The sequence below is a fragment of the Musca autumnalis genome, unplaced genomic scaffold, assembly GCF_047663935.1.
Source record: "Musca autumnalis isolate F117 unplaced genomic scaffold, ASM4766393v1 scaffold_1, whole genome shotgun sequence".
Lineage (NCBI taxonomy): Eukaryota > Metazoa > Arthropoda > Insecta > Diptera > Muscidae > Musca > Musca autumnalis.
In genome coordinates this window covers 302,007,234-302,545,781 of record NW_027411644.1, presented here as the reverse complement: position 1 = coordinate 302,545,781, position 538,548 = coordinate 302,007,234, and the positions used below count along the sequence as shown (strand labels likewise).

The following is a 538,548-nucleotide window of genomic DNA, read 5'->3' as shown; positions in this document are numbered from 1 at the left end:
CCTGGCTGTCGCCAGATCAAAGAACAAGAAATCAAATTGATCACGTTGTGATAGATGGAAGGCATGCATCAAGCGTGTTGGATGTACGATCGTTCCGAGGTGCAAACATAGACTCGGACCACTATCTTGTTGCAGCAAAGTTACGTACCAGATTAAACGTAGCAAACAAAGTGCGAACAGACACAACACGGAAGTTGGACATCGGTAAGCTGCAATCACAATAGATAGCCACAGAATATTCCACTCAACTGACCCAACTTCTTAATCAAAGCACTACTCGTCCCGATAACATATCAGGACAATGGCAAAACATTGTCCACTCCATGCAAACAGCCGCAAAATCAGTGCTTGGATACCAGAGACCACCACCAAGGAATCGATGGTATGACCAGGAGTGTCGTGCTGCTACCGAAGAGAAAAATGCGGCATATAGGGCTACTTTACAATCAGTAGCAAGGCGTAGCGCACGAGAGAGGTATCGGGAGAAACGTCTTTTCCGCAGGAAAAAGAGAGAGATGGAAAAGCGGGAGTGGGAACAAATCGAGATGTACAGGAGACAGAATGAAGTCCGAAAATTCTACCAAAGAGTGAAACATCAAATTGATGGCTTTGGAACTGGCACATCCTTCTGTAGAGACCAGCAAGGTAATGTGGTAACTGATACAGATAGTGTGCTAAGGACATGGAAAGAGCATTTTTCTAAACTGTTGGTATCCAATAGTAGCGGGGTCGACGAAGATACCACAAATCCAATCCCAGAAGATGGTATTGAATGTATACCACCCGGCCAGCAATAATAAGGCAGCAGGAGCCGAGCTGTTTAAAACCGGAGGGAGGCATAAGTGTTCTCCCTATCGCCTACCAGATAGTGTCAGGGATATTGTGCGAACGACTAAAGCCCGTGGTCAACGAAATAATTGAACCATACCAATGCGGCTTTAGACCTGGCAAGTCCACCATTGACCAGATATTTACCCTGCGACAAATCCTAGAGAAGACCCAAGAGATACAGTTCGACACATACCACCTTTTTGTCGATTATAAAGCAGACATCGACAGCCCGCTACGTTCAAAGGAATTCCAAGCATTGTCTGAATTTGGTATCCCCGCAAACCTCATTCGGCTTTGTAAAATGACTCTAACTGACACAAGTTCTTCAGTTAAAATAGGAAAGAACCTATCCGAAGAGTTTTGTACCAAAAGAGGAGACATCCTTTCGTCTGATCTTTTCAACATCCTACTAGAAAAGGTTATACGAGAGGCAAACGTCAAAAGAAGTGGTACAATCTACACCAATAGCCACATGTTACTTGCTTATGCTGATGATATAGACATCATGGGACGATCAGTAAAAGAAGTAACCGATACCTTTACGAAGGTCGAAGGAGAATCTGCTAAAGTGGGTCTGGCGGTAAAAGGCGAGAAGACTAAGCTGATGGTATCGACGCGCAATGCGTCCATTGAGTTCGGACCAACTGTTGAAACAAAAATAACGCTTTACAAAACACTGATACTACCCGTGCTGATGTATGGTTCCGAAGCCTGGGTGCTTGCGCAAGCAGATAAGGCAATGCTTGGCGTGTTTGAGAGAAAAATTCTTCGAAATATCTACGGACCGATCTTCGTTGACGGTGAATATCGACGTCGTATGAACCACCAGCTGTATCTGCTATACAACGACATCAATATAGTTAAACGTATCGAGATGCAGCGATTGCGTTGGCTAGGCCATATAATAAGAATGAGGAATGATAAGTGGACCTGTACCGACAATTCTCTGTTGGAATATTTTATACCACCAGCGAAGACTAAATGCACAATTTCAGTCATTTCAGTTGGATAATGCGGCTAAACTCATCAAAATTAGATAAATCGCGAGGTACTGCCCTATGGAAGGTATACCAAAAAATATATAATAAAAAATAATTAAAAAAAATTAAGTTACAGTGTTTTATTTATAAACTTGCTGAGCCTGGTGCGCTTTGTTGCCCCGTCTACGATAAAATATAATGGAACGCCATAATTATATTAACGTTTTTAATATTTTAACGATTAAATATAGGAGATATGAAGGCGTTATATATCTATTCAGGGTTGTTATGGAACTACTATGGTATTTTTGTATGTTTCAGGAGGTAACACTCCTCCGAAAGCCTTTCCGCCTATAAGTATTCCTAATGATTTATATATATCATCTTCTTCTTTATTTGCCAATCCGTATTCGGACGTTAGCGATCATACAATTACAATTTATAGTTCGGTCAAAATAGACATTGAAATAGCAAAAATTCCCACAAAGCTGAATTTTGGTGGAGAGCTAGGGTTTGCCATAAGAAGCAACGTCCTAGAAGTCCCCATCAATCCCATGTGTGCAAAAAAATTTATTCGGGGTCAAAGGTCAAAATTTAAGGGTTTTTAGATTTTCGGATTTATTTTTTGAAAACGGTTGTTCTAATCAAAAAATGACTAAAGTAAATATTGTAGACAGAAAAATTATCTACAAGTTTGACCCTTATAATTTTTTTCTTAGAAGGAACCATTCTTGAGATATAGATGTTCTAAAAGACACATGATTTTTATGCACTTATAAGGGAAATATGCACATATTCAGACGAACCGGCTAAAATAAGCGAAGTAATAGGGTCTGTCCCCCAAAAAATATATATTTTCTTGAAGAGCGAAATTATAGCTATCTTCTAAAAAAATTCTAACAAAATCGGAGTGTGTTTAGTAGAGTTATTCAATGTTAGAGTCATTTTATGCAAAAATAGCCCATTTAACCCACATGTATAATCGAAAGCCCAACGGTTTGTCCGAAGGTAGGGTTTGTTGCGCTGATTACGGAAATGTATAATTTTCAACGGTTGCGGATCCGGTTCGCCGGTTATTAGACCCGAAAGGCCAAATTTAAAAACCAGGTTAGACTCGGTTCTACTGAACCGATTACTGCAAAGTGGATATCGTTTGAAAGCTTACGGAAGTATCTAACACATAGTGTCGTTACTTTAACCGGTTGGCATCATAATGTACTTACGAGGCTAATTTTTTATTTGACATTTGGATCGAGATATCTCGAAAATAGTAAGTCTTTTTTAAGAATCATAAAGACCATTCTTGTAGACAATTATTGAATCTACAACTTTTACTTTAGCGGGCTTTTGCTAAGTATTACCGTTTTTGAGAAAAATTAAAAAAAAACTGAATAATGCCTCCAAAAATGACCTTTGACCCCGAATAACTTGTTTTGCACACATGGGATCGTTGGGGACTTTTAGGACATTGCTTCTAATGGCCAACCCTAGCTCTCCACCAAAATTCAGCTTTGTGGGAATTTTTGCTATTTCCCCCTTATACGCATGTCTATTTTGACCGGACTATTAGTATTACCACATTTAACTTAACTAATTGTTTATATTATTATACAATTACATGACTTGTTTTATTCAATTATCAAACGGCTTCGGTTTCTGGCGGCATTCAGAAGACTTCGTTCTTCTTGCAGACCCTTCCATTCTTTAATGTTATTTATCCATGTTGTTTCTTTCCTTCCTCTGGGTCGTTTTCCTTCGATATTAGTTTGAATAATAGTTTGGAGAAGCTTATATTTTCCATTTCTCATTAAATGATCCAAATAGGATGTTTTTCAAATGCGGAAAATCGGCCGAAAATATATATGGGAGCTATATCCACATCTAAACCGATTTCGATATAATTTGGCACATTAATTTCTAGACCAAGTTCTGTAACACATTCCAAATTTCAGCGAATTTGGGCATATATAGCGTGTTTGGTGCATCAAATGCGGAAAATCGAAAATATATATGGGAGCTATATCCAAATGTGAACCGATTTCGATATAAATTGGCACATATATTTCTAGACCAATATCCATCAGACATTCTAAATTTCAGCGAAATTGGACATATATAGCGTGTTTGGTGCATAAAATAAGAAAATCGGCCGAAAATATATGTAGATGGAAGCTATATCCAAATCTGAACCAATCTCGATATAATTTGGCACATTTATTTCTAGAACAAATTCCGTCAGACATTCAAAATTTTTGAGCAAAATTGGACATATATAGCGTGTTTGGTGCATACAATAAGGAAGTCGGCCGAAAATATATGTGTATGGCAGCTATATCCAAATCTTAACCGATTTTGATATAATTTGGCACGTTTATTTCCAGATCAAGTTCCGCCACACATTCCAAATTTCATTGAAATTGGACAGAAATAGCATGTTTGGTACATCCAATAAGGAAATCGGCCGAAAATATATGTATGTGGGAGCTATATCCAAATCTAAACCGATTTCAATATAATTTGGGAAATTTATTTCTACATCAAATTCCGTCACACATACAAAATTTGGAGATTGTATCTGTAATAGTTCTAAAGATATTTGCATACAAAATTTAAATTTTTTGGAGATACCTCCGGTTCTGATGCTATATCTCCAGATCAACGCGAAATTTCAAAAAATGATATAGCCTATTTTCATTCCAGGCCATATATCAATGTACCCTAAAAATTTGAGTAAGATCTGTTCAGCGGGTTTCGAGTCTATAAGGCACAAACAAATTTCAATTATATATATTTAGATACACTTAAAACTGGAAAATAATGTTTCGAGATGGAATCTCTCAAATAAAACGCTTACATTTGAATTAAAAATTGTGACAATGCTAAACGGCATGCGTTTCATTTGAGAGATTCCATCATGAAAAATTATTTTCTAGTTTTAAATAAAATACTGTAACTTAATTTTTTTAATTATTTTTTATTTGTAACTTTTTAGTAAATATTTTTTTTTTGACCACTGACAATTTTTTGACCATAATTACAGTTAATTTATGCCGAAAATTTAGATAAAAACTTTAAATTGCCTGAAATCGAGTGGTACCGTTATGAGGAGGGTTACACCAAAATCTGACCCATGTCCACAATTTGTGGTGGGGGAGTTTCTGTACAACTAGGAACCCCAAATTCGAAGTTACAGCCAATTTGGACTAAAAATAAAGACAGAATCCTCAAAACACCTGAAATCGGGTGGTACCGCTATATGAGTGCTATAGGAAAAATGGACCCATTTTGGTTTTGGTTTCATATTAATGTATTGTCATCCAAATCTGAAAAGTGTGCAAAGTTTCAGTTTGATTTGTCAACTGCAACTGTGATAAAAACGGACACCAAAGCAAGTTAAATAAAACACTGTAAAAATAGAAGTCGACCAAATATATCAATAAATAAAGTAAAATTGTCAATCTAAAGATATTGTTTTAATAATTATGGATAAACACACAAAAAACATCGACTTTTATTTTCTGCACGCTAGATCTGCATTTTTTCACACTGTGCAACGCCACCATACTACTACCAGTCGGCGGCGTACAACATGGCATCGGTGATTAAAAATGTCAAGGTTCGCAATAACAAGTCAATGTTGGTAAAAATATTACATGTGGGTACAGCTCTTATAATATATTTTTAAAAACTTTTTCCGGATCTTGCTATAATTGCATATATTGAATTACAAATATGCTTGCTATAGTTTTACGACTACAAGAATTCAAAAGCAACTCATGCTGCTCACAACAGTTGTGGTTCCATTGTATGCTGATTGTTATAACTTCAGCCATTAGGATAATAAACGTTGATACTACTGTGCAATATTTTTAAGGTAATCTTGTGCAAACAATTTGAGCTTAGGATTTTTTGAAAGTACAGACCCAAACGACAAAAACCCTAGTTAGGTTTTCTTGTGTCAGATCCAGCTTGGATTTTATGGCTCCATCTAAACATGGTTTAATATTGACTTTTTATAGCAATTCTGGGCTATATCAGTGAAATCTATGTGAATTTTAATCTGACCTCTGAAGCAAATTTGTAGATAAGAACAAGAATAAAATATTTGGAGAAATAATGAACTCGAAAAAACTACATTGATTGCCTCAAATTTTATAAAATGTCGATAATTTCCAAAATTGGTATATATTTTGCACCATATCTCCAAAACCGTTAATTTTTCCTTATTATTATTTCTTTTGCTGGTGTATTACATTACACAACTCTTTCGAACATGCCATTGTTGTAAAATGTCTCTATCACGTTGTTTTCAGCATATTTTTCAACGACGATTTAATAAATATGTCAATAATGTGGTGAAATCCGAAATGCGAGAATAAACTGTTGGTGTGAACTGTGTTTAAAATACGTATTGTAAAAGATATGATGCAAAATACCGCTGAAACAACTTAAAGTAAGCATTTTAGAGTTTCAGCATGTTCTGAAGAATTGCTAAGAACTTTATTTGGAAGATTTTTGCAAAAGGTTAGTTGCTTCAATAGTTTAGCTGATACTGACCAGAATTTCAGCAATTATGTACAATTTTCTATATTTTATCGATAACACAAAAGAAATATTCCACCTAGGGAATATTTCTTTTGTGTTCTTTTCAAAAGACAAGTTCTACTAGGTTAGGGCTACAATATTGCCAAAGACATCAAGGCCAAATTCCTAATCGTTTCTGAGATAAAGACCCGATAAATGCAAAATCTGTAGTTTTAGCCCGGCTTAGATGAGGCCATAAAATCCGAACTGGATCTGACAGGACAAAACCATACTACCGTTTTTGTAGTCTCAATATCTACTTTCAAAAAAATGCTTACTATAAGCTGTTTGCATTTTTAGTGTTGCATAGTGTACTGTTAAAAATATGCCTTACGAAATAATCGTTTCAGAAAATTAAAAGTCGATTTAGTCACGTTCTCCCGAAGGCGGTAACCGGTTTAGTCTAATCTTTGTACTTCTCAATATTCAATGATAATAATGATTAATATAAGGTGTTTCTTAGTTGTGTTCGAAATAACGCACATTTTGTCCACCACTGTATTGTTTACTTACTGACGGCCAATGTAACAAAAATAAAAAATCGTCTAACGGTTAAATATTTGTTTAACAACACATAAACTCAAAGTGTTTTAATTACTTTGACAGTTGTTTTTTATTTATTTTTTTGCTGTTGTTACTGTTTACAATCATTTAACTGATGGACACAAATTGATGGAGGTGAAGAGTTTCTATTTGTGTTTGTTGTTATATTTATTTAATTACTCCCACACCATATACCCTAATTTACTTTACAATTGTTGGAAAATCTAGCAGAGAAGAACACAAAAACAAAATAGAATGTAAACAAATCGAAGTTATTTGAAGAATTTTTGATAAATGATTTGACAAGTGTTATATGAAGCTATTTGAACATCTATTAGTGATGTATTTAAAATCAATAGCTAAACGTTATAGTTATGCCCTCAGCCTTTAGCTTAAATAGGGTATATTATGTCGCTCATCGAAATAATGGTTTTAGACCCCAAGTATATATTTACGAAATCCATCCGTCTATCTGTATAATTGGCTTGAGTGCATTATAACTCCCGAATGGTTCAAAATTTGGTTCCCATAATATTTTGTGCAAACATAGATCAAGTTCGAAGATGGGCGTTTTCGTTTGTCTTTGAATTAATGAATTACTTTCTTTATTTCGTTATTATCGTATTATATTATGTTCTCAGGGTTTCTAGGAGCTTTTAGGCCAATATCTCAGAAAGTTTTGACTTGCGAAGAAAAAAATTGTACCGTCGTAAAGGGAGCCGCAAGGACAACTTTCTGAAACAAACTTCGAAACGATCCGTGAGGAGCTCTTAAACCTCACTTTATCCGAATTTTGTGTAGGAGGTACCCAAAGGATTGGACCGATATAGTCCATATTCTAACCCGATACATTACTGCATAAAATATTACGATGTGCAAAGTCTGTACAAAAACGATCAAAACGATCCGTGAGGTGCTCTTAAACCTCACTTTATCCGAATTTTGCGTAGGAGGTACCCAAAGGATTGGACCGATATAGTCCATATTCTAACCCGATACATTACTGCATAAAATATTACAATGTGCAAAGTCTGTACAAATCAGAAACTCCCTGTCACAATTATTTTGCGGATTTGCCATTTTGGTTGGTGCCGTCAGGGTTTCATGGTGATTTTAGGCTAATATCTCAAGAAGTGTGGGATTGCGCAATAAAAAAAATTGTACCGTCGTAACAGGACAACCTAATGAAAAAATAGCTTTACGATCCGAGAGGTGCTCTTAAAACTCACTTTATCCGAATTTTGTGTGGGGGTACTATAAGGAGTGACCCGACGTAGTGCATATTCCAGCCGATTTGGTCCAAATTTGGCTTTCGTAAAACCTTGACCAAACATAGTTTATGTTCGAAGATGGGTTATGTCGGTCCATTCCTTCCGGTACCTACCCCACAAAAGTTCGAAAAGTTTGTGCGCACGATAACCAGATTTTTACCAGATTTAGATGAGGTTCCAATATAGATTCCATCGATCTACTCCTTCGGGTAACTACCATACAAAGTTTCGGAAAAGTTCAGCTTAGGACCTCCTCTCGAATCGCTTTGATTTTTGTTATAACAACTTGTATTCACTGCCCGTCATACGACGGTACAAGTTTCATTAGCGGCAAGTCCATACTTCCTGAGAAAATAGCCTGAAAGCTGCAAAAATCCTCTAGGACACCGTGTGTATTGGTTGGAGCGCAAGATATCTCTCGAACGGATCGGGGTTCGGCCACTCGGGGTGCGTATGTGTTCGGCCACTCGATGATTCTTGTTGTAGCTGTTCGGCCACTCGGTGTTCGTATGGTTGCTCGGGCCCTCGTCTCTCGTGTTGTAGGGGTTCGGCCACTCGGTGATTCAGCACTCGGTTCGGTTGTTCGGGTCGCGGTTAGTTAGAGTTAGTTCTAAATTAACCTCTACAGTATACTTCGAGTACTGACTAGTGGAACAACACCCGAAGGTGGAATGGAACAACACCCGAAGGTGGAATGGAACAACACCCGAAGGTGAAGTGGAACAACACCCGAAGGTGGAGTGAATGTATTAGCCACCGCACAATGAGGGTAGCTCTCAAAAATACTTCCCAACCCTCTGTACACTCCCGTGTAAGTTGGGGAACTACGAATACTTAGTTGTACTCAAGCCCGTGTGACTAGCTCCCTGCAGTAGCAAGCCTGTCGTTCCCACAACAAACTGAAATACTTAAGTATGCAGTCATACAAAGTGAATGAGAATTACACCGCAGTTATTATTCTGTCGATCAACTCAAATTGCACTGTAACGCACCCCTCCCAAAGAAATGTATGTTAATAACCCAACAGTGTGTATGGGTTGGCTGGTTGTGACGTTGTTGGGTAGTGGGGCTTTGCTGTTGTTGGTTTTATGTGCGTGATCATTTTATCACGTTACAATCTTCCGATTTGATCCAAAATTTGGCTTTCTAAATACTTTGTCCAAACTTAGTTTTAGTCCGCAGATAAGTCATATCGGTCCACTCCTTAAGGTACCTCCCCCACAAAAGTTTAAAAATATTAGGAAAAATTGTGCGCATGATAACATTTGAAGGGAGTGATCGACTTTACACAGGTTAGAATATGGCCTATTTATCCACTCCTTCAGGTACCTCCAACACAAGATTTCGTCAAAGTTCAGTTTAGGACCTTCTATCGAATCACTTTGATTTTTGTTGAAACGACTTGCAGTCTCTGCCTTTATTTCCACAATACAAGGGGCAAGTCCATTCTTCTTGAGAAAACAGCCCGAAAGGTGTGAAAAAAAACCCTCTGCACCATATATAGTGGTTGGAGAGCACGATAACTTTCGAACTGATCAACCGATTTGGTCCAAAATTTGGCAATACCGGTCCACAACTTCTGCCACTTTCCTCCAATATTTAAACAACAATTTCACTAATGCCCGATATCTCTTGAACAGGACAACCAATGTGGTCCAAACTTTGGATATCAAAAATATTTTGTCCAAATTTAGTTTAAGTTCTAAAATGGTCCATATGTATCCTCTCCTTATGGTACCTCCCCCACAAAAGTTCAACATTTGTGTCTAAGTGCAGTTATGGTACTGTTCGAAGATTTTTTGGAAATTTATACCGATGCTGTTCGTTTTGGTCCTGTTTACAGCGGCATTATATTTTCCGTGGACAAATCCATGCTTCATGGCGTACTGGTCCAAAAGTCATACTATGACCTACTGGAATAACTAGTGGGCGTGGATATCTATTGAAAAACAAGTGAGCAAAGGCTATAGTCGGGACGGGGCCGACCATGTGATACCCTACACCACTACCCCTGTGCATAAACTTTTCACTGGTAAACATTTCTTTTAGGGAATATAATCCGACTACCACCAAAAAAATATGCCTCTTTTTCTCTGGGACCCCCATAAGCAACCAAAATTTCGTGACCATCCGATCAAAATTACGACCTGTAGCTTGATTGCAAAAAATGGAAGAATTGGATGCATTACCGACTATTGTGGTATCTCCCTTGTTTGGCCACCTTCGCCAACCTGCTTTACACCAATGTAAAGGTAATATTTTCTTCTTCCATTGACAGGCAGGAATACCCCTACCTGAAGCCGATATATTCACAAAGAATAAAACTTTGAATTTGTCTCCAAATGAGTTTTTCACCAAAATCAATAGGCTTCTTCCTCTGTGGGGCCCCCATCTACCCCCAAAAATTTCGTCACTATCCGATCAAAATTCCAACTTGTAGCGTGATTACAAAAAATTGAAATATTGGGTATATTACTGAATTTTGCAATATCTCGGTTTGCTCACTTACGCCAACATGCTTTGCATCAATATAAACGAGATCTTTTCTTCTTCCATTGACGGGTATTCCTTTTGGAATACTCCAACCATAAGCGGAGATATTCGCATAAAAAACGTTGACTTTTCTCCACATAAGCTTTTCGCTTAGTCCGACTCCTGAATATTATCCGACCATCACCAAACTAAATAGGCTTCTTCCTCTGCGGGTCCCGCATCAACTCCCAAAAAATTCGTGACGATCCAATCAAAATTGCGACCTGTAGCGTGATTACAAAAAAATCGGAAAATAGGATGCATTATCGACTATTGCCATATCTCTGCTGTTTGACCACCTACGACAACCTACTTTACATCGTTGTAAAGGTGATATTTTCTTCTTTCCTTGCCAGGTTTTGCTTTTGATATTGGCTGTAAAATAAAATGTTGACTTTTCTTCAAATAAGTGTTTGCCCAGTCCGACCCCTAATAATTATCCGACCATCACCAAAATCAATAGGCTTCTTCATCTATGAGACCCCCATTAACCCTCAAATGTTCGTGACGATCCGATCAAAATTGCGACCTGTAGCGTGATTTCCAAATAAATAGAAAAATGGGATGTATTACCGACTATTACGATATCTTCGTTATTTGGTTACCTACGCCGACCTAGTTTGCATCATTGTAAAGACGGTATCTTCTACTTTCAGAGTCAGATTTTGCTTTTGGAAAGTTTTCAACCAAAGCTGTGATATTCGTCAATATAATTAAAATCGCAAAAATTAAAATTGGGGTTTTATTTGCTACTATTGTGATATCTTCGTTGTTTGATCACCTACGAGCACCTGCTTTACATCATTAGAAAGGTGATATTTTCTACTTTCATTGTCAGGTTTTGCTTTTGGTATACCCCATATAGAAGCTGAGATATTCGCTTTGGAAAAAACGTTGTCATTTTATCCACCTAAGTTTTTTGCCCTTTCCGACCACTAAATATTATCCGACCATCACCAAAATCAATAGGCTTCTTCCCCTCCGGGACCCCTATCAACATGCAAAATTTCGTGGCAATCCGATCAAAATTGCGACCAGTAGCGTGATTACAAGGTTTAGATGGACAGACGGACGGACGGACGGACACACATAGCCAGATCGACTCAGCTCGTCGAGACATTCATTTTGGTATATATAAGTATGGGTCTGCGACCATTATTTCGATGCGTTACAAACTTTTTGGCCAAAACCAACTTATAATACCCACCCCACATAGTGGTGTAGGGTATAATGACTCCCAAAATAAGATCCACTTCCATAATGGACTATTTCGGTTCATTCCTTTAAGTACATCCTCCACAACATTTTCATGTTAATCCTAATCCACATTTTTGTAGGCAAGTTCATATGTCCACAAAGGGCCACAATATTCTGAAAATACCTTAAATACATTCGATCTGTCCCTAGATTCAATTCACTTAGGCTGAGGGTATATCACTGTCGGCAAAGCCGATTTATACTTTTTTAGTTGTTTTATTCTTGCTTTCTTTAATATATCAAACATAACCTCTTAGAAAAATATGTTTGTATGTATCTACAATGAAACATATTTCGTTTTCCAACATCAAAACAGAAAGAAAACATATCGCTCATTTACTCAAAGAGTGGCATAACTCAAAAAATGTGTTTTCTGAGTTAGCATTTTATATTTTTTCTATGAACTTTGCTTTGCCTTGTGTCAAATTTTCATGTTAATATCGCTAAAACTCAACGAGTTGCAACTCATTTACTACGAGTGTGCCATAAATCAACAAAGAAGTTGTTTGAGTTTATGGAGCATTAAAACATTTTATATCATGCTTGATCTAGCACAGAAATTTAGATATCGATGTCTAGCCCTTTGAAAAATATGGTGCAAGTAGTTGTTTTACTTTTTCTGTAATAACCTTTGTTTAACCTTTTTTCTAGAAACTTGATTTTTTGAGATGTGTCACTCTTTGAGTAAACGAGCGATATTTCGAAAGAATCAAATGTATTTTGCCAATGACTTCAATACAAATGCCAATGAACTTTCATTGAGGTGAAAATGACAGTTACAATTGCAACATTCGATGTTTAAGATAATGATGATGGTGAAGAACTATGTTTTGAGGTTCAATGTACGGAACATTTTTAACTTGGTTTGTCGTAGATTCCAAATAACCAAAAGATAACAAATATTTGGTAGAATTTTACTTTGGTGCAATGGCCTTTTTAATTAAAAAAATTATTGCTGTTTTTTGGAAATTCGTATTTGAAAAAATCAAATAATATAATTTTCATCAATGCTAATTTTCAGGCTTTTATCGAAATGTGCCTCTGTCTAATATTTGAGAAATTGCCGTAATTTAATTTGACATATAATTCAAGTAACTGACATGCATTTTATAATTAATTGATGTATTTTCGTTTAGCTGTTATTTCGATTGGTTACTGTGGGCTTTGGATGAATACTGTGGTCTTAATATGCTGACAAACATGTGCTTTTGACAGATTATTGCATTGATTAAAATATATTTTTGTATCATAAAATGTTGTTGCCTTAACACAGGGTATTAAATGTTAAGGGAACGCGTTGCTCTGTTATAATCATTAAAATGTACTTACAAAGGTGGCTAAACCGGACCCTTCAATTTTACAGGCGGACTTTTGAAAGGTTTCTTAATTTTTGGACATTTTGTGAAATCCAGTCTAAGTTTCTTGATGCTCTGTTTTCTTGAGCTTTCTTCGGGGGTTTTAAATGACTTATTGGCAGTAATACCAGCGTCTTGAACTGATGACATTTCCTATTTATTTCCAAAATTATGTTGTTAACTTTGATATAATTTGCCAAAAAATTTACCTGCAAATATGTTTTACCAACTCCTTGAAATCACCAAAACAAATTGTTTTGTAAATCCAATCAAAATTTCAGAGAATTTTTCGTAAATACGCATCTCACAACAATCTCCTTGCACTTTCAATAGCTATCAGTGATGACTTTGTTATCCACTTTGTGGCAAGTACCACTCGATTCTCTATCGATGATATTAAATTAGTTTTCCCACCCAAGCACAAAGTATTGTTTGAGTTTAAATTGATTTGTTTTTGTATTCACTTTCAAATTGGGGTTAACTGTTTTCCATTGTATGAGAGAGCAAAACAATTTCCCCTAAGGTGCGAGAACAATGTGCAAAAGTTCACACCTTTTGAATTGGCGTTTGTGGGTAGGTAAGAGCTTATCGAGTGGCCACAGATGCGATGCGAACAAGTTTGCTTGAAAAACAAACTACTTTTGTATTATTCAAGATAAATTTACAGCAATAAACTTCGATTTCAGTCATATTTGTTTATGAGATTTTTTTATGTTATTTAGTTATAAATGTGATGCCCGAGAAACGTACGATACATACACATAAAATAATTTGTAATATGTGTATGTAGGTTATAAGTAGGCCGTTGATGCATATATGTACGTATTTAACCCTTTTATGCAACCACCAGCCTACACCTGAACTGGATATTGATAAAAATCGTCACCAAGTAGAATGTTTGCCATTAAGAAAATCAATATAGTAAACTTTGATTGTCAACGTGGTGTAATGGTAAGCACACTAGGGTTATGACTGTTTGAACTTTCCTCTTAAAAATGGCTTCCTGTTGCTAGGACGATGCCAATTATTGACTAAACAAACGTTTTAAGCCAAAAATCCTTAAGTTCATCCGGGCTGAAGTTTTTATACCCTCCACTACAAAATGTTCTGAACTAAAATTTAATAAATAGTTTTCTTTCCTGTCAACCATTTTAGGTGGAGTTATTTTATGTCCACGTATAACACAAATGCCTAAATTAAGACAGAAAATGTATCTAAAAGTCCCAAAAACATGGACCGCTAGGAACTTCAAATGGAAAATTACAGCTAGTTAGGTTAAAAAATTTAGCTAAATTCTTTAAAATATCCACAATCCGGAGGTACTGTTATATGTTGTTGTTGTAACAGTGTTTGTTATTATGTTTGTATGTTCGTTCTTCTGTTCAACCTGGCTCTATCTCCAGTTCCAGGAAAGTGGCTGCTTCGATGGGATGTGACCACAGATCCACTGGTGTTAGATGAGTAGGTTTGGTTGGGTAGTTGAAAAGTTGTTTTGTGTCTTGCACGGCGCGGTCGATTTCCGCCCAATTAGAATTTAGACGACTGCAATATCCCGAGCGTAGTTGAGCCAAAACTACTCTAGTTTGTCGTGGCAGCTGACGCTCCTCAGCTGCAATAGATGGGGGATGTATTTCGAGGACTTTATTCACACTATAATTGCTTAAGGCCTTGGCAACTGCATCCATGTGAATACTATTTAAACCTGCTTGATACGCTTGTTGATCTAAGGACCTCTCCCTCTAGAGCATGGATATCCTTCCTGATCTGCCTATATGTGCCGGGCCTACCCACAAGATGGTGATTGGGATGGCTCACACGGTAACATCCAAGCAGGTACTGCAACGAAAGCATCTCATTGTGTTGCTTTACTGGAAAAATCTTTGCCTCCTCATGTAGATGGTCCACTGAAGATTTGAGGAGGCACCCTGTTGCTGTTCTCAGGGCGGCATTCTGGCTAGTTTAAATCTTTTTCAAAATCGTATTACATAATCTCGGGGACCAGACTGGCGCCGCATAGCTTACCACAGACCGACCTATCGCGTTATATTGTCGACCATATATAACGCGATAGGTCGGTCTGTGGTATGTTATGCGGTTTCTTTATCTGCACCCCAAGTGCTGCCGGCTAGGGACTTGAGGACCTTATTCCTACATTTCAGTCTGTCGCAGATAGCTGTGGCGTGGCGCACTACTTGAAAGTAGTGTCGAATGTGACCCCTAAATTTTTGGGGCAGTTTGTGGTCGGAATTCTGCTACCATCTACCACGACATTCAATTCTATTCCAAACTGCGCTGTCCATGTGGTGAACAGAGTGGCTGTTGATTTTGTGGCGGAAATCTGCATATTCCTCGAATGCTGGTAAGACCGGTTAAATAGTTGTTCAGTCTCTCACAGATGTCATCAGGATAGGTACCCGACGTCAGGATAGTGCAATCATCCGCATACGTTACGCATACTCGATGCCGTCTGGAGGTGGCGGAATACAGGAGAGGTAGGTACCCCACCTTGGGGAACTCCCTGTTTCACTCTACGGGGTTTGGACATCTTGATCCTGAATTCCACGTACGACTGGCGTCCACACATATAATTGACTATCCAACGTTTCAAGCTAGGCCGGAGGGTTGTCTGCTCAAGGTCCTCAAACAGCGTGGAGTGCCTGACTGTATCAAAGGCTTTTGATAAGTCAAGCGCCACCATCACTGTTCTATCGCGCGGCCGTCTCTGTTTGAGTCCTTGACAAATATGTGTGGTAATGGCGTGCAGAGCAGTTGTCGTGCTGTGATTCTTACGGAATCCATGCTAATGATCGGCAACTTGATAGCTATTTCTGATACTGGGGAGGACTGAGGCCTCAAGGGTCTTTGCTACGGGCGACAAAAGCGAAATCGGCCTGTACGATCCACTTTTGCTGGCATCCTTGCCGGGCTTCCGTAGTGGGACCACCCTGCCCATTTTCCAGACTTCGGGAACAATGAGGGTGGATAGCGACAAGTTGAGAACTTTAGTGAGATACTCCACACCCGGCTCATCCAGCTGCTTCAGCATTACCATGGAGATTCCATCAGGGCCCAACGCTTTGGATGATTTAGCGTTCCTGATGGGCTATACTTAAGCTAGACCTATATGGACATTTTTTGGTGTAGAATTTCTGTGGCCACTTTGAATCTCAAATGTCAGATTGCAGGTAGTTCGGTCAAACAAATGTAGCTAAAATCCGAAACTCGTGAGGTTGAGGTATGTTGACAATTTTTGTGAAAGATGTGTTGTGACCACTGGAACATTATATGTAAAATTATTGACAGTTCGCTCAAAAAATGTGCCTACTCCTTAAAACGCTTAAAATCGGGAGGTACCGTTATATGGCGCCTGTACCAAAACAAGGAGCTTTGCAGACAATTTTTGGTGGAGAAGTTTTGTGACCACTGCGAATCTCAAATGTCAGATTACAGGTAGTTCGGTTAAAAAAAATTATCTAGAACCGAAAATCTTAATGCACTGGTATATGTGGTCTATACCAAGTGAGCAAAGTCTATAGTCCGAACGGTGCCGACTTTGTGATACCCTAAACCACTATACCTGTGCACAAGCTTTTCACTTTTAAACATATCTTTTAGCGTGGTACTAAAGATTTCTCCCATCCTCACTTTTATATCAAATGACTTAAGGTTAGCTGAACCAAAATGACTTCGGGCTAACTGAACCAAAATAAATAATTTTATATTTGACCATTGTCGACTGTCTACTGATTGATAGAGTTGCAGAAGAGAAGGAGACGTATTTGCCATTATGATAAATAATTCAAAATATTAAACTTTATTATATGTGGTATGTACCAAAACGTGGGACAATATAGCCCATCTACGAACTTGACCTGTTGACCGATTGTATTTGACCTGAATTTTAAAAAAGGATAATCGGGTGTAAATGTATAGCGTTCTAGATCAATTATTGTGGCCGCTAGGGTGATTACAACAAACAGGCAGACGACACAGAAATTTATCTTGATCACTTTTCCTCTACCGCACCGATTGCATTCAAACTTTCTGTTGCTGTTATTTATTTTATTTTTCATTGAGACAGAAAATCGTTCGTAAATGCCGTTTTCGCTTATTGACATTGAATATAATCTTCAATATTGGACCACTTTTCATAAGCTTAATGCTAAACCTACGCCAAATCTCCTTGTTTTAAGCATTTACTTTAACAACAATAAATCAGTGCATACAAAAAAAAAAATGTTGTGACAAATTTAAATCAATATTTAAGGTGAATGAGAGAATTTTTCAGGTCATTATCACTGCTGCGGTCTGTAGCTACATACCAGCTGCTCGCGTACTGGAAGGTGCTTACACCTGGGAAGTTTTTGCAGATTCTGAAACTACAATGTTCATAGATGAGAAAAATAAAAATAAAAGAAGTAAGAAAAGTCTATAGTCGGACGGAGCCGACCATGGGATACCCTATACCACTATCCCTGGACAATCTCTCTCCACGGAACCTCTTTTCAATGATTGTGAAAATTTAATTATCAAATATCAGAGATGTAATGAATAATACTTATGACTAAAACCAAAAAGTTATTTTGCATGACAAAGGCATTTTTGTAGCAGGAAAGGAAAATTTTGTTCACACAAACTAAAATGTAAGGAAACCCACTTATGTAGTACTACAGGGTGTTTTTTTTAAGCCCGATAGAACTTGAAATTGTAAAAAATAACACAAAAAATTAAATTGTAATCAATTTTTTTTTTTATTGGAAAGATCAATACGTGACATTAACATTTGAAAATGATTTCGGGCATATGGGCACCGCGGCTGTTCTTGACGAAGTGCATTCTGGACGTCCAATTTTTGGCCACTTTTTCGAGCACTGCTGGCCGTATGTCACGAATAACACGAACAATGCTGGCCTCCAAGGCATCAATTGTTGCTGGTTTATCAGCATAAACCAGTGACTTCACGTAGCCCTACAGGAAATAATCGAGAAGTGTCAAATCGCACTACCTTGGAGGCCAATTGACAGGTCCACTTCTCGAAATCAACTTATCGCCAAATTTTGATTTCAATAAGTCGATGGTTGCGTTCGCCGTATGGCACGTAGCGCCATCCTGTTGAAACCACATCTCCTCCTGATCAATGTCATCCATATTTTCAAACAAAAAATCATTGATCATGGTGCGGTAACGATCTCCATTGACCGTAACACCAGCTCCGGCCTCATTTTTGAAGAAATAAGGTCCGATGATGCCACCAGCGTGAAAACCGCACCATACGGTGCATTTTTCTGGATGTAATGGAGTCTGTAGGGTCTCTTGTGGATTGGTCTCACTCCATATGCGGCAATTTTGTTTATTAACAAACCCGTTAAGCCAAAAATGCGCTTGTTCAGATAAACGATTATGTACACCATACAAATGACGAAGTCGTCTATAACCTTTGCGATGATGCAAAAAATAATCGCAAAGTCTCAAGGGATTCGCGAAAAATCAAATTTGTTAAATAATTTCACGTATTTACAAACATATTTTTGAAACAATAGCGCTCATACTTACGAAAAATATATAAAAAAATTATAACAGCTTCCAGACATTTTGAGGAATAAAATGAAACCTAAGTTGTGAAGGTTGGAGCTATAGTACTCATGTTATTTGCAAAAATACGAAGAAAATATTACGAAAAAATTAAAATCATAATATTCTAATTTTATTTGTTTATGGTTTTATAGGAAAAGTTGGAGAAAAATTGTTTGAGTTCTTCGGCATTTTCGTCAAAATTTCACGCAATAATGATGATATTCCGTTGTAACAAATTTTTCGCTTATAGTTTTCCTATTGGATAATATTATTAGAACCTTATATTAAATCACTAGGAATTCCAATTGTGGCATAACGTTAAAATAATGTTATATTGCATATTACAACATTTAAGACGCATATAAACCGCGTAATTATGAAAATGACATGATGCGCATCCGATTTTCCAACACAGCGAATCAATCCCTTTTATTTGATGTGCAGTTTGTCAAATTCTATTTGGCGGCCATGATGTAGCATCTGCTGCATATTAGAGTGCAAAATACAGTAAAATTCATTTACATTTTATGCGCATCCGATTTCAATAATCACCATTAAAAAATACATCATTCTATGCCGTTTCAATGCGATCCATCAAGAACCGTGGATGTAGCATCGCACTCAATTTTTAGAAAAAATCTATTATATCTCTGGATTTACGAGAGTTTTTAAATATCTGTTTTCGCGCAGTTTAAACACGCGTATCGATATATTTATTTAAGTAGAACTGACACATCCAAAACGCGTTTTAATATGCGATATTTTCAAAATAATTTTTTGCAAATTTTCGAAATTTGAGGCGTATCATATCCGCCGACCTAGTGGGTGGATTTTTACGCGTCGTGGCTTGTTAGATTCAGAACGTAAAAAAACTAAATTTACGCGGGTTTCCACGGAAATCGAAAGACGTTTGTAAATTTTAAACCAAAAAAATAGGTTTTTGAAAAAAATTTACGCACAAAAATTTCTTGTTTGGGCGCAGATTACTGTGATCCTGTGAGGGCTACACCCTCATGTTATACATTAAAAAATGCGAAATCGCGAGTACTACAATGGAATAGTAAGCTTTTAATGAAATCCAGCTGCGCGTCCCGATTAGAGCAAAAATTCAAAAAACCCAATTTTTCAGGTTTCAAAATGTCAGCATCCGTTTGAGGCAGATACAGTGGATATATTAAAAAATCAAACATTAGAAACTTCAACTCTGAAGTGTGCTCTTTAACTTCTCCTTTGAGCATTAAGCTCTGCATTGTGTTGTAAAACCACTAATTGGAAAATAACATAATGAAACTCGTTTATTTCAACGATTTGTTCCGATTTTTTTACATTAGTACGACCACAGCTTCCGCTCAAATTATTATTTTAAAAAACCCCTCAGTGAATCGGGCTAAAACAGTTTATTTTACCGAAATGCGGTCAAAAGTTATGGTATAGTAAAACTGATCGCGAGTTACAATACCCGATACCTCAGTTTCAACATAAGTTAATTTTCTACAAAAAGCTTGATATAAGATCCATTATATAAAGGTGGACACAGTCGGCATGAGTCAAGTCATCAGTTATTTGGCGGTATGTTAAAATTGCATTCTGTAGATTTTTATACACTCCACCATAATATGGAGGGTATAATTAAATTTGTCATTCAGTTTGTAACATATCGATATATTCAGCGGAGACCCTATAAATTAGATATATTCTTGATCAGAGTAAAATTCCAAGTCGGTATAACCATGACCGTCTATCCGTCTTTTGAAATTAAGATACAGCTCCCAATTTATAGTATAGATCTTCGTGATTTGGTATAGAAGTTTCTATTACTTCTACGATTTTTGGTATAGAAAAGGGTGTATATCGGTCCACGTTTTGATATATGATTTCGCTTCATTATTCCATCAAAATGGCTGAAATTTGGTATTTAGTCTTCGTTGGGGTATATATCCTTCCTCTAGAATGTTGTCTGTATAGGTCCACGCCTTCCTATAGCCCCCATAGAACGGAACCTCCCGATTTCCGGTATTTTGAAGGTGTAGCCTCAATATTCCTCCTAAATGCCTGAAATTTGGAGTTTATTCTTCGTTTGGGGTATAAAACTTTCTCCCATAAATTTGTCTATATAGGTCCATGCCTTCATATAGCCCCATAGAACGGTGCCTACCAAATTTCGGTATTTTGAAGGTTAGGGTTAATGAGAGAATTTTTCAGGGCATTATCACTGCAGCAGTCGCTCGCTACATACCAGCTGCTCGCGTTCCGAAATCAGACCAAATTTACCAATATTTTAGTGTGATGATATTCGTCGTGCAAACCCTGAAGACTCAAGTGTTAGAGGACTTACTCTTGAAGTCAACAGGCTACACGATGCTTTTGAAGCAACTTTAAATAGAAGGTGCTTACACCTGAGAAGTTTTTGCGGATTCTGAAACTACAATGTTCATAGATGAGAAAAATCAAAAAAACAAAAAAAATCGCCGGAGCGCTTTTTAAATAAATCGCGATTCAAATTGAAATTTTAGGGTTTTTTTTGGTTTTCACGATTTCGCTTAGAAACAGCAAGTCCTATCGAAATGGGACTATGGAAGATGTTGTAGCTATGAAAATTCTCTACAAGGTTGACTTTTTTAATAGTTTCGTAGGTTTTACCGTTATTGAGATATAGAAGTTCAAATTGGGACAATTCATTGACTGTATCGCTACCTTATAAAACAATGTCATACATGGTGCTCCTTAACTAACTTTAAGTGAAAACCAGTAACACCTGGAATTGCAGATTTTGAAACAGCAATGTTCATAGGCGAGAAACATTCAAAAACAAGAAAAAATCGCTGGATGGTTTTTTAAATAAATAGCGGTCAAAGTTCACAGTTTTAGGTTTTTTTAGGTTTTCACGATTTTGCTTGGAAACCGCAAGTCCTATCGAAATAGGACTATAGAAGATAATGTAGCTTTGAAAATTCTCTACAAGATTGACCTTTATGGTATTTTCGTAGGTTTTACCGTTTTTGAGATATAGAAGTTCACATCAATCATTTACATTTTTTTCCCAGGGTTTCTGGGTTTTACTTGAAAACTGCAAGTCCTATCGGAACAAGACTAAAGAAACTGGTATAGCTGTGAAAATTCTCTACAAGATTGGTTTTCGGATCTTTTTCCTAGGTTGTACAATTTTTGAGATATATAAGTTTAAGTTGGGAAATTGTAGTCCTGACACTTTTTTATTTGAACTTCTATATCTCAAGAACGGTAAAACCTACGATATTACCATAATCCAATCTAATCTTGTAGAGAATTTACATAACTACAACTTTTTCTTTAGTCCCATTCCGATAGGACTTGCGGTTTCCAAGCAAAATCGTGAAAACCTAAAAAACACCTAAAAATGTCAATTTGAATCGCGATTTATTTAAAAAGCGCTCCGGCGATTTTTTTGTTTGTTTTTTCATTTTTCTCACCTACGAACATTGTAGTTTCAGAATCCGCAAAACTTCCCAGGTGTAACCACCTTCGAATTTAAGTTGCTTCAAGAGCACCGTGGCTAGTAGGCGAGCTTAAGTGGAAATGTGGCTCGACCGCTTGAAGCATTGCAACATTGCTACAGGATTAAGTAAATTGCGAGCAACAGTTATATCACTCTCTTATCTGGGAAAGAAGAGTGATAGAATGGTGGATACTTTCAACGTATGTAACATGTTACAGATCCGAAGAGATTTGTGTGTTATTTTAACCGGCAGTTTAAAGATCACCCCGAGAGTGATAGGGCGAAAAGAAGTGTGGTACGAAGTATATGAGCCCTCCCAGCCGAAGAGGTACCACAATTTACGATGAGCGATGTTACAGACGGCATCCAAAACACGAAATTATCCTAAGCATTTAGCCCAAACGGAATCCCAATGGCAATACTCAAGCGACTAGATGAAGCGGGAGTAGAGTATTTAACAATTATCATTAGCCATCACATATGTATATTGGACCAGAACCCTGGAAAGTTGACAGGGTGGTCCCACTACTTAAGAATGATACCAGCAGAGTTGAATCGTATTGGCTAATCTCCCTCATGTCGCCAGTAGCAAAGATTAGTGGCACTACTCCTCCCCATGATAAGAAGCATTACACGCCGTATCTACACATTTGAGTCGTGGACTGAACCAGAAAAAGTCGTGCGGCTCTTGACCTATCATAAGGTCTTCGATACCGTCATCCATGCCAAGGTGTTCGAGGATATAGAGAAGATATTCCTACAGTCGTGTTTGAAACGTTGCATAATCAACTATATGTGTTTATGCTAGTCTTTTGAAGAATAAGTAGTCCTAGACCCGTTGAATGAAACTGGGAGTTCCCCAATGCGGGGTGATATCTCCGGAACTATTTAAGCTATACCTTTCTGAAATTCCACATCCTCCAAACTGCATAAAGATCGTAATATATGCGGATGATTGCACGATCTTGACATCGAGTCCTATTGTCGCTGACATACATTCGTGATAGGTTAAATGTGTACATAGCTGACTTATTGCAGTTTTTCCATTTGAGGAATATAGAAATATCCGCCACTAAATTTACTACCACACTATTCAGCACTTGGATGTCTGAAACACCTTAAACAGGATATGTAACGCTCGACACCATGTTTAAGCGACAACTATTAACTGCAAGATCAGAAGTAGGTACAAGGCTCTCAAATCACAGGCCGGCACCACTTGGTATGCTGACAAAAAATCTTGTTAACTTCTTGTAAATAAATAGGTCTGTGCTAAACTATGCGGCGCCAGTGTCGTATTCAAATGTTAGCCCTAAGCATTGAAAGAATATTCAAACCTGCCAGAATGTTTGAACATACTTGCCACGATCTAGTGGAAAGGATTCCCCCACCCAGACACTTCACTTCGTTCATAGTGATGCACGAAAGAATATTTGCGTTGCTACAACAACAACAAACTCTTCAAAACACCTAAAATATGGCCCTTTGTTAAAAATTTGTTGTGGAGACGTTTTGTGACAACTGGTAACCTCATATGTAAAATTACAGATAGTTCGATCAACAAATGTAACTAAACTACTCAAAACATCTAAAATCGGGAGGTACCGTTGTATGGGGACTATACCAAAACATGGACATTAGTTGACAATTTTTGGTGGAGAAGTTTGTGACAACAGGGAACCTTGAAAATTTTTGGTGAATAAGTTTTGTGACCGCTGGGAACCTCAAATGTCAAATTACAGGCAGTCCGGTCAACAAATGTAGCTAAAATCCTCAAAGTACCGAAAATCAGGAGGCACCGTTATATAAGAGCTATACCAAAATAGGGAGCTTTGTTGGCAATTTTTGTCGGGGAAGTTTTCTTACCATTGGGAACCTCAACTATAAGATAACAGATAGTTCGGTCAAAAAATGTAGCTAAAATACTCAAAAACACCTAAAATCCGAAGGTACAGTTATATGGGGGCTATAGCACAACATGGATCTTTGTTAACAATTTATGGTGCAGACGTTTTTCGACCACTGTAAACTTTTAATTACAAATCACAATTAGATCGGTTAATAATAGTAGCTAATATCCTAAAACTACCGAAATCCGGAGGTACCATGTTTCGAGCGGTAGGAACCTCAAATGGCAAGTTACAGCTGGTTTGGACAAAAAATGTAGCCAAAATCCTCATAATACCTAAAATCTGGTGGTACCGTGTACTCGGGTGCAAAAATATTGCGTTCTAGCTCACTTATTGTGGGTGATGGACAGCCAAATTTAATTTAGCCAAAATTACACTTGAACCGGACTATATACGTTTGAAAATATAGTCATCGTTTTGACCTTTTGGAGGTCAAACAAATTTCAAAGGTCAACATTTTTCAAAAAAATATTTTAAATATTTGTACTCGTCGTACGATGCTGGTATTGGTGTCATATTAAAGAGGAGAGTATAGGCTTTATATAATAATTATAAATTATTGCATTCCAGGATAAAAAGGACATCAAAAATATCCTTGAAAAATTAAGTCAAAAGTGAACATTTTGAACGACGATTACAAGTATTTAACATATTTTTTTGAAAAATGTTGACCTTTGAAATTTGTTTGACTTCTAAAAGGTCAAAACGATGAGAAAACGAAAAAATAAAAATATGTACCATTATACTCCATTTTGTCTATACTTTCAAACGTATATAGTCCGGTTCAAGTGTAACAAAATTTTTTGAAAATTGTCGGACGGTGTCATAACAGACGTGCAGAATGCCTGATCTGAATGCTCGTGATCGATTCGCAGGCCAGACAAAATTAAATTTTAACCGATTGTAAAAATTCCACACCCCGTAATGTAGTTGACATATCCGAAGTATTTCAGCCTTGTGAACCAGCTGTACAATTGATGTCTTAAGACACGTCGGACTCGGCAATTTAATGTAGGTCCCACATGATTGAGCCAATATGGTTAGTGGCGCACTCATTGATGTGAGAAAAGTCTCCCTCATTGGGAGTTATGCCAGCTCCATAACATTGTACATAAGTCTCGTCACATCAAATGCAGACGTAGCCCCTAAAATTGGTTTGAGTCTTATATCCGTTGGGAGATATTTCACAGCGCCACTACGTTGGTAGCCTTTGCTTAAAACTCAATTTAATAAATTCTAATGCGAATTTTTGAAATTCCACATAATCAACATAAATCGCATACCTAATTAAAGCCATCGTCTTAATGAAGAAAGTAAATTTATTCTACATGGACAAAGTGAAACCAAAGTTAATTATAAAAAAAGTATCAAGGAACCACGAATTTCTCCGTTTACGCTGTCTTAAGTTTCAGTTTTGGATAGGGTTTTTTGTCTGCAGTTTTTCCTTTCATAGGGATATAAAAATAATTTGGTTGTTTTGATTAATTACCAACAATTTCCCAACTAACTTGAAATTGAATTCAATTGTTTTACTCGTTATGTTGATGGTAGTGCTGTTGGCAGAAGGCTGTGCTGTTTTTGCCACAACCACCGAATATAATTTATGAGACTTTAAGTTTGAAATTATTTTACAACTAAGGAACTCACTATTGTATTCCATCCCTCAATCTCCTGGAACAGACTTAATAAATGTGCGCCCAATATAAACCTAATCATGTCAGGCACAATCATTCATTATCATCATGTTTCTTCCAGCTACTTTACAACAACAAGTCAATGTCAAACCAAAATCTTGAATGTAATTTAGTTTTAAGAAGGCGAATTTACAATGAATTTAAATTCATATAAATGGTAAACGTACTCACACGCAACAAACACCCCACATATAATCCCACCCATTACAACGACAGTTCAAATTCTGCAAAGTACCCGTTCTCATTTCAAGGGATTCACCAGAATTTACAATGAATTTGTCCTCAGCCGTTTGCTGTTATATTTCAATCTCATTAAAGACAATCGAAATTAAATTGACTGTCTTCTTTCGCCGAACACCAGCTATTTGCATGTCAAGTTTAGAGCAAAGCAAAAGCAAAGGTCACCATGGCATGGCAAAGAATATTGAGAAGTGGGTGCCATTGGCGGGTGGTACTACTTCATTAAATGAATTTTTGAAATTTAGTTTATTTACATGGGAATATTGTGGAAGTAAAATGGAAATTATCCATTACATAGGTTCAGGATATTAGTGCAAGTGCGTATTATCTCATATTATGATTCAGTTCAGCTTTACTCAATTTTGTTTATTTTTTACAACTTTTTGGTGTTGTTAACATTTAAATGCAGAATAAACCTTGGATTAACTCAATTTGTTTATAGAATAGTTAGGATAATGTTTAAGTAAGGCTTTGATACAATTTATTCCACCAACTAACATTCGATATTGCATGAACACCTGGCCGCAAAAGTGGGGTTTTCTCGTAAGATCCAGCTCAATTTGACAATCGCCCAAAAAATGCTGTGAATAAATACGATCATAGTGCTTTAAACGACGTTTATAAGATCATCACAAGCGAAGAATCTTAGATCTATGCACATGAGCCCGAAACAAAACAGCAATCGACCGCGGGGGCCCTCTAAGATGAGCAACATCCAACAAAATTTGATCGTGGAAGAAGCAATTCGAAGCTAATGGTCGCGTGTTTCTTTGGCTAAACAGGCTATTAGGCTGCTATACGCATTGAGGAACGTAATTATGAGTGGTACACCACAATTTGTTGGGCTGAAGTCTACTGAGAAATAAAAAATCTTACAAGAGAAGGCGAATCATTGTGCACCAGGACAATGCGATCTCTCACACATCGATTTAAGCCAGCGCCTTTTTGACCGGACAAAACGTGGAATTGGTGGGTCATCCGCCGTACAGCCCTGACTTGGAACCCAATGACTTCATTTGATTCCCGCACATAAAGGAAAGAGTGCTTCAACTATTGGTTTGAGCGCATGAAAAAGTGTATAAATAATGATGGAGACTACTTAAAAAAACAATAAAACGATTTTTTCATGGTAAATATTCGCAATTTCATTTTTAGGCCAGAAACTTTTTTAGTGCCCGTCGCAAGGGGGCTGTATCGATATATTTCGATGCGAAAGACATATACAGTCGACGATGAAAAAAAACAAGTAAAAAAGCATTAAGTTCGGCCGGGCCGAACTTTTCATACCCTCCACCATAAAATATTCATTCCTGTCCCCAACTTTAAGCACGTTAAAATGTCAGATAATGTACATAAAATGCTTCATTCGGGAGGCCCTTTTTTATGGTGCCTATATCTAACTGTTGACAATTTTTGGTGGGCTAGAAATTGGGAGGTACTGTTATATAGGGGTTATAATAAAACATGGGCCTATGTTGACAGTTTTTGATGGGAGCCTTTAATGTCAAATAACTCCTAATTAGGTTAAAAAATTTAGCTAGAATCCTCAAAATATCGAAAATCGGTACATAACGTGGGAACTTCAAATGTCATTAACAGCTAGTTCGGAGGTATCTGGGCTATACGAAAATATGAACTTAAATGAACAATTTTTGTTGCAGAATTTTTTGTTGACTTTTAAATTTCAAATTACAGAAAGTTCGTCCAAAAAAAAAAACTAAGGTACGGAAAATCGGGAGGTTTGTTTTGGGGCTATACCAAAACATGGACCTACGTTGGTTAAACATTTTAAGTAAAACCCTCAAAGTACCGAAAATCGGGAAGTATCGTTATATTGGGGCTATGTTGACAATTTTTGATGGAGAGGTGTTGTGACCATTAAGAACTTTAAATGTCAAATTACTAGTTCGGTTTAATATTGTAGTTAAAATCATCAAATTACTGAAAATTGGGAGGTACCGTTATATGGGGGCTTTCTTGACAATTTTTGGTGGAGAGGTGTGGTGACCACTAAGAATTTCAAATGTCAAATGTTGAAATTACAGATAATTCGGTTAAAACTTGTTGGTAAAATTCTCAAAATACCTGAAATCGGGCGGTAACGTTATATGGGGGCTATTCCAAAACATGGACCTGTGTATACTAGTTATATAAGTTTACTGACATTTAAGAACCCTAAATGTCAATTGATAGCTAAATCGGTCTGAAAATGTAGATAAAAACGTCAAAATGCCGTAAATCGGGGGTACCGTTATATGGGGGCTATACCAAAACGTGGACCTATGTCCACAACTTCTAATATATAAGTTTATTAACACTTAAGAACCCTAAATGGCAAATTATAGCTACATCGGTCTGATAATGTAGCTAAAAACGTCAAAATACTGTATATGGGGGGTACCGTTATATGGAGGCTATACCAAAACGTGGATCTATGTCCACAAGTTTTGTTATATATATTTATTGACACTTAAGAACCCTAAATGTCAAATTATAGCCAAATCGGTCTAAAAATGTAGCTAAAACCGTCAAAATACCGCAAATCGGGGGGTACCGTTATATGGGGGCTATACCAAAACGTGGACCTATGTCCACAACTTCTAATATATAAGTTTATCAACACTTAAGAACCCTAAATGTCAAATTATAGCTACATCGGTCTGATAATATAGCTAAAAACGTCAAAATACCGTATATCGGGGGATACCGTTATATGGGGGCTATACCAAAACGTGAACCTATGTTAACAACTTTTGTTATATAAGTTTATTGATACCTAAGAACCCTAAATGTCAAATTATAGCTAAATCGGTCTAAAAATTTAGCTAAAAACGTCAAAATACCGCAAATCGGGGGGTACCGTTATATGGGGGCTATACCAAAACGTGGATCTATGTCCACAAGTTTTGTTATATATATTTATTGACACTTAAGAACCCTAAATGTCAAATTATAGCTACATCGGTCTGATAATGTAGCTAAAAACGTCAAAATACCGTATATCGGGGGATACCGTTAAATGGGTCTATACCAAAACGTAGACCTATGTCCACAAGTTTTGTTATATAAGTTTATTGACACTTAAGAACCCTAAATGTCAAATTATAGCCAAATCGGTCTGAAAATGTAGCTAAAAACGTCAAAATACCATAAATCGGGGGGTACCGTTATATGGGGGCTATACCAAAACGTGGACCGATATAGCCCATCATCGAACTTGACCTGCCTGCAAACAAAAGACGCATTTTCCCAAAATTTCAGTGTCATATCTTCATTTTTGTGGATGCTAGAGTGATTAACACAGACGGACGGACGGACGGACGTGCTCAGATCGACTTAGAATTTTACCCTGATCAAGAATATATATACTTTAAAGGGTCGCAAATGAGTATTTCAATGCGTTAGAAACGGAAAAACAAACTTAATATACCCTCCATACTATGGTGGAGGGTATAAAAAAGGTGTCATTTAATGTCAAAATGCCTCCATCATATGGTAGAACCAAAAAAATACTAATAACTATTGTTTAAAAATAAAAAAATATATGTATATTGAACAACTTCACCAAAACTTCATATGTCCTTTGAGCGAAAAAGTGGAATTAATTATATCGCGATTTTTAATGCATTACACTGGTAACCCTGATCTCAAAAACAATTGTTTGCTGAAAACATGGCTAAGCCGTTGAAACTTTGTTGCTTATTCTCTTTTCTGATATGTGTTGATCATGTGTGCTGCAAAATATGAGTATGCGTGCCCGATGCTATTTTATTTAAGCGACAATATCAAATAGCATCAGCATCGCTAGCAATATTTTTGTTGCCGTTGTTCATTGTTGCTAAACATATTTCGAAGAAATTTTAGCAGGCAAAGCTGCAAATATTCGGTGCTTTTGCTAATATGACGTTAGCATTTTAAACCCTGGCTGAGGGTATATCTCTGCCGGCAAAGTCGACTGATACTTTTTTACTTGTTTCATGACAATTCGACCATATACTTATATTTGACCTAAGGTTTTAGTCATGATGCCTACCAGTGTCCACCTGGGGAATAATTTTCCAATGTAGGTCATGGGTCTAAGATTATCCAGCATTAATATGAGCTGTCATATAGTGTCAGACTTTAAATGGTGGATCGCAGACTAAATCTGCCCCAGAATATGGTTTCTGGATATATGATATATGAATATGGATATATTAGGATATAACTCCGTTATATTAGCACGTAGATTATCATAATTGGCATCAAAGGAAAGGTCAAGCATTCTTCTTCCTAATATGGAAGAATACTATAATAAATCTATATTGACAATTTACTATTTTTCAGATAAAAATATTGGTCTATTTAACACGTTATATTGGTTGGTTTTTACGTCGTTTTGGAGATTATTTTGTTTCCCTATGCCTAAATTGGGCCTCCCGATCCAAAATTTGGGCCTCATAATATTTTCTCCGAACATAGTATTATTTCGAAGATGGACCGAATCGGTCAAATTGTTAGGGTCCTCTTCCAGAAAAAAGGTTTTTTTTGGTAAAATGTTGGACCTTGCACTCTTGTAGGGAGTAAGAGACTTGGTAGATAATTTGAACATCGTAATATTTCAAGCAGACATAGATCAGGTTCGAACATGAACAACATCGGTGCACTCTTCGTACCTCTCACACAAAATTAAACAATATTAAGAGAAGTGGAGTTTAAGACCTGCACTCGAATCGATTTAATTTTTTTCTTTTCGTGATGCCTATTGCGACCGTAACGGTTTTTTAGCGGCAAGTTCATACCACGATTACCATTTTAGCGAATAATTTTGAACTTTTGTGGGTGAGGTAGGGGAATGAGTGGACCGATAAGCGGCATCTTCTAACATTATCTAAAATTAGAACAACCAACCGGTGCACGGTGCGATATGTATTTTTAGGATTTTACCTAAAATTCAGTTAAAATTTGAAATCTGTGCATATATTCGAGTGCATCGTGGTGAAATCATTAGCCGAACGTGCTCCAAGGGCAAAAGAGAGCTATATTATATTTACAAGTGACCCAGTGCTACAGTCGGGTCGGGACCGACTAGTTGATACCCTACACCTCTACCCCTGTGCATAAACTTGGTAAAATTAAAAATATTACAAGTAAGAAAGTATCAGTCGGCTTTGCCGAAAGAGATATACGCTCAGCATATGTGAATAGAAACTTTCATATACATGCAGATCAAATGTATTTAGGGTATTTTCAGAATTTTGTGGCCCTTTTTGAACATTTGAACTTTGGAAGTACTGGAAGTTGTGAACCGGAGTTGTCGATCTTTAACTGAAACTAAGTTTGGACAAAATATGATGAAGGCCAAATTTCGCACAAAATCCGTTAACACTTCGAGAGCTATAGTGCGCCCCAGCCACTACACATGGGGCCATAGGGATTTTTACAACTTTTGGGCTATTTTATCACAAAGTATTTACTTGCCCCTGAAAAAACTTGTACCATCGTAAAGGGGGTCAGCGAATGCAATTTGCTTCAACAATAGTGATTCGAGAGCAGATCTTAAAGTAAACTTCTCCAAAATTTTGTGTGGGAGGTACCCGAAGGGGCGCAGAAATATAGTCCATATTCGAAATTGATCTATACCTGGTACATATATTAGAATATGTAAAGTATGGACTATATCGGTCACTCCCTTCAAGAGTTATCGTGCGCACAATTTTTCGAACATTCTTGAACTTTTGTGGTGGGGGGTACGTGAAGGAGTGGACCGATATGGCTTATCTTCGAACTTAAACTAAGTTTGGACAAAATATTACCAAGGCAAAATTTTGGACCTAATGGCAGATCCGTTCGAGAGTTATCTTGCGCTCCAACATCTACACACGGTGTCAGGAAGTATGTTCTTGCCCCTGATGAAACTTGTACGACGCGTCGTATGGGGGCAGTAAATACAAGTTGCTACAAGAAAAATCAAAGCGATTCTCCACAAGTGGTGTCTTAAGACACGCCGTTCGGACTCGGCGATAAACAGTAGGTCCCATATCATTGAGCTAAATATGAATCGGGGTGTACTCATTGATATGAGAGAAGTCTCCCTTGTCCCGTATGGGATGTTGTGGAACAATGTTTTTGTTTTTTTTTTGTTTATACCTCTTACAGAAGAGAGATATTCGCTTTGAAATAAAGTGTTGGCCTTTTCTCCAAATACTTTTTTTCACATTCCGACCGCTGCATAATATCCTACCATTACCAAAATCAATAAGTTTTTTCCTCTGTGGGACCCCAATTAACACCCAAAATTTCGTGACGATCCAATCAAAATCGCGGCGTGTAGCGTGATTAAAATCAGGGTTTCGAAGTCGAGGTATTTTTGGCTCGACTGCGACTCCGACTCCAGGTCAGTTTTTTTCACGACTCCGGCTCCGAGTCGACTCCGAAGGTAAATTCCAATACCACTAAAAATGAATAAAATATAGACAATTGTTTAACTTTTTCTTTAGAATGTTCAAAATATTTGAAAATGATAAGCAATTCATGACCAGGATTTAAAATTGATGTAAGCCAAAAATATACAGTGCTTTTAGAACCATACGAAACTACGGAACTTTTTTGGTAGATTTCTTCTTCATTTGAAAGAGTATAACTTAATATACTTTCTGAATTTTTTGTTGAAGAATATATGCGAAGTTTTCTGACAAAAGCGTTTTGTGGTCCCAAAACTAATACTAATAAACCGTTTGTCATATATTTTGTGCGCTTACCAAGGACATAAAAATCTAGTCCCATCTAGATTCATTTTGTAACAAGTTTTAGATTTTACTGAAATGGTGGACAGAAAAATTCAAAATTTAATTTTTTGGTTAAAAAAAACTGATGTTTTTGATCATAAAGCGTGCAAAAAAATTGAAAAATAAACTAGATCGACGAGTTTCTAGATTTTATCTAATCTTATGTAAAAGCTCTTCAAAATATGGCACAGGAACATCAGGTTGTAAAAAATCATAATCATAATAACCATCCGTATTTCATACATAGGTAATAACTTATACGAAATGTACCGATATACATAAACATACGGATTTTTTGAGAAAGAAACGGGTAAAACTTATAGAGGACAATGAAAACGTGGCAATATCGATTTTTTGGAACCTACATAAGATTTTTTCATGCAGAAAATCCTGTCTTGTTTTTCATTTTCAGTTCAAGAAGAAAACGTGCATGCAAGAAACTGAGCTATAAGGTCAAAATTTTCTACAAAAAGATTCCTCATTATATTTAACTGAAAACATGTCATCTCAAAATGATGAAACAATATCGTCAAATAAAACTGTAATCCGTTTTTTCCGTTTTTTTCATTCCCAAAGGGAATTTTTCATCCCTTGATCTTGACATCCATTTGGTGTCACAGTTTACTCAGTAGGATATCCGAAGAGACCACAATGTCTTTCGACAGAGTCCAACAGGTCCTTGTTACGTACCGCCTAATGCGGCGTTATGGTGGGGTTCCAGCTGCTCAGTCCGGGGCATCACTTCCAGGGGGATTCCCAACCCTGCCACCATCAGCCCTATGGGTCGAACAATAAATAAAAAGGGGGCTCAACATAAAAACAAACAAAAACAAGACGACACAACACTACATACGAACATGATGAAGGAACTTGATGTTATAGTTCCCCCACTTTGCCCACCCTGCCTTGACCCTTTCATCCTGGCATAAAGACAAAACATAAATTTCAAAGGGCCCCAATTTCCACACACACTTACCTCACATCAACATACCCCTATTTTCCTTTCTTACAGAAAAAACACTCAGCAATTCATCTTAACAAAAAATATCAAACATATAAAATATTTATTTTCATAGTTAATAATCATTTTAATTATACCCTCAGCCTTTAGGCTAAGGATGGTATATACACTTTGATACGATGTAAATGTGCCTCATCGAAATAATGGTTTTAGACTCTAAGTATGTTTGGACGAAATGTGTTTCAGACAATTTGGAGTCGATCTAGCCATGTCCGTCCTTCGGTTCAAATTTTGGCTTTAGTAATATTTTGCCCAAACTTAGTTTAAGTTCGAAGATGAGATACATCGGTCCACTCCTTCCTGTACCTCCCCCACAAAAGTTCGAAAATGTTCGGAAAGTTTGTGCGCACGATAATTCTTGAATGGAGTTACCGATTTGGTCCATACTTTGTCTAGCGTAAACTTTCTACCAGAGTAATATGAGGTTCCAATATGGTCTCAATAGGTCTACTCCTTCGGGTACCTCCCACACAAAATTTCGGAAAAGTTCAGTTTAGGGCCATATCTCGAATCGCTTTTATTTTTGTTTTAACAATTTGTATTCACTGTCCTCCATACGTCGATACAAGTCCATACTTAATGAGAAAATAGCATGAAAGTTGCAAAAAACCCTATGACACTCTGTGAGGTGGTTGGAGCGCAAGATAACTCTCGAACGGATTTGCCGATTCGGTCCAAAATATGGCCTTAGTAATATTTTGTTTAAACACAGTTTAAGTTTGAAGATAAGCAATATCGGTCCACTCCTTCAGGTACCTCCCCCACAAAAGTTCAAAAATGTTCGGAAAAATTGTTCGTACGGTAACTCTTGAAGGGAGTGGCCGAATTGGTCTATACTTTACACATCCTAATATATCTACCAGATGTAGATCAGGTTCAATGATGGACTATGCTTGTCCACTCCATCTGGTACCTCCCACACAAAATTTCGGATAAGTTAACTTTAAGACCTAATATCGACTAACTTTGACTTTTGTTGAAGCAACTTGCATTCGCTGCCTCAATTACGATATTAAAAGTTTTTTTAGGGGCAAGTCCATAATTTTTGAGCAAACAGTCTGAAAAGTGTAAAAACCCCCTATGGCACCATATGTTGTGGCTGGAGATTCACTTCCATAACGGTCAATGTCGATCCCTTCCTTTTAGTATCTCCTCCGCAAAACTTTTGATCTTTAATCCTAATCAACATTTTTGTCGATTCAAACGCCCAAATTTTGAAGTAGTTCAAATTCTTCCATTGCTTGCATTAAATGCTTCATTTTTGAAATTTCACTAAAATCAAAATATTTCAAAAAATTATAATTTTATTATTTATTTATATTTATTTTATACTAAAGCTCTGTATTTTTGTTATGGAGTAGTTTAATATCCCTTTCATTTCCTGGGGCTGGATTCTTGTTCAATGAAAATTTGAAATGAAAAATATTTCCTTTATAATTTTTTTCATTTGACAGTTTTCTCCCTTATAAAAGTTTTCATTTCACATTTTCATAGAAACAGAATTGAGCCCCTGGAGTATAATAATTCAATCAATCAAAATTAGGTCTAAATAGCTCAACTCGAAAGAGAATTAATTCAAATATCACTCTAAAAATGACCTTCGCCTTAATAAAGCAAAAACAAAAAAAAAACAATGATTTCAGCATGAGCCAGGCTGGGATTCGAACCTGGGACCCCAACAACCAAGTGACACGGTTGCAGGCGTCTTAGCGTTCTAAGCCACCATCAACTTGTCAAAGATTCCGATGACAAATATTGATGATCAAAATCTTCTGATAAGAAGAACAAATAAAATAAAGGTGGAAAAAAGCTGCCTTAGTATTTGTAGTAAAGCATTGAAAAATAGGGTTACCAGCCAAGTCGGACTATAGGAAAGGTTTGGAATTAAATGACTAACATTAAAAAATAAATAATTCGTATATACAAATTTCGAATGATTTGTGATATAAATGCTAGTCTCCAAGCTTTGCCTTCGTCCACCCACTAAAAAACACCATTCAATATGCCTGATGATCGGTCTAACCACCCGTGAAACGTAGCATAGTGGTTGAATGTGTGGGACTTCGGAGGATTCCTCATTTTTCAATGTACCTATTAGGTCTAAATAGCTCAACTCGAAAGAGAATTAATTCAAATATCACTCTAAAAATGACCTTCGCCTTAATAAGGCAAAAACAAAAAAAAAAAAAAAAACAAAATGTTTTATATTCAATATAGATTAATTAAAATTACTACCTTTATTTTTATACATATTAATTGAGTTTTGGAGTAGTATTGTTATCCCTCCCTGAAATTATTTAATTTTAAATTATCATGGCATTATATTGTAGTGTACAGCTTTAAGGTCAAAAGACTGGGCATAAGAGAATTGAAATAAATTAAAATACATACGTATTTTGGGAAAAAATTGTTTCAATATACACATACTGAGGGTATACCTCTGTCGGCAAATCCGACTGATACTTTTTTACATGTTTTAAAGTAACATTAAAAACAATAATTATGCCAAACTCTAAATTCCTAACTGCCTTCTTTTTTGTGAGTCAATAATTCAGGCTACCGCCATTTACCATCAGACTATTTCTCTTTCTGCCAATTCTGGCCACTTTAATTATGTCATTACCTTTCTAAAAGAGCTCTCTTAGCGGAGGAAATCTGGACGTTACCATATGTCCACACAAGAATGTAAAAAAATAGTCCTATTGTCCTGGCATTAGAAACTCTCTTTATTTATTCTTTAATTAAACCACTTATACTCTAAGGAACTAGCTACGGACATACACGCTTAAATTATATTTTTAGTTGGATTAGAAATTTTTTTGATATGTACATTTTTAATCATTTGTTGTTAATTTACGTCATTAATAATTAATAAATTTATTTCTTTTTCTTTGCAGATCTTCACGCTTGTTGTGGCGCACCGATTATGGGCAGATCATTCTTTTACTTTACATCCAAAAACACTTGGTATGTAACAAGTAAAAAAGTATCAGTCGGCTTTGCCGACAGAGATATACCCTCAGCCTGTGAAATCGTATGAACCGACAAAAATGTTGATTAGGATTAAAGTTCAAAAATTTTGCGGAAAAGGTACTTAAAGGAATGAACCGACATAGACCATGGAGGTGCCATAGGGTGTTTTTACACCCTTCGGGCTGTTTTCTCAAGAAGTATGGACTTGCCCCTGAAACAACTTTTACCATTGTAATTGAGGCAGCGAATATAAGTTGCTTCAACAAAAATCAAAGTGATTCAATAGCAGGTCTTAAAGTGAACTTATCCAAAATTTTGTGTGGGAGGTACGGGATGAAGTGGACAAATATAGTCCATATTCGAACCTGATCTATATCTGGTAGATATTATGAGTATGTGTAAAGTATGGACCAAATCGGTCACTCCCATCAATAGTTATCGTGCGCACAATTTTTCCGAATATTTTTGAACTTTTGTGGGGTAGGTACCCGAAGGAGTGGACCGAGATGGCTTATCTACAATATTACGAAGACCAAATTTTGGCCGGAATCGGCATTTCCGTTCGAGAATTATCTTGCGCTTCCACCCATAAACATGGTGTCAGGGTTTGTTTTTCAACTTTCATGCTAGTTTTTCAGGAAGTATGGACTTGCCCCTGAGGAAAATTGTACCATCGTATAGGGGAGAGGGAATACAAAATGTTACAACAAAAACCAAGGCGAATCGAGAGCTGGTCCTAAACTGAACTTTTCCGAAATTTTGTGTGGGAGGTACTCGAAGGAGTTTACCGATTGAGTCCATATTGGAACCTCATCTAAGTCTGGTAGAAATTTCATAATGTGCAAAGTATGGACCAAATCGGTTACTCCATTCAAGAGTTATCGTACGCACAAATTTTCCGAACATTTTCGGACTTTTGTGGGGGAGGTACCGGAATGATTGGACCGTTTTAATCAATCTTTGAACTTTAACTAAGTTTGGACAAAATATTGCGAAAGCCAAATTTTGGACAGAATCGCCGGATCCGTTCGACAGTTATCTTGCACCCCAACCACTACACACGGTGTCATAGGGTTTTTTGTAACTTTCAGGCTATTTTCTCAGGAAGTATGTACTTGCCCCTAATGAAACTTACAGCGTCGTATAGTGGACAGCGAATACAACGTGCGTAAACAAAAATCAAAGCGATTCGATACCAGGTCCTAAACTGTACTTTTCCGAAATTTTGTGTGGGAGGTACCCGAAGGAGTGGACCGATTGAGTCCATATTGGAACCCTATCTAAGTTTGGTAGAAATTATACGATGTGCAAAGTATGGACCAAATCGGTTATTCCCTACAAGAGTTATCGTGCGCAAAAGTTTTGCGACAATTTTTGAACATTTGTGGGGGAGGTACCTGAAGGAGTGGACCTATATGGCCCATCTTCGAACTTAAGTCGAATCTGGACAAAATATGTCGATACCCAAAATTTGAACCGAATCGATTGATCCGTTCGAGAGTTATCGTGCGCACCAGGGGACAGTGAATACAAGATGTTACAACAAAAACCAAGGCGATTCGAGAGCAGGTCCTAAACTGATCTTTTCCGAAATTTTGTGTGGGAGGTACTCGAAGGGTTTACCGATTGAGTCCATATTGGAACCTCATCTAAGTCTGGGAGAAATTTCATACTGTGCAAAGTATGGACCAAATCGGTTACTCCCTTCAAGAGTTATCGTACGCGCAAATTTTCCGAACATTTTCGAACTTTTGTGGGGGAGGTACCGGAAGGAGTGGAGCGATATAATCCATCTTTAAACTTGAACTAAGTTTGGACAAAATATTACGAAAGCCAAATTTTGGACCGCATCGGCAGATCCGTTCGAGAGTTATCTTGACCTCCAACCACTGCACACGGTGTCATAGGGTTTTGTGTAACTTTCAGGCTATTTTCTCAGGAAATGTGGACTTGCCCCTGATGAAACTTACAGCGTCGTATAGAGGACAGCAAATACAACTTGCGCAAACAAAAAACAAAGCGATTCGAGACCAGGTCCTAATCTGAACTTTTCCGAAATGTTGTGTGGGAGGTATCCGAAGGAGTGGACCGATTCAGTCTATATTGGAACCTTATCTAAGTTTGGTAGAAATTACACGATGTGCAAAGTATGGACCAAATCGGTTAGTCCCTACAAGAGTTATCGTGCGCACAAGTTTTGCGACAATTTTTGAACATTTGTGGGGGAGGTACCTGAAGGAGTGGACCTATATGGCCCATCTTCGAACTTAAATCGAATCTGAACAAAATATTTCAATACCCAAAATTTGAACCGAATTGATTGATCCGTTCGAGAGTTATCGTGCGCACCAGCCAGCCACACAGACAGACGGACGGACATCGCTAGATATACTCAAAATTGTCTGAAACGGATATCGTACAAACATACTTGGGTTCTAAAACCATTATTTCGATGAGGCATATTTTTGGTCGTATCAAAGTGTAAATACCCTCTTTAGCCTAAAGGCTGAGGGTATAAAAAATTCAACAATTTTACCTGGTTTACTGGCTTTTAATTCAAATATACTTGGTTTCAGACGTTGCTGTGTATTTTTGTTTGCTTACAACGAGGACATCATTCGCCACACCAGGAATTTTCGACACCAAATATCAAAGAGAAGAATATCAAATCGTTTAATCCACGCATAACCAGGCAAATGCCGACGAGTTCTTCAATCAAATTTTGCGTCTTCTCTTATTTACCCAGTAGCAGATTTACATCAACAAATTGTAGATTTCCAGTCGGAGGCTTTTATCAAAATTTTGCGGGTCACACCAAGATTTTTTACCATTAAGATTTGTATGAATTTCCATTAAGAGATTAAAGATCTTGCCATAAATATTGTACTATTTCAAAACACATAAGATGACTCTTCATTAGATAGTTCTGACCTCCTCCAGGCATATACTTAAAGGTGTCAGAGTTTTTTGCGTTTGGTTGCCGTTGGAGTTGGTGATATCTTTAATAAAACAACATGACACACATTCAAACATAAGCCTTACAATGGCAAAACAATCTTCTTACTTGTGTTTATTTGCATCAAAGCCTATATCAAAACAGTCACCACAAAAACACAATAAAAACTATGCCAATACTTTGGTATAACAATTAAACTGTTTTCACAGTTCTTTTATTTTGGAGGGTTTTCTTCATATTTATTAATTACTAGCAAAGTGCCCGCTACTTCGTATGCGTTAAAAATACAAAACAAATAAACAATATGTAATATAGAATGGTGGAAACATTTTGTCAAGCCTACACAAGAGCAATCCACATTTTTGAGATATTTTAATTGAGGTTCTCAGCGCAAATATGGCCTAATCCAACAACCGCCATCCTCATTTCCAGCTCTGTCTGTTCCCTCAAAACCTATTATAGAACTATTTAGTACTTTACATGTAAATACATAAATACGAACCTCCTCCTATTATTTCCAAATTCCCTTTACACAAAAACAATTTGTATTAAATCCTGTGCCATTTACAACTTTTCGTATATTTATGGCACATACATATTTCTTAAATCGGACGTTATAAGCAAATGATAACAGTAATCGTAATTCCAAATCTCACGAATCCAGATCTATCCGTTCATCCAATACAAAATTGTACCATACATGGAACCATTTCGTACCCCTCAGAGCACCTAATTCCACATTTTAGGATTCGAGCGCTATAATTGCACCCAAATCCTAATTGTACAAAATGTAGTACTTTTTGTAAGCATAAGTACGCATTTCCAAAACTAAACCCAACAGTAATATTAACTCCAAAATTCAAGATTCCAGCTCTAACCTTTCGCTCAAATCCAAGTTGTACCAAATTTAGTACCGTTTAGTAGCTTCCGTACATATAAGTACGAATTTCCAAAACTTCCTTAATCCTACACCCCAACAGTAATCTTAATTCCAAACTTCCAGATTCCAGCTCTAGCCGTTCGCTCAAATCTACATTGTACCAAATTTAGCAATTTTCGTACTCATAAGTACGAATTTCAAAAACTACTTCCATATCTCAATCTTACACTCCAACAGTAATCTTAATTCCGTATTTCTTGATTCCAACTCTATCCGTTCGCTCAAATCCAAATTGTAGCAAATTTAGTACTATTTAGTACTTTTCCTACCCACAACTAATAAATTTCCAAAATTTTGTCAATCCTACAATTCAACAGGTATTTTAATTCCAAACTTGAGGATGACAGCTACATCAGATCACCGAAATCCAAATTGTACCAAATTTAGTACCATTTAGTACTTTTCCTACCCATAAGTACAAATTTTCAAAACTACCTCTGTGCTATGTTCAAACAATAAGCTTAATTCCGAATTTCAGGATTCCAGATATATCCTAACTCAAATCCAAATTTGGTACCATTTAGTACTATTCGTATCCATAGTACGAATATCTAAACCTACCTTTATCAACACTCCAACATCAATTTTAATTCAGAATTTCACGATTCCAAATGTATCCTATCACTGAAATCCAAATTGTACCAAATTTAGTACTATTTAGTACTTTTCCTACCCATAACTACTACAGTACTCCTTATTCCAAATCTCTGGTTTCCAACTATGTATATCCATTCACCCAAAATTGTACCAAATTCGGTACCATTTAGTACTTTCGTACCCATGAGTACGAATTTCTACAACTACCTCAATCCTACACGCCAACAGTAATCTTAATTCCAAATTTCAGGATTACAGCTGCATCCGATCACCGTAATCCAAATTGTACCAATTTTGATACCATTTAGTACTTTTCGTATCCAAAGTACGAATTTCCAAACCTTCCTCTTTCAACACTCCAGCAGTAATCGTAATTCCGAATTTCAGGATTCTAAATATATCCGATAACATAAAATAAAATTTGTTACCATTTAGTACTTATCGTACCCATAAGTAAAAATTTCAAAAACTACATCAATCCTACTTGCCAACAGTAATCCTTATTCCGAATCTCGGGATTCCAGCTATATCCGTTCACCCAAATTGTACCAGATTTGGTACCATTTAGTACTTTTCGTACACATAAGCACAAATTTTTAAAACTACCGCAGTGCTATGTTCAAACAATAAGCTTAATTCCGAATTTGAGAATTCCAGATACATCCGATAACTCAAATCCAAATTTGGTACCATTTAGTACTATTCGTATCCAAAGTACAAATTTCCAAACCTACCTCTTTCAACACTCCAACAGCAATTTTAATTCCGAATTTCACGATTCCAAATGTATCCCATCATTGAAATCTAAATTGTACCAAATTTATTACTATTTAGTACTTTTCCTAAAAATAACTAAAAATTTCCAAAACTTTATCAATCCTACACTCCAATAGTACTCCTTATTCCAACTCTCGGAATTTCGGCTATATCCTTTCACCCAAATCCAAATTGTACCAAATTTGGTACTAATTAGTACTATTCGTACCCAAGAGTACGAATATCCACAACTACCTCAATCTTACACGCCAACAGTAATCTTAATTCCAAATTTCAGAATTACAGCTGCATCAGATCGTCGTAATCCAAATTGTACCAAATTTAGTACCATTTAGTACTTTTTGTTCCCATAGGTCCGAATTTCCATACCTACCTCTATCCAACACTCCAAAAGTAATCTTAATTTCGAATTTCAGGATTCCAAATGTATCCGATCACTTAAATTCATATTGTACCAAATTTGGTACCATTTAGTACTTTTCGTACCCAAAAGTACGAATTTCCAAAATTCCTCTATCCCACTGCCCGACTGTAATCCTAATTCTAAATTTCAGGATTCCAGCTCCATTCGTTCCCCCAAATCCAAGTTGTACCTTATTTAGTACTATTTAGTACCTTTCGTACCCATATGTACGAATTTCGAAAACTACCTCCATATCTCAAACCTACGCTCCAACAGTAATAGTAATTCCAAATTTCAGAATTCCAACTTTAGCGGTTCGCCCAAATTCAAATTGTACCAAATTTAGTACCATTTAGTACTATTCGTACACATGAGTACACATTTTCAAAACCACCTCCTTATATCAACTCATCTTCTAAACCCTGATTTTCATTCCAAATTTGAAGATTTTAGCTCTATCCGTTCACGTAATACCAAATAGTACTAAATTTAGTAAATTTTAGTACTTTTCGTACACTTATAGTTCGGATTTCCAAAAACCCTTTGGTACACTTTTCTAACTCTCCATCAGTGAACCTCATTCCAAATTTCAGAATTCTAGCTCTTCGCGTTTGCCTAATACTAAGGGTACCATATTTAGTACCTTTTAGTACTTTTCGTACCCTTCTAGTTCGAATTTCTCAAAATTTGAAGATTCTAGCTCCAGCCGTTTAGTCTGGGCGTTGATTATCAGTCAGTCAGTGAGTCAGTGAGTCATCATTACTGAACTCTTTTATAAGTATAGATAATAAAACTGGTTCTTTACCACAACACCAAAGACAAATAGGAGAGATATTTTTCCCCTTACGCTTTTTATACTCCAAAACCGATGCCAATGTTCCACATTTCCCATTTTCGCGGATTATTCGACATTTATCGTTTCCATTTTCAACCCAACATTTACGTCCCACTGTGAATCTATAAACACCTATAGGCCCCTTCAGTGTTGCATTTCTTTGTCAATTGCTTTTAAGCTGGCAACAATACAGATTCTACCAATGAACCGGCTGCCTACTGTATCCGGTTTGCTAATTTTGTTATTCGCCGGCTCAACGAACAACAACTTTGAGACATGCTGCCGGTTTTTCTTAAATTCAGAAAAAATATATTTAATTGAGTGCCACACGCAACATCCTTTAATAGAAGACAAGGATGATTTCTCACAAAAGATAAGATGAAAAAACCAGCAGACCAGTTGGTTTTCTGACAGAAGACTTGTAGGACTTATGTAGAAGACGTAAAATGTTCTCGATTGTTATAGAACTTTACTTTTGCTTGCAAAAAATTAAAGGATAAATTGGACCAAAAAATATTTTCCACATGCATTTTGTAATAAAAATAGAGTTGAAAAAGTCTACATAGAGTTGAAAAGCCTGGAAATCGTCCTCTAATTGATGTTCGCTTATATGTTTTCTTATAGATTTCTTTTCAAATAAAAAATGTTTTTTTGAAAAATTTTGGTGTGCCGAATTTAGTGTTATGTTTCCATAATGTAGAAAAAAATTGCCTGGAGTCGGAGTCGAGCTATTTTTTCGACTCAGACTCCGACTCCGATTGCAGCAAAATTGGTCGACTCCGACTCATAGACTCCGACTCCGAAAACCTGATTACAATAAAATTAAAAAATGGAATGTATTACCGATTATTGCGATATCTCTGTTATTTGGCCACCTACGGCAACTTAAGGGCTGTTTACACCATCTATCAATGTCATATGAGCTGTCATTTCTTTCACCCATTCGACATTCTCTATGTTTGTCAAAATTGACGTCATCCATACAACTTTCAATTTGTGCGTTCATACCTACAAGTGTTATTTTCGTATGACATAACCTATAAATATAAAAACAGCTGTTTTTGTCATTGTTTACATTTATTGTTGAGTTGCAAATTTGCGCAAATTTTAATTTTGGTTAAAGGAAAATAAATATCTAGCATGTTTGTTGTGGTAGAATAGGTTTTTGGGGTTATAGAGGCATTCATGTTTTTGCCACCAAACAATTATTTCAAAGACTGCTTCTTTCGACCAATCGATCTGAAAATAACATTATAAACGCCATTTATTTACTTTTCTAAATATTTAAATATACATAACTTTCCATTTTCTTTTTTAAAAGATTTTGTTTTTCTTTTTGAGAATGCCAGACAACAGCTGATAAATTTATGATTACATACAAGAATGCCGTATCAAATAGAGCGCTCCCTAAATGAAAAATTTACATATGAGTTGCCAAATCATTTTGATAGATGAAAATTTTCATAGTGGTCACACTATGTGTACAACATTCGCAGGTAGAAAATTTGACATCTCACACGACATTGATAGATGGTGTAAACAACCCTTTACTTTGCATCATTGTAAAGATGGGATTTTCTAGTCAGACTTTGTTTTTGGAAGGTCCCCAACCAAAGCTGCGATATTCGCCATTATTATTAAAATCCCAAAATTGAATAGTTGGTTTCTATTAGCGGCTATTGCGATATATTCGTTGTTTGACCACCTACGACAAACTACGTTACATCGTTGCAAATGTGATATTTTCTACTTTCTTTAGCAGGTTTTGCTTTAATATACCCCATTTATAAGCGGATATATTCGCTTTGAAATAAAATGTTGACTTTTTCTCCAAATAAGTTTTTTTGCCCATTGTTAGGAGAGAAGTCTCCCCTTGCGCCTTCAGGGAAATTTATATACATACAAATATATAGGCTATTGGCTGTTAAATAAAACAATTTTAAACGCCATATTAAAGAAATAGGCAATTTATGCATGAATCTTTGCCTTTCTTCATTTTATAAATTTTGCTAATTTTGCATAAATTTAATTTCCCCCCCACAACTGCTCATAAAGCCTGGGTGGCATTCAGGCTAACAAAAGAGGAAAAAACACAACTATGCATCAAAAAGAAGATATACTCGTACAATAATATCTACATAACAAAGAATTCAAAAAAATATGCAAACTGACGATACCAACAAACATAAATCTCCGCTGAAAAGTAAAATGTAATGCTGGAAAAGAAGAATCTGATTGAAGTACCCTTAAACCTCCCCAACTGTTCGTCAATGCAAAGAAAATTTTATTTTATACGCAGAAATCACAAGTTGACATGTAAATTTACATACACACTCATCATCAGCATCTTAGGGTACCTATGATGGCACTGTTGTTGAAAGGTTGATACAGCAAAAACTTTTCGAAGACCCCAATGTCAATGGTAGGCAAAAGACAAAGTGGGCGATTGTAAAGACCGTTTGAGCAAAAAAAAGTTGTTTACTTCCTTCTGTGTCACACTATGCTTGTTTTTTCCGTCTATGTCTTTAAAGGAAATCACTGCTATACCGAGCGATTGAGTGTGTACAGAAATGTCTTTTGAGGAAACAGCCACACATTGACTTTAAGGTTTATTGAGAAAATTATTGTAAATACAATTTAATGTTAAAATGCAAAGAGCAATACACGCAAATCTTTTAAATCAAAAATTTTCAGGAGGATTACTATTACACTGTGCAACAAAATGGAGCTCAAAGTCTGGGGGGTGGAAAATTCATATTGGAGATGAAAGCCCTTGGTGAGTATATACAGAACCCCGAATTACAGATTCGCCGTGAGTCGAACTTTCGCGATATGGCGTGATGAATTTTTTGCTAAAGACCCTGTAAGCCATCAGGAATTAGCGTTTTATCTTTGTTCACTGTTGCTTTAGCTTATTTTTGAGATGACATGTCTTCAGTTAAATCGAATGAAGATTTTTTTCGTAGAGCACTTCGACTTCCAAACTCGCTTCCTTCAATGTCCTTTTCGTCCTTTATTTTAAGAGCCGCTATAAAAGTACCACAAGATGACGTTTTTCAGCTTCGAAATGTTCTGCAAAAATGTCGGCCAGAAAATTTTAGGTACGGCTCTCATTGACAACAAATCGATTTTGTCGAGTTTTCGTGGTCGTTTTGTGCATTTACCCCTGTTTGCTCAGAAAAAAACTGTGTTTTGTGTTTTTGTATGTTCTGTAACGAATATACAAAAAACAAAATATATTCTTTTTTTGAACAAAAACAGGGTAAATGCACAAAACGACCACGAAAACTCTACAAAATCGATTTGTTGTCAATGGGAGCCGTACCTAAAATTTTCTGGCCGACATTTTTGCAGAACATTTCGAAGCCGAAAAACGTCATCTTGTGGTACTTTTATAGCGGCTCTTAAAATAAAGGACGAAAAGGACATTGAAGGAAGCGAGTTAGAAGGTCGAAGTGTTCTACGAAAATAATCCTCATTCGATTTAACTGCAGACATGTCATATCAAAAATAAGCTAAAGCAACAGTGAACAAAGATATAACGCTAATTCCTGATGGCTTGCAGGGTCTCTAGCAAAAACTTCATCACGCCATATCGCGAAAGTTCGACTCACGGCGAATCTGTCCTTAGGGGTTCTGTATATACTCACCAAGGGCCTTCATCTCCAATAGGAATTTTCCACCCCCCAAAATTTCGGTTCACAGTGTTATTTACCAAACATTTTGTTTGTCCAATCATGGCACGCATTTTCCAATTTTCAATTTCGACCTTGAATTGATTTCTCCAGTTCTTGTCTTAACAATTTGTATAAATTTTTGGTAGTCCATTACTCTCGATTTGGTATAACTCTCGACTGAAATATTTCCAGATTCATATTCCATTTTGTTTTGTTTATAATTATACCCTCAGTCGTTAGGCTAAAGGGGGAAGATTACTGTACATACACTCCGGTTCATATGAATAGAACCAACCAATATTTGTCTACAAATACCGTCAAATCAGACGAAAGGAAAGGAATTGTAAATAATAAATTTCTGGACATTTAGAGTATATAGTAGCCGATATTTTCAATACCTAACATGTTTCACATATGCGTTATAACTGCACTTTTTACTCGCTTTATTAAAAAATGTCAAAATATTAGCATTTTTAATGGATTTGGTGGTTCTATCCTAGCACCCTAAGAATTTACACAAATCCTTTGTTAGATGTGGTAAACTTTAACAAAAAACTATTTATAATTATAAATAAATGCCGTGAGTGTTAAGTGCTATCAAATATTGTGCAAAAAATTGTATTAGGTTCAATGCTTAGAGCTCCAAAAAATATTTTTATGAAGAAATCAGTAGAAACAATTTATAAAGTCAAAATTTTATACTGAATTATGTTCAAAATTTTCTATCTATATATAAAAAAGGATGATGTTAGTTACTACGCTTATAATTCAAGAACGGCTGAACAGATTTTGACAATTCGCACCAATTCGGAATGGTCTCATGGCAGAAAAGGATAAAACCTAAAAAAATCGCGAAAATTTTCCAAAAATTTGCAAAAAATATTTTTTCAATAAATTCTATCGAGCTTCGCGTTTGGAGTAAATCTTAGCAATTATTTGGACAGGTTTTGGCAAAAATTGTATTTGTACCTACTGTGAGGGTCCATTGTACGCCTTTGTTTTGTCAATTTTTGAAAGTTATATAGAATTTTTTATTCACAATCAAATCGATTTTCATTTATTTTCAAGCGTCTTTTTAAGAAATTAACAGCGAAAAATGGTTAAAAGTGTTTAGTTTAGAGTTTGTAAAGATAAGTGATGGGTTCGGTCAGATACCGATTGAAAAGGCTAAGATGATAATGCCAGTAGTGGTTTCCACACTTTTGAGGAAAAAGGTACAAATCCACAAAATTGAAGGGTTAATTGAAACATCAAGTAATTTCATTGGAGGTGAAGTTGTGGCATATATGTATACTTTTAAACCGTAGGTAAAATCATCTTCGAAAGATGTATGTGGTATAATATTTAAGCTGTACCAGATATATTTTGATACTGTTTAGATTTTGTCATGATTCAAAAAAGGCAATTACAAACTGCCAAATACGTACATACATACATACATACATATGTACATTGGTACTGTTGGTACACTGTATGTATGTCATTCGAAAAAAGGGATGATATTCAAACTTGGAAAAAACAAGAAATCGGAGGTACTGGAGTTTTTTTTTGGTCGAATTATCAGACAAATTTTCTTTATCGGCGACATAAGTAGGTAAATACTTGTTAATCGTTAATTAGTTTGTGATATTAATTTGACTATGTTATTTACGTCGAAATTAAATATAGGGTGACAAGACTTCAAGCATCCGAAACACACAAAGAACGGCAACTAATAGAATAGCTCTGTCCATGTTACCAGAGCCATTGCATCTAATACCGAATTTGCAGTGCAAATAGAATTCGGGAGATCACATTAAATAGAGAAGTCAGAAAAAATAAATAAAAAGCGTTATGTTCGGCCGGGCCGAACTTTTTATACCCTCCACCATAAAATATTCTGAACTAAAACGGAATAATTATATTCTTTCCTGTCCACAATTTTAGACGAAGATATTTTGTGACCTCTGATAGTTATATAGGGGGCTATACCTAAACATGGACCTATGTTTACAGTTTTTGGTAGAGATATTTTGTGATTACTAGAAATCTCAACGGTCAAATTACAGGTATTTCGATTAAAAAATTTTAGCCAAAATACCAAAAATCCGTAGGTACCGCTATATGGGGGCTATACCAAAACATGGACCTTAACTGTTTAGTGGATATACTTTGGGAACCACTGGGAACCCCAAACCTGAAATTACAGATAGTTCGGTCAAGCAATGTAATTAAAATCCACAAAATACAGAAAATCGGGAGGTACCGTAATATACGGGCTCTACCAAAACATGGGCCTATGTTGACAGTTCTTGGTGGAGTTGTTTTGTGATTACTAGGAACCACAACTGTCAAATTCAAATTACAGGTAGTTCGGTAAAAAAATGTAGTTAAAATCCCCAAAATATCGAAAATCGGGAGGTAGCGTTATATGGGGGCTATACCAAAAAGAGTTCCGATATTACACATCTTCGAACTTGCCCTGCCTATGGAAAAAAGACATTCTGGTGTAAAAATATAGGGCTGTAGCTCATGGCTAGATCGTCTTAGAATTTTATCCTGATCAAGAATATATGTGCAAATGATTAGTTCGATGTGTTACAAACAGAAAAACAAACTAAATATATCCTCCATACTATGGTGGAGGGTATAAAAACAGGCGAAGGTGGTTTTACCTGATAACGATCGAATCAAAATGGGTAAATAGGTTAAAATGGGTTAATTGATTAAAACGCAAATTTAAATAAGCACTATATTCAGCATTAACTTCAAATTCATATTCAATTGCGTTATGATATTAATTTGCTTCAACTGCGCTACCAAATATTTTTATTTACATCGCAAAACGTGTTATTTACTTAAAAAATATATCTTAGTCCCGATTTAGAGTTACCTAATTTTTTTCGGGGCTATTATCAGTTTATACGAGAAGAGAGAGTCGAGGAAAATAGAAACACTTTGCCTCTCAGTACCTTCTCTCTTCGTCAAACTGACAATTGTCGAAAGTACAATTGTCTAATGTGCATCTGCTGCAAAGATCGTCCTAAACAGTTCAAAGCAAAGAAATATTTGCCATTGAACAAGGTGATAGCAATAATAGTATTATAGGTTTGAACCAAAGCCATAAAGTTCTGTACCTAACAAACTGCGAGACGAAGTTCGCCGGGTCCCCTAGTACTACAATTAAATTACAAAAAAGTCACATTTGATGGGTTTATGAGTCCGAAACAGAGGAAATATGGTAAAGATAATTCAAAAATCTACCTTTCCAATCCAAAAATTGATATTTTATCTCAGGAATTTGAATGCAAATCGATTGGTTCCACCCAGATTCGTTGGCTGCGGACATCTACAGGTCCAAAAACTAAACAAAATCCCACTGCCGAACGCTTCATGTCAACATCAAGGGCTTTGATTTAGAAGATATCGCATGACATGGAAAGCACAGAAACAAAGGCGCTCTTTTTTGAAATATTTTTTCGGTACTTATACTATAGAAAAAAATTAACGTCTTCCTTCCCCTATCGCTAAGCTGTTTCTTCACATCAAATGTCTTAGAACCTTTTGAAATTCCAAGGACTTGATGGTGACATGGAGCGTTCGGCGGTGGAATTTTCTTTATTTTTTGGACCTGTAGATGTCCACAGCCAACGAAACTGGGTGGAACCCAGCGATTTGCTTTCACTTTCCTGAGATAAAATATCAATTATTGGATTTAAAAGGTAGAATTTTAAATTATCTTTACCAAATTTCCTCTGTTTCGGAATCATAAACCTATCAAATGTGACTTTTTTGTAATTTTATTGTAGTACTAGCAAAGTGCCCGCTACTTCGTATGCGTTAAATATACAAAACAAATAAATAATATATAATATAGAATTGTGAACATGGAAACATTTTGTGTACTAATACGTACCACTTTAGTTCGAATTTCGTCAAGCCTACACATCAAGATAAATCCACATTTTTTGAGATATTTTAATTGAGGTTCTCAGCGCAAATATGGCCTAACCCAACAACCGCCATCCTCATTTCCAGCTCTATCTGTTCCCCCAAAACCAATTATAGAACTATTTAGTACTTTCATGTAAATACATAAATACGAACCTCCTCCTATTATTTCAAAATTCCCTTCAGACAATAACAAATTGTACCAAATCCTGTGCCATTTAGAACTTTTCGTATATTTATGGCTCATATTTCTTAAATCTCACGTTATAAGCAAATGATAACAGTAATCTTAATTCCAAATCTCACGAATCCAGATCTATCCGTTCATCCAATACAAAATTGTACCATACATGGAACCATTTCGTACCTCTTCTTCTTCTTTATTTGCTAATTCGTTTTCCGAATGTTAGCGACCAATATAATACAAATATTTTTTTTTAAGTCGCTCAAATCCAAGTAGTACCAAATTTAGTACCGTTTAGTACTTTTCGTACATATAAGTACGAATTTCCAAAACTTCCTCAATCCTACACCCCAACAGTAATCTTAATTCCAAACTTCAAGATTCCAGCTCTAGCCGTTCCCTCAAATCCAAATTGTACCAAATTTAGTACTTTTCGTACTCATAAGTACGAATTTCCAAAACTACTTCCATATCTCAATCCTACACTCCAACAGTAATCTTAATTCCAAATTTCTTGATTCCAGCTCTATCCATTCGCTCAAATCCAAATTGTACCAAATTTAGTACTATTTAGTACTTTTCCTACCCATAACTAAAAATTTCCAAAACTTTATCAATCCTACAATTCAACAGGTATTAATTCCAAACCGTACCCATAAATACAAATTTTCAAAACTACCTCAGTACTATGTTCAAACAATAAGCTTAATTCCGAATTTCAGGATTCCGATATATCCGATCACTCAAATCCAAATTTGGTACCATTTAGTACTATTCGTATCCAAAGTACGAATTTCTAAACCTACCTCTATCAACACTCCAACATCAATTTTAATTCCGAATTTCACGATTCCAAATGTGTCCTATCACTGATATCCAAATTGTATCAAATTTAGTACTTTTCCTACCCATAACTACAAATTTCCAAAACTTTATCAATCCTACACTCCAACAGTACTCCTTATTCCAAATCTCGGGATTCCAGCTCCCCAAATGCAAACTGTACCAAATTTGGTACCATTTAGTACTTTCGTACCCATGAGTACGAATTTCTACAACTACCTCAATCTTACACGCCAACAGTAATCTTAATTCCAAATTTCTGGTTTTCAGCTGCATCCGATCACCGTAATCCAAATTGTACCAAATTTGATACCATTTAGTACTTTTCGTATCCAAAGTACGAATTTCCAAACCTACCTCTTTCAACACTCCTACAGTAATCGTAATTCCGAATTTCAGGATTCCAAATGTATCCGATCACATAAATTAAAATTTGGTACCATTTAGTACTTTTCGTATCCATAACTAAAAATATCAAAAACTTCATCAATCCTACACACAAACAGTAATCCTCATTTCGAATCTCGGGATTCCAGCTATATCCGTTCACCCAAATTGTACCAGATTTGGTACCATTTAGTACTTTTCGTACACATAAGTACAAATTTTCAAAACTACCTCAGTGCTATGTTCAAACAATAAGCTTAATTCCGAATTTCAGGATTCCAGATACATCCGATAACTCAAATCCAAATTTGGTACCATTTAGTACTTTTCGTATCCAAGGTACGAATTTCCAAACCTAGCTCTATAAACACACCAACAGCAATTTTAATTCTGAATTTCACGATTCCAAATGTATCCTATCATTGAAATCTAAACTGTACCAAATTTAGTACTATTTAGTACTTTTCCTACCCGTAACTAAAAATTTCCAAAACTTTATCAATCCTACACTCCAATAGTACTCCTTATTCCAAATCTCGGAATTTCAGCTATATCCGTTCACCCAAATCCAAATTGTACCAAATTTGGTACTATTTAGTACTATTCGTACCCACGAGTACGAATATCCACAACTACCTCAATCCTACACGCCAACAGTAATCTTAATTCCAAATTTCAGAATTACAGCTGCATCCGGTCACCGTAATCCAAATTGTACCAAATTTAGTACCATTTAGTACCTTTTGTTCCCATAGGTCCGAATTTCCAAACCTACCTCTATCCAACTCTCCAAAAGTAATCTTAATTTCGTATTTCAGGATTCCAAATGTATCCGATCACCCAAATCCAAATTGTACCAAATGTGGTACCATTTAGTACTTTTCGTTGCCATAAGTACGAATTACCAAAAGTATCCGAATCCCACACTCCAATAGTAATCATAATTCCAAATTTCACTATTCCAGCTCTATCCGATCACTTAAATTCATATTGTACCAAATTTGGTACCATTTAGTACTTTTCGTACCCGAAAATACGAATTTCCAAAAGACCTCTATCCTACACTCCGACAGTAATCCTAATTCTAAATTTCAGGATTCCAGTTCCATCCGTTCCCCCAAATCCAAATTGTACCTTATTTGGTACTATTTAGTACCTTTCGTACCCATATGTACTAATTTCGAAAACTACCTTCATATCTCAAACCTACGCTCCAACAGTAATAGTAATTCTAAATTTCAGAATTCCAACTTTATCGGTTCGCCCAAATTCAAATTGTACAAAATTTAGTACCATTTAGTACTATTCGTACAAATGAGTACACATTTTCAAAACCACCTCCTTATATCAACTCATATTCTTAACCTTGATTTTCATTCCAAATTTCAAGATTTTAGCTCTATCCGTTCACGTAATACCAAATAGTACTAAATTTAGTAACATTTAGTACTTTTCGTACACTTATAGTTCGAATTTCCAAAAACCCTTTGTTACACCTTTCTAACTCTCCATCAGTGACCTTCATTCCAAATTTCAAAGTTCTAGCTTTACCGGTTCGCCAAATACAAACGGTACCATATTTAGTACCTTTTAGTACTTTTAGTACCCTTACAGTTCGAATTTCCAAAAACCAAGCCTTATCTGTCACCTTCGGACCAAGAGTGACCCTCACCCAAAATTTCATGATTCTAGCTTCAGCCGTTTCGTCTGGGCGTTGATGAATCAATCAGTCAGTCAGTCAGTCAGTGAATCAGTCACTCTACTCTTTTATTAATATAGATAGAAAATTTTGAACATAAGTCAGTATAAAATTTTGTCTTTATAAATTGCTTCTACCGATTTCTTCATACAAATATTTTTTGAAACTCTAAGCATCGATTTTCATCAATAGCATGGATAGTATATTAAGTTTGTCTATTTCCGTTTGTATAAAGTCTGGTGTTATTATCCCGAAAAATGAGATAGATCGGTCCACGTTTTCGTATAGCCTCCGTGTGACGGTACCGTCTAATTTTAGGTATTTTTACGTTGTTAGCTACATTTTCGGACCGATTTAACTATAGTTTGGCATTTAGGATTTATAGTGGTGACAAATATTCTCTCTCAAGAATTGACATCAAAGGACCATGGTTTCGTGTAGGCCCCTCATAACGGTACCACCCAATTTTACGTGTTTTAATGATAATATCACTTTTTTGACTTTCGTTCTTTCGTTGTTTTCATAGTAGGCTGTTTTTTCCAGGGGAGGGTTACTAACCCGACGCCAAAACCCAAGTTTTTAACGTTCTTATGGGTCTGAATTTGGTATCCCCGCAAAGCTCATTCGGCTTTGTAAAAATTACTCTAACTGACACAAGATCTTCAGTTAGGAAAGAACCTCTCCGAAGAGTTTTGTACCAAAAGAGGTTTCAGGCAAGGATACAGCCCTTGGTGTGATCTTTTCAACATCCTGCTAGAAAAGGTTATAAGAGAGGCAAACGTCAAAAGAAGTGGCACTATCTACATCAATAGCTACTTTGCTTTTAATTGCTTATGCTGATGATATAGACATCATGGGACGATCAGCAAAAGAAGTAACCAATACCTTTATGAAGGTCGAAGGAGAATCTGCTAAAGTGGGTCTGGCGGTAAACGGCGAGAAGACCAAGTTGATGGTGTCGACGCGCAATGCGTCCATTGAGATCGAAATAACTGTAGAAGTTGGTTCCGATAATTTTGAGGTAGTAAAAGACTTCGTATACCTCGGCACCACCGTAAACACAACAAACGACATCAGTTGTTAAATAAAAGGAAAAATTTTATTGGCCAACAGATGCTAACTTTAGCTTAAGTAAGCACTTCAAAAGATAAAGCCACAATTCGCCAAACATAAATAACGCTTTACAAAACAAAGCCTGGGTACTTGCGCAAGCAAATAATGCAGTGCTTGGGGTGTTTCAGAGAAAAATTCTTCGAAAGATCTACGGACCAATCTGCGTTGACGGTGAATATCGACGTCGTATGAACCACGAGTTGTATCTGCTATAGAACGACATCAATATAGTTAAACGTATGGAGATGCATCGATTGCGTTGGCTAGGTCATATAATAAGAATGAGCGATGATGAACCCGCTAAAAAAGCGTATAAATACGAGCCACATGGAGGTGCACGCAGAATTGGCAGGCCAACGAATAGATGGCGCAAACAAGTGAATGAAGAGATGAAAAGGCGCGGCATTCCAGGAAGCGAAGCATCAAACAGAGACAATTGGAGATCTTTTCTTAGTTCGGTCTATGAAACAGATGTTCTGTAATGGGCCAGCTAAGTAAGCACTTTTTTGACATTTCCGACAAAAATTGTCAACATAGGTCCATGTTTTGGTATATCCATCATATAAAGGTACCTCCTGATTTTACGGGTTTTAAATATTTTTGCTACATTTTTGACAGTAATTTTATATTTGGTGTTCCCATTGGTCACAAAATTTCTCCACCAAAAATCAACATTTACCTATGTTTTACCACTGCTTCGGATGTGGAATTGCTGAGGTGGAGTAGTATAACGTATACTCATAGCCGATTAAAAACTGTACTCCTGGTACCGACTGATCTTAGGGGATTTTAATGTTCATCATTAGTAGTGACATTCGGTCCTAGGTAATGACCAGAGGGCTTTAGCATTGGCTGACTGTTTTGCATGGTCAAAGAGGGCTTTCCTACCAGAATTAGCGGAGAGTACCATTGTTGGCAACAAATAACCATCGTGTCTGACAAATGATTTCACCTGGCAATCCGTAGTTTCTCTTTTTTACACCATCTAACTATAATCGTCTCCATCAGTAGGCCGCCCGACTTCATCACCTCTGTACGCCACACTTTCGTCAATCATGGGACAGACTTTTGACCGTGGTAGTTCACTAATCTCCGCTTCAGAGATCTGTCCAACCCTTCTGATGTTCGGGTAGCAGAAAGGACGTGTATCTGCTGGTCGAATACCCGAAGTGAGACCATTCTTCCCAGCAGAGGCGATGAGACTAGCTAATGTGCGTGATGAGCTTAGTTGTGCCAACCCCAGAGTCAATGAGCTGACACTGGAAGTTAACAGGTTGGTTGATGAGCATAGGCGAAGCATGTGGTTAAATTATTTGAAGAGTTTTAAGTTAAAACTTTTTACATTAGAGCAGGAATAAGTGAATTGTGGGGAATGGTGAAATCACTGTCAGACACTGGAAAGAAGGAAGATATGACCTCGACAACGTTTGGCGTCATTACGATGACTGATCCGTCGAAGTGCACAAGTAATTTTAATCGACAATTTGTCAAGCAGGCCGTGAGTAACAGGACGAATAGAACCGTACTACGTCTCACAAATCTCTTCCCGCCAAGCTCTCAATGGATGGTGGTAATGCTGAAACAAGTGGATGAGCCGGGAGTCGAGTATTTCACGAAAGTTATCAACCTGTAGCCAGCCACCCACATCAATCATGCAAAATGGAAGTGTAGTCCCGCTACTCTAGTCAGACAATGATACCAACAAAAGTGAATCGTACAGACCGATTTCGCTTTTGTCGCCCGTGGAAAGACTCTTAAGACTTAACCCCTCCCTAGCATTGAAATAGCTATCTAGTTGCCGATCATAAGCATGGGTGCCGTAAGCGGCACAGTGCTACACGATTTTTGGTTAGATTTTCGGGCTTTTTCAAACATTTTTTTGCTAAGGAGATGTCGTGTGCTCGATCCAAACAGTTTTTTACTATATTCATTGTAAATGTACCTTGGAAAATATAATGTGTTAAAATTGCGTATTTTGAGAACTTTAAAGTAGAAATACGTCATCAGGACAAGCCATGATATATCATATTGTAAGTCAAAATGCGTAGAACGTCTACGGTCATTTTCCAGTGAAAATAAAAATGTCAATTTTGAGATATAATCCGATATTTTGGTGAAGATCTTAAAAATTTCATGATAAATTCTGGGCTTACATTGAAAATTTGTACATAATTTAAGCTACAGTTATCATGTATGTTAAGGAAGGTGTGGCGTATGACTTCTATACCACAAAAAATTATATCAACACATATACGTTGCAATGAACTTTTCATACAATACAATGTTAGATGTTGTCAACCATTTTAAATGTTTTTTAAACAATATTTGAAATTGCACAACTTCCTCATTTAACAATTCCAATAGTTTATTATTTTAATTTAAATCTTCTTCATTTATAAATCTTATGATAAAAGTCTCTAAATGCTTTTTAAATAGAATAAATCTAATCATTATTTATGCAATATACAAAATAGTAACCCAAAAAGTCAAAAATTGAAATGCAAATACATACATCTGCAAATGCATACATAAATCCAAAGGAAGTGCCTAAGTGAACGCTTGCATGCAGTTTCAGCATTGCATGCAACCCAACAATGAGTCTTGTTTGTAACATGTTAATGGTTGTAATTCAGATGTAAATTTTAAATAATTATTCTTCATTCAACTTGAATTGCGAAAGCATTGAAATATGATGTATACAACCGGAGGAGGAGGAGGAAAGAACTTACCAGAGATTACTCAATGTGAAGTAGAATATAAAATTGCATATATTGTTTATGATAAAAATTAAATAAACAGCGATGGAATGAAAGAAAGTAAAAGAAAAGAAGTAAAGTACGAATTGCATTGCAAAGAAAATGCTTTCTACTAAGAAATATATAATTGTTCCACAAACATCCCAAGAGAGACTTCTTTAATATCAATGGGTGCACCCTGATTCATATTAGGCCTATGACATGGAAGCTACTGTTTATCGCCGAGTCCGAAAGGCGTGTCTTAAAACACCACTTGTAGAGAATTTTTTTCATGGCTAAAATATGCAGGAAATGTCGCCAACATTGCTGAGGGGTATTTTTCCAACGTTTAAAATTTGGACTGGGAATCGAAACGTGGACTTTCTGAGTGCAAGGCGTGTGTGCATACCACGGCACATTATGCTGGCCCAAGTTAATTTTGTCTTATAGCGTTTAGCTTTTTGAGTTATCCTCGTTGCTTGTTTTCATTCCATGCTGCATACAACTGCTTGCTTAATCTCTGTAGTAACACATAAACAAACTTTTTGGATTTGCTTAGAGATTTTTGCTTAGTTTACCACATACCACAAGTTAATGTTTTGCACACAAATGATGCTTGGAATACAAAACAGAAATTTCTTTAATGAGGCAGGACCTTGATGACTATCATCAACGAGTATTTTTATTGATTTTAATTGAGTAAACGTGTTTTAAGAACATTTAAATGTACGTTACAAGTAGAATATGATGTCTTCTATTCAAAGTACTTAGGGATCGCCTGTAAGAACATTAGTATTCAGGGACGTGCCCTTGGGTCCCGGCCCTCTCACAAAATGGTTTGGTACTAAATATTTTTTAATTAAAAAATTATTACGTTTTTTTCCAAAATAATTTTTGGTTTTGACAAGTAAAAAATTCTTTTTTTTCAAAAGAAAATGTATGGGCGTATGAACCGACAGAAATATGGATTGGATTAAAGCTCAAAAATTTGCGGGGATATCGATAGATATGGCTTTTGTACCTTTGGTAAAAATGTCCAGAGGATTCTCGAACAGATCCTTAACTATACAAATACGTTGAACATTGAATGCTTTAACCCCAAGGATTGGACCGATAGGGCCCAAATTTGAACATAAAATAAGCTTGGACAAAATATTTCGAGTTCGAAAATTTGGAAAAAATCGGTTTCTACGTTTGTGACATATTGCGCTTATCACATCCAAAGTGTGGGCGAACGCAGTATTCGGTTTGAGCTCTACAGCCACTATATATGGTGCCATAGGGGTTATTTTACTTCTTTCGGTCTGTTTTCTCAAGAAGTATGGACTTGCCCCTGAAAAATTTTACTGTCGTAATTGAGGCAGAGAATGCAAGATGCTTCAACAACAATCAAAGTGATTCGAGAGTAGTAGTGAATTTGTCCAAAATTTTGTGAAACAAACAAATATAGTCCATATACGAACTTGATCATATCTGGTAAATATATTAGGATGTGTAAAATATGGACCAAATCGGTCACTCCCATCCAGAGTTATCGTGCGCACAATTTTTCCGAATATTTTTGAACTTTTGTGGGGTAGGTACCTGAAGGAGTGGACCGATATGGATTATCTTCGAACTTATACTAAATTTGGACAAAATATTACGAAGGCCAAATTTTGGACATCAGTATGGACTTGCCCCAGCTGAAATTTGTTCCGTCGTATGGGGGGCGGTGAATACAAGTTGTTACAACAAAAATCAAAGCGATTGGAGTGCAGGTCCTATATTGATAATTTGTGGGATGTACCCAAAGGAGTAGACATATTGAGTCCATATTGGAATCTCATCTAAATCTGGTAGAAATTTCACGATTTTTAAAACATGGACCAAATCAGTCATTCCCTTCAAGAGTTATCGTCCGCTACAGCCAGCCAGACAGACGGATTCGGCTAAATCAGCTCCAAATTGTCGGAAACGGATTTCGTCCAAACATACTTGGGTTCTAAAACCATTATTTCGATGAGACACATTTTACCCTATGAAAGCGTGTATACCCTCGTTAGCATAAATGCTGAGGGTATGATAATGGAAAATAATTTATTGTTGTTAATATCTGCTATAAGTATCATATCCACCTGATTTTTTTTATTATTAACAAAGTTGTAGCTTAAAATAACCGTAAACGAGATAAATGCTCAAAAATTTACATCTGCTGTAATCTGTATTGTATATTGCACTCTCAGTCTTTAGGCCAACGATAAAAATGTACCTCAATCAATTTGGAGTTGATTTAGCCCAGTTCGTAACTCTGTCTGGTTCGAGCGCATGATAACTCTCGAACGGATCGATCGATTAGTTGGGATCTCGCAATATTTTGTCCAAGCTTTGAGTTATATGGGCCCACCCCTTCGGACACATCCCCACGAGACTTCAAAATGTTTCGCTGAAATGATGCGCACAATAACTATTGAAGGTTCAAATCGATGTCGATGCATTCGTTTTGGTACCTCCCCCACAAAATTTCAAAAATCCGACTTCACAGAAACTTTGAACATCTTAAAACAAGTGAGCAAGGGCTATAGTCGGGATGGGGCCGACCATGTGATACCCTACACCACTACCCCTGTGCATAAGCTTTCCACTGATAAACATTTCTTTTAGGGAATATAATCCGACTACCACCTAAAATAATATGTCTCTTTCTCTCTGGGACCCCCATAAGCAACCAAACTTTGGTGACCATCCTATCAAAATTACGACCTGTAGCTTGATTGCAAAAAATGGAAGAATTCGTTGCATTACCGACTATTGTGGTATCTCCCTTGTTAGACCACCTTCGCTAACCTGCTTTACACCAATGTAAAGGTAATATTTTCTTTTTCCACTTACAGGCTTTGCCGTTGGAATACCGCTACTAGAAGCCGATATATTCAGGCAATACCGCTACTAGAAGCCGATATAACAGGCAAGGGTGCCTGTTGTCCCCAATTTTATTTGCACTGTATTTAAACGATATGCACGATCATCTACAAGGGGGTCTTTATGTGGATGAAATCAACATTCGTCTTCTGATGTATGCGGACGACATAGTTATACTGGCAGATAATCCGACAACCTTGCAAAGCACGATAACCAATTTGGAAACTTACTGCGATAAATGGGGAATGGAATTAAATCTTTCTAAATCTGAGATAATGGTGTTTAGGAAATGTGGCAAACTTTCCTTAAGTGAGAAATGGAGTTATAAAGGAGAAGAATTAAGAACTGTAAATGAATATAAATACCTCGGTATGATTTTAACACCTAAATTATCCTTTTCGAAACATCTCACAAAAAAAGAAGAAGCCACAAAAATATCCCTAAATTTTACATGGAAACAGTTTATAGCAAAACCATCAATATCATTAACAGCAAAATGGAAAATGTTTCTGGCTGTCTGCAGATCGATTCATAGCTATGGTGCGCAGATATGGGGTAACTCTTATTATAATTACGTTGAGAAACTGTATCGGTTCTTTATAAAGAAAATTCTAAACCTTCCAGACTCCACTCCAAACTATGTTATCGCCTTAGAAATAGGTTATGAACCGGGATATATATACACACTCCCTTCATGTACAATACTTGGCAAAAGTCCTATTCGATTTAAGTAATACCCGGCTACCATATATACTTGCCCAAAAACTTGCCAACAAAAATCTGGCTTGGTTCAAAGATCATTCAGACCAACTATCAATATATAACATTGATAATAGCAATATATTGAGAAACAAATCACACTGGATGGAAGCAGTTCACAGACTTCTTATGGAAATTAGATCAAAAGCTTATAACACTTTTCTTCAAAGCGCAAGACAAAGTGAGAATCGAATATATAGATACCTTGATCCCAATATCGGAGCCATGTACTGTAATGAAAAGTATTATCAAGACCAAATTTCTATGATAATGAAAGCTAGAGGTGACCTTTTCTGGCTAAACTTTAAGAAATATAGGACACCGGAGGAGCAAAAGTGCTCGTTGTGCAACCTGGATGAAGCGGAAACAATTTCCCATTTCATATGAAATACTTCAATATGACTTTATTGTCTCAAAATGAGATTATTAATATTTTAAATGGTAGTGAAGATTTTTGCTGGTCTCGCTTGTATAAGTACTTGAAAGAATCATTGCAATATAGAAAATACTCATTGATGAATTTAATTATTAGAGTTAATAAAATGATATAATACTCAATTTCCGGCAGACGGTTTTTCAAACACCATGCTGTAAGTTTCTTTATTTGTCTAAGACTCTGTAAAATCTTAACATCTTTTATAACGTTATCAGAAAATAAAGAAAATTGAATTGAAAAAAAAATATTCACAAAGAATAAAACTTTGAATTTGTCTCCAAATATTATCCGACTATCACCAAAATCAATAGGCTTCTTCCTCTGTGGGACCCGTATCCACTCCCGAAAAATTCGTGACGATCCGATCAAAATTGCGACCTGTAGCGTGATTACAAGCAAATCAGAAAATGGGATGCATTACCGACTATTGCGATATCTCTGTTGTTTGAGCAGCTACGACAACCTATTTTCTACTTTCCTTGCCAGGTTTTGCTTTTGATATAAAAGCAGAGATATAGGCTTTGAAATAAAACGTATACCTTTTCTCTAAATAAGTTTTTGCCCATTCCGACCCCTGAATATTATCCGACCATCATTAAAGTCAGTAGGCTTCTTCCTCTGTGGGACTCCCATTAACCCCTAAAATTTCGTGACGATCCGATCAAAATTGCGACCTGTAGCGTGATTACAAAAAAATCGGAAAATGGGATGCATTATCGACTATTTCCATATCTCTGCTATTTGACCACCTACGACAACCTACTTTACATAGTTGTAAAGGTGATATTTTCTACTTTCCTTGCCAGGTTTTGCTTTAAATATACCTCTTAAAGAAACAGAGATATTGGCTTTGAAAAAAATGTTGACTTTTCTCCAAATAAGTGTTTGCCCATTCCGACCCCTAAATATTATCCGACCATCACTAACATCAATAAGCTTCTTTAACTGTGTGACCCCAATTAACCCTCAAATTTTCGTGACAACCCGATCAAAATTGCGACTTATAGCGTGATTTCCAAAAAAATAGAAAAATGGGATGTATTACCGACTATTGCGATATGTCCGTCATTTGGTTGCCTACGCCGACCTAGTTTGCATCATTGTAAAGACGGGATCTTCTACTTTCATAGTCAGGCTTTGCTTTTGGAAAGTTTACAACTAAAGCTGTGATATTTGTCAATATAATTAAAATCGCAAAAATGAAAATTGGGGTTTTATTTGCTACTATTGTGATATCTTCGTTGTTTGATCACCTACGAGCACCTACTTTACATCATTAGAAACGTGGTATTTTCTACTTTAATTGTCAGGTTTTGCTTTTGGTATACCCAATATAGAAGCTGAGATATTCGCTTTGGAAAAAAACGTTGTCTTTTTATCCACCTAAGTTTTTTGCCCTTTCCGACCCTTAAATATTATCCGACCATCAACCTCCAGGACCCCCATCAACATGCAAAATTTCGTGACGATCGGATCAAAATTGCGACCTGTAGCGTGATTACAAGGTTAAGATGGACAGACGGACAGACGAACGGACGGACACACAGATCGACTCAGCTCGTCGAGACATTCATTTTGGTATATATAAGTTACAAACTTTTTGGCCAAAACCAACTTATAGTACCCTCCCCACATAGTGGTGTAGGGTATAATTACTTCCAGATATACATATATCAAGTACCAAGATGGTCTATATCGGACAACATCTTCGGATAGTTTTCTCACAAAATATTAATATAAGTGCAGTTAAAGGGCTGTGTGAGGATCCGTTGGACATTTAGACCACTGTTTAATGCGAAAGCTCTAAATCTTACGGTGACCAACTAAAATTACGGCTTGACACGATAACTATCAAAAGGAATGACTTCCAAAATTAAGTCCACTTCCAAAATAGACAATATCGGTAGATTCAGGATATCAGGTATCTTCTCCAAATAAAATGCAAAACTTTTGCGCTTTTAACGAAGTCAAATTTAAGAACCCAACATAAGCATATAATCGCAGCGTGAAGATTATACCCCAAATGTTTCGATAATTTTGTCGGACTACATTATTTTTGGGAAAACGTTTTGGTTATGTAGCCCGTATTCGATCTATCTATGGATAAAACTTGCAAATCAGACAGATTCAGGGTATATCTCTATCGGCAAACCCAACTGATACTTTTGTACTTATTTTCCAGAACACAAAAGTTATGAATTTACATAAGTCTGCTTCCGCTGTGCCGACAGAAGTGATCAATATTTGGGCATAGTCCTTGGAAAGTCTTTAATCTCATCGAGTCAATAAACATTTTTGTACTAGTACAATTTAGATACATGAAAGCCGGAACACCAACCATTGTGGTAACCCAATGGGTTTTTATCGACTTAATCTAGTTTGTCAGGAATTAGCTAAATGTTTGCTTTTTTTGGATTGTAGGATAGTATCGGCCAGTTCCTGATAAAAATGTTTTATTTTTGTTTCTTAATGTAATTTTTTGAATTTTTAGTTGGCTTTTTTATGAGATAAATATTATTTCTCACAACCAGTTTTGAAAAATTAGAGACAATTTTCCATTGGAAATAATCGATACAAGTCTAATCTGCACTCGCGTATTCGAGTTATTCTTCTTTTTTGGAGGTATTTATTTAAATTACGAAGTTTTAGCCTATGTATACACAGGACAGTTTGACATACGACCATCACGGTGGGAAGTTTTTGCAGATTCTGAAACTACAAAGTTCATAGATGACAAAAATCAAAAAACAAAAAAATCGCCGGAGGGATTTTCAAATAAGTCGTGATCACAGTTCGAATTTTTAAGGTGTTTTTAGGTTTTCACGATTTTGCTTGGATACCGCAAGACCTATCGAAATGGAGCTAAAGAAAATGTTGTAGCAGTGAGGGTTTTTTAGGCTTTCAGGATTTTGCTTGGTAATGGTTAAAACTAGGAACAAATCATAAAGGACTATCCTTTAGAGAATTTTCACAGCTACTACATTTTCTTTAGCTCCATTTCGATAGGTCTTGCGGTTTTCAAGCAAAATCGAGAAAACATAAAATAAACATAAAAATGTGAACTTTGACAGCGATTTATTTAAGAATCCCTTTTCCGATTTTTAAGCGTTTTCATTAAATATCTGCATGACATTGTTTTATAAGGAGGCGATACAGTCAGGACATTGTCCCAATTTGAACTTCTATATCTCAAAAACGGCAAATCCTACGAAAATATTTTGAAGGTTAAGAATTTTCACTGCTACAACATTCTCTTTAGTCTCATTTCGATATGTTTTTCGGTTCCGAAGCAAAATTGTTAAAACCTAAAAATGGGAACTTTTAACGCGATTTATTTATAAAGCCCTCCGGCGATTTTTTTGTTTTTTTTTATTTTTCTCATATATGAACGTTCTAGTTTCAGAATCCGCAAAAGCTCCGCAAAACTCCTTTCATTTTAAGTTAGTACAGTGACTTGCAGAAATCACTTTGCAAAAAATAGCATTTACTTGTAAACATTTTTGTCCGATAATTTTTCAAAAATGTCGACGTGGATAATCACGGCAAGAGTGCATCGATCAAATTAAATCTTGGTATGTCGATAAAGGGCCTAAAAGTGGTTCAATGAATTTAATCGTGGCCTACACTCGAAAAAAAGACGGTCGTGAAGGTGTCCCAAAATCGGACGTTGTAAAAAAAAATGTCAGAGTGTGCAAGATCGCCATGTTATATACCGTGAGATAGAGGCATCCTTGGGCATTTCTTGCACCAACTAACATTCGAAATTGCTAGAACAAAAAAAAAAAAAAAAAAAAAAAAAACATTGTTCCACAACATCCCATACGAGACAAGGGAGACTTCTCTCATATCAATGAGTGCACCCCGATTCATATTTAGCTCAATGATATGGGACCTACTGTTTATCGCCGAGTCCGAACAGCGTGTCTTAAGACACCACATGTGGAGAAGTTTTTCAAGGCTGAAATACTCAGGAAATGTCGCCAACATTACTGAGGGGTATTTTGCCATCGTTGAAAAATGTTTGATGTTCCCTGGCCGGGGAATCGAACCCCCGATCTTCTGCGTGCAAGGCGGGCGTGCATACCATTGCACCACAGTGGCACCCATTGCTTGAACACCTGGCCGCAAAAATTGATTTTTCTCCCCAGATCCAGGAAAATTGTTCAATCGCGCAAAAAACGCCTCTTGTTGATTGGTGCAAAGAAATTGTGATATAAGATTGTGACAGACGACGCACAGTGGTTCAAGAAACGATTTTCCTGGCCAAAAATCAAAATTTTGTTTTGTAACCGATATTTAATTTCTATATGAGATTCGATAGTTAACATATTGAAACTAAGGAAACCAAACAATTAGGTCAAAATATTGGATGTGCGAGTGTGGGGTGCCCCTAAAGACGAAAATTTTTCTCATGTTTGAGAAATAAAAAAATTTTGAAAACTTCTGGAGAAAGAAATATCTATTTCTCGGAAACTATAACATATATTGCGTTCGATGTTTTTTGTTAGGTAGGTAGGATTGTGGCCTTAAAAATAAATTAAACAAATTACCGTGGCGTTTACACAACATGAGCTATTTTATTCTTCCTCAGGTACTAAATTTTATGAAATTCCAAATTTAGTGGACTAGAACTTTTGTGGAACAACATGGAACAATGTTCTGTTTCCACAGATATATGCCCGAGAGTCTCGTCTTTCAGCCCATATATACTTTTGTTCCCGTCCCGTTCTATCCGTTTAACACTTTTTTTAAATTTATTGAAATTACATGGGTAAAAATGTGTGTTTTTTCATACCAATTCCCATATGAATATGAGTTTTCATATGAGTTAAAACCCAAGGAGTATTTTATTTTAATTTTTAAAAAAACTTAATTTTTTTGTATTTTTTTATGTGAAAAATTGGTGAAATAAAAATTTTAATTTTTTTCGAAATTTTTTAGTTTTTTTTTTTTTGGTTGTTTTTGTAGTTTATTTATTGACCATCTTTAATATATAAGAATATATAAAAACACAAAACACTGATATTTTGATGAAAAATAGTAAAAAAATCAAAAGTTTAACTTTGACATTGAATTCTTCTGCAACTACCAGACCGAATTTGACCGCTTATAATTCACCGGAAAGCTGATTGTGTTATCTGTCTAACAAAAAAAAAAATTGTGAAAATATCTCTATCCGTTCAAAAGTTACAGAATTTTGACCAGGAAAAAGCGATTCTAAACCACTGTGCGAAGTATCTTGGATCGACCATTTGGGTCTTCGAAAGCGAGCAAAATGCAACGAAAATTATTCATGAAAGAAGACCCTCGAAGCAAATGTTTGTCTGTTTCTTCGCAAAACAGGCGACTATACGTCTTGAGAATCGTAGGACCACCACCAAAAAGGTTCGATGCCAAAGATGCCATTCAATCATGGGTGAAAGTGATGTGGCATGTCATCTTTTTAGCATCTTCATCGATGAATTTTATATGAGAATGGACCCCAAAAGATGCTATTCATTTGTGGATCCAAAGCATGTCATTTACACCAATGCTTTGGCATGTTATTTTCACCAATGCTTTGGCATTTCATTTTCACCAACCCTTTGAAATGACATTGTCATTACGACGAGAGTTTTAAAAACGTTGGTTGTGAGTCTCCGACAACACAAGCCTATTGTAAATAATTTATCTTATATATTTAGGAAAATGTTTAAAAAAAAAGCACAAAAATTATCTCTATTGCATCGATGGAATGGGTTTAAATGCTGATGAAAAGACCGGATCATTCACTACTTCCTTTGCATTGGTTCAAATGCTGATGAAAAGATCCGATCTTTCACTACTTCCTTTGCATTGCTTCAAATGCTAATGAATAGTTCGGATCATTCACGACTTCTTTGGGACCAATGCAAAAGATGCCATGAAATCACGTCATCGCATGGAACCCCTTCCTTCAAATTTTGCTGGGCGGTTAATTCTCAGTGTTACCTACAGTTTGTTTGTCTAAAGTGAACAAGAGAAGACGAATGGTTCTGCACATGGCAATACGGGCCTTCACACATCGATTCAAAGCAATGCCTGTTTGACCGGACAAAGACTGGAATTGATGGTCATGCGCCGTACAGCCCTGACTGGGGATATAATGACTAAATTTGATTCTAGCACATCATGATAAAAGGCGAGGTCAACGATTTTTGTCGCCGGAAGATGCTGAAAAAGCGTTCAAAAACCATGTTTTGGAGGTGTCTCAATCAAGCCACTGTAAACAACCCAACACAGGGTCGTACGTCAAACTGTTCTGAGTACATAAAAAAAAACATTGTTCCACAACATCCCATACGGGACAAGAGAGACTTCTCTCATATCAGTGAGGGCATATTTCATATTTAGCTCAATGATATGGCACCTACTGTTTATCGCCGAGTCCGAACGGCGTGTCTTAAGACACCACTTGTGGAGAAGTTTTTCAAGGCTGAAATACTCAGGAAATGTCTCCAACATTACTGAGGGGTATTTTGCCACCGTTGAAAAATGTTTGATGTTGCCTGGCCGGGGAATCGAACCCACGACCTTCTGCGTGCAAGGCGGGCGTGCATACCATTGCACCACGGTGGCACCCACTGTTCTGAGTACGCTTAGGCTAAAAACTGTCAAACTTTCCAAAGAAATATGTGAAATGACGCCTGGCGACACTGCGGTTTGCCTAGGCCAAAGGGTTTTGTAGTGCCCCTCGTATAATTGCTATACAAGTGACATTAAACAGTTTTTGAGATAGATCTTCTTAGCAGAATTAGTCCTCGTGATTAAAATTGTGTTCAATATAAAATTTAGTAAGGCAAAAATAATACAAAAATTTTTTAATAGAAAGTTAGTCTGTGATATCTGCATATGTACTTTAAAGAAAAGAAAAAGTGCTATGTTCGGGACGAACTGTTTATATCATCCACCACATAAACAATGTATTCGACATATTCCCTGTATTCAAACGTGGATCTATTTTGACCACTTTCTGCGAGGAAGTTCTCCCAACAAAAGCATTTTCAAAATCCATATTACAGACCTTTCAAAATTAGGCTATTGGCTTCAAAATACTGAAAATTGTTCGAAAACAAAAACGTGGACCTATATTGTTGTGTCTTCACTAAGGTTTTAGATCTCTGATATTTTAAGCAAATAAAACAAATTAGATTATTGCTTTTCTATTTCCGACGTTTCGTCTCTTTTGTATCTAAAATATTGTGAAGTCTATTTATTGAATTTACATACTTTGCGTCAATATTGCATATAAAATCAATTAAAAAGCTGTAAAATAGCTTAACGTAACGCTACACAACATTTTTAATTTTCATGAATTTTGGTTAAGTCGAAATGAAATCCTGCGGTCGTCCATGTTAGTATTATATAAGAAAACCTTATCATTTTCAATGAAAAGATCTATACGGGACAATTTTTTGGATATATGTATTTGTATATACTCGCAAATTAATTAAATTTAAAACATAAATAAATTAAATTTGAATGTCGACCACTGTAAGAGTTGAGTAATGATCACTGACTGAGTGATAAGCGATTTTTGCTTAAACAGTGTTTTTGTACGTCAAAAATCAACACATGTAGCGGAAAAACCACCAACTTGGCACCCCTTTTCTAAACGGCTGAAGGTGGAATCTTGAAATTTTGGGGTGAGGCGTCAGATAAGGCGGGGTTCTTCGAAACTCGAACAAGAAGGCTACGAAGCGTTAAAAGGTACTAAAAATGGTACCACATGAATTTGGCGAACCGGTTGCGATAGAATTATGAAATTTGGAATAAGGGTCGCTGGTGGAATATAGTTATATAGACGTTCTGAATTTTAAGAACACGATCTATAAGTTTACGAAAAGTACTAAAATGAATTAAATTTGATACCATTTGGTATTATGTGACCGGAGTTAAAAGCTTGAAATTTGGAATTGGTAATTGTGGGTACGAAACGTACTAAATTTGGTACAATTTCGATTTGGGAGAAGGTATATCGTTGTTATCCAGAAATGTGCAATTAATATGACTGTTTTATTTGGTATTAATGTCAGTAGGTTTGAGATACACTCCGGTTCATCTGAATAGAACGAACCAATATTCGCCTAAAAATGTCTTACAACCTTTCGAAATTCCAAGGACTTGATGTTGACATGAAGCGTTCGGCGGTGTGTGGAACCCATCGATTTGCATTCGGGTTCCTTTGATAAATTATAAATTTTTTGATTTAAAAAGGTAGAAATTTTATTTATCTTTACCATATTTCCTCTGTTTCGGATTCATAAACCTATCAAATGTGACTTTTTACAGTGTTTTATTAAACTTGCTTTGGTGTCCGTTTCGTATAATATACGAAAGGTATTAAATGATTCTAAATTTGATATTGGGTGTAGGAATTTTATGCATCTTTCGAAGCAAACTTTTTGCTGGGAAAGTGAGGTCAAGTCAGCAATTAATCGGCTGAAGAACAATAAGGCAGCAGGAGGCTGATGGGCTGCCAGCCGAACTACCGGTGGCCGGCATATTGATAAGAAGTATGCTTCAGTTGATTAGAAATATTTGGCTGAAGGAATGCATACCCAACAATTGGAACCTCAGTCTGAGACAAGACGGTCTGTGCGAACAGCAGAGGCATAAGTCTCCTACCCATTGCATATAAAGTGCTGTCGGGGGTATTATATGAACTGTAAATGGAATAATGAACGGTCAATAGAATAATCATATCAATGCGGCTATAAATCTACAATAGACCAATGAAAAACATATCATCAACTATAAAGAAGCCTTCGACAGTTCACTGGTGCCAAGTCATGTCTGAGTTTGGTATTCCTGCAAAATTAATCTGGAAAAGTCCTACTATATACCATAAAGAAACAATGCTTAGGGTGACATCAACCTCATAGGTCGATGAAAATGGGCCGTAACAGCCACCTTTGGAACAATTGAAAAAGAATCTTCTAAAGTGGGTCTGGCAGTATAAGGCGATAAGACCACGTTTATGGTATCAACCAGAGACTGGCTTTGAGTGTGATTGTGTATGATCGAACACTCATAACAAAAAACTAATTCAATTCAATCAGACCGTCGGCTGTAAATTGTTTATTCGAGTCGCTCACACAAACAAAAAAAATGTTGTGACCTAACTTGAATTGAATGAAGTTGGATGTTCACGTTCGAATGGCTCGCTTGATTGCTTTGTTTACGAACTCATATTTGATTGCTACTAACGGGACGATCAGCCACAGCGAATGTTATTATTTTGATTTTCTCTTGTGATGTGAGTGATTTGATCGTACTCAAACTCAGAATATTTATTCTGATTGAAATCACAACAGACGAAAATAGTATGTGTGTGTGTTAAAAAAATGAGTTACAGTGGATAATTGTATGAATTGCGGATATTTTCGATTTAAAAGATTTAAAATTTGTATGTAGGAATCACAAAATTAGTAGAAATTAAATATACATATAAAAAACAAAAAATCGTGTATTTCATTTGGATTTGAGACAACAGTGGTTCTTATAAAAGTACAACAAACAAACATTAATTTCAATAAAGTATATGATTTAAAAAATTATGATTTAATAAATTAATTAATTCAAAATTAATTTCGTATGTTTCATATAAGTATGTATATGATACTATATACATACTACAGCAAATGGTATTTAAATAAATATTTTATAAATATTATAAAAAGATCAGTAAATTCATTTGAAAGGTTCAAATTTCCTTAATTTTGCATTTCATGCAATGAGATTTTATAAACAAAAAACGAACTGCTATTTATTGAAATGTTAAAAAAAAACACTGAGTTGAGCGAACACGTGAGCAATCATTGAGCCAGAGCAAACTCGATTGAAAACGAAAATCATATTTATGAACGTTTACCAACGAGTCATATGTTCTATCATCCCTTGTTACTGAACAAAACACACAACCACAAACGCTCATTTTGTGTGTGCGGATAAAACTCATCAAACCTGATTGTTTTGTTTCAGCCTATTTAAAAACAATCATTCTATGCAGCTCAAACGCAACAACGCTATGAACAAAAATCGAGTAAATGAACGAGTGTGATGAAATTTTTTGTGATCGAAGTCATTCTCTGGTATCAACACGCAAGACGTCCCATTAAACTCGGACCAACTGTGGATGTTGATAACTAAAATTTTAAGGTAATAAACGACTTTGCTTACCTCGGCACCGCCATATATAAAACTAAAAACATCAGTTCTGAAATCAAAGAAGAATAATATTGGCCAACAAATGCTACTTTGGTCTAAGTAATCAGTTTAAAAGCATAACCACCACTCGTCCAACAAAAATTACACTCTACCAGTCACTGATACTACCCGCACATACATATCTATAGACATATCGAATACGGTTATAACCAATATCTCTGTCCTAAAAATTGTGTAGTCAGGGAGTTTCAGAATTTCGTTGTCAGTTTAGGACGTTTACACTTTCCGACAAAAATATTGAAACATTTGGGTATAAAACTTCACGATTGTGTGAGTTGCGAATAAATGTTTATGTTGTGGTCATAAATTTAACTTCGATAAGAGCGCAAAAGTTTTGACTTTTGTGGAGAAGATACCTGCAAGAATGGTCCATTTTGGAAGTGGACCTCATTTTGGAAGCCATTCCTTTTGATTTAGAGATTTTGAACTGTTATGTCAGGCAGCAAGGACTTACCCACGAAAAATAGAATATCGCTGTAAAGAAGACCGCAAGGAGTAGCATTGACCAAAATGTCCAATGGATTCTCGAACAGCCCTTATATTGCACTAATGTTGATATTTTGTGAGGGAGGTATCCGAAGATGTTGTCCCATATAGATCTTCTTGGTACTTGATATACGTCCGGAAGTAATTTTACGATGTTAAAAGTTTCGGTGAAATCGGATATTGAAATTTTGTATGGGAGGTTCCTGAAGGAGTGAACCGATATAATCCATATTCGAACCAAATCTATGTCTCGAAGAAATCGATTTGGACCTTCGACAGTTATGGACCGATATGACATAAAGTTCGGTTGATACGTTCGAGAGTTATCATGCGCTCGAGCCAGACGGACGAAAAAAAGTGGGCTAAATCGACACCAAATTATTTGAAGCGGATTTTGTCGAAACATATGAGTAGTCAAAGGCCATTATTTCGATGAGGTACATTTTTATGGTTAGCTTAAAGCCCAAAATTACAGCAGATTTTAATACCAGTTAACCAATGTTTGAGCATTTATTTTGTTTGCGGTTCATTTCAGCAAGAACTTTGTTAATGACTGGAAAAAAATCTGGTGGGTATGATACTTATAGCAGATATTAGCACTTTATGACGCACAACAATAAATTTTTCTCCATTAAATAAATAATAAAAAAATTAAGTCAGTAAAACAATTTTCTTATTGGCTTTAGAGATATACTCCACGGAAAACACTGAATGTACGATATCATTTTCTCTAGTAAACATGTCATTTGATGCACTACCAATCCGCATATTACTAAACTTGTAGTTTTATGAATACAGAATGAGTTTAAAGCCTCAAGACTTGATATCAGGATTTGATAATGAAATTGCACGAGAAAAAGAAGTAATTGAGATTTCACTGAAAGTTTTCTCAAAAAGAGTATTCAAAAAAAAAAAAAAAAAAAACTAATAAATAAATAAATATTTCTTAGAGAACTTGTTCATAAAGTAAATTTTTAGTACATGACATTCAGAACAATCCAAGTTTTTATTTGAAATTTCCAAAAATAAAAATTATTTTAGTGAAAAAACGTAATAATTTCCCTGCTTTCACCGCTTTTATGCCCACTTACTAAACAAGCAACGTATATATTGTTTCACAACTACACGCAATGGGATCCTATAAACAATATTTAGTGTAAATTGATACAATTTCTTTTTCGATTTTTGGACAGTTTTTTTCGTAAAATTGGACACTGTGCTATAATCAATGGAATAATCTAGTCATGCCAATGCGCTTGTAGAAATGACAAATAAGCTATAGACCAAATCTTCGCTCTATGTATGGATCAGAAACATAGATTCTTGCGGAAACAGATGAGGCAGAATTTGGCGTGTTTGAGAAAAAAATTCTTCGAAAGATTAATGGACCAATATAGCCCCGCCAGAAAGACATATGAATACGATCCACTTGACATTATAAAAAAGCCAGTCTTTGAAGGCTACAGAAGGCGAATTTGGAGATACACTAGTAAATGTTCTGGCGCAGAAGATTGCTCCTTTGAAATAGGGTACATATAAAGGGCCGCCGCATATAGCAAAACAAATTGGTCCTCTATAAAAAAGGGTCTTCTGTACTCAGAAAATATTTTCTTGCGTAGGAAGAATTAATGGTCTATAGAAAAACCGTTTGGTCTTTTGTAAGAATACCTAATTGTCTTCTATGCGAAGACCTTATAAATACTTTTCAATGATGTAGAATTTTCACTTTTTAACCCTTACTTCTCTTTAGACATTATAGAATTTACAGATTTGTATAGCAAGATTCATCAAGTAGAACATACGAGTGTACACAACTGCAATGGATAACAGTTGCCAACTCATCAGCATATAAAATTCGACATTATAGTACTGTTGTTGTTACTGTTACAACGAAATGTTGTTGCAGCATCATAAGAATGTGGATTTTCTTCTTGCATTATTTATAATGTGTGTTGGAGAAAGTATATACATACATATGTGTGTAATGTATGTAGCGAATGAGTGTGTTAACGCAAATACACTCTCGTCACTACTATCTTATACTCCATTTCTTGCATACAAATGCATGCACCACATCTTCATATAAAATGCTCCCTGGAAATTGTAACCATATGCAAACTCCCAAATGATGTTGTGAATGCGGTTGTTTGAGTGTTTGGCATACAGGCCCCACATGCATATTTTGCATGAAACAGCAGCTACGCAATAAACTTCGAAATGTTAGTTGATGAAATTCGCTCAAAGTATTGCTCTTCTTAAATTGCATCATTCGTTGTGTGAAAGTAAACAAAACTCAAGATATTCTTTATTTCAATGTATGGAGGTTCTCTTTTGATTAAATGAAACTAATTATTTTTAAGGAATGAGGACCGAGAAGAATTTTATTTCATTACTTCATTTCATCCAGCACATCATAATTCCAAATTCAGCACTTTAGTATTTTTTATAAATTGACCGACAAAATGTGACAATTATCTAATTTGACGTAATGTAAAAATCACCTCGATGCTAGATTGGTCGGATGTCGTAGGAGGTAACCAATTGGATCTCTCTACATTAGCCGTAGGTGGTATTATACTACTTCCAGAGTAGGACCGAAAGGAGGACACATGCATCTTTGAGTTTTCAACCTGTTAAAAGTGCGGTACTTTCTTTGACGTTATTATGTTATGGTATTCGGTGGCACTTTCAACATCGTTGATGTACACGCCTGCACGTTGTCGTAACAACAGAGAATAACAAATCCAAATGAGAGCCATGTCAGCCATTGTTTAACAAAGGGACATTACTCTCCCTACAATTCTCTCTCATTTATTTTGGACACCAATGTTCAACATAAATGTTGACATCATCTCTTGGAGTGTGTTTTTTCCGGAGCATACTATTAAGTGTGTAAATTCGCCGCACACATTCTGGATTGTTTCTACGACATTTTGTTATGTTGCCATCTGGCGAAAAATTTCATAACATACTCAATTTCACTTGTTTGTTTGTGTCTACGCTAAATATGGTGGTCTCACTGTTGACAGAGTGACAAATAAAAGATTTGACATCTCTGTTAGTTTCACGTGTCCTCCTTTCTCTCCTACTTTCCAACATTATACCTGAATATTGTATCGTTTCTCTCTTTTATATTTAGTAAAGGGGCTGTGGTGATAATGTCGGTTGTTATATCTGTGCGAATGTTATTCAAGAATGCTGCCTATTAGGTCTGCTGAGGGGATTTACAATGAGACTTATCGTGGTCCCTCTTTCACCTCAAGTGGACACTGACCTCCCCGGGATGTCACATAGAGAGCTGCCTTTAACAACTCTTAAAGGTAGTGAGCTTACATGTGGCTCGCATTCACCCATAGAACATATTCAAAACTTGGATTTGGCGTTGGGCTGCGTTACTAGCCCCTCCATAAAACAATATATATTAAAAAACAAGAAAAAATACTAGACTTTACAATGACCATATGATATTGCTATCATATGGGAAATACGATGGATTGGGAAAGGCGTCACAACAACATCCCAAGGTAAGGTACTGTATTATACCTAGTTGCCATGATATATGTATGTATTTATATTTATAATTCATTAATTCATTTATTGGTGTATTAATTACTTAAAATATAGGTTAACTATAAAAATATCTTATAAGTACCTAATAGATATCAATCTAATTATATTGATGCCTCAGCGTCATATAGAAATTGTATAGGCTAAAAATTTGTTTGCGGCTTTATAGTTAAACTGAGATTAAAACATCTGTAGTGCGATTCTCTAACTAATTTCTAAGTCCATATTTACATTCGGCAATTTTCCTTGCGGCAATTGTCGGTTTGTAGGTGAGAGAGGGTGTTGAGAGGTAAAGGGTTACCATATGCTTCACCTCTCTCTCCATCGAACTGACAATTGCCGCAAGGAAAATTGCCTAATATAAATATGGACTTACCGACAAAAATCGATAACTGTGAAAGGCAAATTTATGAATGAAATATTCAAATAAAAGTTGACAACACTATTGCTATCGGTATAACTTTGCGACTACTTTCTTTTGGTCGCTAACTTACCGAACAACATCGTTAATTACCGAAATTATAACCATTTTAATTTTATCGATTTTTGTTGGTAACTCCAAAAATGTGTTAGAGAATCGCACTACTGCTTCACCCCAGTGAATGAAAGGCTTCCCTTAATTCGCATAAAACTAAATTTTTAAACATCAGTCTTATTTGCGCCCATGCTCCCACCGAAGACAAGGACGAGCAGTCCAAACATATATTTTACGAACGCTTAGAAAAAAAACATATAACCGTTGTACTGTCCATGACGTTAAAATTATCATAGGCGATTTTAATGCCAAAGATGGAAAGGAGAAAATTTTTGGTCCAGCAGTTAGAAAATTCAGTCTCCATAATGTAACATCTGAGAACGGAACGAGGTTGAAAGATTCCGCAGCAGCAAAAAACATGGTAGTTAGCTGCACCAGATTTATGCATCTCGATATTCTGACTGAAAACAAGAAACCAAATTGATCACGTTGTGTCTAATGGAAGACATTCATCGAGCGCACGATCGTCCCGAGGAGCAAACATCGACTTGAATCACTAACTTGCAGAAACCCAATTGAACGTAGAAAATAAAATACGAACAGACATAACATGTAAGTTGGACATCGGTAAACTGCATTGACAACAGATAGTCAGAGTATATTACACTCAACTACCCCAATTACTTAATCAAAACACTGCCCATCCCGATAACATATTAGCACAGTGGCAATGATTCATTCAAACATCCGCATAACCCATATTTGGATACCAGAGTCAGATCTCCGATTTGGTCGATATTACTCGCGAGTGAAAAAGTAATCGCAAGTGGGAGTAATCGAAGAGTGCGAGCAAAAAGTCTGATTTGCTCGATTTTACTAGCGAGTGAAAAGTACCTGCGAGTGGGAGTAATTAAAGGGAACAGAGAACATCCTCATCCGAACCTCCTAACACCCTCCTCCGAACCTCCTCACAACGTCATCTGAACCTTCGAACAACTCATCTGAACTTCCGAACAATGCTTCCAATACTCGTACACCTCAAGTATCCACGAGTAAAATCGAGCAAATCATATTTCCGATCTTCTCGAGTGTTGAGTAAAAATAGAGTATGCTCGATTTATTGTTTCTACTCGTGCAAATAATCCTCACTCGCGAGTAGAATTCAAGCGATTATTTCGGAAAAAAGAGAAAGTCTAAATGTGTATGAGCCTGTTAATAGCAGCAATGTTATTTGGTAACTAATACAGATAGTGTTCTCAGGATATGGAAATAGCATTTTTACAAACTGTTGGTATCCGATACTACAAGCAGAAAAAAACGGTCTCTCTAACATATGTCCCAAACATATTTTGCAGCAAACACATATATGTTTGCAACAGTCCCAAACATAACGTATGTTTGGGTCCTGCAAACAAATATATGTTTGGGTGCAAACAAATTTATATTTGGGTGCAAACAATTTAAATGTTTGGGTGCAAACAATTTAAATGTTTGGGTGCAACCAAATACAAACCCAAAAGCCACAAAAAAACACATGCACCAGTGGGCGATTACTGAGATCAAGGGAGCGCAAATTTCAATGTATAACACTTTGAAATGTGTGCTCTCTTGCTCTCAGTACGAGCTCACTTGATATCTCTATAATATAGACACAAATGGTGGTGTTTTTGTTTATTGAAAGGCACAACAACAACAGACACATAGGTACATACAAAATTCCAAAGAAATACATAACACACTTTAATAAAAGAGAAACTGATTGAAATAATTTGTAAATAGTCACACTTTTAAAAAGAAAAATATATAGAAACGTAGTTGAACGCCTCTCCTTAGTTGTGAAATAAAACAAATTTTACTCAAAGTTGACATCATCAGTGGGGAATCGGTATCTGGAATCAAATGATTATGTAATAAATAAATATGGATATACCATATTTCAAATATACATATGTATGTAATTACCAATATTAAATGCGATTTCTTCCTTGTCCAATAAAAAAATTTCGTTCAACTTTTCGATTCAATTATAAAATGTATTGGGCATTTAATTTACGAAAAACACTATTTCTTTTAGAAAACACAAAACACTGATTTATTCACTCACTTTACAGTCTTGACGCTACGCTGGCAACTAAAACACTGAAGAAAGGAAAAAAAATAATTCATACCATTTCTTCTTATCCTCTTCGCCTGCTACGTTGGTTAACAACAAAACAAGAAACACACGAGTTTGACGCATATACGCCATCAAAGCACCAAAGCCCCCTTCTTCGCTTCTACGTCTTCTATTATACAATACACACAACTCTTTATTATAACATCCTCTCTCCACCCATGAAAAATATGTTCTAACATAAAAAATATGATTTACTCAAACATATCAAATTGAGATTTGTTACAAAATGTTGAAAACATATATTTGTTTGAACCCAAACATATTATGTTTGGATCCAAACATATATTTGTTTGCAACCGGTCCCAAACATATATTTGTTTGGATCCAAACATATTTCTAACATAAATTTTTCTGAGTATAGCGAATACGACGAAGGCACCGCAGAAGAAAATGGTATTGAATGTATATCGCCCAGCCAAGATGAGATAAGGCTTAACAGCTGTTCAAAACCGAAGGCGACACGCTGAAAAGGTGTAGTTAGCACCATCTGGCAGGAAGATCCTATGTCCCGTCCCCAAGAAAGGAGACAAAACTATGTGCTCCATCTAAAGGGATATAAATATGTCCCTTATTGTTATGGGTGACGTAGGGGATGAAAGATACCAAGAAATGGTCCTGACCGATTTGAATCACCACCTTGCAGCAACCATGTTCCACTCAACTGGCCCAATTGCTTAATCAAAGCATTTCTCGCCCCGATAACATATCAGCACAATGGCAAAGTATTGCCCACTGCATGCAAACAGCCGCAAAATCCATACTTGGATATCAGAGACCTCCACCAAAGAATCCATGGCATGACCAGAAGTGTCGTGCTTCTACCGAAGAGAAATGCGGCATATAGAGCTACTCTACGTTCAGTACCAACGCGTAGCGCACAAGAGCGGTATCGGGAGGAAAGGAGAGAGGAGAAACGTCTGTTCAGCAGGAAAAGGAGAAAGATGGAAAGGCCGAAAATTTTACCAGAGAATGAAACATCACATCCTCCCGAAGAGACCAGCAAGGTAATTTGGTAACTGATACAGATAGGATATGAAAAATGCATTCTTCCAAACTGTCCCAATACTAGCGAAGGAGATACCACATATACAATCCCAAAAGATGGTATTGGATGTGTAGCGCACGGCCAAGATGAGGTAACGACACCAAAAAACCGGCTGAAGAATAAAAAGGAAGCAGGAGCAGATGGCCTACCAGCCGATCTGTTCAAAACCGGAGGCGACAAGCTGAAAAGGTGTGTGCGTCAGCTAGTTAGCACCTTCTGATAGGAAGAACGCGTACCTGACGATTGGAACCTAAGCATCCTGTGTCCCGTCCACTAGAAATGAGATAATACTGTGTGCTTAATAGGGGCGTAAGTCTTCTCCCTATTGCATAGAATATAGTGTCAGGGATATTGTGCGAACGACTAAAGTCTATGGCCAACGATATAATTGGACCATACCAATGCGGCTTTAGACCTGGCAAGTCCACCATTAACCATATATTTACCCTGTAGCAAATCCTGGAAAAGACCCATGAAATGCAGATCGTAACTTATCATATTTTTGTTTACCATATTTTTATATAGCAACAGTCGACAGCCCCTTACATTCAAAGGTGGTCCACACACTCCACCAAGGAATCCATGGCATGACCAGAAGTGTCGTGCTGCTACCGAAGAGAAAAATGCGGCATATAGGGCTACTTTACAATCAGTAGCAACGCGTAGCGCACGCGAGAGGTATCGGGAGAAAAGGAGAGAGGAGAAACGTCTTTTCCGCAGGAAAAAGAGAGAGATGGAAAAGCGGGAGTGTGAATGAAGTCCGAAAATTCTACCAAAGAGTGAAACATCAAACTGATGGCTTTGGCACATCCTCCTGTAGCTACCAGCAAGGTAATTTGGTAACTGATACAGATAGTGTGCTAAGGATATGGAAAGAGCATTTTTCTAAACTGTTGGTATCCAATAGTAGCGAAGTTGACGAAGATACCACAGATCCAATCCCAGAAGATGGTATTGAATGTATACCACCCATCCCAGAAGATGGTATTGAATGTATACCACCCGACCAAGAGGAGGTAAAGACAGCAATAAACCGGCTGAAGAATAATAAGGCAGCAGAAGCTGATGGCCTACCAGCCGAGCTGTTTAAAACCGGAGGCGACACTCTGATAAGGTGTATGCATCAGCTAGTTAGCTCCACCTGGCTGGAAGCTCCATCTGACGATTGGAACCTGAGCATGCTGTGTCCCGTCCACAAGAAAGGAGATAAGACTTTATGCTCCAACTGTAGAGCATAAATCTTCTCCCTATCGCCTACAAGATAGTGTCAGGGGTATTGTGCGAACGACTAAAGCCCATGGTCAACGAAATAATTGGACCTTACCAATGCGGCTTTATACCTGGAAAGTCCACCATCGACCAGATATTAACCCTGTGGCAAATCCTGGAGAAGACCCAAGGGATGCAGATCGACACCTAAGACCTTTTTGTCGATTATAAAATAGCCTTCGACAGCCCGCTACGTTCAAAGGTATTCCAAGCCATGTCTGCATTTGCTATCCCAGCAAAGCTCATTCGGCTTTGTAAAATGAATTTAACTGACACTCGATCCTCAGTTAAAATAGAAAGGAACCGCTCCGAAGAGTTTTATACCAAAAGTGGTTTCAGGTATGGAGATAGCCTTTCGTGTGATTTATTCAACATGCTGCTGTAAAAGGTTATACGAGAGGCAAACGTTAAAAGAAGTGGCACAATCTACACCAATAGCCACATGTTACTTGCTTATGCTGATGATATAGAAATCATGGGACGATCAGTAAAAGAAGTAACCGATACCCTTATGAAGGTCGAAGGAGAATCTGCTGAAGTGGGTATGGAGATGTAGCGATTGCGTTGGCTAGGCCATATAATAAGAATGAGCGACGAAGAACCCGCTAAAAAAGCGTATTAATACGGGCCACATGGCGGTGCACGCAGAATTGGCAGGCCAAAGAATAGATGGCGCAAACAAATGGATGAAGAGATGACAAAGCACGGTAGTCCAGAAAGCGAAGCACTTAACAGAGAGAATTGGAGATCTTTTCTTAGTTCGGTCTATGGAACAAATGTTCTGTAATGTGCCAGCTAATTAAGTAGGTAATATTTCTAAACAATAGTGTTCGAAATTTTTTATGAAACTTGGTGTCAATGGATTTAGCACAAAGGTGCGACAGATTTCGAAGTCCTTTCTATGTCTGGATTCAAGAATAAATGTCCTGTTAAATCTAAATAAAGAAACACTATTTCAACTGCTTCCAACTTTACCGTTTGCTGTACATTTCTAAATAACTTAACTCATGGTAAGTGATTACACTTTGTGTTATGCAACAGGTTGCCTATAAAGGATACCGTTGACTTCAGATACCTTCATTTATCTTTTGCCATCATTACTGCTACATTCTATGAAAAGAAGCCAAATGAAGAGACCTAACGTCAGGAGTACAGGTATCAGTGCAGTAAACTGTTCACAAAAGTGATTTTGAGTTTGGTCTGCCATAGACAATATAAATCACAGTCACAAGTGTGTCTGTGTGTGTTGTAAAGCTTGGGTAAATTGTCTGTGATGCACATTTTCCTAAGGCATTTTAGGTCAAACTAACAACTTATATTTTAAGGCAAAAACATTTTCAACACAAGAGCAATGCTTGTGATGAGCTTAAAGTCATGCTTGCCAAGATGCAGGTTAAATCTTTTCTCCACCACATCCCAAAGAATGTCTGTAAATTGCACTAAAAAATTCTGTAAAATTTGTGGTGATTTATTTTTTCGGCTCTAAAAAAATTACACAACTTTGACAATAAATGACAGGGTCCAAAAACTTAAAACTGTCATCCTAGTGCAGATAAAAAAGACAACAACAACACTGACACCATCAACTTTTATGTGTCTACATCATTCACTTTTGGTATCCTGATGATTTCCTACACTTCTATGTAATATCAACCATTTTGAAAAGCATCTGTGATAATGTGAGTGTAAGAGAGCTTGTGTGTGTATGTGTACCACTGGTGCACGTCAATGTTTATTTTAGTTAGGTAAACATTTTTCTGCCACAATACCTTTTTGCGTTACATCGTTATTGCCTTTTTTGGTTTGTGTGGTTTCTTGAAAACTTCAAATAGATTTTGCTATGTCCCATATACATACATAGATATTTCTTTATAATCTTCTCTATGTTGCTATCTTCTATAAAACTCTCTAGTTTCTTTATATGCATGTATGAATGTTTTAACTTGAACACCCTCCCAAACAAATGTTTACTATTGCACACACAATAATGGTCGATTATTTTTCCTAACTTTTAGAGACAAATTGCGTGCTAAATTTTTGTGGATGTGTGCTATGTGCCTATGTATATTCAAAAATATTTTCTGATGCCTGTTGCAATTTTCTTATCAATTTAAATTGCTTCAAATCCAATTTGAAACAATTTGCATGATATCTTCCATAATACTTTTTCTTGCAATGAATCTTTGACTTTCGCCTAATAACTTTATCATCTTTAAAATTTCGTTTTCAATTAAGTTTTATTTTATTTATATTCCATTGCCAAACTCTCTTGGGGTGAAAGTATCTTTGAATATAAACTAAAATCAATTTCAATAGTTTTATAGAAAATAGTTGACATTTTGTTTATTTAATAAACATCAACTGAAAGGTGTTACAAACAAAATTTGCTGGAGTAGAAGGATATTCAAACAAGCCAATGCTACACACCTATGGCTTTAATGATACATCACACTTTCTTACTCCGTTGGCCTGTTTTTCGATCTCGACTTCCACTTGTTTACTCCAACGAAACCTTGACCTTCCAGTTCGGAAAGTAACGCCATGCGTCCCGTATTTACCCAGCAAAATTTTATGGAAGTGGTTCCATGAGATGCCATGATTTCACTGGTCCTTTTGCATTGGTTCAAATGAAGTCGTGAAAGATCCGATCTTTTCATAAGCATTTGAACCCATTCCATCGATCCAATAGAAATGAATTTTTACACATGTTTATGGGGAATTCCAAGTGAAATCGGACAGTTCGGAGAAAAGTAATTTTTGATTTCAATTGTTTTTGGTTCAATTTATGCTCCTAGCCAACAGAACATTTTAGTATATTTTAAAATTATTTTTTGACCAACGGTACAGAGATATTGAAATAATCGCATTTTTAAAGAACTATGTATGTTCAAATAAATACTCATAACTTCTTTAATATTGGTCCAAATGGGACCATCTTTTTTTTTGATTTGTTTGTTTTTTTTTTCAGCTATCGAAAGGGATATTTAAAAGAAAAATGCACAGTGGGCTTCAATGCAATTTTCGGGATTTAATATTTAAAAAAAATTTTAAACATGATTGCAACCTTCGATTTTTTCAAAAAAAATTATAGTAAACTACGTTCAATTACAAAATTTTTAAGCCCTATGTGGTAATGGGATTCGGAGGATTACTATTTTTTCTGAATTTTTTAAAATTTGTCAATACAATTTTTATACCCTCCACCATAGTATGGAGGGTATATTAAGTTTGTTATTCTGTTTGTAACACATCGAACTAATCATTTGCGACCCTATAAAGTATATATATTCTTGATCAGGATAAAATTCTAAGACGATCTAGCCATGTCCGTCTGTCCGTCAGTCTGTCCGTCTGTCTGTCCGTCTGTTGTAATCACTCTAGCGTCCGCAATAATTGAGATAGAGTGCTGAAATTTTGCACCCGAGGGTCTTTTTTCCATAGGCAGGTCAAGTTCGAAGATGGGCTATATCGGCCGACTTTTTGGTATAGCCCCCATATAACGGTACCTCCGGATTTGAGGTATTTTGACGTTCTTCGTCACATTTGCAGACCGAATTAGCTATAATTTGGCACTTAGGGTTCCTAGTGATCAACAAACTTATATCCCAACGGATATGGGCATAGGTCCATGTTTTGGTATAGTCCCCATATAACGGTACCTCCCGATTTTCGGTATTTTGTGAATTTTAGCCACAATTTTTAACCGAACTATCTGCAATTTGACATTTGAGGTTCTTAGTGGTCATGAAACATCTCCACGAAACATCGTCAACATAGGTCCATGTTTTGGTATAGCCCCCATATAACGGTACCTACAGATTTTCGGTATTTTGAGAATTTTAGCTACAATTTTTAACCGAACTAGCTTTAATTTGCCATTTGAGGCTCTCAGTGGTCATGAAACAGCCCCACCAAACATCGTCAACATAGGTCCATGTTTTGGTATAGCCCCCATATAACGGTACCTCCCAATTTTCGGTATTTTGAGAATTTTAGCTACAGTTTTTAACCGAAATAACCGTAATTTGACATTTGAAGTTCTCAGTGGTCATAAAACATCTCCAACGAAACATCGTCAACATAGGTCCATGTTTTGGTATAGCCCCCATATAACGGTATCTCCCGATTTTCGGTATTTTGAGAATTTTAGCTGCAATTTTTAGCCGAACTAGCTGTAATGATCGGTATTTTGAGAATTTTAGCTACAATTTTGTCTATTCAAAAATAATCGTCAATATAGGTCCATGTTTTGGTATATCCCCCCCATATAACTGTACCTCCCGATTTTCGGGAATTTTCAGTGGTCACGAAATTTCTTCACTAAAATTCGTCAACATGGGTCCATTTTTGAGGGGTCTACATTGTTTTGATGAAACTACCCTCAGTTTGACTCTTGAAGTTCCCTGCAGCTATAAAACTGTTCGGCCAAAAAATTTAAAGATATGTTGACTCTTTGATATAGCCCCGTAGGTGGTACCTTTCACCTAGCTGAACACATTTTTTTAGATTAGATTAGATAACACTGTGCAACAAAATGGAGGTGAAAATCTGGGGCACGGAAAATTACTCTTGGGGAAGAAAGGCCTAGGTGAGTATATTATGAACCCCGAAGGACAGATCCGCCGCGAGTCGAACTTCCGCGTTATGGTGTGATTCAATTTTTGTTAGAAACCCTGTGGGCCATCAGGAATTAGCGTTATATCTTTGTTCACTGTTGCTTAAGTGCTCTTCAAAAACAACAAACAAAGATATAATGCTAATTCATGATAGCTTACAGGGTCTCTTGCAGAAACTTCATCACGCCATAACGCGGAAGTTCGACTCACGGCGCATCTGTCCTTCGGGGTTTTTAATATGCACACACCAAGGGCTTTCATCTCCAAAAGGAATTATCTCTGCCCCAACATTTGTGTTCACAGTGTAATTTAAGCAATAGTGGGAGACAGTAGGAGTCTATCGATTGTCGAAAAGTTGTTCCACCTAAAATTGTAAAAGGACCCTTATTATTCAATTTTAATTAAGACTATTTTATGGTGGAGGGTAGAAAAAGTTCGGCCCGGCCGAACTTAACGACTTTTTACTTGTTCCTTAATACCTTTGTCCAAAATTTGTATTTCCTGTATTTTTGAAGCTAAGAGTACATAAAAATAGAAAAAAGATCCACAGTGGAATTTTGAGAGCACTTTCAAATGCTATAAAATTTTTTTTAACAAGTATAATTAGCGGAAAAAATTGATTATAAGTTATTGTGACGCACGCTACAAAAAGTGGAAGTAGCTTCCGACCTTGTGCTATGTTTTCATAATTTTTAGCAAATTTTGCATAATAAAGCACACAAAATGAAAATTTTAAAAGAAAGATGAATACAAGAGAATTCTAAAACAATTAATTTTTAGGCAAACAATTTTGTATTTTTTTTCCAAAATCAGCGAACCTAATGTGACGCACGCTACGTGATGCACGCTACATTTTTTCCAGTATATAGTAAATAAAAACCAGTGTATTTATTTTAACGAAACAATGTATATTTCTTGTAAATAACGTTATTTAAGTCATATTTTATGTTCATAAATAAGTTTATCAATGCGTATATGTTTATAAATAAATTTTATTATCTGACGTTAGTGCGATTTTGAGCGCATTTTTGTTATATGGCGAAAAATAATGTTTGCTTTTAATTCCGGGAATGCTCTTAACGTTAGCCCATCTCTCCGAAAGAATTCCAGCTGATTTGTGTATATAACTACTGCTTATATATAAAATAAAAATACCATTTGTATTCATTTTTGCCAATTTAAAAAAATCATGGGCATTATTAAGAACAATATTCTGAGCTTTTACCATTTTCCGATTTTTTTTCTTTACGACAGCTCCGATTCCGTCTACTGCACCCTTTCCGTGAGCAGTTGCAAAAAATTCCACTCAAATTTTTCTTTGAAAAAGCGTATACTACTTAAAATGAATTTGTTTTTAAATTGACTTGCACATCCATCAGAAAATAAACATAACTTTGAAATATCATTTCATTTTTTAAGTTTCTTAACAATTAACTGAACTCAAATCGGTACGAAAACAGAATAAAACAAAAATAGAATACAAGAGAAAGTGAAAACAGAATTAAAAGGCAACATTTTTGTTTTTATTTTTTGGGAGAACTCAAATCGTGACGAACGCTACAGAAATTAATGCACTGTAATTTTTTTATTTTTTATTATTGTAGACTTTTTTTTCTATTTCCTTTAAAGCAGGATATTAATTTAATTTAAATTTATAGATGAATTAAAAAAAAAAAGAAATTTCTGCCCACAGTATAAAAAAAACATAATTTTTCGTGACGAACGCTACACCACTTGGATCTGTCTTTTCATACCTAATTTCACTTTTTCCAAAATAGTAAAAGATAATATTTTCTGTCAAAATCTAAGAAAATTGAGTGAATAACAATATAGCTTTTGAGTTTACCACTTATGTTAACACTAAAGTAATAATATGAACATGTAAAAAATTTACAATTTTTGTATAAAATTAAAAAACCTGAGGTAGGGTAGAATTTTGTAATAATTTTTGTGTTAATAATGATAGAAAAAAAAAGTTTTTAACATATTTCTAAAATTAGATATCCAGTCTAATCTTCTGTGAAAAAATAAATTAATTTGGATAAAATAAAAAAATTTTGGCTGGTAGACTGTTTCTGGGATTTGCCCATGTTTGAGATAAATTCATAAATATAAAATCAAAACAAATATTTATAAATGCAACTTTTAATTTTTTTAATAAAATAAAAAATTTAGGACAAAGGTATAAAGGAAAAATTGTATTGACAAATTTTAAAAAATTCAGAAAAAATAGTAATCGTCCGAATCCCATTACCACATAGGGCTTAAAAATTTTGTAATTGAACGTAGTTTAACATAAATTTTTTTTTGAAAAAATCGAAGGGTGCAATCATGTTTAAAAATTTATTTTAAATATTAAATCCCGAAAATTGCATTAAAGCCCATAGCTGATAAAAAAACAAACAAATCAAAAAAAGATGGTTCCATTTGGACCAATATTAAAGAAGTTATGAGTATTTCTTTGCATGTAGTTTTTTACAGAATTTGACTTTTTGAAGGCGCGATATCTCTGGAACCGTTAGTCAAACAAGTAAAAAAGCCTGAATATATTGAAACTTTTTTTCCCCAAAAAACGTATGTATTTAGGGGGTTTTAAAAATTTTGGGCGTTTGAACCGAAAATGAAAAAATGTTGATTATGATTAAAGACCAAGCGTTTTGCGGAGGAGATACAAAAAGGAATGGATCGACATTGACCATTATGAAAGTGGATCTCCAGCCACTACATATGGTGCCATAGGGGGTTTTTACACCCTTCGGGCTGTTTGCTCAAGAAGTATGGACTTGCCCCTGAAACAACTTTTACCATCGCAATTGAGGCAGCGAATGCAAGTTGCTTCAACAAAAATCAAAGTGATTCGAAAGCAGGTCTTAAAGTGAACATGTATCCGAAATTTTGTGTGGGAGGTACCGGATGGAGTGGACAAATATAGTCCATATTTGAACCTGATCTATATCTGGTAGATATATTAGGATGTGTAAAGTATGGTCCAATTCGGCCACTCTCTTCGAGAGTTATCGTACGCACAATTTTCCCGAACATTTTTGAACTTTTGTGGGGAGGTACCTGAAGGAGTGGACCGATATGGCTTGTCTTCGAACTTAAGCTATGTTTGGACAAAATATTACTAAGGCCAAACTTTGGACCGAATCGGCAGACCTGTTCGAGAGTTATTTTGCCCTCCAATCTCCTCACACGGTGTCATAGGGGGTTTTTTGCAACTTTCCGGCTATTTTCTCAGGAAGTATGGACTTGCCCCTGATGAAACTTATACCGTCGTATGGAGGGCAGTGAATACAAGTAGCTAAAGCAAAAATCAAAGCGATTCGAGAGATGGTCCTAAACTGAACTTTTCCAAATTTTTGTGTGGGAGGTACCTGACGGAGTGGACCGATTGAGTCCATACTAAAACCTGATCTAAGTCTGGTACACGCTCCACGATGGGCAAAGTATGGACCAAATCGGTTACTCCCTTCAAGAGTTATCGTGCGCACAAATTTTCCGAACATTTCCGAACTTTTGTGGGGGAGGTACCGGAAGGAGTGGACCGATATAGCTCATCTTCGAACTTAAACTAAGTTTTGGCAAAATATTACGAAAGCCAAAATTTGAACCGAATCGGTTCATCCCTTCGAGAGTTATCGTGCGCTCCAGCCAGCCAGACAGACAGACAGACGGACATTGCTCAATCGACTCCAAAGTGTCTGAAACACATTTCGTCCAAACATACTTGGGGTCTAAAAACATTATTTCGATGAGGCACATTTTGCCCGTATGAAAGTGTATATACCCTTCATAGCCTAAAGGCTGAGGGTATAAAAATTTGAAAATATACTAAATTGTTTTGTTAATCAGCAGCATCGCCACAGTAAAAAATAAAGGAAATCAAAAACCTCATTTTGAAAAAGTGTCCGATTTCACTCAGAAATCCCCATATATTCTTTTATTTATCTAAATATGTACGTTTAAAGCAATGTAAGATTTATTATGCTAGGAAGTCCCAATCATTGAGCTAAAAGTAGAGTCGGACTGCACTCTTTGGTATTAGTCGTGTTCCTTTAAGTGCCTGAGGTTACCAGTTTTTACCCGCAAAGTGTTTCCTTACTTTTAAAAGCATACAATTTATATGAGAGCAGTTCACCACTTTTACCACTATTGCAACAATTACCATTTTTAAAAGTAAGGGAACAGACCAATTATAAAAGTTTCCTTGCCTGCTCTAGAGAACCCTGCTCAACAAGTCCATTTGTAGATCCCTACAAAACAACAAACATTTCCAAAAAGTTTTAAAATAAAATTCATGAAATAGTAATCTGCAGTTGGAGTAAATGTCGAAATCTGCACTGCACTGATGGGAAGAAAAATCCGTTTGTAAGATGAATCAAAACCTGTTGCGGAGGAAGTAAACTCTGTTGCGTGCAGCGGCGGTGTTTAGACTGCAACAGCTGGGACGGCCGGAAGTCAAGTTTCTCACTTAAATTTACAACCTGTCGCTCAAACACATCGTTCCCGAAGTCTGCAAAATAGGCCAGCTACTGAAGCCCGAAAAGGATGCCAGCAAAGGTGAATCTTACAAACCGATTTCGCTTTTGTCGACCGTAGCAAGGACCCTTGTGGCTATAGTTCTTCCAGCATCAGAAATAACTTTCCAGTTGCCGATCAATAGCATAGGATCCGTAAAGTACAGTACACATTGTCAGTTTTGAATGACGATTTTTTGCAATTATCGATAACTGTCCAACCGTCCAGCAACCACAAAACATTTTGTGGTTGCATGATGAATGACAAAAATGAACGGCCACACTAGCAAGCAACAACAAAGCTGTCATTCAAAACTGACAATGTGTACCCAGCTTAAGCAGCACAACAACTGCGCTGAAGGCCATCTCCATCTCCATATTAGCAGAGGACTCACTCAGAGCAAACCATGCTCATAATCTGGAAAGAGAAGTCTAACGTTAAAAGAGAGAAACTCTCGATCAACAAGTAGATTTCACACGAATGCAGTCGCAGATGCAGTAAACAGTTATCGTGTGAATGCGGTCCTTGGAGAACATCTACCATCTATCGCAGCTGAGAAGCGCCAGCTGTCAGGACAAACCAGAGTAGTTTTGGGTCAATACGATCGAGATGGTGCAGCCGTGAAAATTCCTATAGGGCAAGTACTGATGACACCGTGGAAAACATCTGCCCAGCATACAGCACAGGCCCCCACGACACACTGCTCCTTTTCAATTGCCCTACCAATCCTGCTAAGAAACTTAAGTTTGCAGCTTTGTGGTTACAAACCATATAAATAGCGAAATAGCCACATTCTTACGACTGATAGACCCAGAGTCAGATTAAGCAGAAAAATGAGAATACAAACATATTAACTGCTGTTACAACAACGAGAACAAACTGCAATTATAGTTGTAAACTTTATGATGATAAATAAATTCTAGTTATTTCATTAATTCCTTTGAATTAATAAAATAAAAAAAATTAAAATCATTTTTCGCTACAGCATTTTCCATTTTCCGAACAAGACGTGAATTACATGCCAAAGGATTGGTATAGATGCCATGCCAAAGGATTGGTATAGATGCCATGCCAAAGAATTGTTGAAGATGCCATTCCATCGAGTTAGTAAAGATGACATACTTAGGATCTGAAAATGAATTGCATCTTTTGGGGGTCACGCTCTTGTAAAAAGAATGAGTGAAGATGCTGAAAAAATGACATTCCATTTCACTTACACCCATTCTTGAATAGCATCTTTGGCATCGAACATTTTGTTGGGTATACGCTATTCAAACGGGTTCAGCATCGCTCATTTTTATGGCATGACGTAACCAGCGCAGACGTTGCATCTCGATACGTTTAACTATATTGATGTTGTTGTATAGCCGTTACAGCTCGTGGGCATTCGACGTCGATACTCACCGTCAACGCATATTTACTAGGGTTATGACTTTTTTAAAACCTCGTATCCCTCTATGATATTTTGATGAGTTTTTACCTAAGATTACAAAAAAGCACAAAATATTTTTTAATTTTTTTTTTTTTTTGAAAAATTTTTGAAGTCACTGTAAGTTGATATTTATATGAAATCAAAGTATAGGGGCACACAACATAACCAACATGATATAATTGTTTGTTTCTCACTAATCTTATCCTCATATTATTTTATATATATCGTTTATATTATATATAACTTTATTTCATATATCATTAAAACTAAAAGTGGTTTGTGCGCGACCTATTTCAATATTTAAATAGTATAAAAGTTATCTTAGACATAAATAGGCATTCATTCGTGCAACAGGAAATAATTTTTTGAAAACAAAAAATTTTAGCTTCGTATACTCCTAGCAAAATGTTCAATGCCAAAGATGTCATTCAATCATGGGTGCAAGTGATCTGGCATGTCATCTTTTTAGCATCTTCATCGATGAATTTTATATGAGCGTGGACCCCAAAAGATGCTATTCATTTTTGGATCCAAAGCATGTCATTTACACCAATGCTTTAACACGTCATTTTCACCAATGCTTTGGCATGCATTGCTGCCAGATTTGACGATTTATCGTCATTTTGACGATTTTTTGGTCAAAAAGTGATAAATGACGATTTATCATTTGCCCAAAAAATGACGATTTTTGGTTATTTTCCTAATTAAGTCATATTTAATTTTGTAAAACCCGATTTTCTAAAAACTGCTCAAATATTCTTAGTTGATTTTAATAATTAATTCGTAGACTATAATTAAATATATTTATGTATATTCACAAAGGAATTGTTAACAAAAAACAAAAAAGGATTCAAGTGAAACAAGCGAAATATACAATACAAAAATCTATTATTTTTGCATTTTTTGGAAAATTTTTGAAGGAAATTTGGTAAAAATTTCAATAATAGTAGACTCTTGCATGTTCTGGATCGGAGCAATTAACTGAAAGTTTTAAAATTGAAATAAATGTGATTGTGAAAGCAATTTTATTAGTTTTTCGAAATCTTTAAAAAATTTTCACATTTCGTAAACATGGAGGAAAAACAAAAAATGGATTCAAAATTTCGTGTATTCAGATTTTTGGATATTACGGATATTTTTTCGCTTTTAGAATGCAATATTCGGTTTGAAACGTGGTGATGTCTCATATGCATTTCCTATAAGAACAACATTTGTAAAGAAAATCACCAAAAATACCCCTTACAAAACCCCTGACTAACCCTTTATTTTAAGAAGGGCATGTCGCGCGAAATTTGTGGTTATTTTTGACCACTAAAATGAGTAGTTAAATAAGTAGTCACGACTTTAAGCGACTACTTTTTTAACTACTTATTTCAGTGTTCAAATAATAACTACTTATTTGGCGCGACATCGTTTGAACCAATGCAAAAGATGCCATGAAATCACGTCATGGCATGGAACCCCTTACTTTAAATTTTGCTGGGATTTTTTCAAAAAAAAAAAAAAACAAAATTCAGCATTTATGCTAACGATATATAATATACCGTTATATACACTTTCATAGGGTAAACAAGTATGAAAAGCGTTAAGTTCGGTCGTGCCGAACTTTTTATACCCTCCACCACAAATTTCAGCCATTTCGGTGGATTAATGGGCCACAACCTTCAAAATACCGAAATTCGGAAGGTACCGTTCTATGAGGGCTATATGATGGCGTGGGCCTATACCTAAAAATTTCTGGGGGAAAGTATTATACGCCTAAAGAAGACTAAATATCAAATTTCAGCCATCTCGGTGTGATAATGAGGCTAAAACGTTCAAAATATCGAAAATCGGGAGATATTGTATTATGGGGGGCTATATCAACACGTGGACCTATATAAACATTTTATGGTAGAAATGTTTCTTAGCCTCTGGAAACACAAAATACAAAGTTACAACCGATTCTTCGGTCAAATGGGTCTAATACATTCAAAATATATTCAAATGACGCGTACTTTATAAGTGGCCTTATGTGGGGGCTATACCAAAACGTGAACCTATATAACCCAACTTTGGTAGGAATGTTTTCTGGCCTCTGAAGACACAAAATACCAAATTACAACCAATTCTGTGGTCAAATGGGTCTAATACATTCAAAATATATTAAAATGACGCGTACTTTATATGGGGCCTTATATGGGGGCTATACCAAAACGTGGACCTATATAACCCAACTTTGGTAGGAATATTTTTTGGCCTCTTGAGACACAAAGTACCAAATTACAACCAATTCGGTGGTAAAATGGGCCAAATATCTTAAAAATTCCTTAAAACGACGACGCGTCACGCGTCATTTTGTATGGGGGCTATACGAAAGCGTGTACCTACATAGCCCGCTTTCAATACCAAAAGTCCTACGTAAAAATAACATATTTTCCCAAAATTTCATCAACCTACGTCAATCCGTTCGGACGCTAGAGTGATTTCCACAGACGGACAGACGGACAGACGGACGGACATGGCTATATCGATGTAGAATTGCACGCTGATCAAGAATATATATAGTTTGTGGGGTCTACAATGATTATTTCGAGTAGTTACAAACGTAGTGACAAACTTAATATACCCCCATCCTATGGTGGAGGGTATAAAAATGTAACTCAACGAAATGTGGTTTTAGGCCCCAAGTATGTTTGGACGAAATGTGTTTCAGACAATTTGGAGTTGAGTTAGCCATGCACATCCGTTTGTCTGTCTGTCTGGCTGGCTGGCTGGAGCGCACGATAACTCTCGAACCGATCAACCGATTCGGTCCAAAATTTGGCTTTCGTAATATTTTGTACAAACTTAGGTTCGAAGATGGGTTATATCGATAACACTTAAAGGAAGTAACCGATTTGGCCCATACTTTGCACATCGTGAAATTTCTACCAGTCTTAGATGAGGTTCCAATATGGACTCAATTGGTCCACTTCTTCGGGTACCTCCCACACAATAGTGCGAGAAAGTTCAGTTTAGGTTCGCATTTATTTTTGTTGTAACAACTTGTATTCACTGCCCCCCATACGAAGGTACAATTTCATCAGGGGCAAGCCCATACATCCTGAGAAAATAGCCTGAAAGGGACAAAAAACCTCGATGACACCGTGAGTAGTGGTTGGAGAGCAAGATAACTCTTAAACGGATATGCCGATTCGGTCCAAAATGTGGCTTTCGTAATATTTTGTACAAACTTAGTATAAGTTGGAAGATAAGCTATATCGGTCCACTCCTTCAGGTACCTGCCCCACAAAAGCTCAAAAATGTTCGGAAAATTTGTGCTCACGATAACTCCTGAAGGGAAGATGAGACAGATCCCATCTTTTAATCAGCATTTGAACCCATTCCATCGATCCAATAAAGATGATGTTTGTGTTTTTTTATTTACACACGTTTATTTTTTACAAAGGTTTTTCTTATAAAATTGAAAGAAGTAAAGGAGTCCAGTTGGAGTCCATGTCGAAATCTGAACTGGTGTTGGGAAATAATAGAAAAAACATTTTGTAAGATGAAACAAAATCAAAATGCGGAGAGCGGAGGAAGTAAACTCTGCTGCGGTACAGCGACGGTAATAAATAGAAAGTGTTTATATATTTTTTTGCTGATTAGTTGTGATTATTTTATGTATTCGTTTGAATTAATAAAGAGTTTTGTTTGTCATGAAAATCATATTTAAATACAGCATTTTTAATTTTCCAAACAAGCCACGAAAATGTCGTGCCAAATCATTGGTGAAAATGACATGTCAATGCATTGGGTACAATTGCATGTCAAATCATTGGTGAAATGATATGTCAACGCATTGGTTAAAATGACATGCTAAGGATCCAATAAGGAACGTCTTCTTTTGGGGGCCACGCCCATATAAAATTCATGAGTGAAAATGTCAAAAAGATGACATGCCAGATCACTTGCACCCATGCTGGGTGTATTAATTAAAGTATTTCATTGCATCATGAAGAGGTTTCATTGCATCAATGAAGAAATTCCATTGCATCAACGAAGAAGTTTTATTGCATTAATGAAAAAGTTTCATTGCATCAATGAAGACGTTTCATTGGATTAATGAACAATTTCGTTACTTTTACTTTAATGGAACTCAATGAAATTTTTTCGTTTATTCAATGAAGCACTACGTTGGTTTAAAATCAATGACAAATTTCATTGATGAACTTAAGATTTCGTTTATATTATGAAGCTTTTTCTTTCAGTGTATGGTCTTTTATAACATATCTTTGAACAAAAATATGGTTATTGTCGAACTACATTTCTTCGATCTTTTCCTTGTTTTACCGCAGGGTAAATATCAAGTTGATGGTGGAATTGCCAGGTCTAAAGAAGCATTGGTATGACCCAATTATTTCGTTGATCATAGTCTTTAGTCATTAGCGCAATATACCTGACACTATCTTATAAGCAATTGGTAGCAGACTTATGCCTCTATAATTAGAGTACACAGTCTTATCTCCATTCATGTAGACGGGGTGCACGATGCTCAGGTTCTAAGCTTGGGTATGCTTGTTGTTGTCTATTCTGTCGGTTTATTGAACCCGGCGGTATGCGTTCAATATCATCTTCTGGGATTGGATATGTGGTATCTTCGTCGTCTTCGATAGTATTGGATACCAACTGTTTGGAGAAATGCACTTTCCACATGCGGAGCATACTATCTGTATCAGTTACCAAATTATGTTGCGAGTCTTTACAGGAATATGTGCCTGTACCGAGGTCATCAGTTTGATGTTTCACTCTTTGGTATAATTTTCGGACTTCATTCTGGCTCCGGTACATGCCGATTTTTTCACACTCACGCTTTTCCATTTCTCTCTCTTTTTCTTGCGGAAAAGACGTTTCTTCTCTCTCTGTTTCTGCAGATATCTCTGTCATGTTCAACGCGCATTTTTCTCTATGGTAACAGCACGACACTCCTGGTAATACCTTGAGTTCCTTGGTAGAAGTATCTGGTGTCTGGTTTGCATAGAGTCGGGCAATACTTTGCGGAACGAGTAGTGCTTTAATTAAGCAATTGTGCCATTTGAGTGGAATGAGCTGTGGATTTCGGTTGTGATCGATAGCGTATAGTCTTCTATGCGATTCGTGCCTATATATTTAAGCTAGCAGGAGCAGTTAAGTATTAGATCTTTGCATGTTCGAAATTTGAAACTCGCCGTAGCTCTGACATTCGAAGTCAAAGATCCTTCCTCGTTGTTTGAAACTAGACATTGAGAAACTAGTTAATGTCTAAAGCGGTCTTAGAAATGTTTTTGATTGTAAATCAGAATTGACTTAGCCCTTTGCACAGTTGACAGTTTGGGCAGTAGTACCTTATTTCCGAGTGCTTGCCTCCCGACAAGACCGTACGGCAGAGTCACCAGCATTTTTTGAAGAACAACGGTCCTGAATTCTACGAAGGTTTTAAACCTCCGGAGAAGGTTCCAATGTAACTTCCTCCAAAAATGGTGGCTGGACTTCGAAAATTTTTAATTTTACACCATCGCCATTAATTTTAGTTGACCGAAGCACACAAGAATTTCATTTTTAAGCAGAAGCCATGGTGGAGGCGATGGAACACAACCGCCCTCCCACACGCAGGGTACTTCTGTTAATACATAGTTTTCTCCGCGGAATTATTTCTATACGCGACTCGGTAATCTAGGATATTCCTGTGTTGCTGAGAACGGTATGGATGGATTCAACCTTTACATTATTGAAGGCCTCTCTATATTTGGAAAGGTAACGAGCATTCTTTATTTATGTTGTTCCGTTCCTGTCGTGTAGCCTGTTATTTAAATCCGTATTTAAAGCTTAAAGCTTTATGAAGCAAAAAATTTAGCGATATATTTTTGCACCCGAGTGTAATAGAATAGATGAAAATCATCTTTGAAAAGTTTTCGAGTTAAAATAAGAAATGCATCTATCTCGTTGTGAAAAAAAATATAAGTCCAGCTTTCGAACTCTACAAATGCCATCTTTAAGCGGTCAGTCAATTTTAAATGACAGTCTTTATCGAATTCCGACTGTCCAACAAACAAAATGTACGTAGATGAGAGACAAACAGAGACACCTTCAAGCAAATAACATTTGAGCAAAACTTCATTCAAAACTGGTAATGTGTACCCAGCTTTATCCTGCTACATTACTGCAAACTCGATAACCACAGAGCTGTTTTTGCGGTACTTAAGTGGGATTGGGTTAGATTTATTGCTGAAGGTTGTATATCTTAAGCAGTCAGTCTCACGGTATCCAAACCTAGTTTTGGAACATCTTGACGATTTTCCAAATTTTATTGACGATTTCCCATCAAAAAGTGTTGTCACCACTGTATAGCCCCCATATAACGGTACCTTCCGATTTTTTCACCGTAATAGCGGTAATTCATCACTTGAGGTTCCCAGTGGTCACAAAATTTCTCCACCAAAACATAGGTCCACACTTTGACATAGCCCTCCATAAGTGCCGCCCGATTGAGGACATATTTATGTAAGTACATTTCAAACTTAATTTAGGCATTTGGTATGCGCCTAAAATTGTGGACAGGAAAGAAAGCTAATTCTTCAATTTTAGAGTTGAACATTTTATGGTGGAGGGTATAAAAATTCGGCCCGGCCGAACTAAACGTTTTTTTACTTGTTTCAGCTTATTTGTCAGCTTTTAGTTGCAATTACTATTTATTTCGGGTAACGTGCCCTTGTTGTAGCAATAATATGTTATTTGAGTCACCTATATTGTTAAATTTTTGGCTAATTGAGAATGTCAAAAAAGTCTCCGCCCACGCTAATCGCACACATAACCTACATATTATTTCATTATTTTATTTCTTCATTTTCCAATTTGTCAAATGTAATTGTTGCAGAATATAAAGCATACAAATTACTATGACTAACAAATCTTATTTGCATGTTTCACAAATTTAACTACGTTGTCATAGAAAAACAAGTCATGTAAATGTGTCAAAATGCTTATCAAAGATATATGTAAAGAAACGAGATAGTAAAAAGTGAAATCCAGATCTTATATTCATGTAAAACTGTTACATCGTAAAAAGATGATAAAACAAATGTGTGCTGGTGTGTGTGCGTGGAAAATGCACACGACATTTTGACGCAATCATATATATACTATGTATGTATGTTTTATACAATTTTCCAATCTTCTTTTTTCGCAGTAGAATATAAATTTGCTTCTCAGAAATCCAGACATGAATATAGCATTTTGTAAATTGTGAATGCAATTTGTGAAAAATGTCAGTTCAAATGAAGTATATCACAGAACTTTCCTAGCAAACACTCTCATAACCGCTGTAACTACTTACAAACAAACCTGCGTACCCATTTTTAACAGGGGTATGCTGTATCAAATAAGAAGTTAACCTTTGGCCACTTAAAGTCGACAAATAAACTCAAGTTCGTTGGGTGTTACTTAAACACTTACCTGTTGGGAAGAAGGCCCCAACAGGCTATAAAACTATAAATTCTTTTTAAAGATCATTAATCGATAAATTGTAAATGATCTTTTACTTGCCTAACGATGCCAGGTGAAAAATCATTATCATTCATAATAAAATCGCTCCCTCTTCCTACATCACAAACTTTTCGCATTTGTATACTTGAACTGACAAAAATTTTCCGCTGTATCTTCCATAGTTATGAGATGTTGTGTAAAAACCAAAATACATATCATACAAAATTGTTTAGTTGAATGTTTTTGTACGTGGGAGTTAGCGTATTCTGAATACTTTATTTTGCTTTTCTTAAGATGCAGTAAAAAAGATGTGAAACGTTTACATTTTCAAGTCTTCTCATCTTATTGCAAAATCTTTCTTAAACTAACAGTGCAATGATTTTTACGCGCTGCTAAGTATAAAAACATTTATGCATTTCTAGAAACAAGTTATGTTTTATTGTAAAAGAGAAATGTTTACTTTACAACTTGAAAATATATCCTGTATAATTTGATGGAATTTACTTAATATTATTGAATAATATGTATTTTATTTCTTCATGCAAATTATATATACTCAATGGAAGCGAAATAATTACTGTCTTATTTAATGCCGAAATAAGAAATCGTATATTTTGCTCTATTTTATTTTACATTGACTAATAAGTAGTATATTCGCCGTTAACTAGCAATAACTCAAACAAGAAATATTTGGATCGAACTCATCCTTCAGCGAGAAGATCGTATGCCATTCGAGTATGGGAATGTCTTTTAGCTAACGCACTCTGCATTATAATTAGTTTTTACTTTACACTAAACAATTCAATACAGAAGGTGCATAGCACCGTAAGCGAAGCCCATTAACCTATATATTTAACTTATATTTATACCCTACACCAGTATGTGGGGAGGGTATTATAAGTTGGTTTTGGCCAAAAAGTTTGTAACGCATCGAAATAATGGTCGTAGACCCATACATATATGTACCAAAACATGTAAGCGAAGGCTATAGTCGGACGGGCCGACCATGTGATACCCTACACCATTACCCCTGGGAATTAGCTCACCACATATCCAATTTTGTTATGGATCAAATAAACTTATTGTAACATTGTGGATTCTGGTACCGTATCCCACCAACCTTAAATAATAACATAATAATTGTTTCACAAACATCCCAGAAGGGACAGGGGAGACTTCTCTCATATCAATGAGTGAGTGTACCCCGATTCATATTCGCTCAATCATATGGGACCCACAGCTTATCTCCGAGTCCGAACGGCATGTCCTAAAACACCACTTGTAGAGAAGTTTTACATGGCTGAAATATGTGGTTTTCTACACAAAACCCATTATATATTAAGCAGTAGGTCCTTTATCTAGAAGACACGTTTTTTGAAATTTGCATCAGGGGGAAAAGTCAGTAGTTCTTTTTCCGTAAGTAGGCTACTTTGTCGGTATATGCCCTCCAGGAAATAAAATATAGACCAATCTTTTTTTGTAATTTTCATAAAAAAGTAATGGTCCATTTCACCAGCTAAATAATATCAGATCATCATCCAAAATTGTAAGCATCTTCTTCTACCTAAACTCTTACCTCGTGCAAAATTTCGTAATTATTGAGCTATAATTGCAGCCTCTAGCGTCTTTATAATTACACTACAAACAAATAGCCGGGTATATTAGGATGTAACTCTGTTATCTTATCATGTACACCAACACAATTGACATCGATAGAAAGGTCAAGCGTTCCTCTTCCATGTATAGTTTACTTGCCCAGAATGTCTCTTCCAGGAATAAAGGTATAAGCTGTATATTAAACATTTTCACAATTTTCACACAAAAGTAGTGGTTCATTTAACCCTCTAAATATTATCTGATCGCCATCTCAAATTGCATGCTTCTTCTTTGTCATATACTCTTACCTTATTTAAAATTTCGTGACGATCGGTCCATAATTGCGGCGTGGAGTTTGATTACAATTTATAATGGACAGACGGACACACGGACGGACGGACACACATCTCAAAATCGCTTTATCTCGCCGAGATATGAAGATTGGTATACACACATTGGGGGTCTCCGAATAATATTTCGCGGTGTTACATGAATTTTTACCAAAACAAACTTATAATACCCTATCCACATAGTGGTGTAGGGTATGATGAATATCTTGATGAGCTGAGTTTATTTGGCTATGTGTGTCCATCAGTCCGTCCATCCGTTTGTCCATCTAAACCTTGTAATCACGCGACAGGTCGCAATTTTAATCCAAATTTTGGTGATGAAGGTCCCGCAGGGGAAGAAGCCTATTGATTTTAGTGATGGCGGATAACATTGAGGGGTCGGAATTGACAAAAAACTTATTTGGAGAAAAAGTCATTGTTTTATTTCAAAGCGAATATCTCCGCATCTATAAGGGGTATATCAAAAGCAACAAAAAAAAAAAAAACAAAGAAGATATCGCAATAGTCGCTACTACAACCCAACTTTTCATTTTTGCGATTTTAATTATAATGACGAATATCACAGGATTTTTTGGGGTGCTTCCAAAATCAAAGCCTGACTATGAAAGTAGAATATCTCACCTATACAGTGATGCAAAGCAGGTTGGCGTAGGTGACCACATAACGGAGATAGAGCAATAGTCGCTATAACATCCCATTTTTAATTTTTTGAGGGTTAATGGGGGTCCCACACAGGAAGACGTCTATTAATTTTGATGATGATCGGATAATATTCAGGGGTTAGAATGGGCAAACACTTATTTGGAGAAAAAGTCAACGTTTTATTTCAAAGCGAATATCTCCACTTCTATAAAAGGTATATCGAAAGGAAAGCCTGGCAAAAAAAGTAGAAATTGTCACATTTACAACGATGTGAAGTAGGTTGTCATAGGTGGTCAAACAACAGTTTATAGCCGAGTCCGAACGGCGCACAGTGTTGCCGCTTCCATACAAAAGTGGACAAAAATAGAAGGAGTTGCCCTAGGTTGATGAATTTTTGCACAAGTACTTATAAGGGCATTGGAATGAAAATTGTCAACTTTGGTCCATATCGGTTCAGATTTGGATATAGCCCCCATATATATCTTTCCCCGATTTTGTTATAACTCGGTCAATTTTGATCGAATAGCCTTCAAATTTAATATGTAATATTTCCTTAAGCCCCTGAGTAGCTCTACCGATCTTCACAAAAATTGGTTCAGATTTGGATATAGCCCCATATATCTTTCCCCGATTTTGCTATAAATCGGTCAATTTTAATCGAATAGCCTTCAAATTGTATATGTGATATTTTCTTTAATCCAGTTCCTTGGACACGGGGTCCTTTTTTATATAAATTTCAATATAATCTACCTACGAAAAATTGTCTATGTTTTAGCTGCTATAACTTTATAGTAACACCATATATCGACAAAAACCGTTCACGATTGTCGCACTAGCGGGGAAAAATTAATAACTTTGAAACTATTTAAGATAGACGATTGAAATTTTGAACATATGTTATGGTCCTATGTCTAATGTTATTCAATATGGCCAATATAGGCCCCCGTTTTGGTGTAGATCCCATATAACGGTATAGTCCGATTTCCGGTTTTTTTAATTGCATTTTCAGATTTGTGATTTAGAAAAATCTCCAACAAAAATTGAGGACATATGTACATCCACATTTTGTTGTAGCCCCATATATAGGTAATGTCCGATTTTAGGTATTTTAAGGTTTTTTTACTGCATTTTCTGACCGACTAAGCTGTATTTTGGCATTTTGGATTTCCCGTGGATTTGGTATAGTCCTATCGGAATTTAATGCGTTTTTATACCCTACATCACACTGTGGTATGGGGTATTATGTCTTTGTAAATTTTATGTAACATGCATACGGATAATGTAATATAGTTTCTTTTGTGGATATACATACATAGAAACACTGAGTCGATTTATAAGGAAAAGTATAAAAAAAAACAAAAGGTTAAAACACAAAAAATGCCATAACTCATCTATTTTTCAACCGATTTCATTAGTTTTTCCTTCGTGCTAAAAGTAATTGATTACGCTGTTTGGTATCTTCTACGCAGCCTAGTCACACTCTAATCACTACAACTTAGCCATTTGTTAACCGATTTTGAAAATCTTTGGCTTGTTCGAAAGACAATAGGCAGTAGAAATCCGTTGTGGAAAAATAAGATATGCCCCTTTAAAGTTGAAAATCCAAGAAACCCCGTTTTCACTAGATTTTCCGTTATAAAATCTAAAAACGAAGTGACCAACAAAACCGATTATATGCATCAGAACCCCTGCAACAATTTTTGTCAACTTTTGTATCACAGTGTTATTATCATTTAACTTAACGTTAGTTTTCGGACTTGAATTTCGCCCACAGTGCGTCGTATGAATAACGAGCTGTATCAACTATACAACGACATCAATATAGTTTTACGAATCGATGTACAACGATTGTGATGGGTAGGCCATGTCATAAGAATGAGTTATGATGACCCCGCTAAAAAGGCATATAAATACGGGCCCCGTGGCGGCACACAACGAACTGGAAGGCCAAGGCTTCGAAGGAGCGAACAAGTGAAATACGAAATCAGAAAAACACGATATCCCAGATTAGGAAAATTAATAAACAAACAGAGAGGAATGGGGATCGTTTCTTAGTTCGGCTTATGGAACAAATGTTTTGCAAAAGACCAGCTAAGTAAGCAAGTAATCTTGATTTCAACAGGAGGACGACCGCACGGCCATTTGTTTTTATATCGACTTGGAATTTTATGCTGATCAAGTATATTTATACATTGTAGGGTCTACGGGCAATATTTCGATATGTTACAGACGGAATCACAAAGTTAATTATACCCCCTATAGTCCGGTCAAAATAGACATGCGTATAAGGGGGAAATAGCAAAAACTCCCACAAAGCTGAATTTTGGTGGAGAGCTAGGGTTGGCCATTAGAAGCAACGTCCTAAAAGTCCCCATCGATCCCATGTGTGCAAAACAAGTTATTCGGGGTCAAAGGTCATTTTTGGAGGCATTATTCAGTTTTTTTAATTTTTCTCAAAAACGGTAAAACTTAGCAAAAGCCGGCTAAAGTAAAAGTTGTAGATCCAATAATTGTCTACAAGAGTGGTCTTTATGATTCTTACCAAAGACTTACCATTTTCGAGATATCGCGACCTAAAGGTCAAATAAAAAATTAGCCGTGTAAGTACATTGTGAGGAGAACCGGTTAAAGTAACGACACTATGTGTTAGATACTTCCGTAAGCTTTCAAACGATATCCACTTTGCAGTAATCGGTTCAGTAGAACCGGGTCTAACCCGGTTTTTAAATTTGGCCTTTCTGGTCGAATAACCGGCGAACCGGATCCGCAACCGTTGAAAATTATACATTTCCGTAATCAGCGCAACAATCCCTACCTTCGGACAAAACTTGAAAAAAAACTGAGAGTTTTCGTTGGGGTCGTTCCCGTTGGGCTTTCGATTATACATGTGGGTTAAATGGGCTATTTTTGCATAAAATGACTGTAACATTGTATAACTCTACTAAACACGCTCCGATTTTGTTGGAATTTTTTTGGAAGATAGCTATAATTTCGCTCTTCAAGAAAATATATATTTTTTGGGGGACAGACCCGATTACTTCGCTTATTTTAGCCGGTTCGTCTGAATATGTGCATATTTCCCTTATAAGTGCATAAAAATCATGTGTTTTTTAGAACAGCTATATCTCAAGAATGGTTCCTTCTGGTCAAACTTGTAGATAATTTTTCTGTCTACAATATTTACTTTAGGCACTTTTTGATTACATCAACCGTTTTCAAAAAATAAATCCGAAAACCTAAAAACCCTTAAAATTTGACCTTTGACCCCGAATAATTTTTTTTTTTGCACACATGAGATCGATGGGGACTTTTAGGACATTGCTTCTAATGGCAAACCCTAGCTCTCCACCAAAATTCAGCTCTGTGGGCATTTTTGCTATTTCAATGTCTATTTTGACCGGACTACCTATTCGTGGTGTACTCTGTTATGTAAGGTGTTAAGAGTAAAATGTAAGGTGATTTAAACAATTTTCTTATTTATGCCATATGGGATTATTTTATTGGCGTTTGAGTTGAATAGTGACGTTCAGCTAGCTAGCTTTTTTTATTATTAGTATTTGTTGTCATCAATTTACCTATATAACGTCATTGTTTCGACGACATCGGTTTTATACTCCCACACAAATAGTTTTATTTGAACTTTGATTTGCAATACCTACCCACATTACCACTTGACAATGGACAATGCATTTTGTAGATCAAAGGCCAAAGAAGCAAAGGAAACCAAAAGAGATGCTAATGAACAATAGTGGATGTAACATGGCACCAGCGAACCAGGCTAACAAGCCTTTGTGTCGTTTTTTTTTTATAAAAATAGGTTTTCTTTGTAGACAAATGTATGAAGACTTGTAAAATAATGTTGGCCAACCAACACAAAATATGGAACGCTGCTTTAATCATTGCCTATCAAAAACGCGGGTGTATAATAGAGAATATCAAGAGGTTTAAATGTTAAAGAGGATTGCGTTGGTTAAATGTGATTGTGGGTATATTTTTAAAAGGTCACCTTTAATGGAAAATGATATTTAAATGTATGAAAAGAAAAATCATTGTTAATCTATGAAATTAAATGTTGGGAGTTCTTTTCGGGCACTTTTATCTCTGGACTTTATCACGTCGAATGTAATGGGAATAGCTATCTTCTATGACGTTTCCTATAATCGATGAAGCCGTATTATATTCTTATTGTTATATCCACTTCTCATAGGTTTTTCCCGCAGCTAAAAATGAGTTTTTAAATAATGAGGATTATTGAATTGGAGAACAAAGAAAACCAAATATTTAACATTTGAACAAATGTTAAAAATGTAGACAAAGTATTCCCATCCAAAAACAGAATAGCAAAGTTATTTCTCATTCGATCCTTAGCAAAAGATGTTAATTCCAAAAATTGTGTGGTTTCTGATCGCTTTTTGTTGCTTAAGTGATTTTACTGGAGCAGCCACTGTTATCGGGCGTATTGTAGGGGGTGATTTAATGACCATTGACCAAGCCCCGTATATGGTACAAATCTGGAGTAAAGGTAAATTCATTTGCGGTGGAGCATTGTTGAGAAGGCGTTTTGTGCTGTCTGCTGCTCATTGTTTTACAAATGCCAAAGCTGCGGATTTACTAATTGTGGGAGGTGCCACAACGCTGTCCGATTCTGGTGTCCGCAGTAATGTAACAAAAATCTTTACACCAGCTGCATTTAGTATGAATACCATGGATAAAGATGTGGCCATGCTTAAATTAACCACACCCCTCAGAGGAGAAAATGTCCAAACCATTGGCTTGTATTCGGGTAATTTAAAAATCGGCCAACAAGTTGAAATCTCTGGTTGGGGTCGTACCAGTGAATCGGGAGAAATTTCAAATCAATTACGCACCATCAGGGTTCCCGTTATAGCAAAATCTCAGTGTTCAAATCAATATGCCAAGTATATTTCCTTGACAAAAAACATGTTTTGTGCTGGTGTGCCCGGAGATAAGGATGCCTGCTCTGGAGATTCAGGTGGTCCGGTTATGTGTAATGGCAAAATTTGCGGCATTGTTTCATTTGGTGTTGGTTGTGCCCGTCAAGGTTTACCTGGAGTTTATACCAAAATTAAAGAAGTCAGACCATTCATTATGGCATGTTTGCAGAAGTGAGGATGTGAATATCTGTTTGTTATGTAGTTTTAATAAAAAAGGTTTGGATTTTGTATTATTTTGTTCAAATAAATCTGTTGTTTGTGTTAATTTGTTGACTGGTTAGCACGATAACACTTGAAGGGAATAACCAATTTCTCTTAAAATCTGTACATCGTTATATTGCTTCTAAACTGCTTAAATGAAGTTCGAAAATAGACTACATCGGTGCTTATGTACCCTACGAAACTTACAAAATTTAGTTACACTGTGCAGCAGCATTTTTGGGGGGTGGAAAATTTCTTTTGGAGATGAAAGCCCTTGATGAGTATACAAAGAACCCAAAAGGAAGTTTTCGCCATAGGTCAAGTTTCTGAGATATCGCGCGATGCAGTTTTTGATGTTTTTCCTATAATACTTGGGAAAATAGCTCCATATCTCCGTTTGGCGTTGTTGTAGCTTCGTTTTGAGGTAACATGGCTGCATTGAAATCGATTGATGAATCTTTTTGTAGAACATTTCATTCTTCTAACTCAATGCCTTTCATGTCCTTTTCGTCCTTTATTGCTTGAACCGTAGTGAGAGTTCCACAAGATGAGATTTTTCAGCATCCAAACAAAGGCTTGAAGTCCTTGTTCCTACATCTCAGCTTGTCTCAGATAGCTGTGCCATACGCGGACGACATGAATATGCTGTCGTATGTAACCCTAGAATTTTTGGGTAATTTGTGGTCGGAATTCTGCTACCATCAGTGACCATGACATTCAACCCTGTCCTTACGTCTGCCGTCCATATAGTGAACAAAGTGACCGTATATTTAGTGGCGGATATTTGCATATTCCTCGCGTGGAAAATAACTCAAACGCTACAATCACTGTTCTCCATATTACCTGGTTGAATTCTCGACTAATATGTGTGGAGATTTTGTGCAACACTGCTGTTTTGCGGTCCTGTTTACCGAATCCATACTTATGATCGGCCACTGGATCGATATTTTTGACGCTGGGGAGGACTAAAGCTTTAAGGGCCTTTCCTACGGGCGAAAAAAGTGAAATCTGTCTTTACGATTAACCTTTACTTGTATGCTTACCTGCTTTAAGTAGCGGGGCCAACCTGTCCATTTTCCAGAATTCGGGAACGACGTGAGCGGCATGTTGAGAACTTTAGTGAGAAATTCGACTCCCGGCACAGCTGTTTCAGCATTAACATGAGCTTACATCAGGGCCCAACGCTTTGGATACTGATGACATTCGCAACATCATCTATTGTAAATTGTGTTGGCAGGAAGAGATCCAATGCGACGTAGTACTCTTCTCTTCGCCGTGTCACTCACGGGGTGTTTTTCAAACTGTCGGTTAAAATAACTTCTGCACCTCTTCTGCATACCGTCGCCAATCGTGACTTAGATCCTATCTTCCTTCTTTCCAGGTTCGAAAATGACTTAAACGTTGCCCACAATTCACTTATTGTGGTTCCAATGTTGCAACTCTTCAAATGATTTAATCACTTGTTCCGCTTAAGCTAACCCGCCAACCTGCTAACTTCCTGTGATCCCTAATCCCGTCGATTTGGTAAAACTTCGGGTATTTGACCAGCAGGTCTATGGCAGGAAGCTGAAGCAGTGGTGATTTCTTGGAAAGTCCTTTCTGCCACCCGACGTAGTACTTCCTCTTCGCCCTGTAACTCACGGGGTGTTTGTCAAACTGTCGGTTAAATAACTTCTGCACCTCTTCAGCGTAACGTCGCCAATCGTGACTTAGATCCTATCTTCCTTCTTTCCAGGATCGAGAATGACTTAACTGTTGCCCACAATTCACTTATTATGGTTCCAATGTTGCAACTCTTCAAATGATTTAATCACTTGTTCCGCTTCATTGACCGGGCACAACCTAGAGATGTAGGTCTGTTCAGCCAGCACTATACCCCTCTGTTCGTTTCCGAGAACCGAATGCCACAACTCATGGTGAGCATTTAAATCTCTCAATACCAGACGGTTATGACCTTCCAAAAGCGGGCTAATGTTGGTCTTATAACCTGAAATACAACTATTAATCGGCGGGATTTAAACGTTCAGCAACTCTGTAGTTACACTACTGACTGGTACCCCCGTACATTCCAAGTAGCCAGGCTCAAGCGAGAAAGGTATGTATTGAACAGAATTGTGTAATAGGAAAGGTAATTCCCAAACACCATTTCTGGTGAGGTCATTCCTCAGTTCGTTGTAATCATCACAGTGCTGAAAGCTGCAGTTGTGATTGAGCTTGATTTCCTGCACCGCCGCGACCATGATATTCTTCCGACTTATGAAATCCACTACTTCCTCGATCTTACTTAGAAGTCCTTTACAATTAAGTTGAAAAATGATGCATTTTCAGGAATTGGAATAACAACGTCTCTTGCTAAGTACTGCGTGTTCGGCTGCTGTTGTTTGGGGACTGCGGGGGTGTCGCGTATTTCGATGAAGAGTGTTCACTGAAGGCTGTGTTCACGCAGCATGCAACAACATAGTCCATATCGTAGTGCCTCTCATGGACGAGTCCAGAACTACCCCTGAGATGCACCAACACCCGACATCTATTGAGTGTGGTGGGTGCGGGTGTGACAAACACCACTTTAAATTTATTGAAACCAGATTTCAGTCATTTCCGTTCAGAACGAATGGAAACAAACCATAGGTGAGTATTACCACATCGCACACTGTCGCGAGTTCATATTAACTGTGGCCAAAAATAGAATGAGTTATTGTAGTTGCATCAATTTTGGTACACGTACCTATTATGGACTTACAATTTACAGGACAAAATTTGGGATGATCGGTCCACGTTGTGATATAACCCCTCATAGAACCGAACCTGCCGATTTTCGTTATTTTGAAAGTTTTAGGCACAATGACCAACCGAAATTACTCAAATTTGGTGGTTAGTCTTCGGCAGAGGTATAAAACATTCCAACAGAGTATTGTGGGTGTAGGTCCACGTTTTGATGTAGGCCCCATAGAATGGTACCTCCCGATTATTGATATTTTGAAGATTTTAGCGTCATTATTACACAGAAATTGCTGAAATATGGTATTTAGTCTTCGTAGGGGGTATAATACTTTCACCATGAAATTTGTCTGCATAGGTCCACGTCCCCATACAACGGTACCTCCATATTTTCGGTATTTTGGAGGTTTTAGTCTGATTATCACACTGAAATGGTGGAAAATTGGTATTAAGTCTTAGTTTGGGGCTTATAATGATCCACCAGAAATCTGTCGGTATAGGTCCTCGTCTTCCTATAGCCCCCATAGAACCATGCCTCCAAATTTTCGGTATTTTGAATGTTGTGTCCTCAATATCCACCCGAAATGACTGAAATTTGGTGTTTAGACTTCATATTTTGTGAACTTATTGAATACATGAAAATTTTGTCTATATATGTATATATGGGAATTTTCCATTAAAAACATTTTTTGACCGATTTATGGTAAAAAAAACGGCAAATTTTTTGTAAAAATCGAATTTTGAATTTCGCTGCTCATCGTTTTTTTTTTTAAATTTATATTTGTAAAAGTCTCTCTTTTTAAAGCAAGATTATTAGGTACTTAATAAGCTCACAAACATATATGATTATCGGTTCATTCATGTTGTCAACTTTACTTAGGGTATCTTTAATGACAAGGAGCAGTGACGTAATCACCCCTCCCTGTGAAGTTCATCGAGTTACGTGCTTTAACTACTGTTGAAAATCAGTCGGCAACACTCGTTTATGTATTGTTTATGGTGGAAGTACTCAAGTGGCCAACGGTGGTCGGCTTGCGAACAATCGAGCTGGGCAGCTGTAGAACTGTCGGTTTCCCGTGGGTGATGTTCTGCTGTGTGACATTCGGCTGAATGGGGTTCGACACGTTGACGATCAAGTTATGCTACTCTTTGAAGAAAAGAGGACGTGGTTAGGCAACAGAGGAGCAAACGTATCGACAGGAGCATAGGAAACGCAAGGAGCAAACAAATCGACAGGAGCGGGCGAATCACGGGGCCGACAACAGTTGTTAGATTCCGGTTCAAGTCGATATAACTGTGGCCAATGCCACACGTGTTCTCTTGGACTTCGTTACGCCAGCACTCAAAAAAAATTGATTTTGAGAAACGAAATATGATAAGTATTGGGGAACAATAAGAAGTTATTTCCTAACACCATGAAAAGATAGAAGGATAGAAATTAAACAATGGAAATATAAATCAAACTCGTTGTTTGAGTACTCCATCGTTTCTCGAAAATGCACATTGGACGTGGACCGATATAACCCATTTTTATACCCTACACCACTATGTGGGGAGGGTATTATAAGTTGGTTTTGGCCAAAAAGTTTGTAACGCATCGAAATAATGGTCGTAGACCCATACTTATATATACCAAAATGAATGTCTCGACGAGCTGAGTCGATCTGGCTATGTGTGTCCGTCCGTCCGTCTGTCCATCTAAACCTTATAATCACGCTACAGGTTGCAATTTTGATCGGATCGTCACGAAATTTTGGATGTTGATGGGGGTCCCGGAGGGGTAGAACCCTATTGATGGTTGGCTAATACTTACTTGGTGATGGTTGGCTAATACTTAGGGGTCGTAATGGGCAAAAAACTTATGTGGATAAAAAGACAATGTTTTTTTCCAAAGCGAATATCTCAGCTTCTATACGGAATATACCAAAAGCAAAACCAGACAATAAAAGTAGAAAATATCACCTTTCTAACGATGTAAAGTAGGTTCTCGTAGGTGATCAAACAACGAAGATATAACAATAGTCGCACATAAAACCCAAATTTTGATTTTTGCGATTTTAATTATAATGTCGAATATCACAGCTTTGGTTGGGGACTTTCCAAAAGCAAAGCCTGGCTATGAAAGTAGAAGATCCCATCTTTACAATGATGTAAACTAGGTCGGCGCAGGTGACCAAATAATGGAGATATCGCAATAGTCGGTAATACATCCCATTTTTCCACTTTTTTGGAAATCACGCTACAGGTCGCAATTTTGATCGGATCGTCACGAAATTTTGGGTGTTGATGGGGGTCCCGGAGGGGTAGAAGCCTATTGATTTTGGTGATGGTTGGCTAATACTTAGGGGTCGTAATGGGCAAAAAACGTATGTGGATAAAAAGACAATGTTTTTTACCAAAGCGAATATCTCAGCTTCAATATATGGTATACCAAAAGCAGAAAGTAGAAAATATCACCTTTGCAACGATGTTACGTAGGTTGTCGTAGGTGGTCAAACAACGAAGATATCGCAAAAGCCGCTAATAGAACACAGCTTTTCATTTTTGTGATTTTAATAATAATGACGAATATCACAGCTTTGGTTCGGGACCTTCCAAAACCAAAGTCTGACAATGAAAGTAAAAAATCCCATCATTACAACGATGTAAAGCAGGTTGGCGTAGGTATCCAAGTAACGGAGATATCGCAATAGGCGGTAATACATCCCATTTTTCCACTTTTTTGGAAATCACGCTACAGGTCGCAATTTTAATTGGATCGTCACGAAATTTTGGGTGTTATTGGGGGTCCCACAGAGGAAAAAACCTTATGATTTTTGATAATGGTCGGATATTACTCAGGGGTCGGAATGTGAAAAAAAATATTTGGAAAAAACGACCAACGTTTTATTTCAAAGTTAATATCTCCCTTCTGTAGGAGGTATATCGAAAGCAAAACCTGGCAAGGAACGTAGAAAATATCACCTTTACAACGATGTGAAGTAGGTTGTCATAGGTGGTCAAGCAACAGAGATATCGCAATAGTCGGTAATGCATCCCTTTTTCCATTTTTGTGCAATCACACTACGAAATTTTGATCGGATCCTCACGAAATTTTGAGTGTTGATGGGGGTCTAACAGAGAAAGAAGCCTATTGATGGTTGGCATACATTCCACTTTTCCATTTTTTATTTGAGTTGTACTGTAGATGCACTTAAATGCGTTTCAAAAAAATTGACCTGTGTTAATGTAGACATTCAGAGCAAAGGCGCTAAGCTATCCCAATTTTAATATTTTGAATTTTATTTGTCAAAAGCTTATGAACAGGGGTAGTGGTGTAGGGTATCACATAGTCGGCCCCGACCCGACTATAGCCTTGGCTCACTTGTTATTAAATAACAATAAACAGTAAAGCATTATATTCAATATTGCGAACTATATCAGACAGATGAACGGACATCGTTATATGGACTTAGAATTTTAACCTTAACAAGGCTATACATAAACGGGGATTTCTAAGTGAAATCGGTCACTTTTAGAAAAAGTGGTTTTTGATTTCCTTTATTTTTTATTTTGACAAACGATTCCAGAGATATCACGCCTTGAAAAAGTCGAATTCTGTAAAAACTATATGTAAAGAAATATTCATAACTAGCTTCTTTAATATTGGTGCAAATAGAAACCATTTGGCTAGGCGAAGACATTAATTCTTGAGATATAGTCTCCGAAATTATCCAATGTTAAGGGTCCACTCATTCATACATTTGTAGCTTTAAATACCTCTCTTTATTATATCTACCCCAGAAACGTCAAAACTTCCAAAACTTGTCAAATTCTATTTAGTTTTTAAAGAAGGGTTTGACCACCCTAAATCAAACTATACATGTACTCGTAGAGTGTTACGTGTTACTACTCAACTGATTTTCCTGAAAATTTCAGCCCTCCCACTCACCATATGGTGAATAGATCTCCCGCACCCAGACATGTAAGGAGGGATCCTCAGCCGTCTAAATTCCTATAGAGCAAGGATCGATAACACCGTGCAAAACATCTGCCCAGTATGAGGAACCGGCCCGCACGACACACTGCACCTCTTCAACTGTCCTGCCAAACTTACTCAACTAATTCCAGTAGCTTTGTGACTACAAACTATCGAAACAGGCACATTCCTTGAACTGAATATAGACCCAGTACCAGACTAAGTAGAAAAATTAACTTACAACAAATAATATACTGTAAAACCAACAACTACTTAAACACAAGGGTAGCAGAACACGATGCAGATATAAACAAGTAAGGAAAGTCTATACCCTATACCACTTTCCCTGGACAATCGCTCTCCACGGAACTTCTTTTCAATGATTGTGAAAATTTAATTATCAAATATCAGAGATGTAATGTATAATACTTATGACCAAAACCAAAAAGTTATCTAGCATGACAAAGACATTTTTGTAGCAGGAAAGGAAAATTTAGTTCACACAAACTAAAATGCGGATTATTATTTTGACCTACAGAGCCGCTACAAAATTGGTTAAAATTTTGTTTTTAGACCATTTCATCCCCTGAACATTTCACGATCATCACCAAAAACTAATCATTTCTATTCTGGCCCGAACCCAACCTCCTTAACAAATTCGTTACAATCGGTCCATAATTGTGGGCCTTAAGCTTGTTTACAATTTTTAATGGACGGACACACATCGCTAAATCGCTTTATCTCGTCGAGATATGAAGATTGGTATACCACATTGGGGGTCTCCGACGAATATTTCGCGGTGTTACATGAATTTTTACCAAAACAAACTTATAATACCCTTTTCCACATTGTGGTATAGGGTATAAAAAGGGAAAACAAACAACAGCTTTGGCACAACACTGTGTTGAAAAGGGCCACACAGCAGATCTCACAAACGTCAAAATACTGAATAAGGAGAGAATAGAGAACAAGCGATACACGATAGAAAGCTTAAGAATACAACAAAAAATAAAAAGTGCAATAAACAGAAAAGAGGATAAAGACAATACAAACGTAATATACACGATAGCAATTTTTTAGTAGTATTCTAATCATCTGCGATACGTAGCACTTACATAAGCAACTCTGTGATATTTACAAGAATTTTAATTATTTTTACATTTATTTAGTTTGTTTGTTGTGTTTATATATTTTTCAAACCTACACTTGACAAAAATTATATGTAGAAACTTGACGAAAAAATTTTTTGTAAGTATTGCTTTGCTCTCAGTGCTAAGATCAAAAAATAATGTTATATTAAAAATGTTATACCGTCTCTGTTGTCGTTACCAGATTTAAATAAAATTATCCCTGAGGAAGTTGGAAAATCACAACGAAACGTTGGATAAAAAATGAAATAAATAGTTTTTTATTTTCATTCAAAATACCTAGACCTAATAAGCCCAATAAGACAAAGTCTTAAGCTATTGATTAACAACTACTACAACCGGATGGTCAAATTGACAACCTGGTCAAAATAAAAATTTTAAATAATTTCAAAAACACTTTGAAAGTTTTTAATCGTAATTGTTTTTTTCTTCTTTTCTACTGCTTCATTGCTTTTCTTATAAAACTAAGAACCGATCGAACACCAGTATAAACACCGGGAAACCCACTTCTTGCGCAGCCAACTCCAAACGACACAATACCACATAGTTTACCATTACACTCGGCTGGTCCTCCCGAGTCTCCCGAACAAGCATCCTTTGCTCCCGGTTGCGATGCACAAAACATTGTTCGTGTCAGTGGTACAACATTTCGATATTGACTTTTACATTTTGCCTTGGCAATAACAGGTACCATAACACGACGCACATGTAAAGCAGGACTATAGCCATTTTCATGTTTTAAACCCCAACCGGTTACTTTCATTGACATACCAGGCTTTAGAGGTTCCGTGTTGAGAGCAATGGGATTTATTTTAGGACCCTTCATTGGTTTAGCCAATTTAAAAACAATAACATCCATATGCATTGTTTGCAATGAAAATGATTTTGGTCGTATAATTTTTCGCACTTTACGCTTTACACCTGGATCATTTAAGGCGCTAGCACCACCGACAATTGTCAGCTGTTTTGGCTTCACATTCACAGCACAATGAGCAGCAGATACCACAAATTTAGGTGATATCAATGATCCGCCACATATAAATTGGTCATTTAGCCACACCTGCATTAGATAGGGGATATGTTTGATGTAGCCATTTACACCGCCCACAATACGAGTTAAATTTTCCTGTGGTTCGGGGTTTGCGGATGATGTCAGAAATTGGGCAAAGAAAATAAGGGCCACACTCCAAGCGAATTTATTCGACGACATCGTTTCGTAGAGAAGTTAACGCCAACTAAATAATATTAAACATATTTTTCTACTTGAACACCATACCTTGTTATTCTAGAACTTTAAGCAATTTTAGTTATTTGTTTATTTGAATGCAAAAGACATAACTGTCTTTTAGTGTGACTTCAAAAATGAACCATTGTTTAAGACTCGTAATATTTGTCTAGTTTAATATTTCAAAGACAAAAATGTTTGGAGATGTTTTCGTTCAATAATATTATTTGCTTACCCCAAATACAATACTCGTATAGAGAAAACATATATAGCTTATAGCTCAATAACGGCTAGACTGATTTTGACTAGGGTTCCTGAGTCAGAGTTTGGATTCCAGCAAATTTTGCTGGAGTCTGAGTCAGAGCATATTTACTATCTTGAGAACGGTACTCTCTTCGCCACTATTTGGGCTTAATTGGTGCGCACGATAACTCTCGAAGGGAGCAATAGATTTGATTTTAAACTTTGCACATCATATTATTTTGAATATGGACTATATTGGTCAACACCTTCGGGTACCTCCCAGAAAAAGTGAAGTTTAATAACTCCTCTCGGATCATTTTATTTTCAGCGGGCTCTTCTTGCGGTCACCTTTACGACGTTACATTTTTTAGGGAGCAAGTACAACCTTCCTGTGATAATGGACAAAAAGCTCCAAGAAACCTTGAAGAGCTTCAAATCGGAGCAAATAAGCTGCAGACAGAAGGGATGAGGCTATGTGGCCATATTCCCAGGAAGACGAATAAGTCAACAGCTCGGCACCGACCAAGAACGAGGTACAGACAAGATCTCTGCTAATAGAAATGAAAAATATGAAAATGAAAATGCTGGTTAACCTAAAGAAAAAAAAAAAAAAACAAGTAAGAAAGAATCAGTCAGCTGTGCTGAGTTTGCTTCAAAATACGTGGAACCTGTGGGTATGGTAATGTGGCGCTATACAAAATCATCGACATTTACCAACACTTTTAGTGGATAAATTTCTGATTTTGAGAGGGCAGAGTTTTTGGGGCTTTTGGGCCATTATCCCAGGATGAGCCCATACATCCTAGAAAAAATTGTAAAGTTGTAATAGGGACCATGAAAACGACCTTCTGCCAAACATTTCAAATAGATCCGATACAGGTTCTCAAACTGCACTTTTTCCAAATTTTGTGTGGGAGGTACCTGGGAAAACGGATACGTAGTCAATATTCCAACCTGATACATGAAAGGATGAAGTAATACGATGTGCAAAGATTAGGCCAATCAGAAACTCCCCACGAGAGTTATCTTTTGGATTTTCCATTTACTTGGGACCGTCCGGGTTTCTTGGATCTTTTAGGCCAATATCTCAGGAAGTATGGACTTGCGCAGGCAAAAAATTGTACCGTCGTAAAGGGAGCCGCAAGGAAAATCTACTGAAAAAAAATTCAAAACGATCGGAGAGGAGCTCATAAACTTCACTTTATCCGAATTTTGTGTAGGAGGTACCCGAACGAGTAGACCGATATAGTTGATCCGTTTGAGAGTTATTGTGCGCACCAGCCAGCCATACAGACAGACGGACATGGCTAAATCGACTCCAAATTATCTGAAACGAATTTCGTCCAAAAATACTTGGGCTCTAAAACCGTTGTTTCGATGAGGCACATTTTTGGTTGTATCAAAATGTATATACCCTTTCTAGCCTAAAGGCTGAGGGTATATTCAGAATATCATTGATTTTTTTATATTTCTATACATATTTAGGATTTGGGTGCCACCGTAATGCAATGGTATGTACCCCCGCCTTGCACGCTGAAGGTAGTGGGTTCGATTCCACGGCCAGGCAACATCAAATGTTTTTCAACGGTGGCAAAATATCCCTCAATAACGTTGGGACATATCCTGAGTATTTGAGCCTTATAAAACTTCTCAACAAGTGGTGTCTTAGGCACGCCGTTCGGACTCGGCGATAAACAGTAGGCCTCATATCATTGAGCTAATATGAATCGAGGTGTCACCTGGGGAACTGCCTTTAACACCCGTTAAAGGTAGTGAGCTTACATGTGCCGCGCGTTCACCCATAAGAACGTTAAAAACATGGGTTTGGGCGTCGGGTTAGTAAAACGAAAGAAAGGAAAGACAAACCCCTCTAAAGTTGACGAACCCCGCAAACGTTTTAAGGACCATGATCTGCGAATCTGCACCTGGAATGTTCGCACACTTTATAGAGAAGGTGCAGTCTTCACATTGGCAGACGTACTTGAAAAGTACAAGGCCGATATTTATTTATTTATTTATTTATTTATTTTATTTATTTATCAACTTTACAATAATTCTAAGCCATCGGGCCAATTTAAATGAATTACATTATATTACATATGTGTATGTTATCACTACTCAGAGTGCATATAAAACTAGGTATATGATATAATCCTATAATTACAAATACTCCAAGCCATAAGGCTAAAAAAAATACAAATATTTATATTCCCACTACTCAAACGTAAGAAAAGATTAAAAAAAATGTAAAAAAAAATAAACTATAGATAATAATAAGGTTATAACCCTTCATATTTGAACTGACAGTTAAAAATAAGTGAGATCACTAAAATAATAAAAAAAAACAATTTGGCGTTCATCAAACGATGGAAAGAGAAAGTATCTGAGCGTCAGAGTAGGTGTTGCAGAAGATGTCTTGAGAAAGAAGCTGGTGATATATTAAATACTTTTAAATTGTTGGGCAAAATATTATATAGCCGCGCTACTCTTACTTCAAATGAACTATCCATTAAAAAATAGCACTAGAAATATTCAATTGGCTCCTTCTTGTAAAAGTGGAGAAGTTGAACAAAGACATTAAAAAAGTAGGACATTGGTTACGAACCAACTTATAGAAAAACACCAGTAATCGAAGTTTTATAAAATTTGGAAAAGAGGTCCCTAGTAATTTAATGGTATATGGCGTAATGTGATCACGCCTATTAACGCCGTAAACATAGCGAACTACTCTATTAATTGCGAGCGTAATCAAGTCAATAATTCCCTGACCTGCACCAGTGTAAACCTCCAAGCAGTACAAAACAGTAGGCAGAACTAGACTATGAGCCAGACGATATCTAACACTCATGGGCAAATATAGATCTGTGGCATAAAGACATCTTAAAGAAAAATTTATTCTTGAGACTACCATATCAACATGACGGTTAAAGCTAAGTTTATCATCCAACAAGATGCCTAGAATGCTCACTTCATGTACAAACTCAATAATTGTGTTGCTATATTTCAATGTCAGATCATGAACCGGAACAGTGGAGAAACACAGGGCTTTAGTCTTTGACGGATTGATGTTCAAATTGTTATCTGACATCCAAGAGTACAAAACTGACATAACCAGATCAATTTTTGATTGAAGAACTGGTAAAAATCTGACCTCACCAACAAAAAGCAAGTTAATATCGTCCGCATATGCAAACGGCATGCACCAACTCTGCAGCTTGGGAAATAGGTCATTAATGAACAGTATAAACAAAAGTGGACCCAACACCGATCCTTGGGGTACTCCACTTTTAACCGGAAGAATGCCACTATACCTCCCACCAGCACATACAACCTGCTTTCTGTTCGTTAGATAAGACATAAGGAGCTTACAAGCATTATTAGAAAATCCATACAAAACACTCAGCTTGGTTAGCAATAATGCATGATCGACACGATCAAAAGCTTTTTCTAGGTCAAGAGCAACTAGGACAGAGATTTTAGAACCACCAAAATTAGACCTTACACGGTCAGTTAAACCAAGTAGGAGAGAAGCCGAACTTCTATTCCTACGAAAGCCACATTGTGCATCATGAAGGGAAGAATTACTATCTAGAAATGCAGATATCTGAAATTTGAGGCAGTATTCCACAATTTTAGAACAAACTGGCAGTATGGAAATAGGCCGAAAACTATTAATATCATGGATAGCTCCCTTCTTTACAACAGGAACAATCTTAGATACTTTCCAAGCTGTGGGGAAAGTTGAAGTCATTAGTATGATGTTGACAAAATAAAGCAAGTGCCTAGAGATCGCTGTATAAATACGTTTCCAAAACTTCAATGATAAACCATCAAGGCCAGCTGCATTAGATTTAATAGACATAAAAGCTTTATCCAATTCTAAAGAGTCAATGCAACGAAATGAAAAGTTGCCATAATCAGGATTAGGGTTATATTGAAAAGTCGAATTTATATTAATTTGGTTATTTACAAAGATACTATTAAGTTCTTCAGGGCTTACATCGCAGTCATAACATTTATCAGCAGCTACACCAGTAGACCTCAGCAATCTCCAAAAATCTTTACCACTGCTCGCACTATCAAATAGAGTGGAGTGGGCCGTTCTCTTTGCCTTACGGACAATCGACTTTGCTTTATTACGGGCCTTGCAAAAAATTTTCCAATTTGCACTACTTTTGTTTCTCGTATACTCACGAAACGCAATGTCACGCAAGGACGTAAAATAATCAATATCTCTAGACTTATACCACTCATTATTATTCGGTCGATATTTAGGTATCCTTTTAACGGGAAAAATACTGTGAACTTCACTAATGCAAGATTCAAAACTACTCCAAAGCGTATCTACATCAAAAAAATTATACAGTGTAGAAAAATTGACAGAAGAAATATGATCGTGCAGTGTGTCTTGGCTTACAGCACCATAATCGATATATTCAATATATTCCCGCACGGAGTTCACTAACCTATCAACCGATAAAAATATAAAAGAGTGATCAGATATACCAGGACATATAAATTGATCAGACACCAAAACAGACTCTGGATTACTGACAAGAAAGAAGTCTAAAAGCGATTCAGAATTGTGTGCAGCGCTATAATGAGTGGGGATAGAGTTATGAATAATAGAAGCATTTAATCTTATACAAGAATTCCGAACAATTGTAGACGTATCAATGTCAAAAAGATTACTATTGAAATCCCCCATTATAACATACTCAGGATAGCGCACCAAAAAATCAGATACCTTATGCTCGAAATCAGAAAAGTTACCGTGAGGTAAATATACTACTCCAACTAGAAACTTCCGACCACCATCCAACAATTCAACAAACAGATATTCGACATTGCTATTACCATCACTTTTATGCACAACATTAAATTTCAATGTATCCAAAATAAACAAAGCAACGCCTCCCCCACGTTGCGCAAGACGATCATTTCTGACGCAAGAGTAGCCCGTCAAACCAATTTTACTCGAAGGAATGTGTGGTTTAAGCCACGTCTCACTAACACCAACAACTTTCAACAAACTATCTTCCACCACATTTCTCACCTCAGACATTTTAGCTGACCTACAAGACAGGTTAAAACTACGACAATTGAAATGCCCGATATTAAGGCTATTGCTGAGACCACCAAATGATGAACGCAAATAGGAATTATCATGAATAACATTGCCAAGGTTACAAGAATTCATATCAATGATGGAGAAATTGAAGAAATATATAAAAGCGGAAATAAAGACAATAAAAATAATTATTCTCGAAAACTGCAATCAAACACTACACCACTACTCCCACACTAGGCGTGGAAACATTATCGCCAGACGCGCCAAAATAGCGCTCTAATTCAAGAGCATCCAATACTAGCGGTTCAGAGGAAGAATTAGCTGTGACTTAAACCTTAGGCAGGTCGCCATTAATTAGAACATATTTATCTATCCGGTTCTCTCGTCGCAACCTCCGACATTTATAAACCAGCTGAGCAGCCGGTGGAGTTAGGTGATCATTTAAATAAATCCGTGACATGCCACCACTAACAACCACATCCTTTAGGAGAATCGATTTACAACGGTGAAATTTAGCCATTATAGTATCCCTAGTGTGAACCGAAATGAATTTCACCAGCACAGACTTTCCACCATACACGTAACAACAATGGTTAATGTCACTTGCCTGGATTCCAACCCCACATAAACTTACTATCTTAATGATAGGATCACGAAGGTCGACAATACCTCTAGGTAGGCCATTGATTAATATGTTCGAACGATTCATACGCCTTTCGTTAACATAGTTATCCCGTTGAAATCGGGAAAATTTATCAAAGGAATCGGACTTAAGCTTAGCTAAATTACGCTGACACTCATCCACATTGGTATCAGTTATGCGTAAGGACGCCATAAATTCCGATCGAAAACTACCCACCACATCATTCACCATAGCTTCGAAACTTGTCATACACTGTTGTATGTGATCATCTATCTGTTTCTTCATAGATGCCTCAAAGTCCGACATAAACTGTTGCATACGATCATCAAGGTTTTGCTTTAAGGATTTAGCCAACTCATCAAACAAAGACTGCACAGGTACATTACGATGGACCCGATCACCAGCATTTACGGAGCCATTAGAATCACAATTTACGGAGCTTCTTGAAGCTTCCCCATTAGAACCACGACTGCTACAAGGCATTTGAACAGCCAAAGATGTCCTAGACGGTAGTTTACAGGCTGCACAGGTATACTTCAAAGTTGGTTTTGTCTTTAAATCCTGTATGGAGATATTTATACATTTCGGGTGAAAATATCTATTACATTTCATGCACCCCACTCTGTACGTTCCTTTTGTGGTGGCTTTGTCGCACAATGGACATTTGTGACATGACACAGCTTTGCTTGGTGCCATAACAATAACGGCGGCAGAAAAGTAAACAAACAAGATGTGAGTGTATTAGCGAATGTGTGTAATACAAAGCAGCAATCCACAGCTCCACCAAAAATTAATTAATATTGACTGACAGCAAATAATTTACACAGCAACTCCAAACATTAGCAAAAATGTCAATGTTCAAGAACACCACGAACAAAATATATTGGTGTAAAACGATTTTTTTACTGCCATACAGGAAATACTATGGATTGGGAAAGGCGTCACAACAACACCTAAAGGTGACACACTGTATTATAGCTGTCATGACACAAAGCTTGAGTTTGGTTGCGGATTTGTAGTTGGTCGGAGGTTAAAACATCTGGTCTCCAGCTTCACCCCAGTGAATGGAAGACTCGCTGCATTTCGATTAAAAGCAAAATTCTTCAACATCAGCTTTATTTGCGCTCATGCTCCCACTGAAGGCAAGGACGAACAGACCAAAGATATATTTTACGAGCGCTTAGATGAAACTTATGACCGTTGCCCTGTCCATGACATTAAAATTATACTAGGCGATTTTAAATCCAAAATTGGAAAGGAGAATATCTTTGGCCCAACAGTCGGGAAATTCAGTCTCCACAGTGAAACATCTGACAATGTTATGAGGCTGATAGACTTTGCAGCTGCAAGAAACATGTTAGTTATCAGTACCAGATTTAAGCATCTCGATATTCATAAGGGCACCTGGCTGTCACCAGATCAAACAACAAGATATTAAATTGATCACGTTGTGATAGATGGAAGACATGCATCAAGCGTGTTGGATATACGATCGTTCCGAAGTGCACACATATACTCGGACCACTACCTTGTTGCAGCAAAGGTACGTACCAGATTAAACGTAGCAAACAAAGTGCGAACAGACACAATACGGAAGTTGGACATCAGTAAGCTGCAATCACAACAGATAGCCACAACATATTCCACTCAACTGGCCCAACTGCTTAATCAAAACACTCCTCGTCCGGATAACATATCAGGACAATGGCAAAATATTGCCCACAGGAGTGTCGTGCTGCTACCTAAGAGAAAAATGCGGCATATAGGGCTACTTTACATTCAGTAGCAACGTGTAGCGCACGAGAGAGGTATCGGGAGAAAAGGAGAGAGGAGAAACGTCTTTTCCGCAGGAAAAAGAGAGAGGTAAGGCTTTATGCTCCAACTAGAGGGGCATAAGTCTTCTCCCTATCGCCTACAAGATAGTGTCAGGGATATTGTGTGAACGGCTAAAGCCCATGGTCAACGAAATAATTGGACCATACCAATGCGGCTTTAGACCCGGTAAGCCCACCATTGACCAGATATTTAAACTGCGGCAAATCCTGGAGAAGACCCAAGAGATACAGATTGACACCTACCACCTGTTTGTCGATTATAAAGCAGCCTTAGACAGCCCGCTACTTTCAAAGGTATTCCAAGCCATGTCCGAATTCGGTATCCCCGCAAAGCTCATTCGGCTTTGTAAAATTACTCTAACTGACCCAAGATCTTCAGTTAAAATAGAAAAGAACCTCTCCGAAGAGTTTTGTACCAAAAGAGGTTTCAGGCAAGGAGACAGCCTTTCGTGTGATCTTTTCAACATACTGCTAGAAAAGGTTATACGAGAGGCAAACGTCAAAAGAAGTGGCACAATCTACACCAATAGCCACATGTTACTTGCTTATGCTGATGATATAGACATCATGGGACGATCAGTGAAAGAAGTAACCGATACACGGCGGTAAACGGCGAGAAGACCAAGTTGATGGTGTTGACACGCAATGCGTCCATTGAGATCGGACCAACTGTTGAAGTTGGTTCGTATAATTTTGAGGTGGTAAAAGTCTTCGTATACCTCGGCACCGCCGTAAATACAACAAACGACATCAGTTGAGAAATAAAAAGAGGAATTGTATTGGCCAACAGATGCTACTTTGGCTTAAGTAAGCACTTTAAAAACGAAGCCACAACTCGTCAAAAAAACTAACGCTTTACAAAACACTGATACTACCCGTGCTGATGTATGGTTCGGAAGCCTGGGTACTTGCTCAAGCAGATAAGGCAGTGCTTGGCGTGTTTGAGAGAAAAATTCTTCGAAAGATCTACGGACCAATCTGCGTTGACGGTGAACATCGGCGTCTTATGAACCATGAGCTGTATCTGCTATACAACGACATCAATATACCCTGTAGGAAATGTCAATAGTGAATCTATACTGACTTACTACTGACATTGTCAACAGTACTACTGACAAACTGTAGACAACTAATGTAATTTCCTATAGACATTTTGTATGAACGTGTCATTCGAAGGTCAGTACTGACATTGGAACTAGTATGTCAGTAGTAAGTCAGTAGTTCCTGAGGAACCATGTGTTGACATTGGAGGTAGTGAGTCAGTAGAGACATTGGAGATAGTGAGTCAATAGTTCATAAAGGGTCATATGGAGACATTGGTACCAGACTTTCCTTACTAAGTTTTTTGGCTTATATGAACTTTTTATAGATTAAAAAGCTATATGGTACGTTTAATAAGACGATGATCTTACACTTTTGTTTAAATAGTATATTTCATTAAAGAAAAATACATATTATTGAAAATGCTAAAAAAAAGTAAAAATTGCGTATAAGGGGTTTTAAATAAGGGCTAAGTCCAAGATTCCACATAAGTTCAAAATAAAGCCAATGTTTTCGAGGCTGGCTAAACATTTTAATATTTAAATAATAACAAAGTCGTTTTCATTGTCAGAAATATCATCGCCTTTTATTTTCTTGGCCATAAGACTTGGTGCGACTTGTCTGCTCAAAATATTTCTTCTTCTGCTGCACTTAACCTTTTATCATGCGATTCGCTGAATGTTGATATATCATCTAGGAATTGAAAAGAATTAACAAGTATAACAAAACAAAATGCCCTTAAATTTGCTTACCTATTACAGCTGTATAAACATTGGACATTATAACTCATTAGTATGTCGTGTTCAAATATGTATATTGGGTTCAGCATTTCCAGCAAGATGGGACATTATATTCGCCAGGCTCCACAATCTTCTCTAAAGATTCCACAAAATGTCTAATTGTCGAAGTTTCACCACACATGCTGTCAGCCGCCTCAGAATTTGTATTTTCATAATTGCCCATTTTTTCACTTGTCTTTTATAATTTCTTTTGGTCATACTTGTTATTAAAAGCTGAATCACACGTTAAATTCACGATATTTTATTGATTTTTCACAAAAAGACTTTTTTCACGAAGCGCCAAAATTATTTTACACCAAACAATCGTTGGGCTATCAGCTGTTAAAATAATCAATGCTTCTTCTTATTAAGATGAAAGTATCAATAGTTGACAACATGTTGACAAAGTGTTGACTTTGTCACCATAATAGTAGACAAAGTGTTGACATGTCGACACATGTCCCCAAGCTTCCTACAAGGTAGTTAAACATATCGAGATGCAGCGATTGCGTTGGCTAGGCCATATAATAACAATGAGCGATGATGAACCCGCTAAAAAGGCGTATAAATTCGAGCCACATGGCGGTGCACGCAGAATTGGCAAGCCAAAGAACAGATGGCGCAAACAAGTGGATGAAGAGATGACAAGGCGCGGTATTCCAGAAAGTGAAGCACTTGGAGATCTTTTCTTAGTTCGGTCTATGGAACAAATGTTCTGTAATGGGCCAGCTAAGTAAGTAAGAAATACTTTTTTATTCTCTTTCGAGTTGAGCTGTTAGGCCTTTAGAGATACATTGAAAAATTAGGAGTCTACCGAAGTCCGAAGTCTTAGCGTTCTAAGCCACCATCAACTTGTCAAAACTTTAGTAGACAATAATTGATGATCAAATCAAAAATAAAATCTTCTGATATAGAAGAGCAATTACTAATGATGTAGGAATAAAACTTACCATAGTATTTGTGAACATTGAAAAATGGGATTACCAAGCAGGACTATAGGAAAAGTTTGGAGTTTCAATTAACTGACAAAATTTCGCATATATATTTATCTAATGAAGTGCGGTATATATACAAGTTTCCAAGCTTTGCCTTCGTCTGCCACAACAACAACATCCTAATACACCGTGTAGATCGGTTTTACCACCCGTGAAACGTAGTGTAATGGTTGGATGCGTGGGACTTCGGTAGACTCCTAATTTTTCAATGTATCTCTCAAGGCCTAACAGCTCAACTCGAAAGAGAATTAATTAAATATCACTATAAATGGCCTTCGCCTTAATAAGGCAAAAATAAAAAAATACTTTTTTTATGTTCATAAGCATTTGTGGCCCCCCAAGATGTTCCCGTAGGAAAAGGTTTATTTTCTAATAAAGATAGTGAATGGCTTGGTGAGGGTTGCGTGTGTAGAGGAAAGAGATAATTTAGTTAAGTGGGGATCTATTTCTAATACAGTCAACTTGAAAAGGATAAACATGTGGTAAGCAGACCACCTTATCCTATGAGGTCGTTAGAATAAAATGAGTTGGAAATAAATCGACGCGTTTCTTCAAATTCGGTGTTGAAAATAAATGAGTTTTCTGTAATTTCACGCGTATTTATGTGGCCTCTTCATTTCAATAAGTTTCTCGTTAATATGAAATGCTACATACATACATATGTAAACAAATTTTATGTTAAATATATTCTCTGAAGATTCTATATTTAATTTTAGGCAAGGTTATCTTCTTTGTTACTCATTAAGTTTGCACATAAGTATTGTTTTCAGTTAATATAGAAGTTAAAGTGTTAAGTAAATATTTAAACAAATGTGATTAAGTCTTAACACAAGGGTTAACTATTATCAGGTTGGGCAATACTGAGGTTCGTAGCGAGAAGTGTCATGGGTTGACAAACTTTTCAAAATAAAAACATACATATTCACAAGTTAAAAATTCATTTTGCGGTATATCCTAATATATAGACAAGTGTTGAGGAAATACAACTAACCTTTAACGCAAGGTCAGGTTTACTTTAAATTTAGTCTTTAAAAACTGCTATATTTTGCACAGAAGACTTAAATTCTTTTAAGAATTTTAGTTTGAATTAAACAGTCATTAGATCACAACATGTTGGTATTTAAGAGTTTTACTTGTCTAACAATCTGCCTTTTACTTAGGACTTCGTCTTCAACAGCTCCGCCAACTTCAAATTTAACACGCATCGTGGGTGGAAGTACAACAACAATTTCCAATGCCCCGTATCTAATGCAAGTGTGGCAAAAAGGATCATTCATTTGTGGCGGTGCATTGATAGCACCAAGTTTTGTTGTATCAGCAGCTCATTGCTTCGTTGGTGTTAAACCCGGTGAATTAACTATAGTTGGTGGAGCAACACTCCTTTCCGACAGAGGCGTCAGACGTTCGGTGAAGAAAATTATACGATCATCGTCATTTTCAATGAGAACTCTAAATCGTGATGTTGCTGTTTTAAAGCTGTCAGCACCCATGACTGGTGCCAATGTTGAGATAATACCATTGAATAATCTCAAATTAACAACAAAAATGTCGATAAAAGTTTCCGGTTGGGGATTAACAAATGAAAATTCATATAATCCCTCGCACAAGCTAAGAACGGTGAATGTTTCCATATTACCGAAGAGAAAATGTTCGGCAAATTATCGTAAGATGCTGTCACTAACACCGACAATGTTTTGTGCAGCCGCTCCCGGCAAGGATGCTTGTGGTGGTGATTCTGGTGGACCTGCTGTATGTAATGGCAGGCTGTGTGGTATTGTGTCATTCGGTTATGGCTGTGCTCGTTCCAAATATCCTGGTGTATACACATCTGTGCGATCTGTAAGAAGTATAATACAAAAGGCATTGCAACAATAATAAATAAATAATTTGAAATGGTTAATAATTTTAAAATTTAAAATGTTTTTTTTTTTTTGGTGGTAGCACGTTTCAATTTTTTACGATAGCTTAACAACCATGTTGATATTATAAGTGAATGTGTTTGTCAACGTATGCCAACGCATGTCAATCAATCTACAATATACAGTGTTAAAATGGTTTATGGCGCTTACCGAAATACGTCCGTATACCCAAAGCGTGTGTGGTGAAAAAAGTAGAACACATCGCTCATATACTCAAAGAGTGACACATTTCAAAAAATCAAGTATCGAGAAAAACGCGTTTTAAGTTGTCGATTGAAATTTGACTTCCCAACATAAAAGGATTATTACACAAAAAGTTAAATAACTAGTTGGACCATAGCCAGATATCAGTGCTAAATTTCTGCGCACGATCAAGCATTACATGAAGTGTTTTAGTGCTTCACAAATGCAAAAAACTTTTTTGATGATTTATGCCAAACTCCTAGAAAATAAGCTGTAGCTCGTTGAGTTTTAGAGATATCAACTTGGAAATTTGTCAAAAGATAAAGAAGAAGTCGTAGAAAAAATAGAAATTGCTAACCCAGACAAGTAAAATAGTATAAGTCGGCTTTGCTGACAGAGATATACCCTCAGTCTATGTGAATTGAAACATTCGTCTACGGTCAGATCGAATGTATTTATGGTGTTTTAATTATTTTGTGGCCTTTTTTCAGACATTTGAACGACATAGACCATTATGGAAGTAGATCTTATTTTGGTAGTCATATCTCTTCGATAGACATCGCGCCCACTTGTCATTTCAGTGGGTCATCGTATAACTTATGGACCAGTATGCCAGGAAGCATGGACTTGTCCACGGAAAACATAATACCACTGTAAGCAGGACAACAACGTACAGCATACATACATTTCCAAAGGATCTTCGAATAGACCTTAAACTGTACTTAGACACAAATTAGAAGTTAAACTAAATTTGGACAAAATATTAGGAGATCCAAAGTTTGGACCAAATTTGTTCAAGAGATATCGTGTGCATACCATTTAAGTGACATTTTTTAAATATTCGGGGGATGTACTGGAAGTTGTGGACCGGTATTACCTATCTTCGAACTGAAAGTATGACAAAATATCAGGAAGGCCAAATTTTGAACCAAATCGGTGAGTTCAGCCACTACCTATGGTGCCATGGGGAATTTTTATATCTTTCGTGCTGTTTTCTCAAGAAGTATGGACTTGCCCCTGAAAAAACTTTTACCGCCGTAATTGAGGCAGCGAATGTAAGTTGCTTGAAAAAAATCAAAGTGATTCGAGAGCAGGTCTTAAAGTGAATTTATCTGTAATTTTGTGTGATAGGTACACCAAGGAATGGACAAACATAGTCCATATTCGAACCTGATCTATATGATCTATATTAGGATGAGTAAAGTATGGACTAAATCGGTCACTCCCCTCAAGGGTTATGGTGCGAAAAATGTTTCCGAACATTTTTGAACTTTTGTGGGGGAGGTACCTGAAGGAGTGGACCGGTATGGCTTATGTTCGAACTTAAACTATGTTTGGACAAAATATTACGAAGCACAAATTTTGGACTAAATCGGTTCGTCCGTTCGAGAGTTATCTTGGGCTCCAACCACTACACACGGTGTCATAGGGGTTATTTTCGGGCTATTTTCTCAGGAAGTATGGACTTGCCCCTAGACATGTACCGTCGTAAGCGCGCAGTGAATATAAGTTGCTACAACAAAAATCAAAGAGATTGGAGAACAGGTCCTAAACTGAACTTTTCCGAAATTTTGTGTGGGAGGTACCCGAAGGAGTGGACAGATTGAGTCCATACTAGGACCTCATCTAACCTAGTAGAAATTTTGACGATGTGCAAAGTATGGATCAAATCAGTTACTCCCTTCAAGAGTTATAGTGCGTACAAATTTTCAGAACATTTCCGAACTTTTGGAGGGGGAGGTACCGGAAGGAGTGGACCGATATAACCCATCTTCGAACTTAAACTAAGTTTGGACAAAGTATTACGAAAGTCAAATTTTGGACCATATCGATTATCCGTTCGAGAGTTATCGTCCGCACCAGCCAGACAGACGGACGGACATTGCTAAATCGACTCCAAATTGTCTAAAATGGGTTTCGTCCAAACATACTTGGAGTCTAAAACCATTATTTCGATGAGGCACATTTTGTCCGTGTGAAAGTGTATATACCCTCGTTAGCATAAATGCGGAGGGTATAAAAGCCCATTTTTTGAGTTATACCACTCTTTAAGTAAATGAGCGACATGTATTCTTATGAATGCTACCGAAATACGTCGAGGGTACGAGTATGATATTTAAAGTTGAAAAAATTCAACTTTGACAGAAAGTACTATATGTTATTGTTTGTATGTATGTGTTTAAAAGCAAAAACTTAACAAAATATGAAATACTTGGTCTGTTCCAGAACTGCAAGAATCTACTATTTTTTCCGATAACATAAAGGAAAAAATGTTATCGTAGTAAAAAATAGTAGCTTCTTGCAGGTTCTGGAACAGAGCAACTATTTACTGCGAAAGAAAATTGTTTGAATTAATTCTCTTTCGAGTTGAGCTGTTATGACTTATGAGGTACATTGAAAAATTAGGAATCCCCACACATTTAACCATTATGCTACGTTTCACGAAGGCTAAGCTTGGACTAGCATTTATACCACAAATAATTCGAAAATTGTATTAAGGCAACACAAAAAAAGATTTCAGCAGGAGCCTGGCTGGGATTTGAACTTGGGACTCCGGTAAGGAGGAGGAAAAAACATTCTACCGCTTTCTGTATTAAAGATTTTATTGTGTAGGTAAAAGCAGTATTCTTAAATTTTCCGCTTCCATACCTGTTATTTGTTTGATTAAATTCCATCTCGTTTGGGAGATAATTGGATATCTTTGGACTTACAACCTTTTCCTTGTATAGTTTTGAAATGTTGTTGGGACTTACAACCTTTTCCTTCAATTTGCGGATTTTTTTTAAATAAAATATTTATACTTTACTCAACAATGTGGAAAGAGTGTTATAAGTTTCTTGTGCCCAATATTCATGTAATATCACGAAATATTCGTCGCAAATCTCACCTTGCCATTTTTCATATCTCGATGAGATAAAGCGAAGTAACTATGCATGTCTATGTCCGTCCGCTCATTAATAAAAACTCTAAGCCTCAATTATGGACCAAAAGTCACGAAATTTTGTGGGGAGGTCAAGTTCCGACCAAAAAGGTCCCATTATTTTTTGGTGATGATCATAAAATGTGAAATGGGCCAAAACCAAATTTTAAGTAAGGTTTGGGTTTACTACAAGCAAGAAGCTTGCGTTTTAACATGATGATCAGATAATAATTAGCGGAAACTTTTGTACGAGATTTGGTAAAATTTTAAGTATAATACTCCTGGAAGATTCCATCCCCATTATATTTAGAAAAGGAACTCTGACCTTTCCATTGATGCCAAATTCATTGATATACATGGTCAGATAACAGAGTATCAGCCAAATATATACCGGGAACCACAAATTTATTTGTTTGTAGTGCAACAATAATCACGCCAGAGAACGCATTTATAGTTGAATATCGACGACATTTCCAACGAAGGAAGATGTTAATAATTGTGGAAGATGATCGGATAGTACTTGGAGTTTGAAAATAAACCAATTTTAATTTTTGGTGCATAATTTAATTTATGCAGGACATATGCCGGTAAACTTGCTTAAAAAATATATTGAAAAGAACTTTTGACCTTTCCATTGATACATCCATCCATTATTAATTTAAATTTTTTTGAGGTGAACTCTTCCACTGATCCGAAAAGTTCAGTTTAAACCATAGATCGCAATTTGGCATGTATTTAAAACCGCAAAGATTCGTCAACCTTTTGATTTTGTAAAACACAAACGACGTATTACACATAAGCACCACATATAATTTTAAGTAAGATATCACTATCACACATTTTTTGAAAGTACATATTGAGACTACAATAAAATATTTATACTTTACTCAAAACCGTTACACAAAAACCGTAGTAGGGTTTTGTCATGTCAGATTCTGTTCGCATTTTATGGTCTCATCTAAACCGGGCTAAAACTACAGTTTTTTGCATTTATCGGGCCTTTATCTCAGAAACGATTATTAATTTGGCCTTGCTGTCTTTGGCAATATTGTAGCACTAAACTAGTAGAACTTATCTTTTGAAAAGACCACCTAAGAAAATTTCACAATTGCTGAAATTCTGTTCAGTATCGGCTGAACTATTGGGAGTTGAACCACGTATCCTTTTGCAAAAATCTCCCAAACAAAGTTCTCAGCAATTCTTCAGAACATTCTTAAACCCTAAAATGCTTACAGTTATTCTTGCATTTCGATTTTCACCACATTATTGACATGTATGTTAAATCGTCGTTGAAAAATGTATTGAAAACAACGTGATGGAGGCATTTTACAACAATGGCATATTCTGAAGAGTTGTGTATTACATTCCAGCGAATAATTTTCCAAAAGAAAATATTCAGAAAAATTAACAGTTTTGGAGATATGGAGCGAAATGAACACAAATTATGGAAATTTTCAATATTTTGTAAAATTTGAAGCAATAAATGTTATTTTTCGTGTTAATTATTTCTCCAAATATTTTATTCTTGCCCTTATCTACAAATTTGCTTCAGAGGTCAAATGAAGATTCGTATTGGTTTCAGAGATATATCCCCGAATTCCTTTAAAAAGTCAATATTTAACCATGTTTAGATGGGGCCATAAAATCCAAGCTGTATCTGACACAATAAAACCCAACTAGGGTTTTTGTCGTTTGGGTCTGTACTTTCAAAAAATCCTCAGGTCAAATTGTTTGCACAAGATTACCTTAAAAATGTTGCACAGCGTATACGAAAGAAAACAATAAAAACAATTATTTTGTTTACAAATATTGCAATACGCGTAGTATTTTAATATCATCACAATTGTCATCAATGAAAAGGCCAGGAATCCACCTTTCATAATCAATGCGCGTATAAAGAAAAATAGCTGGTAAATATACATTTTCCATGCAAAATAATAATTCAATTATTAAATAAAAAATTAACAGATTTTTATTTAAAAGTTCGGTCCTTTGGCTCTGCCAAATATCATTCGATTATCGTCCAAATTTGTAGGCAGCTTCTTTGCAATGTGCACCAACCATGGATGACGTTTATCATTATATCTGAATTACTTTAGCTGTAGTATTCATTCAAAATATCATACGACGTGTTTGGACTTGTACTAAAAAACGCGATTTCCCAAAAAAGTGGACTTACGACCTATTCGTCGTAGTACTCGTAGACGATATATTTGTACAACGCGACGTGAGTTAGGTATGGCTTTACAAACGGGATTTCACTCTTCTTAGCGTCGTGCCTGTCGTGACACCCAGGCATGTCAGGAGGGATCTAGAAAGAATGGTCCAATGTTACAAGAGAGAATCACCAGATTCATACCCACGAGTTTTTATGTTGGTTTGTGCATAACCTTTTTCAATATTTGAATGGAATAAAGGAAATAATTTTTCTCTGCAAAGAGGAAAGTGATGAAGTTAAGCCAATGGGGGAAACTCCAGACTTAGACAATCATATGATTGAATCTTCAACTAAAACAAAACAAACAGGAAATAATTTTTGATATTTCTTTTTCTTAACATACAATAAATATTTTTTTAAAATCGATTTGTGCGTGAACTTTTTTATATTTCAATGAAATAAACGTTATGATAGTGATTAATAGGCAAAAGCTCATTCATCCGTGCTACAATAAATCATTTTTAAGAAAGGGTGCTTTGATAGACCTTTCTAAAAGAAAGGGTGCTTTGATAGACCTTTTTGAAGGAAAGAGTGCTTTGATAGAAATTTCTGAAAGAATGGGTGCTTCTATAGACCCTTTCTAAAATAAAGGGTGCTTCTATAGCCCTTTTCTGAAAGAAAGGATGCTTCTATAGCCCTTTTCTGAAAGAAAGGATGCTTCTATAGACACTTTATTTAAGAAAGGATGCTTCTATAGACACTTTCTTTAAGAAAGGATGCTTCTAAAGACCCTTTCAAAAAAAAGGGTGCTTCTATAGACCTTTTCTGAAAGATAGGGTGCTTCTATAGACCCTTTCTGAAAGATAGGGTGCTTCTATAGACTCTTTCGTTAAGAAAGGATGCTTCTAAAGACACTTTCGTTAAGAAAGGATGCTTCTATAGACACTTTCTTTAAGAAAGGATGCTTCTAAAGACCCTTTCTAAAAGAAAGGGTGCTTCTATAGACCCTTTCTGAAAGATAGGGTGCTTCTATAGACTCTTTCGTTAAGAAAGGATGCTTCTAAAGACACTTTCGTTAAGAAAGGATGCTTCTATAGACACTTTCTTTAAGAAAGGATGCTTCTAAAGACCCTTTCTAAAAGAAAGGGTGCTTCTATAGACCCTTTCTGAAAGACCCTTTCTATTGCTTCCATAGACCCTTTCTGAAAGACCCTTTCTATTGCTTCCACAGACCCTTTCTGAAAGACCCTTTCTATTGCTTCCACAGACCCTTTCTGAAAGCAAGGGTGCTTCCATAGACCCTTTCTGAAAGCAAGGGTGCTTCGATATACCCTTTCTGAAAGCAAGGGTGCTTCGATATACCCTTTCTGAAAGCAAGGGTCCTTTGATATACCATTTCTGAAAGCAAGGGTGCTTCCATAGACCCTTACTGAAAGCAAGGGTCCTTCGATAGAAAACTTAAAGAAAACAATTCCACGGTTTTTGGTAACATTTCCTGATCATATGCTGAAATACTAGCGTCGGTGTTTTCCAGATTTTGCTTCGCTCTTTTCACTGACGTATCAAGCCGTCTGTTACAATACACGGTGTGCATTAACAAATTTAAATGGAAGGTGCTTACACCTTAATAACGCAAGCGCAATATCGTCATCGCTATCTGGAACAGTGGAATAAAGATTTTGAAAAAATCAGCTTCAACATTTAATAATAGAGGAGATAAATTTTTTAAATTCGCTTAAACTACTCCAGGGTCTTCATCTATAATGTAATTAGGAGGGCTTCTATAAAAGTTTCTGGACTAATAATGAAAACGCGAAAACTTATCATCAAAAATAGTTTTGTTGTTTTCTAAAGCGGGAATCAAATGAAGACATTGGGTTCTAAGTCAGGGCTGTACGGCGGATGACCCATCAATTCCGGTCAGAAATGCTTTGGTTTGAATCGATATGTAAGAGCTCACATTGTCATGGTGCACAATGATTCAACTTTTCTTGTTCGTTTCCGAAGACATCAGACATCAAACAAATTGTGGTGTACAACTTAGAATTTATCGTCATACGTTTTTCAAGCCATATAGTCGCCATATGATGAGTTTAGCCGCAGAAACAGGCCACCATTTGTTTCGAAGTGCTTCTTCAATGAACAACTTTAGTTGGATTTGGCTCGTCTTCGAAGACTCCATGGTCGATTGCTGTCCAGATGCGATTGTCAAATTGTGGAGGTTCCAACGATAACAAACCTTTTTTACGGACAGATGTTCATGCAATATCGAATATATAACAAAACAACAAACATTGTTCCACAACATTCCATACGGGAAGACTTCTCTCATATCAATGAGTACACCCCGATTCATATTAAAGCTCAATGATATGGGACCTACTGTTTATCGCCGAGTCCGAACGGCGTGTCTTAAGACACCACTTGTGGAGAAGTTTTTCAAGGCTGAAATACTCAGGAAATGTCGCCAACATTACTGAGGGGTATTTTGCCACCGTTGAAAAATGTTTGATGTTGCCTGGCCGGGGAATCGAACCACCGACCTTCTGTGTGCAAGGCGGGATATCGAATATATGCTGCTGCAAAAAATGACCAAGGCTGCCTCTATCTCACCTGACGATTTTGCATTATTAGTTCTAGCACGGCATCAATGTTTTCTGGCACAACGGCCGTTTTTGAGCGATATTGCCTAGGCCAAAAACTTAACTAGTAGCCCTCGTATTCACACCTGCGGCAGGTACAATTGCGATGCCATTAAAATCGTGCAAAAACTGTTCAAATATTTCTTCTAAGGCCTTTATTATCTCATTTTACGATTAAAATCTGTAAAAATAATATTTTTATTTTTTACACACAAGTGTCTAACATACTACATGTATTACGCTAGGAAATATGTCAACTAAAGTCATATATAATTAATTTTTTGGCATATACTTTTACTACGTACTGATTTTTACAACTTTTCAAATTAGAAAAATATAGAAACCAACAAAAATAAAATATGCATATAAATTGTTTTCGCACCGATTGCTGGCATCTTCACACTTTTCCAAATTTCACAAAACTGAAATCTTTGATCACAAATAATGCGCACAAGCAATTACTTTAGACAAAACTTATCAAAGTACGCTTTGTTCACCGTTATGTTATGTAGCGCCTCAGCAAGTTTATTAAAAAATTTAACGTAAAATAAGCACAGAAACCTACAAATAATAGGTGTACTACATGTAGTACATTCGGCATATCTGGGTTAAAAACGTTTCAGTTTTGTAACTCAATACCGGATAACCGGTTTCGGGCAACCTAGATTTATCATGCCAACATCTAATTTGTAGCCAAACACACCACAGAAATGATTGAGTTTTTATTCCAGTTTATTATATTTATTTACCAGTCGATGTGCCATGTTATTTGTTCAGTTGTTTCGGGTATATAATAAATGTGTATATTGTCTATAGAATATATCGCCCATTTACTCATAGAGTGTTCATATTCCAAAAAATTACTTTGATAAGATAAGTTATCTATTTGAAACAGAATGTGTCAAAAACAAGTAAGAAAGTATCAGTCAGCTGAGCCGACAGAGATATAGCCTCAGCCACGTACCCGAAGAAAAAAGTTAACACAATACTTCTGTAGGTTTTTTAGCTGTTGGGAAAATTTTCCAGGATGGAAAGGGCCGCAAAAAACTACATGTTGCAACAAAATTCAGAATGATCTAAGACGAGTGTATTTTTTCCAAACTTTGGGTAGGGTGTACCCATAGGAGTGATCCGATGTAGTACATATTCGGACCTAATACAAATCTGTAGGAAATATTTTTTTTCTTTATTAGTCTATGGATATTTTCCTTACAGACTATATAATTAAATATGTTGTACTTAATTTTCTGAATTTAAATATATTACAATTTTACTTTCCAATTTACAAAATTTGAGCTAAATCGATTTCTCTCTTAAAGGGTTATTTTACACATTAGCCAGTTTAGGTGGTGCCGTAACAGGGGCCGCAAGTGCAACCTGCTGCGTCACAAATTAATAAGATCAGAGAGGAGTTGTTAAACTATACTTTTTCCAAATTTTGTGTGGGAGGTACTCAAATGAGTGCACCGATATAGACCATATTAGAACTCGATCTATGCCTGAAAGTAATATTACCAATAGCAAAGTTTGGCTCAATTCGGTTATTCCCTCCTAGAGTTATCATGCTCACAATCTTGGCTAAAAATTTTGAACCTTTGTGGGGGAGGTACGGGAAGGAGTGGACCGATATGGTCTATCTTCGAATTTAAACTAAGTTTGGACAAAATATTGAAAGACCAAAAATTTTAACAAAATATGATTTTTCAATTTTGATTTTTCAAAATATGTTGATCCGTTCGAGAGTTATCGTGCACTCCAACTACGACACATGGTATTATATGGGTTGTTTGCAGTTTTCGTGCTGATTTCTGAGGATATATGGACTTGCTCCTGAAAAAAATTATATCGTCGTAATGGGGGTAGTGAATACAAGTGGCTGCAAAAGAAATTCAAAGCGATTCGAGGGCAGGCCTTAAACTGCACTTAAGCAAAATTTTGTGTGGGAGGTACCCAAAAGAGTGAACCAATAGGTTCCATATTGGAACCTCATCTATGTCTGGTAGAAATGTCACGATGTGCAAAGTATGGACTAATTCGGTTACTCCCTTCAAGAGTTATGGCGCGGACAATTTTTCCGAAAATTTTTGAACTTTTGTGGGGGAGGTACATGAGGGATATGGCCCATCTTCGAACTTAAATCAAATCTGGACAAAATATTTCGATACCCAAAATTTGAACCGAATCGATTGATCCGTTCGAGAGTTATCGTGCGCACCAGCCAGCCAGACAGACGGACAGACAGACAGACGGACAGACATTGCTAGATTGACTCAAAATTGTCTGAAACGGATATCGTACAAACATACTTGGTGTCTAAAACCATTATTTCGATGAGGCACATTTTTGGCCGTATCAAAGTGTAAATACCCTCTTTAGCCTAAAGGCTAAGGGTATAAAAAAAAAATGTAATTGTTAACTCGATAAAACGTTTATTTTGAGTTATGACACTCTTTCATTAATAGCATTTAAAACCACATGCATGTGTGTATATACATATGTATGTACTCAAAAAAATTTACTTATTTCATAATTTGCTTGCGCATACAAGCCACATTAAAATTTAACAACTCAATTCTTCAACTAAATTGCTTTAAATGCAACAAACAAGACTTACTAGAAAAAATAAAATAACATTCAACCAATAAATATATTTTACAAAAACCGCAAACACTTTAATATGTTGCATTTTTCAATTGTTACTTCTCACATTTCACTTCTGTTACAACGTAAAGAAAGTCTTTGCCATTTGACACTTTGGGAAAACAAGCAACAGCATAAAAGTCCACTTACATTTTTTTGTTCCATGAACTCTTCAGTGTTTCCTGTCCGCTTAGAAAATGTTCCAAGAACAAAAAAGAAAGCTCACTCACACACACACAACACAAAACGTGAGACGTGAAAACACAATAACATTGTTAGGCTTTGTTTTTTTCATGTTTTGTATTTGAGACCAACTCAAGTTGCACGACGGACGACGACAAACATAGAAAAGTTCTGTGGAAGTTTATTAGCTCCTATAGCTAGTCAATGTTGCATGAAAACACAAATATTAAGTGACAGATTGCTTGAACAGTGGAACAGTGGTGAGCGGACGGTGAAGATATTTTATGTTAAAACCACATCTTAGTCCAATATGTTAGAGTTAGAGCAGTAGAACCTTTTTAAACTGTCTTATTTTGGTAAATACGCTATTCTCACCAAAATCAGAAGCCTAGGTACAACATTGGGGTGACGTAAGGTATATACGAAACCAAGGAACTTACTTCTCCTGTTTTAATATGACAAAGCCCAATGACTTATTTTAAACCTACTTTAATTTTAGGTGGTGTCGGTCGTGGGAACTTCCTTTACAAACGTTAAAAACTTGGTTTGGTGTCCAACACTGAATCCGGTTAAAATGTTATCCGTCTATTCGTTAAAAAAGAAACGGATTTCAACAAAAACGATATCTTCGGTTAACCGAAAAACAGTTATTTGTGTCGGTTAAACGATTTTTTATATATCGTCGCCTGAAATGAAATCAACCGATCCGGTCCAAAGTTTGGCTTTCGTAATATTTTGTCCAGATGGGTTATATCGGTCTACTCCTTCCGGTACTTCCGCCACAAAAGTTCGGAAATGTTCGGAAAATTTGTGCACATCGTGAAATTTCTATCAGACTTAGATGAGGTTCCAATATGGACTCAATCGATCCACTCCTTCGGGTAACTCCTACCCAAATTTCAGAAAAATTCAGTTTAGGACTTGCTCTCGAATCGCTTTGATTTTTGTTGTAACAACTTGTGTTCACTGCTCTCCATACGACGCACGGTGGTCGAAAGCAGTGATCTAGCGGCGCGAAATTTATAACTTGCAAACGAATTGAGATACGTCACTGAATTTTTGCACAAACTCAGCTTTTACCTGTGGGTAATAATGGCGCAAATATCAACAATATCGGCTAATGTTTTGGTATAGCCCCCATATAACGGTACCTTCCGATTTTCGGTATTTTGAGGATTTAAGCCACAGTTTCGTAGCAAATTAGGTACTTAGGGTACTTAGGGTTCCTAGGTGGTTCCTAGTGGTCACAAAATATTTCCACAAAAAATTATGGGCATAGGTGCACGTTTTGATGTAGCCCCCATGTAACCGTACCTCTAAATTTAAGGTATTTTGAATATCATGACCACATTTTTAAACCAACTTGGCAGTAATTTTGCATTCCGTGTTCTCACTGCGTATAAAATCTTCTTACAAAACATTTCCAATACGGATTTATGTTTCGATGTAGCCCCTTTTTGTGGTACCCCCGATTCATTGAATTTTTACTTGTTATCCCATATATAATAACATATTTAGCTATAATATGGTATTATAGTGCCTCCGGGGGTAGAACTCCTCCTTGCAAACATTTCTCAAGATAGGTCCATATTTTGATTTAGCTCCCATACAAATGCACAGCGAAATATGTATGAATTTCATGCAAAATTCCTTATTTTAAAAGTGCAGTCATAGAAAGATTTGCAAATATTTGCAGCCCTAATGTGGTTTTTCCATATACAGAGAGTCCAATTTCATTCCCCAAAAAATAATCGAACCTAAGTTCGGCTAAGTTTACAAGATGCACTCTATGGAACAAGCGCGTACAACCCATTAAAACACTAAAAAATTAAATGTTTTGAAAATTTATTGTTATATAACTAAGTACCTCCAGACCCTAAACTAATTTTTATCATTTAAATCACACCCTCTGCTATTAATTAAAAATAAATCTTATCCAGTTTCATTACGAATTTATTTAACATTTAAACAAATATGAAGCCAATTTGTTTTGCTACAATTTTTAAAATCTGAAGCAACAACAACTCTTGTATTTGGTAGTGAATAAAGCTGAGTACACATTGCCAGTTTTGAATGACAGCTTTGTTGGTGCTTGCTAGTGTGGCCGTTCATTTTTGTCATTCATCATGCAACCACAAAATGTTTTGTGGTTGCTGGAAGGTTGGACAGTTATCGATAACTGCAAAATATCGACATTCAAAACTGACAATGTGTACTGCTCTTAACTGAGTGAATATTTACAACAACAAAAATGAAAAAACAAAATCTTTGTCTGCAAAGTGTCTGTAATCGATACAATGGAAAATATTTCGGAATTTTATAGTTCGATTTTTTGACTTTCGCGCCGCTAGATCAGTGGTTTCGACCAGTGTGCGACGGTATAAGTTTGATCAGGGGAATGTCCATACTTCCTGAGAAAATAGTCTGAAAGGTACAAAAAAACCCGTATGACACCGTGTGTCTCTAACTGATCTGCCGATTCGGTCCAATTCGGCACAATAACTATTGAGGAGAGTGACCGATTTGGTCCGTACTTTACACATCCTAATATATCTACCAGATATAGATCAGGTTCGAATGTGGAATATGTTTGTCCACTCCTTCGGGTACCTCCCACACAATATTTTAGATAAATTAACTTTAAGACCTGCTCTCGAATCACTTTGATTTTTCTTGAAGAAACTTGCATTCGCTGCCTCAATTACGGCAGCAAAGGGGTAAGTCCATACTTCTAGAGAAAACAGCCAGAAAGTTGTAAAAAATCCCTATGGCACAATATGTACGAGTGGCCGAAGAGCTCGAAGCGAATACTGCGTTCGTCCACGCTTTGGATATTGTAATATTTCTTCGAATATTAGATGAAATTCGAAGGTGCTGATTATAGATCCACTCCTTCCGGTACGTCCCCCACAAAAGTTCGAAAATATTTGCTAAAACGTACGCGCGATTTCTCATAGACGTAGCAACCGATTTGGTCTAAACTTTGGATCTCTAAATACTGTCGAAACTTAGTTTATGTTCAAATTTGGGCCCTATCTGTCCAATCCTTGTGCCCACAAATGTTCAAGATTTTTGTGTGGTTAAGCGTCTGTTCGAGGATCCTTTGGACATTTTTACCGAAGGTTTTCCTAGCGACACTGTTTACAGCGATATTATGTTCTTCGTAGGCTAGTGTGATAAAAAAGCCCTATCTGTCGATATCCCCGTAAATTTTTGAGCTTTAATCCTATCCATACTTTTGTTGGTTCATACGCCCAACATTTTGAAAACCATAAGTTTTTTGGGACTAAAAGTATTTCAATCCACACAGGCTGGGGGTATACCTCTTTCGACATAGCCGACTGATACTTTTTTACTTGTTGGCCTATACTTTTTTTTCTAGGAGACATATTTCGGCAAGCTACGAAAATAAACTTGAAATCCAATACAGCGGTTAGATAACTGAACTACTGCCTAACATATAAATGGTTTTTATTATTGTTGTGATTTTCTTGTCTGTCCGCCTGTTTGGCTGACTGATGCGCACGATAACTCTCGAAGAATCAACCTATTTGGTTAAAATTTTAGGTCTCGAAAATTTTGTCTAAATTTAGTTTAAGTTCGAATATGGACCATATCGGTCTACCCCTTCCATTATTTACCCCCACAAAAGTTCACAATTTGTCGCTAAGATTATTCGCACGATACTTCCACAAGGGATTAACCGAATTGTTCGAAACTAGGGATGTGGAAATATTACTTCCATGCATATATCAGGTTCGAATATGGGCTATATAGGCTTACTCCTTTGGGAAAAGTATAGTTTAACCGCTCTTCTCGAACCGTTTTGAATTTGTTTGAAACATGTTCGCCTTGCGACCCCTTTTACGACGGTAAACGCAAGTACATACTTCCTGAGACGATGCCAACTAAACTGACCAATGCCTAGGATGATCCTCGAATGGAGAAACTGGTCTTAATTTTGTACATCGTATTATTTCTTAGAGACTTGCATTACGTCCGAATATGGAAACATTTTGGAAAGAGTGCCGTTTAAGGACTCGTCTCGGATTGTTTAATTTTTTTTGCATTTTTTGTCTTTGTGGCCCTTGTTATGACGGTAAGATTTTTTTGTGGGGTCGAAGTCCATTCTTCTGGGGAAATTGGCTCAAAATTAAAAAAAAAAAAAAAACATAGAGACATTATATGTATTGAGTTTACTTATTTTCTTTGTGTCCGGGGCTGAGGGTATATCTCCGTCGGCACAGCTAACTAGTTTTAATAATATGTAGCGAAAAAGTCCCGATTGGTAATTATAAAATACGGAAAAGAATACCGTACGTATTAACTTCGTGTTATTCCATCCAGGCATGTATCAGGGGTGACGTAGGGGATGGATGATACCAAGCAACGGTCCTGACCGATTTTAACATGGCAAAGCCCAGGATTTACCTTGGTTCCTCTTTCATTTCAAGTGGACACTGACCTCCCCGTGGTGTCACCTGGGGAACTGCCTTTAACACCCGTTAAAGGTAGTGAGCTAACATGTGCCGCGCGTTCTCCCATAAGAACGTTAAAAACTTGGGTTTGGGCGTCGGGCTAGTAACCCTCCCCTAGAAAAACAGCATACTATGAAAAAACGAAAGAAAAGAAAAACAAATCCCTCAAAAGTTGACGATCCCCGCAAACGTTTTAAGGACTATGATCCGTGAATCTGCACCTGAAATGTTCGCACTTTTTATAGAGAAGGTGCAGTTTACGCATTGGCAGATGTACTTGAAAAGTACAAGGCCGACATTACTGCCATACAGGAAATACGATGTAACGGGAGAGGCGTCACAACAACACCTAAAGGTGACGCACTGCATTATATCTGCCATGACACAAAGCATGAGTTTGGTTGCGGATTTGTAGTTTGTCGGGGGTTAAAACATCTGGTCTCCAACTTCACCCCAGTGAATGAAAGACTCGCTACAGTGCGAATTAAAGCTAAATTCTTCAACATCAGCTTTATTTGCGCTCATGCTCCCACTGAAGACAAGGACGAACAGTCCAAAGAGATTTTTACGAGCGCTTACAAGAAACTTATGACCGTTGCCCTGCCCATGACATTAAAATTATACTAGGCGATTTTAATGCCAAAATTGGAAAGGAAAATATCTTTGGCCCAACAGTCGGGAAATTCAGTCTCCACAGTGAAACATCTGACAATGGTATGAGACTGATAGACTTTGCTGTTGCAAGAAACATGGTAGTTACCAGTACCAGATTTAAGCATCTCGATATTCATAAGGGCACCTGGCTATCGCCAGATCAAAGAGCAAGAAATCAAATTGATCACGTTGTGATAGATGGAAGACATGTATCAAGCGTGTTGGATGTACGATCGTTCCGAGGTGCAAACATAGACTGGGACCACTACCTTGTTGCAGCAAAGGTACGTACCAGATTAAACGTAGCAAACAAAGTGCGAACAGACACAACACGGAAGTTGGACATCGGTAAGCTGCAATTACAACAGATAGCCACGGCATATTCCACTCAACTGGCCCAACTGCTTAATCAAAGCACTCCTCGTCCCGATAACATATCAGGACAATGGCAAAACATTGCCCACTCCATGCAAACAGCCGCAGAATCAGTACTTGGATACCAGAGACCTTCACCAAGTAATCCAAAATGCGGCATATAGGGCTACTTTACAATCAGTAGCAACGCGTTGCGCACGAGAGGTATCGGGAGAAAAGGAGAAAGGAGAAACGTCTTTTCCGCAGGAAAAAGAGAGAGATGGAAAAGCGGGAGTCTAACAAATTGAAATGTACAAGAGAAAGAATGAAGTCCGAAAATGCTAATGATGGCTTTGGCACTGGCACATCCTCCTGTAGAGACCAGCAAGGTAATTTGGTAACTGATAAAGATAGTTTGCTAAGGATATGGAAAGAGCATTTTACAAACTGTTGGTATCCAGTAGTAGCGAAGTCGACGAAGATACCACAGATCCAATCCCAGAAGATAGTATTGAATGTATACCACCCGGCCATGATGTGGTAAAGACAGCAATAAACCGGCTGAAGAATAATAAGGCAGCAGGAGCTGATGGCCTACCAACTGAGCTGTTTAAAACCGGACCGACACGCTGATAAGGTGTATGCATCAGTTAGTTAGCTCCATTTGGCTGGAAGAACGCGTACCCGACGGTTGGAACCTGAGCATCCTGTGTCCCGTCCATAAAAACGGAGATAAGACTTTATGCTCCAACTATAGGGGCATAAGCCTTCTCCCTATCGCCTACTATCTTGTAGGGATGTCAGGGATATTGTGCGAACGACTAAAGTCCATGGTCAACGAAATAATTGGACGTTGCCAATGCGGCTTTAGACCTGGCAAGTCCACCATCGACCAGATATTTACCCTGCGGCAAATCCTGAAAAAGACCCAGGAGATGCAGATAGACACCTACCACCTTTTGTCGATTATAAAGCAGCCTTCGATAGCCCGCTACGTTCAAATGTATTCCAAGCAATGTCTGAATTTGGTATCCCCGCAAAGCTCATTCGGCTTTGTAAAATGACTCTAACTGACACAAGATCTTCAGTTAAAATAGGAAAGAACCTGTCCGAAGAGTTTTGTACCAAAAGAGGTTTCAGGCAAGGAGACAGCCTTTCGTGTGACCTTTTCAACATCCTCCTAGAAAAGGTTATACGAGAGGCAAACGTCAAAAGAAGTGGCACAATCAACACCAATAGCCACATGTTACTTATGCTGATGATATACACATCATGGGACGATCAGTAAAAGAAGTAATCGTTACCTTTATGCTGGTCGAAGGATAATCTGCTAAAGTGGGTCTGGCGGTAAACGGCGAGAAGACCAAGCTGATGGTGTCGACGAGCAATGCGTCCATTGAGATCGGACCAACTGTTGAATTTGGTTCCTATAATTTTGATGTAGTAAAAGACTTCGTATACCTCGGCAACGCCGTAAACACAACAAACAACATCAGTTGTGAAATAAAAAGAAGAATTGTATTGACCAACAGATGCTACTTTGGCTTAAGTAAGCACTTTAAAAACAAAGCCACAACTCGTCAAACAAAAGTAACGCTTTACAAAACACTTATACTACCCGTACTGATGTATGGTTCAGAAGCCTGGGTACTTGCGCAAGCAGATAAAGCAGTGCTTGGCGTGTTTGAGAGAAAAATTCTTCGAAAGATCCACGGACCGATCGGCGTTGACGGTGAATATCGACGTCGTATGAACCACGAGCTCTATCAGGCGTATAAATTCTGGCCACATGGCGGTGCACGCAGAATTGGCAGGCCAAAGAATAAATGGCGCAAACAAGTGGATGAAGTGGACAAGGCGCGCTATTCCAAAAAGCGAAGCACGAAACAGAGAGAATTCGGGATCTTTTCTAAGTTCGGTCTATGGAACAAATGTTATGTAATGGGCCAGCTAAGTAAGTAAGTAAGTACCTGTAGTTTGACAGGTGAGGTTCCCAGTGGTCACAAAACGTCTCCTCCAAAAATTGTCAACATAGGTACACGTTTTTATATAGCCCCCATATGACGGTACCTCCCGAGTTTCGGTATTTTGAAAATTTTAGCTATAATTTTTAACCGAACTAGCTGTAATTTTGCATTTGAGGTTCTCAGTGGGTAGGTGTAGATTATATAAAAAGTTCGACCCGGCAGAACTTAACGCTTTTTACTTGTTTTCTTTTAAATAAAATACAGTGGGGAGCCCACTGTTCGCACAATACCGCTGGAATTTATACCTCCTTCTCCTACTTATGCAGTTCTGTATTGTAAACTATGGTATAACAGCAATGTGTATTTATTGTATAGTTTGTTTTTGTATTAAAGTTCAACTGCTGCTGCCACTGGGTTTACTTATTATTTAGTTCAACGGAAGTAATGAAAAATATTAAGACCTCTTTCTTAGTTCGAAAAGTATATAAAATAGATTTTTATAATTTTATTGTCCTCCATTAATGAAGCATTGCATCATGTTTTAAGTAAGCTGCGAAAACTATGAATGTAAAATTTATTTCTGCAAATTCAAAAAATGATTAAGTTCGTAATACTCTCCCTGCTTCAGTTTATATGTGTACAATAACCATTTAACCGATTTGATTCAAACTTTGCACCTCGTTATCATTTTTCCAAACCTAGATCAAATTAAAAAAATGGCCAAAGTCGGCCAAATTTTTTGACACATTCTATCAAAAGTTCAAAATAGTGACTTAAATTAATTGAAAGTCATTTTGAAATTGTTACCGGAAGTAGTCATTGTGGTCTTTATTGTAACGATAAAGCTCTAAAAATACAGGGTCCGTTTAAATATTATTTTCAGTTTGGACAGCTCCATTTATCTTTGTCTCTTCTTAGAAGGACGCGACAACCCTGTGCATTGTGTAGCAAAATTGCGTGCGTAACTGTGCATATTAACTGTTACTCTTTAAAGTTGTTTTTTACGTAACTGAAAGTATTTAAAAATTCTTACTCATTGCTTTTTATTTTCTGTGCTGCTCTCCACGTTGATCATATCACTTACCGGGGGTAAACTTTACATTATTCATTACTTAATAACGAAAGGAAGAGCAAACTTATAAAATGCACTTTGTTCAATAAACTAAGTCGGTTATTTAAACTTTCCTTTTTCGAATTGAAGAGAAACGAAGCTTTCTTAAATTTAATTGAAAATGTAACATTAAATTGAGGAGCACAACATGTTTAACACTAAACTTTATGTATGTGTTGATGTACAAGGACACCAAATGACAACATGAAAAAAAATTAATCTGTATGGAACTACACAGAAGTAAAAACCAGCTTCTTGGCAGAATCCAAGGTGTCAAATTACACAATATACATATAAGAAGCAGATATTTGTGGATAAAACCTTCCGGATACCTCATATGATAGAAACTAGAGAACTAGACATTTATCGTTTCCTTTGTCTTATAAACAAGGGATTCAATAAACCAAGTCAGAAAAAATGAACACAAAGGAATAGATAATTAAAACATAACGCCGATGTAGTAGTTTTATCCATTAACCGCTTTGTAGGCATAACAATGAAATAACACATTCAAGCAAATTTCCTATTTAGAACTAAGAACGAAACAACTTACTAAAGCTAATTCAGCATGACAACTTACTAACTCAGTTTATAACCAAGTTGATTGTACAATAGCAAAGAAAGTGAAAGTACTTCCTTAGTGCGCTCCAAAGAAAGTAAATGTCTTTTGGGAGGGGGGTAACTAAAATACCGCAAAGTCATCATTAGGAACATTGTGTTCCACAATATCTGCCGTTATATCAATTTGTAAGATGTTAGTTCTTTTGTTGTTAAGTGCCAATATGATTATGCCTTTCTTAGGGTAACGTATGTTGTAGATTTTTTCCATTGAAACAATTCCCTAGACTATCAGACATATGTTGGTGGTTGCAACAAAAGGTTTGTTCTTAAATCTGAACGAAGAACAGACAACCTAAAAAGTCGGTCTTCTGTGCAATTCAAAATGCTACCAAATTTTGAGATGGCGTATTTCACTTGAACTTTCCATCAAAGTTTCGGCTTGAAGTTTCTGCATGAACTGTCAGAGAATTAATATACGTCCTTTAGAGTGAAATAATATGTGCGTTTGTAGTTAGCCGGAGATGTCGTATCTTCGCTCAGGCCCCGATCAAAACATCTGACAACTGAAGGAGGCTGAAGGAATTAAGCATGACTTTGTGATGGATCGAAGACAGTTAGGGAGTAAGCAGAATGTACGAACCACGTATCAGGAAAGCTGCACACCAAATTCAGTGTAGCGAAAAAAGTAAGTTCAGATACAAAGGAAAGCAATAACAACAGACGGCCCATTTGCTCAATGAAAGTGCTTATAGTCCCAAAAATACATATATCAGCACGGTGACAAAGTACCTCAAGGAAATAACAGCAAAATCCGTACTTAGGTAACACCAAGGAACACATGTTAACAAACCATGAAATTGACGGTTTGGTAAAAGTCCATACTCCTCTGGAGACGAGTAATGTTATCTGGTATCAGGTACAGGCAGCGCGGTTATTTTATGAAAAATATAGTTTTTAATTTAGATGCCATATAAGCTAACGCAGAAGATGCCACCGTGGTGCAATGGTATGCACGCCCTCCTTGCACGTACAAGGTCGAGGGTTCGATTCCCAGGCCTGGCAACATCAAATTTTCAACGGTGGCAAAATACCCCTCAGTAATGTTGGCGACATTTCCTGAGTTTTTCAGCCATGTAAACTTCTCTACAAGTGGTGTCTTAAGGCACGCCGTTCGGACTCGCTGATAACGAGGGTATATACACTTTCATACGGGCAAAATGTGCCTCATCAAAATAATGGTTTTAGACCCCAAGTATGTTTGGACGAAATGTGTTTCAGACAATTTGGAGTTGATTTAGCAATGTCCGTCCGTCTGTCTGGCTGGCTGGTGCGCACTATAACTATCGAACGTATCAACCGATTCGGTCCAAAGTTTGGCTTTCGTAATATTTTCTCCAAACTTAGTTTAAGTTCGAAGATGGGTTATATCGGTCTACTCACTCCGGTACCTCCCCCACAAAAGTTCGGAAATGTTGGGAACATTTGTGCGCACGACAACTCTTAAAGGACCTAACCGATTTGTTTCATACTTTGCACATTGTAAAATGTGTACCAGACATAGATGTTGTTTAAATATAGACTCAATCGGCCCACTCCTTCGGGTACCTCCCACACAAAATTTCGGTAAAGTTCAGTTTAGGGCCATCTCCCGAATCGCTTTGATTTTTGTTGTAGCAACCTGTAGGCACTGTCCCTAATACGACGGTATAAGCTTCATCGGGGGCAAGTCGATACTTCCTGATAAAATATCCTGAAAGGTACAAAAAACCCCTATGACACCGTGTGTAGTAGTTGGAGCGCAAGATAAATCTCGAACGGATCTGTCGATTTGGCCCAAATGTGGCCTTCGTAATATTTTGTGCAAATTTAGTTTAAGTTCGAAGATAAGCCATATCTGTCCGCTCATTCAGGAACTTCCCCCACAAAAGTTCAAAAATGTTAGGAAAATTTGTTCATACGGTAACTCTTGAAGGGAGTGGCCGAATTGGTGCATACTTTACGCATCCTAATATGTGTACCACACATAGATCATGTTTGAATATGGACTATATTTGCCCATTCCTTCGGGTACCTCCCACACAAAATTTCGGATAAGTTCACTTTAAGACCTGCTCTTGACTAACTTTGATTTCTGTTGAAGCAACTTGCAATCGCTGTCACAATTACAACAGTAAGAGTTTTTTCAGTGACAAGTCCATACTTATTGGGAAAACAGCCCGAATGTTGTAAAAAACCCCTATGGCACCATATGTAGTAGGTAAAGAGCACAATAACTCTAGAACTGATAAACCGATTTGTTCCAAAATTTGGCCTTCGTCATATTTTTTCCAAACTTAGTTTAACTTCTAAAATGACCCATATTGGCCCTCTCCTTAGGATACCTCCCCCACAAAAGTCCAACATTTGTGTCCAATTGCAGTTAGGGTCTGTTCGGAGATCCTTTGGAAATTTATACCGATAATGTTCTTTGTGGTTCTGTTTACAGCAATATTATGTTTTCCGTGGACTAGTCCATGCTTCCTGGCATACTGGTCCAAAAGTTATACGATGACTCACCAAAATGACTACTGGGCGCGATATCTATCGAAAAGATATGACTCCCAAAATAAGATCCACTTCCATAATGGACTATGTTGGTCCGTTCCTTCAAGTACCTCCTTCGCAACACGTTTGAACTTAAATCCTAATCCACATTTTTGTCGGCAAGTTCAAATTCCCAAAAAGGATCACAAAATTCTGAAAAGACCCTAAATACATTCGATCTGTCCGTCGATGACAGTTTCAATTCGCATAGGCTGAGGGTATATCTCTGTCGGCAAAGCCGAATGATACTTTTTCACTTGTTTTCTCAATACATACACATATACAATCGAAGGGGGTTTCCTTCATGAATTGTAATGCTTTCAGTTTTTGAAATTTTGGATATCATGTCGACTAGTTTCTTGATATGATACATTGGCAGTGGCTTAGAACGCTGAGATCTCGACAACATTGTCTGTTTGTTGGAGACGACCCAGGTTCAAACCTCAGACGGGGCAGCCGGGCTCTGCTGTGGGTTTTTTATTTATTATTGTCTTTTTAGGACGAAGGCCATTATTTATGAAAGTTTTTAATTAATTAATTAATTGGATTAATCGAGCTAACATGGCCTAAGGAGTTTTGTATTGAAAAATGAATTCTAGCGAAATACCACACATTCAACCATTACGCTACGATCGTTTCGCCTGGTGGTTTAAGCCAGGCTCATCAGGTGTATTTGAATGCTAATGGCTAGAAGACACATTTCGCTTATTTCTGGAAGACACATTTCGCCTACGGGAGTTGGTCAGATAACAGAGCTACAGCCTAATATATTCAGTTTCTAGTGTAATCATAAAGACGCTAGGTCACAATTGTAGTTCAGTAGTCACGAAATTTCGCACGAGGTAACAGTTCATGTCGAAGAAGATGTCTACAATTTTGGACGATGATCTGATATTATTTAGCCCGTGAAATGGACCATTACTTTTGTATAAAAGATATAAAAATTTAATTTTGGTCCATATTTTAATTTCTGATGGCCATACAAGGTGCTACAAACCTTCTGGGCTAAGCAACACGCAGTGTCGCCAGGCATTATTTGACATTTTTGTTGGAAAGTTTGGCAGTTTTTAGCCTAAGCCTACTTAGGACATTTTGACATGTTGGGTTGTTTTCAGTGCCTTGATTGAGACACCTCCAAAACATGGTTTTTGAACGCTTCTTCTGGCGACGAAAATCGTTGACCATGGCTTTTTTTTCTTGATGTGCTGCAAACCAATGAAGTCATTGGATCCCCAGTCAGGGCTGTACGGCGCATGACCCATCAATTCCACGTTTTGTCCGGTCAAACAGGCGCTGGTTTGAATCGATGTGTGAGAGGTCGCATTGTCATGATGCAGAACGATTCGATTTCTCTTGTTCGTTTTTCGAATTTCTCAGGAGACTTCAGGCAAACAAATTGTAGTGTAACACTAAGAATTAACCATCCTACATATCTCAAGCCGTATAGTCGCCACACGGTCAGTTTTGCCGAAGAATCAGGGGACCATTTGCTTCGAATGTCTTATTCCATGAACAACTTTCGTTGGATTGCACAGTGGACCCACCGATTGGCCAAAAATAAAAAAACGAATGTCAACATTTTGGTACAACATCTGGCAACTATGACATGGTCCTTTTTAAAATATATTAGTTTTTTGCTTCATTCGCACGCGATCTTCTTAAGAATAGCTTCAAAAATCGAATCATATGACGAATATTTTTTGTTGTGAGTACAACCTATATTTTAAGTTCAAGAAAATATATTCAAAATATCGCGAAACTAAAATGTATAGCAAAATATAAGAGAGGATTTTGAAGGAGGAGCTAATAACTTAATTTTTATTAAAAAATAGTGTTTTAGCGTGTTGTGGAATTCTAGTTAGCTGCATATTTCCTTAGTGTATTTTGTAATGCCAATTCGATCATATACTTAAATTTGACCTAAGGTTTTAGTCATGATGCCCACCGGTGCCCACCTCGGGAATAATTTTCCAAAGTAGGTCATGAGTTTAAGATTATTCAGTATTAAAATCAGCTGCCATCTAGTGCCAGACTATAAATGGTGGGTCGATGACTAAAGCTGACCTAGAATAGGGTTTCTATAGATATATTAGGGTATAACTCTGTTATGTGATCAGGTACGTTAACATAATTGGCATCAGTGGCAAGGTGAAGAAATCTTCTTCCAAATTAGTCTTACGTTGGCGGTACATGCCTTCCAGGAAGAACGCTGTAAGATCTATATTCAAAATTTTACTAATTTCACTGTGCAGCAGCATTTTTGGGGGGTGAAAAATTTCTTTTGAATATGAAAGCCCTTGATGAGTATACTAGGAACCCAAAAGGAAATTTTCGCCATAGGTCAAGTTTCTGAGATATCGCGCGATGAAGTTTTTGATTTTTTTCCCTATAATACTTGGGAAAATAGCTCCATATCTCTGTTTGGCGTTGTTGTAGCTTCGTTTTGTGGTGACATGTCTTCAGTGAAATCGATTGGCGAATCTTTTTGTAGAACATTACATTCTTCTAACTCAATGCCTTTCATGTCCTTGTTAACTCAGAAGTTTGACCTACGGCATAACTGTCCTTCCGGGTTCGCAATATTACCTTCATCGACTTTCATCGCCAAAAAGAATTGTTCGCCCCCCAGCCTTTGATCTCCATATTTGCGCGTATTGATTTTTTTCCTTAAAAACGGTTTAAGAAAACGGTTTTTTTGTTCTAGAATTGCAACTAACAAAGTTTTCAGAAGCGAATTAATTTAATTTGATTGACAACTCTATAAGCTTTTTAACGGTATACATATAAGTTTTATCGGTTACTTAAAACCGGTTCAAAAATCGGTTTTAATGTCGGAATATCCGGTTCCAAAATTGAGATAACCGGATCTATCCTCCAAGAAAATTTGTTATTAACGTGTTCATCATTACAATAGCTATTTGTGGTAAATATTTCAGAAGCACCCCAGATGTCTACATAAGCAATAACCAATGGTTATGTGTACATACCAATAAATACCCAATGACGAATATACAGAAAAACAAAACATAGTTTATTTCTGAACCAAAACCGATTAAATGTCAAAAAGGACAATGAAAACGGGACAAAATCGATTAGTTGTCAAAGGGAACCGTACCTAAAATCTTCTGAGCAACATTTTTGTAGAATATTTGGATGCTGAAAAATCTCATCTTGTGGTACTTTCATTACGGTTCAAGAAATAAAGGACGAAAAGGACATGAAAGGCATTGAGTTAGAAGAATGTAATGTTCTACAAAAAGATTCGCCAATCGATTTCACTGAAGACATGTCACCACAAAACGAAGCTACAACAACGCCAAACAGAGATATGGAGCTATTTTCCCAAGTATTATAGGGAAAAAATCAAAAACTTCATCGCGCGATATCTCAGAAACTTGACCTATGGCGAAAATTTCCTTTTGGGTTCCTAGTATACTCATCAAGGGCTTTCATATTCAAAAGAAATTTTCCACCCCCCAGACTTTGAGTTCCATTTTGTGTCACAGTGTTTTCAGACAAAAATATTGATTTTTTAATCCGCTAAATTGGTTGGATTTTATGTTGTTTTGGAGATTGTTTTGTTTCCCCAAGCCTATTTTTGCATCATAAGATAATCGGGACCTTTGTTCATTTCATTTTGTATTAACAGCATAAAACAATTCTTACCGTATACCCCCTACAGAAGGGAAAGGGGGGGGGGGAGAATGTCACGCTCGAGGTTTCTTAAAACACTCTTCGCAGTACAAAGCTCATTGGCGCATTGGCTTGATTTTTACACTCTAAATATTTTTGGACACTTTCTCCATACAAGTGGATCCACTGTGGATTGGGCTCGCTTTCGAAGACCCAAATGGTCGATTCCTGTTTTGTTTCGGGCTCCTAAGCATAGATCCAAGATTCGTCGTCTGTGACGATCTTATAAATGTCATTTGAAACACCGCGATCGTATAAACTATTTTTTTTTTTGCACAAATCCACAAGAGCCTTTTTTCAGCAATTGACCAATTTTGCTGGATCCAGCTAAAAAAATCCATGTTTACGGCCAGGTGTTCATGCAATATCAAATCTTAGTTGGTGGAAGAAATGTCCAAGGATGCCCCTATCTAACGGTATATAACATGGCGATATTGCATTACCTGTTCACACACGGCTTAATTTTTTCTGGCACAACGACCGATTTTAGGCGACCCTCACGACCTTCGTTTTTTTGCGAGTGTCGGCCACGATTGAATTCATTAAGCCAGTTTTTCATAGTGATAGCCCTTTATCAACATACATGGCCCTTTATCAACATACACAGATTTAATTTAATCGATGCATCGATAATCACGGCAAGAGTGATTATCCATGTCGAAATTTGTGGTGTAGGGTATCACCCCCGTCCGACTATAGCATTTGCTTACTTGTTTTATATGCCTTTCCTATTTGGTTAAACATATCATCCACCCACTGTTTGAGAAAAAATTTGTGTCTTTCCATCGCGAAAAATTTCATGTGTACCAATAAGAGATATTCGAATAATTTTATGTATGCAAATTTCAAGTTCAAGCGGATGTCCAATTATATTTGTGCGATCTTAGATAAGTTCAATGCAATGTTGGAGCTTCATGAAGATGTGCATATGGTTGAAGCACTTAATAGTTAAGCGAGCATTATTTATCTCCCATTAAGTATATTAACGAATCTGAAGCGGGTATTACTGCGGTTTATGGTAAGGCTCTGGTCGATATACACCGTAGGTAGTTACTCATTCATAAACTTGTTGTCTGTTTATTCTTTTTTCTAACCTTTTAAAAGATACACAATTTTGGCAAGGAAAGAACTATTCGGAATCACTGTGTGGCGGCAGCATTAACCTTGTGCTTTTCAAGTATATCCGCCTGTGACTTGACTGTACCTTATCCATAAAGTATTCGGACATTCTAGGTGCATTAAATGCAACACTAGAGGACTAATGTGTCTGTTCTTTGACATTTTCATAGCCGCCATCTGGATATTGTTGGCATTGGCATTTTTCAACCATCGTTCGATTTGAGCTATTGGAAATTTCAAATATATGAATATAATTCAAATATTTAATTTTAAATTTCATTATTTTTATAAATTTTTCTTAAATATTTCTGCTTAATAACATCACATTCTAGTTAATTTAATACTTTAAGGTTAAATATTGCAAAATTTAACCATATGTTCGTATGTATTTTTGTTGGTCTCCCTCGGGTGACATTAGACGTGAAATGCCAACAGATAATAATTATTAAAATGTCTTCATCAAACGACTTCATCTCGGTTCACATATTGTGGGCCAAAAATAATCTGTATGTGGCATGCATTGGTAGCATTTTTTAAGCGATTAATCCCCCAAGAGTTGTCTCTATATTTATTGACAGACGTAAATGTATGTGTGGATGTATGTATGCATATAGTGTTTTTTGTTTCTTTTTCTATTTTTGTCTCTGTTCCGGTCCTTAAATATGTGTGGATGTGTGTATGTAAAACGTATTGATGCTGTTACTATTTGAAGCCTTATTTATTTTTATTGTATGTGTGTAGTTCATTTTTTGCAACCACATAGACCAAACAAGACCTATAAACACACAAACACAGATAGTCAGCCAGCCAACCATTCAAGAAACAATCTAACCAGTCATCCATCCAACCATCTAGCCATTCATCCTACCAAACCGAAGCAGCCAACCAACCATTCATCCATCTATATGCCAGTAATAATTATGAACATAACACTTACACAGTCAAGAACTAGAACGTTGTACACAAATTCACTTGCAATTTAAGCACGAACTGAAACACAAACACACACACGTAGACCGGAATCTGTAATGACCAAGGGAAATGGAGCTTACACGCAAACAAACGTATGTATATAGTATGTGTGTGTATGTGTTGGCTTTTTATTTTCTTTTTATATTTAAAAGATGAGTGAATAGGTCTGTGTCATTAGGTTAGCAGTTTATCAATGAATGCAAGACCTTTACAACATATTCGTCCGGATGGAAACCCCACACTTCTTCTTCTTCTTTTGTAATGTGCAGTTATGTGAGTTCTGTTTCGAATTTCATTTTCTCTCATAAGCTGAATTTAGAGCAGGAAAAGCCAAAGTTGTTTTTAGTACCCATGTTTTATACTCAAATACTGGGAACAGCTCCTATGTGGGCAGGCGCATTCTAGCTTTAGAATTTTGGCGCCAAATTTTCCTTGGCTGAATTTCATGCTTCCTCTCTTTATGAGAGTTTTTGTTACTCCCAGTAAGGATAATAGCTGCAATGTTTTGTTGCGTTTACTGGTATCTGTTTGTGTTGGTGTTGTACACTTGACCAAAATTCCAAGCGAATGTTTGGTTCTTGCTGTTGCCATCATTGTCCTCGTGTAGCCATCGTTGCTTTCGGCTTTCAATGTCTTAACACCGAACTTTTTGTGCTTCGCTTTTGCTTGTTTGTCACAGTGATTGGTTTTTTTCTCCATGTGTAAGCATCCTGTGTGAATCCTGTGTCGGTGTGTGCTTAAATGCAATACAACGAGTCTCTCTGTGTAAGGGCATTTGTGTGGACTACCACACAAACCTTTTTGTCTGTAACCATCCATCCAGCCAAGTTGGCTTAGGTTTAGTGTTGTTTTAGCCGTGTACGAGTACAGATGTTCCTCCCAACAATTCGTAAAGGACTAAAGGAATTTCTCTAAAAGTTAACCAAAAGCATATAAACTAATGTGTGTTTCATTATACTGTGCTTAAAGTGTGTGATGTGACGGGTTTTTAAACTTGAGAAATAAATCCAAAATGTTTTAATGTGGAATCTTAAAAAAAAATCACTGGTAATTTTTTTAAATATTTAAATAAATTTTATAAAAAAAAATATTAAAATATTACATAAAATGTAAGTTATTTTCTGCATTGCAGATTTTTGGTCAAAGAAATACTTCAAGAAATGTGTGTGAATCGAAATTTTAAAATAAATAAAATTATGTTCTAAAATACATGAGATGTGAAATTTTGTGAATTCTCTTAACCCGACGTAATAGTGTTAATATTTTTCTGAAAAGTAAAAAACTGCAACAATTTTTTCTCGCCGGCTTTTCAAAATAATTTAGTTCATTGAGTCTATTATACAAACATGTTTTATTGTGTCTATTCCTGAATCAAATGTAGACAAAAATATTCGTTATCAATGATATTAACAAAATATTATTAAGCGAGAATTCCAAAAATTGCAGTAAACAAATTTAAAAATTCGTATTTGAAAGTTAAAAGTGTATTTTTACAATAGTTAAAAAAAGAGTTGTAAACCCTGCGATGTAATGTCATTAGATTATTTATGTATTTTGAAAAATGTAATATTCAAAAACAAGGTATAAAACAGAAATGAATTATGATTAATCATAACCTTACAAAGTAATAACAACCAAACTAGGATTAAGCTGGTTTATTATACGAACACGGTTTTTGGTGAATCATTATTACTCGATATTTCAGCAAAGTATCAACATTTAAGTGAAGTTTAATTAATTAAAATTAATAATTATAAATCCAAGGTAGGTTGGAAGTTTTATAATCATATATCTGTGGATAGTAAGATTTTGAATATGGGTTATACAAATCCAAAGTTTCTTGACGGCATTATGGGTTCTATTTGGGTAGGAAATGTCCACATGCGATGGTATTAGGGTATTTTAAATATTTTCACTTTGAAAGGCGAATGTTAAATAATATTTAACAAACTCCATCAATGTATTGTTCTTTCAAAGTAACTGAGAGCAATCAAATGCTTAGTCGCGGTCTGACCTCTACCCATGTGTATCGCTTTTAACTGATTAAAATTCCTTTAAGGAAGGAACATACGTTTTCTCCACTCTGGCTTATAACCACAGATGTCTTTAAGATAACTAAAAAAAACAATTAAAAAATGCTAAGTTCGGCCGGGCCGAACTTTTTACATCCTTCACCATAAAATACTCGTATTTAAAAAGGAATTTCCTTTGAAAATTGTAGGTGGAAGCATTCTTCCACCGTGGATACCCCAAATGCCTAAATTATCTAATCTGATCTAAAAAATGTGTTCAGCCAGGAGAAAGGTACCGCATATGGGGCTATATCAAAGTATCTAAATATCTTTACAATTTTTGTGGAAAAGTTTTATGACAGCTGGGAACCTCAAAAGTCAAATTTCGGGTAGTTCCGTCAAACAATGTAGCTAAGACCCTCAAAATACCGAAAATCGGGAGGTACCGTTATAAGGGAGCTATACCACAAAATGAAAATATATTGAACATATGTTTAAAAAAAATTAATTATTCGAATCACACTACCAACGAGGACTTAAAATTGTTGTAATTACTCGTAGTTCAATATAACAAAATTGCAAGCAAATCGAAGAGTAAAATCATTGCTAAAAATTTATTTTAAGTATTAAACCGCGAAGGTTGTATCCAAGCCCACTGTGCATTTTTTCTATTTTTTATTAAATAGCTGATAAAACAACAAAAAATATACACAATACCTCCGACCAATATTGAAGAAGTTATGAGTATTTCCTTGCATATAGTTTTTACAGAAGTCGGCTTTTCATGGCGCGATATCTCTGAAACCGTTAGTCAAACAATTTTTGAAAATATACTAAAATGTTTTGCTGATGTTCAGCATCACCGCAGCAAAAATAAAGGAAATCAAAAACCACATTTCAAAAAGTTTCGATTTCACTCAGAAATCCCCATGTTATATCTCGGCCGATTTCAGTATAATTTGGCAAAATAATTTCTAGAAATCGACCGAAAATATATATGGAAGCTATATCTAAATCTTGATCGATTTTAATATACATTTATTTCTACGCGAAATTCGGACAAATATTCCAAATTTCATTAGAATTAGACATACTTCCAAATGTAATTCCACTAACAGACCCCATAAACCCAGTATGCACAAAAAAACATAACCATTGGGGGTGTTTTGGGTTATGAAATTGGAATGTTTGGGAGCCACCGTTGTGTTGTTGGTGAACATTAGATTTTTAGAGCTTTTGGGTCATTATGCCAGGAAGCATAAACTTGCCCGCGAAACAAATTATATCCTTTATGTCAGTTCCACGGGGACTAACTTCAATGAAAATTTCAAATTAATTAAAATTTTTGACCTTTTATGAAGGAGGCTTCAGAAGAAGTTATCTCACTTAGTCCATCTTCGAACTTGATTTGATATTACCATGTGCACCCCTACTCCTTCCGATAGTTATCGTGTCAAACAGCCGCTTTAATTGGTCGATGTGTTTTATTTATTTTTTTTTTTTTGTATTGTATTAGGAAGCATGGACTTTCTCAAAAAAAAAAAAAAAAAAAAAAAAAAAACAGTAAAAAAGTATCAGTCGGCTTTGCCGACAGAGATATACCCTCAGCCTGTGTATATTGAAAAAAAAAAATGTTCTCAAAATACGTATGTATGTAGGGGGTTTTAAAAATTTTGGGCGTTTGAACCAACAAAAATATTGATTAGGATTAAAGATCAAAAGTTTTGCGGAGGAGATACTAAAAGGAATGGATCGACATTGACCGTTATGGAAGTGGATCTCCAGCCACAACATATGGTGCCATAGGATGTTTTTACACTCTTCAGGCTGTTTGCTCAAGAAGTATGGACATGCCCCTAAAAAAACATTTACCATCGTAAGTGAGGCAACGAATGCAAGTTGTCTCAACAAAAATCAAAGTGATTCGATATCAGGTCTTAAAGTGAACTTATCCGAAATTTTGTGTGGGTGGTACCAGATGGAGTGGACAAATATAGTCGATATTTGAACCTGATCTATATCTGGTAGATATATTAGGATATGTAAAGTATTGACCAATTTGGCAACTCCCTTCAAGAGTTACCGTACGAACAATTTTTCCGAACATTTTTGAACTTTTGTGGGGGAGGTACCTGAAAGAGTGGACCGATATGGCTTATCTTTAAACTTAAATTATGTTTGGACAAAATATTACTAAGGCCAAATTTTGGACCGAATCGGCAGATCCGTTCGAGAGTTATCTTGCGCTCCAACCACCTCACACGGTGTCATAGCGGTTTTTTGCAACTTTCATTCTATTATCTCGGGAAGTATGGACTTGACCCTGATGAAACTTGTACCGTCGTATGGAGGGCAGTGAATACAAGTTGCTAAAACAAAAATCAAAGCGATTCGAGAGCTGGTCCTAAACTGAACTTATCCGAAATTTTGTGTGGGAGGTACCCGAAGGAGTGGACCGATTGAGTCCATATTGAAACCTTATTTAAGTTTGCTACACATTTTACGATGGGCAAAGTATGGACCAAATCGGGTACTCCCTTCAAGAGTTATCGTGCGCACAAATTTTCCGAACATTTTCGAACTTTTGTGGGGGAGGTACCGGAAGGAGTGGACCGATATAGCCCATCTTCGAACTTAAACTAAGTTTGGGTAAAATATTACGAAAGCCAAAATTTGAACCGAATCGGTTTATCCGTTCGAGAGTTATCGTGCGCTCCAGCCAGCCAGACAGACAGACAGACGGACGGACATTGCTAGATCGACTCCAAATTGTCTGAAACACATTTCGTCCAAACATACTTGGGGTCTAAAACCATTATTTCGATGAGGCACATTTTGCCCGTATGAAAGTGAATATACCCTCGTTAGCATAAATGCTGAGGGTTTAAAAATCATAGATGTGCTCGAAATTTTATTTTTTTTTTTTTCTAATTTTTCACGGTGCTTTTGAAGCAAATTTAAATGTAAGGTGATTGCACCTGGGATGTTTTTGCGGATTCTGAAACTACAATGTTCATAGATGAGGAAAATCAAAACACAAAAACAAAATCGCCGGAGCTCTTTTTAAATAAATCGCGATTTAATTTGGCAGTTTTAAGGGTTTTTTAGGTTTTCACAATTTTTCTTAGAGACCGCATGTCCTATCAAAATGGTACTAAAAAAAATGTTTTAGCTATGAAAATTCTCTACAAGATTGACTTTTATGGTATTCTCGTCGGTTTTAACATTTTTGAGATATAGAAGTTAAAATTTGGACAATTCAAATTCAATTCAATTCTGTGTCGCCCCCTTATAAAACAATGTCATGACTGCAAATTCCCAACTTAAACTGATATATCTAAAAAATGGTACAACCTAGGATAAGTCACTTATGCCAGTCTTTTAAAGAATTTTCACAGCTTTAAGATTTTCTCAGGTCCCATATCGATAAGACTTGCCTTTTTCAAGTAAAATCGCGTAAATCCTCTAGAGAATTTTCGCAGCTACAACATTTTCATTAGCACCATTTCGATAGGACTTGGGTTTTCCAAGCAAAATCGCGAAAACCTAAAAAACACCTAAAAATTTGAATTTTGACCGCGATTAAAATCCCTACAGCGCTTTTTTCTTGTTTTTGGATTTTTCTCATCTATGAACATTGCTGTTTCAGAATTCACAAAAACTTCCCTGTGTAAACGGTTTTCATTAAAAGTCAGTTAAGTCGCACCCTTCATGACATTGTTTTATAAGGGGCGATACAGTAAGAGCATTGTCCAATCTGAACTTCTATCTCACAAAAATGGTAAAACCTACGAAAATACCATAAAGGTCAATCTTGTAGAATTTTGATAGCTACAACACTTGCGTTAGTCTCATTCTGAATTCCAAGAAAAATCGGGAAAACCTAAACAACCCCTAAAAATGTCAACTTGAATCGCGATTTATTTAAAAAGCGCTCCGGTGATATTTTTGTTTTTTTTTATTTTTCTCATCTATGAACATTGTAGTTTCAGAATCTGCAAAAATTTCATTTAAATTTGCTTCAAGAGCACCGTGTTTTTCAAATGTAATTGCAAAAGAAATTTGCTTTTTACCATATACACATTAATGAAAAGTTACAGGCAAAAAAAAAGGAGGACCGGAATTTTGTAAAACCTAAACAAAAAATTCACATAAAAACACATATCGTGGCCTGTCCCGACTATGACCTTTCCTTACTTGTTTAGTTTTCACTTATTAAGGCAAAGGGAATTTTATGTGGTATTTTATTTAGACATTGAAAAATGTGGAGTCTACAGAAGTCCCATCATATTAGGGTTACGAGTGGTTTATGCCCGATCGCTAGGCATATTAGATGTTATTTTAGTGAGTAGATGAAGGCTAAACTTGGAAACTATCATCTATACGTAAATCATTCGATAAATGTTAATCCGAATTTATGAGAGTTTTTTGTCATCCAAATTCGTCTTTTCTTCCTTAGTGTTCATTTAAATGAATTTTCTCGCACTTAGTTTTAAAAATTTTACCTTTTTAACACCGCTGCATCGTCCAGAGTGAAACTGTATAGTGGGGCGTAAGCATATGGTATTTATGAAATTAATATTCATCATACGCAACTAAGTGCAATCAACCCAAACAAGCTTAGAAGCGTTAAAACAATTTCTGGTTAACTTCTCAGGATGTATTTATCTTAAGTGAAACCTCACATAACTGAAAATATGGAATAACTGAAATGACTTCTGGATTTAAATATTGAATTTTAATTTTTTTCCTTTGAAATTACCCCACATTTCTAAAAAAGTACAAATCTACTGTTCAATATTTCGCTAAATATACGAAGATAGAGCAGTTTTTTATAATAAACTCTAGTGTCACTTCTATTTTATGGAAAAGCATAAGGCAACTAATGTTGTACAATTTACTGTAGTAAATAACATTGGTACACTACTGAGCAGCCCTTAAACGAATTTAAGGCTATTTTTATTACGAAAAGCGAACAGGAATGATTTTGAAACCTTCAACAGTAATTATTGGATGATTCTCAAATTAGACACTTTATGTTTTAATTATTTTAATTATTAATAATTCCATTAAATTTGTTATTTGATAAAAATAGTACCATGCCTATTATAAATGAATGTTTTCTAGTCATGTATTCTCTAAATTTTTTGTTACGTTAAAAAAATATTTTTTAAACATAATATTCTCGAAAATTACAAGCAATTTATGCTAATTTAAATTTAAAAAAGCTATAAACTTTTCTACTGCAAAAAAAAGTTCATAACACCAATAAAATATTTAAGAATTACCATTATTTTCATAATATCTGCATAGCTATTTTGTTTGTTAAGACATCATAAACACTTGCAAACGAATGTGATAGAAATAAGAGCTTTTTTGTAGTCTTTATGGTAACAATGTTTTCATAAAACTTAGGAAAGAAATTTCCATTTTTGTTGAAACATAGTTTATTATATTCTGCGACCAGTGTTAATGCAGTCACTAAAGTTTGTTTTCTTCTTTTTTTGAAAATATTGAATAAAATAAAGACATAAACTAACCACACTACCACCGCAGTAATAAAATTTAATGATACTAATAAAACGAAGTAGCAGCAAATGTTAGTTTTTATACCCTCAGCCTTTAGGCTATGGAGGGTATATACACTTTGATACGATGAAAATGTGCCTCATCGAAATAATGGTTTTAGACCCCAAGTATGTTTGGACGAAATGTGTTTCAGACAATTTGGAGTCGATCTAGCCATGTCCGTCCGTCTGTCTGTCTGTCCTGCTGGCTGGAGCGCACGATAACTCTCGAACGGATGAACCGATTCGGTTAAAATTTTGGCTTTCGTTATATTTTACCCAAACTTAGTTTAAGTTCGAAGATGGGCTATATCGGTCCACTCCTTCCGGTACCTACCCCACAAAAGTTCGGAAATGTGCGGAAAATTTGTGCGCACGATAACTCTTGAAGGGAGTAACCGATTTGGTCCATACATTGCCCATCGTGAAATGTGTACCAGACTTAGATAAGGTTTCAAAATGGACTCAATCGGTCTACTCCTTCGGGTACCTCCCACAAAAAATTTCGGAAAAGTTCAGTTTAGGGCCATCTCTCGAATCGCTTTGATTTTTGTTTTAGCAACTTGTATTCACTGCCCTCCATACGACGGTACAAGTTTCATCAGGGGCAAGTCCATACTTCCTGAGAAAATAGCCTGAAAGTTGCAAAAAAAACCCCTATGACACCGTGTGAGGTGGTTGGAGCGCAAGATAACTCTAGAACGGATCTGCCGATTCGATCCAAATTTTGATCTTAGTAATATTTTGTCCAAACATAGTTTAAGTTTGAAGATAAGCCATATCGGTCCACTCCTTCAGGTACCTCCCCCACAAAAGTTCAAAAATTTTCGGAAAAAATTTTCGTAAGGTAACTCTTGAAGGGAGTGGCCCAATTGGTCTATACTTTACACATCCTAATATAGTTACCAGGTATATATCAGGTTCAAATATAGACTATATTTGTCCACTCCATCCGGTACCTCCCACACAAAATTTCGGATAAGTTCACTTTAAGACCTGATATCGAATCACTTTGATTTTTGTTCAGGGGCAAGTCCATACTTCTTGAGCAAACAGCCCGAAGAGTGTAAAAACCCCCTATGGCACCATGTTTTTTGGCTGGAGATCCACTTTCATAACGGTCAATGTCGATCCATTCCTTTTAGTATCTCCTCCGCGAAACTTTTGCTCTTTTATCCTAATCAACATTTTTGCCGGTTCAAACGACCAAAATTTTTAAAACCCCCTAAATACATACGTATTTCGGGAACAAATTGTTTCAATATACACAGGCTGAGGGTATATCTCTGTCGGCAAAGCCGACTGATACTTTTTTACTTGTTTATTTAAAAATAAAGCTAAGCATAAAGAAATTTTGTAGTTTTTGACAGTTTTAAAAGTCTGTTAAAAACGGCGTCAATAGAGATAACAATAAGAGAGCTGGTGGCTAATAACAAGTAAGATATAGGGAAGCCACAAATTTTCAAATGGATTGTAAATTATTTTAAAGTGAGTTAAAGTCGCGCAATGTACATATGATATTGATGCGCATCCGGTTTCATTAGCGCCCATCAAAAATACGTCAATATCGACCTATTTCACCTATGTCGCCAATATTATAATCGCATATAAAGGATTCCATTTATGTAAACATTTTTAAATAAAATCGTGGATTTGTCAAAATATATTTTTGCTGATTTTCCCATTTCCAAGGTATCTATATCCGCGGTTATACATTAAACTACGTAAAATCACGAGTTCTATAATCCTATTATGAGTTTTGAATATTATCGCGTTGCGCGTCCGGATTAATAAAAAATTTAAAAAAACCCCGAAATTCCGGCTGCATAATGTCAGCATCACTTTTAGGTGGATGCAGTGGATATATCGGAAAATCATACACTAGTATCATGTTTTACATGCAGCAGGGACGTAGCCAGGATTTCATTTCGGGGGGCCCACCTGACCAAAATTTTGAAAGTTCGTGTTAGCGAAAATTTCTTATTTAGCAATGATGTAAACCTTATTTTATACGTATACTAGCCGACCCGGTCCGCGTTGCTGGACCTTGAAGCAGTCTTATGTTACCTTAAGTCAGCGATTGTATTTTTATTGCATCGCTAATTAGTCGGGATCTGCAAGTGATTATATATAAAAAATCTTCGATATGCAATTTTATCATACCGCCAAAAGCTGATGACTTGAAGCATGCATTTATTTCATCTGCTGGAATAGTATAACTGGAAGTGTTTATCTGAAACTAAAGGTTAATTGCTTCTTAAAGTATTATGTGCCATTGTAAATTCATTCCAGATGATAAATTATATTTAATATTGCATATGTGCCCTTTATTCACATGAATGTTCAGTGGCAACTTAAGGGCCAACTGTGTCGTCCTTCCACCTTCTTATAATGTACATCTTATATACCTGATGAAGCTATAGCTATCGATATGTTGCCTTCTAATTTAAATACTTGCTTTCCAATAAGACCAAAGCTTCGCTATGCATAACATCGGGTATTTCCATTGATTTGTAATATATTTAAGAAAGTAGGAGTGATCGGGTCTTATGGTTTGTACATATTACATATATAGCGCATTTAAAAACAAGTGAGCCAAGGCTATAGTCGGGTCGGGGCCGACTATGTGATACCCTACACCACAGCCTCTGTTCATAAGCTTTTGACTAATAAAATTCAAAATATTAAAATTGGGACAGATTAGCGCCTTTGCTCTGAATAACTTCATTAACACAGGTCAATTTTTTTGAAACGCATTTAAGTGCATCGACAGTACAACCCAAATAAAAATGGAAAAGTGGGATGTATGCCAACCATCAATAGGCTTCTTTCTCTGTTAGACCCCCATCAACCCCCAAAATTTCGTGAGGATCCGATCAAAATTTAGTAGTGTGATTGCACAAAAATGGAAAAAGGGATGCATTACCGACTATAGCGATATCTCTGTTGTTTGACCACCTATGACAACCTACTTCACATCGTTGTAAAGGTGATATTTTCTACTTTCCTTGCTAGGTTTTGCTTTCGATATACCTCCTACAGAAGGGAGATATTAACTTTGAAATAAAACGTTGGTGTTTTTTCCAAATATTTTTTTTCACATTCCGACCATTATCAAAAATCAAAGGTTTTCCCCAAAATTTCGTGACGATCCAATTAAAATTGCGACCTTTAGCGTGATTTACAAAAAAGTGGAAAAATGGGATGTATTGCCGACTATTGTGATATCTCCGTTATGTTTCCACCTACGCCAACCTACTTTGCATCACTGTAAATATAGGATTTTCTACCTTCATAGTCAGACTTTGTTTTTGGAAGACCCCTACCGAAGCTGTGATATTCGTCATTATTATTAAAATCGCAAAAATAAAAAGTTGGGTTCTATTAGCGGTTATTGCGATATTTACATCATTAGAAAGGCGATATTTCCTACTTTCAGGGCCAGGTTTTGCTTTTGGTATACCCCATATTGAAGCTGAGATATTCGCTTATAAAAAAAAACGTTGTCTTTTTCTCCAAATAAGTTTTTGCCCATTACGACCCCTAAATATTATCCGACAATCACCAAAATCAATAGGCTTCTTCATCTGTGTGACCCCCATTAACCCTCAAATTTCGAGACGATCCGATCAAAATTGCGACCTGTAGCGTGATTTCCAAAAAATGGAAAAATGGGATGTATTACCGACTATTGCGATATCTCCGTTATTTGGTCACCTGCGCCGACCTAGTTTACATCATTGTAAAGATGGGATTTTCTACTTTCATAGCCAGGCTTTGCTTTTGGAAAGTCCCTAAACAAAGCTGTGATATTCGTCATTATAATTAAAATCGCAAAAATGAAAATTTGGGTTTTATTTGCGACTATTGTGATATCTTCGTTGTTTGATCACCTACGAGAACCTACTTTACATCATTAGAAAGGTGATATTTTCTACTTTTATTGTCAGGTTTTGCTTTTGGTATACCCCGTATAGAAGCTGAGATATTCGCTTTGGAAAAAACGTTGTCTTTTTATCCACATAAGATTTTTGCCCATTCCGACCCCTAAATATTATCCGACCATCACCAAAATCGATAGGCTTCTTCCCCTCCGGGACCCCCATCAATATCCAAAATTTCGTGACGATCCGATCAAAATTGCGACCTGTAGCGTGATTACAAGGTTTAGATGGACAGACGGACGGACGGACGGACTGACGGACGGACACACATAGCCAGATCGACTCAGCTCGTCGAGACATTCATTTTGGTATATATAAGTATGGGTCTACGACCATTATTTCGATGCGTTACAAACTTGTTGACCAAAACCAACTTATAATACCCTCCCCACATAGTGGTGTAGGGTATAAAAATGGAGATGGGATTTGTTACATAAATCCGGTTTTCTGTTCTATTTATAACCTTAGCCTTCAGGCTAACGAGGGTATCCACTTTGATACGACCAAAAATGTGCCTCAGCGACATAATGGTTGGTCGAAATTCGTTTCAGACAATTTGGAGTCTGTCTGTATGTCCGTCTGGCTGGCTGGTGCGCACAATAACTCTCGAACGGATCAACCGATTCGGGTATCGTAATATTTTGTCCAAACTTAGAGTAAGTTTGAAAATGGGCCATATCGGTCCACTCCTTCCGGTTCCTCACCCACATAAGCTCAAAATTTTTCTGTAAAATGGTGTGAACGATAACTCTCGAAGAGATCAATTGAATTGGTCCAACATTTGCACATCGTATTATTCCTTCCAGATATAGTTTGGATTCGAATATGGACTATATCGGTCCACTCCTTCGGATACCTCCCACACAAAATTCGGAAGAAGTGAAATTTAATAGCTCCTCTCGGATCGTTTCGAATTTTTTTTCAGCAGGTTGTTCATGCGATCCCCTTTACGACGGTATAATTTTTTCATTTTTGAAATGATGGCCTAAAAGCTCCAAGAAAACCCTGACTGCACCAACTATAATGGAAAATCCGCAAGATAATTCTCGGAAGGAATTTGTGATTTATCCTGTCATGTATTAGGGTGGAATAAGGACTATATCGGTCCACTACTTCTGGTACCTTCCCCACAAAAGTTCAATTTTTTTTGTAAAATGGTGTGAACGATAACTCTCGAAGAGATCAATCGATTTGGCCCAAAATTTGCACATCGTATTATTCCTTTAATATATAAGTCGGGTTGAATATGGACTCCATCGGTCCACACCTTCGGTTAGCTCCCACACATAATTCGGAAAAAGTGAAAATTAGGAGCTCCTCTCGGATCATTTTGAAATTTTCTTCAATAGGTTATCCTAGCTGGAGTAAGTCCATACTTCCTAATGTAATGGCCCAAAAACATAATACAAAATAACTCTCCATCTTTTTCAAGAAATTCTTCCAAACATAGTTTACTACTTACTTAGCTGATCCATTACAGAACATTTGTTCCGTAAGCCGAACTAAGAAAACATCTCCAAATCTCTCCGTTAGTGCTTCGCTTTCTGGAATACCGCGCCTTGTCATCTCTTCATCCAATTGTTTGCGCCACCATGCGGCCCGTTAAAGCGTTGTTTTTGTTTGACGAGATGTGGCTTTATTTCTAAACTGCTTACTCAGCCCGAAGGAGAATCTGTTGGCCAACACTATTCTTCTTCGTATTTCAACAACTGTTACGGCGGCCGAGGTAGACGATCTCTATTGACGCATTGCGCGACGACACCGTTTACCGTCAGACCCACTTTAGCAGTTTTCCTTTCGATTTTTTCAAAGGTATCGGCATAGGCAAGTAACATCCCTGACACTATCTTGTAGGCAATAGGGAGAAGACTTATGCCCCTATAGTTAGAGCATATAGCTGATGAATGCGCCTTATCAGCGTGTCGCCTCCGGTTTTGAACAGCTCAGCTGGAAGGCCATCGACTCCTGCTGCCTTATTATTCTTCAGCCGACTTATTGCTGTCTTTATCTCATCTTGACTGGGCGGTATACATTCAATACTATCTTCTGGGATTGGATCTGTGGTATCTTCGCCGTCTACGCTACTATCGGATACCAACAGTTTAGAGAAATATTCTTTCCATATCCTGAGCACGCTACCTGTATCAGTTACCAAATTACCATGCTGGTCTCTACAGGAGGATGTGCCTGTACCAAAACCATCAGTTTGATGTTTCACTCTTTGGTAGAACTTTCGGACTTCATTCTGGCGGCTGTACATCTCGATTTTTTCACACTCCCGTCTTTCTATTTCTCTCTTTTTCCTGCGGAAAAGATGTTTCTCCTGTCTCCTTTTCTCCCGATACCTCTCTCGTGCGCTACGCTGATTGTAGAGTAGCCCTATATGCCGCATTTTTCTCTTCGGTAGCAGCACGACACTCCTGGTCATACCATGGATTCCTTGGTGGAGGTCTCTGGTATCCAAGTATGGATTTTGTGGCTGTTTGCATGTAGTGGGCAATATTTTGCCATTGTGCTGATATGTTATCGGGACGAGGAGTGCTTTCATTAAGCAATTGGGCTAACTGAGTGGAATATACTGTGGCTATCTGTTGTGTTTGCAGCTTACTGATGTATAACTTCCGCGTTGTATCTTTTCGTGCTTTATTTGCAACGTTTAGACGGGTACGTACCTTTGCTGCAAGAATGTAGTGGTCAGAATCTATGTTTTCTCCTCTTAATGATCGTACATCCAACACGCTCGATGAATGTCTTCCATCTATCACAACATGATCAATTTTATTACTTGTTCTTTGATCTGGAGACAGCCAGGTGCCCTTATGAATATCGAGATGCTTTAATCTAGTACTGCTAACCACCATGTTTTTTTCAGCTGCAAAGTCTATCAGCCTCATACCACTGGCAGATGTTTCGCTGTGAAGACTGAATTTTCCGACTGTTGGGCCAAAGATATTCTCCTTTCCATTTTTGGCATTAAAATCGCCTAGAATAAATTTAATGTCATGGGCAGGGCAACGGCCATAAGTTTCTTCTAAGCGCTCGTAAAATATATCTTTGGTCTGTTCGTCCTTTTCTTCAGTGGGAGCATGAGCGCAAATAAAGCTGATGTTGAAGAATTTAGCTTTTATTCGAATTGCAGCGAGTCTTTCATGCACTGGAGTGAAGCTGGATACCAGATGTTTTAGTCTCCGACTAACTACAAATCCGCAACCAAACGCATGCTTTACGTCATGGCAGCTATAATACAGTGCGTCACCTTTAGGTGTTGTTGTGACGCCTTTCCCAAACCATCGTATTTCCTGTATGGCAGTAATATCGGCCTTGTACTTTTCAAGTACGTCTGCCAATGCGAAGACTGCACCTTCTCTATAAAGAGTGCGAACATTCCAGGTGCAGATTCGCAGATCATGGTCCTTAAAACGTTTGCGGGGTTCGTCTACTTTAAAGGGGGTTGTTTTTCTTTTCTTTCGTTTTTTCATAGTATGCTGTTTTTTCTAGGGGAGGGTTACTAACCCGACGCCCAAACCCAAGTTTTTAACGTTCTTATGGCTGAACGCGCGGCACATGTTAGCTCACTACCTTTAACGGGTGTTAAAGGCAGCTCCCCAGGTGACACCACGGGGAGGTCAGTGTCAACTTGAGATGAAAGAGGGACCAAGATAAGTCCTGGGCTTTGCCCTGTTAAAGCCGGTCAGGACCGTTCTTTGGTATCTTCCATCCCCTACATCACCCACTTAGTTTAACATAATTTAATATTTTGAGTTCTCTTTGAATCAGAAGTTTGCTTATTGAACATCTTTTGTATGTCAATGATTTGGTATAGCTCCACATTACGTTACCTTCAGAGGCTGAGGGTATATATCCGTCAGCACAGCTGACTGAAACTTTGTTACTTGCTGTTCTATTCATTTATATACAGTGTGAAATATGAGAAGAAACGTATGTAGAACAGCCATTAGCATCCGGATAATAAATAAAAAGATTATGTCGGTGAAAAGAAAAAAATATGTACATCGCTATTATCTTGAAAATTATCTTATTTTAATCTTCTTCTTGTAGCTGCCTCACAAATGTTTAACAATTTTCGTTTATGGTCGATAGTCGATGATTAAAACATAACATATTTATTTTTATTTTTTTATTTTAACTTATGTCTCACATTCACAAGCTTTCACTTTATTTTATACCACTACAACTTAGAAATATTCTCTGTAATCTATTGCCCAAGTGAAACACTTAATACTGGTAAAAGAAGTAAATATTTGCAAAGCAGATTCCTAGTTATGTAGAGCAACATAAATTTGCCCGGCAAAACTTGTAATCTGATAAATAAGAAAAACTGACAGAGAAAACCAACAGCAACGACAATAAAAGCAATTTCAAAATCCAAACCCATATCATGGTTGTGATTGGTTTAGATGCTGTGTCCACTTAATACTCTGCAAAAGTGATTACCAAAGTTATAACTACATCTTAAGTATACTAGCCAGATTCTTTATGGCGTCATTTGAAATTTAAGATCTGACATTGAAGATAGGCATCCTGTGACCGTCGTTCGCCTTGACTTAGCTGTTGTTCTGCTTTACAACAAGCTCCATGGGAAGCTTGTGGCATGAACAATACGGTTGCGGTGCTATAATGCTGCTCAATTGTTTAACAAATCCGTCCAATCCAGATGTAAATGAAATGTTTAAAAAAAGTAAAGTAACAGAGTGTAGCAGAGGACACAGAAAACAAAGAGGAAAAAAATGAATATAAATTAAGTTAATGGTTTTCAGTAACAGCCACCGCAACAATATCATCTTCACAATGAGAAAAGTTGTAGCTTTATGGATAATCATCGTCATCATCATTATCAGCATTATCATTGCCAGCATTACCAGTAACATCATCAAGGATATGCAACACATAAGGAATATAATCCTAGGCAAACATTTAATATATATATTTCTCTGCCTTCTTTTTTATTCACGTCATGTGACATTTAATTTTTATATGCCATGACGTCCAAGAAGAAGTAGAAGATGACGAAGAAAAACAAACTATGACACTTGTGATGGTCCTTTACACTTCAAGTGCATGCGGTCGAAATGAACATCAAGGCAGACAGACAAACAGACAGTTAGACTTAACTGAATGGACAAATAGTTCAGTAAGCGAATGAACAGTGTTTGAAGATGACTTTTTTAAAAAAGAAAGTAAAGTGAAATCCATTTTAGTGCTCAAACTTTATTAGCAAGAAGTAATAAAGAGTCGTTACTTACGACATTCGTTCAATTGATCCCGAAAGATTTGACTAACAACGCATCAAAAATTTTGGGAGCCATAAAACGCATTACCTGCAGCCTGAAAAATTATCTATTATTTCTTCAAAATTGTTCAAGGCAAGCACGATTATTTTACTCATAACTTAGCTATGAGTAACAGTGGGTCAGGGTGTATGGCCTTACCTAAGCAAACATTTTTTTTTTTGGTAGAAATAAAAATAATTTAAAGGCTATAGTTGGACGGGGCCGACCATGTGATACCCACTGGCAAGTAGGTTTTCACAAATCAAAATTTCTTTATGGAACAAATAAACATATTGTAAGAAATAACTGGACCAATCACCCATCTATCTGAAACACAAACCGATTAACGAAACTGATACAAGAGAAACAGAAACTGAATCAACCGAAACGATGACGACCTTTAGCAAACGAAACCGGATAAGAGTAGGACAATGGAACGTTCGTACGTTAAGGGAACTCTCAAGGCTTGCCCAACTTGAGGCGCAGACAAAAAAGTACAACATTGCCGTATTGGGGATAAGCGAAATGCGTTGGCCTGGGAATGGAGAGATGATATCTGCTAATGAAAACCTTGTACTGTTCAGCGGAAATGAAACAAGAAGCGAATATGGTGTAGGCTTTATAATAAGCAAGGAATTGCGCAAAACCCTCTATTCGTGGAGCCCAATTTCCGAACGCATTATAATGGCCCGTTTCTACAGCGATGTCAAAAAATATGTTACTATTGTGCAATGCTATGCACCCACGGAGGATACAGAAGAAGAAATTAAGGACCAGTTTTACAACCAGTTAACTGCCACTATTCACAAGGTAGCGGAGCGCGACATATTACTTCTGACAGGGGATTTCAATGCAAAAATAGGTTCCAACAATGATGGCACATCTGAAATTATGGGAAAACACGGCTTGGGAGTAAAGAACAACAATGGGGAACGATTTATTGAACTTTGCCAAACATTTCAGCTGGTCATAGGCGGTTCACTATTTCCACACAAGAATATACATAAATATACATGGACGTCGGCAAACGGATACACAAAAAATCAAATAGACCACATTTGTATACGCCGCAAATGGAGAGGGTTTTTAATGGACGTGCGCACCAACAGAGGTGCTGATATTGACAGCGACCACGAGCTAGTGGTGGCGACTATAAAAATCAAGCTGAGGAGAATATATAAGAAGAACCAGAACAAAATACCGAAACGCTTTAATGTAACAAAATTGAAAAATAGTCAGAGGAGAGATGAGGTAAGCAACGTGTTAAGAGACTGTGTACCGTCGACAAACACAACATGGGAAGACACATATAAAGCAATCATAAATATAGCGAAGGATAAAATTGGTTACAACGAGAAAACGGAACGAAAAGTATGGATGTCAGAAAACACATGGAATTTAATCAACGAGCGTAATAAAATGAAAATTCAAAAAAATACCAACCCCACTTTTCAATCAAGTTACTCATCTTTAGCGAAAAGAGTTAAAAGAGCTGCGAGAAATGACAAAAGGAAATATTTGGAGTTAATGGCTAGCGATGCAGAAGCAGCGGCAGGTGCAAATAATATGAAAGAATTGCATCAAATTATTAATCATATTTCCAATAAAACCGGAAGCCGATCCCATGCCATAAAAGACAAAAATGGTAATCTTTTGACAGACACTGCTGAACAAACACGCAGATGGAGACAACACTTTATGGAAATAAGTAACTGTGGAAACGCGAATAATGCAGAAGCCCTTATGTCGCCAATCGAGGACGCTATAGTGGATAATCGAATATCAACAGAACATCCGAGCGTAGAAGAGATCGCTAGTGTAATCACAAAGTTAAAAACTAACAAATCGCCAGGGGAAGATGGGATACCCCCGGAACTTCTACAGGCCAACCCAATCGCTTCGGCTGAATTATTATTCCCTCATATACTCGAGGCATGGTCCAACGAAACATTTCCCAGCCAGTGGACAAACGGCGCCATTATAAAACTGCACAAAAAAAAATGATCGCAAAGACTGTAACAATTGGAGAGGCATCACGCTGCTTAATACAGTCTACAAAATTGTAGCCACAATCATAAACAACAGGCTACACTGGGTGGAAGAATCGCTACGCGACGAACAAGCTGGGTTCAGACCACATCGTAATTGTGTGGACCAGACAAATACATTGCGCATCATTATTGAACACTCGGTAGAATGGAGATCCCCTCTTTATTTGGTATTTGTCGACTTCAAAAAAGCATTTGACTCTTTACGGCGAAGTGCAATTTGGTCGGCATTAAAGAAAAAGAGGGTACCACAGAAAATAATAAACATTATACAAGCTATGTATACAAACAATAAACTACATGTACGTCACAACGGAACCACAAGTGATATATTTGAAACAAATACAGGTGTTAAACAAGGTTGTCCGTTATCCCCACTCCTATTCGCCGTAACATTGGATCAAATCATGCTACAACTTGAAACGAAGAAAAGGGGAATCGTCTGGAATTTGCACCGCGAATTAGAGATTCTTGACTTCGCAGATGACATCTGCTTATTATCGCACAAATTCACCGATATGCAAGAAAAACTCAATGAGCTCGTCGAACTGGCCAAAAATGTGGGTCTAGAAATCAACATAGACAAGACAAAAGCAATGCGAGTAAATAACAACACAAATATGCATATTCACATTGAAAACCAACAAATTGAATACGTATCGGTTTTTTGTTACCTTGGTAGCGTAATGGCAGAGGATGGAGGAATCGATGATGATTTAAAAAACCGACTCAACAAAGCGCGCGCCGCTTTCGGTCGGCTAAAGAAATTATGGCGATCAACACAAATTTCAATGAAGACCAAATTACGAATTTTTAACGCGTGTGTAAAATCCACCCTACTTTATGGTAGCGAAACATGGAAGACTACGTCACATATAATCCAAAGACTTCAGACATTCGTGAACAGATGCCTTCGTATAATTTGTCGCATATTCTGGCCAAACCGAATCACAAACACTGATCTATGGATAATGACAAACGAGGAACCCATAATCCGCCAAATAACAAGAAGAAAATGGAAATGGATAGGCCATACACTACGGAAGCCACAGTACAGCATAGCTAGAATGGCCTTGGAATGGAACCCACAAGGTAGCAGACGTCCTGGGCGACCAAGAAACACGTGGCGAAGAACGGTCCTACATGAAATCGAAAAGCAAAATACAAACTTAGATAATTTAAAACATATTTGTAACGATAAAGTAAGATGGAATTCTTTTGTAGAAGCCCTATGTTCCCAAGTGGAATAAATAAAGGATAAAAAAAAGAAACAACTTTGTGGATTCTGGTACCGTATCACACCAAGATTTAATAATAATAATATAATAATTGTTTCACAAACATCTCAGAAGGGACAAGGGAGACTTTTCTCATATCAATGAGTGAGTGTACCCCGATTCATATTCGCTCAATGATATGTGACCCACAGCTTATCTCCAAGTTCGAACGGCGTGCCCTAACACACCACTTGTAGAGAAGTTTTGTATGGCTTACTGAAGAATCTTTTATCACCGTTGAAAATTTGATTTTGCCTGGCGTTTTGCAAAAAGTTGGCAATGCGACCCATGCTGCAATGTATGTATAAAAATCCAATTGGACAATTAAAACGTTAGGGCACCATGTAATTTGCAATAATGCAAAAGCTGGGAATTAGAAAATGTGGTTCTCTACACAATACACATTATATATAAGGCGCTCAGCGCCAAAACACATGCTTTATATCGTCGAGATATGAAGATTGGTATACCACATTGGGTGTCTCCGACGAATATTTCGCGGTGTTACATGAATTTTTACCAAAACAAACTTATAATACCCTTTCCACATAGTGGTGTAGGGTATACAAATTTTGGAAAAATTCGAAAAAAGATTTTCTGAAGAAATTCGAGAAAAAAAATCTTGGGCACTGACGCCTTTGATAGTGACACAACACAGAACAAACCCCATTTAGAGATCACTTTCTTTTTATGCTCTATTTATAGAATAATAATTTACCCTGTTGTTACCATTTTTTGATTAATATAAGAACAACGCCAACGATGTATGTACGAGTATGTTGAAACTGTCAACACATGCTTAAATTATTACATCGTCCGACAGCCAAAATTACACATGAACCCCACTATATACGACTAAAGCTATAGGAAAAATTTAGTAAAATTGCACCAATCCCCACAAAAATTATAAAGGAAATTTGACCTTGACGATTATGACCTTGAAGATAAAGCTCAATGTATTTTATGTTCAGAATTATTTCCTTAAGATTAGAGCTAAACTTTGCTTCCGAAAGCAAATAAAAATTCTTAGCGGTTTAGGAAATATGACCCTGGCAAAATTATACCTTTTGACAACAAGGCCTCCAACTTTTGGGTGCCCATAACCACGAAAGTGGAAGTTATGGATAAAAACGCAGGGACATGTGACTTCTTATGTTTGCTCTTCTATCATGCTGCGATGTTAGAATATGGTTTGTTCGTATTTTTTTAATTTTGTTCGTGTCGCACAATGAAATATAATAAAATCTTTTATTTTCTTTTAAGAGTTTCATATAAATATTTATTATAACATAACATACGAAGGTATGTTATTGAAGTTTCGGGAATAATCTATATATTAACCTATATATTTTTTGATAAAAATTGCAGGATGTTTTCAAAGGATTTTTTATTTTTTGAAAAAATTGTGGGATGCTTTCAAACGATGTTTTAGTATTTATTTTTTCAAGGACTTTTTGATTGTTATAGTTGAATGCAATAAATAAATATTATTATATAAAGCCAATATTCTTATCTTTAATACGACACCAACACCATCGCGCGATGAGTACAAGTATTTAAAAATTGTATATGCAAATTTTATAACCAACACTTTATTTTTCGAAATCAACCGAAAAAACCCTTACAAATCGATTAGAAATCGAAACGAATTCAGAACGAAAATTCTTAAGATTGTTCAGAAAATGTGTAGAGATTCGGAAAAAAATTCATAGCCTCCATAAAAAATTGTTAGCTGCGATGCTGTGACATTTTTTAATGTAATTTTTTATTTATATTATGTTGTTATTCCATAACAACAACCGAACAACAAAATCCCTTACAATTCGATTAGAAATCGAAACTAATTCGGAACGAATCTTAAGAATATTCTTCAGAAAATTTGTAAAAAAATTTTCAGTGCCATCGGAAAAAATTGTTAGCTGGGATGCTGTGACATTTTTTTAATGTAATTGAAGATATTTTTAAAAGATTTGTAAAAGAAAGTAACACAAAAGCAGGCTGTTTGACCTATAAATGGTTCGTTCGAGGAAAACAAGTAAAGGCCAAACTTGAAGATAATTTTTCTAGTAATTTTTGATTACCCACCGTTTTCAAGAAACCTATATAAGCTTGAACAGATAACATATACCACTAAAGTAAAATTTAAAAGGTTCCCACTATTGACGTTAATTTTTTCTTAAGGTCGGACCACCTTTATTTTTTATGTTTAATCTGCTTCAGAATAAGTTTCTGAATCAGTAAGTTCCATAATTCTTTGTTACTTATGGTGTTGGGTCAATTGTTTGTGAATACCTGCAATTTTAACGAGTGCTAGGATATATAATTATACCCTCAGTATTTATGCTAACGAGGGTATATACACTTTGATACGACCAAAAACGTGCCTCATCGAAATAACGGTTTTAGACCCCAAGTATGTATGAACGAAGTTAATTTCAGACAATTTTGAGTCGATTTAGCCGTGTCCCTCCGTCTGGCTGGCTGGCTGGTGCGCACGATAACTCTTGAACGTATTAACCGATTCGAACCAAATTTATCACTTCCTAACATTTTCACCAAACTTAGTTAAGGTTCGACATTTTTCTGTAAAATGGTGTGAATCATAACTCTCGAAGGAAGAAATTGATTTGGTCTAAACTATGCACATAGTATAATTCCTTCCAGATATAGATCGGTTTCAAATATAGACTATATTGGCCCACTTCTTCGGGTACCCCTCACACAAATTTCGAAAGAAGTGAAGTTGAACTTTTTTTCAACAGGTTATCCTTGCAGCTCTCTTTACGACGGTAAATTTTTTTCGGGCGCGAGTCCATACTTTCGTAGATAATGGCCTAAACTCTCAAAGAAACCTTGACCACACCAAATAAAATGGAAAATCTGTAAAATAACTCTCGCAGGAAGATTCTTATTGGCCCAAACATTATATTATTTTACCCAGTAATGTATCAGGTTGGAATATTGACTACATCGGTGCACTCCTTCGGGTACCTCCCACACAAAATTTGGAAGAAGTGAAGTAGGTTGTACTAGCAACCAACCTTGATAATGGTACAATTTTTCCGGAGTAAGTACAAAATTTCCAGAGTTGATTGCCCAAAAGCTCCAAAAATCCTGCCGGCGCATAATATTATGTCTACTGTGAAAGATAACTCTCAAACTTTTTTAAAAATTTCCTACAAACTTAGTTGAACGTAATTTAATATTTCGAGTTATTTCTGAATCAGAAGTTTGCTTACTAAAAAAATTTGGTAAATGTCAATGATTTAGTATAGCCCCATATTACGGTACATGCAAATTCCACGTATTTTGAAGCAAACTCTTGATATAAAATCAATATACATATTTGTTGGTCAGAGGCTGTGTTGTATATGTACGTTTTTCAAAAAATATTTTTCTGAATTCGTAGTTACGTTACTTCTAGAATATGATTGTCCTAATAGTATGATGTATTCGGTTAATTCTCACTACCTTAGTTTACTTGAAATTTATCTGTAGTTCAACATTGCCAGCCAGTCTTTACAGGTCTTTCTATTTTGACTGACTGAAATTTGCCTAATGCCGCATAAGATATCAAATTTAATAGGCTACATATTGGGTGCCACCGTGGTGCAATGGTATGCACGCTCGCCTTGCACGCAGAAGATCTGTGTTTCGATTCCCCGGCCAGGCAACATCAAACATCTTTTAACGGTGGCAAAATACCCCTCAGTAATGTTGGCGTCATTTCCTGAGTATTTCAGTCTTAAAAAAACGTCTCCACAAGTGGTGCCTTAAGACACGCCGTTCGATCTCGGGGATAAACAGTAGGTCCCATATCATTGAGCTAATATGAATCGGGGTGCACTCATTGATATGAGAGAAGTCTCCCTTGTCCCGTATGGGATGTTGTGGAACAATGCTTTTTGTTTTTACCTATTGTGAGATACTCCCTGTTATGCCTCTTCCTTGTGAACAGACTTAATTAATTTGTTGACCTCAAAATATTTTGAACACTTGGGTTGGCATACGGCATACTTGGGTTACGAATTAGCGGAATAGCGAAATGTTGCCGTCCTACATCCTCGAAAAAAAAAAAAAACTAACCAAAACGCAACCAAAATTACACATCGGTGTTTTACCACCGTTTGATGTTGTCCATCCTGAGAATCACCACGATGCCACGTCGTTCTTATTCTTCTTCTTTATTTGCCTATTCGATTTTCGAATGTTGGCGACCAAAATGCAAATATAAGAATATTATTACAATAGTTTTATATTATCATACTTAATTTATTAAATATTGTTTATAATATCGGCAAAAGTCTCTCTGTTTCTGGCTTCCCTTAGCAGATTTATGACATCACGTATGCCGCTCCATTCTTGGATGTTGTTGATCCATAGCAGTTGTTTCCTCCATCTAGTAGGCCTTCCTTCAATGTTTACACGGATAATACTTTGCAGCAGTTTGTATTTCGGATTTCTCATAATGTGGCCCAAGTATTCCGTTTTCCGTTTCTTTATGTTGTTCAGCAGTTCCTTTTCTTTATGTAATCTTCTTAGAACCTCATTATTTGATATGAATTGTGTCCATGATATCTTTAAGATGCGACGATATGTCCACATCTCAAATGCTTCCAGTTTTTTCATATATACGGATTTTAAGGTCCATGTTTCCAGGCCATACAATAGGAAAGACCATACATATGTTTTCATATATCTTATTTTGGTTTTTAAGTTTACATTATGGCTTGTAAAAACTTTTTTATATTTAAAGAATGTGTCTCTGGCCATTTCAATCCTGCAGACTATTTCTTCAGAAATGTCCCATTCGTCGTTGATTAGCGCTCCAAGATATTTAAAACTTTGGACACTTTCCACATTTATTTCATTAATTTTTAATGGGGCCGCATTAGAATATGTATGATGTTTACTGATGACCATGTATTTGGTTTTTTTGATGTTAATTTTAAGACCGTATTTTTCGCTGCAAGTGGTCAATCTGTTAACTAGTTCTTGAAGTGCTGTCATGTTATCGGCTATGAGAGTGGTGTCATCGGCTACCTTATGTTGTTAATGAACCTTTCATTTACATATATTCCTTTCCGGACACCATTTATTGATTCTTGGAATATTCGTTCAGCGTAAATGTTGAGTAATAGAGGGGACAGGACACATCCTTGTCTAACACCTCTGGAAATATTAATATTTTCGGTCGTTCTTATTAGTCGTATTATTTAACTTTTCCTAATTACTTTTACATGACTCTGTTTGGTCTGAAAGCAGTTTGTTAATTTCCTAGGATATATATGGGGATTTCTGGGTGAAATACGACACTTTTTCAAAATGAGGTTTTTGATTTTCTTTATTATACCCTCAGCATTTATGCTAACGAGGGTATATACACTTTCATACGGGCAAAATGTGCCTCATCGAAATAATGGTTTTAGACCCCAAGTATGTTTGGACGAAATGTGTTTTCAGACAATTTGGAGTCGATTGAGCAATGTCCGTCCGTCTGTCTGTCTGTCTGTCTGTCTGTCTGGCTGGCTGGAGCGCACGATAACTCTCGAACGGATGAACCGATTCGGTTCAAATTTTGGCGATCGTAATATTTTGCCCAAACTTAGTTCAAGTTCGAAGATGGGCTATATCGGTCCACTCCTTCCGGTACCTCCCCCACAAAAGTTCGAAAATGTTCGGAAAATTTGTGCGCACGATAACTCTTGAAGGGAGTAACCGATTTGGTCCATACTTTGCCCATCGTGGAGCGTGTACCAGACATAGATCAGGTTTTAATATGGACTCAATCGGTCCACTCCGTCGGGTACCTCCCACACAAAAATTTGGAAATGTTCAGTTTAGGACCATCTCTCGAATCGCTTTGATTTTTGCTTTAGCAACTTGTATTCACTGCCCTCCATACGACGGTATAAGTTTCATCAGGGGCAAGTCCATACTTCCTGAGAAAATAGCCTGAAAGTTGCAAAAAACTCCTATGACACCGTGTGAGGAGGTTGGAGGGCAAAATAACTCTCGAACAGGTCTGCCGATTCGGTCCTAAGTTTGGCCTTAGTAATATTTTGTCCAAACATAGTTCAAGTTCGAAGATAAGCTATATCGGTCCACTCCTTCAGGTACTTCCCCCACAAAAGTTCAAAAATGTTCGGAAAAATTGTGCGTACGATAACTCTTGAGTGTGAGAGTGGCCGAATTGGACAATACTTTACACATCCTAATATATCTACCAGATATAGATCAGGTCCAAATATGGACTATATTTGTCCACTTCATCCGGTACCTCCCACACAAAATTTCGGATACATGTTCACTTTAAGACCTGCTTTCGAATCACTTTGATTTTTGTTGAGGCAACTTGCATTCGCTGCCTCAATTGCGATAGTAAAAGTTGTTTCAGGTGCAAGTCCATACTTCTTGAGCAAACATCCCTGAAGTAGTAAAAAACCCCTATGGGTTTGGAGATCCATTCTTTTTAGTATCTCCTCCGCAAAACTTTTGATCTCTAATCCTAATCAACATTTTTGTCAGTTCAAACGCCCAAAATTCTTAAAACTCCCTAAATACATGCGTTTTTGGGAAAAAATTGTTTCAATATACACAGGCTGAGGGTATATCTCTGTCGGCAAAGCCTACTGATACTTTTTTACTTGTTTTTATACCCATTTATGCTAACAAGGGTATATACACCTTCATACGGCAAAATGTGTCTCATCGAAATAATGGTTTTAGACCCCAAGTACGTTTGGACGAAATGTGTTTCAGACAATTTGGAGTCGATTTAGCAATGTCTGTCCGTCTGTCTGGCTGGATGGAGCGCACGATAACTCTCGAACGGATGAACTGATTTGGTTCAAATTTTGGCTTTCGTAATATTTTACCCAAACTTAGTTTAAGTTCGAAGATGGTTATATCAGTTCACTCCTTCCGGTACCTCCCATACAAAAGTTCGAAAATGTTCGGAAAATTTGTAGGCACGATAACTTTTGAAGGGAATAACCGATTTGGTCCATACTTTGCACATCGTGAAATTTCTACCAGACTTAGATGAGGTTCCAATATAGACTCAATCGGTCCACTCCTTCGGGTATCCCCCACACAAAATTTCGGAAAAGTTCAGTTTAGGACCTGCTCTCAAATCGCTTTGATTTTTGTTGCAGCAACTTGTATTCACTGCCCCCCATACGACGGTACCAGTTTCATCAGGGGCAAGTCCATACTTCCTGAGAAAATAGCCTGAAAGTTGCAAAAAAACTCCTATGACACCGTGTGTAGTGGTTGAAACGCAATATAACTCTCGAACGGATCTTCCGATTCGGTCCAAAATGTGGCCTTTGTAATCTTTTGTGCAAACTTAGTTTAAGTTTGAAGATAAGCCATATCGGTCCACTCCTTCAGATACCTTCCCCACAAGAGGTCAAAAATGTTCGGAAAATTTGTGCGCGCGATAACTCTTGATGGGAGTGACCGATTTGGTCCATACTTTACTCATCCTAATATATCTACCAGATATAGATCGAGTTCGAATATGGACTATATATGTCCACTCCTTCGGGTACCTTCCACACAAAATTTCGGATAAGTTAACTTTAAGACCTACTCTCGAATCACTATGATTTTTGTTGAAGCAACTTCCATTCGTTGCATCAATTGTGATGGCAAAAGTTTATTCAGGGGCAGGTCCATACATATTGAGAAAACATCACCATATGTAGTAGCTGGAGAGCACTATAACTCTCGAACTAATTAACCGATTTTGGAATTCGTCATATTTGGTTTTAGTTTGAAGATGGGCAAAACCGGTCCACAACTTCCGGTACTTTCCCCCAATATTTAAGACATGTCACTAAAATAGTATGCACGATATATGTAACTTGAACGGGGCAATCAAGTTCGGACAAACTTTATATCTCCTAATATTTTGTCAAAATTAGGTGTAACTTCTAAAATGGTCCATATCGGCCCTCTCTAAGTGCAGTTTAGGGTCTGTTCGAAAAACCTTTGGAAATGTATACCGATGCTGTTCGTTGTGGTCCTGTTTAAAGCGATATTATGTTTTCCGTGGGCTAGTCCATTCTTCCTGGCATACTGATCCAAAAGGTATACGATGACCCACTGAAATGACTATATGATATATGATATGACTCCCAAAATTAGATTCATTTCCATAATGGAGAAAGTCGCTCTATTCCTTTAAGTACCTCCTCGGCAACACTTTTGAACTTTAATCCTAATCCACATTTTTGTCGGTAAGTTCAAATGTCCAAAAGTGCCACAAAATTCTGAAAATATCCTAAAAACATTCGATCTGTCTGTAGAAAGTTTAAATTCATATAAGTTGAGGGTATATCTCTGATACTTTTTTACTTGTTTTCTTATCGACATACAAAAACAGGCTGTAAAGAAATACTCAATACTTATTTGAATTTGAAAAAATGTTTTGTTGTTTTATCAGCTATTTAATAAAAAAAATAGAAAAACAAGTTTGCACAGTGCAATTTTTGCGATTTAATATCTAAAATCAATTTTTAAATTTGATTGACCCTTCTCGATTTTCTCTCTACGATAAATTACAAAACTTTTAAACCCTATTTGGTAGTGGGATTCGAATGATTATTATTTTTATACCCTATACCACAATGTGGAAAAGGGTATAATAAGTTTGTTTTCCCAAAAATTCATGTAACGCCGCGAAATATTCGTCGTAGACCCCTCATGTGGTATACCAAACTTCATATCTCGACGAGATAAAGCGATTTAGCGATGTGTGTCCGTCCGTCCGTCCGTCCGTCTGTCCGTCCATTAAAAATTGTAATCAAGCTAGAGGCCGCAATTATGGACCGATTGTCACGAAATTTAGTATGGAGGTCGGGTTTGGACCAGAATAGAACTGATTAGTTTTTGGCGATGATCGTGAAATGTTAAAGGGATGAAATGGACCAAAAACAAAATTTTTGCTCGATTTTGTAGCCGCTCTGTAGGTCGCAATAATAGTCCGATCGGCGCGAAATTTTAAACGTAGTTTTGGTTTGAGATGAAGAAGTAGCGTGCAAGTCAACGGTATGATCGGATAATATTTAGCGGGTTAAATTGATCAAAACTTTTGTGTGAAAATTGGTAAAATTTCTAATGCACATCTTATAACTTTATCCCAAGAAGACGCGTTTAGTGGTATAGGGTATCACATGGTCGGCCCCGTCCGACTATAGTCTGTTCTTACTTGTTTTTAATTGTTTAAAATTTGTCAATACAATTTTTCCTTTATACCTGTTCGAAACATTTGTTAATTTACCACAAAAAATACAAAATTAAATTTTTTTACATTTGTATTGCGTTTTATTTTAAGAATACAAAAATGATTTTTTTCTCATATTGGACTAATATTGTAGAAGTTATGAGAATTTCCTTGCATATAGTTTTTACAGAATTCGACTTTTTCAAGGCGCTATATCTCTGGAACCGTTAGTCAAATAAATCTGAAAATATACTGAAATATTTTGCAGCAGCAGCTGTATACGACTTACAGTGTTTACGATGGTTACTTCTTCTTATACAATTTACAGGTGAATGACTTTTTCAACATTTACAACTTTTTGACAGTGGAAAACTTAAAAAAATGTCACACGTTCCATCCCTGCTTGAGACATCATAAATAACAGATTTTCGTAGCCATTTGTTTAAATCGACTTACAATTTATGGAAGTATTTATGTTTTGTTCAAGACCCACTGTACAACACGTAAAACGCTTATGAGGAGATGTTAAAAAAGAAGACTGTAAATGATACTTGCACAACCATAAATTTCTTAAGATGATGATGCTGTTGGTTGGTTATGTCCCTCCAGTATATGTGTCTGTGTATATGACACTCGTTTCTCTTTCACTTTCTCATATATTCACATTTTGCTATTTGGCTATGACAACAAGGAACCCAACCATTCACTTCATACTCACCACTCTCCAGTGAGTGCTTTGAATGAATGGGAATTGCTAGAGTCCAAAAAGAAGTTTGCTTCCTGGAAGTTCTTTTTTCTGCAGTACCGTCATTGCAATGAGATTGACGTTGATGATGGTTGAAATTTAAATGTATACTTTGTGCTTTTGTTGTTTTTCGTTTTTCCCTTCATCGATGGTAACGTAACCTAAGTTTAAAGCTGTATCAAATACAAATACAAATACACATATAAATTCATATTTGGAACAACAACGCACACATACATAAATTTAACAATTGTAATATAGTGATTGGTAAAGATTACCTTTGCATTGGAATGGGGTGCCTCATTAAGAATGACCAAATAATGCATGTAATGCTGCATTTAAAAGCAAGTCTTCCATGGAAAAAGGGATAAAATACTAATGTGGACTTACAATGGTCGGAATAGAAAGCTAAATGTTCGGTAGATGCGAAAACAAAAAAAAAGACTTTCCTGATAATAGGGATTGTTTTCCAATTTTATTTTTAGTTCAATGCCGTGGAACACCGTTTACGCAGAAGTTTTAGGTAACGAAAATACTAAGCAAATGGGCCAATATTACGCCGAAATCTTCTTTAGCTACAGTTTTTGCAGCCACAATGACATACGCGTTAAACAGTATCTGCATAATTATGCCACATTTGGAGCGAATAAAATTCATAAGCAACTCTTTTTTTTTTTTTTTGATTCTCTAAATATTTTTATTAAGAAATTAATGAAAGAAGTTTATAAGAAAATACAGTCGAAATCGCTTATAACGTCGGTCAAGGGACCGGCGGAATTCGTCGCTATAACCGATATGTCGTTATAAGCGATAGGGCTATAAAGGGCCCCAGAGATTTGGGACTTTTGGATATCGTCGTTATATTCGATATGACGTTATAAACGCCGACGTTATAAGCGATTTCGACTGTACTAGAAAATATTTCATAACTATGTTTCATTATTTTCAGATTTTTTATTCTGTGCTGTTGAATTTTTCGTTCACTTTGTGAAATTAGTACACAAAGAACACAAAATAGTTTCAATTACATAAGTACTGTTTGCAACAAGAGTATCGAAAATAATTTGTGCACAATATGTCTCTGTTGTTTCTTCTCGTTAGCTAAAGAAGTCTTCGCTTTGTTTTTGCGGAAGTTGCGAAACGAAACGTAATCTTTCTTTGTTGTGCTTGTCACTGCTTTCATGCTTTTTTCGGCATTAAATAGTCGCTGATTTACTTTTTTTGTTTTCAAAGTTTTGTTTATAATAAAAACTTTCTTTTCTGGGATTTATGAGCACATTATGAAGTTTGCGTTTCTACGTAAGTAAGTAGGAATTTAGAAGAAAAAAACGAAAATTAAATACAAAATAATAAATAAATGGAAGGGAAAAAACTTATACCGAGTCACTGCATATTGTAAGCATGCAATCACGAATATTTGCATGGAAATTTTCAAGAGGGAGCACAATCTTCTTAAAAAAGTACAAAAAATGAACAAGTACAAAAGTACCAGTCGGCTAAGATTTAAATATACCCTTAGCCTGTATTAACTGAAACTTTAACCTGTGGACAAATCGACAACACAACCGAAGTCCTTTCTCTAAAAACATCTGGTACATCTCATGAAATTTATGTACCTTGGTGCAAAGCTTATATTAAACCGATTGATACCTAGTACCAGTTTTCGATATAAGGTTGACAAATGAACATGACACTATCGCTATCAGGAGAGGTAAGACAAAGATCAAAACAGACCAGGTTTAGGGATATATTCGATTGCTTTAAGGGAGCATTATATATATTTTAGCAAATACCCAATGTTCCAAATTCATTTCCATTTAGCACTTTTCGTACACATACATATGTAAGTACGATTTCATTTGAACTTGCCGACAAAAAAGTGGATTAGGTTGAAGTTCAACAGTGTTACGGAGGAAGTGCTTGACAGAATGGACCCACATAGTCCATAATGGAACTTGGACTTGGCCACCAAAAACATAATATCGCTGTAAACAGGACCACTACGAACAGCATCGGTAAACATTTCTTCGAACAACATGCACTTAGACACAAAAATGTTGAACTTTTGTGGGGGAGGTTTACAAAGGAGAAGACCGAAATGGGCCATTTTTAGAGTTAAACTAAATTTGTACAAAATATTAGGAGATCCAAAGTTTGGACCAAATTGGTTGCACCGAAGGCCAAATTTCGGACCAAATCGGCTGATCAGTTCGAGAGTTATCGTGCTCTCCAGCCGCTGCAGATGGTGCCATAGAGGTTTTTTACACCTTTCGGGCTCTATTCTCAAGAAATATGGACTTGCCCCTGAAAAAACTTGTACCGTCGTAATTAAAGCAGCGAATAAAGTATGGGAGGTACCCGAAGGAGTGGACAAATATAGTCCATCCAATCTATATATGGTAGACATTTTACGATTTTCAAAGTATGGACCAAATCGGTTACTCCCTTTAAGAGTTATCGTATGTACAAATTTTCCGAACATTTTTGAACTTTTGTGGGGGAGGTACCTGAAGGAGTGGACCGATATGTCTTATCTTCGAACTTAAACTAAGTTTGGACAAAATATTACGAACAAAAATCAAAGCGATTCGAGAGCAGGCCCCAAATTGAACTTTTCCGACATTTTGTGTGGGAGGTACCCGAAATAGTGCACCGATTGAGTCCATATTGGAAGGAGTGAACCGGTGTTATAGGGGTTTTTCACCTTTCAGGCTATTTTCTTAGGAAGTGTGGACTTGCTCCTACTGACATTTTTAGCGTCGTATATATATAGTGAATACAAATCGATTCAAGAGCAGGTCCTAAACTGAACTTTTCTGAAATTTTGTGTGGGAGGCACCCGAAGGATTGGAGCGATAGAGCCCATATTAGAACCTCTTCTAATTCTGATAGGATATAATCGGTTACTTCCTTCGAACATTTTCGAACTTTTGTGGGGGATGTACCCGAAGGAGTGGACCGATATAACCCATCTTCGAACTTAAATTAAATTTGGACATAATTTTACGAAAGCCAACATTTGAACCGAATCGGTTGATCCGTTAAAGAGTTATCGTGCTCTCCAATTAGCCAGGCAGACAGACGGATGGACATGGCTAAATCAACTCCAAATTGTCTGAAACGGATTTCGTCCAAACATACTTGGGGTCTAAAATCATTATTTCAATGAAGAACATTTTGCCCGTATGAAAGAGTATATACCCTCGTTAGCATAAATGTTGAAGGTTTAACAATTAAATTATGAAATCATCATGCAAATACCAGGTGACTCAAAAGTCGAATTCAGGCAAAGAATATTTCATCGGTTCCTTCTTTCAACTGAAAACCAAGGGCTGAATTCGCCTTTTGGATAACCTTACTAAATGAACCTTGAATGAAATATATGAAATCACAATTGAATGTTAGACACTAATTGCAAATATTGTGTTTTTCTAAAAAGGGCATAAGGGAGGTAACTGCCCCCACCGATGTCCAACAAAATATGCAGCCTATTTTCACCAGTGGCCATACTTGAATATTCTTTGAAAGTTTCAGCAAAATGGGTTTAGTAGTTTGTAGATAGATATATGTAAGAATTGGACGTGGTCGGGTATAAATTCGGAAATAAGTAAGTAAGGTCGGAGACCACCACTACCACCATTGTCTCGCAAAATAATTTTTAAATCAATACATTCGTATTTTTTTTGCAAATATTAAATTTTTAAAAACAGGACGGACTCACCCATAAATAATAACGAGACAAATCCAATTTACATCGGATTTGTTCATTCACGTACGACCGCCATTTGAGTTTTATATATATGAGAGAAGATATTATATTATGCTATTAGAACAATATTCCCCATATAACCCAAGTTTACATAAGTATATACATACATGTCATATTGCCGAAAACAAACTCGCTATAAAATACTTTAATATACCTTATTTCATTAAAGTACATATGTAATGTTGTATTTATATTTTATTTGTTAAAAATGATTGATATTTCCAAAAAAGTCAGGCCATTATCAAAATAAAATTTTCTGCCGCCAGCTATGGTTGAGTGCTAAGACTTTTGCTGCTAAAGGGAGATAATAAAATTTCTATGTATGGCTTATTTTTTTTTCCTGGCGATAAATTTGATATTTCTTATTTCTGCTTCTTACAATTGTTTTGAAGCGTAAAGAGACAACATTTTTGTTTTTTTTTTTTTATTTAAACATCAGACTGGTGCTGTTTTTGTGCCTTTAGCATTTGGAAAAAACTGTAGAAAAATCTTAAATAGGATGCTCAGTATTTGTGTTTGTGTACACGCCACAGGCATCACAGCTACCACATATTTTGTACAAAAGTGTAATGCGTGTGTTTTTTGTTTTTCAAACTTCAAAATTGCTCATACGTCAACTGGGCTGACATTTGCGTGTTTGCGTTTTTTTTTGCCACGTTTCATACAACCAACTCGTGGTATATTGTATAATGCTCAGGCATTGTTAGCGTTCCGTTTTGTTGTTGTTGTTGTGAAATGTTGCATGTAACTTGATAAGCATGAAATTTAAAGTTATTTGGCATTAACAACCCAAAAGAATGTCAACATCAACGCTTATAGCACCTAACCGGTTTTTAAAATGTTAGGTAATTTTATGATTTGTTTTTTCTTTACATTATTGTTACTGTTTTAGTGAAGGACAGTGATTAACATCATTGATTAACATTGTTATTACATTAAAATTGTGTTGAAATTTATTTTTTTGCAATGACATGTACATGGAGTAAAATGGAGTTAGACGTAGTTATATATTAAAAATGAAGTTAATATATGCGTTTTGGGGAGGAATAGGAAACAAATGACTGGTGGACATAGTTCTCATGTCCACGGAGTGACTCCCGAATGTATATTAGTTTCCAGGCGGATTACGTGGCTCATTTCTTCAAACCATCTTGTAACTATATCGTGCTTATCAGCCACTTTGGTTAGTCTCCGTAGGAATTTTTAGAAATTTTTCTTTATTATGTCAGAAAGCATGGACCAGCCCAAGAAATAAATATATCGTTGTAATCAGAATCACAAAGATTACCTGCACTTAAGCGACATTTTTAAACTGTAGTGAAGAAAGTACCACAAGGAGTTGTCCGATATAGCCCATCATTGCACTTGATTTAAGCTTGAGAGAAATATAAGGTGTACAAAGTTTGGGCCATTAGCGGACATTGTCGGATTGACCATCGGACTTGTCCACGAAAAACATAATATCGCTGCTATCCTTAAGTAAAGTTTCGAAAGGATTCCTTACCAACTCTTTAAGTGCACTTAACCGGAAATTGTGAACGTTTGTGAGGGAGGTACTCGAAGGTGTTGTCCGATATAGACCTTCTTGTAAATTGATGTACGTTTGGAAAAAATTTCACGATGTACAAAGCTTTGACCAATATGCTAAATGACTGCAGAGCAGTGAGTATGCAAATTGGTCAAAGCTTTGTACATCGTAAAATTTTTTCCAAACGTACATCAATTTACAAGAAGGTCTATATCGGACTATATGGCTGTATTTAGATATTCTTGGTCAATAACTCAAGAGAACTGGGCCTGTCCCGAAAAACTGGTATCGTCGAACAACCTGTCGCAAAATATAAAAAATCAAAACGTCGCGAAAAATGTCTTTAAAGTACACATGTGTAAACATTGCAGACATTTTGAGATGGAGGTACCTGAAGGTGGGAACCCTTATAATATATTTTAAGGGAATGCCGCATATGAATTGATACAGAGAATTTTGTAGGAAATTGGAACGGCCATATTAATTTTTAACCTTATCACAAATCCCGTACCTTACTTGAAACAACTCTTGTCGAAGCCAACTCGGTCGATACTCCAATCCAATCCTCAGTACGCTTTCATCATCAGTTACCAGTTTCCCACCAGCATCTTTGCAGTATATTGTGCCTGCAGCATAAACCTCAGTCCGGTGTTTTCCACTTTGAAAACATTTTCGAGTTTCTTACGTTGTCGTTTTTTTTCTGAGCTTTCCTCTAAAAATAAGTTTTTTTCTCTTCTCTTCTCCAATTTTTTTTCGTGGTGCAACACGTAGCTTGTTATTGTAAGGTTGTTGTTGTAACAGTATATGAATGTTTTTAAGTTCGTTGTGGGACTCTGGAATGTGGCTTCAGTTTTAGGAATGTGGATACTGTAACCACAAAGCCTCTGGAGTTAGTTGAGTAGGTTTAGCAGAACAGTGCCGCATGCAGGAAAACTACTCTGGTTTTTCGTGGAAGCTGACGCTTCTCAGCTGCGAAAGATGGGGATGTCCTCCGAAGACCGCATTTGTGCTGTATGGCATCTGCGAATGTATCTGTGTGAATGATATTTAAACTTGCTTGACAGGCTTGTTGATATAGGGGTTCTCTCTTGTAACTTTGGACCTCTTTCCAGATAATGAAGATCCCTCCTGACATGTCTAGGTGGGGCCACCATATGGTGATTATGATGCCTCTCACGGTAAAACTTCACTGTCCTCAAATAACGTGGAGTGCTTGACAAAGCGTGTAGCGCTGTTGTCATCTTGTGCTGCTTACGGAACCAAAGCTGATGATCGGCAATTGTTTCTGACGCAGGGGTGGGGTAAAGCCTCAAGAGTCTTTGCTACCGAAGACAAATACGAAATCGGAGATTCCTTCAGGGGCCAACACTTTGGATGATTTAGCGTTCCTGATGGCATTCGCAATATCACCCACTGTTAATATGTGGTGGTTCCTCCCCGGCAGTAAGATATCTAATGCGCCGTAGTACTCTTCACCCTGCCACTCCAGAGGTGCTCGACAATCTGACGATTAAAATAACATGGGCACATCTTCAGATCAGTCAGAGTAACGTCGCAAAACCAGACTGAAGGTCTACCTTCCTTTTTCCAGTGTTCGAAAGCGACTTAACCGTTGCCCATAATTCACTTATTCCGGCTCCAATGTTGCAGCTCCGCTTATGCTCAACCAGACTGAAGGTCTACCTTCCTTTTTCCAGTGTTCGAAAGCGACTTAACCGTTGCCCATAATTCACTTATTCCGGCTCCAATGTTGCAGCTCCGCTTATGCTCACCGACCAACCTGTTAACTTCCAGTGAGCTGATTCTGGGATTCTGAGCTCAGCCAGCACTTTACCCTTCCGGTCATTTCCGAGGACAAAATGCCACAACTCATTATGAGCACTAGTCCCCAAAGAACAGACGATTTTAAGTACACCTATTTATTCGCGGGAAACCACCGTGGTTGAATGGTATGCACACCCGCCTTGCACACATAAGGTCGTGGGTTCGATTCCCCGGTCAGGTAACATCAAAACACTTTTCAACGGTGGCAAAATACCCCTCAGTAATGTTGGCGACTTCTCTACAAAAGTGGTGTCTTTGACACGCCGCACGTTGGGGCAAGATTGAAAAAAACGGCGCTTAATTGAAAAATTGAAACACAAATTTTTGATAATCTGTCTTGACAGGGTTAACGAGTACAAAATTCTACCTCACTAGCCAAAATAGCAAAGTCGTATGTTGTTTACTTTTCGCGTAGCACAGTGTTAAAGTTGAACATATTTTTAAAAATTTAAGAAACAGGTGAAAAGTATTAAATTTTGCTGCTTTTAAATCGCCATATCGTAGTTTCTGCTACATAAATTTGGAACTTTCAAAATAGATATTAAATATAGAGGTAATTCTTAATATTTTAAGAAAAAATTATTCTGAAAAATTCTTTTAGAAATGTGTTTAAAAAATTCGTCAAAATGTGTCCAGATTTTGCATAATTTTGAAATGTATTGGAGTATAACAAAAAAGAGTGTCAAGAAGGTCGTGAGAAATTTTTTTGTATTTTTCTCTTGATTGTTGTCTTTGATATTGCGCAAACAAAACTTGCTCCTTTCTTGCTCATTTTGAGTTATGTCAAAAATGGTGGAAATAGCTGTGGGTCAAATTTTAGAATTTTGGTGTTTTTGTCTTCATTTTTCCTGTTATTTTTGTACAGTATGTCGTGTTTTGGTTTAATGTCTGTGGTCACCCTACATAAGACATTGTGTGCAGGTCCACCATTATGTTATAGTTACTATATATAATGATTTATATGAAATGATGGCGATGCACAAGGGGTAAAATCGCAAAAAATGGAGATTAATTAAAAAAAAATCGGTTTTTGGTATAACTCTCGTTACATGGTAATATGGTACAAAATTCTAAGTCTTTAACCAAAATGTCAAGATCATATATTGTTTACTTCTACAGTTACACTGTGATAAAGCTAAAGAATTTTTAATAATTTAAAGAGCACCATAAAAATTAAATTTTTTTGGTATATAAAGAGTAATATTTATTAAGTGCCCTTTTTAGAATGGAATCGTCAACTTCAGTTAGAAATCTGAGTCTTAGAAAAATATATTTGTGGCAAACGAAGTTTAGAAGCATATTAAAAATTAATTTTTTCCTATTTTTGAAAAGCATTTAGAGTTAAAAATTTAGCTGAATATTTTATATGGAGGTTATTCCAAAACGAAAATATATAGAGATGATGTTTGATAGAAATATCTTCAAACCCTTCAAAATGCACAATTCACAATTTAAGCTAGTTTAGTTGCAATATATGCATATATGGGGCCTATACCAAAACATTGACCGATATTTAAAAATGTTCACACTATGAATTTTTAGGCATTCAGATCTATAAATCCTAATTCAAAGATAAATGTACTAAAAATGTGGTCAAGGCCCTCGAAATACATAAAATCGGATATACCCTTGTATCGGAGCTACTTTAAAATATTGACCTAACTTAGTAATTATTTGCCAAATATTAGCTTAACCAATAATTTATCATATTAGAAGATTTTAGATTCATCAAATAAGAAATGTAGGCAAACCCGTAAAAACACTTCATAGTTTTTATGGTACCCATTTATGAGGGCTTCGAATATACCTCTCCAAACTCTCAATTTGCACCAAAACTGTGTTCCGTTATATTGATTGAAGTGTAAACATTCGAAAAATATTAACATTAGATCATTCAAATGCTTGCCCGAATTAATCTCCGTTTTTTGGAATCTTGCCCCAATGTGCGCCGTTCGGACTCGACGATAAACTGTAGATCCCATATCATTGAGTTAATATGAATCGGGGTACACTCAATAATAAGAGAGAAGTCTGGAACAATTATTTTTATATATATCGGCGGGATGTATACGTTAACCTACAATACCTCGGCAGTTCCACACCTGACTGCTACTACCATACATTCCATGTACTGGTAATTAGAGCTAAGCTCACGTGAGATAGGTATGTGTTGAACAGGATGGTGCAATGAGAAAGCTAAGCCCGCCTTCACTTCTGCTGTGATGCTTCCTAGGTTCGTTGTAACCATCACAACGCTCTAAGCTGCAGTTGTTGTTGAGTTTATTTTCCTGCACCACAACGATCGTGATATTTTTCCAACTCATAAAATCCACTATTTCCTCGATTGAATTGCAAAAAGGGACTCTGCTCACGCAGCAAAGTAATTCATGTCGTATTCCCTCACAATCCCTGAAATGAACCCACACCCGGAATTTATTTCATCTTGACGAAGTTTGAATGTAGTGGATACTGATAAACCGAGCTCATCCATATTTGCCCAGGTTTCTCCTCTGTTCTGGCACCGACCAAAAGAATCAACACACAAAAACGATACAAATACAAACATATGTACACTGAGCCGCTGGATAGCGGGTGTTGTATGGTTCCGGGTCAATTTAGTATCGAAGAACCCGCCGACGTGGGACTGTACAATCCCAGGGCAGCGGGTTCTTCGTACCGGATTGACCCGGAACCACACATCAGTGTACATATGTTTGTACTTGTTTCGTTTTTCCGTATCCTGGAATGCCTGCTCCGAATTCTTTTGGTCCGTGCCGAGATGGAGGAAAACCCAGGACTACCAGCTGTTGTTTTCCAATCCCGGAAAATGCAGCGGGTTCTTCGTACCGGACTGACCCGGAACCACACATCAGTGTACATATGTTTGTACTTGTTTCGTTTTTCCGTATCCCGGAATGCCTGCTCCGAATTCTTTTGGTCCGTGCCGAGATGTAGGAAAACCCAGGACCACCAGCCGTTGTTGTCCCAATCCCGGAAAATGCATCATTTTTGCAATTTAATTGCAATGCAAGATCGAGGAAATAGTAGATTTCATGAGTCGGAAGAACATCAAGGTCGCTGCGGTGCAAGAAAGCAAGCTCAACAACAACTGTAACTTACAACGTTGTGATGGTTACAACGTGCTAAGGAAGGATCACACCAGAAGTGGAGGTGGGGGATTAGCTTTCCTGTTGCGCCAGTCTGTCCAATACAGACCTATCTCGCTTGAGCCTGTCTCTAAGGACCCGTACATGGAATTTATGGGGGTAGCAGTCAGGTGTGGAAGCTGTATCTCGGATTACAAGCCCGACATTAGCCTGCTTTTGGAAGGTCGTAATCGTCTGGTCCTGGGGGACTTTAATGAGCATCATGAGTTGTGGCATTCGGCCATTGGAAACGACCAGAGGGGTACAGCGCTGGCTGAGCATATTGATAGCTCTACGCTTTGCACGGTTAATGAGGACGCCCTTACCAGAATAAGAGGAGAGTGTCACAGTTCGCCAGACATAACCATCGTGCCATCTGGTCTAACAAATGGCGGTACCTGGCAACCCGTCAGACCACCCGATTTCATCTCTGAACGCCGCACATTCGTCAGTCATAAGAAAGGTAATTGACAGAGTTTCAGGGAGTTCACCAATAACCGCTTCAGAGAACTACCCAATCCTTCTGATGTTCGGGTAGCGGAAAGGACGTTCCGAGACATCATCACTGCTGCAGTGAGAACAAACTTCCTAGCAGAGGCGACGGGATTAGCAATTGAGCGTGATTAGCTTCGTCGAACCAAACCCAATGACCCCAGAGTCAGGGAACTGACACCGGAGGTTAACCGGTAGGTCGGCCAGCATAAGGTGAATTGTGGGCAACGGTTAAGCCACTATCGAACCCTGGAAGAAGTGAAGATAGGACCTCAGTCACGTTTGGCGACGTTACGTTGACTGACCCGAAGAGGTGCGCAAGTTATTTCAATTGAAAGTTTGAGGAGCACCCCGAGAATGACAGGGTGAAGAGAAGAGTATTACGTCGCATTAGAGTATTACGTCACAGTTTACAATGGATGATGTTGCCAATGCCATCAGGAATGCTAAATTATCCAAAGCGTTTGGCCCTGATGGGATCTCCGTGGTAATGCTGAAGCAGCTGGATGAGCCGGTCGTCGCTAGCTAGTCGCTAGCCACCCTCATTGTTCCCGAAGTCTGGAAAATGGGCAGGGTGGTCACACTACGGAAGCCAGGCAGGGAAGCCAGCAAAAGTGAATTGTACAGACCGATTTCGCTTTTTTCGCCCGTAGCAAAGACCCTTGAGGCCTTAGTCCTCCCCAGTATCAGAGATAGCAATCAAGTTGCCGATCATCAGCATGAATTCCGTAAGCAGCACAACACAATAATAGCGCTGCGCGTCATTACCACATATATTTGTCAAGGACTCAACCAGAGACCGCCGTGTGATAAAACAGTGATGGTGGCGCTTGACTTATCAAAAGCTTTTGATACAGTCAGGCACTCCATGCTGTTTGAGGACATTGAGCAGACAACCATCCGTCTGGTAAAGTACCCCAAAATTTTAGGGGTCACATTCGACACTACATTCAAGTCATGCGCACACGCCACAGCTATCTGCGACAAACTGAAAAGCAGGAACAAGGTCCTCAAGTACCTAGCCGGCAGCACTTGGGGTGCAGATAAAGAAACCTTGTTGACCACATACAACGCGAAAGGTCGGTCTGTGGTAAGATATGCGGCTCCAGTTTGGTCCCCGAGATTATGTGATACGAACTGGAAGAAGATTCAAACCTGTCCGAATGCCGGCCTGAGAACAGCAACAGGACGCCTCCTCAAGTCTTTAGTGGACCATCTACATGAGGAGGCAAAGATTGTTCCAGTAAAGCAACATAATGAGATGGTTTCGTTGCAGTACTTGCTTGGGTGTTACCGTGAGAGCCATCCCAATCACCATCTGCTGGCTAGGCCCGACACATTCAGGCATATCAGGAAGAATATTTATGCTCTGGAGAGGGAGGTCCAATAATATAGCAGAGAACCCCTATATCAGCAGGCATATCAAGCAGGTTTAAATAATATTCACACGGATGCAGTTGTCTCCAACTCATCTAACTCCAGTGGATCTGTGACTACATCCCATCGAAACAGCCATTTTCCTGGAACTGGAGATAGACCTACAAACATAATAATAAACACTGTTACAACAACAACGTGGAACTGTATGGTTGACCTGTATACCGCTTTCAGTAGCCTTGCAACACTTCTACATTATCGAGATGTGATTAATTTGGGCAGAATAGGTAGGTGCTATATGTTGTGTTTGCAGATTCTCGACATCTAGCCTCAGTCCTGTGTCGAACATTTGCTGCCACAGTAAGACTGGTTCTCACCTTGCCTACCACAGTTAAGTAATCCAATCGATATTCGCTCCCCGTATAGTTTAAATGTCTGACACGTTGGAAGCGTGCCTTCCGTCTATGACGTGGCTTTATGTAAATCGAGAAGTTCGAATATAGTACCGTATACTTCCATATTTTTGTAGCCGCAAAATCTATCAGTCTCATACCATTGTTCAAAGTTGTCTCTTGATTTTGCGGACTGTTGGGCCAAATTTTTTCCTCCCAAATTTAGCATTAAAACCTCTTAGGTAAATCTGAATGTCATGGCCTGGGCAAGGGTCTGTTCATCTTTCTTTTAAGTCGGGACATGGGTGCAGAAGATACTGATATTGAGAAACATTTATTTTTATAAGGATCGTAAGGCTTCTTTAAACTGGAGATTCTTTATTTCTCTGATTTAATGTACGTTTTTTGGATGGATTTTTTTCGAATCAATTTCAAGCAAAAGACTCATCAAATCGTACCATTAGTATATTAAAGAATTTTTGTACTTAAATTGTTATATACAAAAATTCTTTAATGTCTGAAAAATTGCCGCTGGAAAACTTTACCAGACAGTTATAATAAAATAAAACAAACTGAATTTAAAATAATATTTATTTTTCCTTTCCATTTTCCCTAATTTTATTTATTTCCAGACAAAACAACAAAATGCGAGCAAAAAACCAAACATTTAATGAAATAACGGAACCTCAAAAAAATATAAAAACATAAACTAATAAAATAATGTGAATGCGTGTGTCTGACAAAAAGCAAACGGAAAGTGAACAAAAAAACCAGAAATAACTAAACCTCAGAGAGTACATATCGTTTTAGCAACAACATCAACAACACCGAATAACAACAAAATTAATTTATAACAATAACAAACACATTTATCATCAGACACAATAACAAAAGAACAACAACAACAATCAAATATGTAACAACACCAGAGATTTAAAACTAAAGCAAAACGAAACGAAACGAAAAAATATAACACACATGAGTCCTTACATTCCAAACGCATATGGGCCCATGCCATGAGACAGTGTTGGTGATAAAGTGTTTTGCTGTTTGGAGATATTTTTGTGGCTACTCAAAGCCATAACAAACCAACAGATATTCATTTTCATTTTCTGTGTGTGCTAAGGAACAACAGTGAAACAACAACAACCAACAAAACTAGAATATCAAAATAAAGCCAAAAAAGAAAACAATAACTGCTGGCATACTGTAGAGATATTCTAATAAGTGTATCCTTGAACTTGCAGACATTTGCCAAAACACGCACAGACACACACATTCTCTTACTCACATGTAAATTGTGAACCAGCATTTCCGTTTTGTGTGTGTTCATGTGTTTTTTGGCCACACTCAACTTAGTTCCTAACCGTTTCTGTTGGCTTTTGTCGTTTTCATATACTGCTCAACATTTCAAACACTTTTGGAATTTATGAATTTTCATTTTCATCTGCATTTAAACAAACGAACAATTTCTAAATGTTTCTTGGCACCGGCTCCTAGACTTCCACGTGTCTCACAATCAATGGTAAGTTTTGAATATTTGTTGGATTTGTTGTTTTCTTTTTCTATACCCTACATCACTACATGTGATAGAGTGCACAAATTGATACGAAATATTAAACAAATTGTACTCCAAACATTATTAAAGTATAAAGTTGCAAATTAGTCGACATGTGAAGTATTAACTTGTTAATACTGATTTTGTATCACGAGAAATTTTCAAAACAATCCGAAACTAGCTCACTTTTTCTTAATTTTTATGTGCTAGCTACCCGAAGGAGTGGACCATATTCAACCCCGATATATATCTAGAAGGAATAAGACGATTTGCAAAGTTTGGACAAAATCGATTGCTCTTTTCGAGAGTTATCATTCACACCATTTTACAGAAAAACTTTTGTGGGGGAGATACCCGAAGGAGTGGACCGATTGGCCCATCTGTGGACAATATATTACGAAATGCAATTGCGGTTAATCCTTTCGAGAGTTATCGTGCACCCCAGTCAGACTGACGGGCAAGGCTAAATCGACTCCAAATTGTCTGAAACAAATTTCGTCCGCACATACTTGGGATCTAAAACCATTATTTCGATGAGACACATTTTTGGAGGTATAAACTGCTTAGGCTAAAGACTGAGGGAATAAAAATGTATTCGATCTGGCAACGCCTTATATAGCGGCTATATCAAAGTGGAGAAATTTATTAACCACTTGGAACCTAAAATGTCAAAGTAGTAGTTCGACCAAAAATGTAGCTAAAATTCTCGAAATAACTAGAATCGGGAGGTATCGTTATATGGGGTATATAACAAAACATGGACTAATGTTGAACATTTTTGATGGAGAAGTTTGTGACCACTGGGAACTTAAAATCCCGCATAACAGGTAGTTCGGATAAAGATAAAATCCTTAAATAACAAGTAAAAAATTATCAGTCGGCTTTGCCGACATAGATATAACCTCAGCCTGTGAGAATTGCAACTTTCATCTATTGACAGATTTTGTGGACCTTTTTGGAAAAATGAACTTGCCAACAAACAAGTAAAAAAGTGTCAGTCGGCTTTGCCGACAGAGGTATACCCTCAGCCAATGTGAATTGAAACTTTCATCTACGGACAGATAGAATGTATTTAGCGTCTCTTCAGAATTTTGTGGCCATTTTTCAACATTTGAACTTGCCGACAAAAATGTGAATTAGGAATTAACACAAATGTTGAACTTTTGTGGGGGAGGTACCCTTAGGGAGGAACGATATGTGCCATTTTAGAAGTTAAACAAAATTTTGACAAAATATTAGGAGATCCAAAGTTTGGACCAAATTGGTTGCACTATTCAAGTGATATCGTCCTAACATTTTAGTGACATTTTTTTAAATATTGGGGAGAAGTACTGGAAGTTGGGGACCAATATTGCCCCATGAAAGTAAGTTTGGATAATATATGACGAAGACCAAATGTTGCACCAAATCAGTAGAACAGTTCGAGAGTCACATATGGTGACATAGGCCTTTTTACACCTTTCGGGATGTTTTCCCAAGAAATATGGACCTGCTCCTGAAAAAACTTTTACCGTCGTAATGAAAGTAGCGAATGCAAATCGCTTCAACAAAAATCAAAGTGATTCGAGAGCAGGTCTTAAAGTGAACTTATCCGAAATTTTGTGTGGGAGGTACCCAAAGGTGTGCACAAATATAGTCCATATTCGAACCTGATCTATATCTGGTAGATATGTTAGGATGTGCAGAGTATGGATTACATCAGTCACTCCCTTCAAGAGTTATCGTGCGCATCTTTCTTCCGAAGATTTTTGAATTTTTGTGAGGGAGGTACCTGAAGGAGTGGACCGACATGGTTTATCTTCGAACTTAAACTATGTTTGGACACAATATTACGAAGGCCAAATTTTGGACCGAATTGGCAGATCCGTTCGAGTTTTATCTTGCGCTCCAACCACTACATACGGTGTCATAGGGGTTTTTTGCACCTTTCAGGCTATTTTCTCAGAAAGTATGGACTTGCCCCTTATGAAACTTGTACCGTCGTATGGGGGACAGCGAATACAATTTGCTTCAACAAAAATCAAAGCGATTCGAGAGCAGATCCTAAACTGAGCTTTTCTGAAATTTTGTGTGGGAGGTACCCGAAGGAGTGGACCGATTGAGTCCATATTTAAACTTTATCTAAGTCTGGTAGAACTTTCACGATGTACAAAGTGTGGGCTACATCGGTTACTCCCTTCAAGAGTTATTGTGCACACAAATTTTCCGAACATTTTCGAACTTTTGTTGGGGAGGTACCGGAAGTAGTGGACCGATATAACCCATCTTCGAACTTATGCTAAGTTTGGACAAAATATTACGAAAGCCAAATTTTGGACCTAATCGATTGATCCGTTCGAGAGTTATCGTGCGCTCCAGCCAGACGGACGGACATGGCTAAATCAATTCAAGATTGTCTGAAACACAGTTATAATTTTTTTGTGGGGGTTTTCAGACTTAAACCACTATAACTTAGCCATTTGTTAACCGATTTAAACAAATAATAACTTGTTCTAAAGATATTATTCATCCTTTTGAAAGGAAGAAGGACCAATAGAAATCCGTTGTGAAAAAAAGAAGATATGCCCGTTTAAATTTGCAAATGTAAGAAAGCCAGATTTTCACTACTTTTACCGTTATAAAAAAATGAAACGAAGCGACCCAAACGAACTAAAGGCATTTTCGTTCTCCATGGATCCCAACACGATGGAATTTTGCATCAGAATGCTTGAATATTTTTCTGGTCAACTTTTGTAGCACAGTGTCATTTATCGACATTTTCCGAAAAGTTTGCACTTTCTCAAGGACAAAACTGCCTGAAAAAGCGTTCCAATGCTTTTGCGATGTATTAGAGATTTCTTAACTACTGTCTTGACTAAAATTTTTGTCTTTGTGTTGGCTCGAAAATCTCAATGGTTTGGCTGTTATATGCCAAGATGTCAAAAAAGGTAGATAAAAATTTAAAGTCAAAATCGGGAGGCTCGATTTTCATCGTAGACATATGGTCCAGTAGACTTTTTTGCTCAGTTCAATCCCAGGAATCAGAAACGCGAAGGGCCTATTAAGGTTTTTTTCCTTCCACACAAATCACCTTGGCCTAATCAAGGTGTATATAAACTCGTAAGGCTAAAGGCTGAAGGTATAAAAATGTGTATAAAAATGTCTTCGGTCTGGCGGCGACTTATATAGCGGCTATATCAAAGTGGAGAATGTGGAGAAATTTTGTAACCACTTGGAACCTAAAATGTCAAACTACAAAAAAGTAGCTAAAATCCTCGAGTAGCCACTAGGCACCTTAAATAAAAAATTAAAATTAAATTCCTTTAAATAACGGACATCAATAAATACCAAAAAATTGTCATAAGTTGACAATTTTTTGTGGGGAGGTTTTATTAGGGATACCAAAGTCAGATATGGCTGGAATATATGTGAACATAGTGGACTGCCGAAAGCTGCCTTATAGTTCACAAAAAGATTGTAGATGCGATCTGCCTCTCCAAAATTTTTCCAGTATTTGCTGAAATGAGGCAATCTGGCCAATTATCCTATTATCTATTGACCTTAGGCTTTAGACGTTCGCATAATACGCCAAGGTGATCAATTTCCAATCGTCGGATATGGGTTCATCCTACCAGATGGCGCCAAGTCCACTCCCAGCACACCCAGCTGTTTCAGCATTACCACGGAGATTCCATTGCAACATCATACATGTAAAATATGGTGGTTCATTCTTTGCAGGAAGAGAACTGATGTGACGCAGTATTCTTCCCTTCGCCCTGTCTCTCCCGATTGAAATAACTTCTTCGGATAAGTCAGCGTAATGTCGCCAAACGTGACTGAGGTCCTGTCTTCCTTCTTTTCAAGCTTTGCGAGTGACTAAACCGTTGCCCACAATTTACTTATTCCGGCTCCAATGTTACAACTCTTCAGGTTGTTTAATCACTTGTTCCGCTTATGCTCACCGACCAATGTCTTAACTACTAGTGTCAGCTCCCTAAATCTGGGGTCACTGAGGATGGCACGACAAAGCCCATCACTCTCATTTTCTAATCCCGTCGTCTCTGCGGGAATAATTAGTCTCACTTCGGGTATTCGCAATATATAGCGAGCGGCTCCAGCAGTTGTGATATCTCGGAAAGTACTTCCTGCCATTCGCTTACGTCAGAAAGACTCGCAATATATAGGGAGCGGCTCCAGCAGTTGTGATATCTCGGAAAGTACTTTCTGCCATCCGCTTACGTCAGAAAGACTGGGTAGATCTCTGAAGCGGTGATTAGTGAACTCTCTTTCCCATGATTGAGGAAAGTGCGGCGTTCTGAGGTGATGGTCTGATCCAATAGAATCGACAGTTTGCCAGGTGACGTCATTTGTCAGCCCAGGTAAGACGATGTTTATATCTGGCGAACTGTGTTACTCTCCGCTATTTTCTGGTAGTGACATCCTCATTGACCGTGCAAAATGTAGAGCTATCAATCTGCTCAGCCAACACTATTCCAATCAGTTCGTTTCCGAGGACCAAATGCCACATATCACGATGAGCATGACCTTCCAAAAGTGGACAAATGTTGGCCTATAACCTGGAGTACAGTTATATATCGCCGGGATGTATACGTTCAGAAATTCTACCCTGACGGGTCATTGGAGCCAGACTCAAGAGAGAAAGGTCTGCATTGAATAGATTGGTGCAATAGGAAAGCTAATCACCCACCTCTACTTCTGGTGCGATCCTTCCTCAGTACATTGCAACCATCAAAACGCTGTAAATTGCAGTTGTTGTTAAACTTAGTGGAGGTTGTGTTCGTGCAAATTTGCGAAATTTGAATGTGGTGGATGAGGAAATGACAAGCTGAGCACATCCAAATTGATACAGGGTTTTCCTCCGACCCGGTAAGGACCATTATAATCCGTTATCGTCGTTGCCTTTGTTTACTACAGGGTATTTAAGTACAATATATCTCAGATGCCTTTTTTGTTCTCTGGGATTGTTCCGTTTCTTCAATCCCCGTTTACGAGGGCTGCACGATAACTGTCTGGTCTAGGCAACACTGCGTTCTGCAAGGTGCCATTTTCCTTTTTTTGAATGTTTGACAGTTTATTGCCTAAACATGCTCAGAACGGTTTGACGTACGACCATGTGTTGTGTATAAATCATGCTGAAGACTACTTTAGAAAACAATAAACCAATTTTTGATACTAAATGTTTGCATTTTCATTCTTAGGCCAGCGAATTAGCGAACAACCCTCGTATAGGCCTATATAAGTGCACCTCCCGATTTTTGGTATATTTTGGCATTTAAGACCACAAAATATCTTCACAAAAAAATTGTCAAAGTAGGTCATTGCTTTGGTATAATCATATAACGGCACCCAAAGATTTTCTGTATCTTGGGGGTTTTAGCTATTTTTTTGACAGAACTACCAGTAATTAGAAATTTGATTTTCGCTGCAATTACTAAATTTACCAATCAAAAAATATCACCATAGGTTTATTCTATACTAGCAGACCCCGGTCCACGTTGCTGGCAATGTGGACCATGGGACATTCCTGAAAATTGCATGAAATTAGGTTCCGTATTTTTGGAAAAACAATGTATTGAAAAATGTGGAAGTGGCCATCAGTTTTCAAGATATAACATATTTAAAAGAGTGGGCAAGGTCCGGTATTTTGTCTCCAAATATGTACCTAGGGTGCACACAACCCCATTGCCTCCCAAAAATTATGCTGAAACCGATATAATTATAAGTTTGGCTTAAAGATATAGAGTTCAAAAGAAAGGCGTGGGGAAGGTACCCCACCTCTTCAAACACTAAGGTTTTGCTGTAACTTTGATGGAAATCGGTTCAGTAGTATTTGAGATATCGACGCCTCCAAACAATAGTATGCTAAGTCGACTTAGCATGTTTTCAAGTTCTTTACATTTTTATATTTAACGTCCTTTAACTTAAATTCTGTCAAATTTTGGTAATAATCGGACAATCCGAACAGAAGTTATAAACAAATATTTACTTAGCATAGTACTGAAGGTCAAAGAAATTTCCAAACTTTTAGAGCTTGTCCTGCAAAACTCACTGTTCAGAATTAGCAAACTATTATTTGGAGGTGTCGAACGTCGTTTAACGTAAATTCTGTAAAATTTTGGTAGTGATCGGTCAATCCGAACAGAAGTTATAAACAAATATTAACTTAGCATAGTACTGAAGTTAAAAACAAAATTCCACACTTTGAGAGCTTCTCTTGCAAAACTCACTTTTTAGACTTAGCATAGTATTATTTGGAGGTGTCGATATAACATAAAAAAGGCGTGGTCGTGTGTTTAGGAAAATCGGTTCAGTAGTTTTTGCAGAAAAAAATATAAATTGAAAATTGAAAACATTGGGCGTGGTAAAATGTTCTTTCCATAAAAACCTAAGTTGGGCTATGAGGGCATTTGATTTTTATTCCTAAAGTTATGGCGTTTTTTAAACATGGCAAAGGGAAGTACCCCGCCTCCTTCGAAATTCAAGAAAATATGCTTCCTATTTTCGCCGGGGGCCATCTCTGTACATTCCCTGAAAATTTCAGTAAAATATGTTCAGTAGTTTTGTAGATGTAACATATTTTAAAAAGTGGTCAAGTCTTTGTGTTCTATAAAAAGAGGTAAGGTCGGAGACACCACCACAATTGTCTCGCAAATTATTTTCCAAATCGATACATTAGTAGTTATTGTCATCATAATTTTTAAAAAAAATAGGGTAATGGGGAAGTACCCCGCCCCCTCCAAAACTAAATTTGTAGCCTATATTCACGGGGGGCCATCGCTGTACATTCCCTGACAATTTCAGAAAAATCGGTTCAGTAGTAGAAAAGATAAAAATTGGTGGGTGTGTGTGTTCGAATCGTCGGCTTCCCTTTTTCATATGGATTATTGATCATTAAGCTTGATTCCAACGAGAAGTTAATCTAAAAAAAAAAAAAAAATTGAAAATTGAAAAAAGTGAGCGTAAAAGTGGGCATGGTCAAATTTTCTTTGCATAAAAACCTAAGTCGGGTTATGGCGAACATTTCACGAAGAGAATTATCGAAATCGGTCCAGCCGTTCTCAATTGATACCATTGCCAACGAACGACATTTAATTTTCATTTATAAAGATATGAGGCTTTACCACCCCAAATAGCGGTACCTCCCTATTTTAGGTATTTTGTCAGCATAGGTCCATGTTTTTAGCATATAACGATACATACCGAAAAATGTTCAACATTGGTCCACACTTTGCTATAGTCCCCATATAAAGGTACGGCCCTATTAATGCGAATTTTTGGATATATTTCTTGGAATAATTTAGGTATTTCGCATGTCCTTAGCCGAAAAACGTCTCTACCTAAAATTGGGGATAGGAAAGGAAACTAAATATTCCATTTTATGAGCAGAATATTGTATAGGTCAGAATATTTAAACTTCGGCCCGGCCTAACGCTTTTTACTTGTCTTTGTTAATACAGGGTATTAAGGTTTATATATGCCAGACACTCGTTTGTCCTCTATGACTGTTTCGTTTCTCAAAACCCTGTTTATTGCCTTCTACATTTCTCCAAAAAGATATTCGAAGGATTAAGTGCCTTTGAATAATCATAGAAACGCACACATGTATGTACGAGTTGATTTTGGTTGATGTAGGCCAATCACATTGTCGCCTTTATCTATCCTTAACCCCTTTATGTTGATTTTCTTTTTCCCAAATTAGTTTTCTTCTATTGTTTGATTTAATTTAATAAAGTCAAATGACAAAACTTTCTTCAAATTCAGTTTTCATTCAAATTCAAGGTCTTACTTGGTTCTAGTTAGAATTCATTTCTTAAAAACATTATTTTCCATTTTTTTCTCTTGCACGCAAGAGACCTTTCTGTCCATTGTATTGAAATGTATATAGAAGTGTGTGTGTGTGTTTTGATTCGTATACACATGAGTGTGAATGATGTAAAGGATTACAAAATGTGCAAAAATTTGTATTTGTGTTGTTCGACTGAATGACATTCATATAAATTAAGTTACGTTTAACATTTACATTTTCTCTGAATCACAGCACAGTTCACATAATGTGTGGGAATTTTTTTTGTGCTCGTGCATGTGTAAGTGTGTATGTACATATATGAATATGTAAATCATTTTTATTTCGAATGGCGTTGCTTAAATTAATTTAGTTAATTGCATTCATTCAAATTATTTCGAGTAGTTTAGGTAGATTGAATGGTTTGCTTCTCTTTTTCAAAGAAATAATAATGGTTCATATTAAGGGTTATTGATAGAATTCTGGGAGGTTTGTTTTTGTAGAAGAATTTTGGTAGAAAAAATAAATTTAATAAAATAATTTAATTTTATAAATGTGTGTTTATTCTACCTTTTGAATGTATATATTTAAATAAAATTCTTTAATGAGCTTGAGGTCAGTTTTGGTTAATTTTATTGTTTCATATTTTTCCCAATATTTCGCAATTTTTGAATTGGGAAAAATATGAAACAATAAAATTAACCAAAACTGACCTCAAGCTCAATAAAGAATTTTATTTAAAAACAAGTAAGCAAAGGCTATAGTCGGACGGGGCCGACCATGTGATACCCTTCACCACAACCTGTAGGAATTAGCTATGTGCAACCGCCTTGCACGCTGAATGTCCCCTTAGTAATGTTGGCGATATTTCGTGAGTATTTCAGCCATGAAAAACGTCTCTACAAGTGGCAACTTAGGACACGCCGTTCGGACTCGGCGATAAAAAATAGGTCACATATCAATAACATAATATGAATCCATTGATATAAGAGAAGCCTCCCTTGTCTTTACTGGGATGTTTATGGAAAAATATATAATTATACATTTCTAAAAAATATTCGAAAATTCACATTGATTAACCCCTCCTGCTACATCTTCAAATTGTCTTTGAATATCAGGTTCTTTTTTTGGAATACACCTAAAATAAATAAATAAATATATATACCATGCAATTTCGTATATTTGATAATTGGGAAAATTGCGAGTTTATTGACGATCTATCGTCCAAATATTGTGCACTTGTACCTCACATATGCTTCGAAAGTAGTTCATTGTGGGCATATATTGTGATATCAAAAATATATTTTATACCGGTAGAAATAACTAACAATGAATAGAAATTCAAAAATGTTGCATGCAAACAAATTTATAAATTCCACAATTATTCATATTCAATTATACAGCAAAGAAGATAGAATAAGTCAGCTGCGCTAACGGCCTCTAAAAATATATTTATTTTGTAACACGAGTTTGCTTCAAAACACGTGGAATCTGTAGGTATCGTAATATGGGGCTATACCAAATCAATTTTAGTAAGTTAAATTCTGAGTTTTGGAAATATTTGAGAATTATTTTTTCAGATTTGTAATTTTAGTTGGAGCCGGCAGGGGTTTTTGGAACTTCTGGACTATTATCTCAGGAAGTATGACTTACCCCGGGAAAGGGACCAGAATAGGGACCGTAAAAAGAACCTTCTTCAAAAAAAAAAATAATATAATCAAATAGATCCCATACGGGTCCTCAAACTGCACTTTTCCTGACACATGAATGGATGAAATAATACGATGTGTAAAGTTTCGACCAATCAGAAAATCCCCTTGAGAGTTAACTTGCGGATTTGCGGCGCAAGTACAATCTGCTGGAAAAAATTCAAAACTATTCGAGAGGACTCTTAAATTTCCCTTTTCCGAAATTTGTGTGGGAGGTACCCTAAGGACCGATATAGTCTTATCCGATCTATATCTGGAAGGAATAATAATATATGGAAAGTTTGGAGCAAATCGATTGCTCACTTAACCAGTTATCGTTCACACAATTTTTCGAAAACAATTTTGAACTTTTTTGGGGGAGGTGTACCAACATAGCCTACTTTCGAACTTAAACAAAGTTTGGGCAAAATATTACGTTGTATAAAAGTTGGTTCTAATCAGTAGATCCGTTCGAATGTTATCGTGCGCACCAGCCAGTTAGACATTAAGAGAGACAAATGAACGGACAGCGCTAAATAGACTCCAAATTGTCTGAAACGAGTTTCGTCAAAATATAAACCAATATTTCGATGAGACACATCTTTAGTCGTATTTTGTTTGTATTCCCTTTACCCTAAATTCTTAGGTATAAAGTAGGTGGCGAGGTGACCCCATGTTGCATTATTTGTATAAAAATCCAATCTGACAACTGAACTGAAAATTTCTCTGTCATGATAGAGACAACTTGTAGCATCGGAGGAAATTGTGGTTCTCTACACAAAACCCATTATATATTATGCAAAAGGACCGTTATTTGCATCAGGGGAAAGGTCTTAGTTATTATTCCATATGTAGGCTACTTTGCCGGTATATGCCCTCCAGGAATGAAAATATGGACCAAAAATAAAATTTGTATATTTTTCATACAAAACTAATGGTGTATGTCAACCGCTAAATAATATCAGATCATCATGCAAAATTATAGACACTTTCTTTAACCTAAACTCTTACCTCGTGCAAAATTTTGTGACTATTGAGCTATAGTTGCGACCTCTAGCGGGTTTATGATTACACTACAAACAAAAAACTAGATGTATTAGGCTGTAACTATGTTATCTGATCACGCACATCAACATAATTGACATCAATTGAAAGGTCAAGAGATCGTCTTCAAAATATAACTCACAAGTGGGGAATGTGTCTTTCAGGAACAAAGATATAAGCTGTTTATTAAAAATTGTCACAATTTTCACACAAAGTTGTGGTCCATTTAACCCTTTAAATATTATCTGATCGCCATCTCAAATTGCAAACTTCTTCTTTGTCATATACGCTTACCTTATTTAAAATTTCGAGGCGATCGGACTATTATTGCGACCTACAGAGCAGCTACAAAATCGGATAAAAATTATGTTTTTGGTCCATTTCACCCGCTAAATATTTCACGATCATCACCAATTTAAATAGCGATCTATTCTGATGTGAAACCGACCATTTCGTGACGATCGGTCCATAATTGCAGCCTGGAGTTTGATTACAATTTATAATGGACAGACGGACACACGGACGGACGGACGGACACACATCTCAAAATCGCTTTATCTCGCCGAGATATGAAGATTGGTATACCACATTGGGGGTCTCCGACGAATATTTCGCGGTGTTACATGAATTTTTCCCAAAACAAACTTATAATACCCTTTCCACATAGTGGTGTAGGGTATAATAAAACAATTTAATGTAAAAAAAAAATTAATAAGCCACACTTTTATATAATTGTGGAAGCTATCCCTTACTTTTGTTAAAAATATAACTTCAAGTATAGGTACATATTTTAGTTTAAATGTCATGTTTAGAAAAACTTTTGGCCGTGTTCTGATTCACAATGGCTGACTTCATTCATTACAAATCTCTTCTTTCACTTGCGGCTAAAGACGGTTTTGGTAGTCTGGGGTATTTTTGAACTCGATTGGTATTGTTTTGTTTACCATTACAAATATATTTTCTACGAAAAGCAACAAATAAATCTTTTTAATAGACTCTCCTAGCCTTGATGTTAACACCCGCATTTAATTCTCAAAACAAGAGGAGCTATTTAAATTTTTAACATGTATTTGTTGTTTGTTTAATTTTCAGAACAAACACTTTGTTGTCTTTTTGTCGCCAACAAAACAAATTCCAAGAAATAATTGCTTTCGAATTTGTAAGTGACAGTTTTTTTTGGCCTTCTATTTTTGTTCACAATTTGTTATTAATAGAATCAACAACGTTGGCGTCGTTTTCATATTTATGTAAACGTTAATAAATCATGTTTATAAGCAAGCGTAAGCTTAAAGAAACAAGAGAATAAATTATTTTGTTTTTAAAACAAAAATTGTTAAATAAATAGAAACATAACAACTTGTAAAGAAGTTTTTTTCTTTGTGTTTGTTTTTGTTTGGATATGAAAAAAGCCAATAGACAAAATTAGACACTCAAACGGCGCCTAAACGCAGAATTTAAGTAGCTTCTGTGTTGCCGCTGGGGTTTTAATTTTTGGTAGAAACACGTAGGAGTAAATGTAGGAGTAAAAGCTGTAAGCTGAAAATTTTTTTGTGGACAAGTTTGGGACCACTGTGAACCTCAAATGTCAACAAATTTGCTAAACTCTTCAAAAAAACTATAAATTGGGAGGTTCCGTTAATTTGTGAACCTCAAGTGTCAAATAACAGGCGGTTGGGTGAAGAAAATTAGCTAAAATCCTCAAAATACCGAAAATCAGAAATCCACATTTTATATGTATAGTCTCCGTATGACGACTAAAATCTTTAAACTACAGAAAATGGGGAGCTACCGTTATATTTGGCCTATATCACAACATGGAGCAATAATGACAATTTTTGACGGAAAAGTTTCGTGACTGCAGGGAACATCAAATGTCAAATTACGGGTAATTCAGTAAAAAAAATAGGGAAAATCCTCAAAATACCGAAATTTGGTATGTACCGTCATTTGGGGGCTATACATATAAAAATAGGGTGACGTAGGGGATGGAAGATACCACAGAACGATCCTGACCGGCATTAACATGGCAAAGCCCAGGATTTATTTGGTCCCTCTTTCATCTCAAGTGGACACTGACCTCCCCGTGGTGTCACCTGGGGAACTGCCTTTAACACCCGTTAAAGGTAGTGAGCTAACATGTTCCCCGTTCACCCATAAAAACATAAAAACTTGGGTTTGAGCGTCGGGTTAGTAACCCTCCCCTAGAAAAAACAGTCTACTGTGAAAAAACGAAAGAAAATAAAAACAAATCCTTCAAAAGTTACGCGCCATGATCTGCGAATCTGCACCTGGAATGTTCGCACTCTTTATAGAGAAGGTGTAGTTTACGCATTGGCAGATGTACTTGAAAAGTACAAGGCCGACATTACTGCCATACAGGAGATACGATGGAACGGGAAAGGCGTCACAACAACACATAAAGGTGACGCACTGTATTATAGCTGCCATGACACAAAGCATGAGTTTGGTTGCGGAATTGTAGTTGGTCGGAGGTTAAAACATCTGGTCTCCAGCTTCACCCCAGTGAATGAAAGACTCGCTGCAATTCGATTAAAAGCATCAGCTTTATTTGCGCTCATGCTCCCACTGAAGACAAGGACAAACAGACCAAAGATATATTTTACGAGCGCTTAGAAGAAACTTATGACCGTTGCCCTGCCCATGACATTTAAATTATACTAGGCGATTTTAATGCCAAAATTGGAAAGGAGAATATCTTTGGCCCAACAGCCGGGAAATTCAGTCTCCACAGTGAAACATCTGACAATGGTATGAGGCTGATAGACTTTGCAGCTGCAAGAAACTTGGTGGTTAGCAGTACCAGATTTAAGCATCTCGATATTCATAAGGGCACCTGGCTGTCGCCAGATCAAAGAACAAGAAACCAAATTGATCACGTTGTGATAGATGGAAGACATGCATCAAGCGTGTTAGATGTACGATCGTTCCGAGTTGCAAACATAGACCTGGACCACTGCCTTGTTGCAGCAAAAGTACGTACCAAAAGTAAACGTAGCAAATAAAGTGCGAACAAACACAGCACGGAAGTTGGACATCGGTAAGCTGCAATCGCAACAGATAGCCACAGCATACTCCACACAACTGGCCCAACTGCTTGATCAAAGCACTCCTCGTCCCGATAACATATCAGGACAATGGCATAACATTGCCCACTCCATGCAAACAGCCGCAAAATCAGTACTCGGATACCAGAGACCTCCACCAAGGAATCCATGGTATGACCAGTAGTGTCGTGCTGCTGCCGAAGAGAAAAATGCGACATATAGGGCTATTTTACAATCAGTAGCAATGCGTAGCGCCCGGTAGAGGTATCGGGAGAAAAGGAGAGAGGAGAGGAAACAGGAAACAGAGAGAGATGGAAAAGCGGGAGTGTGAACAAATCGAGATGTACAGGAGGCAGAATGAAGTCCGAAAATTCTACCAAAGAGTGAAACATCAAACTGATGGCTTTGGAACTGGCACATCCTCCTGTAGAGACCAGCAAGGTAATCTGGTAACTGATACAGATAGTGTGCTAAGGATATGGAAAGAGAAATTTCTAAACTGTTGGTATCCAATAGTAGCGAAGTCGAAGAAGATACCACAGATCCAATCCCAGAAGATGGCATTGAATGTATACCACCAGGCCAAGATAAGGTAAAGACAGCAATAAACCGGCTGAAGCTGCCGAGCTGTTTAAAACCGGAGGCGACACGCTGATAAGGTGTATGCATAAGCTAGTTTGCTCCATCTGGCAGGAAGAACGCGTGCCCGGCGATTGGAAACTGAGCATCCTGTGTCCCGTCCATAAGAAAGGAGATAAGACTTTATGCTCCAACTATAGGGGCATAAGTCTTCTCCCTATCGCCTACAAGATAGTGTCAGGGATATTGTGCAAACGACTAAAGCCCATGGTCAACGAAATAATTGGACCATACCTGCGGCAAATCCTGGAGAAGACCCAAAAGATGCAGATCGTAAGAACTTATAGAATATGGACCTATATTGACAATTTTTGATGGAGAAATTTTGTGACCAATGGGAACCTCAAATGCCAAATGACAGGTAGTTCGGTCAAGAAATGTAGGTTAAATCCTTAAAATACCGAAAATCGGGAGGTACCGTTATATGGGGCTATACCATAACATGGTCCAATATTGACAACTTTTGATGCAGAAGTTTTGGGACCAATGGAAACCAATGGGGGCTCTACTAAAACATGGACCAATGTGTAACAGTTTTGGTAGTAGCTAAAGTCCTCAAAACGTCTAAAATCGGTAGGTACCGTTATAAGCGGGCTATACAAAACCAAAAAATTGTTAATGGTGAAGTTTTGTGACCACTGTGAACCTCAAATGCCACATAACTGGTAGTTTGGTCAATAAATGTGTCTAAATTCTCAATATACCAAAAATTGGGACGCAATGTTGTATGGAGTCTGTACCAAAACGTGGGCCGATATAGCTCATCTCCGGACTTGAGTTGCCTATGAAACAAAGTGTAAAAATATAGCATCTACCTCAATTATTGTGGACCTTAGAGTGGATACAATAGCTCGACTCAGAACTTTATCCTGATTAAGAATTTATAGCAAGGAAGCTCATCTTTGCAAAGACAGTATATTCAGCTTTTGCTTCTCCCTTCAGGTACGCTGTCGTGAACAAAAACAAGCGATCAATTCCACGGCAGCGAGTTCTTCTATGCCGGATTGACCCGGAAACCATGTTTCGGCCAGCGATTGTCACCTCAATATACACATGTTTGTATTTGTATCGTTTTTCTGTATTGGGAGCAGCATATCCCGCAATGCATGCTCCGGATTTTTTTCGTCCGTGCCGGGACGGTGTAATACACATAATCAATTTATTTGTGCCCGCTTTGTCACGTCCGCGTCCACCACGATCCCACTTCTGTGAGATGCAATAGATATCGGAAGTCGCTGCAACTCAAGGTTTGTTCTGGGCTCTGGACTGATACGAGGCACTACGACAGGCTCTACGTTGCTGCATGCTGCGTGAACACACCCCCAACAGGCGTCGTCATCTAATCTGTATTGCACCAGTCTGTTCAATACAGACCTATCTCGCTTGAGCCTGGTTCTAATGACCCGTACATGGAATGTATGGGGGGTAGCAGTCAGGCATGTAATTGCCGAGGTAGAGTTTTGAACGTAGACATCCTGCCGATAAATAGCTGTACTCTAGGTTATAGGCCCAACATTAGCCCGCTTTTGAAAGATCTTAACCGTCTGGTATTGGGGGACTTTAATGCTCATCATGAATTGTGGAATTTGGTCCTCGGAAGCGATCAAAGGGATATAGCGTTGGCTAAGCAGATTGGTAGCTCTACGTTTTGCACCGCCAGTGAGGACGCTACTACCAGAATTTGCGGGGAGTGTCAAAGTTCGTCAGACATAACAATCGTATCACCATGCCTGACAAATGAAGTCAGCTGGCAACCGTTGTTTCTCTTGGGTCAGATCATCTCCCCATAATTGTCTCCATTAGCACACCGACCGATTCCATGCACCGTCAGTGAGGACCCCCTACCACAACTAGCGGAGAGTGCCACAGTTTGCCAGACACAACCATCCTGTCACCTGATCTGACAAATGGTGATGCGTCGTTTCTCTTGCATCAGACCATCTCTCAATAATAGTCTCCATCATGTGACCGCCCGATTTCATCAACTGTAAACTCCGCATTTTCATCAATCATGAGTAAGCTAATTGGCCAAGTCTAATATTCGGGTAGCTGCAGCCGATTGCCATATACCCGAAGAGAAACCAAATTTCACAGTTTGTTGCGAATGTCATCAGGAACTCTAAATCATCCAAAGCTAAAACAGCTGGATATGCCGGGAGTAGGGTATCTCACTAAAGTTCTCAACCTGTCGTAGAGGCGGATTTCGCTTTTGTCGGCTTGCGGCTTTCGTCCTCCCCATCGTCAGAAACAGCTATCCATTTGCCGATCTTCAGCATGGATTCCATAAGCAGCACAGCACGGCAACAGCGCTGCACTCCATCTCAACAGATATTAGTGAAAGACTAAATCAGAGTAAGCTGTGTGATAGCACAGTGATGGTGTGGCTTGCCTTATCAAAAGCATTTGATACTGTCAAGCACTCCACGCTGTTCGAGGATATCGTGCACCCTACCCTCCGGCCAAGTTTGAAATGTTGGATAGTCAATTATACACTCCGGTTCATCTGAATAGAACCACCCAATATTTGTCTACAAATACCGTTATATCTGACGAAAGGAGAGGAATTGTAAATTATAATTTTGTGGACATGTAGAGTATATAGTAGCCGATATTTTCAATACCTAACATGTTTCACATATGCGTCATAACGGTACTTTTTACTCGCTTTATGATAAAATGTCAAAATATTAGCATTTTTTAATGGTTCACCAGGATAGAACCACCCTAAGAATTTACACAAATCCTTTGTTAGATGTGTTAAACTTTAACAAAAAACTATTTATAATTATAAATAAATGCCGCGAGTGTTAATTGCTATAAAATATTGTGCAAAAATTTGTATTAGGGTCTTGAAATTTGATGAAAATCGATGCTTAGAGCTCCAAATAATATTTTTATGAAGAAATCGGTAGAAACAATTTATAAAGACAAAATTTTATACTGAACTAGCAGACCCCGGTCCGCGTTGCTGGCCCGTCGTAATGAGTTTTAATGACAACTTTTTATCGACTTTAGGATTTATTATCGTCCATGTCCCTGTCTTTATCCTAAAGCGATCTAATTATAAAAGTTAAAAAAATGGTTAAATCGAATTCTCCCGCTTATTGAAACTTATATGTTTTAGCTTTTCATGGCTGATGGACCGTTGATCCTCACCATTCAAGTAAATTTGTAAATATATAGTTTTTCTTGATCGGGGGCGTAACCACCGTTTTCACGAAAACTCATTTGCAACCCGATGCACTCATAAGTTTAGCAAATACAGTGATTATAAAATAATAGACCCCGAAATTCGTCTACACATGTATAGCATTTTGGACCAGAATATTAGGTTCAGTAGTTTTGGAAAAATAATGTTTTGAAAAGAGTGGGCGTGATCATCAGTTTTCAAGATATAACATATTAAAAAGAAGTAGGCCTGGTCCGGTATTTTGGCTCCAAATATGTACCAAGGGTGCACACAACTTCATTGCCTACCAAAATGTATGCTGAAACCGATATAATCATACGTTTGGCTTATGTGTATAGCGTTTAACAGAAAGGCATGGGGAAGGTACCCCACCTCTTCCGTAATTCATAAAATATACATAACAACGGCAAACATTGAGCCTTTGTCGCAAATTTTGTGGAAATCCCTTCAGTTATGACATATTAAAAAAACAGGCGTGGTCGGGCCTATAGGCCCTAAAGAAGCACCTAGATTGTAGATTAATCCGTAAATGTTTAATCCGATACATGCATAATTTTTGCAAATATAACGTTTTTTAAAAATAGGGGAGGTACCCCGCTCCCTCTGGAATTCAATAAAATATGTAACCTGTTTTCGGTAGGCGTGGTAAACTTTTCTTTCCAAAAAACCTAAGTTGGGTTATGACTGCATTTGATTTTTATTCATAAAGGTAAGGCGTTTTTTTTAAATATGCCCCCTTCAAAATTCAAGAAAATATGCCCGTACATTCCCTGACATTTTCAGGAAAATCGGTTCAGTAGATGTAACATATTTTAAAAAGTGGGTGTGGTCAAGTCATTAGATTCTAAAAAAGTGGGTAACGTCTTCCGATTAGATACATTCGTAATTATTGTAAATATAAAATTTTTAGAAAAGTAGGGTATAGGGGAAGTACCCCGCCCCTTCCAAATTCAACTGAATTTGTAGCCTATTTTAACGGGGGCCATCCTTGTACATTTCCTGGCAATTTCAGGAAAATCGGTTCAGTAGTTCTTGTTCGTAAATTTTCTTTGCATAAAAACCCAAATCGGGTTATGGCGCACATTTTACAGAAAAAATTATCGAAATCGGTCCAGCCGTTCTCAACTGATGCCATGACCAACGAACGACATTTGATTGTTATTTTTAAAGATTTAAAAGTTTAGACAAATCGCGATTTCCTTGAAAATCCCTACAGTAGTTTTGTAGATATAACCTAATTAGAAACTGAGCGTGGTCGGATCTTAAGTCCCAAACTAAGTACGTAAGGTTGGAGACACAATCGCCATTGACTCGCACATAAATTCCGAAACCGATACATTCGTATTTGTTGCAAATATTGTATTTTTACAAAAATAGGGCATAGGGGAGGTACCCGCCCGATCCGAAAGTGCAAAAATGTGTAGACTATTTTTATCGGGGACCAACCCTGTACAGTCGCTGAAAGTTTCAGGAAAATCGATTCAGTAGTTTCGTAGATATAACATATTTAAAAAAGTGGTCGTTGTCCAGTCTTAATGTCCCAAATACGCACGTAAGGTCGGAGACACAATCGCCATTGATTTTCAAAGCGATACATTTGTAATTGTTGCAAATATTGCATTTTTAAAAAATAGGGCATAGGGGACGTACCCCGCCCGATCCGAAATTCAACCAAATATGTAGCCTATTTCAACCGGGGGCCATCACTCTACGTTCCCTGAAAATGTCAGGAAAATCTGTTGAGTAGTTTCGTAGATATAACATATTTATAAAAGTGGGCGGAAAAGTGGGCGTGGCCAATTTTTCTTTGCATAAAAACCTAAACTGGACTATGACTAACATTTCCACAAAAAATTATCCAAATCGCTTCAGCCGTTTTCAACTGATTCAATTACCAACAAACGACAATTGAGATTTATATATAAAGATTATGTTCAAAATTTTCTATACTACAATGAAATTACAAAAAAGTCACATTTGATAGGTTTAAGAGTCCGAAACAGAGGAAATATGGTAAAGATAACTAAGCTGTTTCTTTACATCAAATGTCTTAGAACCTTTTGAAATTCCAAGGACTTGATGTTGACATGGAGCGTTCGGCGGTGGAATTTTCTTTATTTTTTGGACCTGTAGATGTCCACAGCCAACGCAAATGGGTGGAACCCATCGATTTGCATTCACTTTCCTGAGATTAAATATCAAATTTTGGATTGGAAAGGTAGAAACTTGAGTTATCTTTACCATATTTCCTCTGTTTCGGACTCATAAACCTATCAAATGTGACTTTTTTGTAATTTTATTGTAGTATAGAAAATTTTGAACATAATTCATTATAAAATTTTGTCTTTATAAATTGTTTCTACCGATTTCTTCATAAGAATATTTTTTGGAGCTCTAAGCATCGATTTTCATCAAATTTCAAGACCCTAATACAAATTTTTGCACAATATTTTATAGCAATTAACACTCGCGGCATTTATTTATAATTATAAATAGTTTTTTGTTAAAGTTTACCACATCTAACAAAGGATTTGTGTAAATTCTTAGGGTGGTTCTATCCTGGTGAACCATTAAAAAATGCTAATATTTTGACATTTTTTCATAAAGCGAGTAAAAAGTACCGTTATGACGCATATGTGAAACATGTTAGGTATTGAAAATATCGGCTACTATATACTCTACATGTCCACAAAATTATAATTTACAATTCCTCTCCTTTCGTCAGATATAACGGTATTTGTAGACAAATATTGGTTGGTTCTATTCAGATGAACCGGAGTGTATGTGTCGCCAGTCGTAGGTGGAATTCTGGAACAAGAAGTCCAAGCCCCGTGGAGTTAAACAGGGAGTCCCCCAAGGTGTGGCATTTTGACATTTTTTCATAAAGCGAGTAAAAAGTACCGTTATGACGCATATGTGAAACATGTTAGGTATTGAAAATAACGGCTACTATATACTCTACATGTCCACAAAATTATAATTTACAATTCCTCTCCTTTCGTCAGATATAACGGTATTTGTAGACAAATATTGGTTGGTTCTATTCAGATGAACCGGAGTGTATGTGTCGCCAGTCGTAGGTGGAATTCTGGAACAAGAAGTCCAAGCCCCGTGGAGTTAAACAGGGAGTCCCCCAAGGTGTGGCATTTTGACATTTTTTCATAAAGCGAGTAAAAAGTACCGTTATGACGCATATGTGAAACATGTTAGGTATTGAAAATAACGGCTACTATATACTCTACATGTCCACAAAATTATAATTTACAATTCCTCTCCTTTCGTCAGATATAACGGTATTTGTAGACAAATATTGGTTGGTTCTATTCAGATGAACCGGAGTGTATGTGTCGCCAGTCGTAGGTGGAATTCTGGAACAAGAAGTCCAAGCCCCGTGGAGTTAAACAGGGAGTCCCCCAAGGTGTGGCGATATCTCTGAAACTGTGTGCCCTCTACCTCTCTTGTGCATCGACCTATCCAGACGATATTGAAATCACCACATGGACAGCAGAGGACAGCAGAGGTGGTCGCAGAATTTCGATCACAAACTACACCAAAATTCTAGGGGTCACATTCGACAGCATGTGCATGCCGTACGCGCATGCCACTGCTATTGGCGACAATCTTATAATACCCTCCCCACATAGTGGTGTAGGGTATAAAAACTATGGTCAATGAAATAATCGGATCATACCAATGCTGGTTTAGACCTAGGAAAAATTACTGTAAAACTAACATGATTATGTAGGATAATATTAAGTGACACAAGACAAATATTTAAAATAGCAAATAACTTCTCCGAGGTTTAGACAAAATTACAGTCTATAATATGTGAGCTATTTGACCATATAATTATAGCCCATGTTTTGGAATATAGTTTATAGTCTCACTAATTTTCCAAAATTGTTCTGAATTTTATGACACTATAGTTTTAAATTAAAAATTAAACCCTCCACAAACCTCCATTAGGCAACTCTACTGCCATGCCGCCAAATAAAAAAATATATTGCTTTAAGTTATTTTCCCAAGTATTGAAAATTGAAGTAGAACAGCTTTTAGCATGGCTGGTGTTTTGCTGGTTGAATGTTTGCTTTGGAAGTTATCTTCAGCACACCAAAAAAAGTTTTCTTATTAAATAAAGCGGTTTCCACTTCAGAAAACCATTCAAAAATTCTTTTTACAATTTTATTTTCTGTTCGTTTTTTTTTTCCTTTTTTGTTTCTCTCCTATTATTATTCACTTTCCAACGAGTTTTAGATAAGTTTATACAAACGACACAACATTCAGAACAAACTGAACAACAACTTTAAAGTTTGTGGGGTAAGGTAAAGAAAAAAACTTTTGAAAACATTTTGATTTCGTTTACTTATTTTTTAGTTTTCTTTTTTAATGCAAAAAAAAGCTTAAATCGTCCTGTCTATAATTTCTTCCCAAAGAATTTAAGGTATTTATATTAATTTAAGAAACACTTTTTCCATTTTTGTCTAGTCATTTATATTGTTTTGTTTTTGTATTTTTTTCATCCAGCTCCATTTTAATGGTTTGAGGTTTTCATTATTGTTATTTTTTTCTTTTGTTGTGCAGTGATAAAAGACAAAACTTTTTATCAAATCGCACCCAAATCTTTATAGTTTAGCAATTATAGAAATCTCATTGACGTGCCGCTGATATTTCTTTAAAATTAAGGTATTTTATTGATATTCTTGATTGTTAAAAAATATGTTATAAGAATAAATTACACTATGCGACACGAAAATTACACTGTGCAAAATTTTTGAGGTAATCTTGTGCAAAAAAATTGAGCTGAGAATTTTTTGATAGTACAGATCAAAACGTCGAAAACCCTAGTTAGTTTTTGTTGTGTCAGATCCAGCTTGGATTTTATGGCCCCATCTATACATGGTTAAATATTGACTTTTTAAAGCAATTAGAGTTTCAGAATGTTCCTAAGAATTGCTAAGAACTTTATTTGGAAGATGTTTGCAGAAGGTTACTTGGTTCAACTCCCAAGATTTTAGCTGATACTGACCAGAATTTCAGCAATTATGTAAAATGTTCTATATTTTATAGATTTTGATGCCTTAGATGGAGTTTTTCATATGTGGTCTTTTCAAACGATAAGTTCTACTATTTTAGGGCTACAATATTGGCAAAGACAGCTAGGCCAAATTCCTAATCGTTTCTGAGATAAAACTGTAGTGTTAGCCCGGTTTAGATGTGGCCATAAAATTCGAACTGGATCCGGCAGGACAAAACCCTACTAGTGTTTTTGTAGTCTCAATATGTACTTTCAAAACATGCATACTAGAAATTGTCTGCATTTTCAGTGTTGCATAGTGTAATCGGCTCTTTCCAGTCTTGTGGGATATTTCCTCTTCCCACATCTGCCTTAATAACACTGTACAACACAAAAAATAATAATTGTATTTCCAATATATATCAAGAAAATATATACATCAAATTTACCAATAAAACACCCAAATATTTTTTGAATACACTTGTTTGGTTCTGTTTTCGAGTTGATGCATGAAAGTAACATGAAATTTAGATCTAGACCAAATGTGTTAGAAGACGAAATATTCTACACAAAATGTCATTATAAGTCCCAGAACAAACTAGATATCTAAGTAAAATAGTTTGCTAAGAAAATTACGTTACAAAATTAGATATTATAGCTAGAAATTATTTTTACACTTTTAGACTCTTAATTAAAATTTATTCAATACTGAGTCAAAATCTCCTCAAATACCGCACTTTTTGGGCGTGGTGTCAAAAGAAGAAATGTTCCAAATCAAAATTCATTATGAGTCTCTGAACAAAAGAAATTTATAGCTATAATATTTAACATCTCCAGAAGCTTTTGCTTTTCATATATGATTTAGGACCATATTCTACCGTTTTTATTCACATTTTCGTTATCTGCGGTCACAAAATATATTTTGTATAAACTAAAATAACGTCATCAGGAAAAGTCCTAGGTTCCTGATATTGAATGGACGTTGAAATAGTTTTGGCCAGAAAATTTGGATTTGAGACCATTGTGCCAAGTTTTGTTTACTTTAAAATTTGTATTCGTTGAATAGAAAATGTTCTAATAAAACAATTTAGATCCTTGGTTTCGCCTTATCCGCCCTTCCCCCAAACATGCACAAACATTAACAAATGAAAATCAAAAAAATATATTTTTGAAATTTTTTATTTTTAATATAACATAAATTTTACATTTAATATAACATTTATTTTTTCTATATAATATGAATGAAATTAGCAAAAATGATCTTCAAACTATAAAGAGCAATATTTCTTAGTATCGGTGAACTCATTTTGGCATAAACGAAACCAATAATGAGCCTAATGCCGGTTCTTCTATCAAATTTTCAAAAAAATATATATGAGTATTCGAATGACTTTCTGAAAAATTCGCATGCCTCTCAAACCTGCGCGAAACTGCAGCTATTTTTTGATTTGCCCAAAGAAAAATATTCTAGCTCTCAGAAAAATGTGCTCTTTATTCTGCAAGGTTAACTCCTGCCAACATAGTGATCTCTGTTTCCATAGTAATTTGTATGGGGCATTTTCACGAAAATTCTTTAAATACCACACTTATGGTCGCTCGATGAAAAACTTTACCAGTTCATTATTGTGGCTAAAAAACGATTTCTACAAAAAAATTTTAAAATCGCATCTGATTTTGATAAATAGGCAAAATATGCATATTGAAGCTACATCAAAATCCTATCCGATTTTCAAAAATTTTTGTATATTTATAGCCACTTGAACAGTGGGAAAATTATTAGACAGATTCAGATATTTAAGTCCATATTGACTGTATAACTGAGTTGACAGTGGCTATATTTGCACCGAAAACTTTGAAAAACTAAAATTTTCTAATTTTTACATCAATTGCTATTGCTCAAAACAAAAACGCCAACGAAATAAATAAGAACCTAATGGTCAAGATAGGAAAAAAATATTGATGTCCGGATTATCGAGGTAAGAAATCACATATTTTTCTTACCTCGATAGTCCGGATTACAGAGTCCAGAATACACAAAATTCTAGTGGATTACCGCGTTGTCCGGATTAACGAGTGTCCGGATCACGAGACTATACTGTATGTCCAATTTTGATGATATTTGAAATGTGCGACGGAATTATGTCTAGAAAAAAGTTTATCAAATTATATTGAAGTCGGTTCAGGCTTAACTATAGCTACATTATATATTTTCGCACAATTTGAGTTATTTGGTGCACCAAACACGCAAATTCAATCCAATTCTAATTTATTTGTCACCGAATTCGAACTAGAAATAAGTTTGCCAAATTATATTGAAATCGGTTCGGATTCGAACATAACACCCATATATATTTTAGGCCAAACACAAACTTTGACAATCATTTTGATGAACATGTGACGAAATTTAGTTTAGATTATATTGAAATCCTGGTGGTGTAGGGTATCATGTAGTCTTTAATCCTTTCCTAAATGGTTCTTACTTAATAAAAACAAGTAAAAAAGTATCAGTCGGCTTTGCCGACAGAGATATACCCTCAGTCTACTTGAATTGAAACTTTCATCTACGGAGAGTATTTCGTGGCCTTTTTTTGAACTTGCCGACAAAAATGTGAAATAAGATTAAAGTTCAAAAGTAATGCGGAGGAGGTACTTAAATGAATGGACCGATATAGTCCACTATGGAAGTGGATCATACTTAGGGAGTCATATGTTTTCGATAGATATAGCGCGCACTAGTCATTTCAGTGGATCATCGTATAACTTTTGGACCAGTATGCCGGGAAGCATGATCTTGTCCACGGTAAATATAATATCGTTGTAAACAGGACCACAACGAACAGAATCGGTATACATTTCCAAAGGATTTTTTTGAACAGACCCTAAACTTCACTTAAACACAAATGTTGAACTTTTGTGGAGGAGGTACCCTAAAGATGGCCGGTATGGACCATTTTAGAAGTAAAACTAAATTTTAACAAAATATTAGGAGATCAATAATTTGGGCGGAGTTGGTTGCCCTGTTCAAGAGGTGTCGTCCATACCTTTTTAGTGAAATTTTTTAAATATTGGGGAGAAGTACCGGAATTTGTGGACCGGTATTGCCCATCTTCGAACTGAAACTAAGTTTGGACAAAATATGACGATGGCCAAATTTTGGACCAAATCGGGTGATCAGTTCGAGGGTTATTGTTCTCTCCAGCCACTACATATGGTGCCATAGGAGTTTTTTACACCTTTCGGGCTGTTTTCTCAAGAAGTATCGACTTGCCCTGAAAAAACTTTTAGCGTCGTAATTGAGGTCTTAAAGTGAACTTATCCTAAATTTTGTGTGATAGGTTTCCGAAGGAGTGGACACATATAGTCCATATTCGAACCTGATCTATATCTGGTAGATATATTAGGATGTGTAAATTATGGACCGAATCGATCACTCCTTTCAAGAGTTATAGTGGGCACAATTTTTCCGAACATTTTTGAACTTTTGTGGGGGAGGTACCTGAAGGTGTGGACCGATATGGCTTATCTTTGAACTTAAACTAAGTTTGGACAAAATTTTACGGCGAAATTTTGGACCGAATAGGCAGATCCCTTCGAGAGTTATCTTGCGCTTCGACCACTACACACGGTGTCATAGGAGTTTTTTCACCTTTCAGGCTATTTTCCCGGGAAGTATGGACTTGACCATGATGAAACTTGTACCGTTGTATTGGGGGCAGCAAATACAAGTTGTTACAACAAAAATCAAAACGATTCGAGAGCAGGTCCTAAAGTGAACTTTTCCGAAATTTTGTGTGGGAGGTACCAGAAGGAGTGTACCGATTGAGTCCATATTGGAACCTTATCTAAGTTTGCTAGAAAATTTACGATGTACAAAGTATGAACCAAATCGGTTTTTCCCTTCAAGGGTTATCGTGCGCTCAAATTTTTCGAACATTTTCGAACTTTTGTGGGGGAAGTACCGGAAGGAGTGGACCGATATAACCCATCTTCGAACTTAAACTAAGTTTGGGCAAAATATTGCACCGATTCGGTTGATCGGTTCGAGAGTTATCGTGCGCACCAGCCAGCCAGACAGACAGACGGACCCACATGGCCAAATGAACTCCAAGTTGTCTGAAACGGATTTTGTCCAAACATACTTGGGGTCTAAAACCATTATTTCGATGAAGCACATTTTGCCCGTATGAAAGTTAGCATAAATGCTGAGGGTATAAATACCAAGAAATTAAAAAAACAAATCGAACAATTTTTTTTTAATTTTTTTTTCAAGATTAAAAAAAAATTACAAAAATATTTAATTTTTTCAAAAATTCATATACTTAAAAACGTCCATTTTTGTAAAAAGCTGTAATTCATATTGGAAACGGTATGGAAAAAACACACATTTTTACCCATATAATTTTAATAAATTTAAAAAAGTGTTAAACGGACGGAAAGTGGCGGGTACAAAAGTATACATGGATGCGATTTCATAAAATTTAGTACCTGAGGAAAAATAAAATATCTCATGTTGTGTAAACGCTACGGGAAGTTATTAAAACTTAAAGGCCACAGTCCTACCTACCTTACAAAAAATAATAAACACAATATCTGTTATAGTTTCCGAGAAATAGCTACTTCTTTCTCCAGAAATTTTGCAAAAATTACAATTCTCAAAAAAATGGGAAAAAGGTTCGACTTTAGGGGCATACCACGCCTACACCTTCTAATATTTTGACCCATGTTTTTGGTTTCCTTAGTTTTAATATGTTTGCTATCGAATCCGATACAGAAATTAAATATCTTTGACAAAACAAACTTTTGATTTTTGGCCAGGAAAATCAATTTCTGAACCACTGTGCGACGGAATTATAACTAGAAAAAAGTTTATCAAATTATATAGAAATCCGTTCAGGTTCGGATATAGCTCCATTTTGCACAATTTGAGTTATTTGCTGCCGAATTCGAACTAGAAATAAGTTTGCCAAATTATATAGAAATCGGTTCGGATCTGGATATAACACCCATATTTTCGACCAAACACAAATTTTGGAAGTCAATTTGATGAAAATGTGACGCAATTTAGTGTAGTTTTTATTGAAATCCTGGTGGTGTAGAGTATCATACTGATTCATACTTTTTAAAAATTACATTTTTAAGAACTGATGCTTATTTTTAGAACAGAGACATCGGATATGTCAATAAAAATATTTCATTTTAACAAGTTAATTTTAAGGACAAAGCCATTGCCTATTCTGTTATTAAATTAGAAAATTTTGTTATTTATTAAAAAAAACTTTCCACTTATTTCAAATTAATAATCATCACTCATACTTTTTCTCATAATTGCTAAAAACAGTTTTTCTCCTGCTTAATAATTTTAATAAATTACATATATAATACTTCTTCGAAATTCTGATGCTTCTTAATGTGTAATATTTTAATTATGCGTCTCCCAGTCATATGCTCAAATTTAATTAAAAATTTTCAAACTTTTTTCTGCTTATAAAAAGTTCCATATTTTGTGATAATTACCAACATTTTTCACAGTCTGGAAATAAACAAATTAAACTTTGTTAGTGATTATTATAATTATAAGGCTACTTTGATTTTGCAGACTCTGTATTCTTAAACATAAAATTTGTAAGCAAATAAATGCGTATGGCTTTCCCATATGGTTGCAACTACTTTTCAGTCTAGACATTTTAAATTACATATTAGCCAAGGCGATAACGCCATTATCACGTTTTTAAATTACCATAAGAATAAACTAATTCCCAAAAGAATGATGCTTTTTTGTCGCCAGGTCGTTTTAGGTAACCGTGCAATTTGTTGTGAATTTGTAACAAAAGAATTTTAATGAGTTGAAGCGATTTCACAACTACTGATAACACTTTGACAAAAGAGCCCTTTCGTGTATGTATAAAATAGTTTGTAAAAAAATAAAGTTTCAATTAAAATGGATTTAAATTTCACTCTAACATTTCAATTTCTAGCGAATCCAAATATGGTTACTTTAGGAAAACAAAAATCGTAATAACTGCTAAACACATATTGCACATGCTGGTATTGATATTGCTGTTCCCTATTTCCCATATTTTCTAAGTTTTTCGCCCAAAAAAACAGAAAAAACTGTTTTTACATCCACCATGGTGGTCATAACAAAACAAAAACGAAAAATCCTATTTGAAAAAAACTTAAATGCAAAACAAAAGAGATTGTACTGGCCATTCAACACACAACTGCACTACAGTAGTATTGTGCCAAAGAAGATTAGCTATAGAAACATTAAAAGGCTTTTAGTTCGTCTAATGCCAGAAACGCCATTATGCGGTTTCAAGTAACACAAAAAAATCCAAACTTTGGGTTTTCATATAAAACCAAATGTTTTACATGCACACATACGCTACGAGTTTCTCCTCTATTCTACTCTGCATATTTCCTTACAGACATATTTACATAAATATAAAGCCAAAAAAAGTCTCACGATGAATAAAAGCTGCGGTTTTTGTGGTCACTGCTTCTGTACTGCACAGCACAGCACAGTAACAAAAAATGTTTATGAAACTTCAAAAGGAAACCATCTGTCATCACTTGGTTAAAATTGTGTAGAATTTTAAAGTAACTTTGGAGGTTATAGCACCAGCTCAAGTTTGCCTGGTGTTTTTAGTGCTGAACTTTGGCTTGTCATATGTGTGTAAATGGCTTATTAATACTTGCTGTTGTGGTTTGTTGTGATACATTTTTTTTTGAAGAAGTTATTTTGATACGGCGGCTGCATATGGCGTTAGTAATTAATCGGGTGAAAGACTGATAGCCTTCAGTAAAACAGACATTGACCGACTTATTTTCCACAAGTAACATCAAACATTTTACGAGTTCTATTGAAGTAAAATGGTTTCCTATCGTTTATGAAGAAGGCTTATTACCAATTTTCAGCAAGTTTCGTCGATCTATACTGACAAATGCCTGCGGAAAGTTTTTAGACTCAAAGAAGACTAATTACCCAATTTCCGATATTTCGGTAAGATAATGTGGCTAAAACCTAAAAATACCAAAAATTAAGAGGTATGTTTCTATGGGGAATAAAGGAAGACGTGGACATATACTAATAATTCTATTCAGGAATACTCGATATCCACCTGGAAGACTAACAACCTTTAGAATTACGAAAATCGGGAGGTACCGTTCTATGGGGGCTATATAAAGACAAGGACCTATACCGACAAATTTTATATGGAAAGTTTTATACACCAAATGAAGACTTAAACACCAAATTTCAGCCAATTCGGGGGAATATTGAGGCAACAACCTTCAAATTACCGAAATTCGGTAAGTACCGTCCTATGGGGGCTATGTAAAGGCGTGGATCTATACCCACAAATTTCATGTGGGAAGTTTTATATCCCAAATGATGTCTAAACACCAAATTTCAGCCAGTTTGGAGGAATATTGAGGCCACAACCTTCAAAATACCGAAAATCTGGAGGTACTGTTTTAAGGGGGCTAAATGAAGGCGTGGACCTATACCGACAAAACTAGAGGGGAAAGTTGAATACCCCCAACGAAAACTAAATATCAAATTTGAGCCATTTCGAAGGAATATTGAGGCCACAACCATCAAAATACCGTAAATCGAGAGGTACCGTTCTATGGGGCTAAATGAAGACGTGGACCTATACCAACAAAATTCTGGACGAACGTTTTATAATCCAAATGAAGACTAAATACCAAATTTCAGTCATTTCGGAGGAATATTGAGGCCACAATCTTCAAAATACCGTTTTATGGGGGCTATATGAAGGCGTTGACCTATACCAACAAAATTCTGGGGGGAAGTTGTATACCTCCAACGAAGACAAAGTACCAAATTTCAGTCATTTCGGTGTGATAATGAAGCTAAAACTTTAAAAATACCGAAAATCGGCTTGTACCGTTATATGGGGGCTATATCACAACATGGACCGATAGAGCCCATTTGCAATACCAAACCTTCTAGGAGTAATAGATACTTCTATACCAAATTACAGAGCTCTATCTTAAGCAAATCATGACAGCAATCGTCGTTTGCGATTGGTTCTGGTGTATATTCATCGCCGCCCATATTCGATACTAAGAGTTTCATGAAATGCTCCTTCCAGATTCTCAGTACGCTATCTGTATCAGTTACCAGATTCCCTTCATGAAGATTGCAGGAGAATGTGCCTACACTATACCCTTCAGTTTGGTGTTTTACAGTCTGGTAAAATATAACAAATAAGAAGTTTTTTGTGCTTGAGGTCATTATATTTGTTTCATTATTTCTTCATTCTTTTTCCCAATATTTTGCATCATCAGGGGGATAATATCTACGTAAAAACTAAATTAGTAAAACATTTCCTACAAACTACCGTAGTTTCACTACTATTGCACTCTGGTAAAATGTTCGGACTTTGTTCTAAATACGTCGAGTTTCTCACGCTAACGTCTTTCGTGCTCTTTCTTTTTTCTCCCGTAAATACGCTTCTCCTCTCTCTTCCGATATTTTTCCTTTGCGCTTCGTGTTACTACTGAATGAAGGTTTGCTCTGTATGCCGAGATCTTCCTCGAATCGATCGGACATCTAACATACTGGACGAGTATCCTCCGTCTATCACAATATGCTCAATCTGGTTTCTTGTTTTCTCATCTGGGGATATGCACGTGGCCTTGTGTATGTCGAAGTGTTGGAATCTGGTGCTATTCACTACCATGTTTTTTTTCGCTGCAAAATGAAGTCTGAACTTGTTTACCGAGGGACCAAAGATATTAAAATCTCCTACAACAATCCTAATGTCATGGCCAGAACAGCGGTCATACGATCTTTCTAGGCGCACGTAGAATATATCCTTGGTCTGTTCATCTTTCTCTCGGTCGGGGAATGGGTACATGTTAAACAAGTAAACATATCAGTCGGCTTTGTGAATTGAAACACTTATTTCCAAAAACCTATGTATTTAAGGGGTTTTCAGAATTTTGGGCGTATGAACTTTCCGACAAAAATATGGATTGTGATAAAGCTCACAAGTTTTGCGGGGGAGGTAACTAAAGGAATAGACGGACATGTCCGTTTTGGAGGTGTGTCTTATTTTGAGGGTCATTCCTCTCGGTAGATATCGTACAACCACTCATTTCAGTTGGTCCACATATAATTTAGAGCTTTTGGACAAAATTACATCAGGAAACATGGACTTGCGAAACACGAAACACATAATATCGCTGAAAACAAGACAATTATGAGTACTTTCGGTAAAAATTTCCAAAGTGTTAAACATTTGTGTGGGTGATATCCTAAAGAATAGACCAATAGAGTCCACTTTTGAATATGAACTATGTTTGGACACAATATTTCGAAATCAAAACTTTGGACCAAATCGGTTGCACCGTTTATGAGATATCGCGTGTACAATTTTAGCGAATATTTTCGAACTTTTGTGGGCGTGGTACCGGAAAGAGTGGACCCATAAGCAACATCTTCGAATTTCATTTAATATTCGAATATTCATCTAATATTCGCTACTACACCTGCTGGCCGTAGGGGTGTTTTTTTTATACATTTGGGTCATTTTCTCAAGAAGAATGGACTTGTCACTAAAAAAGCTTGTACCATCGTAATAGGGGCCTTGAGTGCAACCTGTTGCAAATAAAATCAAAACGATTCGAGAGGAGATCCTAACTGCATTTTTCCGAACTTTCGTGTGGGAGGTACACAAAGGAGTTGACATATATAATCCATATTCTAACCTGATCTATGTCTCGTAGAAATATAACGATGTGCAAAGTATGGACCAAATCGGTTACTGACATCGAGAGTTATCGTGCACACCATTTTAGCGAAAAACTTTGAACTTCTGGAAGATGTACCCGAGGGAGAGGACCGATATGGCCCGTTTTAGAACTCGATTTAAGTTTGGGCAAAATATTACGTTCGAGAGTTATCGTGCGCTCCAGCCACTACACATGGTGCCATAGGGGTTTTTTATACCTTTCGGATTATTTTCTCAGGAAGTATGGACTTAGCTCTAATAAAACTTGTATCTTCGTAATGGGTGCAGGGAGTACAAGTTGTGACAACAAAAATCAAAGCGATTCAAGAGCAGTTCTTAAACTGAACTTATCCGACATTTTGTGTGGGAGGTGCCCAAAGGAGTGGACCGATAGAATCCATATTGGAACTTCATCTAAATATAGTAAAAATTTTACGATGTGCAAAGTATGGACCAAATCGTTTACTCTCTTCCAGACCCAGCAAAATTTTTTGGAATTTGTGTATGTGCAGTCCACACGGAGTTATGAAAAATGCACTGCGTTGGATACATTTTATATGCACTTGCTTAATGATCCCTACAAAACAATCCAGTTTGTTAATCCCTACCCGCCGCTGGCGAAATCATTTTGTTAAACAAAAAGATTGTATAAATTTCTAAGAATGTTTTGTTTTTAAATAAAGAAATAAAAACTTAATTTTTAATGGAGTTGAGTTGGAGTCCATGTCGAAAGCTGAACTAGTGATGGGAAGGCAACATAAAAACCCTTTAGGATGATGCAGCAAAATCATATGCGCTTGGATTAAACGAAGAACGGAGGAAGTAAGCTCAATTGCGATTGAATTTAATGGATTTTTTTTAATTTGTGTTTATATAATAAAGTTCTTTGTATTCTTGATTTACACAAATAATAAATGCATTTTGTTTATTCTGGGATATTTCGCAATGGCTTGCATTTTTATTGCATCTTTAGACTGATTAAAAACATAATCCGAAAAATGCCTTTAAATTCAAACCAAAGCACTGCATTAAGAGCGGTGTTTGGATCGAAAATGGAGTACATCCTATCTACGCGCTATCTTCTAAAATTCATAAGTGAATTCATAGGAAAAGATGTACTCCAACGGCAAATGTACTGCACACTTGTACTGATTAAACTGCATCCACCGATGCAAAAGTTTTGCTGGAGAGTTATCGTTTTCCGAACATTTTCCAACTTTTGTGGGTGAGGTAACTGAAGGAGTAGACCGATATGGCCCACCTTCGAAAACAAACTAAGTTTGGGCAAAATATTACGAAAGCCAAATGTTGGACTAAATCGGTTCATCCGTTCGGGAGTTATCGTGCGCACCATTCAGCTAGACAGACAGACGGACGGTCATGGCTAAATCGACCCCAAATTGTCTGAAACGGATTTCGTCGAAATATGCTTGAAGTCTAAGCCATTTTTCCATGAGGCGCATGTTGTCCGTATGAAAGTGTATATCGTCACCATAAATGCCCGAAGACGTAACCGACATGATAATCAAAATTCGTTTTTTGACGTAATCTGATACATAAAGCTAAAATACATTCTCTGGCAAAATTTCAAGCTTCTACGTTCAAAAACAACGATCCTATTCAAGAAATGGTATTTCGGAAAATGGGGTAATATTGCAGATTTTGTTGTAATGGAGGAAACTAAGCAATTCAGCGGTTTTGGTTTCACTACTTATTCCCCTTCGAATACGATCATTAATATCCCATATACTCGTCTTCAAAAGATTAATATTCCGTAAAACAGTTTTTAATGTTATAACGTTTTTTGCTTCTCCTGTAAAGTTTTGGTTTTGTGGGTTACGTCTTCGGGCATTTATGGTGACGATATACCCTCGTTAGTATAAATGCTGATGGTATAAAAACCGGAGTGAAGCTGGAGACGATATTTTTTAGTCATAAATCCCACACCTAGCTTATGTTTAGTTTCATGCCACCTATAACACCGTCCGACAGCCAAAATTACACTTGAAGCGAACTATGTACGTTTAAAGCTATAGGCAAAATGGTGTAAAACGGCATTTTTGATTTTTCGTTTTCTCATAGTTTTGTTCAAGAACCGTTCCTAGAATCCTTTAATGGTCTAGAAAGTTGTTTATTGAAATCTTAGGTACATTTTTGTAGTTGACTGCATCCTTTATTTTTGGGCGGTTCGGTATCTGTGGACCGGAATCGGAGAAAAAAGTTTAAAAATCGATTATTTTCCAAAGTTTTTTCACATTTAAGAACCGGTCATAGACATTTTGTATGTTCCAGAAAGTTGTTTGCTGATACCTTTGCTACATTATTGTGGTCCATTGTTTTCTTGAATAAAAGAGGATAAAAATCGCATTTGATTAGCTATTTTGACCATTAAAAACCGTTTCTACAGAGTTCGTATGTTCAAGAAAGTTGTTTACTAAGATCTTAGGTACATTTTTCTTGTTAGTCCGGTCAAAATAGACATTGAAATAGCAAAAATTCCCACAAAGCTGAATTTTGGTGGAGAGGTCAAATTTTAAGTGTTTTTTGGTTTTCGGATTTATTTTTTGATAACGGTTGATCTAATCCAAAAGTGACTAAAGTAAATATTGTAGACAGAAAAATTATATACAAGTTTGACTTTTATAATTTTTTTCCTAGAAGGAACCATTCTTGAGATATAGCTGTTCTAAAAAACACATGATTTTTATGCACTTACAAGGGAAATATGCACATATTCAGACGAACCGGCTAAAATAAGCGAAGTAATAGGGTCTGTCCCCCAAAATATATATATATATATTTTCTTGAAGAGCGAGATTATAGCTATCTTCTAACAAAAATTCCAACAAAATCGGAGCTTGTTTAGTAGAGTTATTCAATGTTAGATTCATTTTATGCAAAAATAGCCCATTTAACCCACATGTGTAATCGAAAGCCCAAAGGGAACGACCCCAACGAAAACTCTCCTATTTTTTTTTCAAGTTTTGTCCGAAGGTAAGGTTTGTTGCGGGTTAGACCCGGATCTACTGAACCGATTCCTGCAAAGTGGATATCATCTGAAAGCTTACGGAATTATCTACCACATAGTGTCGCACAGTGTCACGACCGTGGCCAAAAATGGTAAAAACTAAATACTTCGTTGAACAAATTTATTGATGGGGAGTGATAGAAGACATATTAATTAAGAAGAATCTGAATTTTGGTACTGATACGTGAAGTAGTTTTTACTATATGAGGATTTAAATCTGACAATTTTAGTTAATACGTATTTTTGTTTTTTTTTTTTTTTTTAAATTAATAAATTATATTATGCGTTAATATTTAAAATTTAAAAGTAACGGTCCCTGCAAAAATGGTTCCTAAGTTCTCTTGGGATGTAATAAACTTGGCTACACTTTTGTTTGCATGTAAATATTAATCATATGGTGTTTACATTTACCCAAACATGTATTACTAAGTTTATTAATTTTCTGGAGCAAATTTTAAATTGAGTGGAGTGGGAAAAAAATTGTATAAAAGTGTATATCGATATTTTTTGCTGTGTGAGTAGTAAAAAGTGAGTACTTCAAATATATAAAGATCCCAGCTGCAGAGGTTTGCAGACGAATGTGTAATTTCTCTTTTTCAGCGACCACCTCACTGAGAGGATACCCCCTTTGTTAACAAATCATTTCGCGGTGTTGGCTATAGCGCGAAAACTAATGAACCGATCATCATATATTTTTCTGGGCTTATTACGTACCTAATAATCTTGCTTTAAAACGAGAGAATTTTAAAAATATTAATTAAAAAAAATTTTTGAACAGCGAAAATCAAAATTCGATTTTTTACAAAAAATTAACCGTTTTTTGACCACTAATCGGTCAAACAAAAATTTTAAAGGAAATTTCTCAAATATAAAGACAAGAGTTTGATATATTCAAAATGCTCACAAACAATATGAAGACTAAACACCAAATTTCAGTCATATCGGGTGGATATTGAGGCCACAACACTCAAAATACCGAAAATGAGGAGGCACGGTTCTATGGGGGCTATAGGAAGACGAGGACCTATACCGACATATTTCTGGTGGAAGGTTATAAGTCCCCCAACGTAGACTTAATACCAATTTTCAGCCATTTCGGTGTAATAATCAGGCTAAAACCTCTAAAATACCGAAAATCGGGAGGTACCGTCCTATGGAGGCTATATTAAGGCGTGGACCTATGCAGACAAATTTCAAGGTGAAGGTATAATGCCACCTACGAAGAGGCTAAAATCTTCAAAATACCGATAATCGGGAGGTACGGTTCTATGGGGGCTATATCAAAACGTGGACCTAAGCCCACAATTCTCTGTTGGAATGTTTAATACCTCTGCCGAAGACTAACCACAAAATTTGAATATTTTCGGTTGGTCATTGTGTCTAAAACATTCAAAATACCGAAAATCGGGAGGTACGGTTCTATGGGGGCTATATCAAAACGTGGACCGACCAACCCAATTTATTGTCCTGAAGATTATAAGTCAATAATAGGTACGTGTACCAAAATTGATGCACCTACGACAACTCCTTCTATTTTTGGCCACAGTTAATATGAACTCGCGACATTGTGTGTCGTTACTTTAACCGGTTCGCCTCATAATGTACTTACGCGGCTAATTTTTTATTTGACTTTAGATCGCGATATCTCGAAAATGGTTAGTATTTTTTAAGTATCATAAAGACCACTCTTGTAGACAATTATTAAATCTACAACTTTTACTTTAGCCGGCTTTTGCTAAGTCTTACCGTTTTTGAGAAAAATTAAAAAAACTGAATAATGCCTCCAAAAATGACCTTTGACCCCGAATAACTTGTTTTGCACACATGGGATCGATGGGGACTTTTAGGACGTTGCTTCTAATGGCTAACCCTAGCTCTCCACCAAAATTCAGCTTTGTGGGAATTTTTGTTATTTCCCCCTTATACGCATGTCTATTTTGACCGGACTATGTTGGTTGTTTGTTTAAATTTTGATCGGCTTGACTAAAATCCGAGAAAAAATTAAAAGGGAAATTTGACCTTGACGATTTTTACCTTGAAGGTGAGGTTGAATGAATTTAATGTGTTGACAATTATTATTGTTTAAGACGAGAGTTACAACTTTTCTTCTACAAGTAAACCCAAATTATTAGCGGTTTAGAGGATATGTGCCTGACAAAATGATCTCTTTTGACATAAAGGCCTCAGGCCTTTGGGGGCCCATAACCGCGAAGGTTGAAGTGATAGGGAAGAACGCCTGGACACGTGACTTCTTATGTTTGGTCTTCTATCCCGCTGCGGTGTCAGAATATGGTTAATAGTTTTCGTGTCACACAGTGTAAGCAATGTTAATGTTGAATATCTGTGAATAAGTTAGTTTTATATGTACATTTTGGGAAATTAATTTTTTAATATATATAAACATGCTTTGTTTCTTTCATGTAAATATTTATTAAAAAGTAACTAAGAAAGCTAGAATATTGAAACTTCGGGAATTGTTGCACTACATGAAAGGATCAAAGGATTTTCTATGATTTATTTTTTGAAGGACTTTTTGATGTCCTTGTTATCCTGGAATGCAATAATTTATAAATATTATATAAAGCCTATACTCTCCTCTTTAATATGACACCAACACCAGCATCGTACGACGAGTACAAGTATTTTAAATATTTTATTGATATTTGAATGACCTCGAAAAGGTCAAAACGATGAGAAAACGAAAAATCAAAAATGCCATTTTACTCCATTTACTATACTATACTATAGTTTCAAACGTGTATAGTCCGGTTCAAGTGTAAAAAAATTTTTTGAAAATCTTCGGACGGTGTAATACAGTGCGCGATCGTTTGAGATCTTTACGCCTGTCCGACTCCATCGAACTTCCTGTGTGGCAATAATATCAGCATTGTATGTAGTAAGTACATCCGCCAGTGCGCAAACTGCACCGGTTCTGTAGAGAGTTCTGAATTCCAGGTGCAGATTCGCAGATCATGGTCCTTAAAAGGTTTGCGGAGCTCGTCAAATTTCGAAGGGTTTGTGTGTCCACTTGAGATGAAAGAGGAACCAAGGTAAATCTTGGGCTTTGTCATGTTAAAATCTGTCAGGATCGTTACTTGGTTTCATTTATCCTTTAAGTCACACTCGATGTTTTCTACACAATGATAACCAGAAATACCAAATTGCCGCTGTTCCAGTTTAGAACCTCCAAAATACGTTAAATCGGGAGTTGTGCTAAAAACCCTCGCATTTGCCTTGACAACTGGCGTTCTCTCTTGCGATGGGTGGGGGTGGTCTCCGAGTACTATATCCTTGCATTGCCTACTCAACTCTATTTGTGGTAGAGTTGTGCCAATCTAGTTCAATTGAACGGTCTGGTCTATTTAGTTCCAATCGATCGAAAACACTGCGTATGAGTGATTTCATACGTTCGTTTTTATGACATCAATCATATGTTGTATAACTAGATTGTCTAACATTTGTACTTGTTTTTGGTACACTTTAGATGCAAAATTTCATATTCTGTCCGCCAGAAAATTACACGACCCACTACATATTACCATAAATGCATCTAATAGATGTTTAATTTTAGCAGTCTGCGTTTCTATTCTTTGCTTTTGCCATCAGCTTTCCAATAGATTACACAGCTCGTTAATTTATTACCGATATTATATCGTTTCAAACATTTGTCGTACAAACACAAAGACAAAATTGTTTCCCTTTCTGACAGTTTTCAGAATTTTTTTCTTTGCATTCTTTACCTAAAAATTTAGCGTGTTGCAAATCTTTTACAAAGAATCGCAAAGTGGAATGCCTTTCGTTCTTATTGACAGTGTCATTGTTGTTATTGCAATTCTTACGTTTTTTTAAGTTTTTGTTTTTCTCTCTGAACTTCGCATCAAATTGAAAGGTGTTAAGAGAGATACAGCTGTGATTGCAAGTTTTCTTTCCATCGATGACAGCATCTGCTTAAGGTCATGGGAAAAGGAAACAACAAAGGATGTACAAAACTGTCAATTGAGAAAATGTTACAGTTTGTGAAGTTGAAAACAGGACATGGGGAGCATAAAATGTCCAGTCGTTATTTTCTCATATTTTCGAACAATTTTTTATGGGATTTTTATGTCAACAGTTAAAGTGTAGCTGTGTCGTTGGTCACTAAGAATAATTCGATCAATGCTCTTGGACATTGTGAAAGCTTTGCATTTTGACATGTTGTTGAGACTAAGTTTCAAGAAATTCTGCTTTAGAAAAGAAAACCTTAAATTGTTTAAAACTTTAAACTTTTAATTGTTTGGGGGCCCATAACCGCGAAGGTTGAAGTGATAGGGAAGAACGCCTGGACACGTGACTTCTTATGTTTGGTCTTCTATCCCGCTGCGGTGTCAGAATATGGTTAATAGTTTTCGTGTCACACAGTGTAAGCAATGTTAATGTTGAATATCTGTGAATAAGTTAGTTTTATATGTACATTTTGGGAAATTAATTTTTTAATATATATAAACATGCTTTGTTTCTTTCATGTAAATATTTATTAAAAAGTAACTAAGAAAGCTAGAATATTGAAACTTCGGGAATTGTTGCACTACATGAAAGGATCAAAGGATTTTCTATGATTTATTTTTTGAAGGACTTTTTGATGTCCTTGTTATCCTGGAATGCAATAATTTATAAATATTATATAAAGCCTATACTCTCCTCTTTAATATGACACCAACACCAGCATCGTACGACGAGTACAAGTATTTTAAATATTTTATTGATATTTGAATGACCTCGAAAAGGTCAAAACGATGAGAAAACGAAAAATCAAAAATGCCATTTTACTCCATTTACTATACTATACTATAGTTTCAAACGTGTATAGTCCGGTTCAAGTGTAAAAAAATTTTTTGAAAATCTTCGGACGGTGTAATACAGTGCGCGATCGTTTGAGATCTTTACGCCTGTCCGACTCCATCGAACTTCCTGTGTGGCAATAATATCAGCATTGTATGTAGTAAGTACATCCGCCAGTGCGCAAACTGCACCGGTTCTGTAGAGAGTTCTGAAATTCCAGGTGCAGATTCGCAGATCATGGTCCTTAAAAGGTTTCAAATTTCGAATGGTTTGTGTGTCCACTTGAGATGAAAGAGGAACCAAGGTAAATCCTGGGCTTTGTCATGTTAAAATCTGTCAGGATCGTTACTTGGTTTCATTTATCCTTTAAGTCACACTCGATGTTTTCTACACAATGATAACCAGAAATACCAAATTGCCGCTATTCCAGTTTAGAACCTCCAAAATACGTTAAATCGGGAGTTGTGCTAAAAACCCTCGCATTTGCCACGACAACTGGCGTTCTCTCTTGCGATGGATGGGTGGTCTCCGAGTACTATATCTTGGCATTGCCTACTCAACTCTATTAGTGGTAGAGTTGTGCCAATCTAGTTCAATTGAACGGTCTGGTTCAACATTTAGTTCCAATCGATCGAAAACACTGCGTATGAGTGATTTCATACGTTCGTTTTTATGATATTAATCATATGTTGTATAACTAGGACAATGAACTAGGAACTAGATTGCCTAACATTTGTACTTGTTTTTGGTACACTTTAGATGCAAAATTTCATATTCTGTCCGTAGGACCGCCAGAAAATTACACGACCCACTACATATTACCATAAATGCATCTAATAGATGTTTATACAGTTAATTTTAGCAGTCTGCGTTTCTATTATTTGCTTTTGCCATCAGCTTTCCAATAGATTACACAGCTCGTTAATTTATTATCGATATTATATCGTTTCAAACATTTGTCTTACAAACACAAAAACAAAATTGTTTCCCTTTCTGACAGTTTTCAGAACTTTTTTTCTTTGCATTCTTTACCTAAAAATCTAGCTTGTTGCAAATCTTTTACAAAGAATCGCAAAGTGGAATGCCTTTCGTTCTTATTGACAGTGTCATTGTTGTTATTGCAATTCTTACGTTTTTTTAAGTTTTTGTTTTTCTCTCTGAACTTCGCATAAAATTGAAAGGTGTTAAGAGAGATACAGCTGTGATTGCAAGTTTTATTTCCATCGATGACAGCATCTGCTTAAGACCATGGGAAAAGGAAACAACAAAGGATGTACAAAACTGTCAATTGAGAAAATGTTACAGTTTGTGAAGTTGAAAACAGGACATGGGGAGCATAAAATGTCCAGTCGTTATTTTCTCATATTTTCGAACAATTTTTTATGGGATTTTTATGTCAACAGTTAAAGTGTAGCTGTGACGTTGGTCAATAAGAATAGTTGGATCAATGCTCTTGGACATTGTGAAAGCTTTGCATTTTGTTAAGCTTTGCATTTTGACATGTTGTTGAGACTAAGTTTCAAGAAATTCTGCTTTAGAAAAGAAAACTTTAAATTGTTTTTCTCTTATTGTTTTTTCTTTGTTTATGTACACGTGGACAGCAAGCAATTTGTTTGTATTAGAAATGTTGAATTGGAAGTTTGTGTGAGATTCAATGTGTATAACTAGGATTTTTCTTTTATATATGACCATGATTTACATTAGGGATATGTATTTTTTTTATTTATTTATTATAGTACAAATTCATTACATTCAATACAAATAGAGTCCCGCGCCAGGAGGCATAAGTGGGACGAGTTAGCAAATTATAATACAAGTATATATTGTGCTACATTAAACTTTAATTATGTTATTGTTATGATTACAACAGAAGTGATTCAAGATCATCTAAGATGTGTCTCTTACAGCCAGATTTAAAACATGAAATTCGTTGTACAGTTTTTAAATTGGTAGAAAGAATGTTATAAACGGTACCACCAATGTATTCTATACGTTTAATTTTATTTTCTTTCCTTTTGAACAATTTTTTACTACGAAATCCTTTGAGTTTTGTTATCCATATCGCTAAAGTTAGTCTAATAGACCTAATAAACAAAAAACTGAATGTCACATTTTTTAATATTTTTTTTATTGTACAGGAAATATTCATACCCCTAATATAAATATTAATGTACACACATACATGCTTGCTTAGTCCATATTTACATTAGGCAATTTTCCTTGCGGCAATTGTCAGTTTGTAGGCGAGAGAGGGTGTTGAGAGGCAAAGGGTTACCATACGCCTCGCCCCTCTCTCCATCAAACTCACAATTGCCGGAAGGAAAATTGCTTAATATAAATATGGACTTACATTGCTTTCTATGAAAAATTGCTGTTGACATTTGAAAATAAATTATCCATTTTGACAGATGTATTTTATGCTACAACCCACAAATCTGTCAAATCCACATCATTACAAAATGTATCGAAATATAATCAATAAAAAAGAAACAAAACAGAATCATGACGTTACAAATAATCAATCCATAATAATAAATTGATTAAATTATTCCATGAAGTTGAATGTGATTTTCAATATTTGACTTTGGCGCCAGAAGCATATTGCCGAACATGTTGTGGACGGCCCGGAAACGTGTATACATTAAACACACATATTAGATATCCAACGAACATTTGTTTTATATTTATGTATGTTTGTATAAATATGAATATAGTTATGGGATTTAGATTTTGATATAAAAAAATATCCATTAGGAACATTTTACTTAATTTATCATACATTTGAATGAAAAGCTAATAAAAATTACATATACATATGTATGTACATAACTACAAATGTGTCTAAACTATTAAAATACAACGTAACCAGGGATGTATGAAGGAGTGGCCAAAGGTGCAATAACTGGCGATCTGTGTCCACAATTTTGTGGGAGAAATTTTTTGACAGGAGGAAATAAAAGCGTAAAGCTCCAAAAGGCCCGAAACGAAGAGCGTCAATATATGGGGTGATGGAGTAATTAGAACAAGTAAGAAAGTATCACTCGAATTTTCTCTATTACGTCTTTCAACTGCTACGTTATAGAGAAGATCGACTGTAAATACAACAACTATGCAGTATAAAAAAATAATAATTTTGAAGCTAACTTCAAAATACGCGGAATCTGTAGGTATGGTAATGTGGGGCTATACTAAATCATTGACATTTACCAAAAATTTGAGTGGGCAAACTTCTGGTTCAGAGAGAACACAAAATATTAAATCACTTTAAACTATGTTTAGAAGAAAGTATTGAAAATGTTAAGAGGTTCGTTTTTATGATATCAATCATATGTTGTATAACTATTCTGCACACTATCCATTTTGATATGTGCAGGCAGGGATTTTGGGACTTTTGGGCCATTATCTCAGGAAGTATGGACTTACTCCAAAAAAAATGTTACAGCTGTAATAACAACCTTCTGCAAAACATTTCAAATAGAAATACGAATGGATGAAGTAATACGATGTGCAAAGGTTGGGCTAATCAGAAACTTCTTGCATTAGTTATCTTATAGATTTTCCATTTTACTTGGAGCATTTAGGCTAATATCTCAGGAAGTATGGACTTGCGCAGAAAAAAACAAGTAAAAAGCATTAAGTTCGGCCGGGCCGAACTTTTCATACCCTCCACCATAAAATATTCTGAACTAAAATGGAATAATTACTTTTCATTCCTGTCCCCAACTTTAAGTGGGTACGTTAAAATGTCAGATAATGTTTATGTACATTTATGCTTCATTCGGGAGGCCCTTTTTTATGGTGCCTATATCTAACTATGTATGTTGACAATTTTTGGTGGGGTAGAAATTGGGAGGTACTGTTATATAGGGGTTATAATAAAACATGGGCCTATGTTGACAGTTTTTGATGGGAGCCTTTAATGTCAAATAACACCTAATTCGGGTAAAAAATTTAGCTAGAATCTTCAAAATATCGAAAATCGGTACATAACGTGGGAACTTCAAATGTCATTAACAGCTAGTTCGGAGGTATCTGGGCTATACGAAAATATGAACTTAAATGAACCGTTATATGGGGGCTATACCAAAACGTGGACCTATGTCCACAACTTTTGTTATATAAGTTCATTGACACTTAAGAACCCTAAATGTCAAATTATAGCTATATCGGTCTGAAAATGTAGCTAAAAACATCAAAACACCGTAAATCGGGGGCACCGTTATATGGGGGCTATACCAAAACGGGGACCTATGTCCACAACTTTTGTTATATAAGTTTATTGACACTTAAGAACCCTAAATGTTAAATTATAGCTACATCGGTCTGAAAATGTAGCTAAAAACGTCAAAATACCGTAAATTGGGGGGTACCGTTATATGGGGGCTATACCAAAACGTGGACCTATGTCCACAACTTTTGTTATATAAGTTTATTATAAATCGGTCGGCTAAATCGGTCTGAAAATGTAGCTAAAAACGTCAAAATACCGCAAATCGGAGGGTACCGTTATATGGGGGCTATACCAAAACGTGGACCTATGTCCACAACTTTTGTTATATAAGTTTATTGACACTTAAGAACCCTAAATGTCAAATTATAGCTATATCGGCCTGAAAATGTAGCTAAAAACATCAAAACACCGTAAATCGGGGGGCACCGTTATATGGGGGCTATACCAAAACGGGGACCTATGTCCACAAATTTTGTTATATAAGTTTATTGACACTAAAGAACCCTAAATGTTAAATTATACTACATCGGTCTGAAAATGTAGCTAAAAACGTCAAAATACCGTAAATTGGGGGGTACCGTTATAGGGGGCTATACCAAAACGTGGACCTATGTCCACAGCTTTTGTTATATAAGTTTATTGATACTTAAGAACCCTAAATGTCAAGTTATAGCTAAATCGGTCTGAAAATGTAGCTAAAAACGTCAAAATACCGCAAATCGGGGGGTACCGTTATATGGGGGCTATACCAAAACGTGGACCTATGTCCACAAGTTTTGTTATATATGTTTATTGACACTTAAGAACCCTAAATGTCAAATTATAGCTACATCGGTCTGAAAATGTAGCTAAAAACGTCAAAACACCGTAAATCGGGGGGTACTGTTATATGGGGGCTATACCAAAACGTGGACCGATATATCCCATCTTCGAACTTGATCTTCCGACGGCTAAAAAAATGGTATTCCCCAATTTTCAGCGAAATCGGTCAACAAATGCGACCTGTATGTTGCGAACGGACGGACGGACGGACATGCATAAATCGACTCAGAAAGTGATTCTATGTATATCCCTAGAAGGAACTATGGGTCTATCTCGCTTCCTTTTGTATGTTACATACAAATGCACTAACACATAATACCCCTTACCACATAGTGGTGTAGGGTATAATTACCGTGGTAAAGCGAGCTGCAAGTGTAACGGGGTTTTATCGTAGGCTGTGGTAGATTCAGTTGTGTCCAGGGTCGCCATAAGGACCCACTAAACCTTACGGAATGAAAGACGAACAATATCCCTTTCCTGGGGGTAAGAATAGAAAGTTTATTGATGTAAAACTAATTTATAATCTACTGATGGTGTATTCGATAAGAAGGGTTTAATTAGCAGAAGTAGGACAGATCGTTGACGCTGGGGGAATCGGCAACTTGGGTTAAGTGTGGGGGGTTGAAAGCTTCGTACATGAAAAGTGGCTGGCGATGAGATGATCGGTACTCAACGACCGTTGTTCGGTTCGGATGTAGGCGCTTTGTCGACGGCCGGCAACTCGGTGACTTGGTAGATGCTCCGGAAGTGGATGATTCGTTGTTCAGCGGTAGCCGATTTAAGAATGATCGGCGCGACGGGTCGTTGCAGGGTAGTAGATGATTTCACGATGCTCCGGAAGTGGATGATTCGTTGTTCAGCGGTAGCCGATTTAAGAATGATCGGCGCGACGGGTCTTTGCAGGGTAGTAGATGATTTCACGATGATCGGGAACTGGGTTATTCGTTGTTTCGTAGAAGACGATTTGAAGATGATCGGGAACTCAAGGATTCGTTATTTGATATGATCGGTAATGCTGGGATCGTTGATCGGTTGAATATCTACAAGATGTCCCTGCCGTGGGTTGTTGTTGTAGCAGCATATAATGCTGGGTTGGCAGCCGCTGGCCGAAACACTTTTGGTTTCGGGTCAATCCGGTACGTAAGAACCCGCTGCCCGTGGGTTGTTCGGGCCGCCGTCGGCAATTTGGGATGTGTTGAAGTGGTCCGGTGCTTCGGCGCTAGTGTCGCGTTGATTCGATCTCTCGGAGATCCGGTTTTCATATTGGGGGTAATTCGCGCCAGAGATGTTCGGCCACTCGGTGGCTCGGTCTTGTTGGTGTTCGTCCACTCGGTGATTCGGTGTTCGGCTACTCGGGGATTCGTGTTGTAGGTGTTCGGCCACTCGGGGATTCTTGTTGTAGGTGTGCGGCCACTCGGTGATTTGGTGTTCGGCTACTCGGCGATTCGTGTTGCTGGTGTTCGGCCACTCGGTGATTCGGTGCTGTGGGTGTTCGGCCACTCGGGGATTCGGTGTTCGGCTACTCGGAGATTCGTATTGTAGGTGTTCGGCCTCACGGTGATTCTGCACTCGACTCGGCTGTTCGCGTTGTCGCTCGTTAGTGTTAGTTCTAAGTTAGCCTCTACGGTATTCTACGAGTACTGACTAGTGGAACAACACCCGAAGGTGGAGTGGAACAACACCCGAAGGTGGAGTGAAACAACACCCGAAAGTAGAGTGGAACAACACCCGAAGGTGTAGAGGAACAACACCCGAAGGTGGAGTGGAACAACACCCGAAGGTGGAGTGAATGTATTAGCCACCGCGCAAAGGAGTAGCTCTCAAAAATACTTCCCAACCTCTTAACACTCTCGTGTCGGTTGGCGGACTACGAACACAACAACTGTACTCAATCCCGTATGGCTGGCTCCCTGCTGTAGCAAGCCTGTCTTTCCCCAATGAAACTGGAATATTAGTGTGTACAGTCGCACAGAGCAATTGAGAATTACTCTGCAGTTGTTATGCTGTCGCTTGCCTGAAACTGCACTGTAACACACATATCCAACAGAAATGCAAGTGACCCCAACAGTGTGTATGGATTGACAGGTTGTAACGCTGTTGAGTGGGCCTTGCTGTTCTCTGTTGGCCGGTTGTATTGTTGTTGTGGTAGTGGGCGTTGCGGTTGTTGGTTTTATGTACGTGATCAATTTGTCACGTTACACAAGGACAACCTACTAAAAAATGGGAGGTACCCGAAGCAGAGGACCGATATATTCCATATTCGAACACGATCTACATCTCTAAGATAATACGATATGCAAAGTTTGGACCAAATCGATTGCTCCCTTCGAGAGTTGTCGTTCACACCATTTTACAGAAAAATGTTGAAATTTTGTGGCGGAGGTACCCAAAGGAGTGGCCCAAGACGACCCATCTTCAAACATTAATTATGTTTGGACAATATATTACGAAAGCCAAATTTTCGAGAGTTATCGTGCGCACCAGCCAGACAGACAGACAGACGGACATGGCTAAATCGACTCCAAATTGTCTGAAATGAATTTCGTCCAAACATACTTGGGGTATAAAAACAATTTAATCTACAATTTCAATTCGTTTAGATCCTGAGTTATTACAGACCTTGTCCGAATATATGTATAATAACTCGGAACCCCGTAGTAACTCTCTATTTCTACGTTTTAAAAGTGGTGCAACCAACTTAAGATGGGCAAAAATTAGTCATACGACACCCTGACAATATCAGTTCCATGGATCTGTGTTATGGTTGTTGTTGTTGTAGCAGCTCTTATATGTCTCAGTTTTATTGATTCCACTTCTACAACTCCTAGTTGAGATAGGACACAACCTGGCTAGGATTGGCTGTTGATCATCCGATGCCACGTATGGTGTTTGATCTCCGAGGACAGTTTTTATAAGGTGGTATTTTATAGCCTCGGTGTCTGCATTGTAATGAATGCCTCTCAAACCAGCCTGATATGCCTGTTGGTCTAGAGGTTATCTTTTGTATATTTGGATCTCCCTCTCTAGATCACGAAGATCTTCCCTGACATTCCGGGGCGTAGCTACATATACATTAGGTGGCGGTTTGGATGGTTTGGCCTATAGTATCCAAGCCAATATTGCATCGACAAGATCCTGTTGTGCCGGCACACCGGCAAGATCGCAGGCTCTTTATGTAAATGGTACACTGAAGCTGTAAGAATGTAGGCCTGAGACTACATTCTGGCAAGATTGCAAGCATTTCCATTGCGTATCACTTACGTTGCAAACCATACTGGCGCCACATAGCTTACTACATACTGACGTATCGCGTTGTATTTTTCTAACAACGTTTCTTTGTCTGCTCCCCAAGTGCTCCCGGCTTGGTACTTGAGGACCTTGTTCTCATCTAATCGCTGTAAGATGTGGCATGCGCGGGTGAGTTATACGTGCTATCGAATGTGACCCCCAGAACTTTGGGATAGTTAATGGTCGGAATTATTGAGCCATCGACCTGCATATGTGGTGAACAATGTGTGTAATGACGCATATTTTCATACTCCTCGCGTGGAAGAATTCAACAAGATCAATGAGATATCCGTTTAGCCTGACATAAATGTTATAAATGCCGTCGGGAGGGGGTTGAATTGCAGATAGGTAGAATAAACAGTTCCGCAGATACACCCTCCGGGTTTCAAAGTACGGGGTTTGGACTTCTTGTTTCTGAATTTCACGTGTGGCTGGCGACCACACATGTAGTTGGTGACCCAATGTTTCAAACAAGGCTGGAGGGCAGTATTCATGACATCCTCGAAAGCTTAGCATGGCAGACCGTATCAAAAGCTTTATTCAGCTCCAATTCTACCATCACTGTTCTGTTGAAACCGCGGTAAATATGTGTGCTTCCGGAAGCCATGGTGATGATCCGCAACTGGAAAACACGATCTGATGCTCGGGACGAGTAATGCCTCAAGTATCTTTGCTACTGGTTACAGAAATGAGATCGGCCTGTACGATTCCAAGTTTCAAAAACAGGATCACCCTGGCCATCTTACAGGCTTCGGGAACTATTTATACACATGAAAGCCTCAATTACCTTGTATAAAATGCCGTTTTGAATACCACACAACTCGCATTATTATTCTTATTCCGATATGCTCTATTGAATTGAAAAACCTGAGAAGGTCACCACAATTAGTTTGGTTGTCTCAGCGAGATTGAGAAGTAACGGTCGTCCTAGAAATTTCCATCTTCGTTGAATTTGTGCAGGGCAAGAACAAAAGAGATGCTCAACCGATTGCGCCTCTTCTTCGTTTCCGCAGCTGCGGCAGAGACCGTAATGTTGTAGATTTAGGCATTTTGTATGGTTACAAAAAGCCTAGTGATCGCTTAATACCGCAATATGTCATCTGACCTCTGCTTGCGATAGATAGTACTTGAAGAAATTCCCTTTATTACAGACATTTTTGGGAGTTCGCTTTTTCATTCAGAAGCCGTAACTTAGCAAGTACTTACGTACTTAGCTGGCCCATTACAGAACATTTGTTCCAGAAAAGATCTCCAATTCTCTCTGTTTAGTGCTTCACATTCCGGAATACCGCGCCTTGTCATATCTTCATCCATTTGTTTGCGCCATCTATTCTTTGGCCTGCCAACTCTGCGTGCACCGCCATGCGGCCCGAATTTATACGCCTTTTTAGCGGGTTCATCATCGCTCATTCTTATGATATGGCCTAGCCAACGCAATCGCTCCATCTCGATACGTTTATCTATACTGATATCGTTGTATAGCTGATACAGCTCGTGGTTCATGCGACGTCGATATACACCGTTAACGCAAATTGGTCCGTAGATCTTTCGAAGAATTTTTCTCTCAAACACGCCAAGCACTGCCTTATCTGCTTACGCAAGTACCCAGGCTTCGGAACCATACATCAGCACGGGTAGTAGCAGTGTTTTGTAAAGCGTTATTTTTGTTTGACGAGTTGTGGCTTTGTTTTTAAAGTGCTTACTTAAGCCAAAGTAGCATCTGTTGGCGAATACCATTCTTCTTTTTATTTCATAACTGATGTCGATTGGTGTGTTTACGGCGTTACCGAAGTGTAGGAAGTCTTTTACTAACTCAAAATTTTAGAAATCAACTTCAACAGTTGGTCCGAGCATTGTGCGTCGACACCATCAACTTGGTCTTCTCATCGTTTACCGCCAGACCCACTTTAGCAGATTCTCCTTCGACCTTCATAAAGGTATCGGTTACTTCTTTTACTGATCGTCCCATGATGTCTATATCATCAGCATAAGCAAGTAACGTGTGGCTATTGGAGTAGATTGTGTCACTTCTTTTGACGTTTGCCTCTCGTATAACCTTCTCTAGCAGGATGTTGAAAAGATCACACGAAAGGCTGTATCCTTGCCTGAAACCTCTTTTGGTACAAAACTCTTCGGAGAAGTTCTTTCTTATTTTAACTAAAGATCTTGTGTCAGTTAGAGTCATTTTGCAAAGCCGAATGAGCTTTGCGGGGATACCAAATTCAGTCATTGCTTGGAATGCCTTTGAAGTAGAGGGCTGTCGAAGGCTGCTTTATAATCGACAAAAAGGTGGTAGGTGGCGATCTGCATCTCGTGGGTCTTCTCCAGGATTTGCCGCAGGGTAAATATCTGGTCAATGGTGGCCTTGCCAGGTCTAAAGCAGCATTAGTAAATTCCAATTATTTCTTTGGCCATGGGCTTTAGTCGTTCGCACAATATCTCTGACATCCCTACAAGATAGTAGGCGATAGGGAGAACATTTATGCCCCTATAGTTTGAGCATAAAGTCTTCTCTCCTTCCTTTGGACGGGACACAGGATGCTCAGGTTCCGTTCGTCGGGTACGCGTTCTTCCTGCCAGATGGAGCTAACTAACTGATGCATACACCTTATCAGCGTGTCGCCTCCGGTTTTATTGCTGTTTATTGTTGTCTTTAACTCATCTTGGTCGGGTGGTATGCATTCAATACCATCTTCTGGGATTGGATCTGTGGTATCTTCGTCGACTTCGCTACTATTGGATACCAACAGTTTGGAAAAATGCTCTTTCCATATCCTTAGCACACTATCTGTATCAGTTACCAGATTACCTTGCTGGTCTCTACAGAAGGATGTGCCAGTTCCAAAGCCATCAATTTGATGTTTCACTCTTTGGTAGAATTTTCGGACGTCAAGCTGTCTCCTGTACATCTCGATTTGTTCACACTCCCGTTTTTCCATCTCTCTCTTATTCCTGCGGAAAAGACGTTTCTCCTCTCTCCTTTTCTCCCGATACCTCTCTCGTGCGCTACGCGTTGCTACTGATTGTAAAGTAGCCCTATATGCCGCATTTTGGATTCCTTGGTGGAGGACTCTGGTATCCAAGTACTGATTTTGCGGCTGTTTGCATGGAGTGGGCAATGTTTTGCCATTGTCCTGATATATTATCGGGACGAGGAGTGCTTTGATTAAGCAGTTAAGCCAGTTGAGTGAAATATGCAGTGGCTATCTGTTGTGATTGCAGCTTACCGATGTCCAATTTCCGTGCTGTGTCTGTTCGCACTTTGTTTGCAACGTTTAATCTGGTACGTACCTTTGCTGCAACAAGGTAGTGGTCCGAGTCTATGTTTGCACCTCGGAACGATCGTACATCTAACACGCTTGATGCATGTCTTCCATCTATCACAACGTGATCAATTTGATTTCTTGTTCTTTGATCTGGCGACAGCCAGGTTCCCTTATGAATATCGAGATGCTTAAATCTGATACTGCTAACTACCATGTTTTTTGCAGCTGCAAAGTCACCAGCCTCATACCATTGTCGGATGTTTCACAGTGGAGACTGAATTTCCCGACTGTTGGGCCAAAGATATCCTCCTTTCCAATTTTGGCATTAAAATCGCCTAGTATAATTTAATGTCATGGGCAGGGCAACGGTCATAAGTTTCTTCTAAGCGCTCGTAAAATATATCTTTGTTCTGTTCGTTCTTGTCTTCAGTGGAAGCATGACCGCAAATAAAGCTGATGTTGAAGAATTTAGCTTTTAATCGAATTAATCGATTTAATCACCCAACTTAGCTAGTACTTTCAGAAAAAATTTCAAAACTATCCTCGAGCAGTCTTTCAACTACATTTTCGCGAAAGTTTGTGAATTTTTATTTAGGAATTATAATTTTGGAATTCAAATAATAATTATAACTTACTTTCTATTCAGTGGTATAATTGGTATTATTTTTGTATATGGTATGTAATAAAAATAGAAAACACATACATAACAGCGCCATTATTTGAAATGTTTGGTATTTTCTAGCGAAATTTTGTTTTCACTTTTGTCGACACTTTATCGCAGTATTTGATAATTTTTTTTTTAATTTGCAAATTGTTTTGCTAAAAGCCATAAAACTAATTATTTGCAAAAATTTCAAATGAAAAACACAGAAAACCAAATGAAAAAAATACTTTCTAAAGCTGCAAGCAATGAAAATTGTCAGAATTTTCAGCGGCATAATAAAAAATAAAATTCTAAGTACAGTGGAATCTCGATGTAGGAGTGTCCAGATAAGGTCGTTAATTATTACACTGTGCAACATTTTTAAGGTGATCTTGTGCAAACAATTCGAACTGAGGATTTTTTGAAAGTACAGACCGAAACGACAAAAACCCCTAGTTGGGTTTTGCTGTGGCAGATATAGCTCGGATGTTACGGCCCCATCTAAATTTCTAGATAAGGACAAGAATAAAATATTTGGAGAAATAATGAATTTTAAAATATATCTAAAAATACCCCAAATTTTAATACATTTCGCACCATACCTCCAAAAATGCTATTTTTTTCTCAATGTTTTCTTTAAAAAAAATTTTCTCTAGAATGTGATACACAACTCAGAACATTGTAAAATGCCTCTATCACGTGGTTTTTAGTATATTTTTCAACGACGATTTAATAAATATGTCAATAATGTCGTGAAATCCCAAATGGGAAAATAAAGTGTTCGTGTGAAAGGTGTTTGAAATGGGTGTTGTAAAAGATATGATACCAAATACCGCTGAAACAACATGAAATAATCATTTCAGAGTTTCTAAATGGTCTGAAGAATTGCTGAGAACATTATTTGGATAATTTTTGCAAAAGGTTACTTGGTTAAACTCCCAATAGTTTAGCTGATACCAACCAGAATTCCAGAAATTATGTAAAATGTTCCATATTTTATCTATTTTGATGCCCTAGATGAAGTTTTTCTTGTGTGGTGTGTTCAACAAGTAAGTTCTACTAGTTTAGGGCTACAATATTGCTAAACACAGCAGGGCCAAATTCCTATTCGTTTCTGAGATAAAGTCCTGATAAATTCAAAAAGTGTATTCTAAATGCGTTCAAGCGATAATCTTGGAAAATCATGAAAATGGGTGGTCACTTTTTATTACTATGATTTTGATTCTACTGTAATTCTCTTATTAAAAGCGAAAAATTCTGAAATTCAATAGTTTTTGTAATAGAAATAATAATTGAGCTTATTATATATGTATATGGTCCTTTAAATCCGACTAGATTATAGAGGTTATTAGTTGGATTATATTTCGTTCTCAACGAAAATAGAAAATGTTACAGTGAATTTCCTCGGCGGTTTGTACTAGAGGCAAGCTTTTTAATGTACTTGTCTCTACATGTTAAGTTTTGTCCTTGGAATATGTGATTATTAGACAGCGGAATTTTATGCAACCCCTATTTTTGGTCCGATTCATGTCAAATTTTGGGACTGGGCATATTTTTAGCGTCTTATTACATGGCAATCGAAACATATGACATATGCAAAATTCATAAATTTTTGCATATGCAAAATTTATGCATTTGTGTGTAGAATTTGTCTGTTTAAAATTTTCTTCAGACATGAAATAGAGAAATGTATAACCACAGCCACAACCTTCAAAATACCGAAAATCGGTATTATTGGCTTTAGAGGGCAATGAACAGCTTATTGCTCAAAGATAATGTTAAAGAATACATTTTAGACATTAAGTTTTCAGCATATCATTTTTTCGAATTTTTATTGTCACCTTGTCAAAAGGATACTGATATTGTGAAGCACCCTTACCCTACTTTGTAGCTGTCCTGTAGATCGCAGTAATATTCTGATCAGAGCGAAATTTTAAGAACGATTTGAGTTTAAGACAGAGAATAAGCTTGCAATTTATCATGGTTATCAGATAATTATTAGCGGGTTTAATGGACCAAAACCTTTAGGTGAAATATAAATTAATAAAAATCAAATGTCGTTCGCTGGTTTAGAACGGCTGGACCGATTTGGGTAATTCTTTCTGTGAAATGTTCGTCATAACCCGATTTAGGTTTTTATACCCTACACCATACAGTGGTAAGTCCCAATTTACATTAGGCGAGTTTACTTGCGGCAATTGTCAGTTTGTAGGTGAGAGAGGTTGCTGAGAGGCAAAGGGTTACCGTATGCCTCACCTCTCTCCTACAAAATGACAATTGCCGCAAGTAAACTCGCCCACTGTAAATTGGGACTAAGGGGTGTTATGTCTTTGTGCATTTGTATGTAACATACAAAAGGAAACGAAATAGACCCACAGTTCCTTTTGGGGATATACATATAATCACTTTCTGAGTCGATTTATGCGTGTCCGTCCGCCTGTCTGTCTGTCCATGTATTTTTGTTCGCAACATACAGGTCGCATTTTTTGTCCGATTCAGCTGAAAATTGGGGACTGCAACTTTTTTAGCCATAGGAAGAACGCTATTGCTTTTGGTGAAAATTGTTCAGATTTGGATATAGCTCCCATATATATTTTCGCCCGATTTCACGTATTTTCTGCACCAAACACGCTATATACGTCCAATTTTGATGAAATTTTGAATGTGTGACTGAATTTTGTCTACAAATATGTGTGCAAAATTATATTGAAATCGGTCCGGATTTGGATATAGCTCCCATATATATTTTCGGCCGATTTCACGTATTTCCTGTACCACATACGCTATATATGTCCGATTTCGATGAAATTTGGAATGTTTGACTGAATTCGGTCTAGAAATAAGTGTGCCAAATTATATCGAAATCGGTTCCGATTTGGATATAGCTCCCATATATATTTTCGGCCGATTTCACGTATTTTCTGTACCAAACACGCTATATATTTCCGATTTCGATGAAATTTGGAATGTGTGACCGAATTCAGTGTAGAAATAAATGTGCCAAATTATATCGAAATCGGTTCAGATTTGGATATAGCACCCATATATATTTTCGGCCGATTTCGTGTATTTTCTGTACCAAACACGCTATATATTTCCGATTTCGATGACATTTGGAATGTGTGACTGAATTCAATCTAGAAATAAATGTGCCAAATTATATCGAAATCGGTTCAGATTTGGATATAGCACCCATATATATTTTCGACCGATTTCGTGTATTTTCTGCTCCAAACACGATATATAAGTCCGATTTTAATGATATTTGGAATGTGTGACTGAATTCAGTCTAGAAATAAATGTGCCAAATTATATCAAAATCGGTTAAGATCTGGATATAGCTCCGATTTATATTTTACACATTCACAGTGGTGTAGGGTATCATATAGTCGGTCCCGCCCGACTTTGATCCTTTCCTTACTGGTTTGTGTAAAGAAAATTTGACCACGCCCACTTATACTCCCACTGTGTTCAATTTTAATCTTTACTACAAAAACTTCTGAACCGATTTTCCTGAAATTGCCAGGATATGTATAGGGATGGCCCCCGGTAAAATAGGATTCTTATTTTATTGAATTCCAGAGGCGGCGGGGTACCTCCCCTATGCGACATTTAAAAAACTATATATTTTCAATGATTGCGGATGTATCGGTTTAAAATTTTACGAATTAATCTACAATCTAGGTACTTATTTGGGGCCTAAAGAAATAACCACGCGTGCTTTTTATAAACATACTCGTATGTTATATCTCCAATACTACTGAACCGATTTCTCTCAGCTCAAGGTTTTCCGCTGTTATGTATACTTTATGAATTTTTTTAAACGCTATATGTATAAGCATGATTATGATTATATCGGTTTCAGCATACATTTTGCAAGCAATGATGACAAGATAATATCGTCAGTGAGCGAAAAAGTCCGCCAGGGAAGAGAAAGGTTACAGACCAAATCTGTTGATAAATATAAAATTCTCCTAGGTTTGATAATGGATCGAAGAATTAATGTACCTATTTTTGAATTGTCACGCACAAAATCCATAAAAAGTTGTCATCAAAACTCATTACGACGGGTCAGCAACACGGACCGGGGTCTGTTAGTATTTAATATAAAACATGATTATTTTAATTTATATATCTTTATTCCATTAATGATAAAATTAACTAAGATATACGACAGAAAAAAACCAGTGATATTTTACAAATGTTTATATATGTGAAGTATTTGAGCACATACAGCATCCCAATCAGTATTAATGAAAAGACCAGTTCGCTTATAGAATAAAATAGATTTCTAATGTAAAATTTCGTTGAAATATAGAAATTATCACATTTTTGTTCAAAAGTTTGGCCCACTGGCTCCCCCAAATTTCATCCGATTATCATCCAAAGGTCTAGGCTAGTTCTTTGCATTGTACCCCAACCGTGGATGCCGTCAAGCATTATATCTGAACTACATTAGCTGTAGCATTCTTTTAAAGTATACATTTTCCTGTGGACTTACGACCTTTTCGTACTCAAATTTGTATGTTTTATGGACTTACGACCTTTTCCGACAAGGGCAAAACATATAGAAAACGCGACATACTACCATTTTCTTTGTATCATACGACGTGTTTTGACTTGTACTATCATTCTGTAACAAAAACGCGATTTCCAAAAAAATGGACTTACGACCTTTTCCGACGAAGCAGACGATAACTTTCTATATCGTATTATTTCATCAAGTCATATATGTATGTGGTTGGTTGGAGTAGACCGTTTCTTGTACCTCCCGCACAAAGTTATGAGAAAGAGAAGTTAAGAGCTTCTTTCGGATCATTTTGACATATTTTCAGCAGGCTCCCTTTACGACGCACTGTGGTTCAGAATCGTTTTTTTTCCTGGTCAAAACTCTGTCACATTTGAAAGTATAGAGATATTTTCATAATTCTTGACAGATAACACTTTCAGCCTTCCGGCACATCAAAAGCCACTAAATTCGGTCTAGCGGTTGCAGAGGAATTCAAGGTCAAAGTTAAAAATTTTAGTTTTTTTAGTGTTTTTGGGTTTTTCATATGAGTGTTTTTGGGGGTTTCAGCCACTGATGAATGGTTCCACCTAGACCATGTTTTTATCGCTGAGGTACTAACGTAGTTGATAGCGCGTGCTATGATGTAATGTACATACGTATTAGCGCCAGTCGCTGAATCTGCGCTTTGAGTGTTTAAGAACCATTTCAGCCATACACAATATTCCAGAAAGAAAATCATACAAAGTCGACCCTTCTTATACATATATTATTCCCTCAGTTGTAGTGAGGAGTTACAAATGATCAACGCAACATCTCATCAATCCAATGGTACAGAGAAGAATAACAAAATAAAACACACACATAATGTAATTTTATATTGCAAAACTAACAGCTGAATTATTTGAAATATTTGGAATTTTCTAGCGAAATATATTAGTTCACTTTTGTCGACAATATATCGCGGTATTTGATAACTTTTTTAATTTGCAAATTGTTTTGCTAAAAGCCATAAAACTAATTATTTGCAAAAATTTTAAAATGAACAAAACCAGCGCAACAAAAACAAAACACAAAATGTTTAAAATAAAATTATTTATGAAGCTGCTGAATGTCAGCATTTTCAGCAGCATAATAAAGAAGGACAGTCTAAGAACAGTTAAAATTCAATGAATGAGTGTCCAGATAAGATACTTAATTAGTATTTAACTTGTATAAAAACTTAAAAGCAACTCCTTCTTATTCTAAGTGGGTTCAGAGCAATAATCTTGGAAAACTATGAAAGTGGTCGGTCGCTTTTCATTACGAGAAATTACATTGTTTTTGTTGTTTTGTTTTTTCTTATAGTCCTTTAATTCCGTATGGAACATGGAGGTTATTAGTTTGTTTATATTTTATTCTCAATGGAAACAGCATTTCTGAGAACAAATAAGCATTGGCATTGCTCGTTCTCTTGTAGCTATTATGTTGTATGAATTAAAAAAGCTAAAATTTTTTATTCCATATTGATTTAAATGTTCCATGTGCACTCATTAAACGAATACAATACAATATACAACTGAAAAACAAATAATAGTTATCTAAATAAAAAATAATAAAAATTCAACCGGAAAAACACTTGAACAAAATCAAAACCTCAACCACATGTACAAAAGTTGTTTAAAACTACAACTACTGCAACTAAAAACATGCATCTATTGCTTTTAGCAAAACAAAAAATATGTATTCTGATTTTAAATGTTAACAATGGGAAGTTCATGCAAAATGTTATCTAGGGATATAACAAGACAAAATAACTATAGATATGTTTTGGAGCACCAAAATTAGAAAAACATTCTTCGAGCCAGACAGAGAGGCAGATGGGCGGACATAGCTAGATCTACATAACCTTGTTGCAGTTAATTGTTAAAAAAAGCGCGCCATTGTTTAAAATGTTTTCAATTTTCTAGTGAAAAATATTTTGCAGTTTTGTCGACAATTTACCGCGGAATTTTATAATGGTTTTTAATTTGCAAATTGTTTTGGTGAAAACCATAAACTAATTGTTTGCAAAATTCCAAATGAATAACAGCCGAAAAAATCAACACAATAAATGACAAACAGGTACGTATAAAAATACTTTAATGTCGCCATTTTCATTTTGCTGACAATAAAAAAATAGATGAACAAAATTATGCAAAAGAAAATAGCGCACATTTTTTGTGGTTACATTCGGACGAAAAAAATTGTAAATTGTTTATAAAACTCAATTAATATTTTTTAAATTAAATTTTTTCGAAATTGAGGTTAGCTGATGATATTGGTCGGTATCAGAGAGGAAAATAACGCAAATGTGACCAAAGAAGAATATTTTACCCCAATACCTGGCAGCGTGTCACCGTGGTGCAGTGGTAGGCACACCCACCTTGCAGAATTCCAAGTAGTCCTGACGTCCACACAAATAATTAATTATCCAATGTTTCAAACATGACCGGATGGTCTTTGCTACGGGTGACAAAAGCGAAATCGGCGTGTACTATTCACTTTTACTGGCATCCTTGCCTGGCTTCAGTAGCGGGACCATCCTGTCCATTTGCCAGACTTCGGGAACGATGTGGTTGGTTAACGACAGGTTGAGAACTTTAGAGATATACTTGACTCCCGGCACATCCAGCTGTTTCAGCATTGGCATGGAGATTCAATCAGGGCCCAACGCTTCGGAATATTAGGCGTTCCTGTTGGCATTCGCAACATCATTCATTGTACATTGTGGTGGTTCATCCTCTACAGGAAGATGTCATATAGCACTCTTCTCTTTGCCCTCTCACTCCCGAGGTGCTCTACAAACTGTTGTTTAAAATAACTTGTGCACGTCTTCGGATCAGTTAGCGTAACTTCGCCAAACGTTGTTCAGGTCATATCTCACTTCTTTCCAGGGTTCGAGAGGGACTTAACTGATACCCACAATTCACTTATTCCGGCTACAATGTTTGCAATTCTTCTGATGGTTTAACAAATTGTTCCAACTTATGGGTTTGGGGTTGGCACGGCGAAGATCATCACGCTCATTAGCTAATCCGGTCGCCACTACTGGAAATTTGGACTCACTTCGAGTATTCGACCAGCAGGTATATCACGAGCGTCTGCAGCAGTGATGATTTCTCGGACCATTCTTTCTGCTACACGAACCGCAGAAAGGTTTGGCAGATCTCTGAAGCAGTGATAAGTGAACTCTCTAGGAAACTAGGTAAATTAGGTTTCCATGATTAATGAAAGTACGGCGTTGAGAGGTAGTGAAATCTGGCGGTTTGCTTATGGATACAAATATGGGGAGATGGTCCGACCCAAGAGACACAACGCGTTGCCAGGTGACGTCATTTGTCGGACTAGGTGATACGTTTGTTATGTCTGGCGAATTGTGACACTCTCCCCTAATTCTGCTAGGGGAGTCCTCATTGACCGTGCAAAATGTAGAGCTACCAATCTGCTCAGCCAGCACTATGGCCCTCTGTTCGTTTTCGAGGACCGAATGCTACAACTTATGATGGACAAATTAAAAACGGTATTAAAGGCTTTTGATAAGTCCAGCGCCAACAACACTGTCCTTTCGCAGATCTTGTTCTAGATCTTTCGAAGAATTTTTTCTCGAACACGCCAAGCACTGCTTTATCTGCTTGCTCAAGTACCCAGGCTTCGGAACCATACATCAGCACGGGTAGTATCAATGTTTTCTAAAAAGCGTTATTTTTGCTTGACGATTTGTGGCTTTGTCTTTAAAGTGCTTACTAAAGCCAAAGTAGCATCTGTTGGCCAATACAATTCTTCTTTTTATTTCACAACTGATGTCGTTTGTCGTGTTTACGGCGGTGCCGAGGTATACGAAGTCTTTTACTACCTCAAAATTATAGGAACCAACTTCAACAGTTGGTCCGATCTCAATGGACGCATTCTGTGTCGACACCATCAGCTTGGTCTTCTCGCCGTTTACCGCCAGACCCACTTTAGCTGATTCTCCTTCGACCTTCATAAAGTTATCGGTTACTTCTTTTACTGATCGTCCCATGATGTCTATATCATCAGCATAACACTGTGCAACACTGAAAATGCAAACAACTTCTAGTACGCATTTTTTGAAAGTACATATTTAGACTACAAAAACCCCAGTAGGGTTTTGTCCTGTCAGATCCAGTTCGGATTTTATGGCCTCATCTAAACCGGGCTAAATCTACACTTTTTTGCATTTATCAGGCCTTTATCTCAGAACCGAATAGGAATTCGGCCTTGCTGTCTTTAGCAATATTGTAGCCCTAAACTAGTAGAACTTATCTTTTGAAAAAACCACATAAGAAAAACTCCATCTAGGTCATCAAAATCTATAAAATATAGAAAATTTTACAGAATTGCTGAAATTCTGGTCAGTATCGGCTAAACTATTGGGAGTTGAACCAAGTAACCTTTTGCAAAAATCTTCCAAATAAAGTTCTCAACAATTCTTTAGAACATTCCGAAACTCTAAAATGCTTACTTCATGTTGTTTCAGCGGTATTTTGCATCATATCTTTTACAACACGTATTTCAAACACAGTTCACACCAATAGTTTATTCTCGCATTTCGGATTTCACTACATTATTGACATTTTTGTTAAATCGTCGTTGAAAAATGTACTGAAAACAACGGCATAGAGGCATTTTACAACAATGACATGTTCTGAAGAGTTGTGTATTACATTCCAGGGAATATTTTTCCAAAAGAAAATATTCAGAAAAAATTAACGGTTTTGGAGATATGGTGCAAAATGTATAAAAATTGTGGAATTTTTGCATATATTTTGAAATTTGAGGCAATAAATGTAGTTTTTCGGGTTCACTATTTCTCCAAATATTTTATTCTTATCCTTATCTACAAATTTGCTTCAGAGGTCAGAAGAAGATTCGCATTGGTTTCAGAGATATAGCCCCGAATTTCTTTAAAAACTCAATATTTAATCATGTTTAGATGGGGCCATAAAATCCGAGCTGGATCTGACACAACAAAACCCAACTAGGGTTTCTTGTCGTTTGGGTCTGTACTTTCAAAAAATCCTCAGTTCGAAGTGTTTGCACAAGATCACCTTAAAAATGTTGCACAGTGTAAGCAAGTAACATGTGGCTATTGGTGTAGATTAGATTAGATTGTTAGTTTTTCAAAAATATTTTTATTTTTCAATATAATCTCCTGAAACTTCAACACACTTAGTCCAACGCTTTTCTAGCAATTCTATCCCTTGATTAAAATAGTTTTCATCCAGGTATTGCCAGCAAGGAATTTTTTTAGATTTGGGAACAAGTAAAAGTCACCGGGAGCTAAATCAGGAGAATATGGTGGGTGGTCAAGCAACTCGTACTTTAATTCGTTGATTTTTTAAAAAATTATTTTTTGTGTTGTAAGCCAGGACGTTTTTCTCGAATTTGTACATTTAATTGATCCAAAAGGTTACAATAGTACTCTGAATTTATTGTTTTACCCTTTTGCAGATAGTCAATCAATAAAATACCTTTGAAGTACCAAAAAACGGTTGCCATAACCTTACCAGCCGATTGAATTGTTTTTGCCTTCTTTGGGGCACTTCCTCCAGCTTCAGTCCATTGTTTGGATTGTTTTTTGTCTCTGGACTATACTCATAGTGGTGGATCTATGTCTCATCAACAGTTATGAAACGACGATTAAAATCCATTTTATTTCGCTTAAAACGATCCAAACAAGCTTGAGAAATGTTCATTCTTATGCGTTTTTGATCGACTGTTAACAAATGCGGCACCCATCTTGCAGAAACCTTTTTCATCTGTAGTACTTCATGCAAAATTAAATGGACTCAATCATTTGAGATGCCCATGATATTAGCAATTTCACGCACTTTAATTCGTCGATCATTTAATACCATATCATGCACTTTGGCTACAATTTCTGTTGTTGTTGCTGTTTTTGGACGTTCACTACGTGGTTCATCCTCAATGCTTGTACGACCACGTTTAAATTCAGCAACCCAATTTTTTACTGTAGCATATGAAGGGGCACTTTCACCTAACACATTCACCATATCATTATAAATTTCTTGTCCCGATAAACCTTTTTTATGTAAATATTTTATGACAGCACGCATTTTTAATTTTTCCATTGTAAGAAAAATTGCGGATGCGTCTTTTCTGAACACCTGTTCTATATGAAGGAGTTTCCAGATCGAAACAAAATTTAACATGTGTTCATAACAGAGATGGAAGTTTCCAAAACATTTAACTTTTTTCTGTTTATACCGCGCTTTTTGTGCTAGGCTAAGAAGTTTCCGAACTGCCCTCGTATAATCGACAAAAGGGTGGTAGGTGTCGATCTGCATATCTTGGGTCTTCCCCAGGATTTGCCGCAGGGTAAATATCTGGTCAATGGTGGACTTGCCAGGTCTAAAGCCGCATTGGCATGGTCCAATTATTTCGTTGACCATGGGCTTTAGTCGTTCGCACAATATCCCTGACACTATCTTGTAGGCGATAGGGAGAAGACTTATGCCTCTATAGTTGGAGCATAAAGTCTTATCTCCTGTCTTATGGACGGGACACAGGATGCTCAGGTTCCAATCGTCGGGTACGCGTTCTCCCTGCCAGATGGAACTAAATAGCTGATGCAGACACCTTATCAGCGTGTCGCCTCCGGTTTTAAACAGCTCGGCAGGTAGGCCATCAGCTCCTGCTGCCTTATTATTCTTCAGCCGGTTTATTGCTGTCTTTAACTCATCTTGGCCGGGTAGTATATATTAAACACCATCTTCTGGGATTGGATCTGTGGTATCTTCGTCGACTTAGCTACTATTGGATACATTGGATACAAATAGTTTGCTCTTTACATATCCTTAGCACTCTATCTGTACCATTTACCAGATTATCTTGCTGGTCTCTACAGGAGGATGTGCCAGTTCCAAGGCCATTAATTTGATGTTTCACTCTTTGGTAGAATTTTCGGACTTCATTCTGTCTCCTGTACATCTCGATTTGTTCACACTCCCGCTTTTCAATTTCTCTTTTTTCCTGCATAAAAGACGTTTCTCCTCTTCTCACGATACCTCTCTCGTGCGCTACTCGTTGCTACTGATTTTAAAGTGGCCCTATATGCCGCATATTTCTCTTCGGTAGCAGCATGACACTCCTGGTCATACCATGGTTTCCTTGGTGGAGGTCTCTGGTATCCACTGATTTTGCGGCTGTTTGCATGGAGTGGGCAATGTTTTGCCATTGTCTTCATATGTTATCGGGACGAGGAGTGCTTTTATTAAGTATTTGGGCCAGTTGAGTGGAATACGCTGTGGCTATCTGTTGTGATTGCAGCTTACCGATGTCCAACTTCCGTTTTGCGTCTGTTCGCACTTTGTTTGCTACGTTTAATCTGGTACGTACCTTTGCTGCAACAAGGTAGTGATCCGAGTCTATGTTTGCACCTCGGAACGATCGTACATCCAACACGGTCGATGAATGTCTTCAATCTATCACAACGTGATCAAATTGATTTCTTGTTCTTTGATCTGGCGACAGCTTAAGGGCACCTGGCTGTATATCGATGTGCTTAAATCTGGTACTGCTAACTACCATGTTTCTTGAAGCTGCAAAGTCTATCAGCTTCATACCATTATCAGATGTTTCACTGTGGAGACTAAATTTCCCGACTGTTGGCCCAAAAATATTCTCCTTTCCAATTTTGGCATTAAAATCGCCTAGTATAATTTTAATGTCATGGGCAGTGCAACGGTCATAAGTTTCTTCTAATCGCTCGTAAAATATATCTTTGGTCAGTTCCTCCTTGTCTTCAGTGGGAGCATGAGCGCAAATAAAGCTGATGTTGAAGAATTTTGCTTTTAATCGAATTGCAGTGAGTCTTTCATTCACTGGGATGAAGCTGGAGACCAGATGTTTTAACCTCCGACCAACTACAAATCCGCAACCAGACTCATGCTTTGTGTCATGGCAGGTAGAATACAGCGCGTCACCTTTAGGTGTTGTTGTGACGCCTTTCCCGTCCATCGTATTTCCTGTATGGCAGTAATGTCGGCCTTGTACTTTTCAAGTACATCTTCGTGCATTAAATACCTCAAATCGGACGAATATATATATGTGGCAGCTATATGCAAATATGAACCGATTTCGATATAATTTAACACACTTATTTCTAGACCGAATTCCGTCACATATTCCTAATTTCATTGAAATTGTACATGTATAGCGGGTTTCGTGCATCAAATATCTAAATTCGGCCGAAAATATGTATATATGGGAACTATATCGAAATATGAACCGATTTTCACCAAAAGCAATTGCGTTCTTCAGATGGCTAAAAAAATGATATTCCCAATTTCCCAACAAACGGACGGACATGCATAAATCGAGTCAGAAAGTGACTCTATGTATATCCCTATATCGTTTCCTATTGTATCCACAAGGTGGAGTTAGGGAATCGCACTACAGGTGACACAATGGTTATGTATGGCGATCTGTGTCATTCTCCAATAATTTTGATAAGGGTGTCTTCCTTGACCGTGCAAAACGTAAAGTTATCAATCTGCGTCTTATCAATACCTATAACTGAATGCCACAACTCATTATGTGCATTGATATGACATTCCAAAAATGCGCTAATATTGTGTCTTTAACCAGGAGTAGAGCTTCTAATTTGAGTGATGTATACGTGAAGTAAATCTACCCCGGTAGCTCCACACCTGACTGCTACCCCCATAGATTCCATGTACGGCCATTATAGAGGTCTGTATAGCACAAACTGATACAACAGCACCATTAGTCTCCCACTTCGGATCTGATCCTCCCTCAGTACGTTGCAACCATCACAATGATGTAAGCTGTAGTCGTTGTTGATCGTGGTTGCCTGTCCACCACAACTATGATATTTGATGATGACTCATTAAGCCCACTATTTCCTGTACCTTAACTCGGAGTCCATTGCAATTAAAATTCAAAAGGGATGAATTTCCGGGGATTTAAGCAACAACAATAGTCTTCCCGGTATATGCTGCTCCCGACACAGAAAAACGACACAAGCATATGTACACTGAGGTAGCAGCCGGCCGGGACACGGATGTTGTATGGTAAATCCGAAGTCCCGCAAATTGGTCCATGGACCACTTTTTTTTAGAAAAGTGGAACCTATTTTCCTCATATAAGAAACGTGTGGCGAAACTTATTTTAATATGGGTATTGGCGTTGTATATCTATAATCTCTATGAGAATCTTAAACTAATGTCATTACAATCAATCAAAATCAATGAAACATAAAAATTGCTACTTTTATTTTATCCAACGTTGTGATGGATACAAGACTTGTCTTCCTGAAGTCATACCTTTCTTCTTCTTCTTTATTTGCCAATTCGGTTTTCGAATTATAGGCGAACAAAAAAATATTACAAAAAATCATTATTTGCTTAGGATATTATAATTTCACATATTTTTTAGGATCTCTGCAAAGGCATCTCTGTCTCTAGCATCACTTAAAAGTCTTCCAGAATCCCGAATTCCCGTCCATACTTGGATATTGTCTTGCCATATAGTTTCTTTTCTGCCTCTTTCAGCTCTGCCAGCAATAGTTGTCCGTAATATATTTTGTAGCAATTTGTATTTGGGGTTTCTCATAATGTGTCCTAGGTATGCTATCTTCCGTCTCGTTATCAAATCGATCAACTCCCTCTCGCAGTGCATTTTTCTCAGGATTTCGGCATTAGGTATGAAATCAGTCCATGATATTTTCAGTACGCGCCTATATATCCAGATTTCGAATGCCTCTAATCTTTTTATGTCTGCTGATTTTAAAGTCCATGTTTCTACAGCATATAGCAAAACTGACCGAACATATGTTTTTATAAATCGTCGCTTTGTTGTAAGATTAATATCATGACTTGACAAAATTTTTTGTATTTATAAAATGCGTCTCTTGCCGTTTCTATGCGGCTTCTAATTTTTCTTGAGCCATCCCATTTCTCGTTTATATTGAATCCAAGATATTTAAAGCTCTTTACTCTTTCGATAAATGTGTCCTGTACTTGCAGCGTGATGTTGTTGTAATTATTGTTCTTGCCGATAATCTTGTATTTAGTTTTTTGCATATTAATTTTTAGTCCGTAATATTGACTGCATGTGAATAGCTAATGCATTAAAAATTGCAATCCAAGCATACTATCAGACAGTATTGTTGTGTCATCCGCATATCTTATATTATTAAGGAATATTCCGTTTAAATATATACCTTTTTGAACGTTGTTAAAAGCCTCTTGAAATATTTTTTCAGAGTAGATGTTAAGGAGTAATGGAGAAAGAATACAACCTTGTCTGACACCTTTAGATATAATGATGCTTTCCGTTAGTTCTCCGCTTATTTCTATTTGTGCTGATTGATGCCCGTATAAGCTCTTTATACATTGGATCTCTTTTTGGTCTATATCAATGGATGTAAGAATTTCTATCAGTTTATCATGCTTCACTGTATCAAAGGCTTTCTCGTAATCAACAAAGCATAAGAAAACATCCTCTTTTGCGTTGCGGCATTTTTGAACCAGTGTCTGTATAGAGAAAAGTGCTTCCCATGTTCCCATGCATTGTTTGAAGCCAAATTGGGTTATACCCATGGTGCTTTCGCATTTCTTATAAATTCGAGAATGAATTATTCTGAGAAATATTTTTAACGCGTGACTCATTAGACTTATTAGTCTGTAATCATTGCAATATTTTGGATGACTTTTCTTGGGGATAGTTATGAATGATGACTTCAGCCGGTCTTGAGGAAATTGGCCCGTATTGTAAATTTTGTTGAACAGTACTGTTAAAATGTCCATGTTGTTGTCGTCTATCAACTTCAGAATTTCCGAAGGAATTTCGTCTGGACCGCAAGCTTTCCTGTCTTTTAAAGACGTTATTGCAGACTCTACCTCTTGCTTGGTAATTGAGGTTCCTGTGGGTGGTGGGGAAATAGATTCGTAAGTGGATCGGCTGTCGTCTGTGAATAACTATTTTATGTATTTAATCCATATCAGCTTCTTCTCTTCAGTACTAAACACAACTTCATTATTGCTGTTATATAAGATTTTGGAATTTGTTTTCCGGTATACTCCCGATACTTCTTTTAGTTTTTTTATGGAGATTGAAGTCGTCTTGCAGATTTCCCAATACCTTTCATAATTTTTGTTTTTATATTTACGACGTTCATTTATTAGTTGTAGTATTTCATCTGGCATCCATTCTTTCTGTTTTTGTGGTCGATTGCAGCTTCCTAGACCATTGTCTGCTATAGATATGAAAGTTACCTTAATGGAGTTTCACATATTCTCAACATCCTCTGCGTTGATCCTACTTAACTCCGAATTGACACGCTCTTTTATATTTGTCATAGTATTTTCATCTTTTAGTTTTTCAATATTTAGTTTCCTTCTTGGTGTTTTATTTTTTGTTGTTTTAAGTTTGGTACATAGACTTGTCATCAGGAGGTTGTGGTCTGATGGTACATCTGCCACTGGATATGTTGAAGTTTTTGTAATGGCTGTGCTGTACCTCTTGTTTATAAGAATATAATCTATTTGATTTCTGACTATATTTCCCTCTCTGTCCTGGGGGGATTTCCAGGTATAAAGCCTTCTTTTAGGTAGGCAAAACATCGTGTTTGTTACCAGCAGGTCGCCTCTATCGTTCCTTTCACCCTGTCCATATTGTCCAGTAACACCATGTACTACATCATTACCCACTTTGGCATTGAAATCGCCCTGTATTATCGTGATTTCATGGTGTTTTGTCAATTTCATTAAGTCTTCAATTTCTGTATAGAGGGCTTCGATATCTTCATTACTTTTATCTGCTGTGGGAGCATAAACTTGGATGATATTGATGTTTATTGGCTTGGATTCTATTTTTAATAGAATTGTTCTGTCAGATTTCGGGACAAAACCAATTATACACTTCGCTATGCTATTTTTTACTACTACGCCCACACCATTTCTATGATTTTTGTTATTATTTCCGGAATAAAATATTTTTGTGTTTTGGGAGCAAAACTCACCATTATCTGGCCACCATGTTTCACTAATCCCAACAATGTCAATATTTAGTCTGTTCATTTCCGAAATTGCATTGGCTAGTTTTCCTGATTCATGTAGACTGCGGACATCCCATGTTCCGACGTTAAGTTTTTGTTTTCTTTTACCTCCGGGGATTCTTAGCACCCTCGTATTACCGGAGATTGAGGGCCATGTTTCATTGTTTTCATTGATACTGTTTGGTTTACAAAGGATAATACTTCAGTGGTTTCCCGTTGCCTTCTGAAGGGTTAAGTTTTCCGTCTATATATTCAGCCGCTCCATATGGAGTACAGACGCTGCAGCGTACTGCAGTATACTGTCACAAAATATTAATTCAGAATTATTTTCACCCTGAATTTCCAAAAAGCCGTTAAAATACATTAAACATGGTGATCCCATTGTATGATGTCTTAACTAATACTTCGACCTATGTTTATAATTTTTGGTACGAAGGGTTCATATCTTCTAAGAAATCAAAATGCAAAATTACAGATAAATCGGCTTAAAAATATGGCTAAACTATGGGGGCTATACCCCAACGTTGACCTATGTCGACAATATTTAGTTGAAATATTCTCTGGACTCTCGAAATAAAAATACCAAGTTTTCAGAAAAATCGGCTCAAAATTGTGTTTCTTGGAATTAAATTTGTACCAGCAAAATATGAAATTCATTTATCGCAACGAATCGCACCTTGACATGATTTCTTTATTAAAGTATGCACATCAAAGTAATTTTGACATTTTTCTAACATCAACCACTAGGGATCCAAATTATTTCGGCCCAGAACAATTTTACCATTAAAAAATTTAAGAATTTAAGAGGGTTTCAGAAATATGTTGATAACTTTGTTCTTAGACCGAATTTTTCTTCTGTTCTTTTTGGAAAATGAACTTATTTTCGTTCGTCTTTCTTCCCCATATTTGAGTTTTACCTTTACATTTTTCTTATTTCGAATTTAAAAACCCACATATTATCACAAAATACTGCGCACTCAACTCGATTAATAACACAGTCAACAAATCTCTACTTTGACCCCTTCTCGTCTAACGGTAAATACAAATTTGTTCTTTTGGAGTGTTTACTTCCATATTGCGAAGAAAAACAACTCAAAAGAAGAATGTCAAAAAATTTACTTTTGGCCAAAGAATTTTGCGACCAATGTGCAATGGTGTGCAACATATTTTTTAATTGCATACTTTTTGGGGAGGTCATTGTGTGAGTGCTATGTGCTATACCAAACATAAGCAAAACCAAAAAATAAATAAACATAGGTATAATAAAAAATAATTAAAAGAATTAAGTTACTGTGTTTTATTTATAAATGCACTTAAAAGTAGAAAATAATTGTTCATAATGGAATATCTCAAATAAAACACTTGCATTTGAATTAAAAATTGTGAAAATGTTAAACGGCAAGCGTTTTATTTGAGAGATTCCATCATGAAAAATTATTTTCTAGTTTTAAGTGCATTTATAAATGAAACAGTGTAATTTATTTTTTAATTATTTTTTATTTGTATCTATTTAGTAAATAAATTTTTTGACCACTGACCATATGAGGGCTACACCAAAATCTGACCAATGTCAACAATATTTGGTGGGGGAGTGTCTGTACAACTGGGAATTCCAAATGCCAAGATATAGCCAATCCCGACCAAAAATGAAGACAAAATTCTCAAAACACCTGAAATCGGGTGGTACCGCTATATGGGGGCTATAGGAAAAAATGGACCCATATTGGTTTTGATGTACAAAGTTTCAGTTCGATTGATCAACTGCAACTGTGTTGAAAATGATTCACCAGATTTGAACTAAATGGACACCGAAGCAAGACAATACGATTTTGCCTTTTGTTGTTGCTGTAATATGCAAGTTCTAAACTAAATCTTTATAATTTTAATCTCACATTTTTCGACGCATTGTCTAGATTCTATTTTTAATTTATTTTTTACAGATTTTTATAGACACTGATTTAGAATAAATAAAATATACTCCATCATTATTTTTTATCGTTTTTTTCTTTATTTTCCGCGAAAATAAAAATAAATGTCGGAAATATTTAAGCAACTACGGGTAGATATCAAATGCTATTATCGATTTACATATATATACATATATACAGCATAATTATTGTGTTTGGTTTGGTTTTGTTTCTTGTCTTGTCTATAGTACACATCTGTTGATATTTTTTGCAAACAACATTCACTTTTTATGAACAGCTTTGTTTCAACCAATATATTTTCACTTCTCTGCAGTGTAGTCTAAATTTCATGGAAATGTGACACTTGCGCTAGTTCTATGACATGTACATACCAGGGACGTATGCAAGGGTGGCAATGGGGGCCCGGGCCCCACCGAAATGAAAATTTGTCATACCTTTTCTTAACATTCTTCTTCAAAAATGGCATATTTGCTCTAGTGAGCCCCCCGAAATGAATTTCTGTGCTCGATCCTTGTTCGTACGTATGTATGAATGTACAATGCTGCATTCGTGTCTAAAGCATTTGGTAACCTTCATTAGAATAGCTAGTAATTATCAACTGAATAGTACCATACTCTGTAACGATGGCCGGTCGTAATAACAACAAGTGTAATTAACTGCGGTGGTCGTCTATCTTTTTTTCCCACTATGGGAAATGGCAATGCATACATATAAAGGTATTCGTTAGAATTTAAAATAGATTGGGTTGGTTTTAAAGGGGAAAACAACTTCAGTTATTACTGTCTCATTTACATAGTTACATATGTATGTATGTCAGAAACTCCAGTACCCTGTTACACCACAAACTTTTAGCAACTTAAAGTAAGGTCACATTAGGCAAATATTGGCTCCAGCGATCTGCAGTGTGCGCTTACTGAGAGCCAGCGAGCATAAATTTCAATGCATTATTCACGCTCACTTGCTCTGAGTAAGCGCTGGATCGCTGGAGCAAATATTTGCCCAATGTCACCTTACCATTACTGATGTGGAAATTAAAAATTATTATTAGTGTACCCGATTTTATTTCAGTCAATGATATGGAATGAAGTGTTGAACACAATATCTCATCAGCCCTCAGAGAAATTCTCAGAGGATGTGAATAACATGTTGTTAACAAGTTTAGTCAGCTCCAAATATAGTGATGCGGAATTGTATTAGTGTTGGCCCCATGCTAAGCGACCGTCATGCCAATCGCTTCTTTATCCCTTTATTGAAATACACACTTTCATGAATTTCAAATGATTTTGCTGTAGTAAAAACCCACCCTAATAAACTTTTTAAGCCCTATAATACCTTTTCACCTCATCAACTCTGAACTATTGCAACTGCATTGTAATGAAAATGACAATAGTCATTGTTATATCCATTAAAGGATCCCCTTTGCTGGACAGTCGTTGTTCCGTACTATTTTTATCACTGACATACAATCATACAAACATATGTTGGCAGGTCTGTGTAATGTGGTAATGTAAAGTATACAAATCCGAACATGTAGATTTTTTGTGGCTTAAGTGACAGAGCATACTATTTAAGGGTTTCAATGAATAAAATAGGGACATTGCACTATACGTAATTTGCACTGTTGTTATTACAACTTGGTATATTCTTAAAAAATACGTTAATAAAGACGATTTTAGTACTCCTTTAAACGGTATTAATGATTCATATGTAGACAGCGGAATTTTATGCAACCCTTATTTTTGGTCCGAATCATGTCAAATTTTTGGGCTGGGCATATTTTTGGTTTCTGATTAAATTGAAATCGAGACATTTCTTTCATAGGTTACAAGTGAATTCATTTCAAGGAATTCCCAACAAGTAGCCATTGTGAGGTACATTAAAATTATGCAAAAAGAAAAGGTATAATAAACCAATAAAGTATGTCTAACCACACAAACAAATACTGGTTCTCCACTTTAAAAGGTCATATCTCAACCAATATCTCCGATCAACTTGAATTTTTTTGCGGCACACACTTTATACTACCTATACTTCAAAATAAACCAATAGATTTTTTTCGATTTTTCGAAATTGACATGTAGGGATAACCCCTTAATATCAAGTTTCAGCCATTTCGGTGGGATATTGAGGCTACAACCTTCAAAATACCGAAAATCGGGAGTTTCCGTTCTATGGGGGCTATATGCAGACGTCGACCTATACGGACAAATTTCAGGTCGAAAATTTTACAGCCCCAACGAAGACTAACGAAGGCAACGACCTTCAAAATATGGAAAATCGGGAGGTACCGTCCTATGGAGGATATATGAACACGTGGACCTACACCGACAAATTTCAGGTCAAACATTTTATAGCTCCAACGAAGACTAAATACCAAATTTCAGACATATCGGAGGAATATTGAAGTCACAACTTACAAAACACTGGAAATCGGGAGGTACCGTTCTATGGGGGCTATATAAAGGTGTGGACCTGTGCCGATAAATGTCTCGTTCGAAGTTGTATACCCGCCAAGAAGACTAAATACGAAATTTCAGTCATTTATGTGACATATTGAGGCAACAACCTTCAAAATACCGAAAATCGGGAGGTACCGATCTATGGGGGATATATGAAGACTTAGACCTAATTCGTTTCATACAATTTGGAGTCGATTTAGCCATCTCCGTCCGTCTGTCTGTCTGTCTGTCTCGTTGGTTCGAACGAATCAACCGATTCGAACCAAATTTTGGGTATCATAATATTTTGTCCAAACTTAATTAAAGTTCGATGATGGGCCTTATCGGTCCACTCCTTCGGGTACCTCCCCACAAAAGTTAAAATATTTTCTTGGTTTAATCTCGTATTATTTCTTCCTGATATATATCGGGCTCGAAAATGGACTCCTTCGGGTACCTCCCACACAAAATTCGCATAAAGTGAAGTTTAAGAGCTCTTCTCGGATCGTTTTGAAATTTGTTCAGTAGGTTGTCTTGGCGGTTCCCTTTACAATTGTAAATTTTTATATCCTACACCACTATGTGGGGAGGGTATTATAAGTTGCTTTTGGCTAAAAAGTTTGTAACGCATCGAAAAAATGGCCGTAGACCCATACTTATATATACCAAAATAAATGTCTTGACGAGCTGAGTCGATCTGGCTATGTATGTCCGTCCGTCTGTCTGTCTGTCCAGCTAAACATTGTAATGACGCCACAGGTCGCAATTTTGATCGGATCGTCATAAAATTTTGGGTGTTGATGGGGGTCCCGGAGGGAAAGACGCCTATTGATTTTGGTGATGGTCGAATAATATTCAGGAGTCGGAATGGGCAAAAAAACTTATTTGTGGAAAAAGTCAACGTTTTATTTCAAAGCCAATAGCTCTGTTTCTTTAAGAGTTATATCAAAAGCAAAACCTGGCAAACAAAGTAGAAAATATAACCCTTACAACGATATAAAGTAGGCTGTTGTAGATGGTCAAACAACAGAGATATCGTAATAGTCGGTAATGCATCCCATTTTCCGATTTTTTGTAATCACGCCACAGGTCGCAATTTTGATCGGATCGGAAGCCTATTAATTTTGGTTATGGTCGGATAATATTCAGGTGTCGGAATAAGCAAAAAGCTTGAGTGGAGAAAAGTCAACGTTTTTTCATTCTTCTGGTAGAAGTATTCCAAAAGGATAGCTCACAAATGGAAGAAGAAAAAGATCTCCTTTATATTGATGCAAAGTGTGTTGGCGACAACCGAGATATCGTAAAAGTCCGTAACATATCCAATTTATCCATTTTTTATAATCACGCTACAGGTTAGAATTGATTGATTGATCGGATAGTCACGAAATTTTTGGGGTTGATGGGGGCCCCACAGATGAAGAAGCCTATTGATATTGGTGATAGTCGGATAACATTTAGGGGTCGGAATGGGGAAAAACTCATGTGGAGACAAATTCAAAGTTTTATTCTTTGTGAATATATCAGATTCTAGTAGGAGTATTTCAACGGCAAAGCCTGTCAAAGGAAGAAAAAATATTACCATTACATTGGTGTAAAGTAGGTTGGCGAAGATGGTCAAACAAGGGAGATACCACAATAGTCGGTAATGCATCAATTTTTTTGCAATCCCGCTAAAGGTTGCAATTTTGATCGGATAGTCACGCACTTTTGGTTGCTTATAGGGACTCCAGAGAGAAAGAGGCATATTGTGTTTGGTGGTAGTCGGATTATATTCCCCAAAAAAATGTTTACCAGTGAAAAGCTTATGCACAGGGGTAGTTGTGTAGGGTAACACATGGTCGGCCCCGTCCCGACTATGGCCTTTGCTCACTTGTTTTTCTTGCGCAAGTCCATACTTCCTGAGATAATAGCCTAAAAGTTCCAAAAAACCCGGACGGTCCCAAGTAAAATGACAAATCCGCAAGATAATTATCGCAGGGAGTTTTTGATTAGTGCAGACTTTGCACATCGTATTATTTCATCCAGTCTGGTATCAGGTGTGAATATGGACTATATCAGTCCACTCTTTCGGGTACCTCCCACACAAAATTAGGATAAACTAAAGTTTAAGAGATGCTCTTAATTCTTATTTCAATAGGTTGTGCTAGCGGCTTCATTTACAACGGTACAACTTTTCGCGGAGTAAGTCAATGTTTTCTGTTTTTTAGGAAAATGGCGCAAAAACTCCGAAACCCTGCCGTCAATTGCGCCTTAACCAAGCAATGACATTACACCTGCAAAGTTTTTGCGGATTCTGAAACTACAATGTTCATAGATGAGAAAAACAAAAAAACACGAAACAAGTAAAAAAGTATCAGTCGGCTTTGCCGACAGAGATATACCCTCAGCCTGTGTATATTGAAAAAATGTTTTTCCAAAATACGTATGTATTTAGGGGGTTTTAAAAATGTTGGGCATTTGAACCGACAAAAAATTTGATTAGGATTAAAGACCAAAAGTTTTGCGGAAGAGATACTAAAAGGAATGGATCGACATTGACCGTTATGGAAGTGGATCTCCAGCCACAACATATGGTGCCATAGGGGGTTTTTACACTCTTCGGGCCTTTTGCTCAAGAAGTATGGACATGCCCCTAAAAAAAACTTTTACCATCGTAATTGAGGCAGCGAATGCAAGTTGCTTCAACAAAAATCAAAGTGATTCGATACCAGGTCTTAAAGTGAACTTATCCGAAATTTTGTGTGGGAGGTACCGGATGGAGTGGACAAATATAGTCCATATTTGAATCTGATCTATATCTGGTAGATACATTAGGATGTGTAAAGTATAGACCAATTCGGCCACTCCCTTCAAGAGTTACCGTACGAACAATTTTTCCCAAAATTTTTGAACTTTTGTGGGGGAGGTACCTGAAGGAGTGGACTGATATGGCTTATCTTCAAACTTAAACTATGTTTGGACAAAATATTACTATATATTGCAACTTTCGTGCTATTTTCTCAGGAAGTATGGACATGCCCCTGATGAAACTTGTACCGTCGTATGGAGGGCAGTGAATACTAGTTGCTGTAACAAAAATCAAAGCGATTCGAGAGATGGGAGGTACCCGAAGGAGTGGACCTATTGAGACCATATTGAAACCTCATATAATTCTGGTAGAAAGTTTACGCTGTACAAAGTATGGACCAAATCGGTCACTCCCCTTAAGAGTTATCTTGTGCACAAACTTTCCGAACATTTTCGAACTTTTGTGGGGGAGGTACCGGAAGGAGTGGACCGGTGTAGCTCATCTTCGAACTTAAACTAAGTTTGGGCAAAATATTACGAAAGCCAAAATTTGAACCGGATCGTTTCATCCGTTCGAGAGTTATCGTGCGCTCCAGCCAGCAGGACAGACAGACGGACGCACATGGCTAGATCGACTCCAAATTGTCTGAAACACATTTCGTCCAAACAAACTTGGGGTCTTAAACCATTATTTCGATGAGCCACATTTTTATCGTATCAAAGTGTATATACCCTCCTTAGCCTAAAGGCTGAGGGTATAAAAATAGTCGTAGCGCTTTTTCAATAAATCGCGGTCAAAGTTCACATTTTTAGGGTTTTTTCGTGTATACATGATTTTGCTTGGAAACCGCAAGTTCTATCGAAATGTGGCGTAAGAAAATTTTGTAGCAGTGAAATTTATCAACAATATTTTCTTAAGTACCCTTTCGATAGTACGAGGGCAGTTCGGAAACTTCTTAGCCTAGCACAAAAAGCGCGGTATAAACAGAAAAAAGTTAAGTGTTTTGGAAACTTCCGTCTCTGTTATGAACACATGTTAAATTTTGTTTCGATCTGGCAACTCCTTCATATAGAAACAGGTGTTCAAAAAAGACGCATCCGCAATTTTTTTACAATGGAAAAATTAGAAATGCGTGCTGTCATTAGGAAGGAAGGAAGTGCCCCAAAGAAGGCAAAAACAATTCAATCGGGTGGTAAGGTTATGGCAACGGTTTTTTGGGACTTCAAAGGTATTTTATTGATTGACTATCTGCAAAAGGGTAAAACAATAAATTCAGAGTACTATTGCAACCTTTTGGATCAATTAAATGTACAAATTCGAGAAAAACGTCCTGGCTTACAACACAATAAAATAATTTTTCATCAAGACAACGCACCAGCGCAAAAGAGTGTTTTAACAATGGCTAAAATCAACGAATTAAAGTACGAGTTGCTTGACCACCCACCTTATTCTCCAGATTTAGATCCCAGTGACTTTTACTTGTTCCCAAATCTAAAAAAAATCCTTGCTTGCAAACGTTTTACCTCAAATGAAGATGCAATTACAGTTGTAAACCACTATTTTGAAAACCTTGAGGAAAACTATTTTAATCAAGGGATAGAATTGCTAGAAAAGCGTTGGACTAAGTGTATTGAAGTTCCAGGAGATTATATTGAAAAATAAAAATATTTTTGAAAAACTAACTATTCTCTTTCATTGATAGGATTTGAAGTTTCCGAACCGCCCTAGTACTTGCCGTTTCCAAACAAAATCGTGAAAACCTAAAAAACCCTAGAAATGTAAACTTTCACCGCTATTTATTTAAAAATCCCTCCGGCAATTTTTTTATTCTGATTTTTCTCATCTATGAACATTGTAGTTTCAGAATCCGCAAAAACTTCGCGAATTTCTCCTAAACCTAGTTTAATGTAATTTAGTATTTCGAGTCCTTTATGAAGAAGTTTGGTTACCAAAAACTGTTTCGTGTCTCGTGATACAAAATAAATATATTTTATATAATTATTGTGTTTGGTTTTATTGTTGTTGTTGTTTTTATACCCTATACCACAATGTGGAAAAGGGTATTATAAGTTTGTTTTGGTAAAAATTCATGTAACACCGCGAAATATTCGTCGGAGACCCCCAATGTGGTATACCATTCTTCATATCTCGACGAGATAAAGCGATTTTGAGATGTGTGTCCGTCCGTCCCTCCGTCCGTCCGTCCGTCTGTCCATTATAAATTGTAAACACGCTCCAGGCCGCAATTATGGACCGATCGTCACGAAATTTTGTATGGAGGTCGGGTTCAGATCAGAATAGATCCCTATTCTTATTGGTGCTGATCGTGAAATATTTAGCGGGTGAAATGGACCAAAAACATAATATTTATCCAATTTTCTAGCGGCTCTGTAGGTCTCAATAATAGTCCGATCAACGCGTAATTTTAAATAAGGTAAGAGTATATCACAAAGCAGAAGCTACCAATTTGAGATGGCGATCGGATAATATTTAGAGGGTTAAATGGACCAAAACTTTTGTGTGAAAATTGTGAAAATTGTTAATATACAGCTTATATCTTAATTCCTGGAAGTGACATTCCGGACAAGTGAGATATACTTGAAAGTAGGACGCTTGACCTTTCAATTGATGCCAATTATGTTGGTGTGCATGATCAGATAACAGAGTTACAGCCTAATATATCCCGTTATTTGTTTGTGGTATAATAATAAACACGCTAGAAGTCGCAACTATACATCAATAGTCACGAAATTTTGCACCGGGTAAGAGTATAGGTCGAAAAAGATGCCTACAATTTTGAATGATGATCTGATATTCTTTGGCGGGTGAAATGGACCATTACTTTTGTATGAAAAATATAAAAATTTCATAATTTCGGTCGATATTTTAATTCCTTGAGGACATATATATTTCGCAAAGTAGCCTACATATGGAAAAAAACTACTGACCTTTCCTCTGATGTAAATTGCAATAAAGTGTTTGCTAGATAACGGACCTACTGCCTAATATATAATGGGTTCTGTGTAGATATCCACATTTTTATCCCATGATACATATTGTCTCTCCAAAAGTTTATGTAACACCACGAAATATTCGCCCTAGACCCCTTATATGGTATGCCAAAATTCATATCTCGACGAGATAAAGCGATTTAGCGACGTGTGTCCGTCCATTAAAAATTGTAAACAAGCTTAAGGCCGCAATTATGGACCGATTGTAACAATTTTTTTAAGGAGATTGGGTTCGGCCCATATTAGAAATGATTAGTTTTTGCTGATGATCGTGAAATGTTCAGGGGATGAAATGGACCAAAAACAAAATTTTAACCAATTTTGTAGCGGCTCTGTAGGTCAAAATAATAACCCGCAAAATTTTAAACAAAGTTTGAGTTTATGATGAAGAAGAAGCGTACAAACCAACGTGAAGATTAGATAATACTTAGCGGGTTAAATGGACTGAAACTTTTGTGTGAAATTGGTAAAAATTTCAATAACGCGGTTAAACAACGGAAGTAGTAGTACTACATAAGTGGGTTTCATTACATTTTAGTTTGTGTGAACTAAGTTTTCCGTTCCTGCTACAAAAATGTCTTTGTCATGCTAGATAACTTTTTGGTTTTGGTCATAATTATTATACATTACATCTATGATATTAGAAATTAAATTTTCACAATCATTGAAAAGAAGTTCTGTGGAGAGCGATTGTCCAGGGATAGTGGTATAGGGTATCCCATGGTCGGCTCCGTCCGACTATAGACTTTTCTTACTTGTTTTTTTTTTTTTTTTGTTTTTTTTTTTTTTTTGTTAAGTGGCTGAGGGTGTATCTCCGTCAGACTGCTGACTGATACTTTCTTACTTGTTTTATTTTAATTTAAATAAAATTTCACTTTGTAAAGATAAGTCTGAGAATCAATGGCATACCACAATGTGCATCTCTCCCGAATATTTTCTGTTAATATAACTTTCCAAATTAAAGCTGATGCTACAATATCCGGATAGAAACAATGTTGCTTAATTATATTTAAACCTTTCGCTCAACACTTTGCGTTTGAATTTCTACTGGTTTTTGTCGTTACAATTTATTTTAAGTATGACTTCAATGGGTGCCTAAATATAGTGTGCCACCATGACTATTGCTACTATCAGTAATTGCCATCACCTTAATTGTTGTTTGATATTTGACATTATTATTGTTTTTTATTTTCTCTTGATATTCACTATGTTATTTTCAAATTAGTTTATTGTTCAAGTTTATTATGTTTCTTGTTTTGTTTGTCCAGTTTAAATGGTCCTCTGGTGTATATTTTATATATTTTTGAATTGCATTGGCATTTTGCCAACACAAAAGCAGCAGAAAAATGTTCATATCGTTGCTCAATTCGGATTGAATAAAAATAAAACAAAAATCTTTACACACATACAAACAGGTCAAACATTGGATCATTCCCATGAACAATACACATCCGTTTCCATATTTTATAAAACATTGCTGTCAACATTGTTTAGATTTTGTTGGTCTTGTTGTTGTGGTAACAACTGCTGTTGTTGGTGGTTGATGGCATGTAAGGGCCATAAAAACATTTGGCGCTTAATTAAAAAATCCGCAACATTAAATGCCACTTCAAATCATGGCAGAACATTGTCAATCTAGTAACACGGTAGTGGCAGTAAAAACACCACCGACACCATTGTGGTCTTAGTCCGCAACAACTGCAATCATGATGCATAATTAAGGGAGGAAATAGTGTGAGATCAACTAGCTTTGTGGTTTTATTTTGGTTTGCTTTGTTTTGTTGCTTTTTTATTTTTGTGGTATTTTTACTCCTATCCAATTCCCTATTTAAACAGCAAATTCAATCGCTACTTGTCAATTCCATTTCCATAATTTCAATTTAGTTAATTACACGATTAACATGGCATATCTCCATGGCAATTAATGTCACAAAACAATTAGCGGGACATGTGAATAATTGTGGCAGCAAAACCATCAATTCTGGTCTGGTAATTAAAGTGATTTAATGTCCAGTCTCGTGTGTATTATGACGTATAAGTGATATGGTTTAATGAGTTGATGGTGTTCACATCATTCATACGCCATGGCTGACATGGCATGAATTAAGTCAATGGATTTGTAATAAATATTACAAGAGAATCATTTCAAACAATGCAACCAGATTGTAGTTTAGTTTGACGTTTCTGAATCATATTCTGAAAATGTTTTAAATTAGTTTGCTTGCCTCAATCACTCAGGAAATACATATGACCAACAACACATGAAAGGGTGTAAAACAAATGACTCCTTTGGAATCTCGAGTGTGAAACATTATTTACTTACTTCGATGGCTTTTGTACTAAACAGAACGTCTTGTTCCATAAGCCGAACTGAGAATAGATTTCCCAACGCACCGATCATTTGCTTTACTTCTCCAATTTTGGATGTCATGTTTTGTGATATCTTCTTCAACTTGGTCTTTCCATCGGAGTTTTGGCCTTCCCATGGGGCGTATACCGCTGGAGTGGCTCGTATTCAAATGCCTTTCTGACGTGGGCATCATTATCCATCCTGCTGACGTGGCCCAGCCAACGCAATCGTTGTAGTTCCATACGTTTTACTATATCGATGCTGCACAGTGGTTCAGAATCGTTTCTTCCTGTTCAAAACTCCGTAACTTTTGAACGGATAGAGATATTTGCATTATTCTGTTTTGTTGGACAGATAACACTTTCAGCTTTCCGACACATTAAAATCCAAGCGGTTGTAGAGGACTTCAAGGTCAAAGTTAACAAATTTGAGTTTTTTAAACTATTTAAAAATGCCAAACTCCAATAAACAAGCCATAAAAATACAAAAGATTAAATTTCTTTTTTTTTTAATTTAAACAAATTTTTCAATTTTTTTTTTTCAAAAAATTTAATTTTTTTCCCAAAATTAAAACTTGTATAACTCTTATAAAAGCTCATATATTAATAAAAATGTCAATTTATGCGAAAAAGCTACAATTTATTTGGGAAACAGTATGGAAAAACGCACACATTTTTATACCCTCAGCATTTATGCCTCGTCGACCCCAAGTATGTTTGGACGAAATCCGTTTCAGACAATGTGGAGTCGATAAAGCAACGTCCGTCCGTCTGTATGTCTGGCTGGTGCGCACGATAACTCTTGAACGGATTAACCGATTTGGTCCAAAATTTGGATTTCGTAATATTTCAAAACCTAGTTTAAGTTCGAAGATAGGTTATATTGGTCCACTGCTTCTGGTACCTCCACAAAAGTTTGTGTGCACGATAACTCTTGAAGGGAGTAACCGTTTTGGTCCATACTTTGCACATCGTGAAAATTCTACCAGACTTAGATGAGGCCCCAATATCGTGCTGCTTTTACTCCTTCGGGTACCTCCCACATAAAATTTCGGAAAAGTTCAGTTTAGGACCTGTTCTCGAATCGCTTTGATTTTTGTTGTAGCAACTTGTATTCCCTACCCACTATACGACGGTACAAGTTTCATCAGGGGCAAGTCCACACTTCCTGAGAAAATAGCTTGAAAGTTGCAAAAAAAAAAAACAAAACCCTATGACACCGTGTGTAGTGGTCGGAACGGATCTGTCTAATCGGTCCAACATTTGGTCTTCGTCCAAACTCACTTTAAGTTCGAAGATAGGTTATAAGGGTCCACTTCTTCCGGTACTTCCTCCATAAAAGTTTGAAAATGTTCGGACAATTTGTGCGCACGATAACTGTTGAAGGAAGTAACCGATTTGGTCCATACTTTGCACATCGCGAAATTTCTACCAGACTTAGATGAGGTTCCAATATGAACTCAATCGGTCCACTGCTTCGGGTACCTCCAAAACAAAATTTGGGAATAGTTCAGTTTAGGACTTGTTCGCGCATCGCTTTGACTTTTGTTGCAACAACTTGAAAGATGCAAAAACAACCCCTATGACACCGTGTGTAGTGGTCGGAGCGCAAGGTAACTCCCGAACGTTCCAAAATTTAGCCTTCGTAATATTTTGTCCAAACTCACTTTAAGTTAAAAGGTTTACTCCTTCAGGTACCTCCCCCACAAAAGTTCAAAAATGATCGCAGTGACCGATTTTGTCCATGCTTTACAAATCCTAATATATCTACCAGATATAGATCAGGTTCGAATATGGACTATATTTGTCCACTCCTTCGGATACCTCCCACACAAAATTTCGGATAAGTTCACTTTAAGACCTGCTCTCGATTCACTTTGACTTTTGTTAAAGCAACTTGCATTCACTGCCTCAATTACGACGGTAAAAGTATACTTCTTGCGAAAGCAGCCCGAAAGGTCTAAAAAACCACATACCATGTGTAGAGTATGACCTTCGTCATATTTTGTCCAAACTTAGTTCGAAGATGGGCAATACCGAAGATTCTATGGAAATGTATACCGATGCTGTTCATTGTGGTCCTTTTAAAGCGATATTATGTTTTCAGTGGACAAGTCAATGCTTCCTGGCATACTGGTCCAAAAGTTATACGACGACCCACTGAAATGATTAGAGGCCGATTACGTATTCCCAAATTACGTATTTTCCAAAATTAGGAAACATTTTTCGTCTTTTGAGCACGCCACGCCCACACCTTCCAATATTTTGATCTACTTTTTGCTTTACTTAGTTTTAATATGTTTACTATCGAATCCCATATAGAAATGAACAATCTGTGAGAACCAAAAATGGGGGGTTTGGCCAGGAAAATTGATTTCAGAACCACTGTGTACCGGTCGGCTGGTAAAGCTCGTAGTTCATACGACGTCGGTGTTCACTGTCAACGCATATTGGTCCATAAATCATTTGAAGAATTTTTCTCTCAAACACAGCAAGTTCATGCTTCAGATCCATACATAAGTACTGGTAGTATCTGTGTCTGGTCGAGTGTAAGTTTTGTTTGGCGTGAAGTGGCTTTGCTTTTAAGCTGTTTACTTGGACCAAAGTAGCATCTGTTGGCCAATATTATTCTTCGCTTTATTTCAAAACTTATATTGGTAGTTTTATTTATGGCGCTGCCGAGGTTAATAATCTCATTTACTACCTCAAAATTTGTAATCATCAACACCTACAGTTGGTCCGAGTCTACTTGGCATCTTTTGTGTTGATACAATAAACTTCGTCTTATCGCCGTTGACTGCCATCCCACTTTGGCAGAATCTTTTTCGCGTTGATCTACCTATTATGTCTATGGCATCTGCGTCGGCCAGCAACATAATATCTTTAATGTATATCGTTCTGTTTTTATTTCTGACCGTAAGAAGTTAAATAGGTCACACGATAGACTGTCACCTTGTCTGAAAACTAGTTTTGTGCTGAAAGGCTCGGAGAGGTTCTTTCCTATTTTAACTGCCGATCTTGTGTCAGCCAATGGCATTCTGCATAATCGAATCAATTTTGCAGGGATGCCAAACTCAGACATGGCTTCAGACATCTTTGCTCTAATTGGACTGTCGAAGGCCTTATAGTTGACGAACAGGTAGTATGTGGGTCTTCTCTAGAATTTGGCGCAGAAGACTGGCCTTATTGTCGATTACCAGGTCTAAAACCGCATTGGTGCGAGCCGACTTCATTCTGACTCCTGAACAGTTTCTCAGTTTCTCACGCTCACGTTTGTCTTGCTCCTTCTTTTTTATACCCTCAGCCTTTAGGCTAAAGAGGGTATTTACACCAAAAATGTGCCTCATCGAAATAATCGTTTTAGACCCCAAGTATGTTTGTACGATATCCGTTTCAGACAATTTTGAGTAGATCTAGCAATGTCCGTCCGTCTGTCTGTCTGTCCGTCTGTCTGGCTGGCTGGTGCGCACGATAACTCTCGAACGGATCAATCCATTCGGTTCAAATTTTGGGTATCGAAATATTTTGTCCAGATTTGATTTAAGTTCGAAGATGGGTCATATAGGTCCACTCCATCAGGTACCTCCCCCACAAAAGTTCCAAAATGTTCGGAAAATTTGTGGGCACGATAACTCTTGAAGGAAATAACCGATTTGGTCCATACTTTGCACATCGTGAAATTTCTACCAGACTTAGATGAGGTTCCAATATGGACTTAATCGGCCCACTGCTTCGGGTACCTCCCACACAAAATTTCGGATAAGTTCAGTTTAGGACTTGCTCTCGAATCGCTTTGATTTTTGTTGCAACAACTTGTATTCACTTCCCTCCATACTAGGGTACAAGTTTCATCAGGTGCAAGTCCATACTTCCTGAGAAAATGGCCGGAAAGGTCCAAAAAGCCCCTATGACACCTTGTGTAGTGGTTGGAGCGCAAGATAACACTCCAACGGATCTGTCGATTCGGTCCAAAATTTGGCCTTCGTAATATTTTATTAAAACACAGTTTAAATTCGAAGATGGGCTATATCGGTCCACACCATCAGGTACCTCAAATTTTGCGCACGATAACTCTTGAAGGGAGTGACCGATGAAATCCATACTTTGCACATCCTAAAATATCTACCAGATATATATCAGGTTCGAATATGGACTATATTTGTCTACTCCTTCTGGTACCTCTCACACAAAATTTCGCATAAGTTCACTTTAAGACCTGCTCTCGAATCACTTTGATTTTTGTTGAAACGATTTGCATTCGATGTTAAAAGTTTTTTCAGGGACAAGTCCATATTTCTTGGGAAAACAGCTCGAAAGATATAAAAAACCCTATGTCACCATATGTGGCGGTCGGAGAGCACGATAACTCTCGAACTGTTCAACCGATTTGGTCTTCGTCATATCATATCCAAACTTAGTTAACAATAACAGCTTCCGCCCTGTGTTAGATCGCACTTTCGCAGCAACATTAAGGCGAGTGCGTACTTTGGCTGCTACAAGGAAATGTCGGAATCGATGTTCGCACCTCGAATCGATCGGACATCTAACACACTGGACGAATGTCTTCCGTCTATTACAACATAATTAATATTTTTTCGTGTGTTCCCATCAGGGGATATCCACGTAGCCTTGTGTATGTCGAGGTATTGGAACCTGGTGCAGCTCACTACCATGTTCTTTGCAGCTGCAAACTCGATCAGCCTAATTCCGTTGTCAGATGATACCTCATGAAGGCTGAACTTGCTGACCGTGGGACCAAAAATATTTTCCCTTCCAATTTTAGCATTGAAATTTTCTAGAACAATCATAATAGTACGACCAGGGCGCTAGTAGAATATATTCTTAGTCTACTCATCTCTCTCTTTGGTCGGGGGATGGCCGCCGATGAGACTGATGTTAAAAAAAAAAAACTTTGCTTTTATACGGATTGTGGCAATTCTCTCATCAACCGGAGTTAAACTGGAGACGAGATATTTAAGTCTCCGGTTTACTAAAAATCCGACACCTAGCTCACGCTTCGTTTCATGGCAGCTATAATATATTGCGTTTGTAGTCTTTACGCCTCACAATGGTGCCTCAGTGGACAAAGATCGAAAAATGTGTTGTCGATTTTTTATAATTTTATGAATTTATTATAGAGAAGACTTCGAATAGGGCAATCGTGAAAGAATTTTGTCGATATATGGTGTTATTGTAAAGTTATAGCTCCTCAAACATAGAACAATTTTCCTAGTTAACTTATATTAAAATTTATACAAAAAAAGACCACATGTTCATGGAACTGCATTTAAACAAGTTATTAGAAATATTTAAACTTTTGAATTGGGAATTAAAGAGTGACCAATAGCCTTCCTTTTTGTGAACAAAAAAGTTTACATAAAATGTTTATACATAAAGAACTGTTATGTTGATTGAAGCAATAGCATGTTATACATAACTCACGAATTCGCTTCTTTCATGGAGTGTATATAAAAATTGCAGGTTGGAGCATTTGGTACATGAAGCTCACATCCCTTTCGAACAAAATTATGCAAAATTACATCCGACAAAATCCGATTCTTTGAGACACAACCACATTTGCATAAACAGTGTGAACGAAAAATGGAAGTTTCCTGATTTTGCCTCATTTTACCAATTTACTATATTTGACTGCCTTCTGTTATTTTTGTTTATACCATTATATACAGGGACTTCAACCAAATCTGAAAAAAATATTTGTTTAAATCGGTAAAATTGAAGCAAAACAACTCATATTTAATTCGAAGGCTATTAAATTAAAATTGACTCAGTTATAGCAAAATCGGAGAATGATATATAGGGACTATATCAAAATCTGAACCGTTTTTTTTTTTTAAATCGATAAAACTGATCAACGGCCTATGAAAACATGGCATATTAAATTTGAAGGATATTCAATTAAAATTGACCGATTTTGTCCAAAATCGGGAAAAGATATATATGGGGGCGATATCCAAATCTGAAGCGATTTTTGTCAAAATCGGTAAAACTGATTAGGGGCCTAAGAAAATATCAGATATTTAATTTGGTGGCTGTTCTCTTCAAATTGATCGGGTAATAGCAATACCTAAATATATATACGCTAGCGATCATCTGAATAGTTTTGAATTTTTTTCTTTTTATATGTTAAGGTAACGTGTGATGTGTTCGTATTGCAGTTCCATACTATTTAATTTTTGAGAGTCCTATACTTTGCTAACATTCCCAAGAAAAAACTTGACGGTGTTGCCATATTTTCGGAAAATATCCCAATTATAATAAAAAATGTACAAAAAAGTGTCCAATTTTTGCGATCATCAGAATAGGTTTGAATCAAATAAAATTGAAAAATTGTACTACCCATGCAAATATTACGCAGTTTTTTGGTTTAGTTTAGTTAAATGGAACATTCTGATAAATCCTACAACAAATTTGACCCGCTTTATTTGGAACGTGGGTTCATTTCTCAACATCGAAAAGTTACCAAGAACTTTCAGATAAAATCATGAAATATTCAAACAAAAACGTTTTATAAACTAGCTTAAAATGACTTTTTGATTTCGTTAGATCTCTTCTGAGCTTCGAAAATTGTCTGAAAGCAAATACCAAGTGTAGCCATATTATTAGGATCGATAAATTAGAAAGGTCATTGAAAATAGTTGGTATTTTAGTTCAAGTTTCATTTTTAACCTATCCTTGCAGTACAAAATTATATATTATCATGCTCACAAATCCACCATAGTTGACCACATGTATCATAAATGTTCGAAAACTGGTCTAGAAGAATGTTTCTTCGACGACAGTAAAGTAGAAAATTGTAAATCAAATTTAAGTCAAAGGGGCATGATATCGCCGACTTTTTATAGCACTATAAAAGTCGACGATATCATGCCCCTTTGAGTTAAATTTGAATTACAATTTTCTACTTTATTGTCGTCGAAGAAACGATCTTCCAGACCAGTTTTTGAACATTGTGGTCAACAATGGTGGATTTGTGAGCATGATAATATATACATTTGTACTGCAAGGATAGTTAAAAAATGAAACTTGAACTAAAATACTAACTATTTTCAATGACCTTTCTAATTTATCGATCCTAATAATATGGCTACACTTGGTATTTGCTTTCAGACAATTTTCGAAGCTCAGAAGAGATCTAACGAAATCAAAAAGTCATTTAATGCATGTTTATAAAACGTTTTTGTTTGAATATTTCTTGATTTTATCTGAAAGTTCTTGGTAACTTTTCGATGTTGAGAAATGAACCCACGTTCCAAATAAAGCGGGTCAAATTTGTTGTAGGATTTATCAGAATGTTCCATTTTACTAAACTAAACCAAAAAACTGCGCAATATTTGCATGGGTAGTACAATTTTTAAAGTTTATTTGATTCAAACCTATTCTGATGATCGCAAAAATTGGACACTTTTTTGGACATTTTTTATTATAATTGGGATATTTTCCGAAAATATGGCAACACCGTCAAGTTTTTTCTTGGGATGTTGGGATAGTATAGGGCTCTCAAAAAGTAATTAGTATGGATCTGCAGGACGAACACATCAGAAGTTACCTTAAAATATAAAAAAATTAAACCTATTCAGATGACCGCTAGTGTATATAGGTCAACTCCTTCTATTCCTCCTTCTATTTTTGTCCGCGTTTACAAGGAAGCGGCACCACTGTGCGTCTGTCCGATTCCATCGCACTTCCTGTACTTACTCTGCAAAGAGTCCTGACATTCCAGGTGCAGATTCGCAGATCACGGTCCTTAAAACGTTTGCGGGGGTTGTCAACTTTAGAGGGGTTTGTTTTTCTTGTTATCTTTGTTTTTTCATAGTAGGTTCTTTTTATCGTTCTTATGGGTGAACGCACGACACATGCTACGTCACTACCTTTAACGGGCAGCTCTCCAGGTGACACCACGGGGAGGTCAGTGTTCGCTTGAGATGAATGAGGGACCAAGATAGATCCTGGGCATTGTCATGTTAAAGCTGGTCAAGACCGTTGCTTAAAACATAATTTACATATTTTTTAAAAAACATAATTTACATATTTGTAGTAAAGTCTAAAGTACCACTACATTTTCATAATACTTGACGTAAGAGTATACTTTTTTCAAAATTTCCAACATGTAAAAGTTTGTAACAAACAAAGGTTTTACTCACACACACACATGTGTAAATAGGAGTAATTAAGCCTACAATAACAAGATTTAATATTATGTGTTTGTAATTTTAAGACAAGCGAGTAGTTCCTTGTAGTCATTTACATACAATAGATATATAAAAAATGCATGTTGCTGTAAAATTATTGCTATAGAAAATTAATTATACTAAAAAAATTAAGAAAAGAAAAAAATTAAAAAATAGCTTCTTTAAAAATTTAATAATAATTTTCCATTAAACCTATTAGCTCAGGGCAGTTTAAATTAAAAGTTACGTTATTAGTTTATGAATGTATTAATTTTTATAACAAGGTCTATTAAATAAATATTGGTTTTAATGTAGCTTTAAAAAATTGATATTTATCCAGGAAACAATATCTGTGTATGAATAAATAATAATTGCATATAAACATACGCACATCCATTTATCCAACTGTATATAGATATTCTAACGAATTGTAGAATAAATGTAAGGCATTGCATTTCATAAAAACATTCAAAGAAAAAATAAATATTACTTTTAACAAGAAAATTTTCCTTATTTAATTAACTATTCTTCTCCCTTTTAATTGCAGGTAAAATTCCAAAAATGTGTATTTTAAAATATTGTCTTTTTAAGTAAGTACGCATAAAGCTAAATATTTATTTGCAATTAATCGTGGTTTTAAAGACTGAGAGTGACTCGTAATCGATATATTTTTTCGACACTACAACTACAAAATCGATTCCAAGCATTCACTATACTAAAGAATACAATAAACTGAGAATTTATATTGCTGCAATCAAGCTATAAACTATGGACCAACACAAAGTTACAATACAAGGTTCCAATACATTATTAAGTTTATATTACGAAATATAGATGTAAGCAAAGACTATAGTCAGAACGTACTCTGGTCGAACTTATATGGAAAGGGGGGCCAAAAATGCTTCCTGTTCAGATATCAATATGAAAATTTCAGTAAAGGTTAGTTTAGCAACACAAATAAAAAAGCAAAAAAAAAAAAAAAACAAAAAATTCAACATGGGTCCAACTTTAGGTACATATATCACCCATAGAACGGTACCCCTGTCATTTTGTGGGTCTTGACTACATCTTTCCATGAAATTGGCTAAATTTTGGTTATCGGTACTCCCTAGTGTTAGAAAACGTTCTTGCAAAACATTTTTTGAATTGGGTCTACGTTTTCATTGTGTCTCCATATAGTGGTACCGCCCGATTTTCAGAATTTTGAAGGGTTTTACATAAAATATTAATTCGAAATAGACGAAATGCCATTTAATCTATCCTTGAGGTAGGCTAACTCCAGAAAATTGTCGATTGATGTAGGTCCACCTTTTGATGTTGTTCCCATAAATCGGTACAGCCCAATATTCGGTATTTTTTTTGACAAAAAATCATGAAAATTAAAAATGTTGTGTGTCGTTACGTAAAGCCATTTTAAATGGGTTTTAATTGATTTTATGTATATTCAATATTGCCACAAAATATATACATTCAAAAGAGAGAGATCACAATATTTTAGATACAAGATTGAAATTTGGAACTGATTATAATATATTAGTCCTTGGATGAACCATATCAGACCACGTTCAGCATAGTTTCCTTACAAAAGTTTTTAACCAAATTCTCCAACAGAACTGAAGCAATAACTAAAAAATCTTTCACATTAATATTACCCATATAGATGTACGTTTTGGTGTATCCCAGAATTTAGAACCACATTATCTTTTATTTGACATTTTGGGTTCTAAATCCCGCAGCGAATAGCTTTCGAAACATTTTCTATATTGGAAGCTATTGGCATAGTTTTTAAAAATATCGCCAGTAATATGGATTTTGGAAATCATTTTGTTGGGAGAATTTTCATGCAAAAAGTGGTGAAAATAGATCCACGTTCGAACGCAGGGATTGCATTAGCGAATATGTCGAATAGATATATACATTTTTTGGAGGATATAAACAGTTCGATCTGAACATAACGCCGTTTCTTCTTTATCACACACTAACTTCAGTGCCATTAAAAAAGTTTTGTATTATTGTAAGAAAATGATATTCTTTAAGTGCATAAAACACCAAAACTTTACTATTTTACCAGAAGTGATATAGTCAGGGTTTAAAATGCTAACGCCATATTAGCAAAAGCACCGAATATTTGCAGCTTTGCCTGCTAAAATTTCTTCGAAATATGTTTAGCAACAATGAACAAAGGCAACATGTAGCAACAAATTTCACAAAAATATTGCTAGCGATGCTGATGCTATTTGATTTCGTCGCTGTAATAAAAAAGCATCATTCACGCATACTCGTATTTTGCAGCACACATGATCAACACATATCAGAAAAGAGAATAAGCAACAAAGTTTCAACGGCTTAGCCATGTTTTCAGCAAACAATTGTTTTTGAGATCAGGGTTACCAGTGTAATGCATTAAAAATCACGATATAATTAATTCCACTTTTTCGTTGAATTTGGTGAAGCCGTTTTTGGTGAAGCCGTTTAAAATATATTTTTTTTTATTTTTAAACAATAATAATTAGTATTCTTAAGGTTCCACCTTATGATGGGAGCATTTTGACATTACATGACATATTTTTTATTACTGCGTTGGCAACTCTAATCACAAAAAGCACCCTCTAAGACTAATTCGCTGCGATGAATGATGAGCCGACTGCTAAATATGTAGCGTGGTCGTCGATTATGCCTAACTAAAAAAAGATTAGGCGTAAAAAACGAAATAAGCAAAAATGTACAAAAATAAATATGCGTTCGGTTGCTTATTTAGCCGTGTGTGTGAATATTGTGTAGCAGTTGAAGTGTACAGCTAATGCTAATGTTTTTAGATGCTGGCTTTTAAACCCTGGATATAGTCCCTGAACTAATAATTCAGAAAATTACATTAATAAAAGAAAAAAATATCAGGAGCCGGGCTATGCAATCTACGACTCATAGACTCCGAATCCCACTCGCAGTACTGTTTGAGACTACGCAAACACATGGTCGAAAAAATGTCTCTCAAAAAAGATCGGCAACATTTTAGCTAAATCCTGAAAAAATAGCTTAAGACGAAAAACTCCATCCATTTCTCCATTTCTATCTTCATTATATGACTAGATGTTTATGGACTCGATGACCTTAAAAACTTTCCAACGACCAATCACTTCTGTCGGTACAGCGGAGACAAATTTATGAAAATTCATAACTTTTGTTTTCTGTAAAACAAGTAAATAGTAACAATCGGGTTTGCCTACAGAGATATACCCTCAGCCTGTGTGAGTTGAGACTTTTATATATAGACAGATCGAATACGGGCAAGATAGCGAATTTTTTTCTATGAATTGTATAGCGAAAAAGTTTCAGAATTTAATATGTACGTTATTTTAGGATGTTTCTGTCAAATCGGATAATTGAAATTTTGTGTTGGAGGTATCTGAAGGATTGAATCGATATAATCCACATTCGAACCTATTCTAGGTCTGGATCGGATTGGACTTTGCTCAAGATTTTAGGGAAACATTTTGAAGTCTGATGTCCAAAGGAAGGTTGGACAAAATGTTGCGAGATCCAAAATTTGGACCAAATCTGTTGATCTGTTCGAGAGTTATAATGGGCACGAGCCAGCAAGACGGCCAAACTGGGATAAATCGACTCAAAATTGTTTGACGCGTGAGTAATGTTTTTGGTGGTTAGATCCAATAATAAATCCGTTTGTTAACAATTTTTTAAATATTTTATTTGAATTCAATATTTTCAAATATATTTTCAGAAACAAGAACTTATTTATTTGAAGGGAAATACAAAAGTGACAAAATGGAAAATATATTTTAACAGGAAATGAAAATTATGAATAACAGTTAATTCAAATATGTCGACAGGAGGATTGTATAAAGTATTAGTATAATAACAATGGGTAGGACAAAATCTATAAATTTATCAATTATAATAAAAATATGTGTTGAGATATTATAAACAGATATTGGGTAAATGAAGTGAAGTGGGAAGAAGGAATGATATTTTGTTATTAAAATTATTAAATGAAATTATTAATTAAATAAATATAATTATTATATTCGTAATGATAATAATATCATTACTCGTGTTTCGCCCAACATATGATTAGTCTAAGAACATTATTTCGACGTGGTACATTTTTATCGTTAGCCTAATGGTTGCGGATTCAAAATCACGTTGCTCTTGAACCAACCTTAAATGAATGGAGCTTACAACTGGGAAGTTTTTGTGGATTCTGTTCATAGATGAGAAATGTTCATAGATGAGAAAAATTCCAAAACAAGCAAAAATCGATGGAGGGAATTTTAAATAAGTTCACATTTTTATGTTTATTTTAGGTTTTCGCGATTTTGCTGGGAAACCACAACTCCTATCGAAATGGGACTAAAGAAAATGTTGTAACTTTGAAAATTTGTTTGATTTGTTCCTAGGTTTCACCATTTTTGAGATATAGAAGTTCAGGTCTCATTTTTAGTGTTTTTTGTTAGGTTTTCACGATTTGCTTCAAAACAGTAAGTCTTGTCGAAATGGGACTACAGAAAATCGTATAGCTGTGAAAATTCTTTACAAGATGGGGATTCGTAACTTTTTTACTCGGTTGTACCATTTTTGAGCTTAAGTTGGGAAATTGTAGTCCTGACATTGTTTTATAAGGAGACGATACAGTCAGTGAATTGTTTAAATTTGAACTTCTATATCTCAGAAATGGTAAAACCTACGAAAATATCATATAAGAACAATATTGTAGAGAATTTTTACTGTTATAACATTTTCTTTAGTTCCATTTTGATAGGGCTTGTGGTTTCCCAGCAAAACCTAAAAACCCCTAAAAATGCAATTTTTTGTTTTTTGTTTTTCTTCTTTCATTTAAAGTTGGTTCAAGAGCACCGTAATATACAATACAAATAACAGCAGATTTTAATACAATAACATATAACGAAAGTTTGAGCATTAATTTCGTTTACGGTAGTTTTCAGCTACAAATTTGTTACTGATAGGAAAAAATTCAGATGGGCACGCTATTTATAGCTGATATTATCACTTTATTATGCACAACAATACATTTTTCTCCATTATTTTATCCCACTGTTTAGCAACAAGTTGATATAAAATAGGAATACAACATTTTTATTAAGGCAGTAAAACAGTTTTCTAACTGCTTTTCGAGATATACTCCACGGAAAACCCTTGATATGTCGTATATATTGTCCAATAGACATTTCATTGTATGTATTTCTAATCCGCACAATACTGAATTTGTAAATATTTTGAATACAAAATGAGTTTAAAGCCTCAAGACCTTTATATTTATTACAGAACTCCAAAACACTGGCATGGCAGTTTCAGTTTCACTGGAACTTTCTCTAAAAAGAGTATTCAAACAAAAAAAAAAAAATTAAATATTTCTTAGACAACTTGATGACAAAGTACATTTTCAGTACAGAACCTTCAGAACAATATCAGTTATCATTGGAAATTTTAAAAACAAAATATATTTTATAGCATAAATGGTAATAATTTGATAAGTAGCTCAAAAACTTGTAGTCGACCAAACCATTTCGGGGCACTGGGGGCCCGTGCCCCCCCCCTGCGTACGTCCCTGTTTTTAACGTTCTTATGAACGCGCGGCACATGTTAGCTCACTATCTTTAACGGGTGTTAAAGGCAGCTCCCCAGCTGACACAACGGGGAGGTCAGTGTCCACTTGAGATGAGAGAGGGACCAAGATAAATCCTGGACTTTACCATGTTAAAGCCGGTCAGGACCGTTCCTTGGTATCTTTCATCCCCTACGTCACCCATACTACTAACGATATTCTATAAAAATTTTCGTTGGGGGAACTAAAACATAAATAAAACTTGAATTATACTGAAGAAATGACATTACAAAAGTCCTTCAGACAAAACACGTATTCAATAATGAATCCAAAAAATTAACAAACACAAAACTGCATAAAAATTAAGTTAATACATTTACCATCCGTAGCAACGCTTAGCGCACGAGAGAGATATAGGGAGAAGAGGAGAGAGGAGAAACGTCTTTGCATAGGTTAGAAGATTTGAAATATGAAATTCGAATTTCATGATACCAAAAAAGTGAACCATCTTTGAAAATCAGTTTCTCCGTTCTAGAGTTACTGTGATCTTCAGTCAGTTGACAGACAGATGAATCGACTCCAAATTGGCTGAAACTGAATTGAAGTCAACATATGTATGTGAATTTAAACCATTATTTCGGTGAGACGTATTTGTGATAGTATCAAAGTATATGTGCACTCTTGGTCACTCGTACAAGAATGAGAGTATACTTAAACAAAATATTTTCATGTTGTTTTGCATTATAACGATATCCCCGTTTAAACAGACTGTTGTATAGATTTCCCAAAAATACTCCAACTACTGCTTTGCTTTCACAAATATCCTCGCTTCGGAGCAATATAACAATACTTGTAGTATAAGTGTTTAATAATGTGTGGTCTTAGCCAAAATATTGCTATATATGAAACTGAAAGCACTATTTTCCATAACATTAGGTTTTCCATTTTATACTTAGTTACCACAAAACCATTGTTCTTTTTCCTTTCTACAAACTTCTGAGTATTTTGTTTTGTTATGTTTCGAATATAATGTGTGTCTGGTACAGTCTGTTAAAATGATGTAACTCATGTAACCCAACTCCACACAAAATATTTAACATTCAGTTCGTTTGTCTCAGAAGCAAACATGGTTTCATTCTTTGCGTGCTGTTTGTGGGTTTTTGCATTAGCATTCCCATGACATTCATTGCTACTTTGACTAAATTGACAATTGAATAATTTTTCTGGCATTCCATTAGAGGACACACATTATGGTAAATTCAATAACGTATGTAGGGCGAAATAATTTTTTCTAAATATACTTTCGTATAAGTGTATTGGATTGTAACGATAAGTTTTTGTGACGTTTGGGAAATTGTATAAACGATAGGATGGTGACAATGAAAAAATTTAACCAAACTCGCTTGTCCCTTTCACATCTGTTATATGTTTTCAAACAAAACACCAAAGGAAAATATAATGAAAAATATAGTTCATAAGATTTTAATATTGTTTTTATTTTCGACTGTCACCGGGCAGTGGGATTTTATTTTTTATATAAATTCATATTACTGTTTTTATTAAAAAATATAAATTGTTTCATTATTGTATGTATTGCTTTTACACCAAATCGTGGGCGCATAGTGCCAAAAGTTTTTTCATAGCACCCTAATAAATCTTAGTGTATATTTTTGCACATATTTATGCGTGGTGCATTCATCCTTTGTACATTTTCATATTTTCATTTACACATTTCCTTATAATAACTAATTCACACGTTTTCATTCGTCGCTTTTACTCAGACATTTATTTCTTAAGGGTAGAATAAAGAGAACTGGAAGGAAACGCAAAATTCTGTCGCCCACAAAATTCAATGACACAAACGTGTGAAAGGCACAAGACAGGCGCCGTTCAGCACGCACATATTACGAGTACAACACAGGCAATTCACAACACTACATATGAATGAATAAATGCCTTGAAGCCATCCACCAAAAATTCCATTTCATTTATTGAAATTTATTTTCAATTTTCCCTACATACGAGTCTACATTATAATCGTACGCACTACAAGATTATGCGACTGATGCTTTTTTAAATTCATTTAAAGCATTTGCGGCTATATTAATGTATTTATTTGAATAACAAATTTAATTTGTTAGACTCTAGGTTGGTAATAATTTACAGCCAAGGAAACTTGGCGTGGAATGGAAATACGAAAGTATTTAAATCAAGACTATAAATATGTGTTAAAATAAATGGGGATTTTATTTCAATGAATCGCGTTTCCATCATTCTATATGACTCTTGGAGTCTAACTTCAATCGGTGTTAGAATGCACCAGCCATTTATTACACAGTAGATTGTTGCTTAGAATAACGAATAGATCAAGGGGTGCTTGAAAACATAGTGGGATTGCATGAATACTGGAAGACTTCCATATGTTCCGTCTACCTTTTGACATTATTATTTACCTAGGTAGCCTTATATGATGCAGGACATAACTCCAAAAATCATTTTTATACCCTCCACCATAATATGTTTGCAACACAACGAAATATTAGTTGGAGACCCTATAAAGTATATCACCAATATTTTTGAAAATTTTATATAGCTGAAGCCAAGGTTTACCGTTTTAGAACACGCGACTTGCGATTGTATATTAAACAAATTAAATATTTTTGGATAAAATGAAATGATTTTAGACGTGGCAAAAAATATTGGCCTTAAAAGATAATTTGCGTAGAAGCAGTGGCTATATTTATGTTAACAAGTAAAAAAGTATCAGTCGGCTTTGCCGACAGAGATATACCCTCAGCCTATGTGAATTGGAACTTTCATCTACGGACAGATCGAATGTATTTAGGGTCTTTTCAGAATTTTGTGGCACGTTTTGGACATTTGAACTTTTCGATAGATATCGCGTCCACTAGTCATTTCAGTGGTTTATCGTACACCTGTTGGACCAGTATGCCAGGAAGCATGGACTTGTCCACGTAAACCATAAGATGGCTGTACATAATCGGTATAAATTTCCAAAGGATCTCCGAACAGACCCTAAATTGCACTTGGACACAAATGTTGAACTTTTGTGGGGGAGGTATCCTAAGGAGAGGAGCGATATGGGCCATTTTAGAAGTTAAACTAAGTTTGGACAAAAATATGACGAGGGCCAAATTTTGAACAAAATCGGTCTATCATTTGTTATTGTGCTCTCCAACTACTACATATGGTGCGTTTTTTACAACTTTCGGGCTGTTTTCCCAAGAAGTATTGACTTGCCACTGAAAAAACTTTTACCGTTGCAATTGAGACATCGAATGCGAGTTGCTTCAACTGAAATCAAAGTGAGTCAAGAGCAGGTTTTAAAGTGAGCTTATCCGAAATTTTGTGTGGGAGGTACCCGAAGGAATGGGCAAATATAGTCCATATTTAAACCTGATCTATATCTGGTAGATATATTAGGATGCGTAAAGTATGGACCAAGAGTTATCGTGCGCACAATTTTTCCGAACATTTTTGAACTTTTGTGGGGGAGGTACCAGAAGGAGTGAGCCGATATGGCTTATCTTCGAACTTAAACTAAGTTTGGACAACATATTATGAAGGCCATATTTTGGATCGAATCGGCAGATCCGTTCGACTTTCAGGCTATTTTCTCAGGAAATAGGGCTTTGTCCCTGATGAAACTTGTACAGCCGTATGGGGGGTCTTGAATATAAGATGCTAAAACAAAAATCAAAACGATTCGAGAACATTTCCGAATGTTTGTATGGAAGGTACCCGAAGGCGTGGACCAATTGGGTCCATATCGGATCCTCATCTAAGTTTGGTAGAAATTTCACAATGTGCAAAGTATGGACCAAATCGCTTACTCCCTTCCAGAGTTATCGTGCGCACAAATTTTCCGAACATTTTCGAACTTTTGTGTGGGATGTACCGGAAGGAGTGGAAAAACACATACCATGTGATTTCAATAAATGTAAAAAAGTATATATGGGCTGAAAGAAGACACCCTCAGGCATCATTCTGCGAAAACGGAGCTTTGTTCCATGCTGTTCCCTAAAAGTTCCTTGGAATTTAAAAAAAATAGTACCTGAGGAAAAATAAAATATCTCACTTCGTGTAAACGCTACGGTAATTTACTGAAACGGTTCTTAAAAACAACAAGACAACTAACAAAAAAACAATGAACATAATAAATGTTATAGCTTCCGAGAAACTGCTATTTTTTATCTCCAGAAATTTGCAAACATGGCCCATTTTTCCAAAATTGCGAAAATATCGTCGTATTTGCGAACACTTCTTGCCCACACATTCCAGTCTTTTGACCTGTTTTTTGGTTTCCTTAGTTTCAATATGTTTACTATCGAATCACATATATAGAAATTAACAGTAGGGGTTTTGGCCAGGAAATTCGATTCCTGAACCACTGTACGACGGTATAATTTTTTTTAGGTGCAAGTCCATGCTTCCTGAGATAATGGGCCAAAAACTCTAAATAATCTTGCCTGCCGAACCGTGATGAACAATGAGTATCCGATTTGGTTGAAACTTTTCGCATCATGAAATTTTTCCAAACGTACATCAAGTTTCAACAATTTTTATATCGGACAACACCAAGGTCATACGCAGGGTAGCTGGTGGACAATAGCTTTTGGTATCTCCTTCACAAAAGTTCAAACAGTTGAATAGGTGTTCATGTTCTTGGTTATGTCCTGATTATTCTAAAAAATCCTACGGTGAACAACTAAAATGGCTGCTGGAAACGATAACTATCGACGGAGGGGACTCCCAAACTTAGATCAAGTTCCAGGATAAACTATGTCGATTCATTCCTTCAGGTACCTCCTACACATAAGTTCAATTAATTGAGCTCAAAATTAATTTTAGCCACTTCTCGGCCAGTTTTGAAATTTAAATAACGGGTCACTGGTCGGGTCGTGTTGGAACTTAAATAGCGTGTAGTCCCTGTGACATAATCCGGTTGACATAGGGAATGTAAGATACAAAACAACTTGTCCTGACCGGCTGTGGAAAAGCCTACGACGTAGATTGAGTGTAGGGTTAGTAAACCACACCTACAAAGAGCGTCCTACTAATAACAAATAAAAAAGCGGTAAGTTCGGCCGGGCCGAACTTTTTATACCGTCCATCATGAAATACTCTGATCTGTCGGTCAGTGCCGTTATATGGGGGATACAATAAAACGTGGACATACGTCCATAATTTTTGTCGGAGAACTTTATTGATCAATGGGAACCCTAAATAACAAATTATAGCTAATTCGGTCCGCAAATGTAGCTAAAAACGTAAAAATACTTGAAATCGGGCGGTACCGCTATATGGGGGCTATACCAAAACGTGGACCTATATTGGTTATTTTTAGTGGAGAAGGGTTTTGGTCATTGGGAACGTTAAATTTCAGCTAATTCGATTAGAAAAGCCTCAAAATACTTTAAATCAGGAGTTACCGTTATATGGACCTATCTTGGAAATTTTTAGTAGAGAAGCTTTTTGGACATTGGGAACTTCAAATGTCAAATTTCAGCTAATTCTGTCAAAAATGCTAAAAGCCTCAAAATACCTTAAATCGGGAGGTGCCGTTATATGGGCCCTATACCAAAATGTGGATCTATCTTTATCATTTTTGGTGCAGAAGGTGACACACTCTATACCTTTAGGTGTTGTTGTGACGCCTTTCTAAATCCATAGGACTTATGCTTTTCAAGTACACTCATCAGTGCGTAAACTGTTTGTTTCACAAAGGGAGACGTAGGGGATGGAAGATACCAAGCAACGGTCCTGACCGGTTTTAACATGGCAAAGCCCAGGATTTATCTTGATCCCTCTTTCATCCCAAGTGGTCACTGACCTCCCCGTGGTGTCACCTGGGGAACTGCCTTTAACACCCGTTAAAGGTTGTGAGCTAACATGTGCCGCGCGTTCACCCATAAGAACGTTAGAAACTTGGGTTTGGGCGTCGGGTTAGTAACCCTCCCCTAGAAAAAACAGCCTACTATGAAAAAAACGAAAGAAAAGAAAAACAAACCCCTCTAAAGTTGACGAACTCCGCAAACGTTTTAAGGACCATGATCTGCGAATCTGCACCTGGAATGTTCGCACTCTTTATAGAGAAGGTGCAGTCTTCGCATTGGCAGACGTACTTGAAAATTACAAGACCGATATTACTGCCATACAGGAAATACGATGGATTGGGAAAGGCGTCACAACAACACCTAAAGGTGACGCACTGTATTATATTATTTGCGCTCATGCTCCCATTGAAGAAAAGGACGAACAGACCAAAGATATATTTTACGAGCGCTTAGAAAAAACATATGACCGTTGCCCTTCCCATGACATTAAAATCATTCTAGGCGATTTTAATGCCAAAATTGGAAAGGAGAATATCTTTGGCGCAACAGTCGGGAAATTCAGTCTCCACAGTGAAACATCTGACAATGGTATGAGGCTGATAGACTTTCCAGCTGCAAAAAAAACATGGTAGTTAGCAGTACCAGATTTAATCATCTAGATATTCATAGGGGCACCTGGCTGTCTCCAGATCAGAAAACAAGAAACCAAATTGATCATGTTGTGATAGATGGAAGACATTCATCGAGAGTGTTGGATGTACGATCGTTCCGAGGCGCAAACATTGATTCGGACCACTACCTTGTTGCAGCAAAGGTACGCACCCGCTTAAACGTAGCAAACAAAGTACGAACAGACACAACACGAAAGTTAGACATCGGTAAGCTGCAATCACAACAGATAGCCACAGCTTATTCCACTCAACTAGCCCAATTGCTTAATCAAACCACTCCTCATCCCGATAACATATCAGCGCAATGGCAAAGCATTGCCCACTCCATGAAAACAGCCGCAAAATCCATACTTGGATACCAGAGACCTCCACCAAGAAATCCATGGTATGATCAGGAGTGTCGTGCTGCCACCGAAGAGAAAAATGCGGCATATAGGGCTACTTTACAATCCGTAGCAACGCGTAGCGCACGAGAAAGATACAGGGAGAAAAGGAGAGAGGAGAAACGTCTTTTCGCAGGAAAAAGAGAGATGGAAAAGCGGGAGTGTGAAAAAATCGAGATGTACAGGAGCCAGAATGAAGTCCGAAAATTCTATCAAAGAGTCAAGCATCAAACTGATGGCTTTGGTACAGGCACATCCTCCTGTAGAGACCAGCAAGGTAATTTGTTAACTGATACAGATAGTGTACTCAGGATATGGAAAGAAAATTTTTCAAATCTGTTGGTATCCAATAGCAGCAAAGACGACGAAGATACCACAGTCCCAATCCCAGAAGATGGTATTGAATGTATACCGCCCAGCCAAGATGAGGTAAAGACAGCAATAAATCGGCTGAAGAATAATAAGGCAGCAGGGGCTGATGGCTTACCAGCCGAGCTGTTCAAAACCGGAGGCGACACGCTGATAAGGTGTATTCATCAGCTAGTTAGCACCATCTGGCAGGAAGAACGAGTACCCGACGATTGGAACCTGAGTATCCTGTGCCCCGTCCACAAGAAGGGAGATAAGACTGTATGCTCTAACTATAGGGGCATAAGTCTACTCCCTATTGCCTACAAGATCGTGCCAGGGATATTGTGCGAACGACTAAAGCCTATGGTCAACGATATAATTGGACCATACCGATGCGGCTTTAGACCTGGCAAGTCCACCATTCACCAGATATTTACCCTGCGGCAAATCCTGGAGAAGACCCAAGAGATGCAGATGGACACCTACCACCTTTTTGTCGATTATAAAGCAGCCTTCGACAGCCCGCTGCGTTCAAAGGTATTCCAAGCCATGTCTGAATTTGGTATCCCCGCAAAGCTCATCCGGCTGTGTAAAATGACTTTAACTGACACGAGGTCCTCAGTTAAAATAGGAAAGATCCTCTCCGAAGAGTTTGGTACCAAAAGAGGTTTCAGACAAGGAGACAGCCTTTCGTGTGACCTCTTCAACATCCTGCTAGAAAAGGTTATACGAGAGGCAAACGTCAAAAGAAGTGGCACAATCTACACCAATAGTCATATGTTACTTGCTTATGCTGATGATATAGACATTATGGGCCGATCAGTAAAAGAAGTAACTGATACCTTTATAAAGGTCGAAGGATAATCTGCTAAAGTGGGTCTGGCGGTAAACGGTGAGAAGACCAAGTTGATGGTGTCGACGCGCAATGCGTCCATTGAGCTCGGACCGACTGTGGAAGTTGGTTCCTATAATATTGAGGTAGTAAAAGACTTCGTCTACCTCGGCACCTCCGTAAACACAACAAACGACATCAGTTGTGAAATAAAAAGAAGAATTGTATTGGCCAACAGATGCTACTTTGGTTTAAGTAAGCAGTTTAAAAACAAAGCCACATCTCGTCAAACAAAAATAACGCTCTACAAAACACTGATACTACCCGTGCTGATGTATGGCTCCGAAGCCTGGGTACTTGCGCAAGCAGACATGGCAGTGCTTGGTGTGTTTGAGAGAAAAATTCTTCGAAAAATCTACGGACCAATCTGTGTTGACGGTGAATATCGACGTCGAATGAACCACGAGCTGTATATGCTATACAACGACATCAATATTTTTAATCGTATCGAGATGCAGCGATTGCGTTGGCTAGGCCATATCATAAGAATGAGCGATGATGAACCCGCTAAAAAGGCCTATACATACGGACCGCTTGGCGGTGCACGCAGAATTGGCAGGCCAAGGAATAGATGGCGCAAACAAGTGGATGATGAGATAGAGAGGAATGGAGATCTCTTCTTAGTTCGGCCTATAGAACAAATGTTCTGTAATGGGTCAGCTAAGTAAGTAAGTAGACTTCTCTCATATCAGTGAGTGCACCACGTTTCATATTAGCTCATTGATATGGGACCTACTGTTTATCGCCGAGTCCGAACGGCGTGTCTAATACACCACTTGTAAATGGAAATGTCGCCAACATTACTGAGGGGTATTTTACCCAACAGTTAGGTCATGTTAAACACAGTTTCAACGGACATAGCTCCAAACATGAAAGAATGATTTCTGTCATCTTACATCCCAGTAAATCCACTGACCAAATAAAACACGTACTGATCTGTGCCGTCTTAAAGCCTAAAGTATGTTAATCCCATACAAATGGACCCCTCCCCACCATCTCAAATTTATTTCTTCTATTCCAACAAGAAAATCTCAGCTTACAACAACAATTTATATTCAAAATTAAGTGACTTAAATAATTAAATAAATATCCAGCAGATTATGTTCTTTGTCAACACAACAAAAAAAAGTCACATTTATTTCACATTTGCGAAACAATGATGGGATTTTTAATTTTTAATTAGACATTCAAATGAGAACATGTCGTTGACGCTGCTGCTGTCTCATTGTCTGCTGTACTAAACAAGTATTTTGTGCGTAATTTAATTGTCATAAATTAAAGAGATGCTAATAATGCCCTAAAGTGTGGCTAAAAGTGTGAGTGAACAGCATGTGAGGGTACACCAACCAGCGTCGCCTAATTTAAATAGACATTTTTTTCGAAAAAAAAAAACAAATATTTATACAGGTACGCGCGCACACACACATTTGTGAAGGGTGGAGGGGACAAAAGTTGTTATTGTATATCTCCGGTTTAACATCATGACTGAGAATACACAAGTACATACACAGTCAGACATCCAACCACCAACATTTAGATCCTCTAGCCAATATTTACCTTACCATTTTTAGTCTTCAACATCGTTAACATCATCGTGGCAACCACATTTATCATAACGGCGTTTTTGTTCTGTTTTTCTCACATCGTTCCAAAAAAGGTGTTTGTTTGCTGGCGTTGACATTCATGAGAATAAAAATGCCACTGACGCTGGGGATTATGGAAATCCCGGTGACAATTTTGTACCACTGCCACTGATGAAGATAATAATGACAATGTTAGTGCTGCACGTTTTTTGTGGTGTCTGTTTCACACGTGTTCAAGCAGGTATTTCTCTTCTGATATCGAACATAATTAGTTGTCACATACATACAAGATATATGTATAGTTTAATAAGTTTGTAATGATTCTAAGTGTGGAGTATTAGGAAATAAGGTTTTAAATTTATTTCATTTAGATTAAGTAAATTAAATAAATTGAAGTAAAACACTTTTTCTATCGGAAGATAAAACTTATTTTTGCGAAAAAGTTACTCCTTTCAAAGACATGGAAAAACGTTGAAAAAATGCTTACATCCTCATATAGGTTAAGATATCAGCTATCTAACAAATAACTTTAGATCAAAGGTGTATGTAATTTTGACTAAAGTTTAATGGCGCACGGAACTCTGATTTGCAAAAATCACAAATCAAATAACTGCTCCTGCTGTGGTCTAAACAAGTAAGATAGTATCTGTCAAATATGCTGACGGATATATAGCTTAATCTCTGACATAAAAGAAGCAAACACAATCATTATGCGATATATAAAATATATTGATTATGTATCACGAGTTTCCATCAAAAAAGGTGGAACCTGTAGGTTCCGAAATATGGGACAAACAATTTTTTGTAATCAAACTTCTGATTTTTAAAGAAATCGAAATACCTATTAAATTAGGGTAAACTAAAGTTGGAAGAATTTTTTGAAAAATGTTCAGAATTGTCTTGCACACTAGACATTTTAGTACGTGTGTTTGGGCCAATACCTCAGTAAGTGGACTTACTCGGGAAAAAATTTGTTCCGTTGTAATAAGGACCATGTGAACAACCTTCTGCAACAAATTTCAAATAGATCCGAGACGAGTGCTCAAACTGCACTCTTCCCAATTTGTGTGTGGGAGATACCCGAAGGACCGGACATACATACGTACTCCACATTCCAACCTGATTCATGACTGGATAAAATAATACGATGTGCAAATCTTAGAATAATCAGAAACACCCTGCGATAATTAGATTGAAGATTTGTTATTTTAGTTGGTACCGTCAAAGTTTCTTGGAGCTATCAGCATATATGTGTTTACACCAGGATTTTCGGGATATCGTTCACACCACTTTACAGAAAACTTTTGAACTTTTGTGGGGGTGGTACCCGAAAGGGTGTACCGTGGTTTTCTCGTCGATTGGGGTAATCTCAGTCGCGTCCAAGGTCTCCATAAGGACCCACTAAACCTTACGAAATGAAAAGACTAGTATTCTCCCTTTCCTGGGGGCTAAATCGGGGATTTATTGATTGAGGAGCTCGTGTTGAATTAGCGGGTTAGTCTTCGGGGAAAACGGTGTTACATGTGTTCGGGGGTGAATTATGTATTCGGTGTTCGGCTGTAGATGATCGGTAAGACGATGTATTCGGTGTTCGGCTGCAGATGGTCGGGAAGACGATGAATTCGGTGTTCGGCTGTAGATGATCGGGAATACGATGAATTCGGTGTTAGGCTGCAGATGATCGGGAAGACGATGAATTCGGTGCCCGGCTGCAGATGATCGGGGAGACGATGTATTCTGTGTTCGGCTGCAGATGATCGGGAAGAAGATATGTTCGGCTGTTGATGTTCGGGAACACGATGGCTTTGGCGTTCGCCTGTTGATGTTCGTGAACACGATGGCTTCGGCGTTCGGCTGTTGATGTTCGGGAACACGGCTTCGGGTGTTGATGCTCGGGTATCGGTGTTCGGGAGACGATATTTACGGCGTTCGGATATTGACGCGATAAATTCGTCGCTCGGGTGTTAGCCTAGGACTACGGTCTAGTTTCTACAGTGTACTACTATTACTCAAACAGTGGAACAGATGACCCGAAGGCCCTGTAGAACTGAAAACCCCGAAGGTCCAGTGCCGAATGGAACAGATGGCCCGAAGGCCCTGTAGAACTGAAAAACCCGAAGGTCCAGTGCCAAATAGAACAGATGACTCGGAAGCCCTGTAGAACTGAAAAAACCCGAAGGTCCAGTGTCGAATGGAACAGATGACCCGAAAGCCCTGTAGAACTGAAAAACCCGAAGGTTCAGTACCGAATGGAACAGATGACCCGAAGGCCCTGTAGAACTGAAAAACCCGAAGGTCCAGTGCCGAATGGAACAGATGACCCGAAGGCCCTGTAGAACTGAAAAACCCGAAGGTCCAGTGCAATTTATTAGCTACCACAATTTAATGGGTAGCTTCCAAAAAGTATTCCTAACTCGGTAACACCAAGGTGTACGTTGGCGGATTTAGAACAGTCTTTAGTTCCAACCCGTGTAGCTGACTCCCTGCAGTAGCCAGCTCGCCATTTGCCTCCAAAACTGAAATACTTTAATAACTATGAGTATGAAGCGAATGAGAGAGAAATGCACTGGAGTTAAATTTAGCAGTGTGTGACCTGTGATGCCACTAGTGTCAGGTAGACAAGTGTTGTCGAAGCGATGTATGTGGGGGCTTTCTTGGTAATAGTTGTTGTATTATGGACGTGAACATATTGTCACGTTACAAGGGTGGACTCATATGGGCCATCATCGAACTTAAACTAAGTTTCGACAAAAATTACGAAGTGCAAAAATTATAGACCATTCGGTTAAATTATTTTTTATACCCTCAGCATTTATGCTAACGAGTTTACATACACTTTGATACGGGCAAAATGTGCCTCATCGAAATAATGGTTTTAGACCTAAAGTATATTTGGACGTAATCCATTTCGAAAAATTTGGAGTCGATTTAGTACTCCCCCACAAAAATTCATTTTTTTTCGGACAAAATTATGCGTCTGATAACTCTCGAGGGGACTAACCGATTTGATCCATTCTTTGCATATCTTAATATTTCTACAAGATATAAATCATGTTCGAATAGCGACTATATCGGTCCACTCCTTCAGGTACCTACCAAAGGAAATTTCGGAAAACTGCAGTTTAAGACCTCCTCTCGAATTGTTTTGATTTTTGTTTTAACAACTTGTATTTGCTGCCCCTATTACAACGGTACAAACTTTTTCAGGGGCAAGTTCATACTTCCTAAGGAAATGGCCCGAGAGCTGTAAAAACCCGCTATGGCACCATGCATAGCGCACGATAACTCTCGAATGGATATACCAATTCGATTAAAAATTTACTTACTTAGCTGGCCCATTACAGAACATTTGTTTCATAGACTGAACTAAGAAAATATCTCCAATTCTCTCTGCTTAGTGGTTCGCTTTCTGGAATACCTCGCCTTGTCATCTCTTCATCCACTTGTTTGCGCCATTTATTCTTTGGCCTGCCAATTCTGCGCGCACCGCCATGTGGCACGTACTTATACGCCTTTTTAGGGGTTCATCATAGCTCATTCTTATGATATGGCCTAGCCAACGCAATCGTTGCATCTCGATACGTTTATCTATACTGATGTCGTTGTATAGCAGATACAGCTCGTGGTTCATATTCGATATTTACCGTCAACGCAGATTGGTCCGTAGATCTTTCGAAGAATTTTTCTCCCAACACACGCCAAGCACTGCCTTATCTGCTTGCGCAAGTACCCAGGCTTCGGAACCATACATCAGCACGGGTAGTATCAGTGTTTTGTTAAGCGCTGTTTTTGTTTGACGAGATGTGGCTTTATTCATAAACTGCTTACTCAGACCGAAGTAGCATCTATTGGCCAACACTATTCTTCTTCGCATTTCCCAACTGATGTTGTTGGCTATGTTTACGGCGGTGCCGAGGTATACGGAGTCTTTTACTACCTCAAAATTAGTGTTTTGTAAAGCGCTGTTTTTGTTTGACAAGATTTGGCTTTATTCCTAAACAGCTTACTCAGACCGAAGTTGCATCTATTAGCCAACACTATTCTCCTTCGTATTTCCCAACTGATCTTGTTGGTTATGTTTACGGCGGTGCCGAGGTTGACGAAGTCCTTTACTACCTCAAAATTATAGGAACCAACTTCAACAGTTAGTCCGATCTCAATGGACGCATTGCGCGTCGACACCATCAGCTTGGTCTTCTCGCCGTTTACCGCCAGACCCAGTTTAGCAGATTCTCCCTCGACCTTCATAAAGGTATCGGTTACTTCTTTTACTGATCGTCCCATGATGTCTATGTCATCAGCATAAGCAAGTACCATGTGGCTATTGGTGTAGCTTGTGCCACTTCTTTTGACGTTTACCTCTTTTTGTACAAAATTCTTCGGAGAGGTTCTTTCCTATTTTTACTGAGGATCTCGTGCCAATAAAAGTCATTTTACAAAGCCGAATGAGCTTTGCGGGGATACCAAATTCAGACATGGAATAACTTTGAACGTAGCGGGCTGTCGAAGGCTTCTTTATAATCGACAAAAAGGTGGTAGGTGTCGATCTTCATCTCTTGGGTCTTCTCCAGGATTTGCCGCAGGGTAAATATCTGGTCAATGGTGGATTTGCCAGGTCTAAAGCCGCATTGTTGTGGTCCAATTATTTCGTTTACCATGGGCTTTAATCGTTTGCAGAATATCGCTGACACAATTATCTCCTTTCTTATGGCCGGGACACAGGATGCTCAGGTTCCAATCGTCGGGAACGCGTTCTTCTCTTCTCTGCTGCCTTATTATTCTTCAGTTGGTTTATTGCTGTGTTTACCTCACTTTGACCGGGTGGTATACATTCAATATCATCTTCTGGTATTGGATCCGTGGTATCATCGTCGACTTCGCTACTATTGGATACCAACAGTTTGAAAAAATGCTCTTTCCACATCCTTAGCACACTATCTGTATCTGTTACCAGATTACCTTGCCATTTCCAAAGCCATTAGTTTGATGTTACGCTTTTTGGTATAATTTTCGGACTTCATTCTGTCTCCTGTACATCTCGATTTGTTCACACTCCCGCTTTTCCATCTCTCTCTTTTTCCTGCAGAAAAGACGTTTCTCCTCTCTCCTTTTCTCCCGATACCTCTCTCGTGTGCTACGCGTTGCTACTGATTGTAAAGTAGCCCTTTATGCCGCATTTTTCTCTTCGGTAGCAGCACGACACTTCTGATCATACCATGGATTCCTTGGTGGAGGTCTCTGGTATCCAAGTACTGATTTTGCGGCTGTTTGAATGGAGTGGGCAATGTTTTGCCATTGTCCTGATATGTTATCGGGACGAGGAGTGCTTTGTTTAAGCAGTTTGGCCAGTTGTGTGGAATATGCTGTGGCTGTCTGTTGTGATTGCAGCTTACCGATGTCCAATTTCCGTGTTGTGTCTGTTCGCACATTGTTTGCTATGTTTAATATGGTACGTACCTTTGTTGCAACAAGGTAGTGGTCCGAGTCTATGTTTGCACCTCGGAACGATCGTACATCTAAGACGCTCGATGAATGCCTTCCATCTATCACAACATGATCAATTTTATTATTTGTTCTGTGATCTGGAGACAGCCAGGTACCCTTATGAATATCGAGATGATTAAATCTGGTACTGCTAACTATCATGTTTTTGCAGCTACAAAGTCTATCAGCCTCATACCATTGTCAGATGTTTCACTGTGAAGACTGAATTTCCCGACTATTGGGCCAAAGATATTCTCCTTTCCAATTTTGGCATTAAAATCGCCTAGAATAATTTTAATGTCATGCGCTTCATTGGTCTGTTCTTCCTTGTCCTCAGTGCGAGCATGAGCGCAAATAAAGCTGATGTTGAAGAATTTTGCTTTTAATCGAAATGCAGCGAGTCCATCATTCACTGGGGTGAAGCTGACCAACTACAAATCCGCAACCAAAATCATGCTTTGTGTCATGGTGGCTATAATACAGTGCGTCACCTTTAGGTGTTGTTGTGACGCCTTTCCCAATCCACCTTATTTCCTGTATGGCAGTAATGTCGGCCTTGTAATTTTCAAGTACATCTGCCAATGCGTAAACTGCACATTCTCTATAAAGAGTGCGAACATTCCAGCTGCAAATTCGCATATCATGGTCCTTAAACCCTTTGCGGGGTTCATCAACTTTAGAGCAAGCATGGTCACATTTGGCACGGCGGTGCCAATGATTTTTGGCAATTTACACGCAATCGACCCGAATGCACAGAAAGAGAGTACAAAAGACGACAAATGTTTTATAGCTTGCGTGAATACAAACTTACTAACACACTGTTATAATTTGCCAATATCTTGAATACGTTCGCATTTTCTCCTTTCTCTTTTTGGTCATGCCTGCTTTAGAGGGGTTTGTTTTTCTTTTCTTTCGTTTTTTCATAGTAGGCTGCTTGTTCTAGGGGAGGGTTACTAACCCGACACCCAAACGCAAGTTTTTAACGTTCTAATGTTAGCTCACTACCTTTATCGGGTGTTAAAGGCAGCTCCCCAGGTGACACCACGGGGAGGTCAGTGTCCACTTGAGATAAAAGAGGGACCAAGATAAATCCTAAGCTTTGCCATGTTATAGTCGGTCAGGACAGATCCTTGATATCTTCCATTCCTTACGTCACCCACGGGTCCTCCCTGTAAATTCTCTAAATTTTCAGGAAAATCGGTTCAGTCGTTTTTGAGTCTATACGGAACATACACACATTTTCTTTTATATATAAAATATAATATTCAATCGTTTCGTGTTAACTATGAGCAACTTCCACAATTCCTCGCACATACTAATTCCTAGATAACAGCATATTTCGTTTCTAAATGTCATCAACTTACGAATTAAGCTTGTTGACATAATTAAAATAGTTAAATAATGTCACACGCCTACGTTGGGAACGTAATCGTTATTCTTAACAGGAAATACCACACACAGAGCGGTTAAATACAATCTTAAACTGTCACCAACGTATGAACTTATAAACGTATAAAAACAACCACATTATAAAAATAGAAAACCCCTCGTCAGAAGGACTTTTATGTGTAGAGAGAAATTTCGAATTTAAAAATTCACATTGAAATAACAAATATTTTGTATGTATTTACTTTAAAAATATCTGAGGGTGTGTTTCTAACAAAGTATTCGCATATAACTTTCCCTTATCCTCACCACAAGAGCGTATACATAACATGAGCCTGAAAAACACATTCATACGTCAAGTGGTCCGAAAATATGAATTGATGCGGTTAAATGTTCATGTAAAATGTAGTTTTTGTCAAAGAAATTTCGTAGTGAGTTCATATTCAATCTATTATCAATTTCATATTTAAAAACACAAAAAAGTTCAAAAACAAGCAGCATTTACATTCCACTTCAAAATAAATTCCAATTCCTCAAATTTGCACAACTGAAATTGAATTTGTTCAAAGAGTATTACTAGTGTTATTTGTTTTGTTTTGTTGTTGTTGTTTTTATACAACATATTTTTTCCGTTGAAATGTGTTGTGTTTTGCTATGGTCGAAGTAAATCAATTAATTCGAACAACGAACTATTCAAATTGAATTCAATCAATGGCGACGACAACAACAACGTCAACAATCTCATCATCAGCCCAACAATCTCTCCAACTACACATTTGAATGAGCAGGAAAAACAACATGAACAACAACACTTAAAACGAAAGCATTTAGTGAAGCCATGAGTGTTTACACATGGAATTTGTATGGGATTTTATGTGCACACACACAAACAAATACAACAAGAATCTGAGCACAAGAAAAAACAAACATATTCGTTAACTAATGACAACAAATTATTTGCTTGTTTGTACAAATGTTCAGTAGTTGAATTTTGTGTACAATTTTTTCCATATTTATTGGAATTTATGTAAGTGGATTTTCCACACATATATTCACATGAAAATTCCCTCAGTATTTTGCCAATACGTGGAATTGTAGTTGGAATATAATTGTGTGGTTCGACGAGAGTGTTTGTACTTTTAAACGCTATTAAACACACATTGTTTATGTGTGCCCTCACAACCAACCACACCACACACACACCCATCGCGTCTATTCATTTCGATTGGGAATTTATGTTGAATGCCATTAGTTTTCATTAAGTTCGAGTGCTACTTCATTTGCTTCCTCAATTTTTCGCACCCTTGAGATGAAAATTGTTTTTGTTGTTTTACTCGAATTTTTGGCGGTATATTTAATACTGTGGTATTCGTTTTGTTTTGGTATTGTCTAACTCTTGTTCATTTGGCTTCAGCTTAAGTTTCAGAAAACATTAATATCAATTTAAGAAACTAAACGTAGACTAAAGCGCTGCAGCGCAAAAACGGGAGCACTTCCCATAAGTACTGATGGAAAATACTTCGTTAGAACTGTACATATACATATGTACAACGCTAAAAGAATTACATGGAAGTCACTGAACGATATCAGTATTGCAATTTGGGGATTTCGGATTTAATGTTTCCAGAGGTCAGAAAACATTTTCTTAAAAACTGTAAATATACGTCCACGCTTTGGTCCATTCACATATTTGCAGATAATTTGAAGTAGCGTACTACTATTCTTATTATTTTATGTTGTTTCTTGTGTTTATGGCGATGATGAGGTAGACGAAGTCTTTACTAACTTACTTACTCACTTAGCTAGCCCATTATAGAACATTGTTCCATAGACCGAACTAAGAAAAGATCTCCAATTCTCTCTGTTTAGTGCTTCGCTTTTTGGAATACCGCGCCTTGTCATCTCTTCATCCACTTGTTTGCGCCATCTATTCTTTGACCTGCCAATTTTGCGTGCACCGTCATGTGGCTCGAATTTACACGCCATTTTAGCGGGTTCATCATCGCTCATTCTTATTATATGGCATCTCGATACGTTTAACTATATTGATGTCGTTGTATAGCAGATACAGCTCGTGGTTCATACGACGTCGATATTCACCGTCAACGCAGATCGGTCCGTAGATCTTTCGACGAATTTTTCTCTCAAACTCGCCAAGCACTGCCTTATCTGCTTGTGCAAGTACCCAGGCTTCGGAACCATACATCAGCACGGGTAGTATCAGTGTTTTGTAAAGCGTTATTTTTGTTTGACGAGTTGTGGCTTTGTTTTTAAAGTGCTTACTTAAGCCAAAGTAGCGTCTGTTGGCCAATACAATTCTTCTTTTTATTTCACAACTGATGTCGTTTGTTGTGTTTACAGCGGTGCCGAGGTATACGAAGTCTTTTACTACCTCAAAATTATAGGAACCAACTTCATCAGCTTTGTCTTCTCGCCGTTTACCGCCAGACCCACTTTAGCAGATTCTCCTTCGACCTTCATAAAGGTATCGGTCACTTCTTTTACTGATCGTCCCATGATGTCTATGTCATCAGCATAAGCAAGTAATATGTGGCTATTGGTGTAGATTGTGCCACTTCTTTTGACTTTTGCCTCTCGTACAACCTTTTCTAGCAGGATGTTAAAAAGATCACACGAAAGGCTGTCTCCTTGCCTGAAACCTCTTTAGGAACTAAACTTTGCTTTGCGGTGATACCAAATTCAGACATGGCTTGGAATACTTTTGAACGCAGCGGGCTGTCGAATGCTGCTTTATAATCGACAAAAAGGTGGTAGGTGTCGATCTGCATCTCTTGGGTCTTCTCCAGGATTTTCCGCAGGATAAATATCTGATCATTGGTAGACTTGCCAGGTCTAAAGCCACATTGGTATGGTCCAATTATTTCGTTGAACATGGGCTTTAGTCGTTCGCACAATATCCCTGACACTGTCTTGTAGGTGATAGGGAGAAGGCTAATGCCCCTATAGTTGGAGCAAAAAGTCTTATCTCCTTTCTTATGGACGGGACACAAGATGCTCTGGTTCCAATCGTCGGATACGCGTCCTTCCTGCCAGATGGAGCTAACTAGCTGATGCATACACCTTATCAGCGTGACGCCTCCGATTTTCAACAGCTCAGCTGGTAGGCCATCACCTCGTGCTGCCTCTTTATTCTTCAGCCGGTTTATTGCTGTCTTTACCTCATCTAGGCCGGGTGGTATACATTCAATACCATCTTCTGGAATGGGATCTGTGGCATCTTCGTCGACTTAGCTACTATTGGATACCAACAGTTTGGAAAAATTCTCTTTCCATATCTTTAGCACACTATCAGTTACCAGACTACCTCGCTGGTCTTTACAGGAGGATGTGCCAGTTCCAAAGCCATCAGTTTGATGTTTCACTCTTTGGTAGAATTTTCGGACTTCATTCTGTCTCCTGTACATCTCGATTTGTTCACACTCCCGCTTTTCCATCTGTCTCTTTTTCCTGCGGAAAAGACGTTTCTCCTCTCTGCTTTCCTCCCGATACCTCTCTCGTGCGCTACGCGATGCTACTGATTGCAAAGTAGCCCTATATGCCGCATTTTTCTCTTCGGTAGCAGAATGACACTCCTGGTCATACCATGGATTCCTTGGTGGAGGTCTCTGGTATCCAAGTACTGATTTTGCGGCTGTTTGCATGGAGTTGGCAATGTTTTGCCATTGTCCTGATATGTTATCGGGACGAGGAGAGCTTTAATGAAGCAATTGGGCCAGTTGAGTGGAATATGATGTGGCTACCTGTTGTGATTGCAGCTTACCGATGTCCAACTTCCGTGTTTTGTCTGTTCGCACTTTTTTTGCTACGTTTAATCTGGTACGTACCTTTGCTGCAACAAGGTAGTGGTCCGAGTCTTTCTTCTTGTTCTTTGATGTGGCGATAGCCATGTGCCATGTACGAATATCAAAATGCTTAAATCTGGTACTGCTAACCACCATGTTTTTTGCAGCTACAAAGTCTATCAGCCGCATACCATTGTCAGATGTTTCACTGTGAAGACTGAATTTCCCGACTGTTGGGCCAAAGATCTCCTTTCCAATATTGGCATTAAAATCGCCTAGTATAATTATAATGTCATGGGCAGGACAACGGTCATAAGTTTCTTCTAAGCGCTCGTAGAATATATATTTGGCTGTTCGTCCTTGTCTTCAGTGGGAGCATGAGAGCAAATAAAGCTGATGTTGAAGAATTTCACTTTTAATCGAATTGCAGCGAGTCTTTCATTCACTGGGGTGAAGCTGGATACCAGATATTTTAACCTCCGACCAACAACAAATCCGCAACCAAACTCATGCGTCATGTCATGGCAGCTATAATACAGTGCGTCATTCGAGGTGCAAATTTGCAGATCATGGTCCTTAAAACGTTTGCGGTGTTCGTCAAGTTTAGAGGGGTTTGTTTTTCTTTTCTTTCGTTTTATCATAGTAGGCTGTTTTTTCTAGGGGAAGGTTACTAAGCCGATGCCCAAACCCAAGTTCTTTACGTTCTTATGGGTGAACGCGCGGCATATGCTAGCTAACTACCTTTAACGGGTATTAAAGGCAGTTCCCTAGGTGACACCACGGGGAGGTCGGTGTCCACTTGAGATGAAAGAGGGACCAAGATAAAGTCATTTCCACAGTTGGTCTGAGCTTTGTCTTGTTACCATTTACATACACGATTTAGCAGATTCTTCTTCAACCTTTTTAAAGGTATCAGTTACTTCTTTTACTGGTCGATCCATGATGTCAATATCGTCAGCATAAACATATAACATGTCGCTATTGGTTTAAATCACATATAGTCTTTTTCAGCAGGATGCTGATTTTGGCACTAAACTGTTCGTTGAGATTCTTTCTATTCCAGCTGAGGGACGGGTATCGCTAAGGGCCGGATGAGCTTTGCGATGATAACAAATTCAGGCATGTATTGGAACACCTTTGAGCCTAAGAAGCTCTATAATCAACACAGGTATGGTAAGTGCCAATTTTCATCTCCTAGGTTGTCGCAAGCTAAATATCAGAATTTGCCACGGGGTAAATATCTGATCAATGGTGAATTGCCAGGTCAAAATCCGCTTGGTATGACCCAATTATTTGTTAGATCATAGGCTTTACTCGTTCGCACAATACTCCTGACACTATGTTATAAGCAATAGGGAGCAGACTTATGCCCCTGTAGTTTGAGCACACAGTATTATCTCCCTTCTCGTAAACGGGACACAGGATGTTCAGGTTCCAATCGTCGGATACGCATTCTTCCTCCCAGATTGTGCCAACTAGCTGATGCTAAGGATATCAACATGTCGCCTTTTTCAAAAGAAAGAAGTTTGGTAGTAGTTCGAGGAAATTTGAATGGTATATCTCTATAATAACACTGTACAACAAAATTGAACTTTTCTTAAAATTACAAGGAATCCCGTACAGATTATGAAAGAAGACCGAAAAAAGAAGACACGTGTATCGGCGTTTTGAAAGTTAACCTCGCGAAGTAAACGAAATAGACGTGGCAAGTTCCGCCCATTTCTACAGGATTTGAAATATTCGAAATCAGATTCCTTGGAATCCTTGCATTTTAGGTATAAAAAATCTTTGGCAATATTACTGACAAAAATGCGGGGTATATTTTTATGAAAAAATTAACCCTCATGCGAATTACTAAACGGGTCTTTTTGGTCCCTTTTTTTCAAAAACGTTTAAAAACTCCTTTAAAAAGAGATCTTATCAGACCAAAATATTCCACAAAATTATTTATAGTAACATTTTACTATAGGTCCTTGAATACACCAAAACTCTAAATCGTAGCTAAACGCCAGGAATCTGCCAAAAGTAAAATCACGTTTTATGGTTAATGTTGTACTTTATCTGAGTTTATTAAGTTTTGCCTACAAAACTTCCGCCCGTCCGTCCGTCTGTCCATTATAAATTGTAATCAAACTCCAGGCCGCAATTATGGGCCCGAAATTTTGTATGGAGGTCGGGTTCAGACCAGAATAGATCCCCATTTTTATTGGTAATGATCGTGAAATATTTAGCAGGTGAAATGGACCAAAAACATAATTGTTATCCGATTTTGTAGCTGCTCTGTTGGTCGCAATAATAGCCCGAACGTCTCAAAAATTCGAACAAGGTAACAGTATATGACAAAGAAGATGCTTGCAATTTCAGATGGTGATCGGATGATGTTTAGAGGGTTAAATGGACCACAACTTTTGTGTGAAAATTGTGAATAATTTTAATATACCGGTTATATCTTTTTTCCTGGAAGACACATTCCGCCCGCGTAAATTACATTTGGAAGGCCAACTCTTGCCCTTTCCATTGATGCCAATTTTGTTCATCCAGTTTTTTGCTTGTAGTGTAATCATAAGCACACTAGAGGTCGCAATTATAGCTCAATAATCACGAAATTTGGCACGAGGTAAGGGTTTAAGTCGAATAAGATGCCTACAATTTTGGATGATGATCTGATATAATTTAGCGGGTGAAATGGACCATTACTTTTGTATGAACAATAACAGCATTTTATTTTTGGTCCATATTTGAATTCCTGGAGGGCATATACCAGCAAAGTCGCCTATCTATGGAAAAATAACTACTGACCTTTCCTCTGATGAAAATTACAATAATATGTGTGATTAATAACGTGCCTACTACCTAATATATAATAAGTTTTCCTCACATGCTACAAATTGTCTCTATCATGACAGAGAAATTCCCAGTTCTTGCAAATTGCGTGGAGCTCTAACGTATTACCTGTCCAATTGTCCAAAGTTTAAAGATGTAGCAGAATTAGCTAAACAACGTCAATTTTCCAATTTAAGAATCGTTATTAGAAATGTAAAATATACATATAATTGTTCCACAAACATCCCAGTAGGGACAAGGGAGACTTCTCTCATATCAATGAGTGCACCCCGATTAGTATTAGCTCAATGATATGTACACTGAGGAATTTTATGCAACCTCTATTTTTGTCAAATTTTGGTGCTGGGCATATTTTTGGCATCTGATTAAATTCCAATTGAAACATATTGCAAAAATGTGCAAAATGTATAAGTTATGCATATGCAAATATTATTTTTGCATATGCAAAATATAAATTTTTTACATATTTTCGTATGCAAAAAATATTTCAATAATATCTTCTAAAATGTACATTTGTACACTTTCTCTGTTTAAAATTCTCTTCAGACAAGTCAATAAAATAGAGAAATCTGTAACCACAGCCACAACCTTCAAAATATCGAAAATGGGGAGCTATTGTTCTATGCGACCTATATGAAGACGTCAAATGTCAGGTGGAAAGTTTTATACCCCCAACTAACACTTAATACAACATTTCAGCCGTTTGAGTTGGATATTGAGGCCACAACCTTCAACATGCCGAAAATCGAGAGGTACCGTTCTATGGGAGCTATGTATATGTAGACGCGGACCTATACCGAAAAATTTCAGGTGGAAAGTGTTACACCCCCAACGAAGACCTAACACAAAATTTCAGCCATTTCAGTGGGACATTGAGGCCACAAACCCTTGCAAATGGTTTTGTACATGTTAATTGTATGCAAATATGTCAAAATATGCAAAAAATTAGGTCGAGGCTACGACATTCCTAACCATTGATACTATTGCACCACGCTGGCACCCTATTAGAAATGTCATAACATAGAAATTTTACATTTTCTGATTTTCAATACCAAAAAAAATATCATTGCGCATTTTCGTTTCTTATATTATGCCATAAAGTGGAGCTATATTTCAACTTCCTCGATTCCCGGCCAACCAACATCAAATTTCCAACGATGACAAAATACCCCTCAGTAAAGTTGACGAAAATTTCTGGGTATTTCAGCCATGTAAAACTTCTCTACTTCTCAACAGTAGGCCCCATATCATTGATGTAATATGAATTGTGGTGCACTCCCTGTCCCTTCTGGAACAATTATTATGTTGTTATTTAAACTTGATGTGATAAGGTGGCAGACTGCACAAAGTTATTTCTAACAATAAGTTATTTGTCCAAAAGGAATTTTGATTTGCTGAAAGCTATTTCGCAGGGTAGTGGTGTAGGGTATCGCAAAAACTTCCAAGGTGTAAGCACGTTCCATTTAAATTTGATTCAAGAGCACCGTGAATGTTGTGTGAAATGACTCCCAAGCATAAGCTCCATTTGGACTATGTGTTCACTTTTTCATCACGTATCTCTTCGTTAAAATTCAGATAAATCAGATTTGTACTGTTTATAATCTTTGTGGAAGCTATTACAACAATGTACTTTTATTCCTCATACTTCCCCGATAATGGTCCGAAAGTTAAAAAAATCCACCGAAGTGGATCTGTCAAAATTTTAACTTGGAAATTGTTTAAAACATTTTTAGAAATATATTAAAATATAATGTTTGTACCACATTGAATAAAGTTCGTAGACCAGGGAAGCACTTCTCTGTAAATACAGTTTATTGCGGGATCCTGATCAGCTGTTTTTGCATTTGCTTCTGTACCTCACGTACAGTGTAATTGAACAAACCAAATGATAAATATCATCGGTAGTGGAATTCTGTAATTAATTTTTCGAGTCACCGACAAAAATCGGTAGAAGTAAAGTGCTTATAATTCCGGTAATTAACGATTTTTTTAGTAAGATTGTGACAATACTTTAGTAGTCGTTGAGTCCTACCGATATCAAGGGTGGTGTTAACTATAATTAACATTTTTCGTTCATAATTTTACTTTATAATTCCACTACCAGTAGTGCGATTCTGTAACTTTTTTTAATAACGAACCGACATCGGTAGTTAACGAAAATATTCGGTTGAGTTAACGAATTTAACTTTATGTTACCGATTGTAGAAATCGTTAACTCATACCGACGAATATCAATGTGAAGAAAAATGTCACTTATTATATTTTAATATTAATTAAAATATATTTTGAAGCTGAAAACATTATTTCGTCGCGAATACAAAACATAAAGCGTTTAAGAAGGAAACAACTCAAATTTTTGAAGGAATGTGGCTCAAATATGTGTCTTTTGGATGACTACGGATGCCAGTAAAGAAGCATTTCTTAAGATGTTTGTATTGTGTGTGTGATTTAAAAGTAATAAAAGTGATAAAACCATCATTAATCTTTTTTAAAAGCGCAGTTGTATTTTTTTTAATTAAAAGATGGGTTGTGGCGCTCAGTATGGAAATTCAGAACAGTGTAAAAAGAGCTAGTTTCGCCATATGATGAATGAGCTTTGATATTTGACATGATTTAAGCCCCTTCAGTGATCGTGGATCCACGTAACCGTCATTTGAGTTTATATATTCACATATTCAATTCACGCCCACATTAAATAGCGGAGAGTATGAAAAGTTCGAAAATCCAAGCTTATACGCCATTTATAAAATCTAAATCTATAAGATTATCACAGAACAAAGTTTATAGTAGTACTATTCACGTGTTGGCCTCAATGCTAAATTAAAGCCAACGAAAGCCTCTTAGAAAGATAGTGTTAAGGACATTGGTATAGGTCTTACATAGCAGTACCACACTTGAGTTCTTTTGAAGAATTAGCTAATGTTTTTCCTCTTTAATAAGTAAAACAAAGGTTAGCGCAGTCTTCATACGTAGGGTAGCAAGGGGCAGCTTCGCCACTGTTGCGCCTTCGCCAGCGCCGATTTAATTGATGCTACATAAAGGTGGTTCAAGGGAAAGTTATGAGTTAATCGAAGATCTACAAGATCTCTTTGATGATCTTTACGCAGCTTCAATAAAATCGGCGCTGTCGGAAGCACAACAGTGGCGAATCTGTCCCATGTTATTCTACACAGTTAACACTTATGTAAATGCCTTAAGACGATATTTCTCAATAGGGCGGTGTACAAATTATTTGTACATGATTTAGTAATGGTTGTGCTGTTGGGGAACTTCGTGTAATATTGGAAAATATTTTAATCAGTCAGTTTCCAGCAGCAACATTTTCTATTAATATGTTCGATCATAAAATATTTAAGTACAATGGGCAATAAAAATCTATGTATTTTAGATAAGTAGGGCATAAGAGATAGCAGTTTGTGTGAACGGCTGGGGTGCTTTGATAATAAAGGCATCGCCCAAGTGATAATGCACTCAGCAAGGGAGCAGGTTCTTGTAGTGATAAGAGCATAGAATAAGAGAAGATAGGCTAAGAATTATTTTGTAACTTAGTTCTTAAGATTCATTTTATAATATGAATAAAATTAGAATAGAATTTACAACCCAACGAGACGGTTGTAGTTTTATTACTCAAACATGGTCGTTCGAGCCGGAAGAAAAATAAAATATAGACACGTGGTCCTTCGAGCCGAGCTTCATATATGTTCATATAAAAACGCCGTTGTTAAAAGAAATCATCAAAAAACAGCAATAATGTACTGTCGTTAAGACTTAACGACTAATTTTTTTTTTGGTTGTTAACTTAACAATAATTTTCGGTAATTAACGACAAAATTTACCGACAAAAATCGTTAAATCTGGTTACAGAATAGCACTTACCGAAAATTATCGTTAACTAACGACATTCGTCGTTAAGGAGTTACAGAATCGCACTACAGATAGTGTTTTTTATTCCCTCAGCATTTATGCTAAAGAGGGTTTATGAGGGAAAGTCAAAAAAATTTAACATTGATGAAGCCAAGGTTTGTACTATTATAATACGCGCACTATTCAAGCGTATCACAAAATATGACCATAGTTGGACCAAATTAAGTGTTTTTCATCGAATCTCAAACATTTGGCTATAACAGTTAATTTGCGCGGAACCTATGACCGCGTAAATGATCAAAAATAGGTAAAAACACGTTGAAGCAAACGAGTTTTTTTAAGTTGTTGTTCGATTGCCGGTCAAACCGTTTAAAGTACGGATATCTGCCCAAAGTAAAAGTAGAAGAATGCAACATAAGGATTACACTTCTAATGTATCACTTTTCAAAATTTCCACTGCATCTACCTTTTATGGATGCTGACATTTTGAACCCAGATTTTAGGTGTTTTTTGTATTTTTTATTTAACAAAGACGCGCATTCGGCTTTTTCTGAGAACCATTAATAGGATTAAAGTACTCGCGATTATGCATAATTTGATATGTATATTGTAGCCCACACAGCATCACAGTGATCCACCGCCAAAGGCCAAAATTTAGTGCGATATTATCCGCTTAACCGCCAAAGTAAATCCTGGCAAATGTGTACAAATTAAAAGAGAAGAATTCGCCTTATTGATAAACCGCATGCGCATCAAGTGATTTTGAGGATTTCGCGAGTTACACGCATTTCAAAATGAACATTACCCGATTCAGTTTTATTTGAAGAGTGTACTCCATTCAAAGGAACCCAAAATTTATTTGAACGTTACCCATATCTTCCGCTAGCTGTTATCGAGAAGTGATTAGAATAAAAAATGTGATTTGTTGGGTGAAATTTAACTGAAATAGGAGAATAACTCCGACCTAATTTTACTATACTTTCTTAAACTAACTTACAAATAAATATTTACAAACATTTTATAAATTCCCTCAATATATTTTGTTGTTTTTGCTCTAATATGCATACCGCTGAACAGATTTGTATATTTTTAGTTTCATTTGAATCTTCGCGATGTTTAGATAACGTACATATTTTTAAAATATTTTTCCGATGCATAAACAGCTTAAATTGTATTAAAACAAGTTGCAAGCCAGCAATTTTTTTGAATTCTTTCTTAATTTCCGCGAAAATTTACAACTTTTTCACTAAAATTATGGGACCTCAGTAAACATATAGTATGTGGGAACCCATAAATAAACACTGTTTCTCAATATAATGAATAGCGTTTTTATAAGATTTTTTCTTATAATCAGAATTGAAACCGCCAATAACCAAAATTAGTATCTCGAACAGATTTGAGAATGGGAATTTTTTCACAATCCATGTACCAAAAATCTTTCATGTAGCTTCAAAAACAAATTTTAATTTTTTTCAAATGGACTATTAAAAAATTTTGACTTTTCCTCATATACACTTTCATACAGGTAAAATGTGCCTCATCGAAATAATGGTTTTAGACCCCGAGCACGTTTGGACGAAATGTGTTTCAGACAATTTAGAGTTGATTTAGCCATGTCCGTCCGTCTGTCTGCTGTATGTCTGGCTGGTTGGTGCTCACGATAACTCTCGGACGGATCTGCCGATTCGGTCCACAATTTGTTCTTTGTAATATTTTGTGCAAACTTAGTTTAAGTTCGAAGATAAGTCATATCGGTTCACTCCTTCAGGTACCTACCCCACAAAAGTTCAAAAATGTTCAGAAAAATTGTACACACGATAAATCTTGATGGGAGTGACCAATTTGGTCCATACTTTACACATCCTAAAATATCTACCAGATATGAATCAGGTTCGAATATGGGCTCACAAAATTTTTTATATATTCACTTTAAGACCTGCTCTCGAATTACTTTGATTTTTGTTGAAGCAACTTGCATTCGCTGCCTCAATTACGGCAGTAAAAGTTTTTTCAGGGACAAGTCCATACTTCTTGAGAAAACAGCCGGAAAGTTGTAAAAAACCCCTATGGGACCATTTGTAGTGGCTGGAGGGCTCGAATCGAATACAGCTATATTATGTTTTTCGCAGGCTAGTGTGATAAAAAGCCCTATCTATCGATATGCCCGCAAATTTTTGAGCTTTAATCTTATCCATACTTTTTTCGGTGCATATGGCCAAAATTTTGAAAACCCCGCTAAATACTTATTTTTTTTTCAATCCACACAGGCTGACGGTATATCTCTGTCGGCAAAGCCGACTGATACTTTTTTACTTGTTAACTAATACATTCAAAAATGTTTTAGTATTGATCTGGTCGTCGTTGTCGTAGACCCACATTAATATACATCAACATGAGCGTTTCGAGGAGTTGAATCGATCTGAATACGGAGTCCGTCATTCCGTCTGTCCATCTAAATATTGTGATCGCGCTAGAGGTTACAAAGTTGTTTTTAGTGAATGTGGATGTCCTTATTAATGTTGGTGACAGTCTGATAATATTAAGGGCTCGCTATCGACAGAAAACGTTTGTAGAGTAAATAGGCAATTTTTTCTTTAGTGAATATTTGCCTCTTTTATAATAAAAGTAAAATATCTCACCTTTACATTGATTCAAAGTAAGCTAGCGTGTTCAAACGGCGATGATGTCGCATTTGAGGCTAAAACATCTCCTTTTCTTTCATTTTTTAAGAAGTTCATGCCTAAAGGTAATCTTGTAGGGTATACCATGGTCACGTCCCGACCATAGCCATTATTTTATTGTTTCTGTAATACTTTGCTTTCATCAAACATTTTTTTTACTTTCCTTACAAAATTGTCATGCAATTTGTTTTTCTCACTACACTGTGTCACATGAATTCATTTTCTTTGTGAAAACATTGGAATTGTTTATTATGTACGACTCTTTATCTGAGATTATGCCAAAAAAAAGTTTATGATTTATGCAGTGCGTGCAGAGCTAAAGTAGTATATTTTCTTTAACTACAAAAAAAACACACGCACATATATTCACACATCGTCATATGTAATAAACTAAGTATGTAGATGTGTGCGTGACACTTTACATTTTGATTTTACATTAAAACTCAAGTACAACTACTCGACATATATCATGACATACAAACATACATGTATGTGCTTGCATGTGTACATGTTTGCATACATAAAGTACTACTAAAGCTGACAAGGAACTAAAATGGTTATGACACACACACACACACTCTGACTCCCTGGCAAGACATGAGAGGATGCATTGGCTTACAATTGAAAATGCACACACACACACCCACATACTACCATACCAGGATCATAGACTTTTTATACACTATTGTGAATGGAAATGAAAATATACAAAAAGAAGAAGAAAATCCCTGCTTATATGTTGAAGGGGGCGGAATCAAATAAAGTGTGTGCACTTCTCTGAACATCCTTTCCATCCATTCACATTCACTCATTTATTCGCTTATATGCAATTGATTATGCGCTGAATGAGCGATGGGATGAGCAGAGTAGAGGTTTTTCTCATTTCTCCAAATTTACATTAATTTACACTTTAATGACATTTTTTAGGATCTGTGCAGTTTGTCAAGTGGAATATTAAAAAGCAACGAATTTTTATTAAAAAAAAATTGCAATTGAGTATAAACTTTAAATCCAATTTGTGCTTAATAAAAAGAAGTTAATTATTGTCTTTATGTTTGGTAAAAGTTATATTACTGCTCACTTTTGTATGCGAATATTGTAAGGTTATTAACATATTTAATACATTTTGAACAAGTAAAAAACTTGTAAAGTTCTGCCACTGGTCACCACAAGTGTCAAAAATGTAGCTAAAATGCTCAAAATAACGAAAATCTGGACGTACCATTAGATGAGGCAATACCAAAACGTATTAAAAATTTTTGGTGGAGATGTTTTGTGAATATACGTGGTGTTTAATATGGGTAACTACCATGCGGCCTACCTCACAGTGCTCTTAACACCGGGTGAATACAATGCGTCTACCAACGCCCCATAAAAACACGAGTACCAATTCGCTCGCAAGTATTTGGACGTGGTCGCCTTCTTGGTTAGGAGCGGAGCCTATCTAAACTCCTGCCTTTACTTGTGAAAGGCACCCGGTTGAAGTGACACTCCACACTAAAGCCGAAGCTCTCCACTCGATTTGGGTCTTAACCACAGCCACCGCGATGTTCGCACAAGGGGGCTAACACCAACTGCCAGGCCAGATCCGAGGATCTGGGGGCACCTGGTACCCGCGGTACCAGAATATAGTTTCCGGTCAGGCTTCGTGGCCAATGACCACTACCAGTTGGACTCCAAACAGTCCCGGACTGGTGACTCCTCCATTTAAGCCAGCGGAACAAAAATACAAGACAGGACCACAAAGAATTTACATGCTTTTCTCACGGACTGCACAATGGGCCCACAGGGACGGCAGCAACGGACAACACAACACAAACAATGGACGAAGCCACCCTCATGGATGACCGGCACGAAATACACACCAGAAACCAGCGCCGCACCACTCAACTTCTTCAACTCACCTTCTCCTCCAACACCAACACACCCAACTGTAGGGATGAGTATGTGAAGGAATTGCATCCACAAAGTGTAGTCCTTGGACGTGGTCGCCTTCTTGGTTAGGAGCGGAGCCTATCTAAACTCCTGCCTTTACTTGGGAAAGGCACCCGGTTGAAGTGACACTCCACACTCAAGCCGAAGCTCTCCACGCGATTTGGGTCTTAACCACAGCCACCGCGATGTTCGCACAAGGGGGCTAACACCAACTGCCAGGCCAGATCCGAGGATCTGGGGGCACCTGGTACCCGCGGTACCAGAATATAGCTTCCGGTCAGGCTTCGTGGCCAATGACCACTACCAGTTGGGATCCAAACAGTCCTGGACTGGTGACTCCTCCATTTAAGCCAGCGGAACAAACATACAAGACAGGACCACAAAGAATTTACATGCTGTTCTCACGGACTGCACAATGGGCCCACAGGGACGGCAGCAACGGACAACACAACACAAACAATGGATGAAGCCAACCTCACGGATGATCGGCAGGACATCCACACCAGAAACCGACGCCGCACCACTCAACGCCTTCAACTCACCTTCTCCTCCAACACCAACACACCCAACTGTAGGGATGAGTATGTGAAGGAATTGCATCCACAAAGTGTAGTCCTTCTCCTAACAAACAATTCACGTGCAAACCTACTTAAACAACTAAAAGTCCGCCTGTCTTCAAGTGCCCTACTGAAATCCCACCCCGCCCCTCCATACCCATATTGACTAAATCTCTAATGTCATCATAGTACTGGCATTCCGTCGGTATATGACGCCAGTCTTCAGTCATCCCACAGCCACATATATCTGTCCCGGACAGGCCTCTTTCATACCAGTATAAAAATGCATTTAGAGAGCCATGCCCCGTCACTAAGAATCCCAGACTCATGCTAAAGCCGAAGTCTGGACGGTCCAGTACGAACGTTGCGAATAAATTCATCCGCATCCACCAGATCAGAAGGCCCGAGCCAATCATCCTCAGACAGGTGCAAGCCACGCTTCATCTTGTACAGAACAGGCGCCAAATAGCACCTGCATTGCGTCCGTAGACACAGTCCGACACACTGGCAGACATGCTAACATGACCACTCGTTGACACAACAAAAGCTTCCTACGCCCAACAGCAGATTCTGCTGCAGCACACCATACAGGTGCACTATACGTTGCAAAGGCAACAAAAAGCCCACCATATATGGTGCGCACGGAGCGCCTGCTTAAACCCCAGTCAGTCCGCAAGACCCCTCTGACCATACCAGCAACAGCAGTCAACTTGTCCTTCAAACGATCAATTCTCTCAGCCATCGTTATTCCAAGGTACCTGACTTGCTTGACATATCGTATGCCGTGGTCACCAAATCGAACATGGGAAGGTCGACTGTGCGCTAATCTGCCTTCAGCAGCATGAGGTCGGTCTTCTTCTTAGACCCCTCAACACCCACTCGGTCACTCCAGACGTCCACCATGTCCATGGCCTCCTCAGCACGACGTTTCAGTTCGACACGAGTCTCACCTTCGATCATGATGAGTAGATCATCTGCACAGATCTTGAAAGTGGTCGCTAACTCCCGCAGAAGAGAATCCATCATGAGGTTCCAAATAAATGGACCACAGATAGACCCACTTCTGTCCAGACCGTCTCATTGGCTCCCAAGCCCTACGTCCACTGAAATAACACGACCAGAGGACAAATTCCCCACACCTGATCTCAGAGAGCTTAGCGAGCGCTCCATCCCATTAAAGGAAGTCAAAAACACCCTTAAAATCAACAAATATGCCTAAGACATATTTGGCATTTGACCCGCTCAAACTGTTCTGCACATGCATCCACCCGTCCACCGTACCGCTACCCTCGACAAAGCCGAACTGATGTGGTGGAACCACATCATTAGTTCGGTCAAAAATGTACCTAAAATCCTCAAAATACTGAAAATCGAAAGGTACCGCTGTACCAAAATATTGATCTATGTTGAAAAATTTTGTTAAATATATTACGTGACCACTGAGAACCTCAAATGTCAAAATACAGGTAGATCTGCCATAATATATAGCTCAATTCCTAAAAGTGCCGAAAATTGGCAGGTACCGTTATACGGGATCTATACCAAAGCATGAACTGATGGTCAAATTATAGGTAGTTCGGTCAAAAATTTTTTCAAAAATCATCAAAACACCTAAAAATCGAGAAGTATCGCTATATGGCGGCTATACCAACATATAGACAATTTTTGGTGAAGAAGTTTCGTGACCACTGGGAACCTCAGGATCTATGTTTGGTGATGAATTTTTGGGACCACTGGGAATGTCGAGTGTCATATAACATTTAGTTCGGTCGAAAAATGTAGCTTAAATCTCCAAATAACGAAAATCGGGAGGTATGGGGCTATACCAAAACTATGTTGGACTTATTTAACAAAAATAAGGGAGATGTTTACTGGGAACCTCAAATGTCAAATAGTACGTAGTTCGGGGCAAAAAACTTACTTAATACTTAAAACCGTGCTGCACTTTATATGACCTATGATGACAATTTTCGGTGGTTTCGGTGACAACTGCGAACCTCAAATGTCAATTTACAGGTAGTTCGGTCAAAAAATGTAGCCAATATACTCAAAATACCAAATATCGGGAGGTATCATTATAAGGGGGACATACCAAGAAATGAACTTATGTTGACAATATTTGGTGGAAATATTTGTTGACCACTGACTAGTTCGGTCAAAATTGTAAATGCAATCAATCCTCAAATTAATGAATATCGAAAGGTACAATTATATGCGGGCTACACCAAAACATAAACCTATGTTGACAATTTTGGGTGAAGATATTAAGTGATCACTGGGAATCTCAAATGTCAACGACTGCACCATCCCGAGCTTAATTGAGCAAAAAGTACTCTGGTTTGTCGTGGCGGCTGACGCCCCTCAGCTGTATTAGATGGTGGATGTTCTCCGAGGACCGCATTCACACGACAGTTATTTATGACATATATTGACATATATTTAAAGCCTATTGATAGGCTTCTTGATCTAGGGGTTCTGTCTTGTAACGTTAGACATATCTTTCTAGAGCATGAAGATTCCTCCTGACATGCCGGTGTGGGGAAGTTCTATCCATCATATGGTGATTGGGATGGCTTTCACGGTAAAACCCGAACAATTACTGCAAAGAAAGCATGCCAATATGCTGCTGTACTGGAAGAATCTTTGTCTCTTCATGTAGATGGTCCGCTGAGGACATGAAGTGGCACCCTGTTTCAGTTTTCACGGCAGCATTTTGACAGGATTGAATATTTTTCAATAGCGTTGCACTTATATTCGCGGATCGCACCGGCCACGCATAACTTACCAACTTAACTTACCGACCTATCGCGATATATGTGATCACGAAAGTTGCTTTCTGCACCCCAGGTGCTGCCGGCTAGGGACTTGTATGCCTTGTTCCTACATTTCAGCTTGTCGCAGATAGCTTTGGCATGCACGGACCACGTGAACATACTACCGAATGTCATACCTAGAATTTTGGGGTGGTCGGAGTTCTGCTACCATCGACCATGACATTCAACTCGATACTCACCTCTTCCGTCCATGTGGTGAACAGAGTTGTCCTAAATTTAGTTACGGATATTTGCGTCGTCCTCGCGTAGAAAAAGGTGGTAATATCAGTCAAATAGGAGTTCAGCTTTTAACAAATGACATCACGGAATGTACCTGACGCCAAGATCGTACAGTCATCTGCATTCATTACGATCTCAGTGCGGTCTGGAGGCGGCGGAAGAGGTAGATGTTAAACAGTTCCGGCAATATCAACCCACCTTGACGAACTCACTGTTTCGTAGGGAACTCCCCTTTTCACTCTATGGGACTTGGAGTTATTGTTCCTGAATTCCACGTCCGACTGGCATCCACACATATAATTGATTATCCAACGTTTCAAACTGGGTCGGAGGGTTGTCAGCTCGATGTCCTCAAACAGCGTGGAGTGCTTAACAGTATCAAGGGCTTTTGAGAAGTCAAGCGCCACCATTACCGTTCTATCACATGACTTGCTCTGGTTGAGTCCTCGACTAATGCCGTCTGAAGAAAGTGGAATACTTTTCCAGAGATATCACCCCACCTTGGGGAATTCCCTGTTTAATTCTACTCGAGTTGGAATCCTGTTCCTGAATTCCACGTACGACTGTTATCCACACATATAATTATTATTATCCAGAGTTGCAAACTTGGTCGGAGAGTTGTCTGCTCGATGCCTTCAATCAGCGTGGATTGCTTGACAGTATCAACGGCTTTTGATAAGTCATGGCTAACTCTTGTTGTGTCCTCGATTAATATGTGTGGCTATGGCGTGCAACGGTGTTATAGTGCTGTGCTGCTTACGGATCCCATGCTGATGATTGGCAACTGAATACCTATTTCTGACTCTGAGGAGGACTAAAGCCTCAAGGGTCTTTGCTACGGGCAACAAAAGCGAAATCGGCGCGTACGATTGCTGTCATCCTTGCCTGGCTTCAGTACCGGAACCATCCTGTCCATTTTCCAAACTTCGGGAACGATGTAGTTGGTTAGTGAAAGCATGAGAACTTTAGTGATATACTTAACTCCCGGCTCATCCAGCTGTTTCAGCATTACCAAGGAGGTTTCATCATGGCCTAACGCTTCGGATGATTAAGCGTTGCCGTTTATATTCGCAACAACATTCATTGTACATTGTGGTGGTTCATCCCCGGCAGGAAGATGCCACATAGCACTCTTCTCTTCCCCCTCTCACTCCCGAGGTGGTTGACAAACTCTTTTTTAAAAGAACTTGCGTACGTCTTCGGATCAGTTAGCGTAACGTCGCCAAACGTTGTTCCGGTCATATCTTCCTTCTTTCCAGGGTTCGAGTTTAACATAACTGATGCCAACAATTCACTTATTCCGAGTACAATGTTGCAACTCTTCACATGATTTAACCAGTTCTTCCAACTTTTGGGTCACTGGGGTTGGCACAACGAAGATCATCACGCTCATTTGATGATCCCGTCGCCACTACTGGAAATTTGTTCTCAGTTCGAGTATTCGACCAGCAGGTATATTACGAGCGCCTGCAGCAGTGATGATGTCTCTGAACATCCTTTCCGGTACCCGAACCTCAGAAAGGTTTGGCAGATCTCTAAAGCAGTGATTTGTGAATTCTCTGAAGCTAGGTAAATTTGGTTTCCATGATTAATGAAAGTAAGGCGTTCAGGGGTAATGAAATCTGGCGGTCTGCTTATGGATACAATTATGGGGAGATGGTCTGAGTTAAGAGAAACAACCGGTTGCGAGGTGACGGCATTTGTCGGACCAGGTGATATGATCGTTATTTTTTTTGTGACATTTCGAATTGTGACACTATCCGCTAGTTCTGGGCTTTCCGCTAGGGGCGTCTTCATTGACAGTGCAAAACGTAGAGCTATCAACGTGCTTAGCCAGCACTATTGCCCTCTGTTTGTTTATGAGGACAGAATGCCGTAACTCATGATGTGAATTAAAGTCCCCCAAAACCAGATGGTTATGACCTTCCAAAAGCTGGTTAATGTTGGGCATATAACCTGGAGTACAGCTACTTATAGGCGGGATGTATACGTTCAGAAACTCTATCTTGGCAGTTCCACACCTGACTGCTACTGCAGGCATTCCATGTACGGGCATTAGTGCCAGCCAGGTTGAAGCGAGATTGATCTGGATTGACCAGACCGGAATAATGAGAAAGCTTATTACCTCATCTCTACTTCTCGTGCTATCCTTCCTCAGTACATTGTAACCATCGCAACGTTGTAACCAAGCTGCAGTTGTTGTTGTTGATTCTTCCGATTGATTAAATGCAATATTTCCTCGATCTTACCTCAGAGTCCATTGCAAATAAATCGCAAAACATGTGAATTTTCAGGGATTTAAACAACAAAGCTGCTGTTAAGAAACCGGAGCAGGCATTCCGGGATATGTTGCTCCCACCACAGAAAAATGATACAAATACAAGAATTTGTATACTGGTGGCTGCCGCTAGCGGAGATAGGTGTGCTGTGTCGTTCCGGGTCGATACGGTATTAAATAATTCAATGGTTTTTAGAGCTTTGGACCATTATCTAGGAATAATGAAGTTGCTCTCAAAAAATATACCATCATAGTAGGAGCCTCGACTCTAACATACTGCAAAAATGTCAACTATCGAGACACGTCTTTAAACTGCACTTTTTCGAAAAATGCTTCCAATATTCTGTGGTAGGTATCCGAAGGTGTGAACCGATATAGTCCATATTCGAAACTGATCAATGTCTGGAAGAAATATTACGATGTGATGAGTCTGGACAAAATCAGTTGATTCGTTCGACAGTTATCATGTGCACCTGTCAGGCAGGCCGACGTACGGTGCTAAATTTTCTGGAGCGGATTTCATCCAAAACAAGTAAGAACGGCGTTAACTTCAGCCGGGCCGAAATTGTTATACCCTCCACCACAAGTTGAATGGAAGTAAAATGGAACCTTTCGTTTACGAAGAACACCAAATACCAAATTTCAGCAATTTCGGTAAAACAATGTGGCTAACAACTATCGAGACACGTCTTTAAACTGCACTTTTTCGAAAAATGCTTCCAATATTCTGTGGTAGGTATCCGAAGGTGTGAACCGATATAGTCCATATTCGAAACTGATCAATGTCTGGAAGAAATATTACGATGTGATGAGTCTGGACAAAATCAGTTGATTCGTTCGACAGTTATCATGTGCACCTGTCAGGCAGGCCGACGTACGGTGCTAAATTTTCTGGAGCGGATTTCATCCAAAACAAGTAAGAACGGCGTTAACTTCAGCCGGGCCGAAATTGTTATACCCTCCACCACAAGTTGAATGGAAGTAAAATGGAACCTTTCGTTTACGAAGAACACCAAATACCAAATTTCAGCAATTTCGGTAAAACAATGTGGCTAACCTTCAAAATAACGAAATTCGGGAGTTACCGTTCTATTGGACCGAAACTCAAAGAAGAATAAAAACCAAGTTTCCTATATTTCGGTAAGATAATGTGGCAAAAACCTTCAAAATACCGAAAATTAAGAGGTCCGCTTCTAGGGGGATATAGGTACACTATAGGTCTACGTCTACCTATATCCCCATAGATAATTCTCTTGTGGGATATTTTATAACCCCATGGAAGACTAAATAACAATTTTCAGTCTTTCGGTGGGATATTGACGTCACAACATTCAGAATTACGAAAATCGGGAGGAACCGTTCTATTGGGCCTATATATAAGCGTGGGCGTATACAGCAAATTTCAGCCATTTCGTTGGTTGTTGTGGCCACAACCTTCAGTTCTATGGGGACTAAAAGCAGGCGTGCACCTGTACCAACAAATTTTTGGGGGGAAATTTTATACCACCAACGAAGACTAAATACCAAATTTCTGCCATTTCGGTGGGCTATTGTGGCCACAATCTTCAAAGTACCGAAATCCGGGAGGTACCGTTCTATGCATGGACCTATACCGACAAATTTCTGGGGAAAGTTTTATACCGCCAACGAAGACTCAGTAACAAATTTCAGTCATTTCAGATTGATAATGAGGCTAAATCCTTAAAAATTCTGAAAAATCGGGTGGTAGCGTTCTATGGGGGCTATATCACAACGTGGACCGATATAGCCCATTTGCAATACCAAACATCCTAGGAATAAAAGAAACTTCTATACCAAATTACAAAGCTCTATCTTAAAAATTGCGAGCTGTGTCTTCATTTCAACAGACGGCGGACAGACGGACATGGTTATATCGACTTAGAATTTAACTCTGATCAAGAATATATACTGAATATTTCGATGTGTTACGAACGGAATGACAAATTTAATTATACCCTCCATATTATGGTGGAGGGTATAAAGAGGGAGCAACAACTACTACTTCGATGAGAAAGATTTTTATCGTATCGAAGTGATATGACCACGTTAGCCCAAGGGATGAGTGTATAAACAAGCAGGAGAGTTTCATGCTATATGTGTACGTATCATAACCCACATTACCCTGGTTATAGCAGTCAAACTATAAATGAATAAAAAGCGAATTTAATATCCAATGCCCTCTAGACCTAATTACAAATAACATCAACCACACAGAAAACAGAAACAACAAAAGAAAAAGGAAGTAAAGCAACTAAAAATATGACAGACAACAGAATGTCACAATTATAATTGTAGCTATTTGTCGTGTCATTTCAAATCTGTTTCACCGCATAGCATGGCACAACAAATGAACCCTGAAGCCCCCAACCTCTTACTTCCTCACTCCAACAAAACGAAACGGATATGAAACGAACGAATGTGTCGGGAAATAGAGATATACATAAATTGTTAAAAAGGGACAACGGTGACAATAATAATGATGATAAAGGACAATGACAGGAAGACAAACAATCCGACAAGCGTATGGATATTACAAAATAAACAAACACACACACTGACGTACGTGCATAAAGACAGACGAACAGACAAAACAACACAAACCCACTTGGTGGTAACACCAACCAACACTTGTTAGGAGGAAAAACACAACAATAAAAAATCAAAACAGACAAACAAACAAACCATACCCAAGTGACTTCCGCTTAGGAAACACAGCCTGTTTCCCCATGTTTCCGGTAACAACTTGAGTTGGGTACTAAAGTTTTTTTTTTTTTCGTTTTGTCGCCGCCGAGGTCAGTAATTGCAAATCCCATGCGACGAACAAAAAAATTGATACGATGTCGTAGGCTATTACCGATAATAAATGGTTGAATGACAGTTAAATAGATGTTCACCTTAGGAAAATGTATAGGTGGTAATCGTGAGGGTTGCTAATTTATACAGACAAAAAACGGTAAGGAAAGAAAATAAATGACAATATCTACAAAAATAACAAAAAAAAACATGTAAACGATATTTAGCTACCGAAATACTTGAAACGTTTAAGGAAGTTGTTTGTCGAAAAGGTGATTCATCATGATTTGTATGTTATCGTTAAGGTATTTATTTCAAAAGTAATTAATTGGAAATACCTTGTTGGAATAAAAGTAAAGAAAATTTATGTCAAGAGTATGAAACGTATATCCTATTAAATTTCCAATGCAGAAGTGTACAATTTGCACATTTGGTGTAAAAATTACAAACCGTGCTTAAGGGACTACAAACTAAAACCTAATAAAATATATTTAATTATAAGCTAGGCTTTTGGATAAAATAACCAAAAATAAATAATGGTAAAGAGCCCTCATATGCTTAGAAGACATCCGTTGGAACCTTAAATGAATCTGAAACTAAAATTATCCTAGCTGAGAAAAATCAAAAAACAAAAAATAGCCGTAGTGCGATTTTCACTACTATTACCGTTATAAAAAAATAAAACGAAGTGGCACAAACGAACTTTTCGTAGTCCATGGATCCCAACACGATATAATTTTGCATCAGAACGCTTGAATTTTTTTCTGGTCAACTTTTGTAGCACAGTGCCATTTATCGACATTTTTCGAAAAGTTTGCACATTCTCAATGCCAAAACTGCCTGAAGGAGCGTTCCAATGCTTTTGCGATGCATTAAAGAGTTCTTAATTTTCGTCTTGGCTAAAATATTTATCTTTGTGTTGTACCGAAAATCTCAATGGTTTGGCTGTTATATGCAAAAATGTCTAAAAAACGTGGATAAAAAATTAAAGTCAAAATCGGGGGGCTCGATTTTCACTGTAGACCTATGGTCTAGTGGACTTTTTTGCTCAGTTCAATCCCTGGAATAAGAAACGCGAAGGGCCCGTTAAGGTTTTCAAATCGCCCCTGCCTACTATATACACGTTCATACGGGCAAAATGTGCCTTATCGAAATAATGGTTTTAGACCCCAAGTTTGTTTGGACGAAATGTGTTTCAGACAATTTGGAGTTGATTTAGCCATATCCGTCCATTTGGCTGGCTGGCTGGAGCGCACGATAACTCTCAAACGGATCAACCGATTTGGTCCAAAATTTGGCTTACGTAATATTTATATCGGTTCACTCCTTCCGATACCTCCCCAAAAGTTCGGAAATGTTCGGAAAATTTGTGCGCACGTTAACTCTTGAAGGAATTAATCGATTTGGTCCTTACTTTGCGCATCGTGAAATGTCTACCAAACTTAGATGAGGTCCCAATATGGACTCAAACGGTCCACGCTTTCGGTACCTCCCACATAAAATTTCGGAAAAGTTCAGTTAAGAACCTGCTCTCGAATCGCTTTCATTTTTGTTGTAGCAACTTGTATTCACTACCACCCATACGACGGTATAAGATTCATCAGGGGCAAGTCCATACATCCTGAGAAAATAGCCTGAAAGTTTCAAAAAAAAAGACACCGGGTGTGGTAGTTGGAGAGCAAGATACCTCTCGAAAAAATAGGAAAGAACCTTTTGTACCAAAAGAGGTTTCAGGCAAGGAGACAGCCTTTCGTGTGATCTTTTCAACATCCTGCTAGAGAAGGTTATACGAGAGGCAAACGTCAAAAGAAGTGGCACAATCTACACCAATAGCGACATGTTACTTGCTTATGCTGATGATATAGACATCATTGGACGATCAGTAAAATAAGTAACCGATACTTTTATGAAGGTCGAAGGAAAATCTGCTAAAGTGGGTCTGGCGGTAAACGGCGAGAAGACCAAGTTGATGTTGTCGACGCGCAATGCGTCCATTGAGCTCGGACCAACTGTTGAAGTTGGTTCCTATAATTTTGAGGTAGTAAAAGACTTCGTCTACCTCGGCACCGCCGTAAACACAACAAACAACATCAGATGTTAAATAAGAAGAATTGTATTGACCAATAGATGCTACGTTGGCTTAGGTAAGCAGTTTAAAAACAAAGACACATCTCGTCAAACAAAAACAACGCTATACCAAACACTGATATTACCTATACTAATGTATGGTTTCGAAGCCTGGGTACTTGCGCAAGCAGATAAGATAGTGTTTGGTGTGTTTGAGTGAAAAATTCTTTGAAAGATATACGTTGACGACGAATATCGACGTCGTATGAACCACGAACTGTATCTGCTATACAACGACATCAGTATAGTAAGACGTATCGAGATACAAGATTGCGTTGGCTAGGCCATGTCATAAGAATAAGCGATGATGAACCCGCAAAAAATTCGTATAAATACTGGCCATATGGCGGTACACACAGAGCTGACAGGCCAAGGCTTCGATGGAGCAAACAAGTGGAAGAAAAGTGAAAAGACGCGGTATTCCAAAAAGCAAAGCAACCAACAGATGGAATGGAAATCTTTTCTTAGTTCGGCTTATAGAACAAATGTTAAGTAATAAGTTTTTTTTCAATGACAAACACCTCTGCTTCTATAAAACACATGAAAATGATAATCAGGAAGACCACCAAAGCTTTCAATCGATACAAAACTAATTATTCATTACACTGTGTGTGAAAGTCTGGGCCACGGAAAATTCCTCTTGGAGAAGAAAGGCCTTGGTGAATATGTTTAGAACCCCGAAGGCCAGATCCGCTGTGAGTCCAACTTCCGCGTTATGGCGTGATGAAGTTTTTGCTAGAGACCCTGTAAGCCATCAGGAATTAGCGTTATATCTTTGTTCACTGTTGCTTAAGCTTATTTTTGAGATGACATGTCTGCAGGGGTAAATGTAAGGAATTACTATGAAAACGATAAGTGCTCGACGAAAATAATCCTCATTCGATTTGACTGAAAACGTGTCATCTCAAAAATAAGCTAAAGCAATAGTGAACAAAGATATAACCCTAATTCCTGATGGCTTACAGGGTCTCTAGCAAAAACTTCATCACGTCGCACCGAAGTTCGAATCACGGTGGATCTGTCCTTCGGGGTTCTGAAAGGCCTTGGTGCCTTTCATCTCCAAAAGGAATTTTCTCTGCCCCAAAATTTGTGTTCACAGTGTTATTTTAGGTCAGTTAGCCCTAAGTCAAAAAAAGTTGAATTGTACCATTGAGAATTTACCGTCCTACGCTGCTCAAACCGCGTAGTTTTGCCAAAGAAACAGGTGACCATTTGCTTCGAAGTGCATCTTCCATGAACAACTTTCATTGACTTTGGCTCACCCTCGAAGACTCATAACCATAGATCCAAGATTTGTCGTCTGTGACGATCTTATATACACGTGTGAAGCACCGCGATCGTATTTATTCACAATTTCTTTGCCCCAATCGACAGGAACATTTTCTGAGCGATTGTCAAATTGTGCTGGATCTAACGAGCCCCGGTAGCAACACCACCCTGCTGATCATTGGAGTCTTCTGGTATCCAAGTCTGGATTTTTCAACTGATAGTATAGAGAGGGCAATACTTTGACACTGTGCTGATATGCTATCGGGACAAAGAGTGTTTTGATTAAGCAATTGGTCCAGTTGAGTGGAATATGCTGTAGTTGTCTGTTATGATTATAGCTTATCAACTTCCGTGTTGTGTCTGTTCGTAATTTATTTGTTTCATTTTATCGAGTACGTACCTTTGCTGCAACAAGGTGTTTGCTTCTCGCAACGATCGTACATCCAACACGCTCAATGAATGTAGCTAAAATCCTCAAAATACCGAAAATCGGGAGGCACCCTTATATGGGGCCTATACCAAAACATAGACCTATGTTCAGCATTTTTAATGGAAAAGCTTTGTGACCACTGGGAAGGTCAAATGCCAAATAACAGTCACTTCGGTCAAAAAATTTAACTAAAATCATCAAAATATCAAAAATCGGGAAGTTCCTTTATGTGGGGCCTATATCAAAACATGGACCTATATATTAATAATTTTGGGTGGAGATGTTTTTTACGGGATGTTTGAGGTACAATTATGACTAAAAGTTTTAATGACCACTAGAAACCTCACGTGTCAAACAACAAGCACTTTGAAATGGCAGCTAGTTTGGTTAAAAATTGTTGTTAAGATTCTCAAAATGCCGAAAATCGCGACTTATCGTTATATAGGGGCTACACCAAAAGATGGATGGATGCCCAGAATTTGTAACGGAACAGTTTTATGTCGATCAAAATATTAGGAAAAATCCTCAAAATACCGAATATCGGGAGGTATCGCAATATGGGGCCTATACCAAAACATGGACCTATTTTGAAAATTTTTGTGGAAAAGCTTTGTGGCCATTGATTGGGAACCTCAAATGCCAAATAACAGGCAAAATGTAGCCAAAATCTTCAAAATACCGAAAATCGGGAGGTACCCTTATATGGGCCTATATTAATAATTTTTGATGGATAATTGTTATATATACTAAGATCCTTAAATGTGAAATTGCAGCTAGTTCGGTTAAAAATTGAAGCTAAAATCTCCAAAATACAGAAAATCTGGACTTACTGTAATATAGGCGCTGCACCAAAACATGGACCTATGTTGGACATTTTACCCTTATCAAGAATATATAGTTTATAGGGTCGCAAATGATGACTTCAATGCGTTACAAATGAAAAAAAAACAAGCATAATATAAAAACATTACACATCTGCTTACCAAAACAAATTAATAATTTTTCCACATCACAAAGCGTGGTAGAACAAGAAAAGGTAGCAGCAATACCCAGCTGACTGAACTGGGTTGTAGTGTTAGTGTCAAATTCCATACGACATTTTATGTATTTATTTCTATGTTCGATTTATATTAGGGATATATATTTTTGAAGAACAAATTTATTCATCAGAAAAAAAAAACTATTTTCCATAAAGACGGCTTCATATCATTGACATGTAACCTCCTACAGGTCCGAACGACATGCCGCACACTAAAACACCGCTTATAGAGGCGGTACAATATTTGTTAATATGTGTGGTGTTTTGTTAAACTTGAAAATAATAAAACCCTAATAAACATGTGCTTTTTTGTTTTCAAAAGCAAACGATTGAAGCAGCTTCTCTTTTTTCAATGAATTACCAGCGACCCCAAACATTTTTGCAAGAATTCCATTTTTTGCGAGAAGTTATGCATTTAGTGGAATGTTCAATCAAATGTGAAAAATTATTAGTTTTTTAAATTCCAATAATTTATAGCATGTACCATGATTTATAGACATTACCTTGTTTTGTTTACATGTACGTTGACACTAAGGTTTACAAACAAAAACAAATTTAAATATGGTTGTTGTTGAGTTGTATTTGTTGTAGTATTTACTTTACATTATATTTGCTCTACCATGATCACAAAGCATAAAGAGCATAGGGCCACAGTTAAAAATAAGTGCCGAAAATAATTCACTTTTGGCCGAGGTATTACAGGAATGTCACAATAATATCAAGCTACAGAAATAATTGCAAATTCTTGTGTTTCTTTTTTGCTTTGGTTCATCAGTAGCAATAAACAGTGAATGAGCCTTTGAGTCATCACTCTTATGGCTATCAGTCTACTAACACCCACACGTAGACTCATACACTTACAGCCTAGGAATGATGGTGGCATAAATATTGGACGGCATATCTGTTTGGCAAATACGCTTTTCATTTCAAGTCTCGTTTTTTATACCCTCCACCATAGGATGGGGGTATATTAAGTTTGTCACTACGTTTGTAACTACTCGAAATAATCATTGTAGACCCCACAAAGTATATATATTCTTGATCAGCGTGCAATTCTACATCGATATAGCCATGTCCGTCCGTCTGTCTGTCTGTCCGTCTGTCCGTCTGTGGAAATCACTCTAGCGTCCGAACGGATTGACGTAGGTTGATGAAATTTTGGGAAAATATGTTATATTTACGTAGGACTTTTGGTATTGAAAGCAGGCTATGTAGGTCCACGCTTTCTTATAGCCCCCATACAAAATGACGCGTGACGCGTCGTCGTTTTAAGGAATTTTTAAGATATTTGGCCCATTTTACCACCGAATTGGTTGTAATTTGGTACTTTGTGTCTCCAGAGGCCAAAAAATATTCCTACCAAAGTTGGGTTATATAGGTCCACGTTTTGGTATAGCCCCCATATAAGGCCCCATAGAAAATACGCGTCATTTTAATATATTTTGAATGTATTAGACCCATTTGACCACAGAATTGGTTGTAATTTGGTATTTTGTGTCTTCAGAGGGCAGAAAACAATCCTACTAAAGTTGGGTTATATAGGTCCACGTTTTGGTATAGTCCCCACATAAGACCCCTTATAAAGTACGCGTCATTTTAATATATTTTGAATCTATTAGACCCATTTGACCAAAGAATCGGTTGTAACTTTGTATTTTGTGTTTCCAGAGGCTAAGAAACATTTCTACCATAAAATGTTTATATAGGTCCACGTGTTGATATAGCCCCCATAATACAATATCTCCCGATTTTCGATATTTTGAACGTTTTAGCCTCATTATCACACCGATATGGCTGAAATTTGGTATTTAGTCTTCTTTAGGCGTATAAAACTTTCCCCCAGAAATTTGTAGGTATAGGTCCACGCCATCATATAGCCCCCATAGAACGGTACCTTCCGAATTTCGGTATTTTGAAGGTTGTGGCCACATTAATCCACCGAAATGGCTGAAATTTGTGGTGGAGGGTATAAAAAGTTCGGCCCGACCGAACTTAACGCTTTTCTTACTTGTTTGATGTTGATGCTGTTGATATTGATATATATCAATTATTCTGCGACAGTTTGAGGAAACCAATTTATTTTCAACTTTATTAAAATTCCATTGATTAAATGTGTTGCTGCTCGACAAAAAAAAAACAAAACCCAAGAAGAACAAGTTGTTTTCGTCATCACTAATACACGTTGTGAATGTGTGAGTGAGTGAGCGACTGAGTGACATAGTGATAAACTGAATGTTGTCGAAATGAATAATGAACTCTGGAGTAAAATTTTCATCACAGTTGTCTGTTTCTAATTTCACTTTCATCATCATCAGCAGCAGCAGGAACATCATCACCACTGGGCGAGAGGCCGCCACCACGTTCGTGTTAGCAGGAGCATGGTTTGATAATTTCAAAATAATAACCAAAAACGACAAAGTCACGTATTCTGGCAAACATTCATCACTTTCTGCTATGTCAAACATTTGCACCACGGAGAGATGAGAGACTTGGTAAATAAATGATAACAAAAACACACAACAGAAATGAATGAACGAAAAACATGCCACATTTGACCGTGAATTGTTGCCGCCATGGACGATTTATCTAACAACAGACCCCGCGACTGGCAATGACAACATCTTCTTCTTTTCCATTCCCAATGGCAGGCCGAGTTAGTCAGCCAGTCTGCCAACCATCCGTCCACTCACACACTCACTCATTCACTACTTATAACTAATGCCAGAAATGCGTGCAATTTCTAAAATAATTCCACTGTTGTTAGAGGTTGGTTGCAAGTGGTGGTGTTAGACAAATAACTGATTGGAAAATAATGTGATTTTTATTGTCTAGAAGTAAAGTATTCTGTTACTGTTTATTTTTTCGCAAAAAATATGCGCATCATATTTTATTGTTTTTTTCTTCACAGATAAAAACGTATCAAAACAATTTGTGTTACAAATTGCAAATTTGTATCTCATGGAAAATTATTTAACGTGGAATTTTGGAAATTACCTATTTAGAATTTGTCGCCTAAACAAGGACTTCATAACATATGTCGATTAAAAGAAAATTGTGTGTATAGGTTAGGTTGATATACCCTCAGTTTCGTACCTAGTGAAAAGAAGTAATTACAATACTTCTGATGTCTACAGGGTTTGTTGAGTTTTGGGGCAAATTCTCAGGAAGTGTGGACATTAGACCGACCCAAAACCATTTTTTATTAGATCTCCTACACCCTATATTTTTCCATTTGACCCAAAATTGTATGGACCATTATTATATGTGTTCTTCTACTATCTGATGGATTTGAAAACGCAAATATCGCTTCTAACGATGAAAGGTAGGTGGTTGTAGGTGGTCAAACATCCCAACTTTTCATTTTTTTATAATGACGATTTTAATTATAATGACGAATATCACAACATTGGTTGGGGACATTTGAAAGTGGAAAATCACATCCTTACAATCATCCAAAGAAGGTTGGCGTAGGTGGCCAAACAACGGAGATACCGCAATAGTCGGCAATACATTCCATTTTTCCATTTTTTAATTGCGCTACAGTTCGCAATTTTGATTTTTACGAAATTTAGAGATTTAATTGGGGTCCCATAGAGAAAGAAGGCTATGTTGGTGATGGTAGGATAATACTAAAGAGTCAAAATGGGCAAACAACTTATGTGGACAAAAATTCAAAGTTTTATTCTAATGCGAATATCTCGTATTCCAAAGAAAAGCCCGTCAACGGATTAGTAAAATATCACCTTTATTATGAAGAAGACTTATAATAATGTGGGTATACGAGTATATGAAATTTTATGACAATCGGTTAAGGCTAACCTGTATCACTCGTGCGATCTTTGTTTCCATAGAAATTTGTATGAGGCCAAAGGTTCATTTTCATGAAAATGTTCTAAAAAACCATTTATGGTCCAATCGATGAACATTTTTTACCAGTTCATGTTGTGGCTAAAAAATGAATCCCACAAATCCCTTCGAGAGTTATCGTGCGCCCAATTCAAGCGAGCCATTTTTTAACTTTTGTGGGTGTTATGTTGCGCCCAGGCAGACAGACATAATGACGGGCATGGCCAAATCAACGTCAAATGGTCCGGAACGTATGGTAGCTTCCCTGGCTACCAAATGTACGCCTTATACTGATTCCTCCAGCGAAATTTAGGATACATTTAGGATACTGATTACTTTTTTCATCCAAAACTTCTCTACTTCTCTAAACCTTCTGACGTATATTTAAGCATACATTTTTATGACTTGCGATAGAACTTCTTAATTCACCGGTGATTTTGAATGTCAAAGAAAGAAAATAAAAGGGTCATACTACTTTGTTTTAAATTTATTGAAATTCCTATATAAGAACTCTACTCGTTTCTTCGTTTAGCTTTAAATCACAATGAAAACTAACCTATTAATCCCAACGCTTTATATGATTTAAAACTTTTTAGGCAAATATCCTTGGAATACGTAACATAATGCCAAGGGACTTTCTCACTAATAGGAGGGCTAATTAACGAATTAATTTACAGGAAAAGACCACTCAACATCGATTTTTCTGGGAAACAGGTTACCCAACCCTAGGTTCTAAATACTGTTGCTCATCATAGTCAGTCATCAATGATTGAACGCTGGAAAATTATTTGCCAGATCCAGATAGATAATTACATATTGACTGTGTAACTGAGTTAACAGTGGATATCTAGAAGACGAGATTTGTACTGAAACTTTGAAAAACTTAAATTTTCTTAAGTTTCCAATTGCTATTGTCAAGAACGAAAACGTCAATGAAATAAATAAGAATCTAATGCTCAATATAGGAAAAAGATATAGATGTCTGGATTATCAAGGTAAGAAAAATATGTGATGTCCGGATTACCGAGTCTACAATGTAAAAAATTATAGTGTCCGGATTACAGCATTGTCTATACTGTACAGCAAGACCATATATTTTAATTTCTAAGTATTTTTTCGAAATATAATTTGGACGAAAAGATGTAGCATCGGCTGCAACATAGCATTAAAAACCTATAAAACATCAATAATTTGCGCCAAGCATCGATATATACATACATATATCTGTTTCAAGGCGATCAATCAAGAACCGCCGATGTAGCATCACAAACTATTTTTATACCCTCAGCATTTATGCACACTTTCATACGTGTAAAATATGCCTCATCGAAATAATGGTTTTAGACCCCAAGTGTGTGTTGCCGAAATCCGTTTCAGGCAATTTATCAATGTCCGTCCCTCTGTCTGTCTAGCTGGTGCGCACGATAACTCAAGAAGGGAAGAATTGATTGGGTCCAAATTATGGCTTTCGTAATATGTTGTCCAAACTTAGTTTAAGTACGAAAATGGACCATATCGATCCACTCCTTCAGGTACCTTCTCCTCAAAAGTTCGAAAATGTTCGGAAAGATTGTGCGAATGATAACTCTTAAAGGTAGTAACCGATTTGGTCCATACTTTACATATCGTGAATTTTCTACCAGGCATAGATGATGTTTCAATATGGACTCTATCGGTCTACTCCTTCGGATACCTCCCACACAAAATATCGGAAAAGTTCAGTTTAGGGCCTGCCCTCGAATCGCTTTGTGTTTTGCTGTAACATATTGTATTTTCCGTCCCCATTACGGCAGTAAAAGTTTTATCAGGGCAAGTCCATACTTCCCGAACGGTTCTGTAGATTGGGTCCAAAATTTGGCTATCGTAATATTGTGTCCGAACTTAATTTAAGTTCGAAGATTTGAACTTATGCAAATGAAGTCATGAAAGATCCGAACATCAGCATTTGAACCCATTCCATCGATCCAATAGAGATGAATTTTGTGTTTTTATTTATACACATTTTTCTAAATATATAAGATTAATTATTTGATGTTGTCGGAGACTCGAAATCACAACCAACCTTGGTAAAAAAAGGGTTGGTGGAAATGACATGCCAAAGCATTGGTGAAAATCACATGTCAAAGCATTAGTGTAAATGACATGCTTTGGATCCCAAAATGAATAGCATCTTTTGGGGTCCACGCTCATATAAAATTCAACGATGAAGATGTTAAAAAATGACATGCCAGATCACTTGCACCCATGATTGACTGGCATCTTTCGCATCGAACATTTTGCTGGGTAGTTTACCCTCTTTAGCCAAAGGCTGAAGATTTGAAAAAAACACTTAAGCCAGGGCAAGCCTGTTGTGCTCTTAAGACTAACTACATTGAAAAAAAAACAAGTAGGAACGGTGTCAAAATCGGGCCGGTCAAATGTTTGTATCCTCAACCACGAAATTGAAGTAAAAATAAAAAATATTTTCATATCCTTCAAAATGCCGAAAATCGGGAGGTACCTTTCTATGGGTACTATATAAAGCCGTGGACCTATTCCAACAAATATCTGGTGGAAATTTGTATACCCCCAATAAAGACAAAATAACAAATTTCAACCATTTCAATGAGATATTGAGGCCACAACCTTCAAAATACTGAAATTCGGGAGGGGGCTATAACTTCAGCCAAGACTAAACTCCAAATTTCAACCTTTTCGGTGCCACAACTGTGAAAATATCGAAACTAATGACGTAATGTTTTATGGGGTCTACATGAGTACGTGGACCTATATCGGAAAATTTCTGGTGGAAAGTTTTTTACCTTCAACGGACATTAAAAACCAAATTTCAGCCATTTCAGGCCACAACCTTCGAAATACCGAAAATCGGGAAGCATCGTTCTATTGGGGCAATATGAAGACGTAGACCTATACCAACAGATTTCAGGTAGGAAGTTTTATGCCCCCTTACGAAGGCTAAGTTTGCCGCTTTCTGTTTAGGGTGTCAGTGTTTGCATGCCGAGCATGTTGGAACACCATCAGCCCGGCTTTCATCCTACCACATGATGGTGTTCTAATTTAATCGGAATGCAAACATTGCCAAAAGCGGCAAACTCAAGCTGGCGAGAAAATACTTGAAATACTTGCTTTATCACCTTGTGGATGCTTTCATACGACCAAAATGTGCATAATCGAAACAATGGTTCTAGACCCAAGTGTGGTTGGACGAAATCCGTGCCAGACAATTTGAAGTCGACTTAAAGATAACTCTCGAAGGGATTTGTGATACTTTTCCTTCCTTATTTGTGTAGCCAACATTTATGAATTATAGGGAATAAAATGCATAATGATCATTATGACACGCAAACACAACATATTAATTGGCACATGCAAGTATTCCCTAAAATGTGAAAATGTCTGTGACAGGTGTTATTCACAATGGCTTTCCTAGCATTTACAATAATATATTCTAAGGGGCAATCATATTAATTAGTTGTTTGTTGTCATCTTTTTTTCCAACAAATAAATGACCATTTCATGCTCCATTGAGTATAATCTGGCATGGAACAGTCAGATGGCTTCCGTTTGTTATGCCACAACACACACACAAACCCACATATCCGTATTATATTTTGCACTTAATGATGGTAATTGGACAAATGTTGTTGTTACTTTTTCTTCAATGAATGGATGAAACTTAGTCGAGATCATACAATTAATGACTTAATATTGCATAAAAATGCTTAAATTAGTTTAGTTTGTTCGTTTGTTTAGCTTAACACACACAGAGGTAATTTCCTGAGAAATTATATAAAGGCAAATCATAAACAAACCATTTGAAATGGCACTAATGAGCAGGGATTATGATAAATACAAGAGACTAAAACGGGCAACTAATTGAGTAGAGAATTTGTTGTTTAGAAGTGGGTGTATGAATGTGTATGTGTGTGATGAAGTATATTGCTATAACATGTGCCGGCGGCTGTAATTTGTAGATAATATGACCAAATAGTCCAGTCAAAATAGACATCGAAATAGCAAAAATTCCCACAAAGCTGAATTTTGGTGGAGAACTAGGGTTTGTCATTAGAAGCGATATCCGAAAAGACTCCATCAGTCCCATGCAACAACAACAACAGTTATTCGGGATCAAAGGTCAACATTTATGGATTTTTTAGGTTTTCGGATTCTTTCTTGAAAACGGTGTGTCTTATCAAAAATTGACTAAAGCAAATATTGTAGACAGAAAATTCTCTTCAAGACTTGTAGTACAAGTTTGATCTTTATAATTTTTCCTACAATTAACCGTTCTTGAGATACGAGGGCGGTTTGGAAACTTCTTAGCCTATCAATGAAAGAGAATAGTTAGTTTTTCAAAAATATTTTTATTTTTTAATATAATCTCCTGAAACTTCAATACACTTAGTCCAACGCTTTTCTAGCAATTCTATCCCTTGATTAAAATAGTTTTCATCAAGGTCTTCAAAATAGTGGTTTACAACTGTAATTGCATCTTCATTTGAGGTAAACTGCTTGCCAGCAAGGAATTTTTTTAGATTTGGGAACAAGTAAAAGTCACTGGGAGCTAAATCAGGAGAATAAGGTGGGTGGTCCAGCAACTCGTACTTCAATTCGTTGATTTTAGCCATTGTTAAAACACTCTTGTGCGCTGGTGCGTTGTCTTGATGAAAAATTATTTTTTTGTGTTGTAAGCCAGGACGTTTTTCTCGAATTTGTACATTTAATTGATCCAAAAGGTTGCAATAGTACTTTGAATTTATTGTTTTACGCTTTTGCAGATAGACAATCAATAAAATACCTTTGAAGTCCCAAAAAACCGTTGCCATAACCTTACCAGCCGATTGAATTGTTTTTGCCTTCTTTGTGGCACTTCCTCCAGCTTCAGTCCATTGTTTGGATTGTTCTTTTGTCTCTGGAGTATAGTGGTGGATCCATGTCTCATCAACAGTTATGAACCGACGCTTAAAATCCATTTTATTTCGCTGCCGGAGTAGAAATATATGTTTCCTTGAAGAGCGAAATTATATCTATACTTAAAAAAATTCAACGGGAACGACTCCATACCTAGACGTAATGCTACAACGTAGCAACGACCGCATTTGTTTTGACTGGTATACCAAAGAAACCTCATCAGGATGAATAGTGAACTACAACGCAACACAAGCGAAATCACAAATCTTCAACACGGCAAAGAGTCTAATATATAGAATATTAAACATAAGTGATGAACAATTCCACATGAAAAACATCAAAATAATAACGAATATTCTTAAAAACAATAGTTTCCCCACCAACATCATCAATTCATTGATAGAAGAAACAAAAAGAAAAATGAAACATAAAAAATAACAACAAATAAAAATATAAACACAAGTAAAATGAACGAAACGCAACCACAAAAAATTTTTTTCGGTGTACCCTATATTCCTGGTCTGTTTGACAGCCTAAAATTAAGAGAAGTCATAAAAACCAACAACATAAACTTTGCCTACCGTCCGAATGCAACACTAAACACAATATTCACAAACACAAAAAGTCGAATTGACAAACAACAACAAAACAACGTGGTTTACCAAATCCCTTGTAAATGGAAAATGAACGAGAGTTGCCAAAGAATTTACATAGGGACAAGAAAACGAACGTTAGGAACTAGAGTAGGAGAACATAAAACTGACATAGATAAACAAAAAGAGACAACAGCCTTAGCACAACATGCAGTGAGTACAGGCCACTCTCCTGACTTTGAAAATGTCACAATATTAGACAAGGAGAGAGTCGAAAAGAAACGACTGATGCTTGAAAGTTTGAGAATTCGACAAAACATAGAGAAAACGATAAATCTAAAAGAAGATACCGACAACCAGTGATGCCAGATTTGCCGATTTATCGGCATTTTGCCGATTTTAAGTCCAAAAAAATAGAAATGCCGATTTTCCGATTTTTACCCCTAAAATGCCGATTTCTAGTTAAGGCAACTTGTTCACATAAAATTTGCGTTTTGTGTAAAAATTGTGGTCGCTAGCCCTGATTTTGTACAATAACAAAGACAACTACATCATCAAGAGTAGTTTGAATTTCCTTGATTACCTTGTCGAAAAGTGAGTTAGTGTAAATAATTAAAAGCTGCACAAACTTTTACATTGAACGTTGTGATCAGATTTTGAAGCGGTTTGATTTTGAAAACAAATTTAAGTGCCTAGCTTCAATAAATCCAAGTTTTATAATAAATGGCACAGAAGATTAATTTTTCGACATTATAAAGGAATACGAATGCTTTATGAACATAAGCGAAAAGCAAGACTTGGACTCAGAATTACGTGAACTTTCACGTTTAAATTTCTAACATTTGTTTAAGGATAAAAAGTAGAGTTGCTAGAGTTTTGGAAAACAGTGTGAGAATTAAAATGTGCAAATTCTGAACCATTATTTCCTATTTTGTCCAAATTTATTAAACATATTTTAGTCTTGCCACATTCTTCAGCAAATGTGGAAACAGTTTTTAGCCAAGTAAATTTAAATAAAAACAAGTGTCGAAATCGATTAGTTAGGGACTCGATGGAAGGAATTCTCTTTACTAAAGAATACTTAAAATTAAGTAAGTCTAACTGTTATGATGTTGTCATTAAAAATGATTTGTTACAAAACTTTAATTCAAATATTTATTAAAGAAATTGAATTTTTTTGAAATTTTGCCTGTTAGGGCGAAGTTAATTTTTTTTAATGATTTTTATTAATTGTCTGGTTTAGAGTTAAACTTGATGATCAACAATTGTTTGCATGTGAAAAAGGAAAGCCAAGGACTCGAACCCACACAGTCACCAAATTACGTGACCTAGTTTCGCTGTTAGTTGAGCAGCTCTTCAGACGTATCGACTGTGGGATGGCTTCTCTGTCCTAGAACTTTTGGTTTTCAAATGGAAATGTGTTGTTGAAATTGAATTTAATTGTAAACCAAAATTTCAAAATTCCAATACAAAAACAATCACCTTATTAATTAACCTCTTAAGACAATATTTGTATAAGTTTTGTTTAGCTTGACTGAATTGAGAATGTATTGATCTCATATATACACGTACATATAAATTTATACTGCATATGTATATGGTAAAACAATATGATAAAACAAATTTTGAATTATTGCCTTGGTTTATGAATTATTAATTGTTTTGTTGTACTTATAAAGTTATTTTTTTACTCATGTTTATTAAATATAGCAATAATTTGAACTGAAATAAATGTTTTTTAATTTGCCGATTTTTTGCCGATTTTGAAAAATTTTTGCCGATTTTGGCACCCGAAAAGTGCCGATTTTCGACCAAACTTATCTGGCATCCCTGCCGACAACATCAGTTCGTGCTATGGGATTGCTATTAAATAAACAGTGGAAGATTCATTTGAAGGTGGTTTCATATTCATTATTTCTTAGTGTAAACGATTTTTAAATATATCGTAAGATTATATTTGTAAATCATTATTGTGACTGATTTGATGTAATGTAAAAATAAACTTATTTTATTTAAATAGACAAATTCCCCAGAGGAAGTCGCCAAAAAAGCGACGAAACGTCGGGAATAAAAAGCAATAATCTTCTTGTTTTATTTGCTTTAAATACCAAAGGTCTAAAAGCTTAATGAAAACATAACAATAAAAACTAAACTTGACCAAATAATCAACAACAGAAAACGCTTCGATTTTTTTTTTTTTTTTGAAATTTTATCAAAGGTAGGGTTTGTTGCGATGATTACGGAAATGTATAATTTTCATGGTGGCGGATCCAGTTTGCCTATTTTCACCCAAAAGACCAGATTTAAAACCGCGTTAGACCCGGTTCTACTGAACCTATTATCGCAATGTGGGTATCGTTTGAAAGCTCATATGACACTTATATCACGATATCTCAAGAATGGTGACTCCTATTGAAAAGTAGTAAAGATCATTCTTTTAGATAATTTGTACCCCTACATCTTTTACTTTAGTCAATTTCTGATAGGTCTTCCGTTTTTGAAAAAATCAAAGAACTGAATTAGTCAAACAAAAAATGACTTTTTACCCTGAATATCTCGGTTGGACACATGGTATCTGTTTAATCCAGCCTGAAGTGACCAGATGTTTAGTTGCGAAAGACTGTATATTTTAGGATATGTGGAGTATGCACAATAAAGCGTAGCTTTGTTGTTGATTGCCTCGAAGAGGTTGTGCGGTGTAAATAAACGAAAAAGAAGAGAAATGAAAACACAAGAGTTTTTAGTATTGATGTTTGGTATGTTTATTGAATATTTGCTCGTAAAGCTTGTACCTTTTTTCACAAACAATAACTTATGTTAGTATTGTTAAGTGAACGGAGTCCGCGAACGAAGTTCGTCTATTCTGCCTTGTGTCGAATAACACACTCTAACTCAACGTAGCTTTAACTAGACTTTGGCGGGCAAAACTGTCAACCTTTCTTGTCAGAATAAAAAAGCCAATTTTAACTTTAACAGTACCGATGGGGACTTTTAAGACGTACCTTCGAATGGCAAACCCTAGCTTTCCACCAAAGTTCTGCTTTGTAGGATTTTTTCCTATTTCCCCCTTATACGCATGTCTATTTTGACTGGACTAAAAAGTACACATTTGTCGGGAGAAGCCTGAATGGTGGAAACTTAAATACCCCCAACGAAGACTAAATACCAAATGATGGCCATGGATGGATATTGATATGAAACTCCCTGCCGTCCCAGTTGGGAATTAGCTTTCATATTGCAGCTGTCTGTTCCAATGAACGTAAACAAACAAAACGATTCCCGTACCAATCACACAAAGCCACAAACTTTTCAGCTTCTCTGAATCGTTTCATTCTCACAACCAAAACAAAACCTGAAACACATTTCGTCCAAACATATTTGGGGTCTAAAACCATTATTTCGATGAGGCACATTTTGCCCGTATGAAAGTGTATATACCCTCGTTAGCATAAATTCTGAGGGTATAAAAAGATGAAAACCGTACGATTGCTGAAATGTACTTCGGCTATGCTTTGCCGAGTTGTTTCATTCACAACCGAAACAAAAAGAATTTTTGAAAACGTTTGCTGTGCGTTATGGTCAATGACACACTCAGGCACACACACATGTGATTGCTTAGTCGATGGTCAGACTAGCATGATTTCAACATGGCGACGTGAAGTTTATAGGCGAGGGGTATGAAGTAGTGAAACCCATGTACATGGTTTTCTGTGTTTGTTATGTTGCCTCTTCTTGTTTTTCGTTGCAAGATTTTTCTTCCATTTTCTTTCATTTTTATTTTCTCAAGCAAACGTTAACAACAAAACAAACATAAAAAGATTTAATAAAAACATTTAATTAATGAAATAGTGAAAATTTAACTATTAATATTAATTTAATTATTAATGTTAATAATTTTGTGTTGTTTTTTGGTTTATTTATGTCTTTTTTGTTTTTATTGGTATGAGAAACACAACAAACGCGAATGGTAAAATAAAGAGGACACGCAAAAATCTTAAATTTCACGTTATCGTGTGTGGACACTAACGAAACTTTAAAAGAAACTTTAACGAAATTGGTTTCAAGAAACCTTGCTAGTCTGACCATCGACTTAACAACCCTATAAGTTAGCATCAGCATACCACAGTGAATTTTATCAACCACCAAACGTTTTTTTTTTTTTTTTTTTGATTTATTCACTTGTGTTTTGTACTATTTCGTTTTCTATCTGCTCTTGTGGAGTTGAGTACTTTTCGCTTTTCGTATTGTTCATACTCACGAATGTAGACATAACGAAAATAAACAGCGAGCTCCGCCAACGTGGGTTATGATTCATTTTGTATTGTTCGTATGGAAAATACAATCTAAAGCTATTCTTATCATAATTATGGATAAAAATATAATAAATCATCGTCTTTTATTTTCTGCACGCTAGATCTGCATTTTTTTCCACTGTGCGCTGGTCTGTTCAATACAGACCTATCTCGCTTGAGTCTAACTGTAATAACCGTACATGAAATATATCGGGGTAGCAGTCAGATGTGGTACTGCCGAGGTAGACTTGCTGAATATATACATCCCACCGATAAACAGCTAGATTCCAGCTTATAGGCCCAAGATAAGCCCGCATTTTGAAGGTGATACTCATCTGATCTTGGGGCAATTTAATGCTCAACATGAGTTGTGGCATTCGGTACTGGGAAATGACCAAAGGAGTATAGTGCTTGCTGAGCAGAGTGATAGCTCTACGTTTTAAAGGGTCAATGAGGATGCCCCTATTAGAATGAGCGGAGAGTATCAACGTCAGTCAGGCATAACCATAACCTGGCCTGACAAATTTGTATCTTCATCAGTAGACCACCCGATTTCATCACATCTGAAACGCCGCACTTTCATTAATTATGGAAAAGCTAATTGAACGACCTGTTGGTCGAATACCCGAAGTGAGACCAAACTTCCCAGCAGATACAAAGGTATTAGCAAATAAGCGCGAAGAGCTTCATCATGTCTGGGGTCACAGGATCCCCAGGGTTAGGGAGCTGACACTGGAAGTTAACAGGTTGGTCGGTGATCACAACCCGAACAAGTGGTTAAATCATCTGAAGAGTTGGAACAATGGAGCCGGAATAAGAAAATTGTGGGCAACGGTTAAGTCACTCTCGAACCCTGGAAAGAAGGATGATAGGACCCCAGTCATTCAGGAACAAGAAGTCCAAGCCTTGTAGAGGAATTCACTAAGGTGGGGTGAAACCTACGGAACTGTGTAACATCTACCTATATTGTATTCGACATCCTCCAGACGTCATTGAGATCGTAGCGTATACATATGATTGTACGATCTTGCCGTCAGGTACCTTCCGTGATGCCATTTGTGAAAAACTGAACATTTGTTCGACGGCTCTCACCATCTTTTTCTACAAGATAAATATGCAAATATACGCCACTAAATCTACAGCTACTCTATTCACCACATGGACGACTGAGGTGAAAACAGATTTGAATGTCATTGTGGATGATAGAAGAATTCCTATAACAAACAACTTCAAAATTCTAGGAGCCACATTTGACAGCATGTTCATGTCGTCCGCACATGCGACAAGCTAATATGTATGAACATCTATTCCCTAGCCGGCTGTACTTGGAGTGCAGATAAGGAAACTTTGTACACATATAACGCGATAGGTCGGCCTTTAGTATACTATGCGGCGCCAATTTGGTCCGCGTATATAAGTGCAACGCGATAGAATCATATTTAAACTTGTCAGAATGCCACACTGAGAACTGCAACGGGGTGCCTTATTATGTCTTCAGTGGACCATCTATATGAGGAGACAAAGATTCATCCAGTACAGCAACGCAACAGAATGTTTTCGTTGCAGTACTTGCTGGGGTGTGATCGTGATTGCCATCCCAATAACCATATGGTGGATAGGACTCCCCCACCCAGGTATGTCAGGAGGGATCTTCATGATCTAGAAAGAGTGGTCCAACGTTACAAAAGAGAAACCCTAGATCAACAAGCTTATCAAGGAGGTTTAAAAAGCATTCACACGGATGCAGTGGCAGGTGAAATAAACAACGATCGTGTCAATGGGGTCCTTGAAGAATATCCCCCATCTATCGCAGCTGAGGAGGATCAGTTGCCACGACAAACCAGAGTATTGTTTGCTCATCTACCCTCAGTATGGTGCAGCCGTTTGAATTCATATAGGGAAAGGATCGATGATACCATACAAAACATATGCCTAGAATGCAGCACAGATCCTCACGAAACACTGCACCTAGTCAAATTTCCTGCCAAACCTACTCAACTAACTTCTGTAGATATGTGGTTACATCCCATCGAAACAGTAACATTCCTAGAACTGAAGATAGACCCAGAGCCAGAATAAGCAGGGAACGAGCATACAAATATATCAAATACTGCTACAACAACAACGAGCACCTCTAGGAGCACGCCACGCCCACACCTTCCATTTTTTCTTTTGGTTTCCTTACTTTTAATATGACTACGGGGGCTGCGCAAAAAGTATCTGGCCTAGGCCAGGTCCCATTTGAATTTTTTTGGAAAGTTTGACAGTTTTTAGCCTCAGTACAATTTGTACAAAATAAAAGAAATCAAAAATCACTTTTAAGAAAAGTGTCCAATTTCACTCAGAATTCCACATGGTTTGTATGTATGCATAAACATCACCTGCATCTCCACAGAATGAACTTTAATGCTGATGTTACCACTACCATCAATTAAAATGTATGTCTTCTCTAAAACATCGCAAAAATCTCGTCAACTTAGATTGCCTTCTAAATAATTTGTCATGTTTATACATAGTCGTACAGTATTACGACCTCAAAGTCCTTGGGAAGATATTTGCGTGCTAATTCAACACTCACCTAATCAAGCCAAGCAAACAGCAAACGACTCTCCAACGACTTTAAATGTACACACGAGTGAACGAACCCCTGCAGGAAATAAAAATATATTTCAAGTGGTGCAATAGAATGACTAACAAACTGTCATTTAGGACACATTTACAAACAAACAAGACAACACCTGAATCAAAGTTTTGTGTCCCAAGCAGCAGTGGCATTTGTTTGTCTTATTGTTGTTGGTTTACGACTCCACCTTTTGCTGTTATTACAAACAAATCCTGTCTTTATATATTCTCTGCCAACCATCAACGTTGACAAAGTGAAACCACGTTTCGTCACTAGCTGTGATTCATACGGCAACGCAGAACACAGCGCAGCTAAGGATATTCATTAGTTTTTCCAATCCTTAAAAAGGAAATTCTTACTAGGTAAAAGGCACAACGTTGTGTAATTCCAACACCAACAAACATCACCAACAGAAATAGATGTTTGCACAATTTTAACAACTACTACTCACCTCAGCACCTCATCACATAAAAACACTATTTTAACTGGCATTCCATTGAGACCTCGGCGTAAGGGAGGGCTATCTCACCCCAACCTCCCGCTTAATTGTTTATCCAAAAACTGACAATTGTCTCGTTGTCATCAAAGACAAGTTAACGCTCTGTGTGTCATAAAACAAAAGTAAAAAATATTTTTATGGTTTATTTTTTTCCTGCCGGCAAAAGTATACGTTTCTATTCCCTTGGCTTCCCTTTTCGTTGTTGTGTGAACAAATTCACTTACTCACCTGGATATTTGCCAAGATAAAACTAGTCCAACCCCTCCCCAAGGAATGTCAAAGACATAAAAGTTATGTGGAAAAATAAAGTTGTAAACTCACATAGCTTACCCGATCTACGAGGGTCACATAAGTCAATACATTAAGAGGCCATTAAGGAAGTCCTAATGGCAAGAAGCTATAAAAGCTGTATGTTATATGTTATCTTTTGCCATAATTAAGGAAGAAGTAAGATTAAGTGAAGCATATGTTGTACTTTTTAAGCTAATCTCACGCTGTGATAATAAATAAAGTGAAGTATCAGATTTATTCCTTCAAGGGTACTTAGCACTCCAGGTGAATATCTACAACACATCAAATGAATAATGTTTTAGGTTATTACCTACAATTTATGCGTAATAATGTGTACTTGCAGAGTGACATATATAATGTGCTAAGTTACTGAAAACAATTCTAACAAGACGGAGTGTAATTTACTAAGTCAGGGAAATATAAGCGTATGCGAATAATATTTTGTAGTCATAGTCGGACAAGGGTTATTTATAAGTCATTTACCATTGCATTTCGTCAGTTTCCGTATCGGCTTGAAATTGAGATTTTTATATATGGGCTGATCGAATATACATTAGTGTTATGACTTTTTACAACCTCGTAGTTTTTACCTAAGATTACATAAAATCTTAATAAAAAAGTGATTTGATAGAAAAGGCTTCCGCACAAAAAGCTTTTATAGTTTTTATTTTTCAGAATTTTAGAACATTTTTTGAAGACACTGTAAGTCGATATTATCAAAGTATAGGGGCACATGACATAACTGTTTGTTTCTCACTAATTTTATCCTCATATTATTTTATATAAATTTATATTAGATATAACTTTATTTCATATATCATAAAAATTAAAAGGGGTTTGTGCGGGACCCTTTTTAATATTTAAATGGAATAAAAGATATTTTAGAGATTAATAGTCAAAAGGTCATTCATTCGTGCAACAGGAAATATTTTTTTGAATCAAGCAAAAAAGTATCAGTCGGCTTTGCCGACAGAGATATACCCTCAGCCTATGTGAATTGAAACTTTCATCTACGGACAGATCGAATGTATTTAGAGTCTTTTCTGAATTTTGTCTATTTTCGAAGTCGACCACTAGTCGTTTCAGTAGGTCATATTATAACTTTTGGACCAGTATGCCAGGAAGCATGGACTTGTCCACGAAAACATAATTTCGCTGTAAACAGGACCACAACGAACAGCATCGGTATACATTTCCAAAGGATCTTCGAACAGACCCTAAATTGAACTTAGACACAAATGTTGAGACCCAAAGTTTGGAGCAAATTGGTTGACCCGTTATCTTGCATACCATTTTGTGAAATTTTTAAATATTGGTGGGAAGTACTAGAATTTGGGACCGGTCTTGCCCATCTTTGAACTGAAAATAAGTTTGGACAAAATATGACGAAGTCAAATTTTGGACCAAATCGGTTGATAAGTTCGAGAGTTATCGTACTCTACATATGGTTCCATAGGGGTTTTTTACAACTTTCGGGCTGTTTTCTCAAGAAGTATGGACTTGCCCTTGAAAAAAACTTTTACTGTTGTAATTGAGGCAGCGAATGCAAGTTGCTTCAACAAAAATCAAAGTGATTCGAGAGCAGGTCTTAAAGTGAATTTATCCAAAATTTTGTGTGGGAGGTACCCGCAGGAGTGGACAAATATAGTCCATATTCGAACCTGATCAATATCTGGTAGATATATTAGGATGTGTAAAGTATGAATCAAATCGGTCACCCCCTTCAAGAGTTATAATGCGAACAATTTTTCCGAACATTTTTGAACTTTGTTGGGGAGGTACCTGGAGGAGTAGACAGATATGGCTTATCTTCGAACTTAAATTTTGTTTGAACAAAATATACCGAAGGCCACTTTTTGGACCGAATTGACAGATCCGTTCGAGAGCTATCTCCAACAACTACACACGGTGTCATAGGGGTTTTTTGTACCTTTCAGGAAGTATGGACTTGCCCTTGATGAAACATAAAGTGTCGTATGAAGGACAGTGAATACAAGTTGCTACAACAAAAATCAAAGCGATTCGAAAGCAGGTCCTAAACTGAATTTTTCCGAAATTTTGTGTGGGAGGTACCCGAAGGAGTGGGCCTATTGAGTCCATATTGGAACCTCATCTAAATCAAGTAGAAATTTTATGATGTGCAAAGTATGGACCAAATCCGTTACTGCCTTTAAGAGTTATCGTGCGCACAAATTTTCCGAACATTTCCGAACTTTTGTGGGGAAGGTACCGGAAGGAGTGGACCGATAGAATCCATCTTCGAACTAAAACTAAGTTTGGACCAAATATTAGGAAAGCTAAATTTTAGACCGAATAGGTTGATCCGTTCGAAAGTTATCGTGCGCTGCAGCCAGCCAGACAGACGGACGAACATGGCTAAAACTCCAAATTGTCTGAAACACATTTCGTCCAAACACACTTGGGGTCTAAAACCATTCCCAGCAAAATGTTCGATGCCAAAGATGTCATTCAATCATGGGTGCAGGCTTTTTTCTGAAAGTATGAGTTTGACTAGAGTGACGTAGGATATGAAACATACCAAGAAACGGCCCTAACCGGCTTTAACATGGCAAAGCCCAGGATTTATCTTGGTCCATCTCTCATCTCAAGTGGACACTGACCTCCCTCTGTTGTCACCTGGGCGAACTGCCTTTAACACCCGTTAAAGGTAGTGAGCTAACATGTGACGCTCTTTCACCCATAAGAACGTTAAAAACTAGGGGTTGGGCGTCGATTAGTAACCCTCCCCTAGAAAAAAGCAGCCTACTATGAAAAAAACGAAGGAAAAGAAAAACAAACCCCTCTAAAGTTGATGACCCTCGCAAACGTTTTAAGGACCATGATCTGCGAATCTGCACCTGGAATGTTCGCATTTTTTATAGAGAAGGTGCAGTTTACGCATTGGCAGATGTAATTCAAAAGTACAAGGCCGACATACGATGAAATGGAAAAAGCGTCAAAACAACATGTCATGACACAAATCATGAGTTAGTTCGTCGGAGGTTAAAATATCTGGTCCAGCTTCACACCAGTGAATAAAAGACTTGCTACATTACGGATAAAAGCAAAATTCTTCAACATTAGCTTTATCTGCGCTCATGCTCCAACCGAAGACAAGTACGAACAGACGAAATATATATTCTACGAGCATATGACCGTTGTCCTGCCTATGACATTAAAATATTTAATGCCAACATTGGAAAGGAGAATATCTTTGACCCAACAGTCGGGAAATTCAGTCTCCACAGTGAAACATTTGACAATGGTATAAGGCTGATAGACGTTGCAGCTGCACAATAGCACAAAACATAATAATTAGCTGTACCAGATTTAAGCACTACTTTGTTGAAGCAAAAGTACGTAACCGTCTAAATCATTGGTGCTCAGAAAATTTGGTGTATTAGTAGTGGTAATATACTCTTTCCATTGCTAAACAATGGCATCTCAAAAATAAAGAGAGAATATGTGTGGTTTGTTTACACTTATAATTATGAGGGCGAGCATCGCTGCACAGTGGTCGAAATCACTGATCTAGCGGCGCGAAATTAATAACTTGCAAACGAATGGAAATAAGTTTCTGAAATTTTGCACAAACGTAGTATGTGTCCGTGGGTAGTAATGGACTAAATATGAACAACGTCGGATAATATTTTGGTATAGCCCCCATATAACGGTACCTCCTGATATTGGGTATTTTGAGTATTTAAGCAATCCTTTCCTTTCAAATTAGTTGCAGTGTGGTACTTAGGGTTTCTAGTGGTCACTAAACTTTTCCACCAAAAATTGTGAACATATGTCCACGTTTGGGTATAGGTCCCTTTTCAGGTACCTCCCAATTTTCAGTATTTTGGCGGATTTAAGCTAAATTTTCCGCCCAAGTTAGGTGTAATTTGGTATTTGGAGTTCCCAGTGAACACAAACATTTGCCACCAATAATTGTGGACGTTTTGATATTGCCCCCATATAACTGTACCTCCCAATATTTGGTATTTGGATGATTTTTGTCCATATTTACAGACCAAATAAGCTGAAATTTGGCATTTGGAGGTTCTCGGTGGTTATATATCTTATCCACCAATGATTGTGAACATAGGTCAACGTTTTGATACAGCCCCCAAATAATTGTACTGCCCGATTTTTTGGTATTTTGAGGATTAAAGCTACATTTTAAATTAATTTATCAGCAGGTTTATTACCCGGAATCTAGGAAGTCCAATATAATTTGTCGAAAAATAATTGGACTGGACATTAGAGAACTTTTTTAGTTACGCTCCATTTAACAAAAATATACGAGGGCAGTTCGGAAACTTCTTAGCCTAGCACAAAAAGCGCGGTACAAACAGAAAAAAGTTAAGTGTTTTGGAAACTTCCATCTCTGTTATGAACACATGTTAAATTTTGTTTCAATCTGGCAAACTCCTTCATATAGAAACAGGTGTTCAAAAAACACGCATCCGCAATTTTTTTACAATGGAAAAATTAGAAATGCGTGCTGTCATTAAATATTTACATCAAAAAGGTTTATCGGGACAAGAAATTCGTAATGATATGGTGAATGTGTTAGGTGAAAGTGCTCCTTCATATGCAACAGTAAAAAATTGGGTTGCTGAATTTAAACGTGGTCGCACAAGAATTGAAGATGAACCAACATAAATTGTAGCCAAAGTGCATGATATGGTATTAAATGATCGACGAGTAAAAGTGCGTGAAATTGCTAATATCATGGGCATCTCAAATGATTGAGTCCATTTAATTTTGCATGAAGAACTACAGATGAAAAAGCTTTCTGCAAGATGGGTGCCGCATTTGTTAACAGTCGATCAAAAACGCATAAGAATGAACATTTCTCAAGCTTGTTTGGTCGTTTTAAGCGAAATAAAATGGATTCTAAGCGTCGTTTCATAACTGTTGATGAGACATTGATCCACCACATTGATCCACCTGGCTTACAACACAAAAAAATAATTTTTCATCAAGACAACGCACCAGCGCACAAGAGTTTTTTAACAATGGTTAAAATCAACGAATTGAAGTACGAGTTGCTTGACCACCCACCTTATTCTCCTGATTTAGCTCCCAGTGACTTTTACTTGTTCCCAAATCTAAAAAATTCCTTGCTGGCAAGCGTTTTACCTCAAATGAAGATGCTATAACAGTTGTAAACCACTATTTTGAAGACCTTGAGGAAAACTATTTTAATCAAGGGATAGAATTGCTAGAAAAGCGTTGGACTAAGTGTATTGAAGTTTCAGGAGATTATATTGAAAAATAAAAATATTTTTGAAAAACTAACTATTCTCTTTCATTGATAGGCTAAGAAGTTTCTGAACCGCCCTCGTATTACACTAAAAACAGAAGAAAAATAATAATTTTTGAAAATTTATTGCTATTTAACTATGTACGTCCAGGCACCAAACTATTTTTTTCATTTAATTACACCCTCCTTTATTAATTAAAAATAAAATATGTTCAGTTTTATTAAGAACTAGCATGTGTCCGCTACTTCGTTACCGAAAAGTTGCTATTTGAAAAAAGAGGATGCAAACAGACACCCGTTTTATTTATTCCAGAATTAATAAAGTGAAATTTGCAAAATGTATTCAAATTACAAAATTCGATTCCTAATTCGATATCCAACGCCAATGGTACAACTTTCAGCACCCCTTTGGCCGGTTTCTGTAAGGCGATTCTAATTCAAATTCGTTCGAATTAGAGCTTTTTGTTTGTTTGAAAACAAACATGAGTTTTAAAAAATTTTCAAAAAACCAGAAGGTAGATGTTCGAACAAATATGAATTAAAATCGTCTTAGCCTTTTGTATTGGGAGTAACATTTACCAAGTTTTTGTATGTTTCGTTTACCTACGGAACGTGTGACCAAACTTCCGAATTCAAAGTCTATGCCTAGACCCATGTCAATATTTAGTACCTTTTGTACTTACTAAAATATTTAAAAAACCATCTACACACAAAAGTTCCTATAATACCAAAGTTCGGAATACCCCTCCGCCGAATACGAAATTAAGTAGCAGTTAGTATTCTACATATACTTATAGCAGGTACTTTCAAAAACACATCCACATTTTATTTAATAAGTTTAGTATACTTATGGTACAAAATCTCAGAATTTTAAATCTATTTGGTACCTTACGTAATCTAGAATGTATTACCAAAACCTACTCCATATCATAAACCTACACACAAACAATCACCCTAATACCAAAATTCTGAAAATTTCCTATATACCTAAACCCAATACCCAAATTTAGTACCGTTTAGTACTTTTCGTAGAACCATCACTATATGTCAACCCTACGCAAGCGATCTTCATTCCAAATATCAAAATTACAACTCTGTCCCTACAACATATACGAAAATTAGTATCAGATGGTACTTTTCGTGCATTTTCTGTACGTATTTCCAAAACCACCTCCAAATGTAGTTTCTTGCCACCATTACCAAATTTAGTACCCTTCAGTACTTTCCGTACACATAAGTACGAATTTCCAAAATTAACTCCATATTTCAACCCCAAACTCTAACATTCAACTTAAATCAAAATTTCAGGATTTAGTTCTATTAAAATTTTACAAAATTTATTACCATTTAGTACACAAAAGTAAGAATATCCAAAACTACCTCCATGTCTCATTCTCTCACTCCAACAGTAATCTAAAATCCTAATATCAGGATTTTAGCCCCATCCATTCATTCAAATTGTACTAAATTTGGTACCATTTAGTACGAATTTCCAAAACTACCTCAATTCCAAATTCCAACTATCAAAATTCCAAATCCATCCCTTTACCGAAATTTCCAAAACTACCTAAAACCTACGAAGCAACATTAATCTTAATTCCAAATCACAAGATTCCAGCTTCACCCGTTCGCTCAAACCCAAATTTGACAAAAATTACTACCATTTCGTATCCATAAGTACGAATTTGCAAAAATACCTCAAACCTACAATCCAACAGTACTCTTAATTCCAATTTTCAGAATTCCAGTTCTATCCGATCACCTTAATCCAAATTGCATCAAATTTGGTAAAATGTACTTTTCGTACCCATATGTACGAATTTTCAAAACTACCTCCATATATCATCCTATACTCTAACAATAATCTTAATTCCAAATCTCAGAATTCCAGCTCTATCCACTCACCCAAATTCCAAAATTAGTACTGTTTAGTACTTTTCGAACCCATATGTACGAATTTTCAAAACTACTTCCATATCTCGACCTACACTCCAACAGTAATTTTAATTCCAAATCTCCGGATTCAACTCTATCCATTCACCCAAATCTATATTGTACCAAATTAAGTACCATTTGGCACTTTTCGTACTAATAAGTACGAATTTCCAAAACCACCCCAAACGCGACACTCCAACTGTAATCTCAATTTCAAATTTCAGAATCCTGCTCTAGCCGTTCCTCCAAATGCAAATTTTTGATACAATTTAGTACCATTTAGTACTTTTCTTACACATATGTATGAATTTCCAAAACTACCTTTATATTTCAATGCTACACCCCAACAGCAAGCTTAATTCAGGATTCCAGCTCTATTCGTTCATCCAAATACAAGTCGTACCAAATGTAGTACCATTTAGTACTTTTCGTATACATGTGTATACATTTCCAAAATTACCACCTTAAATCAAACCTACATCTCAACCTTAATTCTCATTCCAAACTTCAAGCTCTTAACTCCATCCGTCCACATAATTGAAATTGGAACCAAATTTAGTACAGTTTAGTACTTTTCGCACACTTTTAGTTCGAATTTCTAAAAACCCGCTGGTACATCTATCATTCACTCCATCAGTGACACTCATTCCAAAGTTCTGCTCTTCCAGTTCGCCAAATACAAACGGTACCATATTTAGTAGCTTTTAGTAATTTTCGTATTGTTCCCGTACGAATTTCCAAAAAAAAAAAAACAGCCTTATCTGTCACCTTCGGAACAAGACTGACCCTCACCCAAAATTTCAAGATTCTAGCTTTAGCCGTTTTGTCTGGGCGTTGATGAATCATAAAGTCAATCAGTGAGTCAATCACTTTACTCTTTTATTAATGTAGATTTATTTAACAATTAAGCATATATGACGCTAGATATTTTGCAACAATTTTCTTAAAATCTGATGCAGCAAAGTTTCGTACTTTAAATAGCTGAGAGAATATTTACAACAAAAACAAAGTAAACACAAAATATTAGTCACCAGAGTGTCTGTAATGGATACACTTTGAAACATTTCTCAGTTTTATAGTTTGAATTTTTGACTTTCGCGCCACTAGATCAGTGGTTTCGACCAGTGTCGTCTAAATATTGCAAATAAAGCACGAACAGACACAACACGGGAGTTGGACATCGGTAAGCTGCAAACACAACAAACAGCCACAGCATATTCCACTCAACTGACCCAATTGCTTAAAGAAAGTACTCCTCGTCCCGACAACATATCAGCACAATTGCAAAATATTGTCCACTCCATGCAAAGAGCCGCAAAATCCATACCAGAAACCTCATCCAAGGAAACCATGGTATGACCAGAAGTGTCGTGCTGCTACCGACGAAAAAAATGCGGCATATAGGGCCACTTTACAATTAGTAGCAACGAGAGAGCATACGAGAGAGGTATAGGGAGAAAAAGAGAAAGGAGCAACGTATTTTTCGCAGGAAAAAGAGAGCAATGGAAAAGCAGGAGTGTGAAAAAATCGAGATGCACAGGAGTCAGAATGAATTCCGAAATTTCTACCAAAGAATGAAGCATTAAACTGGCGTTGGTACAAGCCCATCCTCCTGTAGAGACCAGCAAGGTAATTTGGTAACTGATACAGATAGTGTGCTCGGCATATGGAAAGAACATGTTTCCAAACTGCTGGTATCCAATACCAACGAAGATACCAAAGATCCAATCCCAGAAGATGACATTGAATGTATACCGCCCGGCCAAGATGAGGTAAATTTAACAATAAACCGGCTAAAGACTAATAATGCAGCAGTAGCCGATGGCATACCAGTCGAGCTGTTCTAATCCGGAGGCGACACGCTGATAAGGTGTATGCATCAGCTAGTAAGCACCATCTGGCAGGAAGAACGCGTACCCGACGATTGGAAAGTGAGCATCCTATGTCCAGTCCACAAGAAGGGGGGTAAGACTGTGTGCTCCAATTCTAGGGGGTCATAAGTCTGCTTCCTGTTGCATAAAAGATAGTATCTGGCATATTGTGTGAGCGACTAAAGCCTATGGTCAATAAAAAAAATGGACCCTATCAGTGTGGCTTTAGACCGGGCAAATCCACCATTGACCAGATATTTACCTTGAGACAAATCCTGCAAAAGACCCAAGAGATGCAGAGCGACACCTTCCATCTTTTTGTCGATTATAAAGAAGCCTTCGACAGACCTATACGTTCCATGTGTTCCAAGCCATGTCTGATTTTGGTATTCCCACAAAGCTCATTCGGCTTTATAAGATGACATTAACTGATTCTCGGTCCTCTCCGAAGAGTTTATTACCAAAAGAGGTTTCAGACAAGGAGACGGCCTGTCGTGTCATAAGATGTGGAACAATATACACAAACAGCAGTATGTTACTTGCTTATGCCGGCGACATTGATATCATGGGTCGGTCGGTAAAGGAAGTAGCTGACAAACAAAATACTTTAAGGGAGTGAAGCCTAAAAAATCCGACATTGATTTTTAAAAACCACCCTACTGAAACTTTTTAAATTAAATACCATACTACAGCACATCGCTAAAACCACCATGGCACATTGAATTTAAACACAATTTCGTTTAGCGATAAATGAAATAAAAGCTATTACTGAAAAAAAAAACATTATTTTTCTCCTTCCATACTCCAACCACGTAGGTAATTAAATTTAAATCAATATTAAATATTCAATTCGCATACTTTTCCCCCCACTTTATAACACCAGCCAACCAAACAACAACATTGTCAATATGTTAATCGCCTCAATCGCATTCTGATAAGCCAATTCCTTGCGGATCCGTTCGTTATGAATATTCATTGAATATAAATGTGGTAATAATCGAGAAACAAAGAAAAACAAAACACTTAAAAAAGAAGAATGGAGAAAATGAATATTCTTTGGGGAGACAACGTCAAAAGAACGACGATTAAATGTGCAATGTGGCAGGAGTAATGCGTCACAACGAAAAGACTGCCAGAGATATTCCTTTTGAAAGGAAGTGTTTTTCTTTTTCGATTTTTTTATTTATGTGAAATTATCTGATAATAAAATGTATCCAATTAAAATTATGACGATGACGACGACCACGAACGGAGAACGCCGCGACACGACAACAACATAAAAATGAAAGGAATAATTCGTTATCCACATGAAATGGCAAAGGATATATCAAATATGCAATAAAAACAGAAAAAAAACTTAATATTATTTATTATCAGGCGATAGTTATACATAAAAGAGATAATGAAGATGTACGATACAACAAGACAAACTATACATAAGGTGGCAGTGCGACCCGTCTCTTCCAAACGTTACAGGAATCGGCTAAAATATTGTCCATGAATGGTTATGACTTTTCAATCAGCCACTGTAGATTTGTAGTTTTAACAATTTTCCCCATTACCATATGTCTGCCGCTGATATCTGCATATTCTCAATTTCCCAACTGAATTGAAATGTTTTAACAACACCTGGAAATGCGTCATAACATCATGTGTATGTCTCAAGTTTAAAAAACAAGTTCAGATTAAAAACAAGAATTCAAAGAAGAAACAAGAGAAAAAGATAAATTCTTCTTTCTAGCGACTTAATATGGTTTTACTTTTAACCCATAAGGGATTAGCCTTCAATCATCTGTTTTTACTTTTCTGTGTGTGTTTTCACATTCACTTTGGGAACACATTTTTCTTGTGTCCTGTTTCTCTAAGAAGCTTAAAGTTTGTATTATAACACATCAGTGAATGTGGTAGTAGAAGCTATGCTCATGAGTATATTTGCATGAGGCAACGACAAATTTAAATTTAATTTTAATGATTTAAATTTAAGTGAAAAATTCAGAGAAAATAATTTAAATGTCCTTAAAATAATATTTATTAAAAATCTACGTCTTAAAGGTCCTTGAACAAATAGTTATAAAAAATCTACGTTTTTAAAGTGCTTGAAAAAATATTTATTAAAAAAATCCACGTTTTTAAGGTCCTTGAAAAAAATTATTTATTAAAAAATCCACGTTTTTAAGGTCCTTGAAAAAAACGTCCTAAAGGACCTTGAAAAATATATAATAATAATTATTCCACAAACATCACAAGGGATACTTCTCTCATATCAATGAGTGCACCCCGATTCATATTAGCTCAATTATATGGGACCTACTGTTTATTGCCGAGTCCGAAGGGCGTGTCCTCAGACACCACTTGTATAGAAGTTTGACATGGCTGAAATACTCAGGAAATGTCGCCAACATAACTGAGGGGTATTTTGCCACCGATTTGATGTTGCCTGGCCTGGAAATCGAACTCACGACCTTTAGCGTGCAAGGCGCGTGTGCATACCATTGTACCACGGTGGCACCCTTACTTACTTAGCTGGCCCATTGCAGAACATTTGTTCCATAGACCGAACTAAGAAAAGATCTCCAATTCTCTCTGTTTCGTGCTTCGTTTTTTGTAATACCGCGCCTTGTCATCTCTTCATGCACTTGTTTGCGCCATCTATTCTTTGGCCTGTCAATTCTGCGTGCTCCGCCATGTGGCTCGAATTTATATGCCTTATTAGCGGGTTCATCATCGCTCATTCTTATTATATGGATTAGCCAACGCAATCGCTGCATCTCGATACGTTTAAATATATTGATGTCGTTGTATAGCAGATACAGCTCGTGGTTCATACGACGTCGATATTCACCATCAACGCAGATAGGTCCGTAGATCTTTCGAAGAATTTTTCTCTCAAACCCGCCAAGCACTGCCTTATCTCCTTGCGCACGTACCCAGTTTTAGTTTCAGTATCAGTGTTTTGTAAAGCGCTATTTTTGTTTGACGAATTGTGGCTTTGTTTTTGAAGTGCTTCCTTAAGCCACAGTAGCATCTGTTGGCCAATACAATTCTTCTTTTTATTTCACAACTGATGTCGTTTGTTGTGTTTACGGAGGTGCCGAGGTAGACGAAGTCTACTACCTCAATATTATAGGAACCAACTTCCACAGTCGGTCCTAGCTCAGTGGACGCATTGCGCGTCGACACCATCAACTTGGTCTTCTCGCCGTTTACCGCCAGACCCACTTTAGCAGATTCTCCTTCGAACTTCATAAAGGTATCGGTTACTTCTTTTACTGATCGTCCCATGATGTCTATATCATCAGCATAAGCAAGTTACATGTGGCTATTGGTGTAGATTGTGTCACTTCTTTTGACGTTTGCCTCTCGTATAACCTTTTCCAGCAGGATGTTGAAGAGATCACACGAAATGCTGTCTACTTGTCTGAAACCTCTTTTGGTACTAAACTCTTCGGAGAGGTTCTTTCCTATCTTACGTGAAGATCTTGTGTCAGTTAGAGTCATTTTACTAAGCCGAATGAGCTTTGCGGGGATACCAAATTCAGACATTGCTTGGAATACCTTTGAACGTAGCGGGCTGTCGAAGGCTGCTTTATAATCGACAAAAAGGTGGTAGGTGTCGATCTGCATCTCTTGCGTCTTCTCCAGGATTTGCCGCAGGGTAAATATCTGGTCAATGGTGGACTTGCCAGGTCTAAAGCTGCAATGGTATGGTCCACTTATTTCGTTGACCATGGGCTTTAGTCGATCGCATAATATCCCTGACACTATCTTGTAGGCGATAGGGAGAAGACTTATGCCCCTATAGTTGGAGCATAAAGTCTTATCTCCTTTCTTATGGACGGGACACAGGATGCTCAGGTTCCAATCGTCGGGTACGCGTTCTTCCTGCCAGATGGAGCTAACTAACTGATGCATACACCTTATCAGCGTGTCGCCTGCGGTGTTAAACAGCTCGGCTGGAAGGCCATCAGCTCCTGCTGCCTTATTATTCTTCAGCCGGTTTATTGCTGTCTTTACCTCATCTTGGCCGGGTGGTATACATTCAATACCATCTTCTGGGATTGGATCTGTGGTATCTTCGTCGACTTCGCTACTATTGGATACCAACAGTTTGGAAAAATGCTCTTTCCATATCCTTAGCACACAATCTGTATCAGTTACCAGATTACCTTGCAGGTCTCTACAGGATCTGTGGTATCTTCGTCGACTTCGCTACTATTGGATACCAACAGTTTGGAAAAATGCTCTTTCCATATCCTTAGCACACAATCTGTATCAGTTACCAGATTACCTTGCTGGTCTCTACAGGAGGATGTGCCAGTTTCAAAGCCATCAGTTTGGTGTTTCACTCTTTGGTAGAATTTTCGGACTTCATTCTGGCTCCTGTACATCTCGATTGTTCACACTCCCGCTTTTCCACACACTCCCGATTCTCCTCTCTTCTTTTCTCCCGATACCTCTCTCGTGCGCTACTGATTGTATAGTAGCCCCATATGCCGCATTTTTCTCTTTGGTGGCAGCACGACAGTCCTGGTCACACCATGGATTTCTTGGTGGAGGTCTCTGGTATCCAAGTACTGATTTTGCGGCTGTTTGCATGGAGTGGGCAATGTTTTGTCATTGTCCTGATATGTTATCGGGACGGGAAGTGCTTTGATTAAGCAGTTGGGCCAGTTGAGTGGAATATGCTGTGGCTATCTGTTGTCCAACCTCCGTGTTGTGTCTGTTCGCACTTTATTTGCTACGTTTAATCTGGTACGTACCTTTGCTGCAACAAGGTAGTGGTCCAAGTCTATGTTTGCACCTCGGAACGATCGTACATCCAACACGCTTGATGCATGTCTTCAATCTATCTCAACGTGATCAATTTTATTTCTTGTTCTTTGATCTGGCGACAGCCAGGTGCCCTTATAAATATCGAGATGCTTAAATCTGGCACTGCTAACTACCATGTTTCTTGCAGCTGCAAAATCTATCAGCCTCATACCATTTTTAGATGTTTCACTGTGGAGACTGAATTTCCCGACTGTTGGGCCAAAGATATTCTCCTTTCCAATTTTGGCATTAAAATAGTATAATTTTAATGTCATGGGCAGGGCAACGGTCATAAGTTTCTTCTAAGCCCTCGTAAAATATATCTTTGGTCTGTTCGTCCTTGTCTTCAGTGGGAGCATGAGCGCAAATAAAGCTGATGTTGAAGAATTTTGTTTTTAATCGAATTGCAGCGAGTCTTTCATTCACTGGGGTGAAGCTGGAGACCAGATGTTTTAACCTCCGACCAACTACAAATCCGCAACCAAACTCATGTTTGTGTCATGGCAGCTATAATACAGTGCGTCACCTTTAGGTGTTGTTGTGACGCCTTTCCCGTTCCATCGTATTTCCTGTATGGCAATAATATCGGACTTGTACTTTTTAAGTACATCTGCCTTCTCTATAAAGAGTGCGAACATTTCAAGTGCAGACTCGCAGATCATGGTCCTTAAATCGTTTGCGGGGGTCGTCAACTTTTGAGGGATTTGTCTTTCTTTTCTTTTGTTTTTTTTCATAGTAGGCTGTTTTTTCTAGGGGAGGGTTACTAATCCGACGCCCAAACCCAAGTTTTTAACGTTCTTGTGAGTGAACGTGCGGCACATGTTAGCTCACTACCTTTAAGGGGTATTAAAGGCAGTTCCCCAGGTGACACCACGGGGAGGTCAGTGTCCACTTGAGATGAAAAAGGGACGGATATAAGTCCTGGGCTTTGCCATGCTAACGCCGGTCAGGACCGTTCCTTGGTATCTTCCATCCCCTTCGTCACCCTATAAAAAATAATCAAAATATTTATTAAAAAATCCACGTCTTAAAGGACCTTGAAAATATCTTAAATGACTTTGAAAAATATGTATTAAAAATCTTAAGGGTCTTGAAAAAATATTTATTACAAAATTCACGTCTTAAAGGACCTTGAAAAATATTTTTTATAATTCGACATCATAAAGAACCTTGCAAAAATATTAATTAAAAAATCCACGTCTTAAAAGACCTTGGAAAAATATTTATTGAAAAATCCGCGTCTTAAAAGACCTTGGAAAAATATTAATTAAAAAATCCAAGTCTTATTGGTTCTTTGGAAAAATATTTATTAAAAAATGCACGTCTTATTGCTCTTTTGGAAAAATATTTATAAAAAATCCACGCCTTTTTTGGTTTGTTAAAAAATCCATGACTTATTTGTCCTTTGGAAAAAATATTTATTAAAAATCCACGTCTTGTTGGTCCTTTTGACAGAACATTTATTAAAACAATCCACGCCTTATTGGTCCTTTGGAAAAAATATTTATTAAAAAATCCTCATCATGTTGGTAATTTGGAAAAAATATTTATTAAAAACTCCACGTCTTTATATTTATTAAAAAATCCACGTCTTATGGGTCCTTTGGAAAAAATATTTATCAAAAAAATCCACGTCTTATTGCTGCATTTCCATTTCGTTTTCTCAGCATTTACCAATCCTTCCAACAAACAACTCTAAGCAACTCCCTTACAAAAAAAGATTTAAGCCATCACTTCTTTAGAAAACTTCGTACACCTTATAATCTTAGAAAAATATTTTTAAAGTATTTTACTTAAGTTTTGAAAACTCAATTTCCATTTGATTTCTGTACGTGTGTGTTTCTTTCAAGGAGACATTTTTCAATTTCCGACATTAATTTGTCGATAACTTGTAATGGGGGGTGAGGAAATGGCAATCGAATCATCCTGCAACTTTTCATGGTGAATATTAAAAATAAGTTTCTTTTCAAATTGGATTATGTTTCCGGCTGTTTCCTTCGTTCAATGTCACACCATTAGAAGGAAGGAAATGTCTTAGTTTGGTTTTCGGATAAGGTAATGCGGGGGGCAATGAAAATGCATTCATGGGAAATCAAAAGTTATGATGAAGTTAAGGTGTGAAAGAAAATTGCATTATTATTGCAATACGAAGATTGGGAAAGTGTATTTGTAAAAATATAGAGAAAACATTGAAAAAATAGAAATTCCATTTGATTATATGTTTAAATAAAAATTAAATAAATATAATAATTTCATGCATTTTTCTCAATTCTTTTCAGGATTTAACCATAAGCATGAAGGCAACAGGCATCTTCTCCATAACACCTACACATTGGAATTACTTTGGCTACAGAAATCACAATAGCCAACATTAAAGTTAAGCAGTAGTAACCTAAACAAATACAGCCACGACCGAAAACAAGTCGAGCGAGAAAGCGAACGAATACGTGAGAGAACCAGCAAAATTTTGCCTACACATAAATGACAAATGATAATGAATAATGCAATCGGTCACATTGGAAATGTTACAACAACACACTACAACAGTATCGCCAGTGCAGTCAACAATTCGGTGCCCTACTGGGAATATGCCGCCCTGTTACAACCATTGGCCGCGTCCATACCGAGAGCGTTCAGTAGCATGGAACAACAGCACAATGCCGGCCAAGAGTCGGACTCATCATCATCTACGCATCAGCAGCAACAACAAACACAACAACTGTCCGCCCAACATTACTCCTCATCCGCAGCAGCAATTCCCAACTCACCCGCCTTTACACGAAACGACAGTCACAACAACACCCCCATCGCCAACAATATCCCAGTTACATCATCGCCTCCATTCTACTCAAGCTACAACATTTCCGATGACCTGTTCTACTATTTCAATGGCTTCGTTGAACGTGAAGATGCCGCCATCCCAACATCCATATCAAGCACCCCATCCACAATCACCGTCAGTCCTGCGGAAATGTTCAGCACCACACCTGCGGATCCCTTCAACAGCACCAGCATACCTCAAGAACCGGATTTGTCGCAGTTTCTTATATCTCTGTCCAATGATCGTGTCAGCCTGCTATCGTTTTTGTTCCTCTTCTCGTTTGCCACCGTCTTTGGCAATTCGTTGGTCATTTTGGCCGTCATAAGAGAGCGTTATCTGCACACGGCCACCAATTATTTTATCACCAGCTTGGCGGTGGCCGATTGTTTGGTGGGCTTGGTTGTGATGCCATTTTCGGCGCTGTACGAGGTATTGGAGAACACATGGTTTTTCGGTACCGATTGGTGTGATATCTGGAGATCACTCGATGTGCTCTTCAGCACGGCTTCCATACTCAATCTATGTGTCATATCACTGGACCGTTACTGGGCCATAACAGATCCATTTTCATATCCCATGCGCATGACTGTAAAACGGGCGGCATCGTTAATTTGTGCCGTGTGGGTGTGTTCCAGTGCCATCAGCTTTCCGGCTATATTGTGGTGGCGGGCAGCCCGTGATGGTGAGATGCCAGCCTATAAGTGTACCTTTACGGAACACTTAGGGTATTTGGTGTTCTCTTCGACAATTTCATTTTACCTGCCGCTCCTCGTGATGGTATTCACCTATTGCCGCATTTATCGAGCGGCAGTGATACAGACGCGTTCACTGAAGATCGGCACGAAACAGGTGCTAATGGCCTCCGGTGAATTGCAGCTGACGTTGCGTATACATCGCGGCGGTACCACACGAGAACCATCCACCAGCTCTCACCATCAGGCGCTGCACGGTTCACTGGGCGGTGTGCCCAGTGGTGGCTCTCAACATCATCCGCATGTCCATCATCATCATCGTACGTCGCATCATAATCACAGTAATGCGGGCACCACCACATCTACGCCGGAAGAGCCAGATGATGAACCACTATCGGCGCTGCACAATAATGGTTTGGCACGACACCGTCATATGGGCGGTAAGAATTTCTCATGGTCTCGGAAATTGGCCAAATTTGCCAAGGAGAAGAAAGCCGCCAAGACGTTGGGTATTGTGATGGGCGTGTTCATTGTTTGTTGGCTGCCATTTTTTGTAGTAAATTTATTATCGGGCTTTTGTATGGAGTGCATAGAACACGAGGAGACCGTTTCGGCAGTTGTAACGTGGTTGGGCTGGTTCAATTCTGGCATGAATCCTGTTATCTATGCCTGCTGGAGCAGAGATTTTAGAAGGTAAGTTTTTTATTTTTTTATTAAAAATTTACAAAAATATTGGAAACAAATTAAAAAAGGAAGCCCTTAGGAGATTTAGAGAGCAATTAAAATTAGATCATCATAATGCTCAATAGTTTTGGGACACATTCCTTATGTCATGTGGTGGACATTATACCCAATGGGAGTAATGTTCTGTTTGGTTATTTAAATAATTTTGAATTGTTTAAGATTTTCACCATAGACGGTTGTTGGAACCGTCAAGGGTACGAAATATTTTTTTCTAAAATTTACATTTTGAGTCCGAATATTCTGATAGTTATTTCCAAGTTTATTGAAGGATATAAATCCCGTACAAAAAGTCATAGTTGTTCTTATCCAAGGCTCGTAAACCATCGTCTCCATCAGTTTTACTATTCTTCAGTTTGTTTATTTATTCGTGTGTAGCTTCAGTTATCTGCTTCTGCCTCTTCTGTGTCCAAATCAAACAACTCTACAACCTGGACTGGTCACGTCCATTAAGAATGGAAAGACATTTGAATGTATCTTTTTAACTGGTCAGTAAACCGAGCAGTTAAAAATATACAACGTATCAAACGGTCAAAGTCAACATGACGGATAGGTGTGGCACATTGTGTGGACAGCATGGTGTGCCAGTATAGAGACAGGACATGTGCTAAGTATTGTTCTGACAATTAATTGTGCTAAAACTATTCCTGTTTGCCTTGGCAGCTATACTATATCATTTAACTGCCTGTGAGGTTCATGTAACATCCTTTGCACCTGTTTTTATCGGCAAGATCTCTTTTGAATTTGCTAGGTGGGAAAAGCTTGTCCACATGATTATGGCGGAGGTCCTCATAGCGATAACATGTAAGCGGTTTATCACATCGAAACCCTTTTCTTGAGCCGATGCACTGGAGGCACTATATTGCAGTCCTCAGTTTGACATTCTGGTGGGTTAGAATATACCGATCTGGTGGGTTTAAATATTCTTCCATGCATAGTACTAACATTTGCATACCGCACTGCAGCCGTATAGCTTACCACAGACCCACATATTGCTATATTAGAGGTGAACAGGATTTCTTTGTCAGCATCACCTTGAACAGATAACACCTGAGCAGGCACAACATAGGAAACATTCCGTTGTGTTGATGCATCGGCAAAAATCATGAAGGTTGTTCACTGATTCAATTATTAGGTACCCTGTTGCAGTCCACATTCAGGGTGGCATTCTGGCAGGTTTGCTTTATAAGAGGTGAACTAGGTTTCTTTGGCATTGATGCCGGACAACAACTTGAGGACATTGTTATAACTTTCTTCGGAGCATGACTTAACATATTGTCGAACTTTACATCCAACATCTTGGGAAAATTGGTGGTAGTATGTCGGACACCATCAACCAATATGTTCAGAGCAGCATCATTTCTGCCGTCTACGTGGTGAACCTTGTATTAGTGGATTTAACTGCGGATATTTTCATATTCCTTGGATGGAAGAACTGCACTAAGTCAGCTATGTAGACATGTAACCTGTGACATATGTTATCGAAGATAGGACACTACGCCAAGATTGTGTAATCATCCGCATACAGAATATTCCGACTCCAAACTATACGCTACTGGAAACAGAAGGGAAATCGGTCTATACGATTCGCCACTGCTGGGATCCTTGCCTCCTCTTCGCTCTATCACTCTCGGTGTGCTCTATAAATTGCCTGTTAAAATATCACGCGCACCTCTTTAGATCTGTCACTGTCACACTGATGAAAATAACAGCCTTTCTATTATTCCCCTTTCACAGATTCGAGAATGATTAAACCGTTGTCCGTTAACCCTGTACCAATGCTGCATTCAGGTGATCTAGCTTCTTCCTAGCCTATTGACTTCAAGTATAAGTTCTCTTAGGGTATTCAAGCCGTCCGGTTGCTAGTCTCGTCGCATCTCCTGGAAAATTTGGTCTAATTTCGGGTATTGGGCCACCCAAGAGAGCGGCTGCAGCTGTGATGATGTTCGAAAGCGGTAATTGCTAAATTCTCTGAACACTAGCCAATCAGATATTATAAAGGCCTATTAATGGAGATGATAACAGGAAGGTATCCTAGGTCATGTGAAATGACGTTTTGCCAGGACTTGTTATTTAGCAGACCGTGTGCCACAAAGGTGATGCAAGGCGAACTGAGGCAATCTCGTCTTACCCTTGATGGAGCGTCTTCCTTCACAGTGTAAAATGTGAGGCTAGCAGAGGTTATGAAGTCGTTGATCTGTTAATGGATACGATGATAGGAAGATGGTCTGAACCAAGCGAAATTATGGGTTGCAAGATATATACTTATCAGACCGTGTGTCACAATGCTGATGTTTGGCAAACAGTGGCTACCTGCTCTTATTCTCATAGAGGCGTCTTCGTTCACCGTGAAAAATGTGGCGCTATCAATTTTCTCGTCTAGCGCAATACGCCTGTAGCACATGTCACCACAACGACTGCCATAATAGTGCTGTCAGGTGATGACAACCTCGCAGGAGCGCATTCTTTCACTTTGTGGGACATAAAAATGTCCTTGAAAAATAAAATACTAAAAATCCTTTGAAAACGTCCTGCAATTTTTTTCATAAAAATAGATATTAATATCCTTTATGTAGTGCAAAACTTCCCGAAATTTCAATATCCTACCTTTGTAAGTTATTTTTTAATAACTATTTAAATGAAATCCATATTCTGACACCGCAGAATGATAGAAGGCCAAAAATAAGAAGACACGCGTCCCGACGTTTTCCCCCATCATTTCCACTTTCGCGGTTATGGCCCCAAAAAAGTTTGAGGCTTTGTTGTCAAAGGGATCATTTTTCCAGGCTCATGTTTTTAAACCGCTAAGAATTTTAATATGCTCTCTGAGGCGAAGAACCACATCTTCAAGGTCAAAATGGTCAAGGTCAAATTTCCTTTATAATTTTTTAGGGGTTTGGTTTACAGATAAGGACCGTTCATAGACAGTTCGTCTATTCTAGAAAGTTGTTGACTGATATCCTTCTTACGTTATTGTTGATGACTGTTTTCTTGAATTTTGAGCGGTTTAGTATCTATGGACCAGAAAGAGAGAAAAAATGATACAAATCGAATTTCTTTGGTATTTTGACCTGTAAGAACCGTATGTTCTAAAAAAGGTTATTGAGTTTTAGAGAACATTTTTAGTCGGTTGTTTGCTTCAATTTTGACATCTGTAGACCAAACCCTTTATGTGTTCAGAATTAGTTTTTTAAGACAAGAGCTACAACTTTGCCTCCGAGAGCAAATAAAAATTCTTAGCGGTTTAGAAAATATGAGCCCGATAAAATGATCCCTTTCGACGACAAGGCGTCGAACCTTTGGGGGGCCATAACCGCAAAAGTGGAAGTGATGGGGAAAAACACCGGGACACGTGTCTTCTTATTTTTTGTCTTATATCATTCTGCGGTGTCAGAATATGGTTTGTTTGTATTTTTTTTTTAATTTTTTCGTGTCGCACAATGGTATAGAATAAACTGTCTTGTTTTTTTTTTTTTTGAAGAAATTCATGTAAATGTTCATTAAAAAATAACTTACAAAGCTAGGATATTGAAATTTCGGGAAGTTTTGTACTACGAGTACATAAAGGATATTAACATATATTTTTATGAAAAAAATTACAGGATATTTTCAAAGGATTTTTTAGTACTTTATTTTTCAAGAACATTTTTGATGTCCTTATTATCCTTGAATGTAATAGATGAAAATGATTATATAAAGCCAATATTCTCCTCTTTAATATGACACCAACACCAGAATCGTCCGATGAGTACAAGTATTTAAAATATTTTTTTTTGAAACATTTTGTCCTTTGAAATTTAAATGTCCTTTAAAAGGTCAACAGGATGAGAAAACGAAAAATTGTAAGTGTCATTTTACTTCGTGTTTCCTATAGTTGCAAACGTATGTGGTCCGATTCATGTGTAACGCAATTTTTTAAAATTGTCGGAAGTTGTAACAGGTCGTTTATTTTTAAGTAGTTACCCAACAAAAATACTACATAAGCTCGGAGTTCTTTCGCGAGTTATGTTTGCTACTGATTGCATAATAGTCATAAATGCCGTTATTATTTTTTTCTTCTTTAGTAGCACGAAAATCCTTGACATATCATGGGTTGGATGGCTCTGGTACCTGTCGGCAAATGAAGGCTTCACTTAGGTACCAGAGGCACTATATACTGTTCTTTCCTTGAATAATTTAAAGTCGCGATAAGGCTCCAGTTATATTTTTAAGGCTGTTGCCTGGGCTGTCCAAGTGTATATTTTAGACGATCCCACGGGCGTCTTTTTAGACATCCGTAACGGCCGCTTTTGTAGACGTCTCTAAGTTCGTCATCACAGACGTTCTGTCTTTATAGACGTCCCTAGTGACGCCTTTATATACCTGCATAAGAACATCTTTATGGAAGGGCCTATTTGTGTCTTTATAGACGACCATAAGGGCGTCTTCATAGACATCCATAAGGGCGTCTTTACAAACGTTCTTATAAATATCCCTAAGGGCGTTATTATAGACGCCTTAAGGGAGTCTTTACTTACTTACTTAGAAAAGATCTCCAACTCTCTCCGTTTACTGCTACGCTTTCTGGAATACCGCGCCTTATCATCTCTTCATCCACTTGTTTGCTTCATCTAAGCTTAGGCCTGACAATTCTGCGTGCACCGCCATGTGGCACGTATTTATATTCCTTTTTAGCGGGTTCATCATCGCTCATTCTTATGATATGGTCGAGCCAACGCAATCGTTGCACCTCGATTCGTTTATTTATACCGATGTCGTTGTATAGCAGATACAGCTCGTTGTTTATACGACGTCGATATTCACCGTCAACGCAGATTGGTCCATAGATCTTTCGAAGAATTTTTCTTTTAAACACACCAAGCACTGCCTTATCTGCTTGCGCAAGTACCCAGGCTTCGGAACCACACCTCCGTTGTTTTTGTTTGACGAGATGTGGCTTTATTCATAAATTGCCTAGCCACTCCGAAGTAACATCTGTTGGCCAACACTATTCTTCTTCGTATTTCACAACTGATGTTGTTATTTGTGGTGCCGAGGTAGACGAAGTCCTTTACTACCTCAAAATTGTAGGAACCAACGTCAACAGTTGGTCCGATCTCTACGGACATATTGCGCGACGACACCATTAACTTTGTCTTCTCACCGTTTACCGCCAGACCGACTTTAACTGATTGCCTTTCGACTTTTTCAAAGGTATCAGTTACTTCCTTTACCGAACGACCTATGATGTCAATGTCATCGACATAAGCAAGTAACATATGACCTTCGCATCTCGTATAACCTTGTCCATCAGAATGTTGAAAAGTTCACACAAGAGGCCGTCACCTTGTCTGAAACCTCTTTTGGTACTAAACTCTTCGAATTGGTTCTTTTCTATTTTAACTGAGGACCGAGAATCAGATAATGTCATTCTACAAAGCCGAATGAGCTTTGCATGGATGCCTACTTCAGACATGGCTAGGAATACCTTTGAGCGTAGGGTGCTGTCGGAGGTGGCTTTGTAATCGACTAAAAGATGGTAAGTGTCGATCTGCATCTCTTGGGTCTTCTCCAGGATTTGCCGCAGGGTAAATATCTGGTCAATGGTGGATTTGCCAGGTCTAAAGCCGCATTGGTATGGCCCAATTATTTGATTGACCATAGGCTTTAGTCGTTCGCACATTGTCCCTGACACTATCTTGTAAGCAATAGGGAGAACACTTATGCCCCTATAGTTAGAGCATACTGTCTTATCTCCTTTCTTGTGGACAGGGCACAGGATGCTCAGGTTCCAATCGTCGGGCACTTGTTCTCCCTGCCAGATGGTGTTAACTAGCTGGTGCATACACCTTATCGACGTCTTTATAAACGTATATATGGGCTTCTTTATAGACGTCCCTGAGGCAGTGTTGCCGAACTTGTCGTCATTTTGAAGATTTTATGGCCAAAAATTACGATTTTTCATGTAATCAAGAACAGCAGAATAAGAGACGATAACTATATTATGAAAAAATTTCACGAAAGACTTTCCAAAGTCGTATTTAATTAGCTTTTTTAATGTTTCATAGCAATTTCCACACGAATTGGCTATATTTAGGCACATAGGTATTTTCATAGTTTTTGCCTCGTCTTCCATTTACATCAGCTGAAAATTTTCATTTAGGATTGTTATTGAAGGCAAATCTTCCTTGAAAAGTTTTCGAGATAAAATCCTTCTTACCGATGCCCTCTTTAATGACAGTTTATGTCAATTTCCGATTGCCCATCAAACAAAATGTACGTGTATAGATAAACATGGACGATCACCAAGGTCAACTAAGCGACATTTGAGCTAATCTGTCATTCAAAACTGGCCCAGCTTTACCTTGCTGCATTTCTACAAACTCGATAACCACAGGGAAATCTATCATCTTCTGTAAACTGTTTTTATAGCGGTATTTAAGTGAGATCGGGTTAGATCTATTATTTTAAGTTGAATATTTTATGTTGTCAGTCTTCTTGATAAACGGTAACCAAACCTAGTTTTGGACAATGTTGACGATTTTTGACGATTTTCCAAATTTTGTTGAAGATGTTTTTGACGATTTCCGACCAAAAACTGCCGGCAACGTTGCCGTGAGGTCATCTTTGCAGACGCTTCAATGGTCATCTTGATAGACGCCCCTAAGGGCCACATAATATACATCCCTAGGGCTGCATGCTGAAGAATGTATGTTTTTTTACGAATCGCACGCATTCTAATATATTCTACTCAGAGACAAGATACAGAAAATATAATCTGTATTTACTGATCTGGACACCGCCTAGCGAATACTTCTGGCTGTTTGGTTTCAAGTCAGTCTGACAAATCAACTCACATATGATATGATGTTATTCCTTGCATGTGGGCAAACCTGATCCTATGTTATTAAATTTGATTCTTTCCGAACATATTTGATTTAGCCGCACTCGCTATTAGTATTCAAAATTTAAGTTATTTGATTCCTTGCCCAAAGCATGGAAATTTGCCTTAAAGCAACTATGCGGCGAATTGACACGTTTTATTTCCACTACCACTCACTTTAAGTCCGTTGTTATTGATTCAAGTCCTAGCCCCATTGAAAAAATTTTTATTGACAAATTTCCTCCCACTCATTGTTTCTAATCATTTGTCAATGTTGCAAGCAGTGTGCGTGTGTGTATTATATGTGTGTGCGTGCGTGGCATACTCCCTCCCATGCTATCACAAACAATTTGGTTAGCTGTTTTATGGTTCTTCCCTCCAAACATTTGGAAGTTAAATATATCTTCTCTCAGTAAATGCGAATCTGTAAAGTGCCTGCATTCTGTTAAAAATGCGACTGTTGTCTATTTACAAGAACAAATATGTTGTTATCGCCTTTTTATCCGTATGTGGTCACAACTGCGTGACTTACATGATTATAAAAAGCGACACTTTATGTTGTACAAAAACAAATGTTTGAGAGTAATATTTTCAAAACAATAGTGGCAGCATTACAAAAACAATTTACCTTGCAAACAGTTAAGCGAATTGTAATGAATTTAAATAAGTAGAAGAAAACATGAGTTGAGTTCTTCAGTTCTTGTGACGTTCTGTTAGCAATCGGTACAAACTTGATACAAAAATTTAAATGAAAATAAAGCTGTTTAGTTTCTTTATTGTTTATTTACAAATTTTATAAAAAAGTAAATCAAACGTATTATTATTCATTTGAATTCAATGTTAATGTGGTTATAAAAATTGTTTCTTTTTTGATCAATTTTATAATAAAATGCATTCAAATGAATAATAATAATATGTTTGAATAAACAATAAAAAAACTAAATAGCCTTTTACAAATACTGTCGCTTCCGTCACTACTGAAAGTTTCGTAAACGGTACCTGCATGAGTACCTAATGCACACTCCAACTGTATCGCATAAGAAACATACAACAGTGACGGAAGCGAAAATAGAGTTTGGACCGCATAAGTGGAACAGTTTCTTCAGTCATTTTTGTCTTTTCGGAGACAAATGCGACTGTCGCAGTAGACACAACAATCCGTTTTCAGTGACTTTTGCGTCAAGCAAGCGATAGAAAATGTTTGGAGGGTTGTGGTTTTTGTGGGTAATCTCTGTCATGAAAAAATATTGCTACCATCACACTGATGTTGTTGCGGTTGGAAATTCTTCTTTGACGCAACATCGCTGGCGGTTGGGTGTCTCATTCAATTTCGCTTGCGAAGAATTGCTGGGGACGTACTACAAACACCAGCACAGCACAGAGAAAAAATACTTTTGGCATTTGCATAATTTCTAAATGTGTTGTCTAATGGCATGCTTTGGGGCATTCGAATTTTAATGTTGCTGCGACTGTCAATGTGTCTCCACTCGCCAGCACACCACCCCCAACACTTAATTTTGCTAAAGCAAAAAAATGTGGCAGCAAGGGCCATTTTATGCCAATTATTTTATACCAAACTCTCAGTAATGAGAGGCTGAGGTGTGGTGCAGGGAAAAAGTGTGTGGCATAAGGACCTTGTGAATCTACGTACGTTGGGGGAAAACAAGTGTTGACCACACATTTCCTACTTTGCAACAAATATTTAAACGCTTTGCTGTGGCTCCGAAAGCTAATTGTAACATTATGATTATGGTTTTGCAAATGAAAGTGCTTTTCTCCTCTCAACTCTGAAAAGTAACAACATTACCATTGCCCCGGGGCGAGCTATGGCAAATATGATGTTGAATTATGAAATTACATTATTTCTATAATGATGATGATGACGATATTTCTTTCTCCATCTATTTTAGATTTTCAAACGTAATCTGCAACATTAAATGAAAATGTTATGGGAAAATTGAATGCAGATATATTAGTTTATGATGCTCTTAATATAATGAAAAATACATTCTCAATTCGATTGGATAAGCATGGGAAAAATTCCATGAAATGTTATTAATTTCAAAACTGGTGTCATAGGGGTTGAATACAATGTGGAAGAAATTTTAGCTTCGGATTTTATAACTGAGGAGTTTGTAAGGACTTAGACTAATGGCCTAAATATTCCTATAGAATTTGATTATTCTTCCTAAGGGTCATAATCTTTTTCTGAAAAACACTAACGTTAGCCAGATCCGTATCCACCATATGTCAATATCAGTATCAGGAGTGAGCGCCCTTCCGAGGCCGCTCTAATCTTAACCAGATCCAGGACTACTACATAAGAGTTATGTTGTTTCTTCATGGGCAAGAACATCAGAAAACATGTCAGCAAAATTGACGTCTGAATATGAAACCCAGCATTTTACACCCCATCTTGTTGCTCAGCGCCCCGGAAATGCCATCATTCCTGCAATTCAATTGCAATGGTCTCCTCAAAATGGTCAGTGACATTTTGGACTTTAAGAGTCGGAGAAACATCATGTCGGCCGCGATTCAGGAAACAAAGCTCACATGTAGCTTGCGACGTTGCGAACATTTTGCGGAAGGATAGTATATATACTATCCTTTTATTATGCATCAGTCTCTCCAGTACTGACCTATCTCATTTTAGCTTGACGCTAGTGGCAGACACATGGAATTTATGGTTCTAGCTGTAACACCTGGGACGGCCGGGGTAGAGTTTCTTAATATGTACATACCGCCAATGAATAGTTGTGCCCTGCATTATATGGCTGATATAAGTTCGCTTTTGGAGGGCGGTTACTTTAGGTGCTAGGTGACTTCAATGCTCATAATGCATTTTGGCTTTCTGTCATAGGTAGTGGGCAGATTTGTACAGCGTTTGGCTTAGAAATTGTAGCTCCACATTTAGCATGGTGAAGGAAGCAACTACGTGCATAAGAGGAGCTTGACACAGCTAGCAAGACACACCATTTTGATGCTCGATGTAATAAATGCCGTGTCCGTTAACAGACCAACCTACTTCATAAACTCTGACCGTCGTACTATCTGATCCATGGAAAAATTAAAAGGTTCAGGGAATTTATCAATCATCGCTTTAGCAGCTTTAGATCCGCGGCAGGTTAAAGAATTTTCCGGTACATTATCGCCGAGGCAGCCGCTCGTTACATTCCAGCTGGTCCAGTACCCGAATGTACACCGAATTTCCCAGCAGAGTTGACGGGACTAGCAAATGATCGTAATAAGTTTCGTCGTATAAACCCTGAATAATCATGATTAATGGGAATTACTGTTAATGTAAACAAGCAAGTAAACGATTATAAACTGAAAATGTTGCTAGAACACCTGAAGAAATACAACATTGAATTGAGTAAAGTTGGGGGAAACGGTCGAATCGCTGTCGATTCCGGGAAATGGGGTTGGTAGAATGGCTGTAACATTCACCGGTGTGGCAGTGACAGGTCCGGCAGTGACATTAATAACTTTATTAAATTAACACAAATTTCAATCGCAAAAATGTGTGTTTCCTCCGCTCTTCATTTAATCCAAGCTTAAGTGCTTTTGCTTCATCTGCTAAATGGGTTTGATATTGTCTTCCCATCACCAGTTAAGATTTCGACATGTACTCCAACAGCACTTCATTGGGAAATTTTCTTCTCGTGAGTTACCGGAAAAATGTTCACAAATTAAATATTATTTAGTTTGTATTAACAAATGTTTATAAATGTTAACACGATTATCTCTTTTTGGAAATGTATTCCGCCGCGTGTAGAGATGTACAAACTGATTTATGTACATGTAGGGATCTCTAACAACTGCTAATAAAATGTAGTGAACGGAGTGCCTTTTTCACGACTCCGTTTGCACTGCATCCGGATGCTGTTAAATTGTGAGGCATTGGAGTGCCTTTTTCACGACTCCGTTGAACTGCCTCCAGATGTTGTTAAAATGTGACAAATGGATGTGATTCTTTGGATTGCATTCAAATGCGGTTAAAATGTGAGGAATGGAGTGCCTTCTTCACGTCTCCGTTTGAACTGCATAAAAACATGCCGTGAAAGAACTAGTATACATTGCACTACTTTCAATTTATTTTGCTGGGGACGCATTGTCAGCATTTTATTCCTTTATTTGTTTAGGTGTTGTCATCAAGTTGAAAAATAGAGCCTTTTTGTGTTATGTTGATGTTGGAGTATCGGGTTGCAGTTATCGTACGATGTCTGCAGCAAATGCTGATGTAGCACCACGGTCATGCCGTCAATGGGAAATAGAAATAAGTTTTAGCAATAAGTAATTTTTATTCTTGAGTCTGCAGTTCGGATTTGAATTTAATAAAAGATGTAAGAGCGCAACGCTTTGCATAAACCAAACCAACTCTCTTTTGAATAATCATAACTTGTATAATTGTGTACAGTAGTATGTGATGAAGCGAGAAGTCCACCTCATCAATGATGGCAAATATAGTTTTACAGTATTAATTAAACTTCTGACAAAAAATAGTGAAACCATTGCTTGGCACAAGTCTATTACACATTATTATACCAACAAAGTAACACTGCCGTATGATGCAGTCATTAATCTTAACAAATGTTCATAAATTACAGCAATTCGACCTTTAAATATGTCGGTTTCTTAGAAATCTAATTTTTAATGATATTTTCAAAACTTTACTAAGACACATAAATCATGACATTACTAGTAACCTTTTTCTGTGTATTCTTAATGTTTGTTGACCTACCTACTACTCGGCGACACGTGCTTTAATATATCTTTCAGGTTATGCCCATCAGGAAATGATATATTAACAAAATTGTCCTTGAGCTTATGGAAAATTATGTTCTTGTTGGAATAAGAAATAAAGAAAGCAAAAAAAAGTAGAAAAAAACTGATTTTGTTTTCAATGTTTTATCCTGAGTCAGCATAAACACTTAATTTCCACTTCAGTAGGCAAAGCTGGTCGGCCGTCTATTGTGTAGAAAGAAACAAACAAACGTAGACATCAGTTCCTGTTAGAGGGAAAGAAGAAAGGCCCATTTATGAGAAATGATTTCTTATTTTATTTCACATACACAATTTCCGTCCTTTCTTATTCTGCTTCTTTCTTTTTTCTAATTGCAGAGCCTTCGTAAGAATATTGTGTGTTTGCTGTCCACGAAAGATACGAAGAAAATACCAGCCAACAATGCGTTCAAAGTCACAGGTAAGTTGTGTTTGCTGACCTTTTTTCTTCATTTTCTTTCCATTCCTGCATTACCAGGAAAAGCTGATGATGTTTTTTATTGCTGGAGCTTATTTTTTTAATGTCTACCTCCAATGTTGTTGTACTTCCACTACTAATAATAATGCTACGGCTGCTACTGCCGCTGTTGTGGCTATATTTGTTTTTGTTGTTATATTTCACATCTTCATGTTATTTTTATTGTTGTTGTTGCTGTTTTTGATGTTACTGTCCAAAAAATGGTTTAATAATGCTTTCAGCCTAAACGCAGGACTGAGAGAGCGAAAGTTGGTATGTGAAGGAAAACTGGCCCTTGCCTCAGTGTATGTGTCTATGACCATTTCCAACACATTTTAATTAATTAATAAATCTTCATCTGCCTCTCGTATAATTTATTTGCCTTAATTTTTATTCCCTGTAAATATTTACCTGTTTTATAGCTGTGTTTATAAGTTATGAGAGTTATTTTTTGGACTAATTCAATTTCCTTTTTCCTTTTGGTTTTTATGTTCTGTTATGTTTTAGTGTTTAGCTTTCAGTGCTTAACAACGATTTTGGGTTAAGCTGTAATTTTGTTGTCCATCGTTTTTCCCTTGGTTTTAATTAAATTTACATTTGCTTTATCTGATTAATGACTTTTTGTTGGTTGTTCTTGTTGTTGCTTCATTTTCTCTTATTTTCTTTTTTCTTACCTCTTCTCTCATTTTCTCTTTTGTTTTTCCACAATTTCTTCAAAATGACTTTGAAATGAATACCATTTTCTTGGACAATTTAAAGGTTAAAATCGCTGAAAAAGGTATTGTCTTCCCTCTCCAAAAAATAAATCTTTGTTGCACTGAAGTATCCATCCAACATTGTTGTTGGATATTGTTTTCTCTACTCCCTTCTTGCCGTAATCCATTTATAAATGTTTTCTCTGCATTGCCTTCGTCCTTCCTTTATTCTCCAAATTCCAATTTAAGTTTTGGTCACTTAAGAGGTTTCGTTATCGCTTAAGTAGAAAACAATTGAAAACAGTTTTTACCTTCGTCGAACGAATAAATTTCCATGAATTTGTTAGGAACAACTTTCTCAAGAAGATGAAAACAAAAGTAAATGAAAATAATAAAATTTGAATAGAGTCCTTCATATTTACAATGACGTTGTTGTTATCCATGTCGATGAAGGATAATTTTCTGTGATATATTGGGTAACGAAAAATGTTCTTACCTAGAAATAAAAGAATTAGAATTCACTACCAACAGCGAAGTCTATCAGAAGAATTAACTAACAAGTAAAAAAGTATCAGTCGGTTTTGCTGACAGAGATATACCCTCAGCATATGTGAATTGGAACTTTCATCTACGGACAGATCGAATTCTTTAGGGTATTTTCAGAATTTTGTGGCACTTTTTGGACATTTGAACTTGCCGACAAAAATATGTAATAGGATTAAAGTGCAAAAGTTTTGCGGAGGAGGTAATGGACCGACATAGTGCATAACGGAAGTGGATCTTATTTTGAGAGTCGTATCTTTTCGATAGTTACCGCGTCCACTAGTCATTTCAGTGGGTTATCGTACACCTGTTGGACCAGTATGCCAGGAAGCATGGACTTGTCCACGGAAAACATATATGGCTGTAAACAGGACCACAAAAAACATCATCGGTATAAATTTGCAAAGGATCTCCGAACAGATCATAAACTGCACTTGGACACAAATGTTGAACTTTTGTGGGGGAGGTATCCTAAGGAGAGGAATGATATGGGTCATTTTAGAAGTTAAACTAAGTTGGGAGAAAATACGACGAAGGCCAAATTTTAGACCAAATCGGTTTATCAGTTCGAGAGTTATTGTGCTACTACATATGGTGCCATAGGGGTTTTTTTACAACTTTCGGGGTGTTTCCCAAGAAGTATAGACTTGCCACTGAAAACAAATTTACCGTTGTAATTGAGACAGCGAATGCAAGTTGCTTCAACAGAAATCAAAGTTAGTCAAGAGCAGGTCTTAAAGTGAACTTATCCGACATTTTGTGTGGGTGCTACCCGAAGGAATGGGTAAATATAGTCCATATTAAAACCTGTTCTATATCTGGTAGATATATAAGGATGCGTCCTTCCCTTCAAGAGTTATCGTGCGCACAATGGTTCCGAACATTTTTGAACTTTTTATTATCAAGGACAAATTTTGGATCGAATCGGCAGAGATTTATCTTGCGCTCCAACCACTACACACGGTGTCATAGGGGGTTTTGAACCTTTCAGGCTATTTTCTCAGGAAGTATGGTTTTGTTACTGATGATACAAGTTGTTACAACAATAATCAAGACGATTCGAGAGTAGGTCCTAAACTGAACTTTTTGAAATTTTGTGTGGGAGGTACCCGAAGGCGTGGACCGATTGAGTCCATATGGGAACCTCATTTAAGTTTGGTAGAAATTTAACGATGTGCAAAGTATGGACCAAATCGGTTACGCCCTTCAAGAGTTATCGTGCGCACAAATTTTCCGAACATTTTCGAACTTTTGTGGGGGAGGTACCGGAAGGAGAGGACCGACATAACCCATCTTCGAACTTAAACTAAGTGTGAACAAAATATTGCGAAAGCCAAATTTTGGGCCAAATCGGTTTATCCGTTCGAGAGTTATCGTGCGCACCATCCAGCCAGACAGACAGACAGACGGACGGACATTGCTAAATCGACTCCAAACTGTCTGAAACACATTTCGTCCAAACATACTTGGGTTCTAAAACCATTATTTCGATGAGGCACGTTTTGCCCGTATGAAAGTGTATATGAGGGAAAGTCAAAAAAATTTAACATTGATGAAGCCAAGGTTTGCACTATTATAATACGCGCACTATTCAAGCGTATCACAAAATATGACCATAGTTGGACCAATTTAAGTGTTTTTGATCGAAGCTCAAAAATTTGGCTAAAAAAGTTAATTTGCGCGGAACCTATGACCGCGTAAATGAATAAAAATAGGTGAAAACACGTTGAAGCAAACGAGTTTTTTACCTTGTTGTTCGATTGCCGGTCAAACCGTTTAAAGTACGGATATCTGCCCAAAGTAAAAGTAGAAGAATACAAAATGAAGATTACACTTCTAATGTATCGCTTTTCAAAATTTCCACTGCATCCACATTTTATGGATGCTGACATTTTGAAGCCAGATTTTAGGTGTTTTTTGTATTTTTTATTTAACAAAGATGCACTTTCAGCTTTTTCTAAGAACCATTAATAGGATTAAATGCATCACAGTAATCCACCGCCAAAAGCCAAAATTTAGTGCGATATTTATTCGAAAAACCCTATTTTTTGATACAGTATTTTCAATATCCTTTCGATTGTGCTGGGACCCCAAGATATTTTAGTTTTTGACGGTCCGGATCATATAAATCATAGATCGTGAAAATCCATCCACTAGAACGGCGAAAACAGCAACTGCAAAAACCGAAAAATGTGCGAAAAATATTTTTGAAAATATCGCGGAATTAATCGTGTTTTCTGTGGATCGTTTCCTTGTCAATGAAGAAACTGACACGTCATTGCGTTTTTGCAAAACAGCGGTTTAAAAAAATTTAGTGGCATGGGACCTGTATCCGATTTATCCCAAAATAGTGTGTGATGCTACATCCACAGTTCTTGATGGATTTTATCGAAATAGGTTTAGATCGATGTATTTTTTCATGGATGATAGTGAAATCGGATGCGCATAAAAAGTGTATGCACTTTGTGCAAATTATAAGCGTTATACAGTTTTTTGCACACTACGCTGCATCTTAGCCGCCATAGTAAATCCTGGCAAATGTGTACAGAGAAGAATTCGCAGTATTTCTAAACCGCACGCGCATCAAGTGATTTTGAGGATTTCGCGATTTACACGCATTTCAAAATGAACATTACCCGATACAGTTTTATTTGAAGATTATACCTCATTCAAAGGAACCCAAAATTGTTTTGAACGTTGCCCATATCTTCCGCTAGAAATTAGCGTGTACTCGAGAAGTGATTAGAATAAAAAATATGATTTTTTGCGTGAAATTTAACTAAAATAGGAGAATAACTCCGACCTAATTTTACTACATTTTCTTCAAGTAACTCATAAAATAAATTTGAAAAAATATTTTCTCTTACAAAAATTTTATAAATTCCCTCAATATATTTTTTTGTTTTTGCTATAATATGCAAACCTCTAAACTGATTTGTATATTTTTGGTTTCATTTGAATCTTCGCGATGTTTAGATTACGTACATATTTTTAAAATATTTTTCCGATGCATAAACAGCTTAAAACAAGTTGCAAGCCAGTAAATTTTTTTAATTCTTTCTTAATTTCCGCGAAAATTTACAACTTTCTCACTAAAGTTATGGGACCTCAGTAAACATATAGTATGTAGGAAGCCATAAATTAACGCTGTTCCTCAATATAATGAATAGCGTTTTCATAAGATTTTTTCTTATAATCAGAATTGGAACCGCCATAACTTTTGCGCGCAATAACCAAAATTAGTATCTCGAACAGATTTCAGAATGGGAATTTTTTCTCAATCCATGTATCAAAAATCTCTCATGTAGCTTCAAAAACAAATTTTAATTTTTTTCAAATGGAATATTAAAAAATTTTGATTTTTCCCCATATACCCTTTTTATACCCTAGCCAATATACCAAACATTTTTAGTAACGAAACTTCTTCATACTGGACTCGAAATATTAAATTACGTTAAACTAAGTTTGGAAGAAATTTTTGAATAAGTTTTAGACTTATCTTGCTCCGGCAAAAACTGTACCGTTGTAAATGGGGCCGCTAGGACAATTTACTGAAAAAATAATCAAAAGGATCCGAGAGGAGCTCTTAAACTTCACTTTTTCCGAATTTTTTGGGGGGTGTGCCCGAAGGAAGAAATTTTTGAAAAAGTTTTAGACTTATCTTGCTTTTGGGACATTATCTCAGGAAGTATGGACTTACTCCGGCAAAAACTGTACCGTTGTAAAAGGGGCCGCTAGGACAATTTACTGAAAAAAGAATCAAAACGAAAAGTGACCGAAATAGTCCATATTCCAACCGAAAAAAATTGTACCGTCGTAAAGGAGGCCGCAAAGACAACCTGCTAAAACAAATTTCAAAACGATCCGAGAGAAGCTCTTAAACTTCACTTTATCCGAATTTTGTGTTGGAGGTACGCGAAGAAGTGGACCGATATAGTCTATATTCCAACCTGATACATGGCTGGATGAAATAATACGATGTGCAAAGTTTGGCCCAATCAGAAACTCCCTGCGAGAATTATCTTGCGGATTTGCCATTTTGGTTGGTGCCGTCAGAGTTTCTTGAGGAAGTATGGACTTGTGCTCGAACAAAATTGTACCGTCCTAAAGGAGGCCGCAAGGACAACCAGCTAAAACTAATTTTAAAACGGTCCTAGAGGAGCTCTTAACTTCACATTATCCGAATTTTGTGTGGGGGATACCCAATGGAATGGACTGATATGGTCTATATTCGAACCCGGTCTATTTCTGAAAGGAAAAAATGATGTGCAACCAAATCGATTGCTTCCTTCAAGAGTTATCGTTCACACAATTTTACAGAAAAATTTTGAACTTTTGTTGGGGAGATACCCGAAGGATTGGACCGATATCGAACTAAAACTAATTTTGGACAAAATATTACGATACCCAAAATTTGGTTTAAGTTGGTTGATCCGTTGAGAGTTATGGTACCAGTTATCGTACGACAGCCACATAGAAGGGCGGACATGGATAAATCGGCTTCAAATTGCCTGAATAGAATTTCGTCCAAACATACTTGGGGTCTAAAACCATTATTTCGATGAGGCAAATTTTAGGTCGTATCAAAGTGTATATGGTAAATAACAAAAATGTTTTGCAATCGATGAATCCGAGTTTCACCCTATCAGAATTCGCGAACTGTTAACATATTCTATAAAGTATGACTACAATTCTTTAAAATGAAGTGTTTTAGGAGGAATCCCATAAGGTCGACCATTAAAATTAATTTACGTGGAAGCTGTGTTGGTATCAATGTAGAAAAATAGGTAAAAATGGGTTGAAGCCAACAAGTTTTTTTATGCTCCCTTCCGATTTTAGGCTTAACCTTACATTTTATAGACATATGCCCTAAGAAAGACTCAAAGAATACTTCATGGGCAATATGATACTAGTGTATAATTTTTCGATATATCCACAGCATCCACCTAAAATTGATGCTGACATTTTGAAGCCGGAATTTCGGGGTTTTTTGAATTGTTTTAATAATTCGGACGCGCAACAAGATAATATTCAAAACTCACATTAGGATTATAAAACTCGTGATTCTACGTCGTTTAATGCATATCTCATGAGTGTGCTCCTTACAGCATCCTAGTAATTGGAGTCTAAAGGCCAATATTTGATGCGTGATTTTTTTTAAAAAACCTATTTTTTGCGTTTAAAATTTACAAGTGTCATTCAATTTCCTTTGTACCCCGCGTGAATTTAGTTTTTTTACGCGACGGATTTAATGAGACCTTCCGCGATCGAATCCATCCACTAAAACCGCGGATATAGATACCCTGAAAATAGGAAAAGCAGCAAAAAATTATTTCGACAAATCCGCGTACTAAACCGCGATTTTCTTGAAATTTTTTTTACGTAAATGGATTCCTTTATACGCGATTATAATATTTGCGAAAACGCGTGTCATAAATTACAGAGATTCGCGTGTAATATGGGTTTTTCACCAAAAATAGAATGTGGAGGCACATCCGCGGTCCTTGAAGAATCTAATTAAAATTGGTATATTTGGACGTATTTTTGATAGGCGCTGACGAAACCGGATGCGCATCAAAATCGTATGCACATTGCGCGACTTTTACCAACTTTAAGGTTTTTTGCAGTGTATGATGCAACTGGTTGCACACAATGGCCCCTGAGTGAAACATCGAAATATGCATAAATTTTGACAGAGATTGATTCGCTGTATCCAAAAACGGATGCGCATCAACCGACTTTAACTAATTCGCGAATAACAGGCTTTTTAATTATAATATTAATTGAATGATTGTAATTTCAATATTACTCTTAATTTCCTACCCTTATAAGTTATCACAGTAATCAGTTAAACTCTCGCGATGGTAAACCATATGTTTTGATGAAGTTTTAACTGTATACATTCATTATTCTATGGGATTTTAGCAAAATAGTTGGAGAACTCCCAAATATTTTTTTCTAATTTTTAGAATCAAACCAAAAAAATATTTGCAACAATATTTTCCAACAATAAGTGTTTCTCTTTTGTTGTTGCTATAATATGCAATTTACGTACCCAATCTCTATAAATTTGGTATCATATTTTTCTACGCATTGTCTAGATTCCGCATATATTCTTTAATTTATTTTTTGAGGGTTTGTACGGATTCTGGGACAGGATAATTTGGATTTACTTCAAAATTTTTTTATTATTTGTTGACTTTCCGCGAAAATAATAATAAATTTAATAACTATTTAAACATCTACGAATAGATATGGACTGTTGTTAACGATTTATGCATACATTTTCTCATAACAACAAAAAAGATATTTTTAAATATTTTTTTCTTTATATGAGAATAAAAACCGCTATAACTTTTGCGCGCATTGGCCAATTTCGTGAACGCGAGCAGATTTGAAACCGGATTTTTTTTCCTTTACCTCTGTACCAAAAATCGTAGATGTGCTCGTAAAAAAAATTTTTAATTTTTTTCAAATGGAATTGTAAAGGAATTTTGTTATTCGCCATATATACACATTCTAGCCTAAAGGCTCAGGGTATAACAATTAAGAAAACCTACATTATAATAATAAATTTCAAAAGTTGAAAGGAAATATGACAATATTTTTATCTGTGTTGTAAATTATGTTTATTATTCGATATTTCACATTTCTTTAAATTGCATCTTCATCCGACCTCGAGCTTGAAAAAATACTCATTTAAAATGGTGAACAAAAAGGTCGAACAAACAAAAATTAAATAATATTTTTATCAGTACAAAAGTTACGGAATTTTGGCCAGGAAAAACAATTGTAATCACTGTGAGACAGCTTAAAGTTTTATAATGAATCATATCCTATGGAATCTTAGATGAAGGTGATACAAACGATGTGACACGATTTATGTACATTCCATCTAATAGTGTTGTTATACCCAACACACAAGAATTAATGAGATTAGTCAGCCCTTTGATTTTAGTTGTGTGTGTGATCATATACAAGTATTTATTATTTATATTTAGTTAATATTCAAAAGTACTTAACACAAATACTTCATATGAGAAGAGAATTATATGAAATTTGTATTTAAAGATTGATGAATCAGCACCTGTCCCATTTTCGATGTTCTCTATAAATTTAAAATTTGTCTGTTTTACTCACTAATAATGTTTTAAGTGTCTTTATAAGTCCCATTTTCCTTAATATTCTTAAATGTTCACAAAATCTTGAATTCTCACTAATCTTTGTCAGCACCCTCGTTTGTTACCCCTCCAAGATAATTGTCTTTTGTAATCAATCCTTGGTGTCTGTCTATTGTCTACTTCTACAAAATATGAACGCACACAAAGGTTGAGTGTTTCTATGTTCCCCCCGATTTTTGCTGCAGTAATTTCTCCATAAGTGTTCTTATATCTGTGTGCCGTTTACTTAACTTGTGAATTTTTGACGAGATTTCTGATCCTTAAAAACATGTAATACTTTGCAGAGATTCGCAACCAGACGCTGTTACTCCACATGTTCACTGCATGGCATCCAACATGTGCGGCACAATTCCTGTGAGCAGACATACATTTAGTAGGAGCGGTGATGATGCAGACGACGACCAAGACAATGTTGAAAACGATGATGATGATGACGATGATGATGCTGACTATAATTAGAAACCGCCTTGTCTAGTAACCCAATGTAATGACGACAATATCCCATCGTTAAAAGGATGTTTATAGCCAACCATTGTCTAGAGATACATATCGTAGAATGAACAAAACAAACAACAAAGTGTTGAACTTTCACTTATAATGACTGTCAGCAGATAAGAGAAGACAGTTGGTACAAATAAACGAACAGCTTGGCTTAACAAATAAAGGTGAATGCAAATGAAAATGTATTTGATAAGAAAGTGTTGTTGCCAATTCAGAACAAACAACAAAACCCACTTAAGAAATAAGCGAAAGACAAAAAGCTTGCTGGAATAGATAACTAAAGATTGTTGCAAAAATGCACAACATAAATTATTCCCATTCATTTTATCCCGGGATGTAATTTTATTACCCTCTGAAATGGGGAAAATACCAAAAAACGTAAAACTGTTCAACAATGAATGTCATGAGTTTTAACTACGAAACATTCTAACATTCGACAATGGTCACAACTTTGTAAAAGACGTTGCTAATGTACTCACATACAAACAAACTTTAGCTGATTACATGGTGATTTATTCATGATGTTGTTTTTTACACCGCCACAAAACACAGATTCTCCATCCACTTGATGCAACAACTTTGGGTTAATAAAGTGGTTACTTCTTGCATTTCATTTTTTGTTGGAATTGTAACAATTATCCGAACTTTCTTCTTCTTTCCACTGCTTTCACTAAAACAGAGAGAGAGGTATGTATTCAAAGAAATTTGGCTAAACGCACAACAAGCACTCCTACACCTCTCAATCATTCTGTTCATCAACTTTGGCTGCATTGACATCTTAAATTATTGCTGTTCTTGTTACATTGTTGTTGTTATTCGTTCATGCACTTTGTTGGTAGTGTAGAAAATATATATAAAAGAAAAACTATTAATACATTGTTGTGGCAACAAATTTAGACATTGTTGTTCATTCTGTACGTTTTTCACATAGAAAATCATATTCATTTTCAGAAACAAAAGGAGTACAATGGAAGACAACACTAACTTGCGTAATATAGTAGTTTTAAGAAAATGTGTGTCCTTAAAACAGCAACCAGAGACCTTTTATGTATCGTGAGGGCGGAATCTGGTCCTGCTAACTTCTAAGTTATTTATACCCTCAACATTTATGCTAAGGACTGTATATACACTGCCATAGGGGCAAAATGTGCCTCATCGAAATAATGGTTTTAGACTCCAAGTATGTTTGGACGAAATCCGTTTCAGACAATTTGTCCATCCGTCCGTCTGTCTGGCTGGAGCACACGATAACTCTCGAAAGGATTAACCGATTTGGTTCAACATTTGGCTTTAGTACTATTTTGTACAAACTTAGTTTAAGTTCGAAGATGGGCCATATCGGTCGACTCCCTCGGGAACCTCCTCCATAAAACTTCAAAATTTTGAGCACGATAACTCTCGAAAGGACTTACCGATTTGATCTATACTTTGCACATCGTAATATTTCTACCAGACATAGATCAAATTCCAAAAGTTCCAATATGGATTATATCGGTCCACTCCATCGGGTACCTTCCATCCAAAATTTCGAAAAAGTGCTAAACTGCATTGACCTCTTCTAGAATTGATTTGATTTTGTTGTAACAACTTGTATTCACCTCCCCTTTTAAAACGGTACAAGTTTTTCCAGGGGCCAGACCATACTTTCAGAGAAAATTGCCCGAAAGATGTAAAAACCCGCTGTGGCACCATGTGTAGTGGATGGAGTAAACGAACGGAAAACCGATTCGGTTCAAAATTCTGCAGTCGTAATATTTTGCGCAAAATTAAAACAAGTTCTAAGATGAGTTATATCAGTCCACTCCTTCGGGTAACTCCCCCACAAAAGTTCAAAACTTTTCGCGAAAATGTTGCGAAAATCATCAAAGGTAGTATCTGATTTGATCCATAATATTTCTACCAAACATTGATGACGTTAGAATATAGACCTCCTCGCGAATCGTTTTGATTTTTATTGCAACCTGTTGCGCTCAAAGCAAGTCCATACTTCTTGAGAAAATGACCGGAACGCTGTAAAAAAATGCTAAGGCAAGTACAACTCTCGATCCGAATACTGCGTTTTTCCACACTTTGCACATCGTAATGTTTATTCGAATATTAAATGACATTCGAAGGTGGTGGTTATAGGTCCACTCCTTTTGGTATTTGCAAAAAAAGTTCGAAAATATTCGCTAAAACGGTACCCGCGCTATCTCATAAACGGACATAGTTTATGTTCAAAAGTGGACTCTATCGGTCTACTCCTTGGGGTACACAAATGTTCAACATTTTCAGCGAAGGAACTCCTAGTACTGTTGGCAAAGCCGACTGATACTTTTTACTTCTTCCGCATTATATTCCCAAGATCTCGCTAAAGACACAATCACAACGTTATTGTCATTGTAGGGAAGAGCTACAACGCTTAATATGTCTAGTTGCTTATTGGCGAAACTTGTCTGCAAGGTAGCAACCAAAATAAAATAGTCGCAAAGTTCTTCTTTTATTAGTACTATTCATTTATCATTTTGCGTTTTAATTTTACCGACTTTTGCCGGCAACCAAAAATGGGTTACAGAATTCCAGTCAGATACCAAACATTTTTGGCCTATCTCTTCCACTGGGAAGGTCGAATTAGTGACTGTGTATGTGACATTGGCTTTCACGTGATGCATAATGAATACTAGATCATATTTCCTGTGGGTCTCGTGAAGTTTTTCCCTCAGTTTAGGCATACATGAATGACCATTATTGATAAGGTCATGAATACTAAGACAATAGGTCCATTGCTGTTTTTTGTAGTTTGACTGGTGTCGGCAGAGATTTTATGAAATATTATGCTATAAATACATATTCTTCCTTGTTAAGTCCAATTGCAACCCAGTTCAAGCTGATTCAACTTTTCGCTTCAGAAAAATTAAAAAAATGTAACACCGATAGTTAACTTGATTTATTTTTCAAATATATTCTTGATTTAAACGTAACATGCGTGTTTGACATAACACCATAATATGGAGGGTATAATTAAACTTTTCATTCCGTTTGTAACACATCGAAATATTCATCGGAGACCCTATAAAGTATATATACATATATTCTTGATCTGGGTAAAATTCTAAGACGATATAACCATGTCCGTCTGTTGAAATCATGATACATCTCGCAATTTTTAAAATAGAGCTTTGTAATTTGGTTTAGAAGATTATATTACTCCTAGGATGTTTGTTATTGCAAATGGACTATATCGGTCCACTTTTTGATATAACCCCCATAGAACGGTACCACCCGATTTTCGGTTTTTTGAAGGTTTTAGCTTCATTATCACAACACGCCGTTTGGTATTTTAAAGGTTGTGGCCTCAATATTAGTCCTACATGGCTGAAATTTGGTATTTAGTATTCGTTGGTCGCATAAAACTTTCCCTCCGAAATTTGTACCTACGAGTCCACGTCTTCAAATAGCCCTCATAGAACGGAACCTCCCGATTTTCGGTATTTTGAAGGTTGTAGATTGAATATTCTTCCGAAATGGCTGAAATTTGATATTTAGTCTTCACTTGGGGTATAAAACTTTCGGTATGAAATTCGTCGGTATAGGTCTACGCCTTCATATAGCCCCCATAGAAGGTACCTCCCGATTTTCATTATTTTGAAGGTTGGGCCTCAATATTCCTAGGAAATGGGCGTGTAATACTTTCAACCTGATATTTGTGGGTATAGGTCCACTCCTTCATATTGCCCCCATAGAAATGTGCATGCAAATTATCGGTATTTTGAAGGTTGTGGCTTCAATATACCACCGAAATGGCTGAAATTTGGTAGTCTTCATTTTGGGTATTAAATTTCTCCCCCAAAATTTGTCCGTATAGTCCACGCCTTCATATAGCCCTCATAGAACGGTACATCCCAATTTTCAGTATTTTGAAGATTGTGGCCTCAATATTCCTCCGAAATGGCTGAAATTTGGTATTTAGTCTTCGTTAGTCGTATAAAACATTCCCCCCGATATTTGTACCTACAGATCCATGCCTCCATGTAGCGCCCATAGAACGGTACCTTCCGAATTTCGCTATTTTGAAAGCTAGCTACATCTTTTACCGAAATTGCTGGAATTTGGTATTTAGTCTTCTTCATAAACGAAAGGAAACACATGTAGGTTTGGTTACCCTTTTGTTCCAATGAAAACACTTTGATTAATGTGTTGGTAACAAAGTTAATTTTATTAATATTAAAGGTGGGTTCGTTAATTAAATAAAGTGTAAGATAAAATATTTACAAAGTTCAGAAACACAAATTAAACATGAATTCACTTCAATAATAATAATTTACTTCTAGTCTCTCTTCTTGTAAAACTTCTATTAAACTTCAAATATCACTTCTTTTCTCAACGACTTCTACTCAGCGACTGTGTATGATCGTCTTGTGTTCGTTGTTAAGTGTAAGGTCGCCAAATCAATGCTTTCGTCTAGTTTGTGTGTGTGTCGTCTTCGTCTATGCACGTCTTGTGTAATGCAACCGCACACACATAAGCGGCTGCGTAACCCCGTTCCTACATTCGGCCATCCTGATTAACATTCGACCACGAATGTACCCTCCAAGGCTTCTTGTACTCACTTACTCCGGTACAACTTCTAGGAACTTTACATTTCCTATCGAAGACGCCTCTACATTGATTCGGTTTTTGTACGTCTTTATTCGGACTCAGAAACAACGGTCGTATTTTCACACCCGTACTGAACTGTGGTTGCTTAATGGCAATCGATTTGTTCGCACGGCATGACGCTTCTGGTCTTTTATTCTCAATATTTTTAATCCCATCTCTTATGTAACCGCCCTCACTTCGGAATTCTGTTTTGAAATTTTCTTCCTGTCTTCCTCTCCAATCTTTTCCCCGGCGTACTTTGGTACTATTTACTGCCCTTACAGACTTATTACTTAATGCAGAAATACAAGATTCTTTATTTGCTGCATTACCTCTAATTTCCTCTCTGTTATTATCGCCTACATTTTCACGATTAAAGTTGCTTACTCCCAACTTTTGAATGGTAGTCGCCTGTGAAACATTTGTGAACTCATTTCTTAATTCCGACATAGGATTAATGTCCCTCGGATAAGAAGCTTTATTCACATATGCCTTCTTTTCGTTATCTTGTGACGAAGGTAAACTATCTCTTCTAGTTACTCTTGTGCCCTTTGAATCTATAACGACATCGACTTCTTCCAGAATATCATTTCCAATTATCACTGGGTAAATGATATCAGCTTTCTCAATGACGTGGTATCTGATGTCGATTTTACAATCATCAACGCTTGTTTGCGTCAGAAAGCTTCCTAGTGTAAAAATATGTGTCCCACCTAACCCTCTTAGACATTTAACTTCGTTATTGACATCTATATTCCCTAGAATGTCTAATATATCGCTTCGCAATAAACTCACATCACTACCTGTGTCTACTAGCGCTGTAAATGTATGCCCAAAAATTTTAATATTCTTCAATGTTCTTCCCGAAAGCTTTGAGAAACCTCCGAATACAGTATTGACATTATCCTTTTTATCGATACTCGACTTCTCCCAGTTATTCCCGACATTTTCATCAACTTTACATTCAAATGATTTGTGCCCAAACCCTTGGCACTTGAAGCATTTGGTCTCGGATACCTTGCATTGGTTTGCAAGATGCCCTTTTTCCCCACATTTAAAACAAAGGACGAACGACTTATCACCATTTTTAATACTCTTGTTAGCTGGAGCAACTTTTGATCTTGATGGATCTCCAGTGCCCAGCATTTTCTCATAAACCTTTAACTTGACCTTCAAATCTTCAATTGTCGTTGCCTGATACAAAACACTTTTACTAATAGGGGAATCGGGAATGCCTTCTACAAAGTAGGTTATTATACTCTCATCATCCATCTTTATCGGCTGACCTATCTCCATTAGACTGTATAAATATTCTCTTAGACTCTCATCGTGTCGTTTCTTACGGGTGGATAATTTTCGATGGACTTCAACTGAGGAAATTTTAGTACCAAATTCTTCTTTCAACGCTTTTTTCAGAGTTGGCCAATTTTTTATGTTAGGTTGGCTCCTAACGAATATCTTGGCTGCCCCAGTCAACAATTGTTTCCCGTAGACATATTTCCTCAAATTATCCCACCCTACAGTACACGCGCAATCTTCAAATTCCCTGAGCCATGTATTTACATTTGGCAATTGATCACCAGAGAAGCTGGAAACTGACTCTTGGATGTCTCTCAAAGTGAATAAAGTTCCCGATTGTCCAAACCCCGACGCTGCCTCCCCATAATCCGACCCCTCGTCTTCGGAGGAATGGCCAAAATGCTTAAGGAGACGGGATTGCAACTCGCTCTTGTTGCCGCTTCGTTCTAATTTCAGCTCACCCAATTTGTTTCTTAGACCGTCCACCGTAAGTTTTTGTATCTCGTCTTTGTCCATGTTGTATGTGGTTTTCAACTACAGCCGCTTTACAAACAAATGTATGTCTATGTAACAACTTTCAACTCAAAACATATAATCTTCTTACTACTAATTCAAATCAAAATAGCATTCAAAACATCTAATTATTTTCCAGTCTAGGGCAATTAAGAAACACAAAACTCGCATATCTTTATAATTACTTCTTGTGCATCAGCGCTATCCACTAGTTATCAACAATGTAAATAATCATTCCCCAATCACGAAAATTTCGTTACATCAAATGTAATCAAATGTTTACTGTTAAACAAAAATGCACATCATCGATCCCCTCTCAAAACAATACAATACCTAGCGTTACTTTTTAAAAGATGCTCGCAATCAGTAACCCTTCGAAACAATCTTAAAACTATGCCGTTAATTTGCAACAATACTTCCAATAGTATATTCCCCTACCACAAAATTAATGCGTATTACATTCAATGCACAAGAACGTTCTCCCTCAAATTCTTACCCAAACTCAACTTTGCTTACAACAACAATGTACAACACCAATCTCCTCAACAAAACAAAGAATATGTTCTAGTTTTGCTTCAATGTTATGCCGTTAGGTCACATCTAAAATTCAATCCTATTCTCCCCTCCAATAAGTGCATTGTAACAACTTTGCCGTTACTTTACAAAACCAATGCAAATAATGATCCCCCTTCCAAAAATTTAATGTGTACCTCAACTCTAAGAAATAAACTTACATCTAAGTTTACATACGAACTCATAAACAAATTACTGTTATGTACGCACAAATTTCGCTTTACCCAGCTACTTCTTAGACCATCTGCAATTGTCTTCTCAGCTTCTTATCGTCACCACGGCAATATTATGGGAATGCAAATTCAAATGCTGTTGTTGTTGCTAGCGCACACTCGATTTCACTGTAGTTGTTTTGCGCACACTCAGCTTCTTTGGCATCTCGATGGACGGCACTCTTCTAAATTGCTGCGCACAAGCTGTTGTTGTTGTAGTTTTATGATGTGTGTCAATCATTCACAAAAGGCACCCTCGTTGTCAAATATGAACTTTTGTTGTTGTACACGCACTCAGGTCTGCACTCTCGTTGATGCAATGTCTACGAACACTCAGTTTTGTTGTGTTACTATGGTTTGATGACCATTAAGCAAACTTAGCAACTTATTGTTCATAATTAAATTCAAAAAAAATTCTAATGCACTCAGCCTCGTCACTTTGCTTCAAAATTTCTTTGTCATCAATAATGTTTGTTTACCCACTCTTCGACATTGTTAGTGTTTTTCAAATATGCGTTTTTCCCACTTTTTAATAACGTCTCTTCGTTAATTAACAACTCTCAGATTTTAACTTCGATTGCAGTTTTTCCAAAATTACACTCCTATCTCTTAATGTTCTTAAACGTCGATTTGAGTTCACATTTATTCGCATAATGTTCTTTTCACTTTATAGACAAACTTCTCTCCGTCAATGTCCTCAGTACCTTCTTCCACAATATGTTCACTTTATTTAATTGGAACCGGGCGAGCCCCCAAAATTGTAGGTTTGGTTACCCTTTTGTTCCAATGAAAACACTTTGATTAATGTGTTGGTAACAAAGTTAATTTTATTAATATTAAAGGTGGGTTCGTTAATTAAATAAAGTGTAAGATAAAATATTTACAAAGTTCAGAAACACAAATTAAACATGAATTCACTTCAATAATAATAATTTACTTCTAGTCTCTCTTCTTGTAAAACTTCTATTAAACTTCAAATATCACTTCTTTTCTCAACGACTTCTACTCAGCGACTGTGTATGATCGTCTTGTGTTCGTTGTTAAGTGTAAGGTCGCCAAATCAATGCTTTCGTCTAGTTTGTGTGTGTGTCGTCTTCGTCTATGCACGTCTTGTGTAATGCAACCGCACACACATAAGCGGCTGCGTAACCCCGTTCCTACACACATTGTACAGTTTTACGTCAATTTGGAGGGTATAACATGTTCGGCACAGCCAAACTTAACGCCGTTTTTATACCCTCAGCATTTATGCTAACGAGGGTATATACACATTCATACGGGCAAAATGTGTCTCATCGAAATAATGGATTTAGACCCCAAGTATGTTTGGACGAAAAGTGTTTCAGACAATTTGGGTTTGATTTAGCAATGTCCGTCCGTCTGTCTGTCTGGATGGCTGGAGCGCACGATAACTCTCGAACGGGTAAACCAATTCGGTCCAAAATTTGGCTTTCGTAATATTTTGTCCAAACTTTGTTTAAGTTCGAAGATGGGTTATATCGATCCACTCCTTCTCGTACCTCCCCACAAAAGTTCGAGAATGTTCGGAAAATTTGTGCGGACGATAACTCATGAAGGGAGTAACCGATTAGGACCATACTTTGCGCATCGTGAAACTTCTACCAGACTTAGATGACTCAATTGGTCCACTCCTTCGAGTACCTTCCACACAAAATTTCGGAAAAGTTCAGTTTAGTACCTGCTCTCGAATCGCTTTGATTTTTGTTGTAACAACTTTTATTCACTGTCCCCCATACGACGGTGCCAGTTTCATCAGGGGCAAGTCCATACTTCCTAAGAAAATAGCCTGAAAGGCGCAAAAAACCCTATAGCACCGTGTGTAGTGGTTGAAGCGCAAGATAATTCCCGATTCGGTCCAAACTGTGGCCTTCGTAATATTTTGTGCAAACTTAGTTTAAGTTCGATGATAAGCCAAATCGGTCCACTCCTTCAGGTACCCCCCCCCCCACAAAAGTTCAAAAATGTTCGGAAAAATGGTGTGCGCGATAACTCTTGATGGGAGTGACCGATTTGGTCCATACTTTACACATCCTATTATGTCTACCAAATATAGATCAGGTTCGAATATGGACTATATTTGTCCGCTCCTTCGGGTACCTCCCACACAAAATGTTGGATGAATTTACTTTAAGACCTGGACCCTTATTGTATTCACTTCCCCCCATACGACGGTACAAGTTTCATCAGGGGCAAGTCCATACTTCCTGAGAAAATGACCGGAAAGGTGCAAAAGCCCCTATGACACTTTGTGGAGCGCAAGATAACTCTCGAACGGATCTGTCGATTCGGTCCAAAATTTGGCCTTGGTAATATTTTATCAAAACATAATTGAAATTCGAAGATGGTCTATATCGGTCCACTCCTTCAGGTACCTCCCCCACAAAACTTCAAAAATGTTCGGAACAATTTTGCGCACGATAACTCTTGAAGGGAGTGACCGATGTAATCCATACTTTACACATCCTAATATATCTACCAGATATAGATCAGGTTCGAATATGGACTATATTTGTCTACTCCTACTCTCACACAAAATTTCGGATAAGTTCACTTTAAGACCTGCTCTCGAATCACTTTGATTTTTGTTGAAGCGATTTGCATTCGCTACCTCCATTACGACGGTAAAAGTTTTTTCAGGGGCAAGTCCATATTTCTTGGGAAAACCGCCCGAAAGGTGTAAAAAACCCCTATGTCACCATATGTGGCTGTCTGAGAGCACGATAACTCTCAAACTGTTCAACCGATTTGGTCCAACATTTGGTTTTCGTCATATTTTATCCAATCTTAGTTTCATATGTAATACCGTTCCACAACTTTCGGTACTTCTCCCCAATGTTTAAAAAATATCACTAAAATGCTAGGACGATATCAGTTGAATGGGGCAACCAATTTGGTTCAAACTTTGGCTCTAATAATATTTTATAAATTTAGTTTAATTTCTAAAATGGCCAATATCGGTCCTCCCTAAAGGTACCTGCCCTACAAAAGTTCAACATTTGTGTATTTGTGTAGTTAATTCCTAATCCACGTTTTTGTCGGCAAGTTCAAATGTCTAAAAAGGGCCACAAAATTCTGAAGAGACCTTAAATGCATTCGATCTGTCCGGAGGTGAAAGTTTCGCTTCACATTGGCTGAGGGTATATACAAGGTGGCGCAAAAGTCATCCTCCTATCAGAAAATGCTATAATTTTTGCGATTGGCCCCTAATGTCAGTTCTGTTTTGACATTTGTGTAGTAAACTCATGCGAAATACACGTTAAAAAACAATGTTACGATACACTGCTCCAGAACGCGGAATATTGGTGACTATTTATTTGACCAATAATCGGTCGGTGACTTTGGCACAAGCTGAATTTCGTCGGAGACGTTAACCACTCGCCTCGAAGAGACTGGCACAACACGAGATGCTGTCAGGCATGGCAGACCCCGGAGTATTCGTTCTGCGGAGAATATTGCTGCTTTAGCCGAGGATGTCATGGAAGCGCCGCACAATGTCGCGAGTTCATATTAACTGTGACCAAAAATAGAAGGAGTTGTCGTAGGTGCATCAATTTTGGTACACGTACCTATTATTGACTTACAATCTTCAGGACAAAAAATTGGGTTGGTCGGTCCACGTTTTGATATAGCTCACATAGAACCGTACCTCACGATTTTCGGTATTTTGACTGTTTTAGACACAATGACCAACCGAAAGTATTCAAATTTTGTGGTTAGTCTTCGGCAGAAGTATCAAATATTACAACAGAGAATTGTGGGCTTAGGTCCACGTTTTGATATAGCCCCCATACAACGGTACCTCCCGATTATCGGTATTTTGAAGATTTTAGCCTCATTATTACACCGAAATTGCTCAAATTTGGTATTTAGTCTTCGTAGGGGGCATTATACCTTCACCTTGAAATTTGTCTGCATAGGTCCACGCCTTCATATAGCCCCCATAGGACGGTACCTCCCGATTTTCGGTATTTTGGAGGTTTTAGCCTGATTATCACACCGAAATGGCTGAAAATTGGTATTAAGTCTCCGTTGGGGGACTTATAACCTTCCACCAGCAATATGTCGGTATAGGTCCTCGTCTTCCTATAGCCCCCATAGAACCGTACCTCCTCATTTTCGGTATTTTAAGTGTTGTGGCCTCAATATCCACCCGATATGACTGAAACTTGGTGTTTAGTCTTCTTATTCATTGTGAGCATATTGAATATATCAAACTCTTGTCTTTATATATGAGAAATTTCCTTTAAAATTTTTTTTGATCGATTAGTGGTCAGAAAACGGTCAATTTTTTGTAAAAAATCGAATTTTGATTTTCGCTGTTTACAATTTTTTTAAAAAATTCTCTCGTTCTAAAGCAAGATTATTAGATACTTTATAAGCCCACAAAAATATATGATGATCGGTTCATTCGTTTTCGCGCTATAGCCAACACAGCAAAACGATTTGTTTAAAAAGGGGGTATCCTCTCAGTGAGGTGGTCGCTGAAAAAGAGAAATGACACATTCGTCTAAAAAACCTCTGCAGCTGGAACCTTTATATATTTGAAGTACTCACTTGTTACTTCTCATACAGCAGAAAATATCGATATACACTTTTATACCATTTTTCCCCACTCCACTAAATTTAAAATTTGCTTCAAAAAATTAATAAACTTAGTAATATATGTTTGGGTAAATGTAAACACCATATGATTAATATTAACATGCAAACAAAAGTGTAGCCAAGTTTATTACATCCCAAGAAAACTTAGGAAAAATCTTTGCAGCGACCGTTACTTTTAAATTTTAAATTTTAACGCATAATATAATTTATTAATTTTAGAAAAAAAAAAAACACAAAAATACGTATTAACTAAAATTGTCGGATTTAAGTCCTCATATAGCAAAAACTACTTCACATATCAGTGCCAAAATTCAGATTCTTCTTAATTAATATGTTTTCAATCACTCCCCATCAATAAATTTGTTCAGCGAAGTATTTAGTTGTCACCGGTCGTGACACTGTGCGCCGTCGACATAGACCAGACGACGTGCCACGCAAATGGGTATCAGTTGACGGTCTTTACAGCGAAGTTTGGTACAAGATTTGAAGATGTTTCCGTATAAAGTCCAGACGGTGCATCAGCGGCGATTTATCTGATATAATATTCTCGACTTGATGTAAAAAAACTAAAAGACCAAATAAAAATAATCCACAAGGAGAATCAAAGTTTTTCATTTTTTTTTAATTACAACAAAAAAACATCGGAAGATTACTTTTGCGCCACCTTGTATCTGCCGGTAAAGCCGACTGACACTTTTTTACTTGTTTTTAAACGAATTTCCTAGAAAAATTTGCTCAGAAATTTTAGGTATGGTCCTCAAATAAACAAATAAAGTAGATGCAACACAAATTCCTAAAGCATTGTAGGGTGGCAAGCACAAATTCATTACTCCATAACTCAGAAACTCGACATATGGTCAAGTTTTCCTTTTGGTTTCTTAATATCTAACCTTCCCGTTTTCTTCAAAAGTTTACTTTTTATCTGTACATTTATTCGTGAAATAATGTTCAATTTATTAATTAAAATAGACAGCTTATCACTTATCATTAGCATCCATTGATGCCTCATTTATAAATCAATTAGTTAAAGTACCATCTAGTCGAAAACTGATGAATAAGCTCTACGCATAGTTACACGTCAAAGTTAAATGACAGTCATCATTGATACATTACTCCTTCTAATTGATTAAATGCAATTTCGAATAGGTGTTAATGAAGATTACAATCAACTTCTGTTTAATGAAATTGAAAATATGTATACATACACTCAAATGGATAGACTTACAATGGATGATTACAGGTGGAAGGATATGTTTTGTGAGTATCAAATGAGAACATTAAGGTGTTACGTTGTAAATATGAAAATACATTTATTCACAAGCATTGACTTGTCTTGAGTTTTTCATAGAATTTCTGGTTTTATGTGAAAAGTAAAAAGTTTCGTTGTCCAACAACTCTGACCGATCGATCGTTCGTGAATTTTTCACTTTAAGGCCAGATTTTTCCTTTGACCATATACATATGTGTTTTAATTTAAATGAGTTACTTATATATTTTTTATATAACATTTCTTAAAACATCATTGAGCCAACCTGGATGAATGTTGAATTACGGCCTCTTAAGAATCACGAACAAATGCTGAATTTGAAAGTCAAGACTATGACAGAAACACCAAGTGCAGGATGATATCTGAAAATATGGAATTCCGCACGGATGAATCAATAGCGCTGGCTATCAATTTAGCATCTTTTGGGATCCACGCTCATATAAAATTCATCGATGAAAATGCTAAAAAGATGACATGCCAGATCACTTGCACCCATGATTGAATGGCATCTTTGGCATCGAACATTTTGCTGGGGTTATACATATCTATTTATTCACTGACCGCAACATATGAGAAAACTTTTTAAATTAGTCCCCTTAAAAAACCCCCACCCAATAAACAGTTTCTTAATAACACTCCAAGTAATTACTCCACTATACCATTCAATACAATGCATACCAAACGTGCCCACCTGCTACAACTTCCATTAGGGATACAAGTTTAATTAAACGAACGAAGCTCTCTTAAACTGATATTAAGATACGATTTTTCATTTTTGGAAAATTGCCTGAGTCACTTTTAACATTGGCTCTGCCCATCCAATGATTACCAAAGTTGGAATGTTTACAAAATATTTTACAGCAATCTTTAGTCTTGTTGGTCATTCTTTGGATTATTTCCAAACCAATCAGGATATGGTCAGGTGGGTTTATCAATGCAATATTCACCACCACATTTACACTTACTTTTCTTTTTCGAAGGACTCCATCTGTTTGTGGATGTCGAAGACCAAAGAATGGGAAACCTCACTTTTGTGGTTGCATTATCTTGCGAAACATTAGTTGGCAATCCTAAAACCGTTATGTTTGTATTGAGGGGGATTGGTCACTTTCAGCACAAGGTGTTAAATATATTTTTGTGTGAAAGTTTTTTTTGTGGGAAATAAAAACGTTTTGCTTTATCATCGTCAGTTTAAATAATTGCTTTGGCTTTGCTTTAGCTTACGTTGGTTTTCGTCAAATGCTGATCCCATTGATAAATTGCAGGTGTGCTTTTGAACATTTTTGCAGAGATTTTAAGTTTTCTTTTTGCTTCTTTCTGGCCAAATCATTGTGACTTGCCAAAAAAACTTGAAAATATCAACGTTAAAAAGTCGAAGTAAGTGCTAACCGAAACAAACAAAAATAAGCCATGTAATCATTTGATTTTCCGCTTGATTTATCAGTGTTGCACAGTGGTGGAACATGTGTTCCCAAGAGGTTAATAAGAATGGAAACAATGTACAATTAAATGAATAATTCGGAAATGTCCCATCATATATTGTTGAAAATTCTACATCATATCGCTCAGTTACTCAAAGAGTGACACATCTCAAAAAACTCAGTTTCGAGAAAAACGTGTTTTAAGTTGGCGATTGAAATTTGACATTTCCACATAAAAAGATAGTAACATAAGTAACATAATTACATGGACCCTATTTTGCAAACAGCTAGCCAGATATCAATGCTAAATTTCTGTGCAAAATCAAGCAAGATCTGAAGGGTTTTAGTGCTTCATAAACTCAAAAAACTTTTTTGTTGAATTATGCCAAAATCCTAGAAAATAATCTGTAACTCGTTGAGTTTTAGAGATACGAATATAAACATTTGATACCAGATAAAGTAGAAGTCGTAGAAACAAATTTTAATTTTTTGAGTTATGTCACTCTTTGAGTAAATTAGCGATATGTTGGTGATTCAGAATATTATTTTATCCCAAAAGTTTGTCACTTTGTTCCCGATAGTACAAGGAGCACTAAAACACCTTCTGGCCTAAGCAACACGCAGTGTCGCCAGGCGTCATTTGACTTTTTTTTTGGAAAATTTTACAGTTTTTAGCCTAAGCGTACTGAGGACAGTTTGGCATAAGGCCATGTGTTGGGTTGTTTACAGTGGCTTGATTGCGGGAATCAGATGAAGTCAATGGATCCCCAGTCAGGGCTGTATGGCGCATGACCAATAAATTCCACGTTTAGTCCGGACAAACAGGCGCTGGTTTGAATCGATTTGTGAGAGCTCGCATTGTCATGATGCAGAACGAGTCGTCTTCTCTTGTTCCTTTTCGAATTCCTCAGGTGACTTCAGGCAAACAAATTGTAGTGTAACACTCAGAATTAACCGTTCTACATTTCCCAAGCCGTATAGTCGCCACACGGCACAGTGTCCGATTTTCCAAAAAAACCTGCCCAAAAATCGAAAAAAAAAATTATCAATTTACACTAAAAAGGGTCAGATGTTGTTTATAGGATCCCAGTGCGTGTAGTTATGAAAAAATATATACATTTCTTGTTTAATAAGTGGGTATAAATGCAGATCGAAGTGACCCTATTTGGAATTTTTTATACCCTACACCACTATGTGGGGAGGGTATTATAAGTTGGTTTTGGCCAAAAAGTTTGTAACGCATCGAAATAATGGTCGTAGACCCATACTTATATATATCAAAATGAATGTCTCGGCGAGCTGAGTCGATCTGGCTATGTGTGTCCGTCCGTCAGTCCGTCCGTCCGTCCGTCTGTCCGTCTGTCCGTCTGTCCATCTAAACCTTGTAATCACGCTACAGGTCGCAATTTTGATCGGATCGTCACGAAATTTTGGGTTTTGATGGGGGTCCCAGAGGGGAAGAAGCCTATTGATTTTGGTGATGGTCGGATAATATTTAGGGGTCGGAATGGGCAAAAAACTTATGCGGATAAAAAGACAACGTTTTTTTCCAAAGCGAATATCTCAGCTTCTATAAGGGGTATACCAGAAGCAAAACCTGACAATGAAAGTAGAAAATATCACCTTTCTAACGATGTAAAGTAGGTTCTCGTGGGTGATCAAACAACGAAGATATCACAATAGTCGCAAATAAACCCCAAATTTTCATGTTTGCGATTTTAGTTATAATAACGAATATCACAGCTTTGGCTGGGGACTCTCCAAAAGCAAAGCCTGACTATGAAAGTAGAAGATTCCACCTTTACAATGATGCAAACTAGGTCGGCGTAGGTGACCAAATAGCGGAGATATCACAATAGTGGTTAATTCATCCCATTTTTCAATTTTTTTGGAATTCACGCTACAGGCCGCAATTTTGATCGGATCGTCACGAAATTTTGAGAGTTAATGGAGATCTCAAAGAGAAAGAAGCCTATTGTTTTTGGTGAGTGTCGAATAATATTTAGGGGTCGGAATGGGCAAAAAACTTATTTGGATAAAAAGACAACGTTTTTTCCCAAAGCTAATATCTCAGCTTCTATAAGGGGTATACCAGAAGCAAAACCTGACAATGAAAGTAGAAAATATCACCTTTCTAACGATGTAAAGTAGGTTCTCGTGGGTGATCAAACAACGAAGATATCACAATAGTCGCAAATTAAACCCAAATTTTCATTTTTGCGATTTTAGTTATAATGACGAATATCACAGCTTTGGTTGGATACTTTCCAAAAGCAAAGCCTTACTATGAAAGTAGAACATCCCATCTTTACAATGATGCAAACTAGGTCGGCGTAGGTGACTAAATAACGGAGATGTCGCAATATTCGATAATACATCCCATTTTTCCATTTTTTTTGGAAATCACGGGGCGCAATTTTGATTGGATCGTCACGAAATTTCGAGGGTTAATGAAGGTCTCACAGACGAAGGAGCCTATTGATTTTGATGATGGTCGGTTAATATTTAGGGGTCGGAATGAGCAAAAACTTTATTTGGAGAAAAAGTCAATATATATAATATATCACCTTCACATTGATGTAACGTAGGTTATCGTAGGTGGTCAAACAACGAAGATATCGCATTAGTCGCTAATAGAACCCAACTTTTCATTTTTGCGATTTTAATAATAATGACTGATATCACACCTTTGGTTGGGGACATTCTAAAAGCAAAGCCTGACTAAAAAAGTAGAATATCGCATATTTAAAATTATGCAAAGTAGGTTGGCGTAGGTGGTCAAATAATAGAGATATCGCAATAGTCGGCAATGCATCTCTGTTTTCCACTTTTTCTGCAATCACACTACAGGTCGGAATTTCCATCGGATCATCAAGAAATTTTCTCACAGAGATAGAAGCCTATTGATGTTGGTAATGTCGATAGTAGTCAAATATAAAATTAAATATTAATTATTTTGGTTCAGTTCGCCTTAAGTCATTTGGTATAAAAGCTAGATAGGTGAAAACCTTCGTATCTCCATAAAAGAAATGTTTTCGAGTGAAAGGATTATTCACAGAGGTAGTGGTGTAGGGTATCACATAGTCGGCCCCGTACCGACTATAGCCTTTTCTCACTTGTTTTAATATTTAAGTTGTTTATAAATCTATGATAATATGCAAAATAAACAACGGTTGTTAAATATTTTCTTTTAGTAATTGTAATGAAAGGTATGTGAAACGTATTTAAGATGTTCAGTGTCGCCAATGAATTGTGCGTTCTTTAATAATTGATGTCCGTACTTGTTAATTTTTTTCATGATCAATTTTCACATTAAATTATAAAAATAGTTGTGAGTAAGATCGAGTTGGGCCGTGTAATTTATCATTTCATAAAAAAGGAAGGGTTTTTTACCAATTTTCATCGAAACATTCTGCACATATTTGCACTTTTTGTTTTTATGTGATATTTTGTCTTGCAGGTATGTACAGATTTTCGTTCATTCAGAATGTCAGAATATAGTATAGGGTCACTTTCTGGCGTTTGGGTATAATTTGGCATTTTGGTATATTCTAAGACCTATAGTAAAATTTTATGGCGAACAAATTTCTAGAATATTTTGGTCTGATCCGGTCACATTTTATAGGAGATTTTAAAGATTTGTGGAAAAAGGGACCAAAAGGACCCCTTTTATGACTCGCACGAGGGTTAATTTTTTTAAGAAAAATATTCCTCGCATTCTTGTCAGTATAGTCACCAAAGACATTAGGTGTATAATGGTGCAAGGATTCCAAGTGATCTTAACTCAAATATTTCCAAAACTGTAGAAATGGTAGAAGCTTGCAACCCTATTTTAGTTTCTTGGTTTTTTGGCAAAATTGATACCGATATTTTATTGGTATGTAATGTAAATAGAGATTTCCTTTCTTTGGTAACTTATAGTGAAATTTAGCAGAGAACACTTTTGTCTTTGACAGCATTCTTCTAAAATGATGCTTTGTATGACAATTTTGCCAAAACTCACATGAAGTACGTCCTTAACCCCAAAATGTGTTTATAATTTTGCATATTTCTGGAGTTTAGGTAAGGTATAGAGTTGTGGTGTATTCTAGAACCCATAGTAGAAATTGATGGCGAACAAATTTGTAGAATATTTTGATCCGATAAGATCACATTTTATAGGAGGGGGGACCAAAAAGACCCCTTACATGACCGCCTGAGGGTTAAATAATATCAAAAATGTAATCAGCGGCCCGAAAAACATAAGAACCAAATGTTAGGTCAAAATCCATTCATTTTTAGAGTTGTGGCCAGGTTTTTTGGAAAATCGGACACTGTGCACGGTCAGTTTTGCCGAAGAAACAGGCAACCATATTTTTCAAAGGTCTTCTTTCATGAACAGTTTTCGCTACATTTAGCTCGCTTTCAAAGACCAAAACGGTCGATTCCTGTGTTGTTTCGAGCTCGTAGGCATATATCCCAAATTCGTCGTCTTTGACGATCTTATAAACGTCGTTTGAAGCACCGCGATTGTTTTTATTCACAATTTCTTTGCACCAATCCACAAGAGCCTTTTTTGAGCGATTGACCAATTTTGCTGGATTTAGCGAGAAAGTTCCATTTTTAGGGACTGGTGTTCAAGCAATACCAAATGTTAGTTGGTAGAAGAAATGCCTAAGGATGCCTCTATCTCACGGTATATTACACGGCGATCCTGCAGTATCCGTTCACGAACAGCTTTATTGTTTTCTGGCACAACGGTCGATTTTGGGCTATCCTCACGACGATTGTTTTTTGCGCGTGTCGGCCACGATTGAATGCATTAAACCAGTTTTTCATAGTGATATAAGATGTCCCTTAATCGACATACAAAGATTCAATTTTTTCGGTGCACTCTTGCCGTGATTATTTACGTCGAAATTTATAAAGAAAATATGGGTCGAAAATGTTCACAAGTAAATTATTTTTTTTTTTTTGCAAAGTTATATTTTCAAGCCACTGTAAACAACCCAACACATGGTCTTATGTCAAACTGTCCTGAGTACGCTTAGGTTAAAAACTGTCAAACTATAAAAAAAATATCAAATGACGCCTGGCGACACTGCGTGTTGCCTAGGCCAATGCCCCTCGTACATTGGTATGTTTTTATATATACCCAGCAAACCAATCGTACAAAATTTTTTCCAAATTCTGTTTCCAAATTTTCCACAAACTTAATATGGATGTTTTGTGCATACTTGCTGATTGGATGCATATTCGCTTTTCCAAAAAATGAGTCGTTCGAGAATCTCTGTGTTTGGCTGGGTTGGAAACTGTTGGCCGAAACGCTTTTGCTTTCAGATCAATCCGGCACGAAAGAACCCGCTGCCGATGGATTGCTTAAACCTTTGCTGCAACTGTACTTCAAAATACACATCAAAGATCAGCATTTTTCGCGTAAATGGTGAGCACCCCAAACGCTTGAAGGACGTCACCGATTTGGTCCTATCTTTGCAAATCGTAATTTTTCTTCCAGACATAGACCTGGTTCGAATATGGAATACATTAGCCCACTCATCCTCATACACAAAATTTCAAAATTTTTCGATTAAGTGCAGGTGAAGTCCATACATCCTGAGATAATGCACAATAATCTCTAAGAGCACCGAAACTTTGCAAATAGTGAAATTTCTTCGAAATGTACATCAAGTTCCATGAAGGCCTCACAAAACTTAAATTTTGTCTTATATGTAGTTACAAAAGCTACTACTTGTGGTCCTATTTACAGCGATAATGTGTTTTTCGTGGGCAAGTCCCCGTTTATATACTCTCGTATAACCAAAAACCTATAAAAAATCCGGTAGTCACTAGAGTTGGGTAGTACCGGAACTACATAGTTCCTCCACCAAACACAAGAGAACGGTGAATTGAAAGATGTTTAGAGGGACAGAAAAACGAACATTGTGTCATTGTCGGAACTATTTAGAACTAGATTGATTTGTCCAACTCCAGTAGTCACCTTAACCTGGGAATAAATCTGACTATTTTGAAAAACAAAATAGAAGTCATCATCCCAAATAAAAAACGCCAGTCCCCCTAATTGTGAGACCAGTAGTGCGATTCTCTAACACAATTTTTGGAGTTACCGACAAAAATCGGTAAAATTAAAATGATTATAGTTTCGGTAATTAACGATATTATTCGGAAAGTTACCGACCAATAAAAAGTAGTCGTAAAGTTCTACCGCTAGCAAGAGTGTTGTCAATTTTTAGTTGAACTTTTCATTCATAATTTTGCGTTTTGTCGGTAACTCAAAAAATGAGTTAGAGAATCGCACTACAGGCACCGTCGAAAGTTTGGTTTATTGCTGTTGTTAGCAATACCAACAAACTACTTATGTATGTGTTTTTTTCGTTGAGACTCAACAAACGCATAGCAGTGGGAAAGACTTGGTTTTGTTTACAAGTGCAGTTGTTCGAGTTTAAGTCGTGCCAAAGAAATTCTCGATCAGAGTGTTTCTTTGGATACCTATCTGTTTGAGCGAGCAATTGACACATGGGTATAAAAAGTTTCTTGTTGAAAAACAAGAAACAAGGGAACTAATGAAGATATGTGGCGAGGTCTGAAACTATAGTCTTCCCTGCCTTATCCCTTGGTAAACATCGCCAATTTTTTCCCACTAATAAATTAAAGTTGTTTTAATAAAATATTAAAACAACGACTATGAGATTAAGCATGAATATTTTGAAAAACAAAATAGAAGTCATCATCCCAAATAAAAAACGCCAACCCTCCTATTTGCACAAACTTAACACCCCCTAATAATTTGTCTAAGCTTAGATTAAGTTCGAAGATGGACAAATTGTGCGGCAGGTTCGAATATGAATTATATCGGTTCACTCCTTCGGCTACCTATCACACGAAACGTCTCTTATGTCAATCGGGCCTACTTTTTAAGCTCTGTATAAGCGATATAATGTCTTTTGTTGTTCTTACATAATGGTCCAAATAACATAAGTCTATTTGTGTTTTTTCTTAGAAAACCACACATATTCTTTCCTCATCAGGAGTTTTATTGACCAAAACTATTTTTGAAGTTTAAAAATTTCAATTTGTTTTGGCGCAGAATATTAAAAAAAAAACCATAAAAACCACATCGTGCATATGTTGACATATTTTTACATATTTGCATAAAATAAGCATATGCAAAAATTTATACAAGGAATTGTGGTATAAAAATCTCACAGATTCAATTTTATCGGAATATATCGTATAATAGGAATTCCATACAACATAACCATATTCAAGTATAGGTCTGACAAGTGAGACAAATAATTGCTTGGCTAAGTCTTCGTTAGGAGTATGAAACTTTACATCTGAAATTTGTCCGCATGGATCCACGTCTTCATATAGCCCCCATAGAACGGTACCTCCCGATTTCCGATATTTTGAAGGTTGTGGCCTCAACATCACATTTAAATGGCTGACATTTTGTATAAAGTCTTCGTGGGGACGACTGATATTTGTCAGTATAGGTCCACGTCTTCATATAGCCCCCATAGAACGGTACCTCCCGATTTTCGGTATTTTGAAAGTTGTAGCCTCAATATCCCCCCGAAATGACTGAAAGTTCGTATTTAGTCTTTCCACCTAAAAGTTGTCGGTTTATGTTCAGGCCTTCATATAGCCCCCTATAGAACGATACCTTCCGATTTTCGGTATTTTGAAGGTTGAGGCTGTGGTTATACATTTCTCTATTTTATTGACTTGTCTGAAAAGAATTTTAAACAGAAAAATTTTACATATAAACATTTTTTTTACATATTATTGAAATATTTGTTGCATAAGAAAATATGCAAAATGCATAAATTACGATCATGCCAAAATTACCAAAATTCTATCGGAATCAATGGTAAAACTACTGAAAAAGATAGGAAACCAATTATTCCACCATTCTGATTACTAAAATGGCATAAAAAACGAAAAATTTAGAAATTGTTAATCGATATTGTGTATTAATGCTCAATTTAAAAATGCCCATTTTTTTATTTCCGGTAAAATTTTAGTATAACGATACTGTAGACGGAATATTTTTGCACTTTTCAGCCTTCAAAATTGTTTTTAGAATTTTTAAAAAAAATCAACTCGTTTCCAAGTTTTCAACGTTTACATTTTTTATTTAAGGTTGCATCATTTTCAATGACAGTTACTGTAGTTCGGTTAAAAATTGGAGCTAAAATCCTCTAAATAGCGCAAATCGGGAGGTATCGTCATATGGGGGTTATACCATCACATGGACCTATGTTGACGGTTTTTGGTGGATATGGTTTGTTACCGTGTGAACCTTTAATATTAAATTACATTTTAAATTATTTGGTCAAAAAATATAACCAATATCCTCAAAATACCGAAAATCGGGAGTTACCGTTATATGAGAGATATTCCAAAACCTGCATCTATCTTTAAAAATGTTTGTGAAGTAGTTTTTTGACCACTGGGAACTACAAACGTCAAATTACAGGTAGTTCGGCAAAAAAAAATATAGCTAAACTCCCCAAAATACCGAAAATCGGGAGGAACCGTCTTCGAACTTTACCCTGATAACAACAGACGGACATGGCAATATCAACTCAGAATTTTATCCTGATCAAGAATATATACTTTATAGGGTCGGAAATGTATATTTCAGTGCGTTACAAACAGAAAAACAAACTTAATATACCCTCCATACTATGGTGGAGTGCATAAAAAATGTCCAAATATGTGCACCTCCAAATCGAATTTGGAAGCTAGCAAGGGCGACTGTACTAATTTCGGAGCGTAGAAACTTGTTTTTGACAATTTTTTTCTATCATCTTTTAAAAATAGGTCCACCTTTTGTCATAGCGCCCACATAACGCTACCACCTGATTTAAGATATATTGGGGGGTTTCGTGACACTTTATAGCCGATTCGTCTGAAATTTTGTATTTCGACCCCTTAGAAGGCCAAATCTTTCGTACCAAAAGTTATTAACATATGTATGTCAATGTTTTGGGAGACCACCCTGTTCAATGACTTTTGGAAGTTTTTGGTAATTCACATTTACACAGAAGAAAATAATTACTGCATTTCAGGAATATTGTTCATAAAGTGTTGACTAGGTTCAAATTCCAGCATTTCATGAACGCCTTTCATAAAGCAAAAAAAATACTATATTTTTCTGAGAGATTGAAAAAATAACAATTTTGGCGAGTTGTTTTTGTTTTTATTGACTAACAACCACACCACCCACACCACCAATCAAAGCAGAGACAAATTTTGCTGCTTTTATTAATTACAACACAAAAAATAATTACACGATAATTCCGCCAGATTATGAAAAAGGACCGAAAAGAAGAGCACACGTGTATCGGCGTTTTGAAAGTTTACGTCGCGAAGAAAGCGAAATAGGCGTGGCAAGTTCCACTACAGGATTTGAAATATTGGGCATCAGATTCCTTGGAATCCTTGCATTTTAGGTTTAAAGTGTCTTTGGCAATATTGCTGACAACAATGCGGGGTATCTTTTAAGAAAAAATAATAACCCTCATGCGAGTCACTAAACGGGTCTTTTTAGTCCCTTTTTTCAAAAACGTTTAAAAACTCCTTTTAAAAGTGATCGTATCAGACCAAAATATTCTACAAAATTATTTGTCGCAAAATTTTACTATAGGTCCCAGAATACACCAAAACTCTAAATCGTACCTAAAACCCAGGAATCTGCCAAAAGAAAATCTCTTTTTAGGGTTAATGTTGTACTTTATCTGAGTTTATTAAGTTTTGTCCCACAAAACTTCATTCTAGATAGAAGACGTCAAAGACAAAAATATTCTACATAAAATTTCAGTATAAGTCGCCGAATATATGAAATATGTATTCACAATATATATCAAGAAAATATATACATCAAGTTTGCCAACAAAACACCCAAAAATTTTTTGAATAAATTTGTTTTGTTCTTTTTTCGAGTTGATGTATGAAAGTAACATGAAGTTTAGTTTTGCACGAAAGTTGTTAAAAGAAGATATATTTAATATAATAATAAATTCACATTTATTATAAATAATTATCAATTCCAATACAAAATTGACTTTGACATAGTTTTGGCCAGAAAATTTAGATTTAAGACCATTATGCCCTGGTACAATCTCAATAATCGGCCATTACGAGTCTCTCTAGATCAAAGTCGAACGAGAAGACGGTAGATCAAAAGGCAGATATAGATGGGCCAAGAGTAAGCCTGGACTTAACCATGTTAAGACTACTAAAGACCGAATCCATTCCAAAATCACTTTTCTAAATTTTTATGCACTGAAATATTTCTCCCAATGTGTAGGACGGACACATATTGTGGCAGTAAATCTACATTATTATCTCCTTCTCTCTCTTCTCCATACCTGTTTGTGTAGTAAGAAAACGAATTACCTTTGAATATGACCAAAAATTGAAGTGAAAATAAAATTGCAAGAGGGAGTGAAAAGAGAAAACCATAAAACAGATTTGTGCTGATTGAATTTGAATTATTGACATGCCCAATGACCATCTCCACACATACACATTCTAGAATGGTAAATATTTTCACACATATGCCAACAAATATTGTAAATGACTTTTGACTTTTATACGCTTTCTGTGTGCAATAACCTAAGGTGTTTGCTAAAATCGCTGCAATCTGCTGGTCTCTTGATAACACAGGCTTTTTGATAAAACGTTTTATTTTTCATTATCGCTTATATGGTTTGCAAACATATTGAAAATATTTATGTAAAATCATCTTAATTAGTTTTGCGTGTAATGTGTGTGTAATTTATTAAATGCAACCTAATGCTTAAAACTGGAGCTTAATTTGTTAATTGTGTATACAAAATTAACTAACTTACATCAAAAAATACTTATTTTTTAATAATTCAATGAACCTACCCACACTACTAGGCATTGGCTCATTCAACGAGTGAGTCATTAGCTTTTGGCCATATAGATTTGAACACCAGCTATTAAGGGAACCATAACCTCAAAGGAACACACCAACAAAACAGCACCACATCCCTATAGCCCCACACAACTTCAAACACACACAGACAACAACAACATCAAGGCACCTACACCTGCACCTGTACACGAGCAAAACAAACACATGCATACCAGCATGGGATATGAATGTCAAAACCAGCCACAGACAACAACACAAAGTCAACAGAGCATCGTTTTCCCCAAATTTATCTGGTAAATCATTTTAGCCAAAAAAAATCTAACAGGCAAACAAACGAAACCCTACAAATGCAAGCAAGTTAAAAACGAATTAGCAAAGGATTTTCATTTGCTTTGCCTATCATCAGATTTATATGTATAGCAACCATTTTTTGTTTCAAATAACCCTTTTGAAAGGTAAAATGGCAGAGGGTAAAATATAAGCTACCAATTTCAGGTTTTTTTCTCTTATCTGCAGGCTTTGTTATATACTAAAAGCAAAAAAAAAAACGATGAAGCCGTAAATACACAAAGTCACGAACATTATTCCGTAGGCCTTTTATAGATTTCCGTATTAATAGGGAGGTGATTCACGCTTATCCCGAGAAAAAACTGTTTTTACCTTACAAAAGAAAATAATGCGGAAGCTTTGAAGCCTTTGACTTTTTCATTTAATATTCTATTTGCTTCAACATACCCAACATTATGAACTGCAAATGAATTTTCTAATGACCTGTCAAGGCACGAATGCTGCCCTTTTAATAAATATATTTTTAGAAGGACTGCCAGTGTAAACCATACACGTCGATTTTTTAATTTTATTATTAATTTTTTTAAAACATTTTAATTATTACACTGTTCAACATTTTTAAGGTAATCTTGTGCAAACAACTTGAGCTGAGGATTTTTTGAAAGTACAGACCCAAACGACAAAAACCCTAGTTGGGTTTTGTTTTGTCAGATCCAGCTTGGATTTTATGGCCCTATCTAAACATGGTTAAATATTGACTTTTTAAAGCAATTCTGGGTTATATCTCTGAAACCTATGTGCATTTTCATCTGACCTCTCAAGCAAATTTGTAGATAAGGGCAAGAATAAAATATTTGAAGAAATAAAGAACTCGAAAAACTATATTTATTGCCCCAATTTTTTTAAAATGTCGAAAATTTCCATAATTTGTATACATTTCGCACCATATCTCCAAACCCGTGAAATCCGAAATACGAGAATAAACTGTTGGTGTGAACTGTGTTTGAAATACGTGTTGTAAAGGATATGATACAAAACACCGCTGAAACAACATGAAGTAAGAATTTTAGAGTTTGAGATAGTTCTAAAGAATTGCTGAGAACTTTATTTGGAATATTTCTGCAAAAGGTTACTTGGTTCAACTCCCTATCGTTTAGCTGATACTGACCAGAATTTCAGCAATTATGAAAAATTGTCTATGTTTTTTTTTCGATTTTGATGCTCTAGATGGAGTTTCTGTTCAAAAGATAAGTTCTACTAATTTAGGGCTACAATACTGCCAAAGACAGCAAGTCTAAATTTCTAATCGTTTCTGAGATAAAGGTCCGATAAATGCAAAAAACTATAGTTTTAGCCCGGTTTAGATAAGGCTATAAAATCCGAACTGGATCAATATGTACTTTCAAAAAATCCATACTAGAAAATGTTTGCATTTTCAGTGTTGCACAGTGTTATTAAATGTTGTTAATATTTAATAATGCAGTGTGTCCTTTTTTCAGTCATGGAAAAGTAAACATCGTGGTATAATAATTACAGCTGATTACAATTTTTTTCTTATTATGGCATATTCTGTCAAAAGCAGGTTGACATTTTTTTGTTGTTGTTGACATTATGCAATAATAAAGGTCTTCTGCCGCAACGCTATATCTTAAAATTAAAAACAGGTTCAAACAATTTTTATTCGCGTGGCTAAATTAAATTGTTTATTTTTAATAGCAATAAATGCTAAAGAACGATTAATCAAATATTGAAATTAATTGAAATTTGTTCCAAAAGTACGGGAACGGAAAAATTACAAATATTGTAAAATTCTAGCTGAAATGTATCTGCAAATCGGATGCCAGCATTCATGATCTTACCCAGCAAAAAAAGTCCTCCCAAAATCATGGGTTTTGTAAGGGATTTTTGGCAGCCGTAACTACTCGCAAACCCCCTTTCTTCCCCATTATTTTTACAAGGGCATGTCGCACTCAGTTTGTAGTTATTTTATGACCACTTGAATAACTAGTTATTCTGTGGCCACTAGAAGTTGAAAAGTAAGATGAAAAAAATTCTATTTTTAGAACAGTTGATGTAGAGATTTTTTTTTTTAATTTCATCACACTTCTTTACTTTTATTTTATTTCGCTTGCTGTGCGAGTTGAACACACGAACCCTCTGATTTCTAGCCAAAGACACTACATACTATGCCACGCACACGAACATTAAGGGTTGCTTAAGAACTTAAATGTGCAGTACACATGTGCACCACGAACTGTTATTTTTTAATTAAAACAAGTGAGCAAAGGCTATAGTCGGGATGGGGCCGACCATGTGATACCCTACACCACTACCCCTGTACATAAGCTTTTCACTGCTAAACATTTCTTTTAGGGAATATAATCCGACTACCACCAAAAATAATATGCCTCTTTCTCTCTGGGACCCCCATAAGCAACCAAAATTTCGTGACCATCCGATCAAAATTACGACCTGTAGCTTGATTACAAAAAATGGAAGAATTCGATGCATTCGATGACTATTGTGGTATCTCCCTTGTTTGACCACCTTCGCCAACCTGCTTTACACCAATGTAAAGGTAATATTTTCTTCTTCCATTTACAGGCTTTGCCGTTGGAATACCACTACTAGAAGCCGATATATTCACAAAGAATAGAACTTTGAATTTGTCTCCAAATGAGTTTCTCCCCATTCCGACCCCTAAATATTATCCGACTATCACCAAAATCAAAAGGCTCCTTCCTGTGTGGAGCCCCTATCTACCCACAAAATTTCGTCACCATCCGATCAAAATTCCAACTTGTAGCGTGATTACAAAAAATGGAAAAATTGGGTTTATTACTGAATTTTGTAATATCTCGGTTTGCTCACTTACGCCAACATACTTTGCATCAATATAAACGAGATCTTTTCTTCTTCAATTGACGGGTATTCCTTTTGGAATACTCCAACCAGAAGCGGAGATATTCGCATAAGAAAAAAAAAACGTTGACTTTCCTCCACATAAGCTTTTCGCTTATTCCGACTCCTGAATATTATCCGACCATCACCAAACTAAATAGGCTTCTTCCTCTGTGGGACCCGCATCCGCTCCCAAAAAATTCGTGACGATCCGATCAAAATTGCGATATATCTGTTGTTTGAACAGCTACGACAACCTACTTTACATCGTTGTAAAGGTGATATTTTCTACTTTCCTTGCCAGGTTTTGCTTTAGATATACCTCTAAAAGAAACAGAGATATTGGCTTTGAAATAAAACGTTGACCTTTCTCCAAATAAGTGTTTGCCCATTCCGACCCCTGAATATTATCCGACCATCATCAAAATCAATAGGCTTCTTTCTCTTTGGGACCCCCATTAACCCCCAAAATTTCGTGACAATCCGATCAAAATTGCGACCTGTGGCGTGATTTCCAAAAAAATAGAAAAATGGGATGTATTACCGACTATTGCGATATCTCCGTCATTTGGTTACCTACGCCGACCTAGTTTGCATCATTGTTAAGACGGGATCTTCTACTTTCATAGTCAGGCTTTGCTTTTGGAAAGTTTACAACTAAAGCTGTGATATTCGTCAATATAATTAAAATCGCAAAAATGAAAATTGGGGTTTTATTTGCTACTATTGTGATATCTTAGTTGTTTGATCACCTACGAGCACCTACTTTACATCACTAGAAAGGTGATATTTTCTACTTTAATTGTCAGGTTTTGCTTTTGGTATACCTCATATAGAAGCTGAGATATTCACTTTGGAAAAAAACGTTGTCTTTTTATCCACCTAAGTTTTTTGCCCTTTCCGACCCCTAGATATTATCCGACCATCACCAAAATCAATAGGCTTCTTCCCCTCAGGGACCCCCATCAACATGCAAAATTTCGTGACGATCCGATCAAAATTGCGACCTGTAGCGTGATTACAAGGTTTAGATGGACAGACGGACAGACGGACAGACGGACGGACGGACGGACTGACGGACGGACACACATAGCCAGATCGACTCAGCTCGTCAAGACATTTATTCTGGTATATATAAGTATGGGTCTACGACCACTATTTCGATGCGTTACAAACTGTTTGTCCAAAACCAACTTATAATACCCTCCCCACATAGTGGTGTAGGGTATAAAAACTCGCGTGCCGACAGTGAGCGTTGGACACACAACCCTAGGATTTATAGTCAGACACACACTCACTGTGCCACCGTCCTCATTACTTAGTGAGGAGCAAAGTAAGTAGGTTTGCCTTGTAATTTTTTTAAGAAGTATCCCATTACTTTTCAGATTACTTGTAATGGGAAAAGAAGCTTGTTTACATTACTTTGTAATGGGTTACGTAATGACTACTGGATCCGAATTTTTGCTGGGATATATCAGCCAAATTGTCAAAAAGAAAATAATAGAATGAAATTTTTTCACTGTCATAAGTTGGGTACAACTTTTTCTATTTTTGGAAAACTTTTCCAGCAACAATATTCTGGAGCCTAGCTAAAGTAATTTGTATAACCTCAGCGTGCTGACGATGGTATATACACTTTCATACGGGCAAAATGTGCCTCATCGAAATAATGGTTTTAGACCCCAAGTATGTTTGGACGAAATGTAAATGTATTTCAAACAATTTGGAGTCAATTGAGCAATGTCCGTCCGTCTGTCTGTCTGGCTGGATCACACAATAACTCTCGAAGGGATGAACCAATTCGGTTCAAATAATGGCTTGTGTAATATTTTGCCTAAACATAGTTTAAGTTCGAAGATAAGCCATATCGGTCCACTCCTTCAGGAACCTTCCCCACAAAAGTTCAAAAATGTTCGGAAAGATTGTTCGCACGGTAACTCTTGAAGGGAGTGGCCGAATTGGTACATACTTTACACATCATAATATATCTACCAGATATAGATCAGTGGGCCTATTCTGTAACTTTTTAACGAAGTCGATATTGTTATTTTTTTCAAAAAACTCATTTAAACAACATTATTAACAACCTTGGTATTCTGTAAATAAATTTTAACAACTTATGTTAAAAATGTCGTTATGAAAACAACACAAAGATAGTCGTTTTTAAAAAATGGACAAACATTTTCTTTGATTTACCTTTGGTTTGTGTGTATGTTTTGTTTATGAATACATTCAAAATTGAAAGCTTTTGAAAGTTTATAGACAATTTGGCTAAATTTTTGCAGAATAGCACAATCGTTACTGCAAACGATTTTTTAGTGTCGACAACGTTGTCGATTGTCGGATCGTTAAAAAGTTACAGGATAGCACTACAGGTTCAAATACGAACTATATTTGTCCAATCCATACGGTACCTCCCACACAAAATTTCGGATAAGTTCACTTTAAGACCTGATATCAAATCAATTTGAAGCAACTTGGCTCAACTACGATGTTAAAATTTTTTTTTGGGATGTAAAAACCCCTATGGCACCATATGTTATGGCTGAAGATCCACTTCCATAATGGTCAATGTCGATCCATTCCTTTTAGTATCTCCTCCGCAAAAATTTTGATCTTTAATCCTAATCAACATTTTTGTCGGTTCAAACGCCCAAAATTGTTAAACCCCTAAATATATACGTTTTTTGGGAAAATATTGTTTCAATATACACAGGCTGAGGGTATATCTCTGTCGGCAAAGCCGACTGATACTTTTTACTTGTTATTTGTTACTCTATTTCTTACTTTTCTCATATAAGCAATGAAGTTCTAAATTCCATATGTTTTTGCAAACTATGCAGATAGTTTATTATTGTACCATGTCATTTGACGTTTTAAGCCATGACTGTAGGGTTGTAGTTTTCAGCGATTTTCATACCTGGCCTATCTATACTTTATTGTACCATGGTAAACATATTCTGAAACGCATAGCAATGTTTACTTAGTTGACCCTCTACAGAACATTTGCCCTATAAGCCGAAGTATATATATATATTAGCATATTAGCTCAATGATATAGGACCTACTGTTTACCGCCGAGTTCGAACTGGATGTCTTAAGACACCACTTGTAGCGAATGTTTTACATGGCTGAAGTACTCAGGAAATGTCACCAACATTACTGAGGGGTATTTTGCCACTGTTTAAATATTAATGTTGCCAACCCGGGGAATCGAACCCACGACATTTTGCTTGCAAGGCTGGTGTAGATACCATTGCACCACGGTGGCGCCCAATTCCCATTCCTCTATATTTGTTGCTTATATTTTCCTATTTTTTGTATGCCCGCGTTCGATCACCACGCCAGGCAAACCATAGTACTTTCCAACGGTGGCAAAATGCCTTTCAGCGTAATATAGCTAGACAGTTCCTGTGTATTCCTGCCATGTAAAAACTTCTCCATAAGTGTGTCATAAGACATAAGACACGCCGTTATGCGATAAAACGTAGATCCAATATCATTGAGATAATATGAATAGGCGTGCACTCATTGATATGAAAGAAGTCTCCAGTGTCCCTTCGGGCATGCGTATGAGAACATATCGTCGGTGTCATGCTTAAGTGTTCCATACGCCATTTTTGAAATTTTGAGATAAAGGTACCTTACTAGATTTTAAACCATGCTCTTTCAGAGTTTTTAATCGGTTTTCTTCTATCTTCTATAGTTTTTGAGATATTCAGATGTCAGTAAGTTCCATATCCGCTTTGTGACGCAAAAAATTCTGTCTTTTCTGTCATAAAGCCTGGCGAATGGAACAAAACAACTTTGAACTTTTTTGTTCCATATCCATGCCGAGTGACGTATGGAACAAAAAGAGAAAAAAAAAACGAATTGTTCCGCCCCAAAAATCATGGCATTTGGAACAAAAAATTGCACGAATAATGTGGCGTATGGAACAAATTATTTTAAAGGACTGGGCTTAAAAACTGAAGAATAATAGTTTTTAAATCTAAATATTTTTGAATATTTGATTGCTTGAGTATTTTTGAATAATGTAATTTTATATGAAAACCACAATTTCTTTTCGCTTAAGGTAACGCATTTTATAAAAAAATTCCCTCGTTTTAAGACAAGATTTTGATTTAAGCCAACAAAAATACACGCAGATACGTTCATTCGTCTTGAAGTTAGCGTAGACACCGACTACAAAAATGGTATTTTAAGAAAAAATCGTTGAAAGTTTTTATGTTACATTAGAAATGCAAAAATCAGTTCCGATCGAAATGTTTACCTCATATTCTACGCTACTTCTATATATTTCAAATAAATAAATGTTAAGGAGACCCATAATAGTCCTTAAAGTATTTATTTTCTCATATAAATGTTTCATTTGAAGACGTGAATTTTCAACCTCACAGTAGCACTTCAAATAAGGGAGGTAGAACACAATTGATAAAAAGTGGTTCTGTTAAAATGTGACAAAATGTGTTCCATTTGACACAAACAGCCAAACACACGAAAAAAGAACCCATGGAACAATTCAGCAACCTTTTGCAATTATAAAAATCGGCCATAACTTCTAGACTATCGGAGATATCTGACTAAAATAAAATACTGATATATTCTTTGAGTTTAGTTAAGTAGAACTGAGCTCTTAAAGTATTGGATTTTTGTACCTCTTTTAATCCGTATGGGCTCAAACGTTAACTTGAACTTTTCTCGAATCAGACAAATGGCGTATGGAACACTTAAGCATGACACCGACGATATGTATGCATGTACAGCGTAATGTGTTTCTACATAAGATTTCATAAAAAAATATTTGTAAGTTGATTCGGTAAAAAAACCTCACGCACAAAATGATTTTAAAATTTAAATTTGTCAGAATTATGGGCAATTTTTAGACAGATATATAATTTGTTGGCAGATATATAATTGAAAATAGACTTTAGAGCCACATGAGATACACAAACATTTGTTTCTCACTAATTTTCTGTATATCTGAGTATTATAAAAATGTCGTAAACGCTTTTTGAAGGTTATAATTAAAAAAAATCAAAATTTTTTGAAAGTGGTTTGTGCATGGTATTTTTCAATATTTGAATGGAATAAACATTATTTTAGGGAATAATTTTTGAGACAATTTTTTTTTATTCATAAATTTTTTCAAACAAATATTTGTATACCCTACACCACAATGTGGACAGGGTATTATAAGTTCTTTTTTCCGAAAACTCATGTAACACCCCCATGTGGTGTATTAAAATAAATATCTCGACGAGATAAGGTGATTTTGAGATGTTTGTCCGTTCGTCCGTCCATTAAACATTTTAATCAAACTCCAGGTCGATATTATGGACAAATCGTCACTATATTTTCAATGGAGATTGGTATTTGTGATGATCGTGAAGTATTTAGGAGGTGAAATAGACCAAAAACTAAGTTTTTCAACAATTATGTAGCTGCTCTAGAGGCAGCAATAATGGTCCGACCAGAGTGAAATTTTTAGTAAGGATTGAGGTTATGACAGAGAAGAAGCATTATCATGATGATCAGATAATATTTAGCTGGTTAAACGGACCAAAACTTTTGTGTGAAAATTGGTAGAATTTTTAGTATAACGAATATATCTCTATAGCTGGAAGATATGCTCCACGCACGTAATTTACAGTTAGAAGAAGAACTCTTGACTTTCCATTGATGCCAAATATGTTGATGAACGTGGTAAAATAGCAAAATTACAGGCTAATATGTGCTTTAGGGCTATAAACAAAAATACCACCCCGGTACCATGTGGGGAAAATTGTGCTGATAACGAAAACGCGTTTTCTAAGTAGATTCTGTGAAAAAAAGTTCCGCATCGACTGCGATTTTCTTTTTTGTTTTGATATTTTTCTATTTAAAAATTTAAAACTGCTTTGTTTGAATAAATATTTATAGAAAACAAGTAAAAAAGTATCAGACGGCTTTGCCGACAGAGATATACCCTTATCCTATGTAAATTGAAACATTAATTACGGACAGATCGAACGTATTTAGGGTCTCTTACAAATTTTGTGGCCCTTTTTGGTCATTTGAACTTGCCAAGTTCAAAAGTGTTGCGAAGGAGGTTCTTATAGGAATGGACTGAAATTGTCCATAATGGAAGTGGATCTAATGTTGGAAGTCATATCTTTTTGATAGCATCGCGCTCACTAGTCACTTTAGTGCGTCATCGGAAAAACTTTTGGAACAGTATGCCGGGAGCATGGACTTGCCCACGGTGAACATAATATCGCTGTAAACACGACCACAAGGAACAGCATCGTTATACATTTCTAAAGGATCTTCGAACCGACCCCAAAATTGCAGTTAGACACAAATATTGAACTTTTGTGGGGGAGGTACCCTAAGAAGAAGACCGATATGGGAAATTTTAGAAGTTAAACTAAATTTGGACAATATTTTATGAGATCCACAGTTTGGACCGAATTGGTTGCTTCGTTCAAGAGATATCGTATATACCATTCTTGTGACAGTTTTTAAATGTTGGGGGGAAGCACCGGAAATTGTGGACCGGTATTGCCCATCTTCGAACTGAAATTAAATTTGGGCAAAATATGACGAAGGCGATAAAAAGTAGGTCCATATCATCTAGCCAATATGAATTGGTGTATACCCATTGATATGAGAGAAGTCTCCCTTGTCCCTTAAGGGATGTTGTGGGAACATATGTATTTATGCAATGCTTCAAATATTGACCCATTTTTCATTGACCGATACGGTATCGATGCTACTTCTAAATATTTTTAGTATTTTGTTAATTCAAATTTTAATTTTTAATTTAATTTTCATCGATTCAAAACAGCGCATTTTGGACCGAACAAAATGTGGAATTGTTGGGTCATCCGCCGTACAAGCGTGACTTGGCACATAATGACTTAATTTGATCCCCACACATCTAGAAAAAAAGGCATAGTCAACGATTTTCGTCGCCAGAAGATGTTGTTGAACCGTTAAAAAACCATGCTATGGAGGTGTCTCAATCTGGTCACTGTTAACAACACAACACATGATCTATGCCAAACTGAATGAAATGGTCAATTTGATTACGGGCTTGGCTATTTGGGGATGTCCAAGTGTATTTGGATGCCCTGTCCCTACTATAGCCTTTGCTAACTTGTTTAAAGTTGCTTCCGAATCTTGAAGTGATTAGGCCATCTGATATGACAAGCCAGGAGATGATGTTCGATTTTGTTTTTATATTACTAAGTAGACCCCGCTTTTGCTTCTAGCCTCCTTACCGTAGCAAATAACCAGATCTCCATTTTTTCAATTATGAGTTCTGTAACATCCATTTTGAACTTAGCAATTTGTGTTTCTAATTTAGTTAGCCTTGATGTATCCGGAGCGTCCTTACATTCCATTGAGCGATTCTTATCCGTGTGCTTAGGGTCGTCATCCATATTTTAGTATCGTAGTCTTTGACCAGCTCAAAATTATAGACAACAACTTCCACTGCTGGTCCGAGATCTATTGAACTGTCAGATCCACTTTAGCAGATTCTCTTTTGACTTTTTTAAAGGTATCAATTAATTTTTAAACTGATCTACCCATGATGTTCATGTCATCAGCATAAGCAAGTAAAATGTGCTTATTGTTGATATTATAGCATTTATTTTAACGTTTGCATATCGAAAGTCTTTTTCCTTGTCTGAATCTTCTGTTGGTACTAAATAGTTCGGAGAGATTCTTTCCTATTTAACTGAAAACTGAGTATCAGTTAGTGTGTTCACAAAACCAAATGAGAACTGCAGGAATACCAATTCATACAGGGCTGGAACTTTGAGTGCTTGGGAGCTGTCGAATGCTGATCAATAATCGACAAAAATATGGTTAGTGTCGAACTACATCTCATGGGTCTTTTCCAGGATTTACCGCAAGGTAAATATCGCATTGGTATGACCCAATTATTTCGTTCAACATTGGATTTAGTCGTTCACATAATACACACAGTCTTATCTTCTTTTTTGCTGACGGAGCACAGAATACTCAGGATACAATTGTCGGATACCCGTTATTCTTGCCAGGTGGTGATGTATACACCTTATATGCGTGCCGGCTCCGGTTGTGAACAACTTGGCTGGTAAGCCATCGGCTCCTGCTGCCTGCTTTGCTTACTGGTCTCTACAGAAGCCAAACATCTCTACCATAGCCAACTGTCTGATGCTTCACTCTTCGTTAGAATTTTCGGACTTCATCCTGGCTCTTGTACATCTCAATTTTGTTCACGCACCTGTTTTTCAGTATCTTTTTGTTAACTGCGTTAAAGTCGTTCCTCTCTCCCTATGCTAATCTCGTGCGCTACGCATTGCTTCGGTAACAGGACGACACTTTCGATCATACCATAGGTTCCAGGATGCAGGTCTCTAGTACCCAGGTGTGGATTTTGAGGCTGTTTGCATGGAGTGGGCAATATTTTGCCACTGTGCTGGCAAGTTATCGGAACGAGGAGTGCCTTCATTAAGCAATTGTGCTAACTTTAGTGTTGTATATTTTCGTACTTTATTTGATGCGATTGCTGATCCGAGTCTATGCTTGCTTTTAGAAACGATCGTACATTTAACACACTCGATGAATATCTTCTATCTACCACAACATGATCAACATGATTTCTCATTCTTGATCAGGTGACAGCCAGGTGTCCTTACGAAGGTCAAGATGCTTAAATCTGGTACTGCGAACTACCATGTTTTTTTGCTGTCGCGAAGTCTACCACCCTCATTTCATTGTCAGAATATTCACTGTGGAGGCTGAAACATATACTACTTTCCAATATTCGCATTAAAATCGCCTAGAATAATTTTAATGTCATGGAAGGACAATGGACATATTTTTCTTTTAAGCGCTAGTAAAATATATATATTTGGCCTGCTCGTTCAGAGAGAGCATGAGGGCAAATAAATTGATGTTGAAAACAATTGCTTTTATCAGAATTGTACCAAGTGTAAGGATGGAGAAAATATGTTTTAACCTCCGACTAACTACAAATCCTCAACCAACGCATGCTTAATATCATGACCGCCATAATACAGTCCATCACCTTTAGGTGCTGTTGTGACGTCTTCCCAATCCATCGTATTTCATGTATGGAAGTAATATCGGCCTTATACTTTGCAAGTACATCTATCCGTCAGTGTGTAAACTGCACCTTCTCTATAAATAGTCAAAACATTCCAGGTGCCGATCATGATCCCTAATACTTTTGCGGATATCGTCAACTTTAGAGGGATTTGTTTTTCTCATTGCTTGCTTTTTCATAATGCGATGTGGGTTACAACTTTTTAAAGTTTTTAACACAACGGGGAGACGAAAGAGGCACCAAGATAAGTCATAATGCAATAATATAGCTGGAACGCTAAAATTCTGCATCTGAGTGTCTTTTTTTCATAGGCAGGTCAAGTTCGAAGATGGGCTATATCGGCCCATGGTTCCTCCCGATGTTCGTATGTTGAGGCTTCTTGCTACACTTTTCTGCAGTTACAAAACACCTCCACTAAAAATTTGCCTCATATAACCGTACCTCCCGATTTTCTGTATTTTGAAAATGTTAGCTAAATTTTTTACGAAACTACCTGTTAGCTGGCATTTGAGGTTCTTAGTGGTCACAAAAATTCTATATCAAAAATTGTAAACATGTTCTGCTATAAACCTCATATAAAGGTACCTCCCGATTTTCGGTATTTTAAAAATTTTAGCTAAATTTTTTACGGAAATACCTGTTAGTTGTTCGCAGTGGTCATAAAAATTCTATATCATTCTAAAATTCAATAATTCTAAATTTTAAACATACATATGTCCGTGTTTGGGTTTTGCCCGCACATAAAGGTACCTTGCGATTTTAGGTGTTTTTAAAAGTTTAGCTACTTTTGTTGACCGAACTATCTGTAATTTGACAATTAAGATTCCCGGTGGTCACAAAACTTCTCCACTCAAAATTGTCAAAATAGGTCCAAGTTTTCATATAACCCCATAGAATGGTTACATCCCGTTTCAGGTATTTCGTATTCGTTGGGGGTATAAAACTGTTCACCTGAAATTTGTCATTATCACACCGAAATGGTTTAATTTACTTATTTAGTCTTCGAGTACCTAGTTTTTATATGACCACAAAAGAACAGTGCCTCCCGCTTTTCGGTATTTTCAAGGTTTTAGCTTCTTTATCACCTCGAAATTTGTGAAGTTTTGTATTTAGTCTTCGTTGGTAGCATTAAACTCTCTCCCTGAAGTTTGTTGGTATAGGTCTACCTTTTGATACAGACCACATAGAACGTCACCTCCCTATTCTCGGTATTTTCAAGGTTTTAGCCTCATTATCACACCGAAATAGGTTAAATTTCGTATTTAGTCTTCGTTGGAAGCCTTAATAATATAGCCCCCATTGAACGGTACTTCCCGATTTTCCATATGTTCCAGGTTTTAGCAACATTATCACACCAAAACGGCTGAAAGGTGGTATTTAGTCTTCGCTAGGGGTATAAAACATTCCTACAGAGAATTAGCGGTATAGATCCTCGATTTAATAATGCCCTCCTGTAACGGTACCGCACACTTTTTTGTATATCGCGGACTCGTTGTCACAACTTTGGATCGAAATGTGGGTAGTTATGGTTATACCCTAAGCATTTATGCTAACGAGGGTATATACACTTTCATTGAAATAATGGTTGATTTAGCCATGTCCGTCCGTCTGTCTGTCTGGAGCGCACGATAACTCTCGAACGGATCAACCTATTCGGCATAAAATTTGGCTTTCGTAATATTTTGTCGTTTAAGTTCGAAGATGGGTTATATCGGTCCACTCCTTCCGGTACCTCCCGCACAAAAGTTCGAAAATGTTCGGAAATTTGTGGGCACGATAACTCATGAAAGGAGTAACCCTTGTGGTCCATTCTTTGCGCATTATGGAATTCCTTCCAGACTTAGATGGGGTTAAAATATGGACTCAATCGGTTCACTCCTTCGGGTACCTCCCACACAAAATTTCGGACAAGGTCATTTTAAGGCCTGCTCTCGAATCGCTTGGATTTTTGTTGTAACAGCTTGTATTCTCCGCCCCCCATACGACGGTACAACTTTTATCTGGAGCAAGTTCACACTTCCAGAGGAAATAGATAGCCTGAGAGTTTCAAAAAACCCTATTGCAACGTGTGAAGTGGCTCTCGAACGGATCTGCCGAGTTAGTCCAAAATTTTGCTTCGTAATATTTTGTTCAAACTTAATTAAATTTCGAAGATAGGCAATATCGGCCCACTCCTTCAGGTACCTCCCCCACAAATGTTCAAAAATGTTCGGAAAACTTGTGCGCACGATAACTCTTGAACGGAGTGACCGATTTTGTCCATACTTTACACATCCTTATATATCTACCAGATGTATATCAGTTTTGAATATAGACTATATTTGTCCACTCCTTCGGGTACCTCCCACACACAATTTTGGAAGAATTCATTTTAAGACCTGCTATCGAAGTTGTACAATTGTAAAAACCCCTATGGCACCATATGTAGTCGCTGGAGAGCACTTAACTCTCGAACTGATCAACCGATTTGGTAAAATATTTGGACTTGGTCATATTTTGTCCAAACTTAGTTTCAGTTCAAAGATGGACAACAACTTTCGGTACTACCCCCCAATATTTAAAAAATTTCACTAAAATGGCATGCACGATATCTATTCAACGGGGCAACCAATTTGTTCCAAACTTTGGATCTCCTAATATGTTGTCCAATTTAGTTTAACTTTTAAAATGGCCGATATCGATCTTCTCCTTAGGGTAACTCCCCCACAAAAGTTCAATCTTTTGAAAGTGTATACCGATGCTGTTCGTTATGGTCCTGTTTACAGCCATATTATGTTTTCCGTGGACCAGACCATGCTTCCTGGCACACTGGTCCAAAAGTTATACTTTGACCCACTGAAATGACTAGTGGCCGCTATATATATATCAAAAAGATATGACTCTAAAATAAGATCCACTCCCATAATGGACTATGTCGGTCCATTCCTTTAAGTACCTCCTACGCAACACTTTTTATACCCTACACCACTATGTGGTATTATAAGTTTGTTTTGGGAAAAATTGATGTAACACCGCGAAATATTCATCGTAGACCCCCAATGTGGTATACCAATCTTCATATCTCGACGATCAGATATGCCGGCAAAGTAGCCTACATAGAGAAAAAGAACTACTGACCTTTCCTCTGATGCAAATTGCAAATAACGTGTCTGCTACATAACGGACCTAGTGCCTTTTATATAATGGGTTTTGTGTAGATAACCATATTTTCCTCCGATGCTACAAACTTGCAATGATAGTCTGATCGACGCGAAATTTTATGTGAGGTTTTGGTTTACGATGAAGAAGAAGCTTGGAATTTAACATGATAATCAGCAAATATTTAGCGGGTTAAATGGACCAAACCTGTTGTGTAAAATGGGTATTATATCCTGAACGACAACGTGAGTTATATTTAAAAGACCGTCTTCTGCCCTTTCCATTGATTTCAATTATGTTGACCACGTAAGATAACAGAGTTATATGTGAGCAGTGTAATTACATTCACGCTAAAGTTCGCAGATATAGTTCAATACTGAAAAATTTATGCACGAGGTCAGAGATTTGGTCAAGGACAATGCCAATAATTTTGGATAATGATCGGATAATATTTAGCGGGTAAAACTAACCAAAACTTTTGTGGGAAAAATATAAAAAATTAATTTTGGCTCCACATTTAAATTTCTGGTGGACATATTCTGACAAATTACGAAAACGAAACTCGTGACCTCTCTTTTGATGCAAATTATATCAATGTAGCGGTTAGATAACGGAAGCACTGTATAACATGTAAATGTGTTTCTCTATTTTTTTTTTAATTTGCTTGTAAAGAACTACATTTAGTTGCTATGCTACAAAATCTCGAGCGAAATTCTCACAATTTAAATTGATGCAAATTGCAATGATATACTAGTCTTGAAATTTTTGTGCTACCTTTGGTCAAAAGTAATGTAATACCCACAAATTGTAATACCATAAAAACTGGTCCTTTTTTCATTGGATGATTGGGTAAAAATCAGCGAAAACTACTTCTAAATGTTTTTTCATATTTCGTTCTTTATAAAATTAAATTTAAAAAAACATGTATATATGTACATTGTACATATAGCCAAAACGGTGTATGTGCCCATTATTAAAAAAAAGAAAATAACACCTAACGTTTCCAGTAATGACGGCGTATGTATGTGCTATATCTCTGGTATGTTATCTTGTATATCAACTTATGTATGTATGACCGGACGGCAAAAATTTGTCGCAATCATATCAACTGGATTCAGTGGAAAACTAGTGCCCAAGGAAAGTGGTGTAGGGTATTACATGGTCGGCTCCGTCCGACTATAGCCTACTCTGACTTGTTAAAATCCTCAGTTTTAGCGGCAAGTTGAAATGTCCAAAACGGCCCACAAAATTCTAAAAGGCGTTAAATACATTCGACCGTAGATTAAAGTTTCAATTCTGTCTGTTACTTTTTTACTTGTTTATTCGGAATATGGTGGAGCAGCTTATTTCTTTTATAAACAAAGCAAACTAATTATTCCACCTTTGTTTCAACACAGTACATGTTGGAGGGCGCAAAAGTTCGGCCCGACCGAACTTAACGAGTTTTTTAATATATATATGTTTAATATATGCATCCCATGGAGGCACCGAGACAAATATCATTCCTTCCAAATCAATGTAAAATACATTCCCTGGAGGAACCCTAAAACCTCCACATATAAGTCATTAGTTTCCATAGCTTACAACCACACGTGTTTTTATTGGAAATCAAATTATTATTAACAAATAATTAAATTATAACTAATTGATTATAATAATACGTTTATCTGTTAATCTAGTTATGGTAGGTCGGTTAGCATTATTTATATTTAATATTATTTTTCACTCACTTTTACATTAAGGGGTTCACATTCTGCAAGCTCAGCATTTATTAGAAATTACACAGCAATTAGCCACAAACGTTGGTTGGCAGCGAAGCAGTAATTACATTGAATGAACTAAGCATTGCCATGATTTCACATAGCAATAAAAATCCATATAAAAATTATATTAAAGCCAACAACAACCATAAAAAACTTTCTGGCAAAAAAAAGAAATGCTAATTGGTCAATAATAAATTAATTAATGTCTGTTTCGTTTCGTTGTTTTTTTTTAACAAAAGCTTTATTCATTTTATTTCATTGTTGTCATTTGTTAATTCGTCATCCGCCATTAGCTGGGGGAGAAAGAAGGTGGAGGAGGATTTACAGAAAAACAAGCTAACAGAAATGTATGTCCTGCCTTCCTTTATCAGACACAAAAAACTCTCTCAACAGACCCTGGGCACCATGTACTCGTTAAATTTATTCATAACCCATAAAAATCCGGACATTGTCAAACATTGGGCCGCCATAAAAAAGATATTTTAACTTTTTCAGTATTCATCCGTTTAAACACAAAAACAACAATAACAATAAAAAGGGAATTCAACTTTATGATTGTTTTATTTGTTGAATATGCCAAAAACGAAAATTATTAATAAATGTTTATTGCATTTGTTTGTCTCTTTTTTCTCTCTTTTATTATTTTTCTTGTTTAACAATTTCCTGTGGCCATAACTCATCATCATGGATGGACGTTTGGTATTTTTTTTTCTTCATACCAGTGTCATGTGGCTGCTGCAATGGTGGCTGCCTCCACATCCTTTGGCTATCAATCAGTGAACCAATTCAATGACAATCGAACGATGATGTGACGCCAGCTTAGCAGTTGCAGTTCCTGTAGCGGGAGCAGCAACTGCGGTAGAAACAGTGTTCTACACCACCATCATCATCATCACCACCACCATCCTTCACAGCAGCAGCAACAATCACCGCAACTGCAACAGCGTGAATCCAGAACCTGTACAAGGTGTCAAAGTTTTCATCGCCACAATCATCGTCAACGACGAAGATCATCGGGTGTACACTTTGGTGCAGCCACCACAATGTCAAATATCACCAAAGCCATTGTGACCATAACACCACCGGTGCCAACGGGTACAGCCAGTGCCAATGCCTTGACGCCTTCGTCCATGACAAGTTTGTCACTAAACTCTGGTCTCTCGCCACACCACACTGCGCTCAATTCACCCGGATCATTGAGTGCGGCCACAACACCCATGACTGCTGGGCCCTCGAGCAAACATTGTACATTTGCCCTGACGCCCATTACGATACCACCACCACCGAACAAGGTGTCTTTCTTGTCGACTGCTAAATTTCACAGTTCCTCAAATATTGCTCTGGCCACAACAACAGCAATGATGGCAGCAGCAGCTGCAACCGCATCAAAGAATCCACCAACCGCAGCAGGAACAACATCAACACCCACGGAAAGAGCGAATCGAACACCTACGGAAACGGGTAATGAAACAACGGCACCGGCATCAACATCGTCACCGTCTTCCTCGTCAATGCTGATGATGATGCACAAGTCGCACAGCCATCAAAAACTGGCAATGCGTCAAAGTTGTGCGAGTCAAATTACCACCGTTGAGGATGTCGATGAAATTTGCAAACTCTCATTGAATGATGAGGTTGAAAATGGCATCAGTGATGATGCTGACAATGATAACGATAATGACGGTGCCTTGGGGGAAGTGGAAAGTAATGTTCTCGGCAGTGGCAGTAGTTCACATCATTACTCCAGCAGTCATTCAAATTCGTCGTTATCTTCATCAGCGGCTGTTCTCACACGTGATAACATAATAATTCCTTAAGGTTAGTCAGAGCTTTGTTTGTAGTTTGTTATTTATTTTTCATTTTTTTTTTATAAAAAGTAATTTAATATTTGCATTTAGACACGTTTAGTTTATTTAATCAACACACATACTCACACATACACAAAAAACACATTTGTAGTCTTCCAAAATATATTTAATATTAAATTTAACAAAAAAAAAAAAAAAAACAAATCAAAATGTTTTGCAACACATATTTCATTATTATTTGTTTAGTATAATATTATTAATTCAGAAAAGTAATATCACAATTAAAATTCTTATTAAATTGCCATAAGGTGGGCGGGTGAGCAGGAGATAAATGTACATATAAGAATTAGACAGCGGAATGTTATCCAAACCCCTTTTTTGGTTCGATTCATGTCAAATTTTGGGACTGGGCATATTTTTGGCTTCTGATTTAATTGCAATCGAAACATATGACATATCCAAAATTATGCAAAATGCATAAATTTTGCATATGCAAAAAATAATATGTTCTTATGCAACAAATATTTCAATAATAGGTACAAAAATATTTGTGAGTACAATTTTTTACCCTCAGCATTTCATACGGGCAAAATGTGCACCATCGAAATAATGGTTTTAGACTCCAAGTATGTTTCGACGAAATCCGTTTCGGACAATTTGGGGTCAATTAAGCAATGTCCTTCCGTCTGTCTGACTGGCTGGTACGCACGATAACTATCGAACGGTTTAACCGATTCGAACCAAATAATATTTTGACTAAACTTAGTTTAAGTTCGAAGATGGGCCATATCGGTTCACTCCTTCGCGTACATCCCCCTTAAAAGTTCGAAAATGTTCGGAAAATTTGTGTGCACGATAACTCTTGAAGGGAGTAACCGATTTAATCCATGCTTTGCACATCCTGAAATTTCTACCAGAATTAGATGAGGTTCCAATATGGACTCAATCAGTCCACTCCTTCGGGTACCTCCCACATAAAATTTTGGAAAAGCTTAGTTAAGGACCAGCTCCGAATAGCTTTGATTGTTGTTGTAACAACTTATATTCACTGTTCCCCATGCAAGACTCATTAGGGACAAGCCATAATTCCTGACAAAATAACTTGAAAGTTGTAAAAAACCCCTAGGACACCGTGTGTAGTTGTTGGGTCACAATATAACTCAACAATTCGGTCCAACATTTGGCCTACCTTATATTTTGTCCAAACTTAGTGTAAGTTCGAGTATAAGCCATATCGGTCCATTCCTTCAGGTACAACCCCCACAAAAGTTCAAAAATGTTCGGAAAAATTGTGTGCAGGATAAGGGAGTGATCGATTGGGTCCATACTTTACACATCCTAATATATCTACCTGGTATAGATCAGGTTCGAATATGGACTATATTTACCCACTCCTTCGGGTACCTCTCATACAAAATTTCGGATAAGTTCACTTTAAGACCTGCTCTCGGATCACTTTGATTTTTGTTGAAGCAAATTGCATTCACTGACCCCCTTTACGATGGTACAAGTTTTTCAGGGGCAAGTAAATACTTCCTGAGAAAACAGCCCAAAAGCTGTAAAAAATCCCTATGGCACCGTATATAGTGGCTGGAGAGCACGTAAATCTCGAAATGGTCAACCGATTTGGTCGGAAATTTGGCCTTCGACATATTTGTCCAAACTTAGTTTCAGTTCGAAGATGGGCAATACCGGTCTACCACTTCCAATACTTCCCCCTAAAATTTAAAAATGTCACTAAAATGGTATGCACGATACACTTTCTTGAACGGGGTAACCAATTTGGTCGAAACTTTGGATCTCCTAATATTTTGTCAAAATTAAGTTCAACTCCTAAAATGGACAAATTGGTATTCTCCCCTCCTCTCCTCCCAAAAGTTCACCATTTGTGTCTAAGTGCAGTTTAGGGTCTGTTCGAAGATCCTTTGGAAATGTATACCGATGCTTTTCTTTGTGGTCCTTTTTACAGCGATATTATGTTTTCCGTGGACAAGGTCATGATTCCTGGCCTACTGGTCCAAATGTTATACGATGACCCACTGAAATGACTAGTGGGTGCGATATCTATCGAAAAGATAAGACTCCCAAAATAAGATCCACTTTCATAATGGAATATGTCGGCCCATTCCTTCAAGTATATCCACCGAAACACTTTTAAACTTTAATCCTAATCCACATCTTTGTCTGAAAGTTCAAATGTTCAAAAAGGGTCTCAAAATTCTGAAAAGATCCTAAATACATTCGATCTGGCCGTAGATGAAAGTTTCAATTCACATAGGCTGAGGGTATATCTCTGTCGGGAAAGCCGAATGATACTTTTCTACTTGTTCTGTTTAAAATTCTCATCAGACAAGTCAATAAAATAGAGAAATGTATAACCACAGCCACAACAATCAAAATACCGAAAATCGGGAGGTATCGTTCTATGGGGGCTATATGAAAGGCTGAACCTAAACCGAAAAATTTAAGGTGGAAAGTTTTTTACCCCCAAGGAAGACTTAATAATAAATTTCAGCCATTTCGGAGGGATATTGAGGCCACAAGCTTTAAAATACCAGAAATCTGGAGGTACCATTCTATGTGGGCTATATGAAGACGTGGATCTACACCGACAAATTCCAGGTGGAAAGTTTTACACCCCCAACAAAGACTAAATGCCAAATTTCAGTCATTTCAACCTTCAAAATACCGAAAATAGGGAGGTATCGTTCTATGGGGGCTATATGAAGACGTGGATCTATACCGTCATATTTCAAAAGGAAAGTTGTATACCCCCAACGAAAATTTAATACCAAATTTCAATTATTTCGGTGGGATATTCAGGCTACAACCTTCAAAAAACCAGAATTCGGGAGGTACCATTCTATGGGGGCTATATGAAGGCGTGGACCTATATCGTCATATTTCAGGTGGAATGTTTTATACCCCCAACGAAGACTTAATACAAAATGTCAGCCATTTCAGTGTGATGTTCACAACCTTCAAAAAATCGGGAGGACCCGTTCTATGGGGGCTATATGAAAACGAGGACCTATACGAAGACTTAATACCAAATTTCAGCCATTTCGGTGAGATATTTAGAATACAAATCCTTGTATATATTTTTATACCCTACACTACTATGTGGAAAGGGTACTATATGTTTGTTTAGGGAAAAATTCAGCGAAATATTCGTCGGAGACCCCCAATGTGGTATACCAATCTCATATCTCGACGAGATAAAACGATTTTGAGATGTGTGTCCGTCCGTCTGTCCATTATAAATTGTAATCAAACTCCAGGCCGCAATTATGGACCGATCGCCACGAAATTTTGTATGGAGGTCGGGTTCAGACCAGAATAGATCCCTATTTTCATTGGTGATGATCGTGAAATATTTAGTGGGTGTAATGGACCAAAAACATATTATTTATCCAATTTTGTAGCGGCTCTGTAGGTCGCAATTATAGTCCGATCAACGCGAAGAGTATATGACAAAGAAGATGCTTGCAATTTGAGATGGCGATCAGATAATATTTAGAGAGTTAAATGGACCACAACTTTTGTGTGAAAATTTTTAATATACAGCTTATATCTTTGTCCCTGAGGACACATTCCTCCCTCGTGAGTTATATTTGGACCATTCCATTGATGTCAATTATGTAGATGTAGGTGATCAGATAACAGAGTTACAGCCTAATATATCCAGTTTTTTGTTTGTAGTGTAATCATAAACTCGCTAGAGGTCGCAATTATAGCTCAATAGTCACGAAATTTTGCATGAGGTACGAGTTTAGGTTGCATGAAGTTTAGGTTAATTTTGCATGATGATCTGATATTATTTAGCTGGTGACATATACCATTTTCCTAGAGAGCATATACCGGCAACGTAGCCTACATATGGGAAAATAACTACTGGCCTTTCCCCTGATGCAAATTGCAATAATGTGTCTGCTACATAACGGGCCTACTGCCTAATATATAATGGGTTTTGTGTAGAGAACCACAATTTCCTCCCATGCTACAAATTGTCTCTATCATGACAGAGAAATGTTCAGTTCAGTTGTCCAATTGAATGTTTTATACAAATATTGCAGCATGGGGTCCCCTCGCCACCTATTTTATACCTCAGGATTTACTGTAAAGGGGATACATACAAAATACGACCAAAGATGTGTCTCATCGAAGTAATGGTTTTAGACCACAAGTTTAAAGTTTTTACGAAAAATTGTGTGAACGATAACAGGCGATGTGAGCAATCAATCGATAGATCGGGTAAAACTATATCGGTCCACACCTTCGGGTACGTCCCACACAAAATTCGGAAAAGTGAAATATAAAAGTCCTCTCGAATCGTTTAGAATTTCTTTCAGCAGATTGTCCTTACCGTCCCCTTTACGATGGTACAATTGCAATAGCAAGTCCATACTTCCTGAGATTATGGCGGAAAAGCTCCAAGAAACCCTAAAAAACAAACAAGAAACCTAAATAAAATGGCAAATCCGCAAGATAACTCCCAAGGGGACTTTCTGATTGGTCCAAACTTTGCACATCGCATTATGTCATCTAGTCATGTATCAGGTTGGAATATGGACTATATCGGTCCCGTGCTTCGAGTACCTCCCACACAAAATTTGGGATATGTGCTGTTTAAGGACTCGTATCGGATCTATTTGAATTTTTTGAAGGAGGTTCTTTTCGCGGTCCCTATAACAACGGTAAAATTTTTCCGGGGTGAGTCCATTCTTCCTGAAATAATGGTCCAGGGGAGGGACAAGGGAGGATTTTCTTATATCAATGGATTCATATTAAGTTATTGATATGTGTCCTAGTTTTTATCGCCGAGTCCGAACGGCGTGTCCTAAGTTGCCACTTGTAGAGACGTTTTTCATGGCTCTATTCTCAGGAAATATCGCCAACATTACTAAGGGGTATTTTGCCACCGTTGAAAATGTGATGTGGCCAGGGCTGGGAATCGAACCTGGACATTCAGCGTCCAAGGCGGTTGAACGTAGCCAATTCCTAGAGGTTGTGGTGTAGGTCCGACTATAGCCTTTGCATACTTGTTTTGCATATGATTTTGCATATGCTAATTTTATGCAAATATGTAAAGATATGCGTCAACCTCCATGCGGCCCGTATTTATACGCCTTTTCAGCGGGTTCATCATCAATCATTCTTATGACAAGGCCTAGCCATCGCAATCGTTGTATCTCTATTCGTTCAACTATATTGATTATGTTGTATAGTTGATACAGCTCGTTGTTTAGAAGACGTCGATATTCGCCGTCAACCCAGATTGGTCAGTAGATATTTTGAATAAAATTTCTCTCGAACACACCAAGCACTCTCTTATCTGCTTGCACAAGTGCTCATGCTTCGGAACCATACATTAGCACGGACAGTATCAATGTTTTCAACAGTGTTACTTTTGTTTGACGATATGTGACTTTATTCTTAAACTGCTTACTTAGCCCAAAGTAGCATCTGTTGGCCAACACTATTCTTCTTCACAACTGATGTTGTTTGTTGTGTTTATGGCGGTGCCGAGTTAGATGAAGTCCTTTACTACCTAAAAATTGTAAGTATGTACCAATATTTTCAGATGATGCGAGATCTGTGGACTTATTACGCGTCGACACCATGAACTTGGTTTTATCACCGTTTACTGCCAGACCGACTTTAGCAAATTTTCTTTCGACTTTTCCCAGCAAAAAAAGTCCTCCCAAAATCATAGGTTTCGTAAGGGATTTTTGGCAGCCGTAACTACTCTCAAACCCCCTTTCTTCCCCATTATTTTTACAAGGGCATGTCGCACTCAGTTTGTAGTTATTTTATGACCACTGGAATAACTAGTTATTCTGTGGCCACTAGAAGTTGAAAAGTAAGGTGAAAAAAATTCTATTTTTAGAAAAGTTGATGTAGAGAATTTGTTTTTAATTTCATCACACATCTTACTTTTATTTTACTTTATTTTATTTCGCTGTCTGCCCGAATTGAACCCACTAACCCTCTGATTTCTAGCCAAAGACACTACACACTATGCCACGCACACGAATATTAAGGGATGCTTAAGAACTTTAATGTGCAGTGCACATGTGCACCACGAACTGTTATTTTTTAATTAAAAAAAAAACTCGCGTGCCGACGGTGAGCGTTGAACACACAACCCTAGAATTTATAGTCGGACACACACTCACTGTGCCACCGTCGTCATTACTTAGTGAGGAGTAAAGTAAGTAGGTTTACCTTGTTAATTTTTTAAGAAGTAACCCATTACTTTTCAGATTACCTGTAATGCGAAAAGAAGCTTGTTTACATTACTTTGTAAGGGGTTACGTAATGACTACCGGATCCAAATTTTTGCTGGGTTGCAAAGGTATCAGTTACTTCCTTTACCGATCGACCCATGATGTCAATGTCGTCGGCATAAGGAAGTAACATATGGCTGTTTGTGTATATTGTTCCACTTCTTTTGACCTTCGCATCTCGTATGACATTTTCCAACAGGATGTTGAAGAGATCACACGACAGGCCGTATCCTTGTCTGAAACCACTTTTGGTATTAAACTCTTTGGAGAGGTTCTTCCTTTTTTTTAACTGAGAACCAAGTATCAGTTAATGCCATCTTACAAAGCCGAATGCGCTTTGCGGGAATACCAAAATCAGACATGACTTGGAACAACCTGTCGAAGGCTGCTTTATAATCGACAAAAAGATGGAAGGCGTCGATATGCATTTTGTTGGTAATTTCCAGGATTTGTTTAAAGGTAAATGAAAGCCGCACTGATAGGGTCGAATTATTTCATTGACCATTGGCTTTACTCGCTCACACAATATGCCAGATACTATCTCATATGCAATAGGGAGCAGACTCATGCTCCTTTAATTGAGCACACAGTCTTTTCTCTTTTCTTGTGGACTGGACATAGGATGCTCACGTTACAAGCGTCGGTTACGCGTTCTTCCTGCCAGATGGTTCTAACTAGCTGATACATACACCTTATCAGCGGATTTGAACAGTTCGGCTGGTAGGTCATCGGTTTCAGTTGCCTTATTATTGTTCTGCAGGATTATTGCTGTATTTACCTCATCTTGGCCGGGCGGTATACATTCAATACCATCTTCTGGGATTGGATCTGTGTTATCTTCGTCGTCTTCGCTACTATTGGACACCAACAGTTTGGAAAAATGTTCTTTCCCTATCGCGAGCATCATTTAACAAATTACCTTGCTTGTCCTTACAGGAGGATGTGTCTCTGTCAAAGTCATCACTTTGATGCTTCAGTCTTTGGCAGAATTTTCGGACTTCATTCTGACTCCTGTACATCTCGATTTTTTACACTCCCGCTTTTCCATTTCTCTCTTTTTCTTGCGGAAAAGACGTTTCTCTTCTTTCTTTTTCTCCCTATTCCTCCCTCGTGCGATACGCGTTGCTACAGTTTGTAGAGTAGCCTTATGCCGCATTTTTCTGTTCGGTAGCAGCACGACCCTCCTGGTCATACCATGGATTCTTTGGTGGACGTCTCTGGTATCCAAGTATGGGTTTTGCGGCTGTTTGCATGGAGTGTTCGTATGTGTTCGGCCACTCGGTGATTCGTGTAAGAGATGTGCGGCCACTCGGTATGGTTGCTCGGGCCCTCGACTCTCGTGTTGTAGGGATTCGGCCATTCGGTGATTCAGCACTCGGTTCGGTTGTTCGTGTCGCGGTTAGTTATTGTTAGTTCTAAGTTAACCTCTACAGTAGTACTGACTAGTGGAACAACACCCGGAGGTGGAGTGGAACAACACCCGAAGGTGGAGTGGAACAACACCCGGAGGTGGAGTGGAACAACACCCGGAGGTGGAGTGGAACAAGGTGAAGTGAATGTATTAGCCACAGCACAAAGGAGGTAGATCTCAAAAATACTTCCCAACACTCTGAACACTCTCATGCAAGTTGGCGGACTACGAATACTTAGTTCTACTCAAGCCCGTGTGACTAACTCCCTGCAGTAGCAAGCCTGACCTTTCCCCCAACAAACTGAAATATATGTGCAACTGCACACACATGTGTTTCAGTTTGTTTGAGAAAGGTCAGGCGAAGCGATTGAGAATTACACCACAGACGTAATCCTATCGATCACCCCCAATCGCACTGTAACACACACCTCACAAAGTAATAGCTGTGTTCCCTTACTTACCTGAGGTTACCATTTTAACCATTTGTTACCATTTTTAACCTGCAAAGCATTCCTTAACCCCGAAAAGTGGCAAAACTGGAAGCAACTTTTAAGAGAGTGAGAGGGGAGAGAGAGCGAAAATGGCTATCTCTTCTACCACAGGCTACCAGCAAAATTTCTGCAGGTAGAAAATGGCAGAACTGATTTTTCGACTTTTGTTTGACGATTATTTCACAAAATGGACGAAAAACCGAAGAAAAAGTCGAACACTGACAACACTAAATTAAAAACTTTGAAATAAAAGACGAAAATTGATGCTTTTATGTTTTTTTCTGACATTGCTGCCGGCTCTACCATTTTTCCGTTCCTTTACTTTTCTGGTAAAAATGTTCATGAGAGAGCAATTTTGAACAATTTTGACACTTTTCGCTTTTACCACTCTTACCATTAAAAAGTAAAGGAACAAAGCTAATGTATGTACACTCAACAGTGTGCATCGGTTGACTGGCTGTGACGCTGTTTGGTAGTGGGGGGCCTTGTTGTTGGTTGGCTAGTTTTGATGCTGTTGGGTAGTGGGACGTTGCTGTTGTTGGTATTATGTACGTGATGATCTTGTCACGTTACATTTTATCGAAGGATATTAAGAAACAAAAAAATAAAATTAAGTTAATGAGGTAAGGGAGCTGAACATCATTGTATAACAACAAATAATCATAAATATAAATTTAATATCAAATATGTATGTATCATTGAAATATTATTGTACGAACGCCTAATAACGGATGAGTAAATAAAGAAGAACTTCTTTTTAAATTTATTGTCTTCTCCGGTTAGCACCATGACTAAAGATATTATTTCCAGACTAATATGTGCCCAAATCTAAATCGCTTTGCTTTATCTGCTCCAATTAAGCTTTCATGCAAACTAAATATACATATATGGAGCAGAACTATATTTTATGTATGCACTTTGTTCTGGCCACTTATTGCGTAATTATAACATGAGACTAGCAAATTTTGCAAAATTAGAATGTGACACCATTGTTTCGGTTTTTCTTTTAAAGTTTCTTTTTGTATTACTGCTTAGGGGATGGGGAACTGAAATCTAATTCACATAATTGAAAAAATGTTATACAAACACCCATTCCTTTGTATATTATATTTTAAAAGCCAATTTTAATTGTGATATTTACAACCCTTGATGATTCACTTCTAATAATTAATTTACCACATTTAAAAATAACATTTGTCCACAATTTTGTTTGTCGAGAGTTTATTTGCTTGTGGTTACAGCATACATATGTACAACAAATGCAATTTCAGTTATTTATGGTAATTTCTTATTTATTTAATAAAAAAAAACTCTCTAATCTGGTACCTGCAAACTAATAATTCAATAACTACAACAAACAATTACACAAAAGTACACAACAAAAACAAAATAAACAAAACCACAATTAATAATTGAAGAATAATAAATTTATAAATATTTATAATAGTAATAAAAGAGATTTGCAACAAACACAATAAGTCAAACAAACCCATGCATTTACATACATTTACACAGACAAAGTATGGTTTACATACGAATGACTCTTAGGAGAACCACATTGATAATATCTGATAAACTATTTCCCTATTTATGTTTCCATATATAGCTATGAATATTTCGCAAATTCTATATTTTTAGCTTGACAATTTTCGCCAGTTGGAGCTCCTATTTATACATCCAAGATTGCATATTTGCATTTGTGAATTTCAAATTGAAGCTTTTTATTTCCAAAGACGACTTAGTTGTCCCCCTTCTATTCTAGAAATCAATTTTTAAATATTACATCATATTACAGTTAATAGATTTTTTTCAACATACTTTAGTATGTCTTTCACATCGAAAGATTTTAAGTGGATGGTGGTTCAGAACGCTAAGACGTCAGCAACATTGTCTGTTAGTTGGCGATGACCCAGGTTCAAATCCCAACCCAGTTCAGCTGAATTTTTTATTTTTTTACATTTTCTTTAAACACTTTTACATTTACATTCCAATTACCTTCATTACGCCCTAATAATCTTTAAGTAATAAGACAATACACCCATTAAAAGTTCTAACACAAGCCGTAATCGTACACATTTAAAACCAACAACAAACAAGTAAGAACAGACTATAGTCGGACGGGGCCGACCATGTGATACCCTATACCACTATCCCTGTGCACTAGCTTTCCGGGCTAGCTGTTATAAGATGTGCATTAGAAATTTTACCAATTTTCACACAAAAGTTTTGATCAATTTAACCCGCTAAATATTATCCGATCATACCGTTGACTTGCACGCTACTTCTTCATCTCAAACCAAAACTACGTTTAAAATTTCGCGCCGATCGGACTATTATTGCGACCTACAGAGCGGCTACAAAATCGAGCAAAAATTTTGTTTTTGGTCCATTTCATCCCTTTAACATTTCACGATCATCGCCAAAAACTAATCAGTTCTATTCTGGTCCAAACCCGACCTCCATACTAAATTTCGTGACAATCGGTCCATAATTGCGGCCTCTAGCTTGATTACAATTTTTAATGGACGGACAGACGGACGGACGGACGGACGGACACACATCGCTAAATCGCTTTATCTCGTCGAGATATGAAGTTTGGTATACCACATGAGGGGTCTACGACGAATATTTCGCGGCGTTACATGAATTTTTGGGAAAACAAACTTATTATACCCTTTTCCACATTGTGGTATAGGGTATAAAAACCCCAAACAATTATCACAAAGTGTGAATAGTCTTTGTATATTAGGCAAACTCTGCAAACAAATGAGAGTTCGTCTTGTTATTCTTCTTTTACATGTGTGTTGCGTGATTATGTCAAGTCTTTTAGGAGTCAAAATGTCATAACCAGATAAAAATAACAAGTATGTCTGTTGTGGTGTGTTTACGTGCGTGCTTGTCTATTTAAATTATAACTTATACAACTAATAATTGCGGTAAACAGCAGGTGTCAATTAAATAGCAGCACTTACATGAAATAGGTTTCGGTAAAAGATTTAAGAGTGCCCTCATCAAAAAGAAAAAAACACAAAATTACTTACACTAAATGTTCATTCTATGTGGGACCCGTTGGACCACATGAGGTGAAAAATTCAAAACACGACAAAACACAGTGTTTGATTAGTGGATGTCAGGTTTATTAGAGTTCTATGGTTTATGGACTTCATCAAGAAAGACCATTGTGACGGCCTAATAAACTGCCAATATATCGGTCAATATGATGATCAAAATATTCTATAATACAATAGTGCATCACAGAGCTCTGATTTGCTCGTTTTTACTCGCTAGTGAAAAATACCTGCGAGTGTGAGTACTCGAAGAGTACGAGTTTTACAATAAGTTTACTCTCCACTCTTTTGTTTTATTTAGGAGCACTCGCGAGTACTCTTGGTTTAAAAATAAGAGTGCGAGCGAAATACTCGAAATAGAGTACGAGTTTACTCGAAGAGTAAAATCGAGTGAAAAAAAAACATTTTTTGCCGTTTGTTTGTTGTTGCGTGTGTAGTAGCGAACAGGTTTTGATGTTCCTGTGGACTGAATATGGAAAGAACAAGTTGTTCGGAGGTTCAGAGGAGGTTGTTCCGAAGTTCGGAGGTGGGTGGTCGGAGGTCCAAACGTTGTTCCGAAGTTCGGAAGAGGGTGGTCGGAGGTCCAGAGGAGGTTGTTCCTTCGCAGGGGGTGGTTGGAGGTCCAGAGGAGGTTGTTCCGAAGTTCGGAGGTGGGTGGTCGAAGGTCCAGAGGAGGTTGTTCGGAAGTTCGGAGGAGGGTGGTCGGAGGTCCAGAGGAGGTTGTTCGGAAGTTCGGAGGAGGGTGGTCGGAGATCCAGAGGAGGTTGTTCCGAAGTTCGGAGGAGGGTGGTCGGAGGAGGTTGTTCCGAAGTTCAGAGGAGAGTGGTCGGAGGTTCAGAGGAAGCAGTTCGGAGTTCCGAACAACCTCCGACCACCCACTTACGAACTTCGGGAAAAACCTCCTCTGGACCTCCGACCACCCTCCTCCGATTTACGGAACAACCTCCTCTGGACCTCTGACCATCCACCTTCGAACTTCAGAACAACCTCCACTGAACCTCCGAACAACTTGCTCTTTCCATATTCAGTCCACAGGAACATCACAACCTGCTCGCTACTACACACGCAACAACACACAGACGGCAAAAAATATTTTTTATACCCTCAGCATTTATGCTAACGAGGGTATATACACTTTCATACTGGCAAAATGTGCCTCAGCGAAATAAAGGTTTTAGACCCCAAGTATGTTTGGACGAAATGTGTTTCAGACAATTTGGAATCGATTGCGCAATGTCCGTCCGTCCGTCTGTCTGTCTCGCTGGAGCGCACGATAACTCTCGAACGGATTAACCGATTCGGCTTTCGCAATATTTCGTCCAAACTTAGTTTAAGTTCGAAGATGGGTTATATCGGTCCACTCCTTTCGGTACATCCCCCACAAAAGTTCAAAAATTTTCGGAAAATTTGTGCGCCCGATTTCTCATGAAGGTAGTAACCGATTTGGTCCATTCTTTGCACATCGTTAAATTTCTACTAGACTTAGATGAGGTTTAAAAATGGACTCAATCAGTTCACTTCTGTGGGTACCTCCCACACAAAATTTCGGAGAAGTTCAGTTTAGGACCTGTTCTTTAATCGCTTCGTTTTTTGCTATAGTAACTTGCATTCACTGCCCCGCATTCGGCGGTACAAGTTTCATCAGGGGCAAGTCCATACTTCCCGAGAAAATAGCCTGAAAGGTACAAAAAAACCCCTGTGACGCCCTGTGTAGTTGTTTGAGGTCAAGATAACTCTCGAGACGATCTGCCGATTCGGTCCATAATTTGGCCTTCGTAGTATTTTGTGAAAATATAGTTTAAGTTCGAAGATAAGCCATATAGGTCCACTCCTTCAGGTACCTCCCCCACAAAATTTCAAAAATGTTCGGAAAAATTGTGCGTACAATAACTCTTGGAGGGAATAACCGATTTGGTCCATACTTTACACATCCAAATATATCTACCAGACATAGATCATGTCCGAATATGTCCACTCCTTCGGGTACCTCCCACACAAAATTTCGGATAAGTTCACTTTAATACCTGCTTTCGAATCACTTTGATTTTTGTTGAAGCAACTTGCATTCGCTGACTCCATTACGGCGGTAAAATCTTTTTCAGGGGCAAGTCCATACTTCTTGAGAAAACAGCCCGAAAACTGTAAAAAATTCCTATGGCACCATATTTAGTGGCTGTAGCGCATGGCAACTCTCGAAGCTTTGAGCTTTTGTCCTAGTCCATATTTTTGTCGCCCCTAAATACATGGGTTTTTTTTTGAGAAAGAGTATTTTAATTCGCACAGGCTCGTACTCTATTTCGAGCATTTTCACTTCACTCGTTTTTTCTTGCAAAACTCGTACACTTCAAGTACTCGTACTCGAAAACACTTTTCACTCGCGAGTAAAAAAGAGCAAGTGACGAGTAAAAATAGAGTATACTCGATTTATTTTTCCCCTCGCGCGAGTACTCCCGCTCGAACTCGCTTGAATTTCACTGGCGAGTAGAATTCGAGCGAGTATTTCGGAGCTCTGGTACATCAACATAAGAAGTTCTTGTGTCGTCCTACTCGTTCCTTTGCACTTCCCGGAATATGTGAATACTAGAATAGGCATTCAATGTACCTCCGCTAAGGTGTAAACATCATCTTGTCTATAAATGCCAATTCATGGTGCACATTCGTATACAGTGGTCCTCAAAATGTTATCTGGGCTTCCCAACATTAGGGGGGCTCATTCGTATTTTCTTTAAAATTGCTAGTGCGCATTCAGACATTTATTTCGTTACTCTCCCACTGGTGAATTTATCGTAATGGTTTATTAAATTATCAGCTAATCAATATATTTGATGTAATGACAATCACACCATTGCACACTGAATGACGAATTCGTTGGTAAAAATACCCCTTAGCTTGTTCTATGAAACATACCCTGATTATTTCGGCAATGTTAAAATTTCCGAGTACGAAACTCGGCTAAAAAAGTAGGTCCCATATCATTGAGCTAATATGAATCGAAATGAGCTCACTCATATGTGAGAAATATTTCCTTCTTAATCTGGCTCCCAGTCGATCTCCAGTCCTATGACAGATTGTATACAAAGATCTACTGAAGTTAGTTCAGTAGGCTTGAGTGGGCAACTGGAATCGAGCAGTGCGTAGTTCGGGCCTGGTTAGCATGTTCTGCAAATGTTTTCCACGGTGCCATCGATCCTTGCGCAATAGGAATTAAAACGGCTGCACCATCCTGATCGTATTTGAGGCAAAACTACTCTGGTTTGTCGTGGTAGCCGACGCACCTTAGTTGTAATAGATGGGGGATGTTCCCCGAGGACCGCATTCACACGATAGTTATTTAAGGAATCTGCGACTGCATCCATGTGAATGCTATTTAAACCTGCTTGATACGCTTATTGATTTAGGGGTTCTCTCTAATATGCCTGGATGGGGGTCATATCTTCCATACGGTGATTAGGACGGTAACACTCGAACAGATACTGCAACGAAAGCATGCCATTGTGTATCTGTACCGGTAGAATCTGTGTCTCCTCATGTAGATGGTCCACTGAAAACATGATTAGGCGGCACCCTGTTGCAGTTGTGAGGTCGGCATTTTGATAGGTTTGAATATTTTTCCATCGCGCTGCGCTTATATTCCCTGACCAAACTGGTGCGCATAGCTTATGACAGACCGACTTATCGCGCTATTTGTGGTCAACATTAGAGTGGGGCGATTTGAACACCATCACGGGCGCCTGGAGTTTCTGATTCTTGGGATTGTACTGAGCAAAAAAGCACCATAGACGAATAACGAATATACATAAAAACAAAACATAGTTTTCTGAACAAAAACCGGTTAAATGTCAAAAAGGACCATGAAAACGGGGAAATATCGATTGGTCATCAATGAGAACCGTACCTAAAATCTTCTGAACAACATTTTTGTAGGATATTTGGATGCTGTAAAATCTCGCCTTGTGGTACTTTTACTACGCTTCAAAAAATAAAGGACGAAAAGGACATGAAAGGAATTGAGTTAGAGGGATGACATATTCTACAAAAAGATTCACCATTCGATTTGACTGAAGACATATAATGTCAAAATGAAGCTACAATAACGCTTTAGAGAGATATAAAGCTATTTGATCACAAATTAAGGGGCCAAAATTAAACCATTAATCACGCAATATCTCGGAAACTTGACCTATGGTGAAAATTTCCTTTTGGGTTCTCAGTACACTCACCAAGGGCTTTCATCTCCAAAAGAAAGTTTCCACCCACTGACTTTGAGTTCCATTTTGTAGCACAGTATCGTTTATCGATATTTTCCGAAAAATGTGCACCTTCTCGAGGCCATAACTACCTGAAGGAGCGTTCCAATGCTTTTACGATGTACTAGAGAGTTCTTTATTATTGTCTTGGCTACAATTGTTGTCTTTGTGTTGGATCGAAAATCTCAGCGGTTTGGTTGTTATATGCCAAAATATCCAAAAATCCTTGAAAAAAAACTTCAAGTCAAAATCCGGGGGCTCGATTTTCACCGTAGACATATGGTCTAGTTTACTTTTTTGCTCAGTACAATCCCAAAAATCAGAATCTCCAGGCGCCCGATAACACTTTTTTCCTTCCATACAAATCGCCCCGGCCTAGTCAACATGGTTTCTGTATCTGCACCCAAAGTGCTGCCGGATAGGGACTTGAGGACCTTGTTCCTAAATCTCAGCTTGTCGCAGATAACTGTGACATGCGCGGACGACGTCGAACGTGACTCCTAGAATTTTGGAACACTTTGTGGTAGGAATTCTGCTACCATCGACCATGATTCCGATCTCATCTCTGCTGTCCATCTGTTCACCGTAGATTTAGTGGCGGATTTTTGCATACTGCTCGCGTATATAATTGTGGTAAGATCAATCAAATAGGAGTTCAGCCTTCCAAAAATAACATCATGGGAGGTAACTGACACCAAGGTAGCACAATCATGTGGGGGTGCAGTTGACGACGAAATACAGGAGTGATAGAGGTTAAACAATTCCGGAGAAATCACCCTACCTTTAGGAACTCCCTGTTTCACTCTACGGTGCTTGGACTTCCAACGTTTCAAACTTGGCCGGAGGATTGTCTGTCTTCTCGTTATCCTCAAGGCTTTAGAAAAGTCAAGCACCCCCAATCACTGTTCTGCCACCCGGCATTCTTTGGTTGATGCCTTGATTACTATATGTGGAGATGGCAGCGCTTTGGTCGTACTGTGCGACTTACTGAATCCATGCTGATGTTCAGCATGCTTTTTTACGGCCGACAAAAGCGAAATTGGCATGTTTGATTCCCCTTTGCTGGAATCCTTGTTTGACTTCAGTAGCAGGACCACCCTGCCATTTTCCTGACTTTGGGAAGGTAGTGGGTTGCTAGTGACAGGTTGAGAAGTTTAGTGAGATGGAGATTCCATCAGGGCCCAATGCTTTGCATGATTTAGCGTTCCTGATGACATTCGCAGCATCAACCATTTTAAATTGTGGTGGTTCATGCTCGGCAGGAGGAGATCTAATGCGACGTAGTAGTCATATCTTTGACCTGTCACTCCAGGGGTACACCACAAACTATCGATTGAAAGAAATTGCGCACCTCTTCGGATCAGCCTGCGTAACGTCGCCAAACGTGACTGATGATTTCACCACTTGTTCTGCTTATGCTCTGCGCCAACCAACCTGGTAACTTCCAGTGTCAGCTCCCTGGTTCTGGGATCACTGGTGTTGGCATGTCGAAGCTCATCACGTTAATTTGCTAAACCCGTCGCCTCTGCCGGGAAGTTTGGTCTCACTTCGGTTATTCGACCAGCAGATATATGGCGGGTGGCTGCAGCAGTGATGATGTCTCGGATCGTCCTTTCTGCTACCCTAGCATCAGAAGGTTGGGTTGAAGCGGTAATTAGTGAACTCTCTGAAACTAGGCCAATTAGATTGCATTAATTGATGAAAGTACGAAATTCCGAGGTGATGAAATCGGACTCCTCCAATAGTTCTAAAAATGCTATAGTGACAAAAAATGCTATAGCCGACAGAGATATACCCTCAGCCTATGTAAATTGAAACTTTCATCTACGGACAGATTGAATGTTTTTAGGGTCTGTTCAGAACTTTTTGGCCCTTTTTGGACATTTGAATTTGCCGTCAAAAATGTGGATTAGGATTAAAGTTCAAAAGTGTTGCCGATGAGGTACTTGAAGGAATGGACTGACATAGTCCATTATGGAAGTGGATCTTATTTTCCGAGCCATACCTTTCGATAGATATCGCGCCCACTAGTCATTTCAGTGGTTCATCGTATAACTTTTGGATCAGTATGCCAGGAATCATGGACTTGTCCATGGAAAGCATAATATTGCTGTATATATTTCCAAAGGGTATTCGAACAGGCCCTAATCTAAACATAGACACAAATGTTGAACTTTTGTGGAGGAGGTGCCCTAAGGAGAAGACCGATATGGGCAATTTTAGATGTTAAACTAAATTTGGACAACATTTTAGAAGATCCAAAGTTTGGACCAAATTAGTTGCCCCGTTCAAGTGATATCGTGCATACCATTTTAGTGATTTTTTTTAAATATTGGGGGGAAGTACCGGAAATTGTGGACCGGTATTGCCCATCTTCGAACTGAATCTAAGTTTGGATAAAACATGACAAAGGCCAAATTTTGGACCAAATCGGTTGATCAGTTCGAGGGTTATCGTGCTCTCCAGCCACTACATATGGTTACATAGAGGTAGTTTTACACCTTTCGGGCTTTTTTCTCAAAAAGTATGGACTTGCCCTTAAAAAACTTTTACCGTCGTAATTGAGCAGCGAATACAAGTTGCTTCAACAAAAACCAAAGTGATTCGAGAGGAGGTCTTAAAGTGAACTTATAGTCCATATTCGAACCTGCTCTATATCTGGCAGATATATTAGGATGTGTAAAGTGTGGACCAACTCTGTAACTCCCTTCAAGATGCATCGTGCTCACAATTTTACAGAACATTTTTGAACTTTTGGGGGGTAGGTATCTGAAGGAGTGGACCGATATGGCTTATCTTCGAACATATAATAATTTTCTATAGAAAAATTTAATTATAGATAATTTCTCTACAGAAAAATTTATCTATCGATACATTTTCTATAGAAAACTTAAATATCGATTAATTTTCTATAGAAAAATTTAACTACTGATACATTTTCTATAGAAATTTAAATAATAATTTAACAATCGATAAGTTTTCTACGGAAAAATATAACTTTCGATACATTTTCTATAAAAAAATCAACTATAGATACATTTTCTGTAGCAAAATATAATTATCGATCATTTAAATAGATAAATTTTCTAGAAAAATTTAACTATTGAAAATTTTTCTATAGACAAATATAACTATTGATAAATGTTTAATAAGGTAAATTTAATACGATAAATTAAAAGAAAATGTAACTATCGATAAATTTTCTATAGATAAAATTTAATTTATCGATAAATTTTCTATTCAAAAAGTTTAATACCCATTAATTTTCAATAGACATATTTTACTATCGATAATTGATACATTTTCTATAAACAAAACATTGTTCCACAACATCCCATACGGGACAAGGGAGACTTCTCTCATATCAATGAGTGCACCCCGATTCATATTAGCTCAATGATATGGGACCTACTGTTTATCGCCGAGTCGGAACGGCGTGCCTTAAGACACCACTTGTAGAGAAGTTTTTCAAGGCTGATATACTCAGGAAATGTCGCCAACATTACTGAGGGGTATTTTGCCACCGTTGAAAAATGTTTGATGTTGCCTGGCCGGGGAATCGAACCACTGACCTTCTGCGTGCAAGGCGGGTGTGCATACCATTGCACCACGGTGGCATTTTCTATAGAAAACTTTAATTTTCGATAAATTTTCTATAGACAAATAAAAAGTCATCGATAAATGTTTTATAGAGTAATGTACATTTATCGATAAATATTGTAATCAAAAATCGATAAATTTTCTATTTGAGATACTATCTATCAGCACATTTTCTATTCTAAAAATTTAATTATCCATCTTCAATAGACATATTTTAGTATCGATAATTTTTCGACAGACAAATTTAACCATAAACGAATTTTCTATAAACAATTTATTATTATTATTAATATCCAGGTTCCTAGGTGGAACATAGGGCCACAACAAAATTTTTCCAATTATTTCTATTTAAAGCTAAAATTTTAATTTCATTCCATGATTTATTCGCCTTCCTCAGTTCTTCTAAAACTTGCCGTCTCCACGTTAGCAAAGGTCTACCTCTACGGCGGCTACCTTGCGGGTTCCACTCAAGGGCTTCTTTGGCAATATTTCCTTCTTGTTTCCGCAGTGTATGACCGATCCATCTCCATTTTCTTAGTCTGATTTCCTTGACTATTGGATTTTGGTTGCACCTTTCATAAAGAGATTGGTTTGTAATCACATTAGGCCAATGTATTCTCAAAATTCTTCTTAAGCATCTATTGACGAATGCCTGGAGTGAGTTCGCTATTCTTGAGGACATGTTCCATGTTTCGCATCCGTACAATAGAACAGATTTTACATTTGAGTTGAACAGTCGTATTTTTGTACTCCGTCTGATTTGCGATGATCTCCATATATTGTTGAGTGCTCCGAATGCTTGTTTTGCCTTTCGCATGCGGCTATTTATATCTACTTCAGAGCCTCCTGTCGACGTTAACATACTGCCGAGATAGATAAATTCTTCTACTTCTTCCAAAGGGGTGTTGTCCAAGGTTAATGGTGTTTCGTTTCCAGCATTGATGCGCATGCATTTAGTCTTGGATACATTTATATGAAGGCCAGCTCTCTGCGCATACTCCTGAACTTGGTTGATTTGATGTTGCATGTTTGAGTTCTGATGCGACAAAAGGCAAATATCATCAGCGTAATCTAAATCAGTCAATAAACAATTTAATTGACGGTAAACTTTCTATAGAGAAATGTAACTAACGATACATTTTCTATGGAAAAAACTAATTACCGTTAAATTTTCTAAGGAAAAATAAATTGTCGATAGCTTTTCTATAGACAAATTTTATTGTCGATAATTTGTTTTTATAAAAAAATTTATTCATCTATAGATTTTCTATAGAAACAGTCAATTATCCATAAATTGTCTGTAGAAAAATTCAATTATCGATACTTTTTCTATAGAAAAATTTTATTATCGATGAATTAAAAAAAATAATTATCGTTAAATTATATAGAAAATATAGAATATGGAAAACTACTATCGTCAATAGTGCTATAGAAAAATACAATTTTCGATGAATTTTCTATAGAAAAATTTAACTATCGATATTAGCTATCGAAACATTTTCTTGAAAAAAAAATGATTACCTATAAATATTTTATAGAACAATATAATTATCAAATAATTAAATTAGTTATCAAAATTTAATTATCAAAAAATTAAATTATCGTTAAATTATATAGAAAATATAGAATATAGGAAACTACTATCGATAATAGTGCTAAAGAAAAACACAATTATCGATACAATACAACTGTCGATATATTTTCTATATCGATGTGAGTATCGATCAATTTTGGACCGAAGCGACAGAGACTTATCTTGGTCTCCAAACCCTAAACGGTGCCATAGGGGTTTTTTGCACCTTTCGGGTTATTTTCTCAGAAAGTATGGACTTGCCCGAGATGAAATCTGTACTATCGTATAGGTGACAGCGAATACAAGTTGTTACAATAAAAATCAAAGTAATTCGGGAGCAGGCCCTAAACTGATATTTTCCGAAATTTTGTGTGGGAGGAATTAGAAGTATTGGACCGATTGAGTCCATATTGAAACCTCATCTAAGTCTGTTAGAAATTTCACGATGTGGAAAGTATGGGACAAATCTGTTACCCCCTTCAAGAGTTATGGTGCGCGCAAATTTTCCGAACATTTTCGAACTTTTGTGGGAGAGGTACCGGAAAGTGTGGACCAATATAACTCGTCTTCGAACTTAAACTAAGTTTGGATAAAATATTACGAAAGCCAAGTTTTGGACGGAATCCGTTCGAGACAGCCAGACAGACAGATATACATACAGACTGGCTAAATCGAATCAAAATTGACTGAAACGGATTTAGTCTAAACATACTTGGGGTCTAAAACCATTATTTCGCTGAGGCACATTTTGTCCGTATGAAAGTGTATATACCATCTTTAGCATTAATGCTGAAGGTATAACCATAGAAAAAGATCTATCAAACAGAAAAAATATACTTTTATAATCAAAGGGCCAATTTAGAGAATCGATAATTGTCTAATTACCTTGAAATGCACTAAGTCGAATAAATGCATATATTTTCCACTTCTATTCAATCTTTGAAATTTTTACGTCGGGCTCTTTGAATGTATTTCCCATATTTTCAAAAGTTTCAAATTTTCAGCTCTTACTAGAGTGCACAAATTATTCATTTCGTGGTGAAGATATATTCAAAAGGTGTAAGGTGTTTATATTTTAATGAACACAGCTGTTATTTTTACTAAGAGTCATACAATACATTATTTTGTCTCAGCATTCTTCACACACACATATACACACACCCACTCCTTCCAATTTTGTATAGGCTGCAGAGAAATAAATTGTGAAAATATTATCAAAGAGAACAAAAATGTTGGCTTAGATTGTGTAAATGTTTAGCAATATCAGACATATTTAGAATTTACATAAGAATTAATTTACATTTAAGGACGAGAACATAAGCCTTAGTCATACATACCGAACAAAGAAGCAAACAAACAGACAGACATACAGACCAACTGATATGTATTGCTATCATGACACATCATTTGGCCACAAACACACACACAATTAACCGAAAAGACACAAACAATTATAATTGTAATTAACCGCAAACCCACACACACACATACATACATACATAAATATTTGTAAAATACCATCGTATGCAAATAAACATCCATAAATATGTCAATGTGTAAAGAAACAAATAAATTTACATTTAACACTTAATGCAATCTTAACTAAATGCCTAATCAGAGAGATGACTGTGAAAGGATCTCAACAATTTTATAATATTCATACAGACAAACACATAAACACACATTCAATTGTACATATTTAGAAAATAATAACTTGTAATAATTGTAAGTAATTAAGTAATTTTTTTTGTTAAATTATTTAAGACATATGTAACTAATAATTTATAAATTTAATTAAAAAGTGAGATAAAATTAAACATTTACATGGGGATGTTTATTTATTTTATTTGTTATCCTACAAAAGGATTTATAAAACGTAAAGAAAAACTAAAACAGAATTTTGTAATTTATAAGTCGGTAATTGTAATCCTGTGTATGTATGTATAAATGTGCAATAATGTTAATTAGTTAACTAAGGTAACAGATAAAAAGAATAACAAAATAGAAACTTAAACAAAACAGTACCAAACCAAAAAACCAACCAACCAAAGAAGCCGTTAAGCAAACAAAGTGCAATGGGGCGTATGTGCAAACCAATGCTTATTTAACATGTAAAGTATACGCATTGTATATTCATATTAAATTTAATTTTTAATGTATTATTTTAATAATTTATGTTTGTAATTATTGCTTACTATTCCTCTTCTTGTTTTTACAAAGTTTATTTCATTTATTAATTCACAAATCTCCAAAACCCAAACACACCTCCTTAAGACACTCAACCAGAAAACCAAAGCGCTTTTCTAGAGGCTCATTAGAAAATCGCTTTCGCTTTTCACAGTACTCCTGCTCTCTTTCTTCTACCATCTCCCCCACACATCTTCACTAAAGACTAATTCAAATGAATGCCATAATTGAAAACAATGTTTCATTTGAATTACCACTTTAGGAAATTCAATTTAAGCAACTTGAAAACACTTCAAACTTCTTATTTCTGACTTAAGATCTGTTTTGATTTTTGTTTCGTTTCATAGGAAACTTTAATTTGTTGTTTCATTTCGTTTCGAAACTTTAATTTGTTGTAACACTTTTGATTTCTTAATTAAATAAGCCAAAATACCAATGATTAAATTAATTCACTTTGCTACCTCATTTATTTGTTTTGTTTTATTTTGTAACCAAAGTATTGTTTGTACTATAGCAACAGAAACAGCAACAACAATAATGGAATTGTTTGCAATTCAATAAACAGCTAACTAAACTATTAAACAAACAAAAAAGTATTTATATTTGTAAAAAAAAACAACAAAACAAAATAAGAAAACAAACAACCAAATCAACAACAATAAAATAAATAACTAAAGAAAAGAAACAGAAAGCTAAGTTTTTTTCTTATTTTTATGGTCAGACTACGACAAAGAATTTGGGTAAGTATTTATATTAAAACAAGAAAAAAGCTGAACTTTTTTTATTTGATAATTCCACTTCTGCAAAAAAATGTCCACCTTACTCTATTATTACAGACTTGGTCTGAAGAGGAAGCAAACATTGTAAGCCCAGTTGTGATGTGAGTTCAACAGTTGTAAGCATATGTTGCAAATCCTATCTTATAATATAGGTCGCCGTGCGAAGTTGTTTTTATACCCGCAGCATTTATGCTAACGGGCAAAATGTGCCTCATCGAAATAATGGTTTTAGACCCTAAGTATGTTTGGACGAAATGTGTTTCAGACAATTTGGAGTTGATTTAGCCATGTCCGTCCGTCTGTCTGTCTGGCTGTAGCGCACGAAAACTCTCGAACGGATCAACCGATTCGGTCCAAAATTTGGCTTTCGGTCCACTCCTTCCGGTACCTCCCCCACAAAAGTTCGCACGATAACTCTTAAAGGAAGTAAAGGATCGTGAAATTTCTACCAGACTTATATGAGGTTCCAATATGGACTCAATCGGTTTACTCCTTCGGGTACCTCCCACACAAAATTTCGGAAAGGTTTAGTTTAGGAACTGCTCTCGAATCGCTTTGATGTTTGTTGTAGCAACTTGTATTCACTGCCCCCCATATGATGCTATAAGTTGCATCATGGGCAAGTCCATACTTCCTGAGAAAATAGCCTGAAAAGTACAAAAAACCCCTATAACACCGTGTGTAGTGGTTGAAGCGCAAGATAAATTTCGAACGGATTCGGTCCAAAATGTGGCCTTCGTAATATTTTGTGCAAACTTAGTTTAAGTCGGAAGATAAGCCATATTGATTCACTCCTTCAGGTACCTCCCCCACAAAAGCTCAAAAATGTTCGGAAAAATAGTGCCCGCGATAAGTCTTGATGGGATTGACCGATTTGGTCCATACTTTATACATCCTAGTATATATACCAGATATAGATCAGGTTCGAATATGGAATATATATTTGTCGACTCCTTCGGGTACCCCCCCCCCCCCCACACAAAATTTTGTATAAATTCACTTTAAGACCTGCTCTCGAATCACTTTGATTTTTGTTTAAAGCTACTTTCATTCTCTCCCTCAATTACTACAGTAAAAGTTTTTTCAGGGGCACCTCCATACTTCTTGAGAAAACAGCCCGAAAGTTGTAAAAAAAACCCCTATGGCACTCTATGTAGTGGCTGGATAGCTCGAACCGAATACTGCGTTCGTCCAACCTTTGGATATTGTAATACTTCTTCGAATATTAGATGAAATTCGAAGGTGTTCCTTATAGGTCCACTCCTTCCCGTACCTCCCCCACAAAAGTTCGAAAATATTCGCTAAAATGGTACGCGCGATTTCTCATAGACGTAGTAACCGATTTGGTCCAAACTTTGGATCTCTGAATATTGTCAAAACTTAGTTTATGTTAAAATTTGGGCCCTACCAGTCCAATCCTAGTGGTACCACCCACACAAATGTTCAACATTTTTGTGTGGTTAAGGGTCTGTTTGAGGATCCTTTGGACATTTTTACCGAAGGTTTTCCTAGAGGCCCTGTTTACAGCGATATTATGTTTTTCGTAGGCTAGTGTGATAAAAAAGCCCTATCTATCATTATCCCCGCAAATATTTGAGCTTTAAACCTATCCATACTTTTGTCGTTTCATACGCGCAAAATTTTGAAAACCCCCCTAAATACATAGGTTTTTTTGGAAAAAAGAAAAAAGTTTAATCCACACAGGCTGAGGGTATATCTCTACTATTTTACTTGTTTTCTTTATTAATTCCAATTGAGAACTTGGGGCTACCATCATAGATATCGTATGCCACGCAAGCCAACCTTGTAAGTCCAATTGTAGATGTCAACATATGCCGTAAATCCATTACACCGTAATAGTACTATGAACATATCTCAAGAACAGGGTATCGGAGTCGGAGTCTAGCAAATTTTCGTGGAGTCGGAGTCATGAAAAAACTCGACTCCTAGCAAAATTCTTTTTTTCTCCAGTTATCAAAAGAATTTTTATTTTATTTTTATATGGTAGAGACATTAACATTAACACGTTTTGGGGATCGTTTATTCGTTTTATAAAAAAAAAAAAAAACTATGAAAAAGCATGTAAGCAAAGGCTTTATTATAATTATTTTTTGGACCAATTACTTTATTTTTGCAAAAAATATAAAGTTCAATGAAAATATAATTATAATTGTACCTTTAGAGTGAGTGTGCAGACTGGATCGATTTCTTAACATACCATCACGTTTATGGCAAAACTTTTACACATTTGGAACACTGGTTTAACACCATACACTATAATGTGGAAAGTGTATTACAAAAATGTTTTGAGCAAAATTCTTGTAATACTGCAAAATAGTCCTTCTAGACCGCCGTTTGGTAAACCAATCTTTACATATCGACAAAAAGAAACCAAACTCCCGGCAAAATTAAAGATCTATCGTCACGAAATTCTGTAACGAAACCTCAAGTTTGTGATTATTGAATATTACCTACGACGACTTTTGTTTGGAAAACTTGAGTATTATTCATATTGTAAGAAGAAAACACTATCAGCCTAATTTTTGGATCTCTACTAAAGTAAAGATACGTGGTGAAATGGTATGCACAAACGCCTTGCACGCTAAAGTTTGTGCGTTCGATTCGCCGGCCAGACAACATCAAAATTTTCAACGGTGGCAAAATACCCTTCAGTAATGTTGGCAACATCTCCTGAGTATTTCGGCCATGTAAAATTTCTCTAAAGTGGTGTCTTATGACGCGCCGTTCGGACTCGGCAATAAACAGTATGTCCCATATCATTTAGCTAATATGAATCGGGGTGCACTCATTGATATGAGAGAAGTCTCTATTGTGCCGTATGGGATGTTTGTGGAACAAGAATTATTAGGTGCTTGAAAATTGTACATAATATTTAAGTCAAATGACTGAGAAATCCTGATAGATAAAGTGCCTCATCGAAATAATGGTTTTAGACCCCAAGTATTTTTGGATGAAATCCGTTTCAGACAATTTGGAGTCGATTTAGTAATATCCGTCCGTCTATCTGTCTGTCTGGCTGGTGCGCACGATAACTCTGGAACGGATCAACCGATTCAACCCAAATTTTGGGTATCGTAATATTTTACTTAAGTTCGACGATGGGCCATATCGTTCCGCTCCTTCGGGTATCTCCCCCACAAAAGTTCGAAAATGTTCGGAAAATTTGTGCGCACGATAACTCTTGAACGAAGTAACCGATTTAGTTTAGAGGTGAGGTTCCAATATGGAATCAATCGGTGCACTCCTGCGGGTATGTCCCACACAAAATTTCGGAAAGGTTCAGTTTAGGACCAGCTCTCGAATATCTTTGATTTTTGTTGTAACAACTTGTATTCACTGCCTTTCATATAACGGTTCAAGTTTCATCAGGGGCAAGCCCATACTTAATGACAAAATATCCTGAAAGTTGTAAAAAACAACCCTATGACACCGTGTTTAGTTGTTGGAGCATAAGATAACTGTCGAACGGATCTGCCGATTCGGGCCAACATTTGGCCTTCGTAATATTTTGTCCAAATTTAGTTTAAGTTCCCCCCACAAAAGTTCAAAAATGTTCGAAAAAATTATGCGCACGATAACTCTTGATGGAATTGACCGATTTAGTCCATACTTTATACATCTAAATATATGGCAAAAACCAAAAATCCTTTGCAATTTCCATTTGAAAAAAATTAAAAAAAAAATGTTTGCGAGCACATCTATAGTTTTTGGCACAGAGAAAAAAATTCTGGTTTCAAATCCTTTCGCGTTCGCAAAATTGGACTATGCGCGCAAAAGTTATAGCGGTTTTTATTCTCATATAAAGAAAAAATATTTAAAAATATCTTATTTGTTGTTATGAGAAAATGTATGCATAAATCGTTAACAGCATCACATATCTATTCGTAGATGTTTAAATAGTTATTAAATTTATTATTATTTTCGCGGAAAATCAACAAATTATAAAAAAATTTTGAAGTAAATCCAAATTATCCTGTCCCATAGTCCGTACAAACCCTCAAAAAATAAATTAAAAAATATATTCGGAATCTAAACAATGCGTAGAAAAATATTATACCAAATTTATAGAGATTGGGTACATAAATTGCATGTTATAGCAACAACAAAAGAGAAAAACTTATTGTTGCAAATATATTATTTGGTTTGATTAGAAAAATTAGAAAAAAATATTTGGGAGTTCTCCAACTATTTCGCTAAAATCCCATACAATAATTAATGTGTACTGCTAAAACTTTATCAAGAAATACGGTATACCATCGTGAAAGCTTATTTGCTTACTTCATAACTTATAACGATAGGAAATTAAGAGTAATATTGAAATTACAATCATTAAAAAAATGTGGTAATTAAAAATCCTATTATTCCCGAATTAGTTAAAATCAGTTGATGCGCATCCGGTTTTGGATACAACTAATCAATCTCTCTCAATATTTATGCATATTTCGATGTTTCACTCAGCGGCCAAAGTGTGCCGCCAGTTGCATCACACAATGCAAAAAACCTTAAAGTGGGTAAAAATAGCGCAATTTGCATACGATTTTGATGCGCATCCGGTTTCGGTAGCACCCATCAAAATTTTTCAAATAGATTCTTCAAGAACCGCGGATGTGCCTCCACATTCTAGTTTTGGTAAAAAAAAAACCATATTAGTCGCGAATCTCTGTAATTTATGAAAAATGAGACACTAGTATCATATTGCCCATGAAGTATTCCTTGAGTCTTTTTTTGGGCATATGTCTATAAAATGTAAGGTTAAGAAATCGGAAGGGAGCACAAAAAACTTGTTGGCTTCAACCCATTTTTACCTATTTTTCTACATTGATGCAAACACAGCTTCCACGTAAATTAATTTTAATGGTCGACCTTATGGGATTCCTCCTAAAACACTTCATTTTAAAGATATTCAATCATACTATATAGAATATGTTAACAGTTCGCGAATTCTGAATGGGTGAAACTCGGATTCATCGATTGTAAAACATTTTTGGTTTTCGCCATATCTATCAGGTATAGATGAGGTTCGAATATGGACTATATTTGTCCACTCCTTCGGGTACCTCCCACCCACAATTTCGGATAAGTTCACTTTAAGACCATCTCCCGAATCACTTTGATTTTTATACCCTCAGCATTTATGTTAACGAGGGAATATACACTTTCACACGGGCAAAATGTGCCTCATCGAAATAATGGTTTTAGACCCCAAGTATGTTTGGACGAAATGTGTTTCAGACAATTTGGGGTCGATTGAGCAATGTTCGTCCGTCTGTCTGTCGGTCTGGGTGGCTGGAGCGCACGATAACTCTCGAACAGATAAACCGATTCGGTTCAAATTTTGGCTTTCGTAATGTTTTACCCAAACTTAGTTTAAGTTCGAAGATGGGCTATATCAGTCCACTCCTTCCGGTACCTCCCCACAAAAGTTCGAAAATGTTCGGAAAATTTGTGCACACGATAACTCTTGAAGGGAGTAAACGATTTGGTCCATACTTTGCCCATCGTGAAATGTGCACCAGGCTTAGATAAGGTTTCAATATGGACTCAATCGGTCCACTCCTTCGGGTACTTCCCACACAAAATTGCGGAAAACTTGTAACTTAGCAACTTGTATTTACTGCCCTCCATACGACGGTAAAGTTTCATCAGGGGCAAGTCCATACTTCCTGAGAAAATAGCCTGAAAGTTGCAAAAAAACCCCAATGACACCATGTGAGGTAGTTGGAGCGCAAGATAACTCTCGAACGGATCTGCCGATTCGGTCCAAAATTTGGCCTTAGTAATATTTTGTCCAAACATAGTTTAAATTTGAAGATAAGCCATATCGGTCCACTCCTTCAGGTACATCCCCCACAAAAGTTCAACAATTTTCGGAAAATTTTTCGTACGGTAACTCTTGAAGGGAGTGACCGAATTGGTCCATACTTAACACATCCTAATATATCTACCAGATAAAGATCAGGTTCAAATATGGACTATATTTGTCCACTCGATACGGTACCTCCCTCAGTTCATGCTTCCTGACATACTGGTCCAAACGTTATATTATGACCCACTGAAACGACTATTGGGTGCGATATCTATCGAAAAGATATGACTCCCAAAATAAGATCCACTTTCATAATGGACTATTTCGGTCCATTCCTTCAAGTACAATTTTAATTCTAATCCGCATTTTTGTCTGTAAGTTCAAATGTTCAAAAAGGGCCACAAAATTTTGAAAAGACCTAAATACATTTGATCAGTCCGTAGATGAAAGTTTCAATTCACATAGGCTAAGGGTATATCTATGTCGGCGAAGCCGACTGATACTTTTTTACTTGTTTTATGGCAAGTTTGAAAGTTTTTAGCCTAAGATCACTCAGGACAACTTGTTGGGTTGTGATTGATTGTGACACCTCCAAAACATTGTTATACCCTCAGCCTTTAGGCTAAAGAGGGTATTTACACTTTGATACGACCAAAAATGTGCCTCATCGAAATAATGGTTTTAGACCCCAAGTATGTTTGTACCATATCCGTTTCAGACAATTTTGAGTAGATCTAGCAATGTCCGTCCGTCTGTCTGTCTGTCTGGCTGGCTGGTGCGCACGATAACTCTCGAACGGATCAATCGATTCGGTTCAAATTTTGGACATCGAAATATTTTGTCCAGATTCGATTTAAGTTCGAAGATGGGCCATATAGGTCCACTCCTTCAGGTACCTCCCCCACAAATGTTCAAAAATTGTCGCAAAACTTGTGCGCACGATAACTCTCGAAGGGAATAACCGATTTGGTCCATACTTTGCACATCGTGTAATTTCAACCAAACTTAGATGATGTTCCAATATGGACTCAATCGGTCCACTCCTTCGGGTACCTCCCACACAAAATTTCGGAAAAGTTCAGTTTAGGACCTGGTCTCGAATCGCTTTGATTTTTGTTTACGCAAGTTGTATTCGCTGTCCTCTATACGACGCTGTAAGTTTTATTAGGGGCAAGTCCATACTTCCTGAGAAAATAGCCTGAAAGTTACAAAAAACCCTATGACACCGTGTGTAGTGGTTGGAGCGTAAGATAACTCTCGAACGATTCGGTCCAAAATTTGGCTTTCGTAATATTTTGTCCAAACTCAGTTCAAGTTCAAAGATGGATTATATCGGTCCACTCCTTCCGGTACCTCCCCCACAAAAGTTCGAAAATGTTCGGAATATTTGTGCGTACGATAACTCTTGAAGGGAGTAACCGATTTGGTCCATACTTTGCACATTATGAAATTTCTACCAGACTTAGATGAGGTTCCAATATGGACTCAATCGGAAAACTCCTTCGAGTACCTACCACACAAAATTTCGGAAAAAATCAGTTTAGGACCTGCTCTCGAATCACCTTGGTTTTTGTTGTAACATCGTGTATACACTTTTCCCTATACGAAGGTACAAGTTTCTTCAGGGGCAACTCCATACTTCCTGAGAAAATACCCTGAAAGTTGCAAAAACCCCCAATGACACCGTTTAAGGTGGTTGGAGTGCAAGATAACCCTCGAACGGGTCTGGTCCAAAATTTGGCCTTAGTAATATTTTGTCCAAACATAGTTTAAGTTCTAAGATAAGCCATATCGGTCCACTCCTTCAGGTGCCTCCCCCACAAAAGTTCAAAAATGTTAAAAGTTTCAGGGGTAAGTCAATACTTCTTGAGCAAACAGCCCGAAGGGTGGAAAACCCCCTATTGCACCATAAGTAGTGGTTGGAGATCCCCTTCCATAATGGTCAATGTAGATCCATTTCTTTTAGTTTCTCCTCCGCAAAACTTTTGAGCTTTAATCCTAAACAACATTTTTGTCGGTTCAAACGCCCAACTTTTTTAAAAACCCCTAAACACATACGTTTTTTGGGAAATTGTTTCAATATACACATGCTGAGGGTATATCTCTGTCGGCAAAGCCGACTGATACTTTCTCACTTGTTTTTGAACGTTTTTACAGCATCAGCTTGTGTGAATTCAAACACTTTTTTCCAAAAATGTATGTATTAAGAAATTTTTCACAATTTTGGGTGTATTAACTTGACGACAAAAATATGGATTTGGATTAAAGTTCAGAAGTTTTGCAGGGAAAATACCTAAAGGAATAGACCGACATAGTCCACTTTGGAAGTGGGTTTTATTTTGGGAGTCATTCCTCTTGATCGCGATGGTCACCACATAATTAAGAACTTTTGGAGCATTATATCAAGAAACATGGACTTGAAATGAAAAACATAATATCGCTGTAAATAGGGTCAAATGTGCAAATGTCCCTCGAACAGACTTTTAACAAAACAAAAATATTGAATATTTGTGTGGATTTTTCCCCAAGCATTGGACCAATAGGGCCCACTTTTGAACATAAACTAAGTTTGGACAAAAAAAATCGAGATCCCAAGTTTGGACCAAATCGGTTGCTTCGTTTATGAGATATCGCGCATACTATTTTAGCGAATATTTTCGAAATATTGTGGGGAAGGTATCGGAAGGAGTGGAACTATATATTATTTGAAGAAATATTACGATATGCAAATTGTAGTGCTGGCTAGCGGTGGTGCTTGCTGGCCGAGGGGATTGTTTATAGATTTCAGGTCATTTTCTCAAGAAAAATCAAATCGACTCGGGAGGAGGTCCTAAAATGTAACTTTCGAAATTTTGTGTGGGAGGTACCCGAAGAAGTTGACATGTATAGCCTATATTCTAACTGGATCTATGTCTCGTAGAAAAATTACGATGTGCAAAGTATGGAGCAATTCGGTTACTGCCTTCGTGAGTTATCATGCGCAAACTTTTCGTTAAAGTTTTGAACTTTTGTGGGGAAGGTGCCAAAGGAGTGGTCCGTTAAAGCCCATATTAGAACGTGGTTTAAGCTTGTGCAAAGTATTCAATTCTCAGATGCTGCGGTTTTCAGTCTAAATCATGAAAACCTAAAAGACCCTACAAATGTGAACTTTGACCGCGATTTATTTAATAAACACTTCGTTGATTTTTTTCTTTTTTTTTGGATTTTTCTCATCTATGAACATTGCTGTTTCAGAATCCCTAAAAACTTCCCAGATGTAAGTGGTTTTCAGTTAAAGTTAGTTAAGGCGCACCGTACGTGACACTGTTTTATAAGGAGGCGATACAGTCAGTACATTGTCCCAATTTGAACTTCTATGTCTCAAAAATGCTAAAACCTACGAAAATGTCATAAAGGTCAACCTTGTACAGAATTTTCACTGCTATAACATTTTTTAACCTCATTCCGACGAGACTTCCAATTTCCAAGCAAAATCGTGAAAACCTAAAAAAATCATCTATGATCATTGTAGTCTCAGTATCCGCTAAAACTTCCCAGGTGTAAGCTCCTTTCATTTAAATTTAGTTAAGGCGCACCGTCTCCGATATATTTCATATTCGAACTTGATCTATGTCTCGTAGAAATATTACGATGTGTAAAGTAATGAGCAAATCGGTTGGTCCCTTCGAGAGTTATCGCGCGCATAATTTTTCCGAAAAAAATTGAACTTTTGTGAGGGAGTTACCCGAGGGAGTGGACCGATATGGCCCATCTTCGAACATAAACTAAGCTTGGACAAAATATTACGAAAGCCAAATTTTGGACCAAATAGGTTAATCCGTTCGAGAGTTATCGTGCGCTCCAGCCTGGCAGACAGACAGACGGACGAACATGGCTAAATTAGTTCTATGAGACACATTTTGCTCGTATGAAAGTGTATACTACTATACCATCGTTAGCATAAATGGTATAAAAATAACTTACAAAGCTAGGACATTAAAAATTCGGGAAGTGTTGCACTACATAAAGGATATTTGTTCAAACTTCGTTTAAACAACTTTACATTGTCTTAAAATTATAAGTAATCTTTATGAATTTGAAATATTATTTGTAACGTATTTTATGAAATAGCTAATGTAAATATGATTTAAGTTCTAATTGTCAATTATCTCGTCTCTTGGTTACTTTCGTCCAAAAGAAGTGTTCTCTTGACGAAAGTAACATCTAAAATGTAGGCTTAACCAGTACTTTTTTCTTTTTAATACCTCACTTCTCAAACGCACGCCGACTGTCCACTACTTTATACTCTTTGATGTTCCTGTTGGATATTTCTTTGGCTCGTCTCTACACAGCAAAACCCTACCAACAAAACATCAGATTTATTCAATATTAAAAAATGCAGGAAATTTTTATAGGATTTTTTAGCATTTCTTGTTTCAAGGATCGTGCGATGAGTACAAGTATTTAAAACATTTTTTGAAAATTGTTGTTGTTTGAAATTTAAAAGTTCTTTGAAAGGTCAACAGGATGAGAAAACAAAAAATCAAAAATACCCACTTACTCTATTTTGTCTATAGTTTCAGACGCATATAACCCGAAATTTTTTGAAAATTGTAAAACAAACCAAATTAACCTCTAAAACAATTAGTCAATTGTATCTTAAACCAGTTGTCCCCCGATTGCATTCCAAAAATCTCCCAATAATCTGAAAGGAATATAATATGTGTTTATATTGTATAGAAAATCTCATTGTTTTATAGTTTATTTTACTTTGTAAGGGAAACAATGTATTTCAATCCATTTCACTTCTTTACTTTCTTATCCAACAAACTTAACCAACCTGCTTGCAGTCTAGTAGACAATTACCAAAAACAGTGGACGTCATACAAAGTTACATTAGTTAATTGTTTTTTCCAAGAGAATAGTTCTTAATGAAATGATTAATTTCGTTCGAACACACAACTTTTGTTCTTTTTGACTTTTTCATTGTTTCCCACAAAAGATCATCGAAAAGAAAAAAAATCCATAAAACAGTAAGTTTGAACAATTAATTGATATTAGAAATTGAATTGATAAAGAAAAAATAAAGAAGAGAAAAGCAAGCATTAAGCAAAAGTCATGATGTTTTGATACCATCCACACACTCAGTAAAGCCAAAGGAACTTTATTGAAACAAAGAAAAACACGTTAAAATAATTAAAATGAATAGTTCTTAACAAACGCACTCACCCACACATCCAGGACAAATATTTACCTTCATACATATTGTATAGAATACAAATTCCATACAAATCCAAAACAACACGTTGCTGCTACATTGTTAAGCGCCAACACACGAGCCATAAATTTTACTTCCTTTAATGTCAGAAAAGTGGGGAGGAAAAATGGGCGACAAAGTAGCATTGGGGAATAATTACAAAACATTCAAATGGAAAACCAATGCTTCAGGGTAAAATTATGATTTTTATTGCATTTTTCCTTTCTCCCCATTTTTCTGCTTTACACAATTGCTAGATAGTCACAGCAAATAAGCATTGTGAACTATAACCAACCAAAAAAATGTTAACCCTCATGTTAATAAGAGAAGAAAAAACGAAAACTATTTCAAGTTTTTTTTCGATTACAGCACATGCCATTGCAAGTAATCCAGTTCGCACATAGTCAACCACCAACCGACACACACACATAGGGACAGTTGCACCAAATTCTATATAAATGCAGCCAGCAGCAGTATATCGCTGGGAATAAATTCCTTACCCTCTTTAGTTTTCTAGTGGTGCTACTACTCCTGCTGCTGTCAACAACAAAACTTGTTTAATTCAACAGCATTCAAACACACCCACTTGCCCATTCACACACACTCACACTAACGGACAAATGGAAATCTAATAATCCTTATTTTCCTCTTTCTTCATTATTTTGTTTTTTGTGCGCAATTGTCCTATTTCCAAAGATGACTTAGTTTTTTGTTAGCAAAGAAAAAATAATACAGTGAAACAAAACGGAATTATGGTACAGTAAGAAAAGCGACAAAAACCGACGGATCGATTATCACTTGTTTCAGGTGAATTGTATAACCCTTGGGCCACAAACTGTCTTAGGGAAATCCACCAAAACATTTATACCTTCAGACAGTGTAAATTAGGGATTGTTAGAATTTTTAACGTATCAATTTGCGGACAAGAATATGCATTTGAATTAAGCTCATAATTGTTGAGGAGGAGGTGGTACCTGAAGGAATGGACCGACATAGTCATTTTGGAAGTTGTTCTTATTTTGGGAGTCCTTTCTTTCGATAGATATCGCGCCCTCAATCATTTCAGTTGGTCACAGTATAATTTAGAGCTTTTGGACCATTAAATCAGGAGCAGGACTACAAGGAGTATCTTCGGTAATAATTTCCAAAGGATACTTACTTACTTAGCTGGCCCATTACAGAACATTTGTTCCATAGGCCGAACTAAAAAAAGATCTCTATTCCTCTCTATTTGTTGCTTCGCACTCTGGAATACCGCGCCTTTTTATCTCATCATCCACTTGTTTGCGCCATCTATTCCTTGGTCTGCCAATTCTGCGTGCACCGCCAAGCGGTGCGTATTTATACGCCTTTTTAGCGGGTTCATCATCGCTCATTCTTATGATATGGCCTAGCCAACGCAATCGCTGCATCTCGATACGTTTAACAATATTGATGGCGTTGTATAGCAGATACAGCTCGTGGGTCATGCGACGTCGATATTCATCGTCAACGCAGATTAGTCCGTAGATCTTTCGAAGAATTTTTCTCTCAAACACACCAAACACTGCCATGTCTGCTTGCGCAAGTACCGAGGCTTCTTAGCCATACATCAGCACGGGTAGTATCAGTGTTTTGTAGAGCGTTATTTTTGTTTGACGAGATGTGGCTTTGTTTTTAAACTGCTTACTTAAATCAAAGTAGCATATGTTGGCCAATACAATTCTTCTTTTTATTTCACAACTGATGTCGTTTGTTGTGTTTACGGAGGAGTCGAGGTAGACGAAGTCTTTTACTACCTCAATATTATAGGAACCAACTTCCATAGTCAGTCCGATCTCAATGGACGCATTGCGCGTCGATACCATCAACTTGGTCTTCTCACCGTTTACCGCCAAACCCACTTTAGCAGATTCTTCTTGACCTTCATAAAGGTATCAGTTACTTCTTTTACTGATCGGCCCATGATGTCTATATCATCAGCATAAGCAAGTAACATGTGACTATTGGTGTAGATTGTGCCACTTCTTTTGACGTTTGCCTCTCGTATAACCTTTTCCAGCAGGATGTTGAAGAGATCACACGAAAGGCTGTCTCCTTGTCTGAAACCTCTTTTGGTACCAAACTCTTCGGAGAGGTTCTTTCCTATTTTAACTGAGGACCTCGTGTCAGTTAAAGTCATTTTACTAAGCCGGATGAGCTTTGCGGGGATACCAAATTCAGACATGGCTTGAAATACCTTTGAACGCAGCGGGCTGTCGAAGGCTGCTTTATAATCGACAAAAAGGTGGTAGGTGTCGATCTGCATCTCTTGGATCTTCTCCAGGATTTGCCGTACGGTAAATATCTGGTCAATGGTGGACTTGCCAGGTCTAAAGCCGTATTGGTATGGTCCAATTATCTCGTTGACCATAGGCTTTAGTCGTTCGCACAATATCCCTGACACGATCTTGTAGGCAATTGGGAGTAGACTTATGCCCCTATAGTTAGAGCATACAGTCTTATCTCCCTTCTTGTGGACGGGGCACAGGATACTCAGGTTCCAATCGTCGGGTACTCGTTCTTCCTGCCAGATGGTGCTAACTAGCTGATGAATACACCTTATCAGCGTGTCGCCTCCGGTTTTGAATAGCTCGGCTGGTAAGCCATCGGCCCCTGCTGCCTTATTATTCTTCAGCCGATTTATTGCTGTCCTTACCTCATCTTGGCTGGGCAGTATACATACAATACCATCTTCTGGGATTGGGACTGTGGTATCTTCGTCGTCTTCGCTGCTATTGGATACCAACAGATTTGAAAAATGTTCTTTCCATATCCTGAGTACACTATCTGTATCAGTTACCAAATAACCTTGCTGGTCTCTACAGGAGGATGTGCCTGTACCAAAGCCATCAGTTTGATGGTCGTCAGGACCGTTGTTTGATATCTTCCATCCCCCTACGTCACCCATTTCCAAAGGATCTTAAACCAAAATATTAATTTTTTATGACTGAGGTACCCTAAGGAGTGTACCTATGCGGCCATTTTCTTTAAACTGCACTTTTCCGAAATTTTGTCTGAAAGGTACCCGAAGGAGTGGACTAATATACTCAAAATTCGAAATATTAAGGGCTAAGGGTATAAACGGTGTAGTCCGCCAAGACTTCGAAACTCTCCTTAGCACGCCTCAGCTGTCAGCAATCTTCTAGCTCCAATTAGGCTCCCTATGTCTAACATGCTTCAAGCTCTTAGACAGGTCCCAGCGTATAGCACGCTACAATTCATATTAAGTTCCCTGCGCTTAGAAAGCTCTTAGCAAGCATCAATTCCTTTATAGGCTCCCTGCGCTTAGAAAGCTCCCAGCGCTTAGCATGATTCATCTCCTTGCAAGCTCCCTGCGCATAGTACATTCAAAGATCCCGGCACATAGTAAGCTTACTGCGATAACACGCTTCAAGCTCCTAGCGGTTTTCTCGCTCCTGCTCTTAGAAAGATCGCTGCGCTTAGTGCGCTCCAAGCTCTTGTCATGCAAACTTCATGATCTTTGTAAGCTCCCTACGCTTAGCACGCTCCTTTTAGCAACCTACAACTTCTTAGTAAGCACCATATGCTTATCTGGCTCCAGCTCTAAGCATGTTTCGTGTGCATACGAGGGGCACTAGAAAACCTTCTGGTCTAGGCAACACGCAGTTTGGCCAGGCGTCATTTGACAATTTTTTGAAAAGTTTGACAGTTTTTAACATAAACGTACTCAGGGCAGTTTGACATACGACCATGTGTTGTGTTGTTTACAGTGACTTAAAACAAGTAAAAATATATCAGTAGGCTTTGCCGACAGAGGTATACCCTCAGCCTGTGTAAATTGAAACAATTTTTCCCAAAAAAACTTTTGGACGAATTAACCGACAAAAATGTGGATTCATATTAAAGCTCAAAAGTTTTGGGGAAGGGGTACTTAAAGGAATGGACATATACCATTATGGAAGTGGATCTCAAGCCCTACATATGGTGCCATAGGGGGTTTTTACAACTTTGGGGCTATGTTCTCAAGAAGTATGGACTTGCCCCTGAAAAAAACTTTTACCGTGGTAATTGAGGCAGCGAACGCTAGTTGTTTCCATTAAAGTCAAAGTGACTCTATAGCCGGTCTTAAAGTGAACTTATCCCAAATTTTGTGTGGGATGTACCCAAAGGAGTGGACAAATATAGTCCATATTCAAACCTGATCTATTTCTGGCAGATAAATAAGGATATGTAAAGTATGGACCAAATCGTTTACTCCCTTCAAGAGTTATCGTGCGCAAAAATTTTCCGAACATTTTCGAACTTTTTTTGGGGGAGGTACCGGAAGGAGTGAACCGATATAACCTATCTTTGAACTTAAATTAAGTTTGGACAAAATATAACGAAAGCCAAATTTTGGTCCGAATCGATTGATTGGCTTGAGAGTTATCGTGCGCTCCAGGAGCCAGACAGACAGATGGACAGACATGGCTAAATCAACTCCAAATTGTGTAAAACGGATTTCGTCCAAACCATTATTTCGATGAGACACATTTTGTTTTGTCATTTTGTCCATGTGAACACTTTCGTCCCATAATTTTTCACAATTTTCGACATGGATAATTCCCGGCAAGAGTGCATCGATCGAATTAAATCTTTGTATGTCGATAAAGGGCCATCCTATATCACAATGAAAACTAGTTTAACAAATTCAATCTTGGCCGACACTCGCAAAACACGAAGGTCGTGAGGGTCAATCAAAATCGGCCGTTGTGCCGAAATATCGCCATGATATATACCGTGAGATGAGACACCCTTGGACATTTCTTCCATCAACTAAGATTTGATACTGCATAAACACCTGGCCACAAAAATGGATTTTTCTCGCTAGATCCAGCAAAATTGGTCAATCGCTTAAAAAAAGGTTCTTGTGGATTTGTGCAAAGAAATTGTGAACAAAAACAATCGCGGTACTTCAAACGACATTATATGATCGTCACACACGACGAATCTAGGATCTATACTTAGGAGCCTTCAACATTAGCAGGAATCGGCCGTTTGGGTCTTTGAAAGCGAGCCAAATCAAACGAAAGTTGTTCATGATCGCGGTGCACAGTGGTCCCACTTGTATGGAAAGGAGTGCCAAAAATAGTTATAATCGAGCTACCGCCTCGAAATTTTGAACATAGTTTTATATCGAGCCCAAAAGAGAGAAAAACAATTTTAATGAATGTAGATCCTCGTTTAGGTATAGCTCCCATATAAACGTACCTCACGATATTCGGTATTTTGACGATTTTAGCCCAATTTTCCAATCGATTTGGCTGTAATTTTGTATTTTGTGTTCTGAGGGAACAACATACCTCCTTGCAACAAATGTTCATTATAAGTCCAAGTTTAGATATAGGTCTCATATAAACCTACCTCCCGATATTCAGAATTTTGACGATTTTAGCCAAATTTTCTAAAAGAGTTGGCTGTAATTTTGTATTTTGACTTCGGAGGGAACACCATACCACCGTGCAAAAAATGTTCAATATAGGTCCACGTTTAGGTATAGCTCCCATATAAAGGTACCTCCCGTTATTCGGTATTTCGACGATTTTAGCCAAATTTTCCAACCGATTTAGCTGCAATTTTGAGTTCTGAGGGAACAACATAACTCCTTGCAAAAAATGTACAATATATAGGTTCACGTTTAGGTATAGCTCCCATACAAACGTAGCTCCCTATTTTCAAAATTTTGCGATTTTACAGACGTGGAATAAGAGGAATAACTTACAGGGTGGCAGCTGGGGGCAGCTGGATCTCGTTTTATCGTAAGCTAGAGACTTTCCCCTGAATTTAAAAAAAAATATGGACTTGCCCTTTCGGGGCCAACATTAGTAAAACTCAACATAAATTTGTAGTAATGATATTAAAAATAGTACAAAAAGTCATTTACAAAGAATTTATTTTTAAGGAAGTTAGAAAACGAATTTTCAATATGTTTTTTCGTAAAACCATAGTCAATGCCATCAACTATAAGTTTCATTTTGGAAATTGTACATTTACCTCTTCTATTTTTTTAATTTCACTCATAAACTACGAATGCTTTGCGGATCTATTTTTCGTTTTTAAGGCACCGCATACAAGTCTCAACTTTTTCGACTTAACTTGGCTTATTACCACTGTAAATAGGCAAAAATAATATTGGATATTAAAAATGTAATGTGTTTAGAGAATATTTCTTTCAATCGCAATCAAATTAGTTGCCATCAAATTTTCGATTTTTGTCCACGGGTGGAACCAGAGTGCGGTGCTTTAAACGACATTTATAAGATTGTCACAGATGACGAATCTTGGATCTATACTTAGGAGCCCGAACAAAACAGGAATCGACAATTTGGGTTTTCGAAGGCGAGCCCAATCCAACGAATGTTGTTCATGGAAGAAGACTTTCGACTATTTCTTCGGCAAAACTGACCGTATGGCGACTGTACCGTTTGAGAAATGTAGTACGGTTAATTCTGAGTATTACACTACAATTTGTTTGCCTGAATTCTCCTGAGGAATTCGAAAAACGAACAGGATAAGACTAATCGTTCTGCATCAGGACAATGGGAGCTCTCACACATCGATTCAAAGCAGCGCCTGTTTGACCGTACAAAACGTGGAATTGATGGGCCATGCGCCGTACAACCCCGACTGGGGATGCAATGACTTCATTTGATTGCAGCACATCAAGAAAAAAAGCGTGGTCAACGATTTTCGTCGCCAAAAGATGCGCTCAGAACCATGTTTCGGAGGTGTCTCAATCAAGCCACTGCTCCCACCGCTTTGCACGCTGCAACTCTTAGTAAGCTCACTGCTCTTACCATGCCTCAAACATTAAAAAAGCTCAGGCCACTAACAGAACTCTATTCCGAAAACACCCGAATACCTTGGAGCAACACATCCAATTACTTTAGAGCCGAATGACCCGAATACATGAGAGCTGATCCACACAACTGAGCCGAAAGTAAGAACTCTATTGACACCGAGCCAATATCCACAACCTGATTGTCAAAAGCCTATCACCGTCGAGCTGATTGTACCGACTCGATCACAATCGAGCAGAAATCAACAACTTTACCATAATCGAATCGGTTCCCGAGCTCTATCGAACCGACATCAACAATCCGCTCTCCGTCTTGTCGATTATAGCAAACCGATCACTATGGAGCCAACACATTCAATATCTAGCCCAACCAGTCTGAGTAATAGACCCGTTGATCTAGAGTTTTCCGTTTATAATTTTGAACATCTCTCTGTCTAGATAAGATATGAACACGATGAGAGCGTTTGTATGAAAATCTCTCCTGACTGTATTGAAGAACTCTCTATCCTATGTCTATCCACATGATTGTGGATTGGGATGATCATGTCTATAACATCCCAGCAGGAACTGCATCGACAACAGCTTCTTGTGCTAATGCATCACATTGCCTCCTCATGATGATACACTGGTGTCAGGAGCAGGCACACTGTCATGGGGGCGGCATTTGGGCAGGTTTGAATATGATACCACTGAGTAGCATTAACATTTGTATACCACACTGTCGCACAGTGCGAAATTTGGGAAGTTTAGTGGAACTTTAAGGGATTTTCAAAGTACATGAAATTAATTAACTTTTATTGAATTCGTTAGCTAAGTACTCCACTGCAAATGGTCCATACTCAGTTTGCCGGTTTACTCCAAGAAACGACTAAAAAATGCACTTAAGTTGCACTTTTGTTTAATAATTTTTTTTTGTAAGAAATGTATTTTTGATTCATTAAAAAAATGGAGTGGCGCGGACAAATGGTAAGTCAGTATGCCATGATTTGTTTTTCTTAATATTTTACAAAACTACTATGATATTTTACACCTTTAAAAAATGCAAAAAACCCCTATTGTTTTCGTGCAATTTTAGTCGGAAAGAATAGATTTTTTGAAGTTTTCAAAATTATAATTTTTATTTTCCGTGGACATTTCAAAAGTGAGTTCCGTACATTCACGTGTTAAGATATTTATAATCTGAAAGATTGGATTCTCCTCTGTTCGCGAAGCTATAAAACTGCTGCGGTATCGCGCGGTCTTTTGAGATATTCAGGATTTTCTAAAAAGACTTCGGGAATTTCATTCAGTTGCATTTTCCAAAAGTGGAAGTCAAACGCGACAATGAACGCTTTTGTTGACTGCGTTTTGAAGAAATGGACTCACTAATTCTAACAATGATAATTTCTGTAAAATTAAGAAACCTCTCATAGTTTTGACCTCTAAATGTTGGTGATTTACATATAGTGCAACATTTTTAGATGCTGCGGTGCAAATACCAAAATACGTTAAAAATTGTAATGCAGTGCAGACTTGAACTTGATCTGAAAGACATTATTAACAAAATTAATGATACAGACCTGCTGAATGGACCAATAAACATTATAGATACAAATGAAAACAAAAAATATTGACATTTTACTCCTTAATAGATGTGAAGGGTTGTGGGGCTTCACCCAGAAGTGGACCTATGTTGACAGCTTTTGTGTGAGGAGGTTTTTTATTCGCTAACATCTTAAAATTTACATTTGCATCAAAATCGGCTGCAATTTTTGTCTATAACCTTTAAAATACCCAATATGAGGGAACCCGGCATGTGGGGGATATTCCAAAACGCGAATCTAAATTGAAAATATTTTGTACATAAGTTTTCTATCCGCTGAAAACTCAATATACCAATTTGCATCAAAATCGATTGAAAAATTAATGTAAAACGTAAAAACGGCAGCCACCGTTACATGAGCGCTACAGGAAACCGCGGGGCTATGTGGCCCAATTTGAGCCCCACACTGTCCACTAACATAAGAAACATTTGTGCAAAATTTTAGGAATGTACACCTTTTCCTTTAAAAGTTATTGGTAAAGTTCCGCTAAAGTGCTCATATTTTGCACTGTGTGTCGCCGTAAAACTTACCACCGGTTTCTTTATCAGCACTCAAGTGTTGCAGGCCAGCAGCTGGAGGACCTTTTTCCTATTTCTGATCTTAGTGGAAGAAAACAATACACCATCGACCAATATTTTCAGGAGGAACCTCACTTCATATTAAGAGACATTTATCCTATCACATATACCAGAGAAGAGCGCAAGTAGCTGATTTTGACACTCATAAGCCACATGCTGAAAAACAAGCGTATGTGCGGCTTGCTACTCTAAAAAATAAATGCAAGTGTTGCTTGCCATTCTCAAAATATGTACGAGTGTGGCTAGCCACTCATAAAATAAGTTGTTTAAAAATAGATATTTTTTGACACTTGCGTATGCTTTGCCAAGTAGTTTTAAATACGCAATAACAATTTCTGTCTTACTTTTTTGCTCATTGCACATCAAGTATTGTTTTCAACCCTTGTAATTCAAACGATTGTCTCGTGCTCTCCGAGAGAATGAGAGCTAAGATCACTGATTTTCAAACGTTAAAAGAACATGCAAAAACACACATAACATTCCAAGGAAATAAAGAAAAGCATACACAAACGAAACAACAACAAATAAAATTACAATTGTTTATTTTTTGTAGTGTTGTGTGTGTGCTTCCACTTGATAAGTCACTTGGCAAACTATCTACGATTGCGAGTTTTGTAACAGTGCAAAATATGATGAATACTTGTTTTACTTATTACGCACAAGCAACGGTCTTGATGCGTCGCAAGTATTTTTGGTGGTGGTGGAAAAAATACCGAGTGCGAGAAAACACATGCGTTAAAATAGCAAAAGGCCCAAAAAACTTGTGCGTGCTCAATTGGCTTACGGGGGCAAGTAACTCATTGATGATCTCTGACATATACATCCATCGGCGATATGACCTCTCCGTGGTGTCACCTGGGGAACTGCCTTTAACACCCGGTGGGAGCTAACATGTGTCGCGTGTTCACCCATAAGCACGTTAAAAACTTGGGTTTGGAGTCGGTTTAGTAACCCTCTCTTAGAAAAAACAGCCTACTATGAAAAAACAAAAGAAAAGAAAAACAAACCCCTCTAAAGTTGACAAACCCCGCAAACATTTTAATGACCATGATCTGCGAATCTGCACCTGGAATGTTCGCACTCTTTATAAAGAAGGTGCAGTTTACACATTGGCAGATGTACTTGAAAAGTACAAGGCCGACATTACTGCCATACAGGAAATACGTTGGAACGGGAAAGGCGTCACAACAGCACCTAAGGTTACGCACTGTATTATAGCTGCCATGACACAAAGCATGAGTTTGGTTGCGGATTTGTAGTTGGTCAGAGGTTAAAACATCTGATCTCCAGCTTCACCCCAGTGAATGAAAGACTCGCTGCAATTCGATTAAAAGCAAAATTCTTCAGCATCATCTGTATTTGCGCTCATGCTCCCACTGAAGGCAAGGACGAACAGACCAAAGATATATTTTACGAGCGCTTAGAAGAAACTTATGACCGTTGCCCTGCCCATGACATTAAAATTATACTAGGCGATTTTAATGCCAAAATTGGAAAGGAGAATATCTTCGGCCCAACAGTCGGGAAATTCAGTCTCCACAGTGAAACATCTGACAATGGTGTGAGTCTGATAGACTTTGCAGCTGCAAGAAACATGGTAGATAGCAGTACCAGATTTAAGCATCTCGATATTCATGAAGGCACCTGGCTGTCGCCAGATCAAAGAACAAGAAATCAAATTGATCACGTTGTGATAAATGGAAAACATACATCAAGCGTGTTGGATGTACGATCGTTCCGAGGTGCAAACATAGACTCGGACCACAACCATGTTGCAGCAAAGGTACGTACCAGATTAAACGTAGCAAACAAAGTGCGAACAGATACAACATGGAAGTTGGACATCGGTAAGAGGTAGTTTACACTATCTATCAATGTCATATGACACGAAATAAAAACATTCCATATCTACCCACGCAGGCAATGTGGAGACGCAATTTTATTACATTTTTGCTGGTGTGGACGCGCAAAGTAAATGGCGTAAGAAAATCCCCAATATTGTACATATTAGCGACTATATAATGATGGAAAATTTCATGTCATTTGACATTTACTTATAGTGTAAACTACACCTAAGCTGCAATCACAACAGCTAGCCACAGCATATTCCACTCAACTGGCCCAACTACTTAATCAAATCACTCCTCGTCCCGATAACATATCAGGACAATGGCAAAACATTGCCTACTCCATGCAAACAGCCGCAAAATCAGTACTTGGATACCAGAGACCTCCACCAAGGAATCCATGGTATGACCAGGAGTGTCGTGCTGCTACCGAAGAGAAAAATGCGGCATATATAGGGCTACTTTACAATGAGTTGCAACGCGAAGCGCACGAGAGAGGTGTCGAGAGAAAAGGAGAGAGGAGAAACTTCTTTTCCGCAGGTAAAAGAGAGACATTTTACCAAAGAGTAAAACATCAAACTGAAGGCTTTGGAACTGGCACATCCTCCTGTAGAGACCAGCAAGGTAATCTGGTAACTGATGCATATAGTGTGCTAAGGATATGTCAAGAGCATTTTTCCAAACTGTTGGTATCCAATAGTAGCGAAGTCGACGAAGATACCACAGATCCAATCCCAGAAGATGGTATGGAATGTAAAACCACCCGGCCAAGATGAGATAAAGACAGCAATTAACCGACTGAAGAATAATAAGGCAGCAGGAGCTGTTTAAATTCGGAGGCGACACGCTGATAAGGTGTATGCATCAGCTAGTTACCTGCATCTGGCAGGAAGAACGCGTACCCGACGATTGGAACCTGAGCATCCTGTGTCCCGTCCATAAGAATGGAGATAAGACTTTATGCTCCAACTGTAGGGGGATATTGTGCGAACGACTAAAGCCCATGGTCAATGAAATAATTGGACCATACCAATGCGGCATTAGACCTGGCAAGTCCACCATTGACCAGATATTTACCCTGAGGCAAATCCTGGAGAAGACCCAAGAGATGCAGATCGACACCTACCACCTTTTTGTCGATTTTAAAACAGCCTTCGACAGCCCACTACGTTCAAAGGTATTCCAAGCCATGTCTGAATTTGGTATCCCCGCAAAGCTCATCCGGCTTTGTAAAATGACTCTAACTGACACGAGATCTTCAGTTAAAATAGGAAAGAACCTCTCCGAAGAGTTTTGTACCAAAAGCGGTTTCAGGTAAGGAGACAGCCTTTCGTGTGATCTTTTCAACATCCTGCTTGAGCCAAACGTCAAAAGAAGTGGCACAATCTACACCAATAGCCACATGTAACTTGATTATGCTGATGATATAGACATCATGGAACGATCAGTAAAAGAAGTAACTGATACTTTTATGAAGGTCGAAGGAGAATCTGCTAAAGTGGGTCTGGCGGTAAACGGTGAGAAGACCAAGTTGATGGTGTCGACGCGCAATCCGTCCATTGACCTCGGACCAACTGTGGAAGTTGGTTCCTATAATTTTGAGGTAGTAAAAGACTTCGTCTACCTTGGCACCTCCGTAAACACAACAAACGACATCAGTTGTGAAATAAAAAGAAGAATTGTATTGGCTAACAGATGCTACTTTGGCTTAAGTAAGCACTTCAAAAACAAAAACCACAACTCTTCAAACAAAAATAACCCTTTACAAAACACTGATACTATGGTTATATGGTTCCGAAGCCTGGGTACTTACGCAAGCAGATAAGGCAGTGCTTGGCGTGTTTGAGAGAAAAAATCTTCGAAAGATCTACGGACCAATCTGCGTTGACGGTGAATATCGACGTCGTATGAACCACGATATGCTATACAACGACATCAATATAGTTAAACGTATCGAGATGGAGCGATTGCGTTGGCTAGGCCATATAATAGGAATGAGCGATGATGAACCCGCTAAAAAGGCGTATAAATTCGAGCCACACGGCGGTGCACGCAGAATTGGCGCGTCAAAGAACAGATGGCGCAAACAAGTGGATGAAGAGATGACAAGGCGCGGTATTCCAGAAAGCGAAGCGGTATTTAAGTTCGGTCTATGGAACAAATGTTCTGTAATGGGCCAGCTAAGTAAGTAAGTAAGTAAGATATGACCCGAAGCCAAGATCGTGCAGTTATCTGCACACATTACGATATATATGTCGTCCAGAGGATGCGGAGGTTTATATTGGTAGATGTTAAAAATTCCGGAGATTGTTAGATAACTTGGGAAACACCAACTTTTATTCCAGAATTTCACACACGACTGGCGTCAACACATATATTTGACGTTTCAAACACGACAACATCGAATAGCTCGGAATGTTTTCGACAGATCAACGCCCATATGGCCTATAAGACTGTCATCAGCATGGCTACACCTCAACTTTCCTCACTTTTAACCCATTCACAAGATTCTTAAACACTGTGCCGTCACTGCATTCCTTATCCGTTGCTAATGCCCTTGAGTTAGAAAAACAAAAAACTATGAAAGAAGAAGAAACAAACAAAAAAACTATAAAAAATATATCTGTTATGCCATGAAACGTTAGGGAACCAGAGTTCATCACACAACTGTTTTATCGGTTAATGAACCAATGTCATTGGAGAGAGAGCAACTGCATCTCGAGTTCAAACTAACGACAGCTGCTAGCGGCATGACAACAAAACGAGCAATGAGCATTGAGACCATCCACAACCCACCACCAAACCGGTGGCGATGTTGGGCAAATAGTTACCAAGAATGTTATTGAATTCCTCATTTGTAACATTTTGAAGTCATTCAGCATAGAAAATGTTCATTAGAGACAAAAAAAAACACAAGTCTAAAGTACGGAGCAGCGCAAACGTCTGTCACATAAATTTCACCATCACGAGAATGAGAAGAAGCAGAAGATGATGAGAAATATCATTAAAAATGTTTGTTTAACTTATTTTCGATGGATTTTCTAGTGAAGTGCAACAGCACTGCAACGTTCGTTGTAGCAATGCGCAATGCAACTGAATGGCAATTGAATACAGGATAATGAGATTCGTGGAATGGGGAAATATTTACAAAACTGAGGACAACAAATAGAGAGTCGTCATCATTCCTATAATCTGGGTAATTAAGCAGTCCTTGTTGCCATATGGATTGCAAATATTTATAAAAGTTAAGTCAATGATACTGACTAAGGATTTCGTGAAAAAATGGTGGGTTGTAAAATAAAAACTTATTTCAATTTATAAGGACAACACTTCAATAATCTTAGACATACGCTTCCAGCAAAAGGACAAAATAGAAATATTTTCAATTGATCTTTTCAATACGTAAACATATAGTTTACAAGCTCTACATAGGGTCAACATGATGTTAAACCACCTTCAGCAAGCCAAGACAAATCTACGAAAGGATTGAGCACAGTGCCATTAATAAAGTGGTAAAAGGTGGTTAAGTTCGGCCGGGCCTAACTTTTTATACCAGCCACCATAAAACAGTCTCAATTAAAATGGAATAATTAGTTTCCTTTCACAGTTTTAGGTAGCAAAATTTTCGGACAACGGATACTCCAAATGCCAATATTAGCTAATCTAATCTAAGGAATATTTTCAGCCAGGTGAAAGGTATCACATACGCGGCGATATCAAAGTGTGGACCAATCTTTACAATTTTTAGTGGAAAAGTTTTATAACTGCAGGTCAAATTACGGGTAGTTTCGTCAAACAATGTAGGTAAATCCCAAAAATCGGAAGGTACCGTTATGCGGGAGCTATACCAAAACATGGACCTATCTTGACGATTTTTAATGAAGTGGCGTTGTGACCACTGAAAACTTTAAATGCCAAATTACAGCTAGTTAAATTTTTGGTGGAGAAGTTTCGTGACCACAGAGAACCTCAAATGTCAAATTACACCTACTTCGGTTAAAAATTCTAGGTAAAACCCTCAAAATACCGAAAATCGAGAGGTACCGTTATATGGGAGCTTTACCAAAACATGGACATATATTGACGATTTTTACTGAAGAATTTTCGTGACGACAGAAAGCTTCAAATGTCAAATGACAGCTAGTTCCGTTAAAAATTGTAGGTAAAATCCTCAAAATACCGAAAATCGAAAGTTACCGTTATATCGGTGCTATACCAAAACATGGACCTATGTGGACGATCTTTGGTGGATAAGTTTCGTGACCACTGAGAACCTCAAATGTCAAATTACAGTTAGTTTGTTTAACATTTTTGGCTAAAATCCTGAAAAAACCGAAAATCGGGAGTTACCGTTATATGGGGTCTATACCAAAACATGGACCTATGTTGACGATTTTTGGTGGAGAAGTTTCGTGACCGCTGAGAACCTCAAGCGTCAAATTACAGCTGTTTCGGTTAAAAATTGTAGCTAAACTCCTGAAAATACCGAAAATCGGAAGGTACCGTTCTATCGGTGCTATACCAAAACATGGACCTATGTCAACGATCTTTGGTGATCACTGAGAACCTCAAATGTCAAATTACAGTTAGTTTGGTTAACATTTTTGGCTAAAATCCTGAAAAAAACCAAAAATCGGGAGTTACCGTTATATGGGGTATATACCAAACCATGGACCTATGTTGACGATTTTTGGTGGAGAAGTTTTGTAACCGCTGAGAACCTAAAATGTCAAATTACAGCTGTTTCGGTTAAAAATTGTAGCTAAATTCCTCAAAATATCGAAAATTGGGAGGTACCGCGATATGGGGTCTATACCAACCCATGGACCTATGTTGACGATTTTTGATGGAGAAAGTTCGTGACCTCTTAGAACCTCAAATGTCAAATTACAGCTATTTCGGTTAAAAATTTTAGCTAAAATATTCAAAATACCTAAAATCGGGAGGTACCGTTATATTGGGGCTATACCAAAACATGAACCTATGTTGACCATTTTTAGTGAACAATTTTCGTGACCACTGTGAACCTCAAGCGTCAAATTACAGCTAGTTCTATTAAAAATTGTAGCTAAAATCCTGAAAATACCGAAAATCGGGAGGTACCGCGATATGGGGTCTATACCAACCCGTGGACCTATGCTGACGATTTTTGATGAAGAAGTTTCGTGACCACTGAGAACCTCAAGCGTCAAATGTCAGCTAGTTCGGTTAAAAATTGTAGCTAAAATTCTGAAAATACCGAAAATAGGGAGGTGCCTTTATATGGGATCTATACCAAAATATGGACCTATGTTGACGATTTTTGGTGGAGAAGTTTCGTGACCGCTGAGAACCACAAATGTCAAGTTACAGCTATTTCGGTTAAAAATTGTAGCTTAATCCTCAAAATACCGAAAATCGAGAGGTACCGTTATATGGGGACCATACCAAAACATGGACCTATGGCCATAATTTTGTGGATTGTTGATCACTAGGAACCTTAAATGTCAAATTATAGCTAATTTGATTTAAACATGTTTTTTAGCCACAAAATTGGTAGATAGCGTTATATCGAACTTGACCTGCCTGCAAACAAAAGACGCATCTTCCCGAAATTTCAGCGTCCTATCTCCATTTTTGTGGATGTTGGAGTGATTACCGCAGACGGACGGACATGCATAGATCGACTCAGAGTTTTACCCAGATCAACAATAAATGTACTTTATAAGGTCGCAAATGATTATTTCAATGAGTTACAAACGGAAAATATACCCTCCATACTATAGTGGAGGCTATAAAAACTATATTTGCAGATATACATATGGTAAAAATCGACAAGAGCCATATTGTAGAGGCGTTTAACCTTCCTTGAATAATAACAAAGATGATTTTGTCAAAAAATCCAATCCACACTTTTCTGTTCTCAATCTACTTTGGTGACACCCACATTATCACATAAATCGTTGAAAATTTCTAACTGCAAATCAATTAAATTCAACAACAAAATATATTAAACCAACTTTCCTAATATAAAACAGTTAGTTAAAGCACACACAACAAAACTGTCCATTTGAAAACTATAACAATAAATTTAAACCCTGATTTTAATAAATAAACAGTTAGACGTACAAAACAACCGTTGCCAATTCAAATATTAGAGTAGAGTTTTTCTGTAATGGTGGCCAGAGTGGACGACCATTCCAGATTTGTTTGCCAAAGCATCAACAAAATTTGTCACTTTTCTCCATTACATCCCCCGCCAAGCACCAACAAAATTGGTCAAATCCCTCCATTACCACCTCCCTCAACCTCCCTTATCTACTTCGGCAGTAAAGTGCATTTGATAATGGCGCCGCTAGCATTTAAGTGTGGAAATAATAATAGAGTTTGACCAACACACAAAAAATAATGCAAAGGAAGCAAAAACAAAACATTTAGTAATATTCGTTCATAAGCAATTGAAAAGTTTGTCCTTTGTCCTTTGCGAGAGGAAGTTTAATAAGTGGAGTACAAAACAGTTAACCGCGAACATCACAGGTGAGGCAAGGGGATAATTTTCTTCATACACTATGCAACACTGAAAATGCAAACAACTTCTAGTATGCATTTTTTTAAAGTACATATTTAGACTACAAAAACCCGAGTAGGGTTTTGTCCTGTCAGATCCAGTTCGGATTTTATGGTCTCATCTCAACCGGGCTCAAACTACACTTTTTTGCATTTATCTCAGAAACGAATAGGAATTTGTCTTTGCTGTCTTTAGCAATATTGTAGCACTAAACTAGTAGAATTTATCTTTTGAACAGACCACATAAGAAAAATTCCATCTAGGGCATCAAAATCTATAAAATATAGATAATTTTACATAATTGCTGAAATTCTGGTCAGTATCGGCTAAAATACTGGGAGTTGAACCAAAAAATCTTCCAAATAAAGTTCGCAAAAAGTCTTCAGAACACTCGGAAACTCTAAAATGCTTACTTCGCGTTGTTTCAGTGGTATTTTGCGTCATATCTTTTACAACACGTATTTCAAACACAGCTCACACCAACAGTTTATCCTCGCATTTCGGATTTCACTACATTATTGACATTTTTATTAAATCGTCGTTAAAAATGTACTGAAAATAACGGGATAGAGGCATTTTACAACAATTACATGTTCTGAAGAGTTGTGTATTACATTTCAGGTAATATTTTTCCAAAAGAAAATATTCAGAAAAAATTAACGGTTTTAGAGATACGTATAAAAATTTGTGCATATATTTTGAAATTTGAGGCAATAAATGTAGTTTTTCGACTTCATTATTTCTCCAAATATTTTATCCTTGTCTTTCTCTACAAATTTGCTTCAGAGGTCAGAAGAAGATTCGCATTGGTTTCAGAGATATAGCCCCGAATTTCTTTAAAAACTCAATATTTAACCATGTTTAGATGGGGCCATAAAATCCGAGATGGATCTGACACAACAAAACCCAACTAGAGTTTCTTGTCGTCTGGGTCTGTACTTTCCAAAAATCCTGAGTTCGAATTGTTTGCACAAGATTACCTTAAAAATGTTGCACAGTTATATTAAAGAGTGGTGCTCCACTCTTTTTAAGCTATTCAACGACACCACTTGTAGAAAAGTTGTACATGACTGACGTTATATGGGAGCTATATAAATAAAATACGTCGGTAACACTAACCAAAAATACTTGTACGGCAGACATCAACATGAAACTTGTTCGCAGCATTATGATGGGTTAATAATTCTATACGGAAATGTACAATGAACCTCCCCAGTTTGTCATATTTTGGTGTTTTCTTACATTACTCGATGGTCTATCCTGTATTTTTATACCCTCAGCATTTATGGTAACGAGGGTATATACACTTTCATACGGGCAAAATGTGCCTCGTCGAAATAATGGTTTGAGACCCCAAGTGTGTTTGGACGAAATGTGTTTCAGACAATTTGGAGTTGATTTAGCAATGTCCGTCCGTCTGTCTGTCTGGTCCAAAATTTGGTTTTCGCAATATTTTGTCCAAACTTAGTTCAAAAATATTCGGAAAATTATGCGCACGATAACTCTTGATGGGAGTGACCGATTTGGTCCATACTTTGCACATCGTAATATATCTACCAGATATAGATCAGGTTCGAATATGGACTATATTTGTCTACTCCTTCTGGTACCTCTCACACAAAATTTCGGATAAGTTCACTTTAAGACATGCTCTCGTATCACTTTGATTTTTGTTGAAGCAAAGTTTTTTCAGGGGCAAGCCCATACTTCTTGAGAAAAAAGCCCGAAACTCCTTTCGGTACCTCCTCCACAAAAGCTCGAAAATATTCGCTAAAATGGTACGCGCGATTTCTCATAGACGTAGCAACCGATTTGGTCCCAACTTTGGATCTCTAAATATTGTCGAAACTTAGTTTATATTCAAATTTGGGCCCAATCTGTCCAATCCTTGTGGCTAAGGGTCTGTTCGAGGATCCTTTGGATATTTTTCCGAATGTTTTCCCAGTGGCCCTGTTTATTTTATGGGTAGTGTGATAAAAAAGCTCTATCTATCGATATCCCCGCAATTTTTGAGCTTTAATACTATCCATACTTTTATCGGTTCATGCGCCCAAAATTTTGAAATCCCCCTAAATCAAGCATGGTCACATTTGGCACGGCGGTGCCGATGATTTTCGGCAATTTACACGTACACGACCCGAATGCACAGAAAGAGCGTACAAAAGAGGACAAATGTTTTGATTTCTTATTGTTTTATAGCTTGCTTGGATACAAACTTACTAACACACTGTTATAAGTTGCCAATATTTTGAATACATTCATACGTTTTTTTTTTTTTTTTTGGGAAACAAAGTATTTCAACCCACACAGGCTGAGGGTTAGGCCGGGCCCTTCGCGTTTCTGATTCCTGGGATTGAACTGAGCAAAAAAGTCCGCTGGACCATATATCTACCGTGAAAATCGAGCCTCCCGATTTTGACTTTAAGTTTTTATTGACGTTTTTTACATATTTTGGCATATAACAGCCAAACCATTGAGATTTTCGATCCAACACGAAGACAAAAATTGTAGCCAAGACAGTAATTGAAAACTCTCTAATACATCGAATTTCTCATAATTTTCAAAAATATAATGTGTTTTTGTTTTGTTCAATATTTATTTTGAAAATTGTGAGAAATTCAGTTATAGTTTTTTTGTGGGGCTTTCAGACTTAAACCACTATAACTTAGCCATTTGTTAACCGATTTAAAAAAATAATAACTTGTTCGAAAGATGTTATTCACCCCTTTAAAGGGAAGAAGGATCAATAGAAATCCGTTGTGAGAAAAAGAAGATATGTCTGTTTAATTTTGAAAATGTAAGAAACCCAGATGTTCACTACTTTTAGTGTTATAAAAATATGAAACGGAGTTACCCAATCGAAATAAAGGCATTTTCGTTGTCCATGGATCCCAACACGATAGAATTTTGCATCCGAACGCTTAAATATTTTTCTGATCAAATTTTGTAGCACAATTTCATTTATCGACACTTTCCGAAAAGTTTGCACATTCTTAAGGCCAAAACTGCCTGAAGAAGCTTTCCAATGCTTTTGCGATGTATTAGATAGTTTTCAATTACTGTCTTGGCTACAATTTTTGTCTTCGTGTTGGATCGAAAATCTCAACGGTTTGGCTGTTATATGCCAAAATATGTAAAAACGTCAATAAAAAACTTAAAGTCAAAATCGGGAGGCTCGATTTTCACGGTAGATATATGGTCCAGTGGACTTTTTTGCTCAGTTCAATCCCCAGGAATGAGAAACGCAAAGGGCTCATTAAGGTTTTTTTCCTTCCACACAAAACGCCCCACCCTACTGAGGGTATATCTATGTCGGCAAAGCCGACTGATACTTTTATACTTGTTCTTTCCATAAAAACATAAGTTGGGCTATGACGAACATTTATAAAAAATTATCCAAATCGTTCCCACCGTTCTCAAATGATGCAACAATTACCAAAGAACGACATTTGGTTTTTGTTTATAAAGATTTGAAAATTGGTCGTGTTCGCGTCTTTAGGCCCCAAATAAATACGTAAGTAGGAGACACAACCACAATTGTCTAACAAATTAATTTTCGTAATTATATTAAAGAAATTCAACAAAATATGTAGCCTATTTTCACCGGGGCCACGCTGACAATTTCAGGAAAATCAGTTCAGTAGTTTTTGTAGAAAAGATTAAAATTGAAAAGAGTGGGCGTGGTCAAATTTTCTTTGCATAAAAACCTAAGTTGGGTTATGACGAACATTTCAAATAAAGAATTATCCAATCAGTCAAGCCAGACGACACTTGATTTTTATTTATATAGATATGGAGGGTATGATTATATATATGATTCCGTTTGTAACAATATTTGTCAGCATAAAATTCTATGTAGATATAATCATGTCCGTATGTCTATTGAAATCAAGATACATCTCGCAATATTTAAAATATAGCTCTATAATTTTGAAGAGAAGCTTTTATTACTTCTAGGATAATTGGTATTGAAAATTGGTTATATCGGCCCACTTTTCGATTTAGCCCCCATTGAACGGTACCTCCCGATTGTTGGTATTTTGACGGTTGTGTCCTCAGTATCGCACCGGAATGGCTGACATTTGAGTATAAAACTTTCCACCTGGAATTTGCCGTAATAGGTCTACGCCTTCATATAGCGCACATACAATTTTCCTCCTGATATTGCCGATACCATTTTCGGCATTTTTAAACTTTCAGCGTCATTATCATACCATAATATATAACCTGTGGTATTTAGTCTTCGATGAGGGTATATCCGTGCGGAGTTGTTTTTTTCACTTTTTTTTCTCCCATCGGACGCCTCCCCAGGTGGTGGATAGGGGAACGCCCATCAGATATGACGGGTACCGCAGAAATAAAATATGCGGAGCGAACCAAAAGAAAAAATGGAAAACGGCAGCGTCTGACCAAAGGATTGGCGGCAGCAAACAGCGTCTGAATTTCAGGAGGAGCGGCTGAATACGGAGACGGAAAACTCTAAACCTTTCAGAAGGCCATGGAAAACCACTGAAATATATTTTCCTTGAAAACCACTCAATTTAATTTAATGAATCTAGAAAAAAATACATGACCCTCAATCTCCGGTAACGGGTGCTAAGAATCCCCGATGGTAAAACAAATCAAAATCTAAAAATTGGCACATGGAATGTGCGGAGCCTCTATAAGGCTGGTAAACTCGCCAACACTATATCGGAAATGGAAAGACTAAACGTCGATATCCTCGGAATAAGTGAGACATGGTGGCCCAAAAATGGAGAGTTCACTTCTCAAAACATGAAAATTTACTACTAATCAAAACCATAGGAATGGAGTAGGAGTAATTTTAAAAAATGCATTCGCGCAATGTGTTACGGTCTTCATCCCGAAATCTGATCGATCTTTACTTCTTAAATTAAAATGCAAGCCTATTGACATAAACATTATTCAAGTATATGCACCAACTGCTGATAAAAGCAATAACGATATCGAAATTTTCTACAACGAAGTCGAGGATCTAACTATACTAACTATAATTCAAGGTGACTTTAATGCTAAGGTAGGTGGAGAAAGAGTTGCTGGAATAACAGGACTATATGGACTAGGTGAAAGGAACGAAAGAGACGACAGACTAGTTCAGTTCTGCCAAGAACATAAAATGAATATAACTAATACAATGTTCTGTTTCCCCCCCAAGAAGGCTGTACACTTGGAAATCGCCCCAAGATCGAAAAGGACATATTGTACGCAATCAAATAGATTTCATTTTGATTAAATCGAGGTATAAATCGTCGGTTTTAAAAACCTCAACCTACCCAGCAGCGGACGTTCCATCAGACCACAATCTCCTGATGATGAAGAAAAGAAAATTTCGACGGAAGTTCGACGATGCAACTTTCAAAACAACGATGCAACTTTCAAAACAAGCATACAAAACCGGATAAACCAAAAACTGAACGAAGTCAATAGAGAAAATGTTGAAAGCATATGGAACGATGTAAAGAGCAAACTCAAATCCATAGCAGAAGATACTCTCGGATATTATAAACGATCTAAAAACAAGGAATGGATGACACAAGATATATTGAACTTGATGGACCAGAGAAGAAAATATAAAAATATTAATCATGAATTATATTGGGAGCTGAATAGGGAAATTCAAGCTTCCATACGCACTGCAAAAACTGAATGTCTAAAAAACCAATGTCTGGAGATTGAAAGACTACAAAAACTACACGACGATTTCAACCTCCATCGAAAACTAAAAGAAATTGCCGGTGCATACCGAAAGACGTCATCAAATGTATTGTATAATAAAAGCAACAAACCCTTATTTGACATTGATGAAAAGAGTCATTACAAGAGCTATTTATGGTAAGTATGTATTTCAGATGCACCACAGACCAATAACGAATATACATAAAAACAAAACATAGTTTTCTCAACAAAATACGGGTAAATGTCAAAAAGGACCATGAAAACGGGGAAATATCGATTGGTCATCAATGAGAACCGTAGATAAAATCTTCTGAACAACATTTTTGTAGAATATTTGGATGCTGTAAAATCTCATCTTGTGGTACTTTTACTACGGTTCAAAAAATAAAGGACGAAAAGGACATGGAAGGAATTGAGTTAGAAGGATGAAATATTCTACAAAAAGATTCACCATTCGATTTGATTGAAGACATGTAATCTCAAAATTAAGCTACAATAATGCTTAACAGAGATATAAAGCTATTTTCTCGCAAATTAAGGGACCAAAATTAAACCATTAATCACGCGATATCTCGGAAACTTGACCTATGGTGAAAATATTCTTTTGGGTTCTTAGTACACTCACCAAGGGCTTTCATCTCAAGAAGGGATTTTCCACCCACCGAATTTGAGTCCCATTTTGTAGCACAGTGCCATTTATCGATATTTTCCGAAAAATGTGCACCTTCTCGAGGCCATAACTGCCTGAAGGAGCGTACCAATGCTTTTGCGATGTACTAGAGAGTTCTTTATTATTGTCTTGGCTACAATTGTTGTCTTTGTGTTGGATCGAAAATATCAGTGGTTTGGTTGTTATATGCCAAAATATCCAAAAATCCTTGAAAAAAAACTTCAAGTCAAAATCCGGGGGCTCGATTTTCACCGTAGACATATGGTCTAGTTGACTTTTTTGCTCAGTACAATCCCAAGAATCAGAAACTCCAGGCGCCCGTGATGGTGTTCAAATCGACCCACTCTAGTGTATACTGTCCCCATTGCTTTTCAATATTTATTCAGAACAAATATTTCACGAATTGGTCAATAGATTGCGAAATGGCATCCATATAGGCAGTACGGTTTTAAACAACATTAGATATGCTGATGACACAACTCTAATGGCACATAACATATCCCAACTTCAGAACCTTGTGGTTAATATCCAGAAGCAAAAAACAATAACACAATAACGCCATATTAAAAATACACAATTCAAACATACAGAGAGTTAAGACTTTTAAATATCTTGGAGCTACAATTACCGAACAATGGGACTCCTCGAAGGAAATAAGATGCCGAATAGAGTTGGCGAGAGATGCATTTTTGAAATACAAGCGAGTTTTTACCAGCCATGACGTCAATCTTGAAACGAAGACTCGATTTGTCAAAGCATATGTGTGGTCAATCCTCCTGTACGCAATGGAGGTGTGGACAGTGAAATCTACCGATATTAAAAAGTTAGAAGCCTTTGAAATATGGATATATCGGCGAATATTAAAAATTCCTTGGACTGCTCATGTTTCAAATGCTGAAGTATTGAGGAAAATGCATTGCGAAAGAGAACTCATCACAGCTACAAAGAGAAGAAAAACTGCTTATTTGGGACATATTATGAGGAATCAAAAATATAAATTATTACAAAATATAACCCGCATAAAAATTGAAGGAAACCCCATTAGAGGAAGAAAAGAGTTAACATGGCTTGATAACATCACGGAATGGACTGGTATTCGAGATGTCACAAATCTATTAAGCATGGCGAGAGACAGTGAGGGATTTGCAGATTTGATAAATAATGTATGAAAACAAATAATGTATATATGATAATTGTATTGGTCGCTAATATTCGGAAAACGATTGTGCAAATAAAGAAGAAGAGGGTATAAAACATTCCACAAAGGAATTATCAGTATAGGTCCACATATTCATATTGCCCCCATAGAAAGTTACATCCCGATTTTCGGTATTTTGAAGTTTTTAGCTACATTAAATTAACGAAATAACTGAAATTTGGCATTTAGTATTCATTGGGACTTCCATTCATTCCTTCAAATACTTGTCAGTATAGTTTCACGTTTAGATGTAGCCGCCATAAAACAGTTCATCCCGATTTTCGGTATTTTGAAGGTTTTAGTCACATTATCTTAACGAAATAGCTGAAATTTCTCATTAAGTATTCATTGTTGGCTCCCAAAATTTTTCCCATAAGTTGTTAGTTTAGGTCCACGTTTAGATATAGCTCCCATTAAGCGGTACCTCCAGATTTTCGGTATTTTGAAGGTTTTAGCCACATTATCAGTATTCATTGGTGGCTTCCAAACTTTTCCCCAGAAATTTTTCAGTGTAGATCCACGTTTTGATATTGTCCCCATATAAAGCGTCCTCCCGATTTTCTGTATTTAGGGGAGATAAAGCTTTCCCACAAAAAATTGTCAGTATATGCCCAGTTTTGATATAGTACCCACAGAACTATACCTCCCGATTTTCGGTATTTTGAAGGATTAACCGCACTACGAGGGGCACTAGAAAACTTTCTGGCCTAGGCATCAGTATCGCCAGGCGTCATTTGACGTTTTTTTTGGAAAGTTTGACAGTTTTTATCATAAGCGTACTCAGTACAGATTGACATACGACCATGTGTTGGGTTGTTACAGTGGCTTGATTGAGGCCCCTCCAAAACATGGTTTTCGAATGATTGTACAACATCTTCTGACGACAAAAATCGTTGACCACGCCTTTTTATCCTGATAGGCTGGAATCAAATGGAATCATTGGATCCCCAGTCAGGGCTGTATGGCGCATGACCCATCAATTCCACGTTTTGTCCGGTCAAACAGGCGCTGGTTTGAATCGATGAGTGAGAGCTCGCATTGTCATGATGCAGAATGATTCCTCTTCTCTTGTTCGTTTTTCGTATTTCTCAGGAGACTTCAGGCATGAACATATTGGTCCTTCATGAACAATTGACTCACTACCTATAATGTCTATACTGACTTACTACCTCCAACACATGGTCCCTCAGACTTACTACTGACATACTAGTTCCTATGTCACTACTGACTTTCGAATGATACGTTCATACAAAATGTTGTAGTACTGTTGACAATGTCTGTTGTTATTATTGACATTTCGCCTGTTTAGTCCGTGAATATAAGTACAACGCAATGGAAAAATATTCAAATCTGTCAGAATGCCGACCTGAGAAGTGAAACAGGGTGCCTGTTCATGTCTTCAGTGGATCATCTACATGAGGATACAGAGATTCTTCTAGTACAGCAGCACATGGCATGCTTTGGTTATAGAACTTACTCGGATGTTACCGTAAGACCCATCTTAAACACCATATGGTTTATAGGACACCCCCCACGCATGTCAGGAGGGATTTTCATGATCTAGAAAGACAGGTCCAACGTTACAAGGGAAAACCCCTAGATCAAGAAGTCATTTTTGTGACCCAAGTAGAGAATCCCACTACATACCTAGTTCATGATGCCACTAAGAACGGCGGAAATAAACTTGGGATAAGTGTCACCACATCGTCAATTATAACAAGGAGCTAAAGCTATGGGTTCCTCGATGTACATACATTAATGACTCTACTCTGCGTCATGATGGCTATCCACATATTCGCCGAAGTCTCAGTAGGGCTGTGTCTGTCGAGCGCCCCTTTGGATTTCGTTGATAACAAGGAGCCAAAGCAGTGCTGAAATTACCCCATTCTAAGAAGTTTCTCGACTTATATACTGTGCCAGCATGCTATTTTGTATCCATCTACAGATGTATTGTTTCACGCCGAAATTATCTAGAGCTTGTTCTTAGCTGAGTAACGTTGTTGATGGCGGCTAAAGTGGATTGTTTTTGCTCGATCACGAGAAGTCCTTAGTCAATAGTCACAACGAATCTGTATCTGTCGAGCAGCCAAACCCTTACCGGCACAAAAATTCGAATCCATTTTTAAGTTCTCCCTCGTATAATTTGCCTAAGTAAATCAACGACACGAAAAATGTGCGTACACGAGCCACTAATACTTTTGGCTCTCACTGTTGCTGAATTGTTTCCCACTGCTGCATTCTCTGTGAATTTTGAAGCAATCGCCGTCCTCTGGTCAACGAGATATTTAACCTTCAAAATTGTCTAAAAACTAAAAAAAGGGAACGAAAAACTGAAACTGAAAGCACATGCTATGCGCCAAGGGAGATGTAATGTTACGTTAATAGTTTACATAGAGGAACGAAAAAAAGGGAAAAATAAAAGAAGTAGCAAAAAATCACGAAGGAAAAACCCATTTTAGCGGATTTGCTATAAGCTCTATTTCATGCAACTTTTCCATTTAACTACAACTATAGAAGCTTTTATTGGTAGAGTTGTTAGTCCGCTTGTTGTTGTTGCTGTTGTACTTGTTGTTGCAATGTAATTAAAACAAAGTTAAATGTCCATACTCTGATTTTTACATTATTATTTTATGAGCGAAGCACATCTGAATAAAATGGCAAAGCGTAAAATAGTTCAGCTGTAACAAATTGAATTTTAATTTGAAAAAATAGTTTTCAATATTCGAGATAATTAACGAAAAGTTTTTTTGTTTTTTTTTAATGCCTTTAGTGTTGCAAATATAAAACGAAATAAAATAAAATAAAATAAAATAAAATAAAATAAAATAAAATAAAATAATAAAATAAAATAAAATAAAATAAAATAAAATAAAATAAAATAAAATAAAATAAAATAAAATAAAATAAAATAAAATAAAATAAAATAAAATAAAATAAAATAAAATAAAATAAAATAAAATAAAATAAAATAAAATAAAATAAAATAAAATAAAATAAAATAAAATAAAATAAAATAAAATAAAATAAAATAAAATAAAATAAAATAAAATAAAATAAAATAAAATAAAATAAAATAAAATAAAATAAAATAAAATAAAATAAAATAAAATAAAATAAAATAAAATAAAATAAAATAAAATAAAATAAAATAAAATAAAATAAAATAAAATAAAATAAAATAAAATAAAATAAAATAAAATAAAATAAAATAAAATAAAATAAAATAAAATAAAATAAAATAAAATAAAATAAAATAAAATAAAATAAAATAAAATAAAATAAAATAAAATAAAATAAAATAAAATAAAATAAAATAAAATAAAATAAAATAAAATAAAATAAAATAAAATAAAATAAAATAAAATAAAATAAAATAAAATAAAATAAAATAAAATAAAATAAAATAAAATAAAATAAAATAAAATAAAATAAAATAAAATAAAATAAAATAAAATAAAATAAAATAAAATAAAATAAAATAAAATAAAATAAAATAAAATAAAATAAAATAAAATAAAATAAAATAAAATAAAATAAAATAAAATAAAATAAAATAAAATAAAATAAAATAAAATAAAATAAAATAAAATAAAATAAAATAAAATAAAATAAAATAAAATAAAATAAAATAAAATAAAATAAAATAAAATAAAATAAAATAAAATAAAATAAAATAAAATAAAATAAAATAAAATAAAATAAAATAAAATAAAATAAAATAAAATAAAATAAAATAAAATAAAATAAAATAAAATAAAATAAAATAAAATAAAATAAAATAAAATAAAATAAAATAAAATAAAATAAAATAAAATAAAATAAAATAAAATAAAATAAAATAAAATAAAATAAAATAAAATAAAATAAAATAAAATTAAAGAAGAACAAAACAACAAAATTAATTTAAAATGTTACTTGACTCTCCATTTAGCTATTATTTCCAGCAAAACATCTGGGTCCATCAACTTGGGCAAGCGTGGTATTGATGTTAAGCCTTCAACTCTAGCCACAGAATGAGAGCGATTTTATTGAAATTTCGATTAACTTAAGTGCTTAGGATGAGACGCGAATAGTATTAGTAGTACAAAATGGTATTAAGATCAAAGATGTAATTAATAGTACTATTTACAAAATATGTACATGGCTGCATTTTTAGCTGTTAAATTCAAATATTTAAGCATATGTTTCGTAATACTAATTGAATTAGTGAAAACGTATACGTAAAGTATTAAAATAAAATATATACATAAGGGAAATTATAATAATAAAAGTTGATCCGCTTCAGTCTCCCCCTTCTGATGTTCCAATCGTCCCGATTAAGCATCAGAAACAATGAGTTGTTGAATCTGCTGCGGTAAACTGCATTATTATTATGGGTTGTTGAATCGGGTATGTCCTCAATAGCACTGCAATAATGGTGTGTAGATGGAATTGTTATTGCATGTCCAAACTATGTAGCAGACTGTCACCGAAATCTCCCCCTGGAGTAAAGCTGCGCAAGTCTTGTTGGTTCTCCAAACAAGCTGGTAAACTCCTCATATTCTCCTTCTAGAGTTATTTTGCTCCACGAATTGTTGGTTCGCCAAACAACCTGGTAAAACTCGTCGGAAAAAGCTATGATAGGTTAAAGTCATCGGTTGGCAGTCAACAGAATCTAGAATAACAACTGCGAATCTTCTGGCTGCTAAGGTTGTCCAAATACAGCGATAGTACACAGTTACAATTGTCACACATTGCCTGGATAAACATCTTTCTGCTGGGATCTTCTAATGTTCGCGTTATTGATGTTCTGCTTGTAAACACAATATGCGCGACAAACGCAGCAAACGTTGTTGTTGTTCTTGCTTGTGCGTTTTCTTCTTGATGTTTTGTGTACGCAGTACATCATCACAATGTTGTTGTTGTTGTTTTTCATCCCTCATTTTCATACAGATGAATGTGTCTGCGTTCTCTTTTCTTTTCTACTTGCACTCGTGAGTAAATGTGTTTTTGATCACTGCCTTTGCTTGATCGAAGGAGTTGACGTTCTTGTTTACGCCAATCCACAAATTTGCTGCGTAATCCGGATGATTGTCGATGGATGTTGTTCAAAACTGATACACAACAGAGACATCTCTATGTTTCTGGGATCGCCTAGTACAAAACGCATGGGATTGTCATCATAACGCATTGCCTGGATAAGTTTTGTAAACTGTGCCAACTGATCTTCACCAGATACGTACGCTTCACATTCAATGTTGTTGTTGTCCTCGGCTGTTTATGATAGAGTGGTCGTGTTACATGGCCACGAGTTGGGCGTCAATAAAGAAGAACAAAACAACGAAATTAATTTAAAATTGTACTTGACTCTCCATTTAGCTATTATTTCCAGCAAAACATCTGGGTCCATCAACTTGGGCAAGCGTGGTATTGATGTTAAGCCTTCAACTCTAGCTAAAGAATGAGAGCGATTTTATTGAAATTTCGATTAACTTAAGTGCTTAGGATGAGACGCGAATAGTATTAGTAGTACAAAATGGTATTAAGATCAAAGATGTAATTAATAGTACTATTTACAAAATATGTACATGGCTGCATTTTTAGCTGTTAAATTCAAATATTTAAGCATATGTTTCGTAATACTAATTGAATTAGTGAAAACGTATACGTAAAGTATTAAAATAAAATATATACATAAGGGAAATTATAATAATAAAAGTTGATCCGCTTCAAAATAAAATAAAATAAAATAAAATAAAATAAAATAAAATAAAATAAAATAAAATAAAATAAAATAAAATAAAATAAAATAAAATAAAATAAAATAAAATAAAATAAAATAAAATAAAATAAAATAAAATAAAATAAAATAAAATAAAATAAAATAAAATAAAATAAAATAAAATAAAATAAAATAAAATAAAATAAAATAAAATAAAATAAAATAAAATAAAATAAAATAAAATAAAATAAAATAAAATAAAATAAAATAAAATAAAATAAAATAAAATAAAATAAAATAAAATAAAATAAAATAAAATAAAATAAAATAAAATAAAATAAAATAAAATAAAATAAAATAAAATAAAATAAAATAAAATAAAATAAAATAAAATAAAATAAAATAAAATAAAATAAAATAAAATAAAATAAAATAAAATAAAATAAAATAAAATAAAATAAAATAAAATAAAATAAAATAAAATAAAATAAAATAAAATAAAATAAAATAAAATAAAATAAAATAAAATAAAATAAAATAAAATAAAATAAAATAAAATAAAATAAAATAAAATAAAATAAAATAAAATAAAATAAAATAAAATAAAATAAAATAAAATAAAATAAAATAAAATAAAATAAAATAAAATAAAATAAAATAAAATAAAATAAAATAAAATAAAATAAAATAAAATAAAATAAAATAAAATAAAATAAAATAAAATAAAATAAAATAAAATAAAATAAAATAAAACAAAACAAAACAAAATAAAAAAAATAAAATAAAATAAAATAAAATGAAATAAAATAAAATAAAATGAAATAAAATAAAATAAAATAAAATAAAATAAAATAAAATAAAATAAAATAAAATAAAATAAAATAAAATAAAATAAAATAAAATAAAATAAAATAAAATAAAATAAAATAAAATAAAATAAAATAAAATAAAATAAAATAAAATAAAATAAAATAAAATAAAATAAAATAAAATAAAATAAAATAAAATAAAATAAAATAAAATAAAATAAAATAAAATAAAATAAAATAAAATGAAATAAAATAAAATAACACAAAATAAAATAAAAAATAAAATAAAACAAGTAAAAAAGTATCAGTCGGCTTTGCCGACAGAGATATACCCTCAGCCTGTGTATATTGAACAAATTTTTTCCCAAAATAGGTATGTATTTAGGGGGCGTTTGAACCGACAACATTTTTGATTAGGATTAAAGATCAAAAGTTTTGCGGAGGAGATACTAAAAGGAATGGATCGACATTGACCGTTATGGAAGTGGATCTCCAGCCACAACATATGGTGCCATAGGGGGTTTTTACACTCTTCGGGCTGTTTGCTCAAGAAGTATGGACTTGCCCCCGAACAACGTTTACGATCGTAATTGAGGCAGCGAATGCAAGTTGCTTCAACAAAAATCAAAGTGATTCGAGAGCATGTCTTAAAGTGAACTTATCCGAAATTTTGTGGGGGAGGTACCGGATGGAGTGGACAAATATAATCCATATTTGAACCTGATCTATATCTGGTAGGTATATTAGGATGTGTAAAGTATGGACCAATTCGGCAACTCCCTTCAAGAGTTACCGTACGAACAATTTTTCCGAGCATTATTGAACTTTTGTGGGGGAGGTACCTGAAGGAGTGGACCGATATCGTTTATCTTCAAACTTGAACTATGTTTGGACAAAATATTACTAAGGACAAATTTTGGACCGAATCGGCAGATCCGTTTGAGAATTATCTTGCGCTCCAACCACCTCACACGGTGTCATGGTGGTTTTTTGAAACTTTCAGGCTATTTGCTCAGGAAGTATAGACTTGCCCTTGATGAAACTTGCACCGTCGTATGACGGACAGTGAATACAAGCTGCTAAAACAAAAATCAAAGCGATTCGAGAGATGGCCCCAAACTGAACTTTTCCGAAATTTAGTGTGGGAGGTACCCGAAGGTGTGGACCGATTGAGTCCATATTGAAACCTTATCTAAGTCTGGTAAACGTTTCACGATTGGCAAAGTATGGACCAAATCGGTTACTCCCTTCAAGAGTTATCGTGCGCACAAATTTTCCGAACATTTTCGAACTTTTGTGGGGGAGGTAGCGGAAGGAGAGGGCCGATATAGCCCATCTTCGAACTTAAACTAAGTTTGGGTAAAATATTACGAAAGCCAAAATTTAAACCGAATCGGTTAATCCGTTCGAGAGTTATCGTGCGCTCCAGCCAGCCAGACAGACAGACGTACGGACATTGCTCAATCGACTCCAAATTGTCTGAAACACATTTCGTCCAAACATACTTGGTGTCTAAAACCATTATTTCGATAAGGCACATTTTGCCCGTATGAAAGTGTATATACCCTCGTTAGCATAAATGCTGAGGGTATAACAAGTAAAAAAGTAGCAGTCGGCTTTGCCGACACAGATATATGGCGAAAAACAAAAATTTTTTACAATCGATGAATCCGAGTTTCACCCTTTCAGAATTCGCGAACTGTTAACGTATTCTATATAGTATGATATACATTCTTTAAACTGAAGTGTTTTAGGAGGAATCCCATAAGGTCGACCATTAAAATTAATTTACATGGATGCTGTGTTGGCATCAATGTAGAAAAATAGGTAAAAATGGGTTGAAGCCAACAAGTTTTTTTATGCTCCCTTCCGATTTTAGGCTTAACCTTACATTTTATAGACATATGCCCAAAGAAAGACTCAAAGAATACTTCATGGGCAATATGATACTAGTGTATCATTTTTCGATATATCCACTGCATCCACCTAAAATTGATGCTAACATTTTGAAGCCGGAATTTCGGGGTTTTTTGAATTGTTTTAATAATTCGGACGCGCAACAAGATAATATTCAAAACTCACATTAGGATTATAAAACTCTTGATTCTACGTCGTTTAATGCATATCTCATGAGTGTGCTCCTTACAGCATCCTAGTAATTGGAGTCTAAAGGCCAATATTTGATGTGTGATTTTTTTTTAAAAAACCTATTTTTTGCGTTTAAAATTTACAAGTGCCATTCAATTTCCTTTGTACCCCGCGTGAATTTAGTTTTTTGTACGCGACGGATCTAATGAGACCTTCCGCGAGCGAATCCATCCACTAAAACCGCGGATATAGATACCCTGAAAATAGGAAAAGCAGCGAAAAATTATTTCGAAAAATCCGCGCACTAAACCGCGATTTTCTTGAAATTTTTTTACGTAAATGTAATCCTTTATACGCGATTATAATATTTGCGAAAACGCGTGTCATAAATTACTGAGATTCGCGTGTAATATGGGTTTTTCACCAAAAATAGAATGTGGAGGCACATCCGCGGTTCTTGAAGAATCTAATTAAAATTGGTATATTTGGACGTATTTTTGATAGGCGCTGACGAAACCGGATGCGCATCAAAATCGTATGCACATTGCGCGACTTTCACCAACTTTAAGGTTTTTTGCAGTGTATGATGCAACTGGTGGCACACAATGGCCCCTGCGTGAAACATCGAAATATGCATAAATTTTAACAGAGATTGATTCGCTGTATCCAAAAACGGATGCGCATCAACCGACTTTAACTAATTCGCGAATAACAGGCTTTTTAATTATAATATTAATTGAACGATTGTAATTTCATTATTACTCTTAATTTCCTACCCTTATAAGTTATCACAGTAATCAGCTAAACTCTCGCGATGGTAAACCATATGTTTTGATGAATTTTTAACTGTATACATTCATTATTCTATGGGATTTTAGCAAAATAGTTGGAGAACTCCCAAATATTTTTTTCTAATTTTTAGAATCAAACCAAAAAAATATTTGCAACAATATTTTCCAACAATAAGTTTTTCTCTTTTGTTGTTGCTATAATATGCAATTTATGTACCCAATCTCTATAAATTTGGTATCATATTTTTCTACGCATTGTCTAGATTCCGCATATATTCTTTAATTTATTTTTGAGGGTTTGTACGGATTCTGGGACAGGATAATTTGGATTTACTTCAAAATTTTTTTATTATTTGTTGACTTTCCGCGAAAATAATAATAAATTTAATAACTATTTAAACATCTACGAATAGATATGGACTGCTGTTAACGATTTATGCATACATTTTCTCATAACAACAAAAAAGATATTTTTAAATATTTTTTCTTTATATGAGAATAAAAACCGCTATAACTTTTGCGCGCATTGGCCAATTTCGTGAACGCGAGCAGATTTGAAACCGGATTTTTTTTCCTTTACCTCTGTACCAAAAATCGTAGATGTGCTCGTAAAAAAAATTTTTAATTTTTTTCAAATGGAATTGTAAAGGAATTTTGTTATTCGCCATATACTCTCAGCCTATGTAAATTGAAACTTTCATCTACGGATAGATCGAATGTATTTAGGGTCTTTTCGGAATTTTGAGGCCCTTTTTGAACATTTGAACTTACAGACAAAAATATGGATTAGGATTAAAGTTCAAAAGTGTTGCGGATGAGGTAATTTAAGGAATGGACCGACATGGTCCTTTATAAAAGTGGAGGGTGCGATATCTATCGAAAAGATATGACTCCCAAAATGTTTTCGATAGATATAGCGTCCACTAGTCATTAAGTGGTTCATCGTATAACATTTGGACCAGCATGAACTTGTCCACGGAAAACATAATATCGCTGTAAACAGGACCACAACGAATAGCATCGGTATATATTTCAAAGGATCTTCGAACAGATCCTAAACTGCACTTAAACAAAAATGTTGAACTTTTGCAGGGAAGGTACCTTAAGGAGAAGAACAACATGGGCCATTTTTGGAAGTTAAACTAAATTTGGACAAAATATTAGAAGATCCAAAGTTTGGACCCAATTGGTTATCCCGCTCAAGAAAGTGTATCTTGCATACCATATTAGTGAAATTTTTTAAATTTTGGGGGGGAAGTGCGGGAATTTGTGGACCGGTATTGCCCATCTTCGAACTGAATCTAAATTTGGACAAAATATGTCGAAGGCCAAATTTCCGGTCAAATCGGCTGACCAGTGTGAGTAATATAGTGCGCTACCCATGGTGCCATAGGGATTTTACAAACTCCGGGCTATTTTCTCTCTTGCCCCTGAAAAAACTTGTACCATCGCAAAGGGGGTAAGTGAACGCAAGATGCTTCAACAAAAATCAAAGTGATTCGAGAGAAGGTCTTAAAGTGAACTTATCCGAAATTTTGTGTGGGTTGTACCCGAAGGAGTGGACAAATACAGTCCATATTCGAACCTGATCTATACCTTGTAGGATAATACGGACCAAATCGGTCTATCCCTTCAAGAGTTATCGTGGCCACATTTTTTGCGAACATTTTTGAGCTTTTGTGGCGGAGGTACCTGAAGGAGTGGACGAAGGCCAAATTTTGGACCGGATCGGCAAATCCGCTCGAGAGTTATCTTGCGCTCCAACCACAGGGGTTTTTTATAACTTTCAGGCTATTTTGTCAAGAAGTATGGGCTTGTCCCTGATGAAACTGATACCGTCGTATGGGGGGCAATGAATACGAGTTGCTACAGCAAAAATCAAAGCGATTCGATAGCAGTTCCTAAACTGAACTTTTCCGAAATTTTGTGTGGGAGGTACTCGAAGGAGTGGACCGATTGAGTCCATATTGAAACCTCATCTAAATCTGGTAGAAGTTACAGGATGTGCAAAGCATAGACTAAATCACTTACTCCCTTCAAGAGTATCGTTCGCACAAATTTTCCGAACATGTTCGAACTTTTGTGGGGGAGGTATCCGAAGGAGTAAACCGATATGGCCCATCTTAAACTTAAACTAAGTTTAGACAAAATATTACTATACCAAAAATTTGGTTCGAATCGGTTGATCCGTTCGAAAGTTATCGTGCGCACCAGCCACCCAGACAGACAGACCGACGGACGGACATTGCTAAATCAACTCCAAATTATCTGAAACACATTTCTTCCAAACATACTTGGAGTCTAAAACCATTATTTCGATGAGACACATTTTGCCCTTATGAAAGTGTATATAACCTCAATAGCATATATGCTGAGGGGTGAAGCAAAACTATCCATTCACTTCCTCTAAACAGCTTCTGTCACAACTTGCATCGGGTCGAGGATTTTATTGATCAATCGATTGTCTTTTACGACTCTATTAGAGCCTCCATCAACAGGATGTGGAAGTACGTATAATTCGCATTGAATTAAATACATTTTATTCCCTAGACATATAATGATTAAGGCGGCGTATACGTGACAGATTGGCGGTAATCCTATCAATGTTCAACAGCCGCCACATTGTACCTTTTGTACTACCAAATTGAAAACAATTTGTGTATTTGAACAAAATGAACAAATCTTCCATAATTGTACATAAGTAAAATAGAACCGTATTAAATTACTCTTTACAATAAAATATTTTACTTAAAGAAGTCAAATCTATACAAATTGTGTCCAAATTCCTTTTGTTAATCGTATACTATGACCTTTCCTTTTATTTTTGGAAATAAAATACCCAACTTAAACAAACTAAAGAATAGATGTATCTCCCATTGACAACATATATTCACATATTCCAAGCGTGAAAGCAATAAAATTACAATAAAGACAAAACTGTATTCAAGGCCATCGATACAATGACCGACAAAAAAGTTTATTCGTTTTTTTTCATTTACATTAATCAATAAAATAAAATAGTTACAATATAAACAGACAATTATCTGATGATTAGGTCGAATGTCATTACAAAAGTTTCAACAATGGATGTGAAGAAAAAAGTAGAGAGAAAAAACTTGTTTATCGTCATGTTTATCATTGTTCAGTAGACACATTAAATGACCCCCATGAAATATTGACTTTGACATTCAAATTAATCTAAATCGAAGTTGTTGCAAAGTAATTTATTGTCAACTTATAAAGACATAAAACTGCATGTATGTATATACGTACATATGTATTTTAGGACTAAATTTAATGGTTAATAAAACTAAGTTTCCAAGAACTATTATTAATAAAACATTGCTAAAGTTAAAGTTGATCACCAAAGTGAACTAATTCAAAAAGAAATGTTGTAGGTTACAGAATTTAATGATAGTGGACATCGTGGACTTTCATAAACAATTAAGGAAGCAAAGCGAAAATACCATCTCATTTGATGGACATTTGGTTATCACTTTACCAAAGCTGTGTTGAAAATATTTCAACAAAACTGAAATGAAAACAAAATAAATACTGGCAAACTCATCTTCTGGCTATTGCATCATTTGCAAACATTCAAATCCGCTTAACATTTTTAAAAACATAGTTGAATAAAAAAGGACAATAAAATCTGGCATTTTTTTGTTGATGTCATCACTTTTTTTAAATACAAAATTCAGGTGAAAACATATATACAATTTTAAGTGCTACAATTGCCGCTATTCAAGTATTACACACAGTTTATGATACACAGACACACGCAAAAACAAAGTGTTCTTGAATATTTCTGCTACCAGTCAAGTATCATCATCATCAAGAATTTTATAGGGAATGTAGATTAAGTGGGGGTCTTGTAATGTGGCGAAATGTAATTTTTATAAGAAACAAACAATTTTTTAAGTAAAATTATTTCACGCAAGAAAAATTGACCCAATAAAACGGTGGCCGGGTATAACTTCGACAATGATTTTGGGACTTGGGAGTTATGTTCGCTATGAAGTCGCTTTGGTGGTTATGTCACGGCACCGAAATAAACGCCCTTAAGAAATTTTAAATCTCATTTAGAATTATGTTATACAAGAATATTGTTAAAAGTTTTTTTGCTGCTTTCTGGGGAAAGATTTTTGCATTGGGGATTCATAGTGGTCAAAAATCTTATCTATCAAAAATTTTGGACATAGATTCATGTTTTGTATAGCGCCATTTCATGGAATTAGCGATAATTTGGCATAAAGGTTTCGAAGTGGTTAAAAAACTTTTCTATTAAAAATTTGAAGATATGACGATCTTTTGGAATAGAGCCCACATAACGCCACCGCCGAATTTCAGGTATTTTGACGTTTGTTAGATACATTTTCAGAACGAATTGGCTGAAATTTGGCATTTGGGGTTCGAAGTGGTCAAAAAACTTCCCAACCAAATATTTGGACAAAGGTCCACGTTTCGGCATGGCCTCATAAGACGATGCCCCGGATTTCATTTTGTAAGTTTTTATCTTCATTCCTTCATTGGGCAAGTTTGGATGACATTTGGCATATCACAAAAAATTTCTATAATTGGCTTTCCCATTTCAAAAAAATCAAAAACAAAATTTAGATTAAGAAAAAACGTCATTCCAAATCTGTTTGTGTAACTAACTAGGACCGTTGTGCGCAAAAGATATATGCGTTTTCATTTTAATAATTAGAAAAAATTCTAAAAAAGTTGAGGCTCAATATAATAAGCTGTATCCTATCACCGTTTACAAAATTTGTACTCTTTGCGAGGATGGTAAAATAATTATAAAAATTCTCAACGGATTCGCGAAAATCGAATTTCTTAAAAAATTGTACGTATTTACAAACATATTTTTTTAAATAATGGAGCTTGTACTTATGAAAAATATATTAAAAATTACAACAGCCTCCATACACTGTGAGAAATAAAATGAAAAATACTAAGAAAATATGAAGAAAAAATAAAAATCATATTATTCTAATTTTATTTTTTATGGTTTTAATAGGAAAACATGTTTGAGTTCTTCTTTTTTTCGTCAAAATTTCACTCAATAGCGAAGATATTCCGTTGAAACTAAATGTAAGCTTATAGTTTTCCTATTAGCGAACATTTTTAGATCATTATATTAAATCAGAAGGATTTTCAATTGGGACACAAAATTAAAATAAAGCTATGTTGAATATTATAACACTTGAATATCATATACCATGGTGCGCATCCGATTTGATATACATTTTTGAAATTCCATTTAGCAACAACGACGTAGTATCAGCTGCATACTAGGATCAAAAAACAGTAAAATGCCCATAATTTCCACGAACTAAATTACATTTTATGCGCATCCGATTTCAATGATCACCATAAAAATACATCATTCCATGTCGTTTCAGTGCGATCCATCAAGGACCGTGGATGTAGCATCGCACTTAATTTTTAGAAAAAAATCTATTTTGCCTCCGCATTCGCGAAAGTTTTAAAACACCTGCTTGCGCACATTATAAGCAGGCGTATCGCTCTATTTATCTAAGTAGAACTGACATATCCAAAACGCGTCTTAATACGCGATATTTTCAAAAAACATTTTTTGCAGATTTTCGAAATTTGAGGGGTATCATATCCGCCGATCTAATGGATGGATTTAGACGCGCCATGGCTTATTAGATTCAGAACGCAAACAAAAAATAATTTACGCGGGATTCAACGGATATCGAATGACATTTGTAAATTTTGAATCCAATTTTTTAGAAAAATTTACGCAAAAAAATTTCGACTTTGAGCGCAGATTGCCGTGATCCCTTGAAGGTTACACTCGCAAATTATAAATTAAAAAAAAATCACGAGTACTACAATCACATAATTAGCTTTAAGAAAAATACCCTCAGCATTTATGCTAACGAGGGTATATGAGTGAATATCAAAAAAATTTAGTTTCCATTAAGCCAAGGTATGCACTATTATAATACGCGAACTATTGCAATTTACCAGTAACTATGACCATGGCTAGATCACTTCAAGTGCTTTTGAACAAAGCTAAAAAATTTGGCAAAATAATTTAATTTGCGTGAAAGTTATGACTGCGTAAATGAATAAAAATAGGAAAAAACGTTGAAGCTAACTAGGTTTTTTACGTTACTATTTGATTGCAGATTAAACCGTTCAAATGACGGACATATGTCCAAAGTAAAAGTAGAAGATTACACTTCTAACGCATCACTTTTCAAAATTTCCACTGCTTCCACCTTTTATGGATGCTGACATTTTGAAGCCGGATTTTAGGTGTTTTTCGTATTTTTAATTTAACTGGAACGCGCATTCGTGTATTTCAAAAAACAATTAATAGGATTAAAGTACTCGCAATTACGCATAATTTGATATGTATATTGGCTATGTAGCCCACACAGCAGCAGAGTAATCTACTGCCAAAGGCCAATATTTAGTGCGATATTTTTTCTAAACAACATATTTTTTGGGTACAGTATTTACAATATCCTTTTGAGTGTGCTGGTACCCGGCGATATTTTAGTTTTTCGGCGGTCCGGATCATATAAATCATAGATCGTGAAAATCCATCCCCTAGAACGGCGAAAACAGCAACTGCAATAACCGCATTTTCTGTGGATCGTTTTCTTGTCAATGAAAAACTGACACATCACTCGCGGTTTTGAGAAAACAGCGGTTAAAAAAATTTAGTGGAATGGGAGCTGTATCCGATTTATCCCAAAAATAGTGTGTGATGCTACATCCATAAAAAGTGTATGCACTTTGTGGAAATTATAAGCGTTATACAGATTGTTGCACACTAAACTGCAGACGACGCTACATCTTAGCGGCCAAAGTAAATCTTGGCAAATGTGTACAAATTAAAAGAGAAGAATTCGCCGTATTGATAAACCGCATGCGCATCAGGCGATTTTGAAGATTTCGCGATTTGCATTTCAAATGATACAGTTTTATTTGAAGATTATACCGCATTCAAAGGAACCCAACATTTATTTGAACGTTACCCATATCTTCCGCTAGATGTTAGCGTGTACTCGAGAAGTGATTAGAATAAAAAACGTGATTTTTTGCGTGAAATTTAACTGAAATAGAAGAATAACTCCGACCTAATTTTCTTACATTTTCTTCAACTAACTCACAAAAAAATTTGAAAAATATTTTCTCTTACAAAAATTGTATAACTTTCCTTAATATATATATATATATTTTTTGTTTTTGCTAAAATGTGCAAACCGCTAAACAGATTTCTATATTTTTGGTTCCATTTGAATCGTCGCGATGTTTAGATTACGTACATATTTTTTAAAATATTTTCCGATGCATAAACAGCTTAAGTTTTATTTTTTTTTAATTCTTTCTTAATTTCCGCGAAAATTTACAACTTTGTCACTAATGTTATGGGACCTCAGTAATCATATAGTACGTAGGAAGCCCTTAAATAACAATGTTTCGCAATATAATGAGTAGCGTTGTTTTAAGATTTATTTCTTATTATCAGAATAAAATCGCCATAACTTTTGCGCGCAACAACCAAAATTAGTATCTCGGATTAGAACAGATCAAAACCAAAATTTGGCTTTCGTAATATTATGTCGAAACTTTGTTTAAGTTCGAAGATGGGTTATATCGGTCCACTCCTCCCCCTCCCCCTCAAAAGTTCGGAAAATTTGTGCGCACGATAACTCTTGAAGGAAGTAACCGATTTGGTCCATACTTTGCACATCGTGAAATTTCTACCAAACTTAGATGGGTTCCCACTCCTTCGGGTACCTCCCACACAAAATTTCGAAAAAGTTCAGCTTTGGACCTGCTCTCGAATCGCTTTGATTTTTGTTGTAACAACTTGTATTCACTGCCACCCATACTACAATAAAAGTTTCATCAGGAGCAAGTCCATTCTTTCTCAGAAAATAGCCTGAAACTTGCAAAAAAAAACCTTGAATGGAACGATCGCTTTAGCCCATACTTTACACATCCTAATATATCTACCAGATATACATCAGTTTCGAATATGGACTATAGTCCACTCCTTCGGGTACCTTCCACACAAATTTCGGATATATTCACTTTAAGACCTGCTCTCGAATTACTTTGATTTTTGTTGAAGCAACTTTCATTCGCTGTCTCAATTACGACAGAAAAAGTTATTTCCGGGGCAAGTCCATATGGCACCGTATGTAGTGGCTGGAGAGCTCGTACCGAATATTGCGTTTTGTCCACACATTGGGTATAGTAGTATTTCTTCAAATATTAGATGAATATTACAATGTTGTGATTATAGGTCCATTCCTTTCGTTACCTTCCCCAGAAAAGTTCGAAAATATTCGCTACAATGGTACGCGCGATATTTCTTAAACGTATCAACCGATTTGGTCCAAACTATTGACCTCTAAATATTTTGTTTATGTTCAAATGTGGGCCCTATCGATCCAATTCTTGGTACCAATGTTCCAAATTTTTGTGTGGTTAAGGGTCTTTTCGAGGATCCTTTGGAAATTTTTACAGAAGGTTTTCCTGATGGCCCTGTTTACAACGTTATTATGGTTTTTGGGCAAGTATGGTACAAATGTCCTATCTATAGATATCCTCCGCAAATTTGAGAGCTTTAATCCAATGCATATTTTTGTCAGTTAATTCGTCCAACATTTTGAAAAGCCCCCTAAATACATAAATTTTTTTGGGAAAAACTGTTTCAATCCACACATGCTGAGGGTTCAGTCTTCGAAATGTCAACATTCGTTTGAGGTACATAAAGTGGATATACAATATATTCTCGATAATCCGGACACCACATGTTTCGGCGGTGTCCGGATTATCGAATTGTCCGGATTACCGAGTAGTAACAAAAACATGTAATTTTGTACGTTTAAATCATTAATAACGGACGTTTATTAGATAATAACGGGACATCTAAGGTAAATAAATTTATATTAAGCAAATATCAAGGGTTGTGACCACTTCAAACCTGGCAGATGTTTCCCTGGCCACCAAATTTACGCGACATTTGCTGAACTGTATGTATATTTTATTCACAGTTTTTTTTAAGGATATAAACTTCGTAGCCCATGTACATATAATGATTTCCCTCGTCCATGGGACAAGAGCCTCTTATGACCCGCGATAGAACTTCAGAATTCAAATAGTCAATATTTAGCTATTTCTATTTCAACAAATGACTTTATGTCGTCGATGAAACCAAGAAGAGATATAGATTTATATAAATGTTATAGCTTACGAATAAGACAAATTGGAATTTAAATCTATTGGTTGCACAATTACGAGAATGCAATATAACAATCTTTAGTTACAAGTGATTTTGAATATCAAAGAAAGAAAATAAAAGAGGCCATACGATTTTTTTTAAACTTTTTTTTAACTTATTGAAATTCTACTCGTTTCCTCGTTTGGCTATAAATCCCAATAAAAACTAAGCAATTAATCCCAACGCTTTAAATGATTTAAACATTTCTAGGTAAAATATCTATGGAATGCATTACATGCCCCCAAGGGACTTTCTCACTAATCGGAGGGCTAATGAACTAATTCCTTTAGAGGAATGGAACACTCAACATCGGTTTTTCAGGGAACTAGCTACCCAAATACTAGCTTCCAAATACTGTTTCTTATCATAGCCAGTCATCAATGGTTGAACGATGTAAAAATCATTTGACAGATTCAGATAGTTAATCCTATGTTGACTGTTTAACTGAGTTGACTATGGATATCTAGTAAATCGAGATTTGGACTGAAAAATTTGAAAAACTTAATTTTTCTTATTTATGCACCAATTGCCATTGCTAAGAACGAAAACTTCAATGAAATAACTAAGAATCTAATGCTCAAAATAGGAAAAAATATTGGTGTCCGGATTATCGAGGTAAGAAAAATATGTGATGTCCGGATTACAGAGTCTACAATGTAATAAATTCTAGTGTCCGGATTACCGCGTTGTCCAGATTAGCGAGTGTCTGGATTATCGTGACTATACTGTATTAAAAACTCATACATTAGAAACCTCATCTCTGAAGTGTATTATTTTACAAATGTTCGCGAGTTACAATACGATATACCTTAGTTTCAACTTAAGTAAATTTTCTACAAAACTGTTGATATATGGTTCCGACTTCAGGTGTTTTGACGTATATAGCTATATTTTCAGACCGAATTAGTTGTTTCGGCATGGCCTCAAAAGACGGTGCCCCGGATTTCATTTTGTAACTTTTTTCTCCATTCCTTCGTTGGGCAAGTTTGGATGTCATTTGGTATATATGGTTCTATTTCAGGTATTTTGAAGTATATAGCTATATTTTTAAGACGGAATTAGTTGTAATTTGGCATTTGGGGTTCTTTGTGGTTAGAACACAGCTCCGCAAAAAATGTTGGATATGTATCCATGTTTTACTATAGTTCTCTCGTAACCGGAACCACCCGATTTTCATTTGTTTGATCATAGTGACTAGAAACTTCTCCACCAAAAACTACAGACATATGTATGTAGGTCCATGTTTTGGTATGGGGTCATAAAACGGTACCACAGCTTTTATGTTTTTATCTTCATTTTCGGTTAGGATTAAATGTCATTCGGCATATATGTTTAAGAGTGGTTAAAAACTTCTTCATCAAAATTTGTGAACGTTCTGGTATAGCCCCCATATAACGGTACCCCGGATTCAGTTATTTTCAAGTTTTTAGCTGAACCAAGTAGCTAAAATTATGTATTTGGGGTTCTCAGTAGTCAAAGAACTTCTCCACCTAAAACTGTGGCCGAACTTATTTCCCTACTTATAGATACCGATATAAATGTGTCAACTAGCTGTGTCGATCTCCGTCCGTCTGTCCATCTAAACATTGTAATTACGCTACAGGTCGCAATTTTGAGCGGATCATCACCAAATTATGGATATTGATGGGAGTCACAGAGACGAAGAAGGCGCTGATTTTCAGTTATCCCTAATCCTTTGATATAAAAGAAAAGTGTGGCGAATATCTTTAATATCTCCATATAGGGGGTAGTCCTTTAGAGTATCTCATAGTAGGCCCCATTCCGACTATAACAAGTGCATACTTGTTTTGAAACTACTTTTCATAAAAATCTGGATATACAGCATTAAATTGCAGTACCCCAAATTGTTTCCTCCTTACTCGTACCCACTCTAAGCCATGCATGTCGTCTTAAGTATTGGAAGAAAATGAATTTCTTTTTATTGGTATTTTGGTTTAGTCTATTTTTTATTTATTTATTTTAGCATGCATAAGCATGTCTCACTGAGTTTATGACTTATTTCTGAATGTTCTCATGATGTTCTTCAACATTAAAAAGGCAACAAAAATTGTAATGGAGGAACAATTTTGTATATACATGTAGAGATAAATGTTGGCCCAACAATAACTTCATATTTATTCAGCCATAAAATCGAAATTGATTTGCTCTTAAAAATGGAAGAAGAATTTTTAGAAAATGACATTAAATTTTAAGACACAAATGTGCTGACTGCAAATGAAGAAACAGGACTCACAGTGCTACAAAATTGGGACAAATTTACAAAGTAAAGAATTTTAAAAGAACAATGGTTTTGTTATCACCTTATGGTTCAGACGAGGCTGAATCTTTTTTGCAGATTTACCTTGGTAACTGAAAGACTAGCGACAATTACCAAAGTTAAACGGTTTAAACCAAAAAATATATACAAATAGAAAAGTAAGCTCGAAATCTCGATGAAAAGCTGAAGTAAGTGAGGACAATAAACCAGACGGCATGCTTGAAGATCAACGTTTTTCAATTCCACGGAGGCGGGTTTTCTCGTACCCGATTGACGCGGAACCACTCAATTTCCTTGTTCCGGCAAGCGGCTGTTATCTCAATGTTTGTCACATCCGCATCTTGGGATTCGCCCTTCCAAAATGACCAGAGGGGTGTAGTGCTGGCAGAGCAGCTGTACCTTTTACACGGTCAATAAGGACGTCCCTAACAGAATTAGCGCAGAATGTCACAGTTCGCCAGACATTACCATAATATCACCTGGTCTGACAAATTACGTCAACCGGCAACACGTTATTTCTCTTGGATCAGACCATATCCGTATAATTGTCTCCATCAGCAGGCCGCCCGATTTCATTACCTCTGAACGCCGCATTTTCGTCAATCATTGGAAAGCTAGTTGGCCAAGTTTCAGAGAGTTCACTAATCACCGCTTAATAGTTCCATCTGATGTTCGGGTAGCGAAAAGGACGTTCCCAGGCATCACCACTGCTGCAGCCGCTCGCCATATACCTGCTGGTCGAATACTCAAAGTGAGACCAAACTTCCCAGCAGAGGCGACGGGAATAGCAAAAGAGGGTGATGAGCTTCGTCGTTCCAACCCCAGAGTCAATGAGTTGACACTGGAAGTTAACTGGTTGGTCGATAAGCATAAGTTGACTGATCCAAGGAGGTGCGCAAGTTATTACAATCGACAGGTTGTCGACAACTCCGGGGGTGACAGGGCGAAGAGAATAGTACTACGTCACATTAGATAATTTCCTGCCAAGGATGAACTACCATAATTTACAATGGGTAATGTTGCGAATTCTATCAAAAACGCTAAATCATCCAAAGCGATAGGCCCTGATGGAATCTCCATGGCAATTTTGAATCTGACTGATGTGCCGGGAGTAGAGTATTTCACTAAAGTTCTCAACTTGTTGCTAGTCACATATATTGTTCCCGAAGTGTGAAAAATGGGCACGGATGTCCCGCTGCTAAAGCGAGGCAAGGGTGCCAACAAGGGTAAATGTGAATACAGACCGATTTCGGTTTTGTCGGCCCAGCATCAGAAACAGCTATCCAGTTGCCAATCGTCAGCAAGGAATCCGTAATCCGCACAACACGACAACAGCGCTACATGCCATCACCACACATATTAGTCGAGGACTTAACGAGAGCAAGCAGTGTGACAGAACAGTGATGGTGGCGCTTGACTTAACAAAAGCTTTTAATACTGTCATGCACTCCACGCTGTTTGAAGACATCGAGCAGACTAACCTCCGACCAAGTTTGAAACGTTGGATAATCAGTTATATCTGTGGACGCCAATCGTACGTGGAATTCGGGAACAATAAGTCCAAGCCCCGTATCCGCCACTGAGAACAGGGTTGAATGTCATGGTCAATGGTAAAAGAATATCGACCACCAACTACCCCAAGGTCACATTCGACAGCATTTTCACGACGTCCGCGCATGCCACAGCTATCTTCGGCAAGCTGAGTTTTAAAAACAAGGTCCGCAAGTCCCTAGCAGGCAGCACTTGGGGTGCAGATAAAAAAACCATGTTAACCATATATAAAGCGGTAGGTCGATCGCTGGTAAGTTATGCGGCGCCAGTTTGCTCCGCGAATATAAATGCAAAGCGATGGAAAAATATTCAAACTTACCAGAATGCCGCTCTGAGAACTGCAACAAGGAGCATCATCATCATCTTCAGTGGGCCATCTACATGCGAAGGCAATGATTCTTCCAGTACTGCAACACAATGGCATACTTTTGTCGCAGTACTGTTCGGGTGTTACCCCGAGAGCCATCCTTATCATAGTGAATAGGACCCCCCACCCAGGCATATCAGGAGGGATCTCCATGATCTAGAAAGAGAGGTCCAGCGGTGCAAGAGAGAACCTCTAGGTCAACCAGAATATCAAGCAGTTTTAAATAGAATTCAGACGGATGCAGTCGCAAATGCCATAAACAACTATCGTATGAATGCGGTCCTCGGAGAACATCCTCCATGAGGAGCGTGGGCTGCGACGAAAAACCAGAGTGTTTTGGCTCAACTACGTTCGGGATGGTGCGTCCGTGTAAATTCCTATAGGACAAGGATTGATAACACCATGCAAAACATCCACCCAGCCTGTATCTGTACCGCATAGGTCTGCACGACACACTTTACCTTTTTAATTGCCCTGTCAAACCTACTCAACAGACTCCAGTAGACAGATCGTAGCAGCCACATTCCTAGAACTGATGATAGACCCGGAGCCAGATTAAGTAGAAAAATTAACTTACAAACATATAATAAAAACAATGTTACAAGAACAACCAAAATTTTTACAGAGCTCCGAAATTCTCGCTCAAATTCTAATCGCGAGTGAAATTCGAGCGAGTTCGAGCGTCCCTCGTGAAGCATATTTCAGACTTGCTCGTTTTTACTCGCAAGTGAAAAGTGTTTGCGAGTACGAGTACTTAAAGAGTACGAGTTTTGCAAGAAAAAACGAGTGGGAGTGGAAATGCTCGAAATAGAGTACGAGTTTACTCGAAGAGTAAAATCGAGTAGGAAAAATGTATTTTTTGACCGTTTTTGTGTTCGGAGGTTCGGATGAGGTTGTTAGGAGGTTCGAATTAGGTTGTTCGGAATTTCAGAGGTTCAGAGGAGGTTGTTCCGAAGTTCGAAGGAGGGTGGTCGGAGGTCCAGAGGAGGTTTCGTTCCGAAGTTCGGAAGAGGATGGTGGCAGGTCCAGAGGAGGTTCAGAGAAAGGAGTTCGGAGTTCCGAACAAGCTCCGACCACCCTCTTCCGAACTTCGGTACAACCTCCTCTGAACCTCAAACCACCCTCCTCCGAACTTCGGAACAACCTCCTCTGGAACACAGGAACATCAAAACCTGTTCGCTACACACGCAACCACACACAAACAGCAAATAAACATTTTTTTTCACTCGATTTTACTCTTTGAGCAAACTCGTACTCTATTTCGAGTAATTTCACTCGTACTCTTATTTTTAAACCAATAGTACTCGCGAGTGTTATCACATAAAACAAAAGAGTGGAGAGTAAACTTATTGTAAAACTCGTACTATTCGATTACTCCCACTCGCAGGTATTTTTTACTCGCGAGTAAAAACGAGCAAATCGGACTTCTTATACGCACTCTTCAAGTACTCCCCCTCGCGAGTACTTTTCACTAGCGAGTAAAATCGAGATTTCCTCCGACAGCCTTTGCTTGGCATTTTTGGAGCGTATCAGAACCATAGTTTAGCATCGGTCCATTGATTACAGGTATTACAGGTACGACTTTTCATCTATTTGTATGCCTAGAGTGGGTGAGAGAGGTCAAGAGGATGGTGGGAGGTCCAGAGGAGGTTCAGAGGAAGGAGTTCGGAGTTCCGAACAAGCTCCGACCACCCTCTTCCGAACTTCGGTACAACCTCCACTGAACCTCAAACCACCCTCCTCCGAACTTCGGAACAACCTCCTCTGGACCTCCGACCACCCTCTTTCGAACTTCGAAACAACCTCCTCTGACCTCCGACCACCCTGTCCGAACTTCGGAACAACCTCGCCTGGACCTCCGACCATCCTCTTCCGAACTTCGAAACAAATCCTCCTCGGACCTTCGAACAACTTTCTCTTTCCATATTCAGTCCACAGGAACATCAAAACCTGTTCGCTACACACGCAACCACACACAAACAGCAAATAAACATATTTTTCACTCGATTTTACTCTTTGAGCAAACTCGTACTCTATTTCGAGTAATTTCACTCGTACTCTTATTTTTAAACCAAGAGTACTCGCGAGTGCTATCACATAAAACAAAAGAGTGGAGAGTAAACTTATTGTAAAACTCGTACTATTCGATTACTCCCACTCGCAGGTATTTTTTACTCGCGAGTAAAAACGAGCAAATCGGACTTTTTACTCGCACTCTTCGAGTACTCCCACTCGCGAGTACTTTTCACTCGCGAGTAAAACCGAGCAAATCGGAGCTCTGTCTTTTTAAGATATCGCAACATAGTGCGATTCCTTGAAAAAATGCCTTCTTATAGCCTTTGCTTGGCATTTTTGGGGCGTATCAGAACCATAGTTTAGCATCGGTCCATTGATTACAGGTACGACTTTTCGAATTTTACATGTATATGTATGCCTAAGTGAAACATACATACATATGCATGTATGTTAATCTACAGCACAATAACATCACAAGGTATATTATCTTTATTTTCTTTTTAAATAAAAATCTCGTTTCAATTTTGTAATAAGGTGCCAAATTAACTCTCATAAAGACAGGTCGTCTGATGCCTGAAAACACTCAATGCCTTTTTGTTTCAAAACCCAAAAAAAAACATAATTTTCCTCCTGAATGCGTGAAAGATAACAGACGTGTGTTTTATTAATAGATGGCTTTATGGCGTTCTGCTTATTTGCACATGTCGATGTGAGAGTTATTGGTTCTAAATCCGGTGGGTGGGTGTTTGTGTGTGTTTAACACGGTCTGAGCTTTATTAAATGTTACGTTGACATTTTATTGTCTTAATGATGATGACTATCAACACTTCGAATATTGTCGTCTGCCTTAACGACGGACGTCACCACATCATCCTGATTATGTGCCGCAGTGGTGGTGGCGATGATGATGTGCTCCAGTTTATTTAATGTTTCGTCCCTCTTTTGTTTTGTTTGTTTATATCGGTTTGTGGTAACTATGTTTAGAAACCACCAAAAAATACCAAAAAGTTTGCTTTAAGCAAGTCATTGTAGTAAACTTGTCCAAATACACACGCACACACACTCACATATATGCACACACTTTAAGGTTATACTCCAGAGAAAATAAAATCACATTTGTACGAGTATATTTGGCAAGTTACGTTTAGCTTTTTTTCTTTGCTTTTATTGAACGAGGTTAGCACCAAGGTCAATTCAAGGATGACGCAAAAATTGCGTGCTGTGATAGTTCACTGTGGGTTTTTGCAATTTATTTTGTTTAGATTGTTGTTTTATTTTGACAATATACTATTTTTTCTTTAAAAAAGTTGTTAATTCTTCTTTAATTTAGAAAAAAGTGTTACTTTAATTTTTTTCGTTTAAATCTGTCCCTAAAATATTCAAAACCACTGTCCACCATTCTCCGTGACAAAATATCAATAATGAAACACAACACTGTTCTTTGTTATAAGAAAAATATGTAAAAAAACTATTTATTGCATATTTTTGATTTACATATTTTTTGTTATTAGGCCATTACCATAAGAGACCGAAATGTCACGCAATTCACATCATGTCTACACATGTATGGCATGTTGGAAAAATATTCCAAATTCGATATAGTCACATACATACTTATGTAACAATATTATCGTTATTGACATGCACATATTGTAATGAGTTCGATATATTCCAACAGCCACGCTTTCTTACAAAAGTGAAGCATACAAAAAGATAATGTTTCGAATCCATAAACAACCATGACTCTGTTTACATTAGTGCTCATATATTTATTCAAACAATACTGATTATTTGAAGTATATTTATACCCTCAGCCTTTAGGCTATAGAGGGTATTTACACTTTGATACGGCCAAAAATGTGCCTCATCGAAATAATGGTTTTAGACCCCAAGTATGTTTGTACGATATCCGTTTCAGACAATTTTGAGTCGATCTAGCAATGTCCGTCCGTCTGTCTGGCTGGCTGGCTGGTGCGCACGATAACTCTCGAACGGATCAATCGATTCGGTTCAAATTTTGGGTATCGAAACATTTTGTCCAGATTTGATTTAAGTTCGAAGATGGGCCATATCGGTCCACTCCTTCGGGTACCTCCCCCACAAAAGTTCAAAAATGTTCGGAAAAATTGTCCGCACGATAACTCTTGAAGGGAGTAACCGAATTAGTCCATACTTTGCACATCGTGACATTTCTACCAGACATAGACGAGGTTCCAATATGGACCCTATTGGTTCACTCTTTCGGGTACCTCCCACACAAAATTTTGCGTAAGTGCAGTTTAAGGCCTGCTCTCGATTTGTTTTGATTTTTGTTGCAGCCACTTGTATTCATTACCCCCATTACGACGATATAATTTTTTTCAGGAGCAAGTCCATATATCCTCAGATATCCATAGACTAATAAAGAAAAAAAAATATTTCCTACAGATTTGTATTAGGTCCGAATATGTACTACATCGGATCACCCCTATGGGTACACCCTACCCCTACACCCTACAACTGAAACATATTATAATGATGTAATGTAACGTGGTTTTCTCGTCGGGGTAACTTCAGTCGCGCCCAGGGTCTCCATAAGGACCCACTAAACCTTACGAAATGAAAAGACTAGTATTCTCCCTTTCCTGGGGGGCTAAATCGGGGATTTATTGATTAAATACTAATTTACAATCTACTTGTGTTTAAATGCGATAAGAATGAATTCAATGGGTATATATTTGGATTAATAGTTTGCGTAAGTATTATGCAGACTCGCTGGGTTTTAGCAGTTGAGGAGCTCGTGTTGAATTAGCGGGTTATTCTTCGGCGGAAATGGTGTTGTTTGTGTTCGGATGTGAATGATGTATTCGGTGTTCGGCTGTAGATGATCGGGAAGACGATGTATTCGGTGTTCGGCTGCAGATGATCGGGAAGAAGATATGTTCGGCTGTTGATGTTCGGGAACACGATGGGTTCGGCGTTCGGCGGTTGATGTTCGGGAACACGGCTTCGGGTGTTGATGCTCGGGTATCGGTGTTCGGGAAGACGATATGTACGGCGTTCGGATATTGACGCGATAAATTCGTCGCTCGGGTGTTAGTCTAGGACTACGGTCTAGTTTCTACAGTCTACTACTATTACTCAAACCGTGGAACAGATGACCCGTAGAACGTAGCCATGTAGAACTGAAAACCCCGTAGGTCCAGTGCCGAATAGAACGGATGACTCGGAAGCCCTGTAGAACTGAAAAACCCGAAGGTCCAGTGCCGAATAGAACAGAAGACTCGGATGTCCTTTAGAACTGAAAACCCGAAGGTCCAGTGCCGAATGGAACATATGACCCGAAGGCCCTGTAGAACTGAAAACCCGAAGGTCCAGTGCCGAATGGAACAGATGACCCGAAGGCCCTGTAGAACTGAAAAACCCGAAGGTCCAGTGCAATTTATTAGCTACCACAATTTAATGGGTAGCTTCCAAAAAGTATTCCCAACTCGGTAACAGCAAGGTGTATGGTGGCGGATTTAGAACAATATTTAGTTCCAACCCGTGCAGCTAACTCCCTGCAGTAGCCAGCTCGCCATTTGCCTCCAAAACTGAAATACTTTAATAACTATAAGTATGAAGCGAATGAGAATTATTCGCCCTAAGTATAAATTACGATGGTTGCAAAAATATACTGGAGTTAAATTTAGCAGTGTGACCTGTGATGCCACTGGTGTCAGGTAGACAAGTGTTGTCGAAGCGATGTAGGTAGGGGCGTTTCTTGGTAATAGTTGTTGTATTATGTACGTGAACATATTGTCACGTTACAGTAATCTGAGAGACGTAGAGAATGATAGACATCAAGATACGGTTCTATTAAAATGCGCATAGTGTCACCCTCGGTGCTACCTCTAAATCTGGTTTTCACTGATAAAGTACTAATTTACAATCTACTCGTCTTTAAATGCGATATAATGTATTCGGTTGTGATCGATCGTTGGCTTGGCTGTTTGTTTTGTCGGTGGTTTTGTTTGATCTAACACCTCGGTAAATACAGTCGTCGCTGCACGATTTGTATATAACACTATGCAACACTGAAAATTCAAAAAACTTCTAGTATGCATTTTTTGAAAGTACATATTTAGACTACAAAAACCCTAGTATGGTTTTGTCCTGTCAGATCCAGTTCAGATTTTATCTAAACCGGGCTAAATCTACACTTTTTCGCATTTATCAGGCCTTTATCTCTTTATCAGGCCTTTATCTTTTGAAAAAACCGCATAAGAAGAACTCCATCCAGGGCATCGAAATCTATAAAATATAGGACATTTTACATAATTGCTGAAATTCTGGTCAATATCGGCTAAACTATTGTGAGTTGAACCAAGTAACCTTTGCAAAAATCTTCTTCAGAATTCTTTAGAACACTCTGAAACTCTAAAATGCTTGCTTAATGTTTTTCAGCGGTATTTTCCATCATATCTTTTACAACACGTATTTCAAACACAGTTCACACCAACAGTTTATTCTCGCATTTTGGATTTCACCACATTTTTGACATTTTTATTAAATCGTCGTTGAAAAATGTACTGAAAACAACGGCAAAGAGGCATTTTTCAACAATGACATGTTCTTAAGAATTGTGTATTGCATTCCAGGGAATATTTTTCCAAAAGAAAATATTCAGCAAAAATTAACGGTTTTGGAGATACGGTGCGAAATGTATAAAAATTTTGGAATTTTTGCATATATTTCGAAATTTGAGGCAATAAATGTATTTTTTCGAGTTCATTATTTCTCCAAATATTTTATTCTTGTCCTTATCTACAAATTTGCTTCAGAGGTCAGAAGAAGATTCGCATTGGTTTCAGAGATGTAGCCCAGAATTTCTTTAAAAACTCAATATTTAACCATGTTTAGATGGGGCCATATAATCCGACCTGGATCTGACACAACAAAACCCAACTAGGGTTTCTTGTCGTTTGGGTCTGAACTTTCAAAAAATCCTCAGTTCGAATTGTTTGCACAAGACCACCTTAAAAATGTTGCACAGTGTAATAGGCAACTTCTTTATACCGATTTGTATAAACGGAACCGAGAACCGAAGTCCAGTAGAACGGCTGACACGACGACTCTGTGAAAATGCTGACCCGAAGGTTCAGTTGAATAGTGACACGAAGCCCTGTGAAAAGACTGAATATCAATGTCTTAATTCTTCAAAAGAGAATTAACAGCGTAATGACACCAAGGTGTAAATTGGCAGATCCAGAACCGCTTTTGTTCCAAGAGAAGTATTCCATCCCGTGTAGCTAACTCCCAGCAGTAGTAAGATCCCTATCAACATAAAATACTTAAGTAACCTGGAGTATAAAGTGATTGAGAATTATTCCCCATAAGTAGTAATGGCAACGGTTATAAAATTGCACTGAAATACACTTGTTCTTTGTCCAGTGTGCTGTGGACTCTCCCATGTGGGGGACTATGGCGGGGTCTATTTTGCTGCATGTCTACTTGTGTTTAAATGCGATAAGAATGAATTAAATGTGTATATATTTGGATTAATAGTTTGCTTAAGTATTATGCAGACTCGCTGGGGTTTAGCAGTTGAGGAGCTCGTGTTGAATTAGCGGGTTATTCTTCGGCGGAAATGGTGTTGTTTGTGTTCGGGTGTGAATGATGTATTCGGTGTTCGACTGTAGATGATCGGGAAGACGATGTATTCGGTGTTCGGCTGCAGATGATCGGGAAGAAGATATGTTCGGCTGTTGATGTTCGGGAACACGATGGGTTCGGCGTTCGGCGGTTGATGTTCGGGAACACGGCTTCGGGTGTTGATGCTCGGGTATCGGTGTTCGGGAAGACGATATGTACGGCATTCGGATATTGACGCGATAAATTCGTCGCTCGGGTGTTAGTCTAGGACTACGGTCTAGTTTCTACAGTCTACTACTATTACTCAAACCGTGGAACAGATGACCCGTAGAACGTAGCCCTGTAGAACTGAAAACCCCGTAGGTCCAGTGCCGAATAGAACGGATGACTCGGAAGCCCTGTAGAACTGAAAAACCCGAAGGTCCAGTGCCGAATAGAACAGATGACTCGGATGCCCTGTAGAACTGAAAAACCCGAAGGTCCAGTGCCGAATGGAACAGATGACCCCAAGGCCCTGTAGAACTGAAAAACGCGAAGGTCCAGTGCCGAATGGAACAGATGACCCGAAGGCCATGTAGAACTGAAAACCCGAAGGTCCAGTGCCGAATGGAACAGATGACCCGAAGGCCCTGTAGAACTGAAAAACCCGAAGGTCCAGTGCAATTTATTAGCTACCACAATTTAATGGGTATCTCCCAAAAAGTATTCCCAACTCGGTAACAGCAAGGTGTATGGTGGCGGATTTAGAACAATATTTAGTTCCAACCCGTGCAGCTAACTCCCTGCAGTAGCCAGCTCGCCATTTGCCTCCAAAACTGAAATACTTTAATAACTATAAGTATGAAGCGAATGAGAATTATTCGCCCTAAGTATAAATTACGATGGTTGCAAAAATATACTGGAGTTAAATTTAGCAGTGTGACCTGTGATGCCACTGGTGTCAGGTAGACAAGTGTTGTCGAAGCGATGTAGGTAGGGGCGTTTCTTGGTAATAGTTGTTGTATTATGTACGTGAACATATTGTCACGTTACAGTAATCTGAGAGACGTAGAGAATGATAGACATCAAGATACGGTTCTATTAAAATGCGCATAGTGTCACCCTCGGTGCTACCTCTAAATCTGGTTTTCACTGATAAAGTACTAATTTACAATCTACTCGTCTTTAAATGCGATATAATGTATTCGGTTGTGATCGATCGTTGGCTTGGCTGTTTGTTTTGTCGGTGGTTTTGTTTGATCTAACACCTCGGTAAATACAGTCGTCGCTGCACGATTTGTATATAACACTATGCAACACTGAAAATTCAAAAAACTTCTAGTATGCATTTTTTGAAAGTACATATTTAGACTACAAAAACCCTAGTATGGTTTTGTCCTGTCAGATCCAGTTCAGATTTTATCTAAACCGGGCTAAATCTACACTTTTTCGCATTTATCAGGCCTTTATCTCAAAAACGAATAGGAATTTGCTTGCCTTGCTGTCTTTAGCAATATTGTAGCCCTATACTAGTAGAACTTATCTTTTGAAAAAGCCGCATAAGAAGAACTCCATCCAGGGCATCGAAATCTATAAAATATAGGAAATTTTACATAATTGCTGAAATTCTGGTCAATATCGGCTAAACTATTGTGAGTTGAACCAAGTAACCTTTGCAAAAATCTTCTTCAGAATTATTTAGAACACTCTGAAACTCTAAAATGCTTGCTTAATGTTTTTTCAGCGGCATTTTCCATCATATCTTTTACAACACGTATTTCAAACACAGTTCACACCAACAGTTTATTCTCGCATTTTGGATTTCACCACATTTTTGACATTTTTATTAAATCGTCGTTGAAAAATGTACTGAAAACAACGGCATAGAGGCATTTTTCAACAATGACATGTTCTTAAGAATTGTGTATTGCATTCCAGGGAATATTTTTCCAAAAGAAAATATTCAGCAAAAATTAACGGTTTTGGAGATACGGTGCGAAATGTATAAAAATTGTGGAATTTTTGCATATATTTCGAAATTTGAGGCAATAAATGTATTTTTTCGAGTTCATTATTTCTCCAAATATTTCATTATCTTGTCCTTATCTACAAATTTGCTTCAGAGGTCAGAAGAAGATTCGCATTGGTTTCAGAGATGTAGCCCAGAATTTCTTTAAAAACTCAATATTTAACCATGTTTAGATGGGGCCATATAATCCGAGCTGGATCTGACACAACAAAACCCAACCAGGGTTTCTTGTCGTTTGGGTCTGAACTTTCAAAAAATCCTCAGTTCGAATTGTTTGCACAAGATCACCTTAAAAATGTTGCACAGTGTAATAGGCAACTTCTTCATACCGATTTATATAAACGGAACCGAGAACCGAAGTCCAGTAGAACGGCTGACACGACGACTCTGTGAAATTGCTGACCCGAAGGTTCAGTTGAATAGTGACACGAAGCCCTGTGAAAAGACTGAATGTCAATGTCTTAATTCTTCAAAAGAGAATTAACAACGTAATGACACCAAGGTGTAAATTGGCACATCCAGAACCGCTTTTGTTCCAAGAGAAGTATTCCATCCCGTGTAGCTAACACCCAGCAGTAGTAAGATCCCTATCAACATAAAATACTTAAGTAACCTGGAGTATAAAGTGATTGAGAATTATTCCCCATAAGTAGTAATGGCAACGGTTATAAAATTGCACTGAAATACACTTGTTCTTTGTCCAGTGTGCTGTGGACTCTCCCATGTGGGGGACTATGGCGGGGTCTATTTTGCTTCATGTTGCGTAAAAACGACCCCCAGCGAGTAGTCGTCATCATCAGAATACGAAATTCTCCCGCTGACCCCCCAACAACAAACGACACACACAGCGCTTAACACAGGCCGTTGCTGTTCCAACCCCCGAAACTGTATACTTTTTGCCATTTAATTACGATGGACTCCGAAGTAAAAGCAAGGAAATTTGATGATGTCGGCGGTGCAAGAAACTAAGGTCAACAACAACAGTAGCTACGTAAACCCAGCCTCAGTAAATCGTCGTCGTGGTAGATTACGCGACTCCCCACAGTTCCCCCAACAGCAGCCTCACACGCAGCACTTAACACCAGCCGTTGTGGTTCCACTCCCTGAAAATACATCATTTTTGCAGTTAAAGTGCAATGGACTCCGATGTAAGATCGAGGAAATAGTGAACTTCATGAGTCAGAAGGATATCATGGTCGCGGCTGTACAGGAAACCTAGCTCAACAAACACCGCAGCTTACAGTGTTCTGCTTCCATTAGGGTTTTCCTATTGCACCAGCCCGTTCAATACAGACCTATCTCACTTGCGCCTGGCTCTAATGACCCCTACATAGAATGTAGGGGGTAGCAGTCAGGTGAGGAACTGCAAAAGTAGGGTTGCTGAACGTATACATACCGCCGAAAAATATCTGTACTCCAGGTTATAGGCAAAACATTAGCCCGCTTTTAGAAAGTCATAACCGTCTGGTCTTGGGGGACTTTAATGTTTATCATGAGTAGTGGCAGTCTGTACTCGAAACGACCAGAGGGGTATAGCGCAGGCTAAGCAGATAGATAGTTCTACGTTTTGCACGGTCAATGAGGACGCCCCTAGCAGAATTAGCGGAGAGTGTCACAGTTCGCCAGACATAAACATCGTGTCACCTGGTCTGGCAAATGACGTCACTTGGCAATTATCTCCATCAGCAGACCACACAATTTCATCACCCACTCTGTTCACCACATGGATGGCAAATGTGAGAACAGAGTTGAATGCCACCCCAAGATTCTAAGGGTCACATTCAACAGATTGTTAATATCGCCCGAGCATTCCACAACTATCTGCGACAAGATGAGATGTAGGAACAAGGGCATCAAGTCCTTAGCCGCCAGCACATTGAAAGAATACATCCACAATAGACCAGATCTGTACCATACGCAAAATCTTGAAGACGATCCAAGAGAAGCAAATCGATACTTACCACATATTTGTTGAATACAAAACCGTTGTCTTCGACTTTTACGGTCAAAGATGGTTCACATTTTAATTTGGTACCTCCGCATATTTCATACGGCTTATCAATATGACATTAACTAATCGATGAACCTTAAATTAGTATAGAATAAACTCCAAGTGAGTAGGTAGCAAACTAACATTTTAAGCAAGGAGACAACTGATTGTGTGATCTTTTCAAAATCTACATCCATTCAAATACAAATTTTCCTTTTTCCTGTGTGAAACCCTACGAACTAATTACTTTTGAAATAAAGGCCATTCCTTTGCTTTCTGCTAACATTAACTTTAGCAAATTAAAAAAGTCTTCGTCCAATTGAGTGTCATCACTTTGTTGGACTAATACAAAGTATGCCGTAACCTACACATATCTTATTCTGACCCTCACACCTACACAAACCGACCAGACGAACCTATGAACTGCCATCAAACTTGTATAAAAACTAACAAAGTTCGCAATTACTGTTGACGCATATGAAAAGTTGTTACGTTCATAGTTATGGCCACATCACCAGCACCAACATATGTGGAGATAAGTACGATTGTATGTACCACGCATATTGTTCCTGATGGTGCCACAAATGGCCTAACATCAGCACAATATTGCTGTATCACATTATATTTCCACTGAAGAAATAGACCTCCATCCATGTTCCTAAACATCTTCATCAGGAAATGTTGTTGAGTGTTTACTTTCAACGAAATTTACGCTTCAATTGGTGGTTTCAAGTGTTTGCCTGGCTGAGAAGAACTTATGTTATGTGAACATTTGTGAACATACGCAGAATGTAATAATTTTCGGCATGGACACACTCTCATTTTAGTTCAAACGATTGAATGAAGGCAGAATGCTTTTAATCGAAAGCCTTCACATATGGTTAGCGGTTTCAGATGAATGTTAGAATTTGATAGGTTACACCATCATTGCAGATTACAAACACATGTGTACATTTATGCATGACTCCAAAGATGGAAATCAAACACAAGCTAATTCGTTCGTAATTGAGACCACAAGGACTACACGTAGTAAAAATTCCAAAACGATCCAAGAACATCTCTTCAAATTTCTACAGATTCAACAGTGACAATGTCGTGACCTTCTGCTCCTCTCCGGAGTAAAAAGGAATAAATAACACAAACTATACGATTACAAAGTGGATTTTAGTTACTTCTGCACCATTCCGAGCGTAGTTGAGCCAAAACTACTCTGCAGAGCTCTGGTTTGTGGTGGCCGCTGAGGTTCTTCGGCTGAGACTGCATCTGTGTTAGTGCTATTAAAAACTGCGTGATTGGCTTGTAAATCTCAGCGTTCTCTCTTGTAACGTTGCACCTCTTTTTCTAGATAATGAAGATCCCTCCTGACATGCCTGGATGGGGGGTCATATCCACCATATGGTGCTTAGGGTGGCTCTAGCGGTTACACCCGAATAAGTACTGCAACTAAAGCATGTCATTGTGTTGATGTACTGAAGATATGAGGAGGCACCCTGTCACAGTTCTAAAGGGAGCATTTTCATTCCGACAGGTTTGAATATGTAATGTGAAGACGTAATTTCACTACACCCCCAGCCTTTAGGCTAGAAAGGGTATATACACTTTGATACGACCAAAAATGTGCCTCATCGATATAACTGTTTAAGACCACAAGTATGTTTGGACGAAATTCGTTTCAGACAATTTGGAGTCGATTTAGGCATGTCCGTCCGTCCGTCTCGAACGGATCATCCGATACGAACCAAATTTTGGGTATAGTAATATTTTGTCCAAACTTAATTTAAGTTCGAAGATGGATCCACTCCTTCCGGTATCTCCCCCACAAAAAATTTTCCTGTAAAATGGTGTGAACGATAACTCTTGAAAAATAGCCAGAGACGCTGGAAACGCAGCAATCCGAAGAAATACACGTGCAGTTTATAACGCAGTAAAACAACTCAGATCAGAGAAAATTCGTAGCGTATCAAAGACGGAAATGGACATATTCTCACTAATACTCGTGATCAACTACAGCGATGGAAAGAAATCTACGAAAGCTCAAGTCAAAGCGTTACACATATTTCATGCACATCAT

General features: G+C 37.0%; 4 protein-coding genes across 5 annotated transcripts; 3 read left to right on the top strand and 1 right to left on the bottom strand.

The window, feature by feature from the left end:
• The first annotated feature begins 106,560 nt into the window (after positions 1–106,560).
• On the top strand, positions 106,561–107,214 carry LOC141392401 (seminase-like). Its single transcript, XM_073965350.1, has one exon. The coding sequence runs from the start codon at positions 106,561–106,563 to the stop codon at positions 107,212–107,214; it is 654 nt and encodes a 217-aa protein (XP_073821451.1).
• Positions 107,215–115,500: 8,286 nt separating this feature from the next.
• On the bottom strand, positions 115,501–116,274 carry LOC141392391 (seminase-like). Its single transcript, XM_073965342.1, has one exon. It carries the CDS (start codon positions 116,272–116,274, stop codon positions 115,501–115,503), a length of 774 nt encoding a protein of 257 aa, XP_073821443.1.
• An 11,099-nt stretch (positions 116,275–127,373) lies between these two features.
• On the top strand, positions 127,374–128,771 carry LOC141392382 (seminase-like). The gene is made up of 2 exons (XM_073965332.1): positions 127,374–127,378; positions 128,057–128,771. Exons 1-2 carry the CDS (start codon positions 127,374–127,376, stop codon positions 128,769–128,771), a joined length of 720 nt encoding a protein of 239 aa, XP_073821433.1.
• Positions 128,772–157,600: 28,829 nt separating this feature from the next.
• Positions 157,601–442,497, top strand: Dop1R2 (dopamine receptor 2). Of its 2 annotated transcripts, XR_012409186.1 has the most exons (6): positions 157,614–158,080; positions 200,310–201,202; positions 374,906–376,832; positions 388,864–388,945; positions 397,685–398,065; positions 441,251–442,497. XR_012409186.1 is itself a non-coding variant. In XM_073961993.1 (5 exons), the coding sequence occupies exons 3-5, from the start codon at positions 375,115–375,117 to the stop codon at positions 441,338–441,340; spliced, it is 1,890 nt and encodes a 629-aa protein (XP_073818094.1). In that variant the 5' UTR covers positions 157,601–158,080; positions 200,310–201,202; positions 374,906–375,114; the 3' UTR covers positions 441,341–442,497. The 2 variants fall into 2 exon arrangements, 1 of the variants encoding a protein (XP_073818094.1); XM_073961993.1 differs by lacking the exon at positions 397,685–398,065 and having other exon boundaries at positions 157,601–158,080.
• Positions 442,498–538,548: the final 96,051 nt, after the last annotated feature.

Bases quoted from the DNA above. Each gene is read 5' to 3' on its own strand.
- LOC141392391 (XM_073965342.1), bottom strand. From the start codon at position 116,274: ATGTCGTCGAATAAATTCGCTTGGAGTGTGGCCCTTATTTTCTTTGCC.
- Dop1R2 (XM_073961993.1), top strand. From the start codon at position 375,115: ATGATAATGAATAATGCAATCGGTCACATTGGAAATGTTACAACAACA. The intron at 376,833-388,863 runs GTAAGTTTTTTA...TTCTAATTGCAG, and splicing joins TGGAGCAGAGATTTTAGAAG to AGCCTTCGTAAGAATATTGT. The intron at 388,946-441,250 runs GTAAGTTGTGTT...TCTTCATACCAG, and splicing joins CAATGCGTTCAAAGTCACAG to TGTCATGTGGCTGCTGCAAT.
- LOC141392401 (XM_073965350.1), top strand. From the start codon at position 106,561: ATGACCATTGACCAAGCCCCGTATATGGTACAAATCTGGAGTAAAGGT.